We start from the raw sequence: 424,554 nt of genomic DNA, 5'->3' as shown, positions 1-424,554 counted from the left end.
TAAAAGCTGGACCTTTCTTTTTCCCCAACCAAATGCTCAGGGAGTCGACAATCGTGTAACTTAAAAGGGCTTTTATTCGTGTCATGTGATATCCAGGGAGGGTCCTACAGGTCAGTGACGTGACAGACGAGGCGCTCCAAAGGGCTCGTCACTAAGGTGTCCCCCACCATCCTCCCTGGGAAGCCCACACCAATCATTCTTTAAAAAGCCAACGTTTCCTGGGCTTCCCTGGTGGCGCAGTGGTTGAGAGTCTGCCTGCCGATGCAGGGGACACGGGTTCGTGCCCCGGTCCGGAGCCTGTGCTCCGCAACGGGAGAGGCCACAACAGTGAGAGGCCCGCGTACCGCAAAAAAAAAAAAAAAAAAAAGCCAACGTTTCCTGTTAACAGGGTGATAAATTGTACAGACAGTACGATGTCAACTATATTAGAAAGAAACCGAAAAAGTAAAGTCATAAAAGCAGTTCTCTCTCCGCATGTCATACCTGTCACTCTGTGAATTGCAGAACACCCATTCCACGGTTGGTTCTGGAATGCTCTCCGAGATGCAGACCAGGGCATCCTGATTTTCCATTTTTCTAAAGTAAGGTCTCCTTAACGTGTAAAGCAGTGTATCTAAAGCATCATAAATTATTAACGTTTTAATATTAAAAATGTTTCATATTATAAACATTAAAAAACAAAACTGTCTTAGCAACCTCCTCAAAAGAAGAATTCTGCACCATTAAGAAAAGTTAACCTTTTGTGCCGTAGCGGTGTCTTCTGCCCCACTCCAAATATATATAATAACATATCCCTCCTCACCAATATATTAAGTTCAACTCTGGCTGAAATGCTAACTTTAGCATTTATTCTCGTAGCTAATGTCTTTGGGTATTTCATGAATCCAAAGACAACTAATGTTTAGTGGAGTGAAGCCACGTAAAAACACAAATATCAATATGCATGGGAAAAAGAAAAGTAGAAATAACATAAAGTTTATAACACACACTTATATAGTTTAAGACCCAACTTTCTTCCCATAATTTTATCGAGAACTAGGCAGAAATATAGTAGGATGGAGATAGAATTGGAACAGAGTTGAGAGGCTTGGCTTAGCCTCCTGTTCACATTGGACTCTCACACCTCTCCCCTCGCCCCTTCTCCCCCTCCCCCTCCCTTCACATATAAACTCTCTGCTTCTGCTCGGACCCCTTAGGAACAGGAGTTCATGACCTCCCAGAGTCGATCCTCCCATTTTTCAACAAACCATTTTTTTTTTCCCAAAGAAAGTTTCCCATGCTAAATTTCAATCTTCCTCCTTATAATAAATTCTGTTTTAAAATAGTATCTAATACTTTATATACATGTATATACATAGCAAAGAATATATGACGAGTTAATTTTGAAACATAATAATAAAAGCGAATACCCGTGGACCCATGCTCTCAACTTAATAACCAGAATAGTAACAAATATCTTTGAATCTACTTTTGTCCTGCTTCTCCTTGTCTCTCAAGCCTAGGTTAACTTTATCCTGAATTTTCTGTTTATCATTCTCATACTTTTACACATATTTCACCACATAGATGTGTGGCCCTAAACAATATACTGGTTTGTTTTGTTTGTTTTTGAGCTTCAACATACGGCATCGCTCAGTATGCAGTCTTCCACAACTTCAGTTTATGTTTTTAAGATTCATCCATGGTTTTGCATGTAGCTATGCTTAATTCATTTTGCTACCACTACATTGTGTTCTATTGGTGGATATATCACAATCTATTAGTCCATTTTCTTGCAGTGGACATTTGGGTTGTTTCCTGTATTTTGTATCACCAACAATGGTGCTATGAACATTCTGTGCATTCCTAGTGAGGCAGGTGTGTAAGTTTCTTTACCATGTACCTAGGAGTGCAACTGCTGGTCCATATAGTGTGAGCACTTCTGCTTTACACATAATGACAATTTGTTTTCAACAATCTCCTGGGTATAAAATGGTATCTCACTGTGGCCCTAATTTGCATGTCTCAGTTATTAATTTAATATGTTTACTGACAATAGTGAAATGCCTACTCATGTCTTTTGTTAATTTTTCTACTGGTTTTTTTCTTATTGATTTATAGAAGTTCTTTACCTATTATGGCTATTCATCCTTTGTTGATTATGTGACTTCCAAACATCTTTTCCCATTTTCTGGTAGTTTTTACTTTCTCTCCCTGTAATTGCTGACCATTGGTCCAATTTTACCCTCTAGAGCAATTTTTTTTTTTTAAAGTGAAGTTTGTTGCCACATGAAAATCCTTCAAATATTTAAAATCAAATGCGGAGGTCAAGGGATATCATTATCATCGAAGGCATTTTAACTAGTTAGCCCAGGTTTCCTGACTCATGCCAGAAGGGTTTCCTCTACGTTACACTGCAATCAATCTTCTTCTCTCCTCAAACATATTTCCTTCTGTCTGCTAAACATTCTTAATTCCCTCAGCTGCTCCTAATTCAAGGAATTCTAAGATCTTCACTATTCTGGTTCCTCTGTTTTGTCAATATTCATCTGAAAAAACCGTAGAACCGAAAAGAGTAATTTTCCATTAATTTCCTTAACCCAGACATTACATTTTCGTGAGCGCTGCCAAGGTTCAGATTTCCTTTTTTAGCAACCATGCCATACTGTTGGTTAATAGTGAACTTGTGGTTCACTAAACCCTTTCCTCTTTTTCACGTTGACTGTTGCCAAGTCTACCCCACCTGATTTTTTTTTAATCCCACCACCCAGCAGCACGTTAAAAACAGTTACAACTTACTTGAATGATTGTTGTACTATTTTTACATTGTAAATCTTAAGTGAAAAGAAGTTACCCTAAATAAAGAGAGCAGATGCCCATTTATTTTATACAAATTCAAGTATAAACACTTGACAAAAAAAAAAGAGAGAGAGAGAGAGAGAGCAAGAAATCTCTTATTCTCTTCCAACCTGAGGATTTACTGTCCCACAGAGGGGGGTCGGGGACTGGGGAGGGGACAGGGAAAAAGACCAAAATCAAAGAGAAACAAGAGGTACCTCTTGACTTCTGACCTTCTAGGGCTCTGGTCCTATAGATATCAGAGTAACTGAAAGGCTTTTCAAAACAAATGTTGACTGATTTTGACTTTGCTGGGTTTTTGCCTGACAGGCTGACTTTGGAACCTAACACCCTGTCCCCAGCCCTGGTCAGACGACACCTGTGGGAATCGAAACGGCCACGAGTGCTCTTCTGTTCGCAGCTCTGAGTGCGAGACCCAGTGCAGTGTGGCCCAGAGTGTGGACCTGGCCACGCTCGGCCTCGGGCTGTCATGCCCGTTTCCATACCTCTCAGCAAGCCGTTCACCTGCAATGGTGGGTGCAGAACAGCCTCGGCCAAGGGGAGCCGTGGTTCCCCCTGAGCCCCGCACCTCTGTGACACGTGCACCACAGCCTCCGCCTGGCAAGACACACCAAGGCGTAGCCTGGGAGCTTGCTTTAAAATGGATAAACCCAGAGTTTCTGGAGCACTGCCCTGGCCCCTAAAGGCAGCGGGACCCATGTGAACGCCTCTACCACTAGTACCCATTTGTCATGTGGGGTAAAGCAGCCAGTGGGTACAGGGCTGAGTCCACACAACCGCAGGCCTGTGCGTAAGTGGGTGGAAAGAAGGAGAAGCCAGGAGACACGCAGATGGTGGTTCAGCCAACTGCACAGCTGCTTCCCTGGGTGAGAACTTCCACGTTGTTCCTGATGGTTTGCGTAGCGATCTGGTGTTTGTATGAACACAGGAGCCGCCAGGTCCATGTGGTTATTTAAATGGAATTTTTAATTGATTAAAATGAAAACTTTGGTCACACTGGCCACATTTCAAGTGTTCACCAGCCACATGCGGCCAGTGGCTACCTTACTGGACAGAGCAGGCAGACATTCTCATCACCTCAGACCGCTCTGTTGGATAGCTCTAAGCTCTTGAAATCCTGAGGTGTGTATGGGTATCCCCATTTTACAGATCAGAACACTGAGGCTCAGAGAGACTACGTGACCTGCCCAAGGTGGTCGTATCAGATCCAGAATAAGAACTCAGGTCTTCTGACTCCACGGTCAAAATGCTTTCCACTTCTTTCCTGTCATCCATCCGTGGCTGAAAAAAACGGGGAGCCGGAAAATAGAGGATGCCCTGGGTTCGGAAGAGCATTCACTCTCACCATCCGTGGGTCACATCAGGATCTCAACAGGTGATGGGGCGGTTGAAGTGAGTTCAATTAATTCAATTACGTATTGAGGGAAACCTGGCTCGTGTGTCTGGGGAAGCCGGTAAGAGCTCTTGGGTTCTAACTGCTCCTTTAGAATATTGAGGGTACCGAGTAGCAAACAGCACTTACTTCTTATACTCACTGTAAACAATACTGTATAATTGGTGGCTTCACTCTGAATAAAAAGTAGGTATTCTCCAGCCTGGGTTTCTGTCATTTTCAAAATGACCATGGAGACAACTCCTCTGAAACACAAGAAAGAGAACTGGTTAATCTGGAAAACGTGTGAAACAAAAACCCTCGAATTTCACACTGAGTCAGAAGGTGGCTGGGCGCCTCTGGTCCACCTCGGTGGAGAACGCAGCTCCTGTCCTGTGCCGGCGCTCAGCCTGGGCCTTGTTAGCTTCACCTTGACCTTTATCCAGTCCCTCCCTTGGGAGTGAGCACCTTCACCTCATGCTGCCCAAGACCCTCGGAGGGAAAACTCCTACCAAAAACGTATAGACTTGGTGGGACGCCCTCCTTGGCAGTAGTGGACCATTCCTGCCAATGACAAACCACCCTCCACAGGCGTATCTGCCGGCCACCCGGCCACCAGCCTCCGTGCCCCACGTGCAGAACCAGATGACGGTACAAGCAAGACTCACTGACATCAAGAACAGTCCGTTTTGTGCCCCCCTCCCACCCCCTCTAGAGGAAAGAATTCAAGCAAAATCAGACACAAAGCATTTTCCTATGAGGTAGTAATTACACTGATATATCACAAAGGAGAGATGTCTCAATGTGAGTATTTCTAACTTTTCAGATACTTGGTAAAGATAAATTTGGCTAGGGGCATTCTCTTCAAAGAAACAACTTTGATGTGTGTTTGGTGATATCTGTCCTCCTTAGAGCTTAGAACACGCTCTAGCAGTCGGTTGAGTAGTGTTGGATTTAAATGGGCACTTTCTGACCTTTAGACGTTACTGCTCAACACTTGGCATCAGCTGGGAGAGTCTGTGCAGAATCTCAGGCCCCGTCCACACCTACTGAATCGACATCTGCGTTTGAACAAGACCCCAGGCAAACCAAGAACAGGATATTGGAACAGCCCTGATTTAGAGCTCCAAGCAGCATGGTTCCAGACTACTTGTGCTTGCGTTCATATAGGCAGTAAATTAGTAAGGAATATATGTATTTTCTGGTTATGCAGGTACCCTGGGGATATGCTCTCTTTCTCTGAAGCTTCACTCTCCTGGTATCACGTGAGAACTCTTGGGCATATCATACAAAACTCTAAGATGGTTATCAAAGCTTAGGTGTGCAATCTGTCTGGCTATGAGTCTAAGCCCAGATTTAATTTCAGTAACTCTTTACTATGGAGAAGTTGCTAAAAATGTTTTGGTACTAAGTTAACTCATCCACATAAGACCTATGATTTGGGCTGCCTGTCCTAGAATAAAAAGGCAACCTCTTAGCAGAGTAAAAAGAACCCTACTTTTTTACTTTGCGTTTTTTTGGCCTCAATCTAACAAGAACTGTTGGGGCATCAGATTTTAATAAGATTACCAGAACATTTCTTTAAGCCAAAATTCTTAATAGAAGATTGCCTTTGGTTTAACCCCAAGAGAAAAGTAAGCAAAACAGAGAAGTGAGTAACATGGCCTCAAAAGAGGAAAGGAAAATGAATGTGCTCTAAGATTTAGAACCAAACTTCAGAATTATAGCTACTGTCCTGAAAATTACTTAAACATTGGTTTGACCTTAAAGACACAAATGTGAATACTTGGTACAAGTCAGTCACAGATGTTCTCCCGTGTCTCAGTCAGGTGGCATGGAACCCGCTTTGGGTCATTGAGGGGCCATTTCCTGCATTGCTCCTAGAAAGACAGTGGCTCTTCTACAGCTTCGGGGCACCTGAGCACCCCAAGAATTAGAGAATAAAGCACCTTAGAATTAGTAAGTGGGCATTTCAGTGGCCTGTGCCCCTTGCTTCCTGCCCCACCTGGGCTCGGACAGCAGGGGCAGCAGTCAGCGCAGGGTTAGATACAGGCTTGGTGGTCAATCTACAAACCTTGGCCATGATATCTTTCTGGATGGTGAGACCAACGTTCCCCGCATACAGATCAATTTCTTACTAAAATGCTTTGTGGATATCACATATCATTGCAATTCTGCTCATCATACTGTGAAACAAACTAGGTAAAGCCAAGGGTTCTTCCCCAAGGATTTCCCAGAAAGAAGCTTCTCACTGCTTTAACTAGAAAGCTCCTTGCTACTTTAACCAGAACGGAATGAAAACTCCCTAAGTTTTTACCTTTAAGACAAAATCCAGTTTAAAAAACAAGCCATCTTTAAAATCCCAAATACTCTTCACTATTTGTTTTACATTTTGCCAGTCATCACTGCTTTCTTAGGCCCTAAATATACCTATACATCTGTATATAAGTTTTTAAATGAATAGACTTTATTTTTTAGAGCAATTTTAGGTTTATGGAAAAATTAAGGAGAAAAAAAAATTAAGCAGAAAGTACAGAGAGATCCTGCATACACACTCGCCCCACTCCCACCCCTCACACACAGCTTTTCTATTAGTAACATCTTGCATAGGTGTGGTGTATTCGTTACAACTGATGAACCAATACTGATATTAACTAAAGTCCACAGTTTACACTGGGGTTCACGTTTTGTGTTGTTTGTCCTATGGGTGGGTTTTGACCGCTGTAAAAGGTCATGTATCCATGCCTTAGCTATTTTTTAGTTTATTTTCTTTCACTGGAAATAAGAGTTACAGTGAACATGTACAGAGATTGGAAAAGAAACTCTAAATGAAGCAAGAAAGTCTCTGTATGGCAAGAAACTATTCCTCCAAAAATCCTTACGGTTGCACATTGCCCCGCCCCTGCTTACCTGTTTTGTAAATCAAAGTGTGGCTGGCAATTCAGGGAGCTGTGTTTAAAGACCCAGAGACAGGAAATGTTCCCCGGGGTGGTGACCAGCACTTGCAGTGTGATGGATGCAGTCACGTCCACCTCCACGGTGGCCGCTTCGTAGACTGCCTCTGTGCTCTCGGGCCTCAAGGCACAGTCCAGGTCTTCGCGGGATTCTGATGCCTATGTCATAGACAAAAGGATGTGAATTTACTACAAGTGCATGTTCAATGCAGCTTCTTCTTAGCTGGAACCTTTATCAAATAAACACATGTTGACATATGGCACACAACAGCCAAGCACATCGTAACCCACTGAGGATCATACGTCTGACCAAAATGCCTATAAATTACAAGTCTCTAAAGAAAAGACAGATAATTTTAGGCTGCATTTCGAAAATGTTTTATAGACTGTTATGGGTTGAACTGTGTTCCCCCCAAATTCTTTTTTATTTTTTTGGCTGTGCCATGTGGCATGTGGGATCTTAGTTCCCTGACCAGGAATCGAACCCGTGCCCCCTGCAGTGGAAGCTCGGAGTCCTAACCATTGGACAACCAGGGAAGTCCCCCAAATTCATATGTTGAAGTCCTAACCCCCAGTACCCCAGAATGTGACCTTATTCAGAACTGGGCCTTTACAGAGGTGATCCTGTCAAAATGAGGCCATTAGGGTGGGTTCTAATCTTATGACTGATGTCCTTATAAGAAGAGGAAATTTGGAGAAGACAAGCACACGGGGAGAACACCCTGTGAACATAAAGATGGCCATACAAGCCAAGGAGAGAGGCCTGGGACAGATCCTTCCCTCACAGCCTCAGAAGGAACCAAGCCTGACGACATCTAGATTTTAGACTTCTAGCCTCCAGAACTATGAAACAATAAATTTCTGTGGTTTAACTCACCCAGTCTGAGACTTTGTTATGGCAGCCCTCACAATCACAAACTAATATACAGATAATAATCATAAAATTAAAGCACATAGGTATAGGGAACTCCGTGGTGTCCAGTGGTTAGGACTCCGTGTTTTCACTGCTGGGGGCCCAGGTTCGATATCTGGTCAGGGAACTAAGATTCCACAAGCCGCGTGGCTCGGCCAAAGAAAAATAAAAACAAAAAAAGAATACATAGGTATATGTTTTTGTGATTACTGGTATGCAGATAAGCATCTACATAGTAATAGTAAATTAGTATCTGTGTTAGAGGGAACTTAAAAACTAAAATATTGGGTTGGCCAAAAAGTTCGTTCAGGTTTTTCCGTAAGATGTTACAGACAAACCCAAACACACTTTGTGGCCAACCCAGTATGCTCTGGGCAGACATCCCCATAGGCTCATTGCCACCATCACACCCCTTGCCTGCTTTAAGTAACTGAGATATATTGACAGGATGGTGTGCTAGCAACTTCTGCTGTTGGACCCCTCACCTCCTACCCCCCGACACATAGTGTAGCCCTCACACGTGTGTATGCGCACACACACACACACACACACACACACACACACAAGCTTCTGCAGGTGAAGAGCAGGGTAGGGTAGCTCTTCTGCTACTGACCATAAGCCATATTTCTGATTTTATTTGTTCATTTCTTCAGTTAGTATCTGGTGAGTTATTTAGTCAATATCTGATAAGTGCTAGACCACCTGCTGGGCGCAGTGGGGCTAGGGGAAAAAAGACACTGACCTTGTCCTTGAGTTTTGACTCTAATAGGAAGAAATAACTAAAAGTGAAATATGATGTGCCCCATAAACAGATACTGACTACTCTGAAAGGTGCATTTAAGTGCTCTGAACCTTCTGAGGAGAGAGAGGTGACTTCCAGGCTGGGATAGTGGGGGTGGGAATGCTTCACTGGAGTACAGCAATTGAGCTGGATCTTAAAAGAGGGACATAAAGTAAAGTCAAACAGGGACTTCCCTGGTGGCGCAGTGGTTAAGAATCCGCCTGCCAATGCAGGGGACACGGGTTCGAGCCCTGGTCCGGGAAGATCCCACATGCCGCGGAGCAACTAAGCCCGTGCACCACAACTACTGAGCTTGCGCTCTAGAGCCCACGAGCCACAACTACTGAGCCCGCATGTTGCAAGTACTGAAGCCCATGCACTCTAGGGCCCATGCTCCACAACAAGAGAAGCCACCGCAATGAGAAGCCTGTACACCGTAATGAAGAGTAGCCCCTGCTCGCTGCAACTAGAGAAAGCCCGAGCACAGCAACGAAGACCTAATACAGCCACAATAAATAGTTTTTTAAAAATTGATTTATTAAAAAAAAAGTAAAAACAAACAAAAACCTGACATGCTAGGAGAAAATATTTGCAATGCATATTACAGATAAAGGAAATAAAGGACTAATATCCCTAATATGTAAATAATTTTTTTAGGGAATTCCCTGGCAGTCCAGTGCTAGGACTCCGCATTCTCACTGCCCAGGACCCAGGTTCAATCCCTATTCAGGGAACTAAGATCCTGCAATCCTCACAACGCGGGCCAAAAAAAGGAAAAAATAATTTTTTTTTAACATTGAGGGACACAGGAGCCAAAAGACAGTAGAAAAATGGGAAACAGAGGGACTTCCCTGATGGTCCAGTGGATAAGACTCCACGCTCCCAATGCAGGGGGCCGGGGTTTGATCCCTGGTCAGAAAACTAGACTCCACATGCCGCAACTAAGAAGCCCGCATGCCACAACTAAAGATCCTGCATGGTGCAATGAAGATCCCCCATGCTGCAACTAAGACCTGGTGCCGAAATAAATAAATAAACAATAAGGGGGAAAAGAAAAAAGAAAAAATGGGAAAAAGAAATGAATAGACAATTCACAAAAAAGCTATAAAGAATGGCCCTTCAACATATGAGAAAATGTTCAAGCTCACTCATAATCAGAAAACCTCAAAACAACACTGAGATATCCCTTATCTATCAGACCGGCACAAATTTTAAAGTATTGGCACAAATTTTAAAGTATGACAACACATTTTGTCAGGGAGGCCGTGAGGAAACAGCTACTCTCACACATTGCTGGGGGAATGCAAACAGGTGCAACCCTTTTGCAGGGGAACTGGAACTACTGTGCACTTCACCCTCTGAGCCAGCAATACTATTTTGAGGGCTATATCTCCAGCAATTAATTGCACCATCATTTACAGTTGTAAAATACTAGAAACCACCAAAATGCTCATACATAGGAGATTGACTGAATAAACTATGGTCCCTCCACACAATGGAGGACATAAAGAAGGATGAGGACAAACTCCATGAACTGATATGCAGTGATTTCCTGGATAGACTGTTAAGTGAAGAAAGCTAAGGGCAAAAAGTATCTACTTTCAAGTATGCTACCCCTCGTGTAAGAAGGAAGGAGATTAAGAAAATACACATGTATCTGCTCCTTTGTGCACAAGAAACACAGGAATAATACAAAAATTCTAAAGGAACTGGTGAAGTTCAGGAGGTAGGTGGAAAAAGGATGGAAACTTGGTAGTAGGCATGAAGAAGGCATGATACTTCTCTGAGTATATATATATATATTTTTTAAATTTATTTAATTATTTACTTTTGGCTGCGTGTGGGCTTTCTCTAGTTGTGGCGAGTGGGGGCTACTCTTTTTTGTGGTGCACGGGCTTCTCATTGCGGTGGCTTCTCTTGTTGGAGAGCACAGGCTCTCGGCGAGCGGGCTTCAGTAGTTGTGGCTCGCAGGCTCTAGAGCACAGGCTCAGCAGTGTGGCACACGGGCTTAGTTGCTTCCAGGCATGTGGGATCTTCCCGGACCAGGGCTCGAACCCGTGTCCCCTGCATTGGCAGGCGGATTCTTAACCACTGTGCCACCAGGGAAGCCCTGAGTATATCTTTTAGTACATAGCTTTAGCTTTCAGGACCATAGTCATGTTGCACATACTCAAAAAAGTAAATCATTAAAGCCAACCAGGATATAGGGGGAACTCAAAATGGAATACAAACCAAGTGAAGTTAATTGTATCACAAATAACTAACAGAGTGAAGGTGGTGGGAAAGAAAAGAACGAACATAAATAACTTCGGAAAATAATGCTTTGGACACTATAAGGTCAAAGACAAAAAGAACTGCACACAAATACTGTGTTCTGGTGTTGTATAACAAATCCTGTTGTCTGATGTTGTTTAAGAATTACTAGGTCTTAATACAACCCTGAATATTGCATAAGAATATAATTTATACGACATAAAACACAATGCAGCACTTAATACTAGGAACTGAGATCAATCATCATTAATTTTTTTTAAAAAAAGCTTGTGTTTTATAAGAAAACACTTAAATGTGTGCAGCTATTTTCTCACATTGAAAAGACACTTAAAGGGACTTCCCTGGTGGTCCAGTGGTTAAGAATCCGCCTTCCAATGCAGGGAACGCAGGTTCGATCCCTGGTTGGGGAACTAAGATCCCACATGCCACGGGGCAACTAAGCCTGTGCGCTCTGGGGCCCCCATGCCACAACTAGAGAGAAGCCCATGCATCACAACGAAGAGCCCGTGGGCCACACCGAAAGATACTGCGTGTCACAACTAAGACCCGATACAGCCAAATAAATAAATAAATACTAAATAAAAGACACTAAGACTTTAAATTGTCATAGCAAATAATATTAAATTTTTTCTTGTCTGCACAAAAATACTATGCATGCAAAATGCCTTAATTATTAATAAGTCAATGTGTTATGACACCAATATGTGTTAAAAAGTTAAACCAACCATGCTTCTGGCATAAAAAAGAATCATGTATTAAATCAGGAGTTTTAGGGTAATTCCCTGGCGGTCCAGGGAACTGAACTCTGCCCTTTCACTGCCAAGGGCATGGGTTTGATCCCTGGTCCAGGAACTAAGATCCCGCAAGCCAAGTGGCACGGCCAAAAAAAAAAAAAATCAGGAGTTTTACATGCATGTAGAAAGTTGTTATTGACGCCTATTTCACACTGCTTAAAATTTGAGAATATTTTTAATATCTCTGATTTTGGGAGGGAAGTGGGGGGGTCCAGGGCATCATGGCATGTGTCTATGTATTATACTTACGTTAAAGAAAACAGAGTGACTATATATCTGTATGAATCCTTAACTGGATAAAAGCCATAGAAGTGGCTAATTTATGTTCACTTTTTATTGTATATAGACTTTTAATATTTTCACTTCTCGGTTATTTAAGCTTCCTTCATTTGAGTAAATAGCTAGGCTGTGATAGATGAATAGCATGAAGAAGAGTAACGACAAACAAGGTTGGAACTTGGAGTCAGAGCCAGATTATGGAGCGACGTGCATGTCATTTGAAGCCGTGGGAAGACCAAGCCGGGCTGTAAAGGATGTAGCCCTGCTTCAGGAAGACCCATGTGGCAGCCCTACGTGAGCTGAACTGTAGAAGGAAGAAGCCACTTACGATATTATTGTGACTATGAGGGCTGGAATTAGGGAAGTGGCAGGGGGACTAGGGAATATGAGGTGGTTACAGGAGAACTAGGAAAGAAAGGAAATTGACAAGACTTGGTAACTGACTGAATGTGAGGGCAAGGGAGAGGAAGCAGTCCAAAATGAGGCTGAGCTTTCAAGCCTAGGAACTAGACAGGGCCGTAAACAGAAATCCATTAAAACAAGAAGATGCTTGGGGAAATAGAAATGAAATAAATTATACAGGTGTGTCTCAATGAGCAGATGGAAAAATCTACTTACCTAAATCCAGGAGACAGTTAGAAATTAGGGATTCAGGCTTGAGAGAGAAGCCTGGCTTCTTTTTAAGGAGAAAGGGAAATTCCTGTTTCTTACTCATTCTAGTATCACTGTCCTTCCTGAATCTAAACCCAAAGAGAACAAGGCTCTTGATGGAATGGAGTGCCAGGTAGCAATGAGTAGAGATGCTCATCTGTACCAGATATGAGTACATAGTATACTTAAATACACAAAAAAGAAAAGCCCATAAGCCATGGCAGGTGTCAATAGCTTACAAAGTATGGTCTCTAGAGAAAATTGCTAAAGTTGTCATTTTAATATTACTTTACCAAGGGATTCGATGATGATGTCCCCACTGATGAATCATTGTTTCTATGGTTGATTAAAACACACTTGATCACAGGCAGATCTTGATTTGTGATAGTCTCAAATATCATTGCGGAAAAAACAACTGTAAAACAAAATAAAGACAATGATGTTGATCCATGCACACCTTAAAAAGAAAATACGTGTTTGTCTTACAACAAAACAAAATGTAATCAAGGGAGGGACTTCCCTGGTGGCGCAGTTGTTAAGAATCCGCCTGCCAAGGCAGGGGACACGGGTTCGAGCCCTGGTCTGGGAAGATTCCACACGCTGCGGAGCAGCAGCTAAGCCCGTGCGCCACAACGACTGAGCCTGCTCTCTAGAGCCCGTGAGCCCCAACTATTGAGCCCACGTGCCACAACTACTGAAGCCCACGCACCTAGAGCCCGTGCTCCGCACCAAGAGAAGCCACCACAATGAGAAGCCCGCGCACCGCAACAAAGAGTAGCCCCCGCTCGCCGCAACTAGAGAAAGCCCGCGCGTAGCAGCAATGAAGACCCGACGCAGCCCAAAATAAAAATAAATAAATATTTTTAAAAAAATGTAATCAAGGGAAAGTGGCCAACAGGAAAGTGTGTAGGAAATATAATTTCATAAAAGGTAAGTCTTACTATCAATCAGGAGTGGAGGTCCTTAGAGCAGTGTCTTCCAAGGGAACTTTCTGCATGATGGAAATATTCCTTGGCGCTGTTCAGTAGGGTGGTCCTCAGCTGCATTTGAAGTGAGGCTAGTGCAGCTGAGGACCTGATTATTTGTATGCCAGCCATTTTTTTCTACTTTATGGTTTCCTGGTGCATATAAGCATTATGTTTACACTATATTGTAGTCTGGTAAGTGTGCAATAGCGTTATACCTAAGAAAACAATGTACGTACCTTAATCAAAAAATACACTCTTAAAAAAAAAATACACTCTTGCTAAAAAATGCTAACCATCATCTGAGCCTTCAGTGAATTGTAGTAATAACATCAAAGATCACTGATCACAGACCACCGTATCAAATATAATAATAATTTAAATAATTATTGAATAATCGAAATATTGTAAGAATTACCAATATGTGACACAGAGACACAAAGTAAGCAAATACTTTTGGAAAAATGGCGCCGACAGACTCCCTCGAGGCAGGGTTTTCAAAACACTTCAGTTTATAAAAAATGCAATATATGTGAAGCACAATATAGAGAAATGCAGTAAAAGAAGGTATGCCTATTATCAGCAGTTCATTCCCTTTAATTGCTGGGGAGTAGTCTATTATATAGATATAACACAACATTTCAATTCATCCACCTGTTGATAGAATTTGGATTGTTTCTACTTTGGGGATCTTACAAATAAAGTTGCTATGAACATTGGTATAAAAGTCGTGGTTTGGATGTATGAGTTCAGATTCCTTGAATAAATACCAAGGAGTAGCATACCTCACTCCTATGGGAGGTGTCTGTGTCACTTTTTAAGAAAGTGCCAACTGTTCTCCAAAGAGGGTGTATCACTTTATATTCCTATTGGCAGTGTATGAGAATTAGTTGTACCATGTCCTCACCAACGCTTGGTAGGATGAGAATTTTTAATTTTAGCCATTCCAAGAGGCATATTATATCTCATCATGGTTTTAATTTGCAATTGTATCCTTTCAGATGCTTGTATGACATCCTACATATTCTTTGGTAGTATGTCTGCTGCATCTTTTGCCTTTTAAAATTGGGTTGTTTATCTTCTTATTATTGAGTTTTGAGAGGCGCCCCCCCCCAGTTTTATTGAGATATTGTTGATATATAACACTGTATTAGTTTCAGGTGTACAACATCACAATTAGATATATGTATTTATTGTAATACGAGTACCACGATAAGTTCAGTTAACATCCATCAGCTCACACGGTTACTAAAGTTTTTTTCCTGTGATGAGAACTTTGAAGATCTACTCTCGAGATGTGGATGGACCTAGAGTCTGTCATACAGAGTGAAGTAAGCCAGAAAGAGAAAAACAAATATCATATATTAATGCATATATGTGGAATCTAGAAAAACGGTACAGATGAACCTATTTGTGGGGCAGGAATAGAGACGTAGATGTAGAGAACGGACATGTGGACACAGTGGGCAAGGGGAGGGTGGGATGAATTGGGAGATTAGGAGTGACATAAATACACTACCATTTGTAAAATAGATAGCTAGCAGGAACATGCTATAAAGCACAGGAAGATTAGGTCTGTGCTCAGTGACGACCTAGATGGGTGGGATGGGTGGGAGGGTGGGAGGGAGGTCCAAGAGGGAGGGGATATATGTATACATAGAGCTGATTCACTTCATTGTACAGCAGAAACTAACACAACATTGTAAAGCAATTATACTCCAACAAAAAAATAAATAATTAATTAAATAAAGATCTCTCTTAGCAACTTTCAAATATATAATAGAGTCCAGGTAGCCCCCACTTTTTGAAAGTTCACTTTATGCCACTTCACTCTTACCAAAGGCCTGCATTAGCACCTGTTTTCACTAACTGAAAGAAATCTGAAGAGGATTTTTGCTTTTATGAAAAAAGGTGAAAAGCAAAAATAGCATCAGAGTTTGTTTGGTAGCAAGCTCTTACAGGGGTGGCTTGAACCCCAAGCAAGCAGAGTGGAACTGCCAAGCTCTTTCCCCAGAAACTACGCTCAGCATCTCACCATCAAGCCATCATAGCTTTGAACTGTGTCTGTGAGCATCTGTGCTTTATCTCCATTTATTCTGTGCATCTGTTTGCAAGATGTGTCCCTAAGTTAATAGCTTCTTCACTTTACACAATCTGAGCTTGCAAAAGGTTTCACAGGAATGCTCTATTTTCAGATAGTGGGGAAACCTGTATTGGTAACTATAGTCACCATCTTGGACATTACATCCCCAGAACTTATTTATGTTATAACTGGAAGTCTGTACCTCCTGACCACCTTCACTCATTTCTCCCACTCCCTACCCCCGCCTCTGGCAAACACCAGTCTCTTCTCTGTTTCCGAGTTTGGTTGTTTTTTTTTTTCAGATTCCACGTATAAGTGAGATTATACAGAATTTGCCTGACTTATTTCACTCAACATAATGCCCTGAAAGGGCATTCATGTTGTCACAAATGGCAGGATTTATTTCTTTTTTATGGTTGAATAATATTGTATATATACAGTTGACCCTTGGACAACGTGGGTTTGAACTACACAGGTCCACTTACACATGGATTTTGTTCAATAAATATTTGGAAAAAATTTTGGAGATTTGTGACAATTTGAAAAACCTCGCAGACGAACTGCATAGCCTAAAAATACTGAAAAATAAGAAAAAGTTAGGTATGTCATGAATGCATAAAATATATGGGGCCTCATTGGGAATCGGGCACACCAACTTGGGTTCAGCAACAGATTTATGATCAGGACTGCCCGTACCTGTAAAGCTGCTAACTAGCCTTGAAGGGAAAAGATAAACACAAGCTGTCTTTTGGTTGTACAAGAAGGTCTGGACAATGAGTAACTTTTTCTGGATTGGTTTCATCGATGCTTTGTCCCTGAAGACAAAAAGTACCTTGCCCGTAAGGGACTGCCTTGGGTTCTTTTGATACTGGACAACGCCCCTAGCCACCCAGAGCCCCATGAGTTCAACACTGAAGGCGCTGAAGTAGTCTACTTGCCCCCAAACATCTAATTCAGCCTCTAGATTGCGGGGGTCATAAGGACCTTTAAGGGTCATTACACACAGTACCCTATGGAAAGGATTGTCAACGCTATGGAAGAGAACACCCACAGAGAGAACATCATGAAAGTCTGGAAGGATTGCACCACTGAAAATGCCATCATTGTTAGAGAAAAAGCCGTGAAAGCCATCAAGCCTGAAACAATAAATTCCTGCTAGAGAAAACTGTGTCTAGATGTTGTGTGTCTGACTTTACAACAGAGCCAACCGAGGAAATCATGAAAGAGATGTGGACATGGCAAAAGAGGTGGGAGGTGAAGGGTTTTAAGATATGGATCTTGGAGAAATTCAAGAGCTAATAGGCACCATGCCCGAGGAATTCCCAGAAGAGGATCTGATGTAGACGAGCACTTCCAACCAGAGCCACACGATGAGGAAGAAGACACAGAAGAAGCAGTGACAGAAACCAAATTGACATGGAACAATCTGGCAGGAGAGTTCCAATTATTCAACACTGCTTTTGACTTCTTTTATGACATGGATCCTTCTATGATACAAGCACTGAAACTAAAGCAAATGGCGGAAGAAGGGTTGGCACCATATAGAAACATTTTTAGAGACAAGACGCAAAAAAGTCAGAGATAAATTATGATGTATTTCTGTAAAATTACACCAAGGGTGCCTACCTCTCCTGCCTCTACCTCTCCCGGCTCTGCTACCTGAGAGAGCAAGACCAACCTCTCCTCCTCTCTCTCCTCCTCAGCCTCCTCAACCCGAAGACGACAAGGATGAAGACCTTTATGATGATCTACTTCTACTTAACAAATAGTAAACCATCATCATGTCCTACAGTTAATAAACTTATCTCCTGCGTATGTGTGTATCTTCGCGTGAAAATCTAACTGTATGAGATGTTTTTGTGTCACCGTCATCATCACCTACGTATTCATCATGTAGACCAGTGGTCCCCAACCTTTTTGGCACCAGGGACCAGTTTCGTGGAAGACAATTTTTCCATGGACCAGGGGCCGGGGGGAGGAGGGGAGGGATGGTTTAGGGATAATTTGAGCACATTACATTTATTGTGCATTACATTGCAATATATAATGAAATAATTATACAACTCACCATAATGCAGAATGAGTGGGAGCCCCGAGCTTGTTTTCACTTGCCGCTCACTGATAGGGTTTTGATATGAGCCTGCAAGCAATTGTTTATTATGGTCTCTGTGCAGTCAAACCTCTCTGCTAACGAGAATCTGTGTCTGCGGCAGCTCCCCAGCGCTAGCATCACCGCCTCAGCTCCACCTCATCATCAGGCATTAGATTCTCAGAAGGAGCAAGCAACCTAGATTCCTCGCAGGCACAGTTCACAGTAGGGTTTGGGTTGCCGCTCCTACGATAATCTAATGCTGCTGCCTATTTGACAGGAGGCGGAGCTCAGGCAGTAATGCGAGCTATGGGGAGCGGCTGTAAATACAGATGAAGTTTCGCTGGCTTGCCCGCCACTCACTTCCTCTGTGCAGCCCAGGGTTGAGAACCCCTGGTGTAGAGCATTGTGTGCAAGACTTGTATTGAAGTGGATAGTCTATCCTCATGTAGGCATAAGGTGAGTGACATTTAATATAAAATTAATAATGTTTAGTTTTCTTACTGTTTTATAATTTTGCTTTCAAAGAATTACATTACCATACTGTATGCCTCTCTACTGTAATTGGAGAAATTGCATATCAGTCTGTCACCACTTTTGTAAAAAAATAACAATTTTTCCGATATTGTATTACGAACATGACTGTAATGCTGTATGCCATAACATTTTTATACCGATTCATTCACTAATATATAGGCTAGGGACTTCCCCGGTGGAGCAGTAGTTAAGACGCCATGCTCCCAATGCATGGGGTCTGGGTTCGATACCTGGTCAGGGAACTAGATCCCACATGCATGCCACAACTAAGAGTTTGCATGCCACAACTAAGGAGCCGGCGAGCCGCAACTAAGGAGCCCGCCTGCCGCAACTAAGACCCAGTGCAGCCAAATAAATAAATATTTTTAAAAATTATAAAAGTATATATATAAATAGACTAGGCTAATATGAAGAGCAATCATATCACTTAACACTAAGCTATCATAAAGCAGTCATATTGTTGCTTCTTCATTATCAGTGCAGGAATCGTTATAAGTAAATATGAATTTCTTTTTCATTATTATTATTTTTATTATTTTGGCTCACCACACGGTTTGCAGGATCTTAGTTCCCTGACCAGGGATTGAACTCAGGCCCACGGCAGTGACAGCACCAAGTCCTAACCACTGGACTGCCAGGGACTTTCCCATCTTTTCATTTTTGATGTGTAGTGTTAGTAATACATATAACACCTACAGTGTTTCGTAACATGTAAGACAATATTGGTGTAGGTGCTGACAGATGATTCATCATGTAAACAGGCAATGGAAACTTACAGCACCGATAAATACAGTATAGTACCGTAAATGTATTTTATTTTACTTATAATTTTCTTAATAGCATTTTCTTTATGCTAAGTTTACTTTAAGAATACCATATGTAATACATATAACATACAAAATATGGTTAATGAACTGTTTATGTTATCAGTAAGGCTTCTGGTTAACAGTAGGCTATTAGCAGTTAAGTTTTGGGGGAGACAAAAGTTATACTCGGATTTTCAACTGCACAGGGAGTCGGTGCCCCTAACCTCCACATTGTTCAAAGGTCAACTGTATATGCCATATTTTCTTTATTCAGTCATCCATCAATGGACACTTAAGTTGTTTCCATGTCTTGGTTACTGTAAATAATGCTGCAATAAACATGGGGCTGAAGACATCTCTTTGAGATACTGATTTTGTTTCCTTCAGATATACACCCAGAAGTAGAATTCCTGGATTATATGGTAGTGCTATTTTTAATTTTTTGAGGAACCTCTATACTGATTTCCATAGTAGCCATACCGTTTTATATTCCCTTCAACAGTGCACAAGGATTCCCTTTTGTCCACATCCTCACCAACACTCATTATCTTTTGTCTTTTTAATGACAGTCATTCTAACAGGTGTGAGGTAATACCTCATTGTGGTTTTTTTTTTTTTTTTTTGGCCATGCGGCATGCAGGATCCTAGTTTCCCAACCAGGGATTGAACCTGTGCCCTTGGCAGTGAAAGTGTGGCGTCCTAACCACTGGATGGCCAGCAAATTCCCTCACTGTGGGTTTGATTTACATTTCACTAATGATTAGTGATGTTGAGCGTCTTTCATCTACCTGTTGGTCATTTGAGGGTCTTCTAACAAAAACGTCTGTCCACTTCCTCTGCCCATTTTTTAACCAGATTAGCTGGGTGTTTTTTTGCTATTGAGTTGTATGAGTTCTTTATATATGTTGGATACATGATTTGTGAATATTTCCTCCTATTCCATAGGTTACCTTTTCATTTTGTTGATAGCTTCCTTGGCTGTGCAAAAGCTTTCAGTGTGATGTGGTCCTATTTAGTGTCTTTTATGTGCCATACAAATTTTAGGGTTTTTTTTTTTTTCTATTTCTGTGAAAAGTGCCATTTGAATTTTGATAGAGATTGCCTTGAATCTATATATTGCTTTAAATGATATGGACATTTTAACAATATTAATTCTTCCAATCCATGAAGACATAAATTCTTTCCATTTATTTGTGTCTTAGTCATTTTCTTTCATCAATGTCTTATACTTTTCAGTGTAGAGATTTTTCTCCTCCTCGGTTATTTATTCTTAGGTATTTTATTCTTTATGATGCAATTGTAAATGGGATTGTTTTCTTTTTCTGACAGTTTGTTGTTAGAACCACATAGATTCTAACAACCACAGAATAGAACCACAACTGATTTTTTTATATAGATTTTGTATCCTACAACTTTACTGAATTTGTTGATTAGTTCTAACAGGTTTTTGGTGGAGTCTTTACAGTTTTCTATCTATAATATCATGTTATATGCAAATAGAGTCAGGTTTACTCCTTTCTTTCTGATTTGGATGTGTTTTATTTATTTTTCTTGCCTCATTGCTCTGGCTAGGACTTCCAGTACTATGTTGAATAAAGGTAGCAAAAGTGGGCATCCTTGTCTTGTTCCTGATCTTAGACGAGAAGCATTCAGCTTTCACCATTGAGTATGATGTTAGCTGTGAACTTTTTATATATGGCCTTATTATGTTGAGGTACATTCCCTCTATACCCACTTTGTTGAGAGTTTTTGTCATAAGTGGATATTGAATTTTATCAAATGCTTTTTCTGCATCTCTTGAGAGGATCATATAATTTTTATCCTTCATTTTGTTAATGTGGTGGATCATATTGACTGATTTGCAGATGGTGAACCATCCTTGCATTTGTGGAATAAAACCCACTTGATGATGGTATATGCTCCTTTTAATGTATTGTTGAATTTAGATTGCTAACATTTCCTTGAGGATTTTTGCATCTATGTTAAGGGATATTGGCCTGTAATTTTCTTTTCTTGTAGTGTTCTTTTCTGGTTTTGGTGTTAGGGTAATGCTGACCTCATAAGATGAGTTTGGAAGTGTTCCCAGCTCTTCTATTTTTTAGAAGAGTTTGAGAGGATTGAAACAATTCTCCTTAAAATGTTTGTTAGAATTCATCAGTGAAGTCATCTGGTCCTGGATTTTCTTTGGGAGCTTTATTGTTTTTTTACGGATTCAATCTCCTTACTAGTAATTCTGTTCAAATTTTCTGTTTCTTCATGATTTGGTCTTGGTAGGTTGTATGTTTTTAGAAGTTTATTCATTTATTCTAGGCTGTCCATTTTGTTGGTATATAATTGTTCATAGTAGAGACATACCTTGTTTTATTGCACTTTGCTTTATTGTGCTTCACAGATGTTGCGTTTTTTTTTTCTTTTTTTTTTTTTTTGCGGTACGCGGGCCTCTCACTGCTGCGGCCTCTCCCGCTGCGGAGCACAGGCCCTGGACGCGCAGGCCCAGCGGCCATGGCTCACGGGCCCAGCCACTCCACGGCATGTGGGATCCTCCCGGACCGGGGCACGAACCCACGTCCCCCGCATCGGCAGGCAGACTCTCAACCACTGCGCCACCAGGGAAGCCCGATGTTGCGTTTTTAATAAGGGTGTGGCAACCCTGCCTTGAGCAAGTCTATCAGAGCCATTTTTTCCAATGGCATCTGCTCACTTCATGTCTTTGTGTCACATTTTGGTAATTCTCACAATACTTCAAACTTTTTTGTTATTATTAATGTTATGATGATCTGTGATCAGTGATTTTTGATGTTACTACTACAACTGGCTGAAAGCTCAGAAGATGGTTAGCATTTTTAGCAAGAAAGTATTTTTTAATTAAGGTGTGTACACTTTTTTAGACATAATGCTATTGCACACTTAGACTACAGCATAGTGTAAACATAACTTTTATATGCAGTGGGACACCAAAAAATTTGTGTGACTCATCTTATTTCAATATTCGCTATATTGTGATGGTCTGGAACTGAACCTGCAATATCTCCAAAGTATGCCTGTAGTCTCTCATGATCCTTTGTATTTCTGTGGTATCAATTGTAATGTCTCCTCTTTCATTTCTAATTTTGAGTCCTCTCTTTTTTTTTTTTATTGGTAAGTCTAACTAAAGGTTAGTCTATTTTGTTTATCTTTTCAAAAAACCACGTCTTAGTTTCATTGATATTTTCTATTTTCTTTTTAGTCTCTATGTTATTTATGCTCTGATCTTTGTTATTTCTTTCCTTCTGCTAACCTGGGTTTCATTTGTTCTTTTTCTAGTTCCTTGAAACGTAAAGTTAGGTTGTGCATTTGCACTCTTTATTTTTGTTTAATGTAGATGTTTATTGCTATCAACTTCCCTCTTAGAACTGTTTTTGTTGCATCCTATAAATTTGTTTTTTTTTGCGGTACGCGGGCCTCTCACTGCTGTGGCCTCCCCTGTTGTGGAGCACAGGCTCCGGACACGCAGGCTCAGCAGCCATGGCTCACGGGCCCAGCCGCTCCGCGGCATCCGGGATCTTCCCGGACCGGGGCACGAACCCGTGTCCCCTGCATCGGCAGGCGGACTCTCAACCACTGCGCCACCAGGGAATCCCTGTTTAGTACTTTCTTAAACTCTCTCTCTCTCCATGCAAATTCTTACTTTATTCATGCATTGTTTTCCTGACCTCAGTGAGCATCTTTATGACCATTATTTTGAACTCTTTACAGGTAAATCACTTATCTCCATTTCACTGGGGTTTGTTTCTGGAGTTTTATCTTGTTCTTCTGTTTGGAACACACTCCTTTCTTTCTTCATTTCCCTTAATTCTCCATGTTGGTTTCTGTGAATTAGATAAAACAGCCATATCCTCCCAGTATTCACAGAGTGGTCTCTTGTAGAAGATAAATCTTATCTTTCAGCCCAGGCTTAGCTCTTGGTTGTCTCTCAAATTGCCTTCTTTGTGCTTATTGTCTCCCAGTAGTGAGGGGGTACCATGACTTGTCAGTGTACCAAAGGGGAGGGTCTCAGTCAGCACCTAGAGGCACAGTGATGGGAAGCTGGATGTTCAGGCAGTGGCAAGCAGACCTCTTTCAGGGAGAGAATGGGAGCTAGTGTTTCTGTCTGCTCTCTCTGCACTGAGCCATACAGGATAGCCAGTTAATAACTGTTTCTTTGTTTGCTACAGTCCAGTGGGGCCCACAAATGCAAGACCTGCTGGCCGCCAGATCAAGGGGGTGTATCCTCTGCATGGCAGTCACAAAGGCCAGGGTTCTAGATATGTGCAAAAGCTCCTTTCAGAGAGATATCAGAGGGGGGACGTGTAGATGGTGCTTCCAGCCTCCCCAGTCTCAGGCAGAATTGCAGTCAGTTCCTAGATGTATGTTAAATTAGGAGTCTGACCCTCAGGTTGAAAGTAGGCCTCTTTAAAAACAAACAACCCAATCAAAAAATGGGAGAAGACTTAAATAGACATTTCTCCAAAGAAGACATACAGATGGCCAACAGACACATGAAAATATGCTCAACATCGCTAATTATTAGAGAAATGCAAACCAAAACCACAATGAGGTATTACCTCACACTAGTCAGAATGGCCATCATCAAAGAGTCTACAAATAATAAATGCTGGAGAGGGTGAGGAGAAAAGGGAACCCTCTTGCACTGTTGGTGGGAATGTAAATTGATACAGCCACTATGGAGAACAGTATGGAGGCTCCTTAACAAACTAAAAACAGAGGGAATTCCCTGGTGGTCCAGTGGTTAGGACTCCATGTTTCCACTGCCGGCGGCCTGGGTTCTATCCCTGGTCAAGGAGCTAAGATCCCGCAAGCTGAGTGGAGCAGCTAAAAAAAAAAAACAACTTAAAAATACAGCTACCATACGATCCAGCTATCCCACTCCTGGGCACATATCTGGACAAAACTCTAATTCAAAAAGATACATGCACCCCAATGTTCATAGCAGCACTATTCACAACAGCCAAGACATGGAAGCAACCTAAGTGTCCACTGGCAGATAAGTGGATAAAGAAGATGTGGTACATATATACAATGGAATATTTCTCAGCCATAAAAAAGAATGAAATAATGCCATTTGCAACAACATGGATGGACCTAGAGATTATCATACTAAGTGAAGTCAGAGAAAAACAGAGAAAGACAAATATCATATGTATCACTTATATGTGGAATCTAAAAGTATGATACAAATGAACTTATTTACAAAACAGAAACAGACTCACAGACATAGAAAACAAACTCACGGTTACCAAAGGGGAAGGAGGGGCACGGATAAATTAGGAGCTTGGGATTAACAGATACATACTACTATATATAAAACAGATAAATGACAAGGTCCTACTGTATAGTAGAGGGAACTGCATTCATTACCTTGCAATAACCTATAATGGAAAAAAATTTGAAAAAGAATATGTATATACTTACAGGTATAACTGAATCACTTTGCTGTACACTAGAAACTAATACAACATTGTAAACCAACTATATACTTCAATAAAATTTTTTTTAAAAAAACAGGCCTCTTTAAAGGAGAAACTGGGAGAAGGACGTTTATGTCTGTTGCCTCGGCCCAGAGGCTCAGGTATAGTCATAATGAGTCCTTGCAAACCTTTACAAACTGTTTCTTTGTTTGCTAGATTCTGGTGGGTCTCATGGACATAAGCCCCACTGACTTTCAGAGCCAGGTGTTTTGGGGGCCTGTCCCTCAGATGGAAGTCCTAATAGTAGGAACACTAGATGCCGGGTCCAAACCCTTCGCTCCTCAGGGAGAAAATTAAAGTTGTGAGTTCCTTACCAATTGCATGTTGCTGTGCTGGGGGCCGGACTTATGGCAAGATTGTGTCTCAGTCTTTTCTATCCATTTAAATTTTTTTTTTTTTTTCTCATTTGCCTGATGTGTAAGAGTTGCTTAGCTGGTTTCCGGATTTCCTTCAGAAGGAACTGTTCCACGTGTAGCTGTAGATTTGGTGTGTCCATGGGAGGAGGTGAGTTCAGGAGCTTCCTTCACAGTCATCGTCGAGTTTTTAAAAAATGTATCTTCTGGATACAAGTCCTTCATCAGATATGTAATTGACAAATATTTGCTACGAACCTGTGACATGTCTTTTGAAGACCTGAAACTCGATCTTGAAGATGTCCAATTTATGAGTTTTTCTTTTATGGATTATGCTTTTGGTTTTGTAACTAAAAAAATCTTGGTCCAATATAAGGTTAGAAAGATTTTCCCCTAGGAGTTTTACAGTTTTAGGTTTTACATGTAGGTTTTTACATGTACATTTTAGTTTTAAATTTAGGTCTATGATCCATTTTGAGTAAACTTTTTATATGGTATGATACATGAATCACAGTTGTTCATATGACTGTATTTGCAAATGAGTATCTAATTGTTTCAGCACCATATATTGAAAGATTATGATTTCTCCATTGAATTGCCTCTAAACTTCCATCAAAAATAAATTGATTGCATATTTCTGATTTATTGCTGGAATGCCTATACTTTTCCACTGATCTATTTGTCTATCTTGGTGCCAATTCCGCATTGTCTTATTATTGCTTTATAATAAGCCCTGAAATCAAGTATTATTAATATTCAAACTTTGTTCTTTTTTTCAAAGTTGTTTTGGGTATTCTAGGTCTCTTTCATTTCCATATGAATTTTAGAATAAGCTTGTCAATTTCTGCAAAAAGTTCTGCAGGGATTTTGACAGGAATTGTATTGAATCATTAGATTGATTTGGGCAAAACTGACATTTTAGCAATATTGAGTCATACCGTACATAAACATTGTATATATCCTTTTATTTAGGGCTCCTTTAATTTCTCTTAGCAATGTTTTGGAGTTTTCAGTGTACAGATCTTGTCTATCTTTATCCCTATTTCATATTTTTGTGCTGTTTTATATTTTTCACTTCAATTTCTGATTGTTACAGAAGCACAATTTATTTTTCTACACTAAACCTGTAACACGCAAACTTACAGAATTTGCTTATTAGTTATCGTTACTTTTTTGTAGGTTCCATAGGATTTTATACGTATATGATTAATGTCATCTGCAAATAGACAGTTTTACTTCTACCTTTCCAATATGGATGCCTTTTCCTTGCCTTATTACACTGGCTAGAATCTCCAGTACAATGTTGAAAAGAGGTAGTAAGAATCGATATTCTTGCCTTATTTCTAATCTTAGGATAAAATACTTAGTCATTTGATGTTAAGTATGATGTTAGCTAAGTGTTTTTCACTCACTTTAGTTTGAGGAGAATCATTTCTATTCCTAGTTTGCTGGGAAATTTTATCAGGAATGGATGTTAAATTTTGTCAAAGGCTTCTTCTGTATCTATTGAGATAATCATACAGGTTTGTTTTTGTTTTTTAATGGCTTTTTTTTTTAATTCTGTGAATATGGTGAACTACATTGATTCATTTGCAAATATTAACCAACCTTGACTTCCTGGAATAAACACCGATTAGACATATATTATCTTTTGTATACACTGTTTTTTTGTTTTTGGGGTTTTTTTTGCGGTACGCGGGCCTCTCACCATCGTGGGCGAAGGCTCAGCGGCCATGGCTCACGGGCCCAGCCGCTCCGCGGCATGTGGGATCTTCCCGGACCGGGGCACGAACCCGAGTCCCCCGCATCGGCAGGCGGACTCTCAACCACTGCGCCACCAGGGACGCCCATGTATACACTGTTGAATTCGATTTGCTAAAGGGTTGCTAAGAATTTTTGCATTTATTTTCATGGCAATTATTGGTCTGCAGGTTTGTTTTTGTTTTTTGCTTGTAATGTCTTTTTCTGGTTTTGGTATCAAAGTAAAGCTGGCCTCATAGAATGTGTTGAGAAGTATTATCTTCTCTTAAATTTTCTGGAAGAATCTGTGCAGTATTGGTATTATTTCCTCTTTAAATACTTGGTAGATTCCCCAGTGAAGGCATGTGCTCCAGTAACTTTCATTGTGGGAATATTTTAACCACAAATTCAATTTATTAACAGACATAGCATTATTTAGGTTATCAATTTTTCCTGGATAGCTTTGGTAGTATGTGTCTTGCAAGGAATTTTTTCCATTAAATGTTAAGTTGTCGAAGTATAAAGTTGTTAATAATATTTCCATATTATCCTTTCAATATCTATAGATTCTGTAGTGGTGTTGCCTCTCTTACTCCTGATATTAGAAATTTGTGTCCTTTTTCCCCCTGATCGATTTGGCTATAGAGGTTTAGCAATTTTATTGATATTTTATTGCTCTTGGCTGCACTGATTTTCTCCCTTTTTCTCTATTTAATTGATTTTCACTCTGATCATGTGTGCTTCGTTTCTTACATGTTTTTTTTTTTTTTTGGCTGTACCACACGCTAAGAGGAATCTTAGTTCCCCAACCAAGGATCGAACCCATGCCCCCTGCAGTGGTAGCACAGATTCTTAACCACTGGACTGCCAGGGAAGTCCCTTACATGGGGTTTAACTTGTTATTTTTCCCCTCTTGCTTGTGCTTAGATTTGAGATCACTGATTTGAGATCTTTATTCTTTTCTAGTAATTTATAGCAATATAATTTAATGCTGCTAATCATTTAATAATTAATAACTTAATACATTTCCTCTTAAGTACTGCTTTAGAGACATCCCACAAATTCTGATAAATTGCATTTCATTTAGTTCAATATACATTTTCACTTATCTTTTGTTTTCTTCTTTGACCCATGTATTATTTAGAAATGTGTTATTTAGTTTCCAAATATTTAAGGATTTTCCATTTATCTTTCTGTTATTAATTTCTAATTTAATACCATTGTCGTCAAAGGATACACTTTGTATGTCTTGAATCTTTTAAAATTTATGGGGACTTCCCTGGTGGCACAGGAAATTAAGAATCTGCCTGCCAATGCAGGGGACACAGGTTCGAGCCCTGGTCCGGGAAGATCCCACATGCCACGGAGCAACTAAGCCCATGCACCACAACTACTGAGCCTGACCTCTAGAGCCTGTGAGCCACAACTACTGAGCCCGTGTGCCACAACTACTGAAGGCCGCGTGCCTAGAGCCCTTGCCCCACTGCAATGAGAAGCCCCGCACCGCAACAAAGAGTAGCCCCCGCTTGCCACAACTAGAGAAGAAGCTTGTGTGCAGCAACGAAGACTCAATACAGCCAAAAATAAAAATGAATAAATAAATTTATTTTTAAAAATAAAAGTAAATAAATAAAGGAATAAAATTTATGGAAGCTTGTTTTATGGTCCAGAATATGGTCTAAATTGATGTGTATTGCATGCAACTGAAAAGAACTTATATTCAGCTGTTAAGTATTCTTTAAAGGTAAATTAGGTCAAGTTGGTTGATACTATTGTTCAAGTCTTCTACATCTTAATGCTTTATTTCTCTTTCTTCTATCAATTACTGAAGGAGTGTTGAACTCTCTGAATTTAATTATGGATTTGTTCATTTCTCCTCACAATTCAATCACATTTTGATCCCTGTATTTTCAAGCTCTGTTATTAGATACGTAAATGTTTAGGAGTTTTATGTCCTCTTGATAAATCAAGCCTTATAGCATTATGAAATGACTTTCCGTCCCTAGTAATATTCTTTGCTCTGAAATATACTGTCTAGTATTTTAGCTTCTCCGGCTTTCTTCTGATTAGTGTTAGCATGCAATTTTTTTCCCTATCCTTCCACTTTTAACCTATTTGTGTCTTCCTATCCAAGTCTGGTTTCATTTAAGAACATTATAGTTGGGTCTTGCTTTTGTTTTTTTTTTTCTTTTTAATAAAATCTGACTACCTCTGCCTTTTAATTGTGATATGTAGATTATTTAATGACATTATTGATACGCTTAGGTTTAAATCTACCATATTATTCTTTGTTTTCTATTTGTCCATCTGTTCTTTTTTCCCCTTTTCCTGTTTTTCTGCCTCCTTTGGGAAGAATTGAGTATTTTTTATGGTTCCACATCATCTCCTTTCTGGGATCATTACCTATAATGCTTTGCTTTTTTATTTTAGTAGTTGCTTTGAGGTTTAGAGTATATGTCTTTATCTTAACGTAGTCTACTTCTACGTGCTCTTATACCACCTCATATATAATATCAGAATACAATAGTATCAGTATATACTTACAATAGTACATTTCCATTTCATCCCTCTTTAGGCTTTGTGCTATTGCTGTCATACAGCATACTTCCACATAAGTTTTAAACCCCCCCAAAATCACTGATATTATTTTTGCTGTAAGTAATCAATTATCTTAACAATTTAAACATTTTTTTTTTAAGTCTTCTATTTTACTCCCTTTGGGTGGTCAAATATACATGTAATTAGAGTTCTTGGAGAGAATGGGGGAAAGGAGGACAGAAGAAAATATTTGATGAAATAATGGAGAAAATTCTTTCTACATCTGATGCAAATGATAGAAGCCCAACAAAACCCAAGTGCATGAATCAGGAAGAAAACTGCAAAAGGTACATTATAATCAAGTTAGTTAAAGCCAATGATAAAGAGAAAATCTTTTTTTTTTAATCGTTGCTAGTAATGACACGTATTCTTAATCAGGTATATCCTGAATCACTTTTTCATCACAACACACATAAATGTCTCATTGTATACATGTAATGTTTTGTATTACACAAGGTATCAGGCTTGTTGAATATTTGCCAACAAAAGGATTTTTTGGCTGAGAAGGAATCCAGACAAGAATGAGAGGTCACTAGTACTTTAAAGACAAAATTGAATTTGCCAACCAACTTTAAAAAAATCAACCTCTTTTAGAGAACCTATAGTATTTTGTCATAGCAAGTAACCACTTGCAACAAAGTCCCTATTTGGGGCTCATTAAAGGAAGTCTTCATGCTCATTTTTGCCATTGTCTGGGAAAATCTTAAATGCATCCAGAGAAAACAGATACATTCATACAGCAGACTTACATGTATGTTCGACCAACTGAAGTCCTCATGTAGCTCGCTGATTCTCTGTTCATTTTACTTTGACTATTTTCTCTGTTCATTTTGGATAGTTTCTATTGCTGTGCCTTCAAGTTCACCAATCTTTTCTTCTGCAGTATCTAATCTATTAACCCCAACCAGTGTAATTTTAGTTTTTACCTCTGGAAGTTTAATTTGTGTGATTTTTTCATATTTGCTATTTCCCTACTTAACACGTACAAGCTTTCCTCTAGCTTCAGGAACAAAGGAATATAGTTATAACAACTATTTTAATGTTCTTGTCTAGTAATTCTATATTCTATGCCATTTACGGGTCTCCTTTGGACATTTGAGTTTTCTCCTTATTATGGGTTGAATTTTTATCTTTTGTTTGTCTGTTAATTTGTAACAAGATGCCAGACATTGTGAATTTTACCTGCTGTCAGATACTTCTGTGTTCTGTTAAATATTCTTGAACTTTTTTCTGAGATGTAGTTAAGTTCACTGTAAACACTTGATCCCTTCAAGTCTTGCTTTTAAGCTTGGTTAGGTGAGACCAGAGCAGTGTTTAGTACAGAGCTAATTTTTCTCCACTAGTGGACTTCATCAAAACTAATAACTTCTGTTCTTCAAAGGACACAGTTAAAAAAATGAAAAGACAAGCCACAGGATGGGAGAAAATATTTTCAAAACAAACAACCTGATAAGAAACAGGCAAAAGACTTTAGGAGACACTTCATCAAACAAAACATAGCATGACAATTAAGCACACAAAAAGGTGATCAACATCATTAGTCATTAGGGAAATGCAAATTTAAACCACAATGACATGTTGCTACACCTGTTAGAAATGTTCAAAAACAAAACCAAAAACACTGACCATACCAAGTTATGACAATGATTTTGAGCAACTGTACATGCACTTTGAAAAGCTGGCACCTTCTCATAAAGCTGAATATTCACTTAGCATACATTCCAGTGATACAACACCACTCCTAAGATATTTACCCAAGAGAAATGAAAACCTATGCTCACACCAAGACTTATGTTCAAATATTTATAGTGGCTTTATTCATAATTGCCAGAAACTAGAAGCAAACTCAGGAACTTCAGCTGGTTAGTGGATAAACAAACTTTGGCACATCCATACCACGGAATACTACACAGCAATAGAAAGGAAAAAAGATCTGATATACATAACAACATGGATTAATCTCAAATAATTACACTATGTGAAAGAAACAGACTCAAAAGTCTATATACTGTAAAATCCCACTTATATGACATTCTGGAAAATTTGGGGAAAATGATAGGGACAAAAAAAGAGATAACTAGTTGCCGGGGTTGGGGATGGGCATCAGGGTTGACTACAAAGGGGCATAAGGGCAGTTCTGGGGGAAATGGAAATGTTCTGTGTCTTGATAGTGGTGGTAGTTATGTGACTGTATGTGTTGGTTAAACTCATAGAGCCATACAGTAAAAAGGGTAAAGTTTGTTATATAAAAGGTATACCTCAATAAATCTGACTTTTTAAAAAGCCAAAGGAAGAATTTGCCCCCACTGATATTAAGGCTGTTTCTAAGAATCCGTTCCAAAACCCTGGTGGCACTTCCCAGAGTCTCGTTCCAAACATATCCTGAGCAATGAGGACAACTTCATTTGTTTGTTTGTTTTATTTTCTTGTCACACTGCGCGGCACGCGGAACTTCCCTGACCAGGGATCGAACCCATGCTCCCTGCAGTGGAAGCCTGGAGTCTTAACCACTGGCCCACCAGGGAAGTCCAAGGACAACTTTAGAATCGGAAGAGAGCTCCTGAGGGGTGGTGGGGGGATAAGTGGAGAAAGAAATTTGGCACTCATCTAAAATAAAATTTTAGGTAAAAGTAAAGTCTACTCCACTGAAAAAGTGATGGTTTTAGACATTATAAAACAAATCAGAGAATGTCAGGACACTTCACTGTCAAATCCTCCAAGTCAAGTCTGCTGTGAGGCAGAGAACCGGGTAAGACTTGAAGATCTGAGTTCCAAGTCCAGCTTTGAGTTACCTGCTGTGATAACCCTGGATTTCAGCAAGTCGTTTAACCTCTTTGGGCCCCACTTTCCTCACTTGGTAAAAGAGGGCAGCAGACCGGATGGTATAATGAATATATTTGGTCTTAGTCCTGATTCCACAAAGCTCCTAAAATCCTGGAATTCCCTGAGGGATAGGAGTGTCTGTTGTTATTCATCATGGACCCCTTCTGGGCACTCCAGAGTTTATGCTAACAAGGCAGCTTAGGGTGGGGCCCCTCTGTAGCCTCAGGATGGGGCTGGTCACAAGAAAGATCCAGAGATTGTGTGCTCTTCCTTAGACCTGGGGAGCTCTCATCCTTGCCAGTCAGTCTATGCTCTTTCTCTGTAAATTCCCATGATATTAACTACAGTCTATTTGCTCAGGAGTTCCAAATTCATACCTCCTGTGTATATGGCTGTATTTCTGGGTGGCCCCCAGGAACCTTACTCTCAGACTGAACTCCCTGTTTTCCTTCCTAAACCTACTCCCTCCCCACCCCCACCCCGACAGTGCCAGCACACCCACTGTCACCAAATCCAGAAACCCAGAAGTCATTTTCGACTCCTCCCTCTCCACTACTTCCCATCATCCAGGCAGCTGCCAAACCTTGACATTTTAACCTCCTGATAATCCCCAAATCTCTCCACAGCTCTGCATCTCTATTACCATTGCCCTAATTCCAGTCCTTGTTTGTCTCTGGCCTGGACTACTGCCAACAGCTTCCTAGCTGCCATGTTCCTTGCCATGTTCCTGTCTGCCTGACACGCATCCTTGACACAGACCCCAAAAATGTCGTTCTAAAATACACATCGAGCATCTCCCTCAAACCCCTCGACAACCTACAGCACTGGTCCTTACCACTTGAATCACGAATCTCACTGAAAAATCTGATGAAAGCAATTAACCTTCACACACACATACACACACACCCCGTGAAGGATGCAACGGACCCCCTGAATTCCATCCAGAGACTCTTGGACCACATGATAATATCCAAGTCCTTTATCACATCACTAAAACACTCCTTACACATCACACACGGAGCCTCTGGTAACCCTGAATTTTTTTTTTTAAGAAAGCTACCCATTGAACAGGCTTCAATTTTCTAAGTCACAACTTTTTTTTTTTTTTAAATATTTACTTATTTATTTATTTATCTTTGGCTGCATTGGGTCTTCGTTGCTGCGCACGGGCTTTCTCTAGTTGTGGCGAGCGGGGGCTACTCTTCGTTGCGGTGCGTGGGCTTCTCATTGCGGTGGCTTCCCTTGTTGCGGAGCACGGGCTGTAGGAGCGCGGGCTCAGTAGTTGTGGCTCACAGGCTTAGTTGCTCCGCAGCATGTGGGATCTTCCCAGACCAGGGATTGAACCTGTGTCCCGTGCATTGGCAGGCAGATTCTCAACCACTGCGCCACCAGGGAAGACCCTCACAACTTTTTAAATGAGGGCTCCCCTATCCTCAGACATTGTGCCTCAGTAACAAGGATGGAATTACAGTTTCTGTCTACCCTGTGTTTCTGACCTCTGTACCATTTTTCTCACTGTCCTATTTGCCTGGAATGTCCTGATCCTCCCCTTTCCCTATCAAGTCTTACCTTTCTAATCAAGGGTCTGGCATCATCTCCTGTTGGAGGTCTTGCCTTATTTTCTCAGTCTGCATTAGAGGCTCAGCCTCGGTGCTTATTTCTAAAATTACTCTGCAATTTTCCTTTTACATGCCTTTTCTTTTTACATGCCTACCCTTTCCCACCAATGCCCCTAACATTAGACAGAGCAGGAACCAGGACTGTCTGGCACCTACTGGACTACACTACTCCCAAGGGTCTAAGAAGGCAAGGAGGAAAATCCTGTGACTCTAAATCCTGATGCTTTCTTCTGCAAAGCACCTGCCTAGCCAGGGAAGCAGCTGCACTTTACAGGTATTAACTGATGAAGGAGTAAGACACTGCTTATCTCCTTTTCTCAGATGAGGAACTTAAGTGTAGAGGCATTCCCTGCCAGAATAAAGAACTCATGTTTCCTAACTGTGTGGCTAGTCCTGCCTGACTTATTCACCTGCATCACTTCCAAGAACTGAATCCCTAACATTGGGAACATCGTAACTCGAGTAGCAAAGCAGTTGAAGACTGAATTCCGTGGATATCTTAAAATCAAAACACAATGGTTTAAAGACATGATGACAATATCCTGTTTTAAAGTAGACTGTAAATAATTTTATGGAGGATTCTTGGCTACCAATTGACCTACAATGACAGCAGTGAAAAAATATTTTTACTGTTTAACCTAAAAAATAACAATAGTTCCTCTTTTAGGATCTTATGCAATTCCTCTAGCCACAAAAGAACACTGTGTGTGTACTTTATATTATTTTTAACTTTCCTCTACATGTGTCGGGACCCATCGAACAGAATTGCGTGATTCCAACTAACGACCATCGGAGTTCTACAAAGAGTTCCAGCCACAGGGGTAATTCAATCACTTACGTGTAAAGCTCACAGACCCCCAAAAGACAGAAAAACCTTTGGCCACACAAACATGGCTACCTAAGAAGTAGCTAAGGCTTTTTTAGAAATCTTGATGGAAAAATACTAAGATCACAAAGTCACCTGATGAAAACCAAAAGCTCTATTCAGGCAAACCATCTACTGCGAGATTCACAAGACTTTGCTATTTCAGAGTGAATAAAGGATGGAGCATAGTGGCGAGACCAAGCTAAGCAAATTACAAAGCAGGCCAAGCGAATTTTCAGCCCCTCAATTTCCCCTCTGCAAATTCTTATTCCTGTCCTCTCCAAGATCCCTTTCAAAATAAAGAAAAATGATAAAATACCACACTTTTGAGATTATTTGCTTTTTTGCCCAAATCAGAATCTCGACCCAAAGATTAAGGCTATATCTGGTGGCTACTTGGGGATCCAGCAAGATAGCAATCTTGAACACTGACTGGTAAGGGCTCTTGTCACATTGCTTTGTGAGTTTCCTTAGAGAATGACCAGATGGGGGGAATAAAAAGAACTGTGGAGAAACTCATGAAGCTGAGCTCTCCTGTGGGCTTCTCAGCTGGGCAGGGATACTCCCTGGGGAGTAAAATGCGGTCCACAAATTTGTTCCAAGAACCATTTGGAAAATTACTTCTTCCTAGGACCTAAAAAAAAAAAAAAGGGCCATGTTGCACCCTGGAACAGCTCATTTGTTTTATTTTAAATGGAAGAGCCGTTGCTTTCCCACAACCGTTGAACACAGTATATCCATGTTTAAGTAGTTTTAGGGGACGACAGCCCTGGGATTCCTATTGTGACCTGGTCAAAGCTTCCTTCGCTGAAGCATGCTGGTTTTCATCCACAGACATTTAGCGATCACGATAAATGTGTTGGAAGGTTTAACTCATTGAAAGCAAGCTCTGTGCTGAAATGTGTTCTTGGGGAAAGGCGATGAGCACGCATGTTTAAAATAGAACGGAATTAACTATTTATATGTAAGTTCTCCCCTCCCCATCTCTTTCATCTTGGTACTCCCATGCGCCTAGCACTGAAATAGGTATTCAATAAAAGTTTGTCAAATAAAAAAATTCTTCCTCATGCAGGCTTCCTCTTCTTCTTTCTTAAGTCTTTCCTGGAATATAAGTAAGTCTTCCTCCCCCACAATTAATGTCTCGTCATTACCTGACTTTTTTCAGTCAAACAACAGGAGACGTCAATAACACCACCAACAAAATCTTTACCGATAACTAAGAATTAATGAAAGTGTCTTTTTAGTTATAAAATGTAGAGCCAAGTAGTTCATAATTAAACCTAAGAGGATAATTTACTACAGATCCATGTGAAGTACCCAAGAAGAAATGAATAGCCAAATCTAAATTGGTATGATGGTAACAATTAGAACCAAGACTTTTAGGATCGAAGGGGACCTTAACACCAGGTCACCAAGTCTGGTGTCCCATCCAATTCAAACCAATCTTTGCATAGCATCCCTTCCCTCCTCCTCCTCCTGAATCGGTCCCCTGTAGGCTACCAGCTCACAAGAAGGCAAATAGTTAAGACAAGCAGCAAGGGCAAAGGATGCCAACTAAAATGTGTAGGTCAAAGCTCTGAATGGAATTTTCTGACACTAATGAGAGAAATAGTTGTCAGTTACTGAAATATTGAAATCCTCCTCCTAGCCACGATCAACACAGAATGCAGCTAAGGCCATGGAGAGTGTGTGTCCATTCTTTAAATACTACTTAGAAAACCTCATCATTATTTATGAAAGGTAGAGCTTACAATATAAGGGAAATGGGGATGGCATCCAAAAATTCAAGGAATGTAAAGCTTTTAAACATTTAAAGTCCTCATTTTTAAGCTTCTCACTTTGTGCTTCTTCATTCAAGAAAATCTGTAATAGCAAGTATTGGCAAAGATGTGAAGAACCGGAGCTCCCATACACTGCTAGTGGGAATGTAAATTGGTAAAACCACTTTGGAAAACTGTTTGACAGTACCTACCCAAACTGACATATGCCTTCCCTTATAATCTAGGAATTAGACCTGAGGGTATCAAAGAGAAATGGGTGTTCCTGTCCCCCCAAAACATGTAAAAGAATATTCACAGCTGTGTTACGTTTCATTACACAAAATTGGAGACAATCAAAATGTTCTTCAACAACAATGGATAATTAAATTGTATAATCTATTCATACTAAGGAATAGCACCTAGCAATGGGAAAAACAACAACACTGCTACTAAGAACAAGGTTGGATCTCATAATCACAACGTTGAGTGAAAAAAGCTGGACATTAAAAAAAAACATAATGATTTGGTTTACACGAAGTTCAAAAAACAGGCAAAACCATGGTAACAGAAGTCACAATAGTGGCTACCTTTGGGGGGTATAATCTGAGAGGGGGCGGAGTTAGAAGTGCTCTGTGTCTTGATCGGATAATGGTTACGCGGTTACACAAACACTAATGGGTTTGTACTATTAAGATGTGTGCATATTTGCTTTATGTGAATTATACCTAATTTAGAAAAATCTGGAGAGAGATGTAGGAATTTCTGAGATTGTCCCTAAATATAAAAGAATTCAATGCAGCTTAACTATAGTTTCATGTACTGATGTTTATACTTTCCGAAAGCCTTTGTATGCTGCTGAAAAATCCACTTACTACTAATGTTATACATAACAGAAAGCTAACTTTTTGTAACAGACTCTGAAAAACATATTGTACCATACATTTGAAATGTACATATTTCCCAATTAACGAAGATGTTCAGGAAATGCAAGATGTTTTTCCACTCTTTTCCCCCTTCTGTTACATTTTTTAAATCTATAATTCTGAATTATTTGAAACAAAATCTATTGGAAATAATTCCTGCACGTCCATACTGCAAGTATTTTATGTACCACAGAGGATTCAAGAAAGACTGCTAGAATTTTGGAGCTGGAGGAGTCACAGCCAGACTCCTTCACTGGACAGAGCACAATGCCGGGGCCGGGGACAGTGAGGGCTGGTCCCCCAAGGGTGCAGAACTAGGACCGGGACCTAGAGCCTCCCTGGCTCCCAAGACCCTGTCTCCTTCACCCTAAACGCAAATCAACCCTCTAGTTTTTTCCAGATAGATGAACTGGATCTAAAGGGTGGTTTTTTTTTTGTTTTTTGTTTTTCCAGTAACAACTGTGCTACCCAGAATATTTGGGAACAGTCAGCTGAGTCCTTGAAAAGCCCCTTGGGGTTTAATGCCGGGATAAAAATCGAGTACAGGAGGAGGGGGTAGCTAGTATTTTAAGATGTAAATCCCGTTTGCATAACATTTCCAAAGTAACTATTCATTGATCCAACTGACATTCGGCGGGTAGGGGGTCGTTACCCGAGATGACTCGCTTTGGGGGGGAAAGCGGGCGCATCTTCCCATCAGAGTTCACTCCCTAAATCAAAACCTCAAAAGAAGAGTTAAAGACGCCACCCAGGAGTCTACGGTAGCCCGGGTCGGTGCAGGCGAGGTCCCGGCCCCCCGGCGCCCAGCTCGGGGCCGCAGACTCGGGCTGCCGGCCCACTACCCGGGCGCGCGGGCCGAGCGGACAGCCAGAGAGGCTGGCGGGGCGGCCGCGGCCCCGGCCCCGGGCAGCGCTTCGGCGAGGCCGCCTGCGGGGTCGGGGTCGCCGGTGGGTACCGCGGCCCGAGTCGGAGCGGCGACGCGAGAGGAGGGGGAGGAGGACGCGGGGTGGGCCAGGCCGGGGCCGCGGGCGGGTTCTGGGCGAGCCTGGAGGGCGCGAAAGAGGGGAGGGGCGCGGGAGCGAGGGAAGGAGCGGGGCGGGGAGGCGCGCGGCGGCGGGGACGGAGGAGGCGCGCGCCCGGTCCCCGCGCGGGGTGGGGGCCGGGGGCCGCGGGGGCTCGAGCGGGCGAGCGGGGCCTTACCGAGCAGCGGCAGCCGGCCGCCGAGGCGCGCCAACGCCGGCATGGCCTCCCGAGCCCGGGGTCCCCAGGCCGCGCCGGCGCAGCCCTGCGATGCCGCCCTCAGCGGCGCGCCCCGCGCTGCAGGTGGCTCGCTTAAGGATGCGCGTCACCGACCGCAAATTCCCTCGGACTGGTGCAAAGTAGACGGGGGGGAGGATCCCTCTCCCCAGCGGCAGGGGCTGTGCCGGGGCGCCGGTGCCTGGCGCAGCGCTGCGGCCGAGCCCACGTGCCCACCGTGGTCCGCAGCCCGAGCTCCGCGGCGCCCGGGGCCCCCCGACTGTGGCGGGGGAGACTGGGCGCGGTTCCGCCAGGGAAGTCGCAGGGGCTCCGCGGCTCCGGCTGGGGAGGAGGCACGGCCAGACCTGTCTGGCCCCCGGGCGTCCCAGAACCCTCTGGTTCGGGTCCCGGAGCGTGGGGACTCTTCAGGGAGCCAGCCACTCGCGCGCGGGGGGCTTTGAGGCCGCAGGATGGGAGCTACATCCGCGCCACACGCGGACGCCTCTGGCTGGCGCGCAGGCGAGCAGAGGGTCGGGGCCCACGCCCGGTGGATCCTAACTACGGACCGATTTTCTTTGTCTCCCCCTCCATCTCCTAGGATGCCCAGGACGCTGTCCACAGCGGCAGCGAGAAAAACAGGCTCGGCTTCAATGTCAACCAAGGCAATCACGGAGGCTAAAAACCAGCCATAGAAACAAAAGCAGAACACACAGTGCATCCCAGGGGATGTTTTGAATTAACCATCCCGTAATTCTTGTTCTTCATCACATAATATTTCAAGTTGAAATTATTTTCATGGCAATAATTTGAAGATTGGAAAGCCATGGATGCCGGCTCTGATTCTTCCCTTAACCAGCCCTTGACCTTCCCAAGCACTTGTTCCCTCAGAGTCCCAGTTTACTCACCTGTAAGTGAGCACAGTAGATCACATGGTTTATAATGTGTCTCCAGGTTCTAGGAATTCCATGCTTTTAATTATTTTAATCATGTTCTAATCAAGCGTGATAATTGACTGCACGTTCTCGGCCGTACAATCCTTTTCCTCAGCTGTAGTCTAGAGTAGGATAATTTTCTCCCCTAGAGCATAACAGAAACTTTAAAAGTGGTGTAGCCACTATGGAAAACAATGTGACAATTTCTCCAAAAATTAAAAATAGAATTACCATATGATCCAGCAATTGCACTTCTGGGTATATACCCAAAAGAATTGAAAGCAGGTTAATGAAACGATATCTGTACACCCATATTCATACCAACAGTTTTCACAATACCCAAAGGGTGGAAGCAACCCAGATGTCCATCCACAGATGAATGGATAAACAAAATCAGCTGAATAGATAAACAAATATGGTATATACATACAATTGGACTGTTATTTAGCCTTAAAAAGGAAGGAAATTCTGCACATGCTACAACATGGATGAACCTTGAGGACATGTTAAGTGCAAAAAACCAGCCACAAAAACACAAACGCTGTGATTCTACCTATGTAAGTTGCCTAGAGTAGTCAACTTTGTAGAGACGGAAAGAGTGGTTGGGTTGGGACTGGGGTCTGGGGAGAGGGGGGATGGAGAGTTGTTGTTTGGTGGGGCCAGAGTTTCAGTTTTGCAAGATGAAGAGGGTTCTGGGGATCGGTTGCAATGTGCATGTATTTAACACAACTGTACACTTAAAAACGGTCAAGATGGTAAATTTTATGTTATGTGCATTTTTACCTCAGTGAAAAGTAAAAAAAAAAAATTTTTTTTTAAGCACCTACCTTAGGTTAGACAGAGCTAGAGAAAGAAATGTTGAGTTCAGTGAGACATGAACACATAAAAGCAGTGAGGCAGGCTGGTGATGGGAAGAAAAGTGGGCTAGCAAGCCTTCCAATTGCCAAGATCTAAGGCATTACCTTTCATTTACAGCTTGATTACTGCTTTCAAAGAAACTAATGATTACAAGTTTGAAACATATCAGCTTGGGTGGAGCACTGTTCAAGGACACAAAATCAATTCAAAATTTATTGCTGCGTTTCCAAAGAATCTTAGACATAAGGCAGAAAGCTGTGAGGAGAGGTAGTAAAAGGGGAGAAATAAGAATGGTTTCTATGTACTCTTGATTTTCCCTGGAAATTGGTGGAGAAAAATAATTCTAGAAAGAGCAAATTTTATGGACTGAAACATTTTGGAGTATGAGGTATAGGCTAACATTGTTTTAAATTTTATTTATTTTATTTTTTTAAAATTTATTTTATTGAAGTATAGTTGATTTGTAATGTTGTGTTAATTTCTACTTTACAGCAAAGTGACTCAGTTATACATATATATATATATATACATTCTTTTTTCATATTCTCTTCCATTATGGCTTATCACAAGATAGCGAATATAGTTCCCTGTGCTCTACAGTAGGACCTTGTTTTTCCATTCTATATGTAGTAGTTTGCATCTACTAATCCCAAACTCCCAACCCATCCCTCCCCCACCCCTCCTCCCCCTAGGCTAACATTTAGAAGGTGAGGTGATGCCCATCATTCCTGGAAGTGTGCCGAGAGCCATATCTAATATGATACCTAATTTATTTGTCACAGCAACACTCTAAGGAAGGTAGCCCTACATTATCTGGAGCCCTAGGTTGTTCGTCTAGTTATGCACACCCTCGTGTAAAATTTTGGTTCCAGAGCTCGTGGCAAGAAGCAACCAGGAGGAATGAGATGAAAGAAGAAACGGAAGAAAGAAGAGTAAGTTTGTTTCTGGGTTGAATGGAGGGTCTTGCATTGGCCCTACAAAGGATCTATTTTATCTATAGATTCTTACCACCATAATGCTTAGCTACTGCATAGCTATGAGTAAGTAGTCTTTCATCTCATGAATATCTCTCCAGCCCTTAAATTACACAAATCTCTCTCTCCCCCTTCAAAAATTGTTACATATTTCCAATGACAATCTATGGGTGAAATGCCTTAATGTCACTTTTAAAATACAAAGCGTTGTTTTCCTGAAAATAAGGGACAAGCAGAAGGAATATTTTAATAGGATTCCTGCGAATTCAGTTGAAATACCAAATATATAGTAGAATTTTACACATCTTTTATTAATAGAGAATTTGAACCCACCAATTGGCAAAATCTGACAATACCAAGCATTAGCAAGAATTCGAATCAATGGGTAACTCTCGTCCACTGCTAGTGGGAGTCTAAATTGGTATAAACACTTTGGATGATAATTTGCCATCACTTACTGGAGTTGAACATCTGCACACCTTACACCAGCAGTTTCAGCCCTGGACACACATACACTTTAGAGAAACTCTGCACACGAGCACCGGGAACCATGAGCAAGAATGTTCGTAGCATTATCGTCTGTAACATCAAAAGACTGGAGACCATCTGGGGACAATGTCCACTATCAAAAGGATAAACTAGAGTCTATTCATAGCAGTACTCTATTGCTATTTAACCTTTCTGATGGGTGCTTGTTCATTTTATTATTCTTCTCTAAAATATATAATTATTTTTATACACTGCTGTAAGTATGATGTATTTCACAGTAAAAGAATATTTAAAAGGCAGTTTGACAGCACAATTCCACCTATGAAGAAGTCTTATCCAAACATTTGAATCTGATTAAGACCCCATTAAAATTCAACTACCAATTTATAGGAAACACATGGGACCGTGGAACATGGTAAACAATGACACAAGGATACAGTCTGAAAATGCCAGGCCCTAGTAAAGTTTATAGAACAAATAACCTGGTTTCTTCACCAAAAATTTGTAAGAAGAAAGAGAAGGAGAGAGTTAGATGGTTGACCTTTAGGTTAAAAGAAAACTAACAGATACATCAAGCAATTGCAGTGTGCAATGTGAGGATTTTTTTGGCTTCTGACTTAAGCAAAGTGAAAAACGTGTATAGAATAATCAAGAAAATGTGACCACAGATTTTATCTTTGATGTTAAATAATTATTATTCAAAATTTTCTATGTTCACTAATGATATTGTTACGTATTTTTAAAATAGTTCCTATCTTTGTAGAAGTGCCTGTGAAATATTTACGGGTAAAATATAAAATGGGGAGGTTGAGGGAGGAATAGAAAATGACAGCTAATGAGTAGAGGGTTTCTTTTGGATTGATGAAAATGTTCTAAAATTAGATTACGGTGATGGTTGCACAATTCTGTAAATATACTAAAAACCATTGAATTGTACACCAAATAAGCGAACTATATGGCCTGGCAATTAGATCTCAAAAAAGCTGTTTAAAATGATAGAAAATTTGAGATTTTCTTCAAAATTATTTGATGTGGAGGATTTGAGTGGAGGAATCAAAATTGACCATGTGTGAGTAATATCAAACCTAAGTGACAGTGACATAAGCTCATTATACTTCTCTTAGAAATTTTCTATAATAAAAAGATTTGGGGGAAAAAAGATTCTGAAACGATGGATTAGTGAAGTCATCCTGAACGTGCAGAAGATAACTACCCTTCCTTAGATATCATCAGCTACTCTTTACTGTCATCTTACTAACCCACCTAAACGAGGTGAACTATAGCATAACCTTGGGAACTGTTTCCAAGATGCAAACTTGGTGGCACACAGGTGAACTGCAAACCTCTGATGGCAGAATTTTGTGATAACTGTTTATGTCTAAGATGATTTTAAAATAATCATCTCCTTTCAATTCTTGGCAACAGAAAATGTATTAGTTTGGTAAGGCTGCTGTAACAAAGTACCACAAACTGAATGGCTTAAACAATGGAAATGTATTGTCTCATGGTTCTGGAGGCTAGAGATTTGAGTAAGTTTCCTTCTGAGAGCCTTGTGGGAGAATCTGTCCCATGCCTCAGTGCTTCTAGCTTCTGGGGCCTTACTGAAAATCTTTGGCATTCTTTGGCTTCTCCTGTATCACCTTGATCTCTATCTTCATCGTCACATGATATTCTCCCTGTGTGCGTGTGTCTCTGTGTTCAAATTTCCTCTTTTTATGAGGACACCAGTCATACTGGATTAGAACCCACCCTAATGACTTCACTGTAACTTGATTGCCTCTGTAAAAACCCTATTTCCATATAAGGTCACATTCTGAGGTACAGGGGGTTAGGATTCCAAAATATTTGGGGGATAGGTGAGGGGGAATGCAATCTAACACACAATAGATAGGTTTCAAAATCAATGCCTAGAAAATAATTCATATGATTCTTCTACAGATTAGTTATTAGCTGCTATACTGAATAGATTTCAAGTGTATATTTTGTTTTACAAAGAAGTATAACATGGATGACTTAGAAGTTAACACAAAAAATGGGAACAATTAAAAATTATGCTTTCATAAACAACAAGGTCCTATAACAGAAAAGAATGTGTATATGTGTGTGTATATATATACATATATATATAACTGAATCACTTTGCTGTACAGAAGAAATTAACACAACGTTGTAAATCAACTATACTTCAATTTTTTAAAAATTATGCTTTCAAAGAGTTTGGGGTAAAAAGGATACAAAACTATATAGTATAACCTGTGTTAGGTTAAAGTATAAACAAATATATATATATATATATATATATATATACATATCCCTAAATGACTGGAAGGCAGTACACCAAAATGCAAACTGGTTATGTCTGGCTTGTCATTAGGAATGAGATGGAATGGTTTCTCCAGATAGAAATCTAAGGCTCAGTACCTGCTGTATAGCACAGGGAACTCTACTTCACTTTGCTACTCTACTTCACTTCACTTTACAACATTGTAAACCAACTATACCCCAATTAAAAAAAAAAAGAAAGAAAGAAATATAAGGCTCAGAGCTGTTGGGTGACACACCCAAGGTCTTTCAGCTAGTAAGAGGCTAATGGAATTCAGATTGGCTTGAATCCATTCTCCTTTAAACCATTATGCCTCAGTATAATAATTGCTACCATGTGAGTGCCTATAATGTGCCAAACATTGTACTAATCACTTTACAACTATTATCTCTCTTAATTCTCATTACAATCCCATAAATTAGGTACCATTATTCCCATTCCAAAGAAGTCTAATAAGAACATAAATCCTGAAGCAGGGAGAGATTGATGATTCAAGAGGTCAAAGGAAGGATTTCATGGAAAGAAGACAAGTTATGAAGATGGTGGCATCTGTTGTCATGATGACTTGGCCCAACTTAAATTGTCAAAAGTAACTAAGGGGACCTCCCTGGCGGTCCAGTGGTTAAGACTCTGAGCTTCCACTGCAGGGGATGCTGGTTCAATCCCTGATCGGGGAACTAAGATCCCCGCGTGCCATGCTGTGCAGCCAAAAAAAAAAAAAAAAAAAGTAACTAAGGATATAGAAGATTTGGACAACATAATTAACAAGGAAGAAGTTTACATACCTATTTGAATCGGTATCTTACAAGCAGAGAAAATATCTCCGTTTTGAACTTCCAAGTCACTTTAAAAATATTGATCGTATACTAGGTCACAGAAATTAATCTCAAAAGAATACATTATACTCTCTCATCACACTACAGTAAAGCCAAAAAGTTAATTATAAATCCGAATCCCAAATCTGGGAAGTTTGTGAACACTCTGCTAAGTGATATTAGGCTCAAGGAGGAAATCATGAATTCAGTAACCAACAATACATAAAATAATGAAAATAAAAACAAAATCGAAGGAAAGAGGTAGAGTTTTAGCAAATCAAGAAAGTCTTAACACCCAGCTAATTAACATACGTCAGACAAATGGAATAGAAAAGAGTGAGCCTGTGGGAGGGGGGTTATGAGAGAGCAAACTTAGGTCCATTTACATATCAAGGAAGACCGAAAGCGACTCTCCTAGCCCAGTATCCAGCAAAGAGGAAAGGACCTGGGGGAGCCACAACACTGAAGGGGCAAGGGGAAGAAGGGGACTAATTGGTGGGGGAGGGCAGGATAGCCTCCTAACACCCTGCCCCCTAAGGAACCAGGGAATGAGGACTTCAGGAAGGGCAAAGACAGGGAGGCCAGGTCAGTGCAGTTTGGCCCAAAGCCTAGCAGTGGAATTTTTAGAGCTAAAAAAAGGACTTGCTTTTCTTTCTTTCTTTCTTTCTACAATTAATTAATTAATTTAATTTTATGGTTTTTTGGCCACCCCGTGCAGCTTGTGGGGATCTTAGTTCCCTGGCTGGGGATTGAACCCTGGCCCCGGCAGTGAAAGCGCTGAGTCCTAACCACTGGACCACCAGGGAATTCCCAAAAAGGACTTGCTTTTCTTGTCCACAGGGCTCAGGAGTACCACAGGCTGCTAAAGCATAGAAGGGCAGTTTAGCTGGGGCCTGAATCCCATCCAGACAGAAGAGCAGAAAGTTCTGATCAGAAGAGACTGAGAATCAAAAAGACAGTTAACAAGTGTTGGTGAGGATGTAGGGAAATCAGAATCCTCATACCTTGCTGGTGGACACTGAAAATGTTGCAACTGCTTTGGGAAACAGTCTGGCAGTTTCTCACAAGATTAAACATAGGGTCACTGTATGACTTGGCAGTTCCACTGCTAGGTACATACCCAAGCGCGATGAAAACGTATGTCCGTACAAAAACTTGTACGTGAATGTTCTTGGCAATTTTATTCATCATAGCCAAAAAGTGGAAACAGCCCAAATGCCCATCAAATGATGAATGGGAAAACAAAATGTTGGTGTATCCATACAATGGAATATTATTGGACCAAAAAAAAGAAAGATAGATGCTGTAACATGGTGAACCTTAAAAATATTAAGCTAAGTGAACGAAACCAGTCACAAAAAACCACATATGATATGATTCCATTAATATGAAATGTCCACAATAGGCAAATCAATAGAGACCAAAAGCAGGGCTGGAGAGCGGCGGGGCGGGCGGTGTGTATTGTAGATGAGGATTGACTGCTAATGGGGTCTGAGGTTTCTTTCTGGGTGGTGATAAAATTTTCTTAACTTAGGTCATGGTGATGATTGCACAACTCTGGGAATATACTATAACCACTGAATTGTAAGTTTCAAGTGAGTGACTTTGGTGGTATGGGAATTTAATCTCAGTAAATACATTTTTTTTAACAAAAAAAAAAAGGAAGAAAGAAACTGAGAATTGTATGCATGCAAGAGTCAGCAGCAGAAGTAACCTTGGGTTTAAAAAAGGAATCATTTGATTCAGGACCCAACCCAACTAAGGAAACTACCCCAGGCACCTCATAGGTCCTCAGAGAAGACAGTAACTAAAAAACTGCTCTACTGCTAGTTTTGCAGTTTTCGCTTTGTTCTTATTTCTCTTGTAGTTTCTCGAAGTAAAATTTTTTTTTTTTTTTGGTGCAGTACGCGGGCCTCTCACTGTTGTGGCCTCTTCCGTTGCAGAGCACAGGCTCCGGACGCGCAGGATCAGCGGCCCATCCGCTCCGCGGCATGTGGGATCTTCCCGGACCGGGGCACAAACCCGTGTCCCCTGCATCGGCAGGCGGACTCTCAACCACTGCGCCACCAGGGAAGTCCTTGAAGTAAGATATTTAAAACTATAAACATAGTTTGTGTTTGGTAACAAGATAGTAGCAGTAAAGCTCGTGGCGTTTTCCTCTGTGGGTCTGGGTGGTGAGTGGGGAGAGCAGATGATGGAAGAAAGGAAACACTCTTTTGGGCTGTGGAGGAATAAAAGGAGTGGCCCCAGCTCAGCGCCAAGAAGTTGATGGAGGAAAAGGGAATGCTAATTAGTTGTGGGTTTCCCACTCTTCCTACACAAACATGTTCACTTGGGGTCTCTGTGCTGTCCCCTGCCTACCCAGGGCTCTTTGGTTTTTATCTTTCTCCACTCTCCTCCACGCCCATGCAAAACTTGTAGTCTTACTTTCTATTCCTTCAGACTTCTCTTAGGTGGTAGCCAGCTAGTCTGCTGTCTTATTTAACTACAGCCACTGTCTCAGTTGTCTTACCACTCAGATAATACCTCTTAACCCTCCTCACTGGCTCCACTTCCTCTTTCTCTCCTGCAGCACTGGTGTTCCACTGAGTTAAAATCTTTTCTCTCCTCTCTGCCCTCCTGGTGATCTCATCTACTTCCAGTACCATCTCGATGCCAAAGATTCCAGGTTCTCCACCTGCAGTTTATACCTGCCTCACCAACTACATACCCATTTTCGAAATAACCAAAATGTGCTCCTCCTGAGACACACTGCCCCGGTCTCACCAGTCACCCTCGTAGTAATGTCTCTTAAATCTTCACATTCAGTTCGTCACCAGATCTAGATCAGGAGCTGTGTCCTAAATATAAATATCTATGTTCCCTCCCTCCATTCTACCCTCAGTTGCCAATCATTTTCACAACTGTCTTGCCCAGATTATTACCATCACCCCACTACCACCATCACTGTCCCCTTCTCACTGGGATTACGATGGCCTCTCTAAAACTTTGCTTCAGTAAAGCCTATCATGATGCCACATTTCATGTTATGAAGTGTTAACATTTGCTAGCCTTCATAGAGCCGGTGGATTCAGACAGAAGTCATCAGTGGATGCTAAGGCAGGTGGTAGGAATAGAATAGTGGTACAATCTCAGAATACCTCCCTACAAAATATGAATCAATTACAAAGTGATGAAATTGATGACTCTATAGAGGAGAAACCTAGCAGACACCAACTTGACAAGGTGATCAAGGTTAACATCACCTATAGGACAGATCAACATGGCATGTCTCTTGATGGGATGTATTGAGAAGAACACAGTGTCATTTTTGTGGTGTTCTTTCCAAGAATGAATTACCAGAGTCTGGTCATGAGGAAACGTGAGCTAGCCTAAAGCTGAGGGTCCTTCCACATAATGTAAGACCTGTACCGTTAACTGTCCAGGATGCAAAAGACTGAGGCATTCAAACAACTAAAGAGACTGAAGAAATATAACAGTGGAATATAACACATATCCCTGAGTAGGATCCTGGACCAGAAAGGGAAAGAGACATTGTTGAAGGCAAAATCTGAACGATATCTGTGAAGGGTTCATATCCTAGTTATGTAAGAAGGTGTCTTTGCTTGGGGGAAATACAAACCAGAGGGTTTAGGGACTAGTCTCTCTCTATGTGTGTCTGTAAAGAGAGCATGAACACAACAGAATAAATGCAATAAAATGTTAACAGAAGAATCTAGGTGAAGGAGATATGGGATTTTTTTTTACTATTCAGAAAAATTTTCTGTAAATTTGGGATCATTTCAAAATAAATTTTTAAAAAAATTTTAAATTTATTTTTGGCTGCGTTGGGTCTTCATTGCTGCATGCGGGCTTTCTCTAGTTGCGGAGAGCGGGGGCTACTCTTCTTTGTGGTGCGTGGGCTTCTCATTGCAGTGGCTTCTCTTGTTGCAGAGCATGGGCTCCAGGTGTGCGGGCTTCAGTAGTTGTGGCTCGCGGGCTCTAGAGCGCAGGCTCAGTGGTTGTGGCGCACGGGCTTAGTTGCTCTGCGGCACGTGGGATCCTCCCGGACCAGGGCTCCAGCCTGCGTCCCCTGCACTGGCAGGTGGACTCTCAACCACTGTGCCACCAGGGAAGCCCAAAATAAATTATTTTTTAAAGGAAATTTCTTGCCTTCCATATGTGCTTTTTCTTTCCTCTGACCTGCAACATGGACATGACAGTAATCCCATTTTGATGATGCAGATAAAGGCAGCATCCTAGGGATGTGGAGCCACACATGGAAGGTATTTAGGATCCGAATGAGAACCCTGAAAGCCTGGGCTACCTACTACCTATGTACCTCTAGACTGCTGCAGGAGAGAAATAAACTTTGATCCTATTTAATCCACTGTATCTTGGAGTCTCTTGGTAACAACAGCCTTGTCTGTACCCTGTTTTTATTTCCACCACTCTTCCGTATAAACCCAAAGTTAGAGTCATAGTGAACTAGATAATTATGTTCTACCTTGTTTCCATGTCCTGATACTTGATGCTGTTTCTGTCCTCAATGAACCATTTCCCTTTCTCACCATTTCCCTTGCCACTTCCAGTCTGCTGAACTCTTATTCTCCTTCTAGATTTACCCTGGGTCACCCACTCTATCAGTCCCACCTCATCCCAGCTGTGAGTTACGGATAGCCTATAGCATTTGCATTGTATTTACAACTATTTACATACCATTTACAAGTATTAGGTATTATAAGTAATCTTGAGATGACTTAAAGCATACAGGAGGTTGCACATAGGTTATATGCAAATACCAGGCCCTTTTATATAAGGGACTTGAACATCCTTGGAATTTTATATGCATTGGGGTCCTGAAACCAATCCTCTGTGGATACGGAGGGATGACGGTATGGTGGAGCCTGGACTGTGGGCATTCTCCTAGTTCTTCGTTGCTACTTTCACACTATTACCTCCTTTTTTTCCTCTCTCTGTTAAAAAGAATATTCTTTTTCTAGCAGAAGTATATATGTTTAATACAAAACAAAATTAGGAAGTACACACCCATACCCAAATACCTATAAGTACCAACTAGTAACTACTAACAATTTGATGTTAGTCCATCCAAATTTTTCTCTATGCATGTATGTATACATAGACTTTTTAAAAAATTAATATTTTTAGAAAATAGGACCATCTTATAATACAATTTTATAGCTTGCTTTAAAAAAAAATCAAATGCTGTCCATGTTGATTTTTCTACAAAATTATTTTTAATAGTTAGAAATTCTATCATATGGATGAATCATAATTTATGTAACCAATCGATGTTCTGGGGCATTTTACAGCTATTTTTATTTTAATTACTATTCAGTTATGGTTGCAAATTTTAGGACTTAGCTTTTTGAGGCTTTTGAGCTCTACTTACAAATCTTATTTTATTTATAAATCTAATATAGTTTGTCTTGAACTTTAAAACACTCATTTTTACTTGTTCTTGGTTAATAATCATCTATAAATTTAAATTATTAATTATAATTTACTATTAAATCTCCCTAAATATTTGTTTTGTCAAATTCTCTTAGACATTTCAAATCGTAAGTCACACACTTAGTAAATTTATTCTTCTTTAGCACCTCAAATACCTAATCAATCAATCAGACTTCCTCAGCATTTAAGGAGTATTTACATGCATAATAAGGCAAAACTTGTAGATTTAATAATCAGATTCCCGGGAATCCCCTGGTGGTGCAGTGGTTAGGACTGTGCGCTTCCACTGCAGGGGCCCTGGGTTCGATCCCTGGTCGGGAAATTAAAATCCTGCAAGCCGTGCAGCACGGCCCCCCCAAAAAAAGAACAAAAACCCCCCAGATTCCCTTAAATGCTTAAACATTAATTATAAATTTAATTAGTTAAATATTTCTAAGTATTTCACTTAAAAACATAAGTCTGTCAGATTCTCTTAAACATATCAAATACCTCGAATCATGAACGAAACATAGAAACTAAAACAAACAATGATTACAAAGTTTATGACAACACCTATTAAAAAATATTAACATTATAATTTGGCTTTTTTTTTTTTTTTTTACCATCTAAAAGCTTATTTGTATACTTTCCCAGAGTTGCAAGTTTTCTTATCTGACTAAGAGAAGCTCAGGCTGGCTGCGACAGGTAAACTTAGGATCACAGGTTATTGATTTGGTGTCAGGTGATGAGAACCTGGGTGCACCTTCCAGAATAATTCACACTGGCCAGTCTTTATTTGGCTAATCACTTCTTCAAACCATGTTTTTGGTTTTGGGGTTTAAAAGAAAAATCCAGTACATTATGTATTCCTCTTGATCACTGCCACTCTTTTCTAACTATAACTTCTTACATAACCTTTCATTTCCTGAATCAAGTTGCACCCCAATCTAGTAACTCTCTTCATTTCTTTGCACCTCTCCATCCAACTGTGATTGTGATGATGTACACCTATCCAACCATCTATCCTCAAAGAACATTGACACCATTGCTGCCAACCACTGTGATTAAAATGTACCAGTCCATTTTCAAGGTTACACCTTGACAGTCCTCTACCTCTGAAATCTTAGATTTCAATACACCAATCTAATAGCAACTCCCAATCCTTCCCTGGTCTGCACCTTAATTCAAGTCTGATTAGATTTGTGTGATTAAAAATCTGCTGGGGAGATTAGGATTGACACATACACACTACTATATATAAAACAGATTAATAAGAACCTACTGTATAGCACAGGGACCTCTACTCAATACTCTGTAATGACCTATATGGGAAAAGAATCTAAAAAGGAGTGGATATATGTAAATGTATAACTGATTCACTTTGCTGCACAGCAGAAACTAACACAACATTGGAAAGCAACTATACTCCAATAAAAGTTAACTAACAAACAAACAAACAAACCAAAAAGCCCAAAGACAGAAAGCTGTACTTAAAAAAAAAAATTCTGCTGGGGTTAGTCTGGAAGGTGAGCTTCAGCAGCCTTTTAAAGGAAGGAGAGGGAAGAATATGGTTTGATAGAAAGCAGTATAAAGGATCTGTTATCAATCAGGACGATTGCTATGTGATGGCCCTGCAGGGAAAGATCACCGGATAAGTCAGGTCACAATGGAAAACTCCTGTCGGGGTGCAGTGAGAGATGAGTTAGTTAAATGAAAGGAGGGGGGGATCAATTTTATATGAGCCCTTTAATTTAAAATGGGAATTGGGTGTTATTCTCAGAGCAGCACAAGGTTTCACGCCATGGAAAAGCAGCAGAAATACTGAAACCTTGCCAGTAACATAGAAAGGTCTAAAGGGTGATTGAGGATTACTCCCCTATGGACAAAACCATTCCTGGGCACTTCTGTCTATGGGGTTTTAAAATAAAGTTTTGGCGAATTTTAATGATGCTATTAACATTTTAGGGGATGGATCATATTTCATATACTTCAGGTTTCTTTTTTCAATAATCATAAACATAATCCTAAAAAATCCCAGTGTTCCAGCAACAGTAACCAAATGTCTTCAGTTACGACTGCAATACTATACACACAGGTATCAAAAACATTTGATTACACCTCCAGATTTATGGTTAACAATGGAAAAAGAGTCACTTTGCTCCGAATCACTCTCAATTATTCAAGGGATCATTAACCAATTTTGGTTAAAGTTCAAATGGCTCACAACCAGCTTATTCCCCGTGGTAGGCAGCCTTTAAGACGGTCCCAAGGATCATCCCCAGCTCCTGGTGTAATAACCGCCCCCCTCCCCTGAGTGTAGGCTGGACCTAACGACTCACTTCTAGCACGTGGAAAATGGCAAGTGATAGGACGACGTTCGGGGATTAGGTTAGGAGATGATGGAGGCTTCCATCTTGCTTGCCCTCTCTTCGTCTCATTCAGGCTCTGAGGGAATCCACTCAGCTTCTCCACGCAGAGGTCCATCCACAAGGAACCAGTGTCTCTGGCCAAGAGCCAGTGAGGACTTAAGGGAGGCCTGACAGCAGCCTCACACATGTGTTCAGAGGGCCACTCCCCCTCCTCCTCCTCCCCCCCCCCACCCGCCCCCAGCTGGGTCTTGGGAGGACTGCGTCCGTGGGAGACTCTGAGCCCGACGGGGCGGAGCGCACCTAAGCCACGCCCAGATTCCTGACCCTGAGGTTGTGAGATAACAGTTGCTCCTTTTTTGAAGCTGCTAAATTTGGGGGGGGGGGTGTAATCTGTTAAGTAGCAATAGAGAACTAATACACTGCCGTTTCTTAGTCTATATTGAAACCTGAATAAGTGAATTGAGAAATGTAGGGGACTTTGGTCAAGCAGGAGATCATTAAATTCTCCTAAAGGAGAAAAAGTTGGAGTGTGTTGAAAGCAAAGAACAATGAGAATTTGTTAGTAATCGTATATCAAAATTATATTTTTATTCTAGCATCAATATACAATTTCCTCTGGGCTGACCTTTTTTAGTAGAATGAATGAATTCATGTTGATTCATCCATATTTCCATCTTTAGGCCCAGGAGCTTGTATTTGTGTACTGGTTGCGATGTGATGTAACTGATGGCTAAAGAAGATGGGAAGAACAAATGGCTCAGGCTAACTGAAATTGAAGCCGTAGGCGTTCTTGAGATCAAGGGATAGAGGCAATCATCTTTGACTCTACCTTAGAGGTCTCCAGCACAGAGCTGTCCAATAGAGATAGAATGCAGCCCACATATGTAATTTGAAATTTTCTAATAGCCACACTTAAAAAATATATATTTATTTATATTTCTATTATATTATTTATATTTATTTATCTCGCTGCGCTGGGTCTTAGTTGCAGCACAGGGGATCCTCAATGCCTCGTGAGGGATCTAGTTCCCTGACCAGGGATCGAACCCAGGCCCCCTGCACTGGGAGTGTGCAGTATTAACCACTGAACCACCGGGAAGTCCCTAGTAGCCACATTTTTAAATGAAGAAGAAACCGGTGAAATTAATTTCAATAATTTTTATTTAACCCCAAATATCAAAAATATTATCATTTCAGTATGTGATCAATATAAAAATAACTTGATAGTTTAGTGAGTTTTTTTTGTACTGAGTTTTCAAAATCCAGTGTGTATTTTACAGTTACAATGTATCTCAATTTGGATGCTAAATTTTTATTTATAAATACTCGAATTGTATTTGCATTTCATAAAATGTAGACTTGAAATAGTATATTTACACACCCAGATTGTTCCAAACATACTTCAAAGTTTTCTAATAACTGAATTGAGTATCATCAGTTCTTAAAAATAAGTTAATTAAATACAGACATTTAAAAGTTTAATTCCTCAATTGCGCTGGCCATCTTTCAAGGGCTCAGTAGGCACAAGTGGCTGGTGGTCACCGAACTACACAGCACAGCTCTGGTACAGGGTAGGCATTCAGTAAATTGTTGCAGGGGGATTTCCCTGGTGGTCCAGTGGTTAAGACTCCACGCTTCCAATGCAGGGGGTACGGGTTTGAACCCTGGTCGGGGAACTAAGATCCCACATGCTGCGCAGCCAAAAAAAAAGTTAGTCATGAGTTAAACAAAAACACTGCCTGAAATTTCTTCCAGAAAAAAAGAATTGTTAGCAATGGTTATCAGTTTGTTAACAACCAGAGTATTTTCAGTTTCATGTGGTTTTACTTATATTAATAACCTGAAGACTGACAGCATTCTCTGCACAGTGGAATTTGAACTCTGAGTCATCAGAGAGTCCCTCTGAAATGTTTAAATTCTTTGATGACACTCATTTATTTGTATTTTTGATTTGTGATAATTTGGGGATTTAAAATTCTCCACGGGGGATGAAAACCAAAGCGACTAATGAATTATGAAGTCATTTTAAGAGTTAAAATGGCAATAACTTTTAAAAACACTTTGATAGGAATATTACCTTCCTATCAAAAAATTACTACATTGATTTTGCATATTTCTAAACCACACAGATCTCACCCCCTGCGCCCTCCCCCATACATTCCATCTTCCGTGGTTCCAGTGACGTAAGTCAGAAGTTTACATTTTAGATTGGGGTGCAGTGTACACCTGATAGACTGCAAAAGACTTATAGTACACATATGCTATTTCTGGATATTTAACAGCAAGGAAGTACTGAATGGTCATCTTATCAGTTAAGTTACTTTCCTACAGATAAAGCTATTTCTTTCCTAAAGCTAAAGCTATTTCTGTCCTTCTGGTAAATAGGGAAAGGGTTCTGTACAAGTATTAATAGAACCTTAACAAGCTTAGGCTGAGTTTCCAAATAAAAGCAGAGGGTTAAGGCTTAGAAAATGTAGTGGGTCTTTGCTCTTTCCGCTCCCCCCTTTTTCCCCCTTCTTTCTTTCTTCTTTTCTCCACACCTCTTTCTTCTTCTTCTATTTTCCTTTCTTTCTTTTCTATTTTTTTTTCCTTTCTGAAATTAAAAACCAACCATCTAGAGCTGAGCTGGCCATGAAAGTTGAGGACATATATATATGTCATAGTATCATTACTAGCTCCAAACATTTTCCCCCTCAATGACAGAAAATCCCATCCACTCCGCTAGTTACTCACCTGATACTTGTGCATTTTTCATCTTTGACATTTTAATTATGTTTAGCCAGACAGATAAAATTTCTCAGCTTTCAGCAGGTAATTTATTTTCTGAGAAAAATGTTTGTTGATTTATGGGTTAGGGGTTCAAATTAAATAGGCAGACAGAATATTTTTCTTTTAAAAATCTAAATCTAAATTCCCAATGTTTTTTGGTTTTTTTGTCGTTTTTAAAGAAGTGGTATGTGGAAAAACCACAGCCATTGACGGTTCTGAGTCAGAAAGTGGTTCAGAAGAGCTGGGCTATAAAAGTGAAGAAATTTTAGGAAAAATTAGCCAAATAATTTTGCTTATATTTACCTTTTTATGTATGCCAAGAGTGCATATAATAAACCCCTAGGTCTAAATAAGTCTAAAAGAGCTCTTTCTATGAATATAAAATAAAAATTCTAATTGATAAGAAGACAGTTTTCATTAGTATTATGTCAAATAACAGTGTATCTTACCGTATATTTGATGGAATATAATAATCCAATCCACAAAATAATTTTTGAATATAGAATATTCTAAATATTGTTCTAAAATAATAATGTTCTAAATAATGTTCTAAATAATATTCTAAATAATGTTCTAAAATATATGAACGGGGCTTCCCCGGTGGCGCAGTGGTTGAGAGTCCACCTGCCGATGCAGGGGACATGGGTTCGTGCCCCGGTCTGGGAAGATCCCACATGCCGAGGAGCGGCTAGGCCCGTGAGCCATGGCTGCTGAGCCTGTGCGTCCGGAGCCTGTGCTCTGCAACGGGAGAGGCCACAACAGTGAGAGGCCCGCGTACTGCAAAATAAAATAAAATAAAATATATGAATGAAGTTGTTGTATATTTCTATAGGTAGTTTAAGGCACCCAACACAATGATTTGATACATGCATATATTGCAAAATGATCACCACAATAAGGTTAGTTAACACATCCATCACCTCACATATAATTACAACTTTTTTCTTTGTGTAGTGAGAAAATTTGAGATCTACTTTCTTAGCAATTTGCAAGTATGTAGTATTGTAAGCTATAGTTACCACATTGACTCTTGGATCCCAAAAACATACTAATCTTATAACTAGAAGTTTGTACCCTTTGACAGTTTATATCTTTTATTTATTTATTTTTAATTTTTTTGACAGTTTATATTTTTTAAACGTTGACTGGCTGCTCTTTGGAGAATGGATTGCACAAGATAAAGTAGGAGGCTAACACAATCTTCTAGGAGAGATGTGATGGTGATATGAACAAGTAGTGCGGCAGGGAAGGGGAAGAGGAAAGATGGGATGTATTTTGAAGGTAGGGTGAAGGGAGTTAGGGAAAAGGGTTCTCAGGATGACCCTCAGGTTTCTGCCTTAAGAAACTGGTGTTGGAGATGCCCTTTACTAAGATGAGAAAAGCTGGCAGAGGAAGAAGTTTGGGGAAATAGTGAGAGTGCAGTTTTAGACATCGTATGGTTGAAAGGTTAATGAAAATTCAAGTGATAATGTCAGGTAAGCATCTTGACATACAAGTCTGGAGGTCAGAAGAGAAGTCTGGATGGGAGAGAGAAATTTGGGAGTCACTAGTCTATGGATGGTATTTAAGCCATGAGACTGCTGGGTGAGATCACCTAGGAAGACAGTACAGAGTGGGGAGCAAAGACAGCCCAGAACATATGCTGTCCAAGTGTGTTCATGACTGCAAGAAACTGTACAGCAGTGAGAAGGTTTCCCTTTCCATTGGCTCATTATTTTATCCATTTGTTTTTTCTGGTATGTATATCAAGAACTTCCTAAGTGAATCCTAAACTAAAGGTCCTGGGGTATTTTTTTCCCTTGCCGTCAGAGCCAAAGGGAGGATCCAGGTTTGGGGGGGGGAATCTGTTCCCCATATATAATTTGGGGAACATTCTTTTAAAAAGTACAAGTTTATAAACATAGAATTAGGCACAAAAGTAAATATTTATTTAGAACTGGAAAAGATATCATAACAAATTGCAGATTTTAAAAAGTTGACAAATACCAGAGAGGTCACAAAATCAAGACAATCTTATTTCTACTTTAAAATTATTTTAATTAATTGATAATTAACTGCCTGACACATGCATATATTTCTTCTTCCTACCTTTTCTGGTTACATAATTTTTGACTACCTCTTTACTTTTAGAAAATCATATTCTATAGAGAGAAGAGAAAGATAATTGAGTCTTATAAAACATGGTCTATCAACTTTTTTTATTATTAATAGTTTAAAATTTCTGCATCACAACTCGTGATTGACTATGCCATATGAATTTTTAGAACCGTTGTCAAATTTGGGAAAATCTCAATGAAATTTCTTTCACATATGAGCAGTAAGATTTCAGCGCTATTTCACTGCTTTGGCGCCAGTGTTGCATGCCATCTTGTTTAGAGCCCTCAGACTTTGTCAGGAAAAGACGTGTTAGATATAGAAGCAGAAAGCGTGTAACTTCACACAAGACATGTTGCTGTTTGTAATACTGCTCTAGGCTTTGTCCTACAAACACAGGAATTCTGACAAATTCTATTTTGTGCCACTCCCACTTTTTAAAAAATGGTTTGCTTGTGCTTGTACCTGTTGCGTTACTGAACACATTCCTGACAGGAGAGGACTTCCATTTCGACTAGGTGTTGATGAGAAGCAAAGCCCCCAGCTTAAAATTTCCCATGTTTGATGGCTGGAAGAATTTTCTACAGACTAGGCTGTAGCTTTACACATTTTCAGTCTTGTTTCTCCTCCACTCCCCAGATACTGCATGCTTTGTACTGCAGTCCGACCTCTGGTCCTGCATCCTTGTGTCATGGTTCACGGTAAGTTGTCATGGGGAGGTAGGAGTCCTCTTAGAAGCCACTCCTATAACCTGGATGACTATGGACAACTTAACTGTACATGGAAGTGATTATGAATCCCATAAGTATATTCCACTAAACCCAAACCACATAAATATCTCCCCAAATCAACATCCCCAACAAGACCCAACACAAGGGGAAGCCTGAGTGGAAAGAGACAATAGTTCTAACCAGTTGTGATTAAACCATATAATTGTACACATACCTGTGACCATGAGAACACATGACTGGGTCCCTCCCAAGGCCTTAGCAGGGCCCTGTGCAAGCCCCCTTCATTAGTTTCATAGTAAAACTACCTCTGGTCAGAGCCTGAAATCTTCAACTACAGAGGTGTTAACTGCTCACAGGTAGGTACCTCTTTATCCTCTCCTTGCAGGTGGAACAGTTATGTCCCTCCTGTGAGTTAGTCTTCGGGAAATCTCAAGGTGATGGTTTGAGTTGCTGCTCTGAAGACATCGGTGTCCAGTTTTTTCTTTTCTTTTCTTTTCCCTTCTCTTCTCTTTCTAGCATATGCATACTGAGAAACATTTTTGTTCTTTTGTTTTTTTAATAAATTTATTTATTTATTTTTGGCTGCATTGGGTCTTCATTGCTGCCCGTGGGCTTTCTCTAGTTGCAGCGAATGGGGGCTACTCTTCGTTGCAGTGAGTGGTCTTCTCATTGCGGTGGCTTCTGTTGTTGCAGAGCATGGGCTCTAGGTGAGCAGGCTTCAGTAGTTGTGGCACATGGGCTCAGTAGTTGTGCCTCGTGGGCTCTAGAGCACAGGCTCAGTAGTTGTGGTGCACAGGTTTAGATGCTCCACGGCATGTGGGATCTTCCTAGACCAGGGGTCGAACCCATGTCCCCTGCATTGGCAGGTGGATCCTTAACCACTGCGCCACCAGGGAAGTCCCACCCTTTTCACTTTAAAGATTAAGTTGTTAATTTTTTTTTTTTTTTTTGCCACGCCACATGGCTTGCGGGAATCTTAGTTCCCCAACCAGGGATTGAACCTGGGCCCTCATCAGTGAAACCGCAGAGTCCTAACCACTGGATCGCCAGGGAATTCCCTAAGTCATTAATTTTAATGTATTTTTTGTGTGTGCTTTTTCCTTTTGTTAATGTCTTATGTCCTGTTCATGAAATCTTTGCTACCTCAGGGCAATGAAGATATTCTACCAAGTAATTTTTAAGAAGACTTATTGTTTTACTTTTAATTTTAAACCTATAATCTACCTTCAGTTGATTTTTGTAAATGGTGTGAGGTAGGTTCAAATTTCTTTTCCTTGTCTCCACCCATATGTATATTTAATTGAACAAACATCACTTTTTGAAAAGACAATACTTTCTTCACTGATCTGTAGTACATGCGTGTGCACACACACACAAACACACACACACACATCCTACTTGTGTTTGAGTAGGGTTGCACCAAATCTGTATATCAATTTGGGGAGAATTGATATCTTTATAATATTTCCAATCTGTGAAATTGCTATGTCTATTTATTTAGATATTCCTAATAATATTAGGAATATTTATTATTATTAGGAATAATAATTCCTAATTATTAGGAATATTTAGATATTCCTAATAATAATTTATATTTTTCTGAATGCTTTATGGCTCAGCATATGGTCAGTTTTATAAATGTTCTGTATGCACTTATATTCTGCAGTTGGAAGTACAGTCAGAAAAATGAAATGTGTAGAAGTCTTGCACACATTTCATTAGAGTTGTTTCTAGGTATGACTGCATAAATGATATTTTTAAAAATTTCAGTTTTCTAATTTTTGCTGGTATATAGAAATGCAATTGAATTGTGCATGTTGACCTTTTATCCAGCAAAAATACACCATCATAATTTCTGCAGATCTTCAGTTTTATTTCTTCCTTTCCAATCCTTAATTCTTTTTCTTTCTCCCTTTTTATACTGGTTAGAACCTCTGGTACAATGTTAGTGTAAATGGTGATAATGGGCATCCCATGTCCTCATTTCAGAGGGAAATTTTCCAATATTTCACCATTAACTATGCTGTTTGCTATAGGTTTTTTTTTTATTTTTATAGATACCATTTATTAGGTTAAATATGCCCCTTGCCATTCCTAGTTTGCTATGGATTTTTTTTTTTTAATATCATGGGCATTAGAAAACATTTTGTCAAATTTTTTTCTGCAATCAAGATGAATTTTCTCTTATTCTGTTAATGTGGTAGATCACATTGATTTTTCAACATTAAACCATCCTTTCATTCCTGAGTATGCCCATCTTTTATTATTCTTTTTCTATATTGTTAGATTCATTTGGGATTTTTGCATCTTATGTAAGTGAGTGAGATTGGTTTTTAATGTCTCTTCTTTGTAATGGCTTTGTTAGCATGGTATCAAAACTGCTGGCCTAAGAAGATTTAAGAATTCTTCAGTTCCTTGGAAAAATGTGTATGTTGGTGTTAATTCTTCTTTAAATATTTGATAGGATTCTCTGGTGAAGTTATCTGGGCCTGCAGTTTTCACTGGGGTAAAGTTTGGATTAAATTTCTTTAGAAGACAAAGGGTTATTCAGCTTTTCGTTTTCTCTTGCCAGTTTTGATAATTTTTAAAGGAATTTTCCCATTTGATCAAAAATTTCACATTTATGTCATCACGTTATGTCTCTATGTATTGTTGACCTGAAATAAATAGACTGCCAGATATTTCTCCAGCAAAGATGGGTTTATTCAGGATCAGAAGAGAATTGCAGTTCAGGGTCTGCAATCATGGCAAGTCATGTGCAAGTCCCCACACGGCAAGGGAAGAAGACGTTTACAGAGGGGAAAGGAAGCTGGGAGGGCTGACGTCAAACAGTCCATGGCTTTTCGTTGGCTGAGTCCTTGCCAGGAAAGCAGAGGAGTCTTTCTTCTTCCTGTTGGGTTCTGCTATTGTTGCAGGGTATGAAAGCTCCCACTTCTGGACTCCTGACTCTATTTAATCAAGGCTTCTGTTTATTAATTTTTTTATAATATGTTATCTGTTTATGTCTGTAATAAGATCCTCTCTTTCATACCCGATATTGGTTATTTGTGCCTTCATTTTTTCTTGATCAGTCTTTTCAAAGGGTTTATTAATTTTATTAGTCTTTTCAAAGGATCAATTCTTGACAATTGAGTCTATTATGTGTATGTTTCTATTTTTGTTTTCTACTTTCTTTGGGCTTAATTTGACAGAGTTTTTTCTAAATTTTGAAATGGTTGCTTAGATCATTGCTTTCAGCCTCTTTTCTAATATATGCATTTAAGGCTATATTTCCCCCTTTAATTATGTGTTTAACTGTATTTTGATGTTGTCATTAATTTCTAGTTTAATTCCACTGTGATTAGAGTCTATATATGATTTCAGTCCTTTGAAATTTAGTGAGACTTGCTTTATGGCTCAGTATATGGTCAGTTTTATAAATGTTCTGTATGCACTCATATTCTGCAGTTGGAAGTACAGTGCCTAACACGTCAAATTTGTTCGTAAAATTTGTATTTTTCTTACCGATTTTGTCTGCTTAGTTTATCAGTTATTGACATACATGTTTAAAGTTTCTCATTTTGATTGTGGATTTGTCTATTTTCTCCTTTTAGTTTTGACAATTTTCATTACACGTTTTGAGTATATGTTATATGCATACAAATTTGGAATTGTTAAATCTTATTTATTTTTTTTGGCCATGCCACATGGCTTACGGGATCTTCGTTCCCCAAGCAGGGATTGAACCCATACCTCGGCAGTGAAAACGCAGAGTCCTAACCACTGCACCAACCACCAGAGAATTCCCTGGAGTTGTTAAATCTTATTGGTGACTTTAACTTATCAATATGAAATGTCCTTCTTTATCTCTAGAAGTTTTTCTTGACTGTGTTTGTGTTATATACGTTTTACCATCCTTTTACTTTCAATTTTTTTGATTGAAAGTACATGAAAGAACACATACTTTGGTAATAGGGTACAAAGTTCTATATTTGGCTAAAAACCAAGCCAGTTGATTATATTATTAATATATTAATATCCTTGTTTTTTTGTCCACTTATCTGTTAGATTATTTTTTTAATTAATTTATTTTTATTTATTTTTTGGCTATGTTGGGTCTTTGTTGCTGCGCGTGGGCTTTCTCTAGTTGTGGCGAGTGGGGGCTACTCTTTGTTGTGGTGCACGGGCTTCTCACAACAGTGGCTTCTCTTGTTGCAGAGCACAGGCTCTAGGCACGCGGGCTTCAGTAGTTGTGGCATGCGGGCTCAGTACTTGTGGCATACAGGCTCAGTAGTTGTGGCTCATTAGCTCTAGAGCACAGGCTCAGCAGTTGTGGTGCACAGGCTTAGTTGCTCCGCAGCACATGGGATCTTCCAGGACCAGGGCTCAAACCCATGTCCTCTGCATTGGGAGGCGGATTCTTAACCACTGCACCACCAGGGAAACCCTATGTGTTAAATTCTGAAAGAGGTTTATTAAACTTTACTATTATAATTGTCTGTGTGCGTGTATGTGATTTTAACCAAGTTCTTGTATTGTTAGGTGCTTTTGGATTTTTGTATTCAATATTTACTTGGTGCCTAGAAGTTTAAGATTATTATTATTTTGTGGAGTTTACCTCCTCTTATCTTTACATAATATTCCTCTTTTTCACAATGCTTTGGCCTTAATTTTTCTATACTTGATATTAATAGTCTCATTCTTGTTTTCTTTTTGCTTGCATTTAGGCAAACATCAAAACTAAATAAACTGTTGTACCCAGATCCTTGCTATGTACTAGGTAATGTGAGGGGGTTAACAGTATGTGCCAAAGACAGTTTCTTGCTTCCAGGAGCTTCATTTTAATTTTACTAATGGCATATCTCATTAAGATTCTTGGTTTAATACATATATTTTTCAGCACATCTCCTAATTTAAAGCTTTTCATCGAAGAATATAAACTAAAAAGGTGCACTGAAACAGGTATCTAATCTTTGATATAGTAAAATCAATTATTAATATAGAACTATCAGCTTTAAAATTATAATAATGGACATATTATGCATCGTAGAAATATTAAAGTGGTTTTCCAGAGTAGGAGTGCTTGCTTAACCAACAGAAATGGTGGCAGTGGGCTTAGCTAAGTTGAAGGAACTTCTGTAAGGCTGGTGGTAGCTGTATGGGATGATAACAATGGTATACTTGATTATTGGGGTTATTTCCAAGGTACAATTAATATTAAAATTGTATTTGATTTTAATGTATTGCACAGGAATGCAATAAGAATGTGTCTTTAAGTCCCTTCAAAACTTGTGAAGAAAAGTAGCAAATTGCTTTTACTACCACAAAGACCCAAAAATCTATAAGATGCATACAAGTATATATGTATGATGACAGTGATGAAAGACTATCTCTTCTAGTAGAGTGTCACGGACACACTAAAAAATCTTGCAACGTACCAGTTATTTGTAGCTGCCACAAATGGGAAGGCTTTTTTTTTTTTAAAGCCTTTACTGAATTTGTTACAATATTGCTTCTGCTTTATGTTTTGTTCTTTTGGCCGCAAGGCGTGCGGGATCTTAGCTCCCCAACCAGGGATTGAATCCGCACCCCCCCGCATTGGAAGGCGAAGCCTTAACCACTGGACCACCAGGGATGTCCCCAAGGCTTTTGTTTTTAGTGCACCAAAAATCTGTCAGAACAAGATTAGCACTAGGCAGTTGCTAATAACGTTGTATAGAATTACAGAGCAGAACTTGGAGCATAAGATGACATACGACTTTACAGATATATATAAAGGCAGTAAATTTCATTTCTGGGATTCAGAAATAGTTCTAACTTATCCATGTGTAGTTCCCACTCTAGATTGTCTCGAGGGAGAATTTTTTAAACTCGGGCTGCTATCACTAATACAATCACTAACTACTCACAAAATACGACACCCCCCCCCATTATTGGTACTTAATACAAATTAAAATTAGCTTCTAGCAAATCTGCTGCTGGGGTAGTGTCGCTGGAGGCCACCCAGACAAAATATAATTCTCACAGTATATCCCAGAGCAAATATAATTGATGGATTATTTGTAGTGTTGAACGTAATCTTTACTGGCATGAAAATGACTTAGAATTGACTGAAGATTTACTATTAGTAAAGGGTGCTCAAGTATGAAGGGTTCTTTAGCCTTAATATGGGTAGGCAGTTGCCTACAAAATGTGTTTTTAGGGGACATGAAATATGTGAAAAATAAGACTCTTAGACAATTTTTAAAAAGCAAAGATGACCATATAATCAAATCAGTACTTTCCTTTTAGAACACTTATTATAGTTATGTGGGAAGATTACACATTTACATTGTAATGCTGCCATTTTTTTTTTTTTTTTTCTGGTACGCGGGCCTCTCACTGTTGCGGCCTCTCCCGTTGCGGAGCACAGGCTCCGGACGCGCAGGCTCAGCGGCCATGGCTCACGGGCCCAGCCGCCCCCGCGGCATGTGGGATCCTCCTAGACCGGGGCACGAACCCGCGTCCCCTGCATCGGCAGGCGGACTCTCAACCACTGCGCCACCAGGGAAGCCCTGCTGCCATTGTTTTTATGAAATTATTTTCAGCATCAGCTTTTGAACCACACAAGAACACTGGCTTTATTTATATAGACATCATTATCTTTAATCACAAATGACATGGCTTGGCTCAGTAATTTTTATTATTTCCCATTACTGGCTCTGATAACTTTGGGTCATTTCCAAAAATCAAATCTTCCCTTAAAAATGAAGAATTACTACGAGGATATTTTTAGAAATTCGATTAGAGTGCTTACATAAACCTCAAAAACACATTATAATGTAGAGTAAGCCTAGTTTTTGCCAAGATGACTACCTGGAAAGTAATACTCATTTAGATTATCAGGTGAAAGAGAAAAAAAAAAACTCATTGTTTCATCGTACTTCCCACTTCTTCCATCTAAAACCAGGAAAATTGCTGAATTTGTGAACATTAGTGCTAGAGCACACGGAATCTTGGAGGTTACTCTCCCTCCCTCCCTATTAGTATGCAATTATGGGTTTCAAAATCCTGGACTTGCTTGAGGGATACCTGAACAGAGAATCTAAGGAAATGAAACATGGATTTGATGCATTTCAATGAAGGATGAGGAGGAAATATATTTAATCCTGAGGTGGGATGAAGATAACAGTAAGAACATCCAGAATGAGAGGATACAAACTCGAATGAGATGGTAGCAGTTCAGGAGAAACATCATAGAACAGAGGAGCTCAAAGAGCCTAAGCTGACTTATTTTGGGGCAAGTCATAGAACTTTATCGATCTTTTCAAATTCTCAGAATCCCAGTGTTAACATAACATCCTCATTTTAACTGTTTCACAGGATTTTTGGGAGAAGTGAAAAACATGCCTGGTGGCTTTTGTAGGCTGTGAAACACTGTGGAATTTGAGGCATCATTATAGTACTTGCCAATATCATCATCATGTAAGTAAAGGGATGCACGAGAGAGTGCTGAAAGAAGGAATATTAAAGGTAATAAAAGTTGTCAGAAGTAGAATCCCTTCTATGCAGAAAGGTGGTTAAAATTACTTTGCAAATAAAAATTTTGTTTACTCAGTGGCAGAGAGATTATTTTCACCATGAGGTTCTCATTGTGTCATTCAATTCTCAGGACAGCCCCATAAAGCAGGGATTATTTCCATTTTAAAAATTAGGAAACTGAAGCTAAGCGAGGTTAAGAGATTTGCTAAAAGCCACATGGGTATCATGTAGTAAGAACCAGGTTGCAAACCTCATTTTAATTCCAAATCCAGTGTACCTTTTTGTCTCATTAACATTACATTTTGTGTTCACAACACAAGCTAAAAGCTCAGAGGATATTCCATGCATTGTCTTGAATTATAATAAATGAATTACTTGAAATGTATTCCACGAGTATTTCTGCAAGTCCTACCATGCAGGCGGCACTGAATGGCAGAGGCAGGAGAAAAAACAAGAGAAAAGGGTGACTGGAAGCCAAGAGAGAGAGGAGTGCTGCGAAAAGGGTGAATGCTGCTGAATATTCTAGAGGAAATATAAAAGAGCTGAAAAGTACGTAATAAATCTGCTAGCTAATACCAGCGATGGCTCTGGTAAAAAACAAAAATATTTTAACATAGCAAGGGCAAATGTCAGATTAATCTCGATTAAGAGACGAATGGATGATACAAGTATTAAACTGCCTGTGAAGAGAAGTTGGAGCAAAAGAGGGAGCCCAATGGGAATTTAAAAACTAAAATTTTAATTACATAAGCAGGCATACATTCTTCTTGTAAAATCTGGAACATTACAGATAAAGCTAAAATGCCCTTTGATCACTACTACCAGTCCCCATCCTGTTGGCAATTTAATGTTTATCTTTCCAGCTCTTTCTGTACACATTTGTACACATCCTTATAGGATATAATGATTTTTACATAAAAGGTGCTATATTCCACGTATTTACCTGCATCATGCCTTTTTCATTCAACAATAGGTCTTGGGGAATAATGGTGCATATAGGACCATTTATGAACATTTAGGTCATTTCCAATTTCACTGTTATCAACAGCGCCTCAAATGAGCATTGCACGTATGCCTCCTTGGGCACACCAGTGCTTCTTTAGGGGAGATACCAAGAGTGGCACTGTTGGGCCGGAGAGTATGGATATTCAAAAATTGTATAGATATTGCCAAATTGCCCTCCAATGTGGCTGTGTCAGTTAGCCCTCTTACCAGCAGTGTTTGTTTCTGAGACTTTTAAAAACAAGGACAAAAACATTACTGCTTCTGATTACAAGAGGTTCACAATATGAAAGAATAAATGCCTTAAAAAGTATTTCAATGTACATATTCATATCCTAAGAAGAGGGTCAAGAGAGAGAAGACACTGGATGGAGAACGACTAGATTCCTGAGGAAATGCTAGGGCAGGATCACAGCATGAGTGAAAGGATTAGTCCTGGATGGAAGAAGGGCCCCTCTTCTGATGAGGTTTGCCGGTGTCTCCTTTCTATGGCTGTACGGAACAGAAAGCAAGGTACAAGGGTTGCGATGGGGGACTGAAGGAGGTGGACGAATTTTAAAGTATAGGGAAAATGAGAAAGCAGATGACTAGGACAATGTTTCTCAAAGCAAAACGGTTCTGAAAAAAGTGGTAAAAATTTTTCGTAAATTCTGTGTAAATCCTGCTTTTCGTAAATCCTGCTTTTATATGGAACTTCTGAAAAGTTTTTTGAGGTGCAAGTTTCTTTGATTTATGGACACGATGCTGAGATTCAATCAATACATGAAACTCCCGGCTGTGAAAACAAAATAAAAAAACCCTAAGGGCTATTTTTTCAACCAGCCCTGGGGAAGCTACGTGATAGTCGGACGCCGGTTTCAGAAAGTTTCACCGTTCTTTCCACCCTCTGCTCCTCTTTCCTCCAGAAGGAAGTTGATCCTAGTGAGTTCAGCCCACGCATTAAACAGGAAACAATAAAAAATGTATAGAATTCATATTTTCCTAAAGGGAACTTAAAAACTTCTGCTACAGGGCTTCCCTGGTGGCGCAGTGGTTGGGCGTCTGCCTGCCGATGCAGGGGACGTGGGTTCGTGCCCCGGTCCGGGAGGATCCCACGTGCCGCAGAGGGGCTGGGCCCGTGAGCCATGGCTGCTGAGCCTGCGCGTCCGGAGCCTGTGCTCCGCAACGGGAGAGGCCACAACGGTGAGAGGCCCGCGTACAGCAAAAAAACAAAAAATACTGCTGCTACATGTTATGTCCAAAACTGGTTTATGCCACATTAACAGAGAATCACAAGTTCGGTTTTGTTCCTTTTTGTTCCTTTTTGTATTCAGTTGTATAGTAGTTCCAAATTCAAAACGAGAAAAGCTGTTCTGTATCAAACCTCTAAGCAATAAATGTTCTATTTTAAAAACGGCAGGTTGCCGGTCTAAAAAATTTAAAAATCCTGCTTTTCGATAATTACAACATATCAACATGTTAAAGACTCTGAAAAAGACTTCAAGTTGTTTGAGTTTCTCAAACTTTCTCAATAACAGAACTTTGTCCTTTGTGTAATATCAATTAACATGCTGTTAAACCAGTCTTCCATGAAATATATTTTGAGAAACACTGGACTAGTGAAAATTTAAAGAAACGGCCAACAACAAATGTCCAGCTTGTCTTCACAAAATTAATTTATTGAAAACAAAATGAAACCAAAAATACAGAGAACAATTTAACAAACAACCATGTACTCACTCCATAGAAGGAAAAAGTTACGATTAAATTACAATAAAGTTTATTTATTTATGGCTGTGTTGGGTCTTCGTTGCTGTGCGCGGCAAACAGGGGCTACTCTTCATTGTGGTTTGCGGGCTTCTCATTGCGGCGGCTTCTCTTGTTGCAGAGCACGGGCTCTCGGCGTGTGGGCTTCAGTAGTTGTGGCATGTGGGCTCAGTAGTTGTGGCATGCGGGCTCTAGAGCGCAGGCTCAGTAGTTGTGGCGCACGGGCTTAGCTGCTCCGCGGCATGTGGGATCTTTCCTGACCAGGGCTCGAACCCGTGTCCCCTGCCTTGGCAGGCGGATTCTTAACCACTGCGCCACCAGGAAAGCCCCTACAATAAAGTTTTAATGCTTATTTTCTATTATAGAAATAATATATGTTCATGATACAGATTTGGGAAGTAGAGGAAAGATAGGAAGAACCTACTCTGTCATCTTAGCAAAACCACTGTTCATGTTTGAGACAGTTACTTTAATCTTTATTTCTATTAGGCTTTTTATTGTTTACATCATCACAATAAAACAGCACATACAATTCTGTATCCTGTTAAGTACTTACACTGCATCACGAGCACTGTTGCACAGTTCACGGCTTTTTAATGGCTGCAAAATATTCTCTGTGAATAGCGCACTGTTTAACCTTTCCCTCTGGTTTTAGAATTTAGGTTGTTTGCAACTTTTCTTGTTTGGCTTTCATAAGTCATACTGTAACAAGTACATTGTAGCATAAAATCTGTTATTTATGGCTACCTTCTAGGATTTGTTTGCCAAGTAAAACAAGAATAGTTCAAAGGTGATGTACATTCTCAAGGCTCCTGAGGAAACACTGCTAACTTGCTTTGAGGGTGCAGGATGGGGGGCGGCTGAGGCGGTACCATCAGTGCTGTGCTAAAGAGCCTGTTGGCTCTGTTGCCCCGATTCATTTTAGGTTTCATTTTGTTAGCACTGCTCCATTTTTTCCACTGATGGAGATTTTAAATCCTAATCTGTCCCTTATCACACTGCCTGTCTCCACTGGTTTTGCAACAACACACTGCAGATCTGCTATTCTTCATCTAGGCGGTAGAAAACATTGTTTTCATTAAAAATAGGTTAAGGACAGAGTTCCAGGCAGGACAGTAAAGACCATGCTGACATGCGTCAATTTATTAATACTCTTTGGATATTGTTCAAGGAGCTCCAAGGCCAGCTTTATCAACATTTTGATTGACTAATCAAAGAGTACTAAAGTCACCTAACTATAGTAGGATCTTAGCCTATGTTTCTCCATCTTGTTCACAGGGATTTAATAGAAAACTTTGTCAAATGTGGTACTGAAGGATAATTTACTTTATCTTTGGCATTTCTCTCATGATTCTGGTAACTCTTGAGGACGAAGGCTGTATCTTACACATTTCTCATAGCAGAGCCTAGCACAGAACTTGCTTGGTACATAATACACAGTAGATTCTCAATAAAGGTTTGCTGGAATGATATGCTTAATTTGTCGTGAACTTAATGAATCTGTTGTCTCACCACAGACACCACTTTCCTTTCCAAGCCATCCAGAGACACATATGCTTATTTTAGAAATGGTAAAATGCGTGATGGAAAGAGCACATGTTTTGTGGTTAGTAGGCCTGAGTTCAGGTCCTGGCTTTGCAAGGATAAGCTGGTAACTCTGTGTAACTCTAGGCCTTAAGTCTGTTCATCTATAAAATGGTGATAACCCACCTTCTTTACTTTCCTCATAGGGTTCTTATGAGAATCAAAAGGGACATCTGATCATGTTATTAGTTGACTTTTTAAAACCTTGTGATAACTTTCTATTGCCCTCAAGAAAAAATTTAATCCTTTAACATGCTTTTCAAGGATTTCGTGATATGGTCCTCCACTGTCACCATTCTAACAATCTAAGCTCTTTTTCACCTCAAGGCCTTTTGCACAAGCTGTCTGCTTTGCCTGGAAGGCTCTTGTCTGCACTCTTACATGCTGACTACTAGTAGCAGCAATACTTCTAATAGTGATAGCTACAACCTACTGAATCCTTACTAAGCATGGGATACTTTATATGCATTATTAGTTTCTACTTTACCAAGTAGGTAGTATTCTTACCTGGCTTACAGATAAGGCACAGAGAAGTGAAGCAACTTACCTAGAGTAACACAGCTCTTAAGTGTCGCCACTGGGTTACAAACTCAGATCTGTCTGAATTCAAAGCAGATGTTCTCAAGTCCTGCTATTAAGCTATCAGCTTTCTCCAGGAAGCCAACATCTTTAATATCCTCTAATAGCTAGTGTGACAAGGTTAGCACCTAAGACACTCATTTGTGATGGCCTGTGTACCATGTGTCTCCCCAAGGAGAGAATAAACAAGCCATCTGAACTCAGACAAGACTGCATTTTGTTTTCTTTTGCTTCCCCAGCTCTGAGCTCAGTTCCTGGTACACGTGATGGGCATTAATAAACATATGTTGAGTAAATATACATGTGGAAATATTTTTAAACAGAAAGACACAATACAATGTTATTACTACTTCGAATTTAGCAAAGGAACGTCACCAGGCTTACCGGTTTGTGGTCTATGGAATCCACTTTCCCCCTTTCTGCAGTGTGGTACACTTGCTTCTATCCGTTCTTCTGTGACCTCTTCTGTTTGCCACAGTTCCTCAAATTCTGCCAACGAACACCCCCCCCTTCCAATTGCCTTTTGAGAAGACCTTTCGCAGAGGAGAAAAACTAAAACGTTAAAGTTATTTTCCCTTCATAGCAACTCCTTAAAATTCCTTAAAACTTTTTTTTTTTAAATAAGTACAGCGGAGCATAACATCAGCGATCGGTGAGGGAAAAAAACTCTTTTAAAAATGAATTTCGAGTCAAGACTAGGCCGATTGGAGAAAAGAAACCCAGCGCGATTTTAAGGGAAACCTTCTGGTGCTGCCTAGGCAGCGGTGTCCCCAGGTGGCATCTCATTGTTCATAATATTTTACTGAAGGCTTTCAGTAATATAAATAGAGAAAACAGGTGCTGCACTCAGCTGGGGGTTTGCCCAAATCAACCTTCTCAGATTCGATTTTTGGAATAAAAGGCCCAGGAGTTTTTAGGCAATCAGTCCCGTAGTTCTCATCACCCTCAGCGGGAAGGAAAAAGAGGAGGGAGGGGAAAAAGCGAGGGTGCGGAAGCGTGGCGAACAGACAGAGCTACTCTCCCAGCAGAGCAAGGGCTTGGGCTCCGGCCCCAGGTGTGGCCCCTCAAAATGACAATCACATTCTGTAAATTTCGTCGTTTCAATTAAAAAATGACGCCTGGCTTTATAAACAAGAGGAATACGAAAAAGGGAGGGCATTCGCCTCGTGAGAACTTCCCGAGCCGGCTCGGCGTCGGGGAGCGCCGCCGCGGTCCGCCCGTCCAACCGCCGCCGGCACTCGGATGCCCAGGGGGCCCGACGCCAGGCCAGGCTAGCCCTCGCGCTCCCGCTACCCACAAGCCCCTGCGCCTCGACGCGCAGGCGCACCGGCGACGGCCGTCTCAGGAAGAGGAAAATGGAATAAACAACTCGGAGGAACCAGAGCGCGAGAGAGCGAGTGGAGGCAGAATTTAAAAATAAACCGGCCCCTCCGCCCTCCCCGCCCGTTCGCCGCCGCCGCTCCCCCTCCCCGAGCCCGCGTCCTCGAAGTCCCCGTCCGGGCCCGCGCGCCCACCCCGTCGTCCCGCGCGGCCCCTTTAAGAAAAGAGAACGAGAGAGTGAGTGAGAGAGAATCCCAACTCTCCCCCTCCCCTCCCCTCCTTCCTACCCCCTCCTCCCTCCCCTCCCCCCCTCTCCCCGGGCGGCTCCGGCTCCCGCAGCGGGACAGACCCACCCGCCCAGGCTTTTCTCCGGCACCGGCAGCGTCTTCTTTCCCTCCCTGGTCTATGGTGGCGGCGGCGGCTCCTCGGGCGGCAGCGGAAGACGAGGCTGCAGCGTTGCCATGAACAGTGGCGGCGGCCTCCCGCCCCCCTCGGCCGCCGCCTCCTCTTCCTCCTCCTCGCTGGCGGCGGCAGTGGCGGTGGTGGCCCCGCCTGGGGTCGGGGGTGTCCCCGGCGGGGCGGCGGCGGGAGTGAAGCTGAAGTACTGCCGCTACTACGCCAAGGATAAGACTTGCTTCTACGGGGAGGAGTGTCAGTTCCTGCATGAGGACCCAGCCGCCGGAGCTGCCCCGGGCCTCGGCCTCCATAGCAACAGCGTCCCCCTGGCTCTGGCGGGCGCGCCCGTGGCCGGCTTTCCGCCCGGAGCGGTCCCGGGCGGGGGAGCCGGGCCGCCCCCGGGGCCCAAAAAGCCGGACCTTGGGGGCCCGGTGGCAGGAGCCGCGGCCGGTGGAGGAGGCGGCAGCGGGGTCCTCGACGGACCGCGGCTGGCAAGTGAGTGTGGTCCGGGCTAAGAGGGCGGCCTCGGCCTCGGCCTCGGGACGGCGGCGGAGGGAAGGCCCGGGGCCGGACGAGGCCCTGCGACCGAGCCCGGCCTGCGGATCTCCCCCTTCGCCTCCCTCGGCGCTCTGAGAGGCCTAGGCCAGGCCCGAGCCCTCCTTCCGTCTTCCTGCTTCCCCTCCCCACAGCCTTCGGCGAGCCCGGGAGCAAGGGGAGGCTGGCTTCCTGGGAACGTGGGTGGTGGACTGGGGTGGTGGAGTGGGGGCGGGGAGGAAGGGGGATGGGTTGTGGCGTGCGGTGTGCGGGAAAGGGGGTGTCGTTTCCGGGGGGTGTGGAAAGGGGCTGGGTTTGCGGGCACACGTGTTCTGCGTGCCCGTGTGGAGTGGAGTCGGCCGAGGGTTGAGGTCGCTGGGTGGGTGTGTGTGGGTCGGAGGCGGGATGGGAGGGCGGGCTCTGAGGCTTCGTGCAGTGGGTTGAATGAGCGGAAAAAGTTTGTGCAAGGCTTCTGGGAGAAAGGTTTTCCAGGCAGGAAATGCTTTCTAAGGATGAAGAGCGAACGGACAGCCGCGTTTATCGTGTGCTGAGGTTGAGTCAGGAGTTGCGAGTAGGGATTTCACAGGACTTGCATTTCAGCATGGTTTTCCTGAAAGCTGGCAGACGTTTGCAGGGTGTCACTAGGGATCTCGTCTTCTACTGCTTTGTACCAAGCGAACCCTTAGCGTGGAGCCTTGAAAGCGTGTCATGTGCAGCGCACCTTTGTGTGCGACTGAGCACTTGGATGCGGATGTCTTAGGACTGTTTGCATTGTTTTTACTTTCTGTCATTATCTGTTGCCTTGCAACTTTTGAGCCGTTAGTGAGCGGAGTTTGAAGTTCTAGTAAGTGTGAGTGTAATCTGTTTTACAGAATGTTGCCCTTAAGGAAAAAGTAGAGGTGCCAGATTTTCCTTTTTTGTTTTTGAGTTTGTTGAGCATTTCTAAACCAAATGGGAAAGTCCTACTTTCTTGGGAATTCTAAACTGATTTCAGATCTGAAAATCATTTGATAGGCTACTTAACTTGAATGTCAGAACATTGTTGTAGTATCTTTTTTTTTTATTAAACTGTAAACGGACTATGTACTTGTCTTGATGCTTTAGCAGTTACTTGCTCTATGAGGACTGTAAGTGTCTTCCCAGAGATACGTGTGTGTGTCAAAGATTGTTTCTTTTGCTGCGATAGGCTTTACTTTAGTGCAGATATATTTGGTGAGGGTGATATGCTAAGAAGATTAATTTGTAACTTAAAATGTTTTGTCAAAATGGTTACTTGATTGGTGGAATTTTATCACTTTGGAGCAGCAGCTTTGCATTTTCAAGGTAAACTTGCTGTATGTCTTGAGTTATGGCTCAAATTAATTCGAATTATGTTTGATTAGTAAGCAATGAAACTGAACAGTATTTGTTACTTACAGGAAGAGACACTTTCAAAAATGCAGGTATTTGATTTAATATGTGATATTTCTAGGATCTTCCGATACACAGAGGTAGTAGATTTGGGACATGAAAGATAGGACAGGCTGTAAACAGGTGGAAACAGGAAGGTGGAGGAGAAACACTAGCAGTGACTCAAAGTTGGGGATCATTTCATATCTCAGGAACAGAAAGGAATTGGGATATAGGGTCTTGAGAGGACACAGTTAGTGCTAAGAAGGCATTTTAAAATTAACGTTTAGTCATTTAACAGTTATTTGATTAAGTAGCTGCATTATGTAGTTGGATTCTGTATGGCTTGCTTTAACTTAACTGGGTGAAGCCTGAGGCTCTTCTTTTCTGCTGTAGGCTTCTTGGTAACTCTCAGTGGTACAGGTTGTGACTCCTTTTAGATGAGATAAAATTGCCTCTTATCAATGAGTGGCAAGTCAAGTTGTTCAGGAATCAGGGAAGAGGATTGTGTCGGTGATTTAATGGCTGCTTTGAATTTGTATGCTTTATTGTTTAATTTTTAGTCTACTGTCTACATTTTACTGTGTTCTTATACTGTATCTTTTGAGACACTTGTTAATTAAGTGTATGAGACAGTTAAACTGGACAACACACTCTAAGAGGTGTTGCTATAAGGAGAAATTTATATTTTGTTAGTTACTGACCTGATCATGTAGAGTCACTGACACAATTTTATTTTGCTTTTATTGTTTTCTTTGCTGTTTTTTAAATGTAAGAATGTAGAGTATTTCTTTAGCTGAGAGGTCAAACAGATCTGCTCTGATAAGCTGGGTCTGCCTGCAGAAATACTTTGGGCTCCTTGGGTATCTTCTCTGTGTGTGTGTGTGTGTGTGTGTGTGTGTGTTTTAAAAGTTTTTTTTAAATTGAGGTCTACATACCTAGGGAAGAGTATACAAATCATAAGTTTTGGAATTTTCACAAGATGAACACATAGCGTATAACAGTACTCAGATCAAGAAGTAGAACATAATCAGTACCTTCCAGAAGTTTTGCTCTTCTTGCCCTTTGCCACTCACTCCCCTTTCCCAGAGGTAACTACTGGTTTCAGGCACTACCTTATAACATTGTAGATTCATTTTTCATGCTTTTTTGAGCTTTATAGGAATGGCATCAGGTAGTATGTACTCTTTTTGTGGGCTTATTTCTTTCAGCATATTTATAAGATCCATTCATGTTATATAGGAACAGCCTCTTAGTCTCGTTCTTGTGTAGTGTTACATTGTATGAATATACCACATTTTATTTTCTCATTTTACTGTTAGTGGGCAATGGAATGTTGCCAATTTTTGTCTATTAAGAAGAGCACGGTTTTGAACACCCTTGAACATGTGTTTTGGTTCAAGTCTACGAATTTATGTTGAATTACGTGGGAGTGGAACTGCAGGCTTGTAATAGGGCATGCAGATGTTCAGCTTTAAGTAGATGACTTCAGTTTTCTTAAGGGATTGTACCACATTTACATTCCCTCTACAAGAGTAGGAGAGTTCCAGTTGCTTCACATTCTCCCCAACACTTGGTGTTACATCTTATACTTTTAGGCATTTTGGTGGCAAATCTTATGTTTTTAATTTGCATGTGTGTGGATTGTAATTGAATTAGTTGACAACATTTAAAAAATCAGAAGGTTTAACATTGAAATACTGATTTCTGGCTTCCTTTGAAGGGCGGCTCTTTTGTATATTGGAGTTAGGTCTTTGGTGGGGCAAGACTCTCCATTTTGCCTTATTACTGACTGGGTGACTTTTCTATGCCTGGCTCCTCTTGGCATTTGAGTTTTTGACCCTTGCTTTAGTACTTCACATTTGCAGAATTGTTTTGTTACTGTTTCACATTCTGTTAAAACTTTAGAGGTACATGCAAGAAGAAAATTTTATCCTTATTTTGCAAGCATTGGAAAACTGAAGCAGAAAGGCTTTTTCTTCTCTGTATGGTGTTTCAATCTTGTGGTGTTTCAATCTTGTAAAGGAACTATACTTTCTTTTGTTGCTTACTTTTTATCTGTACAGAGTAGTACATTTTCTCACTTCAAGCTCTTCTGTTGATGTGACAGTGTGGTAGTAAACATATTCTGGCATTCAGGATTGTTTGGGAAATAACAGTTTATTTTTTTAAAAAAGCATTTACTTTAAGTTTTTGACATTTCTTATTTCTTTTGGACCTGGGATCTTTGAAGGCTTAAATGTGGTTTGATTTGAGTTCAACTGAATTATTGATTCTTGATATTTTAAAGATGTAATTCTAAAATTTTCAACCAGCTAGACTTTTCATCTTCAAGGTGCTCAGTTTTTAGCAGCTAAACTGTTATACCAATATTTGTATTTCATGCACATTACTTATAATTTGAAACCCAATAGATTTGTTTATTTTACCACAGTAGACTTATTTTCAGTTCTACTAATTTAGTTAGTAATGAAGCCTTTGGCATAAGGCACATCTAAGATGGGCCTGGCTCTCTTATCTACTAGCATTGTGATCTTGGGCAAATTTTTAACCTTTAAGCCTCAGTTTTTCTCATTTAAAAAAATGGAGGTAGTAATAATACCTACTTAAGAGTTGTGATAGGGTCGCACGTGACACTGTCAGTGCATTGCTTGGCACATAGTGAGGTTTCAGGCTTAGTTGCTGCTGTTATTGAATATTACTAGTAGTAAGTCTACAATTAGCCTGTACATTTCCTTACCTCCCAGTTTTTGAGAGTATATTTTCAAGACCAGTAAAATAGCTACAGATTATTGAACTGCGGTTGTCTGTCCAAATGAAAGAAAGCAGGGGATAACTTGAAGTTCATATACAAACTTTGGAGTGTATGATAACGTGTATGGAGAAACTGTTTTTGTTTAAGCCAGGATTATACTTTTCATCCCACAAACCCGAATCAGCTAACAGAAAAGTGAGTACTGGGAATTTGCCAGTAGGATAGCTGGTATAGATTTAAACATTTTTATTTGACAATACACAAAGTAGACAACAAAGACTACCATTCAGCTCACTCCTTTAATATTGTGCTTGCAAAGTGGCAGGTTTTGGTCTGGGTGATAGGGATACAACATTGAATGAAACAAAAGTCTGCCCTAATGGAGGCTACATTCTAGTGGGGAGTACAGACATGTGTATAAGATAAAGTCAGATCTTGAGAAGTTTTATGAGGAGGGCTTAGAGCTTTATGAGGAGTACTCAACAAGGGTTGTCCTAAAGTTAAGTCTAGGTGAGAGTCAGTTAACAAGTAAAAGACCGCTTTGCATGGAAGTGCATTTGAAATGACTCTAAAGAAGATATGTGATTGCCAAAACAAAACATCTTCCTATTTTGCCCTTTTATAGGATTTTTCTGTTTTTAAATTAACTTTCTATTTTGAGATAATTGTAGAGTCACATGCAGTTGTAAGAAATAATACAGAAAGAGCTTTTTGTCCCATCACTGTTTCCCCCAGTGGTAATACCTTTCGTAGCTGTAGTACAGTGTCACAACCACATTGATTGATACAATCCACTTACCATATTCAGATTTTCTGAGTCTTATTTGTACTTGTGTGTGCACACGTGTGTATATTTAGTTCTGTGGAGTGTTATCGTGTGTATGTTTTGTGCCTGCCAGCACAGTCAAGACATAGAACAGCTCTGTCACCCTCAAGTGGCCCTTTTGTAACTCTCCCTACCAATCCCTGGCAACCACTAATTTGCTCTCCATTTCTGTAATTTTGTCATTTCAAGAATGTTCTATAGGGCGGGGTGGGGGTGGGATGAACTGGGAGATTGGGATTGACATGTATACACTGATTTGTATAAAATGGATGACTAATAAGGACCTGCTGTATAAAAAGTAAATAAAATTAAAAAAAAAAAAAAGACTCTATAGGGAATTCCCTGGTGGTCCGGTGGTTAGGACTCCGTGCTTCACTGCCGTGGCCTGAGTTCAGTCCCTGGTCCCGGAACTAAGATTCCCTCAAGCTGTGGCATGGCCAAAAAAAAAAAAAAAAAAAAGTTTTTTAAAAGGGAATTTATAGCATGTGATCTTTTGGGGTTTGGGTTTTTTTTTTTTTTTTTTTTTGACTCAGAATAATTCCCTCAAGATTCAGCCAAGTTGTGTATATTGAGAGTTTTTCTTGTTGAATTTTTCTCTTTTCTTTTTAACTTGGCAGATTTATATCTATCTTTATTTTGGAGTGGCTTTTTTTTGTCTGTTTGTTTGCTTTTCTATAGGCATATGTGCTTTTGTGTACAAAGGTATGAACATTTACAGCACCTAGAAATAGTTTTTAAATCTATTTTAAGGTTGAATTTAATTTATTTAATTTAGTTTTTAAGTTAATAAAAGCCATAAACTTTTCTGTAAAAATTTTCATTGGAACAGCAGTGTATAAAGTCAAAGTAAGCCAATCTCATCTTATTGCCCAGGGTTAATCATCATGAATAGTCTTGTGTATGTGACCTTGATTACTGCTAAGGGGCCTGTCTCCAAATACACTCACATTGGGGGTTAGGGCTTCAATATGTGAATTTTGGGGGCGAAACAGGTCAGGTCCGTAACATGGGCACGCATACACACACTCAAGTTTTAGAGCAGTATTTCTTACATTTGTTTTTCCGTATTAACTTTATATTCTGTTTATAAGGTAGTTTATGAGCTGAAACTATACAAAGGAATGTGATAAAATATTTGTTTCATGTACTGTTATCATATAATTGTTAACAAATCAATACATAAAATATTTGTGTCTCCTTTCAGTATATAGGAATTATTTCTGGACTGGGGGTCCTGAGATTTTGATTTTAATACTCTCTTACAAAGTAACTTTGATCTTAGTCTAGCAGCTTAGTCCATGTGGAAATATATTTCCTTATCTGTAAATAGGAGAAAGGGGTATGGAGTACATGATGTCTAAAATTTCTTCAGCTCTAAAATGTTTCTGTGTTTTTCTAAATGTTTATGTTCTAGAAAATGAATTATTTTATGTTCAATCTTTAGAATTCATCTTGTTCCCTTCCCAACAGCTTTTAAAATCACTGACCTCTCAGCAGCTTAACTTCAGTTTAGGGGAGGACATGCTCATTTATCTTGGCTGAGTTAATTGGCATGGGGGTAATAGTCCTCTTCTGATAAAAAAAACCTCTTCCTTTTTTGATGTCTTTATTGGTATCTTGCTTTTTCTTTAAAAAACTAAAGATATTGTACCTATTTTTCTAAAACTAGTTTTTAATTATATTTTTACTATTAAAAGTTCCAGCTTTAGAAAACTGGGAACAGTATCTTGCTTTTGGAATTAAAAACGTACTGCATGCACAGGTTAAAAACTTAAATAGCACAAAAGGGTACACAGTGAAAAATAGTCTCCCTTCTTCCTTAATTCCCTGATCCCTCTCCAAAAGACAGTCACTCTTTCCAAGTTATTATGTATCTATTCAGAAATATTCTTTGTACTATGACTCATGTTTATATTAACCTATCTGTAGCACATACCGACACACATATACACGTGTGCACACACGGAAGCCTAATGCACTTTGAATTTTTTCAGCAAACTGCATATCTTCTAGTTTCTTCCACATCCACACATAAAAATACACCTTACTCTTTTTAGTGGCTGTTTAGATTGTTTACAGTCTTTTACTATTACAAATGATGGCCCTAAGCTGTTATATCTTAATGTATTATGTATACTAATACATAAATTAACACAAAATATAATGTACACATGTTAAGGAGCGTACAGAATCTTCAGTAATCTGGTTTAAACTTGTTACATTAAAAAAAAAACTATGTAGAGGCAAGTACAGTATGATCTCACTTACATATGGAATCTTAAAAAAACCCCAAACTTGGGGCTTCCCTGGTGGCACAGTGGTTAAGAATCTGCCTGCCAATGCAGGGGGCACGGGTTAGAGCCCTGGTCCAGGAAGATCCCACATGCCATGGAGCAGCTAAGCCCGTGTGCCACAACTACTGAGCCTGCGAGCCACAACCACTGAGCCCATGTGCCACAACTACTGAAGCCCACGCGCCTAGAGCCTGTGCTCCGCAACAAGAGAAGCCACTGCAATGAGAAGCCCGCGCACCCCCGCTCACCGCAACTAGAGAAAGCCCATGTGCAGCAACAAAGACCCAACGCAGCCAAAAATAAAAAAATAAATAAAAACAAAAACCCCAGGCTCACAGATACAGTGGAGAACAGATTGGTGGTTGCCAGATGCAGGGGTCCAGGGGCGTAAGTGAAGATAGTCAAGAGGTACAAATTTCCAGGCCTTTTATTCTCATAAAACACTGGAAAGTAGGTGTTGTCGTTTCTATTTTACAGAGGAGGGAAAAAAAAGACTTAGGTTAAATATGCTGTCAAAGATCAGTAGTTGGCAACTGGCTGAAACAGACCTTATGGGCAGTTGTATTTGCTAAAAGTTTGTGCTCATTCCACAGTGCAGTACAGAAAAGGATGGTGTGAGTGTCTGCTGAGTGGTCGAGGAGCCCCTGTTTCTTGGGCCTGCATCCACTGTGTTGTCAATCTAGTGTCTTTGAGTCTCATTGCCTCATCAGAAAAACGGAGGCAATAATATCATTTACATGGGGTGTTTTATAGAAGTTGGTTGTGAAAATCTATTGTATCTTTTATCAACTTTTAAAAATACCTACTTTAAAAAAGGGCTTAACTGTAAATAAGTGTTTATGTAAATGTGCTAGTAGAATAGGGCATACCAGAAAAATATCAGGAGTAGTCCCAAATCTCAGTTTACAGATAATTTAGATGGGTAGATAGTTCAGAAACAGGTAAGAATTTAAATGTTTAAGTAGTTGAAGACAGCAATAAGAGATCAAAGGAAAAAAATTTTGTCGCATGAATGATATAAACAGTATCTTAAGAGATAGAGTTGTGTGTTAAACACAACTTGGAATAATTGGGGTATACGTTCTAGAGATAAGAGAAGAGGAAAATAACATTTATGATTACCTATGAGACAGGGTGCTAGGCATTCTGCATAGGTTACTTCACTTGAGTCCCTTTCACAACCCTCTGAGTGAGCTGGGATTGCCTTCTCTTGCAGATGAAGAAATGAAATTTAGAGGGTTTTGCTCAAGGTCATTCAGCTAGTGAATGGCAAGAGTTGGATTAGAACTGAATGACTAACTTCAAGTATTTTGGGTTTTTTCCATTATACCTGGGTCTTGAAGAACATAGAGTTGGTGTGTGTGTGTGTGTGTGTGTGTGTTAGAATTGATGAAGTGTGGACCTTCAAAATATAGTGAGTTTATCATTTTGACTGGAGGAGAGAATTCAATAATGTTAGGATTATTGTAAGACCTTTTTATAGTAGGTGTATACTTTGACATTATAATCTTTGATCTTTTGGAAATATCTGTGTAAGGTACTCAGTTTTCTCCCTGATGGATACACATTTGTCTTAAGTCCAATTATTGAGTAATCCCATTTTTCTCCACCAATTTTAAAAAGGAGCTTTGTCGAAATATAATTTACATGCTATAAAATTCACCCATTGTAAATGTACAATTCAATTACTTTTAGTAAATTTATAGAACTGTGCAACCATCAGGATTTTTACAAGAACTTTTAAGATACTGTTTCATTGTTTTTCATAACTTTTTGTGGAAGTTTGCAGGGTAGATGGTATGAGGCTCATTTTACAAGTCATGGTATCATCTCTACTTTATAACCATTTTGCCTAAGACATTGTGGCTAGTAAGTGGCAGAATTGAGTCTCAAACCCAGCACTTTCAGGAAATACTAGAATGATAGGTTGAGAACAGATTGTTGAGGGCTTTTTAATGTCAGACTAGGAAGTTTGGATTTCATCCCTTGGGATGAGCACTGCCAGCATCTTGTCTCTGATGTCCTAGTTGGCAGAGGAGAACCACTTAGTAGTTTCAGCTGGGCTTTTTTTTTTTTTTTTTAAAAAGCATGGTCTATGGAACTCCAGTCCCTCAGGCTGCTCCCAAACTTAACTACTAATAGCTGTTGTTGACTGGGAAGCCCTATCCAATAACATAAACAGTCGATTAACATATTTTCTATGTTATATGTATTATATACTGTAGTCTTACAATAAAGTAAGCTAGAGAAAAGAAAAGGCTATTAAGATCAAAAGGAAGAGAAAATACATTTTCAGTTCTGTACTGTATTGATCGATATAAGTTTACATTGTATGCTTACAAGGTGAACCACTTTCTGTCTGTACCTACATCACTGTTGCCTTATACGATACAAAGTGTCGTATGTTTTACTAACACTAGACATCAAAAATGAAAAGATAACGTGAAAAAGAAATTCATATTTATTTACAGGTATCCTGCACTGATAATGAAGAAGCAGCAGTATGATTGTTTTATGGTAGCTTAGTGTAAGTGACGTGGTTGCTTCACAATAGCCTGGCCTATACGCTAATAAATGAATCATTATAAAATTTTCATAGTCATATTCATTATACAGTATTGGAAGTGTTACACTTAAAGAAAAACACTTAACCTGTGATGATAGGTTATGTCATCTGTAATAGTTTCTCCAGTTCAGAGAGAGAGAGGCATACTGTACGGTAATGTAATTCTTTGAAAGCAAAGTTATAAAACAGTAAGAAAACTAACACATTAATTTTATATTAAATGTCACTCACCTTATGCCTATGTAAGGATAGAGTGGTATCCACATTTACATATATTTTATGCATTCATGACGTACGATTTCTTCATTTTTTTTGATATTTATAGGCTACAAGGTCCATCTTTGAGTTTTTCAAATTGTCGCAAATCTCCAAAAATTTTTCCAATATATTTATTGAGAAAAAGTCTGTGTATAATTGGACCCATGCAGTTCAAACCTGTGTTGTTCAAGGATGAACTGTACTTACCAGGAAATAGCATCTAAAACATTGTCCATCACTTTGTTGGTATATGATGGGTTGTGTTAGTAGTTACAATGATTCTGTATTATTCTACCATAAAATCGACAGAAAGCTTGTCTGTATCCCTCGGCTCTATCCCATTGCTCGCACGGTAGAATTGGCTTACTGAATTATGAGTTAATATGAGACTGCTGGTCTGTTTCTTAAGATGTGTTATGAGAAACAGTCCTGAGAAACTTGTCTCTGTTTAGCATATGAAGATTCACAGGAGAAATTGCAGTGGTTTATATTCTCCTGTCCTCTTGCAAAGTTAAAGAAAAAAACTTGATGAGAAAAGTAGAAGTGCAAGTGTGCTTTGTTTCTTCATGTTGTGCTTGGTGGCTCTCAGGTAACTAATATAAAATAAATAGCTATCTCTGTGGAAAAAAAAATTTCAACTTGAGCATTGTTTAACAAGTTTCTAGAGTTGAGACAGTTTTATTTGGTTCTGCCTTTTCTTATGAACAGGTAAATAAAAACAAGTGTGACAGAGATTTCAGACTTTAAAACTTATTTGGGAACAGAGAAACTACATCAGTGTTTTGTGCTTTTAAATAATTTAAATACTTGAATTTTCCTTCTCTTTCAGTTCCTGGAATAGATGGAGGTGCTTTAACTGATACCAGCCTCACAGATTCATATTTCAGCACCAGCTTTATTGGAGTTAATGGATTTGGAAGCCCTGTAGAAACAAAGTATCCCTTGATGCAGGTATTGTTGGTATGAATTTATATGGCACTAAACACTGAAGTTTATTCCAGGGATGGAGACATCTGGAGTTTTCACTTTTGTTGAGTGGGAGGTGGGATTTTAGGAGGTGATGATGTAGGTGGGATATAGGTGAGCTGTCTCTTGTAGGTTTGGAGTCAGGGTGAGCTTTCAAGGGTGGAGTTGGAGAATGTAGAGGATGGATAGAAAGAGACTGGTTTCACTCCTCTGTGTGTTTTGTTGAGTGTGGAATGAGGGCCTTTGAGGATCGTGAGACCATAGAGGCTGTGGAGTGTGTTAAGAAAGCGCGGGGACATATTTAGAGAACAGAGAAGAGCCTAATTTTATAGAATCTGTGAGGTGTATGAAGGATAATATGCATTGGGAGAGAATAGTAGAGAGTGTTTATTGACTTACAGTCATTCACATCCTCTTGGATGGATACTGGAGTTTATATTTTATGGATAAGGAAACTTAGTAGTTATGTGTCTTGCTCAGGCTAAAAAGTTATGGAAGTGCAATTCAAAATAGTGCTGCGACTTTGGTTTTAAATACCTGGTTATTGAGTAAACTTTTCATTTGATGTGTTATAAAGAGTATTTCGAAGTTTCTGCATAGATGATTGTAATCCAGGCAGCAGCATTTATAGGAGGATTAGAGTGTCACTGATGTGAACGATGGATTGGAGGGGAAGACACAAAGAGGGTCAGTCTTAACTTAATCGGTTGAATATTCTTAATTCTGTATTCCTCAAAGATATTATGTATATATATTTTATGTTTCAGAGAATGACTAATAGTAGCAGCTCCCCAAGCCTTCTAAATGACAGTGCCAAGCCATATGCAGGCCATGGTAAGACTTGGTCCCTTTTTCTCTTACAGATATATGTATTTCTGACTCTAAAAACAATATGTCCATTGTAGAAATTTTGAAAATTACAGATAGATGTAAGGAAGAATATGATCTGTTATCTTCACACTCAGAGATAACTAGTATTAAGGTTTGGATATATGTATATACATACATATACACATAATACATAACACTTTATATACATAATAATACCTGAGATTGCATTAAATATACTTTTAAATTATAACATGAGTGTTTCTAGGTCATTATAAATTGAATCCTGTTGTTTATTTTCATAATTTACTTACTTTTGTTTTTTTAAAGTCCAGTATTGGACTTATGTGTATGAATCTGTTCATATTTTGAGTTATTTCTTTTGGAAACATTCTTAGACATGGAATTACTGTTTCAAAGGTTATGGACATTTTTAAGCCTTTTGATACAGAATTTCCTTTTCATATCCTAATTTAAAAATAAATGTTTCTTTTGTATCTTTCTGCATCCTATTTTTAAAAATAAATGTTCAGGAATGGTTTTTTTAAAAATATGTAACAATATTAATATTCTATATCGGTAAAATGTAAACAGTTATTTATAACGATGAGAATAAGAATTTGCATGTTGATTATTTCTGAGATAGACATTTTATGTGTGTGTATCGAATCTCTCTCATTACTTAGAAATTTCTTCTTTTGCTGTAGGAAAAAATAGCAACATTTTAATATTGAATAAAATTATTAGAAACTAATGTGTAGCATTATAATATTTTTGGCATTCCCATAGAGTTTATATGCTGACTTTTAAATGCTATCAAAGGTAGCGTAAAGGATGAATAATACCTATTTTTAGTCTTGAATGTATAAATTACATAAAAATATTGTATCTTATTATTTTATTAACTTCTTTCTCTTTGCATTATTAGTTATATTAAATTAATGTTAATTCTAATGAAGGACTAGACTGTGAAAATCCATACAGAAGAAACCAGAGAAATTAAGCAGCAATTTATATGTACTGCATTATGAAGAGATTTAAGGTTCCTTTAAATGACAACATTTACTCTATTTTCTTTAGGATTTTACAGATAATTTAATGAGAAACATAGGACTAACTAAAGCTCAGAAATGAAGACAAAAATATTTCAATGTATACCATGCATTCCTTTTCAGAAACTCTTCTGATTTGTTAAGTGAGAAACAATTTAGAGATGTACTTTTGTTTGTAACTTCTGGCCGCAGAGTAATAGAGCTTTGAACCTATAAAATCTTTGGATTTCATGTTTGTGTTTTGAAACATTTAATATTTTCATCTTTAAAAACTTAATTTACCTTATCTTTTTAGTAAGAATATCAAGTATGTGGTGATAAACTTAAAAATATGGAATATTCTGTAGGGTAGATGGTTTTAAGGTCTTGCCTAAGTGTTAACATCCAAGTCCTATGGCTCAGAGTATGTTTGACTACTCTCCCTGCCACCCCTACTCCTTTTTTATTTTTCTTATGGTTTGGTCTCAAGAACACAAACTACAGGAAGACTTCCTTCATAAACACATTCCTAATAACATGGTTAAGATCACCTTTTTTTTCTATTTTATTTTTCTTTTGGTTCTCAGCAAATAGATGCATTCTAATTCGTATAGCTTCTGAATAGATGTGTACTGACTATTGGCTGAATGAAGTAGTCTCCAGTTTGTGTTTCATTCAATTACAAAATATTTGAACACCTACTGTGTGAGGCATTGAGTTTATTGTTGTGGTATATGATTTTTTTTTACTACTTCATAAGCATTCAAGTTAAACATTTATTAGATTTATAGGTTTCCTGAGTTGTCTGTGTGGAAACTTATATAACTTACCTTCCAGATCCTCTAACTTCACCTGCTTCATCCTTGTTTAATGACTTTGGTGCCCTCAACATCTCTCAGAGAAGAAAGGTAGGTGAGATGGAAACTTACGTGAAACTAAATGGAACATAGGGGTGATACTGGGATGTTACCTACATAATGGTCAGTGTTCTCTTAGGTGGGGGAGGACTGTAATGTTTTTCTTGCTTTTTGTTAACCATTTTCCTTGGTGTATATCTCTTATATGCAGAATTTTATTTGATCTCTGTGCATGAAATAGAGACATTTTATGTGAAGGGATGAAATCCTTCTTACTTTTGCTCATTTTCTTTATCTTAATGCATTCTTTTTAAGATAACAGCAACTACAACATTAAATTAGATGTTATGTGACCCATTGTAGGTATATTAATCATCTTTTAACTTTATTTTCTGACTGCTTTGTCTAAATACCAAAGATTTCTCCCCTAATTTAAACTCCTCATTACAAGACAAACTTAAAATCTTCAGCTTTTCATAATTGGCCCAACTGTTTAAAAACAGTTTAAAATCTCTTTATATTAGAAATTTAATTTAGTTTTATTTGGAATTGAGGTTGATAGACTGTGAACCGATTTTGAAGTACCTTGTAGTAGTTTATTATAGTTTGATGCCTTTGAGTCTTACTGAGAATCATTATGTTAATAGTAATAGTAATCTAGAGACGGTGCTAATTTTGGTTAGGATCAGTAGCAGCTAAAGATGTTTAGGAGGTTGTAAATCTTGGCGGAAATTACTATAAAGTTATAACTAATTCAGTTTCCTAAGTAATAGGAGAAAGATCAAAAAGAAAATATTAATTTTAGAAAACTGATGTAAGCTTAAGGTGCTTTAAGGAAGTCTCTGATCAGAAGGTAGTATAGAATGAATTTCAAGAATACTAGGTAGATGTTCTCTAGACAAGAAAATAAAACTGTGGGGTCAGGTATGAATTATATCAATATCTCGTGTACCTAGTATTATCTCCTTTTAGAAAATAGATGAGAACAAGGAGGTAATTAATTACAAAATGCTTTTAAGCAGCTAAGATCGGTAGACTAAAAGGTATGGGTTTGGTTTTATAGACTTCCTTACAGGCTCTCACCAAGAACACATTTACTTTTGCTTTACATACTAGTCTCAGAAATGGGAATATGTATTTTCTAAATCCCTATGGTAGAAGTGGAATAGAGTTGGACACAAGCAGTGAGAAGTGACAGTAGACAAAACCTTCAATATGGAAGGAAGGAGTGAAGTGCTGGAAAGCAGGTACAACCTAGAAGTCAGGTTATTTGGAGCTGTTTAGTGTAGGGGAAAACAAAAAGCCCTTAAGTAGTCTTAAGGGTCCCCCAGTAGCTTTTTCACATTTTTAAAAATAATAATCTGTTAACTGTGATAAGTAGCATTTCTGATGTATGAGTAGAAAGTAAGACTAGAATGGCAAATAAATACTTATGAGGGTTTGGTGGATTGCATCTTAAAGTTGAAATATGTGATTTAGAGCTGTTGACATTAATTTTGTTGTTGACATTAATTTTTGACAAAATAGTAAAGAGCCCTGGAGATTTGAAAAAGGAGATTATAATACCCATCCTTCTAAAATTTATTTTAGTAAAGGAAAATAATAGAAGGCAATTTACTATAAATGTGACATCTGTATTTGGAGAGAGATTAGAATGTATCCAAATGGAAGCAGATAAGTGAAGTGAGCACTGTGCTGCAGTTTTTGAGGTCCTGGATCTCTAGCTTTGTGACCTTGGGACAACCTTCTAGGCTGTAATCTTCACATCTGTGAAATGATGAGCATGGCCTGGATAATTGCTGTGGTGTCTTTCATCTCTAAAACTCAATGTTTGGCTAAACTGAAAGGACCTACGTGTCAGCCTCTACTTAGAAACTCAGTATTCATATAGTATATCTTTGAAGGACCATATTTTCTTGCCATTTATATTTAAAATAATATGTAGGGACACAGAGATTTTTTTCCAATAGTGGGCTACATGATTAGGAATCTTTGTGGGTACAGGTTGCATATATTTTTAAATTGTTAATGGTTGAGTTGAGAAGGTTTAAAATTCCTTTGTATTAGAAATACTCTTGGTAAAAAAAAAAAAAAACCTCTTGGTATGAGAGTATTGCATGCTGTGAATTGAAGGCATATGGAGACTTTGTCTATTCTTTTTTTTAAATTTAATTTAATTTTTTTATACAGCAGGTCCTTATTAGTCATCAATTTTATACACATCAGTGTATACATGTCAATCCCAATCTCCCAGTTCATCCCCCCCACCCTCCGTCTATTATTCTTTTGTTTTAGTAATTTATAACGTCTGTTTAATGATGTAATTTTAGTGGAAGTACCTCAAATTTATGTAAATATTCAGTCATAATTCCAGGTGATCTAAGCAGGCTATCATGATAACTCAGTGACATTTTATTTCAGAATGAGGTTGGAAAACAGGTAGTTAGGCCATACTTACTACTATTTCGTGGCTAGTTAGATAAATTATTTTCTGAAAATCTCAGTTGGGCCAACCCCTGAGCTGCAAATGCTGCTTTTTGCCTGTGGGGTATGTGAATTATTTGGGTCTGACGAGTCAGATATTTTAACTGTGGGCAGTCTTACTCTGGGCTGTGTGAAAAACTTAAAAAGAATGGGCTGATGTTTTTCTTGCTCTCCTCAAATCTAATTCAAGAGACAGTGCATGACTCTACTAGAGAACATTTACACAGCGGTGTTAATCAGCCTGGATTTAGATGTGGGATGATTGCCTAGTCGCAGAGAATGCTCTAGATCCAGAAGAGTTTATGGAGAAGTTTTGAGTTGTGGTTTTTGAAGGTGAGGACTATGGGGAAGCAAACATATTAAGCAGAAGGAATTGTTTGATTACAAGTAGAGAGTTAGGATCTTCAGTAAATTTAAAAATTCTCTTCTATCACAGATAAGCTAAGAAACTATGGCAGAGGGCCTTGTATCTATAAGGACTTGTTGAAGTAAAATGTGTGATGTGAAAAACAGTATAGAAAAAGGTTCCTAGCCATTTGTCTGGGTTGGTTTATTGTTGTCAAACATGTGGAAAATTTCCTGAAGAGCTGTATGCTGAGAATATATATGCCTTAGGGCACTGATGCTCATAGTGTGGCGAGTGACTGGAGCGAGACGGTGAGTTGTTTCCTGTCTGTAGGGAGATAAGTTAAAACGTTAAAAGTAAATGTTTAGAAACTTCTATAACAATCTGATAATACCACAACATCCAAATGTGTCATCATTTTTCTAGTAATTCATTTTTGTTTTATGAACATATAGGACTGTGATGCATAGGAAATTTTTAAAAATGTGATCTTTCACAGTTGATATTTGAGAAGCACTGATTTAAAAAATTTTCTACGTTAGAAATACATAAATATAGATAGGAAAAGTAACCTTTTATTTGTCACTTTTATTTATAAAAGTAACATTTATTTGAAGATGTGTACAATTATTGTTGGCCAAGGGTGGTGGTGGAAGGAATTGAATTATGGCTGTATACACAGTGGGAGAGGTAAGCCCCCCAAAACACTGGAGATGGAGTTCTGTTGAAAATGGGAGTGAATATATTAGACATTAATGCATAAGGAAACCTTAACAACAGGGTAGATAAAGCCGAGAACTGGTATGACAGAAAAAGACCTGAGAGTCACTGGGAATCACAAATGTGGTCTGGACAGCAGTAAAATTTTCGGTCAGAACTCCTCTGGGAACAAAGTACCTTTATAACAAAGTTAGATGTAGAGATACAGATATTCATAAATAACATGATGATATCTTGCTAACTGTTCTTGCTAAGCTGTGCAGCCACAGATGATTGAGACAAATGTTCCTTCAAAATTTGTGTCTGGCAATCTTGGCTTTTTCCCTTTTTATATATTTCTTGGTCATTCTTTGCCCTCTTTTTTAGTTGTCTAGTCATTTTCCTATTTAGCTTTCTCCCCTCCCCACATTAAGGCAAAAACACTCTGGTGCTCATCATTTACATTTCTTACTTTAATTGTACTTTAGTATGATGTTTCAGTCAATATGCAGCTTTACCTGGGCATTTGCATTTTATTTCTGATAATGGGATGACAGATTTTCACTTCTGTAAATCTTTTAGGTTTTAATAACAAGTTAAATTCTTTGGGTTTAGAGGACAAAAGACTTGTGAAGTATCATGTTTATTTCTTCTGTTCTTGATTTTAAAGCTCTTTGTCAGGATGAGGGAAGTGGGATCAAAAGAGGCTGGCTTATCTCCTGATGGCTTATTTGTGAGGAAGTGTAGCTGGTGGAGGCCTAGTTTGGGATGATTCTGCTTGATCTTAGTTTGGAACCTCCTCCCCACTGTTCTTAAATCTTAAGAGCATCCTTTCCTTTTTGTATCATCTGTGTTACAAAACTTACTGATCTATATATATAGTATGATTTCTGATTAATTTGACATGTAAGAATTTTTGTGTACATTTCTGTTCTAATGTCTTCAAAAGATGACTTTTACATTATTTACTTTTACATAGGGAACCAAATAGGAATAACAAACTGGTGAGTATTATGGTAGAGTTCTTTTATGGAGAAAGCTAAAGTAAATTTGGAGAAATTAATAGGATTATGGCATAGATAATCTGGGATGTAAATCTTTCCGCAATCCTTCTGATGGCTAGGCTCATTTTAAAACATGGAACCAAATATTGATTGAACGTGGAACCAAATATTGATCTCGGGGAAAAAATAAAAGGTGAGGAGAAAAGGGGGAAGATATTGAAAAATAAATCGTAATGGGAATCACAACCTAAAACTTCACCTATAAAACCATTTTTAAGCATTTTATATATGTTCTCAAATACTGTTTTACTTAGTATTTAGATTTCCAAGTCAGCCACATCCATATCTTTTCCCCATGAGTACTCTGCAGGAATGTTTTTATGGAAAATTGTATTTAGAATTCCAAATTAATACACTCAGAGCTATTCTTCTTTTACTGGAGTTGACTGAACCTCCATTCACCTCTGCTTGCCATGCTGTGGGAATGTGCACAGGCTTTGGATTTAGAGATATGTGTGGTAGAATTGTTGGGAGTCCAAGTTCCTGTAGGCAGGGGAGCATCATGGTTCCTGTTTATAGCTTGCTTAGAGCTCATGGTGAGTTTTTATCTCTCTCCAAGAGCAAAGAGTTGGGAATAGTAATAACCCAGTAGCACTGAATAATGGTCAAGGTTTTGGGGTTTGGAGTTGGATGCCAGGCAGTCTGAATTGAATCCCTGTTTCTTCACTGATTGTCTTTATGTCTTTAAGCTTAGTTAAACCTTTCTGTTTCTTCATTTGCAAAATGAGAATAATAATACCTTAGTACCTGGCATGTAGAGGTGTTATGAGGACTAAATGAGAAATGCCCAATAAACGGAAGCTATTATTGGTAATACATGGTGCTAGCCAAACCTTTCTAGTCTTGTTTGGGAACTGTTAACTATCATTAAATAAATAAATGTCTGTTGCTACTCACTCTGGATCAGGCTGTATTAGAGTTGTCCATTGAAAAAGCCGTTCTCCTGTAGTTGCTTTGAGAATGTCCATCTTTTCTTTGAGGTGTTCAGGCCCCTCCTCCCCACATAGCTGTTAGCTTCTCAAACATATCCTTCAAATTTGGTGAAAATACATCTGGGATTTTCTCACTATGCAGTGGCAGACTTGATTTTATTTATGTTGACAATGATCTTCTGTATCCATTTCAGGTAATATGGTAATACTTTTATAAAATTAAATGTTTTATAATTTCATTTTATCATTTAGTCACCCCAACAATTCTTTGAGAGATATTATTTTTTTCCATTATACAGATTGGGAAATGGAAGTTAGATCAAGTAATTTACTTGGAATAAGATAGATAATATTTAGTTATGTTTCAGAGAAAAAAATTTTTCTAGGGCAGTATAGAAGGGTAAGATCTTCTATAAGGTAAAAAATGAAGAGGTAGCGGAGAGAGAGACCACTGGTAACATGCAGAGGAGGAGATAAAACATTGACCTTATGCCTGCCTTTTTTCCCATTTATATGATTATCTCAGTGTAAGTTTTTGTAAACAGTATAAATTTCTAGGGCAAAAATATACAATTAAGCTTTTGATAATTGATAGCTAACTTTTCAGAAATGTTGCACAAATTTATATTTCTACTCATGGGTGCTGGTTTTTCTGCAGCCTTGAAAACACTGAGATGTAAAAATCTTTCATATCTTTGTCATTTTATAGTCAAAACCCCTCATTGTTAAAACTTGATTACTGCTGCTATTGAGCTTCTCTTATGTTTATTGACCTTTGGTGTTTCTTTGGTGTCCTATGCTTTTATTTTACTGTTGGGATATCCTTTTTAAATTTGTTGCAAACTCTTTCTTTATTAGACATTTAAGCTTCTTCTTTGTGTTTTGGTCTTGAATTTCACAAGTAATTTATGCTGTCAACTTTGAAATGTCATACTTATTACTCTGATTATCTTTTATTAAGTACATTAAAAAAGAATAGAATATTAAGCTCATTTTGTGAAAATAACATGGTAATTCCCTGTCTGATGAGTTGGTGATTTTATATTGAAAGGACTGTCATTATTTTTATGTAATTTGAATCCACTATCATTTTTATTGCTAATGATCTATAGTAATCACCTTCCCTTTAGCAAACAGTTACATTCTCTCTCTTCTCTGTTTTGTCAGACTTAAATGTGACGTTCTTCTTCCTGTTTAACCCGTCAGTCTATTCTTTTCTTAAAGTGATGGATTAGATTAGATTGAAACTTGTTTAACAATATGATACTTCCTATAGAAAAGGGCTCAACTTTGAAAAAGTTAATTTTATTTCCTCCTAAATGAAGAGTCCTCCAGGGTGAACTTCCAGAATTGTGTTGAGATAAAGGTGTGCTTTGGAAAGAACAGATTAAATTTTGTTGTAACAAATTAGGAGTTCAGCCACGTATTTTCTCTATTTTAATTCGTACTTTGTGTGCAGTGACAACTTGCTCTTGTTGAGGCAAGAGTCTTCAAAATTTATGATTACAAGGGAATTTTGTCCTGTTTATTGATTTAAAAAGATCTCACGAGAGTTTTTTGTTTTGGAGGCTTTTTTTTTTTTTTTTTTGCGGTACGCGGGCCTCTCACTGTTGTGGCCTCTCCCGTTGCGGAGCACAGGCTCCGGACGCGCAGGCTCAGCGGCCATGGCTCACGGGCCCAGCTGCTCCGCGGCATCCGGGATCTTCCCAGACCAGGGCACAAACCCGTGTCCCCTGCATTGGCAGGCGGACTCCCAACCACTGTGCCACCAGGGAAGCCCTGGAGGCTTTTTTTTAGTTGTGTATGGTTGTTTTGTGTTTGACACGCTACCGTATTTAAACACGTGAACTGAAACAGCATGGCTTTTGTATACAGTATGTAATACTGTTGACTATAGTCATTATTTAACTTTAGCTTTGGGGATTTTGAGTTGGTTCTTACCTAATAATGGTAGTTTAGTGAAAAAATGCTGCATCTGCCACTTGGACCTGGGAACTAGTAGATCATTCTGAGATATTCTGGTTGGCTTCTTTACACTCTACTCTGGGCACTGTATTTACAAAGCGTAGTAGCTGATAATTAAGAGTTTGGTATTACTGGTGGTTCATCTCTGTTTTCCTAGGAAGTAGGGGTCAGGAATAAATTAGTAAAGATCAATTTAGAATTCTCATCCACAAACATGGTAGCCTAAGTTTTAAGCTAAATTTAACCAAAACTATATAATTTTTCCTAACTCTGTTTAATTCCCAAGATTTGTTCTTGCATTTTGAAAGTGGGGAGGAGGGAGTGGCTTAATGAAGTCTCTGTAGCTACTGTTTCTCATTGATCCCATCCATGCCAATTAGAGTCAAAGAGAGATTGATTAATGTAGGAATTTGTATTTGGTCATTTTAGAATTAGCTAGAATAATGTTAAGATTGTAACATGTTAAGGAATACTATAGAATGTGGAATAAATTTATTTAGGAGTACAAGCTCTGGAGCCTGACCGTATGTTAGTTTTGAGATTATAGGCAAGTTATTTTAACCTCATCTAAGCCCACCCTTCTCAAATGTAAAGTTGGTTTATAATGGTGCCTATCTCACAGAATTTTGAGTATTAAATATATTAATGGCTATTAAGTACCTGGCATAGTGCACTGTGCTTGTCAAGTGGTAGTTGTTGTTGCAGTCTTCTGCTGCTTATAATCCTGCAATTTAAAAACATACGTTTATCTGTTCCTGAATGTGTGTAAGATTATTTATCTTTGATTAACCACTACCTACTTTAAGTTCAATCATAGTAAAGAGCATTGCTGAAGATATTCTGCTTCATTTCAAGATTCAGTTTAAGCAAGTGTACACATATAAATAAATCAAAAGGGAACCTTTTGCTCATAAGCAAATAGGCATTTTAGCATGATGGTTGCTTTTGATAAGGGACTAAAATTCATATAAAATTTTTTTATGGTCATTACAGGTGATAGTTTATTGTAGAAATAACTTTCATGACTTAAAACAACATTACTCACTTGCACGTAAAAGATTTTAATAACTTTGGCATGGTATTTTGTTTTTCTACATCTTGTATTCTGGTTCTATTCTAAAGCAAAAGACTAAAAGAAGTCGTAGTTTGGTGTTCCAAGTCTTTAGAAATTGAATGTGACCTTGCTTAACAGCTGTTCTCATTTTTGGTGGCATAAAACTCCATTGTAACATTGAGGTTTTGAGAACAGAAGTAATGACTACTTTGTAGGCTTTCTTAAATTTATGTAGATAATATAGTGGGCCTCTTCTCCCAGGATCAGACTCAGTAGAGCTTAAAAAACATTTCTGTGTGTGTAAATCCTGTTCTGCTCTATTTGACATAATTTAGATTACTTTTTACCGAGCAGCGTCCTCTGTTTTCATCCTCTCAACATATATGTGATTTCTGTATTGACTCCACAGATTAAAAGATCTTTTTCATTTATAGATGTTTACCTGCCCATGAGTCTTTAACAATGACAGTCTGTTTTTCTGTAGACCCACTTTCTGTAGACCTGCTCACCATCCCATCCTATAATTGGCTTTATTTAAACAGTGAAAACCTAAGGGACCTAATATATTTCCATGAAAACCTACAATTACTGATAATGAGTGGCAGGACAAAATACAACATAATCTTTGAGGCTGGCTTGTTTTTGTTTTTGATTTTTGAATCTTTTACTCGAGAAAATTAATTGGAGCCCAATATACAATCACTTATAGGTTTAGATTTACTATTCTAAATTGATTAGGTGTGAGAGCCTTTAAAATCCAGGTGTATTAACACACCTAATTAACTAATAAATTAAGTAGAGGTAGTTCCCTGTGTCTATATGGAAATTAGCTAATTTATTTGATTTAAAATATTCAAATGGTTTTAATCAGTTTGGAGTCTATTTTTTCCTAGTGAGTTTTACATTAACCACTGACGGTTAATGGAAATGTAATCTTGTATTTAGTTCTCATAATAACAAATACGCTAAACCGTTAGGGTGTTTAATTAATTGAGGGAAAACCAGTGTACGTCAGAAGAGGTCGTAAAAGAGAAATGAAAGTTGATTTTCAAATAAATATACAGTAAATTCTAGGCCAGAGGTTTCTGTTAGTGGACTTCAGACCCTTAGAAGTGGCAAGTGGTAGATAGGTTGCTGAGTTGTGATTGCAAAAGACAATGAGTTAATACATTTCATTAAACATTGTCTAAGGGGAGATAATATCAGTATTTCATATATGTGCACAACTATTTTCCAAGTATGCGAAGATGTTTGATTAATAAAATACAAATTGTTTAAAAAAGTGCCATTCATAGTAGCTTTAAATCATCATTCATTGTTTCAGAGTATAAATAGTGAAAACACAGTTATTCTGTTTTTGATGTTCAGAGGGCATTCTTAAAATTCAGGGCATTGGAAACTTTGTTGTGCTAGGATAACAATTGATTTCTCTAGTTTATAACTAATGATTAGGTTATGATATATAATAACAAGGCCTGTAATGTGAAGTATTGTAGAGATGGTGCTGTTTTGCAATTTTACCAAAAAAATTGTGCTCTGAACATTGGTCTATAACAACATTTTCTATGTGAGCAGTGGTATTTATATATTTTTCTTTTGCTAGACTGAACTTTTTAGGGGAAGAGAATAGATCTTACCACTGTATTTCTCTCTCTTTTAAAAAAATCTTTATTGGAGTGTAATTGCTTCACAACACTGTGTTAGTTTCTGTTGTACATCAAAGTGAATCAGCCACATGCGTACACATGTCCCCATATCCCCTCCCTCTTTTTTTTTTTTTTTTTGCGGTACGCGGGCCTCTCACTGCTGTGACCTCTCCCGCTGCGGCCGGACGCGCAGGCCCAGCGGCCACGGCCCACGGGCCCAGCCGCTCCGTGGCATGCGGAATCCCCCCGGACCGGGGCACAAACCCGTGTCCCCTGCATCGGCAGGTGGACTCCCAACCACTGCGCCACCAGGGAAGCCCTCCCTTCCCTCTTGAGCCTCCCTCCCGTCCTTCCTATCCCACCCCTCTAGGTCATCTGGGGAGGGCAAAAAGCCTTATGCTGAAATGTTAAGTGAATGAATGAATGAAAAAAAATGTGTTTGCATTTAAGGTTTTGAAATAAAACAGTCCTAAAAATTAGCTTTTATTGTTCTTTCTTTTGACACAGTCTGGAGACTTATCTTATTTGTTAGAAATGAGAGTGGATTTCCCTTAGTCCTAAACCATTGGATTCGTCTTCTGTGGACTAGGGCAAGGATTTTTGAAGAGCCAGGGCTTTGGGGGCTATGAGTAATGGTTCTGAAGGCTCTGAGTATTTAGGGCAAGCTAAAGGAGTGGGATGTTAACTATTTAAACCCTTATCCTTTTTTTATTTTGGGGGGTGGCCCCAATTTCTGTTTTGCTACTAGTTGTTTCTTATCCAGGCCTCTTCCCTGACATTCTCTAGAACTTTATTGCTGGAAGGATGATCACCAGACCAGCAGCACACTAGTAGTCTTGGGAGCTTTTTAGAAATGCTGAATATCATGCTTCACTCTAGGTCGCTGAATTAGCATCTTTATTTTAACAAGATCCCTAGAAGAGTATATATGTTCATTACAGTTGAGATGTGCTAGTCTAGAATACATTCTCCAACTTTTTCAAGCCCTAAGTTGTTATTTTTTAAATGCCCAATAAAAAGTGTAAAACTGTTTTCAACTACTGTCTTTTTGTGCTGTTTATTTAGAGTTTGTGAAGAATGATAAAAATCAGTTTTGTAGTGAATCTTGAGACTTAAAGTAAAAATGATATATATTAGAGAGAGAGAAAAAAATAGTTACATGGTATGCTGGACATTTTACCACAGGAACAAAAAGAGAATGGGAATTTTGATGTACGATGTTGACTTACTAGGAGGTGGAGCAGACAGACTGGTTACTTACCAACAGGACATGGCTTTGCAAAATGCTTCCGTTTCATAATAACCAGCAGGCTGGACTGGCAAGGAGGCTGTCAAGAGTGGAGGATCAACCAGGAAACATACCTTTTTTTTTGACCAACACATTCTCAAGATTGGTTTAGGAAGGGACTGCTGGAAGCTAAGGGGCAAGGAAGAGGGCTTGTGCTTTTGTTTGCTCTGGAGGAGGGGTTTGGATCTTGTAGGACTCAGAAGGCTTTGGGGAAAATAAACATTTCCCATAAAATTTTGTTTGCCCTTTGTTTCCTCACCTTCCATTTGACTTCTCTATTTCCCATAGACCCTACTGTCACTTAATCACCGATAGCTGTTTTAAGCCAGCAGCTCTTTCCCCAGCCACGCCTTCGCCTTCTGTTTGCATTGCAGCTTCCTGGAGTTCCCATCCTTCACCTACGCCTGTGATTCTCAGGTGGGGACAGTTTTGTCCCCCGACTCCTGCAGGACATCAGAGATAGTTTTGGTGTCACGACTGGGGCAGATGCTGCTACTCGTCCTGCAGTGGCCCACGACAGCCCTCCGCAGCAAAGAGTTATCCAAAGTCTGTAGTGCTGCGTTTGGGAAACCCCAACCTGGATTATCATCAGAGACCATTGGTTTATCTACCTATTTCCAGTTTAATTCTCATTCACAAGCTTTCAAGAGTTCCCCATTGCCCATGGAGTGAAGTCCAAACTCCTTGGCATAGGATACAAGACAATTCATGGTTTTTTATTGCTTTCAAGCCTCATCTTTCGCTCTCAAGGTTGGCCCTCTACTAATGATAGACTGAAAACTTGTAGTTTTCCCTTAATTGACAACAGAGTGCCTGTATGCCTCTACATGTGCATTTTTCCTAACCTACAAATACATCTTTCTCTCTCACTCACTCTGGTTTTGTTTTGTTTTGTTTCCTATCTAGACACTTCCTTTAACACTGCTCAGGCATTCATCCTCTCTGTGAAGCCTTCTTTGCCTCTGTTCAATTGGTACCTTGATTATATATGCGTTTTTCATATCACAATGAGTGTGTTCTGTTCGCATGACTTTGTTAACCACTAGGTTATGTCCTCTTTCGGAGGGAAAGGTGTGTGTTTTATTCATCATTGCATTCCAAGTACTTAGAACAGTTCTTGATACAAAGTAGGCTCTCATGTTTAGTTGAAAATACATTTTTCCTTCAAGGAATAAATAATAGTTCAAATAATTTGTAAATTAGCTTTGACATGAGATTTTACCATAATTTACATTCTGTGCAATGAGACTTCTGTCTGTAATCTTTTTGGCTCACCATCATGCTCTGTATTGCTGCCATCTCTTTTCAGATGTCATTTGTCTTCTCTTGCTTATAATGGTATTTAAATGGTATTGATACCTTAGGTCTTTTCATTCAGTATCACAAAGAAAGTTTTACTTTTGGATTGGACTTTACTCTCTATTTATTGAAGGAACTTAAATCTGTAGCTGCACAAGTTTGGGGATCTCTTCTGCCTGAGGAAAGGTCTTGGGCTAATTATAGGTTTTGGGGGTGATGGGGAGGAGGGAGAGGAATAGTGAATTCCTTTTTGGAAAAACAAACATATAATGAGAGCTGCTGGGGTGGGAGAATTATACACTGGATTTATTTAAAACCTTTTTTTCTATGTTGCTTAATGTACTACCATGAGAATAAATTTCACTAAGGTAATAATTGGCTCAAAAACAAGTCTGGATTTGTGAAGCCTCTAAATAACAGAAGAACATTTAAAGCAATAATTTTCTTGCTTTCAAATGTATGACTAGAATTTAGGTGTCCTTATATATATAGAACCTATTTGACATGGTGTGATTTTGTTTAAATATTCTTTGATGTGTTGAACTTTTTTGATAGGATCATGTTTAGCCCAGACGTTTTCTAAAATATAAGTTTTAAATTAGTGAAGGCTGAATTAAGGCTATATTATTTTTGCTATATGTCAGAGCCTTATAGTTGTGAGCTATGTTATTAAAAATAACTTGCTTTAAAATGTTTTCATCTATAATTTGGTTCTAAAGGGTATATTTCTATTCTCATTCACAAAAGTTGCTTGTGATGTAGACACAGAGAGTAATTGAATTGGTTCAAGATTGCATAGAGGTGGAAATATTTTAGCTTCATGAAACTTTACCCACTGCTATAATTATTGGATAGATGGGTAATCTAGTTTCCTTTCTTATGCAAGTTTAATTTTTGAAGAAGGTTAATTTCAACTATTTGCTTCAGCAGTCTTAAGACAGAACAATGAGTAAACATAGATTTTCTTATTTTAGGTCTTAAATTAGATACCTTCCCAAGAATGTATCAGTATTCCTTAAAGGGAAAAAATATATACAGATTCCCTTTAAGATGCAATTTAGTACAAATTTGCTATAATTAAGAGAAGTAAAATGGTGGAAACTGTTCATTAACCTTCATGTATGAAAAAATCCCTGCCAACCACTTTTAAGATTGTTTACTAACTTTATTATAATATTAGCCAATGAATCTGTGCTTTTATTAGGCTACTTAGTATCATTCTGTTCAAACTACTGAGATTTATAAGACCAATGAAATTTGTGTATTTTTTTGTCTGAGATTGTTGTTTTTCATTGAGTACAAGTTTCACTGAGTACAATGCCTGTTTGAGATAGATCAATTTGTACTCTGCCCTAATGGGCATAGAATTTTAAAAATTAAAAAAAAATCCATTCCTTGAAATTAGCTGCTTCTTCTAAGTGGAGTGGTTCTCAGTAGGAAATAAGGTAGTGAGATGGGGAGCAGAAAAAGATATATAGTGTGAAGAAATTTTTTTACCTGTATTTTGTGCCCTTGAAGCCATTTCTTCATATTGCAGTGAGAATAGGTAAGTGCCAGTGGAAAAAAATTTGCAAAGCATTTACTTTGCTGATAAGTTAATTTCTGTTCACTAAACTCAGATTATAATGTATTTCACTAAAACAGTTGTTGTTTTATGTAATACTGTTGTTAGGACTATGGGTTATTTTGGAGGTGTGTGCTTACTGGGGGTGGGGATGGGGAATGGGGGGTGGTGCTAAGGACATTAGAGGGAGTGTCTTAGAAATTTTACTTGTTTCCTATTCCACCATTCTTGATATCTTCTGTATGTTAGTTATGTTAGCTTAGATTAGTATGGGGGATGTTAGGAGTGGCCTGGTTTCTTTCCTTCTTTTTCCTAGCCAAGGAAGTATCGCCTGGGGATGCTGGAGGAGAGGCTAGTTCCGATGGGATCAAAGGCACGAAAAGCAAAGAACCCTATTGGCTGCCTTGCTGACAGGTGTAAATCAGGAGTACCCATCAATATGGTTTGGTGGAACAGAATCACAGAAAACAATTTACAGGTAAAAATAATTTTATTAGACATTTTTGAAAAGTGAATATTTTGGCTGCTTTCTGTGTCTGTGTGGGGTGGTGTGTATGCGATTGGATGACTTAGCTGATACACTTAGGTTTTTTGTTTTCTTGTTTTTTTTTTTCTAAATCAAAGTAAGATTAGTGGCCCATTCACTAACTAAATGATTTTGTTTTGTGGCTTTTTTTTTGAACTTTCTCTGCTTGTAGTATATTTTCCTATTCTTCCATTTAATTTAGTTTTTCCCTTTTGGATTTTGTTTATAGTTAAGTTTAATTATTTTTAATACACAAAGTTGTACTACATTAAAAAGTCATATAAAATTTATTACAGAAAATCTCATTTATTTGGAGTCTGAGCAATAGAAAGCTCCACATGTTGTCTTTTTGTACATTTTTACTAGGAGATAAAAATTGTATGTAAACTTGTCAAGTGTTGGCTGTAAAACCAACTTCAATAGTATGTTGTCTTAGAGTTATTATACATTTCAGTCTTTGCATTATCTGTGCTAATGAAAATGAATTTTTATAACTCAAAGGCTAGCTTTTGTATGACTCTGATTCTGAAGTACTTACAAAATAATTTGAATTATATTCCATTTTAATTTGGATTATAATTATTATAGTCTCATTTAAAGAAATTGGTAATTGTATAAAATAGCTCTGTTGACCAAAATTTCAGTTTAGCTGGAAGTAGAATATCTTTCATCCCAAACTTTCTCAGTACATTGGTATTTTTTTAATATATTGCTAGCCAAAAGCCTATAACCCCACATACACATATCACACACAGAAAAGATATAACAGAGTCAACAACTTGGTTTTATTTCTGTCAGCAACTTTGTGTTATGAAGGGGTTCCACAGTATTTTGGTCTGTTTACTGTCAATGCCATAGCAGTATCTGTGTTACCTTGGGCACAGAAATAAAAAAGTTATTCCCAAAATACTGCAAAACATGTTATTTGTCTCAACTGAAAATTTCATAGTATTTTTCTAAATATAAAGAAAAACAGGGAAATGGAGGGGGGTGGTCCACATAATCAAATACTTAAAATTTCCGTGGAAAGTTTGGGATATGTCCATTATGAATAAGAATTCATAATGGACATATCCTTTATGAAGAATGTGTACTGAATTCTTCTTTTTGAGATCAGGAGAGAGGTTTGATGTGGATTGTTAGAATTATTTTCCAGTTTTAAAAAGAAAGTCTGAAAATAAATTGGGCTCCAGTTACGTAAGGACAGTTACAGGTGGAAGTGAAAGTGCATGTAGGCTGCAGGGGAAACACGGATGATGCAGAGGTACGGCCACTTGACCGCCCCCCGTTGTCCCCCATATCTCAGGGGCAGTTCCAAGGTACTTCTCTTTAGCATAGCTTGAAAAATCATTAGGTTCGTTTAAAGAATATATGCTAGGATTATGCTTTATTTTTAATTAAAAAGCTAATAATAGATTTGCATTCAGTGTGCTAAAGATTGAATTGATGCTGTCTGAATCTAATATTTCAAATACTAATATTATTTTGTGTTTCAGATAATTCAAATAGGTCTTTTTTAAGGATGTAAGGAATGCCTTATTAGCTTGATGTGATGTTGGAGGGGCAAGAATGCCTTACACTATCAGTCATGTGTTGAAGCATTGAAAAATACCCACCCGGTGTCCATTACTGTCTTTGTGGATTCCTGAGTTGGGTACCTGGTATTGTTTATTTAGAGCAAAGAGTATGTCAGTGCAATTTTCTTTTCTATTGGGGTTTTTATCTTTTTGTTGTATGAGAAAAGTAACTTATATAAGTCAATTCTGTACCTATGCCTTTTAATTTTGTATTATGTTTACCTTCAAATATTTTAAAGATTTTTCACATATAAAAATTTTAAAGGATTGTGTAGCCAGATATATTAATCTTTCCTGTTTCATTTGTTTCCTTTCCTTTAAAGCTTAGGTCTTCTCAATCCTAAGGTTAGAAAAATATTTATCTATATTTTATTTTAGTGATTATAGCTGTGTTTCTTAAATGGTTACCTTGTGCCACGCACTGTGCTAAGCTCTTTACATGTATTGTCTCTTTTGGTCTCTTATGGGACAGTTGTTACTGTTAAATGAAGAAACATCTTCAGAGAAGCTAAGTAACCTTAAGGTTAAATGGTAGTCGGTGGAGGAACAGAACTCTGAACCCATGTTTGTCAGGCTTCAGAATCTCTTCACTTCTGTGTAACGTAGTTCTAGTTGTACTGGAGCTATGATTGATGTAATTGTCTAAATGGTTAACTGAACTTCTGTAGGACAACTTTTTTTGAGGATGAGAATGGGTATGTAGGTTTCCAGACATGGACTGTAGCTTATGCATAACTCCACAGTAGTTGTAAGGTCAGTCTTTTTTCCTCATGATTCATCTTTTTTTTTTTCTCAGTGACATTTAACTGCCTTTCTTTCTGGAACTTTAAATATTTGTTTACACTGATTTCTTAATCTTGACCTAACATCTTTTTGGAAAACAAATTTTGGAAAAACAAGTTTTTCCACTTCTGAAAACAAAACAAAAAAACCCAAGCAAACAACTAACTAACAAAAACCTTAAAACAACAACAGAAACTTTCTCTGAAAGTTTCTACCTGGATCATTCATAATTGCATTTATTCTCTTCAGTGCTGGATTTCTTTCAAGAGCCCTATGATTCCCAGCCTTTTAGTACTTAATAATCTTTTTATTTATTTTCTACCAAGAATCTTGTGATATGAAAGAGTCTGTCTACTGAACACAGGACATTTGTAAAATAGTGATTCATGCTTTCATTCTAAAATATATAATATGCTAATTAGAGAATCAAAGAAATTTAATATTTTTCTTATATTGTGGAGGTAGCTTGGTGGAGGTCAAATTTATTTTTCATATGGCTGTTTGAAATATTGATCATACCCATCTGGTCTCCATTACTACTTCTGTGGAGTTCCCACTTGGGGACCCTTGAAATAGATTCTAGTCTTTTCTCTGATTTCTTTACAACCCATTTATTCCTTCAGTGCTTGGAGTTTGGTGTTAGCAAAAATTTTGCTGGAAACAAATCCCAAAGCTTGTCAGAGGTCTCCTGAATCACCAAATCCAACAGTTTTATCCAGTACTTAATACTGCTGGCCACTTTTTTATTTGAAGCTCTTTCCTCATGCATTCTTGTTTCTTTGTTTGCTTGCCTATTTATTTATTTATTATTGGCTGTGTTGTGTCTTCATTGCTTTCTCTAGTTGCGGCGAGCGGGGGCTACTCTTTGTTGAGGTGCACGGGCTTCTCATTGCGGTGGCTTCTCTTGTTGCAGAGCACGGGCTCTAGGCACGTGGGCTTCAGTAGTTGTGGCACACGGGCTCAGTAGTTGTGGCTTGCGGGCTCTAGAGCACAGGCTCAGTAGTTGTGGCACATGGGCTTAGTTGCTCCGCGGCATGTGGGATCTTCCCGGACCAGGGCTCAAACCCGTGTCCCCTGCATTGGCAGGCGGATTCTTAACCACGGCGCCACCAGGGAAGTCCCCACCATGCATTCTTGACTCTGTTTCATCCCTGCTCTTTGTGAGCTCCTGTTCTTGGCTCACTTGTTCTTTGCTTTCCCGTGTATGCCTAAGACTCTTAAATTTTTATTTCTCTTAGAACTGTCTTCTCAGTTCAAGACCCAACTCTTTCATGCCTTCTGGTATCTTTGCATGTAGATGTATATCCCTCTATCACTACAAATTTGGCAAGTCTAGAACTCAGTGTATTTTTCTCTTCTCCAAATCTACTGCTTCTTTTTTTTTTTTTAACTGCTTCTTTTATATTCTCTTTATAGTCCTTCTTTAGTTAATGGCTTTATCATCTTCCCGGTCACTGAGACTACATAGCTTCATTTCTTCCCTGTCTTCTCCCACATTCTACCATTTATTATGAAAAGGAAACTACTGAGGTTTGACTGCCCATTAATTGAAAGATGATACATTGGACAATTTACATTTGCCATCATATTAAGGCTTTACCACAATAGTGACATATTATCCCCATTTGAAAAATATGGAAATTGCAATTTAGACAAGGCTTATTGTTCGTACATGGTAGAGCTGGGATTCCAGATCTATTAAATTTTATATCCTGAGATTTTCCTGCTATATTGTCTGCCTCTAATCCCCATTCTTTAAAATTCCACGGTATCTTTTTATCCTTTCCTTTCCTTTCCTTTTTCTTTCTTTTTGTTTTTAAACATAACTGACATATGTACCCTCAGTGTATCTTCTGAATAATTTTTGTCACATCCCTTCAGGATCTGTTCAGCCTTTCTAGGGCTATCTCTCTTTAACTGTCCACACGTACTAAATTCTAATCATATGGAATCTTTTATACCTCATATAATATGAAATACATTGTCAGTTCTCTGTACCTTTTTATCTCTGTACCATTGTTAATAGAGCCTAAAAAAACTTTCTTCCCTTTTCCTTTTTTTTTTTAAATTTATTTTTATTTAATTTATTTTTTTTGGCTGCGTTGGGTCTTTGTTACAGCATGTGGGTTTTCTCTAGTTGTGGCAAGCGGGGGCTGCGGTTCTCTGCGGTGCACGGGCTTCTCATTGCTGTGGCTTCTCTTGTTGTGGAGCACAGCCTCTAAGTGCACGGGCTTCAGTAGTTGTGGCTCGCAGGCTGTATAGCGCAAGCTCAGTAGTTGTGGTGCACGGGTTCAGTAGTTATGGCGCACGGGCTTAGTTGCTTCGCGGCATGTGGGATCTTCCTGGACCAGGGCTCGAACCCGTGTCTCCTGCATTGGCAGGTGGATTCTTAACCACTGTGCCACCGGGGAAGTCCCCCCTTTCCTTTGAGAGTAGCTCAAATGCTACCTTTTCTGTAAATACCTGCTCAAACACCTCAAAGAAAAAAAAAGTTTGTTTTTTTTTTTTACTCTTTTCACAATACTTAATGTTATTTCATTCTCTCTTATATTGGTTGTTTACCTGTCTTTTCCAACTGAATTGTAAATACGTGTGACTAGGCATGTGTTGTTTATTTTTGTACCCTTAAGGTATTCTGCTTGTCTCTAAATGTCATTGTATAATTTTATTTTCTTAGGCAATATGTGAAATTTGTGGTAGTTTATTTTAAGGTTATATATTTTGAAAAATTGATCATAGGTTGTCTGGGATTTATAGCCATCGTATATTACTATTGTTTAGTTTAATTATCACAATTGATTTAGAACATAGGGTGGTGATTTCTTCTGAAATGTTAGACGATCTTCTCTTTCTTTTTTAATTCAAAATTTAACATTGTAGAAATATTCTTGATATTTTTCAGTCTTCTGAGCCTGGTACTAGTCTTACTTCCTGACAGTGTTATTATGTGACAAAGCTCCTCTGTTTTGTATTTTTCTCATGGTCTCAGTCTAAACACAGAGCAGGTGGTAGATGGAAGGTCACCTAAAACTCTGCATCAGCAGTTCTTTATTTCACTGAAGTGCAGGTTCACTTTCATCTTTCCTTAGCCTCTGCCCAGATGATTGCCCATTCCTCTGCCTGACCAATCTGCATGTGAATTTGAGATTTTACATTTGTTCTATGATTATGGTTCAAATGCCGCTCAAGATTGAACTATTTCATCACCTACTTTATAGAATTATTGTGAGGATTCAGCTTTCTGTTTGAATCTATTATTTGTACAGTAGATATTAAATAAATGTCCATTCCTCCAATTTGACCTCATCCCTCCTAAACTTGGTTTTTGTTTCTGTTTATTTAGGGTGCTCTCAGTTATTTATATTCAGATGTGCGTGGCATTGTGGTATATATGGAAGGAGGCAGTGACATTAAGTGTCTCTTAGGGGCTCTCATTTTAATGCTGACTCACTTGAGTAGTTTAAAAAATTACTTTAAAAATGCTTTTTTTGAAGGGATAACAATGTGTTCCCATCCTTCATGTAACAATCAGATGTCAACTTGAATGAAAGGATGGGAAATGCATGGTTTTATAAACTTCTCAGAGTATTGCAGGTTAAGATGTACCTAAAAGTAATGACATGTTACATAAAGTCTGTCTTATATATAAATATATATATTTATATATATAAAAGACTTTATGTAACATGTAAGTCTCATTTTGTCTTAGACTTTTGGAAATAGTGGAGTTATGAATCATAAATTATTAGTATTACTGTTGTTTTAGTTTACCCCCAGAGTGATGTAAATGAATGAGAACTGTTGGACTATTGGGTGTATTAGGAGATTCATACTTGTTAACATCTCTTTTGATGGTGTTTTTCCCCTTGTGGTCTGATTAAATGGCATTTCTTATAAGTATTTAATTTGTAAGAATGCTCACATTAAAATCTCTTGGCCCACAAATTCAGCTGTGAATTCTAGTTGCTTGTTACTGTTGCTTTTAAGATCCCAGGGAGGTTTTGGAAACTCACTGCATGTGCTTCAGTCTTTAGTTACTTACTGAATTTTGGTGTTATTTCAGAAGATTTCTAGTCTCTATGCCCCAGGAAATGAGATCCTTTGGGCTTTAGATGGAGTGGATTGGATAAGAGTGATGCTTCAGTCCATCTACTCAGGGTTCCTCAGGACTTTGAAAAGTTATAGAACTGTGGGGCAGCTAAAATGATGTTACTATATAAGTTCTGATTTCTCACCCACAGCCCATCTCAGACCCTCTTCTTTTCTCCTCTTCTCTGCAGCTGCTATTCTAAACCTTTACCATTCACCTCAGACCTGTTCATCCCCTCTGTCACTTTTGAGTAAGAGACTTGTGTTCTTCAGAGGAGGGAAACAAGAGGTCGTTGAGAATGAATTGCTTCATATGTTGGCTTTCTAGCTATGTACAACATTTTCACTTACACCCTTTCTGACTGTTTTTCCTTTGGTTGCAAACAAACAGGTGTTCCTTTACTATATCCTTCAGAACCTGTCTTTAGTCCCTCTAGCAATTTATTTCATTATTTATCCCTTTTCAGTTTTAGACAGTCTCTCCCTTGACATTGATGTCTTCTTCCTAGCTTGGTCTTCCAGTACCAAGGAGTGCTACATGAGGAAATATTCTGTGGTCAGTACATTTGGGAAACTGTGTGATACAATTTGAGAACTGCTTCCTGCTTGTTGCTAGTTCTTCACCTTTCATTCATCCCTTAATTCCCAGCGTTTTACCTTTCACTTTCACCACTCTATTGAGACTCTTTTTGGTAACTTACCTAACTACCAAAAGTCACAATTCTTACTTGACCTCTACTGCATTTGACATTGTCGTCAGTTCCTCTTTCCTTGAAACTCTTGTTCTCCTAGCTCTGAGACTGTTCTTTCTTAGTCTCTTTCAGGGACCTCTTGTCCCTTGCTGTGCCCTCAGGAACTTTCCCAAGCTCTGTCCTTGACTCTCCTGTCTCTGCACACAGTGCCCTTAGGTGATCTCACTTATCTTCATTACTTCAGCTACTCCCTAGTCACATTTGACTCCTATATATATATATATATATATACACACACACACACACACACACACACACACATACACACTACCTGCTTCTGAACATCTTCATCTGTATGGCGTAAGACTTTAAAAACTCAGTGTGTCTGAAATGAATACTATATCTTTTCCTTCAAACCTGTTCTTTCACTCACACACATCTGTACACACTTATTCACAGCTATATGCCCACTCTCTGTCTTGGTTATTGATATCACCCAGTTGTGAGTTCTTCATTCTTCCATCTTCCATATCTGTCACATTCTTTGGCCACTAAGATCTGTTGATTGTGCTACCTTGAAATTCTCTTCACTTTTTTTTTTTTTTTTTTTTTTTTTTGCGGTACGTGGGCCTCTCACTGTTGTGGCCTCTCCCGATGCGGAGTAACAGGCTCCAGACGCGCAGGCTCAGCGGCCATGGCTCATGGGCCCAGCTGCTCCGCAGCATGTGGGATCTTCCCAGACCGGGGCACAAACCCGTGTCCCCTGCATCGGCAGGCGGACTCTTAACCACTGCGCCACCAGGGAAGCCCTCTCTTCACTTTTAATGTTACCAAAGTACAGTTTAGGCTCACCTCCTCTTCTTACCCGGACTATTACTATTGTAGTCTCTTACCTGGTTTCCTGCTTCTGGTCTTTTCATTCAGACCACTACTTGGTTGATTTCTCATCTTTGTCATCTGTTCTTTGTCATTAGAATACAATCCAAGTCTCTTAGAAAGGCATCAAGGTGCCTCTTGATCCCTCAGATTACTGCTGCAGACCTACTGAACAACCTGCAGCACGATGAAGAGCAGCATGCTCTTCCTGCCTCTGCCTTTGAACATTCTCTTTGCTTGCTGTGCCCTTCTCTCTGCCTTGACTCAGCAAACTTGTCTTTTAGGATTCGATTCAAGCATATGGTCTTACGACCTAATTAGACAGCTCTAAGCATTTGTTCACTTTTCCGTAGCACTTCACATTGCTGTAATTAATGTGTATATAACTTACAGGCTGGCAGTGAATGGCACACTATAGGTAGTTAATTTTTTTTTTTCTTTTTTGATACATGGATGTTCTGAGCTCTTGGGAGTGTGGAATTGGGTTCAGGGTACATTCTGTACCTGTGAAATGCCAGCCTGTGAACTTCTAGAACGTAGTGCCTATGTTTCAAATATTTTGTTCTCCACAGTGCCTAGCACAGTGCCCAGCACAGTGCCCAGCACATTATCTTTTATTATTAGCTATTCAACTAGTTGAATGAATTAACCTGGATTAACGATTATCTGGTGAGATGAGTATTTGGCCAAATTTAGTCCTGAATTTAAATTTTGTACATTTTCTTAAGTTTTCCTTTGGTATAGTTTCATGACATAAAATATCATTATGGAAAAATGTTTGAAAAATCTTAATATATGTTAAATTTTGTGATTAAATGTGGCAGGATTCTTGGTTAGAGAGAATGCCTCCAAGTAAGTCTCTATTACTATGCAATGTGACAAATAGATTTTACTGATATATAGTTATGGATAGAAGATGTACATAGGTATACAAGATACTTATAGCTGTGTAAAGTAATTATTTCCTCTCTGGAATGTGGTGATGGTCTTGCTGTCTCCTGGATTACTCGTTAACTGACCTAAATGGATATTTTTGCTTCTTTTAGGGAGAGTAATATTTCTTCCCAACTTTATTGAGATACTGGGTTGGCCAAAAAATTCATTTTGGGTTTTTCCTTAACATCTTACGGAAAAACCCGAACGAATTTTTTGGCCAACCCAATAATTGACACATAAATAGGGAGAGTAATATTAAGAATTAACTAGGTAGAATATTGAGAATACCTCTGTGATGGTTAATGATTACTGTTATTGGAGAACTTTGACATGTAAATAACTTTTAATGGAAGAGCAAGCATTTCATCTGTTGTTTTTTTTTTAATTTATTTATTTTATTTATTTTATTTTTGGCTGCGTTGGGTCTTCGTTGCTGCACGTGGGCTTTCTCTGGTTGCAGCGAGCGGGGGCTACTCTTCGTTGCTGTGCGTGGGCTTCTCATTGCGGTGGCTTCTCATTGTGGAGCACGGGCTCTAGGGCGCGCGGGCTTCAGTAGTTGTGGCCCACGGGCTCAGTAGTTGTGGCTCGCAGGCTCTAGAGTGCAGGCTTCAGTAGTTGTGGAGCACGGGCTCTAGAGCGCAGGCTTAGTAGTTGTGGCGCAGGGGCTTAGTTGCTCCGCAGCATGTGGATCTTCCCGGACCAGGGCTTGAACCCGTGTCCCCTGCATTGGCAGGTGGATTCTTAACCGCTGTGTCACCAGGGAAGCCCCTCTGTTTTTGTTTTTAAATGCCTTCTATCCCCAGATACAGATTTTGCTTTTTTTATATACATTGGTCCTACTTGTCTCAATTTGAATATTGCATATTCTCTGTGAATTCTTAATACCACTCCATTCAGTGACGATGATATGCAAAGAAAAGGGAGTAGTGTAAGTGGCTTCATAATTTACAAATCTTAACAAACTTTCTTAAAACTTTTTTGTAAAAGTTATATATGCTTATTGAAAAAAATTCACGTACTACAGAGAAGTACAAAGGAGGAAGCAAAAATGTCCCATTTCCTCACCACCTAGAGATAGAATCTTCTTTTAGCACTTCAGTGAGCATCTTTAGTTAGAATCCTTTTACACACCTGTGCACATGCACGTACACACATTCTCCCTCTCCCTCCCTCCCTGCCCAACCCGTTCTCTTAGGCATATGCACACCATTTTACAAAAAGCAGTTTAGTATAATTGCTGCATTGTAGCGTAATTTTACTTTATTTTTTCTCAGTAGTGGTATTGGCCTATTTTCATGGTAGATAAAAATATATCAATTCACATGATTTTTTAATAGCTACACACTATTGTATATACCATAATCCACATAACCAGATCCCTATTGATAGATATTTTAGTTATCCCTCCCCCCACCACTTTAAAAAATCATTTAAAAAAATGTGCTAAATGGAATCTTTTCTACTTGGGTGATTTTCTTCTTAGCCTAAATTCCTAGATGTAGGAATACTAGGTCAAAGGATATGCTTGTTTTTCATTTTGATACATAGTATCAAACTATTCTCAAGAATAGTGTTACCCATTTCTGACAAACTTTATGAAAGATGAACTAGTGAGCGTCTTTGGAAGTTAATGCGCCTATAGTTTCACACTCTTATATAGAGAGAGTGACTTTAAGCTGAGTTCCCAGAAATGTTTTTGTTTGACTCTACCATAACATAAAGCCTCTTACTAATTGACTTTCATCTGGCAGGTTCTGACATACACATGCCACTTTGCCCTTAAGACAGTCAGATTATTAGTAGGAGAACTTATATGTAAAAGAACAATGGTGTGAATCTCTTGTAAGCAGTAGTAGTCAACTTTCCTTCACTGTCCCCACCAATTTGAATCTGATTTATTTAGAGAGTCATATTTCCTCTATTGGGTTGTTTTATCAGAAGGCCCAGTTTACTTCAGAAAATTTGTAAATTGTGATATTAGACTAATTTCACAATAGTAGTGGTGTTTTTTGTTGTTGTTTTGGTTTTTTTTTTTTAGTAGTAGTGTTATATGTTAACTTTTATAAGATGAAACTTGACTGGTCTTAAAATATTAAGTTTCTGAATAGCCCAGAAGTTGAGTATATTGTGATAAATTTTAAATTGACCGTATTTGGACATGCTTGAAATCTGGAGAAATAACAACCCACTAAGGCAAAAAACAACAACAACAACAAAAAACCATGTAGAAATATGAACTTGGAGGTTCTGGTTAGCCATTTGACTTCTCCTTTCTGTCTCTCCCTGTTCCTCTTTATTCTGTGTTATTCATGAACACTGAAGACTAGTAAAAATCGCTCTGAATAGTGCTGTTCTTTATGTCTATAAGTCTCATCTTTTTATGCCTTTTTAGATAATTTTATCAAGGCAAAATTCTTGCCTATCCCTGCCTTTCTCCTTCATTATCAGTATCCTCTCTTCTGCCTTTCCAGATAATTCACTGCTCTCTGCCCTTGCCAAGACACAGACACACACAGACATACATACAGCCCTCTACCTTGAGCATGAATCTTTTGACTTAGTCCAAAACTAGGCCCCGAGAGAAGAATAGTAGTGAAGATGGGAGATTGGAGTCATACGTTCTGGAAAAAAGTAGATATGGCCAAGATTAGTATCAACGTTTTATCTCTCTCTCTTTTTTAATGATTTAATTCAGTCAAGGACAGTGGAGACTTGACCTGATCAGTCTTTGGATTTCAGCAATTAAGTCATTAAATAAAACTTTCCTTCTCTTTCTTTCTTCCCATTTTCCCCTCCTTTTTCTCCTCCTCCTTCTCTTTTTCTGCTTCTCTCTCTTTCTTTTATCCTGGCTGAAAGTAGAAGATGGATTTGAGTTGTGCAAGACTGGAGTCAAGTTGGTCCGTTGGGATGATGGTAACCTAGACTAGGGCACTGACAATGACATGAGTAGAAATAGTTGAATTTGAGAAATATTTAGGATGTAGAATAGACTGCATGACTTGATGCTGACTTGATGCTTCAAAGATAACTGCATTATCAGAAAGATGGTTGTGACATAATTTATCTGTTTAGGAAAGAGATTGTATAGGAAGCACAACAAAACTTGAAAAACCAGCTTTATAGGGAAGTAGTTGATTTGCTCATAAATAGTTTGAATTAATAGTTGCAAAACATCTCTTTACTGGTGGGTGTCTGATCTAGCCAAAACAAGGAGTTGGCTAAATTTTATATATTTATAACTTAAGCTAAAATTAGGAATACCTTATGTTTGGAAAACATCACCACAAAATTTGTCTCCTGACCAAGGTGGAAGAACAGGGATTAGACTTACCCTCCCTCCAGAAACAGCTAAAAAACTGACCAAAATATATGAAACAAGTTTTCAAGACATTAGATATCAGGCAGTGAAAGACAGTGATCCCTGATAGATGGGAAGCAAATGAGGTGAGCTCCCCGTGATTACCTTAGCTCACTGTTCGGTGGGCAGTTTCTGAGCCTGGTGCCTGGAGCGGGAACTCAGGTGGAGCCTAGTGATCTATCTAATTAGGGAGACCAAACTGGAAGTTTACAGAGGCCAAGCCGGATATAGTTCACAAAAAAAGTACTGGAGAGGAGAGAGCTCATACATAGAACTTCGGACACTTACAGAGATTCTCCTTGCACCTTCAGCTGAGTACTGATCAGAGGCTATGAGTGAGGAGGTTACTTGAACTGGAAAAAGAGATTCCTGAAAAGATTACAGGAAATAATTCTCAGAGCTCACACAAGGCCAAGAATAGTTCCTATTCCCACAAGCCAACATGGAAAGCATCATAATTCATGAAGCATTAAGTAGGGTAATGGGAAGTCTTTTGTCTCAGTAGTGGGACCAAATTAGCCTTAGAATAAATGCTGCCCTAGTCTTAACTAATAAAGCTTAAAAGCAAGACCTGAAAGAATCAGACTGATTTTTAATCAGTTTAATGACAATGGAGAACAAAGCTCAAGAATATTTATAGCAATAAAAATATATCTAGGACTTCCCTGGTGGCACAGTGGTTAACAATCCACCTACCAAGGCAGGGGATACGGGTTCAAGCCCTGGTCCAGGAAGATCCCACATGCTGCGGAGCAGTGAAGCCCGTGTACCACAACTACTGAGCCAGCGCTCTAGAGCCTGTGCGCCACAGCTACTGAAGCCTGCACACCTAGAGCCTGTGCTCCACAAGAGAAGCCACCGCAATGAGAAGCCTGAGCACTGCAACAAAGAATAGCCCCTGCTCGCTACAGCTAGAGAAAGCCTGTGTGCAGCAGCGAAGACCCAACGCAGCCAAAAATAAATAAAAAGTAAATAAATTTATTAAAAATAAAGAAAAAAAACAAGGCATCCTTATATATATATATATATATATATATATATATATGTATATCTCCAGCACCCAAAAAGATAAAAGTGACAATATTTGGCATTTGATCAAAAATTACCAGCAGTGCAAAGAAGTAGGAAAATATGACCCATAAAGAGAAGCAAATGTAATCAATTATAACACATAAATAGTATGTAAGAACATCAGAAGAGTTATTATAACAATACTCCATGTGTTCAGGAAACTGGGGAAAGATTAAACATGTCAGTGTAGACAAGGAAGACCTACTAAAAAATCCAAATCACACTTCTAAAATTTAAAACTACTTTGTCTGAAATGAAAAGTATTGGATGGGATTAATGACAGATTAGACATTGCATCAGAAAAGATTAGTGAACTTGATGACATAGTGATAGAAGCTATCCAAAAAATAGAGAAAAAGTGAGCCATGGGATAACTTGAAGCAGCCTAACACACTTGTATTTTTAGTCACTGAAGCAGGGTGGGGGAAGGGCAAACAAAAAATATTTTAAGAAACAGTGGGCAAATATTTTCCAAATTGGATGAAAACTGTAAGCCCACAGATCCAGGAGCTCAAATGAACACAAGCACGAAAGAAACATGGGGGAGTAAAAACTGCACCAAGGCACACCAGATAAACAGCCAGAGGGAAAAATATTCATTTTTGAGGAACGAAGATATAAGTGATAGCATATTTCTTGTTGGAAACAGTACAAGCCAGAAGACAGTGTAACAATAACTTGAAAATATAGGAAGAGAAAAAAAATGTCAACTTAGAATTCCGTTCTTGGGAAAAATGCAAGAATGTAATCCATTGAGTGCATTTAAAGACTTGTGAAATTTTGAATAAAATGTGCAGTTAAACTTATTGCACCAATGTTAATTTTATGGTTTTGAAAATATACTCTAGTTATGTAGGATATCTTTGGGGAAAGATGGTGAAGGATACTACTACTTGTGAATTTTAAATTACTTCAAAATTATATATTTTTTAAAAAGCAAAGTAAACACCTTTTTAAACATACAAGAGTTGAAAGGGTTCACGTGCAGTGTATGTGTACTTAATAGATATTAAAGAAAGTACTTCAGGCAGAAGGAAGAAAATACCTTATGGATCTATACAAAGAAATGAAGAACACTGGAAACAGTAACTACATGAGGAAATATAAGAAACTGTCCCCCTTATTCTGTAAGTCTCTTTGAAAGATATTGACTGTTGAAAGCAAAAACGGTAATAGTGTGTTGTTGGGTTTATAGCATATGTAGAAATAAAATATATGATGATAATAGCACAAAGTCTGGCAGGGGAGAAATGGAAGTATAATATTGTGAGCTTGTTACACTATATCTGAAGTAGTTTAAAATTCAGTGATAGTTGGTGTTACGGACTGAATTGTGTCTTCCCCAAATTCATTTAAAAAATATATATGACTGTATATAGAAGTGGGCTTTTAAAGATTTAATTAAGGCTAAATGTGGTTGTAAGGATGGACTGTAATCCAATATGATTGGTGTCCTTAGAAGAAGATGAAGAAATACCAGGGTTGCACACACACACAGAGAAAAGGCCTGTTGCTGTGAGGACACAGTGAGAGGATGGCTTTCTGCAAGCCAAGGAGAGAGGCCTCAGGAGAAACACCCTCTTGGCCCCTTGATCTTGGGTTCTCACCTTCTAGAACTGTGAGAAAATATGTTTCCATTGTTTAAGCCAGGGGTCCCCAACCCCTGGGCTGCGGAACGGTATTGGTCTGCGGCCTGTTAGGTACCGGGCCTCACAGCAGGAGGCGAGCAGCGGGCAAGCGAGCGAAGCTTCATCTGCCGGTGCCCATTGCTCACATTACCGCCTGAGTCATCCCCCTGCCTCCCCGTCTGTGGAAAAATTGTCTTCCACGTTACCGGTCCCTGGTGCCGAAAAGTTTGGGGACCGCGGGTTTAAGCTGCTCAGTGTGTGGTATTTTATTATGGCTCTAGCAGGCTAAGATAGTCAGTGATAAGTTAAATATACGTACTGTAAAACCTAAGATAATCACTACAGTAACAGAACAGAGAGAGTTATAGCTAACAAGCCAAGAGAGGAGGTAAAATGAAAATTTAAAAAATCATTTAATCCCAGAGAAGGCAGAAAACAGAAAAGGAGACCAAAGAACAGGTGGAAGAAATGGAAAACAAGTAACAACATGGTAGCTAGATTTAAACCTGAACTTATCAGTAATCACATTAAATATAAGTCTTCTAGACATCCTAATAAAAAGGCAGAGATTTTCAAATTGGATTAAAGAAAAAGAGCAAACTCTAACTATATGAAGCTGACAAGAAACCTGCTTTAAACATAAACACGGAAATAGATTAAAAGTTATACCATGCACTAGTCAAAAGAAAGCTGGCATAGCTATATTCATGTCAGAAAAAGTAGATTTCAGAGCAGAGAATATTACCAGGAATACAGAAGGTCATTTGATAAAGGTAAAGGGGACAGTTTATTAGGAGCATAGATACGCCATTTTTAAATGTTTATGCACCTAAAAACAGAGTTAAAATATATGGGACAAAAGCTAGTAGAATTGCAAGGAGAAATAGACGGTGATACGGATTTCAGTACTCCTCTCTCAATGAGAGGAAGAAAACCATTAAGGAGATGGGAGGCCTGAGCAGCTCTGGTAGTTTACTCGTAGAGCCCTGTGCCCCACAGCAACCACATGAATACTCTTTTCAAGTTCACACAGAAATTGGTCACGAAGACAGACCAATTCTGGGTCTTGAAAGAAGTCTCAATAAATTTAAAAGGGTACAAGTCATACAAATGTGTTCTCCGACCACAAGAGAATTAAATTAGAAACCAGTAACAGATCTTTGGAGAATCTCAAGTATTCAGAGACTGAATAACAAACACACTTCTGACTTACTCATGTGTCAAAGAGGGATTAGAAAGGGAGACTTAAAAGTATTTTGAACTGAATGAAAATGAAACATGCCAACAGTTGTGGGATGCCACTAAATCAGTAATCAGAGGGAAATTTGTAGCACTAAATGCCTGTATTAGAAAAGGAGAAAAGTTCCCAAATCAGTGATCTCAGCTTCTAGATTAAGAAACCAGAAAAAGAAGAACAAATTAAACCCAAAGTAAACATAAGAAGGATGAATCTTAATGATGCAAAGTGAAAGAAGCTAGTAAAAAACCCAGCACCTACATATGTATGTAAGATTCATTTATATTAAATTCTAGAAAATACAGACTAGTCTATAGTGACAAAAAGCTTATTGGTGGTTGCCTGGAGTCCAAAGCAGTGGAGCAGAGAGGAACAGGAGGGAGGGATTTCATTCAGGCTTGTGGAAACTTCTGGGCATGATGAATGTAGTCATTTTCTTGATTTGGGTAGTGGTTTCATGGTGGTCTACCTATGTCAAGAGTTATCAAAGCTTACATTTAAATATGTACAGTTTCTTACATGTCAATTATATCTAGATAAAGCTGTTCAGAAAAATTTACCAGGTCATTCACGTTCATTCAGAGAGTAGAAAGATTACTGATAGCAGCTTATGAAGCTATTAAGAGGTAAAGCAAGTTGAGCTCGTTACAAGGAGCTTTACTAAGGAGGGTATTTTATGGTTTTATGAGGTTACTGTGCGATTTTAAAAAGCCTGACCAATATTCAGGAATAGCAGTGATTCCTCAGTCATTCATCACATCACCTTAAGACAACTTTCTTTTTCTTACAGACCTTTTGGCATATTTGCAGTGAAATATTACATAATATTTTGTGTTGTGTTTTTATCCAGTATAAACCTCTTCCTGTCATTCTACCTAATTAAAAATAAATGGCTGAACTTTTTATTTTGTTTCACTGTTATTAAATTAGTCCCTTAATTTATGGGACTAATTTGTTGTGTTATTAATAGGTATTCTTGATTGTAGTGGAGTCCAGCAGAGTATTAAATTCTGAATTAGACTTTAAAAGTAACAGTTTCCAAGAAATAATATAATAGTAGCAAAGCATAAAGTTGTATTAATCTTGAGCTGGAAACCTCATCAGAAAATTACTTCATTTGTAAAAAAAAAACCTTTATCAGTCATTGGTAAAATAGGAAACACTCTATCATTTTGGTTGGTTGCGATGTCTGAATTGAAACATTATTATTTCATTTAAAATATAATGATAATAATTACAACAGTGCTTTTTAAGCTGAAGGCCAGGACTCTTGACTTAGTATATTTCTGTCTGGAGAGGACAGGTAGGAATCATATCCAAATGTTGGGGGATGATGTTGGTTTGAAGAACTCACTAAATAAAATGCACTTGGTTCTTTTGGTTGTGAAAGTTGCGGTGTAAATTTAAGTGTGTGAGAACCTAAAACTCTATTGATAACTTCTCACAGAGTGAATGTCTGCTGTTTGACATAAACATTGATTTTTTTCCCCAAATGTACATTTAGAGCTGTTTAAGATATGAATGAAAATTAGGACTTAAAGTATGAATAGAGGGCTTCCCTGGTGGCACAGTGGTTAAGAATCCCCCTGCCAATGCAGGGGACACAGGTTCGAGCCCTGGTTCGGGAAGATCCCACATGCCGCGGAGCAGCTAAGCCCGTGCGCCACAACTACTGAGCCTGCGCTCTAGAGCTTGCGAGCCACAACTACTGAAGCCTGCACGCCTAGAGCCCGTGCTTCGCAACAAGAGAAGCCACCACAGTGAGAAGCCCGCGCACCGCAACAAAGAGTAGCCCCCACTCGCCGCAACTAGAGGAAGCCTGCGCACAGCTTCAAAGACTCAATGCAGCCAAAAATAAACAAATAAGAATAAATAAGTATGAATAGAAATTAGAAATTATGAATAAAAATATAATTATATGTATGTTAGAAAACCCACAAATTTAATATTATAGGAACATATTTAGAGAGTTATGATGGGATTATCTAAGTCACAGGGTGGGAGTAATAAAACTTTGGTGTTCTTTTTCACTATTCCTTTTCTCATTTATTGCATTCTCTTTAGTGTTGTTGAAGTTAGACAAGTTTATATAACCCAAGTCCTTGACTCTTCTTTCTAGATATAACCTTTGCCTCCTAAAGCTAAAATAAGTTCTTTATTTTCTTTTTCTTTTTTAAAAAACTTAATTTATTTTTGGCTGTGTTGGGTCTCCTTGCTGCTCCTTTGCTTTCTCTAGTTGCGGCGAGCAGGGGCTACTCTTGCGGTGCGCGGGCTTCTCGTTGCGGTGGCTTCTCTTGTAGCGGAGCACGGGCTCTAGGCGTGCAGGCTTCAGTAGTTGTGGCTCGTGGGCTCTAGAGCGCAGGCTCAGTAGTTGTGACTCGCGGGCTCACTTCTTAACCACTGTGACAGCAGGGAAGTCCCAATCGTTTATTTTCTGATGAACACTGGTTTTAGTTACCAGTTTTGCCTTATCTATCTCTAAAAAAGTATTCTTTTTAACATGTTAAAGGTGTGTGCCTATGGTATTTTGTTGCTTTATAAAACCCTTATATATGTTACAAACCAGTTATATTAAAGTGGTTTATATATAACTTTTATTATATAGTTATTTTAACTAATTTTATCATGAGAAAGTATTCTCATTATTATAATTTCTCATTAAGTATTTTTAATAGTTCTCTAATCTGGTTAGAGGAATTTATATTAACTGTTAATAATAGTAGCGCTACTCACTTATTCCTAGATTTTGTTTTTTGTGTTATACCTACTATGTAATTCTTTTTTCTGCCATTTAAATTCTTTAACCTTTTCTCTCATCTCAGATAAACTCATCTGAAATAAAACAAACTGTCTAACCACCCAGACAAGGGAAATGCCTTGCCATCATAAATCGGGAAAAAAAATGGAGGGAGGGGTTTAGGCCCTTCTTTTCACTTCTTAATTAAAATTCATTGCTGGTAGGTTTTTTGGATCTGTGGTTGTTGAATCCCTAAAAGTTGCAGTTTAGTGTATACATTTTCATAGTTAATTTTAATAACTTCTATCATAATAAATTTGAAGAACCTTTATTATTTAATGGCATTTTATATATTATTTATTTGGGGGAGGTAGAATAGATTTTCCCCTCCTTTTTCTCCTTTATAGGATCCCTTAAAAATAGTCTTTCAGACTAATTTAAAATAGATTTGATTTAGAGAAACTCAGCTTTGAAATCAAAAGTCTCTTATTCAAGGTAAATGTAAGGTATAAATGAAATGGAAACTGGGTGATACTTTTTCTCGGGATTAGACTAGATTAATTTCTTTGTCTAAATTTGCTGTCTCTTAGTAATCTTGTAATCCTGAAGTATCCATCTCTCCTAGGCGTTCTGAACTCTTTTACCAAGTTTTCTGATTGCGTTTTGACCTCTTTTACCAAGTTATCTGATTGATTTTATCTTGACTTTCATCTTCTAAAACAGATTCAGCATTAACTAGTACACACTGATTTAGCTCTGAAGGGATCCTCTTGGTAACCATTTGTTCTTTTATAACTAGGGATTGCTACGTCAATAAAATGCGTTGGCTTATTTTCTACTCCAGAAATTAAGGAATTGGCCATACTTTTAAAGAAGATGCCAATGTTTTAAATTTGGAAGGTTTTAAAACAGACACATAAGTGACAGAAGAGGACTTTTTTTTTTCTCTTTGGAAAATATGTTTTGGTTCAGGCCTGATTCTTTTTTTTCTTCAGAATTTTATGTCTTAGATATGGCAGTAAAAGGTTCTCTGTACATCTAGTATATTGTAGTTAAGCACAGGTTAACATTTTTTCTGTATTTTATTACTTTGCATTTAATTTTAGCTGGAACGTAACTAGTAAAATATTTGTTTTAGAGTTTAAAATGAGGTTAGCCTCTTGACTTGCTATTTTCCAAATTTAATATTTTGAACTCTAACCTAGCAGTTTAAAATGTCATTCATATCGAGTAGGGAAGTTGTTCTTGGATTGTACAGTAATTAGTCCATCTTTTTATTTGATGCCTTCTATGGAAATATTTTTCCATTTTAATGATCAGTTCTAAAATACTTCAAGTGATTAAATTTTTTGCATCATCATTCAGTGTATTTTAAACTTAGCTTATATGTATACAGAAAATGTGGGCTGAAGTATGAACATACTAAATTATCTCTTTGGTCGACCCTTTTGGAAGTTGAATTCAAATATCAATGTGTTGAATCTTCACTGTACTTAAGCATGTAGGTCACAATTTCAGAAAAATATTTAGGATATTCATTTTTTCCACATGGACAAAATATAGACCATTTGTGAAATTGATTTGCAGTCTTATAACGTGCTAGTCATTCTTAAAGGCAAAGGTACCATGCCACTTGACTAGATAAGAGGTGGCATTGTACAACTGGGAGGAAATTTTTTTCATGTAATCTCATACTAAAATGTTTTTTAATATAACAAGTTACATGAATACTTAGCAGACATTGGAGCCTCTATTATGTTTTCCTTATATGTTGAGTCCTCTCGTGTGTTTGCCTTGTTTTTAAGTGCTTTTCTTGTCTTTACTGTTATTTAAATACATGGTACTATATTATTGGGGAAATGTCTTAAGTGCTTATAAAGAAGGAAGTGATTAATTTTGGAATAAAGGCAGTTTTGATCTTTATCCTGGTAGAAGTGGTTTAAAGACATTAAATTTGAAACTTGTTGGCTCAGTTTTGAGGCAGTTTCAACATCCCAGTTCTCTAAAATGTGTTAGGATAGTTTGGTAATGATGTATATTTGACAATAAAGGCAAATTTTCATGTTCTGAAGTTAAATTCTGCAAAAGAAATGATTAAAACCCTCAAATTTGATGAAAATTTTTCTTCAAGAAATTTAATTATCCCACCCCAAAATATGAAAACTAAAAAACACTGTAAATGCTTTCAGTAAAATATTTTACTCAGTAAATAGAGCACTGTGGAATAATGCCTAGTAGATTCATTGTCTTTTTGGGCTTAAAAATGTGTTAACTTACTATATTTGATTTTTAAATAGACACCAAATCCTACTGCAAGCGAGTTTATTCCCAAAGGAGGAGCAACCTCCAGGCTCAGTAACGCGTCCCAGGCACATGCGTCTGCCTTCTCTCAAGTGTTCTCTCACCCATCCATGGGGACTCCTGCTGCTGCTGCTGGATTAGCCCCAGGTAAGTTGAGTAACTGTTTCCAGTGAGTTCCAGATAGCAAGTCTCAGCACATTTGCTGGTAGTTTACCAGACCTGAAATTGTATTCTTCAGTGAGTCATATTTGAACACATTATGAGTTTTATGTTCTAGGTTTTGGTACCATAGTCCAAATGTGTAGTTGAAAATTTTAAAGCAAAATTTAAATATGAACAAAAATTGAGTATAAGGATGTTTAAAAGCACAAAAATAAATTTAAAGGAGAAAATGGTTATTGAGAAAAAAAGTCTGTCTGGGCCGTAGTATTTCCTTAAGTTCATGATAATGCTCTTTCACTCAAAAACTTCTGTAAGAGCGTCAAGGGCCTCCTTTTGAAATAAATTTCTAAAAAATAATTTATATCATTTAAAATAAAAGTTTAGATGTATTGCCTTTCAGGTGTTTGATTATAAATCTGTAGCAGTAATTCAAATTGGGTAAAGTATTATAAACAATGGTAGGAAAGAAATGTGAAATATTAGGGGTCGTTGAGGTAGGGAAGACAGTACATCTCAACACTTTCTTCCAAGTTTACCCAAAATGGCAGGAGAAGAATTTGAAGAAATGCACTTATACCTCAGGGATCCTGAGGCATAGTTCAGAGTAACCCTTTGAGAGCCCTATCTTCTTAGAAGTTCCCCTCTTTTATCTAAAAATTCATGCAGATTTTGTATTCTGCTTTCTAACATAAACACATATCAAAATATGAAAGTTTTCTAAGATAATTAACATCACCCATTCCTACTGCTGAGTAACTTAATTAGACAAGTAATGTATGCAGAATTATATTGAATTCATAGTAAGTGCTGAGCAGGTTGTCTTGTGTCTGTGAAATGGTTGAGCTACCCACCCAGATGATGTTTCTGGAACCTGTACTGGAAAATCATCACTTGGTCCTGAATGTTTAAAATAACAGAAACAAAAGGAAATTTATATACATTAAATGAAGCCAAAAGATCTATCTAGATCAGCCTGGAACTAGTACTGCCGGCAGGGCTTAATCTAATCAGTGATGGTGATAAATCATTGGTTTTGATATTGATATTGAAATCAAGGACCTTTTTGGGAAGAAGAATGAGAGAAGATAATGATAACTTTATGGAACAGAGCATCCGGCTTAGTGTATAAAGTATCAGGTGTACTCAGAGGCTTAATAACCTTGCGTTGCCAAGGATTTTATCAATGCCTACTTCCCCTCACCTCTCCCTCCTCCCCTTCTCTCCCTCCCTCTCTCCCTCTCTCCATCTCATTCTCCTTCCCACTCATCTCCCACTCATCCTCCCCCACCCCAGTGAGCAGTTGATCATTTTATTAACTAAACATAACCAAGAATTACATACCTTTCTGGTGAAACTTTTAAGATAATTTTGTGTGGAGGGCCTTGAGATATACCTTGCAACTCCTTCCCCCTTACTTGTCCCTTTACCTTTTTTTCTACTTTAGCTCTTTTCAGGTTCAGTTAAATTTGTAAACATTTTCCATTCTTCCCTAGAGAGCAGTGTCAGAATTGAATATCCCTGGTAGCCTTAAAGTTTTACTTGTAAGTAATATGCTACTATGATTTTCTCCCATTGAGGTGTGTTCACATTGTTTACATGAGCATAATCTACATGTCAGCTATACATCTGAACTTTCTTAGGGATTGTCCAGACTTCAGAGCAGTGTTCATAAAGCACCCACAGTAACAAAACCCTTACGCCAGTCAGAACCCTTTGGCTTTCATAATTAAGCACCAGTTGATTTTCGCCTAACAGCACATTTTCCCTTGTCTCATAAGTAAATATTTTGTACACATCTTTTATCAGACTAGTTCAGGCTAAAAGATGGGCTTTTTAAATACTGGAGGAGTTAAAAATGTCAAAGGGAATTTTAGATACTGAAAACATTTAATTACAAAATCCATTAATGCTGTGGTATTTGTTTAAGGTTTCCAGTTGTTATTAACTTGAGTGTAGGTAGGTGTTTCATTGGTCCCAATTGGATTTCACAACCTAAATTTAGGATGAAATGAATTAATTTAAAACTATTTACTCTTCTTCTACATAGCCCTAACATTAAAGTGGTCATTCTGCTTCTTATTAATGAAAGTAATTACTGTCTGGAACCATTGGAAATAGGTCAGTATATTATATTAAATGTATTCCTGAATTCTTTATACCGACTATTTAAAAATTGTTCTTTATTCAAATGGCAATCAACGAGGCTAAAATATTTTCCAAAAATACTGGAGTGATTAATGGTTTTGCATTTATTATTTCTCCATATTTTCTCCTTTTAGTTAATGGCTTAACACTCTCTGGAGATGAGCAAAGGAAAACAAAATTAAGTCTGTACTTTCAGAAAAACATTTTATCCCTTCAGTGTCTTCCATTACTTCTTACCTATAAATATTTTTTTCAAGGCCTAGGAGAGGTTCTTGGTATTTTCACTTTAAGACTGTAGAATAAGAAAGGTCATAGAAGTTTATTTACCTGCCTTAGTGGTGATTTAACTGATCTTTAATCCTCCTTGTCTACTGTAGGTGTAACCTAGTGATAATTTTCAGTTATAAAGTTTCATTTTCTCTTTTTTTCAACTTCTGTTCCAGAAATTAGTACCCTTGAAAATATGTCAAATTATTGTTTTCCTAAAAAATATGAAACCTTAAATATTTTGGCACTCAGATGTAAACTAGAGTAATGTCATTTTCATTATATGTGAAAAAATACATATTTAAATATATCCTTCGACCAAAAATGTAAAAATATTTGAGCAAAGTTGAGTAGATGTTAAGATTTTTATTTCCTCAGATCGTAAGGAAGAAGAATGTAATGTGTGGAACAAAGTGGATCCTGAGTGAATCAGGCTCCTCTAAAACTTGATCACTTTAAAAACATGATTTTTATTTAAAAAAGGTTGTAATGCAAGAAGTAAAACTTTATACAAAAATTATTTGAATTTAAATAGCTAATTGGGTCTAAAAGGTATTTGAAAGTGTTAAATATATGCAGCACACGTTAAGTTTCCATTGACTTGTATATACATTTCATTTTAATTTAAGAAATGAAGGAGCTATAGGTTTAGTTGTTTTCCGCACATTTAACTGGAGAATGATAGCTGTATTTCTAAGTGTCTTCTATGAAGGTAGTTATAAGAGCTAGTATTTGGGGTATGGCACTTAACTTGGGCTTAACTGTCTTTTAGAACCCCTACAATTATATACATATTTTTAATTTGTAAATACACATTTTTCTCTGGTCACAGCTTTTATTATCCTCTTGGAGGGCCACAGCCTTCCAAAAGTTAAGAATCACTGGTTTAACACACCCTTAGCAAAATTTTATTTCCTGAGTGTGATATAGTAACAATACCTTTAAAGTAATGTATAAAGATATATTTTTCTAATAGGTCTAGTTTTAGGCAAAACATTTTTGGAATAGCCTTTAGAAATGAAAATATGACTATGCTAAGTATGTGAAAAGACAGCTTATACTTTAATTTTTTGTGCCATGGAAAATAATTTTATCATGAGAACTAATTGCTGTGAATGGTTTTCTATCAGAATTTTTCCTGAGAGTATTTTGATGTGGTAGTAGACTTGGTAAGCTAAGTCTTGGTGTACTTTAAGTTTAATTACCTCAGTCTTGGCCGTAGTCTGTTTGAAGGTGATTCTAAGAGAGGTAGCAGCAGGAGCGTACATTTCTGGGTAGTGCTCTAATACGTCACCTGGTGGTTTAGTGCACAGCTGTGACTCAGGAATTGAGCATCTCTTGTTCTGCTTGATTGTGTGTGTACACTTGGGAGAGGTAGAGGGGAGTTCTTGAATTTGAAGATGCCATCGATTTATAAATGAGAAAGAGAGCCATAAGTGACTTTTTAGTACTTTCAAATATTCATTCCTTCAAGATGAGAATGGTGCAGATTTTTGGACCATGAGTATATTTTATTGTAAATTATTATGGTAATCTCAGATGATTGATTTGATGAGAAGCATCCAATAATTATACTAAACCTATCATTATTAAATAATTGTATTCCTTCATTAAAATTTAATCATAATATTTTAGAAAAATTTTAAAGTATACTTTTAGATTCAGTTTTGTTTTTGTTTTTGTTTTTGTTTGATTTTTGCACTATGCGGGCCTCTCACTGTTGTGGCCTCTCCTGTTGCGGAGCACAGGCTCCGGACGCGCAGGCTCAGCGGTCATGGTTCACGGGCCCAGCCGCTCCGCGGCATTTGGGATCTTCCCGGACCGGGGCACGAACCCGTGTCCCCTGCATCGGCAGGTGGACCCCCAACCACTGCGCCACCAGGGAAGCCCAGATCCAGTTTTTTGAAACACTTAATCGTTTCTTATATATTCCTGTGAGTGCCAAATTGATAGATAAAATTGGCTTACATTCTTTATTTTTTGGCTTGGGCAAGGTATGGGGAAAAAGAGGAAGGGAAAAGAAAAGGGAAAATTAATATTCATCCATCATTCTTGTTGAAAAATATTTAACTTTTAATATATATAATGTACTATTTAAAAATATTCTCGTACTTCTAATGTTGAAAGGTGATCTTTTTTTTAAAGTTCTGTGCTAAAGAATAAAGTTCTCTGATTCTATGATGTTTTATATCATAATGAAGAAATGGAGGCTTCATTCATTTCAGTTGCATACTAGTTGGACGATGCGGTAATCTGACACTGGTCACTGGTCTAAGTGGAACCTTTGGGGTTTCCATGGTTCAGCCTTGTGCCAGTTTAGAGGTGGCGTTCCTGAGAGATTATCATCTACCTTCTGCTTTTTCACTTACAGTAATAAAGAATTACATAGCCAACCAAGGCAGCCCAGTGTACATTTTAATAGTTTGAATAAAAAAGAAAATTAGATCTTTTGTTGAACTAAACTCTGTCATGTGTATCTTTTATCCATTAGTCCTAGGTCTTTTCCTTGAATAGAATAAATTAAAATCTTTCCTACATGATAGCCCTTTCAGTTGTTTTTTTAGACTAGTTGTATGTATGTGTGTGTCCATATAACTGATCTGTTTTTGACGCAAACAAGAGAGACGGCAAACTGGGAAAATACTGTTAAAATTAATAAATTGTATAAGTCAAAAATCAGGAACCTCTTGTAGGTCATAATGCTGTAACACTAGTGTGGGTAAAATTAAATCCTCAGATATGTCTACCTACCTGTATTACTACTCTGATATCCAGCTAAGGAGTGTATGTACCATTGGGAAAATAGGTTGCTAATGGATTGAAGCTATGGTTTTGCAGATGGTAAATATCTAAGTTCATATTTCAAATTTCTCTTTGTACTTTAGGCTCTACATTAAAATCACTCAAGGCATAAAAACTATAAGCTATCATTTTAGATTATTTTATGTTTTACTAAGTAGTATAATTATTGAAAATAAAAATTATACAAAATATTTAGGTAATTCTAAAACATCTCCCTGTTTCATATGATGTAACTCTAAAACAGATCTTCCTTGTAATTATTTTTCATTAAATGAATTTTGTGGGACCGTCAAGTAATCCTACCATGAGTTTATTTTGATATTTCCATCTGAACTGGTTTCTGTGAATTATTTTTACCCTTAATAGCAATAGAGGTAGTTTACCATTAAAGTATTCTTCTAACTGTTTTAAGTGTCAGTCTAGATTTCCTAAGCACATTACAAATTCCTTAAGAAGGGACGGAGTCACTTCTTATCTAGCACAAATTTAGGCATAAAGAGGGTGCCTAATAAATGCTCTCAGCTTCATTTTTATCTCAGAGAAAAAATTTTAATTGGTGGGTATCTCTTAATTACAGTGAATTTTAACGATCCCGTAAACATCTTTGAAGAACTCCTAAATACTGCAGGTGTTCAAGAGGGTGTAGGTGTATTGTCACATGAGGAACAGAAATATGCCTGTTGAAAGTTTAACTTTATCAGAACTAGAGTTGCTGTGTGTTTTGAGATGCTAAAACACTTTTAAAACCAGTCAAAATATTTGTATTATTTTTAAATTGCATGTTTCCGTTTTTTGTAACTACTTTGTTTTTCAGGTATATTCAGCAGAATCACTCAAACATGTCCAGGTTTTCTAATTGGGGCTTGCTTTCTACATTAAAAAATAAAAGAAAACTTTATAGTTAAGGCCAGGGGTCCCTGAGGTTTTTGTGAAGAAGGTCCTGTAATGTTGAGCTCATCCTAGGTGGGGGCTGCTCGGTGTATGCATGTTTATGGGTACAGATGGTGACGTCCCAGGGAAGGTTACTAACAGTAGAACTGTAGAGCCGTGACTGGGTTGGGAGTGCCTGCTGGCTATATTTCCTTCCTGGTTGGGAATTTCAGGACACTGAGGCGAGACGTTAATGGCGCGAGGGGGATGTGGCTGCCGCAGCTGGCTTGGAGACCTGCCAGGTAAGGCTTAAAGTAGCTGACAGTGGATATTGTTCTGCTGGTTGGGGAATCCCTGGTTAATGTGTCCTGTTAGGTTTGAGCGTTTCTATTGTGGACTTCCTGTTTCAATCTCATGTATTGGCCAACTTGTTCTTTAACTGAGAAGTAAGGGCTGAATGGGAGTGGGTAGGGGTTCCCTTCAACTATAGGTTCAGTGATCTACAACTGTAGCAGCATCTCCTGCTGTTTTGGGGCTCCTTTCATTGGATCGTGACTTGATTGCCTTTGGAACATGGTACCAGTTCTTCTACTAAAGCAGCTATGTAGCTTTCAGCATGCTGTTTGATCCCTGTGTTTTAGCATTTTCATTTCTATAAGAAGATAATATTAGATAATTTTAAAAGTCTTTCTAATCTAAAATTGTATTGTTTTGTGACATGTTGATCAATAGGAGATAGATAGGTACACTAAAAGGAGACAGAAATGAAAACAGTGATGTGAAGTAGCAAAAAGGAGAGAAGAGTTTGATTTGTGTGTTGCTACTAGACTTAAAAAGGACTTTAAAAGGTATATGGACTTCCTTGACATAGTATGTGTAAATAGAAAATCCTTTGTATCACAGGTACAGATGAGGGGGGTTTTGTTTCAGCAGTGTAAGGTTAGGGTCTGGGGTGAATCAGAGTGTTGTAGAGGTCCTGAATGAACTGAGAAGGCAGGGAGAGACAGCATGTATTTGTGAATGCCCAAGAACATTCCTGGTTCTCAGCTGGATGTGGAGAGTTAGAAGTCAGTCTTTTTATTTCCTTTGAGTCAAATAGGTTGAAACCTCCAGGGATCATTTTTTCTTTCACCTTTTGGCTCAGTGGTGCATTGTAGGTACTTAGTAGAGAGAGAGTGTTTGTGTGGACAAAATTACTATGCTGTGTGTAACATGTCTAGATAGGAATGGTCCTCTAATTCTGTAGGAATGAATTGAATGGTGGCAGCCTCTTTTATTGACTTTTCCCTGATTCTTCTCAGCCTGACTAGTCATATTCATATGTGAAAGTCATCTTTTTTTCTTACTCTTTTTGCCTTTTGGATGTGCATTTACCCTACAGTAGGGCATGGGGCAGAGTCTTAGTAAAAGTAGAGGAATCAGAGAGATGTATCCCTTTAAAACCCTCAGTGCACACAGGCATGTAAACTCCAACCATGTATACGAGCAGAAACTCAGATGTGGACTACATGTTGATGGTGATAATATTTAGTTTTTGATTTTTTAGTCATGAATCTCTTACACATTGATATTCTGAAATGAGATGTTTTCTTATGATTTCATGAACATCTTCCCATATTTGTGATGTGGTTATCCAAATTTTAGAATGGTATTCCTATAAATAATAACTAGTAAGTAATAGTCCCTTTTGGTGGGGGGTGTACCTTTTAGAAAACAGTACAGATCAATAGGATATTAATATAATTGTTGTCACCAAAATGCTCCCTAAGCCATAGTTACTATGGACCATAATCTTATTGCCCACTGTTGTGATGTGGTAGGCTAAACAGCTGAAACATGGAGATCCAAAATGTAGTGGCTTCACATGACAAGAATTTATTTCTTGCTTTTGTAACAGTCCAGGACAGATTTTTCAGGTTGTCTGGGATCCTGTTCTCCATGTACTTAAGGACCCAGGTCAAAGGGTTTCTAGGCATCTCTCCAGTCAGCTGGAAGGGGGAAAGCATGGAGGACCCTGAGTGGGAAGTTGTTATGGACAAACCTGGAAATTGTCTGCAAAATTTCTCCAACCATGACTGTCCACCAAAATCCAGACTTTCATCTTTTTAAGCAGCTGGCCTACATGCTCCAGTCTTCTTTGGATGCAGAATTTTAAGTTGACCCTGGTTATCTCATATAAAGACATTTTGGGGCATTATCTTATTTGCATCTTTTGTATCTACTTTAAAGAAATCACCAAAACAGCTACAGTAACTGATTTATCTAGCATCATGGAAAATGAAGCTCTCCATCACACTTGAATTTTTGGATATAAGAAGCTTTATGGCTTTCATTGTCAAAACTTCATATTCTCAGCAATTTTTCAAAGAAAGATTTCCAGACTTTGTAGTTTCTGTTGCTTCACGCAGAACTGACTTTGCTTTGATGACTCATGCTCAGTTTGACGTGCGCCAGGTGATTATAGTGAACCAGAGTGCAGTTGCTACCTTTTAGGTAACGGGAGTTTGAAGAGCAGCTTGCTTCAGTGTTATGTAATTACTTGGATTCTTCACCCTTTCCATTGTCCTCCTACCTCAATCAGATTATAACTCCTTGGAGGGAATTTCTCTTGCTGTCTGAGTCTATTAAAGTGCCTGAATGTAGTACCTTGAATGGACATACTCAGACAAGTTTATTTGAACCATGTTAGTGAGTTCTTACTGGCTTTTTATTGATGACTCTGTTGTGCTGTTAGTATTCCTAACTCTAGGACAGTGGTTCTTGAGTCTGTCAGAATCCCCTGGAGTACCTGTTAAAACCCAGCACTCCCTGGGTCCCATCCCCAGAGCTGCTGATTTTGTAGGTCTGTCTGGGTGAGCCAGGGAATTTCCTTTTCTAATGTGTTTCCAGGTGGTGCTGCTGACTTTTCTGGGGAGTCCATTTTGAGAGCTACTGCTCTACTTAATGCTCTGTGCTGCCTTCTCTCCTCTTTCTTCTTACAACCCTTTTCTTCTCCTAATCTGCTGCTTTCTTTAAATAAGAAAAAGACTTTGAGTCAAGGACTTGAATTGTTGCCTGTGAATAAGGTGCATGGGGCTTTAAATTATTCTTTGGCTGAGGCTGATTTCGCTTTTCTGGTTCGAGTCTGTGTACTGAGTAACTGAAGTTATCAGATAAGTAACCATTGAATTAATTGTTACAGGGGTTCCTGAAGCTCAGCCAAGATCACAAATACCGTTTAAGTGAAACCAGGCCACAGGGATTTCTTCTACCTTAGTAATGCTTATGGGACACACATAATATAAATCAATTATTGATACATCTCATAAATTTTTCAGAATGTCTGAAAAATGCATAGCATACGTACCGTGGCTGTTTAAAATTTTAAACCTCACGGATCTAGAACTAGTAATCAGATATCTTTTATTTGCATGTTACGTTTTAATATGTATGTTTTAAGATTTTTATGTAAAGGTCAACTAAATTGTTATTAATGTTAAAGAAGTAAGAAGTGTTTATTGATTCAATAACAACATTTTTTGAAGCCAGACTATTTTTTCTTCTTAATTTGCTACTAGCTTTTATTTGTTGGAAAGAAATTTAAAGTTAAAATTACATTGTTAACTAATAGTAATCTTATTTTTTATGACTATAACTTTTTATAATCAGACATGGTTGTCTTGGAGTATGTTTATTGTTCATAAACAATACAACATAATTTATCAGTGAATGAAGCATACCATTTAGTCATAAACATTCACTGTCACTTGAGAAGAAAAATGGTTCTTTTGATCCAGAAGAGTTTGTTTGGTGGCTAACACCTGTCCTCCTCCCATTTTGTTTTGACTCTGTTTAAATAATGTACGTGTTATGATTTAAGAGATTGACACCATTGCAGAGGCTAGAGAAGATCCTATTAATTCAGATAATTTTGTCAAGTTTGGGGGCAAGCAGGTCACTGTTCTGTTTCTTCAAATATTATAGTGATCCAAGTAAGTGACCTAACATGCAGGCCAGAGGGTATAGTTCTTAAAGTTGTAATTCAGTTGTTTTCAAGAGAGTTAAAAATCTGGACAAGTTATTCACATTTTGAGAGGTTTAGGTACTGTAGTTTACACATAGTATTCTAACATTTGTTGAATTAATTGATGAAAACTCATATGGAGATGAGGCTCTTGATAGAGGTAAGGCTGAAGTTAGGCCCAGTGGAGGATTACTGTGTGTACACATGGAAAGTGAAATAGTTGTGCAGGCTGTGGTCTCCATCAAATATTGTGTACGAGTATGTGGCTGATACAACTTGGGTTAAACTCATAGTATGAACTGACAGTCTTTACCTACATTTGGTCAATGAGATTAAATAAATTTTGTGAGGAAGCGTTAGGACACTTAATAGTTTTATTAGTGCTTACAGTGTTTTTAATATCCAGGTAGTCCAAATACCTTTTATCACAGGTAGATATTCAACTAAAATGAAGTATGCTTATAGAAGTCAGTTGCTGAAATTCTCTAGATATTGAGGGGGATATCACAGGTGGAATCTGAGTTGCATTTATATTGGTTTGGTCCACATGGCTTTTATTAGAGGTTATTTATATTTAAAAAATAAGTAAAGAAAGCATTTTGGAGTGTGTTTGAAACTTATTTTTATTGTGTAATGTAATGAAGAGAGAATCTTTGTACTTCTAATCGAATACAATTTTTAATAATTGAAATGTTACTGTAAATCAGTAAACATATTTTACTTTTTCTTTATATTTTCCTAAAAGTAAAAGTAAGCACATTATGGCTTTCTAGTTGTCATTAGAATAAACTCCAAGTCCCTTACTACGGTATATGATGTGTCTTACATACCTCTCGAATCTCACCTTTTCACCCTTTCCATTGTGTGTTCAGTTCCAACCATACTGGTCTTCCTCAAATATGTCAAGCTCCTTTCTGGCTCATGTTCTTTGCATGTGCTGTTTCACCTGTTCTTTCCATGGATGGTTGCTTGCGTTCTCTTAGGTGTCACTTACAAAGTGACTTAAAGTGTCACAGAGAAGGGCCTTTGACTAATGTAGAGGAAATTTCCCATCATTATTTTTCATGGTGTTCTCCTGTTTACTTCCTTTTTAGAACTTACTACAATTTGAACTTGCATTTTTCTTTGTATTAGAATGAGTGGTCCTCTTCATGCCTATTGGAATATAAGCTCCCTTGTGGAAGGAACTATGTCTACATGCTTATTAAATATTTTTAGAATTAAAATAATTGAAAATGCCTACCAGCTTTCTTTTCTTCATGGAGGACCTCCTCTGATATAAAATACGTCTCATATTTGAGGATATGCATTTGAAAATGGCAGCACTTTTGCCATCTCTGTGCCTGCCTCTACTTGGAAGGCTCTTCAGTTTCTTGAGATCTTGCCTGTTTTTCATTGATTAGGTCAAATGCCTCTCTTTTTTTTTTTTTTTCTTCTCCCCCTTTCAAAGCCATTTCTACTTCTGAAGTCATTATTACTGTCTTCCATCTCTATGCTTCTATAATGTTTTCAGTATCTCTTAATGTTTTTAAAGTTTGGTCTGTATGTTTTATTTATTTCCTTCACTTAAAGTTAAGTGCTTCTGGAAGCATTTTTATCATTTTATCCACTATTGTGATCACACGTGGAGACCTAGAGTAAACACTAAAATTGAAAAATTTTAAGCACTGTCGTGGGCTTTATGAGTAAAGTATGAACTTCATGAGATCAGAACTAGATCTCATTGCTTGAATTCCTGGAACCTTGCTCAGTGCCTGATCTCCTGCAGTGGTTCCGGTAAAGCTTTCATATGTAGTTGCAGATTAGCCCGTGGTGCTTTGCATATACAGCTTCCCCGTCCCCATGTAAGACTTATGAAGTCAGAAACCCCACATTTGGAGCACCGCCATTGTCTGTATGTTTAAAGATTTCACAGGAGATTCTGACATCTACCCTTTGAGAGAAAACAAAAAAGTTCAGAATTCCAGAAAATTTGTAGGAAGGTGAGATTTTATCTGATTCGAGTGAGGTTATCCAGGATGAAGTTTCATGGAAAACCCATAAGATGGGTTTTAAAGGATAGGTAGGATTTCTTTAAACATTTTTAACACAGACAGTTGAGAATCTGTGAAGTTTATTTTTTTTCTGTTTGTTTTAACCGGTTTATTACCATAATAGAGAATTGTTTTCGCTCAGTTAGTGAACTTTCATAAAGTAATTCAGTCTGAGTTAGGTAAAGACAGATGTGAAGAAAACGTCAGGCACAGTACCGAGCCATAGGCTTGGAGCAGGGTCCTGCTGGAACAGGCTTTACCCTTAAATGCTGATTGTAGGGGAGGCCACAGAGTTCGCCTGGAGGGAATAGGATAAGGCGAGGTTTTTTGCCAACTGGCACTTTTTTTAGACAAGCTATACGTTGGTACCAGTGTGCAGTGATTCCACATGACAGTTTAAACTACTGTCATTAATTAGCTCACATAGATGGTTCTGTTTACCTACCTTAGGCTCTTGGTCACTGCTTTTGTTAAGTGGAGTTTCTTATTCATTTATCTTTTCAAAGAAATATTTTTGAAGTTTGCCATTTGCGTGATGTGGAGAGCCACCATTCTGAAATATCAGAAGAGTGGAATTTTCTTTTCAAATTAAAATTGCTAGGCAAGTGAATAAGGTTAGATTGGGCAGGAACTTGGAAAAATGAATGAAAAATGGCACTGAGATAAAATGTCATGTATTTTGAAGTACCTGGTGTCTCTTTCTTAAAATGTTACCAATTTTCTTTGCCATTAGCACCCCTGAGTTTGGCACACTGTTTCTTTTTTTTTTATTTTAACGTCTTTATTGGAGTATAATTGCTCTACAATGGTGTGTTAGTTTCTGCTTTATAACAAAGTGAATCAGCTATACATATACATACATCCCCATATCTCCTCCCTCTTGCGTCTCCCTCCCACCCTCCCTATCCCACCCCTCTAGGTGGCCACAAAGCACGGAGCTGATCTCCCTGTGCTATGCGGCTGCTTCCCGCTAGCTAGCTATTTTACATTTAGTAGTGTATATAAGTCCATGGCACATTGTTTCTTGAGGGTTGTCAGGATGGGGGGAGAGAAGACAGGACTGGACAGCAGGCTGGGAGCATGTTGATATCAGGCACCTGCAGCTCAGCAAGCGTCAGAAACATAAGACTTAATTACCATTTCTGCCCCTAGAGGACCTGTGAGCCAGGAATACCAAAGCTTAATTAGAGTTTAGAGAATAGTGGTTTTCAAACATTTTTTTTAAAGCAGCAGAACTCTTGTGAAGTCTGTATGTAGTCCCCAAATCTAAAATTATATAAAGCGGATAAAACTGGCATTTACAGGGTCAGGTTTATTAAACTTACTCATGAAGTTTTTCAGTGAGAATAGCAAGTCTATGTGGTATTATGTCGAACCCAGTCATTTGAAATCGGTGGGTGAAGGACAGTAATTAGTCTTATATTCCTGTCTCCTTTTCTGTATTTTCTGTCATATAGTAACATAAAAATCATGATTCACATGAATAAGTTGTGCACCCATTTGTTCCATTTTCTCTGAGTGCATGTGCATTTAAATAAAGATTATTGCAGTCACTGCCTTCCTAATGAAAGATCCATGTATATAGAGGGGTGACAGTAGAGAGGCTTTATTCTGAGCCTCCATGAGAATACCCTAACCCAACACAAGCTAAGTATGTTGGTGATGATCTCTGTTAAAAAAAGAATGCATGCTAATTTGGACCTGCATTTGTGATTTTATTGTTGATTCACTAAAAGTGAAAAAAACAGATGAAATTCAAATCAAGAATTTACAGAACCCCGAAGCATTTCTGGAAGCTTAGGGTTCTGCTCAATGCAGATTGAAAACCACCGGCACAGAGCCCTGTTTCTTGATGGGAAGCGATCCACTGGTACTCAGGTTGAGGAAGCTGGGAGGGTTGCTGTTTTTCTCACCTGAACCACAGGCTACAGGGAATGATTTGAGTGGCCATTTGGTGAATTCTCCCCAGATAGTTTATGACAGGTACCATTCATTACATACAGCAGGATTTAACTCTCCTTTCTCTGAGAGAGGCTGGGAAAATGAGGAATGAGTAAGGCTTTAAAACCAAACCAAAAAACCCCATAACCTGTCAGATGCTTATATTCAAAAGAGTAGTTTTCAAGACAGTGTGTAGTCACTACTAGTTTTGTCCTCCATAAATCTGAGCTCTGAGGCACTGAGGTTCTTGGTGGAGAATCAAGAATTTTCCATATTAGAGCTTGGAAGTGACAAGGGAAATTTTTTGATTAGAATTTTCCCCACACGAATAAATGTTTTAGAAAGGAAAGTTGTGCTGGCCACCCTCACGCCTCCCTCTGGAGGTGGTCTTGAGGAGTGTGTGTTCTGTGAAAAGCTGTTAGCCTCATGCGCCGGAAAGGACAAAATAATGTTTCTGAAAGTAGCTTGAGTTCTTCAGTTGCCTTTCTTCTTATGGAGGTTTTTCCCTCTTTTTTTTTCATAACAACGTATTTTTGTAGACAGAACCCCTAACTCATGAAATGCAAAGGCCCCCCCCCGTTTTATTGTGGTATATTTTGAGGCTCTAAGGCTGTACATGTTGATTTTTTGGTTTTTAGAAATAATAGGGAAGGCAGTTCACTATTGCATATCTTGAAACAGAACATGTTACTCTTTTTATCTTTTAATTCAGAATATTCTCTCTGACTAGTGAATATGAGGACCTTGCGTTTAGGGAATTAAGTAACATTTCACTAGTTTTTTATGTATGGCCATAAGCAAAGCTAGTGCCCTAGACATGTAGACTGCTTCTGGGTGGAAATATTTAATTCCCCCCACTCCACACACACACACACACGCACGCACACACACGAAAGGCAGCTTTTCACAGATTAAACAAAACAAAATAACAGCTTTGGCCCTTGAAATACTTCCCATTTATAGTCCTTGCAAATTTCTTCTTGGGTGAGAAACCCTATGGTGTGTGTGATAGCTTCTCTTGTAAGCTTTTTAGTTTTAACATTTCTTACTGTAACTGAGTGAAAGCTTTAACCAGGAACTGCCTATGGCAGTTATATAGATGCTTTCAGTTTATTGGCTACTCCTGTAGCTGAAAGGAAGTTGAACTATTTTTTTGGACCCATTAAGTTGTCCTTTCCACTTGGGTGTTGAAAGAGCTTATGAGCAGTAGCTGTTCTGATTTTTGTTGGTTGTTTTCTCTAGGGAACAAGCTACCCTCTGAGTCAGCACTGGACTTGAAGATAAATCCTACAATTCATGAAACTGACTGATTCGACTAAAGGATGGATAGTTTGGGCAGCGTTGGACAGCTCTGAGGGGTCTGTTTGTTTAACTGAAGGGATTGTTGCGTTCAGCAACTTTTAATTCCCCTAATCATAAGGGGTTGCTGTTGTGAAAACAGGGTTTGTGAAGGAATCAGTTCTGGCAGTTGACATCAATCAATATTCTTACTGACTTTGTTTTCATTTTATCACCACACTTAATGAAACAATTCTTTAAAGTGTAGAAATTTTACTGTTTGTCGCCAGCAAGAATTAGTATGCTCCTGAGAGGTCAGCATAGGGCTTTAGCAGTCTACTTATGAATCCAAGCTATCCTTTTTCCACATGGGGTTATAAACATTTCTCTCCAGTAAACCTTTTGGCATTTGGGTTGTTTCATCTTTGCAAAGGTAGTTTGCATTTGTGGCTTGCAACTTTTAGGATTAAATTGAACTTAACTTGATTAGTGTATATTTTACTAGATTAGTGAATAATTTTTATCGTGGCTTATGGCTAATATTGTGATTTTGATAATTAACAATTTTTACCTTAAAAGGTTATTTTTTTAGTTTCAGTTTTCAAGGAAATGAGGATAATTTTAATGTTTAATTAAATGGATTTTTTTATATGAGACATGAGGGATTTAAGCTATAGAAAGGAAACTTTTCTTATCCTAATATTCTAGGCCACTATAAATTATGCAGGAATACTGTGGATTGTCTTTTTGGAGGCTTTTAAAAACAGGGTGTGGCATGATACCGGCAATACTTTGGCCAAAGGTATATACATCTGTGTGGTAACAAATAATTTTGTGGTTTAAGAGTTAAAGGGTTATAAATATATTAATTTATTTTAATCATTTGAAAGTTAGTATGATTTAAAATATATAGGAATAATGGGAATTTTACCTAGTCAATATTTGAGTTGATTATTGTTTAGGCTAGAAGTGGAAGTGATCATTCATCATGTCAGGATTTGGAAAATTGGGCTTTTAGACAAATGAGAGTTTATACATTTCAGCTTTAGGTTCATTAGTTGCATGATTATTATTACCTTAAGCCTGGTACTTTTGATTAATAACAGTTTTAGCCAGTTTTGATAATTATCTACAAAGCTGAATTTGATTGAATGATGGAATTATTACGGGGAAAGAAGTAAAGACTGTAAAGACTAATATTATTTTAGCTTTTACTTCCTAATCCTGTTGCTTTTTGGATAGTGGTTTGTTTTATTTTGTACAGTCTATTTGAGGATTAGATCCACATTTAAAATGTGAGCATGGCTATATGATGGTTGTCTCAGTTAAATCTTTATTTATGTCCACTTTTTAAAGTTTTCTTACCTGTGTTTGTGACTTAAAAGTGATGGTAAAATGTCCCCAAAATAAAATTTAGTAAAATATTTACATTTTTTTACTTAATGGCAACATCTTGACGGATTATTGCCATTTAGTCCCTGGATTCTTAGATGCCATCTATTATAAAATGAATCCCATTAGTGTAATAATAGCCTTTGCTGGGGTCGGGGGTGGGGGCGGTGGTGGAATTAATATCATTAGACATATAAACTTAAAAAAAAAGAAACTTTAATAAAGAAAATAACCCAGACTTTCATGTTGCTAGGAATCTTCAGAAACACTAATTCAAGTCTTTAAATTCTAATTGTCTTTAAATTCAAGGATTTTCTGGATCACCCTTGTCTGTAGCGGTCATACATCGCTTCCTATGACTAGTTTCTTTTCACAGTACCTAAACTTTTAGGATTGACAGTATAGTTTTGAGGCTTATTGTAGAAATCCAGAAGCTTGAACAGAGAAATGTTGTGCACTGGTTGTACCATCCTCCCCTCCTTTAATATTTTATATGTTCTGAAATTTGACAATTCTTATGCCTTTAATCACATTTTCTCCTTAAACTTTTTCTTCTAGGTGCATTAGTTTTATATGGCCTTCAGGGATTTAAATTTGGGTTAAATTCAACAGCATGGAGTGCTCCACTGGGTTGTAATAGCACTCAAGGGACTTAGAGTCTATCTTCATTTCTACCTTCACTGAGTTTATGTGCCTGAGCTGTGTCAGGCCCCATTGTCTAATTTGTAGAAAGGGGAGAAGCTTAGTCTACTTCTGGCTTAAAAATTGGAAATTGTAAAACATTCTCTTCAAACTGTTGGCAGTTTATGAAGTAGATTCTTATTTATCTTTAAATTTAAGTAGGTAATTATATGAATTTAAGTGTGACTCAATAGGGTGATTTTCATTAAGCAAAAATACTGACTAAGGATTTCTAAATTTAGGGTTTTTAACTTGGTGTATTTTATTACAAGGCAGTGAAGATGATATTTGTGCAAACAAACATATGCTCAAGGTTATTCAGAACGTAAACTTAAAAGAAAATTTTTAAAGGTAAAGTTATTAAGTATTCAAACAGCTTTTCTTTATTTCTTAACTGAATTAAATAATTGTGTCATGGGAAAAATTTAGTGTACATCACAGAACATCACTTATAATGAGCTATTTTCTCCTAAAACCATTCTTACCCCCTTAATAGACTTCAGATTGATAGTGTTTTCTCTATCCTTCGAATTGCATTCAGTTTTTAAAAACTTATTTTATCTATTAAAATGTTGAATTATAGTGTTACCATTTAAAAAGCAGCACATATGTATATGCTCTGTGTATATATACATTTATTTTATTTTATAAATTTATTTATTTATTTATTTTGGTTGCATTGGGTCTTCATTGCTGCACACGGGCTTTCTCTAGTTGCAATGAGCAGGGGCTCCTCTTCGTTGCAGTTCACGGGCTTCTCATTGTGATGGCTTATCTTGTTGCAGAACACAGGCTCTAGGCACGCGGGCTTCAGTAATTGTGGCACGTGGGCTCAGTAGTCGTGGCACACGGGCTTAGTTGCTCTGTGGCGTGTGGGATCCTCCTGGACCAGGGCTCGAATCGTGTCCCCTGCATTGGCAGGCAGATTCTTAAACACTGTGCCACCAGGGAAGTCCCTATATACATTTATTTTAACTATAAATGTCTTTCAGGATTTAGGATTATTTCTTTAGGGTACTTTCCAGAGCTAGAATTTCTGGGACAAAGGCTGTGCATAGTTTTTAAGCTATTGAGATTGAAAGCAGCTGTTTTTGTGATGTATACACCAAGCCATAGCCAGATGATCCTCTTTAGGATTACTCCAGAAGTCCAACAGTTATTTATGAAGAATAAATTTTGTTTCATATACTTCCAAATTTTATTTTTATTTTATTTATTTATTTAGTTAGTTAGTTAGTTGCACCAGGTCTTAGTTGTGGCTCCAGGGCTCCTTTAGTTGTGGCTTGCCAGCTCCTTAGTTGCAGCACACAGGCTCCTTAGCTGTGGCATGTGAACTCTTAGTTGTGGCATGCATGTGGGATCTGGTTCCCTGACCAGGGTTTGAACCTAGTTCCCCTGCATTGGGAGCGCAGAGTCTTATCCACTGAGCCACTAGGGAAGTCCCAACACATGTTTTTTGTTTTTTGTTTTTTTTTGGCCATGTTGTGGGATCTTAGTTCCCCAACCAGAGATCGAACCGGGGCCCTCGGTAGTGAAAGCGCAGAGTCCTAACCACTGGACAACCAGGGAATTCCCCTCTAATTTTTACGTAAGTAAACATTTTGAATGGCTTCTATAATATTAGTATACTAGAAATTAAAATATGCCAACTAATGATATTATAAAATCTTTTCTATTAACATTAGTTGTTGAAATCCTAGTTAAGCTATAACACATATATTTACTTTTATGGTGTGTGTTTAGATAGTTTAGATACTAACGAAAGGAGTTGATGGAACACATAGGTTCAGCTCCGTTTTACATGAGCTGTATTTCATTTTTCTTTGCTATATTTCCTAGCGACGGAGGGTACATATCTAATTATATAATTTTTCTCAATGTGTATGGACAAACTTAGTGGAATCAACGTAAATCCATTGCCCTAACTTAAAGCTTACTTTTCCCCCTCCTCCCTCTTCCCTGAGGTATGTTTAGATGTAAGAAACAAAACATTTGCCCTTATATTTGTCTGTAACAGTATTCACTACACTATAGAGCAGAATTATGAAAAAGTGGTGGCTGTACTGTAGTAGACAACTTAAGGTATGTGTGCGGAAGCGAGTTAACATAGTGTCCTTAACAGAGACTGCTTGCAAGGTTGGCCCTGGGCTGATGTCTGGGACCTCGGAGTTGGGGAGTGTTCCGGTTTTTCCCTAACTGATTAGGGTGGTTTACTATTCCTAGACTCTGTGCAAACAGTGTGGTTTGTGCTGCTCACATGCTTTCCGTCCGGGAGTGTGGGATTCTGGTGTGTGCTAGGCAGTGACCAGTCACCTATAAAAACCCTGGTGCTTCTCTGAGCAGATGTATTGCCTTTGTGCTCCTGGACGAAGAGTGGGCCGTGTGACCCCTCGTGAGGAAGGGGGCATAAGGAAGCCCACAGATGAATCCCTCTAGTCTCCACCTGCGTCTTCGCCCCTTGAGATCTGGATGTGTACGTTTACTACACTGCTGTGGTAGATCTTAGTCGCGAGTGCAGCCCTGTGCTGAGTTCCAGTGACTTTCTGAACATGGAAGTGGTCTTGGGGGAGCCACCCCCCCCAACCAGTCAAGGATCTTTGTTACTAAATTTACTGAGAAACTGTAGGGATTATATTTTAAAGCAGTTTTATTTATGCAGTAGTCATCAACATCATACGGAGAATTTAATGCATTTCTGATGTTGTTCTGTAATTTTTAACATTTTATTTCAGAAAGTTCTACGCAGTAGAAGTCTGTCCTGCGTATAGGATAGCTGTTTAGAGTATCCTGGGGATTTGTCTGACAGGTTGCATCAAATTGCAGAGAACTCCATGACATACAGACTTAACTGTCAATGATTACAATTAAACACTTTCTTTAAACTCACTTTCTCCTCCTGCTAAGAACAGCTAGTGGATAGAAATGGACTAAGAAATAAAGCTTGTCTCTGACTCACTGAAAGAGTGAGTGGCGGAGGGAGGGGGAGAAAAGCGCTCTGATCTCAATTTTGGAGTTGTCCTTTTATACCCACCCTTTAAGTTATCATAAGCAATATCAAGGAAAAAGATTTATTAATTCATTAGATGTTTAAGATCCTGTTAGAATTTAGGAGTATAAACTTAGTGTCTGTTTTTTGGGCTATAAACTGGGCATTGTTTTATTTGGGAGAGGGTGTGATTAGGGAATTTGGTTTTAAAAAAATCAATAAAGTAAGAAATATATCTTTAGTAGTAACTTCGTTTTTTGTATTCCTGGATATGATCATATAAATTCCTTACTATGATTTTCTCTTGGATGAGGTCCCAAATATTGGCCCTATTGTTAAGAAGATAAAACGCTTCCTCTGTTTGTCTTTAATTCATTCATCTGTTCAGTATGAGATATATTTTGGTGATTTCTAATCTAAACCATTCTCTTCAGTGTAGCCATACATGACAGTTTATTACTGAGGATTTAATGTGGTTATTGGAACTTTGTTAAAGTTAACAACTTTAGTTACAACAGCATTAACAATTTTAGTTAACATTAGTGTAATCTAGGTTTACCCAGACTACATAGATCTGGAAAGAGTAGTACTAGAATAATCAGACTGCTGTGTTACAAGAATGCCCTTCACCTCAAATTCTTCAGATTCTTCTCTTTCTCTCACATTTGCTTGTTTCACATTTGCTTTTAAATAGTGACAACTGGCATCTATGCCACCTGATAGCATGAACACTTGCTTTTCTCCTCCCAGCTTGTTATACTCAGTTAATTCTGGTGTTGGCACTCTTCATTTCCTGTTTGTAGCTATTGCTGTACCAAGAAGAGGAAACTTTCACCTCTTTCTTTTTCCTTTTTGATAAATGTATTGTGTGCTGACACCATGCCATTACGTGTGTAGTTGGGAATACAGAGAGGATTAAGGCGCAGTTCTCCCCTGCAAAGAGACAGTTTGCATTGTGTGCTACTTGCAGCAAAAGATAAAGTACAAAATGATGGGAATAATTTTTAAACGTGAGTATCAGGAGAATTTTTATAGAGTAAGAAGATTTTTCAGAAGTTGAATTGGAATTTACTGTGAGGGTGGGGTTTAGAGAGCTCGGTGTTGACAAGGAGGGTTGTTGATGAGTGTACCAGAGGAGGGGACAGCCTTCAAGCCTTGTGGATCCGTGAAGCAGCCTGGTGCCTTCAGGGAAGTTGTATCGAATCTTTAGATGAATCGAAGAGGATCGTCACGATTTCAGTATTGTCTTTCTGTCCGTGAACGTGGGCTCTCTGTCCAGTTCTTTTTTCCAGGTCTTCTTTAATGCCTTTCCACAAAGTTTTATAATTTTCTGTGTTCAAGTATTACATATATTTTGTAAGATATTCTGAGACACATTTGTGGTAATTGTTGGTATTATAATTTGGCGTCTCAAAAATAAAAATTTTCTTGTTCATTATTCTTAGTGTGAAAATATGTGATTGACATTTGTGTGTTGGTTACTTTGAGACATTCTATTTCTAATAATTTGTAGATTCTTTTATATGTATATATACATATGTATATGTGTGTGTGTGTGTGTGTATAAAATTTGAACACTTACCTGCAAATAATAATCTCTTCCTTTGTAATCTTTTTTCTGTTGTTTTCTTGCCTTGGGATTGTACAGAAGAAGTCATAGTTGACATTTTTGTCTTGTACCTGATTTTAAAAGGGATGCTTCTAATGTTTTCATATTTAGGAGGATCTTTGCTCTGGCATCTTAGATACATTTGTATCTGAGAGGACACGTTTTAAAAAATTCTTTGAGAGAAGAAAATATTACATTTGTTTTTCCTAGAAGGGATTTAAAAGCGACTTTAGCATTTGTTCATGAGGCATTTATTCAGTGACTTCTGAGGGCCTCAAAGATGAGCAAGACAAAAATATACACTTTAATGGAGTTAATAGCTTTTATTTTTCATTTTATGACATTTTTAGTTTGAATTGTTTATCATTATCATGCCAATTAAAAGGCTTTAGTTGATAGGTATTGCCAAATATTCTTCCAAAAGAGATTGTAACAGTCGACACGAAAAATGTATGACAGTATTTATATGCCATCCACCCTTTTAATAATTGTCTAAATAAACTTTTTAATCTACGCCAATCTGAGCCAATGATACGCTGGCTTTACTTTGCATCTCTTTTAATTATCAATGAATATTAGCATCTTTTTATATGTTTGAGGCATTTAATTTTCTGCAAACTGACTACTTGTATAATTTGTCCATTTTCTATTGGTTGCTTTCTATTTTCTTAATGATTTTAAGAGCTATATAATAAGATGATTAGCCTTTTACTAAGTGTTGCAAATATCTTTTTTTGCTGTGTAGAAATATTTATTTTTTGAAGAAGTTAAATTCTATTTTGACCTTTGTGTTTTGTATGTCTTCATAACATTTTAAAAAATGTTCTTTGAGATACTTTTCGTTTTAAACTCTTAAATATTAAATCTGAATATTTGTTTGTCTTTTTTATGGGCGTAATGAATGGAAGGGTGAGTCACTTTTATTTATTTTATCTAAATAACCATCTGTTTGCTTTTATCTTTACTCAATTCGTCATTTAGGGGTGGCTAGTAAGTTGGCATATCTGACTACTGTCCATCTCCTCCCCTGAAGTTTTATGCTTATTTTTTCATATATATTTGGGGTCAAGTTTCATGCTTATTCTGTTGTGTTGACCCACTGTTCATGGGAGCCTTTATTCAATATTTTTGTTACTATAGCTTTTATCACTTTTTTAGTATCCAGTGACCTTATACAGTACTTTTTTCTTCCTTTTACTTTTTCAGTCTTCTTTCTTCTTCTTTTTTTTTTTTTTGTTCTTCCTCTGTACTTGCTTTACTTTAGTAATTTTCCTGGCTATCTTACTGCTTATTTTTCCAATGAATATAATTAGTTTGGCTAAATAAAAAAAATTATGTTGGTTTTCTTATTGAGCTAGCATTATGCTTTTAGATTAGTTCGGGGTAGAATTGACATTTTTACAACAAATAGGTACAGGTATTTATTTTCTTTTGTTCAAGTTATCTTTTGTTTCTGACAGTAGAGTTTTACCTTTTTCTTCATGTAAGTCCTGCACATCCTAGGTAAGTTTGTGCCTAGATATTTTAGGTTTTTATTGCTAGTTAATGTAAGTGGAATTTTGTTTTTTGCAATCTGTTTGTCTCTCCCCCCTCTCCAACACACACACACACACACACACACACACACACACTCACTCACTCACTCACTCACTCACTCACTCACTCTCCCTCTCTCCCCCACCCCCATACGCCCATTGGATTAATGGAGTTTTCTTGATCCTTCTCCCCTCACCTGCAGCAATAATTTAGGTATTAACTATTTTTGTTGAGATGTAATTCACATATCATAAAATTCACTCTTCTAAAGTGTACAATTCAGTGGTGTTTAGTATACTCTCAAGGCTGTGCAACCATCATCATGGTCTAATTCCACAACATTTTCATAACCCTAAAAAGAAACTTCGTACCTACCTATTAGTAGTCACTCCCCATTTTCCCCTCTCCTCAGTCCTTGGAAACCACTAATTTACGTTATGTCTTTATGGATTTGCCTCTTCTGGCCGTTTTATGTAAATAGAATCATACAACGTGTGGCCTTCTTGTCTCTGGCTTCTTTCACTTAACAGTGTTTTCAAGCTTCATCCATGTTGTAGCATGAATCAGTATTTTTTTCCTTCATACAGGTGAATAGTATTCCATAGTACAGGCGAGATCACATTTTGTTCACCCGTTTATCAGTTGATAGACATTTGAGTTGTTTCCACTTTCTGACTATTTTATGCATAGTGCTGCTTTGAACATTCATGTACTGGTTTTTGTGTGAAGATAATGTTTTCAGTTATCTTGGGTAACATACTTAGGAGTAGAATTACTGGTGTTTAACAATTTGAGGAACTGCCAAACTGTTTCCAAAGTGACTGCATTATTTTACACTCCCGCCAGCAATGTGTTAAGGATTTCATTTTCTCCACTTCCTCGCTAACACTTGTTATTGTTCTTATTTTTGATTATAGCCGTCATAGTAGGTATAATGTGGTATCACTGTGGTTTTGATTTGCATGTTCCCAATGATGTTGAGCTTCTTTTTACATGCTTATTGGCCATTTGTTTATCTTCTTTGGAAAAATGTCTGCGCAAATCCTTTGCCAGTTTTAAAATTTGGTTATTTTTGTTGTTGAGTTATAAGAGTTCTTTATATATTCTATATATTGGACCTTTACTGAATATATGATTTGTAAATATTTTCTCCCATTCTGTGGGTTGGCTTTTCACTTTCTTGATGGTTTCCTCTGAAGTACAAAAAGTTTAAAATTTTAGTGAAGTCTAATTTCTTTTTCTTTTTCCCTTGGTTATGTGTGCTTTAGGTGTCAACTTAAGAAACACTTGTTTAACTGAAGATCATGAAGTATATGCTGGTTTTCTTAGAGTTTTATAGGTTAGTTCCTGCATTTAGATTTTTGAGGTAATTTTTGTGTACGGTGTAGGGTAGAGGTTGGATGTTACGTACTATGTTTTGGTTTTATGTGTGGTCACCCCTAGAATTTTACCATGCATGCTTTACTCAGTATGAACTTGTTGAAGTCCTTCCTGCCCTCTTTCAGTGTTACAGTAACCTAGAATTTTAATTACACTTTGACTTGAACCTATCTCAGCCTAATAGTTTCACTGTCAGTGCTTATTCAGATTTACCCATACCTTCTTTTATTCTGTGCTTTTTGGAGGAAGGAGTTTTCTTCTGTATTGAAGTTGATCATTTAATTGTTCTTTCACCAAGGAGATGTGAGTGACCTTAAAAATGTCTTTACTTTTCCCCTCACTTGCAAATTGTGCATAAGCTTTAAGATGACGTTTATTTCCCTTACTGTGAGCACATTTTTTCATTATCTAGTGTTGCTGATCAGTCTCCTGTGAATGTAATTGTCCTTTTTTTTTTAAGATAATTTGTCTTTTTTTGCTTTTGTAGCTTTTTAGGTTTTTCTCTTTATCTTTGGCATGCAACAGTTTCACCTGATTGATTGAAAGGGACTTGTTTTTACTTATTCTGTTCAGAACTCTTGTTTAGGATTTCTGGAATGAGGATTTCCTAGTTCTTGAATATCCCAAAGCTTTTCTTCGAATATTGCTTCTCCAGTATTTTCTTTATCCTGGAAATTTGCCTTCTCATTCTACCTTCTGTGTATCTTAACCAGTCTTTTATATTTTCCAAGCTTTGTTTCTAGATTCTTCTCTGGTTTACTTTTCTTGTCTTTGTGTCTACCTTGCTATTTGACTCACCTGTTAAGTTTTTTCTCCTTTAATTTTAATGGTTATAATTTTTACTCTTATAGAATATAGTTCTGTTTAAGAAGGACAAATGGGGCTTCCCTGGTGGCGCAGTGGTTGAGAGTCCGCCTGCCGATGCAGGGGACACGGGTTCGTGCCCCGGTCCGGGAAGATCCCACATGCTGCGGAGCGGCTGCGCCCGTGAGCCATGGCCGCTGAGCCTGTGCGTCCGGAGCCTGTGCTCCGCAACGGGAGAGGCCAAATGTTTGTCACTTCTTTCATGTCCTTAATCATTTTAGTTGTAGGGTTTTTTTAAATCTCCTTTATAGGGTTCTGTTATCTGGGATTCATTGTTTTCAGGTGCTAATTCTCAATGAATTGTGCATATTTGATTCTCATTTTGGGAGTTCTTTTCACATGAGATTATTTTCTGGGGAGAGATCATGTGTGCTATGGGTTGTAGGTCATGTTTGTTTGTCAAAATAGTTGGTGTTTGCTTTACCCAGGTGTCCATTGCCAGTGCAGTTTAAGTTTTATAATTACACACTGGGATCCCTATCACACAGAATCTCCCGGGGATTTTTCTCTCCTGCACCTGTGCATGGTGCAGGCATTAGGTTTCCATTTCTCCTGAACCGCGCACCCCCCCCCCCCCCCCCCCCCCCCCCCCCCGCGCACGCCAAGCCCTCTTCCTTTCCTCCATCTCTGTTCCACAAACAAGCCTACCTATTGCCTGTGGGCTGACAGGTAGAAGTTTTCTCCTCCACCATTGCCTGATGGTACAGCTTTTCCAGACTCCTGGCTTTACACTGGGATTTGAATTTCATTTTTCACATTTTATGTGCTGAAGGCCATGTTTCATATGCCTGTGTGAACATGGAAGCCTTAACTTGTAGACACTATATCTGGCCTGGGATGTGGTTTTCCAAAGTTCCCACAGTATAATCTCTAGTTCACAATTTTGCCTTAATTTCTTGCTCTCGGAGTTTTTGCTTTTGTTGCTATTCTTTTGATTTCAGCTATGTTTTAAAATGTGGGTATTGTATTTTATCGTGCAGTTCTATGTGTTCATAATTTTGGTTGGGGTTGAGGGAGGGTATTTGTTTTATTTAGCTCAGTCTCTGATTTCCCAGAAATACGATTGTCTTAAGTGGATGTTTGTATTTAGGAACGATGTTCATTTGGTATTTCGTAATACTGGAGCCATTTACTTTATGCATTCTGTCATTATTTACAAGAGTCTTTTTTGTTTGTTTCCTTGGGTTTTTCAGGTATAGAATTATGTCATCCAGAAACACTGATACTTTTACCTTCATAAGTTAACCTTAAATTTCTAAAATTTCATTTCTTTATTTTGTTCATTGCTCTGGTTAATTCGTCCAGTGGGCATTTCTGTATTGTTCCTCACTTTTCTTTGAATTGGGTACTTTTAAGAAGGATTTTTTCGAATGTTCTAAAGCGATTAACTTACACATGACTTAAATATCTCAGTTTGCATATTCACTTAATAAGAAATTATAGTGTAATTATTGTATATGATCTCACCAAAATGTCATTTTAAGAGTTAATTACAAAAGTAACGCAAAAAATAAATACACAAATGAAATATTTTTAATTCAGATTTTTTTTAAATACAGATTTTCATTCTTCTTGTTTGTCTCTCATGGTATCCTCAGTGTGTTGCTATGTTTGCTTAAGTGTTCCAGTGATTGAGTACTAATTAATAGCAAACTGTTGTAATAACCACAAGTAGCACCCCTGCCTCCACCCCCTCCCCATATAAGGGAAGATGGAACTTATAAAGGAATATTTACATGCAAGAGAGATGAAATGGAATCTGTTCATTCTACTTCACTTTTATTTTTAGTTACTGATTTCTGTAGTAAGGTTCTGCTCCTTTGTGCTGTCTGTAATTTAGTGTTACATGCAGGCAGTTAATATTAAGTGTGTTGTGCTTATCGTCTTCACAATACCAAGTACAGAATAACTCTCTCCAAGCAGATATGTGTGTATTTTACTCGATTCTTTAACATGTTTGCAAAATATTTTGGTGGCACAAAGCTATGCCTTTTGTGGCTGGATGTTTCAGTAATTTAGAGGTCAGTTTCCTTTCTAGCTTCCCATACAACTTAAATATTCTGTTACCCTTATGGGTGGTGATCCTTATTACTGTTTCACATGTTTTATTTTGTATGTGTTTAGATCATGCCAGCCAGCCTCAGCTCAGATATATTAACTCAGATGTCAGTGCTGAACCTTTGTACTAGAATAGCCACAAAATTTAAAATTCTGAAGAGAAAGCTTGTAACTTACAACCTGTAAATTCTACTAGATTGTTTTTGGTAGTTTTTCCTCGTATTTAGCCTTAAGGAGAGATTCTACCTTTTGTTTCACTTGTACGCCTGCTCTGGTGTCAGACTCTTCCCCTCCTCTCCTGCTGCACCCCACTTCCCCCACCCTGCTCCCACACGTCGTTTAAGTTGTCACACTAACGCTCCTAAGTGTAATGGACCCCCTTTCTGTTCTCTGGTGTATGGCTTAGGGGTTGGGCAGCTGTATTAGATATTGGCTAAGAGCACAGGCTTTGGAATCAAATAGACCTGAGTTTCAATCTTGATTCTTTTGTTCAGTAACCTGTATTTGCCCTTACAATAAATTTTTTAAAATTATTTTTAAGTTAGTTTCTTCCTCTGTGAGGTGACTGTTGATATACCTACCTCACAGGGTTGTTGTGAGGATTAAACAGTCGTGTATGTGAAGCACTTTTATTACTGCCTGACATATGGAAAGTGCTTAAGAATTGGTAGCTGTATTTGCTGCTGTTATTAATTTAAAGGTAGTAAACAAATTTACTCATTTTTGGTGACTTGGCCAGTTTTATATTGGAAGGGCTTAGAGACTAGCTTTAGGAAAACTGTAGATGCGTTTCATATTAGATGAGTGGGGAGTATGTATCTTTTGAAAATAGTTGAATAATCCTCCCAATTTTTGCAGTATGGATTGACCTACAATTAAATGTATAATATACAGAGTTAGAAAAAACACAGAACTCTGGAAAAGTTTTTTAAAAATTAGGCTCGTATGTAGGGCTTCCCTGGTGGCGCAGTGGTTGAGAGTCCGCCTGCCGATGCAAGGGACATGGGTTCGTGCCCCGGTCTGGGAAGATCCCCCATGCCGCGGAGCGGCTGGGCCCGTGAGCCATGGCCGCTGAGCCTGCGCGTCCAGAGCCTGTGCTCCGCAACGGGAGAGGCCACAACGGTGAGAGGCCCGCGTACCGCAAAAAAGAAAAAAAAAAAGAATCATGAGTTTTAAAAATTAGGCTCATATGTTAACATAATAGCTTGGCTTCCTTATAAGTATTTTTCTAAAGGGTTTTAGACTTCTAAAGTTTCTCTTAGATGTATTTACGACATACTTGCGAAATTCCTGTCCTATTTTAATGTCAGTGCAGTAGACATTGTGTTATAGCAGGAAGAGTATTAAACTGGAAGTTTGGAGACTTGGGTTTGAAGCCTGGCTTTGCTGTTGGCTGTGCACATATGTCCTTGGTCAGATAACAACCCCCCTGTGTGTAAATTTCTGATCTGTACTGCGGTGCTTGTTACCTGACCTACCTTCGTTGCTCAGAAAATCAGACAAAATAATTATGTCAGGGCTCTTTAGAAAATACAGAGGGCTATCCAGAGTAAAAATAAGTATTATCTCAGTTCTCAACCTTATTTTTATTCGCCTACATCTTTTTCAAAAAAGTGTGTGTGTTTTATGAATTCTTAGCAATTGAAATTCATATCCCTGTTAATCATATTTCTGTGACCAGAAGCATTTTGGTAACTTTTTTCTTGAATTGTGAGATGGCATATTACTTCAGGTGAAGTTTTTCAGTTGTTCCCCGAATAGCCAGAAAATGGCTCCTGGATAAGCTAATTCTTTCAGGAAGTGTAACTAACTGTGGCCGGAGAAACCATTTTCAGTCTCTGCTCAGAACTGATCGCCTCCATTAAGCCTTTGACTAACTGTGCCTGGTTTTACTTAATTTGCATTCCATCTGTATGGAGGCATGGAGTTGACAGTACATTCGTTTCTATTTGAGTGTTTCTGTAAGCCATTTTATGTCTTTTACATGTGACCTGGCCTTGTTTTCTCAGATAGCTTGGAATCTCCTGAGGGGTGAAGACAATTGTCCTTTCCCCTTTCTCCACCATAGATTCATGATAGAGGATGCTCTGCATACAATGGTTTCTTGCTAGTTGTGTTTAGGTAAAACTCGCACTAGAGCAGAGTATGCATCTGCAGGAATTTTCAGTTGTCTACTATATAGCGTATGCCTGTTTAAAGACAAAGGCATCAAAACAGTATACGTCTTGATTTAAAAAAAAATATGGTATTTAAGCGGCCGTGTATTTCAACTAAGACTAGACTTAGTTTTTTTTTTTGCTTTTTCAAACCATTCTGTTAGTAGTATTTGGCCAAAAGAAATCTAATAAATCTCATTAAATAATTTGATTTTTTGATACTAAAATATTTTAGGGATATGTGATATTTGTATTGTTAATAGCCATAGTTTTAAATGATTGATTACAAAAAAGGAATTATGCCTTTTATTAAAGAAAGGCTTTTATAAAAGGCATAATTTTATAGTCCCAGTTATTTCTCACTTTTTGATTAATTTATTAAATTATCAGTAATTCTTATTATTGAAGTTTCTCATGTAAACCTTGATGTGGAGGAGACGTATTCTTACAGTAAATATCCTAGTTTATTTGGGAATGACTATATTTGAAAAAAAGAAATTCTTTACATTTGCTTTTAATCAGAGCTTTCTCTAAAACGAGACAAAATTGTCTTTCATTTTTGAACTTAAAGAATTTTGCTAAAGATGTTTCTTCCAAATGAACGTTTGCATTTTATTTTCCAGATTTTTTTCTCTGAAACCAATTTTTGCTTTCTAAGAAACATTTTTACATCTTCTTCAGGAATGTCATTGTCTGCTGGATCTTCCCCTCTTCACTCCCCCAAGATCACTCCACATACTTCTCCTGCTCCCAGAAGAAGAAGTCACACTCCAAATCCAGCAAATTACTTGGTGCCTTCTAGTGCCTCTACACCTGTTAATAATCCTGTTTCTCAGACTCCATCTTCTGGTCAGGTGATCCAAAAGGAAACTGTCGGTGGGACGACTTACTTCTATACAGACACAACTCCAGCACCTTTGACTGGAATGGTACGTCTGCATTTAAAGGAGAAAAGAGAGGGCTCTTACAACAGCTTCTTCTTATTAATGAGATTAACGAGGAGGTTTACCCAGTCCTGTCTCTCTATACTGTGATGTGAAAAAGTAATTAATTTCTGACTTAGATGATAATTCTAATGTCTTCTTACCTGTTCAGAGTAATCTGTTTCTGCATTAATAATATCGCTAGTTTTGGACAAATCTGCTTGTAATCAGAAGTTATATTTAAGCTCTAGTTTATTACTTTATGGCATGTTTTGCTTATGGGGTTACCTAGTACTTGTGCTAGCTGGTGTTGGTGTTTGCTGACTGTTGTTTGTAGATATAGGTAGTTTCACCTCTGAAGTTAGAGAAGTAGATGGATTCTTATCAGTAGTTGCTGAAAGCAAACCGATGATAAATGCTTGCTCAGGCGAGGCAGTGATTTAATAGCTAGAACTCTGGATGGTGGAGGACACAGTGATAGGAGGCCTCCAGCATGGGTCACTGGTAAGGAGGGAGGAGGTTCAGGGAGCCCTGATTATGGGTAAGGAAAGAGCTACCAAAGGACTATGGGGGGGGGAGGGGCCGAGAGGGAAGCGTCATGTTCCATAAATTGTACACTTTTAGTTTCATAATTTTGTCCATGTTGAAAAATTATTTAGCTATAGAAAAATAAGTAGTAGATGAAGATCTCGTGAGTAAGAAAGCCAAATTCCATTAAAATATGAATGCTGGTCTAAACTGTAGATATTTGACAAAATCATAACTGACAGGCTTAGATGAAAAGTATGTTTGGATTTTGGTAAGCAGATTTTGACCCCGTAAGTTAAATTAATGATTTATTTTGATTACATTTAATATTTTACTAAAAGGCAGTTTGAGTGGAAAGACAACAGATTTTTATTTTTCCTTTTTAAGAGTCCCAGTTCTGCCATTGTTTTGTGACTCTTGAATCTTAGTACCTCTGAGACTGGTCCCCCGATCGTAAATGAGGTTAAGCACACGACCATCGTATGAGAAATAAATGTGAAAACATTTATAGAAGTACTTGTAAATCATGTAAAATGCTTTCTAAAAAAATAATAAAATAGCTAATAGTTTCTTGTTTTGTTTTGTTTTTGGTCAGAGATCTTTCAAAAGTTATCACAGAACAGCTTGCCGAACTGAAGGTCAAATAATTGAGGTAGAGTAGAGACTTTCCTTGGTTCTTTCAAGTAAGAATTCCATCAATGTTTTACTTTTGGGGGGAGGGGTTATTATATTTTATAATTATTTACGTTTTTTATTTTATGATATTTGTAGAAAAAAGTTAGTTTAATCTATGAAGAGGTTCTTTTGTCACAAAACTGTCTCAGCTGTTTTTGTGGAGATTATATGTGGCACATTTTTGTAATGTTTTTACCCTTCAAACCACTCTTAAAAATATGCTCATGGTAAACCTGAGGTAGTCATGCCCAACTATACTACCTGATATAAGGAAACCAAGGCAAGAAAAAGGAGGCACTCTTCTCCCTTCAGGTATAGGTTAAAGGAAACCTTACAGGTATTGCAAAATCACTTCCTGGTTGAGGTCCAGAGCAGAAGAGCCACATGAGGGCAACAGAAATCAACTGAATTCATTTTTAAAAGAGAAAAAAAAATGTTTGTTTTGGCTTTAAAAATGAAAGAATAAAACAAAAGATATTTTAAGATGTACTTGATTTTGTATCGTGGACCAGTTGAAGGGAAGGAGAGGCAGAGGAAAAAGGGAAAAAAGCGGGGTGGTGAGAAGATTCCAATTGGAAGAGGCAAAGCCAAGAAGCTGGAAGCAGAATTTAGTAACTTTGTTGTAGTTTGATTGGAAGGTATATTGTCATACCCTTCTGTTCACCTCCACTGCTGACCCAGAGTATGTTGGTCCTCTTTTCTGTTCTAGTTTGAAGTGTTAAGTATCTAGATAACATTTTGTTTAGTTTGGTCGCTAGAAACCCTTAAAGAGGACAGTTCTTTGGGCGTCCACGGCAGAGTTACTACATGAACTGACTGTGCCCAAGCACCTTTAATATCTACTTTCTTCCTCTCTTCCAGCTGCCTTAAAAAAATACTTACAAAGAGCTCCTTTTGCCTCTCATTGGAGCTAAAATTTTACTGTATCTGAAGAAATGTTTCCTTTCTCATTAGATTTTTAAAAACTTGTTATTCCAATAAAGATTATTTAAAAAATGAAATAATTCAGAAGGTATACTAATAATAGCTATTCTCAGGTGTTTAATTCACTATTATTTAAAGATTAAAAGTATCAATTTGTCACTGTCATTTAAAGATTAAAACTTTATCGAAATAATGATAGAGCTTATCAATTGATCATGATATTTTCCCCCTTCCTATCTTTCAGGTTTTTCCAAACTACCATATTTATCCTCCAACTGCACCTCATGTTGCTTATATGCAACCAAAAGCAAATGCACCTTCCTTCTTCATGGCTGATGAACTCCGACAGGTATGCTTTCAGAGTTCGGAGTGGAAATACTTAATGTCTGTCGTGCTTTAGCAAAGAACTGGAGAAAGAACAGAGCTCCTTTCAAATTGTATTACTTAATCAAATATGCTGTAATAAAGAAGACAGAATTTAGAGTTTATGAGACTAATTGATATTTATTTAAGGAAACCCATTTTTAAAGAAAATTGCAAGTAACTGTGTTCAGATGTAGAACACGGAGTAGCTATTTAAATGGGCCACCTTTTTGCACGGCACCTCCTGTGCACTGGAAGGTCTCTGAAGTATACAAATAAATAATTTAAATGGTTTCTAACCACTAGACAACTTTTTGCTAATATCTGTAGTAGTTGGCTAATAAGTAATTTGGCCTAGAAATGAACTTCATTTTTAAGGCAGCTCAATATTTTCTGTAAAGTAGGTTTTATAAAATTATTTAGTTTTTTTGTCAGTGTTAAACAGGTATTATTTGATACGTAGAATTTTACTTTACTCTTCGATTCTCGGAAACGTTTTTATTTCACAGAAGTAAGTTGCACCAGTATAATGTTTGTGGAGTGAATTATCGACGAGCTTGGCCACAGAGCTAGCCGTATGCTCTGGGTTATAGCACTGCTACTTGAAACCAACCTTAGCAATGGGCAGGTCTATCCAGGACTGGAATTTAGACATTTCACATTATTGGAAATGTTATGTCCTGATACCAACATTAAAAAGTACACATGCCAAAAATATTAGTACTCAGGCTCTTCAGTTGCAATAGAAAGTCCAGATTTCAGAAGTTGTGTTTAGATGTAAATATACATGTTTTCTTTTCTTAGGAGCTGATTAACAGACATTTAATAACAATGGCTCAGATTGATCAAGCAGATATGCCAGGTAAAATGCAAGTTGACTGATCCTTCCTTTTAAAGGAGAGTGTAATCCTTATGTAGTCCTACATGTTTTTATGCCTTAAGCTAGCTAATTACTATTTTATGACTACATTTATTTGAAACCTACTTAAGAAGAATTCCAAGATGCCATTGATCTAGAATTTTTTCAAGGAATTCTACATGTGACAAGATTCTAGTTCATCCAAAAAATAGGTAGTTTTAGAATTCATGGTGATTTACCTCGTCGTGCACTAGAATATTATTATCTTTTGAAACGATGAAGTATAGGTACTTAAGTAGGGGTGGGGAGGTGAGTGTTATTATCATTGAGGCTGCGGCATGCCAGACAGGGTACTAAGGCTTTCTGTGTGTAAGTTTTTTCCTCACAAAACTCCTGTGGTATAGATACTAATATTATCACCTTTGTTTTACGTGTGAGGAAACTGAAGTTAACAGGCAGGTTAAGTAACTTGCCTCTAAGAACAAGTGGCTAGTAATTATCTGACCGAGTCAGGATTTAAACCTCGGTTTTTCTGACTGTACCATGATGTTTGTCAGCATTAAAATCTCTTTGCCTAGCTTATTCGGTATAGGCACAGTGAAATGTGCTGTAATTTAGGAAAACTTTATAAATAACACAGTAGGAATACATTTGCTATAGCGACAATCTCAAAACACCTGGTTGTGATCACGAATTCAGCACAGTCCACTGTGTATCCTCTTGATCGCTAAAAAATTCAAAGGAATACGTCTGTCTGGCTGTTTTGTCTTAAGACTGGGCAGGAAACTTACCTGTCATAGCCTTTGAAATGTTCACGTTGGAATTTTCCTTATTATTAAGCATTGTCTTTGAGGCCCTAGCTAGGGTAAAAAAAAAAAAAAAAAAAAAAAAGTTAAAAGAGAAGATGCTATTTACAATGGCTTCAGAATATCAGTACCTAGGAATAAGCAGAACAAAAGATGTGTAAGATATCAGTGGCAGAGATTTACTAAGAGGTGTTAAATAAGATAAATATAGAGAGTGAAATACGATATTCATGAATAGGAGGACATAATGGTTGCCATTTTCGTAAACTAATCTATAGATTCGTATAATTTCAGTCAAAGCACATGAGCTATTCTTACTCTTATACTTCTGACACCTAATTCGTGTCCTAACAATTTAATTGTTAAGGGCTCAGTCCCATAAGACCACTCCTTCTTCAGATGCCAGCTGAAATGGGGTACCCAGGCTACTCAAACTTCTCTCCGGCCAACTACAAATTTGGGGGTTTCCACAACATGCCCTCAGGTTCGGCGATTAGCTGGAATGACTCACAGAACTCGGGAAAGCACTTTGTAAACTGTTACTGGCTTATTATAAAGAGTACAACTCAAGGAACAGCCAAATGGAAGAGATATATGGGGCAGAGTGTGGGGATAGGGTGGGGTGTGGGGAACTTGCATGCCCTCTCCAGGTATGCCACCCTCCCAGCACCTCATCATGCTCACCAACCTGTAAGCCCTCTGAATCCCTCTGTTTAGGAATTCTTATGAATGTTTCATTGTCTTGGCGTGGTTGATTAAATCTCTGGCTCTTCGTGATTGACTCAGTCTCCAACCTCTCTCTCCTCTGTGGAAGGTTGGGGGATTGGCTGAAATTTCCACACTTCTAATCAAGATTTTATTTTATTTTTTTATTATATTACAGCATAGCAGAGCTTTTCATAGTATATGATAAATATATCAAAGAGTAAAGGTCCAAGACTACCTGAAGCACTTTGAAGATTATGATGAGGGTTCTGGGTGTATTGGGGAGGGGAGGCTTGGTTTGAGTCTGTAGTAACTGAAACAGTGTCGTAATGGCACTGGGTTAGACAAATTGATTACTGGAACAGACTAGGGAGAACCTAGACACATTCTGTGATAGAGGTGGCTAATCAGTGGGGAAAGGAAGGCATTGGAAAAAATGGTTTTCTTTATGGTAAAAGATTGTATTGTTACAATTGTATCATGATCTCAAACCACATGCAAAAACCAGTTCCAAATAGATTAAGAATTTAAATGTCAAAAGCAAAACTTTAAAATTCGTACAATGAAATACAAATGAGTAAATTTAATCTTTCCGTAGAGAAAGATTTCCTATACTGGAGGCAAAAATTCTTGACTCTTAAAGAAAGTACTGATAAATTTTACTGAATTACAGTTAAAGGGACTTCCCTGGTGGTGCAGTGGTTAAGAATCTGCCTGCCAATGCAGGGGACATGGGTTCGAGCCCTGGTCCGGGAAGATCCCACATGCCGCGGAGTGGCTGGGCCTGTTCACCACAACTACTGTAGCCCGCACACCTAGAGCTGGTGCTCCACAACAAGAGAAGCCACCGCAACGAGAAGCCCACGCACCACACAAAGAGGAGCCCCTGCTCGCCGCAACTAGAGAAAGCCCGCACGCAGCAACGAAGACCCAAGGCAGCCAGAAATTTAATTAATTAATTAAAAAAAATTAAAAACACTCCAAAGATATCTATAGTAAAGAAAAAACTTGAAGAAGGTATTTACACAATTGACAAAGAAAATAAAAACCACAAGTTAGTAAGAGCCTGAAAAAAAAAAAAACCAACAAAACAGAAAAATGGCCAAAAGGTAGGAATAGGCATTTCAAGAAAGTGGAAATTCATACAACGAAAAATCTACGAAGAAATGTTGAACATCACTGATGATTAGGGAAAGACAGATAAGATATCATTGGGAAGTCTGACCATGTGCAGTCTTAGGATATGGATCCACAGGCTCTCCAGTACATTGCTGTTGGTTGTGTAAATTGGTGAATGTGTTATCACTTCGGAAAATTCCTGAAGTTGAATATCTGTGTACCCCGTGATCTAGCAGTTCTGCTCCTAGATATAGGTAAACTATATATTTTTAACTAGAAAATGTATAAAGTATCCATAATATCACTGCTTACTATAGCAGAAACTTTGATCAGTCCAAACGCTCACCTTGAAGGACAGTGGGTGAATTAACTGATACTGTCAGACAATGGAATATTACATAGCAGTTTAAATGAAGAAAGTACACTTCATAAAGAAAGCAGTAATATGGAAGAATCTCAGTAATGTAATATTAAGTTTAAAAGTGAGCTGCGAGAGACTACATAGAGCATGATACCTTTTTTTATAAAGTTGAAATTTATGTATGTATTTACATTATCAGTAAATGCATGTGTATATGCATATATACATATACGTAATAAACTTTTGAGGAATACATATAGGTATAATGAAACTATAGAAACGGAAGGAGGAGAGAGAAGGAAGACAGAGGTTGGTAGAGAACCATGTATTTAGATGACCGTTCAAGTCAAGGTCTGAGGCTTCGTTGTGTGTGTGCCGAGCTTGCGGATGCTTCCTGTGTTATTAAGAATAATCAACTGAATAAAAGCAGGCCATGCATGGACACGAGCTACTGATTTGAGTGTCACAAACTGAAGATTGTGGTTAATCCAATTCTGTGCGCCCGTGTTCAAGCAAGGTTTAATAAGTGGTTTTTTCTGTCGCTTGTCTCACTCTGATCTTTTTTATGTCTCATGTTTACTATTAACCTTTGACTCATTTTGACTCATTTATTAATGTTAGTCTTACTGACTTTTTCCTTTCCCTTTTCCTTTCCATTCTTCATACTTCCATCAGATTAGGACTTCTCAACTCAAATTATAATTTATTTCCTGTAGGTCAGTGGTTCTCAGCCAGGAATGATTTTTACCCCTCATGGGTCATTGGGTCATTTGGCAACATCTGGAACATTTTTGATTGTCACAGTTGGCAGCGGGGTGCTACTGGCCACTAGTGGGTTGAGGCCACGGATGCTGCTAAATACCCTGCAGTGCACAGGACAGTCCCCGACAACAAAGGATTGTCTGGTCCAATATGTCACTAGTGCTGAGCTTGAGAAACTCTGCCATAGGTTTACCATGGTGAGCCTCAGACATTCAGTATCTTAGATCCAGTCTGTCATTCTCTATGTTCTTTGAGGGGACGTTGGGTTGAATAGAGGAAAGAAACTAAAATTTTCTTTATCATTATTTTTAATGTTATTTGGTTGAACTGAGCCCCAGACTAAATATTGGGCTAAATTAAGGAGTGCATTTGTCTGGGATCTTCCAAGTTGGTTTTCTTTACTTTGATGCCAAACAGTGATTGAGACACCCCTGTTCCCTTTATTGGTACTTAATTTTGTGTATTTGTTAAACTGAACTAGAAACAAAACAGCAGAACAACAAATGAATATTCCTGTTTATTAAGGGAAACATTTGGTTTTCAAGGTTAATATTAGGCCACATATGATTATTTCAGAGTAGACTGGGAAATGTAGGGTTAAAAGATGATTTTCCGAAAAAAGGTTAAAATCAGGATGTACAGATATAAAAAGGAGAGAGTACTAAAGATTTTATTTAAGTTGTGAGGGAGCCAATCCTATATTACAAAACACATCATAAATGAGGAATATTGAAACAAATGTGTAAACTGTCTTTTCCACAGGGGAGGAGGGAAGTCCGTCGAGCCTTCACCAGACAGAATTGCCTATAGACGAGAATTATTTTGCAGTGCGGTATTTATCAGTTATTTACAGCTTAACAGAGGTGTAAAATATCTCCCACAGAATCAGACTCCAGAGGGTTATCCTTTAGACAGTGCACCGTTTTCCACTGAAGCACAATTGTTTTCCTTCAGTGTGTAGAATTCATGACTTGCTTAAAAGTAGACAGAGGGAGAAGGGAGTTCAGAGCATAAGGTTTTTAGCTTATTGTGGCCCTCACACAGTCTCTTTGTCACACTGATGCTCTGAGTACTGGTGTTTGGTGTAGTAAATTTCAAGTCCTTGTTGTTGGTCTGTTAGCTGTCTCACCACTCTTTCCATTTGTTTTAGCTCACTGGAAGCAGTCTCATCCATAATTTTGTAGTAAACATGCCACATCTTCTGTAAGATCTTTCCTAATATCCTTGGAACTGGCTTTCCTTTCCATGGCTTTGTATTTCCATGTGTAGTGGCTCTCACAGCACTTGACCCAACAGCAACTTTTCATTATCACCTGGGAACTTGTTAGAATTGCAAATCCTTGGGCCCTGGTTTAGACCTACTTACTGACTCAAAACTCTTTGCATGGGACCCAGCAAACTGTGTTTTAACAAGCCTCTAGGTAATTCTGAAGGGTGCTAGAGTTTAAGAACCAGTGCCATGGTGAATTGTACTTTTTTAAAAGCTATTTTGCTTGGTACTGTATTGTTTTATGTAAATCTCAATCCTTTTTCTCTAAGCCTCTTGATAAGAACCCGTATTTCATTAATATGTGTTCACTAATACATAGTGGATACTCAATATATTTTTACTAATTTGAAATTAATTCCCTTATTAAGTGCTCCTTATCAAAAAACTAGGAAACAACATTTATTCATCATTTGTTTCTTTGTGGAAATTGAACTGATTGTTCAAATAAAAAATAGTAAATGGGCAAAAGTTACAGCTATATTCACTTGTGTGTATATTTCCCTTATACCGCCTTTCTTCCATAGAACATGCCTTGACCTTGGTTTGAAAGTTAACAATGAATTGATGTTTGTTTTTCACTACGGCCAAAACTCGATCTAGGGGTTAAGAGCACAAGACTACAGAATCAGAATCCTGGGTTTGCATCTCAACTACCTCTCTAGATGTGTGATTTTCACTTTCCTTGTTTATGAAATAGGGAATCCTATCTCATAGAATTGTTTCAAGAACTAAGAGATAATGAGTGTAAATATTTGGTAAAGGCAGAGGGGTCATTTTGGACCTGTCTTCTGGAATTTCTTAATGACGTTTCACTTGTATTTCTTAATAGGAAATACAGGGGAACATGGCAGGCATAGTGGTAAAGCTGTTTTAGTTTTTTTCTTTTGTGTTTTGCTAGGTATTCAAACTGCTATTCCAATGAATGGTTTGAGAGTTTGATACAGATTGCTATATTTGTACATATAAATCGATACACAGACATATTACATATACACTGCAGTTTATTGTTATTTGTTTTCAGTTTCTTTAAAAAAGAATTTCATATACTTAACACCATTGTCTAAATATGTTTTTACAAAATAAGATGTTTAAAGACAAAAACTGTCTTGATTTTTATTTTACATCAGAATCAGAAATGGTTAATATCTCATAAGTGATAATGCAAATTGTTTCTAACAGCTGAGAAACAAGAGTGGTGTGCTATTATAAAAGACAAATATTTTTGAGTGCATGAAATCTAGTTGTTCTTTTGTTGTTTTATAATGCCTGTTTTTATTGATAGTGAGACGAGTGTGTCCTATAGAATTGTTATAAATGTTGACACTGTTCTAGAATACAGTGTGTTTGATATGTGGTTTATAGAGTTGGTTTCTTCTTCATTACTTTGAGATCTGAGAGATTTGTGAATGTCTGCAAGTTAAAGTCATCTTCTTACGAATTACTCTAGCAGTCCCGACAGAAGTTGACAGCTACCATAGCCTGTTCCCTCTAGAACCACTGCCACCACCCAACCGGATACAGAAATCAAGTAATTTTGGATACATTACGTCCTGCTACAAAGCTGTAAATAGCAAAGATGATCTGCCTTATTGCCTTCGGAGGATACATGGTAAGGAAGATAAATTATCCTCTTTTCGGAGCATATTAGTGAGGCTAAGATTATTCATAGATTCCTAAATGAGTTTATTTAACATGAATTTAAAGGATAATACATATATTATTTCATTTGGAAATTAGTATTTCATAAGTGATGTATAACATGGCTTTTTCTGCACATTTCCTTTTTTTTTTAATTAATTTATTTTTGGCTGCGTTGGGTCTTTGTTGCTGCGTGCAGGCTTTCTCTGGTTGTGGCGAGCAGGGGCTACTCTTTGTTGCGGCGTGTGGTCTTCTCATTGCGGTGGCTTCTCTTGTTGCGGAGCACGGGCTCTAGGCGCGGGCTTTAGTAGTTGTGGCTTGTGGGCTCTAGAGCTCAGGCTCAGTAGTTGTGGCGCACGGGCTTGGTTGCTCCGTGGCACGTGGGATCTTCCCGGACCAGGGCTCGAACCCATGTCCCCTGCACTGGCAGGTGGATTCTTAACCACTGTGCCACCAGGGAAGCCCTCTGCACATTTCTGATGAAATAAGGGGGAGATGTCATTTACAGGTTAGCAGAAAATTTTTTCTTTTTCAGGTTTTCGTCTTGTTAACACAAAGTGCATGGTATTGGTGGACATGTGGAAGAAAATCCAGCACTCAAATATCGTGACCTTGCGTGAAGTGTTTACCACTAAAGCTTTTGCAGAGCCTTGTGAGTGACTTGTAATGGTCTTTTTGCTAGTGGGCTTCATTATTTGAAGCCAGATTGCAGTAATGAGTGTTTGTGTTTTATTTTAAGCTCTTGTGTTTGCATATGATTTCCACGCTGGAGGAGAGACTATGATGAGCAGACACTTCAATGACCCTAATGCAGATGCCTATTTCACAAAGAGAAAGTGGGGTAAGAAAAAGATTCAAGCAAGCTGTGTTTGACAGATGCCTTTGCTCTGTGGAAGAGTAGTTTTGTATTTTAAAACACATGTAAATTTAGCCCTGTAATCATTCAGCGTAAAGACCCTATTGCATTTTAAAAAGAAATACCTTAAAGAAATGGAGTCAATATGTAACAAGTTAGGAAATAACATGTTATGTACATGTATAGACTGAGATGAAGGTGGGTTATGAAAGACTCATGTAAATACCTGAAATTTAAGTAGCTGAGAATACGATAAAAGGCTTTTTTTCCTCTTAAAATTTTTTTTCTTTAAAAAATATAATGCTTTCTGGGGCTTCCCTGGTGGCACAGTGGTTCAGAGTCCACCTGCCAATGCAGGGGACGCGGCTTCGTGCCCCGGTCCGGGAAGATCCCACATGCCATGGAGCGGCTGGGCCTGTGAGCCATGACCACTGAGCCTGCGCGTCCGGAGCCTGTGCTCCGCAACGGGAGAGGCCACAACAGTGAGAGGCCCGCGTACCACAAAAAAAAAAAAAAAAAATCATAATGCTTTCTGAATAAAGATGGTTTGGAAAATTCAGTAAATTGAAAAGTAATCCCTGTAACTTCACCACCCAAAGCACGTCTCTTGGTATATTTCTTTCTAGTCTTGGTTTTTTTGTTGTGTTTTGTTTTGTTTTGCATACTCCAGTGTGACGGTGTGTCATTTATCAATATGTAATTATTTCCCTAAACAAATGCTTTTGCTTGAAGGTGGGATTCTGTGTTCCTTAAGGAGCTAGTCTTCAAAATAAATTTTCAGGTAACTTTTACTTAAATGGGGAATATTTTTTTTTGCCCCTTTCTAATATTTACTTAAAGAATTGTTTTTTAGTTCAAATATTGCAAAGAACCAAAATATTTTAATTACATCCTAACAAATGATTATTAAAGGGTAAGTTGTTTCAGAGTAAAAATAAATCCATTTTGTTGTGTCTATTAATTAGTTTATGTTTTGGGGGAAGGAAGAATGTATGTATCATTTTCTTGTATGGGGGCAGGAAAGAAACATTACGTTCTTGGCAGTGGTTTTTAATTTGTTAAAGATTTTCCTGAATATATCCTGAGAGGAAGTAAGGAGGGAGAAGACTTGAGTCCACATTCCAGTATCTTTTGGATCATGACTCCTTTAAGAACTGGCATTATGGATAAAAAATGTATTCTGTTTACTTGTAACTGTGCTTTCTGACAGTTGAAAGAAGAAAGCTGTGGTTACATGGCTGTTTCACATTAAAAATCTGGTCACATAGTGTGGTCATTTGTTTCCTTTTGCCATGTCATCTGTAGCACATACATAATTTTGTTGAAGGGGATGTGGTATAACTTTTCCTACAGATGAATATAGCTGTAGTTGTTCAAGTTTATTTTAGTAATAACACCTGTGAAGTGACTGTTGGCTTTAATTTACAGCTGGGTTTCTCAGCCTCAGCACTGCTGACATTTGGGGCTGGATAATTATTTGTGCGGGGCCGTTCTGGGCATCGCTGGGTGTTCAGCTGCATCCCCGCCATCTACCCACTAGGTGCCAGGAGCAGCCCCTCCTCCAGTTGTGACACCAAAAATATCTCTAGGTACCTCCAAATGTCCCTGAGGGGGCAACACGGACCCCTGTTGAGAACCACTGATTTATAGCACTCCTTTCCAGTTTTTTTTTTTTTTTTAATCTTAATTCTGTTTTTTGGTGTTGTCTATTTGATATATTATGTTTACATTTTCCTAGGAATCAGTTCTTTTTCTAGTATTGTTTGAATGGTAGTAACTTCCCTAAATGTACCATATATACTTTAATTTACAACAATTTATATAATACAAGGCAATCCTCTGTTTTTCCAATATGAATATTAAAAAAAGAAGGAAAAAAGAGCCAGTGCTTGTATAAACTTATAGAGACATAAATGGAAGTATAATGCTTTCTTATACTATTTAATTTGTTAATTTAAAACAAACTAAAAAATCGCATATTGTAATAAATATTCTAATAAGAAAGTGGCAATAATAATAGCGTACCATATAGGGACTGTGATAAGAGGTTTAAAATGACATAATGTGGGTAAAGTAACTAGACAGAATCTGGCACACAGTGTGCACTAAATATTTGCTATGAATATGTAGCTATAAATATTTGCTATAAATATTTCTTTTCCTTATTACCACACTTATTAAATAGTTTTATTTAAACTCTTCGTGGTTGTCTTTGATGTTGTCTTGACATTTATCACTAGAGCTACTTTTTGAGTCATCTATCACTGTTTTCCAGATGGTATTATCTTTAGTTCTGTCTAAATTGAGGGATAGCAGTTTTTGAATTTTGTATTTGCTCTTCCTTATTTGCTATTTATTATCTCTACAATTAACCATTTAACTGTGTTGCTTTTATAACTGATTCAGAAAAGGTTTGTTTACAACCATATGAACACTTGGATTTATAAAGTCATATTCCCTGAAATAATTACAAAGTCTAGATGAAACTTATACGGCTTCTTTTCTGCTGACTAACAGTGACCCAGAAAGTAGTATCAAGAAGCACTTAACAAGAGTTGATAGAATCAAAAGGATTACTTTTCATGGTAGACCAGATTATTTTTGTGTTTCTTCATTACACATAAGTGACCTTCAGTGTTTTACATTTATGTTTTCTGTGAATTGGATGTCATTTCATCTAACTGACTTGGCTATAATAGGGGAGGCTGAGCAGTATGAGGAGAATAAGAAAACACTCAACATAAATGATGGTAGAGACTTTTGTTTCCCTCAAGCCACAGGTGTGTAGTTCCCACACACCTGAATGGTAGTATAGGCAAGGGTTAGCCACACTTTAAGAAAAATAATCTCTGCAGTTCCTGTTTTTAATCTGAGCTCATTTATTTGGCTCACAATTAAGTATAAATTCTTACTTTAAATAATTTTTGTGCAATAATTATAATGGTCACAGAAAAGAGAAGCTCAGTGAGAGCTCTGCTGCTGCTAACAATATAAAGGTATAATATAAATAAGAAAATTTGGGTTTGTTTCTTAAATTCTTCTTGGTTTGCATGTTTTAGTCTTTTAGTTAATTATTTAAATGGAGATGCCATTTTTTATTTGCTTTTATAGGTCAACACGATGGACCATTGCCCAGACAGCATGCTGGGTTATTGCCAGAATCTCTTATTTGGGCATATATTGTCCAACTGAGCTCTGCATTGCGTACCATTCATACAGCAGGTTTGGCATGTCGAGTTATGGACCCAACAAAGATTCTGATAACTGGCAAAACAAGGTACTAGCATTTTGAGTTTTGGCTTCTTTATTGAGCATCTAACCTATGACAGCTTAGTAAGCATAGCATGATGCTTTGTTTTAATTCTACCTTTTCATATATTCCATCCAGAAGAACTGCCGTGACTTTGAGTTCATTTGTAAGTTTTCTTAAAATGTTGAATTCTTAATAAGATGCCTGGTTATTAACCAAGATCCTGTGAGGGTTTGGGAGGTATGTATGGTTAAGGTTGGGGGGATAGCAAACAGTGTCAGTACAACTTTTCTGTGTACAACTGTGGTTCTCACATTTTGTCACGAGTCCCAGTATTCTGGAGGGCTTAGCATAGGCTGTTGGGCTCCACCCCCAGTGTTCTGATTCAGGAAGTCTGGGGCGGGGCCTTAGAATTTGCATTTCTAACAAGTGCCTGGGTGACTGATGCTGTTGCTGCTGATTGGGTTTCATGCTTTGAGAACCAGTGATAAAGGGTTAAGTAACACAGACCTTGACTTCACTAGAGTTTTATTTGAGTTGCTGAAATTTTGAGAGTTGTCTTGGGTAGCATAGCATAAAGAGCTTAAGGTCTAGTACCAGGTTACCTGGGTTCATATCCTGGCTCTGTTAGTTACTTAATTAACATCTATGTGTTCAGCAGTCTGTGAGACAGGTACTGTTATTATCTCCATTTTCCATATTTGTAAGGTACCTGCCTCATAAGATTATTGAGAGGATCAAATGAATTACTACATATAAAATGCTTTGAGTGTGCCTAGTACATGTTAAGAAGCTAACTAGTTCTCTTTTCATGAATAACTAATAAAGAAGCAGCTCGGTTTGGTGAAAAGACCACTGGCCTGGTAGTCAAAAGATGTGTTATAGTCCTGGCTTTATCCATTCCTGACTTTTATAACCATAGGCCCATCACTTGATGTCTGTGATGTCATCTCTAAAATGGTGATTGATAGAGGTTATGGGGGGTAGGACAGGAGGTAAGACTGGATAGGATTCTGAGATCCCTCCTAATATCATAAGAAATGTTCAATTTCCAGTAGTATATAATTTTTTTTAATCTCATTTTAATTATTTTCTTTAAATTTTCTGGTCTTTAAAGGTTGCGAGTAAATTGTGTTGGAGTTTTTGATGTTTTAACATTTGATAACAGTCAGAATAATAATCCATTGGCATTAATGGCTCAATACCAGGTGAGTAAGAATTAACATGGATACTTAATAACTTAAGGCTTGATTTTTTTTTTTTTAAGGTAAATTTTGTTTATTTTAAAGTTTTTCAGGGTTTTAAGTCTAGATTTCAGTTTATGCTGGGGGTGGTCTCTATGCAAACTTTGAACGTGTATTTTCTTAATCCCTGTGCTGTGTTTAGTGTAGAGCCCTTATACGTTGGCATATACAGAATTAATGACAGTGTCAGAGACTCCAGCTGTTTGAATGAAAATGCATTTATTTGACAAGGAAATTTGTCCTCAGCATAGATTAAAACAATTAGTCAGCTGAATGAAATATATTAAATGACATTTTACTTTATTTTCACTTTTTAGTGTGTTAAAATCACACCTGTTATTTTTACTTTTAGAATAGTTGTCCCACTATCCAAAATTTTTATTTTCAAAGGAAAATTTTTGTATTGCTGTTTTCTAAATGATTTTTTTTCTTTTGCTTAACCAAAGCCTATCACTCACTTCTTGTACATTATTAGAATTTGGTTATAGTCTGACTTCATCATAATATTGTGGACTTAGGTCCCATTTTGTTCTTAGCTATTTAGTTTTTATTTCTTGATTAACACAATGTGTAGCAGAGTAAGAACCTACCTCTGCAAGGAGCATTAAGTGTAGTTGCTTTTGCTTTGATTACCCTGTGCAAGTAATGTAGCTATTTAAAGTAAATACTTCGTATCATTCAGTTTCTATTCATATTTTTTGGAGGGTATGCAGTTGTCATTTTAAGACAATGTTAGTTTCTTTCATGTAAGAAATCTTTGTTGTTTCTGAACATTTATTAACTTACAGAGGTTTGATGTAAGGCAGAATCTCTTGTTTACATGGAGAAACAAGGAGGAGAATACCTTCCCTTCCCACTGTCCTTCTCATTTCATTCTCTTTTCTTGAAATCTTTGAAAGATTTTAGTTCACTTTATGAGACAGAATTTCAGAACAAAAGGAAAGGCCAGAAGGAGAAGTAGAGTCCAGGTAGTTTTTAGTATTACAGTTGATTCATGCATAAACCTCTTCCTTTGCTACTGGACCGTGGACAGTGCAGTCCCCAGACTCAGAGCCACTCATCACATTCAGTTGTATGCAGCCTTTACCCAGCTTCTTCCCCTCTGCTGGTGCCCACCTACCCCCAGCGGCAGCCAAGCTGTTCTGGTTGGTAGCGCCATCTAGTGGGATCTCCAATGGAAGAAACTGGCTACCCACCCTCCCAGCCCCCAGCCCCCAGCCCCCAGCCCCCAGCCCTAGCAGCTTTCTTCTGCAGAAGGGAATTTGCTCCCTCTTTCTTATCCAGGTTGGTTGTTTCTTAGCTGTTTTCCTGCTTATCTTCTGTCTTACACTTAGTGCCTAACTAATGGGCTCTGAAAATTTTTCTTCATAATCTTTGTGCTCCTGAAAGTGACTGGTTATTGACTGTTAAAATACTAGTGATCTTTATATATCCAGGAAAATAATATTAAACTTTTAAAGAGAAATCAGACATTATTTAGAACCAGGGCCATCAACCTCTATTGCAAGTATTTGGAAACCCCATGTTTCCAGTTTTGTTTTTTACGTGCAGTCTCACGGTATCTCTTCAGTCTTTTCTATTCTGAATAGTTCCTTTTTCTTTTTAATTACTCGTATAAGATAAGACTAGTTTGATTTTGTTTTTCTGTGAGTATCACATCAGTGTTGTTTTCCATTTTTTATTTGCAAATGTCTGTATTTGGAGTTATATTATGGGTTGTGTAGTTAGTTACCTTGAAAAAAAAACTCTTCATAAGAAAAAATAATCCCAGAGTTTCAAAACAAATAACTTTAAAGTAAGGATTTGGGGCAACTTGGTAAGTTAGGAACTGCCTTCATTCATAAACTTAGGCTACTTTCAACCAGTCGTCACCCTCCCTTTATTTTTCAGCGGTAAAAGTTGTATCAGGTTTTCTTTTCTTTCCTTTTTTTGGAGTGGGTATATACGTGTAGATTTTCCATATAGCTTATATAGTAAGGTAAAGGAGAGCATTAAAGGTAGTCCCAAACGGGGGATTGTGATTTTACAGAGAAGAGGGTACATGAGAAAGGAGTGCATTGTTTCTTGTAGTCTATTTTTCATAGTCTGTTTCAGACACGTGAATAGAGACTGACTTTCAGTAAAATGGACATAAATAGAGCCATAGATAGAATCAGAGAAAAATCAAGAAGTCAAGAATCAGGAAGAAACTGAAAATGAGTTGGGGGGAAAACCTCCAGAATTCAACAAATGGGGGGCAAAGCCAGATGGAGGTAAGAAGCAAAATAACAAATGGAAAATTATTTAGCTGGGAAATAAGGAAAGGAGAGTTACTGAGTTTTTACGATGTTAAACTCTCTTAATTAAGCAGGACTTCATTAACCTCTTTTATTTAAAAAGATCAGTTCTAATTTAGTCTGGATTATGAGACATGTATACTCTATTTCTAAAAGTGGGTATTCCCACCTTAAGTCAGCGTCAGAAAGGTGGCGTTTACACTCAGAATCAGATGGCCTTATTTTTTATACCCATAACAGTCCTTCAGCTCTCTTGCACTTTGGTTTTCCTATCTCATAACAGGGAATAACGGAATGTTCTAGGTGGGAGGTTTAGTTACAGCATCAATTCAGGGTGGAGCTAAACTGAAGATTTTACTGTTTGCGGGTTGGGAAGCTGTGTGTTGCTACATGCTGCTGAAATACTTAAACAATAACAAGCTTAACTTTGCTGATGACGTTGGACTGAAACACTTGTAGAAATTTACAGTTAGCTTTTACGTGTACTGATTTCCTCGATCAGCATTTTTAGGATTTCATTAATATAACTGTGAATGTTTTCCTTGATCTTGAGAATGACCGTGAGGAACCCTTCCTGAATTCAGTCACGGCAGAGCCATCCGGAGAACAGAAACGCCACAGTATTCGCGCCCCTCCCCTTGTCACCTTCTCCCCTGCCAGCCTGGGCCCCTAACTCTGCCACTAATGAAGTTTCAAAGTTTCTCTGGCATGAATCCTTGGCATCTCTTTTCCTGATAGATTCAAAGTTGTTTGTCTGATCAGTTGTTCTGCTGATTATAGGACCTTAGGCTCAGTGTCAGATTCATATGTGCTAGATTTGGATAAACTTTTAAATTTGAACTTTTTAATGTTATCTTAATAATGGAGTTTGTTTTCCTTTTATTCTTTACTATTTGGGTAGAATGTTGTTAAGGATAGCTGTACAGTCCTAAAGTTTCATTAGTGATTGCCTTGAAATACTCACCTGATTTTGCAAATTCATCATTTATAAACTTCCACGAAACCAGTGATTCTCAACCCTGGCTGCATATCTGAATCTCTTATGAAGGTTTGAAAAATACCAATACGTATATCTTGCCCCAGACTAATAACACCAGAAGAGGATGAAGGGATAGCCACTGGGTGATTTTTTGTTTGTTTTTTGAGCTTCTCAGGTGAATTTTAATGTAAAACTAGGTTTGAAAACTCCTATACTAAACCAATATTCCATAAATAAACATGTATCCAATAATTCAGATGAGATCTCAGATTGTGAAGATTTATGTAAGTTTTCTGTAGAAATGACTTCAGATGATTTCACTGAACTCTGAACTACTCCATTGTCTCCTAGACATGTGATCATTAATAGTTCACCTGCCAAGCAGGGCCACCTGGGGTGACCGTTCTGTTTCCTGGCGTTTTAATAGGCGGAAGAGAGCTTACCTCAATTCAGCCAGCTGTCTTAAAAAAATTCTTTTTGAAGGAAAGCCTCAGAGTGGGAAATCTTTAAAAAAAAAAAAAAAAAAAAGGTAGGAAATCAGGTGGTTACAGAGCTCAAAGATCTTTTATAGTATAAAACGGTCTGTTTGGAAACAACGGCAGATGGAATGTCATGGGGGTTTGCAACACTGTCAGTGTCTAGGGAACCTACTCTGAAATCAGGTAATGCTGCTGCTGTGTTTGGAATAAGGGAATTACTTTTCTTCAAATGAACTCTCACTATATTTTGTGCATCATGGAAAATGAGAAAAGTGCCTATCGTGAATGGTCACTGTAAAGCAACTAACTATATGGTAACCAACCTCAGATTTCTTGTAATAGTAAGGATATCAGCTCTATTTAAATATAAAAATTTAGAAAAAAAATTTAAAGCAGCAGTTCTGCAGTTGGCATGTGAATTGCTTCAGGTAATGTTTCTTAAAGTATCCCCCAGAACTACCTTCATTAGAATTACCTGGGTGCTTTAAAAATGTTGGGCCTGTTCCCATACCTCCTGAATGAGAATCTGGGGTGGAGCAGCTCAGAAATGGTCTTGTTAATAAGCTCCCAGGTGACTGATAAGCTCCAGTACCTGGGAACCTTGTGCCGAATTCTTCAGCTTCTTTGTAAAGATGCTTTTTCCATGCAGGCAGTAGTGTCAGTGTATTAAATTTGTACCTATAAAAGAAAAATTAAAAGTTATATTTATTCTTTCATGTCAGCAAGCAGATCTGATATCATTAGGAAAAGTTGTGTTGGCTTTGGCTTGCAACTCTTTGGCAGGAATTCAGCGAGAGAATTTACAGAAAGCCATGGAACTGGTGACAATCAACTACTCCTCTGATCTGAAGAATCTGATTTTGTAAGTTTTAATATAATAATCATATGAGATAAGACAGATTTTTCATGAGGGCCTTTTAACAGTGATTTTATTTTAGTTTCCACTATTTAAAATCAGGCAAAACATAATTAAACAACTTTTAATTTCTTTGTTTTTATTGCTAAGTATGTATTTCTTGGAGTAAATTCATAAACCATCACTTCTCGGCCTTTTGGCTAAGATCAAGTGTAAATTCATAAACCAGTGTGTTTAAATTAGTTATTGATGTTGTAAACATTTGGCGAAAGGCTAGACCCTCTAAAGCTGCATTGGTATCTGTGAGCTACATATGACCTTTTAAGTTTAAATGAATTAAAATTAAATAAAATTTAAAATTCAGTTCCTCAGTTGCACCGGCCACATTTCAAGAGCTCAGAAGCCGCATGTAGCTTCTGGCTAATATACTGGACAGCGTGGACGTAGAACATACGCATCATCTCAGAAAGTCCTGTTAGTGCTGCTCTCCAGAGAGATCAGTGTCTTTGTAAAAGCTGTCATAAATAACCTCACCTGCAGCCCGGTCATGTGCTGTGTGGCCCAGACACCTGTTCCAGAAGGCACGTGTGTGAGGGTCCCTATGCTTCTTTCTCCTCCTGTGTCTTCATACTCCAGGAAATCCTTGAGCATAGGTCTGAAATGATCTTGGCTTAAGAGAAGCCCACTGTGGACTGCAGTCACAACAGTCTAAGATGGGTCTAACATCGGGGATTCCAGGGGATGGACAACCATAACCCTTATTATAAGTTATTCAAGAGAACAGATGCTAGGAAGTCTCTTTTGAAATTTTTTTCTATGATGTTCTAGAAGCAATTAGAGCTTATTGATCCTTTTCAGTCTCTTTTAGCTTCCAGCTGTTCCTTCTGATCTTTCTGTGTAACCCTGGATGATCCAGTTTCTTTTTGGACTAGCCCTGTGGTATGGAATTGAGGGATGGAGGATGGGGCTGCCCACCTGTGCTTTGTTACACTGGCATAAGTGTCCTGCTGGTGACAGAGCACTGGAAGCCAGTGGTTACCTGGTTCCTTTTAATAATCAAATAAGTTGATTGCTCTTTTAAATAAAAATATTTGTTTCATATATTATCACAGCAGTGATTTCTAGCTGTAGCTTACAATACCTAGGATGTCTTAAATAATCTCAAGTTATAATTTTCCTTTTTTAAAAAAGTGAGAGTAAAGGATATAAATGTAATAAATTGGCCATAAGTTAATAATTATTGAAACTGGGTAATGGGTTCATGAGGATTCATCATATAATTCTCTTTCCTTCTACAAATGTCATGAAATGTTCCTTAATAAAAAATGAATAAACAAAAAGGTCATACTTCCATACTAACCAATAACTAAAATATACAGAGTAGTAAACTATGTATCATGCACTTTTGAACTGATTGATATGAATTAATTCACCTAATTCTCCCAATAACCCTATAAATTAGGTACCATTATTAGCTCCATTTTAGAGATGTCAAAACTGAGGCTTGAAGATGTAAAGTAGCGTGCCAAAAGTCACATAGCTTATACATAGTTAGCATACATATACTATACATAGTTAGATACAAATATGTCAGTGATTACAGATGAATAGCCAAGACATAGATTATCCACGTGAGTTTATAACTGTTCCTTTATTCAACAAAAGAATGCCTACTGTATGTCAGGTGCTGAAGACACTTCTGAATGAGATGAACAAAGTCCCCCGTCTTCTGGAGCTTCCACCCATTAGAATGGGGAAGAGACTTAATAAACATAAACACGTAAGACGCTGGCAGATAGTGGTAAGTCCTCTGGAGGAAGCAAGGTCGAATTGCAGGCAGAGAGTGAAAGACGAGGGGGCCGCTTTGATGAGAATGGTCAGGACGCGGCTTACCTATCAATCAGAATGAATAGCAATAGGTGAGTGATAATCATTGCATTCTGACAGGTGGCCTTTTGAAACACGTAATATTTTTCTGCCTTAGTTATAATGATAGAAGAAATTGATTCAGTCTTTTCTGATGTGTGTTAGCGCATGAAGATTTCTCAGAAATAAATATACCATGACAGGTGGTAAATGAGGTCACAGGGCAGGAGACAGCTTCCTAAAAAGCTGAGGCTTGTTTAACGTATCAAAATGGAAGACCTAGTTTTAGTTTCAAAAACTATTTTTGAAGAGCAATGGAAAAACTTCCCCACCTACAATCACCCCCATTTCACCCCTCCAAAAATATTTGTAACAATCTTTTCATCTCCCACTGTTGTAAAGAAGGGTTTGAGAATGGAAATATGGTAAGTCTAACTCTACCCGGCTTTCCTTTCTCATTTTCATAATAGTAAAACATTTAGAGAAAGAGACATTTTTACAGTTTTTTCCATTGGCTCTTAAAGTTTTCCAGAGAAAAGAAATATAACTACTAAGCTTTAAAAATGAACTCGACTTGCATGAAACGATTTTTTCCGAAGTTGCGCACACTAACATGCTGGCGGCAGCGGTGCCGTGTGCTTGGGGGTTGTGTTGCTTTGTGAATTGCGTGGTTGGCATTCAAGTGATCCTTCTCTATTTTGGTTAGATATTTGTTGACTGACCAAAACAGGATGCGAAGTGTAAATGACATCATGCCCATGATTGGTGCTCGATTTTATACTCAATTGGATGCTGCTCAAATGAGAAATGATGTCATAGAGGAAGACCTTGCAAAGGTAAAGTGTGTAGTTAAAGGAGTGTGTACACACCTGCATCTGTGTGTATCAACAGATATAAAACAGAGTCATTACTGTGCTGAATATAGTACACAGCTGGCTGAGATTGTTTGCAGATATTTTTGTCCAAACTTAGTGTTCCGTATTTTGATTTCTTAGGTCCTCTGGGCATTTGTTTTGTTCTTTTTTGTTTGCGGCTTTGCTACAGTCATGAGACACAATCTTGATGTTTTTTTTTTTTAATGCGAATTACTTTAATAATTCTTAAAAATGGACAGCTGTAGGGGGCAAGGAATAAATCACAAGCTTGTGATTACCATACACACACTACTCTATATATATATAAGATAGATAACCAACAGGGACCTACTGTATAGCACAGGGAACTCTGCTCCATATTCTGTGATAACCTATATGAGAAAAGAATCTGAAAAAGAGTGAATATATGTGTATGTATAACTGAATCACTTTGCTGTGCACCTGAAACTATCACAACATTGTAAATCAATTATAATCCAATAAAATTTTTAAAAAAGAAAGAAAAAAGTGGACAGCTGCGTAATCTTCTTGAGTATTACTATTGAATGAAATGGACATGTTGTATTCAAAAGTATAACCAGAAGGTGGGGATATTAAGATTTATTGTTTAAAGGTAATATTGGTACAGGATACCAGTTTTGTAAACTTTTGCTTTTATATTCAGTTAGCTGGAACATTAATATTCTCTCTCTTTTTAAAATGTTTTATAGGAGGTTCAAAATGGAAGACTGTTTAGGCTTCTAGCAAAATTGGGAACAATCAATGAGAGGCCGGAGTAAGGATTTACAGTATTTTACAATGTGTTTTCAATCAAGGGCACTATTTTGCGTAACAAGAATGAGTATACCTTATTCTTACTGGTTTTATTTGGAAAAAGAAAAATTCTCATGTAAAGTGACCTTAAGCCTATTGTTAGCCATTAGGGTGTGGTTTTTCAACCACAGCGTACGTTGTGGTTGTCCTTAGGGATTTCTCACACACACACACACACACACACACACACACACACACACACACACACACACACACACACACACGCGAACAGAAAATACACTGTGTTAGAAATCTCTGTTGTGGTTTGCATACGAGGGTGCATTTTCTGCCTGTCAGTACTGCCTCTTCCCTGTCTCCTTTCTGAAGCCTGTTCAGTTCAGGTTACCTTGGTCAGATTAGATACTTCAGATGTTTCTAGCCGTTCTTCTGCTAAAGTGCATTATTTATAGCTGTCGTATCAGTGACATTGGAATAGCATCACCATCTTACATTATTTGTTGTTTAGTTCTGCCTTGTTTGTAAGTTAACCATATGTTCAAGGAAGAAGCAAGTTTGGTGTTTGTGCGTTACACCTGTCCAAGACAGGTAGAGCAGTAGTGCAGCTGTTGTGACTGTAGTATAAGTTGCATTTCAGGATTGTTACCTCTGTTAATAGAGATAGGTGACAGGTAAATATCATTGCTTGGGGGAATGTTTTGACCACAAAATTTAAGTTCCCGTAGCTTTCTTCAAAGTTAAAAGATTCAATTAGCATTTTCCCTGATGATTTTTCTGAATGAAGAGAACATGACTATATGTTGAACCATTTAAAAAAGACTTTTAGCTGCTTCTTGCCGGCATTTATCTCTTTTATTTAAAAAAGTATAATGCTTAGAGTGCTGTTCCTTGATTTTTCCTTCAGTGTTTAAATTTTTCTTCAGTTTGTAACTCAGCTAATGACTTTGTCCTGTGGAAGATGAGGCTTTCTCTCTCACACCCCCTTCCCTTAACTAAGTACACACACATTGTACCGCTTAACCCATGAATTTTGAGATAAATCTTTATTCAGTGTTGGCATTGTTAGAACAAGGTAAATATTGTTCATAGCTGCCTTGCATAGTAAATCATGACTGTATTTCCTTTCTTTTGTATTTTGTTTTTAGATTTTTGTTTTCCTGATGTTAATTATTGTCTTATATAGAAAACTAAACAAGTGAAAAAATATTTACCACTAGTTCTTTCCAGACTCTCTGCCAGAGTTCTAAAATACCTTTCCATATGGTCAAAAATAGGTAACCTGTCAGTTCCCTTTTTTTCCTCCCCTTAGAGAAATTGCACCTGGAGCCTCTGCCCTTTACTCTCTGGGCTCCTTGGCTTCAGGCCTGCTCACACTCTCACTTTAGAACCTGAGCTTCCCTGTGCTGTTCTCGTTGTCTCTCCCTTTGCGTTGCTTGCCCTGTTTCTTGCTTTTTTCCTTGGTTTATTCTTTTGATTTAATGAAGCACAGCCTTCAGTAGCTTCCTGAGAAAGGTGAGTTTTTTGAGTCTTTGAAAGTCTGAAAATATCTTTATTCTACTTTCATACTTTATGGATAGTATGATTGGGCATATCATTCCAGATTGTCCTCAGAAAATTCTTCTTATTAATTAAATCTTTTGAATAGATTTTATATGAACCAATTTATTAAAAAGTAGAAAAGGGTTTGCAGTGAAAAATAAAAAATCTCTCTTTCATACCTGACACCCCCAGTCTCCCCAGTTCCTCCCACCAGTCTTTTATTAGTCTCTTGCACGTATTTCCCGAGTTACAACTGTATATTCTTATCACCCCTCTCCCCCCACTTCTGAATATCTACAAATTGTAAACCATGTTCAGTGTTCTGTTTGTTGCTCTTTTCTCATAACAATATATTTTGGAAGTCTTTCTCTTTAGATGTGTTTAGTGTATGCTCAACACTATTCTCAATAGTTAACAAATATGACCTAACTTAATCCTCCTAACAGCCCTGTGGTGCTGGGTACTGTTAGTATTCCCTTTTAACCCAGAAGTTGAGGCATAGAGAGGTTAAAAACCTTGTTCAAGGTCACATATGAGTCAGGATTCGAATCCAGACAGAATGGTGGTCCCAGAGTCCATGCTGTTAACCACTGGGCTGTGCTTCCTCATAATTTATGGCCATGTAATAGTCCGTCCTGTAGGTACACCGTGATTTATTCCTCCAGTTCCTTATTGATGGGCATTTGAGTTGTTTTCAGCCTTTTGCTAGTATAAGCAATTCTGCAGGGACTGACTTACACATACTTAATTTAGTGTGTGCACAAATACGAGTTCGACTGTGATCGTTCGGTCAGCACCCGTTGTAATTTGTGACTGTAATGATGGCCCTTAGACGGGTTTACCAGGCACAGTGCATGAGAGTCTTTCACCAACAACACTTCTTTCAAAATTTCGATTTTGGGGGCTTCCCTGGTGACGCAGTGGTTGAGAGTCCACCTGCCGATGCAGGGGACGCGGGTTCGTGCCCCGGTCCGGGAAGATCCCACATGCCGCGGAGCGGCTGGGCCCATGATCCATGGCCGCTGGGCCTGCGCGTCCAGAGCCTGTGCTCCGCAACGGGAGAGGCCACAACAGTGAGAGGCCCGCGTACCGCAAAAAAAAAAAAAGAAAAAAAGAAAAAAATTTCGATTTTTGACAACCTGATAGATGAGAAATTAAATCTCAGTGCAGGTGTTTTTGGTATTTACTCATAATGAGCATGTTGCCTATCTTTTTGATTCATTTATACTTCCTTTTCTGTCTCTCCAGATCCTTTGCGCATTTTTGTTTTCAGTTGGATTGTCTGTCATCTTGATGAACAGGAGCCAGAGAGATTTACCCTTTGTGATCATTTTCTTTGAAGTTTGTCATTTTTCTTTTGACTGCTTAATCTTTTCACACATAGGCATTTTTATGGTAGTCTAACTGATCAAACTTCTTTTGTACTTTTGGATTTTGAGTCATAGTAAGAAAGTTAGAAGGCATTTCTACTCTAAGATTGTGAAGGGATAATCTTGTAGTTCCTTCTAGAACACTTAAGGTTTCAATTTTTTCCTGTTAAAGTTTTTTATATATTCAGAATTTATATAGGATGTAAGGTACGAATCCAACTCCCCCCACCCCCAGACGACTACCCAGTGGTCCAGAAGCTGTTTATGGACTAGTCTCGCTTTTTCCACTGCTTTATTAAGGCAGCACCTCTTTCACACTATCGTGATTGACATTTTAAAATCTAGTAGCGTTGGCTCTTTCTTACCTCCATTTTATTGTTTTTTGTTGTTTTCCTAAAACTTAAATTATCTGTATAAATTCTAGAGTCAGCTTGTTTAGTTAAAAAAAAATTTTTTAAACCTGATGGTATATTTATTAAGTTTATTAGTAAACTTAAGGAGCATTTGTGTTTTTAGATGTGGAGTTATCTTAACCAAGATAATGACATGTCGTTGTATTGCTGGTGTCTGCTTTAGTGTGCTTCAGTGTTTACATTGTTCTTCATATAGTTATAGCACACTAAGTGTGTTCTTAGGTGTTTTTTCTTGTTGCTGTTATAAATGGGAATTTTCCCCCATTCTGTCTTCTTAGGCTCCTTGTTATCGTTGTATGTGAAAATGATTGATTTCTATAAATTTTGAACCTTGGTACATTAGCGTTTGGATAGTTTTTCAGTAAATTCTTTTGGGTTTCCCAGGCATATAATTGTGTCTTCACGTAATGACAGTATATTTCCTCCCTTCTAATTTCTCTACTTTTGACTTCTCTTGAGTGATTGTGTTAGCTAGTACCTCTAGTACATAGTTAAGTAATAGTAATGATAGTTTTCTTTCAGAATTTGAAGCGTCGCTCCATTGTCTTTTAACTTCCAGACTCAAAGCCATTTTCTTTCCAAATCCTTCTCCACTCCCCATGCTTTTAGGATTTTTTTTTTTTTAAATCACTGGTGTGCAGAAATTCACAACGATGTGCTGTGGTGTGTGTGGGTTTTTGATTCATTCTGGTGAATCAACAGGTGGGCATTTTAATCTTGGGAATTTATGTCTTTGAGTTCTCGGAAGTTGTCTTATTGTTTCTTTGAAAACTTTTCTTCTCTCTTTCTGGAACTCCCATTGCTTAGCTCTTAGGCCTTTGCAATTGATTTTCTAATATTCTCTTCTATTTTCTATGTTGTATCTTTTTGTTTTACTTTCTAGGCAATAATCTCAACTTAATTTTGTCTAAAATTAAAGGGTTTTTTCCTAATCCTTTGAATTTCTGCTATCATATTTTAAATTTTCAACAACTTTCTGCTTTCTAAATGTTTCTGTCTTATAGCATTTCATTCCTTTTCTCTGAGACTGTCAATTATAGATTTTTAGTGAGTGGGTTTTTTTTTTTTAATTTATTTAACTTTTATTCTGTTCCCTGCAATATCTCATAGAAAAAAGAACAGTTTGCTTTGTTTTGTTTTATTCTGCAAAGGATTTCTGATCCTTGGCTGTTCGTTCATATTAAAAATGACATCCTTAAAAGCTAGGGGGAAGTTCCTTGTGGAAGCAGGGATTATATAATAGACTGTGTGATAAAGCAGCGTGATGTTGTTACGTATGGTTTTTGTTTGTTGTTGGTAGACTTCCAAATGTCAGTATTTCCCTTGGGTAGGTCAGCTTCTGCGGAAAAGAATCGTCCACCTTCCGTTTGTTGTATGAACCCAGATACATGACTGTGGTGGGCTTACCCCTCCTTGTTCTCAGAATGCAGATCTAATTTTTAAATGTGATCTAAGGCTGCATGGTCTGACCTCTCCCTTTTTATCCTCGCTTCAGATGTGTTTCTTTCCTTTTACTGTCCTCCTCGCCTCTAGTGCTGTCTTTGCCTGGCTTTTCACCCCTCCTTGTCCTTACTCTGCACCCCTCCAGTTCTGCTCCCTCTCTTCTCTTCTCTTTTCTCCCCCAACCCCATCCAGCTACACTGACCTTTCCTAAGTTTCTTAAGCGCTCCTTGCTCTGTCCTTTGCAAATCCTGATACCTCTGACTAAGGGGCACTCTTCCTTTGGGAAGAGCATCCACTCCTTCCCTAGAAAGCCTTCCTTGCTTTCCCAGGTGAATTCATGTTTCTGTTCTATACCATATCCCTTCTTCTTAATAGCATTCTCTAAATAAGCAATTACTATTTGAATGTCTGTTTTCCCCACTAGCCTGTAAGTTCCATGGGTCACTGAAAACTTAGCAGTGATCATCTGGTCAGTTTTCCAGTTCTTAGCAGCTCACTTTCACATCATCACATGATGGTAGGAAACCAGAATCTACCCCCTTTTTGCTTCGTAAACATTTCCCTGTTTTATGCTCCCAGTAAAGCAGAACACCTATCTGACCATCTCTCTCTACCTTATGACCTAAGGGTGGAGGAGGAAAAGGATAATCTCTTTCAACCTATTTCTAAAGATACCTGAAGACATTTGCTTTCTTCCCCATTTTATCTAATGGTAGGGCCCTAAAGAAGGAAGTGATTATAAAATAGGAGTGTGTAAGGGGAGTGATTGCCTTGAGAAGTGGCAAGTGGTATTCATATGCTTTCGTGTTCAGTGAGATTAGTTTTTAAAAATCTATGGGCAATCTGGACATAAAATTTGATTAAAAAAAACTACACACAAACCCTACTTTCTGATTTATTGTAGAAAACAATAAAATTCAACTAGTTTTGAGTCTGAAGTATAAACATATAGCCCTGTGGTATACAGCATGAGTTACTGAGGTGAAATATTACCTTCCCCCAGGTTTCAGAAGGATCCTACCTGGTCGGAGACTGGAGACCGTTATCTGTTGAAACTCTTTAGGGATCATCTTTTTCATCAGGTGACAGAAGCGGGCGCTCCTTGGATTGACCTCAGTCATATCATTTCTTGTCTTAACAAGGTAATTTGTATCTGGACTTTTAAGATCACAGTGCTGTTATCTACAATTTATAGAGCTGCATCTCCTACAAATACTAAGAGACTTAAGAAATTAAGCTGTAGTCTGCTATAGTATACAAGACATTTTATTAATAATTATTAGGTGTACCTACTTAATAACAATTTGTAGAATGGGAGGTTTTTTTTTTTTTTAGATGTTGGGGGTAGGAGTTTATTAATCTATTTATTTCTGCTGTGTTGGGTCTTCGTTTCTGTGCGAGGGCTTTCTCCAGTTGCGGCAAGTGGGGGCCACTCTTCATCGCGGTGCGCGGGCCTCTCACTGTCGCGGCCTCTTGTTGCGGAGCACGGGCTCCAGACGCGCAGGCTCAGTAGTTGTGGCTCACGGGCCTAGTTGCTCCGCGGCATGTGGGATCCTCCCAGACCAGGGCTCGAACCCGTGTCCCCTGCATTAGCAGGCAGATTCTCAACCACTGCGCCACCAGGGAAGCCCCAGGGAGGATTTTTTTTAACGCCTACATGAATAATTTAAGAATTCTTCATTGTGGATCTTTCTGCTGTGATAAAATGTCACAAAAGGACTGCCTCCCACACCCCCGCCCCACTCTCTTTTATTTACCAAGTGTAGTTTGTTATAACAAACAAAGCAGTATTTTGTGTTTGAATATTTTTTAAAAGTTGAATTCCTTTCTTCTCAGTCATTGTGAGTCCTGCATGTCCTTAGTTCATGTGCTCTCAGCTGTGGGTGTTAATCAAGTGTTAATAATAGTGAAAACGCAGTACTGGGCATATCACTAGACCCAGCTGTGATAAATGGAGAATTAGAAGTGATTAGATGAAGTAAGCAGGTAGAGATGTATCATAATTTTGAGAGGTGAGCTTTGTGTTTTTGAAAGGGCCAGGAGAGGTGCGATTTATGGAGGGAGGGAGGAGTGCATTTTCCTTATGAATTACTTGGAATTACAGAGAGAATGGGTCTCCAGAAGTATATCCTAGCCTTTGTGTATAGGTTTATATCTAAATCCAGGGTTGGCAAACTGGCCTGTGAGCCAAATCCTTTTGCCTGTTTTTGTACAGCCTACAAGCTAAGAATAGTTTTTACATTTTTAAAGGATTGTAAAAACAAAACCAGCTAAGAAGAGTATGAGACAGAGGCTTGTGTTGATATATGGCCCTGAAATTTAGAACACTTACTATCTGGCCCTTTATAGAAAACATTTGCTGACCCCTGGTCTAAACTGTCCCTAAATTACAAGGACTAGAGGAGAAAATACCTACGGTGGCACATGATTTAGAGCTGTTGGCGTACAGTGTGCTAACCCTTCAGGTAAAACACGGTGGTGTTTTATTTTTAAGCACTACTTTGCCGTGTTTGAATCTCCTTAAAACTCTTTAGAGAGTATTGTCAATAAGACAGAACGAGACTGTATGTTATCATTGAGCTAACCTGGTACAATTTGTATATTCATTTGCCCTTTTCCCTTAAGGGGAAAACATTTTTCATAAGAGCAACGAGTGGAGAATAATTCTACCAGATTTTAGAAAACAGTATCCATAGTATCAAAGCACCAGTAATTAAAAATATGTAGAACTAGAATAAACACTGACAGGTGGATCCTGTGGAAATAAGCCATGGACAGACATCTTAAATGAAGATTATTTAATGAATATTAGGATAACTGAAAATTCTGTTTCATTTCATAACATAGGAGTAAATAAAATTTATCCCAAATCTGAATATGTGACAATTTTTTAAGTTTGGAAAGCGTATAATAAATTAAAAGAGATGGATGGCCATGTTGATGATATAAAAATTAAATTTTTGGGCTTCCCTGGTGGCGCAATGGTTTGGAGTCCGCCTGCCGATGCAGGGGACGCAGGTTCGTGCCCCGGTCCGGGAAGATCCCACGTGCCGCGGAGCGGCTGGGCCCGTCAGCCACGGCCGCTCAGCCTGCGCTCCGCAACGGGAGAGGCCGCAGCGGTGAGATGCCCGCGTACTGCAAAAAGAAAAAAAAAAAATTTTTTTTACGTAGATTACTTCGGTGGAAATGATGGCAGAAATTAGATGGTAAAATGATTTGAAAGGTTGTGCCTTCAGAATTAGTTTTAAACATATTTTAATGAATTATTGAAAAAAGACGGAAATATGTACATTGAAAACTAACAAAAGTAAAGTGAAAATCCTAACGAAAAGTTATTAGATGGACTCAGGATTCATACTTAATGTTTTATAAAGACCTCATTAAAATATTATTGCCAAATCCTGGTAGATAAGGATTTGATAAAGATTATATACCGGCATTCACACAGGTGGAAATAACAAAAGTAAATGTATGAAAACATTTGGTAACATTAATGAAAAATGTAAATTAAAATAGCAAGGCACTCACTTGATATGGAGTTACTGGTAAACTGGTACAACTCATAAATCCGTGGTGTTCTGTGTCCTTTGGGAAGCAGTTTGGCTGTATGTATTAAGCTATAAAATTACCCATACTTGTTGATTCAGTATTTATACTTTTAAGTGTTTCTCCTAGAGAAGTAGTTCTATAGAAGAAAAAAATTAGCCAAATATGTTCATTGCACTGTAGTTCACGATACCAAGGAATTGGGAGATACTGGGGGAATAATTGAATTATGGAGTATCAACTGGATGGAATATAATATACACAAATGTTAACCGTGACAGATAGATGAATTGGGAGATTAGGATTGACATATTCACACTACCATGCGTAAAACAGATAGCTAATGAGAGCCTGCTGTATAGCACAGGGAGCTCAGCTCGGCGCTCTGAGACGACCTAGAGGGGTGGGATTGGGGGTGGGAGGGTGGGAGGGAGGTCCAAGAGGGAGGGGATATGGGGATATATGTATACATAAAGCTGATTCACTTTGTTGTACAGCAGAAACTAACACAACATTGTAAAGCAACTATACTCCAATAAAAATAAAAATAATAAAGTTTTAAAATAAGATAGGCAGCAACATAGGGCAATGTTTCTTTAATTTTTTAAAAAATGACTTTTGCATGTGTTTTATTTATTTTTTGGCCACGCCACACTGCATGTGGGATCTTAATACCCCACCCAGGGGTCGAACCCACGCCCCCTGCAGTGGGAGTGCAGAGTCTTAACCACTGGACCACCAGGGAAGCCCCTAGGGCAATGTTCTGTCGAGCGGGGGCTTCTCATCGCGGTGGCTTCTCTTGTTGCGGAGCACGGGCTCCAGGCGCACGGGCTTCGGTAGTTGTGGCTCGCGGGCTCTAGGCGCGCAGGCTCAGTAGTTGTGGTGCACGGACTTAGTTGCTCCGCGGCACGTGGGATCTTCCCGGACCAGGGCTCGAACCCGTGTCCCCTGCACTGGCAGGCGGATTCTCATCCACTGTGCCACCAGGGAAGCCCCTAGGACAATGTTTTTTAAAAACGCATCTGAGTTGAAAAGTGTGTACATAGTGATTAGTGATGTAAAATATTTATGAATATCTAGAGGGGAATGTGACAACATTTTAAAAAATATTTCATATATCACTGTTGCAAATGTTGTCCTAAAATAGGCTTGAACTTCATATGTTGTGTTTCTGTCTGTTTCAGTTAGATGCTGGTGTGCCAGAAAAAATAAGCCTCATTTCCAGAGATGAGAAGAGTGTACTTGTGGTGACTTACAGTGACTTAAAGCGATGCTTTGAAAATACTTTTCAAGAACTGATTGCAGCTGCAAATGGTCAGTTGTAGTATTTGCTTAAAAAAAAAAAAAACAGGCGGGATATGGCCGAGGAGCTTATTAACCAATAGCAAATTGCACTACAGCTGAACTGTTCTCATCTCATTTCGCGTTTGGGAAACAAGCAGAAGATGAGCAGAGCTGCTTGCACTTGGGTCAGGTGCGCTGTTACTTGAAAGGAAGAATGTTTCACTTATCCTTGAGCTGTGGCTGCCGGTGGGCCACATCTGTGAAGAGTTTATTTTAGATTAAGGAGCACCGTTAGGGGAATGATGTTCCAGCTTTTGTTTTTTCCACTTGTATATGCACTAATTTTAATTTTTTAAAGACTTTTTTCTGATCTTTGAACTTTTGCCACATTGTATACTTATTAAGGGAAACGATTTGCAAGGAGGTTTTTGGGAAACAATGCTGGGCAGCATTTTTGTCACTGAGGGTTGCAGAATTTGCTCTTTTGGGGATGGGTTGCCCTGAATAACATAAGGGACCAGGTAAATGATTTCATGGAAGTACCGTACAGTGCATAATTCTTGTAAGAGTATTGTATGCAAGCTCTGTATGCCACCCACTGTTAGTTCAGCTTGAGATTTTTTTTGTGTGTTTTTTGTTTTGTTTTTAAGAACACACAAAAATTTCAGTGACTTGTTGGGTGTGAATTCCCCTATTAGTTGATTTAAATCCTTTCTGCATGAGGGTTAGACAAACAGGAACTGAAGGAGCACACAGAGCTCTTTGCTCCAAATTCAACCAGAGCCTTTTTTTAAAAAGGCGTTTCCCTGCTAATCAGATACATTTACATTTATGCCATTTTTTAACAGAAAAAAAATTAAGAAATTGTGTTAAAGGCCTGAAGTTCAGGAGTATGTTGCTTTAGGTTTTTTCCAGTTTGCTTTTTTGTATAAAGTTCTGTTCTTTGAACCACAGCTTTATTATGGTACTTTACACTGGATACAGATACAGAGACACTGTTCAGAAGACGATCTAAACACAGCGGTGGTCTGGCATCAGGAGCATTCTGAAGTTTTACAGCCTGAATCTGGAGGGAAAACAATCTGCTGTGCCTTTGCAGTCACTGCTTAGCCCAAAGTAATAGTGCTTTTGATAATAACTATGTGGGATATTCCTGAATAAGTCAGCCTCAAAAGTCTGGAATTTTCCTCCTCTTAACTTTCTTAACATTTGGACGTGCAGTTGTCGCCAAACTTGGGTATTCATGGAATTTCTAGTTAATGAAATACCTATACTTTGATACTGAAGACTGCCAAATACGTAGGAATTTTCTTTCATAAAAAACAGTAATGAAGACTCTATCTCCTTTCCCAGCACTGAATGTTTTGCTAGCACTGGGTGCTCATCATGCAACTATGAAGAAAATGTGGAAACTCAAAAGGTCAGGAAGGACCTCCAAGCACTTGCAACTGATGTTACAGTCTTCAATTTTAATAACTATACACATTTGTAGTTTTCAGAGAAGTTTTTAATATTTCTCTGTCCACTTTTTATAAGCTTTAAAATGATTTTCTCTGCCTTGAGATTTGCATCAAGAAAAAGCACCTCTTCACCCAAAATCTTTGAAGACTAGAGACCCACTTTACATGTTTTAACAAGTGTGTTTGAGTCCACGTTTGGTAGCATCAGTTGTTGAGTTAAAAAGAAAATCAGCTATTGCATTTGATCAGGATGGATTTTAAAAGAACATAATGCTCAGTATTCAGAGGATAACTAACATTTGCCACCATAATGTTCTTTTTTTATGTAAAAGGAACAGGAACTTGGAGACATTAACATGCAAAAGTCTTTTATCATTATTAGCTCATGTATTTGACAAAGAGCAGCTGTCTTTTTATATGTTTTTTGACAAATCATATTGTAATTCTTTTGTACAAAAAAGAACTACTTGTATTCTAGAAGAAATATGAAATGCTTAATTTATAAGCGGGCTGGAGATTTTTTCCAATATTGTTTTCTTTGAAAATGAAAGGGGATCATCTATTTTAGTTTCGGGGTCTGGGAACTTCTTGAAAATTTAATTTGTGGACCAATGTTTTGCAAAAGCTAAGGAAGGGCAGGGGTAAAATAGGGCTTGATTTTCTCATTCTGTGTAGACCAGCAAACTTCCCTCTGCGAGGCCGGTTCAAATCACAACCCCAAGAGCGTTTGCATCATAAATGCTAGCTTGCTTCAGCCCCTAGTAACCTCAGGACTCGGTTTGAATAAAAAGGCAGACAGCTGATATGTTTTCATGAGTAAATATTGTCAGCCAGAAAACAGTTGGTGTCAGGTAATACGTTGTTTCTTTTAAGCTTTGTTTTATATTTATTTTTCATTTAGTTTTTATTGGGAATGGTTTTCAATAGAACTCTTAGTTCTGCTTAGGTGTTTTTTGGGGGAGCCCTCTTTTCCATAGTGTAATTCCATTTAACAGGTTGTCTAAAAGTTAGTCTTTTTAATTCATAGGAAGATTTTAATATCGGAAAGTACTCAAATTAAGGATATAAACTTGCACACCTTCCTGTTACGACAGATACAAGCACAGAACGGACAACCCTTGAAATCATGTAACGTTGGTCATTTCCATTTTTTGTTACCTATTTTAAAATCTGTTAATGTATTTACTTCATTGTAAATATTTTTGAGGGTACCTTTGTATTTTGCTTTTGACCTTGGTTCTGTAATTTGGATGTCAACAACTTCCCTGAAAAGCACCAGTATGTTAAGTTCTAATGTCATGATCCCAATATGGGTTATTCATCTTTAATCCTGTTTTCAGTCTCTACGTGTACAGCAGTATTTTTAATAAAGAATTACAGAGAGAAGATGGTCCTTTTTTTTTTTTTTTTTTTTTTTTGGCTACCAGTTCATTTAACAAGATGATGTTTGTTTTATGATTGGGACTTAAAAGGCCAAACGTTTCATATGTGTTTTGGAGGAAGTTTTGGTCTTTGGATAAAATGGTGGCAGATTTATTTGTTAATTTACCAAATATCTGTTAAATGCCTAACCTGGATCTGTTCTAGGCACCAAAAATGCAGATAAGTATTTTAAGTACTTGTTCTTTACAGAATGTGTAGTCACACCCAAACGTTTCTAAATAGTACGTGGCATATACCGTGTAGTTTAGGAGAGAGGACCTACTTATATGAAAGGAATGACATCTGCTAGTCTTTGATTCAGACGCGGTTAATTTACTATATAGGTGAAGGTTCCTCTCCCCCCACCCCCCCAGAAACATCATTCCGAATAGAAGGGTAGAGAAGGAAAATACGACAAAATGGTAATATTTGTTGAAACTAGGTACTCACTCATTAAATATAGGCCTACCTCAGACATTGTGGGTTCGGTTCCAGACCACTGCAGTAAAGTGAATGTTGCAATAAAGTGAGTCACATGAAGTTTTTGGTTTCCCGGTGCATACAAAAGTTATGTTTACACTATACTGCAGTCTGTTAGGTGTGCAACAGCATTATGTCTAAAAAAAATGTATATACCTTAATTTTAAAATATTGCCATCATGTGAGCCTTCAGCAGGTTGTAATCTTGCAGTAGTAACATCAGAGGTTCCTGATCACTATAACAAATATAGTAATAATGAAAAAGTTTGAAATACTAAGAGAATTACCAAAACGTGACACAGAGCCCTGAAGTGGGTGAGCAGTTGCTGTTGGAAAAACGGTGCCTTTAGACCTTCCTCGATGCAGGGATGCCGCAGACCTTCAGTCTGTAGAAAAAGCAGCATCTGTGAGGTCTGCCTGTATTTATTGAATGCCTGTTATACGTCAGGCATTGTTCTAGGAACCAACAGCACTCTGACCACGACAGACAAATATTTCTGCTCTTAGAGAGCTTTCATCCTATCAGGGAAAAGGAGTATATAGTAGTTAAGAGGTAATAATGGTTATGGAAAGAAAATAAAGTAGGGTAAAGGGCGTGGATAGGGTTGCCAGATTTAGCAAATTAAAACAGACAACACAAAATTGAATTTCAGATAAACAGTGGATAGTTGTTTTTTTTAGCATGAGTGCGTCTCAAGTATTGCATGGGACACAGGATCATTTGTTTATCTGAAATTCAGATTTAATCAGCCATCCTGTGTTTCATCTTGCAACTCTAGGTGTGGGGAGTTTGGTGGTGATGGTAGAATTTCGGATGGGACGATCTGGGTAAGTAGGTCTCCCTGAGAAGGTTGTGTTTGAGCAAAGACTTGAAGAGAAGGAGCCAGGCATTGCAGATGTCTGAGGGAAAAGAATTCCAGGCCGGGGAACGTGCCGGGAGCGTCTGAGGCAGGGCAAGCAGGCTCCCGTGGCCAGAGCAGAATCGGCAGGAAACTTTGGCGTTTACTCCTGCAGGGGAAGCTTCGAGGAGGATTGTGAGCAGGAATAGCATGGCACAGCATTTGAAAGGATCACTCGGGCTGCTGGTTAGGGGGTTTGGGGTGGGGTGACGGGGAGATAGCTGTAGAGGCAGTGGGAAGCAACTGGATTCTGAATACATTTTAAAGGTAGAGCCAAGAGCACGTCCTGATTTATGATTTCTAGGACGTGGAGTAAGAAAGAAGAGAGGAGTCAAAACGACTATGAAGATTTTGGCCCACTACTGACAGGATGGAGGATTCTACTGAATTGAAAGAGATGGTTGTAGGAAGAAAGGGGTTTTTGGAGGGAGGGAGGGAGGGAGGAAGGGAGGGGGTTGGCACGGGGAAGACGGGGAAGTGAGGAAAGACAGTTGGGAATTTGGTTTGGGGCCTGTTAAGTTTAAGATGTTTAGTACACGTTTGTGCTGGTTTTTTATTGTTTAGTGACGACGGACCGTAAACTTCAGTGGCATAAAACAACCCCCATTTTACTCTCATGGATTCTGTGGGTCAGGAATTAGGACAGAGGGCACAGCAGGGATGGCTTAGCTCTACCCATTATGTTGGACCTCAGCAGGGAAAACTCCAGTGCCAGGAGGGTGGGGGCTGCAATCATCCGACCTGGCACCTGAACTGAAGGTCATGAACTGGACTCAGCTGGGGCCGGTCAACGGAGGCACCAACCCGCGGCTTCTCCGTGAGGCTTGGGCTTCTCCAGCTCTGGCGACTGCCTCTCTGGTGGGACCGGTTGGAGAATGAGTGACCTCGGGTGGAGGCTGCATGGTCTTTTCTGGCCTGGCCTCGGAATCATGCACGGTCACTTCTGGCACATTCTGTTGCTGACGAGTCACAAAGCCCGCTCTGATTCCACGGGAGAGGAATTGGATGGGGAAGTGACAAGGACACTGCCAAAGCTCATGTGGGATGGGAAGGTATTGGTGCAGCGATGTTTTGGAGAATACCATCTGCTCCAGCATCAGGAGATGCTGGTTTAGCACTCACGTGCGAGTTAGTATAGACTCTCACGTGCGAGTTTGGAGGTTGGGGGAGATCTGGCCTGTACATGTAATTTGCAAGTCATTATCATATAGATGTCATTTCAAGCTTTGAGGCTGATTGAGAGCATGAAGAGAGTTAGTATAGACTGAGAAGTGGAAAGGTCCAGGGGCAGAGCCCTGGGGTTCCTGGAACACTGTTGAAGGATCAGAGAAAAGAAAACCAGTATGAGGCAGAAATGACCAGTGAGGTGGGAAGAAAAATCTGTGATGTCCTAGAATCAAGGTGTTTCCAGGAATGAGGGTCAAGGTGTTAAGACTGAGACTGAAAATGGCCTCTGAGTTTAGCGACGTGGCGTCATGGATAAGCTCCCCATGGAGCAGCTCCTTTTCAGCGAGTGGGAGAGAAAGCTTGGCTTGAGTGGGAGGAGAGGAACCAGAAACAAAGCGTAGTATAACCAGCTCTTTCAAGGAATTTTGCTGTGAAGAGGAAAAGAGAAATGGGGTGGTAGCTGGAGGGGAAAGCAGGGATGGAGGGTTCTGGGTTTTGCCAGATGGGAGAGGTAATAGCATGTTCGTATGATCCAGTGGAAAAGGGAAGATGGGCAGGGGTGAGGGGTGGTGAGTTGCTGGAGCAATGGCCTTGAGTCGAGGAGAGGGAGGGGCTGCGTGTACCCCGGGTGTCCTGAGTCGGGAGGGCAGAGTGTCTGTGGTAGGTGGGCAGATGTGATGGTGGGATTTTGAAGTTCTCTTGACTCCTTCAGTTGTCCCATCGATGTGAAGGGTATACTGATAGTGCCTATCACATTGGGTTGCTTTGAAAATTAAATGAGTTTATTTCTCTAAACCACTTGGAATAAATAGTTCCTGGCACATAAAATTCAGTTGCTATGTTTGAGTCTAAGCCCTTACTCTTTTTAAGATGGGTTTTTCCTCTGTGAAGAGTTGTGGTGATCAATCAGGTTTTTTTCATTTTAATAATCCTTTATTGAAGAGCATACACACGTGCGTTTGCATGTAAGGGTACAGCTCAGTGAATGATCGTGACGTGAACGTACCTATTTCCCACACCCAGATCGAGAAATAGAACATTAGTGGCATCTAGTGGGTTTGGGGGGTTACTTTGTTTTGTTTTTTTTTTCTCTTAAATGTCTTTAGTTCAAAAAACAGAAGGCTAGTCATTCCTGGGTTGGGATCCAGGATATTTCTGAAATACTTCCTGGCCTGTGAAATCCGAAAGTCTGGTAATACGTTTAACACTGAGCAGTCCAGTACACCTTGCTGGGCTATCCTGCTGCTGGACGAAAGAAAAAAATTCATTCCCAAATGTACAATAAGTTTCTAGAGTCATGAGAAAACTTCTAAACGATGACGTGACACCAATTCCTTGAACATTCTTCAAATCCTTTGCCTAAATTAGTGACTTTTGTGTTAAGAAAACCAGTAACATTTTTAAAGGATTTCAGATTCTCGAAGATAAAATGCTTTTTGCCCTCTTCAGCTAATAACCACAAATTTATTGAGATGAGTTATTTATCCCTTGTTCTCGCCTTGTCCCAAAGAAAGTAGGCCTGTTTTCCCTGGAAGTGTTTCTCCAATCTGGTTTGCTTATGATGTTATTAGGAAGGTGATGGTATGACCGCTTTCTAAGACAATGTGTTGGTCACTTATTCTGTGTCTATTAGTGATTACCCGAATGGTTCCTCTTTCTAGGATGTGATCCACAAAACAAAATTGAAGAATACGTAGCTAGTGTCCTTTTCTTAGGGAAGCTCTTGTGTCATTGCCTAGTTATTTCGTATGGTTCCCAGCACACAACCTCTAATACACAAATATACACACACACACATTCTGTGGTCATGGTAATGTTAGTGTTTGGGAAAGCCTGCCTCTTTTTTAATTGAGGGGACTTTGGTCTGCAGCCAGCACTCGCACTCAGTCTGTCCATTTTACTTGTGATCGTATTCATTTTATATTTTGATGTTGATTTACTGTTCGCAGTGTCTCAGTTGTTTAGAGCAGCCACTCTGTGGACTGGTAGAAGCTCTGTGCCCCGTCTTTAGTGGCGCTTGGTTTCTGTTTCTTGTGCCGGATTAGTAATTGGTATTTCATGAGCTCTCCCAGAACACCTGTCCACTCCCCCGCCCAGGGAAACCAAGACCCCTTTTTTCATTTATACGCAAAATGGAAAATATGGATGTTTTTGTAAGTTAATTTTATTATATGAGGATAGCATACAAAGTACATTCATAGTGACTAGAGATGTAGGACGAGATTCTGTCTTACTTATATCTGCAGCATATATTCTTGGTTTGTATAAAAGTAACTTTAAAATTCCAGTTTCCTTAAATAGTTCTGCACAAAACACACACACACAAATATACATATAGTTACTACCACTGTCGGTCAAAGACGCGCTCCTTCTTTGATCAGTTAAAAGGGGCCGACACGTGGTTGTTTCCTGTGCGGCATTCTTAGGGGCTGGGAAGCGAGGCGCAGCCAGAAGGCCGAGGTCACCTTCTCGGGGTTTGGACCCACTTGCTCCACGGGCCTGAGCGTCATTCTTAGACCAGCTAGATACAGGCTCGCGCGTGGTTCCCGTCCCCTCCTACCCACGCTGCTCCGTGTCCTTGATCTCACAAGTCCTGAAAGGGAGTACTTGTCCTGTCGTTGTTCAGGCCAACCATTTCTGTCGGAGATGACAAATGGGTCTAATAATACCATCAGTCCACTAGTGATTGCATTTTCAGTGCTGTTTCAACGAACCCGTCTGGGACAAGCCCCTCGCCACTGGATACACTCATTCCTCCCAGCTTCCAGTTTTCATTCTATGTTAAGACTCCAGATAAAACCGGACTGATGGGACAGACCCGAGTCTCTGAGGAAGCCGGATTAACACAGTCTATCTAACGTGTTCTTTTGGAAAGATGGTATTACTAAGGCCTCTTAATGATTAAGAGTTAGATTATTGAAATCAAGACATTATATGCATAGCTAAGGTTTTGCTTTGTTTTCACTAACTGCTGGATCCTTAACTGATTTGAGAAGACAGGAGAATCGATTGTGGTCTTCTTGTAATTGCCCTGTTTGACCTCCTCCCGGTTACCCGATTTCTACTGTTGCCAGGGGTCACAGGTGCTTTCGGGCTTGTGAAGAACAGGAAGAAGGCCCCCCTCTCCAGGGCCCTGGCCCGATACTGTCTGCACTTGACTCTTGCTGGAGACTGGCTCCTCCAGTAGAGTCCCCGCCCCCGGAAGCAGCCGACGTCTTGCTGGGGACGTTCCAGCTCTCCCATCTCTTCATACGAAGAGCCTTGAAGCGAGACTGTGGCACACGGGGCAGGAAGCACAGGCCCGTCTATCACTTCCGTCTCAGGTTCTAGAGTTAAGAAGGGAAGCGTCCTCTTCTCTACCAGGAGCAGTGATTCCTTGTGGCCTGTCTGGCTCCAGCTGGCCCCAGAAGGTGTGCACAGCCTGAACACGCAGCGTCACGCAGCGCCAGTGAGGGGTCCAGGGCCTCTGGACCCTGAGAAGTAGGCACCCTTTTGTACCCTGTCTCCCCATTTCCATCATCCTCAGACCCAAGGCAAGGCCCAAAGTAGATGAAAAGAGGCTTTTCTCCTACTGTCGGCTCATTAACTAATACCCGGAGTCCCCATTCTAGAAGTATCTTGCATAAATTACATACCACCTTTTTCCTCAAGGAGCATAAAGTGCTTAGTAGACATTGGTCAATGCTCTTCTGTCTAAGAGGCGAGCGTGGGTAGGGTCTCCACCGAATAAGAAGGACACCTGGTTGACTTCTGTCCTCGGGTCGCCACGGTTTTCGGGAGTTGGTCTGGTTGGCGTGGAGATGGGGTTTTCACTCCGCCTTCTCTTTTTTTCCTCCATCTATCCTAGTTTGGGTCTAGAGTAAACCTACACAAGACTGTTTTCCTTCTCCTCAGCTTCCTTTTATAACTAACTGCACGAAACAGGTTAATACCAAAAACTGAGTTAAGTGTCTTGACTAGATGTTAATACTCCAGATGGAATCTGACGGTATCTTTGAAAACGTGGCTTTAAGCCGAACCGGTGATCTAGCAGACCAGACTCACTGGGCTGAGCTTCCTGGGAGCGGCGCGTGGGGAGAGGCGACCCCCGCCCCCGGCACCCCCCCCCGCCCCGCCCAGCTCAGGGGGTTGGGGTCAGCGTGTCCTGCTGGGGGGCCGGCGGGGGGACGGGCTTGGCTTCGAGCTCCACCCAGCGCTGGAGACGAAAGCCGTGCCCCGTCTGGGAAGAGGCACAGAACCCATCCCATAGCTGAGGTGGTGCAATGTGCTTGGTCGTTCCAAAAATTACGTTTGGCCTTTTTTGGCCTCTGCTCACCGCCCACCCCCTGTCCTGTCTGCTCCCTGGCTGGTTCTCGAACGTGGACCCAGTGGCACTGTCCCCATCCCACTCCGTCCCCGCGCCCTGTCCTGTTCTCTTCCTCTCTCCCCTCCTCCTCCCAGGCCGTGTCAGCTGCTGCAGGGCCCCAGAGCCACGCCTTTGCTGCACAGGCCTGTGACAGGTGACAGTGTGTGTCCTCAACCACCCGGAGCCCGGCGGCCCTGGGGCCCCGGGGAGGAGAAGCAAGTCCTGGGGCTGAGGAAGGATTTCTCCTACCCTCCGAGTCCCGCGAGGGTTGGCAGTGGTGCTCTTGGCTTTATCTATCTGGGGTTACATTCTTGTTAGTCAAAAGAGACAAAAAGCACTATTAACAGTCACACAAAAGCAGCTGGCTTCTGTGGAAAGGAAGAGGTGTCGATTTATATATGCATAATACTGGCAAAAGCTACTTTTCTGGGGGTATGAATACACACGTGGTTCTAGAAAGAAGGCTGTGCTGAGTCGGGCCCTAGACGGGTGCCGTGGAGTACGGGACCACGGAGTTGTAGTCGGGTGGGGGAGAGCAGCACGAAATCTTCCTCTCCAGCTCCGAGGGGTCATAGGTGAATCTGCGCCGGCCTCTGCTGAGGTGCCCACAGCTGGCATGGCAGAACGCGGGTCTGCTGAGGTCAGAAAGGCCCGACTCCTTACTTGTACTTGTTACTCTCAAGCTAAAGAAAGAAAACAAAGGAAAAGAATCAACCGTACAAAGTTGATTTCTTGAACACACTCAAGTCCACCCCTTAGTGGGTCGTTTGCTCATAGGCGTCCTGGGGTTCATGGCTGTGGAGTCCCACCTCGCCCTCTGCCCAGGTCTCTGGAGCTGCGCACGGCCTCTCTGCCACCAGCTGGGGGTCATTCCGTCGGCCGGCCAGGGCCGAGGGTGGAATTAGTTAAGGCAAACCCAGAACTGCTGGTGGAAAATAGCCCCCAGGCTTGGGTCCAGCCCTCCCCTACTCCTGTGATTGGCTCAGAGATGCTCCCCAGCCCCGCAAATATTCAAGTCGAATCCCTGGAACCTAGGAATAGCACTTTATAAGGCAAGAGCTGCGATTGAGCTAAAGGATCTCCGGAGGCGGCGCCTGGCCTGCGTCCCCCAGGTGGGCCTCAAGCACAATCACACGCGTCCTTATAAGAGAGGCGGAGGTGGCGTCACGGCGCACGCAGGAGGAGCGGGAAGGTGGGGCCGAGGAGACGCCGGGGGCGGCACCGCTGGAGGAGGAGAGGCACGGTCTTCCCCGGGGCCCCCCGAGGGAGCGCAGCCCTGTGACAGCTTCATCTGGGACGTCCGGCCTCCGGAACTCCTGTGTTGAGCCACCGAGTTTGTGGAAGTTTGTTACAGCCGCCTGGAAAAACTACTAGAACGTCCTACGGAAAGGTGAGCACAGCCGTCCGTCTCCCTCTCCTGTTTGTGCTCCAGAGGAGAGGCATGTCCAGTTAAGGCGGTGTATCGCGGCAAGGGTGAAGGGGCAGGGGACTGGCTGCTGGCTTCCGTGCGTCGCATGCAGCCCAGGACGCCGCGCCGGGCAGAGGAGCTTCTCTTGTCCTCCCGTGTTTGGTGGGCTTAACAGCTGGGATGAGAATGAGAACCCCGGGCGCCACGACGTTGTTTGATTGGCTCTGCATTAGCGCGCCCAGCCTTCGATCCATGTTCTGTATTTTAGTCTCCGAGTAGAGGATGCAATGGGTGGTTTTCCTTTTTTCCACACAGGAAAGTGTTTCTGGAAGTGTTTTAAAGCAGGAAACAAAAGCGCGTGGGTCCCGCTTCTCCCGTCACTCCCCGCGGTGTCCCCTGACCTGCCCGGCGCGCGGCTCTGGGCCCCCGGGCGGGGGAGGGGGGGCGCCGCAGAGGACACGCGTGCGCAGGTGTTCGGGCCCGAACGTTCCCGGCCCTCCAGCTCCCTGGGGTTGATGCGCTGTGGGCCCCATCGCTCAGAGGCGTCTGTGGCCACCCTTTGACTTGGACCAGGGCCAGCAAACTAGCCGTGCGCTGGCCACCTGTTTGGGTTTTTTTTTTTTGTTTTGTTAAGCAACAGATGTATTGACGTACAACTTACATACTATGCGATTCACCTATTTAAAGCGTACAGGCCAGTGGTGGTTAGTATATTTACAGATGGCTCTTCTGGGCATTTCATATACATGGACTCATACGATGCATAGTGTTTCATGAGCGGCTCTTTTCACTTAATTCAAGGTTCATCCATGTTGCAGCGTGTATCGGTACCTCATACTTTTTATTGACAAATCTCCTTCTATTGTACAGATATATGCATTTTAGTTATCCCTTCGCCAATTGATAGACATTCGAGTTGTTTCTTCCTTTGGTCATTATGAATAATGCTGCTGTGAACATTTGTGTGCAAGTTTCTGTGCGGACGTAAGTTTTCATTTCCGTGGGGTATATACCTACGGAGCTGAATTGCCGGTTCCTAGACTAACTATTTAGCCTTCTGAGGAACTGCTAGACTGTTTTCCAAAGTGGCTGCACTGTTTTATGTTCCTACCGGCGAGCATACAGGGTTCTAATTTCTCCATCTCCTCGCCAGCACTGACTCTGATTCCAGCCATGCGGGCAGGTGTGAAGAAGGGGTGTCTCATGTGCCTTGCATCTCCCTGATGACTAACGAGGTTAAGCCTATTTTCCTGTGCTCCCTGGCCGCGGTTGCCTGCTTCTGTAGGGAGAGGTGACCGCGCACAGCTGCAGCTCCTTGCTCGTGTACCGGGGACGGCTGCTTCTGTAAGTGGCAGAGGCGAGCCGTGGTTTGCCCTCTGGCTCTGTGAGTCAGCAGAGCCCTGATTTAGGTACAAGAGGAGCAGGACGGTTCTGCCTGTGGGTGAGTCAGGGGCAGGCGTTTGAACCGGGAAGGGACGAGCACCAAGAGGGTCGTCCTGGAGGGTCCAGCGACAGCCCACGTTTTCTGACGGCGTTGCCACCGGCCGCTGTGTGGAGGAAGGAAAGCCACGGTCCACAGGACGTGAGCACTCACTTGGAAGGGTTGGGGTGTCAGGAGGGCGAGTCTCAGGACTGGACGGCAGTAGTCAGGCCCTTCCTGTGCCGCTGCTGCCGGCCCGGGATGGTGAGGGGTGCGCGTCCCCTCCCTGCCCCTGTGAGCAGGTCTCTATCTGACTGTGCACTGTTGACAGCTGGAGACATGGGGCTCCTTTCCACCGAGGGGCTGTGCTTCATGGGCTCGGACTGCCTGTCCTTGCCCGTGAAGCAAGTTCTGTTTTCTCTTAAATCCCAGTCTTCCTTCCCAGAACATGGCGCTCAGATATCTGATTTTATGCCCTCTTTCCTGTCCTTCTGGGGAGAAAAAAGTGCTTTCTGCACGGCCTGGACACTATGGTCTAGGAGGGCAGGTAGCCCTCAAGTATCGCCATGAAACCCTCTCCCCCGGCATCTTCCTTCTCGCCCCTCCGGGAACTGGTCAAAGCCCCCCAGCGTCCTTACTCAATCTTCAGTGAGGCTTTGGGTTTACTCTCGGCCCAGGTGAAGCGCTTTAGCAAGGGAGAGGCCAGCAGGGTGCCACTGTCCAGCTGGTAGTCCTGAAGGGAAGAAGGAAAAGGTTACACCTCTTGCTTGACCTGGAGGGGCCCATGCCAATCGGGGTGTGATGTTGGGATGCGCATCTAAGGTCACTCCAGGCTCTGGCCTCATCTTCCACACTCCCTGCCTGTGAAGACACAGCATTGTCTCCATATCGGCAAGTCTAAACTTTGTCAGTCACAAGAAATCCCTGTGCCCAGTGACTGAGGCCCTTCCTCCTGACGGTGAAGAAAGCAAATGTAAACAAAAGGGAAAACTGCGGGTACCAGGTGAGCGTTTTTCCTCGTCAACTTTTATGCAAATTATTGCTTAAATATATTAAAGATAGTTGGACGGATGACTTGGCAATGATATGTAAAGACTCTGAGAAATGATAAAGACACGGTTTAATTTTTCTTGAAGATTCTACAGAATTTTTTAGGCCCTCCTGTGTGATGGTTTCCAGCCATTCTGTTTCCTTGTTGGTTCGTATTTAGCACTGAGTTTTATGCAGGGTCCTGACTCTGTTAACACGGCGTTTCCAGTGAGTGGACCCCACACGTGGTTCCTGCCACCTTCAGTCCCCCCGTGGCTCTGTCTGTGTCCTTAACTATCGTCAGTAAAGGAGCCTCAGGAAGGGGCCTACCCCAGTTCCCCAGGTACTCAGGTGGGCAGGGCTGAGGGTCAAAGAAGCCTTCCATGTTTTGTTTCTTATCGTCTCCTTGGACTTAAAACCAGTGTTTCTAAGCAGCAAACCAAAATTTCCAGCCACTTTGCCTTTGTATTCACCAGCTTATTTGTAATTTTTTTAGTGTTTAAATAATCTTTCCTTTTTATCTGGTGTGTTTGGAAGGTTTTGGTGTTTTTCAGTGATGACTGTGCTGTGTCTCAAGGCCACGCTCTTTGTGGTCATCACCTTCACACCACAGTAGGTTTTTTTTTTTTTTTTTGCGGTACGTGGGCCTCTCACTGCTGTGGCCTCTCCCGTTGCGGAGCACAGGCTCCGGACGCGCAGGCTCAGCGGCCATGGCTCACGGGTGCAGCCGCTCCGTGGCATGTGGGATCTTCCCGGACCGGGGCACGAACCCGTGTGCCCTGCATCGGCAGGCGGACTCTCAACCACTGCGCCACCAGGGAAGCCCCCACCGTAGGTTTTACAGGCCTTTTTTGGGTCACGACTCCGTGAGCGGCCCTGAGATGCAGCGGCCATGTCTCTTGTCCAGCCCTTCCTCTCCTCCCCTTATTCTCTCAGCCCCACATCCCAGATCTTTTAAAGGGACAAGCTGGTTGAGGCCTCTTGTTTGCTGGGCTGTATGGATCACTTTGCCCTGTGTGGTTGGGTGGGAACAGAGGCCTAGGAGATTCTTCCAGGATCTCAGAGCTGCTCGTGGGAGAGGGCTCTCTGTCGCACCACGAAGGTGCAACCACTCACACAGCTTTTAGTTCCTCTAATGCTCTGAAAGCAAGGTTCCATCACTGATGGCCAAGAAGCTTAGAAACACACAGTGAGGTTTCGTAGGGGACTGAGTTACGCCCAGGCAAGGACATGGGCCCTGGAGTGAATCCTGGGTCATCTTCAAACTACAGAATTACTTTCAAATTAGCTCTGTGTATTCTATGTCTTGTTGTCAGCCCCCCTGAAATGGTCATTTCAGCCACCACTGATTACTGGCCCCCGTTGACCTAGAGCCACCGGACGACTGGAGCTTGTGTTTGGATGGGGTGCACTGAGTAGGTTCCTTCCATTACTTACATCAAGCATGGACGTGGCATTTGGTGAAAGTTCTTCAAAGGTTTTGATTTTTTCCAGGCTGATGAAATTGAGAGCATTTACATATCTAAAGAAGAAGCAGAAAGAATAATCAAGACAGGAAAATGCATCCAGTTTTGATTAGTCAGGAGACCATGGGCACCACATCCCAGCTAAGGTGAACCCAAATACTAGGAGTCACCTCATCCCCCTTGAGGCTGCAATTCTCTGGCTGTGTCTCCCTGGGAATCCAGACAGTGGTGCTACTTCCTCCTGTGGTTGCTAATCCACGTTGCATAGTTTTGAGCAAAACCCCCCAGAGGGACCCTTGAGAGACGAGGTAGCGGTCAGGCCTCTGGTCCCCCGTGGAACCAGATGGTGTCGGGCTGAGAAGAGACCTGGGTCGTCATCTGGTCTAAACACCCATGTTACAAAGAAATGGGAAATGATGCCCAGAGAGGTGATGTGGCTTCATCATGTACAGCTGCTACTTCTGAAAGGACATGACCCGTCAGGGTCACACAGCTGATTCAATGGCATAATCGAGCACCAGGGCTAGTCTCGTGTATCCAGTTTTGCGATCACAGATCGGGAGAAAGGGGTAGTATTTGGATGAGCTCCCTGTGACTGCCTGCTGAGCTTTGGTTGATCTGTTGGGAGGGGCCGGCAGAGGGACCCTCTGTACGCCCCCTCACCTGAGGCCCTGTCACCACCGACAAGGCCCCATCTCTTAGGCGAGCTCCCTATTGGGCCCAAGGCTAAGCAACAGACCGGAAAGGCCCGTGTAACTTTGACACCTTCCTCCCCAGGTCTGACCCAATCCGCCCCTGCTAATTTATTTAATCCACGCTTACTTTTCTCATCTTTAAAACAATGGATGACTCATCTGGGCCGGTTGTGAAGTATGAATCGTGCCGCTGACCTGTGACCCAGCACCGCAAATCTGGGCCGGCCACTGGACTTCTTCCAGGCCTGTCCCAGACCATCAGTCTTTCCAGCTCTTCCCTAGTCACCTGCCAAGCTTGGCTGAACTGAGGTTGGAGCCCTAGGAGTGTACCGACTGCAGGCAAAAATGCTAGAAGGCCCCCAGGATAGTCTAAAAGTCCTGAAACGAGTCCTGACCACACGGGGACAGGGAGGGAGTGTCAGAACACCTGGGTTAGAAGTTCTATTCTGCGGCTTTCGAGCCGCACAGTTTTGGCATGCTGTCCTCTGTGGAGCTCTAATGTCCCCACTTGTATAACAGGAACACTTCATAGGGTTGGTTTGAGCATGGTGCCAGACCACACAGCACGTGTCTAACCATTAGCACTGAATGTGTGTGACACACGTGTCACTGCTAGGACTGAGGTGCCGACCCCGCCCAGCACGGCTACTCAGTACATCTTTCTTCCCTTACACCTTCTCCAATTTCCTCTAGGCTAACGAGAGGTACTTAGTTTGTCAGGTAAGAAAACAAATCCACTTTGTTGCATTTTATCGAAGGTATCATGAAAAAAGTCAAGGTCATTGGGGGGAACAAAAGAGGAGTTCTTCTAGAATAAGACAGACTAAAGAAATGAAAGAAAATGCAAAGTGTTCTTGATTGGATGACGCTTTTAAAAAAGGTACATAAGACATTTGGGGGAAATAATGGAGATTTGAAAATTTAATAGTATGAAGGGATTATCAATTTTCTTTGGTGTGATAATTTTTGGCATGGTGGCACAGAAGACTATCCCTTATGAGATGTATACCAAAGTATTTAGAGGGAAGGTGTTACAGTGCCTTATGCCCTTTTCCAAAAGGTTCGGCAAAAAGAAAAATACACACATACACACGTATCGAGTACGTAGACGAAATAAGGTAAAATGTATGTTTGGGTTTAGGAGGTGGGCTTTTATTTATGTTTGAAAATTTTATAAAATGAAGTTGGGGAAAGAGAGATCTTACCTGACATTATCAGAACTTCCTGAATTAAACTTTGGAGCAGAAATATCTTCCTTGAAGAAGTCCTCTGAGAAGGCAGGAGTTGAGTACGTAAACCCACTATTTCCTGTCAGTATGGCATTGAGTGGGATATAGTCCTTGCCATCCTAAAACACCAAAGACAGGTGTAGTCGCATGCATTTCTACTTCAGCCTGTTTCTGTGGGACACTGTTTCAGTTCAACTATGTCATTTCCACAATCTTGATTGTGTTTGGGGAAGATAAGTCTGCACACACCCGCACACGCCCACACCCCCCCCACACACGTGTTTTCTTTTACTCCTGAGCTCAGCTATTAATAGCCATTAAAATAACAGACAAAGAAGACACTCCCTTGACTTATATTGAAGGCATCTGGCCTTCTGATATTCTAGATAAATTTACCTGTTGTACATTGGCTTGAAGCAAGTCGCCTAGTTTTTCCACAAGTTCTGCGAATCTTGGCCTTTCTTTTGGGTCTTTGTGCCAGCAGTCCAACATGATCTGGTAGCTGTTGGGTGAGAGCACAGCAGAGATTGCTGGAGAGCGAGCAGTGGGGGGTACACAGACTGCCCTACACACTGGCCAAGGGATGGGTGTTGTCATGGGTATAAAGACGATGCTTCTCGTAGCATGCAGTGCTTGCTCCACTTTTAGATGTGGGTATGCAGCCACGACACATAAAAAGGGTGCTCGGGCCAGGTCCTGCTGGTAGTGGAAAACACGTCTACACAGGCAGACTCTCAAACCAACCCTCCAGAGCCCATGACGACCCAGGCTGTTGGCGGGAGGGGGGGCTGAGCTCTGAGTGAAGCCGAGCTGTCTGGGGGGAAACGCCAGTGGTCACTCGGCCATGAAGTGTCACGTCCTCCCCTCACTGTGCAAAGCAGGACAGTGTCCTTAAAGGTGGAAAGTGGATATAGACACAGATATCCACGGGTGAACAGTCTGCAGTCTTAGGACCTTCTCAGGCTGGAATGAAGGCTGCCCTGGGCTCCTGCATGAGCACATGGGATGTCTTACCCCTCACAGTTGCTTTGTCGAGCTCAGCGGTGGAGGTGGGCAGGGGGAGGCACTGTGTACACGACCCACATCGCATCCAAAAGGTGGACGTCCACACAGAGTGTGGGTAGCTCCTCGGGCCGTATGCTAGTTCCTTCCATGTGGCTGACTGCCCCACCCCCAGCATTTCAAAGCCACCATTACAAACTGGCCTCTCTCCGCACAAGGCAAAAGTACAGGCTGGCTTTTGGATATGAAACCGTTTGTCTTAGTGTCCCAGAAGCCGACTCTTGTCCCGGGATTTAAATGTCAACAGGGTTCCTCTGTGATGCTCCTGACACTTTAGGCCGAAGGGTATCGGGCTCCTCTCTCAGTCACGTCTGCAGGGAGTAGAGGTCTCTACCTGCCCCTTTTGGGCACACCACCTCCCAGGCATCTGTACACACACTGGCTTTAGGATCTATTCTCTTTGTTCTCCTCGGGATGTTGATTGTAAGTCATCTCTTCTCTCAGGAGATCCCCTAGAGAGGACTCTGACCAGGTCGGATCAAAATCTAAATGGGCCTGGACTCTGGATCTGGGTCAGAACCCGGCTGAGAGCCCTGCTCAGGCAGGGACCTCCTCTCCAGACCCCTCACCTAACCCAGGGCCTGCCTGTGCGCACTCAACAAATGTCTGCTGAAGGAAGTCAGACTGATCTCCTAGAAGAGAACGTGCTGCTCCTTCCATGAATCCCTAATTCCCAAGGCAGACTGCAGACACGGCTGGGACCTGGGCGCTGCCAGGATGCACCTGAGGTGACGCATCCCTGCTGCCACCTCTCAGATGTGAGCCTGCAGGCGGCACCCACAGCTCCAAGTGTCTCTTAAGGCTATCCCTATTTTGTGTCAAAGTCTATGAGGTGGCTGACGGACAGGGAGAATATAGGAAGGTTAAAAGAAAAAAAAAAGCAGAGTATGAGGAGGGATATAAAAATAACAGTGAGAAAAGGTTGAAACTACAGGCAGAGTTAAGATGCACAATTTATATCATGATTTTGAGTAGTTTGACAGAGGCAGTGCTCTAAGCTTCCAGGCAGCTGGTGAAAGGAAGGAATAACCAGTTCAATGATGCACATGAGCCGGAAGCTAAAAATAAACCAGCTACTTGGAAGAAGTATGGCTATTCCCAGAACTGAAATCTGAAAGGAGGTTCTTGTAGACACCTCTCAACTGCATCATTATCCGGGTAATAATGACTTCATGGGATGGCCTTGTGCATTGTCTTTCAATGCTGGCCAAAGTCTCAATGGCAAAAAATCCCGTTCAGTAAAAACAATGCTAAGAGGTAGAACAGTGTGGTCCAGGTGTGTGTCCAAAGGCTCTGATTTAACCCCGGGATAAAATTCTAGGTACCCAAGGGGTTGGGAGCACCATGTGGTCTTCAGAACGTTCCACGGGCACTGGTCTTCACAAGCAAACTCTCCTGATACTTGGCTGGTGGAGCTGAGGTCCTCCTTTCTGATAGGATATCTGCTTGCTGGGTACTTAAGTCTTTGTTTAGGGACGGACAGGAGTTCATAAAGATCACGTGTCTGAATTGCTAACTTTCCTCCATTTGTCCAAACTTCCGGGTCAAGACTCTTTTCAGAAGATGATTCTGGTTCCCTCCCACCTGTGTCTCACCTACTGGACCTGTTTGACCTAAATCCTAGGGGCGGGCTGTGGGTTGACTTGTTCTAAGAGTGGTGAGGGCCCTTGGGTGAGTGTGCTATGTGGTCCAGTGTCAGGTACCACTGCAGTGGGGCTCAGCTTATAGACACCAAGGAGGCTGGGACTCTGGGCTGTCGTCGCTGCTCTCTGGGGGACACGGGACAGGCCCCTTAACTCTCGCTGACGAGCAGTGCCTCAGAGTGAGGGCTCAAGGCACGTGCTCCATCCAGGCAACCCAGGCCAGCCTGCTAGCGACCACAGGGCTAGAGTAGCATAAGACAGTCCCATGTGGATCTCATATTAAGGTCCGTTTACACATCTTACTAATTTATTGAGATAGGTACAGAAATGCACGCTACAGAGGCAGGTGGTCACGAGACTCGAGTCTGGGATCCTCACCCCAGGGGCGTGGGCTGTGGCACAGGCTGGCCTGTGTCTGCCTTACCTTGTCTAAGGCTCCCTTTTCTTTAGCAAGAAACAGATTCTCAGAGACCACTGGAAGAACAGTAAATATATACACAGATATTCTATACAAGGCAGCCAAAGCAAGAAAGGCTTGAACCAGGCAAAAAGAAAAAAAAAATATGGGGGGGGGGTGCCCTGAGAGTAGGGAGCATTTGGTCAAGCAGAGGCCCCAGACTTATGCCGACCAGCATCACTTCGCTGCTGAGAGGCAGCTGGTGGGGGAAATGCAAGGCCTGTGAACAGGATTCTGCCAGGTTCCTCTCTGCTGAAACCACCCGAAGGGACCACCTGCGACTCTTGCTGTTTTTTATTTTGATTCTTGGTTTCTGACTTCTAGTTTCCACTCCTCTTGCCTAAGATTCAGTGCAAATCATCTCAAACACCAAAGGAAAAGAAAAAAAAAAATCAAAACATTCATTATTTCTTCCCTTATTGAAAGACATCTGATTAAACAGGCTCTGAGCGAGGAATGAGTGACTCACGTTAAAACCGTTTTACATCACTAAGTAAACAGGTTTAATAAAGAAAAGAGACACCAGTTGCACCCAACCCCATGGCCCTTCTAGAAAACAAGCCAGGGGTGACGGGACGGTGAGAAAAGCTTCCTTTCCAAGCTATCACCCAAGCTCCCAAGGGCATGCCAATTTAGACCAAGTTCAGGTCATAGAACCCTAGTTCTGAGAGCTGCCCTTCATCCTCACCAGGGCCTTCCCGCTGTTGGAACAAACAGGAGGGAAATGACTCCAACAGCTTTCAAACGCTGAAGGTTTGAATTCTGGACTTCTCAACAAACGATTCACAAAGCTGCTTCTTTCTTTTTATAGTTTCTAAAATAAAATCCCTAGAATTGAGGGACCATCCTTCTTTCTGTGGACTGGGGTACAAGTGCTACCTTATATAAAGACTTGAAGGTTTGATAAAGTCCAAGTGAGTTTTGGGCCCAAAGTTGATGTGAGTTGTTTTGGACCAGAACCTGGGTAAGAATTGGAAACACACCCTGCAGGTGTGTAGCGTGGTGCTGGGGGCTCGGTTTGCTTAACTAATTGGCAAAGTGGCAAATCGCCTAGGCGTCCTGTGCCTTGGTCGTCTCATCTGTAAGGTGGAGATAATGACAGCAGCCGCTTTATCGGGTTGTTATGAGAATGAGGTAAGTTAATATGTTAAAGTGCCTAAGACAGTGCCTGATGCTTAATAAGGACTAAGTAACGAATAAATGCTGTTGTTAATGACCGCAATCATTATTACTGTTAGTCACTGGGAACTTGCTTTTGTGATTTTCAGATTATATGAAAAGTCAAAGGAAATATTTAATTCAAAGCATGAGTGGACATATTAGACATTTCTTCTAAGGAACATGGGGTATATTCCTAATTTAACCGTCCTGTGATCTAGGGAGCTCAGTCCAGAGGACCGCCTTTAAATCTGTCTCCTCTCTACTTAGCCGGCAAATCACGAGACTTCTCAGAGGCTTAGTTTCGTCACTCATCCAATTCAGGTGAAAATTCCCGTCTGCCTGCCCCTCAAGCGGGCTGGGATCTTCGCTTAGAAAACTGTAAAGTGCAAAGTCATCTCATTTTAAACCAGACCTCCTGGTGTCTGCCCCTGTCCACCACGTAAAAGCAGTGAGCAATTGAGAACTCTCCTGCCTTTAAAATCTCTCTCCAGTCCAGCGCAGGCCTGGGGCTAATCTAGCCGCGTCCCCAGCTCTCAGAAGGGCCTTGTGCTTTGCTGGCAAGGACACCACGTACGACCGAGAAGGCCGGGTCCCTTCTCCCCTCTGCACTCAGGCCGCTCCCCAGCCCCGCCTCCGTGGCCCGAGTCCCCCGTCCTCATGGTCCCGGGTCTGACCTAGCTTGTCTCTGGGCCGTGGAGGAAAGAGAGGGCACTTTGGCCAAGCGCACACTTTCTTCGTTCCCTCCGACTCCTCCCAAAGGCCATCGAGGGGCTCCTCACAGCCCCAAGTTGTGTGGGTGGGAGGGGGAGGGCCCCCTGTCTGTTCGGGAAAGGTGGTACCGCCGCGAGCATGGGCGGGGGGCCGGGGGGGGCGGTGGCGAGTCCTTGTCTAGCAGCCTGAGAGAACTGCCGGGGTCATCACCTTCCTGCCCAGGCCTCAGGGCAAAACACCCGCAGAGCGTCAGGAAGACAGAGTCTGAGAGGGGCGAGCAAGCACTTGTCCAAGGTGGACAGCCCTCACCCTGGTCCTCCCGTCCTCCTAGAGCCACGGGGCCAAGCGGAGGGGCCACCGCCAGCAGCAGCCCCAGCCCCCCGCTCCGCACAGGCTGAAGGTGCCTCGTTGCCCACGCGGGCCTCCGGGGAGCAGGGTTCCTACCCAGTCCGGACCCCCGTTCCTCTCCTCCACATCTCCCCCTACACTCCAGCCAGCCCCCCATGGTCGCGGGTGTGGCTGGAGGGCCGGTCAGCTGCGGAGCCCGTGGGCCCACTTTGTGAGCGGGCACGGGGTCTGGTCTCCACTTCCCGGGCGGGCTGTTCAGTTGTGCCCGGGCTCCTAGCTAGAAGCTGTGTTCCTAACCTCGGCTCGCAGCTACGTTGGGGGTGGAGAGAAGCCCTAGGTAGGGACGGGTCCAGGACGTGACGCCTCGCTTCTGGAACGTGCTCCCGGCACGGCTGGGCCCCAGGGGGCTAGGCAGGGGCGACCCTGGAGTAAGGAGAGCCCCCTGCATCTCCCAGGACAGGGGCTCTGGACGTCAGCAGCACGTCCCCTTCCTGAGGCGGCCTGGCCGGCGGTGCGGGGATGGGGAGCCAAGGGCTGGAGGTGACGGGGGCTCACATTTCGGGCGTGGCGTACTCCGGGGCCCGCATCCTCATGCCGTCCTTCAGGCGGCTGCAGAAGTCCTCGTCCATCTGCACGCCCGGGTACGGGGACCCACCTGTACCGGAACACAGGGCACGTTATGGCCTCAGGGCACAAAACGCCCCGGGGGGCAATTCCGTGTCTCTTTCCTCCCTTCCAGGTGAGGGCTGGGTAGTGAACTCCTGGTGATGGGAACGGACCTCAGCGCACAGCGCAAGCCCCAGGGCAGCTCAGCGGATCCTTGCTGGCGACAGGCTTGGCTGCTTGGCGCCCTGGTGCTGGATGTCAGATGCCCGCAGGCCGTTCCCGTGGCTGCTCTGGTCTGTTGGGTCAGGAGGAAGGGTGGCACCTGAGGGGTCCCTCCCCTCTCCCTACAAGGAACCCTAGAGAAAGCCCAGCATTTAGAGACTCCTTCCTTGAGTTAATGAGCTGCTTTTTAAAAAGCCAGTAGACTCGGGAGGCGGTCACTGGTGGCTCACTCCCAGCTCACTGAGAACGACTTTAACTCACTACTCTCGTGTAAGGTTCGCACAGCACTGGGGGACCGGTTGCCGTGAGGGGCCCGAGGGAAGGGGGCCAGGAGCTGCAGGACTGGGCTGGCTGCTGTGGGGGCGGGGCTTGCAGGGGGCCCAGAGGAGCCTGGACTTTGCCTTTTGCCAGTTTTTCTGGGCAGGGTCGCAGGTAAAGGTCCCTCTTAGAGGGACTGGTGGCTGAGGTAGGGCTCGAGGGTAGCAGGCCCTCCCGATCTGCCCTGTTCCAGACCTCGAACCTAGTGTGTCTCAGCATTTGTTTGTCTGCACTTTCGAGTGACTGCCGTCAGGAGGAAGCAGCTGGGTGGCGTGCAGCACTGGCCCTGCGTCACCGCGGGGCCACTGTGGCCGCCAAGCTGCTTTCAAAGACTGGAAGCAGCAGGTGCCTGTCATCGAAAGCAGGGGAATGTTTTTCACACATTACAGGAAACCAGGGATGTTACTGGGTGACTTTTTATTTGCTCTGCAAGGCAAGTTTCTGGCAAAGTCCGAAAGACTCTTGGCTAGACCCAGCGTTTGGGAGGCCTCGGAGCATCGGTGCATGTCTGCGAGCAGATTGGGGCTCCGGGCGCATCTGTGTGCTTGGGCGCCCTGACGAGGCTTCCAGCCACCGCAGTGGGTGCTGGTGGAAGCAGGGTGAATACAACCAGCGTTCCTGCCGCTCACTCTGCATAAACCAGCGTCTGGGGCTGGCTGTGCCGACATCAGAGGCACGGGTTGAGCTGTGTTTGTTGGGTCTTTCCTGGGAAATTCTGCGGGGAGGGGGGGACGCGGGGAGGGAAGAGGAATGGGTGTTTGAGGAATTAGAAAAAGGGGGCCGAGGACAGGGAAGGAGTAGCCAGACTGGCTGAAGACAAGCCTGACTGCGGATCTTACTCTGGTCAGACCTCGTTCACGGCCCTACGAACATCTTTGCGGTGCAGGCGCACGTGCACACGCCACTCGCCTGAGCCTACGTGGGTGTTAGATGCTGATCTGCCCGCGGACACTCGGCAGAGGGGCGGGCGTTCGGTTCTGGCCTGTCTGCTCTCATCCTGCCCCCAGGTTTACCTAAGGAGAAGATTTCCCACAGCAGTACTCCGTAAGACCACACGTCGCTCTTGGTGCTGTAGCTTTTGTCAAAGATGGATTCGGGAGCCATCCACTTCAGAGGAAGTCGAGTCTAGAAAAGGGCAAGGGGGCCTTGAGCAGGAGAACGTGACAACAAAGCACATTCAACCCATGTGCCCACGGGGTCACCTCCCAGATAACATTTGGCCTATAAGTCATTTCCTAGAGCAGCAATGGTTTCCCAGCATGGAGGAAACTCATAACATGCAGTGTTACGCTGAAAGAGGGAGAGTTGTGTGCTACACCAATTCCTGTGATGGCAACAGTTGTTCAGTGAGCCCTTCCTACGAGCACAGCATGTCCTGACTCTGTAAGAAATCCTTCTCCCCACAAGAGCTCACACTCTACAGAGACCTGGGAAAGAGTGATCTGAAGTAGAAGGCATCCTGAAACTCGATAATTTCCTGGAATTTTTCTTAAGGATTTCGAAAGGCATTCCTATTAAAAAAAAAAAAAAAAAAAAAGGGATTTAAAAAGTCATTGAATGGGGGGAGTTGGCAAAGGCACCAGAAAGAAGCAAGTTGATAGTTGATGGACAGTATTCAGGACGCCATGTGGCTGGTTTTCAAGCAGGAACTCCAGTGAGTTAGGCCCGGCCACTTCAGAGGGATGGGGATTGACAGGGAGCCTGGGATAGTGGAGAGACAAAGAGAAAAAGAGGGGGGAGGACCAGGGGGAGGCTGAAAGAGACACGGATGGACACAAAAGAAGCACAGACTGACACATGGGTAGATGCCATCTTTGCAAATCGGGGCTCTCAAGGAAAGCTTGTTGTTTTCCTTTTATAAAAAGAAACAGTGGGGCTGGGCTTCCCTGGTGGCACAGTGGTTAAGAATCCGCCTGCCAATGCAGGGGACATGGGTTTGAGCCCTGGTCCGGGAAGATCCCACATGCCATGAAGCAGCTAAGCCCATGCGCCACAACTACTGAGCCTGCGCTCTAGAGCCCGCGAGCCACAACTACTGACCCCATGTGCGTGCCTAGAGCCAGTGCTCTGCAACAAGAGAAGCCACCGCAATGAGAAGCCCATGTACTGCAACGAAGAGCAGCCCCTGCTCGTCGCAGCTAGAGAAAGTCCGCGTGCAGCAATAAAGACCCAACGCAGCCAAAAAATAAATAAATAAATGAAAGAAACAGCGGGGGACTTCCATGGTGGTCCAGCAGTTAAGACACTGTGCTTCCAGTGCAGGGGGTGAAGGTTCGATCCCTGGCCAGGGAACTAAGATCCCACATGCCTCACAGTGCGGCCAGAAAAAAAAAAGAAAAAAGGAAAAAAAACTGTGGAGAAGTGGTTCTCAAAGTATAGTCCTGGGACCAGCTGAGGCACATTCTCAGGCTCCACCCAAGACTTTCAGTTGAACAGGCTCTCCAGGTGATGTGTGTGCTCGCTCAAGTTTGAGAACCGCGACTGTGGAGTAGTCATCAGAGCCCAGACACAGACTTAATTAAGGCTTCAGGGTAAAGGCCAGAGAAGAGGGGGCACAGGAGGTCACCCGCAAAAGCAAAAATAACACTATGTTCAGAAACAGGCGGGGAGGAGAGGCCCGTGTGAGCTGGCAGCGATGCTGGGTCTGAAGGCAAACCCGGGAGGGACGCGATTTCCTCCCCGGCAAGGTCATCCTGACGCCTGCCCCCGCCCTTCCTGAGATGTGTACACCTGCTGAATCCATCACCCGGGTTTATTTGAGGGGAAGAGTCCAGGCTGTTCTTTCCAGCGGCCCAGGGAACTCCCCCAGGGGGCAAAGGGGAGGGGACGCTGTGGTCCCCGCAGGGCCCACTGAACAGCGCTCCGGGGCCCAAAGGACAGGAGCCGAGCAGGGACAGGGGAAGGACAGGAGGAGGGGACCGTGGCCTCCCGGAGCCCCGTGCGAGGGCTCTCGGGTCCACGGTGCACGCGGACCGTTCGCCTCCACAGAAAGCGTGTGCTGGTTTTCAGCGACCTCTGCCGAGGGCTTTGGTCTGTGGTTTGGAAATGATAGGGCCTAAATGAGCCCAAGAACCGTCCAACTGACTTACATCTCCTTTTCTCACGTAATCGGGGTTCTTATAAATATCCCGGGCAAGGCCAAAATCACAAATCTTCACCACGTTGTTCTCAGACAGCAGTATATTTCGTGCTGCCAGGTCCCGATGAATGCACTAGAATAAAACAGTGGCATGATCAGTGCATGTCCTCGATCTCATTGGCTGATTTCCTGCGCCTTCTCAGTGTTTTCCTTCTGAACTCGGGGATCCATTTCGCACGCTTCCTTTACATGAAGGGAGCGGCTCCCGATGCATGTGGCGTCGCCCCAAACGTGAAGCACTTCTCTACCAATACAGACCCCCGGAGGCGCCCAGGTCAAGAAAGGCCCCGAATCCCCTTTGCTACTGTGTTGCAGGACAGCATCGGGGAAACAGAGCTGGCCGTCGGGTTCTCCCAGGGAGCACAACTTCCCCAAAACCTCTTATCCTGAGCTGCTGAGATCAGATCACGATCTAGCTGGAGTTTCCTGGGGGGACCCCACTGGGATGTGTTAATAGATGCCCTCCCATGGAGTCGTGTACTCTGAGAGTCTGGCCAGCTCTGAAAACACGCCAGAGGACGTTGTGGAGCACAGGTGCCAGGTTCATCTAGTCTGAAACCCAGCGAGCTTTTCCCCTGGAATTAAGTTCTACCTGCTGGTACCCAAGAGTCACCGTTCTCAGACTTCCTCACTCATATCAGGATGAATTAGGTCGCGTGTTGTGAAGTTCACTCTACATTTAAGGACACACGTACAAGCAAATACGAGGAAAAGTGGATTTATAGCACAGGTGTGTGTTTGCCCATGTGAACATCCACACGACGAGGCCTGGTGAAGAAGCAAAACAGTAAAGAGTGAGGCTGACCTTTCTGGAAGACAAAAACTCCATGCCTCTGGCCACTTGAAAACTGTAAGAAATCAGATCTTCCATAGTGATGGGCTGCTTGTAGAAATCGTCAGAATCTGGAAAGCATTAAAACCGTAACTGTTTGTAATGGCTCTTGTTATGCCACCAAATCCCAGTTTATTGGAACAATGTTAGCAAAACACGAAACAAACCAACAAGTAGATCAGAGTTCATTTTCGAGAGCATTTTTGAGTTTCAACATGAATATCCGAGATTTTTCCAGGCCTCTAGCCCATTTTGCCCAAGCATGGGGGGCAGGGGATGATCCATTAAGACAGAAAGGCCGGAGGGGAGACAATTGTACAGTTCCCTGTCAAAATTAGTAACTCTGTAAATAATCTAAATTCAAATCTTATCTCCCCAGGACATTACGCTTCGAGTCTCCCACGGGTGTTTATTAGGGTGATAAATAAGAAAAATATTTCAGAGATGCACGGTATGCTGTAAAAATATCCCAGACTGTAGGACAGGAAGGAATTAATACCTACCCTCCTCTTCCTCGGCATCACTCAGACTTTTATCCTCCTGAAACCCGGAGCTTGCGAAGCTCTCGCTGCTGGTAACACTATCTAGTCTTTGTTTCTCGCCCTGCTCCAGGTCTGGCTCCATTTTCTCTTTCTTAGGCTCCACGTGTAAGGCTGCATCCTTTAACAGACCAAGAAAGACACAGATGAAAGGGACAGAACAGTAACGGGGAGACCAGTCCCTCAAGCTGGCACTCGCCTGCACTAGGAGAATGTCGTCCGACAAAATGGATAGTAAATGAGTAGCCTGGCTTCGCAGCTGCTATTAACTGAGAGCTTACTCGGTGTGAGCCAGTACACTAAGAGTCTTTGGGACATTTTCTCTTTTAATCTTTCCAACAATTTTATGAAGTAGTTCTTGCTTGTAATACACGAGGGAATATGTTCAGAGAAGTCAGGTAATGAAAGTCACATGCAGCTAGTAAACGGCAAAGCTTGAACCCAGGTTCGGCCAACTCCAATCTATGCCCTTGAGCGCTTTTCCATGCCTTGCGCCATCTTGTGAAAGATGATACGGAATGACAGAAAAGGATCCCCAGTCAACTCGGGGCCTTTGTAATCCCTGGGAGGAGTAATAAGAGAAGGCTGCAGTTACCAATTTCTCTGGTTTCCTTGGAGAAGGAGGGAGCAGGAACGTTTCCTTGTCTCCCCTGCATTCAGAACAAAGATAGAGTTTGATGCTAACGAAGGTAGAAAAGGCCTTTCACCCTGGACTGGGCCTCTAAGCCCTGGTGTGTATCTGGTTCTTTCATTGACCATGTGATCTTGAACAAAGCACCTTGCTTTTCTGGGTTTCCTTTTTCTCATCGGAAGAGCTCTATCATCTTACTACGTTTTGACTCACGGGGAAGGAGTTGTTGATTCAGGGTGGAACCAGAAAAGATTTTTATCACCTTTTCGTAATTCACCTAATCACTGTGACACTAGAAACAGGACTCCCAGTGGCTTCATGACTCGACCGAGTACCTAGCTCAGTCCTGCTAGATGGCAATGCCAGACAGGGTCGGAGAGGGACTGGGGTTCAGTGGTGTCCCCCGATCCATCCGCCCTTTGGGGCAGGGCTGAGATTCACCAGGCTCCCCATCCTTCCTTGGCTTTTCCTGGAAGTGTCACAAAGTGGGAATGGTCCCTCCACTAGAGGGCGCCGTGGGAGCAAGGAGAGGACAGAGGAGGCTGCTTCAGCCTGACAAACCCTGGAAGCGTGGAGGGTCCCCGGCTCCTGCCCCCCGACAAGAGCCCCTCCTGTGCCGAAGGGGAGTCAGGCCTCAGAGGGAACCCCGACTGCCGTCCAGGTGACCTACCCGAGTGGAGATGGAGATCGTAACTCTTGGTTATTACGTGTCCCCGAGGCAGTTAGACTTGATTCTGCTCAGTTGGGGGACAGAAATTGTATTTTCCACAAGACCCTTCCCAGGACAGAAGGCAGCAGCGGAAGGGGGCTGGCAAAGATGCTGGGGTGAAAAGGGCTCGAGTCTTTGGCGTGACTCCAAGGACCGTAACTCAAGACTCCTTCACCCCTTCCTGACTCCCAATCAACGGTATATTTAGTTTTGCTTATTGGTAACCATTTCTGGTAAATGTTGATTTACTGAACTTTTGGGACTCTGACAGGATACAGTGAATTCATTACATATAATATGTAAAGATCCTAGTGAACTTACTTGGAAAATGAAATATCCCATTTCTGTTAAGCCATTTGGTTTTTCCTTTAGGTTCCAAATATGAAATACAGCCGTGTGTTTTCCACGAAAACACTAAGCTCCAACAAGAGGGAGGTGAATCATTAAATATAGCCAGAGAAGGAAGCAATCTCTTCAAACAAAGGACGCAGGAACCCAAACGCTCCATCCTGCCCGGGTCCCTGGGGTATTCTTGCTGGATTAGTTCTTCCTGAAGCCAGCCCAGGATTTCAGGACTGAGGAGTATTTGTACTGCTCTCAGCCCAGGGCACCAGGCTCCACTTTTTCTTATGTTTTTTTCCCCTCTTTGCCTAGTGCAGTGCATGGAAAGAGCATTGAAGGCGGGGGGAAGTCAGGAGAGCTGGGTTTTCTCCTCGACTTCACCTCTTGCCTTGTGTGTCCTTAAGGCCAGTCACTTGACTTTTCTGGGCACATCTGTAATGTGAGCGTGTAGGCTAGCTGGTCACAAAGTTCCCTTTCAGCTTCAAGGGTCTCATTATTAGAGGGCATGGTTTAAAATTGGGAAAGTATGTTCTTGCGTATATGTTGCCAGTCTGGTAGAAAACCTATGTCTCTGGTTGGATCAAAGGCTGAGAGAATGGGCCAGCTGTCCGGTGGGTCTTCTTTGTGTGCCCCATGAGAATCTCACTCGCATGACAGAGATGGGCATCATTCTTGGGTGTCGTGTACCTTATCCGTCATACAGATCCTATAGGTCAGTGGCATTAAGTTAGACTCACCCGGTCCTTCTATCTCGGTGGATCAATGATAATGATGATGGTAATTAACATTTATGGAGTGATGAACGGAATTTGATTCAACAATTCCGGCAGCTGGGTTCTATTATTATCTCCACGTAATAAATGAGGAAACTGAAACTTAGAGAGACTGAGTAACTTGCCCAAGGTCCCAGATTTCTTGAGTGGCAGAGATAGGATTTAAACCCAGGAAGTCTGATCCTGGAGTCTGAGCGCCTAAACCACCATGCCACGTGGATTCATCAACTACACTGCTAATTACAGGTGAATAATGTCAAGTCATCGTCTCGTGGGCTTCTCTAGTCCAGAGAAGGGCACACCATTGGTGAAATAGGTCACGTTGGCCAAGGCTTATTAAACTCTCCTTCACTCAGTAATCCCTTTTAAACTCTGTTTGCGTTCAGGACTTGGACCCTTGTGTTCCTTTTATTACATAGCTTTATTTTAGTGGGTAAGGCCGGTTCAGTATGTGTATGGGGTGACATGGGTGGTGAAGGTGTGGGGAAGTGGGAGAAAAGGCAGTAGGGAGGGAAGAAGATGATTTCTCTGGCCCCATCACTGTTGTTCTATTGTTGACTCTAAAGTCAGTTGACTGAGTCCTTAATTTCTCTAATCTAATCAGTGGAAACAATTATGCTTGCCATCATCTTTTAAGAAATGAGTGACTAAGTGATTTGTGCATGTCTGAGTATCTATGGAGAGAGAAAGAGACAGAGAGAGAGACACTTATCAAGATGCTTTGATATTTAGGTAGATGGCTAGTGAATTTTAATCTCTAATTATCACTGCATACAGTGGGCTCGAATATTCTCTGTGCTCACCCCAAAAAGAGTGTGATATATTAGCGTGGAAAGAAAAATAATTTTTTAAAGGAAAAAAGCAGAGATTGTGTTTTAAGCTCAGTCATTAATGGTGTAGACTGAAAAAAAATGCACAACGTAAAAGCTGTGAGTTGGGTTTATTCAGTGTCTTTCTGAGGACTGTAGCCCGGGAGCAGCCTCTCAGAGAGCTCTGAGAAACTGCTCTGAAGAGGTAGGGGGCGAGGTCAGCATATACGTGATGTTGGTGAAAAGGGGACGTGCAACCAAGCACACATCTTGGCAGAAGGCTGCCACTAGTTACGCAGAACAGACATCTTAGTTAATGGTTTCGGGGCTTTTCTAAGTATGAGAAGATGCAAGAATCCAGGTTCCACACACACACACACACACACACACACAAATTTTCTCCTGAAAATATGTAACGATCTGAAGGCCTGTTCTGCTAGTTTTCTCAGAGCACAGAGCGCCTCATTCCTGATCTCCGCCCCTGAACTCCTTTCAGGGTGTGTTAAAGGTCAGCGACTGCAGTGGCTCATGACTCAGTCCTTGCAGAGCTGGATGGATGGCTAGTGACATTCTTTAGTTGGCAATGGAAAAATAGTTTCTCTTGCTTTATGCTGCTACAGCCTAAACGGAAACTCACTGCTGTCTTGAAAAACCTCCAACCCCTAAGTTCCTTACCTTGTTGAGAAGGAATAAGGCCCGTTTGCTCTTGAGATAGTTGGAGAGATTTCCGTGTTTGCAGTATTCCACAATCACCATCAGAGGCCCTGCAGCCAAAACGACACATGCTCAGCCACACCAAGCCAGCCAGCCATCTGCCAGCCATCAGTGGGCCTGAGAAACCTCAAACCAACTTGTCTTTATATTAGTGGGGTCTGGGGGATGCAACTTGGGGGTGGGAGAGTTTTTTTGTTTTTGTTTTTCCAACTGGACCAGAGAAGGGGTTTAAAAAAAAATACAAAAGGAAAAGGAGACAATTGGTGGGGGGTCGGACTGGGGAAGAAGCAGAAAAAAAAAGAATAGGAGAGAAAGAACTGTGGGGAGGGGAGGGGAAGGGCCAAGGTCAGAGCTCTACCTGTAACTGCCAGTCACACACCAGCCCCTCCCTCCCAGGTCCTGTCTGGCCTGACCCCCACAGCTGCATGGCCACCTGGGGGTGTCTGCACGGAGGTTGCCCCAGGGCTTGTAAGGTCTAAAAGCAGGGATCGGCAAACTCATAAAGAAAGAGACAGAGACGGTAACTGTTTTAGGCTTGTAGGCCACACAACTACTCAGCTCTCTGCCTTTGTAACCGGAAAGCACCTGTAGACGACAGTACAACCAAATGAGTGACCGCGCTCCAATCCAACTTTAGGAACGCACAAATTTGAGTTGCATAGCGTTTTCCCATGTCACAAAATATTCCCCCCCCCCCCACAACTACTAAAAACGGTCAAAGTAAGCTCCCAGGCTGACCGGCCATCGTTTGGCGACCCCTAGTCAAAAGAGGAAAGAGGGTTGGACACTGCAGGTCCCCTGGGCTCCCCGAAGGCGCCATCCCCACCGCTCACCCGCTGGGCTCTAGGCCCACAGGGGAAGAACAACTTCCGGTTCTGGGTCAAAGCGGAAGTGGCCCCAGAGAGGCTTCTGCACGTGGGCCCTGTCCTGGGGCATGCTGGGAGTACTAAAGGCACCCTAGGGGAGGATGGAAAGGTGTGCGAGTCCTCAGTCATAATACACCCTGTCCCTGCACTTGGCCCTGTGGGTACGGCCTGTCCGAAGGCCGTGTCCCCACCCCACCTCTTCCTGGGATCCTGCCAGGAGTGATTCCTTCCTCTGGATGAAGCTTCAAGGGATGCTAACCTTCTGTGCATTTACCTTGGCTCCGGTCATACTCCTCCCAAGTCATCCTGGGAAAAACGCCCTGCACTTGACCTCGAGCCTGCGGAAGGAGGTCTCAAAGGGAGTCCTTCTGTTCAGAACCTTTAAGCTAAGTATCCAGGGAAGGCACTTCCAGGATGGGAGCACCTTCCATCAACGGACAGGCTGCTTCCTCTGGACTATTACCAGGCCATGTGCCAGGAGGTGGGGGTGAAGGGCTGCGGGACAGGGAGCTCGCCCAGGCCGTGTGAACTGGGACAGGGGCAGGCCCTCCCTTCCCCTTTACCTCCTTGCTTGGTGCAGGCTCCCAGCAGGTTGACGACATTCAGGTGGTGGCCGATGTGGGTCAAGATCTTGAGCTCGGTCATCAGAGCCTTGTACTCACTGGCCGTGGCCCCCTCTGTGTGAGGATCAAGGGGAGAATCAAGGCAACGGGACAATGGGGCTCTTTCCTCTGGCGTGGCCCTCCTGCCCTCTGTGTTTGGCAGTGCTCAGCCCTTACTGCACTGGCTTCCCCACAGTCTGCAGAAGGGCCAGCCTCCAGCCTGTATTCATTCCTCCCACCCTCTTGAGCCAGCAGGGTCTTGGTTACAGTGAGGCGCAGAGTGGTGGTGGGGTTAGTCACTGGACGTTTCCCTTGGCGGACCTCGTCCTGTTCCGTAACACGCTGACTCGGAGCTGGGCACCTGGGGAGAGCGCCTTCCAAAGGCTTCCTTGCGTCAGAACCAGGCCCAGCGAGAACTTTCCAGGCGGGGGATGATCCCACACCTCACCTCTTTTTCTCACTTCCCCTGCTTTGAGAAGTTACAAAGGGGCCTGCAAGGGCAGAATGGCCACTTCTGTAAACATCTTTGCCATGTGTTATTTTCTCTCTAAAACCTTTTCCTCTCCGGAGTCTGCAGGGTTATCTCAAGTCATGAGGATCCATAAGCATCTGAATTCAACTTCATTCTCAGAGATAAACAGTGTCAATCTAAGAATTAGCAGAGTCTAAAGCCAATTAAGTTTGTCTTGTCTGTTTGTTCTTATTGGTTAACTTCTAAGGCATTTAAAAATTTTTAATTATGTTTACAAGTAAAAAAAAAAAGTCATATAAGCTTGCTGTAAACATATTTCAACAATATGATGTTTATAGAGTGAAAAGTGAAAGCCACCCCAACTCACCTTTTTAGCAGTAACCACTGTTCATCATTTGGAGTTTCAGAGCTTTTTCTATGCATTTATAAATATATGTACCCAATCAAAGGTCTTTTTCGTTTACATAAATGGAATCATATATAAAAATATAAAAGCAAATTTGATATATATAATTTGCTTTTCCCCCCTTTTAAATGTCATAGACTTTCCCCATTCTTTTAAATTGATTAATGGCATTCCTGACATTTAGACTGTCTACAGTTGTGTTTTGTTTTTGTTTTTTGCCATTACAAATATGCTGGAATAAACAGCCTGTGATCTTTGTACCCATGTGCAAGTATTTCTGCAGGACAGTCCTGGAAATGGGTCGTGCATTTCACATTGCATCTGTGCATGTGAAGGATGTGCATTTCACATTGTGGTAGATACCAACGTGGTATTTCATAAGCACAAATCATTTTTTAATAATAACCAGATAAACTCTAGAAGCCTCCCAGTGGGATTGGGACTGGCTCACAGTAGATGCTCAACAAATATTTGTTAGACAAATAAACAGCATGATTACTCTTCTCATTTCAGACATGGGCTTAAGGCCCAAAAAGGTTAAAGGTTTTGCTCAAGGGCACTTTGAAAGAGCTTCTGACTCATGGCCTTTGTTTGACATTCTGCCTTTCCAGTTTCTCCTAGAAACAGATGGCCAACCAGTTTAAACAAGAAAGCTTGAATGAAAATAGTTTTTTAGGAATGTTACATAGTGGGTGACTTGGCAGTCTTTTTCAATCAAGGCTGATGGCTTAAAAAAAAAAAAAAGATAAGCATTTATACAGATACTACACACCCTATTTCTGTATTGCATAGAACACATTCTCTGGCCCGTTAAAAAAATAAAATTGCCAGTCAGAATGTCCCCCTCAAATTCATCCCTCCACGCGTTGATGCCCCTTTAGCCACAGTAGACAAGCACGGGCAGCCGACTTGCCTCTCCTAGAGATGGTGTGTCGTAGTAAGCAGGGAGACAAAACTAGCTGAGGAAAACAGATGCTTCCAGATTTAGTTTCAACTTATCTCAAGGCTGGATATACTAGCTTGCCTCCAGAACCCAGGCCAGGACCACTTTCAGGATTTTGGAGCAATGGATCATTTCTAGGAGGCTGTGCCTCTGCAGCCCTTCTGTAGCACTGAGGTGTGTGTGTGTGGGTGGGGAGAGCCTGGCACCCAAACCCTTAGTTTTGCACTGCTGAGCTGTGTGGCCTTGCAGAGGCTGTTTAACCTTTCTGGGCCATGTTTCTTCATCTGCAAGTTGGGATAATAATATCTACCTCACAAAGGCTGTAGAGAGAAAAATAAGAAAAGTGGCAACTTCATGTGGTTCAAGCTACTAAAGTAAAGTACCTAGTCTGGTGCTTTCTCACATGGAAGACACGTTGATGCCTCTTCTCTTTAGAATCTGGGTGGGAGTGGGGTATGGGGGGTGCTGGACTACAGGTATTCTCACAGAGATGTCCACCATCATCTGGGTAGTTCACCTTGAACAAGGCCTGCTTTGTGGATGCAAAGCTCTTTCCCTGGCTACTTTCAGGGTAGAACTGTCAGGTTCGTTGCAGAGTTTTATCAGAGCCTTCACTCAACAGCCTTTTGAAGTGGAAAAATATTATTACATGGGACTTTTTACAATCATGGTGTCACTGCTGGATGAAAACGAAGGCTTTGAAGTCTCCCTCAGCCCACGGGCCTTTCTGCTGGAACCTTTGCCAGCTACCTGCTTGGCTGGGCGCATAGCCTTCTATGCCTCAAAATCCCCTGGCAATATCTTAGAGACTTTGGAAAGCTGAAAATTGCCCTTTGGGTTTTCAGTCCTGTTTCTTTTTGGTTTGGGAAGCTTAAAACGCATTGAAGTAACATGACAATTTCATCACAGTGAAGTATTTTCTATGCTTTAAAGGACCTATGAGTCTTGGAGATGTTTGGTTGACGTGACTTTCAGTGACGTTTCATTTTCACTCTGTCTTAGGGGGCGGGTCATAAGTCACCGTGTGCTTCGTCTCTACCTCCCAGTGCCTCACGGGGTGATAGTATCTTCAACATAGGAAGATAGGTTGTTGTTTTCGGGTTTGTTTTGTTTTTATCTCTAAAGAGGAAATGTTTAATGGGTGGGACCTGATGCTATAAAATAGCTTGAAGTTCTGATCAATTCAACTGTTCTAGCTTTATATTCTTACTTTATAGTGAGGTTCAGCCCCAGCTAAGCCTTTGAGATTTATGACGTACAGCTAAGTTGCCATCATGATGCCATAAATGGATCATTCCCAAATTTTGTACCTGTGGTTCCTGTGGGCTTGAGTCCCTGGTACTCTAGAAAAATCTGAGATGTGGTAGGAGAAAGATCTCTGAGGAGACGGAAATCATTTTCCCCATGGATAACGCTGAACTGTTTCCTTTCCAAGGTTTATTCTGAGCTCCTGCTGGCCTCATCTAAAGCCCCGGAGGTCAAGGGGCTTCCAGCAGAAGCAAGTTTTGTGGCCAGAGCAGAAATGGCTTCTGTCTGTTCCTAGGCCACACCCAACTTGGGCCGGCATTTAGGGAACGCAGTGGGTGAGCTGAAAGCCAAACTTACACCATCCGTACCTTTCAGCATCTTGACGGCCACCGTCCGGCAGGCGGGTGATTTCTTAATGCCGAATGCAGACGCTTGGACCACTTTTCCAAAAGCCCCTCTTCCAAGTGATTTGCCTACAATGAAAAGAAGACGTCGGTTTGCTTGCCCAGCCAGCAGGGTGAGCTTAAGTCTTTTTTCAGGAAGAAAGGGCCTTTTCCCTGTGTGTGTATGTGTGGCATGTAGCTCTGAATGGAATCTCCAATGAACTGACCCCAAAAGGGTCAGGACACATTTCTGGGGTATCTTCCTTTCAACTCTTTATTGTGCTTCTGCGCTGCCCTCATCCTTCACAGCTAGGCTAGGCCCCTAGAAGGCATCTGGTGCAGGTGGATGGCCAGTTTCCTCTTTTACAGAGTCCTTCTTGTGGGGAGAGGCTACCACATCCTGAGTGGTCTTTTCCATTGTTTACTAACGTCACTACCACAAAAATTTCCCTATGTTTAACCTAAGCCCCTTTTCTTGCCACTTAAGCTTACTTCTTCTGATCTGTTTTCAGCAAAGGGAGGAAATTGAGAAGGGGGGGTTACTGCTGTTATAATGATGCTTCAGAGCTACCAAAAAATAATGAAGTCGTTTCTCAGACCTCCTCGCCAGGCAAGATATTCCCAGTATTTCTAACGTGTCTTTACATGATGATTATAAATCTTCATGGTTCCAAACATGGGCCTAGTAATTTGTTTCAGCCACAGAGAGGTGGTTGCCAGATGCAGTGACAAAGTGAGGTCTCATTCACGGTACCCGGTACGTTATGTCGTAATGACTGTTAAACACTTTTTTTTTTTTTTTTTCCTCACCCTTGAATGAGACAAACTTCACTCAAAGGGGCAATGACCATGTCTGAATCTTCCCAGAACTTGGCCTGGTGCCTGGTGCACCTGGGTCCCCGGTGTATTAGTGCAGAATGAAGAGTCGCATCTGGGAATTTGTGAGATGCTGACAGCAAGTCTCATGCAGTCCTGGGTAGCCAGAGGGGCCCCCGTGAGTTGCACACCTGAACGGTGCACAGAGATGAGGAGGGACCACCCCTGCCCCCAGAACACCTCTGCCACCTTTTCTATCAGGGCTTCCTTCTGCTCCACCAGGAAACAGGTTGCTGAGTACGACCTAGAGGAACTGTGCACTCAAGCATGATATGGCAGAAGAAAGGGTGAGCCTGAGAAGTCGCCTTTTTTTTTGGTTCTTCTGGCGGCAGGTGGGGGGGGGGGGTGTTGGAAAGCCAACAGAATGCCTCTGGTCAAAAGTAAGTCCTGGTAGGGGGAGTGTTACTTCCACACACAGCCTCCAGTTCCAACCAAGTCCTCGCGCTGAGACTGTTCTGATGATGTGCCTCCAGTGAGCTGACTTTCCTTCCCTCCTTCTTTCCTATCTTCTTCGTACGCCAGTCCCTTCCCCCAAAGGACACAATTTGTTGTTTGTGTTTTAAGATTCCTAGAAAATTGGTAATGAAGCTTTCCTGCTTCCTTATCCTATTAGAAGCTTTGTACTTCTATGTGCAACTCCCGCCCGCCACCCACCCGAGGTCACGTCCAGTGAGGAGGTGGAAAGAGCTCCGTCCCCAGTGACATCAGCGGTGTCTCACGGGGACACGCTCTGCGTTAGGAGGAGACACTGGTGAAACGACACGCTTCCCCTGGTCAAATGTGCACCTGTCGTGGCTGATCAGGTCATCCTCCCAGAGCATGCTCCATGGGCACGGATAGAGTCTCTGCTCCCTTCTTCAGATAAAAGCATCCAAGAAGTAGCAAAGTCGGGAGTTCTCGTTTAAATAAAAGAGCCTCCGGTGAACCCCGAAATCACGTATGGAAAGAAGACTGGCAGATACCTTCTCCAGATTGTAAACATAGGCGCACTTTGGTTAGAGGCTTATCCCTTGCTTTTGTAGGGTAAAAGAACACCTTTTCTTCTGCACTGCTTTCTACCATCTAATATGAAGTGTCCTGAGTCTGAGACAGATGAAGAGCATCTCTGTGTTGGGACAGCTCTCCACAGGGTCCACAGACCCCTGCTCACTTGGGGCAGGCAACATCCTTTTCCTTTCCACAGCTTCAGCCCCCATGCATTCCCTTCTTAGCCATCACACAAAACACTTTATTTTGACAAGTGTTTGGGGAGTTTGCTTTGACCAGTGAGAAGGCGCTCGTACTCACTAGACTTCCCTGTCTTTTCATTTATTCTCTTGGAAGCTGACTGCCGCCTCGAGCACGGCCTGAAGCTATCACGGGCTCTTTAATCATCTGGCACAGTTGCGATCCTTTGGCAGATCTGCAGTTCCAGGGTCAGGGGAGCCCCGTCACACCGGACTCCATCTTGCCTGATCCTTCTTTTCCCTTAAAATCCTCCTTGGTGTCACCTAAATGCCACTGACTTGGAAAAGTGCTAGGTCGCGGTCACACCACGAGAGGACATCGGAATCTCCTCCGAGAGTGACTGGCCAGGGTCCCTGGGACACGGTGGGGAGAGTGCAGGGCAGCCCGGGGCTGAGACCCTCTTGGGCATCCAGGGCTCATCTTACACTAGGCAGCACCATCCACTTGCCACACTCCGCACTCCACGTGTGCTTTCCCATGTTAGGTAATCCTGACTTTACTTTCCAATGGGAAGATGCACTGTCAGGCATTATCCCAACTTCTGTGATAAATGCACAGAAGTGGAATTCTCGCCCAGGTTGAGTGAGGCATCTCTAACAAAACAGGCTTTTTTTCCGTTCTGGGTTTCAGGAATTTCAATGGTAGCAACACCTTTGACCCAAACTCTCACTCTGTCTATCGGGTGCTATCAGTTCTGACTTCTGTCACCAGGGCTGCGAGTCGTAACCCAGAGTACACTCAGCTGAAATCAGAAGCCGTTTGGTCTGTGTATTTCTCTACATTTCTAACCCACTGTAACTGCCCATCAAGCCAGCTTTTCCTCTGCATCCATCCAGACATAATTTTGGTTACTTTCAGTTGCCAGACGTTACTTCAGATTATTTTCTGTCATGTTGTTTTTTTTTTTTTTGCGGTACGCGGGCCTCTCACTGTTGTGGCCTCTCCCGTTGCGGAGCACAGGCTCCGGACGCACAGGCTCAGCGGCCATGGCTCACGGGCCCAGCCGCTCCGCGGCACGTGGGATCTTCCCGGACCGGGGCACGAACCCGCGTCCCCTGCATCGGCAGGCGGCCTCTCAACCACTGCGCCACCAGGGAAGCCCATGTATTTGTTTTTTAAGCCAAATAAATCTCCTCTGGCCCTTGCAGCCACACTCTGCATTGAAAGGCAGAGTTAGCTGATTTGACCCACTTACCCTCATCCGTCAAAGACACTCACACGTACATTAGCCGAATCATAGCATCTGGCAGCTCCGGGAAGGAAAAGAACCAAAAGATCTTCAAGGAGACTCTTCTGAAATGGGATTCTCTAAACTCACAGAGCCCCAGGGGAATTCTGGTAGAAGGGTTAGCATTCTCCCTTGATGTGCCGTCAAGGATCACAATGGTACTAGGCCAAGGAATGAAGAAATGGGACAGAAAGCTTGTGTTTCCTATACAGAAAGACGCATGTCTGCTTGTGACTAATAACTCTGGAAAGCAGTGTGACCTGAGAATGGCTTACGGTTGTGGGAAAACTATCCCATGTTCCCTGCCAAGGTCACTGGCGGGGTGGGCTGGGCCAGCTGCCATGTAATTTAGACTTGCAGAAGGAACTCATCTAGGGTGGCACCTGCCCTGAACGACTCTAAATTTAGTTGATTTTTTTCCCGCCCCGTCAGCAGCCATTGCTGGCTTTCGCCTGTCCCTCCGGCCTTTTAGTGATTCCTAATTTCCTTCCCCAAGCCAAACAGCAGGCACTCTTGGGGCCAAGTCTTCTTTCTCATGGAGGGAGAAATGTAAGTGGAATCATTTCAAGGCCCAAGAGAACAACAAGAAAAGCCATTTCTCCCTCTCTGTCCCCTCACACCCCTACCCCAATATAGTCTGCATGTGGAGGAGGGGGGGGCCGTGCGAGTGAATTGGAACAACAGGCTCTTCGGGCAACAAGCTCCACTGGCTCCACGATCTCTTTTCTCAGTTCCGAATATTAATGATTCTGGCACACACAGGGGAGAGTGGAAAACTTTCAGAAGCCACCATCCAGATGTCTGGGCAAGAGTATCTGAGGCTCCTGTTGTTTTGTAGCACCGTGGGCTGGAGGTTAAGTTGCATTGTGCTGTCTGAGCTGGAGGAGATTGGGGGTAAGCTGGAGAGAAAGCACGTTGGCCTGGGGTTTAGAGCGTCCCTGTTACCTAGGAAGCAGCAATCCTCCCTCTTCATAAATGACACGTAAGTGACACCCAAGGGCTTTTTTCTCTGTGTGGACATTTCAAACACCCGGGGAAATTCAAAGCATGTAATTTATAGGTTCGTGCACAGGGGGTTTTGATCCTCAGCCTTGCAGAGCACCAACCCTTTCACCATGTATTTGGCTTTACTGCATCTCCTCATCCTGAATTGTGTTCTACGTCACCAATTTCTCATCCACAAAAATTTCATGAGTTAAGAGTGTCTGTACTTGTAAGACTCTGCTGGAACTAAGCTCTCCCCTTCTCCTCCACTTATCGGCTTTTACAGCTGTGTCCTTGTCCCTTCGAGGGGACAGACTCAAACGCCTTTGCATCCCCAGCACCTAGACGAGCAACTGCTGCTCGGCGAAGGTGCTTAATAATTGTTGAAAGAATTAACAGGTGCTGCCTTGTCCCCTTGACCTTCTGTCTTAGGATCCTAGAGACTTCTTTATCTCTGTGTCCATCTCCCTTGCTGGTTTGTGAGCAGCTGGAGGGTAGAATCCCGAGTCTAGTCGACTTCTGCGTCGCTCAAAGCGCAGTGCTTTGCAAGTAGTAGGTGCTCGGTTATGGGTTTAGGAATCTGTGGAACAAATACTTTACCCAGTTTAAGTCTCTCCCGGGCAAACTCCCACTTGCTGGCATCGTAAGGGAGCCGTTCGCACTGCTCATCCAGGGGAACTTCATCTGGGTCCACGATAATCGATAGGTAGTCAGTTTTCATCTCGGAAGAAGACTGAGAAATAGATCTCAAAGTCACCAAGAAGGAAACAACTTTAAAAACCCAGATATTCAAGAGACCACACTTGGCAACATCGCCTGCTATTTTGGTTCGGAGGGTTGAAACCACGTGGGGGGGAACAGGAAGGACCCTCCGCATACACACAGACACGTCACACGTGAGCGTGCAATTTTCATCAAGCAACCCCTTACTATTCCCGCAATGCATTTCTGTGGCACCCGCTCCACCGTCCTGTCTCAGACCAAATGCGCTCAGATCCTGCTGTGATCCCATTGCTTGTTCTTAAACAAGCAATAGTCCTCTGAAAACAATGCAAGGCATTTTAATAAAATCATTCCAAACTGTGACTAAAAATAACTTTCCATGACCATTCTCCACATGCAGGAGTACACACGACAGATGAGTCAACAGCGGGCTCCATGACTGTGGCTTTTCTACATTTGCAAGAGAGGCCAGAGGTGGCAAAGTAAACCCAGGATCCCTGGGATGGTTGAGAGGCACATTTCACGTGAAGTGTTTAAATATAGTCAGAAGGCCTGGCCCCTTAGTTGCTGCAGCAACCTGAGAAGACTATAGTGAGATTAGTACAAGATTTTCCTGGAGGAGTTTAAGAAAAAGGGTTCTGAGCTCAGCACTTAATGAACACTGAAAAGTCAGCACTTCTGAAATAAAGGAATCCACCAACAAGTAGGCTACACAAGTTTCCTGGTGACCAAAATTTTGTGAGTCCCCGTTCAGATGTACTGGATTCATCCAAACTGTTCCGTTTGAATTTGAGTTATTTATATTAAAATTCGTGTAAAATGCAAGCTTATTCAATATGTTGCAAGTTCATATTTACCATACATTACTGTGACTCAGACGCAGGGAAAAGATAAAAATTAAAAAAAGGAAAAATGTACAAAAAGATTTATCCTCAATAAGAAATAGTAGTTGATTATTTCAAAGGCCAAGGGGTGAGACTTACACACGGTCACATTCCAAGTTCTTTTGGCCACTGGTCAAATAAATAAGGTGGCCTCTACCTTCTAGTGCTTGTTTTATCTTGGTAATGCAAATTAAGCCCAGAAAACACCCTTTATTTCAGATCATACGTAACTGGTTTTACATTTAGTGTCTTAGGTTCACATTAATGGGTGATGCCCCGTTAATGTTAATTCATTGTAGAATTGACGGCATTTCTGTGGGCAGGACAGACGGGAGGTATGTTTGCCTATATATGCCAGGTTTTGATAACTCTTGCCTAGAAGTTATGTACACTTCATTTAAATGAGTTTCAGGCCCTTCCTTTCAGTGCACTTCCCTAAACAGGATCAGAGTTCAGTAGAGAAGATGAACCTCTCCATCCACCCGATTTCACACCGGCCCGCATTCTTCGGCCGTGACTCACCCCGTTCTGGGCTGTCACAGCTCACCTCATCCATCACTTGCAATCTGTCTCTTTCTCACAAAAATTATCACTAAAATGTGTGACAGATAGCCCAAGGCAGGAAGATTTGCCTGCCACGAAGAGTGGAAAATGGAGAAAGATAGGGGGCACGTTTGTCACGAATTGCGATTGCCAGTGGTGTTAGACGGGAGGGCCCCAGCCTGTCAGACGCTCGCTCGTGCGAGGCTGTGCGGCTAGAGAGGAATGTAAGTTCCTACGCTAGGGCGCTGGGTGTTCATTAGTGCTCACTGCTGGAAGAGGTTTCATGACTCAAGCTTTCAGTGTCTGCTGTAGCCACGGCCATGAGAAACGGTCTCCAGTCTTCCAAGAGCACAGGAAGAGCTGGGGCCCAGCCAGGGACAGCCTGGGTCCTGCAGGAAGTGAGGGAAGGTGGGCAGGGGTGATGGAGGCAAGGCAGCAGGCCATGAAGGCGGTCTTCCCACATGGCACCTGTGGAATCTGCGCTTCATCTCAATAAGGCGGATGAGAGGAAACGCCCAACGAGCCTTCGGGAAGGGCTTTGAGACGAGTATGAAAGTAGAATCTTGGTTGACAAATATTTATTCCTTCAATTGACATTAACACCGAGCAGCCACTCAGGTGCTTGGCATGGAAATTGCACCGCCAGGCGCTTCAGAGTCCAGGCTCTGAATTTGACAGCCTGGATTGGAATCGGACCAGCATATAACCTTGGGGAAGGTGCTTAACCTTTTTAAGGCTAGTTTTCTTGTCTGTAAAGTAGTGATGATAATGGTACTTATCTCATAGGGTTGCTGTGAATATCAGATGAAATAGTCCACGTAAAGCAAGTACGGCCTGGAGTATAGGAAGTATGAATAAATGTTAGCTTTAGTTGTAACACTGGCCTATGCAGGGTGAGGATAAAAAGAGAAAATACAGGGCTTCCCTGGTGGCGCAGTGGTTAAGAATCCGCCTGCCAAGGCAGGGGACACGGGCTCGAGCCCTGGTCCGGGAAGATCCCACGTGCCGCGGAGCAACTAAGCCCGTGCGTCACAACGACTGAGCCCGTGTGCCACAACTACTGAAGCCCGTGCACCTGGAGCCTGTGCTCTGCAACAAGAGAAGCCACCGCAATGAGAAGCACGCACATCGCAACGAAGACCCAACGCAGCCAAAAATAAATTTATAAAAATAAAACGAGAGAAAATCCAGCCCTTATCAGCGAGGATTTACTCTGAGGTTGGAGGAATCGTCTGGAAATAATTCCTGACACCTTGCTCCCCCTCACCTCCTACAACCAATTACTTCTCGAATTCTATAGGCATCCGGTTACTGATAAGATACTTTCTTGCTCTCATCCTTTTTTTGTTTTGCGGTACGTGGGTCTCTCACTGTTGTGGCCTCTCCCGCTGCGGAGCACAGGCTCCAGACGCGCAGGCTCAGTGGCCATGGCTCACGGGCCCAGCCGCTCCGCGGCATGTGGGATCTTCCCGGACCCGGGCACGAACCCGTGTCCCCTGCATCGGCAGGCGGACTCCCAACCACTGCGCCACCAGGGAAGCCCTCTCATCCTTTTATTGACATTAAAATTTCCTAAATTTTTAGAAATACAAAGGACCTCTTCAATTTAGTCCCAGTTTGCCTTTCCAGTTTTATTTCCACTAGGTTCCTCTATGCAAGGTAACCAGACTCCTTCCCTAACCTGGGGAGTGGGCAGGAGTTCAGGTGGGATGTGTCTTTCTGCTGCTTTTCTTCCAGCCACAGCCTTCAAAGTCTGTCTCTAAGCTGGGCTTTCTCTGAAGTTTTTCTCCCCCTCTCGTCCTTTGAACTCTGTAGTCTTTGTACCTCCCTTACAGATTTGGCAAGTTTTGCTTTTGTTAGCTCTGTTTCCCTATATGATGTACCTCCCCTTTCAAAACCCCATTGTTTAACTTTCCTTTCCTTCGAAAGCAGTGGCCTTCATTGTCACGTCTCAAAGCCAATCACTCCATACAACAAAAGCCTGATGTTACTTACTCACCGTGGAGGAGGGCTGCCATCCCACATACCAACACTGTAAAGTACACCTTCCTGGTTCTGAATAGCAAGTCTAAGGTCAAACAACCTGGGTCAAAACTCAGCTCTGATTCTAACTAGCTTAGTGACTTTGGGCAAGTTACTTTACCTTTCCAAGCCTCAGTTTCCCTCTCGATAAAATGGGAATAATAATATATTTACATCTTTGTGTTTTTTAAAGGATTAACTGAGATACAACATAACGAACGTCCCACAAGGTGCCACAAAGACCTGGCACATTAATAAGGGCTAATAGGGACTTCCCTGGTGGTCCGGTGGTTGGGACTCCACACTTCCACTGAGGGGGGCACGGGTTCAATCCCTGGTCGGGGAACTAGGATCCCACATGACCTGTGGTGCAGCCAAAAAAAAAAAAAAAAAGCTTTCTAATAAGGGCTAAGACATCTCTAGAAATTGAGGAAGCCTCCTTGATACCTTCCAGGTCCTGTTGATTTTATCTCCCAAATATCTCTTGACTCTAATCATTTAGACTAAGTGACCATCATTTCTTTTTTTTTTTTAGTTAAATTATTTATTTCTTTTTGGCTGCGTTGGGTCTTTTTTCCTGCGGGTGGGCTTTCTCTAGTTGCGGCGAGCTGCGGCTACTCTTCATTGAGGCGTGCGTGCTTCTCATCGTGGTGGCTTCTCGTTGCGGAGCACGGGCTCTAGGCACGCGGGCTTCCATAGTTGTGGCACGTGGGCTCAGCAGTTGTGGCATGTGGGCTTCAGTAGTTGTGGCTCACGGGCTTAGTTGCTCCGTGGCACGTGGGATCTTCCCGGACCAGGGCTAGAACCCATGTCCCCTGCCTTGGCAGGTGGATTCTTAACCACTGCGCCACCAGGGAAGTCCCTCTCTCTCTCTCTCTCTCTCTTTTTTTTTTTTTAATATTTGTTTGGTTGCACTGGGTCCTTAGTTGCAGCTCATGGGCTCCTTAGTTGCAGCACGTGGGATCTAATTCCCTGACCAGGTTTCGAACCTGGACCCCCTGCATCGGGAGTGTGGAAGTCTTAACCACTGTGCCACCAGGGAAGTCCCATGACCATCATTTCCGACTTGGACTACCAAGGTCTTCTGCTAGGTTCTTCTCTATTCACTCTTGCCCACTCTGGTCCTTTCTCCTCATACACCTGAAATCATCTTTCCAGACACAGATCTCTCACCCTTACAATCACCCACCTTTGCTTAACCTCACCCCTTCAAGGCTTCCTCTCACTTCTAAAACACAGAGGGAGTTTCTTCCCGCAGCTTACAGGGCCCTGCCTGGGCAGCCACTGCAGCCTCTCCTCTCCTTTCCTGCGCCCCCTTGGTCTCTCATCCCCACCTCTTCCCCGGGTCAGTCTCTCCTCTTCACTGGGTCCCCTCTGCTTGCTCCAGCCCCAGACGTGTGCTGTCTCTCTGACTGCAGACTCCCCCTCCCTTATGTGTTGTTTAGTCGGCTTTGTAGCATTTGCTCAGCACTGTTGTCAGAGGTCCCTACACAGGGTCTGGCACTCTGCCCCGAGCAGGCACACGGGAAATATTTGGGCCATGAATGAATGAGTAAGGGTTGGCTCTTTCCCCCACTAAACTTCAGAGTAGCAAACTGTGCTACAGGCCTAATGATAGGAATCTGATGTCCTGAATTCCAACCTGAGCCTCACACTCTAAAGAGCTTAATTTTATCATGGGGCTCAAAGAGTATGGAAGAGCAGAGCTGAGACAGAGGTGGGCCTTTATTTTGCTTTTTCCCTTTTGGTTCTTGGCAGAGAGTGAGGTTAAGAACATGAACGCTTCCCAGGTCTCATGTTGAATTTAATTGAAAGACTATATATCAAAAATGTCCCTTCTGTGTCTGGGAAACAGTCATCTGTTCATTGTTCTAGCTTTTGTTCTGAACACCCCACGTTAGGGTTGAGATACTTTTTTTTTTTTGGCCATGCGGCACGCAGGATCTTAGTTCCCCGACCAGGGATCGAACCCGCGCCCCCTACATTGAAAGTGCGGAGTCTTAACCGCTGGACCACCGGGAAATCCCAAGAGACGTTTTAACGATGCATTTGCCGTGTTCACCAGGTCAGAGGGAGGAAGAGGGTCTGCCATCTGTCCAGGGCCTGCTCTGGACATCAGGCAGGTATTCTGGGGCGGGGGGGAACCGTGCATGATGTCACTACACCGATGGCGCTGCTAGGCATTTGGGCAGATTATGCAAAAAGAAGCATAGCATTTCATCTGAAATGGTCTTACCCTTTTCAGTTTTCGGATAAAGAGAGTTAACAGGAGCCAGAAGAGGGTTGCAGCCACACAGGTACACGTCAGAGTGATCAGCTCCAGATTAGACTTGTCTGAGGTTCCTGGAGAGATAAAAAACACCAAGAGGGCGTTAAAGAGCGACTCGCAAACTCCGGGTCTGTGATTTGACAGAAGAAGGTCGGTGACCTGGAATGCTTCAGAGTGCACATCAGAGTGCAGTCGGCTGACTGGAGCAGGAATCCGCTTCCAGGACAGAGCCTCTTACCTTCTCGGTCCGGCAGGGTCCGTGCTATTATCATCATAAACTTACGTGGAAACGAAAAGACTTTCCAGAAATTTTGCTGTTGGGTTTGCAAACAGTCTCAGAAATGGAGGAGAAATTAACAATGGGAAAAAACATTAAGGCAGGAACAAAACCTCATTACAGCGCTAAATCTGGACTACATGAGATCTCCCTAATGGGTTTTAGAGGAAATTCTAAAGAAAAAGAAAGAAAAAAAAAAAGACATAAGAAGTCTCCCTGGGGACTCACAAAATTCTTCAAAGTGGGTTTTCAAAATAAAAATACAACCCCAGGACTGTCACAATTGCCTGCTCACTCCTTTTGGAGCGGCCAGGCCAGCGCTTCGCAGTCCCGCTGTTCACATCTAGGGCTTCTCAACAGGCGGCCTGCAGGGCCGAGCTCAGCAGAGGTGCCGGCTAGCGCCAGTTCTTCCCAATCACCTTATTTCCCAGAATGACACAGATCCAAAGCCGAGCACTGTTTCTCCATGACCAAAAAGAAAAGACCCAACGTAACCAAGAGAAGCTTCCAGAGAGGACGGTCTCTGGGATTTGTAAAGGAATGCTCCAGTGGGCCAGAACTGTGGTTCCCTGCTTCCTGATTCCAGTGGACACTTTCCCAGGAACTCTAAAGTGATGTTCCTTTCTTTGAACTTCATTAAAAGGAGATAAGAGTCTTAGTATTAAGTTAGGCCAAGATCAAGTGAAACGTATTCCTTTCAGAAATGGTGAGGGACTTCCCTGGCAGTCCAGTGGTTAGGACTCCATGCTTCCACTGCACGGGGCGGGGCTTCGATCCCTGGTCGGGGAACTAAGATCCTGCGTGCCGCGCCGCCCGGCCGAAAGAAGAGAAAAGAAAACGAACTGGTCATGTGTATGATGATACTTTTCATTGAGCGCTTCTTATGTGCGAAGTCCTCACATGTGCCTGGTGAATAGGGGCAAGGATATCTCCATTTCATGGATGACAGTTCTATCTGGTGGGCTCTTTGTTTTAACTCAACGAAGACGTGTTGAGTCCTGCCCCAGGCAAGGAGATGGGAAGGTGAATAAGGGAAAGCTGCTGTCACTCCCCAGGAGCTCACTCACAACCTAACCAGGAGGCTTAAGGCAAATACAAAGAAACTAGGTACAAAGAGTTTGGAGATGAGGGACACTAACGCCTTTTGGGAGAGGTGACATGTGAAATGGATTTTGACCTACAGGGATGAAGGCAGGGGAGGGCATTACAGGCAGAGGGAAGGGGGTATGTGTGAAGGCCCAGAATTGGGAAACAATAGGGCACTGATGGAGTATATAATGCAGGATGCGGGACGGGACCAGACCACAGGGAACTGTGAGCATCCCTGTGGTTTCAGCTCAGTGCTGTGGGCAGCTGCAGCCCGTGAAGGTTCTCTGCCCTCAACAGTAGCAAATACACAAGCTAAAACCGAGGCCGCTTCCCTCTTCTCCGTTCAGCCACCACATACCTACACTTCCTGTGGCCATTATCCTCACCACGGCTAGAGGGGAATCTGGCTTTTTCTCTCTTTTCAGCCCATCCCCAAGTCCTGCTTCTTCTGCTTCCATGGCTCATGAAATTGTCACGCCCTGTCCTACCGCGTGATCACCACCTAAGTCCCCCTGAATGACCGCATCTCCTAACCAGCCTTGCGTCCCCAGTCTCTCCTCCGCTCCAGCCCGTGTCATCTTGCCAAATCACGGATTCCATCCTGGGACTCCTTAAATTCCACCATTGCTGCCCACCCTCAGCCCCGTCAGGATAGAAAGCCCAAGCCCTTAGGTCCTTTCTGCCCAACCTTGCCTGTTTCTTCAGCCTCATCTCCTGCTGCCCTCCCACGTGCTCTACATCAAAATACTTGTAGTTTCGTAAATAGACCAGCCCTTCTGCACCTCTGTGCTTTGGCCTTCGCCCTTTCTCTACCGGGATGTAGGCTTCCCAGGGCTGAGGTCACACCTTACTCATCTTTCTATCCCCACTCACCGAACTGGGTGAATAAGCGGATAAATCATACTTTGCTTTGTCTCCAGAGAGTTTCACGAAGCTTTCAATGGGTTCCGGGCCAAATTCCCTTTCACGTATATTCATCGGATAAACACACGGAACATCACCCGTGTCCCAGGCTCTGCTCTGAGTGCTGGTGTACGGTGGTAAGTGAAAGGGCACGGAATGGAGCTCACAGTCTGGTGTTCAGGTATGAACTGACGGGTGTGTTCAAAGCGCTGCGTGAAGCAGTGGAACGGAGGTCCTCTCGTTCACTGCTGCATCTCTGGTGTGGAGACGAGTGCCTAGCACGTAGCAGGTAGGCATCCTGAAAGTGCTGGGTGAGTGAGTGAGTGAATGAATTTGGATTCATTCGCTGCTGTGGCATCTTGCCGTCACTTTTCCCCTGAATCTCCTGAGACTGAGAAGTTTCAATGACCACCTTTTCTCTCAGTACGTCCTCTTGATGGGAAAACCGTAAGCGCAAGTTTGTGAGTTTGGATTTCCTCCCCCGCAGTAAGAGGTTTAACGTTGCCTTGCTCTATTCACACATGCACGCACGCGCGCACTTCTTTGCTTATGCGACAAATGCGTTTTGTGGAACCGAAAAACTGATTGGGACCTACTCCAGGGCACAGTGGCCTGGGGCTCCTGGAGATGCTGAGAGCATCTTAAGACACGGCTCTGTCTGCATAAAGCCTCCGCAGAGGCCTCCTGCACGGAATGCCCTGGGAGAGACCCCCTCTCGTGGGAACTTTCCCACTGCATTCCCCGGGGCAGGAAGTTGACCCCCCGAAGTAATTCCACGGTCCTTACTCTGGCAGAATTCCCTGCAGTGGGAGCAAATGTGTTTGTGTGCACTTAGGCATTTAAGGAATCATCTCATTAAAGACATCTTCAAGATGAACGTTAATTAGAAGGGAAAGGTCTATTTCATGTTCTATTACGGTTGACTGAGAACTAAACTCATTCTGTAAGATGTAGTATCTAGGCTCTACCTCTATCTTGTCTGATAACTTGATCTCCATCTTTATTTGGAAAGTAACTATTAGGATAGTCTGCTATAGATTAATTTAAATCAGCAGCGTCTCTTCCCATCCAGCTCTTGGATGTGTTTTCAGAGGTCAGACATCTACACGCTGGCCAGACTACGGATTTGACAATACTACGAGTTAGCACTGGATCTCAGGGACGTCCCTCCCGTCTGATGTGTGTGAGAGACCAGCACCAGGACATGGTACAAGGGTATCTTTATACGCGATAATGACAAGAAGGTGGCTGTTTCGAAAAGGTCAGGTATTTGTACCTCTTATTTCAGGTTGCTGACCTGGCTGCCCAGAGCATTGCATGTCAGTTACCCTCCCAGGCTTCGTCCCATCCCTGCTGGGATAGGAAGGGCAGGTGCCAGACAGAGGAAGGGCTGATTTCTGAAGATGGTAATCCTCGTCTACAGTCTGTACAGCTGGGCGGTGTCTTGCCGTCCTGCCCTGGGCCTTTCTGCTAGTGATGGCAGCCCTGTCTGCATGGGGCCCAGGCTGTGTGATGTGGCAGCATCACACCAGCCCTGACATGTGGCTCTGAGTGGTACCAGACTACTTGAGTCAACAGGCAACAGAATCAGGCAGCTCAGCTCGTGCGGTATAACTGGGTGGTGCCTCCCAAGAAGTTGGGGAAACTCCCCAAGCAAAAGACCAGGGTCCCTGGCCCCAGGGCCTTCCTTAACTGCAGAAAAGGAAGTCTTTATGTGACCCTACAAGCAGCTATGTCTGAGGCCAAGGACTCTGTGCCCCAGCTTCCTCATCCCTAAGGTGTGTGACAAGAGCACCCCACCTTACGGGGAGATGGTTAAAGCCAGTGTGAGCTGTTACTTTGAAGGCCTCCCCCCAACGCCCGCCTTTTCCTTTTTTTCCCTTCTTATTACTTTCTGGACTTCAAGTGCAAGATCGTTTTCTTCATCCAAACACATCTCATATAACACAATTTGTCTTTTCTTTCTAAAACGAACCAGACTTTGACACAAGTACTGATCATTTTCTAGGAACAACTGCGTTACTTTCCCTGAGAAATTGGCCTGACGCTGCAGCCTGGCTTAGGAGTTATTCTCTGGTTCTGGCATTGTTTTAATTTCAGGTAACTGTTTATGTGGGTTTACTGCCCACGAAGCTATTAGGACACAGAGAGGAGGGTGTGTTTCTTGTTCATTTTGCGTCTTGAGCACTGGCCTAGTGAAAGTCTCAATAAATATATATGGATGAAAAGAAAATCAGTACACCTAGACCTGGCCTCCCATGTGAGCAAGTCAAGCAGTGCTACCTCCTTTGATTTAAAATCCAGTAACCAGTAATCCAGTTAACCTTATTATGTAAGTCTCTGAGGTTTATTGGACATTAAAATTGGCCTTCATACTATTTATGAAGCTTTATAGGAATCTACATAGATTCGTGTACAGCCATCAACTTGGAATTCTTCTTAAGGACAGTGATTGTAGGCATACTCTATTCGGATTAAATCTGAAGTACATTTCAAGAGTAATTTTAAGTAAAGATACTTAAAATTGCTATCCTATCAGTTCTGTAATACATTTTTATCACAGGAAGTTAAATCCTTAGGTCAAAGAGGAATTTTGTGGTCCAGAACACCATTTGTGTGACTTACTGGCTAAGTCTAGAAAAACTATAATACAGAAAGTTTTGTTGAAATGGAATTTGGTTTATCATATTAACAAATGATAGTGTTAGCTAATATTGAAGAAGTTTTTATCATATGCCAGATATGGTGTTAAATGTGTTAATCCTTGCAACAACCCTATAAGGTTGGTATGCCATTATTCGCACCCATTTTGCAGATGAGCAAACTGAGGCTCCAGGAGGGAAGTCATTTGTCCAAGGTTGCACGGCTCACGAGCAGGGACGCACCTGGCTTCAGAGTGGGGCCTCTTCCCCACCGGGCTGAGAGGCAGGAGAGCAGAGTGGTTAAACAGGGATCCAGTTCTCTCAGCACTGCCTCTTCCGAGCTTTGTAACCCTGGACAGGGTCCTAACCCTCTCGGGGCCTCGGATTCTCACTTGTAAGTAGGAAAAAAAACCCCTCATTGGATTGAAGGAGGCTAATGCATGTTATGTGCTTAAAACAGTGGACCACACAGTCCACAAGCATTAAGATGTTGTAATCGAATTCCATCACCATTTTTTGCATTCTTGATCAAGGCCAACTTTATGTCATTGCTTGGGTTTAATTACAAAGGCATGCACATCCCGCCCCCAGCCCTCCCATGTGAAATTAATTAGTGAGCTGCCTGCTCAGCGGTCGGTCTCTCTCTGTTCTCTCCTGGGGAAACCCTTCTGAACTGCCAACACCCATGACAGGAGTGACATCAGTCACCAACAGCTTCGTGTCAATTAGTTTATCACATCCTCCCTAGTGCCAGGAGAGCCAGGGGGAGAGAAGTGGGGGCACGCAGGCTTTAGGAAGAGAGGAGCTAAGGTAGGGGCAGTCAGAGATCAGAGGAGGCTCAGAAAGGAGAGATGCAAACTCAACGCTGGCCAAGCGTGATGAAAAAAGGCTGGATACCCAAGACAAGTCCCTTTTGAGCTCGTCTTACCCTTTACTCTTGGGACTTTGTTAAAGATGTTAAAGAACATAGTGTATCCTTCCTGCCATGTGAGTCCTTTCCTGAAACGTGTTAATGTGCGATTATTGTGGCACAAAATTTACAAATCACACCTGTGGTGCCACCTGAAGCATTCAGAGTGCCCTGAGGCAGTCTTGTGCTTTCCGTGATTTTTGCATCCATCAGCCTTCCTCAAAAAAATGTTAAAAATGGTAACTATTCTTCAAGTTGTTTTCTCCTGTGTGATTATAAATGATATTATAATGCTTTGCTATTATTTCAGTAGCAAAGCCTAAATCTGTTAGAGGAATATATATATACACACACACACACACACACATATAGTGGTTATTACTAATAATGATAAAGTATAGTTTATTTTAAATCCTTGGATGAAAATGTGCCCCCATTGCACTGTAACGGTCCCGTTGAGTTCCACGGGCTATGGCGTGCTATGTTAATTTCAGAAATTATTTTGGTTAGTTACAGTTTTGTTGCTGTTGTTTTTAATATTAGAACTTCCCCTCTGAGCACTCCACGTATGCTCCTGAGCAGTCCAAACCAAACAAGACCTGTGATTATTTAAAGAAGCCACTTTGATTCCCCAGTCCGCTCATCCTTTTCAGATACAAAAATAACACATTGTTTTATCTATGAGTATAAGAATCCTTTTTCAAAGGAAATAAAAAGAGCAGACAGTTTCCTTCCTGGCTAATTTGTGAACCTCTTTAAATATGTTAAACATAGCCACAGACACAACTTATTTCCCTGGTTTCACTTCCTAAACTCAACCTGACAAGATAGGTCAGTGTGGAGGGTCTATACTGCATATATTAGGAAATCAAGTCTAAAGCTTTTTTACTTTTTTCTTTAAATTTATTTATTTATTTTTGTCTGTGAAGGGCCTTTGTTGCTGCGCACTGGCTCTCTCTAGTTGTGGTGCGCGGGCGCTACTCTTCGTTGTGGTGCGCGGGCTTCTCATTGCCGTGCTTGTGGAGCACGGGCTCTAGGCGCGCAGGCTTCAGTAGTTGTGGAGCACGGGCTCTAGAGCGCAGGCTCAGTAGTTGTGGCGCACGGGCTTAGCTGCTCCGCGGCATGTGGGATCTTCCCAGACCAGGGCTTGAACCCGTGTCGCCGGCATTGGCAGGTGGATCCTTAACCACTGCGCCACCAGGGAAGCCCAAGTCTAAAGCTTGAGTCACCTAATTCACAGCCACCAGAGTGAGAAGAATAAATGATTTAGACTCCAGAAGCAAGAGTCTCATCTCAGTGATGAGATCACTAGGCAGGTACTGCCTTTAACCGTTCTGAACAGCGTCCAAGGATGAAATCTTTATTCAATGAGCCCAGAGTACTTCTGTTCAAGATACTGCGTCTCATTCACAAGATGCACATACTGTCAACTTTCAGAAATTCCTCCTATTCAAAATTATACCTCTGTGTGGAGCTGAAACCTGCCTCTTTGAAATTTTACCACCATCTCCCTTCCTTGGTTCTGGTTATCTTTTCTGGTGAGTCAAAGAATGAGGCCAACCTCTCCTCTGTCTGAAAGCCCTTTAAATATTTGAAGAAAACAATCCTGTCCTCCCCACGTGGACTCATTTTTGGACTAAGCGTCCTCATTTCCTCGCGCTGTTTTATCGTTACCGTATTAGGATATGCCTTCGTTTGTTTATGCTTCCCTTAGAAATAGGTACAGATATTTCATGCGTGGCTTGATGATGGCTGATCAGGTAATTTCTCAGCTAACCACAGTTTTTCAGCAGAGAGGCTGGATACAGCCATCACTCTGAGAGCAGAGAAAGAGTTACAAAAGAGAGCAAAGGAGGAGACGGCAGAAAAACTATAAAAAGCAGACACAAGAACTCAAAACAGGGCTGTTGGGGGCAATAATGGGTGAAAAGAAGGAGTCATATGTATATAGTGTCTGCACCTACCTTGCAGATTAGACCGTTTCTCTAAGTGATACTGAGGATTAATGCCCCGTGAGGAAAAAGAGATCATGAATCAAAAGTACCAGTTCCTCGGGGTCGGGGAGGGATGGATTGGGCGTTTGGGATTAGCAGATGCAAACTATTATATAGAGAATGGATAATCAACAAGGTCCTACTGCAGAGCACAGGGAACTATATTTAATATCCTGTGAGAAAGCAAAATGGACAAGAATATGAAAAAGAACGTATATGTATAACTGAATCACTTTGCTGTACGGTAGGATTAACACAATGTCGTAAATCAACTATACTTCAGTAAGATAAATTTAAAAACAAAAGTACCAATTCCTCAGAAAAGTCAATGGACCAGCCAATAGGAAATGGTTAGAATTGTTTAGATTCTGCCATTGCCAAGGGAGATATCAGCGTGGGAGGTCCAGAGCTGCCACATAACTCACTGTCTTCTTTCCTGCCCCATCCACTTGGCCAATCCAACATCCTGCAAGGCCTCCTTCAGAGGTCAAGTCACTCGCCATATCATTTTTGGCCTCTAGGAAGTCCTTTAGCCTTTATCAGCGGCACTGTGTAGTCTGTTTTATACAAACTAGGGTTTCTGTGTTACCCACAGGAGGAGCTCAAAATGTTCATTGATCTGGTTCTAACGGTTTCATGTTCCCCTTAATCGCCTTCCAACTAGGTTTTCAAAGCACAGAGAGGTTAGGGATCGTGACTTGCACGTCCATATCCTGCAGCGTCCTGGGCAAATATATAAGTGGTTGACTTAATTTAATTTGGCTTCTCTCTAATGCTCTCAACAATATAGTGATGTGTTTCTTTCTTCAGACATTCACTGGTGGTTTTCTAAAGAGATTAATCCAACGAACATTTCTCGAGTGCCCTGGACCAGGAGAGTGAATAATGCGCAATGATGAGCATTGTATTCAAGGTCCATGCCAAGTGCTGTGGGAGCACGGGGTTCAGGGGACACGGTGGTGAGACACGAGAGATGGGGTGTAGAGAAAGTGACCCAAGAGCGAAAGTGAATTTGAAAAGATGAGCAGGATTACTATATATAAAACAGGTAAACAACAAGGACCCGCTGCAGAGCACAGGGAACTCTACTCAGTATCTTGTAATAACCTATAATGGAAAAGAATCTGAAAAAGAATATGTATAATGTATAACTGAATCACTTTGCTGTTCACTTAAAACTACCACAATGTAAATTAACTGTACTTCAGTAAAAGAGATAAAAAAAAAAAAAAAAAAAGGTGGGAGTAGGATTGTCTGGGGGAGAACAAGTTGGGAAGGAAGGCTGTTCAGACAAAGGGAAAACGACGTGTAAAGGGCAGAGGACCTGGGGGAGAACAAGTTGGGAAGGAAGGCTGTTCAGACAAAGGGAAAACGACGTGTAAAGGGCAGAGGACCAGGGGGAGTGCGGTGTGTTCCGGTTTAGTCCAGGTGGGGGGCCTGGGGCGTGTGAGGGGATGAGAGCTGAGGCTGGAGGAGGAGCGTGTGCGGGACCGAGTGTGCTGGGGTGAGGACGATGGTAACCACGAACCGCTGCAAGACTTCCTGCAGAAATTCTTACATATTCTGAAGTCTACTGGGGAGCATTTGCAAACAGGCTACTGAAGAAATTCCATCTCTTCACGTAAAACCTCAGCGAGCCATAGATGTGTATACATCTAAGAGGTGCCAATTCGAAGACTTTACGGTGCTATAAATGTTATGTTTTCTGGGATGATTTTTGGCTTTGGAGAATTGAAATTGAGGTCTAATCTCTGTTCTAAATGGAAGCCACATGGCCAGATTCCACGGTCGGATTAGGTCCCTTTAGGTTTTGCTGCTCAACAAAACTGTCTGAGGAAGCCCTTGGAATATTTTTCTTCCACGTGGTCTGTTTATCATGTGTTGCTTCTCTCTGAGAGTATTTTGCAGCCTACTTCGTGTTAAAAAACCAGTTTACGGAAACGGCGGGAAGAGCCGGCATATGTGTAACTGGTGGGAACTGGAAAAAGAATGGATAATTTCCAGTGTGTGGGTTTTTTTTCTCTCTACACCCATCTTCTGCTTTCTTGGATTTCTTTCTCACAGGTGTGGCCACTCTGGTCATTCTCTGTGGGTCAGTGTCATGGCTCTGGCAGCAGCTGGCTCTCCTGTCTTCCGGGAACTACTGTCCCCCCACGGAGACTGTGTTCCGACGGTGGCCTGTGTCCTCACCGTCAGCCTCGCCAGGAGGGGGACCAGCCAGGCCTTCCCAGCGGGACGGGGAGGGGAAAAGGAGGTCAGGGAAAGGAATAGACTGGAGGGGCAGCGGGCCACTGGGAGGTGGAAAGTTCAACAAACAGGGAAATAAGTGTCTGAGCAGCTTCTCGCGCTTTCTGAGCAGTTGTTTACCTTGCACGGTGAGGTATGCCGAACTCTCCACGGACCCCTTCTGGTTGGTGGCTTTGCAGTGATAGACACCTTCATCCTCTTCCGTGACTCTTTCAATAAACAGCGTTCTGCTTCCTGGTCCTAAAATAATTCCTGGGGAGCGAGAGATGTTTAGATGAGTAAGCCTGGATGACAAACCAAAGCGGCCACTTCTGTACCACAGCCCTCTTCCTATCATTATGCCTCCAGACGAGGAAATCCAGGCTCTGGTTCACCTGGGCCAGGGCTGCGCATTTGTTTTCTCTCCTCCAGGCTTTTTCGTAGTACCTTCTATAGCTCTGCGCCCCTACTTGGGAGATGCAGATCTGACCCAGGCCAGAAAGAAATGAGATGGGGCTACCGCCCCCAACTTGAAAGAGCACATATCAAGGAGGTAGCATATCTAATAATAATAATAATAATAATAAACTACCATTTCCTCAATGCCCGCCGTGTGTCACGCAGGACCGACACCCCATTCCTATCTCGACAACCACCCTGTAAGGGGTTATCGTCTCCATCTTTCAAACGTGGACACTGAAGTTTGGGGAGGTTAAGGGACTCGACCGAGAGCGTGCAGTTTGATGGAAAGCACATTCGTGGCTCATGGGTCAAAGCCAATCCCATTTCGTTGGTCACAGTGGTAAAGAGCTTGGGCTGGGCTTTAATCGAGGCCTCACCAGCACAGCTCTGTCACTTTAGGCCAGTTACTTCACCTTTCTGTTTCAGTTTCCTCAGTCTTACGATGACAGTGAAAGCAGTTCCTACTCAATCAACGGGAAAATGAATAGCAAGTGCCCAGCACATAGTAGGTGCTCAGTAAATGCAGGTTTAAGTATTACTGTGGAGCCGGTGTGAGGGAAGGAGCTTCCGGACCCAGTCGCTTCAGTAGCAAGTACTGTCCCCGTGTATTTGAGTACTGACTGGGCTTTAGTCTGTGGCAGAGACTTGGAGGGGTAGGGAGGGGCAGGCTAAGACACCGTGTCTGTCGAGGAGGGTAGATCAACTCATACCAAATACAACATACATACATACATATTCTTTCTCTCTCTCTCTCTCTCTCTCTCTCTCTCTCTCTCTCTCTCTATCTTCCTCCCTCCCTCCCTCCCTCCCCACCCCTCGACACACACACACACACACACACACACACACACACACACCAGCAAACAGAAAATGTTTGATGCGTGAGAATAAATACATGTAGCACAGCGGACCCAATCAAATGTAAAGTGTGGCTGGGGAGGAGCTCAGTAAGAATAGGCCACTCAGGGAAGGCGTCATGGAGTATATGGGCCTTGAGCTGAGGTCAGGTTATCACAGGTGATGGGAGAAGGGGGGCCACTGAGAAAAGGCAAGACCCTGAAATGAGCACACACCAAGTGCTTGTTCCGGAATAAATTGAACCCGACCAGACCAGAGGCTGTATTTTGTTAGTTGAAATAGTTTGTATTCTCCTGATTATAAAAACTATATCTGATATAGAAAACTTGAGAAATACTGGAAAGCATAAAGAAAATGTGAAAAGACAGACAAACCTACAATCTCACCCCCAGTCAGTTCTCCTTTAGTTTTTTTAAAGTGGCCTTTTTTACACAGCTTGTTCATTGACATAATGACTATTTTTGAGGTCCACTGTGTACTGGACACTAGTCTAGATGCTGGTGATATGGTAATAAGCAAGGCAAATGAGTCCTTGCCTGCAAAGGGCTTAGATTATAGTTTGGGAGAAGTACCAGTAAAGAATGTCATTTCAAGTAGCCATAACGTTTGTGAGGGAAATAGACCCGGTTAAGGAGGTCACAAGTTAAGGAGGGTGAAGAAGCTGCCTTAGATGGGGTGTTCTGAGGAGACTCTGAGCACGTGACGTTTTGAGCAGAGACCCGGGAGGTGCGCAGGGGTGAGCAGGTGAGGACCTGGAAAAGGGCTTTCTAGGCACAGGGAGTAACAAATACAAAGCCCGTGGGGCAGGAAGGAGCTTGTTTAGGGAAAGATACAGTGGCTTTGACCAGGGGTGACTGTGTTTGTTGGAAGTGGTAGGGATTGGTGGCGCTGGGGATCTTTTGAAGGCTTGCTTATGGGTTAGCATGTGGTACATGAAAAAGAGTAATAAAAGTCTGGCTTCAGGGTTGATGGTTTGAACAGCTGGGAGGGTGGTGGTACCCTTCCTGGGGGGGAGCAGGTTTGAGGGAGAAAAATCAAGAGTTCTGTTCTGTTTCGTGAGGTTTCATTGGGGGCCCAGGGAGGAGGTCGGGGTTAGAGCTGGCTGCAGGGACTCAACATTCGGGAGTCATGGAAAGCCAGGGGAATGGAAACAAAGCTCATGGGAAGTGAGTCCGGAGAGAGACGACAGCTGGCCTGAAGGCTGAGCCCCGGGAAATTAGAGAAAGAGGAAGCAGCAGGGATTGAGAAGGAGTAGCCCAGGAGGTTGCAAGAAAACCGGGAGAGCGTGATTCCTAGAACCAAGGAGAGAGCTCATGATAGAGAAGGGCGACGAGCTACGTTCGGTGCAGCTGAGAGACTACGAAGAAGGGAGATCACAGACCACTGGGTTTGGCAATGAGCCGTTTCAGTGACATCTGGGAACAGAAGCATGATGACTGTCACTTAGAGACAGGAGGTGATGGAGGAGAGACGGCTAGGGGGTTACTGTCAGGAGGGTAGCTGGAGACCAGCACGAGGTCAAGGAATGAATTCGTTTTTGAAATGTGAAACTTTACAGCATGTTTACGTGCTGATAGGAATAATCTGAGATGGGGGGGAGAGAGAGAGAGAGAGAGAGAGAGAGAACGAGAGAGAGAGAGAACGAGAGAGAGCGAGAGAGAGAGAGAACGAGAGAGAGAACAAGAACAGAAGGAACAGTACCAGGAGTGGATTCTTAAAGAAGTGAGAGGGGATGGAACTCAGTGGCTGAACTGGCCTTGGATAGGAATCGGGACAGTTCATTCAACTTAACAGGAAGAATGGCAGAGCGTAAAGGGACATAGACTGGACAATTTGGTGATACATTTTCTCAATAAACAAGAGGTACTCATCTGTTGAAACTGAGGAGGAGGTAAATTTGGAGGTTTGAAGCGAGAGAAGAACGTGTGAAATAGTGTGCTGGGAGAGAGGAAACAAGTCCAGTAGTGAAATGTTGGTAAGATTTCTCCTAATGCTTATACAAATTTAAATACTGACCCCACCCCCCCAATATCATAGCATAAGTTATTCCCCATGTTCTTACATGCTTTGAATATAGTCATTCATCATATGCATGTACCCTAATGATTGGTGTTAGGTTATATCTAATTGCTCATAACTATAAATAATAGTGCAATGACATCTTTAAGCATAAAGATTTTTCTGAATTTCAGATTACTTCCTTAGGAGAGATTTCCAGAAACAGATCTATTAGGTCAAAAGCTCTTGATTCATATAATCAAACTGCCCTCCAAAAAGATAACACCAGTCAAAGCTTCTACCAGCAGAGGATAAGAGACTGTTTCATCACTTTCCTACCAGTAGCATCTAAAAAATAGAAAACACAAAACTTTGTTGATTTGATAGAGTAAAATGATGGTTGTCTTAATTTGTATCTTTTCGGAACATTCTTTCATGTGTTTCTTAGCCATTTTTATTTTCAAAGCACCTGTTTTGAGTAGTTGACTGGAAAAGGTGAGTTCAGATTAAGGAGAGCTTTGAAATCCTGGCTGAGGAGTTTCCATTCAATGGAGAAGGAAAGAGAGGGTCACAAAGATTTTTGAGGGAAATGACCTAATGAGAGCAATGTTTAAGGAAGTTTAGTCTAGAAGGAGAATGCAGGATGGACTGGAATGAGGAAAAAGTGGTATCTGGAAGTCCAGCTCAGCAGTGGTAATTCAGGCAAGGAGTGATGAGGCTCCAAGTGTGGATGGTGGGAAAGGAAGTGGAGGGGGGAGAGATGGAAACAGACACTTTGTAGAAACAAGCCACAGAAATTGGTGCTTTATTGGATCCAGGAATAGACAGAGATGAGTCCAGGATGGTTCTGGAAAAAACATGAGAGCTCTGCCCTGTAACCTTGGCTAGATCTTTTAATCCCTGTGGGGCGGTTTTCTCATCTGTAAAACACACAAAAAACCCCTGCTTTATCTATTTCATGGTATTGCTATGAGGATCAACAGAAATAATTTCAGTGAAAGCTTTGAAGCTTTGAAAAGTGCAAGATATGGTATAAGTGGCGCTCCCAGAAAGTGAAAGTGTGGCTGGAGAGTGGGTGATCGGGGCAATGAACGTTTGGAAGAGCAGCGATCTGGCTGCCCACCGTGGTCTCCACTGCAGCTGACCTGAGCCTCAACCAAGTTTCTATCACTCAGATCCCAAACTAAGGCTAACGGCATGATCAAGTAAAGTCAAAGGACTTGGATTTCACCCAAGGAGACAGATGTGTAATTGTAGAGGTGAGAGGATGGTGCCAGGGATGCTGAGGGGCTGACATCATCTGGCCCAGTTCCCTCTTCCCATCACGTGGAGGAGAGATGGGGTGAGAGTGTCCAAAATCAACAAGCACAGCTCTTCTTTCTGACTTGGCCTCACTCTGCACAGCAACAAAGGCACAGACCTGGATACGGCGTCATCAGACCCCTGAGAAACCTCGTCACGCTTCTCTCATTCTCCACTCTCGCTACTTATTTCCCTTCTCACATAAATAGGCCAGTTAATCCCCTTATTATTTTTCCCCATTCATCAAATCTTCTGCCCATACTTAAGCTAGGGGAGACAACTATAGTTCTTTTTTTTTTTTTTAAGTCTTTATTGAATTTGTTACAATATTGCTTCTGTTTTATGTTTGGGCCGGGGGGCACGTGGGATCTTAACTCCCCGACCGGAGATCGAACCCACATCCCCTGCATTGCAAGGTGAAGTCTTAACTACTGGACCATCAGGGAAGTCCGTCCCCTAGTTTCTTTAATGCCTTAACCTGTTGCTACCTTGATGCAACCTGTTCACTATGATACAGGCTCTGGTCTACCAGTGGAGCTCACCTTTTAAGGAGGGCTCTCTTTTTAGTTTTGAATTTTTTCATTGTAATTTCAAAGATTTTAAGAGTGCAGAAAAAATATAACCCATGTGGCTCACCATTAAGAGAGCCAGATGTCAGCGTTTTGCCATATTTGCTTTAGACCCCTCTCTCTTTTTTTTGACGTGTTAATTTAATTTTAAAATTTTTATTGGAGTATAGTTGATTTACAGTGTTGTGTTAGTTTCTGCTGTACGGCAAAATGATTCAGTTATACATATATCCACTCTTTTGAAGATTCTTTTCCCATATAGGTCATTACAGAGTATTGCGTAGAGTTCCCTGTGCTACACAGTAGGTTCTTATTAGTTATCTATTTTATACATACTAGTGTGTATATGTCAATCCCAGTCTCCCAATTTATCCCTCCCCCCTTTCCCCGTTGCTAACCATAAGTTTGTTTTCTACATCTGTGACTCTATTACTGTTTTGTAAATAAGTTCATTTGTACCATTTTTTTTAGATTCCTCATAAGCGATATCATATGATGTCTGTCTGTCTGACTGACTTCACTCACTATGACAATCTCTAGGTCCATCCACGTTGCTGCAAAAATTTATAGATACTTTCCCCCTTCTCCTCCCTCTCTCCAAAGCTACCACTATCCTAAAGTTGGTGCACCTCATTCTCATGTTTTTGTACTTTGTCTACATATTGATGGATGTGTATCTCTACAGAATATATAATATTGTTTTGTGGGTTTTAAAATTCCAAATAAATTGTGTCATATGGTACACATCCTTTTTTAACTTGGATTTCCTTTCTATTCAACAGTGTTTTAATATTTATCCTTGTTGATACATGTAGATGGAGTTCACTTCACTGACATGTAATATTCCATTGTATTAAAAAGCCACAGATTTTTGTTTTTTTATCCACTTCTCTCCTATACGGTAGTTAGGTAGTTTCCACTTTTTTTTGATGTTACAAAGAAGGCCACAATGCACATCTGATACAGCTATGTGTACCTTGTTATGCAGTATCTCCTGGTACTGGGTTATAGGATATACCCATTTTCAACTCTACCAAGTATTACAAAATTGTCTTCCAAAATATACCAATTTACACTTTAACCAGCAATGAGTAAGTGCTCCCCTTTCCCATTACTCACCAGTATTTGGCGTTATCAGGTGTTTTAACTGATGGCAAAATTTTGGGTGTGAAGTGACGTCCCTGATTACTAGTTAGGTGGGACATCTTTTTCCATCTTGGTTGGCCATTCAGGCTTCTTTTCCTGTGAATTGCCTGTTCGTGTCCTTTGCACATTTTCCTATTAGCCTATTTGTTTTGTTCTCAATGATTTTAGGGTTCTTTATATGTTTTGGATCCTGAGCCCTTGTTAAATATGTTACAAGTCTTCCCCATTCTATGAACCGTCTTTGAAACTTTGTTTATGGTGAATTTTTTTTTTTTTTTTTTCTTCTGTACGCGGGCCTCTCACTGTTGTGGCCTCTCCCGTTGCGGAGCACAGGCTCCGGACGCGCAGGCCCAGTGGCCATGGCTCACGGGCCCAGCCGCTCCGCGGCATGTGGGATCTTCCCGGACCGGGGCACAAACCCGCGTCCCCTGCATCGGCAGGTGGATTCTCAACCACTGTGCCACCAGGGAAGCCCCTATGGTGAATTTTTAATTCAAAAGCTTTTAGAATCTTAATGCAGTCAAATTTATCAATCTATTATCCTTTGTGCTTTTTGTTACTTGTTAAAGAAATATTTCCTATTCTGATATCATAAACTATTCATTCCCCTTATATACTTTCTTCCCCAAAAAATCTGATTAAAGAATTTTGCCTTTTCTCACTTAGGTGTTTAATACATCTAGATTTTCTTTTGGAGAAGGGTATGTTTATTGCGTGAGGTGAGAATCTAACTTTTAGGGCTTCCCTGGTGGCGCAGTGGTTGGGAGTCCGCCTGCCGATGCAGGGGACACGGGTTCGTGCCCCGGTCCGCGAGGATCCCACATGCCGCAGAGCGGCTGGGCCCGTGAGCCATGGCCGCTGAGCCTGCGCGTCCGGAGCCTGTGCTCCGCAACGGGAGAGGCCACAGGAGTGAGAGGCCCGCGTACTGCAAAGGAAAAAAAAAAAAAAAAAAAGGAATCTAACTTTTACTGTATAAATAGCCAATTATGCCAGCTTCACTTAAGGAATAATCTGTTCTTCTCCCACTGAGTTGTGGTGCCAGCTCTGTCAGATACTCAGTGTCCATATATTTGTGGTTCTGTTTTTAGGCTCTCTATTTGTTCACAATGACCTATTTATCTGTCCCACATGAGTTAAACCATGATTAACTTATGATTGCTTGATAACACAACTTGATATTTGGTATGAGATGATCCCTTTTTCAAAATTGTCTTGGACCTTTACACTTCAATATGGATTTCAGGTTTAGCTTGTCAAGTTCTGTAAAAAGCACTGTTGGAATGTTGATGGGAATTCCACTGAATTTATGTAGTAATTTGGGGGAAATTGTCATATTTATTTTTAGGTCAAAACATGAAATTGTCAATATTTTGACCTATAAAATGGCTCAAAAATGGTTCAACTTGATAATAAACATTCCCATCTAAGAATACCAAATATCTTTGCGTTACTTAGGTCATCTTTTATGTCATTTGACAGCTTTAGGATTTTCTCTTTAAATATATTGTTCTTCAATTATATTTATTCCTTGATAACATAATTTTTGTTATTATGCAAAATGGCATTGGGTTCTTTTTTTTTTAAACATCTTTATTGGAGTGTAATTGCTTTACAATGGTGTGTTAGTTTCTGCTTTATAACAAAGTGAATCAGCTATACATATACATATATCCCCATATCGTATTGGGTTCTTTGAAGAGTCACTTTATCTGAATTTCGTCTTTCCCCTTTGGGTGTTAGTTATTAGAACAAGTAGAACTCATAAACGTGATGCTCTGCTTTGTGTTGCTGAGGTAATTTAATTGTAGGCCTGCTTCCTTCCAGATGGATCACCTAAATAATTTCCAACCACAAAAATCATGACAATTCCCACGGAAACTTACAATTTATCATGATCAAAACTCTTCTTCACCCATCAAAGTCCAATTCAAATGACATTTCCTCCCTGAAGCCTCCCTTGATTACCTCAGTCAGAGGTGCTAATTTGTATCTGATGGAATTTTATGCCATTCACGTTGCATATTTTTGAGTTGACTTTGTACCTGTTATGTGTAAGTTTTTCAAAGGTAAGGACTAAGTTTTACTCACTTCCCTTTTCTTTAGAATATAACAAAATGTCTGGCTCATGGTAGGGAATGAGTGTTACGTTTAGGAAAAAAAAGTAATTTTTGTTATGATAGTCTTGGCTCACCAGCTAAATGATAAATGCTTTGAAGTTGGCATGTGATAAGTTTTCAATAAACGGTAGCTATGAGGATGATGTATACAGCTCTAGGTGCACAGTAAATAATCATACCTTTAGATTGGCAGTTCTTAAAGGAATTCAGTAGCTGAGAGCTGTATCTGAATTAAGGATCAGAAGAGCGAAAATATAGATTCAGGATGGTTAAAGGTGACCCAAGAAAACTAGCGATAGGATGTCTGACTGATTTCCCGCAAACAACACAAAGGAGACAGTACATATCCAGTCAAACTTTGGAGGCTGGAAAACTATGTCTGGGGAAGAGAAATCCAAGCTTAGTAAATTTTAAAGGCTGACAAAAGTCGGGAATGAAGAATGATGGGCTCATCAAATAGCACTAAAAAGATGAAGGAGTCCTATGTTTTCAAATGGTCACCATACAGCTTCTTCCTTCTTTATTGAGAATTTCACTCTAAGATCAAGCCTTGTGGCAAAGCCTTTACAGATGTAAGAAAAAAAAAAGTTGGTAAAGTATGGAATAATCTGAGACATGGTGAAAAGCAGCCTTATAATAATGTGCTAAGTTGTAAGAGAGTTGTGAGATGTTTAAAACATATGGTCTAAAGGGGATCTGATGGGCGATGTGATCTGTGGTGAGACTGTTTGCTCTATAGCCTTGAAAAAGATAGAGAAAGAAGAGAAGCTCTTAGAAAAGAATGAGATTAAGGACAGTGATGAACAAGCTGTATAATATTCCTCTCCATGCAACCACTGAATAAGGGAAAAGCCATAAACAAAGGTTCTTTCATTTGAGATAAGGTCTATTGCTTCACTAGTTTAACTTCCAAAAGTGGGTTACGATAACAGAATAGTTTCTAAACGCTCTTAAGAAATTGTAAACCAGTTGAATTGAAGGGGTTGTGGTTGAAGTGAGCACCCTGAAACTATGCCAAAAACACATGTATTTCTAAACACTTAAAAGTGAAAAGCATTTTTTTGCCCTTTCACTGTGAACTTTACTATTGTTCCAATGAAGTAGTTCAAGATGATTTGGGCACTTAAAAAACATGTCAAGTGGTGCTAACTCTACAGTTATTAGCTATAAAACCTTGACTATTCACTATTTATGTCTATAAATTATACACACATGCACTCATCCCCGCCCCAATAAATTCTTGTGGTATGTTCAGATTGGCCATAGCCCCTTCCATGAGGTTGGATGAATTTGTACTGCAGGATACAGCCATTCACCTAAAGTGGCCTTTCTGTGGATAGTAAAGTAGCGTTTCTATGACCATTTTAAGGCAGGAAATAATACGGCACTGCACAAGAGGTTAAAGTCAAGAAGGTATTTTTCCATCGTTAGGAGAATAGCTTAATAAATTATGGGAACACATACTACGTTACAGTGTATGCCTGCTTAAAAAAATGAGGCAGACAATAGGTACAGACATAGAAAGATCTCCAGGGTATATTGTGATAAAAGCAAGTCATAAAACAAAACACGGAGTATGAGCTCAACTCAAACTTATCTTAGAGATGCTGGCTTTCCCATATAGCCCTACTGTAACCCATTATCTTATTTTGTTTGTCACAGTAGTTAGTACTATCTGATTGTATGTTGTAGGCTTATAGTTTTGTTTGTTAAATTTATTACCTGTACTTTCCCATTAGAATGGAAATTCAAGGTCCCTGTTTTGTTTCCAGCACCTGGTATACTCCTGGCACAGAGCTGGCTCTCAGTGAACAGCTGTTGAATGAATGAATGAACCCCATCTATCATTTGCCTCACATATATCTGTGTCCCACATTTGCATATATACACATATGTAGGTAAAAAATGGAAAAATCTTTGATGAAATACACATGAAACAGTTATGTGTCCATTCCCCATAAGGGAAATTTTTACAGCTTATTCTATTTTGGTACTATGTGAGCTTTTAAAATGAAAACGTACTCATGTATTACTTATTAAAATAAATAACAGTAGTTTTAATAATGAAATTGTAGGCCTCTTTACCATCAACAAAGAGCCACTGAATGAACGTTGAAAAGCTCTGTGGATCCAAAGACTTACATATTTGCAAAACTTTATAATATTGACTATGTATAGAATGATAAAATATTTTTGAAGAAAAGCAGATCTATGCTTCACAACAATTTACAGTTGTGGGTTAAAGCAATAAAAGGACAAACCAAAACCTATTCCTTCAGGAGACCGGCGAGAGGGAGCAAGGGAGAGAGGGAGAGGGATCTTAGAAGCAGATTATGCAAAAATCAAGCTTTGACTGAATGTGGGTGGAGGAGGAATGAATTTACTTGATTTAACTTTTTCAGCAGCAATTTAGTGATGGGCTGAGTTCACAGATGAGCTGATCTGAGAATGTATTTGTTGGCATATTTTCCTTAATTGAACTGGGCAGAGTGGTGACCCCAGCTGCATTGCTATGTGTCACTTTAGATCCTGGTTAAGCTGTTTCAAGTTTGTCCTTGGGGGGGAGGAGGGGTTTCCATGCAAATGCTGAACTTGTGAGATAGAAAAACCTCATCTCATTATTTTGCCAAGAGATGGAGGAGAAAACTTATCCAGGTAGTGTCTGAGTTTTCTTTCTTTAGTCACCCAGGCTTCAATGTAAGCAGGAAATTGTGGATTGGGGATGGAGACCCGCTTCCACTCCAAGAGCCCAGACCATGGCTCTTAGTTTTGGAGTTAGTGACTTTGGACAGGGCACAGCCCCTGCTGGTCTCTGGGAACACTCCTGGGAGAGTCTGCCCTTGCCCTCCCCCTCCCCCATCCCCATCCATCTTTATTTCTCTCTTGTTTTTCTTGCTCTCCCTTCCTTTTTCTCTGCTACTGGTCTCTCAAACATCGACTGCTCTTCAGACAAAACAAGCTGCTGATCGTGGCCATGCTCAAAGTACAGTTCCATGTGTCACAAGAGGTCATAGAAAAGGTCAAAAGAGGAGGTGAATTCACAGTCAGAAGGGAAGAGCCTTTAAGGGGTATGAGGTTTCCGTTTGAGGTGACGCGAAAGTTCTGAAACTAGACACTGGTGATGGGTGCAGGGCATTGTTAAAATACTTACTGCCACTGAATTGTGCACTTTTAATGGGTAAAATGGTAAAATTTATGTGTATTTTGCCACAATTTGTTTTAAAAAGGGAGAGGATCTTTCTAAAGCGATGCCCACATTTACAAGTTCTCTCCCATTTCTTATGTTCTAAATTTTTCATTTGAACATTCAAGAGGGCTTCTAAAAAAGGCAACCAACCAAACGTAAACAACTTGCAGGGGACCTTGTCGTTTATATGAACGAGTCTGTGCCGGCTTATGTGTGACCCCTCAGCTGGGTCTTGCTGTGGCTGACAGCTTTTGGGAGGCTTTTCTGGGCTGAATGGGGATGAGGATAATAGGCTGGAAAAGGCATCCAAGTAGTTTTCTTTGGGCAAAGCATTAGGATGTGATACGATGCTATGTATGTACATGTAAGACCTAAATACGGTGGAACTTGACGATAAAGAGAGAGATTTGGGGGTGTCAGGATTGAGTCTCCATAAATAACTTCTACTGATTTCCAGTACAAAACGGGCCTCTACTCACGGGTTACTTTTCTGGATGTAAACCGTACGGCTCCACTGCCCTACATGCGTCAGTCCCACCAAACCAGCCAAGCATTAGCAAGTAATCGCAGGAAGTAATTCTCCAGTCTTTCAGCAGGTTAGAGCTGTGGTTAGGGTCAGGGGTCCTCTTGTCTGGGTTGGGCTAGTAGCTCTGAACTCTGGCAGTGCCAACCAACGAACTGTCTTCCCTGCTATTACCCCAACTCCAATCCCCCCTTAATTCCACTCCTTTTCCCCTCACCTTCTAAATGGAAGTTTATCCTTAGAAAAGAGCTGAGCCTCGGTTCTTTGCTATGTTCAGGGTGTCCTTCACGCTTACGTTGCTCTCACAGATACAACAAAACCTTGAGATATTCTGGCAGAAGAGTTTTGGATGAAGAGCTATCGGGGTATCTACTAGTGAAGCTTGGCCCTTCTTGGTCTGGGTACCTAGAACCCCTTACCTTAAAGACACAGATGGAAGAGGAAGGGATGACGTGATTGGCTGATGAGCCGATCACGTGAGCACATTGCCTCAGTGCATCATGGGAATGATAAAACAGAGCAGCCCACTCAGCTCCCCCTGTGCTGCCCTGTGTGTACCTGGGATGTGTATACTCATTTCTTTCCTGCGATGTCTCTTAATCTATTTTGCACCATAAGGGTACATTTCATGAGAAAGAAAAGGCAATTACTATTCAAGTTTTGCAAAAGGTTAATTGACATTTCTGAATTTTATTATTCTAGGAAATCATGCAAAAATAGCCTGAGAGTGACGGTCAGTTTGTCATCCCGGGGCATCAACATCCTCATTGATCTTTCTCCTCTGCTCTTCCTCAGGATCTTTCTCAGATCTATGAAAACCACTTGACACTTCAGGTGTAATTCTGTCCCCCAGGTACTAGGACAGTAGGTCACCTTGATCTGAATATGCGCTTACAGGTACAGATATTTGGTGTCAGTGACACAGTGACGACAGGAAAGATGCCCCTTTCAGATCCTTAGATAAATAGTCCTAGTGACCAAGACCTCACTTAGGAAGGAACATTGAGAGTGAGACGGAATTAATTCTTTCGAGATGGAATTAATTCTTCCTAAATTCTTTGTGGTTCCAACCCTACTGCTTTAATCTTAAAATATTCTGAAAATGTCTTGCTGTTTTAGAAATTTCGATGACGGTTTCTTGGGCTTTACTAAAAACATCTCAGGTCAGTATTGCCTTCTGTTCTCTGAAATATTTTCAGAGAGGAAGGGTTTACTTTTTTCAGCAGTTGAATGGCTTTTGTCAGGAACCCCGTTTTCTCTGTACCCCCATCTCGGAGATGGTTTGTGCATGCATCAGTGTAGACCTAAGCTGGACCCACCTCCTGCCACCTCTGCTTTGCAAACTGATCTTGATTCCTTACAGTGTCACTACGAACTCAGTGGCCAACAGCCCCACTTGCTGTGCTTACTCAGCTCTGTCACAGCTTTAAACATTTTAGGACCTCACTGGAGAATCTGGGAAGAGTGTGAGCTAGAAAGGTGACGTTTTTGATCATTTTGGGGGAACTGCCAGTCCCTTGGGCAGGTGGCTGGAGGAGTTACGAAGACACTCCGGGGAGTCAGAGGTTCTCCAGGGTGACTTTATTCCATTGTTCCAAATCCTTAAAATGGTTAGCCTGACAGAAAGAATGTTTCTTAAAGAAGCTTTCCTGTCTGTCTACCCCTAAGAATCAAACCATACTCAAAGCAGCCACTGTCATGGAATCTGTCTCCAACTTAGAGCTCTCATGGTGCTTTTCTGGTACTGGTCATTTCACATTTTCCTTTCATGTCTGGTCCTTTATATTATACTCACTTTAGTGGCTCCGTTCTCTTTTAACCTGTCTCTTCAAAGTAAATATGTCTCAAATCACCTCCCTCTTTCAACACTTTGCACCCTATCAGTCCCTCCTAATCGTTCCCAGTTCTTTACTTGGGTCTAATCTGGAGGTTCTCCTACCTTTTATCACTCTTTGCGTATTTTCTCTTATTTCCTCCTTATCTCTCTTCCATTCGATGTATTCCACTAAGAATGAATGATTGAGAACCTACTGTACACTCAGTGTTGAAGCAGGAAAATTAAAGTACAAAGGATGTATTTTTTCAATTATCTAATGTATTAAAGATCTTTTAGTCCTGTGATGGAGCCACATTTTCTACCTGTCCCATTTATTAATTCACCTTATTCAATTTTTAGGCTCATTAACTCTGCTGCCCATTGTCCTGATGATAGTAAGTTAGGACACACATGGCTGGTGCCTGAAGAAGCTGTGTTCACTTAAAGACGTACACTAACTGATTACCTTAGATATTTGCTTATTCAGATTTTCATTTTCTTGTTCACTGCTGTATTTGCAGAGCCTTGCACAGCACCGGACACAAAATAGTGCCTTAATGATGTCTCCTGAATGAATAAAAGACTGTGGGGCTGATATGGAATGAATTCTGGACCTTTTAAAACTAACTGGATTTTGGTTCAAAATAATTTTTAATTTTATATATGGCATGTCCACTTCTTTAAAATGCTTTGAATATTTTAATATGCTTTACTTTTTTTCTTTTTTTGCTGTACGCGGGCCTCTCACTGTTGTGGCCTCTCCCATTGCGGAGCACAGGCTCTGGACGCGCAGGCCAAGCGGCCGTGGCTCACGGGCCCAGCCGCTCCGCGGCATGTGGGATCTTCCCGGACCAGGGCACGAACCCGCGTCCCCTGCATCGGCAGGCGGACTCTCAACCACTGCGCCACCAGGGAAGCCCTATGCTTTACATTTTTAAAAATAAAATTTTAAAAATAAACTACAGTTTTTATAGCTTAATCTTTAAGGGTTGGAAATGAGAAAATATTCATTGCTTTAAATGCTTGTTAATGCCCACGAGGTCATTTAAAACTAGTGTCTGTTCTCTCCTGAGTGATGGGAACTAGCGTTTAGCTCCACGTGCTCTGCGTTCAGAGTTGCTCTTCTGGTTTAAACCTTGGTCTGCTACCCACTAACCCTATGACCTGGAGCCACTTATTTCCCTTATGTTTCTGCCTCCTCATCCCATAGCCTGTCAAACAGGCACAATAATTTAGCAAACCTCATAGAACTGTTCGGAGGAGTAAACAAACTAACATTAGTAAGGAGCTTAGAATAGTACGGCCACCTAACGAGAGTGTGCAGAGTCAGAACAGACCTGGAAATGCAGCCGATAACAGCACCTACCTCAGATGACAGTCGTGGAAAGTATCAATAAACGAGACATTTGTAAAACTCCTAACAGTTTCTGGGTACCTGGTGAGTGCTCAGTACATTTTTATTATTATTTTCGAAAAAGAAAACCTATGAAGATAGTATATCTATCTTCAAAGGTTTCAACGGGCACACATCAAACCAGAGAACAGCTAAGTGATGTGCTCTACGACGTGACACAGATGGTAAAAAAAAAAAAAAGCGAACGTCGAAAGGAGGCTCCTCTGGCCAGAGGCTGGGGGAGAAAACGAGCCAGTGCAGGCTGTGGCGGAAGTCACGGGGGTAGATGGGAGTTAGCAGGGTTGGGCCATGCAGTCGAGGCCCTGGGAAGCCTGCAGGTGTGCTGGGTTGTGCGGCTGGCAGTAGGGAGTCTGCCCGTGGGTGCCCTGGGGAGGGGACTTCCTGCCCCCCCTAAGCACATGCTTCCCTGGGCTGCGTGCTTAGGACCTCTTCTGTCCCTGCTTGATGTCCCTTGTCCCAAGAACTTACTACTTGGCTTTCATAGAACTTTCTAGAAATTGCATTTCTTCTCTAGAATGGCTCTGCCCCCACGGAAAGGTCTTCCTGAAAGGAAATGAGAAGGGAGAAAAGAAGTTCCCCTCCCCTAAATTCTCTCGGCAGGTGTTTGATCGCCACTTGTCCAGAGCATTAACTCTCTTCTCTGTTTTCTTTGGAATCGAGTAAGTTGTCATTTACCAAAGACAATGATAATGGGCCAGATCGTATCAATGATCCAAGGTCACCAAAATACTCTCAGTATATAGGTTCTTTTTGAGTTGCCAGGCTTCATATAAAAAGATGCATCTCGGGCTTCCCTCGTGGCGCAGTGGTTGAGAGTCCGCCTGCTGATGCAGGGGACGCGGGTTCGTGCCCTGGCCCGGGAAGATCCCACATGCCGCGGAGCGGCTGGGCCCGTGAGCCACGGCCGCTGAGCCTGCACGTCCAGAGCCTGTGCTCCGCAACGGGAGAAGCCACAACAGTGAGACGCCAGCGTACCGCAAAAAAAAAAAAAAAAAAAAGATGCATCTCAAGTCTCCAAAGGATGCACAGTTTATTCTCAGGTTTTAAAAACCCAGTTGAGCTTTCCAAAGGCTTAGGATATAATGAGCTAGTTTTCAGTCTTTTTCAGCCTGTGATCTTGATGTTTTTCTATATCAGCTTTGGAACAACCAGTGAGTTAATTAAGGATGATCACTTTGGTTATCTGTAATCTTCACTTATAGATTTGTAAAAAGAAGCAACCATAAAAGAAGTGGTATTTTTGAAGATATCTACACACACGGACAAAAGGGTCACAGTCATACAGGGTGTTGCATTGGCTGCCGATCTGCCGCCTCAAATGGGAGTCTTACATATGAAACTTTACAAATACCATATAAATGCACGTAAGAAAGAGATTATCTCCAGAAAATTAAGAAAGTCCTTTCCGAAAAAACTATAGTAGTTTTAAAGAGTGAATAAAGGGAACAGAGAGAGAGAGAGAGAGAGAGAGAAAATTGACAATTTAGTATAGCGGAACTCAATAAATGCTAATAATAGCATATTAGAATGATATTTAGGGAAGGTTTTATATAAGAATTTATATAAAACTCTTTTTAGATGTTCTTCTTTTGGCCCTCAGAAGATCAAAGAAAGCTGTGAGGAGGACATCTTTGTTAGATTTAGAGTCGTTTGACATTTGAGCTGACTTATTAATTAACCCTCTGATACCTTCCAACAGATTCTGACAATTCGTGGGCCAATTTCTATACAGATGAGGGAGGTGGGTGGGAAGATAGTATTTACTAAACCATGTCTATGGGTCAGCTCAGTTATATTAACTCATTGCAACCATACCACATTCCTCTGTGGTCAGTATTATCTCAGTTTTATAAATAAGGAAATACAGGCTCAGAGGGTAAGGATAAGTGAGTCGCCCAAGTTCTCTGACCCATGAGGACAATGCTAGGATGCAAACCCGCCCAACACCTCATCATATTTTTCCATTTATAGTAACTCCCTGGTCTCTCCCTCTAATCCCAGAACAGTCATGAGCGTTCAAATTGGTTCAACTCTAATTCTTGAATCCATATCCAAAGCACAAAAACTGAATTTAAGTCAAATTTACTACTTTCAAAGAACCATCCAACATTTTACGACATTTCACAAAATATATTTTGTGATCAAGTCAGTTTGGGGAATACAGACCTTAAAAGCACAGTTCACCTGATTTTTTCAGTACAGGACTTCTTTGGGTCTTTAATATACTAATGTGAACTCTGAATCTCTAAGGGGAGCATATTACAGACATTGTTTCCCAAGCTATTATTTATTCACATATTCATTCATCCTTTTATTTTGCTAGAATACTTCAAGGGTTGAATTTTCTATGAAACTACCTTTCTTTTCCTTTTTTATTTATTTATTTATGTTTGCGGTACGCGGGCCTCTCACTGCTGTGGCCTCTCCCGCTGCGGAGCACAGGCTCCGGACGCGCAGGCTCAGCGGCCATGGCTCACGGGCCCAGCCGCTCCGCGACACGTGGGATCTTCCCAGACCGGGGCACAAACCCGCGTCCCCTGCAACGGCAGGCGGACTCTCAACCACTGCGCCACCAGGGAAGCCCGAAACTACCTTTCTTAATAGTGTGTCATCTTGGGCAAATCACTTTACCTCTTTGCACCTCCATTTTCTACTCTTCAAATGGAACTAAAGATATTCCAAAGGTCCCTTTAGCTTTAAAAATTCTATGGTGCAGCCTCTCTCCTCCGCCAAAGTCTAGGCATTTGTGCTACCAAGTGAACTTGCTAAGGATAAGATTTTCTGAAAACCATTCATTCATTCATTCATTCACGAAACACTGATTCATTGCCAAGCACTATGACAGGTTTTGAGGACAAAAGGACAAGATACAAATAACATGAAGATACACTGTACCCAGGATGAGGCCATGATATGATGATGAACACAGAGGAAGAGAGCACGCACATGAACTCATGATACAATACAGGAAGAGGGCAGTAGCAACATGCATAGATAATACAGACTCGCACGAACCGGTGACTATAAAACAACCAGGAAGAGAGAATAGAAATACGCCTAGATAATAAAGACTCACGGAGAACCTGCCTCCTCTTTGCAGGGGTTGAGTTAAGGCTTTCAGGAGGGAAAACACCCAGTGTCTTAAGGGATGGGTCGGCATTCCATGAAGGGAAGGTACTCCAGGCAGAGGGGACACAGGAACAAAAAAAGCATAGGGGCTGAAGCAGCATGACATGTGCCGCGATCTACAAGAGTTTGGCAATTGTTAGAATGTAAATAAAGTTCAAGGCGGGGGAGCATTCGCTGTAAGAAGTAGGCAGGGCCCGTTGTTGAAGGCCTTCTTTGTCAGATGCTTGAACTGGGTCCTGTGATGGAGAGCCAGTGGAAGACTTGGAACAGGGATGCGCCATTTTACTTGTGTGGAAGACAGATGCAAAGAGAGAAAAGAGAGGTAGGGAGACCAGTGAGGAGACTCCTGCAGATGTCCAGGACATAGACAGTGAGCACCTGAACCAGGAGACTGACGAGAAGAAAGCAGAGGAAAGGATGGATTTGAGACAGAGTTCACATTTCGTAGGTACAACCTGCTCAGCCTGATGGATTAGAGGAAGAGGGGGAAGGAGAGAGACCACCTCTAATGTGGATGATGGATACACGATGTCTGTACAAGAGGAGGAAAATCATGTGATGTGATCAGTTTTGGACCTGCTTAGTGTAAGGCCTTTCTAAGATATTTGTAGATATGTTAAAATTGGAGATGCTCTACCACAACCTTTTTCTGTGCATCAAACTCAAATGGAGATTTCATTTTGAGGATTTGCATTGAAGGATGACTCCATATTGCTGGTTATTTGATTTAGGTTGTCAGGATGTTGCAAATAAACGGCAAGTTTATCTTTAATAGAAATGTAATTACTAATCAAAATTATAACTAAGTTCATTTTACTCTTATTTAACCATGGAGTCATGAGGCACACAATAGTGTTTATACTTGCGGATTTAAGTGTAGTTGGTATTAAATATATATTTTTGTTGAAAGACAATCAACATGACCATTAATTTAGATTTTTTTACCAGTATTATAAAATGTAATTTAAAATATTCTTCTTTTTACCAAATCATTGAAATTGTTATAAGGTGAACTAAGGAGGCTATAAATCTACTCTGAACTTCATCTATGCCAGGCGTTCAAAACTCTGCTATACCTCAAATCAAGGAACTAACGCCTCACTCTTCACTGCTGTCAAGATGAACTGAAACATTTTCTGAGGGGCTCTTACCATTTCTCTCTGAATGCACGATTTTTTTTTTTTTGCCGCATGACTTGCAGGATCTTAGCTCCCCAATGAGGGATCGAACCCAGGCCCTGGCAGTCCTAACCACTGGACCGCCAGGGAATTCCCTGAATGCACGATTTAAAGCAGATTCTGGAAGGATCTTTCTGTAGGGGTAGGAATATGGTCTGTAGTAAGAACTGACTCCAGTATCCCTCGCTGGAAGTGATATAAGCATGAACCAGAACCCAATTCATTTTTGCAGGTCTATCAGCAAGTAGTTCTAGACATCCTGAAAGGAGGTGATAGGAATTTTAAGGGAAGAAGAGGGTAAGAAGAAAGAGTAAACACAAGGAAAAAAAAAATCTCTTACCAGGTTCTTGTTGTATTTTGTGGTTGTTTTTAAACCAGGTTATCTGAGGCTCTGGGACACCGTTAGCGTGACAATCTAAAGTCGTAGAACTGCTGATAGCCACTGTGTGATCACTGAGGTTTCGTAGGAGGTAGGGTGCTTCCTGATCTAGTGAATAAAGAAAGGGAATTGTTATTACTCGTCAATTTTATTCTTTTATTATATATGCATATCAACATTTTAAAAGTAGAGAGGAAAACAGCAAAACTCAACTATAAGTTTTCATTCATATTTTATTCCCTCAATTTCTCCTCTATGGTTAGCCTACTGCTTCCTCTTTATTAAGTTACTACAATAAATTGAAATCTGTTAGAACACAGGAAAATCAAGAACTCAACTCTGTATTTTTAGATTTCAATATCAAGGTTTTTGCCTGGCCAACTAGTTTCCTTCCTTTCTTTGAGAGAAGCTTTTTCTAAAACCTAAGGATTTTGCATGATATTTTAGGAACTAAAAAGGAAACAGACATGATTTTGGATATAGGCTTGTAGTGAGTTTTTACATAAATACAGAGAGTTATAGTAACGAGCTAATCGAATTTTGTATTTTTGTGTTTCATTAACATGTGAGGGCATGTTTGTGTCACTCAGCTGTCAGTAACCTAAACTGTAAGGCAGCAGACCAAGTGGGAGAATTTCTTGCACTCTGAAAGCTTTATTGATTCTCTCTTTCCTCCAGTCCCTTCCCAAATGCAAACGAACAAAAGGATTAATTCAAGAGGCAGAGGCACAGACTTGTAGTTTTTGCACTATATAATAGTACAAATATTGTATTTTATATTACTTTCTCTTAAAACATACAAATATGATACAATTTATTTTAATAAAATGCCAACCGATATAGTACAACAAAATGGATTTAATACATTAGGATGCAATACATTACAACATTAAAATCTCACAGAGGGACAGCAGTACCCAAGGCCCCCGTGAGTACGTGTCTCTATTTTTATGGAATCAGTCCTGCTGATGTGTATACATTCTAGTTGGGCAGGTGCTGGATTGGTAACTCAAGCTTCCACGGTCAAAGAGCAAAGACAACTCCTGAACTCTTCCCCCCCCCCCCCCCAACCCACCCTCCCCCCCCGCCCCACTCGTTGCAAATCCTGGAAGACAAATCAAATCAAAATAGTTTGGGCATCACTTACACATTCTGCGTCACTGGTTTCAATTACACAGTCTGAGCTTTCTCTGACCATTCCTCATCTTATTGTACTAACACTGTGAAAGCAGCTTAGGAGTGATTACAACGCTCTAAGAGATGACACCTTGCAATGGCTCTGATTCCATGTCCCTGCAGGATTCTGCCGAGTCCCCAAACCTTTCTGTTTTTATTCCTGCAGGGAAACTCTCAGGATTAGCATTCATTAAAGCAATTGAGAAATCTCAGGTTAAGAAGTATATTACCATATGACTTTGAGAACATGTTGACATAGCATGACATGGCAGGGTGGCTATCTGTTAGGAGAAACAGATTTCTCATTCCATTTTGATTTCCATAGCTTATCATTAGTCTTTTCACATTTTATACAAAATGCAATCTGAAGGCAAAACAGACTTGAAGGAGTGCTAATTTATAAACTCGTCAACTATAGTGTGAAATGCGTGATAGCAACAATCCTTTGGCCTGTTTCAGTGTAGCTTTCCTAGTCTCATCTTGCGCCCCCCCGGCAGACCCATTTTCATAGTTCTGGGTTTACATTCTGTCCAGTCTGTCAAATAGTTTTTCCTAATTGAAAACGCAGCCATGTATCAAAATCTTCCATTTTGATAATTCTTACATGCTTGATCATTACAATTTTGACATTTTTACACAGTCAAGACCCCAGACATATCAGTGAACATGACAAGAGAATAAAGAACAGTATATTACTATTTAGCATCTTTTACAGCCAACTTTGACGCACCTCATTTAAAACTCAGAACAGACCCAGTTCACTGAGTTATACTTGTAATAGCTTCCTCTGGCACATTTACTGTTTCCCAGGCATTAAATATGATAAAATAATCTATCATTGTCCACAGGTCTTATTAGAAGAAGGAAGTCTGAATACATGGCCTACCACACCCGAATTATTTTCATAGCTACAAACTGTAACATCATCAACACAGACAGGATTTGGCTTCCCTGACAGGTGTGTCTGAAAACAATGCTTACATAAAAGAGAGCATCTTCTTTTAACATAAACGTCACGCAGAACTCCCAAAGGCCCTATCTGTACTACACAAACTTCAGACGAGGGAAGCAGCCGGAAGGCTGCAGAATGAACAGAGGATTCTCAATGAAATACAAAGTTCATATAAACATGTCTGAAACATACAGTATGATGATTTTTTTCTTTGTACCCATTTCTGGAAAAAAAAAATAAGTTCTCATTTTTGGCAAGTTTCAAAATGACCAATCAACCAAGGAATTGTTTTTTAATCAATTCCCACTTTATAGTAATCTACTTTGGCATTTTAAATAGGAATGGTACGTTGAACCCATATTTTTAAACCTAAGTTATTTGGTGGAAATAGCGGCTTTCCAAAGTTTAACAAAGGGGAGCTTTCAAACTGAGAAAATCAGAATGAACGGACTATTTCTGCTGGTTATCAACAGCCAAAGATTGCTCCCCACCAGGTCCTTTTACTTCTCGGCATTCGAGCCCAAGAGATCTGCCAGGTCCCACAGATACGTACTTCCGATTCTCCATTTGGAAAGGGGACCGAGGAACCAGCCTCACACCCTCTACCCCATCTCAGTCATTCTCCATAGCAGGCTCTTGGTTCTTTCTCTGTTTCCCCGTTATCCTCCCCTTACACCACACCTCGAAGACTAACTAAAAAAAAATCAAAACCCACCCAGTCCTTTCTTTTCCTTTTTGAAACTCTCTGGAAGGATTCGTGACTCTATGGAATTCTTCAAATTATCTCTCGGAAGTACTTCAAATCATCTTCTGTAACTACTAAACCCTTCCCCTCCCTAGGAAAGGATAGGTTTTGCATGTCCATTTCACCATGTTTTTCAAAAGTACTCCCTAAACCATCTCATTTGCTCTTTCAGCTTTAGTAAAAATTGAGCCTCCCCCCCCCCCCCCCCCAGGTCCTCTGGTACTAAGGCAGTTTCCTGAAGGAACACACTGACTTATAATGAACAAAGACTCCAGGCAAAAGAGCCATAGGTAAAGTTTCCAGATACAATCGATTATTCTTTCCTTTGGGCTGACAACTTCCAGGTTACTAATTGTTTTCAGAGCATTTGGGGCTCCATAAAAGTGCTATTGTTTACTCCTTCACATTTGACAAAAGCAATTCCCACGTGAAAGACAAGTTGAGCCGTGGGACAGAGTCTGTTACCTAAAGGAGGAAACAGTCTGGTGAGTTCCCAAGCCTGAAAAGCTGTCATATTGTCACCTCCTACTGAACAACCCAGCCACTGTGTTCTCAGCCATGGCTATTTTGGTCATTATAGTTTGTTTTCCAGTAGTTCAGGCAAGTCACATGTAATGATCAATCATAAATGAAAACAACAGAACAACGCATATGAAATTGGTGAAAAAGTCACTTTCCCCGGGGAAAAAAATCCTATTCAATTTGCATATGGGGAAAGTGGACTTTGTTTTTTTTAATGGACAAATTTGAGATTGACATTTAGAAGAATGCATTAAGCCTCTGGTCACAAGAGCCTTTATTTCCTTGATAAATTGATCATGGTACACAGTTGAATGCCATCCGTTGGACAGGATAAAGTTCTTTAACCAGGGACAAAAATATTAGAAACAAAGGCATGAGCCACTTTTGTTCAGGTGCTATCAGTGGCTATGTAGCCCACTCAGAGGCAGTGAGGAGAAAACCCACTGGACTTGTTGACTAGCTACTGGCATTGCAGGAGAGAAGTGGGCTTGATCTGGGTGGACTTTTGTAATTCATACTGTGATAAAGCTTTAATACCTCTGAATGACACCAACACCTTGCACCTCTGGGGCCCACCTTAGACGCTCCAGTTTAAAATTAATGTGCTTAATATAAAAAAAAAGCATCTTCAAATAAATAAGCATTATAACTTGCTATCATCCAGGTGCTATTTACAAATCAAAAGCAGATGTAACAGTACGAAATAAAACCCGGCAGAGGTCCGTCAGAGTCTCCAATTCAACTGTCCTCATTCCGAGCTGGCCAATGAACTGATTCATGTCCATCTTTGGCAGACACCAGCATCTGTTTAAATTATTCGGGTTTGGCAGCTTGGAAACATAAACATAAAAAGAGGTGGGCATTAAAGTGGAAGGAAAGGATCAGTCCCGAGTTGTTGTCTGTCAGGCAGGAGAAAACAGCAAAGAGCAAAACACACAGAGAATGCACTGCAGGGATCCTCCAAATCCAAACGTGCACCAGGTCGGCCCCAGAGAGCGGACCCCTCAGCCTGAACGGGGCGCCCAGAGCTGGGGGTCCCGGGGGGCTCAACGTTACTCCTATCATGGCCAAACTCATTTTGGGAGGAGCTTCTCCTCTGAGCCGGAAAATGAGCAACAGTGACAATAAATCAAGATGATATGACACAACTGTTACTTTGTAATGAGTCCTTTAATGTTTTACATTACTTTGTGAGGTACAATCATTCCTTGTGCTTTTAAATTTGGAGATCCGAGAGAAAACAGCCTTTCTGTTGCAGTGCTCACCTCTAATGGTCACTTCTTTCTTCTGGAGGATTTCTTCCCCTGTGTACATGTTCCTGGCTCGGCAGGCATAGGTGCCCGAGTCTTCCAGGGAAACGTTCTTGATGACGAGGTGGAGTGTCACGGAGTGCTCTTTCGTGACGGCCGTTTTCTGCTTGCGGATGCTGTGCTGCATGGTTCGGTTATTTACTGTCCGCAGCAAGATCCAGGTAATGTCTCTGTATAAGAACTTGTTAACTGTGCAAGACAGTTTCAGGTCCTCTCCTTCCGTAGGCATTTTTTCCAAGTTAACGTGAAATCCATTGGGCACATCTGGAAAAAAAAGAACAAAGGACTTGAGTGCATAGGAAAATCAATGTCTCATCCTGAGGACGTATCTCATTCTAAGACAGTCAAGGATCTTAAGGATTGTTCCTACACAAATTCAGCATCAACATTAAAAGGATGGTATTTATCTTTTTTTTTTTAAAGGGGAACGGATCAGACATGGCAGGTAGGAACCAACTCAGTTCGTTCCGTCAGAAGCGAGACAGGAAATGCAAGATAGGACGTAATTAGGAGGGTACGCTCATTTGCTCAAAATTGCTCTTCAAAGTGGAATGCTTTTTTTTTTTTTTTTTTTTTTTTACAACTTGGGATGATAACCCATTGCTTTATCATGTGCAGAAGTCCTCCTGGTAAGTGGGCAAAATAGTGAAGGACTCTAAGAGGAGTTTGTACTAGAGACTACAGGTGCTTTGATAGCCAAACTTATTTAACTAAGTTGTGAACAAGTGAGAACAGGAAGTCCCAGGTCTGCGCTAGGAGACTCCAGTTAACACTTTAATCCTAAACTTTGGACTGATGGCATCCTCCTCCTGCTGCTGGCCCATCACTCCCCCTGCTCTTTGCTGGCACCAAGGGGTCCTTGCTCAGGTCCCCTTTTATGGTGATTGCTCTACTCAGACATAAAAAAGCAAGATTTCTTTTTTTTTTTTTTGCGGTACGCGGGCCTCTCACTGTTGTGGCCTCTCCCGTTGCGGAGCACAGGCTCCGGACGCGCAGGCTCAGCGGCCATGGCTCACGGGCCCAGCCGCTCCGCGGCACGTGGGATCCTCCCGGACCGGGGCACGAACCCGCGTCCCCTGCATCGGCAGGCGGACTCTCAACCACTGCGCCACCAGGGAAGCCCAAAGAGCAAGATTTCTTCTGAAAATGCGGACAACTAATCTCGAAGAGCTGCTAGATTGCAAAGCGGGGGCAGAAGGTTTCTAAATCAAATCTGCTCTTAAAAAACATATTAAACATTTTCCTAAAAGGACTGCATCATTGGAAGTCATTTTCTCCAGTGTCATTCCCAGGTAACCTTCTTCTCCATCTTCTTGGCGCCTCTAGCCACAGCTCACGAGCTCCCCTCCTCAGCTTTCTTAACCTGGACCATCATTTAGCTTCTGCACTGAGAGTTCCTTAGTCTCCTTTTGGACCATCTCACCAGACGATTTTAGAATACCATTGGTTGTTACTAGCCCTGAACTGGCCTGCTCTCAAAACCCTCCCATCGCTTGTTACTAGCGGCATATCTGTACTTGAGCAAAGAACTGGGGCCAACATTTCACAAAGAACTTTGAAGATGAAAAGCGCTATGTTATGCTATTATTATTATTATCCTTTGCACACAAAGCTATAAAGAAACCTTTAAACCTTAAGGGGACAATAGTCCAAAATTAGATATCATATCAACTCTTTCCTAAATCTCACTTTGCTTGTTTTTCTGATTTTTCTGGGCTCTGGCTTTATTATAAATTGTCACGTCTGAAGAAATGCCAAAGTATTCATCTGGAACCTGGGAGCCGGGGGGTAGCAGTGGCTTACGAAGCTGTCAATGACTGGAGAGAGAGGAGGCCAGTGGAAGTTTTCCTGCTTTTAAAATGAAAACCTAAGAATGTGCCAGAAGAGGCAGAAGCAGCTGACCATAGTTTTTTAACATAACAATAAGGTGTCAGAAATAGCCCCTCTAATTCAGCATCTTTTTATACTTGGGACACTTTCCAAGCATGAGGAGTTAAACATTAGCCATCAACTTTTACCCAGATACTAGGGCAGAAGTCTTGTGCACTGGTTGCAATCAAATTATTTCTGAAAAGACGGTAGGCTTCCATTTACGAAGTCCCATCCTGGTAGTCAGAACCCAAGTGGGTCCCAAGTAACACCACTGAGATCATGTAGAGAGTTTCTATTTACTTTAGTGATTTGAAACTTCCTGTGGAAATAGCTCACAGGTTTCCTGGTGGAAGATTTTGTTTATCTTTGCCAAGCACCACCAGGAATCTCAAAATAAAATGCATTTAGTGACATTGGGAAACCAGGGAGATAAGGCAGCGCTGTTCCTGTTTCACCCTCAGTAATTGCTAACACACCCAGAGTCATGCTGAGTGCCAACAGAACAGCAAAAACACACACAGAGGAAAAGAAAAGAATCGAATCCGTTTTCAGGTCCGTTTCTCATATGGGGACACTGTTAGGAGGCTAATTTGGTTTATGTTGTCAGATGGCACTTAGAAATGATCTGTTCCTCAGTATAGCCCCTCCACTATTCTTTTCTGATCCATGGAAGGTGATAAATAAGATGTCATAAACTAGGTAATGAATCCAGAGGGATTTTTCCCTTAATTCATGTCGATTTTTTTTTTTTTTTTTTAGCCTGAGTACAAAAACAGACCAAAGAAAGCATTGCCTTCTAACTCTCAAAATGAAAACAAGAAATCTTCCCACACTTAAGGATCTGTTGCAGATTCAGCCCAGGCTTCAGTAGCACCAACTAACACTCATCCATCCAACACATAATCACATCCACGGCGTCTTAGGAGATGTGGTGGAGAAGACGCCACCCTTGCTCAGGAGACATCCCACCCAGGGTTAGGTGAAAGGGTAATGTATTTACAGAGGTGCACACCTGGGGGTGGACATCTTGACTTGATTGGATCAAACGTGTGAATTAAGTTCATGAAAGAGACAAGCATAGACATTAAAAGGATGAAAGGTATCTCCTTTGTCAGGTGGAAATAAAGGCTTTACCTCAACTAGGGAACAGAAACAGCATTCTCTAAAAAGAAAGTGAGTGGTGACTAGAAAGTTTTGCTCCTTTCAAATAGATACTATGGACAAGTGAATGGCAGAGTTGGAGTAGAAGCTGTGGAGGATGCTAATGGCCATAGCAAACTGGTTCACATCAGTTCAGAAGGCAGCTCTGTTGTATTTTAGGGAAGGGGCAGCATGACTGAAATGAGGATCAGTACAGACCCAATTCTAGATCTTTTGATTTTGAGCAGTTCAATTTTAGACAGCTCTTTTAAAGCATGACCTGCACTAGGTCGGGTATAAGCATGGAACAAATATACATTCATTTTTCAGAAAATCGTCATGGAAGGTGCAACATTCCTAAAGAATATTTAGTCTCATCTCTAGTGAGGCTAAATCTCATGACAGAGATTTGAGTAAGAAAAAGAGAAGAGTTTTAGAAATAATGAATGTAAGTAATCTATGATTACCCATCAAGACTGGAAGTTTTCAAAACAGGGAGCAAAGCATTTAGGAGAATTATATTCCGGGCAATGGGGACTTGATTGGATGAGTTTGTGCTCAGTTTTGAGATTAAATTTCTGGAGGAAAAATGTCGTGAGCTTCGAGTTAGGTATGTTGGAAATAGAATTCCCATCGCTCCTTTCAATGGATGAGGAAAGGTTTCAAGCACCCCGTGGTTATAAACTGGACGATATGGTGGGAGGCGAAGGGGGATTGCTGCCTGAGTTCCGCAGGTGGTCAGCCGTATCAGCTGGGGCCCTTGCAGCAGCCATGCTGTGCACAGATACAGGCCGGAGCCATGAAGCACTCGGGGGAGGGGTGGGCTGGATGTTGGTGCTGCAGTGAATAATGGGCATCGATGAACCTTCCTGGGACTCGTATCATGAGGGAAACGAGCAGGGCGTGCCCTCAGTCAGGGCATCCTCTCCCAGTACTCCCTTCAGACCCAGGCAAGGGGGCTCTCTGTTCAGGCTCTACCCCTCCCCACAATGGAGAGAGTCTAGCGGAGGTGGGGGGCTGCCCACACAGAGCCTATGCTATCCCCACTCTTTATCTTTCGTGGGGCCCCTGGGGCCCCAGAATTCCCTGTAAAGATGATCCCAAGTCTGCTTCCAGACTGTCTCAGACCTCTTCCCCCTTCGCTCTGTCTGTCCTCCTGAGGTCAGACTGCTGGGCAGTCTGCACACTTATAGGGCCCAGGGAGACTGTTTGGGGGAGGGGTGGACAGAGTTTGGAGGTGTGGCCTGGGGAGATCATCCCCAGGAGGACAGGGCCCCTTACCATGAGGGCCGAGCCCGGAGTGGAAGGAGAAGCAGGGTGAGCCGGGGGTGGGCTTCTCCTGCACCGTCAGGCACCGTCACACTCTGTGCAGTCCCGGAACTCTAGACCTGTGCCTGACTTTCCAGGTCATCATGAAAGTATCTTTGTCCACCAGAGGCTACAACATATTTCACAGCTTGTTCATGTGATTCAGAACTTGTAAGTGGTTAGATGTATAGTCTGTGGGCCTCTGTCGGTCTTCTCGCCTTGATTCTGAAAATGCCAGGGCCAGCCTGTCCTCTTCTTTCTACCGATTCTTTGTACCCACAGGACTACCTCAAGTCCTGCTTCCTTCTCAGAGGCTTAGAGCAACACTCTACAATACACGGCTACCTGTGGCTACTGAGCTCTGAAAGTATGCTCAGTGTGACTGAACTGAATTTCATTCAGTTAGTTTTATCTTATTTCAATCCTGATTTTAAAGAAGCGATGTAATATTTTAAAAAATACTGATGACATGTTAAAATGATAACATGGGATCTGTTAGGTGAAATAAAATGAATTTCACTTTTTTTTACTTTACAAAAAATGGTCACTAGAAAATGTTAAATTATGTATGTGGCTGACATATTTTTATTGGTGGAATTGGCTTAGCATTGGTAAATTCATCTGTCACGTTACTTCTGCTCATTCCTTTTGATGCTAGGATACAGGTAACATGTCTTCTTTGTGTCCACGGTGTTCAAACCGTCTTCCTAGAGAGACAGGGCCTCCTTGCTATCTCTTTGAACGCTCAACACAGAGTTGAACTGTCCTGTTTAATAGTTGGTGCTCATTAAACTTGTACAAACGTATTGAATGTTAAGAATAGAACAGGAATGGCTCAGTCTTTTGTACTCTAAATCACAGAGACAGTGGCCGTGGACTTGGATGGTTAGGGTTAGCTTGTTGCACCCCAAATATAGATGACAACACAAACCTTTGGACTTAATTAGTCTAAATCATCTGAGGTTGATTAAAGAATTAGTATGTGTGAAACTGCTCTCTGAATCCTTCTCTAAATAAAGGGCTTTTCCTACTTGGAATGAACGCAAAGATGATTTTATCTCCGCTTCTCGAGTATTGACGGTATAGGGACTGACTTGGTTTTCAGAGGCTCTCCCGTGTGCCCCTCCACCTCTCTAAACCGCATTTCCTCATCTGGAAAATGCAGGGCTATAATGTCGAATTATAGCCCCTAAAAGTCCCTTCTGGCTCTGACATTCTGTGAGCACCTACCCAAGGATCTCTCCCCTGGCACAGCTTCTCTGAGGGTCAGCTAACGTGCCAGAAGGCTCCCTGTGATCTGGCAACCCATACTTCTCATGCAATTGGACATAACCTATTTCTTTCTGGTGAACTCAAGGCAACTGCTACAGCCTGCCCCAGGCAGTGCGAAGTTTCCAGAGAGTTGGCCAACTGCCCAGGTTTTTTCAGAAAATTGGGGGAGTGTGGAGCCAGGCAATTGTTTTTATACTTTGAGCTACTTACTTCCTTCCTGTACCCATGGAGGGACATAGGGAGTGCCATTTGTGTACCTTGGAAGTTATAAGATTTGCAGACACCATCATATTTAAGGTTAAAAATTCTGAAATGCTACCAAAAAATAACACACTAAGAATGATCAACCAAGCTCAGCTTCAGATTTCTTTAGGAGAGCCTCATGTGCCAAAAAGCTGAAATTCAGTTGTGAAACATTTGCTGTACAGCAGAAATTAACACAACACTGTAAATCAACGATAACACCAATTAAAAAAAAAAAGTTGTGAAGCAGTTCGCCTCTTGGGTTACAAAGATGTCATCCCATGTGTTAGAATTGGTTTCCTTGACTGTTACTGAACAACCACTGTGTACCAGGCCCTGGGCTGGGGACTGTAGGGTGTTCAAAAATGAACACGACAAGATCCCAGATTGACAATCAAGCCTAGGAAAGAGACGTAGACAAATAGCTCTAAAAGGGAATTCAGGGAAATAACCCTTCAGGAGACCCAATGACCCAATGATGCTGTAGAAAACTATTCCCGAGAGCAAGGATGAAGGTACTCAAAGCTGGACAAGTCTATGGAATGTTTTTTTTTTTTAAATAAAAGTCACTCGAGTGCACTCAAAGCACAGAAGACTGCAAGAGAGACTTGAGGTCCCTGGGCTGTCTTCGTGAATACAGGACACGTGGCTTACCTGTGATGTAAAAGTTTATGTTTCTTTCCACAGTCCCTACTTTATTGGCAGCCATGCAACTGTAGATTCCAGAAATTCTAGAGTCGGCCACAGCCAAGGTGCTAGCCGTCTGCAAAAGAAAAGGCAACTTCAGTGACAGGACGAAGAACCACTGGACACCCCCTGAGATATTTCTGAGCGGGACATGATCCGGCTATTCCATTGCCTCAACAGAGGTAGAACTGCACACGTGGTGGTTACCAGAAACTCTCCCCTCGCCGAGCCTCAGCAAGAATGGAAAAACAACAGGAAAGCAGGTCCTCAGGAGACCGGGGGCTATGACATCCGACTCATATGAGGGCTTCAGGCTTATTTATCTCGTGCTGCTGGCGTAACAATTACAGACCTGAAGCCCAGATGCGGGACAGCACGTCCTACCCTATGAGGTGGTCAGGGCCACGCCAACGAGAGGGGGAGGTCCAGGCCTTCCCTTTTGTTTGGATGACCTGTGATCACGAACGCCACTTGGTAACAGGAGCCTTCTTTGCCGTCTGGTTCTGTAAGCGGTGTGTTAAGGGAGCACAGACACAGGAGAGAGGCTGGCTGAACCATTTCTTTTCTGGGACGTGGCACTGCAGCCCTAATAACGCAGAGGGAGGGGCGGAAACTCCCTGAGGCTCTTGCGGGTGTTTGTAAATTACTTAATTTCTCAGGCTGTCAATCCCTACTCTAGAAAATGAAGATATAAATCATGGATTCACACGGCAACGTGGCTTCTCTAGGGTTTAGTGCTGCTCTTGGGCAGATGAGCCCCTAACGAGGCAGAAGGAGTCAAAGCTATGTGAACTTGAAAGCACTTTCCAAACTATGATGTTGCAAAAAGTAATGTCTCAAAAAAAAAAAAAAAAAAAAAAAAAAAGAACCACAAATTTATACAGCTTAAAGGTTTGCATGGCTGTCTCCTTTTAAAGATAAAAATTAGCAGTATGAAATGAATTGTTGAGAATTCTAAAATTTAACCCAACCTTTCAAAAAAGTAATGCATGCTATACATGAAAAAAAAATGAAACAGCTAGTAAGTTTTTCATATTTAAAATTACAAAAACGGTTGATCCAGTTACTTATAAATCGTTGCAGCCTATCTCCTAGGACACAAAGAACTGGTCATAAGCCCTGAAATTGTAGAGGCTGTGCTGATGCTTCCAGACTAATGGGGTGTCCCGGCTGGAGGAGAACGATCCGGTCACTTACAGGTTAACGTGATACATACAGAGAGGCTGAACTGTGACAGTGGGCTTTCTAAGATAGTAACACAAATTCTACAAAGGGTCCTAACATTTTTCTAAGTTGCTGAGTTATGCGGTAGGCACTTTACTCGTATTCTCATATCCCTTATGAGAAATTAAAGTATGTCTGTCTTTACAGATCAGGAAGACTAAAAAATATATTCGTAGTTTTTTTAGCCAGCAACTTCACTGCTCCAAATTCTCTGTAATTTCCACTAGGGTACAGTTGATATTTCATGATACCTTTTCTGTTTGTTAGATCTGTTTAATTACCTCTACCCACACATCCTCTGTGTATTACTGAAATTCTGGGAAATGAGTGTCTGCGATTCGTGACATTTTCATCCAATGTGGAAGATACTGATTATTTGTTAAGGCATCACCCAGACGTCGTAAAGGGGACGGAGGGGAGTATGACACAACCCTTATTCTTAACGTGAAGGACTACTTCTAGGTCACAGGGAAGAATTTCCCTACTTGAAGCCCAAGTATATCTTATTCTCTCTTTTACAGAGGAAGACTCCCACAAAAGCAAATAACCAGTGGAGAGAGCTCAGGTGTCTCTTTCTCTATTTTGATTACTAATCATTATAAGAGGCGGGGAATACAAAAATTCTGGATGGCTGTTTAATTATTGCACCCACCACTTCAGAGTTGTGGAGGAAAAAGTAGCTAGAAGAGAAGCTTGTAGGTGACAGGTGGAAGGACAAGAGAGATCACCAAGTGAGACTCTGACTCCTGGAATTTTCTCAGGAGACGAGCTTAGGTGCCTGAAAGCAGCATGAACAGGGTCAGAAGAGGAACAGTCGTGGAGACCTCACAGCCCCTCTGCTGTTTGCCTCTCAGCTCAAGCACAGCTTTCCTTACGAAGTTAGCGCTCAATGTTTATCCTAAAGGGCCTCAGCAGAGCCTTATTTAGAGTCTCAGACGTATTGCTGCTCAATAAATAAGTGAACAACTCATTTCTGTTTGGCTTGAACATCTGAAATGATGAACAACGATTACCTGAAAGTTGCATTTGGATTTCTTTTAAAATTATTTTGATTTCACTGAGAGCGGGGCAGCTGAGAACCAGAACTGGGTTTCGTGCCAAGGGCAATCAATTTAGATGTGCACATTTGCCATATTTAAGGCCTGTGCAGGCAACCGGGGGAGGGCTGTAGCCATTTTACAACACTGCGAAAACAGATAGCTCAGGATTTCTGTATAATCAGAGAATAAAACTGAGGTCCACAGAAGTGAAGTGAATCCAGGCCACACGATAAACCATGGAGATAACAGACGCATCTGAATCTCTTATTTTGCCTGAATGGCCTCTTCCAAGACTGACACCTTACCCCAAGTAGAGCCTACCCCAGAACTCACCTCTCCAAAGTTTCTATTAAAATTGAACTAGAAAATGACATTGATGGGAGCTTACATTATTTCTTTGTTTCTGGGTACCTCTATGTTACCCTTGCTGTGCGCCAGTGTGTGAGGCATTACCTCATTTAATTAATCCTCCCCGGAGCCCAGTGATGTGGGTGTATTACTTGTTCTACACAAGAGGCAACTGAGGTTATAAACTGATTCACTCAAAGATCCATGGTACCACAGACAGCCCCGAGCAACAATTATGCCCAGGTTTGTCTGACACCAGTGCCTGTGCTCTTAATCTACACGAAATTGCTGCTTGCCGCCTTCAAACCCTTTAAATCTAACAGTACAGATCTATTGGTAGAGTTCTGTCTATGCTTTGAGTCGGATTTTCTCTCGAGAATACCTCCTTTAATAAGCAGACATGGTCACTACAAGCTCAATGCTACTGTGTACAGAAATACTGTTTTTTTTAGTATTTTATACAAGTTGCAAGCTGATACAGTGTTATATGGTTTGAAAATATGATTGATAATGGACAAATTATAATTAGAGAAGAACATTTTAAAATAAGATGGAACTTACATCCTGTGAGCAACATTATTCAAAATGATCTGATTTCTAGAGGACTTTTATTTTTCTAGAGTATATTTTTAAGCTATAAATTAAAATACTTTCATGAAAAAACTATGACACTTGAAGTATAAACTATAGAGTCAGAAAAGGGAGGTCAAGTGTGAGTTGAAGGTGGGTGTAGTTTGGACACAAGAGAGCTTCTCACAGGACAGGAGTCTCTTGGGTTAAGGGGACAAATGTGATCCCCGGCAGTCATGACCAAATACTACTGTTTCAAGAAGGAAAAAATGGAAATAACAGTTGGAACAGCAAATATCAACTTAATACTTGAAAAGAGAAAGTATTTCAAACTCAAGAAGTTGAGTTGTAGCATATGTTTGAAATTATCATCATATATTTTATAAGGTACACCAAAAGAAATTCCCAAGGCTGTCTGCTTGTATCCATTCTAGAATTAGTTTCCATTTGCCGCAGTTTTTTTTAGTTCTGAACCCACACTTTGGGTGCCTCTGTTTTCCCTGCGAGGACCTCAAGGATTAAGATATTAGAAACAGACCCTTCAAATCCATTCTCTGGGTTCTTCTGTATGACCCAGGAACGCTGGTGAACACTGTCGTCAGGTACTGTAAATCTGGAAGTTATTCATTCTCCTTCCTTCCTTCCCTTTCGCTAAGCGTTAGTGATTCACTACTGGAATGTGGTTTGAACCTCATGGAACAGAATGGATGGGATGATGTGTAATTCAGCCTAATTTCCAGCACCCGCCTTTAAAAAAAACCTATATATGGATTTTATTCTCGGATGTTTCTATTACAGTTTCCTTTGAAGTGTTTCAGGGAGAAATAAAAGCAGATATGTAAAGGTCAGGGAAGAATCTAAAATGATCCTGGGGTGGTGCATTTGAGCCAACTGATGGGAAATAGAACGTGAGAAGGTAGACAAGGTCGGGGAGTGTGTGGGAGAGCGGAACCCAGGCTGTACTCCCGGGATGAGGCATTCATGCTTCGGTCATGGACGTGTCTTTTACGGTACACACATTTCTCAATGAAACCTCAAAACGATTTCAATGGAGATGTTGCTAAGATGTTAAATTGTCATGATCCTCCAGCCTCACAGAATTAATGCTGTGAAACGCATTTCCTGTGTATTTTTTCCTAACACAGGGCTCCTTCTACTTCCTGCCCCAAGTCTACAAAGTCTGGCAAACCCACTGAAACCATACCAAAGCTCCATGTTTGCCGTTAGCAACTCCAATTGATGACTTCACTTCTCACAGATCTGGGCCAAAACCTGGCCATAAGGAGACTGAATTATTGTCTCGTGCACCCTTCCTTGGGTTAAACAAAACAAAACACAACAGGGGGGTGGGGCGCGGGGGGAAGCAAGTCCCTGAAAGGCAGCAGGTGCTCGAGCAGGACCTCGCTCCACTGATGGCTGGAGCAGGGTCCTGGGCATGCCGACTATATGACTGGGGAAAAGCATCTGTGTGCTCTAAGCTGGGACTTAACTTGAACAGAAAAGAAAAGCAGTTTTAATTGTAAAGGAAATAACAATGCAAAGAATTCTGAGATAGCAAAACTTCCGTCTGTCATCTGAAAGACGTTTTTCACACACAAAGATATATTAATAGATGCTAAAAGCAAAATTAGTAAAGTCTTCTAAATTTAGGACATGAAATTAATAACTCAAAGTCTAATTTGTTACAGTTACTACTAGGATATGTATGTGTGTGTGTGTGTGTGTGTGTGTGTGTATACACACACTTCGTTTAGAAGGAGTATTAAAGGTTTTTCAACACAATTGTTTAATAAGTAGTCTTTACTGCGTAAATTCACAATCAATTTGCGGGATTGCATTAGGGAATATAAGACAGTCATCTTGATAACAGGCAAACGAGACAGGTCATGTGTTAGGAGCTCCATTTTTTGGAGGAGAGAACTCAGGTTCAGAGAGGTGAACTGATTTGCACGTGGTTACACACAATAGAAAGGGCAGACCTTAACCCATGCTCTGCAGGTTGGATGGCCCAAGGGCCAACTGTGTCTGGAGGTCTCTGTTTAAAAACCTGGTGTAACTACAGAATTACAAGACAATAAATTTGTTTCAAGCACACATGGAAAAAATCAGGAAAGATTCTTTATCTCACCCAGGTTTTGTCATGGAGGCAGGTGGCTACTTCATGGTTCAGGCTAATCAGAAACATAACCTAGCTTTTTCACTTTCTATTTTCTGTCGTATTTTTTTTTGCGGCTAGAATACCACAAACCGGACTAGAAGTTCTTTGGAATTAAGCTCATAAATGCGTGTTTTAATATCCAGCAGTTAACAGTACCAGCACCTGATAGGGTCAGGGAAAGGCAAAATGAATCGGCACAGTCAAGGGCATCCTGAAATTTTCTAGTACTTTGTGACAACTAACTTGCTTTCTACTCTGAGGCAATTTCCTTTTTTTTTCAAAAATGTAGTGTCACTCAAACTTTCGAGTTTACAGAGTTTCCTCTTTTCTAAGTATTTCATTAAACTGCTGTCGCATCAATAGCTACACATCTTGGAATGTTTTAAACTACAGTTTGTTTGCGTTTGAGAAAAAGAATTGTAAGCCACCTACAGCTTGCTGCAGTGGTTAGAAAAGCTTTTCCTGAATCCTTGACGAGTGATCGCTGATATTATCGTGCAAGCCATCACCATCTTAACTAATTTCTGTATTGGCTTAGTTGGCAGAGCCCTGGGTTTTGGCAATGAAGACTTGGGTTTGAGCTTCTCACGTGCCACTTCTAAGCTGCGTGACTTGGAGTCAGTCATCTTATCACCTCAGTTTTTCTCATCTTTAAAATGGAGATAGCCACTCTGGCCCACCAAAGAATGATGTTGACATAAGCGTACGTCCAAAAGTTTTCCATCAGGAAGAATTCAGATGTTATTTGTTATTATGAAGTCCTACTCGGAGAATGATGCCATCTATTTTGTTGCTTTCAAATGCAAATATAGCTGAACAGATAAATAAGCATGACCACACTTAAGGAGGTAACACCCATATTAACAGACTACTCCAAATCAAGATATGCATGTAGAAGGAGATATTCTAGCAAGGGGTGATTTGATATGGTTTTTTTTTTTTCCCCTTCTTAAAGCATCACTACCCCTGTGCCTGATAATAGCAGATTTTGGAGTTGCATTTTTCACTAATTTGACAGAGAAGAAAACCACCAGGTCTGAGATCTGCTGCGATTTCCCTGGTTCACAAGGTATCAGCTAGTGTTGAGGTTAAGGGAGTGGAGAAAATATGTCCAAGAGCAGAAAAGATGCTCCTAGTCCCTGACTAGGTCAGGGAAACTTTTTTTTTAAACTGAGGCATAATTGACAAATAACATTATATTAGCTTCAACATTTGTATGTATTGCAAAATGATCACTACAATATGTCTAGTTAACACCCATCACCACACGTAGTACAAGGGTTTTTCTTGTGATGGGAATTTTTAAGATCTAATCTCTTAGCAACTTTTAAGTGTGCAATTCAGCAGTATTAACTATCGTTGCAGTGCTGTATATGGCGTCCCAATGGCTTATTTATATATTATAGGAATTGGAAGTTTGTACCTCTTAACCCCCTTCATCCATCTTGCCTACCTCCTGCCTCTGGCAACCACCAATCTATGAGCTTGTTTTCCTGTTTGTTTTCGTCCACATATAAGTGAGATCATACAGTATCTGTCTTTCTCTGTCGGACTTATTTCATTTAGCATAATGCCCTTAAGGTCTGTCCGTGTTGTCACAAATGGCAAGCTTTCATTCTTTTTCATGGCTGAATAATATTCCACTGCGTACACAGACCACATTTTCTGCATCCATTCATCTGTCGATGGACACTTAGGTTGTTTCCGTATGTTGGCTGTTGTGAATAATGCTGCAGTGAATACGTGGGTACCTATATCTTTTGAGCGAGTGTTTTTGTCTTCTTCAGACAAATACCCAGAAGTGGAATTGCTGAATCATGGTAGTTATATTTTTAATTTTTAAAGGAACCCCCATACTGCTTTCCATAGTGGCTGCACCAATTATATTCCCGCCAATAGTGCACAAGGGGGTCTGCACACCCTCACCAACATTTGTTATTTCTTGTCTTTCTCACAGTAGCCATTCTGACAGGTGGGAGGTGATATCTCATGGCGGTTCTGATTGGCCTTTCTTCAGTCAGGAAATCTGATACACTGTGTGTGTTTGTACGCCGCAACTTAGGCTTCGCCCGTGCGAAAACAGAGGGGAAAACAAGATAGTTTGTGGAATGGAAACATTCCATTTTAGCCTAAAGTTTTGTGCTAGCTTTTGCTTACTGACCTCTCACTTTATTTATGTCAGAGGTTCTCAGTTCTGGTTATGCTAGAATCTCCCAGGGAGCTTCTGTGAACCCTGGGCTCCACGCTAAAGATTCACATGTAATATTAATCGGTAAAGTAGATTACTGTGCAGCCAGAGTGAGAACCACTGATGTGGACCAGTTTGATGCTCAAGAGGCATTTCTCCCTCTTCCGTTAGGACCAAGGACTCACTCCTTCGGGACTGGTGCTCGGTTGGGTATATACAGCAGTTTGAATAGCCTCCGTGCATCGCTCCGTAAAGACATACTACTGATTTTCTTCTCTCTGAATTTTTGCTTGAGCACTTGAATTCCTTCTGGCTCTAATAAACCCAGAACTGGGAGCTGAGTGTGTACTTTTAGAATAAATATCCCCATGCTTATTTTGACGAACAGTACCTTATTCTTTCCTTCTAAGACTGCCGTGCGCTGAGTGATGCTCTCAATTCTGTTTCCTACGGTGCTGTCAGGATCCAGGATAAAGGACTCTTCATTATTGGAGCAAAAGTCATACCTATTTTTAAAAAAAGTAAGCCATCACTGTGTTGCTTTGCAGCATGGTCTAGCCCATGGTGACCCGTGAAATGAAAACCATTAAGTCCTCAGATAACAAAGTCACAATTTTCTTCTTTTCCTTAGACGCTTCCCCCCCAATATCCATCCTCAAAACTTAAAAACAGCAGATAGATTTTGCCTGATCTGCAAAACAAAACCAAACCAAAAAACCCACACCAGTGTATCTCCATATATCCTTCCTGTTCTTTATGTTAAATATTAAATAAAAATGCATAAATTAAAAAATCTAGTATCTAGATTTTAATTAGTTCCTAGTGGAAGAAACATGCAAACACGGAAAAAACGGAAGTTATGTTAATGAATGTAAACCTCAAGGATAACAGCATTTCACAGCTATAAAAGGCTGGCATTTAATATGAGAATATTCCATCATACAGCTAATTTTTTCCAGGGCTGATTAAGTGTATATGGAAACACACATCATGGAGCAGCTATTAAATTCAGTCTATTTCTTTTCAAGCTTTGGAGTATCACAGCAAGCTCTTTAACATCTCAGGCCTCAAGTGTTTAATTATAGAATATGTGTGTTGAAGTTGTTTAAGATCTTTTTTGCTTCTAAAAGTCCATGAAATCTCCCTCTCTTACTGTTTAAACTAGCTGGAGCAGTACCATTTTAAAGAGCGATTCCAACCTATATCCGAAAGTGTGTTCTTTCAAACACCTGATTGTCAGTAGGGGCCTGTCAGTTTACTACCTAAATCACTGGTGTAAATATCTATTGATCATTTATTATGTTTCTTCATCTCTGTTTCATTTACTTCTGCTGTGATCTCTATGATTTCTTTCCTTCTACTAACTTTGGGTTTTGTTTATTCCTCTTTCTCTAGTTGCTTTAGGTGTCAGGTTAGGTTGTTTGAGATTTTTCTTGTTTCCTGAGGTAAGACTGTAATTGCAATAAACTTCCCTCTTAGGACTGCTTTTGCCGCATCCCATAGGTTTTGGACCGTCATGTTTTTGTTGTCATTTGGATCATTTATTATGTTTCGTGTATCCTGGGTTCTACACGAATAAAAAATCCAAACAACAGAAAGGACACTTACATCCACTCTGACCCGGGCAGTGCAGTAGTGCTTCAACATGCCTTTTCCCAAGCCAACACCCACAAAGCAGACCGACCCCGAGCATTCGGGATTCTAGTGGAATCCTCTTTGCTCCGAAAGCTTCAACAACTGTACTGAAGAAAGCCCAGGCTTCCGTGACTGAGTCAAGGCCATCCAAAGTCCATTCCCTACCTGCCTTTTCAACCTTACCGCTACAGACACGTTTCCTCACGGGCAAACCACAGTTTGGTTCAGCTACTTCAAAGAAGACTTGAGTCCTAGAGCTGCCCTGACTTCTAGCTGTATGACAGTTTTCTCCTCTGAAACACACAAATAAAATTATACCTGCCCTGTTAATCTCATGGGATTATACATGTGTTAAATTTAATTACAGAGGTTTTGTAAATTAAAGACACCCTAGAAAAGCAAGGAACTGTTCTTCCTGTGGCTCGGGGTGTACACACACCTGATTCCTTCACCTTCACTCACCAGTTACCGCTGCCTCGATGCCCCTCACCACCGGCCCGATCTCCTCCAAGCAGCTTATCCTGATCACTGTGAACCCTTACAGTGCACAGGATCAGAACCACTTGATGAGCCTGTAGCTAGACCACCTTAACTTGTGCTGTGATTTCTATTTGCGTGAACTGCCCAGAGCCTAGCTCTGTACCACCACGTATGGCAAATGCAGGTGCTCAGTAAGTGGACACTGCAGGTGCTTTGCTTTCTACCACTCATGACAAAATGAACACTGATTTCTTTTTTTAAATTATTTATTTGGCTGTGCCAGGTCTTAGTTGTGGCAGGTGGGATCTTTAGTTGTGGCAGGCGGGATCTTTAGTTGTGGCATGTGGGATCTAGTTCCCTGACCAGGGATGGAACCCAGGCGCCCTGCATTGGGAGTGCAGAGTCTTAACTGCTGGACCTCCAGGGAAGTCCCCAACGCTGATTCTTTTAAAGCAGCCTTTTGAGATTTAAATATGGATTTTTGGGGGGGACACGATGCAAATATACAAAGAGCTATTTTATGTGCCTCAAAAAAAAAATCTGTGGGTTCCCAAGGTGTTCCCCTGCCAGACTGGGTAGCTTAAGAGACAAGTGCGCGTAGGAACTGGGCTGAGTGCCTGCAGGCAGCTCACGGCCTTTGCTGCTTTCCGACCGCCTTATGGATTGATGCTGTTCATTTCTGTATCTCTCCTGGATGCAGTCTTTCCTCCTACCTCCCAGCCTAAAGAGTGAGGACCCTGTAAGGCAGGGAAGTGGTCATTTGTATGATTACTTGCACTGTGAACTTTTCATGGTGTCACTTCATATTCCTTCCTTCTGGCTTAGAATTTGTGGTGAGCAGACAGCTGGCTGGGCTCTAATCTGTACATGTCTTGGGCAGATTCTGGAGATTTTCAAGCCAGAAAGAATGCATGGTTGCTCTTAAGTCATTGTTGCCCTTGGCTACTTATGTGAGAAGAAAGTGAGAGGATGAAATAAGTGAGAGAAAAGGTAAGAGAGAAGGGATTGTGATGATCAGAAAAAAAAAAAAAGTTCTGTAATTATCCCTGTCTGGTCCTCAAGCTGAGAAAGGACTCCACCATGTGAAACTAGGGAGTCTTCTGGGGTGGTCTCCCGTCCTGGGGGGGCACACTGCCATATAATGTCCTCTCCCCCAGAGCATTCACCAGTTTCTAAGTTTGCATTCAGTGCTTCTGAGGTCCCACTGGGCCAGCAGCTACAAGGACCATTGGCCACCTCTATGGGATCACTCTGTCTTCATAGTTATGCCAGGGCCAAGCATGTAACCGGCACCCCACAAACATTTGTAAACATACAGGCGTGAGGTACTGATGTGTGGTTTCTAGTAAGAGTTTTCATTGGTTTTAACTGTTTATTATTTTCAAACATATTGAAGAGTAGAGTCATAGTATAGTAAACCCCCATATACCCATCACCCAGACTTACTAATTACCAAGAGTTTGCCACATTTGTTTCATCTATCCCTTATTTCTTTTTACTTTTTCTTTTGAGAAATATTGTAAAGCAAATCACAGACAGCATGTCATTTTAGCCTCACATATTTAGTGCATGTCTAAAAATTATGCACGTTTTCTAATAACAACAACGCCATGATCACACCTAATAGAATTAGCAATAATTCCACGGTGTTGTTTGTATCTGGCCCATATATCAGATTTCTCCAAATGTTTTTAAGATGTCTGTTTTTACAGTGAGATTATAAGATTTAAAATAAAAAAGAGGGCTTCCCTGGTGGCGCAGTGGTTGAGAGTCCGCCTGCCGATGTGGGGGACGCAGGTTCGTGCCCCGGTCCGGGAAGATCCCACATGCCGCAGAGCGGCTGGGCCCGTGAGCCATGGCCGCTGAGCCTGTGCGTCCAGAGCCTGTGCTCCGCAACGGGAGAGGCCACAACAGTGAGAGGCCCGCGTACCGCAAAAAATAAATAAATAAAATAAAGTAAAAAAGAATTCATAAGGACAAACCATTCCTTAAGGAATTTCTGAGATTTTTTGACTAGCTATTCCTATAATCATCAGGTAAATAAAGTGAACATTTTAACTTATTGATTAGTAGAAGGAACGGAACCAAAGAGAAATTATACACTTTCTCCTTGACTTGAAATACATCATGGCCTTAAAACTTTATCATTAAAATAAGTTATTTTGTCCTACTTTTCATAACATCTATACCTTGAACTACTGTCTAATCTCAGATCTTTCACACACATGGGGTACATATATAGGTTTATATAACGTGTGTGTCTGTGGAGATATATATAACATGTATATGGGGGGTTGTTACATATGTGTACACCTGTGACATGTACACACGTTACACACGTACTTGGTATTGTGACATCCAAGAGCTGAAGTTCTCTTGTATCTGAAAGAGAAGCCTGTAATTTCATTCCTTTTTCCCCAAAGAAGTGAAAAAGATAAGGGAGGCCTTAGACAAAGGTCTTAATTTCAAACTCTTGGTTGTCAGGAAATGCAAAGAAATATGTTAGAGTGAAGCAAGTCGAGGCATTTCCCGAGGGAAACGCAGTCGGCTGCCTGAGTTCACTCGGGCTGCCAACATACACCCCCGACCCCCCGCCCGTCCCTCTAAGGGCAGCTACTGTCGGCACAAGCCCTGGCCTGGAAACTAGAGTTGCTGCAAGGTCCTCCAAATGGAAAAGGACAGGTTCTGTGGCTATTTTCCATATTGGGGACTGTGATTTTTCCCTCTTTGTCACTGGAACCTTAAAAATAGAATGTCATTCAGGGGGCTGACTCTATAACAGCACTTGAAACGAGAGGTAGGGGGAGGGGAATTTGCCTGAGCCCTTAAGAATACATCAAGCTCTTCAGGAAGTAGATTGTGCCATGTTTGAAGATGCAAAGATAATCGCTGTGCTGGGAACCGTCTTGAGGGGGGAGGAAGCCGAACAACAAGAGGAAAGCAGCGTTCGCTCCTGATTTCGCACAGGAAGTCCTCAGCACCTCCTGCCAAAGGGAGATAAGAAAGCTCCCAGGCACTGTTCTGGACAAGGCCGCTGTTATCAGCTTCAGCTCCACGCTGTCCTCTCCGTGCTCCAAGCCCCCCATCCCTTTCCTAATGAGCTTTAGGACTCTGACCTCTATTTGCATACAGCATGCCAAGTACAATAGCGTGGAGGTATTTATAACCATCGAGAGGAAAAAAAAAATTTCCGGGGTAAGAGTGTACTCCATTGTCGATTGCCCTGGAGCTGAAACAAATTAGTTTTGGACTAGAGATTGATATAAATAAGTTAAAAGAAAGCAGGCAATTATGGATCCAACACACGGAGCCGGGACCCTCCATGTGACATGTCTGTCTGTCTGACTCCCAAGTAGGAGACATCTATCTGTGGGGCTCTCCCATCTGGTCCAAGTTACCAGGCTGCTTTGCTCGACACAGTGCTCGACACACACCCTCCATAGATGCAGATGAGTTACTGACCTACATGCTCTGGGTTTTTCCCTGTAGTGCTGATGGGTTTGCCCTGTTCCCTGCACGCTCGTAAGTATTTGGCTCCTTTGTGACCAAACACAGTTTGGAGCCACAGAGAAAGGCAAAGCCAACGCTGGGATCCAACCTACAGTCTTGGCAATTCTGACTGTCGGTCCCAACAGGCAAGCCATAGGCTGTAATAATTACGGTAGACACTATGCGATATTACATTCTACTATGATAAGGGTTATACTTTCTATGCGCTAGGTACTGCGTTAGGTGATTCATGTACACTATCACACTGATCTCTACAACATCCTAAAAAGTAGGTGCTATCATCCCCCATCTAATGGACAAGGAAATTGAGGGTTAAGGGAGGTTAAGTCAATTACCCAAGGCTAAAGGGCTAGTAGGTGGCAGAGGCGGAATTTGTAGTCAGCTCTGGCTCATTCCAGAGTCTGTGCACTTAACCTGTATGCTGTATGTAACATAATATCCATGTTCTATCAGCATCATATAAAAAGAAATTGTCATACTTCAGTGCTTCTTTGTATATAGGGAGAAAAGGCTTCTCAAATATTCACTACACAGATACCATTACTGCAAGGGGGATCGAATGTCTTTTTCTAGCCCTTTTTGCATAACCTGGTTAACTTCCTCCCAAGATTTGGCAAACAGCTCTCATGATACCTAGCCCAAGTGTACTGAGTGCCCACTGTGTGCATGGTCTGCAACGACCATTTACGTTACATTTGTCATCCCATGATTTCTGACCTCAGGTCCCATTCACCTTTACAAACCCATCACAGGGAAAACAGCGCAGAGCGTGTACCCTTAGGTACCCTCTTGTGTCCACCTGTGCTTTTCCTTAGGTGCTGGATTTGAACAGTTCCGATCTGCACACTTTCTGCAGTCCTCCTGCCTTTCTTTCCCCTGCCCCAACCCAAAAAGCAGAGTTGGCACTTTCTTTAAAGGATGCATTGTTGCATCTGGTGGAATCAGAGGGGAGAGGTGACCTTTAGCCACGGATGGCTAGTGTCTGTGTTTTCTCCGGAGTGGCCCCCGTGGGAGAAAAACAACAGACTCTCTGAAGTACCAGGCTGAGAGGGTTCAACCCTTCACTCGGCCTTTCTAGAAATTGCCCATTTAGTGCTATGATGTACCTGTGTTATGGTACCTAAGACTCCTGTAGTTATCCAGTGTAAGATTCTCATTTCATAAATGACTTCTAGCAAGCTTAATAGCCACCCCAATCCCAGAAGGTCTACTCCACCACCTGAATCTTAAGAGGTGAAGGATCCCCTTTCACCCTATGATAAATGACGTTAGGCTGACCTTTCTTTCAAAATCTCTGTTCTGCTAAATTGGGCTCTTGGTTGGCTGAAGGGAAACCAGTTGTTACTGGGCTGCTTTTAATGTACCAGACTTAGGGTAGCAGCTACACACATGTAAGCTCAACTAATTCTCACGGTCACCCAGTGAAGCAGGTATTATGATCCCCATTTCACAAATCCTTTACCAAGAAGGAAACTGAGACTCATGAAAATCAAATGTCTTACTCATATTCATAGAGAAAGTAGCAGACAGATCTGCGATTAGAACCCAGATATTCCTAACTCTTCCTGCCACACCAGAACTCGTCCATCACACGGCATGAATTCTGCTCCCAAAGACCACCACCCCGCCCAAACCTTGACCACCATGCTTCAGAGTCACGTGTTAGGAAACTCTGGGGTTCCTCTGAAGCCAACCGGTACAGACACCCAGAGAAGCAAAATATTGGCTTTCAGGAAGTAGAAGTAGCCCCTGGTCCTTTGGGGGAGGGGGGAGGGGGCACAGCAATATTTTATAATTACGTTTTTTACATAAATTCTGGTTAGTTCTCATCATTACAGAGTTTTAATGCTAAAATTATATGAAACCTTGGCCTTCTGTGGGCTGATGAATTTCAGCATTAGACAACATCTCGCAAGAAAATAAAAAGATCCAGCTTTTATTACAATCCTTTTTCCCCCCTGGTAACTTAAAACTGCTGTCTGCATGATTCCTAAACACGTTCTGGGATGAACGAGGCCTGCTTTGTTAGGAACTCCGACACATTTAGAGCAGCAGCTGGTTTTGAGGGGCCTCTGCGGGGGGCGCACAGTAGTGAGCCGGGCCCTACACCCAACGGTTGCCTACCTGAGCCCGCGCCATCGCCTGGGAAGGAAGGCGTACGTACGTTAAAGTATAGTTAAAGCACATTTAGTTTGGAGGAGAAAAGGAGGCTCCAGAAAGTTCTACAAAGTCCCAACACACACAGAATCATCTCCCTCTCTCTCTCTCCTTTCTTGGATGATGCAAGCTGAGGACTCGAGCGGACTCTGCTTCTCCACGTGATGGGATTTGTTTGCACGCGCTTACTGTGATCAGAACCTCTTTGTAAAGAATACTGCATCATTTCAAGGGAGGAAACAAAGGGGGAGAGCAGTAATAGAGAGCAAATCGAGGCTGTAAAACGTCTTTTAAAAAAAGTGGAGAGGAGAAAAAGAAAAAAAAAAAGACCACCTGGAACCGTGCCCGAGGGCACGACCGGGCGGCTCCCCAACCGCGCACCATCCTGCAGAAGGGCCTCGTGTAAACTTTCCTGCGCTCCTGCGTGTGTCGTGTCAAAACATTAGCGATCGTGTGTCTGAGCCATCAGATGAATAGAATCCGCAACACTATCTTTTCCCCTTCTCTCACATTCTCTTAAAACAAACAGAACAATATAGAGGAGAGGATGCTGGCAGAAAAAGGCGTGTTTAGACAGAATGGTTCCTGCCCCTTTTGCTCCAGGAAAAGGGCCTGGGCCTCCAGGCTGGTCACAGGGTCAGGCTGGGGGGATTTTGTTGGTAGGGGCGGCGACTTCTTGCCCAGGGAGAGACCTCGTGACGCCTTGGAGCCCATGCTGAAAACTACTTCTTGTCTGAATGGCGGCGGGGGAGTGGAGAAGGCTTTTCGGGGACTGAAGGCTGGGGTCAGCTCCCGGGACAATGGTGGAGGTGATCCAGCGTCCTGGCCACCTCTGTTTAGATAAGAGCTTTTCCGTGAGCGTCTTGGCCTGCGCCGCTTCCTGCTCTCGAGGGCCCCGCGGTCCATTCACACTCAGAACAAGGCCTGTCTTCCCAGCCTCTGCTTTCCTTCCTCCTCTCTCTCCCGCTCGCCTCCCCCAAGAGCCCCAGAGACTCCCCCGCCCCTGACTCGCTCTCTTTTAGGGAATCTGGGCCAAGGCATCCCGACAGTCCCACACCGGGTGACTAGGAGGCCAAAGGGTGGGTACCTACTCGGTTACACCCAGATAGGAGCCTCGGAGAGGCCATCCATTTTCTTCATTCATTTTTCTGCCCTAGTGAAAGGCTGGTCAGCAGAGGAAGGGTGATTCGATAAATAAAAAAACCTTCAGGGAAATGTTAGGAGTGGCTACAAATAACATCCTTTAACACACGCAAGGAGCCTTAAGGTATTAACTCCAGTCACTCAGTGAAGCATATTTCAAGCTATGGTTACGTGTTGTTCGCCTATCACTTATTACACGGTGGTCAGTACGGAAACGTCCAGAAGGCCTTCGGGGTGCGGGTAGGGAATCACATTTAGCAGAAATTCTAGGGCTAGTCAGACCTGAGCTCAGATCATGGTTTTGCAACCGTCTGGTTATGGAACGCTGGATGGCAAGGCTGGGAGAATCATCGTCACAGGGAATTGATCAGAGGACTTACAGTCTTTTTAGCCCCTTGAATAGTTCTGAAATCACTGGGTCATGTCAGCCCACAGAACCACTTTTAATAAATTCTACATTGGTGTCATGCCACCGGTCACCAGGGAGGGAGGTGGTGATTACCAGTCCTGTGACACTCTCTGTACTAGAAATGTGGTTGAAGGGTTCGTCTGCTAAGACTACAGCACACAGAGGGTGAGGGGAGAAATCATTCTTCTTGGATTTTAGTTCCCTGAAAAGTTGTACTTCTGCTACGCTTTTATCTTATGGGCCCCTTCTTCTCGCAAATATCTATCACACGTCTCTTTCTCTCTCTTGACAACTAACATGTAAAGCATGCAGGCCATATCTCTGTCTTACCCCATTTTCATCCAGATTTGTTAAATTATTAATTGTACTTTTCTATGAACCACCTCGAATTCTTTGGGCACGGATGTGTTTTTAACATTGCCAACTCAAAGGAAGCAAAGCCACGTTACCACGTCTTACCGGTTTTCTTATAGGGATTAAAAAAATAGAAGGGAAACACTTCAGAGAAGATCCTTTTGCATCATCAAACATGCGGGTGGATGCTAAGTGAGTTAATTGGTGTAACATGCTCGGCACAGTGCCTGGTCCACGGCAGACAGGTCACTCATGTTAGCCGTGATTATCGGACCAGATTGAGAGCTACTTAAGAGTGGGGACTAGGTCTTATTCGTCATCCTAACCCCAGGGCTTAGTCTAACTACCCGGGGAAGCAGAAGAGCACACGTGTCCTCGCTCAGCTATGGCCTGACGAGAAGAGCGAATCCCGATAACGCATTAGATGTGGACTCAACCTCACGTGGGTGTCAACCCTGCCATCCATCACTCACCTCAAACGTGCTGAAAAAGGGACACTGCTGACCCTCCAGTGACCTCACACATCCCGCCTCAACCAAGCGCTGTGTCACCGTCATCAGGGCTGTCCGTTCCCAAGGAGGAGTATTAATGACCTGGGATGAACCCATCACAGCGTCTGACGAGTTGATAGTGGTGGACAGTTTCAACTCAAGCAATGATGCTGACATGTGCAGAAGCACCTTCTGGGCTAACAGAAAATAACTAACCAGCAGTGGTCTTCTCCTGTCTTCAATCACTAGCACCATTTGCTAGGCAATTACTAGCACTGATTCAAATAAAAATTAATCTGTTCACACACATTCCATTTAAGAAGTAGAATCATGTCCTCTGAAAGAAGTACAAGATTTATTTCCTTCCATTATTAAGGATATGGTTATTGAAGAGATAAGTCAAGTGCATGGGAAAATATCCATAGACAATTGAGCACAAGCAAGTAGAATGTCCAGAGCCCATGCGCTACTGTAGGCTGGACAGTACGTGGGTCAATGAGGGTCTGAATAGCTGAGGCAGAATTCAGAAACGCAAGTAGGTCCAGGATATTACAGCTCCTCTAACTTGCTGCAGAATCTGAAGATTCTCTCATTTCTGGTCCCATCTTAATTTCTTTGCAGTAAATCACCATAGTCAGAAGACCTGTCCAAAGACGCAAGCATGCTTCCTGGGAGAACGTGAACCCGACAGCATGGATCGTTTTGTCAGATTGTCAGTGTTCACAGGATACTTGTGTGTATCTGATGCTACTTCAGAGGGAAGGAGCTTTGCAGTGGGCGGCCCCAGAGCAACCAAAAATACTGGAAAACTTTAAGCAAAACAGACGTGGGCTAAGTACCACTGGGCTAAGTACTTCATATAAATCATCTCACTTAATTCCCCTAAACAACCTTAGGATGTCAGCGCTGTTACCTCGATTGTACCGATCAGGAAGCTCGGACCCAGAGAGGTGGTTTACTTTGCCCAGAATCACCCAGCTGGTAGGTGGTAGTAGGTGGCAGAGCCGGGATTCAGGCTCCAGAGCCCATGTCCTTAAACTCTAGACCATACGGCCTTTCTGCACCCTCATGCCTTTTAAAAGTAGCTCTTGATGTCATCACACAGGCTTCTCAAAGCATATTTGCCTTCTGGATCATGAGCTTTTGACCAAAAATTATTCAACTTAATGTCTACAGAGTTGTAACAACACCAAGCCTCGTGGTGACATGCTTGGAGAGTCACTGGCTGGCTCACTGGGATGGGGGAGAATCAAAACCAAATCAGGAAAGGGCGGTTCGGACCTGACGTGGAATTTCTTGAACGGGGGCTAAATAATTTGCCAGCCAGTCCTTCTGCTTGAGCTCGCCTTCCCTGGCCAGTGCCCCAGTACCCTGCTCTCTGGTTACCAGGGTCCCATCCCCCGCCACCCACTGCGCTGACAGCGTGACGGACTTGTTCCTAACAAGGTCTTTAGAACTCTCTGTGCCTCATCTAGGAAATGGTAGTACCACAGTCCCCTGCGTCGTAGAAGTTCTGTTAGAATTAAATGAGGTGATACGTCTAAAGCACAGATTAAGCACTAATCCTATAGACAGGTGCTTAATAAGTTTCAGCTCTAAGGAAAATAAAAATAGAAACCCTAGGCCCTGCAGTCTTCTAAACTGGCCATAACCTTCTGTTTGGTGCCAAGTAGCTTCTAAACACCCATTTTCGTTTTCCTCACCTTACTTATCCAAAGACTTTTTCACACTCACAAAAGAGGATTTCTCAATAAGGTAGCAATCTGTGATCATCTCACGTGGTTTTCAGTGTTGAGGACAAGGGGTATGGAACATGAAAGGCCTAAGAAAAATGGGATAATAAGCAGCTGTACAACTTATTAAAAGGCCTGAGTGAAAACCTGAGCCTTTGACCTTCCGACCTGGAAGGCGAGTTTCAGAGCTGCAGGGCACATAACACGGGCCGAGGGCAGGAGAAAGAGCCCCACCCCCGAGTCTGTACAAGTCCGTCACGTCACGCTGTAAGCGCAATGGGGTGGGCGGCGGGGGGAACCCTGGTAACCAGAGAGCAGGGTACCGGGGCACCGGCCAGGGAAGGCGAGCTCAAGCAGGACTGGCTGGCAAATTATTTAGCCCCCATTCAAGAAAGTCCACATCAGGTCTGAAGCGCCCTTTCCAGATTTGGTTTTGATTCTCCCTCATCCCAGTGAGCCAGCCGGTGGCTCTCCAAGCAACTCCTCAACCATCCTATCCCCGTGCCCCTCTATCACATCTGTCCCTCCCCCTTTCCATCTGACCTCCCAGTACCTTCCCATCACCTTTAGGACCCAGATCTTCCCTCTCCACAATGCTCCCCCTTAACTGCAGTGCTCACCATCTGCCATCCACTGAAACCATGTTGGGTCGCTTATTCAACCAGATTATAAGCACTTCCCATGGGGACTCTATACAATGTCGTGGTGGAAATAAGAATAAACAGGAATAATAAACAGAACTCCAAGACTTGGGTCCAGTCCTGGGCTTGCCATTATCTAGCTGTGAGGTGAGGGATAATTATCTTTGAGTCTCAGTTTCTCATCTCTAAAATAAGCTTTTTTTTTTAATTTCTAAAATGTCTTAAACTCTTTTTTCTTAATTTTTAAAAATTTTTATTGGAGTAGAGTTGATTTACAGTGTTGTGTTCGTTTCTGCTGTACAGCAAAGTGAATCAGTTACACGTATACATACATTCACTCTTTTATAGATTCTTTTCCCATACAGGTCATTACAGAGTATTGAGTAGAGTTCCCTGCGCTATACAGTAGGTCCTTATTAGTTATCTGTTTTATATATAATAGTGTGCATACGTCAATCCTAATCTCCCAATTTATCCTTCCTCCCCCTTTCCCCCCTGGTAACCATAAGATTGTATTCTACATCTGTGACTCTATTTCTGTTTTGTAAACAAGTTCATTTGTATGATTTTTTCAGATTCCGCGGTATCATACGATATTTAAAATGTCTTAAATTCTAAGCGAACGAATCGTTCACAGTGACTAGATCCAGCCACGCTGAGGCTGAGCTTTGCGGCCTCCGTGTGCCCGTTTCACACACTCACCGGCTGTAAGCTCTCCCTCTTTCTCCTTCATCTCCTTTCATCAGTCTTCCGTGAGCTCTGTGAGGCCCCCGGAGGGCTGAGCGCTTGCTGAATCCTGACCTAGAAAACTAATCCTGAACAGTGAGCGGGAGGGAATGGGACTTCCCTGCAAGAGATCAAAAACGCCTGCGTGGTGGGCAAGTCACGGAGAGGAAAGTGGCCACAGGAAAAGCGCCAAATTAACTGTTTGACTTGCTGTCCTCCTGAGGTTGGTCCTATTCAGGCTCGCTCATCCCCTTGGGCTTTCTAGCCCCTCAGAGGGTCTCCTCCCACCTGCAGGTTTGGGGCCTGAACCAGCATCTCATCATCCCTGGTTCCCGAAGAGACGGTACTATGGGAGTCAAATTCCCCCAACTGCCGCTAACCTCCTTCTCCAGCCCCCGTTCAACTCTAACTCAACCGGTGGACTCTGTGATCAGTGGGGACAAGAGTAAACCCAAGAAGTGAGGTCAGTGCTCTCCTACCCCTGTCACCTCGGGGATTTCGGTTCCTTTCTCTGGGAGCCGACGGCGATCCACCTGAGGAGTCCCATGGGTCACCAATGAATAGTAACCTTCTGAAATGCCAACCTACTTAGCCTCTTTTACTCCACGATCTGAAAACACCTGAGAAATAACTTTCTGAGCTTCAGTTTCCTTATGGGGAAATTATGGCCATGATGTAGAATTGCTGCCCAGATTACGCATAATGTGGAAAGGGATGGGCGCAACTTTGGCACTAGAAAGGGCTGGTTGATGGAGTCTCTTACAGCTATTATCATGAAGTAGTCAGCTGCACTCAAGGGGACCAAACATCCCATGAGGCTTCTAGAGAAGGTATGAAGAAGCAAGTATTGGAGCTCATTATGAAGCACTACCTGGGCCAGAGTCTAAATCCATCACACCCTTCCTTCTACTCCAATCCACCAGGTTCTGCTTTTTCACCTACAAGGGCAGTGAAGTTACATGATAAACCACAGACTAAGGTCCATATTTCAAGAAACAGTCTCCCAAGCCAACAGAGATATAACTAAAATGCCGCGTTCCAAGGATAGGTGCATGTTTTACAAGTGATTTCTCCTATTTATGTATGACTAAGGATCTTGTGTCAGGACAGGAGTTTCTAGATTCAGTCATGAAAATGCCCCCTTCAATTTTTAAAATCTGTGAATATGGGCCAAAGACAGTAGGAGAGGTTCTGCCAGTCTTCCCAAATCGTGTGTCACTAGCTTCTGGTCCTCCTAATCCTGGGAAGCTACACTGAACTCTGCTCAAAAGATCCCTCTAAAAACCATCCAGCATGGACTTCCTATGATTCAGCCTTTTGGCTTAATTTAAGCACATAATGAAACGTTTGATAGGAATTACAGGAGACAGTTAATTAGGAACAATTATTCATCGGACTCCCTGAATTCCTACAAAGAGTGGGAAAAGAGGAAAAAATCTCGCAAAGTGTAGAAAAGTGGCAAAGAGGCATCTGGCAAACGAGCTCGCTCTCAGGTCTTTGCATGAACTCTTAATAAGGGCTGTTGTCAGAGCACTCACATGGGGTGGCAAGCACTTCCTCATCTCGTAATTATATAACATAACGCAAGACGTTGCCCATTAGCAAGTGAGCAGTCACTTGGCTTGTGATGAAAGCGTCCCGGAGATGGCCAGATTTACTCCGTTGTTTGTTTAAGCTCAAAGTCCTGCTCAAGTGGGCTTGGGGGGAAGTGGTCGCCTTCAAAGTCCCCGTTTTGATTCAGGGTTTTGCGTGTGGCAAGTTAAAATTCTCTGGAGCCTGCCTGGTTTGAGTCTGCATACCCATACACACACGAGACGTGGATACAAATTGTATGTATACTTAAAAGAAGCGTGCTAAATATTAAAACGTGTAGACTGTGGTCACATTTCCAAAAGAAGAGGTCTGCTTAAACTATAGCTTCCCTCAGACATTGACCTACATCTAGCCCCCAGATGTTGACTTTTTCAATGCTTAAATTGGTAAAACTTTCATTTTGTAGACAGAAAATCCAATACAAAACTGTTTCAGCCTAGAAAGAATAGACATTCACGCTGGTAGTCAATTAAATTTGGGTCCTTGAATACATTTCTCATTAACTACCATTAGCAACCGTTTTGTCTTTGCCCTGTTAATTTTACATACCCCCCTGATGCACAGAACTGTGTTTCCCCCAAATGATCTAGACCTAACACATCCCTAATGATTCAGGCCTTCCTTTCTTTGCCAATTTGGTGACGTAAACAATAGAGAAATGCAATTAGGCAACTTCTGAGAGTTCCTAGATGCCTCTGTCCTCCCTTATTTTGTAGGCCACCCCCTGCCACCCCTCCCCCACTAAAACCCCTAGCACACTTAGTCCTGGAGTGGCCTCCTCATGGAACACTCATGCTGAGCAAACGAAGAGTGTTCCAGAAATGGGGAATCAAATTGTGAGGCAGGGGCTGTTATTTTCTCTCTCTTTCCTTTCTTTTTCTTTTTTGATTGAAGCATAGTTGATTTACAGTGCTGTTACAGGGAATATTATTTTCTATCAAACGTCTAAACACATAGAGTTTTGGAAGCAGGTCCTTGAGATTCCATGGATGTCTATTAGGCTTTTCTTAGCAAACCCACAATTTTAGCTAAGAAAGTAATAAAGAATACCCTAGCCCCTCCACCTTCCATGAGTTGAGAATCCAACTACAGTTTTTTGCATTCTGAAGGGGTTCATTGGCAAAACACCAAGTGAATCAAGCAAAGTTTTAGGGCTAACTGGGCAAAGAATGATAATGCCTTGGTCTGTATGGGCTGGACCAAAACTGACAGAGGTCGTCCAGGTTGACACTGAGGAAAATAGGGCTTGACACCGGTGGTGGAGGAGCTGCTGCATTTTTTTTCTTAATGGGTGATTACCGACATTACTGAGTCAGTTCTGTACCACGGAATACATAATCACAAGTAAGACTTTTCTTATGACCATTCTATTTTTCATAAGTTGTTTTTTTTCCTGATAATTTGGCCGTGATCTTCAGAGTTAATCCTCAGGTCCAGTGGCTTTATAATTTGTAAGAAGCAGAAGGAAAATGTGTGCAACAACTAGGAAATCATTTCAAGCTTTTTTGAAGAAGACGTCATTTCAAGTGAATTTCTCACTTCACTCGTTACTCAGTGGGTATTATAGGAAAGGGGAAGCACGGCAGTTACCATTCACAGAAGGGGAAATTGAAGCCCAGATTAAATAACTGGCCAAGGTCACACAGAAGTCAGGGACTGGGCCAAGAATAGAACCCATTTCCTTGATTCCCAGGTCTCTATCCCCAAGACTGTGGAGGAGAGATCCTGCAGGTCCGTATATAGAGAGGACAAGTAATCACCAAATAGATCTGACTTTACATAATTAAACAAATTCTAAACACAAATGCTATGTATCTTTGTTTTGCACATGGTTGGTGCCCAATCAACATCTGTGTGATAACAGACGGTTGACAGTATATTTAGACTGAATACTGACCCTGTGCAAAACGCATTGTAAGATGTGGGCAATGTCAACACGGTAGAAGTAGCAGAGATTTCTCTCTACCTATTTTTATTGGTCATCACAGATAGTGGATGAAGGAAATGAGACTTTCACAAAGAATCTACTATACCTAACACTTTTTCCATTAAAGAACGATGATATAGGGACTTCCCTGGTGGCACAGTGATTAAGAATCCGCCTGCCAATGCAGGGGACACAGGTTCAAGCCCTGGTCCGGGAAGATCCCACATGCTGCGGAGCAACTAAGCCCGTGCGCCACAACTACTGAGCCTGCGCTCTAGAGCCCGCGAGCCACAACTACTGAAGCCCACACGCCTAGAGCCCGTGCTCCACAACAAGAGAAGCCACCGCAATGAGAAACCCGCACGCCGCAACGAAGAGTAGCCCTCGCTCGCCACAACTAGAGAAAAGCCCGCACGCAGCAGCACAGCCAAAAATAAATAAATACATTTATATATAAAAGAATGATATATGCAACTCTATCAGTGTAATTTATTTATGACCTGGAAATGATGATTTGTGATGGTTAGATGGGGAGAGGGAATTAAAATAGCCTGTGATCTAAAGAACGTCTGTTCTAAAACCCAAGCTGCCATCATTAAAGGCTGCCGGCCTTAAACCTCCTTATAGAAAAGAAGCAGACAGCTCTTTCCTCATTCCTCCTGCGTTCCTCAAATCCATCCCCCTTCCATTCCCTAAAGAGGGGCCCCTTCCAAAGAGTCTAATATTGTTCCTTTACAGACCATCCTCCGCTGAGTGGGCAACCTTATCCACATAATAGTTCCTGTGAGACTGGACCAGCACCGTGGCGAAGCTTATCAAGGACCATGAGATCGAGACCAGCTCACTGCGTGGGCGGTGAGTAGCCCTACTTAGTTCTTCAAAATGCAGGGGGGGAGGTGAATTTCTAGAAGTCTAACGTGGGCTCTCCGAGCAGGGGTCAGCTCTTTCACGTCCCGCTCTGCCCCATCCCAGCCTCGGCCAACCCACAGGCCAGAACCACTTCCTCCTATGGCAGGAAACAAACGAATGGGGCTGGCCACCCAACTGGGGAGTCACTTTATTCCCCCTGTATACCCTTGAGCTTATTCTCACTTTTGCCTAGCTCACCTACATGGCCGTTTTCTTTTTTCTTCTTCTGAAAAATCATAAATTCTATTTTCCTCAATTCTATAACCCAGACCTACTAGAGATTTCTATTTCTAAGGCACGGCAAAATTACATTTTACTTTCCACAGTTTGTGTTCACTTCTCAGAAATATTAGGTAAACATTCTCACTGTTGTGAAACTAGGTCTACAGTAGGCAGAAAACTCTTTTCAAGTTCCTTAAAAGTTTCAGAGCCTTATTGAGAGACATTTACCCTAATGCTAGCAGTAATTACAACCTTGCATTATGTCCATGGCACTCTGTACCCTTCCCAAATACACTGCCTCATTGGATGCTCATATTATCTATGAAGTATATGGAATTACCTCTATTTCATATGAACAGAAGCTGTAAACTACACACACGTGAAAGGTACTATAAGTTCACCAACCTTCTGTGTGCTCCCTGGGTTTATGTTCAGGCTGACATGGGGCGAGTTTAGGACAATCTATTTAAGGAGTCCCTGCCAGCTTCTAAGCATGAGAAAAATCCCTCATTCGGTGTCAATAACTTATTTTTTCAAAATTCAAAAGAAATAGTCTACTACTTTACCACCCATATCTGTAGAAAAGTAAAAGGGGGGAAAGATTGTGCTGTATTTCCCCTCAGCTCATTACGTACATGAGTTTAAAAGTAACCACCCCTGCCCCACCCTTACTCTTAATGTTTTATGAGAACAAATTCTAGGTGAATCAGAAACCACAGTGTTTAAAAATGTGCTAAGCTGCTGAGTTACGTTCTTTCTCAAAAAGGAGGAAGTTTCTGTTCAATTTATTTATGGCTCTTAATACCCACAAAGATGACCTAGTTGAGCAGTTGTTCTGATCGTTTTAAAAATACATATTTATTGGATTCCAGAAAACTATACAATTTGAGTCTGAACTTCTTTACTTTAGACCCATTAACCTGTGGGCCATATTAAACCAATTAATAATTTTGAGCTACTGAAAACATATACCTTCTAACCTCAAAACTAATGCTTTGGTTGTGGTCCTTATATAGATCTATCCCTTAACTAGAGCCTCAAATTTAAATACCAAGAACTATTCTACATATTCAAGAGTAATGTGTATATATTAATCACCTAATCTCTTTTGACAATGGTGCGCAGATACCACTCTGCAACTATGTACCATGTAACCCAGAATAAGTAAGATTTTAAAAATTCATGGAATGGAACATCCCTTATTCAAATGTCACTAAAATTCCTGTCTGCAACTGAAATTAAGTATGTAAAATAGATTTATATAAAGACATATTTGAAAAATTTTAGTAGTAAAAGAGGGCTTCGTTTACCTGTCAGTTTGAGCTTTTATCTCTCTGCAGGGTAAAATCGAATTCTCCTATTTGCTTTCTAGTGCACAAAGGTCCCATATATCTTTCTGAAAATTATTTCTACGTTAAATATGCTGATTTAACCACCAAGCATCAAATCTGGACCTGACACAGGTAAGCTACTCAGTCTACTGACTTTAAAAATGAGAGCTTCTTAGGGATATGCACATCTCCTGCAGATAATTTCAAGCAACAATTTGAATCATCACTGAAAGAGTTAAAGCTTTCAATTCTGATCTGTCTTGTGATTGGTTAAAAAAGAAAGAATGCCTTTAACATTAAGAGAAGAAGTCAAATGGCCAACAAACATTTACTGAAGATGTAAGGTACTGCTCTGAATTTTGAGAGAATTCCAAGAGGAATACGATATCCTTCCATGCCTCGGCAAGCTTACTCTATAACATGGGAGACGGATCCCATACACCACAAAGATGCCAGAAGAAGAGAGGTAACGTTTACAAAGTTTCGCTCCAGCTGACCTCATTCCCCAAACCATATTTTATTAGCATTATTCAAATCTAACTTTATAATGTTATGTTCTATCACTCATAATTGTTATTTTCTCATAGTTACTAGCTCTAATCCTAAACAGAGCTGAAATTTTAGATTTGCTCCCGTCAAAACAAAAATTAAGAATATCTTAAAAAGGCTGTTATTCCATAAAAATTCAACTCTATACCTTTATCCAAACCTAACAGCTTAAGTTAGTTATTTTACATTTATTTGCAAGTTAGGTTAGCACAAATACTTAAAGGGACAAGTCCATAAATATGGATGTCCATCTCCAAATCAGCAAAATAAATAAAATCTCAGTAGATCTCCCTTTCTTTGGGGTTGAATGATCACAGTGGTAAAGAAGGTATTCAAGATATGCTTTTTCTTAGCAAATTCAAGATATTTCTGTTCTTAGCAAATGATTCACTCAGATGAGAAATCAGATGTGTGGAAACAGCTACTACTCAGGAATTCCGTAACTTACCAGTAACTTTCACGATCAGAATGATATGCCTTAAAATACTAAAACACAAGATGAAGACAAGTTGAAATTGCAGGAAGAATCTAGAAAACCAAATAGCCTCTTCCGTTTGTGCCAGAATTACGTCATATTTTTTATCAAGCTAATTTTAAAAAAAAAAACTGCAATTCTCCCAACCACTCTGCTATAGTGGAATTAAAAGCAATAAAGAAAATATTTGGCCTAACGATAATTCTTGAGCAGTCTCCATGCTATCTTACCTGATAGTAAGATTGTAAGATAGTCGCACCTATCAACAATTCTATTCCTGTCCTTCAAATTTGCTCCCGTGAACTATCATTAGTATCAATCCTCTAGACTAAACAGTAATGGAAAACAACAAACAGGGCTTGGTCGTCAACAGGAAGCAAGGAAACACTGCACAGTTAACCAAGGGCAGGGCTGAATTCATTCAGCAGATACACCCTGAGCATCTGTGTGTGCCAGACACGGTGCCGGCCCCTAAAGACAGAGAGGTGCTGAATCAGCTCACAGCTTAGAGAAAAGGCAAGTGTACGCACCCCCTGTGATGTGACAGTGGTGTCAGCAAAGTGCTGTTCACGCTGAGGAGGGAGAAGGGGGTCTGAATGAGAAAGTCTGGAGGGTGGGGAAGGCGACAGCCTTGTTGAGCCTGGAAAGATATAGGAGGACCTCCTAGGAAGCAGGAAATGCATGGAAGCTCATTTCCGACAGATGAAGGAGCATGCTCAGAGCCTAGGAAAGGTAATGATCTTCAGCGGTGGGAAGATCTGATGCCGTACTCGGTGCTTACAGAGTGGGGAATGGGGAGACCAGTGTAACTGATGCAGTGGTGGAACCAAAGTCTGGGTGTTCTCGGTTGGAAAGCAAGAGATGCGAGTTCCAACCTGAGTTCCAAAGAATGGCTCACAGGGCGACCTTCATTCTGTCCCTGTGCTCCTGGCCTTAAACTGTAAGCTAGAGAGAAAAATTATGAAACGGTTAGGCATGGGTAAGGAAGAAGAGTAGATATATTGCCTACCTTTTCCCAAGGCAGGGAGAGCCTTTGCCCCCAGTGGACCGCACGTGCCACCTACCAGCTCCCATAAGACCCTTGAGTCCAGGGGTCAAAAAGTATTGGAAAGTTACTCAAGAAACGAACTGTCCCTACCTTGCTTTGGAATGATTATGGTTACAGGGATGCCAGAACCACGTGATGGTAGGTTGAGGGATACCGTAAATGGTGCAAGTCAGGATTTGTCTGCTGCCCAGTGGGTAGAGAGTCGGGTATGGAAACGATGATACAGCCTTTTCATAAATCTGGGGTTTCACTGAAAGGAGAAAATAGGACAGAGGTCAAGAGCTGTTCTCATGACTCCCTCCCGGACCACAGCGAAGGACCACATTCTCGCTGGTGTTGCTGTCAGGGAAACACACATGGACAGAGCCCTCGGATTTGTCATTATAACGCCAACTGAAAAGCGTATGTACATTCCGACCACAATGATAAAAAAGAAAAAAATCATATTGCTTATGGAAGAGAGCAAGCAACCATGAAATAGTTGGGATGGGGAATCAGTGGTTTTTAAAACAATTTTTTTTAAAATTTTGCTTTCTTTGTTATACTGACTTTTGACACACATTTTCACGAATTTCACCCCCACCAGAACCAAAAGAAAGTCTGAACAGTGAACTTACCATTGACAATTAGAGTGGCAGTGAGGTTTTTTAACACATTTGACTGCTTTAGGCCCAGCAAGATCGTGTAATCCCCTGCATCTTCGGCAGTCACATCTTTGATGATTAACGAATAGCCACGAACCAAGTAGCGGGCAGATTTCTCAGTGGCTGGTAACCCATCTTTTAACCTGTGGTTAAGGGCACGATCAGTAAGTCATGTCACATTGCCTCTCCAACATCACCTTAACGTTGCCATTTAAGGATGTGAGATCCAGTTTAGACATCTGGAGCCTTGGATCCTCAATATTCATTTAAAACATTTAGACACTGACTTTTTAGTAAAGCCCAGTGGGATTTTTAGACTGGGAAACACTTCATGTTGATTGGCAAAGAGGAAAGAAGTAAGCCGAAAGAAAGGCAAGTGACGGTTTGATGCACCCACACGGACGCTGGTCACCACTGTGACTTAAGTATAACCTCGAAGCACAGGCTGACTCCATCTGACATGTTTTTCAGAGTTCTCCACGAGGCTCCATCAGCAATACCAGGGTCATTGTGAGTCAGATCAACTAGATCACTTCTCCAGATAGAAATAAAAATAGATTTTCCTATTGTGGCCTCACGTGGAGTTCTTATTAGTTATATAAATGGTCACACCAGTTGCCCTTTCATGAGCTAGAGTGAAACCAAGATTATCAAGGTTCTTTCCCATGGGGAAGAAAAGTGAAGGCAAAGAACTCAAACAAAAGGTATAAACTTAAAAAGAATTTTTTTAAACTGCAGAGACAGACTTAATGCCTGGATACCATGCAGTTGCATACAGAACTGAGAGTCAGGCTTGAAGGCTTGTCCTGGCTCTGCCACTGTGTGCCCTGAACTTATCCATTTGAGCCTCAGGTTCTCCGAGTTTCTCAAAGATCTCTTTTACTGTAAAATTCTAGGATTTCATTAAATGACAGTTCTTTCAATGGGCATTTTTCATCTGTTAGTAGGAGTTTACTGTGTCCTGCATAAAGCTGTAATATTAGGAAGGGCACTGGTTCATAGTCATGCATGTATTACATAGTCATGCAAATTCCCATTACTAGTGGGTCTCAGTTCCAAAGCAGCTAAAACGCCTATGCTCTACTTTGTGACTACAAATCCCATTTTACTATCCTTGAAATTATTTCCTCGAAACAAGTCAGTATTTTCAAAAATGGGTTGATATTTTTGGTTTGTTTTAGGTCCTTGCTACTTAGCTACTGAAGAAGTCAGCAGTGTTGAACAGTTGGGGATACTCTCAGATACTGAAAGAGGGAATGTACTTCCCAGAGCGATTCAGTTCCTATTCAGGAATAATGTACATTCATAATATCTAAACAGTTTCATAGTAAATTTCCTATGAAACAAACAAAAAATCTCCTTTCTACTGCGAGGGCATGAAGGGGCATAGCACAAAGTCTCATTTTCTCTTTAATTCCCTATTAACGATTTGAGGAAACTGAAAACAAATGCTACAGCCATATGATACTGAAAGCAAAACAAGCTACGGTTGAGATTCTATATCGTATGGGTTGTTTTCCTAGTCAGTTTTGTACTCTTTGTTTAGAATGTGTTGGCTTGAGCCAAAGATCCTGGCGTTTCAAAATGATTTAACAAAATGATTGCAGATGATCAACAGATTACATTGTTTTACAGCAGGTATTGGGCTCGCATTTAAAAAGACCGCTTAAAGAGTTTCTGAATTCGCAAACTTCGAGCCAAAAAACCCTTAATTAGTTCAAGTAGGGCCATGAGTGCATCCCTGCCACTGAATAAGTCTTGTCTCTATTAACGTTTGTTTAATTTTAAAACAAGACTGGAACTTGCAGCCCAGCAGTATCTCAAAGAATTAATTTTCGATAAGAAGAGAATTATTATCCTCATCACAAGGGCCCACTTCTTCAGGGTTAATAGAGCATGTTACACACTAGAGATGCTTCCTAATCGTTGCTCGTTGACATCATAGGAAGGTTTAGAGAGGCACAAATTTAGTCGCACGGAGTGAATGACTAAACTGAAATGAGCACTCAGAAGACGAATCCCTTGCTCCATCCTGTTATTTACATTATTTTCCTTCCCCTCCTGCCCTTCCCACCCACTCCCCTCCCAGAAATCAGCCCAAGTTCTTAGTTCTTCACTGCTGTCTGGGAAGCTTATCTTGATTTTTTTTTTTTTTTTTTTCTTTTCAGGAATTCAAGTCACTGGGCTCCTGCATCTTCCTACTGACAAAGCATATCTTAAGCCGGTAGGAACATAACTGTGAGCCTACCATACAACTTCTGGCGAGGGAAACGCCTTCACTTTCACAGAGAGCCGATAAGACCGCGTGCCAGCTACAGTCTCAAACACCTGCTGCTGTCGAGGTTTCACTGTGATGAACGCTTTATCTTCGAAAAGAGAAGTGATAAATCCATTAGAAAAGACTACATTTATGTAAACAAAAGAAAACCAAAAAAACGCCAACTCGCTGCCTCATTCAAGGAGGGTGCAACCAATGACTAAGTAGAGCTGAATTATGATCAAGGCCATCGGTGAGCCCAAATACTGATCAGTGAATAAAATCACTTCAAAGTACTCTAACTGGTTTAACACTTGCAAAATCAAATGGTCCCAGGGATATAAAAACCCAGTGGCAGGGCAACAGAAATAAAACACCTTAAACACCTATATTGAAACAACAGAAGTATAAAGATACTTCTAAAAATCTACCCGGCCAATGTGAATACCACGGGAGAAGGTTGTTCCACGCCCTTCTAAAATAACTAATTTGATATAAGACATCAACTGGAGAAAGTCAAAAGAATATCAAAGGCCGTTGATAGAACGGTCCCCTAGTTTCTGCTCCTTACAAGTTTTTCTTTTCAGTGGTAGAAACAAATAAGGTTTATTAAAGATTCTAAAGAGGGTGAAGTATTTTCTTTACAGAATTTGCCTACTGGCACTGAGCAAAACTAGTAGGATTTCAGGAGCGTAAAACCAGAGATAGAAGAGCATCAATTCTAAATAATTTATCACAGCATCTTTTTCTCTAAATCAGTAGCAGTGCCTGAGAAATTTCTCCCAGAAAATGAAGGTGAAACGGACTGTGTTTTCCTGTTTTGTTTATACGCAACACTAAATAAAGAATTTCACATAGATTCTAATACCTGACTTATTAGCCACAATAAATTTGTAAGGAAAAGATTCTGTAGCCAGTGCAAAAGTATTACATTTAAAGAACACTTAATGTGATTTGCTCTTTGGCAGGGGGGCGGAGGGGGACAAAGTTGTATTTGTTCATGACAGTGTACCTCTTGGCCAAAAGAAAATTTACGTTTTGTTTTGTTTTCTTATAGAACCCTCCAATTCTGCAGTGATTAGAAAGCAGAGCATGGGTTGCTTACCATATATATGCACTGAGGTGTTAACGGATTTCAGTGACGGGCCGCTTTTCACATGACAAATGTAAAGTCCTTTGTCTTTGTTCTGCACTTTGTCAATGAGAAGAATGCTGTAGAATACATTGTTACGGGAATTGCGTCGGTCAATTCGTTGCCTTATAGAGGCTCTCTTATTTATCTAGAAAGAAAACGGGTAACAAACGTAGAAGGAGTCACTGTTTGCGCTCAGAGTTACAGCATTTCTCAGATGATTCCTCAGACTGATATTTTACGCTAAGAGGCAAACCCACCCAGAGCGAGATGCACAGAACTGACATCTCTGTCTCGATGTGTTTCCAACACGCGCCGTGGAGGCACTGACTTAGCACTTTATTTTCCTCAAATGGACTTTCACACACGATATCTCAACAGTTTCTCACAAGCCAGGGAGATTGGCAGGGTTATTGCCCTTATTGTAGATGAAGAAATTGGAGCATCAGAAACACTGGCCAGTGTAGCCTGGGAACTTGGGTCTTCTGAGTACAAATCTAACTCTTCCCTCCAGCACCTACCTCTCTAACCAGTAACCTGTTCTCTAGGCAGCGGTATCACACACAGACTCGGGCCATGATTAGTATCTGGATTAATCACAGGGTTTCTCTTAATAAATCACCACGTGAGTTTTCTTTTGTTTCCTTTCAGAAACGAAGGGAAAGATTATGAATCCTGGCTACACCTATTCAGGCGTAATGATCCTAGTTTCATTATTTCCCGATTTGCGCAAGGCTTGCCAATACCTGCTAAATACCGCTAAATGGGTCTGGGGGCCTGCAAAGCCGTCAACAAGTTTAGCCAGCGATCTGGGGGGTGGGGTGGGGTGCCGTCCTATGTTTGCAGGCCTCAGGCTCAGCGGTATAAACTGGCCACAATGACCCACTCCTGGCTTTGCGAAGATGAGGTCACTGTGCCTTTTCCTTTCATTGTTCCTTCCTTTCTTTTCTTTCTTTTTTTTTTTTTTAAGCATTGCATTTTATAACACATAATACGTTATTTCCTCCTCTCAGTTCGTCCCCGTGACGAGGCACGGAAAAAGACTTTGGAAGCCGGTCAAACTAATCTCTGGGTCTTGAACTTAGCTCTGCTGTGTGCCACGCTGGATAAATCCTACCCACCTGTCCTTCTACTGCCCTGTCGGAACAGACACATGTTACGCCATTTTCTCCATTCTCAGCAGCGACCACAGAGAAGACATCGATCATAGCAATCAAAAATCAGAGACTCTGGGCTTCCCTGGTGGCGCAGTGGTTCGGAGTCCGCCTGCCGATGCAGGGGACGCGGGTTCGTGCCCCGGTCCGGGAAGATCCCACATGCCGCGGAGCGGCTGGGCCCGTGAGCCATGGCCGCTGAGCCTGCGCGTCCGGAGCCTGTGCTCCGCAACGGGAGAGGCCACGGCAGTGAGAGGCCCGCGTACCGCAAAAACAAACAAAAAAACAAAAAACAGAGACTCTGTGCCCTACATGAAAGGCTGAGGGACCATCGGCAACTCTGTTCACGTCGGTATTACTTCTCCCTTCTCCCTTTGAAAGAAGGCTTTCTTTCCTTTCTCGAGTTCGAGTAACATTGGTATTGTTTCTGCCCTGGTACCCTAAAACTGCCCCTGGGTTTAAGAACAGGGTCATCAGCACCGTCCAGCGGCCACGTGCGGTTATTTAAATTAAAATGAAACAAAATGTAAAATTCGGCTCCTTAGTCCCGCAAGCCACATTCCACGTGCTATTAGGCATAGGTGGCTAGTGGTTAGCGTTTTGGACCACTTCCATCACAGCAAGTTCCACTGGACGGCACCATTTTCGAAGGTTATGGGCATTCAGCAGATGTACTACCATACTCTCACAGCAGCAACACTGACAGGGTACACGTTTCTTCCCTCGTTCCATGTACTGAGTATATGATTTCCATCAAAACCCAGAATATATTACTACAAGTCGTAGCATTTTTATTTCAATGAAACAATACCATTTTCTAGAAAATACCTTATGACTGTTGAGTCAATGTGTCCCTACAGGGCACCTGTGGTACCATTTTGTTGCTAAGTTATTCTGTTTTCATAGCAAGCAATGTATATATTATACAGCACAGGGAATATAGCCCAATATTTTCTAATACCTGTAAATAGAGTATAATCTATAAAAATTTTGCATCACTATGCTGTACACCTGAAACGAGGATAACATTGTAAGTCAACTATACCTCAATTAAAAAAAAACAAACTCGGGACTGATGCATTAATCTTAATTATACATGCATAATTTAATCATAAGCTAACTCCGTGATTGGGCCACATCTGAATGACGTAACAAGTGATTACCTGGGATATGCCACATGAATCACATAGACATACAAGAAATGGGGCTGGAACCACTTTCAGATGTTTCTTAACAGTTTACCAGAGATTCCCCGCCTAGACGTTTTTAAAACAATGATTGTTTGCAAGGATGTTTAATTTGAATGGGAACACAACTCAGCCTTCATTCTTCTCATTTTTCTGAAGGGCAGAATTGCTCCTTTGTCACTTAACAAGTGGAATATTGGATGGCTGGGTTGTATTATCTTTTCCAAACATGCTCCAATCAGGTGCATGCCTGCGTGTCTGCCAGTCTCCTAAATTAATGCGCCGAGACCACAACTTTTTGTTGTTGTTTTTACAAAAGATAGTCCCTGCCTGGCATGTACTGATAAATTTCTCTCTCATCTCTAAATCCTAGAGAATCATTTCCAAGGATGAAACAATCCCCTTTTCCACCCAGAATCATGCAATAGAAATACCAGCCTACACACTTCAAAACAAAACCTCCAGACATCAAAGGACCGTATCTCTGCCTATCACACTCATGAAATGTCAGGCAAGGGAAGCACCCAAACCAAACCCAAAGCTTCTTTATTGACTTGAACTGCCAGAGGAGTCAGAATATTCTGCTTTTTCCCACTTCAAAATCTCAGTTTAGCATTTCACTTGCTAAAACTAAATACTGTCCTATAGAAGAAACAGAAAAGTAGGTCACTCACTTCCCCAGGGTAACTCCAGGTCATCTGAACTCTTGTGTTCAAGGGAGTGGTGGCCGTGCAGTTGAGGGTGAGAGCATGACCTCTAAGTAATCTGACTGGGCTTGGCGTGCTTATTTGGACGTCTGTGATTGTGTTGGCTGTAAGCATAAGAAGTCACATTTTTTTTAAAAAAAATCAACGTTTCATTAAGCAGATAAACCCTTGAGTATTCTGGCTTATGCTCATGCTTTCGGAACATCACTTACTTTGTCGAAGTGTGAGATAGTTTGTCTTGTACTCATGTCCGTTGACTGTTGTTTCACAGGTCAGAAGCCCTATTTCTTTGTATGTTGCATTTGATATTATAAAGCCCTTCCTACTGTCCCACGTTATTCTTTTTCCATCAGGGATCAGAGTATCAAATGGAAACTGGAAAAAGAAGAAACATGCTTTCACAAAATCGTATTAGCGCTGTGGTAAGAGATTCCCTCATAGTTTGTGAAAATGTAATTTTTACCGCTAATGAGAATAGCGCAGGCAAAAACTCCAGGTTGTCATAATTGGTTCTTTAGTTTTCTTTGCATGTAGGAAACGATACATTAACTATGACAAATTATAGTAAGCAGGATAGTTTGTTATTAGTCTTAGCAACAAGCTGCACCCACCTAGGGTAGACCTAGTGGTCATGTCAGAATTCTAGCGGGAGTGCCTGTATCTTTGGCCTCTGGGAATCTCTGTAATAAACTGGCCTGATACTCAATAGAAAAATTAATTAGGATTTTTTCCATTAGGGCTGCCAGGTTATCCTCTTGGTCTCATCATCGGGAGCTTTTAACAAGCCATACCTTGTCCTCTCATTTTGCATGATTTGTTAGAGGTGGCTGTCTTAAAAGGACTGTACATAATTCCTGGTCCCCCAAGATTCATAGCGTTAACTTGGCACTCACTGGGGTTATCCCTCTGGGGAAGACTGAGGGTACTGACTCTGCACCTGGAAGGGAAGCGCCCAGAAGCAGAGGCTCCTGTCGGTGAAGAGAGCCGAAAACGGATGTGAGGCCAGAGACAGTTATGAATGAAGTGCTCGCAAATTCCTAGAAGTATTCCCAAACACAGTGAGGCCGAACAGAAGTAAAGAGCCCACGATTTGATTCTCTGCTTATGCCTTCTCCTACGTATCAAGGACTTAATTTACACCTTCTACCTTGGGATTAGACTTTGTAAAGGGCCACTGTCTCATAGAGCAGCCCAGCCAAATTCCCCTGATGCCAGATTGGCAGCCAACTCCAGAGGCAGTGGTCTGACAACTGCTTTTATCCCCAGCTGGACAAGGGGGAAAAAAAATCAGATCACCTTCTCACAACAGATTATAAAGATTCATAGAATTAACTGCCATAAGGAAGTTTCAAATCTTTTCTATCTTCTTTAAAAAAGCACACACCTTACATCACTCTATCCACAATATCCTTTATATATATTGCTTGCGGAAGGAGCGAATCTGACTGGGATTTGTGATCTGATGGCAGAGATTTCTACTCCAAAAGCACTGGTTGCCTCTCCCAGTGAATATGTCTGCATTGGTGTATGTTACCAGAGCGTTACGTGGGTTTGACATGAATTGCATCCTGCTTATGAAGAACTGAAAGCAATTAAAGGATGCACTTCATGTTTTAGTAAATTAGCATGCTACCTGTAAACTTAGGAATGCCCTGCATTCCGTGGGGGGGGAGAAAGGAACCTTCTAACTTGGTGCAAACTATTAAAGGAAAAACTCAGAAAAATATAACTCAGGGATTGAAATCTGGGATGCTTTAAAAACATGTGAAAACAAGCACGTGCTGAACCTACAAGAAAGGTCGGCTGATGGACTTGGTCTGCACAACTTAAAAATACATCAAATTTTCCTCTGAAGTGTTTCTCTTACTCTATCCGTTACTGCCACTCGTTGTAGTTCCTTGACAAAGTCACTTTATTTCTAGCTGACAAGAGCTAAAATTGCAAAAGACTACAAAGCCCATCAGCTGTGGCAGTGTGTGTGTCATAAAGGGGCAGACAGATGGGCAGTCTGGAGACACTGCTGAACAGGGAGGCTTGTCTCCAGCTGACCGGGGCCCTGCTGAAGCGGGCATGGGAAAAGGCGGGAGCAGCAAGTTAGAAGAGAAAGGACAGTAAGAGAAAAGGAAGGGAACGATCTTCTGTTAATTTCATGTCAGCATATATGTGTAATAGGTTAGAGTATTTTCAAAATATATGTGATAAACCAAAATCCTGGTTAGAATGTTATGCTTCTCTCCCTCTCTTTTCTTTTTTTCTTTCTTTTTTTTTTTTTATGTATTATAGATCTGGGTGGGAAAACACAGAAAATAAGCTTTCCCTCCCAAAATGTCTGCAGGTGGGAATTCGGGAAAGTTCCTCAAACAGACAAGCGATCTGCATTAGGGCAAAAAGGCAAGGGGTGTGCATGAAAAGAGAAGTTTCATATCCTCATGGTTTGTTCCATATCAGTCACAGACCAATTAACATCTCGGACTCAGAGGGGTAATGGCAGGCTATGGAAAACATCACGATAATAAATCGATTATTGGGCATTAAACTCTTGGATACGTAACGTGAACAGCTAGTCCTTGAACAGGCCTTGCCTGTGCCAGGCATGATCCTAAGGGCCTCCGAGCACCTCATGTAGGCTTCCTAACAGTCAGGTGAGGTGGGTGCCCCTGTAACCTCTCCCATCTCTCCAGTGAGGGCACTGATGTGGAGGGAGGTCTGATAACTTGCCCATTTTCCAGCGGGTTAAGTGGTAGTGGCGGGGGTGGGGGTGGGGGATTGCAGAAAGAATCCAGGTGGTGTGGCCCCAGCCTCTGCTCTGAACCACTCTGCCCCTCCTCCTATGCAGACTAAACCATGAGCAAAGGATGGCAGGAACACGGAGGAAGAAGACAGGACACGGGCTCCAATGCCCAGTGTGGCCTGTGGCCTGGACGTCCCTAACTCCCTGGGAACCTTAGTTTTTTCTTCCACCAAGTGAGTGTGACCCCGCTGGCATTTCCAGCTCCAACATACTACAATTTTATATTTCCTGGCGATGATACCCAGTTGTCATGGGAGCCGAGACCTGTCACTGATGGACTATATTGAAGATTTAAGTCAACAACTTGGGGGAGTGAATGCAAGGGGAGAGGACAGGGAGACACGCTACCTCTACGTGATGGGCAGCGCTCGGTGCTGCCTTGGGACAGCCTGCACTTTTCCTCTGAAAGCTCTAAGCTCTCAGGAGCCACTAGAGTCTTCCACGTGGGAAGTTTTTATCCAACTCTCAGACCCAGCACACGCCTAAAGTCACTGCAGCTGGCATGTCACATCTTAGGGGTTTTGTCTTTATTAGATTTTACTCCGAATCTTTTTCCTTCTCTACATGCACAATTTACAACATAATATGAAGAGAAATCTCATTTATAGCTTTTTTTTTTTTCCCGTAAGAGGTTAAATTTGGATGCCCATCGGAAGATAAGCCTTTTGTTACAAGGAACAGCCCAACTCAAACCAAAGCAAGAGTTCTTAAATGCCTGGCGAGTCTGGTACCCTGCCTGACAGTTCTTCCTTCAGCAAAAATCTGCATTAGTAATTTGTATACACAATAGAATTGGTTTTCCTGACATTTACGGACATTCAAATTTGTGGCAATACATAAAAATGTTCACGATTGTAGTTCTTTCATTATTCATGTAGATTTACGCTCAAGACATTATCCTTTTAGTCCATGTAAGTACACGCAGGGGGATAACGCCTAACACTCACATAGTAAAGAGCTGTTACAGAAAAGTCCGCCGAGAAAGCCCAAATGTCTCTAAGATAACTATTCCAGAGAGAGAAAACGACTCAAAATTCAGTATGCTCACTTCCAGTAAAAAGCTTGTGAGAGTAGCACTGCTCAGTTTTACCTTTTTTAAAGTAACAGTGATGTTGGGTGATGTAACCCGGCAGGGGATGACGACCTCCTTTCCTTCGGTCATATTTACAATTTCCGGGATTTCACTGTGCATCTCTAAGAAAGGTCTACCTGTATCTGAACAAGAAAATGAAAATACATAAACGATTGTATTATGAACACGCAGCTGGCGAGGCAGCACGGGCACCACCAGTTACATCATTCTCCTTTCGTGTAACCCATAAATCCACATTCTTCTCTCGGAATCTGGTGCTCTGTGTTTCTTTTTCTCTAAGAAAACCGAATTCCTTATTCAGGTCTTAGCCTTCCGTCAGGGAGCCCCGATGCCCTACTTTGCAATTGTGACCTGGGGGGTGGGGGGAACAGTAAAGGTGAATATTCTGCATAAACTTCTTTCCACAGCTATGCTAAGTGCCTCAGGAAGCGCCCTCCAGAGCCTTTGTAAGAAGTCAGAGGGGGCGGGTACAAGGGTCCTCTGTCTTTGGAGCACAGATGAGGGCGGATAGCGGCAAGCTGAGGTGTCAAGTTGGAGAGAGGATTAGCATTTGAATGACAGAAGCACATGCCTTCACCGTTTTCTAGAGCTTAATGGCAGCCTAATAAGATGAGAAGGTCCGAGCTACTTCGGGGGAGGGGGCGGGCTAAAGGCAGGAGACGCAGTGGGAATACCGCATTTATTTCACGTGTATGTGACATCCGTTTGTTTAGCCTGCACTGCACATCTACTAACAGCAAAGCATGCGGAAGTGACACAAAGAGGTCTGGAAAGGGCTCTACCTCATCACCGAGAGACCACCCTTCAAAGTATGGCATTGCCAACTACAAATAATTGGCACTTGCCGTCTACCTTCACAAGGATTGAATCATGAGCCACTGCAGGTGCTGGACCTCAACACCCCCTGAAAGGAGCTCAGGGTGGAGATCAGGAATGAGGCGCTCCGTGCGCCGGGAAAAACTGGCAGAACGGGTCTTCAGATAGTTAGATATTTTATGAGCCCAATTTTTTGCATCTCCTTGTATCTAGAAAAGCACTAAAATCCTTCAAGGTGACGCCTGCTCCTCGTGACTAGCAGAAACCTTCTGCCAAAAATATGTGCTTGATCGCGTGTACTCCCTCTTCACACCGAAATCACATATACACCGACCTTCTCCTCTATCTCTCTGGAGCTGTTTCTCAGAGCTACCTGAAATGCTGACCCCGGGCTAGAGTCTTCATTTTTGCCCCAGATGAAACTTAATTCACAGGTCTCACGTTGTGCGTTTGTTTTCAGTCGACAGAATTTTGCCAGTCTCAGGACCACCCGAGCGGCTTCCCTGCGATACCTCTAGAGACCGGAATGAGCATCCTTTCAGAAACATTCTCACAGTGCACTGTGCCCTTGCCCTTGGGACTCCACTGACAACGATCTCTTCAGGAGATACTGTGCTGTCAGCTTCTCCCCTGGCTCCAGCCTTCTATGCCCAGATGGAAAGAAGTCCTGTGAGGACTCTCTGTCTGGACCCTCACCTGCTTGCTATGGTTTAGGAAGCTCATCCCGGATGCTGAATGGAGGACAAAGTGGAGAAAAACAAGAGTATGAAGGAGGCCATGGCTGCCTGGACTAAATGGGGGCTGCAGACATTGTTATGGATTGAACTTTGTCCCCATCCCCAAAATGATATGTTCTACCCCCCCAGTACTTCAGAATGTGACCTCATTTGGGTCAAATAGGGTCACTGCCAATAGAATTACTTCAGTTAAGTAGGGTGGGCCCCTAATCCAACATGCCTGGTGTCCATATAAGAAGATGGCTATGTGAGGACAGACATACGGGGAGAACGCCACGTGGGGACAAAGCAGAAGTGGAGCGATGCAGCTGCAGGTCAAGGATCGCCGGCTGCCAAGGATCGCCACCCCCAGGAGGTAAGGAGGGTCAAAGAAGGATCCCCTACAGGCTTCAGAGGGAGCATAGCCCTGCTGCCATCTTGAGTTTCTAGAATGTGAGACAATAAAGATCTGTAGTTTTAAACCCCCCCCCCCAAAAAAAGTGACAATGCTGTAGCCTGCTGAAGGTGAGAGAGCGTGACATACACTAGAGGGGGCCCTAGAGAGACCAATCGCCACAGCCTATCTTGGATGCCCTGAGACACAGATCCTTACTGGTCCTCTGGGAAGCCTCGCTGGGCCAGCCCTTCCTGCTTCTACCCTCTCTGCCCCAGCCCATCTCAGCGGCTTTGTCAACATCCCCAGGACTCTCCTCTTTTAGCACTTATAACACTTCTTCTCTGGCTACACATGGGATGATGAGTTCCCAGGAGAGGAAACAGACCGTATTCATCTCTGCCTTGTGTGTATTAAGTGAATGAATGAACACATGAATGAATTGCTCTCCAACCCTGTCACTTTACAGATGAGAAAACAGAGGCGTAAACAGGTATAGTGCCTTGTCTCGCTGTGAACAGAGCCAGGCCCAGAGGCCAGTTTCTCCTGAGCTCCAGCCCAGGGCTCCTTCCCTGCCCCCATCCCCTCATCACTGGGCCCGCCTCCCCCCATCATAGGAAGGGCCTTCGTGGCAATTGTTTTTCAGAGATAGGATGATTGTCTCAGTTCCCATGTGCTATGTCACACTACCCAGTGTTGGAGGAATTCTGAGAGGTCGCTCACCGAGGGACAGGGCTGGGGGCGGGCAGGCTTTGGGACGGGCCCAGCATGAAGCTCAGAGTCGGGATGGATGGGTGGCGGGGAGGCAACAGGTCTTGGTTAAGAGCACACATTTTGGAGAATTCCCTGGCGGTCCAGTGGTTAGGACTCTGCGCTTTCACTGCCACTGAGGGCGCAGGTTCAATCCCTGGTCCGGGAAAGCCGCAAGGTGTGGCCAAAAAAAAAAAAAAAAAAAAAAAAAAAGCACACACTTTATAGCCAGGGTTCAAATCCTGGCTCTGTCCCTTCCTAGCTGTGAGACTGTGGGAAAACTGTTTTACCCTCTGTGCCCCATTTGTAACATCTGCCTCAAAGGGTTACTATGAGGGTGACATGAATTCATACATGTAAAGTGCTTAGAATGGTACCTGGCAGAGAGTACAATACTATGTATGTGTTAGCCGTTAATTTTCTTCTTCTTATGAGAGATTTGAACTTAAGGAGAGAGGGCAGTTAGGATATATGGAAATCCTAAATCATACTTATGATCTAAACTATAAAAAGTACAAATCTATATTCATATAATGGCATAGAAAAAAGGCAAAATGAATACACTAAAATGTTAGCAATGATTATCTTTGAGTGTTATGGGTCGTTATTATTTTCTTATTTACCTTCTGTATTTGTCAGGTTTTCTAGAATGCTCATGTATTATTTTATAATAAGATTTTAAATTATTGCATTTAAGTCTCAAATTCTAAAGCACCATCCAGTTTTACTTGAGGAAAACTATACATTTTGTATCTGATTTAATTCGGTTTTGCCCAGTATACTAGGAGGCATTAACTACCACATTTGTAGTTACATGTCTATTAGGAAGGCACAGTGGGTGTAGCATCTGGAGAGAGGAAAAGTTAATTATACAGAGACAGAGACAAAGATTCACTTATCAGCACGAAATTCCTCCCCTGAATAAAATTGCTGAGCTAGACATCCAGGCAGGGACTATTGGGATTTGATCATTCCTTTCCTTCCTCCTGTGAGTCTATATTTTTGTCTCCTTTGTGAGCCCCAAGGTAAACACAAACACCAGGAAATGGTTTAATTCACGTAACCAAACGGTAAATCCTTCACATTTAATTTACTGTCTCCTTAAGCAACCATTTTCAACAAAGGACACTGGCATAAAAAGTTCCTGCAGGAAACAGGAGACCTCAGTGCAGTCATTTTGAGGGCCTATGAATGCCAACCCCAAATGAAAATAGAAGCGGCTAATGCAACGTGCCTTTGAATTTCGTCTTTCCCTTGCTCACTCTGGATCCCTCAAACACTTGAATTTTATGATAGCTACTGGCCTTTGAAAGCCAATTGCAATTTGAGCACTGGGCCCACTGTTCAGAAATATCAGAACTTCAATGATTTGTGTCCATCCCGGCACAACTCAAAACACATGATCTGTAGCACAGTTAATCGCGGCATTTTAAATCCGCTGTGTTTGCAAATGAGCTTATGCCTGTAGATCCACACCCACACACGGAATATTCTCCAGGCTCATTAATAGTATATTTCCTCTGCAATTTGTTTCAAGGAAGGGCTAAGAATGAACTTGCCTGACATATTATAATACAAACATTTTTTGTTTTGCAGGACCACAGTGACAGAAGAGGTCAAGGTTCCATTAATATCACCAGTAAAACCACTTACTACTCCCAAAGGATGCATTTGTCTTTGTCACAAAATTAAAAATGACTTCCAAACCCAGCCAGCGCTGCAGAGTGGTTTCCTGAGACCAAATTGGCTGGCTGTCGAAAGAGTGAGGAAGAGCTGCTCCAGAGATTGCCGGTGTACCCGCGGTGCAGACACACTGTCACCAGGGACTCATGCCAACACCAGCGACGGGGAGGTCATGCCACCCACCCCTCTCTGAACTCTTAGAACTCAAAGCAGTGACAGGAAACTGGCACAGAATATGAGGTTTTCTCATCCAGTGGGAGTAGCTGGGCTGTCATCCTTCAGGACAACAAGCAGGCTAGGACACAGGGAAAGATCAAACAGGGATCCTTGTTCAGGATGGTATGACGTGTTTTTTCCTTTTAAAATCTGTAATCACTCTGGCACATCAGGGCACGCAGACACAGAGGCCCCAGCATGGCAATCCTCATGCCACTCCATTTCCCAGTGGCATCGCCTGGGAGTTCTTCTACTGGGTTTGGAGCAAGTGAATGACCCAAGGATTTTAGGGAGCTTTTCAGACTTGAAGAGGAGTTCAAGAGTAAACATCTTGTTTCCTAGCACTTGTTCATTCCCATGATTTTCATAAACTTTTTCTTGATCTCCTTTCCCTTTAATTTCATTTTTTTCCTTACCTATAAGTCCTGGTCAGAAGGACTCCTAGTTATTTTCAAGGAGGATGTGATTTTAATTTATTGAGGACGAAGCGAAGAAGATAAGAAACTAGTTAACCAATCCCATGAAAAGGATTCTACCTAGACATGAGAGTTTTCACATCGCGCAAGTCTTTGTGCTGTGGACCATTCCTAGTGCTCAAGGAGAGTTTGTTGACTGGTGAAATAGTTCATTTGCAATAAGAGAAAAAAAAAAAAAAGAAAGAGGCAATTTCTTCTTGACTTTCATTGCCCATCAAAGCTTTTGAGAATTCAAAAAAGAGCTTTGGAGCAACCACAAGAAAGCTGAAATAGCTATACTAATATTAGATAAAATAAACTTTAAAACAAAATATGTTACTAGAGATAAAGAGGGCATTTTGTAATAATGATAGGGTCAATCCAGCAGGAAGATGTAATAATTATAAATATATATGCAACTAACAGAGCGCCAAAATACATGAAGGAAAAACTGACAAAATTGAAGAAAAATAGAAAATTCAACAATAAAAGATGAAGATTTCAATATTTTACTTTCAATAATGGACAGAACTAGACAGATGATTGAAAAGGAAATAGAGGACTTGAACAACACATAACCAACTAGACTTAACAGATATAAACAGAACACTCCACCCATCACAGCAGGATATACATTCTTCTCAAGTGCACATGGAACATTCCCCAGGATAAACTACATACTAGGTCATAAAACAAACTTCAATACATTTAAAAGGATATAAATAACACAAAGTATGTTCTCTAACTACAGTGGAATGAAATTAGAAACGAATAAGTGAAAGAAACTTGAGAAACTCACAAATATTTGCAAATTAAATAACACACTCCTAAGTATCTAATGAATCAAAAAATAAATCAAAAGGAAAATTAGAAAATACTTTGAGAATGAAAATAAAGACACAACATACCAAAACTTATGGGATGGAGATAAAACAATCTTTACAGGGAGATTTACAGTGGTATATGCCTATGTTGAAAAAGGAGAGAGATTTCAAGTCAATGACTATCTTCTACCTTAGAACTCTAGGTAAGGAACAGCAACTTAAACCTAAAGAAAAGAGAAGGGAGGAAATAATAATAAAGATTAGAGTGGAAATTAGCAAATCAGAGAACAGAAAAACAATAGAAAAAATCCCATGAAACCAAAAGCTAGTTTTTTGAAAAGATGAACACAATTGACAAACCTTTTGCCAGACAAGCCAAGAGAAAAGACAAACTAATAAAATCAGAAAAGAAACTGTAGCTATTACTATGAACATTACTAAAATAAAAAAGCATTATAAAGGAATAGTATAATTGCATGCCAATAAATTAGATACCAGATGAAGTGGACAAGTTCCTAGAAAGACAAAAACTACTGAAACTAGCTCAGCAAGAAACAACCTGAATATACCTATAAGTAAAGAGATTAAATTAGTAATCAAAACACTGTCTACAAAGAAAAACCCAGGCCCAGATGGCAAGTGAATTCTATCAGACATTTAAAGAACTAATACCAATTCTTCACAAATTTTCTTAAAAAACAGAACAGAAGGGAAAACTTCCCAATTCATTTTATAAGGCCAGTATTACCCTGACACCAAAACCAAAGTCATCACAAGGAAACTACAGGTCAATATCTTTTATGAATGTGGATGCAAAAAACTCAACAAATTCCTAACAAACTCATTATATATAAAAGAATTATGTACCATAACCAAGTGGGATTTGTTCCAGGAATGCAAGGTTGGTTTAACCTCCAAAAATCAGTGTCATTAATATACCATATCAATACAATAAAAAACAAAACTTACATGATCATTTCACAAGGTGCAGAAAAAGCATTTGACAAAATCCAAACCCCTTTCATGATAAACACAGTCAACAAACTAGGAATAGAAGGGAACTTCCTCAATCTGATAAAGGGCATACACCAAAAAAACCTAACAGCTAACATCACACTTAATGGTTAAATACTGGATGCTTTCCCCCTAGGATTAGGTACAAGACAAGGTTGTCCACTCTCACCACTTCTATTCAACACTGTACTAGGGCTTCAATGGCTATAATGGCTATTATGAAAAATGCTGCAATAAACATTCCAGTCAGTGCAATTAGGCAAGAAAAAGAAATAAAGGGCACCCAGATTTGAAAGGAATAAATTTTCTCTATTTTCAAATGACATGATTTGTATATAGAAAATCCTAAGGAATCTACTAAAAAACTGTCAATTGGAACTAGTAAATGAGTTCAACAAGATTTCAGGATTCAAGATCAATAAACAAAAAAGAATTATGTACCTCTATGTACTTGCAATGAACAATCTGAAAATAAAAATTTAAAAATTCGTTTAAAATAGCGTCAAAAAGAATGAAACACTTAGGAATATACTTAACAAAAGAAGTGTGAAACTTATACTTTGTTATGGAAAGAAATTAAGGATCTAAAGAATTGGAAAAATCTCCAATGTTCGTGAATTGGAAGACTTAATATTGTTAAGACGGCAGTGCTCCTCAAATTTATCTGTAGCTTCCACACAATCCCTATCAGAACGCCAGCTGACTTCTTTGTAGAAATTGACAAGCTGATTCTAAAATTCAGAATTGAAAGGGATCCAGAAGTGCCAAAACAATCTTGAAAAAGAACAAAGTCGGAGGACTTGCTCTTCTCAATTTCAAGAGTTACTACTAAAACTATAAACAACAATGATTAAGACAGGATGGTACTGGCATAAGGACAGACATATAGATCAGTGGGGTAGACTAAGAGTCCAGAAATAAGCCCACGAGTCCATGGTCAGTTGGTTTTCGACAAGGCTGCCAAGACCATTCAATGGGGAAAGATCTGTCTTTTCAACAAATGGTGCTGGGGCAACTCCACGTGCAAGAAAACAGAATTGGACTTTTACGTCACACCATATATAAGTATGAACTCAAAATGTATCAAAGGATTAAGTTTAAGAGGTAAAACTGTAAAACTCTTAAAAGAAAGCACAGAGGTAAATCTTCATGATCTCAGATTTGGCACTGGATTCTTATATATGACACAAGCAACAAACGAAAGAAACAGATCAACTGGACTTCATCAAAATTTAAAACTTTTGTGCTTCAAAGAATACTATCAAGAAAGTGAAAGCCCAGAATGCGAGAAAATATTTGAAAAGTATATATCTGGTAAGAGATTTGTATCTAGAATATATAGTTATATATCTAGAATACATTAAAATCTAGACATAGATATATGTATCTTAATACATATCTCTAAATTATATGTCTAGAGTATAAAATATATATTTATAATATATAACTATATAAAATATATTTATATTAACAACAAAAAGTTGAAGAACTCTTACAACTCAGTAACAAAGACAACCCAATTAAAAAAATGGAAAAGGGATCTGAATAGACATTTCTTCAGAGAAGATGTACAAATAATCAATGAGCACATGAAAAGATGCTCAGCATCGCAAGCCATCAGGGAAATGCACATCGAATCCACAATGAGATACTGCCTCATATGCACTAGGATGGCTACAACAGAAAGAAATGATAACAATTACTGGTGAGAATTTAGAGAAACTGGGACCCTCCTAAGCCGCTGGTGGGAACGTAAAATGGTGCAGCCACTTTGGAAAACAGTCTGGCAGTTCTTCAAATCTTTAAGCATACAGTTACCATATGACCCGGCATTTCCTCCCGTAGGTATCTACCCTACAGAATAAAAACTTATATACACACAAAAACTTGTATAACGAATGTTTATTGCAACATTATTCATAACAGCCAAAAGATGGAAACAATTCAAGTGTCCATCTACTGATAAATGGATAGCTAAAACGTGGGAGACCCATACAATACAGTGGGATATTATTTGGCAATTTAAAACAATGAAGTGCTGATGAGAACCTGCTGTATAGCACAGGGAACTCCACTCCACTTCGCTGTACAGTAGAAACTAACAACATTGTAAAACAATTATACCCCAATTAAAAAAATAAATGAAGTGCTGATACATGGTACAGCACAAATGAACCTCAAAACATTATGCTGAGTGAAAGAAGCCAGCACATATATGTGAACATTGGTGATGTGGTAATGGCTACGTATGTCTGTCCGTGTGTTAAAGAAAATTAAACTGTACAATTTAAAAAGCTGAATTGTATGGTATGTGAATGATATCTCAAAAAGCATATTTTGAAAGAAAACAGAACTTTGGGCTCTTTCTCAGAAATGGTGACCCACTGTTTCCTGAGCTGGAACGGTTCCTGAAGATTATCCAGTGCAAACTCCTTACCTTATGGGTCTTTTCAACCTTTCTCTCCCATTCCCGTTTACATTCGAGGAGGCCACTCACCAAAAAAATGGAATTTTCTCCTGTGACAAAGTCTTTTTTTTTTTTTTTTTTTTTGCCGTACGCGAGCCTCTCACCGCTGTGGCCTCTCCCGTTGCGGAGCACAGGCTCCGGACGCGCAGGCTCAGCGGCCATGGCTCACGGGCCCAGCCGCTCCGTGGCATGTGGGATCTTCCCGGACCGGGGCACGAACACGTGTCCCCTGCATCGGCAGGCGGACTCTCAACCACTGCGCCACCAGGGAAGCCCGACAAAGTCATTTTGATTGTAAACATGTAGTTTAGTTCCCCTTGGCAGCCCCAGGTCAGTGGGGAGCACAGTGAAACATCTCTGCCTTCATTCAGCTGGGAGGTTACTACTTGACTGGTATATCTGAGTACTACAGTCCACACAGTATTTCCTAGTGAGTTATCCCCATTATCAGTCAGATCTTCATCTCGATCAATTAAAGCACCTCAAAAGAAAAGAAAGAAGAAGAGAAAGCTAGGAAGGAAGGGAAGAAGGAAGACAGGGAAGGAGGAAGGATGGTCGGACGGACGGATGGATGGACGAAGGAAGGAAATGAAACAGAAATAAAGGAGAAAGGAAAGGAGAAAGCAAGCAGCTGACGGACAACCACAACTCCTTCTCCTACTGCCAAGATTTTGGGTCATGTCCCAAGTTCTATTATTCCCAGCTCTGCCGCTGAATCATAAAACTGTAAAACTGTTAAGGGACTTGTATGATACCCTAACACTGACTCTCATGTTATACAAGAGGAAACTGAGCCCCAGAGAGAAGGAGAGACCTTCCCACAAGCATAGGAATACTACAAACGGCTGAGCCAAACCCGCATTCAGGTGTCCTGGTCCTAGACCATCCTCTCTCCACCACACCAAAATCCAGCCCTGACCCTCCTGAATGACTTGGGAGTGACAACTACGCCTTCAAATACCCGACCAACGGGATGGAAGGAAGGAAGCGTGGAGGGAAGGAAAGATGGCACTGAGACAGGGATAACATGGGATCTTCTGGCAGGAGATCAGAAATATGAAATGACAGACTGATAAGAAATTCTCACTGTTAACATCAAGCTTGAGTCACTGGACCCTCTGCGTAGCTCTCTCTGCTGTAAGGTGCTGGGGGTTCTTTGGGGGGGGTCTCTGTGACCACCTCAGGACCAAGAGCAGACAAACCAGACAAAGTCCTGTCTTATGGAGCCTAGAGATGGAAGTCCTTCCAAGGGGACAGTCATCCTCCAGTGCAGGGGGGTGCCTGCTCGCTGGGACACAGGTTCTCCTAGAGGGCAGCTGCCCATCAGGAGAACATTCCCTCCGGGGTCATGCACTGTAGGAGTCGGGAACCAGGGTTCTGTTGAGGTCAGGCACTGCCACCCTGCGACTCTCAGGGGCTCAATTTCCTCTAGAAAATGGGACAGGCACTTTCCTGCCCCCAAACCTGTGATTTGTTATGCATGCACATGAAATGTCCACACTGGGAGAAGCACACTGACATCCCGCGGGGGGGGGGGGGGGCAGGGGGGAGAGGCAGGGAAGGCAAAGGGGGCAGGGTAGCCGTATGCAAGGCAGTAGGGCTGGTGGCCGCTGAGAATGTGAGGCCATGTCTGGAAGGGGCAGTCCCTGCTTGCTGCAGACAGCTGTTGCCAAGTGGGAATACAGGCCAGCGTGGCTAGAGTTTCCAGTTTTTAAAGATAAGTAGGAAATCAGATTTTTATGTGAACTCCTCCAATTATTAAATACTGGCAGCGAAAAGCACTACGCCTGCCAATCAAAACGTTTGTCAGCTGCATCTGGCCCGAACACTTCCAGTCTGCAGCCCGGCACTGCCCCCCATGGCCCCCCACACAAAGTTCCAAGGGAGTCGTGGGTGGGGAAGCTCAGCAAGGCCGTGTTGCCAAGAGCAGGCACCTCAGAGTCAACCAAAGCTTGACTTGGGAACTTACACAAAGTACCCAAACTTGAATGTGGTATTAAATTTCTTCAACTTTCCTGTAAAAGGAGACTGATAATAGAATTTTTCCCATTGGGTTTCAAGGATGAAATGAGATGATATATGGTAATGAACCTCAGCCAGGGATCAATAAATGATAGCGATGCATACTAGGCCCTACCCAAATCTCAACAGTGGAAAGGCCCTGGGGCATCAGCTTATCCAACCCCACCAAGTGAGCACCTGTGCTGTGCTTGGAAACCTAGACACACGGGGAACTCACCACCTCCCAAGACAGGTCGTTCCACTGTTGGATAGCTTTAGATGTTAGACAGTGTTTTCTTACATCGAGCTGAAATCTGCCTGTCTTGACTTCTTTCATTCTTAAATAGTAGCTCTGCCATCTAGGATTATAAAGATGAAGCTTAATCTCTTTCCCACATAGGAAAACTTTGAAGGAGACGATCACACACTCATGTCTCCTATTTTCCCACCTAACTCTTTACTTTTTTAAACATTTCTGTTCCTTTAGTTGTTCCTTGCCAGTGAAAATAAGGAAACCATCAAATTACTTAACACTCACAACCCGGTGGGGCACGTACCCATTTTACAGATGAGGAAAATGAAGTTTGGGGGACAGGTTAAGGAATTTGCTCAGAATTCCTGTCTTCATTGTCCCTCTTGAAATGTAAACTAAACAGTATGACTAGCACCACCTTTATTCTGAACCCCATCTATTTGTTAATGCAGTTCAAGGCTGGGTTCCTTTTCTTGGTGAATGTGGAGTCAACTAGAAGCCTGAAGTCTTTCTCGCATGTGTTGTCTCAGCCGCCACCTCCCACAGCCCGTAGTCCTAGAGTGGTTAGCGGGCTTTGCAAGCCAAATACAGTCCTTTACACTTATTCCTGTCAAATCTCATTTGGTTAATCCCAGGTCACAGTTCTAGTCAGTTGGACATTTTTTGGATGGTGATTCTGTCACGTGACATGTGCATCTTTGCCCCTGATTTGGGCCCTTTGCTCCGTGTGCCCTTCGTTTCCTCATTAACACCCAGGAGGTCAGGTGAGACTAATATAAATTTTAAAACCTCATGTTTGGGCTTCCCTGGTGGCGCAGTGGTTGAGAGTCCGCCTGCCGATGCAGGGGACACGGGTTCGTGCCCCGGTCTGAGAAGATCCCACATGCCGCGGAGCGGCTGGGCCCGTGAGCCATGGCCGCTGAGCCAGCGCGTCCAGAGCCTGTGCTCCACAACGGGAGAGGCCACAACAGTGAGAGGCCCGCGTACCGCAAAAACAAAACAAAACAAAACTCATGTTTGTTTCACTTAGCAAACACCTCTGAACACCTCCTACTTGGCTGGAGCCATCAGGGTGAGCAAGACAGTCGGTGCTGTTCCTCACAGAACGGGTGAGGTGAGTCCTACGTGGGGGGGGGGGGGTCAAACCTAGATTGGGGGGCCTGAGGAGCTTCCCAGGATGGGTGATGTTTAACTCAAGACCTGAAAAATAAGTGCGAGAACGCTGGTGCAGAAGAGTGAGGGAGGGGTGGGGAGGGGTGGGGTGTCCCCGGCAGAGCATCCCTGGTCTAGGCCCCTCTTACTGCTCTCTTCCCATAGTGCTTTACAATATGACTAGTTGTAAACTATTTTATTTGTATCACTAATTGCAGACCCTTGACAGTTAAGGGGATCATCTTTGTACTTCCTCCCCTGCCCAGTGCACTGCCTGTCACCATGGTAACTACTATTGACTGGTCCCCCTATAAGTGTAGGCACAGTGCTATGGATATTACCTCACTGAATCTCCTGACAAATGCACAACGTACCACTCTTCTGGTTTTACAAATGAGGAAACCGAGGCTCACAAGATGGTAACAGTAGCAACAGTAGCAGCAGTAACAGGTAAGCAGTGCACACGACGCGCCAGACACTAAAACTAAGCACTTTATATGTATAAACTCCTGATGGGAAAGGGGGCTGCTGCCTTCTCCACTGCGTACTAGTTATATGACTAGTTAGATGGGCAGTTACTCAACCTCTCTGTGAAAAGGAGATGAAAACGATAGCGCTGCTTCCTAGGGTTGTCATCAGAATGAAATCATTAACCAGTACAGGTGCCTAGGACAGCACCTAGCACACAGTGAGACCTAAGAGTGAACTGTTATTAAGGAATCTGTACAAAGACAAAGCCTTCTCATGTACCAGAACAGGGACTGAATCTAATTTGAACCCTGGATCATGTTTTCTCAAATATAGCTTATTTACATACACACTACTATATATAAAATAGATAATCAACAAGGACTTACTGTAGAGCACAGGGAACTCTACTCAATATTCTGTAATCTAAATGGGAAAAGAATTTGAAAAAGAACAGATATAGGTATAAATGAATCACTTTGCCGTACACCTGAAACTAACATTGTACATCAACTATACTCCAATATAAGATAAAAAACATAATATATTGATATTTGATGAAGGATGGAAGAGAGGGGCATTGATTGCACTAGTAAGTCACCAATCGTGAATAGCACAGTCAGTTAGCCAAGATGACTGCCAACACAACCCAGCAAAAAGGCACTGGATGCCAAGACAACAAATATTTTAAATAGTAAAGGAAAACTGCAAGGATCACAGAGATCAAAACTAGGGCACCTCCTTGTCTCTAGGCGGGGTTGGCATTTCATTACCGTTGTTAGAGAAAGTTATGAAATGTCAGAAACTTAAAGCCTTTTCAGCTTGAGGGGATTTCTCCTGAAAAAGTCCCTTGCTCATTTTTCTTAAAAAAATTACACGAAGGAGATTTTTTAAAAATCCTTAAAAACCATAAAGTTTTGATGGACAATCTTTCACACTTTCTGTTTGTGGGGTGAAAAATGAGAGGATATGGTCGATTTTATTGGATTTTTATTTGGACTTCACTGCCATCTTGAGATTTCATAATTCTACCTCAGTCACTAATTTTTCCTGGTCTTGGGTTGTGTCCAAGTGGCTCAGTCAAGAGTATGTTCATTCTGATTATTTTTGAGGATTTATGTAGTTGTACTCAATGCCTGGTGACACAGAATAGTGTTACTGCGAGCAAAGCTTAGCTGTGTGGCTCTCGAGAGCTGGCACGCCACATTTTTTTGGTATGGAGCCTAGAGAGTGTCGGGAAACGCTCTCTCTGAAGGAATGACCTGGACATTTAATTGGCAGGTACCACCAAGGGCTAAGGGTGGAATTCCTAGGAACACGCTAGGTGAACACAGGGCTTGAGGCAAGGGCTAAAGAAAGAAGATGTGACACTCCCGACTTCCAACAAATCCACCACCACAGGTGGCTTCTGTCCCAACCACATGTAAATGTTTCCTATAATCAAGGTCCCTTGGTGTCTAATGACAAAAATGTCTCTAGAAGGGAAATGTGAAATGCCAGGGCTTGAAGATATCAAGAGTGTCTTCCATCAAATTTTCACGTAGCTGGAAGGAGAATGGATAAGAGTTAAGTCACTCTTCTCTAAACTTTTGCCCTGTAGTCCTAAATCAGCTGTTCTCCATCCCCACCCCCGCCCCATGATGGAGAGAATGGATAGTCTCCTTCATGCCTCAGCCTTAGAAGCACAGCACCAGCCTGTAGGGGGGTCTGCTTCCCAAGGAAAACTCCAACCAACCATGTCGTCAGTGTCTATCTTATAATCCTAGCAATATGTGTTTCCTCTTTTTCACAACTTCATCAAAATGCAAAAAAAAAAAAAAAAAAATCCAGCAAAACCTGACCTTGTATTAGATGTTTGATGAAGCTGTATGCAGAGAGGCCAGAGAATTCCTAGGAATTCTTTACAGAGGATCGTTTGAAGTAGAATTCTGCATATACAGGTCAGCCTCAAACTGCCGCCACTTTAGGAAACCCACCTGGGCTTCCAGACGCGTAATCCAAAGGCTGAGAGTCCAAGCTCTGTTCACCCCAACGTGTTCATCTGTCTCCTGGGCAGATACATCAGGCAATGATGTGAGAAGGATGGCAAACAAGATCTACCACCCAACCTGTCTGCACTGGCTGCTTCCTGGGGGTACAAGGTGTCTAGTACACTTTCTTCTCCACAACTCTGGGCTTCAAGCAGCATCAGGCTTAGTCCCTGAGACCAAAACTCTGGGAAGCAATTCTTACGGGAGTATTCGTGCTAGAATAAGCAGAGGTTTCAGAAAGTAAGTGAAAGAAGCCATGCATTGAGGATAGAGATGAAGTGAGTACGGGAGGTGAGGGGAGCAGCTTTTCCAATGGGCGGCGGGAGGGGTGATGAGTACCTGTTGAAACTGACTTTTAAAACCAGAGAAGACCCTGGACAGTAACCAAGCAATAACAGATAATATCATAAATTTGCTAAGAAATCCAGACCTAAAGAACTTGGCCAACCTATGGCTAAGTGGTCTATTTTTAAAGACGGTTTCTTTGTTGTTTGCTTTTTTTCTTCCTACAAAATGTCAACTGTCTTAGCCTGCTTTTCCTCAGAGGAGAATTCTGATGAATGGAAAAAAATAGTTTCTCTTGAAAGTTTCTCCCACAAAAATACAACAATGATGCCACTGAAAATGTTTCAGAGGCTTTGAAAATCCGTTCAGCCTCTCTCTCTCTCCCCATCATGGTTCTGACCTGCATGGAAGGCGGCGTGTTGACAAGGCAGCCAGTGATGCAACTGAAAGCACAGAGACCTCCTCTCACTTTGGGCTGGGGGTCTGACACCCTTCGTGCATCCCTACCTTAGAGCTGTTATCACCACCCAGGAAAAAGTGCAGATGGGGAAACTCTTGAGTACATCTGCAGATCACTACTCTTTTCCTCAACGTCCCTGCTTGTTTCACGGCCGTGCTGATTGGACTTGCCACACACTGTGGCAAACTGGGCAACAGGCAACCACTGCTCAGCCACTACCCAGTGAAGCAGTGCTGCCCCAGCATCCTTTGCACGCCCCGTGGTGCACTGGACCTGGCTAGGAGTCCAAGGTAGGTGGTGTTGGAGCAGAACGATCCATACAACCTCAGTAAGTTCTATTGCGGGGCTCAGTAAGGACCATTAGAGGCATTCTCTTCAGTCCCTGGAAAGACGCGCTTCTGGGCAATAGCTATTATTTTAAGAAGTTCAACCCGTACCTTTTAAAATTCTCATAGATCTATTGTAAGTCATGCTCCTAGAAAGGAACCAGGGGCCTCCAAAACCCTAAGATGCCGCAACTCTGCTCTTTGTACCTTCCACAGAACGGGAGGGCCCTGCGGGCGGCAGGTGTGTGACCCATGTCTACAGACGGACGCCATCTGCTGACTGCAGCTCCTGGGTCACACCTATTTGTGGGAAACCCCATGTCAGGAATGTGAGGAGTGTGTACTGCATAAACCCACACATTTTATGACGGGTTGTAGCCACATCAACTCGAGGAGAGGGGTTATTTCCACCACCACGTTCTCGCCAGGCCTCTGTTTCAGGAGTGGTGTGCAAAAAAACACCATGGTGCTTACGATTGGTGCTGTTTTCTTAAACACAAAGTACAGAAATGACCTGTCTCAACCTGTTACAATTTTAATAAGTTCACCCGTTTACACTTTAATAAGATTGAAACTTTTAAACTTAGTGTACTGAGTTCCACAATAAGAAATACATTTCACTTCAGACCCATTAAACACCTACACACACTCATATGTATTTTACACATATGTGAGTATAATGTATATATGTTGCGTATTTTATAAAATGGAAACGAAAGATGTAAAAGTTCCACTAAATGTTTACCCTTACTTTTTGCAATATACTTGGATATTTTCCATTTTATTGTTATTTTGGGGGGGGGCGGGGGCCCCGCAGCTTGCGGGATCCTAGTTCCCCAAACACGAATCCAAACCAGGCCCCCCAGCAGTGAAAGCGCGGAGTCCCAACCACTAGACCACCAGGGAATTCCCCTGCTTAATTTTTTTAAATGCTGATGACAGACCACTAATTTAATTACACAGCCCATTGATGGTTGGGATTTTTAAGAGGCCTGCTCATCCTGGTAAACAGAATGATGTCTCTTTCCCTCGCCACGTGAGCTGGAACGCAGCGGTGAAAGAGCGTGTGCCCGAACAAGTTCTGACCCCATCAGGCAGCAACACAAAGCTGTCTGGGATCGGGATTTGTTTCCGTAAGGCCTATCACTCAGAAAAACACCCCGAAACCCATGTAACCTACCATTCCTCAAAAGAAAGAAGACAACGTTGAATTTGAAATTTAAAAGAATGTAATAACCGTAGAATGTATACTGTCAAAGATGAACAGTTGGTTCATAGTTTGAAATCAATAGCTAAAACGGTAGCATCGCGGAAACAGTCTTAACCTTGGGATCTGACCTGGATTCTCATCCTGGCTTGTCATTTTATTCGCTCTGTCTTGAGCAGGTCACAGCGGCTGTTTTCTCATACATAAAATGGAAGAAATAATTCCAAAGTGGTTTATCTCAGAGAGTTATGTAAAAGCCCTTCAGGAAAACCTGATGTGTTGAACAAGCGAGTATGTTGAATCCTTTTCAGAATATCTGCACCTTTAGTATTTTTACTTGTTGGAGATCCCCGAGCCACACAGAGCTTTTTCCCACTAAATACGTTTATGTGAAGGCACAATGATCATTCTCTCCCAGGATATCTGGGTTGTTAGAATTTCTACTACTTTTCAATTACATACGCAGTGTGTCTGATCATTTTTCTACCTGAAAGTAAGCTGCTATGCAAATCTCATTCATTTTATACATAAAGGAGAACCAAAGGAAGGGAAAGCTGTTGTGAAAATGCTCCAACCCATTTGCTTTAATAGGCGTAGAGAGTAAAACAACCAAGTAAAGAGAAGCAGAAGAGATGAGTTTCTTTTACAGGGAAGAACTAGAAGATATCCACTCAACCACAGCGCAGACTCCCATTTTCCTTTCCCTTTTCAATTATAATGCTTCAAGAGAAGACATTATACTTAAAGAGCCCCAAAAGTCTTGGACCTGGAGAGGGGAAGGGTATATATAGGCTGACTTCAAAGCGTGGGGAACTCAACAGACTAAGTTCAAGGTCTTCTTAACTAAATTAGAGATACTGACAAAGTACTAATTACTTTGGAGATGCCATTAAAATCTCTTCTGGTTAGTTTCCTTACTTTACAGGCAAAACTCATACATGAAAATACTAATTGCAATGAAATCCTCTAACTTAGAAAAGGCTGATCTGGAGCCAATTTCTTGTCTATACCAAAAGGTCAGAAAAGAAATGCAAATGTGTTCCTTTTTCTCTGCAAGGCAGATGAACACTACCTAAGCAGCCCTGGCATTACCGTTCAACTAACATCTTTTTGTTTTGTAATTAGTAAAGCATCGAGGGGCACTTTTTGTTTTTCCTTATGACCCAGAATTTTGTAGCTATAATCGCTGGGGTAATCCACTCGTTTTCCCAAAAGCAATTTTTAAAAAATGTATGTAGCATTTTTCAGTTACTCTCATTCAACAGCCACTTGTCAAGATCAAGCCAAGGGTGGGAATTTCCTGGCGGTCCAGTGGTTAAGACTTCGCCTTCCAGTGCAGGGGGTGTGGGTTCGATCCCCGGTCGGGGAACTAAGATCCCACATGCCTTGCGGCCAAAAAACCGAAACAAAGAAACAGAAGCAGTATTGTAACAAGTTCAATAAAACTTTAAAAATGGTCCACATCAAAAAAAGTTCTTTAAAAAACAAAAAAGATCAAGCCAAGGGTATATCAGGAGAGGAAGATGATTGTCTTAGAATCAGTGTAATTTACTGAGACAAGGCTCTACTTGGCTATGGGACCTGGGACCAGTTGCCCAGGTACCCCTACAGAACTCAAGTGTCACTTTCCCTCCTCCCTTCCACCACGACCCTCCAGCTCACCAAGGTGGATTGAGTCCCTCCAGTCCATCACCTTCTGTCCTTTCCCACAGCTATGACAACGGTGACCTTGGCAGCAGCCCTACCTGGTGTTCCTGCCTCAGTCTTGACCCCTCTGGTCTCCTCCCGCCACTGAGAATCTGAAGGGAAAAATCTGACCACCTTACTCTGTTGCTAACCCTTTTCCGTCGCTCCCCACGTAGCCTCAAGCGAAGTGGATTTTAGGCCCTTTGCTTGTAAAATGGAGAGAAGAAAGCTTCACGGGATTGCTGTGAGAATCTAACAGCATAATGTAAATAAAACCATTTGTTTAAATGAAAAGAAACCACGAATGTAAGAAGTTATTATATTAAGGGAAATTTAAACTTACCAGTTATTTAAATCCCAGGTCCCATAGCCAAGTAGAGCCTTGTCTCAGTAAATTACACTGATTCTAAGACAATCATCTTCCTCTCCTGATATACCCTTGGCTTGATCTTTCTTTTTAAGAATTTTTTTTGACGTGGACCATTTTTAAAGTCTTTATTGAATTTGTCACAATATTGCTTCTGTTTCATGTTTTGTTTTTTTTTTTAAAGTAAAGTAGTTAAATGTAGTCACTTGAGTAATTAAATTGATAATTTATCTACTTGAGTAAATACATTGAAATTAATGCATTATGTCAGAGGTTTGGTAGATTTCTACAAGCTGTAATGATAAAGTGGTGATACTCCTGAGTCACAAGAGACCAGACCAGTTTTTGTGCCCCTGAATAAAATTAAACCTGGAATGTTGTAAATATTCAATAATAATGGAAGCCTGAGACCAAATCTTCTCAGACACAAAATTAATAAAAGAATGAAAATAGGAAATGCATAAGATGTTAGGATACTTGGAAAAGTTACAGCTGCTGAATGAATTATATCACGGCTAACTTGGATTTCAGTAAAGTGTGATTATGAGACCAACATCACTCTACCGGGAAACAGACAACAAAATCCGTGTTACTATCCAGAGCAGTACAGTTACAGGCACCTAGCCAAGTGTTCCCTAAATATTTGCTAACCAAATTAACTGAGAAACAAGGAACATTCAGGTGCTCTCTTATGGTCACCATTATTGATTCACGTATCTTTTGTTATTAGTGCTATTTAAAAGGCACGTCTCATAAAGATTTTCCCAATGAACGCATATAATATTCACGGTATTCCAATGATAATGCCCTATGAAACACAATCAACGCATTTTGATATCCTTCCCTCTCCAAGAACACAGTCTTTGAAATAGAGAATTTCCTTCTACCCAACCAAGTTGTGCAGGAGTTTTGAGATACTAGGACTTGTACCTTTATGCTAATGTTTGTGGGCTACTACCAGACAGCAGACATGATACATACATGACACCACGGCCAGTACTCACCCCCCCCCCCCAGCCTCATACCAGACAGCGAGAATTAGTGATGCCTCTCTTTCCTACTTGGCCTGAAATTCATCCTCACTGTCAATTTCAACAGAGTATTCCACACAGCCCTGTTAATCGCTTCATGTATTCATGTGACAAATATTACCGAATTCTTGCTATGAGCCAGGCGCTGTACCCGGGAGGCACTTTGCAGATAAAAGTAATTAAGGCAGACATGGACCTTGCCCTCACAGGGCTTAGAATGACTATTGATTTGACACCCAGAGTGATCCTTACTTGCCAGATCTGCTCTATTGTATAGTGGAAGTGGAGATAATTCTAAATAGCTAAGTTTCTCTTCTGTTTTCAAAGGGGCTTGAAGCTGACAGGTTCTGCACACCTACCTACTGGCTGCATAACCCATGAGGCCTACTGAGTAATGTAGGAGTGAAAGATGAAAATAACCGAATGTTATTTCTTAGGGAAAAAAAGAGAAATGGTCTTCTTTTACTCATTTAAGTGTTTGATTCGGAAGGTCAGACCAATAAACCCACAGGAGAAAGTTTTATAAGAATTTTAGTGTAAATGAATTTTCCCCCCATTTCCCCTAGAGAGACAGGAATAAAAGCATTTTCTTTCCTCCACAAGCACCAGAACATAACCTACTATGTGGAGCTAGAAAAAGAGAACAGATGTTTGAGCACATGCCTTTTTCCATCGCCACTGGCACACGTCGTGTCTGTCTCTCCCTTTAATCCTGCTCCCCCCCCCCGACCCCGCCCTCTCTTCCCTCTTGGAGAAGGCACCTCTGCCTTCTCCAAGCCAAGATCCCTGGCCTCCTTCCTCCTCTTATTTTTAAGTGGGCTGGTTGCGTTCCTATGATGGCGATCAGCTAGCAAGTTGTCGCCTCCTCCAGTTCTCTGCCCACCCCACCCCCTCCCCCCGGAAAAGTGCAAGATGTACAAACAGGGGTTTGGCGGAGCAGGACAGAAAAGTGACTCGGTCAAAGCAGGCTGATGCGAGCTAATACGTTACTGCCGATATCACACCTACTGTTCTACTGTCTCTAAGACTAACCCTGAATCTGGAAAATTACGTATTAGGCTCGGGTAAAACACTCCAAAAAAGATTCCCACCAAAATGTAAGTCTGTGGTGCTGCCTTCAGTGCAAAGACCCAGTTCTCTAACTCGCCGGGAGGAAGACCCAGGATGTGTGTTTAGGCTATTGACGCTGAGGGTTGGTTGTTTTGTTTTTTTAACTTGAGTTTGTGCCTGAGGTGCCTACTAATTTTGCTCTATGTGTTAGAGCTCTAGCTCTAAGGCTAGAGTCTTGTGCAAGTTTCGGAAACTGGCTGGAACAAAACAAGGAAGAACAAAGTGACAAGTCATCTTCCTTATTATTCTTTCCAGGGATCCATTGCTACTGCCACTTTATGTTTCTTTAAGGATTTTCTATTTCTTCCCTCTGAATATTATTTCATTGCTTCATTCTCTAAGGAAGGAAAAAACTAAAAAATTATACTATAAAAATTATAACCAGAACATGATTCCTTTTTTGTCTTTCGCCCTTTTCACTATGCAGTGGCATGTGCCTGCTCTCATATCTTTTTAATACTCACTTTGTGAACATGAAATAATACAGTATCATTAACTGGAATTAATTTTGTAACCTTCAAGTGACATTGCCAACATTACACTTATGAATTTAGTATAGAACCGTATTTTACAATTCCAACCTATCAGAGAATGCGGTTGTGTTAAAGGACAAAAATCTGTATTGTATTTTGGGCTTCTCAATAATTAAGAAATAGAACTAAAAGCTTGCCATTCATTTATTCATCCCACGATGTGCCAGACAGTATTCCAGGTGCCATGGATACAGTGGGGAACAAAATAGACAAGAGTCTCTCCCTTAAGGGAGCATGCAATTGACTGACTGGTCCTTGAAAATTCTGGTTGAAACTGTCACTCAGGAAATACATTAAAACGCACTCCACAAGTTTCAACAGCTAGGGTAGGCTCTCTTTCCTGGCCCACTTCTTTCACAGTCACTAGGAAAGCTCCCTTTCCAATGGATCAGGTGGATTTATGACCCACTGCAAAGTTATAGCAAAGAGAATGTAGAAAATGGAAGTCTTACCATTAATAAATATGTAGATTGTAGATTCTGCTTTCTTTTTCTTGGAAGCAGGTGTAGAGAGATACTTGCAGCTGTAGAAGCCAGTGTGGTTTGCCTGAGCCGCGTTCAGAGTCAAAGTACTGCAGAACTGCTTGCCACTCCTTCCACAGGCAGATTTAGTTATGCTCAGCCTCCGGCTTTGGCTTTCCTTATTCACTGTTGCAGGCAAAGACCAGGAATGGGCCCCTTCCCCTCTGCAGTCACAGATAAGAAAACAAAACACAGTCAGTCACGGCTGGGGCCAGTTCTGAAGCTGTCATTTCTATCCTGATGTCTTTTCTTAAGTACAGTCACTTTCTTTACAGAAAAGTAACACATTTAGAAAAGCTTTTAAACAACTCAAAATGTTCGGGGCATCCCTTCCCCTGATTCCCTGTGAGTAATTCCCTCCCATCCCATGGATGAAGGAATCACCCTCCAGGGGAAGCTGGATGCATGAGGTTTGCACTTGGCAGATGACAAAAGACCACTGACATCTACCTGTCTACTCTGGGGGGGGGCCACCTTTCTACTCTCCTAAGGAGTGGTTCTGCCTAAGGAAGAGCAATCAGATTGTCCCCAAACCAACACGGTCACCCACCTGCATTTGAGATACAGCGTCTGGCCTGCTTGCATCACGTGCTGGGTGCCTTTTAAACTCAGCTCAGGACCTTTTAATTTTGAACCTGAACTACATCCTGTAAAAAAAGTTTTTGAAATGTGTTATTTGCAAATTGCCCTCTCGTCTTTTTTAAAAGGTGTATCTTTCCATAAAAGGTAACTTTTCATCTTTAACTTACTTGCATAGGCAAAACGGTATATCTGATACAAATTTATTTTAATTCACAAATTTTTTTCTATTCCAAGACTTCCTGCCCATGAATATTGTATATCTTACTATGCTAGATGATCTAAATAATATTCAAAAGCCCATTAATTTAGAACATTAATAAATTCAATCATGATTCAAAGTGCAACCATATTAAAATATATAGCGACTTCTTAAAAACTCTCAGGATTAAATGTCAGTGTCATCCAAAATATATTTCTAATACTGAACTACCAACATGGGTCATCTGGTTACAGAGGCCCGTCCGATCTTTTTCCTGAATACAAGGCATGGAACTTTTCCTGGACTCTAGACATAGTTGAGTCATTAGTTGAGCCATGATATTCTAGGCGAGTCATTTCTCTTTCTGAACTGGTTTCCTCATTTGGAAAACTAATTATAGAATCAAAATCAGTTTTAGAAGCCACTTGGTTTGTCTTACATAATCAACTTCCTTCTATAATGGAAGAGAAAAGAGGGAACTGTCTGCTCCTACGTGACATCTGAAAAGTATATTTCACGGGGATCGTTGTGAGACAATGAGATGAGCTATGCAAAAGTGTGCTAAAATCAACACATCTCCCTATGCCACAATATCTCCTCATGACACAGTATCTCCTCACGACACAATATCTCCATACAACACAGTATCCATCCCGGGGACCAGCTATGAGACCCTGGCCAGGTCACCTTCTCCAGATCACAGTTCTCTTATCTGTAAGACGGCAGACTGGACTGCGTGACTTTGGTTCTCTGTCCATTTCTGACATCCCCAGACCCACGATTCTTTGAGCCATTGGTGCCATAGAGGTTGAGACTCTACTGAAGCTCTCGACTTGGCAGAAGAGGTCACTGATCAGGAGCTCTCCCCTCATCCCCTGCTCTCCCCCTCCTCCTGGTAAAAGCAGGAGATGGGGCTCGGGATTAGCAGGGGTAAGGGTCAGCAGGAGGGAGAAAAGATATTCTTGGAAGGAGGGAAGTTATGTTTGCAGAGCCGATCCTAGGGAATATCTTCTACATAAAAAATACGTTTCCAGGGCTTCCCTGGTGGCGCAGTGGTTGAGAGTCCGCCTGCCGATGCAGGGGACACGGGTTCGTGCCCCGGTCCGGGAAGATCCCACATGCCGCGGAGCGGCTGGGCCCGTGAGCCATGGCCGCTGAGCCTGCGCGTCCGGAGCCTGTGCTCCGCAACGGGAGAGGCCACAGCGGTGAGAGGCCCGCGTACCGCAAAAACAAAAAAAAAAAGTTTCCGAAGTGGAATCCAAAGCAGAAGACTGGGATCTTAGACCACAGACCTGCATGTGTCAGACTCCACGGGGTAGTCTAGCAATGCTCCCTAGTGTTTCTCTCAGGTCCTAATATCGCAAAGAAAACTAGAGTCGGTGAAAGATCTGCCCTGGAAGCTTAATCTCTCCACTTCTTGCCTCGGCATTACTGGATGTGCTGCTCCTTGGCAACCTCACGTGTGAGCCAGAAAGTCCACAGGCACAGCATGGGGACTTGGTGCTCTGTTGTCTGGGTGGCAGACAGATGCCCCTGTCACCGACACCTAGCAGAATCACTCCCCTCCCCCACCCGCATCAAAGAACGTTTTGCCGGGTTTGTAACTGCAAAGATGTTAGACGGACATTAGCTGCTCTGCTGATGACGTTAATGTTTTGAAAGTCACTTTTATATACAACAGGCCCTGGTATCAAATTCTGATCGGAGCAAATGGCTCGATATTAACTAAATTTAAATTCGAAGGACCGTTTCATCGAGCTCCCCTTGTTCTATCGAATAACCTCACAGAACAAGTCGACCCATTCAGGTACCTAAAGAAGAATTTTGTACTTTCCTCATGTTTATGAGTTTTCTGAAGTAACAGGGTAGCTCAGAATCAGTGATCCAGGAGGACACTACGTCCTTCAAAAGCCACAGCCAGCAGTAAATAACGCCTGCCCTAAAAAATGTCCAGGCCAGAACAGTTTCTGCCCTTCTTTGTGGCATGGAACTCCAGGGATTTAACTGAGCAATTGTTCGTGGGTTGGAAAAGGTCCACCCCAAGCTTCCTGTGGAAAATTCTGGCAATACTTGCAGGTATCTCTGTGGTTTGTGTGCACATAATGAGTTTTCCCATCCAGGAGAGGCCAAGGGGAAGATGCCTTCCTTCCCTAGTATGAGGCGATTCCTACTTTTTTCCCCCTTTTTTGTTGCTATTTTGGTTTCCAAATTGTGTGAATCTTTCTCTATCAGTGCCCTAGAACACCAGTACTCCTGACCCTTGTCAGAGAGGATCTTAAACCTTGAAGGAACCACCCAGATCCCAGCAGAAGGAGATGTGTCATGTAGAGAATATCCCTCAAAAAATATGCCGACTGCACATCCCTCTCTGCGGTCCCCACTCCAGCTTCCAACCAAAAGAAAACCACCTAACTGAGTGGTTAAATAAGACACTGAGAGAAAAATAGGATTATTGGAAAGCTAAGGGGGATAAATATTGAGAAAAATATTTTGCTATAGAATTTGTCTCCACTGACATCATGAATTTTGCCCTTGGAACAAGGAAGCTAGATAAAAGTAGTTGATTGAAAGAAAGGAAAGGAGAGGTATCAGGAAACAGCATTTCGAAGTAACTGGACACTTTGGGACATCACATCCTTCAGTTAATAGGAAACTAGAATCTCATAAAGATGAACGGAAGTACCAAGACTACAGTTTAACAGGAAAACTCATAAAGAAAAAGGAAAGTGAGATATTTATTCCTCAACTGCTCTGAAATGTCCTTAGGCCTTGAAATACTTCTTTGAAACAGTTTAATGCCCATACACCCACTTGTGTCATGAATATTTAACACTTTTTGAGTGTCTCCTGCGTGTCAGACACTTTCTCCGTCTTGGTGGTGATGTGTATAAGGATGTGAATATGCATACATCCAAGATCTGATATCTTCTTCCCACCATGAGCAACTCTGTTTGCTCGACTCATGAGTAGCTCAGAGTCACATTGTCCACTTAGAAATAAATCCACAGGATACTTCATTTCGAAGGGTGGAGTGCTACCACTTAACAATGATCCCCCATTGTGAAGCTCGGATGCGGATCAGAACTTTCCACTGTTTGCCATGGTAGAGCCTAGAAGTCTCGTTTAAAAGAATCATTGTCACCTCAGGAAACTAGGTGGTCCATGAACTATTGTTTTCATCAAAGTCAACTACGACAGAACAACGAGGGTCAAAGAGATCTTATACGAGGAAAATTACTATTTAAATAAAACCAAACAAAAAACTCAATGCAATCAACATGAAAAGGCAGTCTACTGAACGGGAGAAAATATTTGCAAATCATATGTCTGATAAGGGCTTGATGTTCAAAATATATATTTAAAAAACCCACATACAACTCAATAGGACAAAACCAAACCATCCAATTTTAAAAATGGGCAGAGGATCTGAAAGACATTTTCCCCAAAGACAGACTGTCAACAGGTACATGTAAAGATACTCAACATCATTAATCATCAGGGAAATGCAAATCAAAACCACAATGAGAGATCGCCTCACACACAGAATGACTATTATCAAAAAGACAAGAAATTAACAAGAACTGGGGAGGGTGTGGGGAAAAAAGGAACCCCTGTGTACTGTTGGTGGGAATGTAAACTGGTGCAGCCACTACAGAAAACAGAATGGATATTTCTCAAAAAGTTACAAATAGAACTATCACATGATCCAGCAATTCCACTTCTAGGTATTTATCTGAAGGAAACGAAAACACTTACTCGAAAAGATATGCATTCACATGTTCACTGCAGCATTATTTACAGTAGTCAAGACTAAGTGTCCATCGATGGATGAATAAAGATGTGGTATATATACACAATGGGATACTATTCAGCCATAAAAAAGAATGAAATCTTGCCATTTGCGTCAACATGGATGGACCTTGACGACATTTTGCTAAGTGAAATAAGTCAGAGAAAGACAAATACGGTATCATCTCACTTACATGTAGAATCAAAAACAAATACAAAAACTAAGTGTAAACTATGAAAACGGGCTTTATCACATGCTTCTTTATTAGGAAAAACTTAAGGTCAAGCACAGTGGGCTAATAGCATTAAAAAGCCAATATGTGTACGTGAACTTACTGACTGAACACTGACACTTCGTACTGTGCTTGTCTGAATATGTTCCCTCGTTGTTTGTCTGTTCTGTATTATTGGGTAGGTAGAAAGCGAACAGAGCTTTATGGCTCTTAAACAAACACCCCTTCTTTCCCCACATGATGAACCTCTGGGAGGGCTTTAAGATGCTGCTCTACATTTCCCACCCGTACTTCACTGGGCGAAACGGAATGCTTTCTGGGACCTCAATGGGAAGCGTGAGCAAAATTCCAAGTAAATAAAAAAGGCTTTATTTTGCAACCAAATCAAAGCCCAAATGATTAAGGTTCTTTCTTCAAACCTCTTCAAAGCTACCATGATGGACACTGAGAGAACACCCACCACAGGTCATTATGAACCAGACAGCCTGGCCCATCACTTTTAAGACTGAGAGCAGGCTCTTATATAAAGTTTGACTAAAAGTTATCTTTAGAAAACTGCCTTTTTTATTGATCTGAGTAATAATAGCGTTCTGACCTGTTAAATGTAACTTCAAGACAAGGTCATTAGCCCCTCTTCCTTCCAGACGACACCCCCTCACCCCTACTATATTGAAATCAAAGGGCTGTTCTCTGTAAGAAAGGGGCCTTATTCAAACAGGAATCATGAAACAGCTATGTTATTCCATTTTTGATGGGGAATCATGAATCTCCCCAGCTCTGCTACTAACCAGCTCTGCTGTGGCCACTGGCAAGTCACCTTAAGCCTCAGATTCTTCATCCGCCAACAGAGGAGGCTGGACTTAGATTTTTACAATTCCTTCTGGCCTAAAAAGTCAGTGATTCTGAAATCCGCAGTGATTCACAACAATGTACAAGTTAGAAATCACATTTTAAAATACAACTACTGGAAGAACAAATGACCCATGTAAAAAACTGACAAAGTATCTGAATAGACATTTTCCCAAAGAAGAAATATAAATGGCCAGGAAGCACATGGCCATCAGGAAAATGCAAATCAAAACCACAGTGAGATACCAACTTCACACCCGCTAGGATAGCTTCAATGAAAAAGACAAGAACAAGTGCTGATGGGGACCTGAAGAAACAGGAGCCCTCACGTATTGCTGGTAGTACTGTAAAATGGTCCAACTGCTTTGGAAAACAGATTGCAGCTCTTCAGATGGTTAAACATAGAGTTAAACAGAGGGCTCAGCAATTCCACTCCTAGGTATCTACCCAAGAGAACCGAAAACGTATGTCCAAATAAAAACTTGTATACAAATGTCTGTAGCGGCATTATCCGTGATAGCCAAAAAGTAGAAACCACCCAAATGATGGGTGGACAAACAAATGTAGTCGATCCATACAATGGAATATTATTTGGCAATAAAAAGAAATGAAGTACGGATATATGCTACAACACAGATGACCCTGGAAAACACTGTGCTACGGCACACAGAGGTAAGGCCACGTAGGAACACAGAGAGAAGACAGCTGTCTACAAACCATGGAAAGAGGCCTCAGGAGAAACCCAAACTGATGACACCTTGAGCTTAGACTTCCAGCTTCCAGAACCGTGAGAAAATAATATTGTCTTGTTTAAAAACCAAAAAGAGGCCAGTCACAAAAGGCCACATGTTGTATGATTCCATTTATATGACACGTCCAGGATAGGCAAATCCATACGAGAGAAAATAAGAGTAGTGGTTGGCAGGGGCTTGGGGGAGAAAGGAACAGAAGTGAGTAACAACAGGAGTTTCTTTTGGGGGTGAGAATGTTCTAATATTAGTGACGATGGTTGCACAACTCTTGTGCATATACTAAAAATCACTGACTTATACAATTTAAAATGGTGAGTTTCGTGGTATGTGAATTTTATCTCAATAAAGCTGTTTTAAAAACAAAACTTATGACTAAAATAATCAGAGTTAAGTTGCATATTGAGCTATTTTGAACTTTGTCGCTACATACAACCTCATCAGTGTTAGATTTTTATACTTATAGTTGTTTCTCCAGCTTAAAGCTTTAGAAGGCTGATGTTAGAGAATTTTTACTTCGTGTTCAATAACATCATTATTTATGTATTAGAAGATTTACAAACATATTGCAAAAAATTCACTGTTCCCCCAAATTGCAATCTTTTAAATTTAATGTTAATTTAAAACCACTTCCAAGTGCATCTTTTGAATTTTACCTATTTAAATTGGAATTTTAACAAATTGAGTCACGTCAAAAATTATGTTGCTAGAGCTCTTGGAAGAAATCTACGGTATTTCCTTTAATATTAAAATTATTGATTTCTAATGGATTTGGTTTTAATGCAAAGCTTTGTATATTGGGTCTCTTTCAAATGAGAGGCATCTGTCTTTGATTTTACATACCACGTTTTCAATAGTACATAATCCTACATGATAAATGACCTCTTTATCTAAATATAAATCCCCAAGTATCATGTTTCTAAAATTTGATGTTAAGACCCCGAGTCTTTACCAAGGTTGTGTGAGGTTAATTAAACGTAATTCATAATAAAAGAAGACTTTTCTTTCCTCAAGATGTAGCTTATTAAAAGCTTAAGTCTCATAGACTAAACCTCATGGAATCTTTTTGGTTGGTGGCAAGGGTGGGAAAAAGGTTAAGAATGCAAATGAAACAAATTTCCAGAAACTTCCAAAACTTTTGTTTGAGATGCTAATGCCTACGGGGCTCTAATACTTAATAAGAAGTTAACTCTTGGTCTTAACTTCTGTGTCGTGCCTCTATTAAAGTATTTGTCAGATAATATGAAGGGTCCCTCATAACTGAACACAGTTCAGTTGTATGTTCAGTGATAACACTGAACACACAACTGAAGACATTATACTACTTGAAGTATTATAACGTACTACTTGAAGACATTATAACGTACATTTTTCTCTCACTTCTAGCATGATGGGGAAAGACTAGAGCGCCTCTGTTTCGTCTAGCAGCAGACTAAATCAAAGGTGGGAAAGCCATGGGAGTCTGTATGACAGCAGCGTAACTCAAGCAAGTCCCACAATGAGAGGCGACATTAGTTTTTTAAATGTTATTTTCCTCCCAGAACAACTGGCCTTAAATCAAGGAAGGATCTAGAGAAATGAAAGGATGTTTACGTAAAGACATGCACACATACATTGCTGCCTACAGGGAACATGCTTTCCTCCCCGGGAAGTTTGTTTTAGGAGTGGTGGAAGGTGGGTTTAGAAACGAGAGGGGGCATGTACATTCTCTCAGGCACAGGGAAACCTCTTTCCACGCTTGGACTCAGAAACTGACATGCACTCGGCAACAGCAAGAAGCTCTGACTCACTGCTGACTAATCCCTTGTGGAGATAAGATTGTGACTTTTAGATGGACAGATGTAGGATATTTTAGGTTATGATAACTGTGCTCTTGGTCCCAGGTCCACAAAGGACGGAATGGTTAGGTAGCTGCTTCCAGCAGGAATACACCTAATTTGTAGCAAGTTGCTAATCCCAGAGACTTGCTATTTTCTTTCTCATCTTTTTATTATCAAAGGGACCCACAAAAGAAGAATTCAATGGTTTCTTGCTTCAGAGTTTCTGCTATCCCAAGTAATCCCCAAATCATCAGATCCAAACTAGGAAGCACCTGATCTCCATGCCTTAAGAGAAAATTTAAGTCATTTATATAGCATTTATGTCTTGAATTCAGGTGTAAAAAAACAAGTGAAAAAATTGCTTAATTTCAGCAGTGACAGTTGGCACAGCCCTAAACCTACGTTTACTTGAATAATTTGCTTGTTTTAAAGCTTACAGTTCACACTTTGTCAGTCAATAAACTTTCCAGTGCAGCACACAGAGGACACCATGGTGTTAGCCCCTGAAGTGACCATGGTCTTGGTTCCATCCATACATGGGTGATGGACTTCACTCATTTTTCCTTAAACTCTATAAAGGTTATTGAAAAGAAAAACAGTCTGTGTGGTTTAAGATGTTTACCAAGAGAAAAGTCCTCTACTGACATCGGCATTCCTACTGTCAACGTTTACGAGGGGCACGTCTTCAGGGTACCTCTCTGAGCTTTTTCCTTGACACTGGCTTCTCGGAGGGTCATGGTTTAACAGGGCACGTTCATTTATCATCGGGCCTGTCACCGGCTACCATCAGGAGCCTACCCTCCGAGTGACCTGTACCCAGGAACAGCTCCTTTTCATGTGACATCAGAGTTAATTAAGGTTGGTCAGTGAGAAATCTCCTGCCGACCGAGGAGTTACCTTTTTACCCCCGCCAAACGCTCGACTCCCACACCGATGTCCTTTTATTGAATGAGTTCACAAGCCACCTCCATAGAACTGTCTAACAAGATGTCATTTCAATTTACCATACGATGTCAAGGGAGTTATCTGAGCGGCTTGGAGCAAGGGTCAGGATCTGGTTGACAGGGCACGAGACATAGCTCACAAAGCATTCAGTAGAGAAGACGGTAGGCTTTCCTCTGCTTACACAAAAGGAGATGAACAGAACCAGTGCACTTTATACCCTAAAAACGCAAAGAGGAAGGTTTGGGGTATTAGGGAGGGCTCGGCACGGCTGTTTCTCTACCAGTAGCAGGAAACACACTACATGTGAAGCAGACACACCCTACCATCCTCCGTTCTTATCCAATGTTACTGTTCAGAGGACTGTGGGGAAACTGGACCTGATGACCCCTCACACAGAAGGGCTTATCATCACCGGCAGCGTTATGCTATCATTCATGTCGATTTGCAAGTTATTTCAGGCCAGACTATATTAACTTTCAGGTTATAAACACCTGAAAAGAAAGAGCACTCCGCAGAGATTCAATAAACACACATGCAACATACAAACACTTGGTTTACTGGAAGCATCCAGGGTTTCTCTGCTGTTCTTCATCTTTCATCAATCGGTGCATCCTAGCATTTGGAGCAAGTTGCATCATTAAGCATAGTAGTCGTATTAATAAAACGTGTGAACTGCCCTAATATTAACCTTCTATCCTCTGAATTGTTTAGGATTACAAGTTTCAGTTCAGCCAAAGGTATCCTCTGTATTCTTTTTAAACAAACAATCCCTAGTCTGGAAGCACCGGACAGTATGTAGGCAACCCACAATTTAAAATCTCAAGTCTTCCCTATTCTACATGGCATTAGGATTATGCTTTGTTCTACCACAAAACATTTTACCACATACTCTGTGTATTACTGGTCAATGCCAAAGTTCCGGGCATCTATGGAGACAATGACAGCAGGGCCCCGGAATACATGTTATTTACGTGGATCCCTCTGGGTTCCTTTAAGAAGGAAAGCATCACAGAGGAGACCTGGGAAATATTTCATCGATTCAATAAAGGAGCTTGCCATAGAATGGTTAAAGTATAAGAACGGGAATTAGAACTCTAAATTTTAGTTGAGACATTGTGTATAACCTGTCATGTAACACTGATAATCCTCAGGTTCACACACAATTCTTTCTGGAAAAAACTGAATATATCGTGGAGCTGTATGTTGCAATGCTATTAAGTAACCATAAAAAATATTTATCATGCCAGGGCTTCCCTGGTGGCGCAGTGGTTGAGAGGCCGCCTGCCGATGCAGGGGACACGGGTTCGTGCCCTGGCCCAGGAAGATCCCACATGCCGTGGAGCGGCTGGGCCCGTGAGCCATGGCCGCTGAGCCTGCGTGTCCGGAGCCTGTGCTCCGCAACGGGAGAGGCCACAACAGTGAGCGGCCCACGTACCGCAAAAAAAAAAAAAAAAATTTATCATGCCAAAGTTTTAATTTCAAATCCAACATTATGCCTTAAAAATTTTGTCCCATAAAATGAAGAAAGGCTAGCGAGTAGGCAGGCAGGAAAGCGTGTACCTTAAACTCTAGCTATCCATGCAAGAAAAGGACGAAAACGTTATTATCCTTAACTCAAATTTTGGTCTATCCTTTTTATATTGTATATTCTTCAACTTTCTAACCTATTACAAATAATGACACAACCCCACTTGCTGAGCATATAAAAATACAGGAGAAATAAAATGAGATTGGAAGGCTGAGTGTGATAAAGTCCTGATGTTAATTTCAAGCTTATTCCGGTAGAGATTCTGGAGTCCCAACTACATAGAACACATCTTCCGCAGTACTTTAGACTGTATATAAAGGAGGTGCCTTATAAATTCACTCACTGAAAGTCGAGCGATCTCCAGTCTTTGTTACCAATAACATATACAAACCCTCTGACCCTTGAGATTTAAATAGCCAAGAGTGTGCAATAAAGTTATCCATCATAGGGGAATTGAGGTTTTGAAAGCTGCGTTAGCATACTTTCTAAGGCTCATTAAACACTGTCCTTGACCATTGTGTTTCTATTGTCAAAATCAGTTTCCTTCTAAATTAAACAATTTGGAATACAATTGCTTTTCATTACACATATTTTGGAGATTAATCCTGCACAGACAATGGGGTGGGTGTGTTGACTGAAAAGTTCTTTTAAATTCTGCTTTGCTTTAATTTTCATGTTTTCTTTAGACTCAATTTACATAGTAAATATGGGTAATAGCGGGCCTTCCTAAGATTTTTTTTTTTTTTAAGTTTGTAAATTCTTAGATGGAATTAATGTTATACAAGTTTTGCTGACAGCCAAGCTTCTGGAAGGAAAAGGAACCAATTAAAAGCAGTATGCTGCCACCAGAAGTATCTCAATTTTTAAAGAAATAATTGACTGAAGGTTTTTCAGTCACCTCAGTATGTGATATTCAGGTCTTCCTTACAAATATCCATGACAGGCTTTAAAGTAATTTGCACCCAAAACCTGGAGAATATTGGTTTTAATTCTCGGGTCACTTTTACTCATACAGTTTCATTAACCTATTATAGAATTCGCATTTTTAATATCCTCCAAGATATCATATATCGGATGGAAGAAAAAATAAAACCAAACACCAATTTCTGTTATCAGTTGGCCATCGACCTCACAAGCTTTAAAATAACTTATGGATCAGCTCATTCTGGAGGACAAGACCAAACACAACCAAGAAGTAGAAGTTACGTAATAGCAGAAGGAAGCACTGTGAAGAGAGGTAGTGAGGTCCCCAATACTGGAGCTGTCCCCACAAAGTGAAACCACCAACCCCGAGATGAGGCTGATGAAGTGAGTGGGTTAAGGGTTGGCCTCCCGTCCATGATTCCAGGAGGCTGGGAATGCATCGCCCTCATTTATCTATCCTTCTTATCTCTTTTACTACCAGCCAATCCTGGTTTTTTCCCTACTCCCTTCCTGATACTACCCCTTCCTCTCACCCCCTCACCTTGGTGCTCTCTCTGCTCTGTAACCTCAGCATTTACTCTTCCATTTAATATTTCAAACATATTCTAACAGAAGGATACAATAATAAACAAGACAAACAAGATCGCTTCTTTGAAGGGTTTATAACTTAGGCTGGACAACAGATAAGTGTATACAGACAGATGTAATTTTATACTTATAAATTAGTTTTTATACAAGTGTAAAATTACATTATGTTAGTGGCTGATCAGAGGGAAGTGTACCAGATGTGGGAGGGAGGGGAGGAACCCAGCCCAGGGAGTGAAGGACGTGCTCTCAGAAGAATGATGTTGAAGGTAAGACCTGAAGAATGAGCGTGTGTTTGCTGAAGGGTCTCTTTCTCTCTCCTTCAAATCTGCAGACCCTCTAAAACGCAACTTTACTTTGCAAACAACTGTTTTCTTTTATCAGCTACTCTTAATTCTCTTGCTTCTACAGCTCTGCTTTCCTTGATCTCTTTGCTCAGAAGAGAGACCTCTATTGTTTCTTTCCAATGCCTTGGTGTGCATAGATAGACAGATAAATTTTTTTTTTTTTTTTTTTTTAAGTCTGGGGTCTACCTGACTTCAGTTGCTATTAGGGAAAAAAAGCCACAAGTGAACATTCACTAGAAGATATGCCTAGGTCACACTGTGCCTTTTTTTGTTTTAATATAAAATTTATTTTTTTTGCAGTACGCGGGCCTCTCACTGCTGTGGCCTCTCCCGTTGCGGCGCACAGGCTCCGGACGCGCAGGCTCAGCGGCCATGGCTCACGGGCCCAGCCGCTCCGCGCCATGTGGGATCTTCCCGGACTGGGGGAAGAACCCGTGTCCCCTGCATCGGCAGGCGGACTCTCAACCACTGCGCCACCAGGGCTGCGTTGGGTTTTCGTTGCTTTGCGCAGGCTTTCTCTAGTTGCGGCAAGCAGGGGTTACTCTTTGTTGCGGTGCCCGGGCTTCTCATTGCGGTGGCTTCTCTTGTTGCGGAGCACAGGCTCTAGGCACGCGGGCTTCAGTAGTTGTGGCTCGCGGGCTCTAGAGTGCAGGCTCAGTAGTTGTGGCGCACGGCCTTAGTTGCTCCGCGGCATGTGGGATCTTCCTGGACCAGGGCTCAAACCTGTGTCCCCTGCATTGGCAGGTGGATTCTTAACCACTATGCCACCAGGGAAGTCCCACACTGTGGTTTTTGAAATCATGGAAGAGGGACAGATACAGAATGAGGGGAATAAAAGAAAATGATCAGATGTGATCAGTCCTAGCCAGGACTTAACTTGTGCCTCCTCTTCTCTCCTCTTCCTAGCCTACACCATGGATGGTCCAGAGCTAAGGGGAAATGGTTTTCAAAGCAAATGTTCTTATCCAAGAGGGCGAACACAATAGCAGCAATAATAACATCACCTGATATGTTTAGGCTGCGTTGCTGTACCTGCAAATTAAGGTTCCCAAATCAACTGTCTTTCTTCTGTGCTGTTTGGGAACCTTGACCAGCTAAGTGTATACCAGGAGGAGGGTCCATCTAAAGGAAATATCTCTTGGGAGCCATTTCTGTGGTGGCCAGGCAGCTTACATCGGAATTCTGAATTCTGAGTCTAGATTCGAATCAGGAGAACACAGCAGCTCAGTCAAGGATAAGAAAGGGGTCATTGGAGCCAGAGGATGTCCCAGAAGGGAGGAACAGAACATTTCAGATGTGTGGGGAGAATTCCTGCCAGCTCTTGGACATATTTCTGCCAATCTCCTCCACTATACCCGCACAATATCGAACCAATGTGGAACCCTGATTCCTAAAAGGCCTCTGAGACCCAGAGGGACGTCTAGGATACAGCTCTAGTCAGTTCAACCAGCATTTATTGAGTGACTACTATATGCCAGGCACTGTCCTAGATTCACAGCTGTGAAGACAGGGCAGAAACCAGCCCTTCCTCTTGAAGGGCTTTCAGTCCTGAGAGGCTCCTTAGGACATGAGTCACCAAGAAGCAGATTAGGTGAATACCACCACGTGTTCAAGATTATCTAAGTCAACAAACAGAGATCACCTCAAAGCTCGGTACACTTTGTTTTTAAAGGACACGTTTCTGAGTACAGGGAGTCACAAATTCTTCACTAACATAGATGAGTCATTTCAGTAAAATTCACAGTTAACATCACAAAATAAGACACTCAATGGTCAATACAGAGCACGATAGATACAACCATGTTTCCATCTTGAAATAAAATATAATAGGTTAATTGATGATTGCTCGAGCACTTTTTAAGGGAATATGTTAAAAGTGCTCTCAAATAAAAGGGTCTTCCAAGCATGCCTGAACTCATGCTAGAGGTTGAACATGAACCTGGAATGATGACTGGTTATGAAACTGACATCACGAGAATTAAATTCAATACAGCCCATGCTTTCCCTCATGAAATCACAGCAGAAAATACAGCATTCCAAAACACTGTCAGAAAACGTATTTCTCAAAAGACATTCCCCCTCCCAAGTTTCTACTTAACACTCTTCCAAAATGGTGAGTGAATTATTCCAGCAAAGCAATCCTATGCCCATCTGCTTGCACCATGAACCACACTGAAAATCAACGACAACTCTATTTCTACACTTTAGAATTTTACTACTCCTAAAAAGACATCTACCCAGATTATAGAATCACTAAGTTTAATGACCAGTCCAAAAGGGCTAAAGCAAACTAGAAATTCTTGAAAGTTAGCATGCATGAGAGTTTCCTGCATTTTTAAGTGACTTTGTGTGGCAAATACTGAACTTAAGGTATTTTTCATTTACCAGCTTTGAGGACAGGGAATGGGGTAGGGGAGTGAGTGGTAGAACACTTCTAATCTGTACACCAATGATGTGTGTCAAATATTCCCTAACCCCCAAGAAGTTGTAGGTACACAAAGTCCATTCTAGGGCAATACAATGACTCAATTCCCATGCATTTTTTTTTTTTTTCCTTCTTCTCTAGTTCTAGCAGAATTCCCTATGGAGAAGATTTTAAAGCTATAAAAATTTCCAGAGAACAAAAATCTGATCCAGCAGGAGACAGTAAGTAGAAAAGAGTTAAACAGAGTTTTCCAAAAAGAAAACAATACCATTCATCATAGACAAAATGCTATATAACACAAGTTTACATTGCCTTTTAAAATTGTTTGTTTGCAATCCCCTCTAATATATCCCTGCCTTTCCATCTGTTTACATATATGTTTGGTTTCTCTAATGCCAACTTAGAAAAAGAAAATCATAAAAATCAAACTGTATATATATAACCACTCCTTATAACTTTCATCCAAGCCATGTATCCCTTTGACCACACTTTCTACTGTTTCCTTGGAACAAAAGATAAAACTCCTCTATAGGTGGCAAAACAACATTTTTCTCAGATTCAGATAAACATGGCCATGTTCTGGTATCAAAAAATATCCTTCTCAATGTGGAGAAAAGGGAACCCTCCTACACTGTTGGTGGGAATGTAAGTTGGTACAGCCACTACGGAAAGCAGTATGGAGGTTCCTCAAAAAAGTAAAAATAGAGCTACCATATGATCCAGCAATCCCACTCCTGGGCATATATCCAGACAAAACTATAATTCAAAAAGATACACCTACCCCTATGTTCATAGCAGCACTATTCACAATAACCAAGACATGGAAGCAACCTAAATGCCCATAAGCAGATGAATGGAGAAAGAAGATGTGGTACATACGTGCAATGGAATACTACTCAGCCATAAAAAAGAATGAAATAATGCCATTTGTAGCAACATGGATGGACTTAGAGATTATCATACTAAGTGAAGTAAGTCAGAAAGAGAAAGACAAGTATCATATGGTATCACTTATATGTGGAATCTAAAATATGACACAAATGAACTTATCTACGAAACAGAAACAGACTCACAGACAGAGAGAACAGACTTGTGGTTGCCAAGGGGGATGGGGGGTTGGGGGAAGGAGGGATTGGGAATTTGAGATTAGCAGATGCAAACTAGTATATATAGAATGGATAAACAACAAGGTCCTACTGTATAGCACGGAAAGTAATATTCAATATCCTGTGATAAACCATAATGGAAAAGAATATAAAAAAGAACGTATACATATGTATAACTGAGTCACTTTGCTGTACAGCAGAAATTAACACAACATTGTAAATCAACTATACTTCAATTTAAAAAAAACTATCCCTCTCCAGGTAAGGATCAAGGAAGAAATCAAATACTTTTTTCTCTTTCTTGACTTCTTGTACGTTTGAATGCCTGAAGGGAATGATCTAGGGAAGAGAAAGAGACCCAAAGGGCAATAGACCTTAAAGAAATGCTTCCATTTTTGTTAACTGTACGAGGACTACCAGTCAAACAGGGAAAGCAGAGACTGTGTTCGTGACCGTCCCAGACCAATGGGCGCTCCCTCTAGGACAATGCCCTTGGACAGCTGTCTTTTTCTCACGGGCATACTAACTTTCTATTCTAAACCCTGAAAACCAAACTCCTTGGTTTTCCTGAATTCCTAGATTTGATCATTCAAGATCTTTTGGATAAATGTTGGCGGAAAGACTACTGATTTCAAAATCACAAAGACCTAGGTTTCCACCCTGGCCTGGTCACTTGGTAAGAATGTGACCCTCAGGGTTTCCATTCATAAAAGAAAGTTAAAAGCGTGCAGGCTGGATGGTTCGGAAGAGGTTCACAGCGCCCGGGTATGCACATTCCTCCTCCTTCCCCTGGGGACAGAGTCCTCCCCCACCCCAGTTCAGGAAGCATCAGGGTCCACCCCTTTACTCCAGCTTCATTAAGAAAAAGCTCCAGGCCATTGCGGTTTCTGGGATCTAAAAGGCACACAGAGAAGTAGACATTTGATTCCCAGAAACAACCTGGCAGAGGGCAGCCCGGCCGGTTGGGGGACCTACCTGATGAGACCTCTTCCAGAATCAAAGTGCCCTTCTGCCCTCATCCGCCCTCCCGCGCAAGCTCAATTCATCCAAAGCCCCGTGTGGGAGAGCAGTCTGGAAGCCTATATAAAGTCATGTTCTTAATGGTTTTGGAGCTCCTCCTCTGACTTGAATTTTTTGGAAGGGCCTTGAATACCCATGATAAGAAAATCCACATGATGAAAATTCTGTCTTAATGGAGCCTTTAATGGTGTCTGCCACACACAGCAGTGGAATCTCCCAAGGCCATTTGAGGCCGGAGTTGCAGTGGAGTCTCACATTCTTTGGAAGTGGCAAAGCTCCAAGGATAGAACGGTTTGGAAAGAAGGGAAGACTAGCACACTCTCACCCATGCTCTTTCCCTTCTCTCCTTTCCTTTAGGTTCTAAGGCGTGGTAAGAGGAGGGAGGTTTGGAGTCTGACGGAACCAGATGGAAAGAATTCCAGTTTAGGGAAAGTATTTAATTTATCTAAATACTTAGGTACTCTGTGATCTTAGGAAAAGTATTTAATTTACCCAAGCCTCAGTTTCCTCATATATAAGAGTACTGTACCTACCTCTTGGGACTAAGCAACATAATATGTATAAATCTAAGTCCTGACCATCCATAAGTGTTAGCTGCCTCCTTTCTCTCCACCCCGCTCCCCCCAAACACAGCCTCACCACATCCCCCCAGAAGATGCTCAGAGATCCTCTGATCTAAGCCCCGAGAAGCTGCCCACTGCCTACACTCGCAATCTGAGGGTCAGCTGTCCCCCACTTCATGCTGGTGCCATGGTGGTCTTGAGAGCCTGGCAGCTACCTTAACTGTGGCCTCTGTCCCCTAATCAACAGAGTTACGAATAGGAAGCTCTTCCACTGGACCAGCTGTCTTTAGCTCACAGGTTAAGAAGGGCCAAGGCATTATTCACTATTATTTTCTTGGCCAAACTCCAGAATCTTTTCAAAATCTAGATTGAAAAGAAAGGTTAGGGACTTCCCTGGAGGTCCAGTGGTTAAGACCCCGCGCTTCCAATGCAAGGGACACAGGTTCGATCCCTGGTCAGGAGACTAAGATCCCACATGCTGTGTGGCACAGCCAGAAAGAAAGAAAAGAAAAGAAAGGTTTAGTACTAAACAGCAGTGTGTACCTCAAGAAACGAGCCCACAAGACTACGCAGCTCCTCCCGCCTGGAGAGAATCTCTTTCCCCACGCCCCACCCTGAGTTAGGACTGCTCTGACCGTCCCAATGTGGCATAGGTGGTGCTGTAAGAGTTCCAAAGGCCTTGAGACATCCGCTGTTGTCCTCTCAGACGGCCCCTGCCCCCAGTAAGGAGGGGGGGCTAGACGGCTGGGGGGCAAAAGGCCGCCTGCGGAGGGTGCCCCCCCCCCGACAGCCAGCGCCGCGGTCCCAGGGGCAAAGCCAGGGGACTACAGCTGCATGCGCGACCCAGGTGAGGCCCAAAGCAAACCACCCAGCTGAGCCGCGCCCAGATTTCTAACCCACAGACTCATGAGACATAATGAACTCCCCTCGTAGGCCACTGGGTTTTGAGGCAGCCTATTATGTGGCAGGAGATGACAGACACAAACGCTATCATGACTCAGGTTTGAGAAGCACTGATTCAGCCGTGGGTGAAGGATATGCTCCTTCTGTATCTGAAAATGAGAGCGTCCGAATAGAGCTCACACAATATTAGGCCTTAAACGCCCTATAGGTACCCCGAGATGCTCTCAGGGAAGGAGCAGCGGCTTATACTCTTGGCGTTTCACGAGAAGGGTCCCAGCACCACGATTCTGCCCAGTGAGAGGCCAGCTCTGTCTCCGATGTGGCAGCGACTCTGCTCACCAAGGGCGACAGACCCCTGGCATATCCCCGGAAGTCAGCAGAGCCATACTGCTCCGACAGGTAGAGGTCAGCCATCCAAGTGGGGACGCTGATCCCAGCAGAGGAATTCAGCTACAGAGGTTTGGTCAGGGAGGGAAAGATAACAAGGCTTCCGACAGCTTCGTGGAGGGCTTACTGAAGGCTAGCAGGGCTGGACCAGAGGCGCGAGGGTGCCCAGGACAGGTCAGTAGCATGGCACCTTCCCAAAGGACTCTGTAGCCATGTGCCCACATTTCTACAGAGGAAAGGCTGAGGACTCCACAGCGTGAGGCAGGGAAGGAGAACCACTACGAGCTTTCCTGTCTAGACCAGCAATCCAGGTCTGGTTCCTAACTCACATATACCCTGCTCTGCAAAACAGGCCCGCCCGTACCAAGCACTTTATCCCAGAATCCCCCTCGTTCTAAGAGAGGAAGAGTTCCTTTCTTCCTCACAGATATAGTTTCCTCCACCTTGTTAGATGTCTAGCAATGATTTAATTTCGTGCCTTTTCCAGACTGGCCCCAGGACGGATGCCTCCCGGGTAGCCAAGCCTCTCAGTGGAGCCCGAGGTCAGGGACTCTCAAAGCAGTGATCACTGCATCCGTGCCTCGGCATCACCTGGGATCCTGTTAGAAATGCAAATTCCGGGCCCTATCCCAGGCCTACTGAATCAGAAACTCTGGGGCCGGCCCAGTACTGCAGCGCAAGCTCTCAGGTGATTTGGATATATGATAAACTAGAAGGTTCCGTAACCTCGCCACCCATTGGAATCACCTGGCAGCTTTCAATGAACGATGCCTCGGTCCCACTCAAAAACTCACGATCAGAAGTGCTGCCAGGGCAAGAGGATTCTAGAAATAAAGCCCCCCAGATGGTTCTAATGTAGAGCCAAAGCCGGGGACCCTGGAGAGAAGCAAAGGGCTTCACAGCACTCAGCTGGCAGACTAGTTACTGATCAAGGCCGCCAAAGGGGGCCTTGAGCGCGAGTGGTTTCATATTTGCATATAACAGAAGACAAGGCTTTTCATTTATACAAGGTTCACTTCAGGCCTTGTTTCACAAAAGAACCTGATCGTTGTTATAGCTTTGCTTGTGTTGACCAGGCGGGAGGGTCTGTGGTTTGAAAGGAAATGCAGTCACACTCCACCTGTTCGATAGAAGGATAGAAGACCAGGCTGAGAAAAACTACCCATAAGCACTGTGGTAACCTGGGAAAAGACAAAAGCATCTGCCAAGATTTGCGATAATAAGACGAGGAAGAAGGCAAGTGCATTGAATTTCAAGCCAGCAAGAAGCACAGACAATGTGTCACCAGCGGCAGGATATGACAGCATGATGAGACAGTGGTGCCTCCTTGACAACAGATTACAGAGAAGGATGCTCACCTCCCTGGTTTTTACACCAGGTGACTTTGTTTTGGAAGCAAATGCTTTGTAAAACTTTTATTTATGGTTAAAACCCATCTGTTTAATGCCATTTTTATTGTACTATTTTTCACCAGGTCCCTATTTTCTAAGACCCATGGTTTGGTGAACCGTGGTATTCTTCAAGACCACAACCTCTGTATGCTTTGACTACAGGTCCAAGCTAAGCCTAAGATTTTGTTAAAAAAAAAAAAAGTCTTGAAGCAGGTCACAGGTGTCCCGGCAGAAGACAGGGCACAAGAACAGTGTGGGAGCCGGAAAGAAGCTCCTGGCTGGCCAGGGTCTAGTCCCTTGGTCATACAGGTCAAGGTCATCACTAGGATGCTGGTGAAGACGATTTAGACCCTGACACCAGAGCTAAGAATCCTTTACTACAATCAGCGCTTCTCAATTTTCTAACGTGCAAAAACACATCTGGGGACCTTATTAACATACAGGTTCTGATTGGTTAAGTTGCCAGAGGCTGCTGGGCCATGGACCACACTTTGAGAAGCATGCTGTGGGCATGTGCAAAGTTTGGGGCTGGGGATGGGAGTGGGGGAAGGGAGGCACCAGCTCGAGGCTGGATCGGGGGTTCCGATTTTTCAGAACATGTTTCACACCTAGTAGGCTGGTCCTGCCAGAAGAATCTATTTGCATGAATAGTTAAGGAGAACCTACTCTAAGGAAGGAGGAAATCAAGCAACTAGCGTGGTCCTGTAACAAGGCTCCTATTAAAGCAGTCTTGACTCTGAGTATCTCCCCATGCCACACAGCCCAGCACCCAATGACTCAGGTTTGAGTCTATGAGAGGATAAGTCAAAGTATAAAATCTAAGAGCACTAAAAATGGTATAAAACACTGAGGAGTAAAGGTGAAGGCCCCATACTGATAGAGGGTTAGGACAGAACTGCTGCACGGACCCAAGCCCAGCTTTGCTGGCCCAGAAGCCCCAGGGAATCATCATGACCAAACAGGAGGGATCACAAGACATGGGTATCTCAGAGTTGAAAATCATAGCTGATTTCCTAGATCTTAGCCACTCGTTGCAGAGGACAAATATTCTCTATTGAGAAACAGCCTCTTTAAGGAATCCACTGTAACTGAGGCCCAATGGACAGGCAAGAGTAACTAATAACCTGGAATAAAGTCATATCTGGCCCGGAAAGATTTCTTCTTTGAAATGACAGTGTGGCTACATCATTCATTCATTCCAACATTTACTGAGAGCTTCCATGCCAGCCATGAGAGTAGGTGCCAGGGATGTAAGAGCAGTTAAGACACGGGCTCTCCTCCCCAAAGAGTGAGGGCAGCCTCATAAACAGAATACTAAGCAAGGTGAGAAGAACGGGAGGACCCATATAGGGGCTATAAGAGGAGGCTACATATAGGAGCGGAAGAAACCAGTCATCCTGTCTGGGGCTCTAAGGAGGAGCTCGTGGAGCTGGTGATTTCTACGCTGAATTTTGAAGGCACGGGAAGAAAAGATGCAGAGGGAGAAAAAAGGTCTTGCAGGCAGACAAACAGCATGAAAAGCGCAGGGCCCATCTAAAGAAAGGTGAGCTACTTCTTTGACGGCGGTAGAGTCTGTGTGGCTGGGACACGGGGTACGCGGAGGGAAGTGGTAATAGATGAAGCTACTACCGTAAGCCACAACTATTTAAGCTGCACCCATCCAAAAGGCGGATTCCAACTGTGCACAAGAAAAATTAGTTTTTTTCCCAAATCTCTCAGTATTTTACTGAGCAGCCATCATTTTGATATCCCTAATTAAACCCCTTACGGGCTTTAAAGGTTTCTCATATTAAAAAAAACATGCCAGTTGGGTTTAATAAGTTATGGCATAGCCATACCATGAAATGCTATGCAGTTATTGGAAATACTGTTGTAAAAACTTAATGATGGTGCATTAAAATATGAACGATGTATTATGTTTAAAAAGGCAGTTTAAATAGATTTTTTCGCAGAAGAGCAAATAAACACATATCTACCGCTACAATATGTTCATATGGTCCTAGTTTTATGTGTGTAAGAAAAATTTATTCGTGTGCTGATGGTGGGAAAGAAGACTCTTAAATATATTCAATAAAATGAGAAATAAGATTAAATGCCAGCATTTAAAACGAAATTTTAGCCCTGCAATAATGTTATTCAACAAATATTTTAACATCTCTACTCTGTTTGGGGTAGAGGAAATACAAAAATGAAGAAGAAATGTTATCTGTAGGATGAACATCAGGTTCTGTTCCTGGGTCTGCCGCCAGCCAGCTGTTGAGCTTGAAAAAAAAAAAATCACTAAACTGCTTGTCTCTGAAAGGAGTAGATTAGATCCCTGAGGTTCCATCTAGCCCTCACAGTGTATGTGTCTGTGCAATGAGATCAATTCTCTCAAGGAGCACAAAATCAAGGAAAGGAGCAATAATCAGACATGGCTCTTAGGCATCCAGCTTTACCAAGACTGATGGGAAATCCCCAGGAATTCTTGACAACCCCCGACATCCGCCCCAGCAGCAATGCAGGAAATCTAGTCCACTATCTCCAGCAGACTCAATGGAACCATTTCCTTAATGAAACCCCCCTGCAGTCCCAGATACTAAACCAGAGGCTCTCCTTTCAAGCCCTCCCTCCATCAGCCCCCATTCCTCCAGTTTCCTTCCCCTTCCTCAATCTGGAATAAAATCCAGTACCGTCATCAGCCACATGCAATTTCCAAGGCACCCAAGTGTGTGAGGAATCAGCAATGCTCCTGGAAAGCATCTGGCAGGAGCTCTTGTCATTCCTTTACAAGCCTCCCCAGTGTCCTGAGCCCAATGGAACAGAATGGACTGTTCTCGTAGATCGTTTTCAACCAAATGCAACCAATGCTTCTAATGCTTTTAACCGTTCCTAATGACGTATTTTTACTTAAAAATTAAGCCTGGTGTTCTTTCAAATGTCCTTCCTCCTCTAGCTACAATGACAAATGCTCTGAAAAACTATGATATTCACTTGCTATCCAACAAACTCCTGACCGTGCAATTGAACCAAGACCCTAACACGAGACAGCTCTGCGTTTAACACCCGGGTGCCAAGAGAACTTCCCTCACTCTCCACTCTCACACTCACTCCCATGCACGTCTCAATTTAAAGCACTGCAGAAGCTATCTACTCTGTTATTTATTTGTTCTTGCTTTGCAGAATTCTCAAGCCGGAGTAAACATTAATCATAACTTGGTGATCTACTGGGTAACCTTCCTCAAGGATACTACCTTTTTTTTTTTGATGGATATAAAACCATTTTGGGAGGCGATATATCATTTTCAACTTCTATATTATACACATTCAAAGGAGATTTAAAATATCTAAATAGTTTTGGTAAAAACAAAGTGATTATTTGGTCTGTTCTAAAAAGTCATATAAAATAAGTTCCAGTTTAAATAAGAGGTTTAGTATTCTTGTTGAAATCGGAAACTCTTTTAGACTTAAGTTACTTGGGGAGCAAATAAGTATTATTTGCAACTAGTAAGCATTAATTGGAAAAACCAAGAAATACAGACGGGTTTTAAATGACCAGTCTCCTTAGAAGACATCATGGAACTAGAGTTATGAAATAGAGTCTATTTCATAGAGTTACACATTCTGTTTAAAAAAAAAAAATCCCAAGATCATGATTCGTCCTGGCTTGGGCATCCTGTAACAGCTTAGTTCTTGCAACCTGATAAACAGCAAGCGAATCGGTTGGAGTCAGGTGTGTTGCACTAGTGAAAAAGAAAATCCACCGTGGTTACTGACAGCAGGGGAAAGCCAGCTCAGCCTTTCAGCCCCGGCTCCGGCATCGCAGGGGTGGTCACCCATTCTATAGGCAAATGCAGTTAAGGGAGGGAGAAAAACAGACACCGTGTTCAGTCTGTTTCTTGGAATCATTCATTGAATTTTAGAGTTGGGAAAGGCCCCTAGAAATAACCATCTATTCTAACGTCTGAATTTTACATGTGAAAACACAAAACCCACTTAGTGCTCCCTAGAAAAGAAACTGGATAGCCTATTATAGAATTTTCAACAGGGAGAGAAAAAACTTAATAAATAAATAAATACGGTCAAAATATTGAGGAACTAGAGTAGGTGACCACCTACAATTTATCTGCAATGTGATCCATCATTTGGAAAACTACGTGGACCACCAAACGTGCACGGAATTAACATTTCAAACGTACAATTCCGGAAAAACACAACCCGAAGTGTGGCTTTATAAACCTTGGAGAAAAGACACACTGTTATGCGAAATTAGCTTGATTTTGAGAGATTTAGTACATTCATTTTGGAAATGGGGATCATTGTCATGTACACTTTTGATTTAACTTTCTATCGTTAATTAACACCACTCACAAAATTGGCAAGTGAAGCATTTCCGATTAGCTATAGCAAATTGTACATGTCAGCTGCTCAGAAACTCTAGAAAAGGGGGGGCAGACAAAAAGGGTCTGCGGCTTTCCTCAAGGGTGTGCTGCCTTAAAATAAGAAAATGAGACTTTGAGCTGGAGAAAGGAAGCCTAGTATCCTTTTTAGAGGAAGAGATTGCAATATAGAGGACTTGGAAGCACATGAATATTGCAGTGTTTTTATTTCCCAGGATATTTAGAAGAAGGTAAATACACTCTTTGCGGGGAAAGGCATTATCTTTTTGTATTACTGAACCTCTGATTATTTTATACCTCAGTGAACGCACACGTAATATTAATAACTCATAAAATTATATAGCACCCAACAGTGAGCAGAGCTGGCCCGTGATGGGTGCAAGCTGAACTCCTCATAAATCCACAGGGCAGAAACCTGGCTCCTATCTAGACACCACTCCCCAGACATGCAGCCCCTCGTTCAGTCTGAAAGCGCTGACGCAGCTTAGAAAGCGGTACCTGATTGTTTTACTGTGACGCAGCTGTTAACCCGCGGCAGAAGCCTGTAGTTTAGATTGGCGATTACAGACCCCAACAGCTGATATAACATTCCCTAAACCGGCAGGTGAAGAGGTTCTCACCTTGCCAATGTTTGTCTTGCTTTCTCCCTATAACACATATGTAAAACATTTTTTTAAAAATCACAAAAGAGTTCCAAGATTTCTGCCTCATTTAAGTAAAATCTAAGAGGAATCGTAAGAAGATCTCACTCGCGTTTCTGAAACGCTTCCACGGATCTAAGTTGCTCTGAACCACGAACAGAACTATTCTTTGCTAGTTTTTGAAACAAAATAAAGATGTCTATGTGTGAAGCAGAAAATCCAATAAAGCATATACTTTCCCCTCCATGTTCTGGATTCACAGTAATTTACCTAGATTTACTTTTACATAATAGACGATGGACTTCAGCAAGTTACTTAAATGCTCCAAGCAATTGTATTTCAAAACACATGACTTTTCAAACCCCCAAATGTAGTTTTGAAACAGAAAAGCAGTACTTCACTTCGTATAGTTATTTTAGCAACATTTCCAACTTAGAGCGAGTTCTCTCCAATTTAGTACGAATTCGCCTTGCCTCTCGGTTTAACAGCTTCATCCAGGTGGAACTATTACTTGTTATTAAGAAACAAGTGGTTTAATTAGTCTTCCCGCTGAGAAGGAATATTTGTTACTGCCTTTTGAGTTTAACAAGCACTTAAAAAAATATATGCTCAACCCTACGGACTTTCCTACCCAGGGATCTTTGCAATAACCTATGTTACTGTATTTTATTTCATATTTTACCTTTCCTCCACGACGCTTAAGAGACAGGCGCTCCAAAACCTGGCTCTCTGCGCCCAGGGGGACTAAACCAGGGGGCTTGGCCACTGAGCCCCGCTGAGCAGAAAAGGCAAGTCCGAGTCCCTAAATTCCCTCGGGTTTTGGCGCCTCGGTGGAGGCCACCGCCACACTAACCAGGTACTACCTACTGGTCCCTGAAGGTTCTGCCGCCAGTGTCCCTAACGCCCAGCAAAGGCGCGGACCTCACCGATTCCTCAAACCGCACCTTTTGGTCCAAATCATTTGCCCTTTCTTCTCTCAGAACTTAAAGGCTAGGCTTGCAATTCTGAAACTTAACGGGACTTGGGTCCTCGACTGCCCTCGTCGGTCAAGGTCACTCAGGTCGGCGACCTGGGCTGGACCTGTGGCAGAGGCTCCACTCGGATGGATGCGCGCCCAGCGCTCAGGCCCAGCGGCCGGCGAGCGGGGGGGCGGGGGGGGGCGGGGGAGAGGAAGGAGAGGACGCTGGGGGAACGTTCCCTGGACACGCGAGCTCGGGGGCCCAGAGTGGGTCGAAGGATACCAGCTCTTGCCATCTTCAGGTATCTGTGTGCTCCCGCCAGGCACGCGATCCCCTCCAAAGGGGCTCACCTCCTTCCCTCGGGAGGCGCGACGTCGCGGCCCGTGCCAGACATCGCCAAGGCCGGGCCTCAGCCCAGCCCCCGGGCAGCCACGCGGGCGTCCTAGGAGCCGCTGATCCGGGGGCCTCGCGGACCCGGCCAGGCCACCTGAGAGCAGGCTATGGGGTGCCAGGCAGGTCCGGGTGCGCGGCACTTTCCGAGCCCAGAACCTGGGAGGGGGGCCCCGGCTTGGGGGAGGTGGCCAGGCAGCGAGGATCAGCGACTCCAGCCGCAAGGGGCAGCCCCAGCGCGGACCCGAGCGCGGCGATGCTAGCGGACCCCAGCCAGCTGCTCTCCGAGGCGCCCAGCCCGACCGCCCGGCGGAGGAGAAAGGGCGTCACGGCCCCAGGCGTGTCCGCTGCAACTAGTGTCCCCGGTTCCCTCCGAGCTCGCTCCCCGCGCGCACCCGGCCCCCCGGGCTGCGCCCCTGCCCCCGCCAGCCCCGCGCCGGCCTCCGGCCCCGGCCGCGCCTCACCTGTGAGAAGCAGACCGCCGAGCAGCGCGCAGAGCAGGGCCCCGGTGTCCCAGCAGCTGACCATGGTGAGCGCGACGCGGCCTGCTCGTCCGGTGCCCGCGCTCCTCGCGGGCGCCCGCCGCAGCCGCCCGAGCCTGTGTCCTCTCGCTCCGGCCCTCCGCCCCGAGCGCCCCTCTCCGCGGCTCCAGCCGAGAGACAACCACTTCCCCCGGTAATCCTCGCAGCCCGGCGTCCTCCGGCCGTTGCGTTCCAGCCCCGGAGCCCGCTCCGAGCCGCAGCCGCAGCCGCCGCCGCCGCCGGGGAGGAGCCGCGAGGAGTGCTGATCCCGCGCGCTCCGAGCCTCCAGCGGACCTCGATTAAGAGGAGACGAGGGCGGGGGCCATTTATAACCTTTCCCCAGCCCACTTCCTACCCCGGCACCTCCTTCCAGTGACGTCAAGGGGTCCCCCACCCCTCATCCGCCTCCCCACCTACCCTCTTCCTCCGGGACCTGATTCCCTACGGCTCGGGAGGGGGCGGGGGCTGCCGGGCGCGGGGGCGGGGAGGGAGCGCGCGTGGGGAGGCGCGGGCGGCGCGGCCCCGGAGCGCCGCCGGGCAGGTTCACGGTCCTTGCTCCCGGCTCCTGTCCCGGTCCCCTCCTCCTCCTTTAGCTCTCAGGAAATCCCTGCAGTCTCCCTCCGCCCGGCTTACTCAGCCCTGGGGGCCGCCCGAAGCTGGGAAGGGGACGGGGCTGGACCTCCACCGCCCGGCCCCCGGGGCGGAAAGTCCGACCCTGGGAAGCTGGCCGCGCCTCCGCGACGGTGTCCTTGGCACGGAGGGGCGAGGCGCAGGCCGGCTCCCTCCCCCTTCCTTGCTCTTCCCGCGCTGTCCCGCCGCCCCGCGACTCTCCCAACTGTCCCCCAGACGTCTAGGAAGGCGCCGGACACCCTCGGCACAGGGGACTGCGCCAGGAGCGCCCGCGGGGACCGGACGCTTGGCTGGCACCTTCGGGAAGACAGCGAAGCCGCTCGGGTCCCTGGGGAGCGCGTCTGTGTCTTTTTCGACCTCACAGATGCACCCGCCCAAGTCATTTCCTAAACCCTCGGCTTCCTAGAAGCAAAACAAGCAATAACATCATGATACCTTGTAAAAAGCTGGGACATGAAGCTGCTCCTGCAACTTTTAAAGGCCGAGCACTTGAACTTTATTTCCCAAATGCTCGAAAAGAGTCTTTCTGATGGCTGCTTGCTACGCAAGATGAGTGACTCCACTGCCCTCCGAACAAAACCCCGGGGAATTAACATGAGGCACCAAATCATTTGCGATGACACTAATTCCACCTCGTTCCCCAATTATGTTTCCATTACCTCAAAGGCTGATATCGTCCTAGGCTCCACGGAGCAGCCCAGTCTTGTCCCTGTAAATACCGCTGGTTTGAAAAATACTTCTACTGCAAAATGCCAGATGGCCACGATAAAAAGGAACGTGATGGCTCCTAAACACTGGGCCAGCGACTCTTCCTGAAGGACTGGACTGCCTCCCGCCGGGGAAGGTTAGGCAACCTGGAGTTGCCACACCTCTGAGCGGTAGGGCCAGGACAGGTCCCCGCCGCTGGGAGCCCCACGCAGGAACAGCGCGTCCGCCCGCCTGGCGCTGGGGCTCGGGAGTGGCAGCCCCACGCGGCTCCGAGGAGAGTGAGACCACGCGGAGCCTTTGCGCACCTGCTGGCTTCTCCACTTTTTCTAGGGCTCCTACTCCCAAGCTTGATTCCTTCAAAACCGAAGCATCATTCCGTGAACAGTTAATTACGTATCTCAGGGTTAGAGCCTGACAGCGGATCTTAACTCACAACTGGTCCCCCAGCCTCGGTCACAGTCTGGGACACACCCGCAGAAACGAGGTGTCCCCCTGCCTGACTTCAGAGCTGCTTGTCCCTCCCATGCTCTCTCCCAAGAAGCGGGCTTAGAATCTGGAGAGGAGGTTGACGCGTAAAGAGGCCACGACATTACAGTGTGAGGATCCCAGTGCTGGAGGGAGCCTGCGTTCACGATGGGCACAGAGAAGAGGTGGTCCGTCCGAGAACTCAGGAGCGCTTCTTAGGAGAGACACTTAGCTGACCCTGGGGGAAACGGTCCATAGTACAGTCTACAAAAGTTTACCACAACCCTTCAAATGCTATCTGAGAGACAACACTTCACATACCGGCTGTCAGACATGACTCTGCATCGAGTTTACTTGTGAAGCCACAACGGGTATCTGATGGATGGCTGAAACAATCTTCATGACCTCAGACGTCCATCAACAATACTAGCATAGGGACTTCCGTGCTGGCGCAGTGGCTAAGAATCCGCCTGCCCATGCAGGGGACACGTGTTCGAGCCCTGGTCCAGGAAGATCCCACATGCAGCAGAGCAAGCAAGCCCGAGCGCCACAACTACTGAGCCTGCGCTCTAGAACTGGTGAGCCACAACTACTGAGCCCGTGTGCCACAACTACTGAAGCCCATGCACCTAGAGCCAGTGCTCTGCAGCAAGAGAAGCCACCGCAGTGAGAAGCCCGTGCACCGCAACGAAGAGTAGCCCCTGCTCGCTGCAACCCGCGCACAGCAAGGAAGACCCAACGCAGCCAAAGATAAATAAATAAATTTTAAAAATAAATGAAGAAAATTAAAGAAAAAAAAATACTGGCATATTGCTCAACTATTTAAGGTTAAAAGAGTCCTGGTCGAATCTAACTTAATTTACACCAAAATCATTCTGCATTAAGAGTGGTCTTCCACAAATTCCCAACTATTCTTTCGAAAAGTTGCAGGTTTTAATTATAGTCAGCAATTTCTTCACTTCTTACTTTGTTCGTTGCATTAGCCTCCTAACAAAGAACCCAAGATGCTACAAGTTCTCACAAGGTTTTGTTCTTAATTTCATTTTAGCTCAGATAGATATTAGCATTTAGGTAAATGAATATCTAAGCTAAACTCATGAGGTATGGTTCTCAACCCCCCACTCCCAAAAAAAGAGATAAGACCTTTGAACAAGAATGGGCTACAGCACCCTTCCAACTAAATCACTAACGAAAGGGGTTTTATAGATAACAGTGATGGAAAAGATCAATTTCAACATGCCTGGTGGGTATAAAAAGCTATTGAAATAGGCTATCTGCTTGCTTCCTGCTCACATACAAAAGAACGTTTCATCTCCTGCAAAACCAGACGTTCTCTCTTGTTATCAGCTACAAACGTTCTCTTGAGGATTCTTTCCAGCCCCTATTCAGAGGCACACTGTTGGTAAAACCAACAGCTTTAATATTCAAGACTGAACAATAGTGCGGGAGCATCCCTGTGAGAGACAGGAGGGAACCCAGGGCCTCATCTTCCTAGAGTGGACCAAGGGTAGAGCCGATCAGCTTGCAGTCACCAGGTCTCAATCAGGACTTTGTCCCCACGTGGGTTAGGTGGCTTCAGAGCAAAGGAAAACTATACTCCACGGCTACACACTGCGTAGCATAAATATGTATGGTTGGTTACAAGAACCAAATGACTTTATAAAACCCTTCTGTGTTATATGGCAAAAAAAGCTCCCAGCACATCTCTGCTTGACAGTTCAGGCTCATTTTGATTGATTTGGGCTTTCAGCTTCTTTCTGAGGCAGAGTCTCCTAGCTCTGGTCTCCTGGTTAGCCCTGCACCTCCTCCGTAGGAACTGTGACATGGACACTATACTTCTGTTACTGCAGCCTAAGATCAAAGGAGCCCTTTCTGTGGGCCACTTTGTACCCTGGATGCTTGTGGAACTCACTGTTGGTTAAAAGCCCTGAGGCTTTTTCACAGGAGCTGTGGTCTGGCTGTACTGGACAACCACAGCTTTTGATGACCCAAATTGCAGACCCTTATACCCACTCTTATTAAATTCCTTGTTTGATTTAGTCCATCTTTCTGGCCTGTTGAAATCTTTCTGGCATATAGAAAATTCAGTGCATTTTCTATATGTCCTGCTTCAGATTATCCAAAAATACGATACATATGCCTTCTGTATCGTCATCAAAATCACTGAACAGGGCAGCGCTGAATAAATGAATAAAGGAAGGACGGAAGGAAAGAAAGAAGGGAGGGAGGGAGGGAGGGAGGGAAGGAGGAAGGGAGAGAGGAATCAGCAGACATTAAGTAAACCAGAGCGTTCTTTGTGTCATTATCTCTGATGCATGATGTGTCATGCATCATCACCAAGGGAGGCTGCATATTAGTTTGTCACCGTTTACCATGTCATTATTCAGGAATAATTGATGGTCCTAGCAAGAGGTAATAAGACAGGTGAGTTTTATTCAAGGTATTTTAGGAAAGTTTTTTTTAAAAGCCCAGATGGGGATAATTAGAGAAGATTGGGGCAGGAGACAGCAAAACAGAGAAGGGACTAATACCTAAAGGAAAAGTAGCTGGCTAAGGAAGTCTGTACAGTGGTCATCTAATCGATAGAATTAACAACTTTTGCCAAAGGTTAATTTTATCTCAGCCTATAACTGTCAGCTATTGACTTTTCCTCTTTTTAAAAAATATGACATTACTTTTAATATACTCTTTGAGTTATAAAACATTTTAGACAGATGCAAAGATGGGGAGAGGGCTGGGACGAATCATAACCCCATCATCTCTATAAACCCACCGAGATCTCTTTGGTATATTTCATGTTCGTCATTTTCTTAGAGAGTGCTTTTAATTTTCTGTGTTTCTATATAGCCTTCATAATTATTATATTTAATAGCTGTAAAATGTTATCCTACTGCCGGACATTTCAATTTCACCATTATATATAATCCCCAAATGCATTTAATTTGACATTGGAATGTTAGTCAGTTAGGCACATCCAGACACTCGGTAGCCATTCAGAAAATGTATTCTCTCATTCAGTAAACATTTTTTTTTTTTGTACCCATACGCAATCCTGGGCCAGTCTTGTTGAAGACGGTAGAATAGAAGATATAATTATTGCCCTAGAAAGCCTTCCATTTATTTGAGAAGGCCAGACTTCATGAAACATTAGGAAACAATTCTACTGCAATTAAAACAGTTCTAAGGCAAGAACAAGATACAGTTGTGAGTACTAAAAGGAACTGTTCCTCACTGAATTGGGAAACGGTTTTGAAGATAGTAACAGATTTGTGTGGGCAGAGAGGGGAAGGCATTCTGACAAGGAGCGAAGGGAACAAAACCAGCCCGCTATGGGGGTGGGGGGACGTGTGAGGGGCAGGGGCGGCCAGTGGAGGAGGGAGGGTGTCAGGGAACAGCGAGGCAAGTTTCAGCAGGTAAGGCTGAGGGACCTTGACTACTTGGTAGGTAAATTTTTAAATGTGTTTCATTCTGCCAGTCCTAGGAAAGGATAGTTTAGGATGGTTAGACTAGCATATAGGGGATTAAAGGGAAGACAAATGAAAGGAATAAACTATTAAATAAATCTAGGAAGAAACAAACTGTTAAGCGGCAATAGGATAGAACTGGAACAATGATGGGAAGGAGAAAGCAAGAGGGTAGGTGGCTCTGGTTAGTAGTTCGGAGAAGGGATGGAGAGAGAAATTAACACTGGGGTCGAGGTGAGGGAGACAGAGGAGTCCAGGAGAGCCCCAAGGTTCCAGGGAGGACTCTAAGATCGCTGAGCATTGCCAGGATGGGGACGCTGGTGGGAGAGGAGGGGAAGGACTTGTTGGTTTCAGCCAGGTTCGGGTGAGCGGGCAACTGGAAGCAGCCTACTTTATTTTCCTCCTTGAGCCAAGACAGGGTTTAAAGTGATCGTCTGGCTCAGGTCCAGACATTTTAAGTAAGTAGAAAGTCATCATCGGATTGCTGTACCCTAAGACTGGACCCAAATTTATATACTCATAACGTCTGAGTTTTATGTAACGGCTGGGCTGTGACTAGGAAGTTTATTAAATGCCATGCGCTGGATTCCCACGTCTGAGCAACAGAGCTCTCCACCTTCAGCCCTTCCTTCTTCCAAAGTTCCGCCATACCCAGACACAGCCTCTGGGCAGGTCTGCTGGCCGCTTCCGTGGAAGACCATCCCTTTCCTTCCTGATCTCTTCCAGACTCCTCCCAGATGTACTTTTCATGCGTATCAGCAGCAGCAGAAGTCAGGGAGGAGCCCAGCCACTCTGCCCTGGACCACAGGCCCACGTGAACCAGCCGTCAGCCAGGATGCAGGAACGGGGCCCTGTAACGTTCAAAGATGCAAACTGGCAAATCTGACATCAGACGCCCAATCTAGCAAATACGTCATTTCGTAAGAAAGTTAGACCCCCAAGCTCACCTAATCCAACTGTGGAGGGAAGCCTTGAGTTCAATAAGTGCCTTTAGGTTGTTTTTCTGTTGAAAAAATAATATTCCATAAAATCAAGTTCTGGCTAAACTGAGAACATGGCTTCTGTGAAAGACATGACATTATAAGCTGCTTTCCACTAACGTTAAACTGCTAAATAACTTTGTTTCTATAATTTTATACTAAAAATTTCTTCGGAACACCTATAAAAAATTATCAGAATCATTGTCTCCGTATTTTGGTGTATACCCCCTGTTTGTCTCCGTAAGAGAAAAAACGTTGACGCCAAGATATGATAAACAAATCTTGGTTTTGGACATAAAACAGATCAATGTCCAAAGCAACAAGTCAAATACTAGGGTGGTTTTTCTTGATGAAATTTAAAACCCAGCCAAATAATAATAATAATTTAATAATAATAGTTTAATAGGTATTTAATAAAAAACATAGTTTATTATTTAAATAGACTTCCCTTTCTTCACATCCTGAAGTAATCACAGATAAAGTGATAAAATGTCTGAGATGTGCTTCAAAATTATCCAGAAGGAGTAAAGATGAAACGAGATAGGCCCTATGTTGATAATGTTGAAGCTGAACCATGGGTATGTAATTTATATATGTTTCTTTCTTCTTAGGTATATGTTTAAAATGTTTTCTTCATAAAATACATTTTTCTTTCCTAGTCTAAAACTGAAAAATGCAAACTATCGACCCAAAGTAAATTTTAGTCTCTGAGTCTAGAAAAAAGTGAAGCTAGAGAGAAAAGGAGGACAGTGAATGTTACCTGGTGACCAGAGCTTTGGTTTCACTGACAGTCAAGAAGAAAGTTTCCAGCAAATCCAGTGTTCGTTGATAAGAGGTATGAATAGGTGCAAAGCAGTCACAAGGGAAACTGATGGTTTAAAAACTACACTTGGGGGGCTTCCCTGGTGGCGCAGTGGTTGAGAATCTGCCTGCCAATGCAGGGGACCCGGGTTCGAGCCCTGGTCTGGGAAGATCCCACATGCCGCGGAGCAGCTGGGCCCGTGAGCCACAATTGCTGAGCCTGCGTGTCTGGAGCCTGTGCTCCGCAACAAGAGAGGCCGCGATAGTGAGAGGCCCGCGCACCGCGATGAAGAGTGGCCTCCGCTTGCCGCAACTAGAGAAAGCCCTCGCACGGAAACGAAGACCCAACACAGCCATAAGTAAATAAATAAAGCAAACTGTCAACAAGTAAAAATAAATAAACACTATTATAAAAAAAAAAAAACTACACTTGGTTTGAAAAGTACTGCTGTATTCAGAAGGAACACAGATAAGCAGAAACAAGATCAAGAAGGAAAAATACAGAAAATAGGAATATTTTTTAAAAGGAGAATCGAGGAAAATATTCTGTATGTGATGGAGAGGAGAGAAATGCGCAAGCTTTGAAAATCGCTTTTCTCCTCCATCGTATTTATTTAGAAATTGTCGTGGGTGACCATTAACTAAAGAAAATGAAGCTGAGGGAGGAAGTATAGAAACCCATGCTTAATCATCTCATGATATAAAGACCTTAAAAACTATGTGTTTTTTAAAAAACAAAATGAAACAGGATTTGTTGGCAAACATCCTAGGCAATTTAGGAACAGAAAGGCAATATTGCAAGACATTTTTTCTAGAACATATGACGAAGTGTCTAAGGTTGGACAAAGAAAGATTCCAGAAGACTGACTGGGGAAGATAACACATAGAATCATAAAATATTAATGTACAAATGAACCTCAGAGACGATCACGTCCAACCGCTTGATCTTACTTTAAGGAAACAGGCAGAGAGGTGATGTGCTTTGCCCACAATGAACCTGACTCTGCAGGACCTCCTTGGGCTTATGGTTTAGACTCCACTCCCACCCCCAGAATCCCCTCAGCTCTTCTGGTCTGTTAATGCCAAGCTCATCATAGGGGAGGAGAGAGCTGGTTCCTAAAGACCCATTGCTTCATCCCCTGGATCATCGTGAAATGATCTGATAACTCGGGGGAAGAAGGATCTGTCTGCAGGTCAGCTCAGATCTCAGTTAGGTCAAGATCACCACCTTTGAGCAGAAGGTCACCTGCGCTCAGAAAGCAACGGAAAGCAGAGAGCAAAGCACTTCTGCTAGTCTGGGGGGATGTGTGCAGCTTCTAGGGTCAGCCGGCCAGGGGCTCTCTGTCTCCTGCTGGATATATGACCTTGAGCAAACCCACCTAACCTCCTTGGGCCCCAGTCCCTTATCCTGGGATGTCAGCAGGACTGATGGGTTGTTGTGAGGATTAAAAGAGAAATCCAGAAAAGCGTTTATAATAGTGTATTTATAACACTGAGTAAGTGTTAGCTCTTGTGACGTTAGTAATGTTTCTTTGGCATGCCCCCTGCACTCTCCCTAACTGGTCCTCCCCTACCTACCCCCAGGGGGTGGACCACACTTCTGCCTTCAACTTCCAGGTCTCCCACGGGACTGGGCCTCGAACGGCCCACCACACTGTCTACACCTACGAGCCTTGTCCCTAGAGGACAGAGCCACTTCCCCTTACCCTAGGGCATCGTTTGAGACCCTGCCTCTTGTCTGATTTCAAGGGTCTTCTAATGCTGACAGCCTCCAGTTGCTGGCCCCATCCTCAGATGCCCGTCTGCTGAGTAACTGTTGCATCTCATAGCCATCCCTGCAGGGACCAGCTTATATGTCAGGTTCCACTGCTCCCTTTCCTCTCCACCCTGCCCTGGTCCAGCTGCCCATCCCCTCTCTCCATGGGCCTCTGCTACTGAAGTTCCCAAGCTTTATATAGGAAAACCTGCTCCTTTAACAGGCAAAAACCTTGATCCACAAAGGCTGGCAGTGATGGGAGATGCATCTTGGAGAAGGCCTCCCCAACCTCCTCTTGTCCCAAGATCTCCTTTCCTGAGTTTCCCACTAATCACTGCTACCACCACGGAGCTGGTCTTTGGGGGCCCAGTGTCGCCCTGCAGCATTCCACACGTGTGGATAAAAGCTTCCTTTACCTGCCATCAGCAGAGCTGAAATTGGCTATAACCGCTATCAGGATCACACGAGAGGCTCAGCTAGGGTAACAGCAGATGTGGTCCCCTCCCGAGCCCACCGATGTTCCCCAACCCCTCCCCGTTCCGTCGTTCCACAAGATCTGGCAGAACTCAAGGACCAGGGAGAATCCATAGGTAAAGGACTTAACAATAAGGCTGACTGGCCTGCCTGGCCCTCCTGTGACCATCATTCCTCCTGCTTGGCAGGCAAGCTACAGCTTGCTTTTGCCATTGCTTATTTGTTCTCTGGACTTAAAAATCCCCCACTGTAAAAATAGTGGTGGAGAATGAAGAAGGAATCCTGTGATTTCAGTATCTAGAAAGAACAGCAGCTGTAATTAACAACTCTTATATGAATTCAGTTTAGAAAAGCCCCAGTGATTCACTCCTTATAAATGAAGAAAATGAAACCTCAAAGTACTAAGTGATGCATCCAGCTAAGGCCACGGGACTCAGTTAGTGACACATGCATACAAGAGACCGGGTTTCCCTCTACAGCCATGGTGTCATGCCTCACAGATGAAGAATCACTTGAAAAAAAAACATGGTTTTGTTATTTGTCATCATTGATAGTGTTAGGTGACTTGAGGAGCCTGACCACACCTAGCAATTGGGAAGTTTGCAACAGGACACCAGGAGCGCCATTAGCTTAAGAGAACCCTCTAGGGCAGTGAAGTAAATTTCCTGACCGTTGGCCTGGTCCCCTGATACTAAAATTAAGAATGACCAGGGGGGCTTCCCTGGTGGCGCAGCGGTTGAGAGTCCGCCTGCCGATGCAGGGGACACGGGTTTGTGCCCCGGTCCGGGAAGATCCCACATGCCGCGGAGCGGCTGGGCCCGTGAGCCATGGCCGCTGAGCCTGCGCGTCCGGAGCCTGTGCTCCGCAACGGGAGAGGCCACAGCAGTGAGGGGCCCGCGTACCGCAAAAAAAAAAAAGAATGACCAGGGAATTCCCTGGCAGTCCAGTGGTTAGAACTCAGCGCTTCCACTGCAGGGGGCACGGGTTTGATCCCTGGTCGGGAACTAAGATTCCTCATGCCCTCGGTGCATGGCCAAAAGTAAGTAAATTTTAAAAAATAAATATATAAACAAAATTAAGAATGACCACAAAAGGAGATAAAGATCTCAGTCTCAGGAGGAAGGTATAGGAGGAAGACACGGACCCCACGCAGTGAAGAGCACAGCCTAGATTTGGGATGAAAGAAGACTATACAGGTGCTTCTCCACTGCAGAGCTTCCCACCTCCTCACGTGCCCGGCTCCATTAACCACCATCCACAGGGTTTTCTGGAAGACTGAGAGCACAGCTTTCCATGGGATCTGGGAGGCTGGTAACACTCCGGCAGGCATTTAAATGCAGACTGCAATCCTGTCCCCTGAGGCATGTGAAAGACTTGTCATCCTCCGCTCGTGCTGGGACCTGCTACCTCTCCTTGAGGCACCTGACACCCTCTCCTGCCTGTTCAGCTCTCACCTGCTGTGCATGTCCCGGTCTAAGTGCCACATGTACCATGAAGTCTCCCCTCAGCATGACAGTCAACCAGGACCCTCTCCCCTGCACACCTCTAGAACGCACAGTTCTGCATTTTATCCTGTGCTTTCTTGTTGAGAAACTATTGGGAACTGCAAGGATGTTTTTAGGCATTTAAGTGCTTGTTTAAAAAGCAAATATAATGAATATACTAGTTAGGCATGCTTTTGGTTGCAAGTAACAGCATACTTGACTACAAGTGACTTAAGCAATAAAGACTAAAGTTAATTAAAGTAACAATTACTCCTTAGCCTGGAGAAGGCAGTTCCAGTTCAGCTGTGGCAATTCCACAATGTTGCAAAGTACCCAGGCAGGCGGTCTCAGTCTGTCTGCCCTGCTATCTCTGATGTTGCTTTATGGTTACAAGGTGACTTATGCAACTACATTCAAGGCAGTGAGTGGGGCAAAGAGGTCTTCTCCTTGCTGGGTTCTATCTATGAGGTGAGAAAAACTCTTCCAGGAGCTCTACCCAGCAAAATCTCCTTTATGTCTCATTGGCCAGACTGGGTCACCTGTCAACTGTTAGACCAGTCATTGGCAAAGGGGAGTGAAGTTAACATGATTGGTTTAGGACCATCATGATTAATTCCCTGCCACCCTATCCCCATCCCCACCACACACACAGGGCAGGGCACTGTCTCCTAGAGCAAAGAATCTCTTTCCCTCCCACCAACCGGAACAAGATCAGGGATCTGTTAGCAACCAAGAGGACAGAAATTATCCTTTGTGTGAGCAAAATCAACGTCAACCACAGTGAGTATATGGATAGACGTTGATGAACGACACATTAAGAGCCATAAAAATTGGCCTTCCTAAAGCACAGCATACATCATGTCCTTCCCATGTAAAAGAGAGTACAGAGTATCCATATCCCTCCTATTAACAGAGTACAGAGTATCCATATGCCTCCTATTAACCTTAACTTGGAATCAGAAGAATTGAATTAGAATCCTGGACAGCATGACTTAGCCATGTGGGTAAATGAATTCACTTTCTTGAGCCTCAGTTTCCTCATTTGTATAAAATGAGTGCGTTGAATTTGCTTCATCCCTTTTAATTCCAATACCCTGTGAGTTCCCTTTGGATTTTTTTTTTTAACATCTTTATTGGAGTATCATTTGGCTTTCAAGGCCTCCTCAGATCTGGTCAGAAATATATATTTAATCATGTTTTCTGCTTATTTATTTCTATCAAGATTCTTACTTCCTTTAAGCTAGTCCTTTCCTTGCCCCAGAACACACCATGTCATTCATTCATTCCTTCTTTCATTCCAGAAGTGCTCATTGAATGCCGACCAAGTTCTAGACATGAGATGAGACCAGTTCTCTAGAAGAGGATGGGGCAGTAGCCAGGAGGGACTTGGGTCTCTGGATGACAATGAAGAAGCCCTGTACCACCTGATTCTTCTAGATTGTTTCAGGAGAAAAAATAACATTTTTTTTGCCAATATATTTTTGAATCTCTTAGCCTATATCCTAACTACTACAAAAGTCTCTCCTGATTTATTTGTTATGGGCTTAATTGTGTCCCTCCAAAATTCATATGTTGAAGTCCTAACTTCCAGTGTGTCAGCATGGAACTGTAGCTGGAGATAGGGTTATTTAATTAAAGTTCAATGAGGTCATTAGAGGGGGCCCTAATCCACTATAAGTGGTGTCCTTATAAGAAGAGAAAACTTGAACACAGACAGGTACAGAGAAGAAGACTGTGTAAAGGCACAGGGAGAGAAGATAGCCATCTACAAGCCAAGGAGAGAGGAAGAAACCTTGGTCTTGGACTTCCAGCCTCCAGAACTGAGAGAAAAGAAATTTATGTTGTTTAAGCCACCCAGTCTGTGGTGCTTTGTTAGGGCAGCCCGCCCAAGCAGGTTAATAAGCTACTCCTACCTGATTGCTTTCTTAGTTTTTTTTTTCTTTTTTTTTTTTTGGCTGCACCGCACAGCTTGCGGGATCTCACTTCCCCAACCAGGGATTGAACCTGGGCCACGGCAGTGAAAGAACCAAATGCTAACCTCTAGACCACCAGGGAACTCCCCACCTTTCTTAATTCTTAAAACTACAATTTTACCTTCTAGTCAATAATAGTAAATTTAAATCTTAATTTCCTAATGTTCATACCTTTGTTAAAAGTTCACTAAGAATAGAGAACATGTCTTAAACGTTTGTAGAATTTCTATTGTTATTATTATTTTGAAGTCAAAAGCTAGATAACTCTTTAGCAGGAGTGATAAGGAAAAAAGGAGAGAGAGAAGAAACAAAAATAAACAATATTAGTAGTGACAAAGGGGCCACACAGCAGAGCTAACTCGACAGATACAGTCCAGAACTTTAAAAAAATCATAACAAAACTCTGAACTAAAGTATGCACATCACTTTGAAAACTTAGATGAGTTTGACAGTTACCTATAGAAAAAAATCACAAAATTGGACTAAAGGTTCAAAATGACAGATGAGATTCGTATCTAAGAATTTCCCTTGCTTAATATCTAAAGAAAAGAAATCATGAAAACCATCCCCCAGATCTGCATTAATGGCAAAGAGGCAAGGATGGAACCACAGCTTAATGAAATACGCTTCAAATATTAGTAGCCAAGGAGACAGGAAGCTCTGGAGCAGGGCTGAGCAGCACAGCAAGGCTAGACTTCTCATCCCACCCTCTACCCAAACCCTGTCGGTGAGCGGAGAGACCCTAGGAATGCTTACTCTACCCCCCACGAATACCCACTCTGAGAGGACCAAGCTACGTGGGTGTCTTCATCTTTCAGCTCTTCTGTCTGACAAAGAGCTGCAATAGACAAACAAATGAGCACATCACTAGGAGTCCCAGACCTGAGAACATCCTCCTGGGGTCTTTGGAATCCTGCATGAGCATTTTAACAAAATCTCACAAGACAGCAAAGGACCACATGGCCCAGCAAATCCTACTTAGCACCACAGATAAACTTTTCCCTTCCCACCATCCCCTCATTCCTATTTTAAAAATATAACATGAGATGCTCAACCACAAACTATTATTTGGAGAAGAAACACTGTTTTTAGACACAGTGTTAAAGAAGTAAAAAAAAAAAAAAGTCCCCCATATTGTATCAGAGAAAATAGAAGGTCTGGACAGAATTGCTTAAGATGAAAAAAAAAAACAAAAAACCCCAGCAAGACAACTATGCAAATATACAAAAAGGGAGGGAATAAAAGAAGTAAAGAAAGAGGAAGAGAGGGAAGAAGGAAGGAAACAGACAGACCAGCACGAGACTGGTGAAGAACTTAAGTTTGGAGACAACTTAACTCAAATGAATGAAGAAAACTCATCCTGATCTCTTTAAACTAGAGAATGATTTTTAAAAAACCCATGGATTCAGTAAAGCAAGAGCTCAAGGATGTTATGGTAAATGGGGCAGAGATAATGCCACGTGTTTACCAAATCTTGTGTCGGTTTCTTCTTCCTGCACATATAGCCATTTTGCATTTCTTTGCCTTCTTTGTGCTAAATACTAACCATCTGACTAGTTCTGTGCAAAAAGTGTAGATTCTAGAAATAAATGTAAGTGGGGTGTGACAATTTCAGGCCAATTCCAGAAAATTCCAGGTCAGCAGGTGTGAGTTTTTTTATGCTGTCATTTCTCCTGCCACGGCAACTTAGAAGCCGGTGGTATAGCTTCAAGATGCAAGTATATTGGAGAATAAATCCTAAGAGTTCTCAACACAAGGAAAAAAATATATTTTTTTCTATTTCTTTAATGTTGTATCAATATGAGATGATGGATGTTCAATCACTAAACTTAACTGTGGTCATCACTTCATGATGTATGTAAGTCAAATCACTGTGCTGCACACCTTAAACTTATACAATGCTGTATGTCAATGACATCTCAATAAAACTGGAAGGAAAAAGAAGATGAAAATATCTTGGGCTCTGAGTTATCTCTTAGAAAGGAGCTACTCAAAAAACTGGAAAACTGTGAGCCCTCAGCTGACTTTGCATGAAAAAAAAAAAATAAACCTATATGTGATAAGCCACTGGGAATTTTTAGTTAACTAATTACTGTAGCAGAACCTAGCCCATCCTAATGTATTGAAACAACAAAATGAAATTTAAAAAGTTTGCAGACATAAGGAAACCAATGGAACTCCCAAACAACATCATTACATAATAAACATATAAATTAGGAACAGAAAGAACAGATAGATACCACTGAGAATCTAATTACTGACATAAAGGAAAGTCATGAGTTATTTGAACTAATATATATGAAAAAGACAAAGAAATGAAAGCAACTAATGAGACACTAATAGAAACGGAAAAAAGATTAAGTTACACTAACTTAAGATAATTGATGTCCCTGAAGTAAAGAATCTAAAAATTTAAGAGAATATTTATTAAAATATGGAACAAAAATTCTGTGAAAGGGCTTCCCTGGTGGCGCAGTGGTTGAGAGTCCGCCTGCCTGTGCAGGGGACACGGGTTCATGCCCCGGTCCGGGAGGATCCCACATGCCGCGGAGTGGCTGGGCCCGTGAGCCACAGCCGCTGAGCCTGCGTGTCCGGAGCCTGTGCTCCGCAACGGGAGAGGCCACAGCAGTGAGAGGCCCGCGTACCGCAAAAAAAAAAAAAAAAAATTCTGTGAAAGAACTGACTCTGCAGATCAAAAGAACAAATCGTGTTCCAGGAAAACATAATACAGTAAAATACCAAGGAGACAACTTCTAATTAAACTATTGAACTTTAAGGATAAGGGAAGAATTTATCAGGTATTCAGGCCAAAAAGCAAATTACTTATAAGGGAGAGAAATTAGACTGGCCACACACTTCTCCCTCATTGAGAGAAGACAACAGGGTGAGTTCTATGGGAAAGGATACTAGACCAGGCCAGGATGTTTTTGAAGTAGAAAGGCAGAGGCAGACATTTCTCAAACATGGAAGAATTGGGGGAACACAATGCCAGGACTCTTCATGGAAAAGCCATATGACTTGACAATAAATCCAGCCAATTAAAAAAAGTAATCAAATATAAAAACTCGGGAATGAGGAAACCACAGTAAAAAGATTTAAGATAAACACTAAATCCACTTAAGACATATATATATGTGTGTATATATATACACACACATATATACATACATACATACTAAACAACTCTGAGAATTATGCTACTTAGTAGAATGTAAATGTTGTGAATTGGGGCAAAAATCAGGAGGGGAAGAGAAGTGGCAGGAAGTAAGATACTATTGTCATCTGCTCTCATGGCAGCGGGTCCATTGACGCTACCTAAAAAATTTTTAATGTAATTTTAAAAACACAATGGATTGAATACCTTAATTAAAAAAAAATTCTGTTCTTAACTTTTGAGAAAACTTAAAGAAATTAATCTCTCTCATTTGCAATCCAGTTTTACTTTTCTTTTTTCTTTCAATAAATTCAAGTAAAACTAACAGTATTTATAAATATTCCTATCTATCTATCTAAAAATAGCATTTATAAATATCCATTCATCCACTCATCATCCATCCAGCCTCTGTCTGTAATGCATTGAAAATTGTGTGGGGACTTCCCTGGTGGTCCAGTGGTTAAGACTCCACACTCCCAATGCAGGGGGCCTGGGTTCTGATCCCTGGTCAGGGAACTAGATCCCACGTACATGCTGCAACTAAGAGTTCGCCTGCCACAACTAAGACTCAGCACAAAAAAAAAAATAAAAAAAAAAAAAAAAAAAGGAAAATTGTCTGGAAAAAAGATTGACTTATTAATGATGGTTATTTCTTAATGGTGAGGTTTGGAGTGACTTTAAAAATAATTTTCATCTTTATACTTTCTGCATGGATTATCTTGACAAATTATCATGGTGACTTTTTTCTCAAAAAAGGTTGAGCATATGTATCAAAATATTAAAAATGGTGATAGAATTTTGGATTATTGTTTTTCTTTATTTTTAATTAAAAAATTTAAACAACTAAAACTTCTTAAGAAGAAAAATTAGGAAACTCAAATAGATCAATAACCATTAAAGAGCCTGAATTAATGCCCCCCCATCCATCTCCTTCCCACCTACTCCCATCCCCAAAATATGTATAATCACATTCGTTCCAGGTACATTTTAATAAATCTTCAAGAACCAGATCATCTCTATCTCATAAAACTGATCAAGAGAAGAGGTATGAAATCTATCAAATTTGTTTTATAAGGTTACCATAACCTTGACTCCAAAAACAAATAAGGAACGTGTCAGAATTAAAGCTATAACTGGTTTCACTTATGAACAGTAGATCCAGAAATTCTAAATAGAATATCAGCAAATTGAAAAAAGAAAAATCAGACATTTTGATGTTGCAATCATATTGATTGATCAATTCCACTGTCTTGAACCCCTGTCAGCCTTCATAGCATAACTGAATATTGTGTCTAATTTTGGTATCTTTTTTTTTTTTTTTTTTTTTTTGCGGTACGCGGGCCTCTCACTGCTGTGGCCTCTCCCTTTGCGGAGCACAGGCTCCGGACGCGCAGGCTCAGCGGCCATGGCTCAAGGGCCCAGCCGCTCCGCGGCATGTGGCATCTTCCCGGACCATGGCACGAACCCGTGTCCCCTGCATCGGCAGGCGGCCCCTCAACCACTGTGCCACCAGGGAAGCCCGGTATCCATAATTTTAAAGGCTATGGATTCTTAGAGATAATTTAGAGAACATTCCACTGTAAAATGATTAAGAGGATAGAAAAATATGTACTCAGATTTTTTGTAATTGCCATTGATTGGCTCAGAAAGACAAAAATACCAGAAAACATATTTGAATTAATAAAACAACAACAACACAGAAAGTATGGATTTATCACTGCTGAAAAGCATGATTTTTCACTTGAACTACCATCATCAATAACTCTGTTAATGAGCCCCCCAAAAGGTATAAGCATCAGAGGAAAGTCCATAGGAGCAGGGCCACTTCAGAGGGCAAAATCATGCAGCTGTACACGGCCCCATGTTTGGAAAGGTCCATACTTGGTTTAATGCTCTGCTGTAGCCATCCTTAAATTCTTAATACTTTTTGGAAAGGGGTTCTACATTTTCATTTTACACTGGGCCCTGCAAATTATGTAGCCAGCCCTGCACAGAAGGGTAACTAAACTAGTCAACCAGCTAGCTGTGTTGGCCCTGAGGACGGGCTGAGACACTAGAGATGCCTCCAGCTGGAAAGAAGGTGATGGGGACATGATTCAAACCCATAAAGCTGCGAATAGGTGGGATGGACTTTTCCCATCATGTCTTCACCGTGAAACTTGAAGGTTGAAACGTTATGACCAAGGCCAGTTCGGCAGCATAGAGCCTGGAGGGCTATTTCTCTTAGACTATACACCACTGAGCAACTCAAAGTAATCCCACTCTCAACATTTTAATCCCAAATCAAACTACAAAAACTATGAAGTGTTATCTTGAAGGGGAACGTAAGATATCAAAAAGGACCACGTGATGGGAGGCGAGGGCACACGGCTTTCGGGAACCAGCAGTGTATATCTGCACATCACCAACTCTCCCAGCACAAACTTTTCAGGGCCTGGTTCTTAATGAGAAAAGCAGCAGAGGGAGCCCAGCTCAATCCAGCCCATCCCACAGATAGGTCTGCCCGTCCCATAGAACATCAATACTCTGCATTGGTAGTAAACATATGGGATGCCTTGCTCTGAACGGTTGTATAGGCATATTTTCAAATACGTGAAGGCATATTTTCAAATATGATAGCGAAGGATGTTAGGGATAACAATGAAAACAACCATTTACGTGCTTGACACCAAACCAAGAACTCTACAGGCATAATTTACAGGGAAAGAAAACTGAGTCTACTTTTTTCTTTTTTTTAGGTCTTTTGTCTTTTCAACCAGATGAATACTTTTATTAACATGGTAATTTTTTTAACACATGGTAGGATTTTGACCTCAAATACACGTCAGGTCTGCTACCCAAATGAACTTACAGCTGACAACTCATGAACCCTGAAGATACCTGGTCCCTGTCCACTTTCAGGTCCAATGCAGACAGTCCTCACTTTCCTTCCCCAGCCCCTTAAGGGCCTTTGCGAATACCTCTTTCATTTTTTGCCCAGGATACCCTGAAGTACATTAGGGTATTACATCAACTTGTACAGAATACCAAGATCTCATCTATCCTAGGAGTCAAATAAAGTCATGTCAAATAAAGCTGAGTTTGTCCAAACAAACTGACCAGATAAGTTACATCAGATAATATGTCATGAAAATTTAAATTTTGAACAAAATACATCTCTCCTGCTTTGGTCTCGCATAGGAATTCAAGTGCCCAAATGCAGACAATACCATCCTCAAAAAATTAAAAATAGAACTACCGTATGATCCAGCAATTCCCACTTCTGGGTATTTATTCAAAGAGAGCAAAAATGCTAATTTGAAAAGATATCTGCACACCCCATGTGCATTGCAGCATGATTTGTAATAGCCAAGATATGGGAACAACGTAAGTGTCCATTGATACATGAATGGATAAATATGGTATATATACTACGTGGAATATTACTCAACCATAAAAAATGAAAACTTGCCATTTGTGACAACATGGATGGACCCTGAGGGCATTATGTTAAGTGAAATTAGTCGGAGAAAGACAAATACTGTAGGACCTCACTTATATGTAGAATCTAAAACACAAAAACCAAGCTCGTTAGATACAGAGAACAGATTGGTGGTTGCCAGAAATGGGTAAAGGGGATCAAAGGGTACAAACTTCCAGTTATATGATAAATAAGTCATGGGGATGTAGTGTACAGCATGGTGACTATAGCTAATAATACTATACTGCCTACTTGAAAGTTGTTAACAGAATAGATCCTAAAATGTCTCATCACAAGAAAAAAAATTTTTGTAACTATGTGTGGTGATGGATGCTAACTAGACTTAGGGTGGAGATCATTTCACAGTATATACAAACATCGAATCACTATGTTGTACAACTGAAACTAATACAATGTTATACATCAATTACATCTCAATTTTTAAAAAAGGGTAAAAAGAATAATACAGTGAACATCTATATACATACTATTCACTTTAAAAATCTTCCCAATTCCATTTCCCTCTCCCTTCTTTTTATTACCCCCATAACACTCTTTATTGAACTTGGTGTTCAATTTAAATTGGCATTCAATTTAAATAATATTTTAGATGTCCAAATTACTATATATTTTAGGATTACACACTACATAGAAAATGATAACATTTGGGGAATTTAAAAATATTTTTCAATGTACGAGTATAATCCTAAAAACTTGGATTATATAGAAATTTGGACATTAAAAAAGACACAGGATGTGTTTTCTCTTGAATCATTTAGGTCAAGATTTATAAACTATGTTTTTGTGAAACTCTGGCGCTCAGGAATTGGATGAGATTTTGAGCAGAAATTTGCAGAAATACCAAGTTAACAGAAACTTTCTCTCTACTTAAAAATTTTATATCAACTCTTTCTCATAACTTTGACTCATAACTTTGACACCTCTTTCCACCTAGCTACATAATAAGCTACTCTGAGATGGCATGAAACTTTAGCCTAACATTACGTGTTCATAGAGGTAAAGTCCTGATCTTTGGTGCCAGGCTGCCTAGACTCCCCTCTGGTTCCCTCCCTTCCTAGTTGGTAGTCTTGGGCCAGAGGCCAATCGTATGGGAAGCTTAAGCTTCTGGACCGCTCACCCAAGGGCCTATCCCAATTTATTTTCATGTGTTTGTATTCCTTTTCTTAAAGGGGGCCTCTAAAACTGCATATACATCCGGCCCACAAAACCACATCTGCCTCCGCCTGATGCAAATTCCTTAACCTCTCTGAGCCTCAGTTTCCTCCTCTGTAAATGGGGATAATCATAGTAGAGCAGTATTACCTCACTGGGGGAATTATATGGGATAAACTTCAAAACAAGTAGAACCATGAGTGACATATAGTAAGCCCTCAATAAATGTTAACTATGACTACCATCACCATCATCATTATTGAACTTATTGTTTAATTTAGCATGTTTTTCACGGTGTTCCCTAAGAACTACATGACAGTCAGGAGCTCCACCATCTGTGTGTCTGGGAACCCCTGTTTGAAGGGTCCAGCTCCTTGGACAAAGAGGCCCTGGACCCCTTGGCAGCTTTGCAATCCTACTAAATCATGAAGTCCTAAGGTAACCTGGGGTTTTAGCCACTAGTTGTCGTGGTGGAGAATTGCTTTCAAACCTTTGAGGCCAAGATCTCAGACAATAAAAATGTAGTAGTTTTCTGCGGGGTGTAACAGGTAAATGAAATACTTTCTAACTAAATGAACCTAGAGAGCATAGGCAGCATTTTTCAACACAGGTTCTATCTGCATGTCAGGTAGAACTAACTATTTTTACAAATTACTCATCATTCTTGAACGGCAGTAGTAAGTCTGCTGTACCCTGGCCCACAGACATACCTCCCAAACGCCCCCTTAGTGGGTCCATGTCATCCTTTTTTGGTGTGTAGGCAAGCGTGTGTTTTAATTATGAATGTCCCATCAAACTTTATGTAATTAAAGATAGAAAGCTGTGCCATTTCAACGCTCTTGAGGTAACGTCCCAGGGACACTAAGAGTGAGGTAGGTATATGCGTCCAGCCATCAGAGGGCAGAAGAAAGCAATCAGAACAAGCTTTGGAAGCAAAATACATAGACAGGAGCTTGATAGGAAGAGATTCTTTCACCGGTTTAAAAAAACGAACATTTACTAAGTGAAAGAAGCCAATGTGAAAAGGCTACGTACTGTATGGCTCCAACTATATGACATTCGGGAAAAGGCAAAACTATGGAGACAGTAAAGAGATCAGTGGTTGCCAGGTCTTATGGGGAGGGAGCAATGAAGAGTGGAGAACAGAGAATTCTAGGGGCAGTGAAACTACTGTGTGTGATACTACAATGGTGGCTACATGTCCTTATCCATTTGTCTAAACCCATAGAATGCACAACATCAAGAATGAACCCTAATGTAAACTATGGACTTGGGCGATGATGACGTGTCAGTGTAGGTTCATCAGTTGTAACAAATGTACCACCTGGCGGGGGATGCTCATAGTGTGGGGGCAGGGCAGGGTAGTGGGAACTCTATAATTTCCACTCAATTTTGCCACGACCCTAAAACTGCTCTAAGAAAATAAAGCGTATTTAAAAAATTTTAAACCTATAAAAATTTTTTAACCTATTAAAATTTTTAAACTTATTTTTTAAAAGTGAACTTTCGTCTTCTTGATTCACTAATTTTTAAGTATTGCAAACTTGCCTCTTCACTATTTTTAGCATCCACAGAACTCTGAGGCCTAATTTTGTTCAATGTTTCCCAGTGTCTGCCAAAGAAGTACAACTAGATATTACTACCGTACAATTAAAAGTCACGAAATGCCATTATGTGTTTAAAAAAACAATTAGAGGGCATACGTGGGAAGTCTCACAACTGAAAAGAGGAAAAACATTAACCTAAAAGTGATGATTAATTTAGCAACTTAAGGAAAACAATCCCACCACAGACAGAGCTGCACTGTGTGTAGAGCACATGTACTGTGACACACAAGTAATCCCGATTCATGGTCTTATTCATACCACTTCCATTGTGTTCGCAACAGTTACCTTCGCGTTTATCTCAGGAATTTTCTTTTCTGAACCTCCTTCCTTTCATAAGGTCCTTTCCTAAATTCACTTAACGTTTTCACTATAAAATTAGGAGAATGTAAAGGAATACTTAGTTCCTGAGATGCAAAGCAGGATTCAGACGCTCTTGAGACCAAAATGACCTGATCGTGTTAAAAAAAGGGGGACAAAGGAAGTGAGGGTGGTAGGAGTTGAGATCTCGTGGGGCCCAAGAAAAGCTGGCTTCAGCAAGGGGAGCCTGGATCTTCCTCTCTTGCCCACCAGGGAGTGAGGAAGCTGGCTACCTCTGAACGGAAGACATGTGTGATCCTGGCAAGGGACAAAACTGTGCTGAGCCTCAGTTTCCTCATTTGTAAAACAGGGATGAAACTGCTTACCTTTTGGGGCAATAGTACGGGAGAGGCATTGAGGTGCTTTGCACCAGACTCAGCCCGCTGGATGTACTCAGCCCTCTAGACATGCTCAGCCCGCTGGACACGCTCAGCGGGGCTTCCCCACTGACATGACTCATTTGTCAATCTTCTCTGCCTGTAACTCTTCATGATTTAAACTGTCAAGAGACTGTGTCTTGTTGGCTCAGTCGAGCCTGTGGATTGGTTTGCCCTAGGCTGGGTGACAGGTATGCATGCATGTGTATGTGTGTATGTGTGTATGTGTGTGAGCATGCATGCATGCATGGGAGCAGAGGGGTGCATCGGCATATCGGATGCCTGAACGTGAACTTTGGCTTCAAAGTTCTTAACTTGGCAAAGAGCCTGGTTAAGAAAGGTGGCCAAAATGTAAATTCTTCTTCTTTTTAAAAAAATTTTATTGAAGTATAGTTGATTTACAATGCTGTGTTAATTTCTGCTGTAAAACAAAGTGACTCAGTAATACATATATATATTCTTTTTCATGTTCTTTTCCATTATGGTTTATCACAGGATATTGAATATAGTTCCCTGTGTAAATTCTTCTTTTTTTTAAATTAATTAATTTATTTAGTTATTTTTGGCTGCGTTGGGTTTTTGTTGCTGCACGCAGGCTTTCTTTTTTCTAGTTGCAGCGAGCGGGGGCTACTCTTCCTTGCAGTGCGCAGGCCTCTCATTGCTGTGGCTTCTCTTGTTGCGGAGCACGGGCTCTAGGCACACGGGCTTCAGTAGTTGTGGCACACAGGCTCAGTAGTTGTGGCTCACGGGCTCTAGAGCGCAGGCTCAGTAGTTGTGGTGCACGGGCTTAGTTGCTCTGCGGCATGTGGGATCTTTCCGGACCAGGGCTCGAACCTGTGTCCCCTACATTGGCAGGCAGATTCTTTTTTTTTCTTTTTTTTAAATGCTGAGCCTTCTTTTAATTTATTTATTTTTATTTTTTGGCTGTGTTGGGTCTTCGTTTCTGTGCGAGGGCTTTCTCTAGTTGTGGCAAGCGGGGGCCACTCTTCATCGCGGTGTGCAGGCCTCTCACTGTCGTGGCCTCTCTTGTTGCGGAGCACAGGCTCCAGACGCACAGGCTCAGTAGTTGTGGCTCACGGGCCTAGTTGCTCCGCGGCATGTGGGATCTTCCCAGACCAGGGCTCGAACCCGTGTCCCCTGCATTAGCAGGCAGATTCTCAACCACTGCGCCACCAGGGAAGCCCTAAATTCTTCTTTTGATTAGAAAGAAGACAACCGTGGTGGCCATACTGCACGTGCCATTTCATCCTTTCTCTTTCTTCATTCAGAGCTTTTGGGAGGAAGACAAAGGGGGCAAGAGGGAGAAGCAGAGGAGGCATTTTTATAGAAAAGGTTCCGTCTATCCTAGGGGAGAACAGCCTTGCTGTTATTATAACTGGGAGTTAACACAAGGGCAGAGGCTGGTAGGAGGTGGGCAGCGCTGAAAGGTTACAGGTGCGTTAAAAGGTGTTTTCAACTCAAGTATACACATAAGACCAGGGTCTGAACGCAGCTGAAGATTGGTGACTCACTGAATTTCATTTATTACCATGTTTTATCCAGAAGTTTTATTTAGTTAAATCATGCTATAAGGAATACAATAAGTTTAAATTAACTTCTAGATCCCAAACTACTTAGGACAGGGTGGAGCCATTTAGAAACGAAAGCTTATTGCCAACAGGAGGTCATCATATGACCTTAAAGATCATGAATCTTTAAGATTCATGTTGAAGATTTTAAAAGAATGCTTACTACACCAACAGTTTCTATATTAAAGGCATCTTCTTTTACATGCGTAATTCATTCAAGCCATGCTATGCCCTTGGATTCACTGACTCTTATGGTGGACGAATCCAACCATTTGAAAATCTAAGTCACCACTGCTCGCCAGGTGGCAGCTTGCTGAAGGTGTGAGCAGAATATCCAGGAGAAAATAAAAAGACCTGGAATCTAGCCTTGCAGACCGAAACCTGCAAGGTGATTGCAAACATCACTGGGTATTTCAAATCTTGCTGGGATTCACGTTTCTGTTTTTTTCAGATGTCATAACGATGACTCTCTATTAAGCTTTTAAAAGTTTACACCTGCCTCCTTTCAGAAAGGTTTTCAGCTGTCACTGGGTGCAGTCAGATACTTGCAATAAACTGAAGCAAGTGAAGAGGAGGAAAGCCCTACTCCAAGGAGGGGTGCAGAGGCCGGGAGAGTCGACCCTGCCACGGATGCTCATGTGAGAGGGGCGTCCACGGGTTATAGTAATCTTTAGTCCAAGTCTAGGAAATTAATCAGCAATAAAGGAAGGAGCCCAGGATGAAGGAAAAGGATGCCTGGATATGTGGGCAGAGCACCACAGGGGGAAATCGGGGTGGACACATTTCATAGGAAGGAGTAGGCAAGGGGCTCTCGACTAGGTCCCAGCCTCGGGACCCGAGTTGGGGAAAAGGGACCTGGCAACCGTCCTAGACACAGGCAGGAAACCAGGTTAGGAAGGACCAGAGCCAAAGCCCAGGAATAGAGTGGGATGTGGAAGGCCGAGGCAGGATGCTTCACAAAGCAAGAGAGGGCTTGTGTTAACTCCCTGAATGAATTTCTTTCACATAGACTCAGTTTAGAGGAACCAAGGAACAGCTCGACTGATATGTTTCAGTAATCCATGAAGAAAAGAAAAGATTCATCTATAGTTACCTACACAAGTTCAGCCAACATGAACAGCCCATTGGAAGACAAGAGACGCAGCCATTCTGCATCGGCCAGCTCAAGGAGCCCTGAAATCCTCCCAGCTGGAGGTTATCAAAGACGATCCGCCCGACTTGTTTAGCTTAAATTCGGGCTAATTCTGAGAAGACTTGGGGGGGTGGGGGGTGGGGGGAGGGGGGAGGGAGCCACCTGCTTTCTGCCGACAGCAAAAAAGTAAGGTGGAAACGCCCACAGCCCAACAGCGTGTGGACCAGTCAGTGGAACCTGAGAAATCAGAGCTGCTGGGCCCAGGGAACTATTTCTATCGAAGAGAATAGAGGACTAAAACCTTCCTCATTCTCTCCAAGTTCTGAGCATTTCTTTTCTGAAAAATGTTCTTTCTGGTTCGTAGAATATAGAGCATATTCCGAAAGGTTTTTTCAGGGTTGGTGATGGGGAAAGTTCAACCTTAAATGTTTCCTCCATGAATAGGTCTGGGATGGCAATCTGCCTTTGTCTGCTGCTGTCATTCTTCTAAGGGGGATGTTTGCAAAATTGTCCTGAGCAGTAGGACCTCAGATATAAAAGCACTCTAGGAGAAGTGTCCCTAGAAACTTCCCTTCCCCACTGGTCCCTTGAAGCACATCCACGGAATGCCATTGGACAACTGCCACTGGAGGGCATTAGACATCATTTAATTTGCTACACGATGACTTTTGACCTCTGCATTCGTTTTACACGGGTCACTGTCTTATTCTCGTTGTCATGGTCAGACATTTATTGACGTGTTTCCAGGTGCAGGAAACAGTGATAGATCTGCTGAATCAGGATGATCCTTTAAGGGGCTCACAGTCTAATGGGATCACATGAATAAAAAGAAGAAGAACCACGATAGGGTCGACTCAGAGCGGCACACACTCTGTCAAAAAGCCACAGCAATGAGGCTCTCGGGGGCAGTAAGCATTCTGCAAAAGCCGCGAGGACCCTCCTGAGAAGTGAACTCACAGCACCACAGGGCTTTTTGCACACCGTCTCCCCCGCTCTTGGCTAACCACAGGAGCAAGCCAACTTCATTATTAAAGAGTGTTGAGCATTTAGGATGCACGCATTTTAGGGATCACCCCATCTGTTTCTCCCCAAATTGATTCCTGTAGACCGCAAGCTATAATCGCTTTTCTAAACTTATAAATAAAAGAACATGTAAATGAAAAATAGAATGTACCGTCGAGCATTCACTCATTCAAGAAGCATTAAGCAGCCTTGGCTTTCAGCCCTGGCTCACCTCAGAGGACAGTAAGAGCTGAAGTGACTAGGAGCAAAGCAATTAGACGATGATTTTCACATTACAAAGAGTCCCAAGGGTTCCTTTTAGTGCTTCCCTAGAAGATTTAAATATTTAAGTATTGTTTTACAGACCATTAACTCTTGCAGTTGGACGAGGAGGGAGGGATGGACATGGGCGATCAGGAAAAGGGCAGATTGAAACCTGGAGGGTTAGAAGGCAGGGCCACCATTAGATCAATAATTCCAATAACTCTTATTCATATCCTTCTCCCATAGGCTAGAAGGTCCTCAAAGCGCTTTCTCCACATTCTCTATTTTGATCTTAACATCAATTAGGCATGATGATAAACTCAAAAAGTGAGGGGTTCGAGGGGTGAATAGATGGACCACAGAGGATTTTTAGGGTGGTAAAACCACTCTGTATGATACTATCATGGTAGATACATGTGGTTATACATTGATCCAGACCCATTGACTGTACAACACCATGAGTGAACCATAATGTAAGCCGTGGACTTTGGGTGATTATAATGTGTCAATCTAAGTTCATCGACTGTAACAAAGGTACCACTCTGGTCAGCCGGGGGGAGTCTGTACCGCATGGGGGGAGGGGGTGTATGGGAAACCCTGTACTTTCTGCTCAATTTTGCTGTGAAGCTAAACCTGATTTAAAAAATAAAGTCTATTTTTAAAAATTGAGAGTTTAAAGTTCGATGAGAAATACCATGTTCAAAAATTAAATTCACATCAAATGTTAGAAGAGTTTGCTACAAAAGAAGATTAACGAGAGGCAGAGGTATACCCGTCACAGATTTGAGATGGAGTTTCCATCTTCTTCTCTACAGAGGATCACCAAGAGCAGGGTAGAGGAGAGCCAGATGGTAGTGGTATTGCAGTTACTAAAATGCACATTGTAGTACGTGTTCTACGCGTGTGCATACACAAGCATGCCGTGTAGAAAATAGCATGTGAATTACGTACACATATAGATCCTATGGGTACGTCCGGTAGCCAGCTGTTAGTATCCCCAGTCTACAAATATGAACAGTGGGAGGCGGTGGCAGCAGGGGTAGCAAAGAGAGTCACAAATGTCTGCATGGTTAGTGACGTTTATAGTGATAAATGCAGGCAAAGGAGACCCCCCACACACACCTCACCGCACACCGCCTCCTTGGTTTTGCAATCGAGTGCTACTCCAAGGAACAATACAGGATGCAGGGCAAAGTGAGATGAAATACTAAGTGGACTACGATAATGTTTACGAGACTTTTGTGGGCCGAACAGTTGTTCCGTTTTGTGCATTTGGGGACCACCTAGGCAACTCGTCCCATTGCCCAAGCTTGCACAGCTTGGAGCAGACTGCCGGTACCTCCAGAGCCGGGGTCCCCTTCTGCCAATTTCCCCTTCCAAACAGAAGGGGCGCAGGAGGGCAGCGAGCCTTGGCACGGCGGGTCCCCGAAAGCCCCAGCGGGAGGGTCACTGTTGAGACATCCAGCCCCATCTCATTGTTCAGCGCCGGGAGTTTCCTCCTTTGGCGGTGACCCGGAGCCGGAGCGGGAAGGGGACGGACCCGGGCGGGGCTGTGGGATGTCTACTGCTGCCGCTCCTTCCCCTCTCCGGGAGCTCGGGTTTCCCGGGGTGTGTGCGGATTCTCCATAAAAAGGGAAAAGCACGATCCAAGTTAATTTTCCAGCGCCGAGAGGAAATGCTGTTTCCTGCATCGTACAAAACTGGTGCCAACAAGACTGACACAGGAGCCCATTGTCCCGCTAACAATGTGGTGATGGGGGAAGGACGCCTGAGAAAACAGACTTCGGGCTGCCGTGCGCGTTTGATCTTTCCCCGTAAGTGTGAGGGTGCATGTGTGTGTGTGTGTGTGTGCGTGTGTGCGGTATAAGGATGGTCAGGCTGCTAGAGACGGGCGCTGCCCCTTTCTGTCCTGCCTTCGCGTCCGCGGCGCGCTCCCAAAGATGGCAAGAGAGACCTAGCCCTCCAAGGCGCCCAGGGGACAAGAAAGAAAAAGAAAACGGAAGAGAAAAGGATGGAAATGGAAAGGAGAAAGGAAAAGGCAAGACTCCGCCCAAAGCCACCCAACGGGCGCATTTCAAACCTTCCACCGGCCTGGGTCACAGGCAGAACCGAAAGTTCCCAATCCTCGGCTCCACCCGGTGCCAACCTCGTTCCTCCCGTGACCTGAGCCGAGGGTGATTCTACACGGAGCAAACCCAGCGGCGAAGGGGGCCGGCGAGGCTGAGGGGCAGCCTCTCACGTACGACAATGTCCCTCGAGAGCTGAGCCCCTGCGCAGGGCTGACCCACTGGCGACTCGGGTCAGCGAGCTCCCCGTGCGCGCGCGCCTGGCCCGGCTCCGGGGCGCTGCGCCTCTGGGTGGCCCCCGCCCGGCCCCCGGCTGGAGGGCGCGGCGGTGACTTGCAGACACGTGGCTGTCTGGTTAATTTCACCTGGGCGCCCCGGGGTCAGCCTCTGCCTGAGGACACGTTGCTCCGGGCTCCAGAGGACGCGGGTTCATCCCAGCGCCCAAACGTAACCTCCCCTCCCTTCGCCCGCTCACGTAGCCCCAGGTTTGGGGACGTGAAGTGCTGGCGAGAAGGCAGCTCCGGCCACCGCATGGGCTGGGCGATAAACAATCTCACAGGATACACAACACCCTGGACTGTCACAAGTCCCTCGCAGGAAAAGATAAATAACATCTGAGGAGCCGCAGCGCAGCTTCCCCCGGGGCTGAACAAAAACCGCTGGGAGAAGTAAGTAAACAACAACGAAAAGAGTTCCCCCAGCCTTGGCCGAAGAGAAATCAGATCAGCGCCCTTCCCCCTGCCCTCCCCGGTAGGGGTTTCTTCCAGTGGAAACGAAGAAAAAAAACCCAAAATAAACCATACACGGTGCAAACGTTGTTCTTTAAACCGACTGGCAATTGTCACTTTCTGGGTAAGGAGCGTGTTTCCTGGGCACCCTAGGAAACCTTTCTAGAGTAGGGGTTGAGATGCCACGGGTTTTCTGGGGGAGGAGGCCAAAGAAGAATTTCCTGAGGAAACGACTCTTTTCCAAAGGTTTGCTCCTCGGGATCAGAGCTGTCAGCTACAGAAACCACCCTCACATCTGTGGTTCCATCTTGATTTCTTGTAAACAGATCAGAGGTGAGGGCATGGGGGCCAGGGAATTGAAATGGGAACAAAACCCAGACCAGAGAACTACAAATGCTGCATGGGTACAATTAAATGGCTGTTAAAAATGCACACCTACAGCAATCCCATCCTGGGCATATATCCAGAGAAAACCATACTTTGAAAAGATATAGGCACCCCAATGTTCATCACAGCACTACTTACAACAGCTAGGACGTGGAAGAAACCTAAATGTCCATCGACAGAGGAATGGATAAAGAAGATGTGGTGCACATATACAATGGAATATTACTCAGCCATAAAAAAGAATGAAATAATGCCATTTGCAGCAACAGGGATGCAACTAGAGATTATCATGCTAAGTGAAATAAATCATAAAGAGCAAGATAAATATATGATATCACTTATATGTGGAATCTGATTTTTAAAATGATACAGATGAACTTATTTAACAGACTCACAGACTTCAAAAACAAACTTAACGGTTACCAAAGGGGGACACGTTGGGGGGAGGGGTAAATTAGGAGCTTGGGATTAGCATACACACACTAGTGTATGTAAAATAGATAACCAACAAGGACCTACTGTAGAGCGCAGGGAACTCTACTCAATATTCTGTAATAACCTATATGGGTAAAGAATCTGAAAAACAATGAATATATGTATATGTATAACTGAATCACTGCTGTACACCTAAAACTAACACAACATTGTAAATCAACTATACTCCAATAAAATAAAATAAATAAAATAAAATAATTCAATAAGCTAAAAAAAAAAAAAAAAAAAGCACACCTGAAGGGTTCACCTTTCTCCCACTTGGAATGTGAGTGCCCAAGGCAGTCTTTGGCCTTCTGTGAGGGAGCCAGGTCCAGGCCTCTGAAAGTCAGTGCTAAGGCACTGGGCCTCTTCTCTCCTCCCCTCTTCCTGCAAAAAGTCAGGTAGCACCTAGACCGCCAGTCTCCACGGCCCAAGCAGAACCTCTCAAAAAGTCCAGCTCCAGGCCCAAATTTCCATCAGTCTCTTAGACACTGCCCAAATTGCATTATGAGATTTATTACTTTGGAATAAGGGTTAGACCCAAAATACAATTTCATTCATTACTCACACACCTATTATTTACCTGTTGATGTAAGCTGGACCACTCCAGGAGCTTATTGCCCACTGCATACTCTTTTGTCTTTTCAGTAATCTTTACAACCATGTGAAAAAGTTTATGTAATGTTTTGAGATTAGGGAAAATGGGATGAGAACAGAGGGGTATGGTGAGAGTGTGGGCTGGCCACTTACTAAATACCATTCATAGCAGACTGATGTCCTGGTCCCTCTGAATGCTCTGACCCCTAACTCAGCAATGATGTACAGACATAGTGTATCCAGATTTCTAGATGTTCTCCAAGCTTTCTCATGCCAGCCACTTGGGGAAATGGAGCCATCTGGGTTGGGTGCTGGTACAAGCAGATGTATCAGTGGCTGGTTGAAGACAGGAGGCCTGGTGTTCCAATGACTATGCTGATGGGGTCCTACGGGAAACTTTCACTGTATTATACAACGTGGTCATCTACTGGACCGTAAGCACCTCTAGAGAGTGGCCCCGTTCAATTCATCTTTGTATTTCCAGTGCCTGACTGGGTGCACAGAATATAGTAGCTGCTCAACAAATATTCATTGCTAAACAAAGGTGTTGTAGACCTGCTTATCCAATGTGGAGGTGACACAAAGTTGAGATAGTAAACATAATTGATTTTAACATCAGCGTCACCCAAAGCCCTAGGAAATGGGGCAATGAGTAAATCTATAATGAGAACATGTATGGTCCCTCTCTTGAGTCCCCCAGAGTTTGATTCTGCAGATACAGATTGGGGAAGATATGAGTAATTAGCCAGCCACACAGACTGTAGCTGCTGGTAAATTCAGTGGGAAGCACCAGAGACCTCTTAAAAAACTGAATGTGACCTTCAACTGAATTAAAAGTAAAGGCTCTGGATCAGAATCTCCTCCATGTTCGCTGGACCCATTGAGCTCTGGGCTCAGTGCTGAGCTCCCTGGTCTGGGAAGATATCAGACCCGGCCAGATCCACTGACTGACAGGAGAGGGAGGGATGGGACACTCAAAATCCCAGTGTGTGAGGATGGTCGAGAGAACTGGTGATGTTTAGTCAGGATGAGAGGCGAGTCCTTTAGGAGCCGTGAGAGCTGCTTTCAAATATTTGGAGAGACATCAGATAAAAATAGGGATTGGATTGGGGCGTTGGGACAAACAAGAGGTAGAACATCAAGGATGCCAAAGGCTCTGCCCCCCTAAACCAGGCCCCCTTCATGGGGCTTCATTCTCACCAGTAGATTGGAAGAGGGATCCTGAAGGTGAAAAAAAAAAAAAAAGGTATTGGAATCATGTCGGCACCCGTTCCCCAAACGAGACCAATGAGCTGAAGAACCGTGAAGCAAGGGTGACTGTCCACAGGGGACACAATTTCTGCTGACCGTGTCTTTTGGTGGCAGTCAGACTCCTGATTGCTATGGGGGTGGGGAGGGGAGTGGAGAGGGAGATAACCTGAGAGAGAATTGATTACAGCGGAACCTGGATGGCCCCTTGCCAGGAACACGGTAAGATGGATTCAAGCGTCCCATGGGGGTGGGGACAGGGGTGGGGCTGGAGAGAAGGCTTTTAAGATCCCTTCTAACACTGAGCATGCACTATTCTATTCTTTGTCTATTTCTATTTTGTTAAAGGGCTAACTCTGCCTTGCTGTAATTTCTTAAACCAAATGAGATCATTAAGGCACTTTTATATTACTATTTTATAAAGACATATATGCACCGTGGAAACAACCAAGCAGTGCATATTTCTGAGCCCCCGCTTAGAGCATGAGAAGTTTAAAGATACAGCCACATATTGCCGATGACGTAATGAACGTGATTACTGCAGGTTTGAGGTAATTAAGGTGCTGATACTTGCGAAAAGCTTTGTCTGGTCGGCAGGGATGCAGAACGACTTGAACTTGTATATATTGCTGGGAGGAATGCAAACATGTTTTAGAGTTTAGTGTTTAGTTTAGTGTTTCTAAAAGCTGTTTTAGAAAACATCTGGGCAGTTTCTTATTCATTTAAACATACACTCTCCAAATGACCCAGCAATCCCACTCTCAGGTATTAATCTAAGAGAGATGAAAACTTATGTCCACACAAAGACCCATATGCAAGTGTTTGTGCACCCAGCCTTATTCATAACGCTGAAAACTGGAAACAACCCAAAGGTCCATCAGCTAGTGAACGGATAAATAAGCTGTGGTACATCCAGACATGGAATACTACCCAGTAATAAAAAGGAATGAATGACTGATCAGGAAACAATATGGATGAATTTCAAAAGCGTTACACTAAGTGAAAGAAACCTGACACGAAAGCTACATACTGTGTGATTTCACTTACTGGACATTGGAAAAGGCAGAACTATACGGACAAAATTCAGATTAGTGGTTGCCAGGTCCGGGAGGGGAGGGGAGGGGAGGGCTTGTTTACAAAGGGGCACAAGAGAACTCTTCGGGATGATAGAAATATCCTATATCTTGATTGTGGCGGTGGCTATGCGATATACATTTGTCAACTCACAGAACTGTATACCTGGAAGGGTGAATTGTACTGTATGTAAGTTATACCTCAATAAAATGGACTCAGGAAAAGCTCTGTCCTTATTTTTAATAGTTATTTTCAAGTGGCTTGCAGGGAGATGGCATTCAATAAATGTTGAATGGATAAATGAGTCTCTATGGAAGTTGTGGTTTACAATGAAGTCAGATTGTACAGAAGTGAAATTGGAAAAGAGTAAGTGCTCTGGTTCTCTCCAAGTTACCCTGCTCTCTGTCCGAGGAACCCGCCTGCTCCATGTGACACCTCAGGAGGAACCCCTCAGGATGAAGCCAGCTTTCTGAGGAAGTCTTTTTCATCTGGAATTGGGACATTCATTCAGGAAACACCCAGTAGCCAAGCCAATATTGAAACATGCAAATGTTGTTTGGAGGGTCTGCATGGGCAAGGCTGGGCTGGATGCACTGCACCCAGGAGAGATTCCCATTGGAGGGCAGTTGAGGATTCTAAAAATGCAAATGCCACCCCGAAGGATCGAAATCTCCTTCTATGTTTCTAATCTAGCGATTGTCTTTTAAAATTTATTACAGAATAGATAATAAAACACCCCCCAATTTAAACAATATACTACTAGTAGTTACTATAAGAGTACAGCTGGCTTTAAGAAAATATGCCAATTTGTACTTATAGACCTGTTACTTTGCAACTTTTTTTTTCTCTACCAATATCACAGGATTCCTTTTTAAAATCATGGAAACCGGGCTTCCCTGGTGGCGCAGTGGTTGAGAATCTGCCTGCTAATGCAGGGGACACAGGTTCGAGCCCTGGTCTGGGGGAATCCCACATGCCGCGGAGCAACTAAGCCCATAAGCCACAACCACTGAGCCTGCACGTCTGGAGCCTGTGCTCCGCAACAAGAGAGGCCGCGATAGGGAGAGGCCCGCGCACCGCGATGAAGAGTGGCCCCCGCTTGCCACAACTAGAGAAAGCCCTCGCACAGAAACGAAGACCCAACACAGCAAAAATAATTAATTAATTAATTCCTACCCCCCAACGTCTTCTTAAAAAAAAAAAATCATGTAAACCATTTTAAGCATATGGTTCAGTAATGTCAGGTGCATTCACTTTGATAGGCAACTAGTCTCCAGAACTCTACCCATCTTGCAAAATTGAAACTCTGTCCCCATGAAATAGCAACTCCCCACTCCCTGCTCTTGCCCCAGCGCCTGGTAACCACCACTCTACTTTCTGTCTCTGTGAACTTGACAACTCTAGGTACTTCATGTAAGTGGGATCATATGGTATTTATCCTTTTGTGAATGGCTTATTTCACTGAACACAATGTACTCAAGGTTCATCCATGTCATGGCGTGTGTCAGGATTTCCTTCCCTTAAGGCTCCATAATATTCAACTGCATGTATAGACCACGTTTTCTTTATCCATCGATAGACACTTGGGTTGCTTCCACCTTTTGGCTCTTGTGAATAATGCTGCTGTGAACATGGGTGTACAAACATCCCTTCAAGACCCTGCTTCCAATTCTGTTGAATATCTATACACCTATATGCCTCCTATATCCAGAAATGGAGCTGCTGGATCACACGGTAATACTACTTCTAATTACTCGAGGAACTGCTGAATAATGTTTTCTACAGTGGCTGCACCATTTCACATTCCTAGCAGCGGTGCACAAGGGTTCCGATTTTTCCAAGTTCTTGCCGATACTTGTTATTTTCTGTTTTTGGTTTTGTTTTGTTGAAGTGTTTTATAGCAGCCATCCTAATGGGTGTGAGGTGGCCTCTTTCTATGGTTTGATTGGCATTTCCCTCGTGATCAGTGATGCTGAGCATCTTTTCATGGGCTTATTGGCCATTTGTGTATCTTCTTTGGAGAAATGTCTGTTCAGTCCTTTGCTCACTTTTAAATCGGGTTGTTTTTGTTGTTGAGTTGTAGAAGTTTTTTTAATATATTCTGGATATTAACCCCTTATTAGATATACGATTTTCAATATTTCCTCCCATTCTGTGTTTTATTCGTCTTGCTTCAAAAGGAGACTGGAACCCCTGCTTCAAGGAGGACAACTCGTTGCTGCTATTCATGTTCCAGAGCGTCTGTGGTGTGAAGCTGAGGTGAGACTTCAGCTGAAACCACATCTCTTCTTAGCTGCCCCCCTTCCCTCTCCTATTTCACTCACCTGCCTACAAATCCCTCCTAACAGCACTCTCCCAGGCTACCACTTGTACGAGAATTCCATCTGCTTGCAGGGAACCTGACCCAAGAGAGGGGGCTTGACTGACACATGTCAAGGGGAGAAAGCAGAGCTTGGAAAGTCCAACCACACACTAGCAAGGCCCTGGCAGCTGAAAGAATGTGAGCTGATCCCACAGAGCTTCTCTGACAATGACCACTGTCCCCAGGGTGCTCAGCCAAAGCCACCCCTCAAGGAATTGATGAAGAGACAAGACAGGAAGTGTTACTTTACCAACCAGACAGGAAATTTAAGATATTGATTTACTTTTTTTTTTTTTCTTGCTGCGTCGCACGGCTTGTGGGATCCTAGCTCCCCGACCAGGAATCCAACCCAGGACCCCTGCAGTGGAATCGCGGACTCCTAACCACTGGACCGCCAGGGAAATCCCTGATTTACTTTTAAAGAGAGATGATTTGCTGACTATTTGCCTGTGTGCCCATGCTGCTCTACAGGACCCTCTTCCTGCCAGGCTTTTCCGGGAAGGTGGTGTGTATTTGGGATAAACCCTGAAAGATGAGATGCAGTCGGCAGGTGGACGGGAATGTGTCCCTGGACAGAGGAAAGAGCTTGTGCAAAGGTCCTGAGGCAAAACCAAAACTCCCCACCACATCCACCACCACCACTAACGGGAAAAGTAGAGAGTGTCTCCGGGACCCAGAGGAAGCCAGTGTGCCTGGTGCTGGTGGAGTTCCAGAAGAAGGAGGATGGGATAAAGTTGAGAGAAAGGGAAAGGCCAGACCACGCAGGGCCTCGTAGGAAAGCCATGTGGATCTTATCTGAGATGTAATGAGAAGGTTTTAGGCATTGTGATAAAGCAATCTGTTTTCCATTTTTAAAAGATTATTTGGTTCTGGAGTCTCTCGTGTTAATAGGGAAACTTCTGCAAGGTCAAAAGAAAAATTAGTGACAATCGCAAGGGTAAGAGAATCACTTTTCCATGTATCCTTGAAACTGTTAAAAGCCATTTAAGTTTCCAGGCTAGTACAGGAAAGGCTAAGGAGGGTAGCTGGTTTGTTTTTAAAAGTAAATTGACCAAAGTCCATAGGTATATGAAACCATTCTGAGATTTTAATTTTCTTTTTATATCCTAGCAAAGGATGAACATTAGTTGAACAATTTTTACTTGATTAGATCATTTCAGGCAGTTCTTTTATTCAGGAGCCTTATTTTGATAGCTTATATGCAAAAGGCTTTGGTGACCTTTGGCAAAAATCCTGTTAAGCTTTGAATCTGGAAATTCTGCTTGCATGTACTGCTGTTTTTAAAATGGCAGCTACAATTTCAAAGCCTAAATTATTGTAACAGAAATTATTTCTTTAAATGAAAGGAGATAAAACGGTGCCTATGCAAATTCTATAAATTTAAAAGATGAATAATTTCCATCAAATGAATTTCCGTCCAAGTTTTCTGTTATATGTTCTCTCTTGAAATGGATTTTTTTTTAATTGGAGTATAATCGCTTTACAATGTTGTGTTCGTTTCTGCTGTACAGCAGAGTGAATATAGCTAGGGATATATGTATACATATATCCCCTCCCTCTTGAGCCTCCCTCCCACACCCCTCCCTTGAAATCTTGTATAAACTTGTTCATTTCTACACAGCTGAAAATATTGGGACTTCCCTGGTGGCACAATGGTTAAGAGTCTGCCTGCCAATGCAGGGGAAACGGGTTCAAGCCCTGGTCCGGGAAGATCCCACATGCCGCGGAGCAACTAAGCCCGTGCACCACCGCTTCGAGCTTGCGCTCTAGAGCCCGCGAGCCACAATCACTGAGCCTGCGCTCCAGAGCCCGTGAGACACAACCACTGAGCCCGCGTGCCTAGAGCCCGTGCTCCGCAACAAGCCACCGCAATGAGAAGCCAGCGCATCACAACAAAGGGTAGACCCCGCTCGCCACAACTAGAGAAAGCCCGCGTGCAGCAATGAAGACCCAACGCAGCCAAAAATAAAGAAATAAAATAAATTTATTTTTAAAAAAATGTTGTATTTGTAGTTAATTTTGTACACTTTTGCAACTGACAATTTCCATAGTGAAATAATTATTTTTCCGTGTATCCCTGAAGTTGTTAAAATCCATTTTATTACTTTAAGCATTTGGAATATGCTTATTTATTTCCTTTCAACTTTTTTGAAATGTATTTTTATTGGAGTAGAGCTGCCTTACAACGTTGTGTTAGTTCCTGCTATACAGCACGGTGAATCAGCCGTATGTATACATATATCCCCTCGTTTTTGGATTTCCTTCCCATTTAGGTCAAAAAGCCGTTTTAATTTCCAGGATTTTCTTTCTTAAAAGTTTACTCCGGCAGTTTTGCGGAGACGATGTTAAGACGATGTTAAGCACGGGCAGCAGTGGAAATGAAGCCAGTAAGGACGTCACTGGGCACAGAGAGGCGAGGCGTGCGGGTGACTCAGAGCATTGTGTGGAGAGAGGCTGGGGCTGAGACGTACAACGTCGAAACAACAGGCCCTGCCTCGGGCGTGGGCGGTGAGCACAAGGGAGGGATCCTGGCTGGTGGCCACGTTTCCAGTTTGAGCAGATGGCTGAACCGTGCCACAAGTTACTGAGATGCTGAGACTGGGAGAGGCACTGGTTTACCAGGGCTGAAGGAATCCAGAGTTGCCCTTAGGACACATCACCTTTACAGCAAAACATGCCTCCTGGCGGGGTCGTCAATGGGCAGTTAGACGGAGGGGTCGGGAGGCTGGAGCGGTCTGAGGAATCCTTTTGGGAACGCTTAGCATGTAAGTCATGAGACAGGAGGGGGTCACGCGGGGAGAGAGGGCAGAGGAGAGGAGAGAGCCTAGAGCCACGCTGGAAGCCAGCATTTAGGAGGCATGCATGTGTCTAAGGGAAACAGGGAGAAGCCTGCAATCGATTCTGCAGATCAGCAAGAGAAGCTGGAGCAAAACTCAGCAAAGTGCAGCATCAGAGGAGCCGGGAGAAGCACGTGTTTGAAGATGAGGACTTGGGCGGGGAAGATGGATGCGAAGGTCAAGCAAGACAAAAACAGAGAAAGTATCCCCTGGATTGGTAACCTGGAGGAGCTCGGCAGCTCTGACAAGGACAGAAGCAAGGCTGGAGTGGGCTTGAGGAGTGAATGGCTGAGAGGAAGAGTCACACCGTGGGCAGCTCTCAAGAAGTTTTGCTCAAACGAGGGCAAAAGTGTCGGGGGGAGAGGCGGGTAGCAGAGAAACGTGTCATCGGTAGCGGCAAGAGGATGCAAGATAAACCAGTGATGAGCTTGATAGATGTTTAACAAAACCCCCTTTGGAAACCGAAACCTTCATTTGTATTGGTGTAAATACTGTCCGCACAGCCAATTCCAAGTCACCGACACAATGTCAAAGAGTTTGCAGAATCCCTGAAAATATAACAACGGGCTCTGAGGAATGAGGGTGACCCATCTCCAGCATAAACCGTACTGGGAGTGGTCCTGAGGAGGAGAAAGAGAGCATTGTTTCAAGACAAAAGGGAGGTGAGAGGGCGGGGGAGGGGGGGTGAGTTGGGGGAAGGATGACAAGGTTCCGATTAGGAGGGAAGCCCCTTCCAAGTGCACGCCCAGGGGATGCTAGTGCTGGTGGAGTTAAAGGATCCTGTGGTGGCTTCTGAACAGGAGCAGAGGGCCAGGGAGGGGTGATGGGTGAGAGGGATGTAGGGTTAGAGCCCAGAGGAAATATGCTGACCTAATCCGGGGGGGGTGGCTGCTCCCCAGACGCTTGGTCTGTTGAGGAATCAGGGTCTGAGAGGCCAGCGTCGTAGATGTGTCATCTCCACAAACCTTGAAAGAGGCCAAAAATGCTGAACGAGTTGAGTGGCCAGGCAGAGAGGCAGCCGGGAGGTAAAGCCTTCTGGATGTGAGGGGCGTGTGTGCGTGTGCGTGTGTGTGTGTGTGTGTGTGTGTGTGGAGTGGGGTGCTTTTCTGGAAGTCCATGCATGACGGACATCAGAAGGAGGTGGCATGGAAGAGATGCAGGGACTTACTCAGCAGAGAGGGAGAGACATGGTCTGCACGTAGCACTGGTGACCCGGGAAAACACAACTTTTGTTTGTGGTCCTGAGGTCCGAGAGGTGAGAGAGACCAACAGCCCCAGTTGCTAGGGCTGTACTGGAACATTCTCAGGGCGAGCCAGGTGCTTGTGAAGGAGCGGGGCGGGGCTGAGGGGTCTGCTGATGGCAAAGTGAGGCGGCGGTAGAAGCCTGGAGAGGAGGCCTGGCTGGGGACTGGGTCTGATGGGGGCTGCACAGAGCAGTCTGTGGGTGTGATTCTGGGTGAGCAGAGGCTTGGGTTTCTGGCAGCGGCTGTGGTTAAGAGTGGCTTTGAGTCACGCGCCCTTGTTTGGGTACCACAAATTCCACACCAGTATACCTCCAACATTATCAACAAGACGCCAGACTTGAGATCCTGTGAGGTATTACCTGAGTTAACCTCTAAGCAGACTGAAATTCTCTCAAGTATCATTCAGCAGCCCCCAGTCACTGAGCCCTTAATTCCTTCACTTCGGACCTCCTGGGTTCTTGTCCAGATTCCTGGCACCCAGTTTAGATTTCTGGGCCGAAGACATTCCTGCCTTAGAGAGTTTTTCTCTCTGAAATTTCATTTCAAATACCTTTTGTATGTCCTCTTTAGCTTCTCCTAAAGCTGTCCATTTGTGATCCGTAAGACTGTTTCTTTTATAGCATTTGTTTTCCCTTAGTTGTCAGATTAACTCAAAACATACTACTTCCAAGGGGGTTTTCTTTGATTCCTCCAACTTTTCTCCTAAACAAAAGGGAGGTTTAAAAACATTAGCCGGCTCCCTCTGCGCCCACCGCTGGCTCCCGGGGCGCGGAGTGGGGCCAGAGTCGCAGCCGCTGCGTCGCGCTCTCCAGCTGTTACCCTCCATGTGCCCGGGCTCCCTCGCTCCCCTTCCTCAGGCCGCCGCTTACCCCGGGGTCTCTGGAAATAATGGAAGGACCCCTCAACCTGGCTCATCAGAGCAGACGAGCAGATCGTTTAGTAGCTGCAGGGAAATACGAAGAGGCTATTTCTTGTCACAAAAAGGCTGCAGCGTATCTTTCTGAAGCTATGAAGCTGACACAGTCTGAGCAGGCTCATTTATCACTGGAACTGCAAAGGGATAGTCACATGAAACAGCTTCTCCTCATCCAGGAGAGGTGGAAGAGGGCAAGGCGGGAGGAAAGATTGAAAGCCCAGCAGAGCACAGACAAGGATGCCGCTGCCCAGCTTCAGGCATCTCACAGACCCTCTGCTGAGGACGCAGACAGCCAGAGCGCCCTGCTCTCTCAGAATTACAGCCCTTCCACAGAGAAACACTTGCCTGAAATTCAGGGGGTCTTTGACAGGGATCCAGACACACTACTATTTTTACCTCAGCAGAAGAGCGAGCCAACAGAGCTGTGCATTGGAAGCAAAGCCCCAAGAGATGATAAAACAATTATAGAGGAGCAGGCAACCCAAATTGCAGATTCGAAGAGGCATGTGGAATTCTTCGTGGCTGAGAATGAAAGATTAAGGAGAGAAAATAAACAGCTAAAGGCTGAAAAGGCCAGACTTCTAAAAGGCGAAAGCCAAGGATATTCCAATATCCAGTCTTCCTCCCTTGGATTTTCCATCTCCAGAACGTCCCCTCATGGAACTCTCTGAAGATATTCTGAAAGGACTTATGAATGATTAAAATGGAAGGTCAGGGCTTCCCGGTGGTGCAGTGGTTGAGAGTCCGCCTGCCGATGCAGGGGACACGAGTTCGCACCCCGGTCCGGGAAGATCCCACATGCCGCGGAGCGGCTGGGCCCGTGAGCCATGGCCGCTGAGCCTGCGCGTCCGGAGCCTGTGCTCCACAACGGGAGAGGCCACAACAGTGAGAGGCCCGCGTACCGCCAAAAAAAAATAAAATAAAATAAAATAAAATGGAAGGCCATAGAAGAGGTGAAAAAGAGGAAATAATACGGTAATACAGTTAATCCAGCAAAAAAAAAAGAAGAAAGGAAAACCACATGCAAGGGTGTCCCGGAGATGCTGCACCCAGCATCCTGCGGAGGAGAGGCATTGACAAGACTCGGAAACAGTCACTGTGAAGTATGTCGTGCATCGGATTTACTGACTCGAGCTAATGATTCCAGACTTGGCAGATACTAAACTCTTGGAGGTTCACTTTCTCCTGATACAAACCAAATGGCTACCTGGAATAATTTTTTTTCAAGCAACAATTATTTTTCTTCAGGGTTAAAATGTATAAAAGTATGTTATGTGTCATTAATCTATAATGCCATAAATGATAATGCAAAACCCAAATAGCAATGGTCACCTGAGGGGCTACCTTGTATTTGAAACATGCTTTCTATTCACGCATTGACTATATGCATCTTGTTATGCACATTTCCTTTGTTTAACAAGGTGTGTAAGACACACCTGTCTAGAAGAAACTGTGTGCCACACTTTGCACTACTCGTAACATAATGAGAACCTCAAGACTATCGGGAGAAATATTTAAATTTCCATTTTATGAAGAAAGGAACCAAATTATTAGTTATGCTTTTTTTTAAAATTACCAGTTTACATAATTAATCAGGGTGCATTTTAAGTTCTAACTTTTTTTGTTTAATGTATAATGCATCATTTGAAAATACCAAGGAAATATCCTTTTTGTTTTTAATGATGCATGAGTGGAAGTAATGCTGGTTGGCAGTACTGGTTGTAAGCAATCAATAAACTAATTGTATTTAAAAAAAATTAGCCAATCGAAACCCTCCTACACTGTTGGTGGGAATGTAAATTGGTACAACTGCTATGGAGAACAGTATGGAGGTTCCTTCAAGAACTAAAAATAGAACTACCATACGATCCAGCAAAACCACTCCTAAGCATATATCTGGAGAAAACCATAATTTGAAAAGATACATGCACCCCTATGTTCACTGCAGCACTATTTACAGTAGCCAGGACATGGAAGCAACCTAAATGCCCGTCGACAGAGGAATGGATAAAGATGTGGTACATATATACAGTGGAATGTTACTCAGCCATAGAAAGGAATGAAATAATGCCATTGACAGCAACATGGATGGACCTAGAGATTATCATACTAAGTGAAGTAAGTCAGACAGGGAAAGACAAATATCATATGGTATCACTTATATGTGGAATCTAAAAGTATGATACAAATGAACTTATTTACAAAACAGAAATAGACTCACAGACATAGAAATCAAACTTATGGTTGCCAAAGGGGAAAGGGGGGGAGGGGAGTTTGGGATTGACATATACACACTACTATATATAAAATAGACAATCAACAAGGACCTGCTGTAGAGCACAGGGAACTCTGCTCAGTATTCTGTAATAACCTATATGGGAAAAGAACCTGAAAAAGAATGGATATATGTATATGTATAACTGAATCACTTTGCTGTACACCTGAAACTAATACATTGTAAATCAACTATACTCCAATATAGAATAAAAATTAAATTAAAAAAAACCAAAAAACCAAAAACGAAACATTAACCAATCAAATCTTCTTGATTCATGTACTGGTATTAGTCGGAATACATCTAGCAGTAGTCCTACTCTTTCTATAAGTCTTTTGAAAGAGTACCAGAGGGAATACATCCACCACAAGTATTTTTCTGACTTAGAAGATTCTTTTTTTGGGGGGGGGGGCAGTGCCGTGCAGCTTGTGGGATTTTAGTTCCCCGACCAGGGATTGAACCTGGGCCCTTGCCTGTGAGAGCGCTGAGTCCTAACCACTGGACCGCCAGGGAATTCCGGGACTTAGAAGACTCTTAGTAGTCAACCAAATACGATAATGCAATCTGTTTGTTGCACTAATATAATTGGTAACACAGCTGCCAACTCCTGTTTCAGAGGAAAAAATATGTTGAAGACAGGATTTTAAATGCCCAATTTTATAACCTGGAATTTTCCATCTTTAGAACCTAGCCTCTAGAAACAAGAGAAACGCTATCTTGGGTTCCTGTTTTCCAAGGTGGTGGCATTTAGTGGAGTAATAATACAAATGAGAAATTCAAAAGGTTACAGGAACAGCTGATAGAAAAGAAGCGTCAATTTGGTGTGGGTGTCACTAGCAGTAACGTTTAGTTTTATTTTCCTTCAACACAGAGAGTCCTCTGACGAAATTCTCCGCATGCTTTAGAATTTTTTTTAAAAAAAGCACACCAGGTCCCCAACCATTCTGTAAAAGGTGTCCAACAATTAGAGAATAATCATTTTAAATAACATGACCATGGGCATGGCTACTTCCTGACCCCACTTAACCATATTCAGAAATCTCTAAGAGCCTGAAAGATAAGGTATTTCTGGCTGTGGTGGACAGATTCCCTTGTTTTGATAATGTTTGAGGTCCACAATCTAAGCCTGTTTTGACGATCCATTTTTCTATTTACATTTATTGAGTGTCTGCACCATCAATGTTTTGGGGGAAGCGTTAATCCATGTAAATAAGTTAAAAGTAGTTGTAACGCAAAGCACATGTGATGAGATATAAGGAAGACCCCAAAACACCCTGGGGGTTTAGAGAAAGGGGCGTTATTGCTTGCCAGGGAACAACAGAAGAAATCTTAGAGGCAGTGGAATTTGAATGATGTGTCACAGGAATAGTGAGTTTGTTTGTTTAATTTTTGTTTTATACTGGAGTGTAGTTGATTAACAATGCTGCATTTAGTGTCAGGTGTACAGCAAGTGTTTCAGTTATACCTATACATATATCTGTTCTTTTTCAAATTCTTCTCCCATGTAGGGAGAAGTACTGAGTACTTACAGAGTACTGAGCAGAGTTCCCTGTGCTATACAGTAGGTCCTTGTTGGCTGTCTATTTTACATATAGCGGTGTGCACACGTCAATTCCAAAAGAGATGATGGGAAGAGCAGCCAGGGCAGAGGAATTAGGAGAGCAAAGATGCATGGCATGTTTGGGAAATGCCAAGTAGACTGGTTTGGGGAGCACACAGGACACAAAAAGAATAAAAATTAGTTTATGGCCAGACTCATACAGATAGCAGGCTAAGAAGTATGGCCTCCACGGGAAAGGCAATGGGGAGCTATTTTAAGCTGAGAGCACGTGGTGCTCCCGGAAGTTAAATCTCCCAGCACGTGTCAGATGATTTGGAAAAGCAGAGACTGGTGCAGAGCTGACAGCTAAGACACTGCATGCATCCCATGTTTAAGATATTTTCTATTATTATTTCACTGTTATTATCATTATTACCTTTCACAGTCATTTATTCGACGCCTACCATTGTACCAGGCACACTTGTCAAGGCTTGAAGATACACAAGTGATCAAGACAGAATGTAAGGGAGGATAATCTTGTTGGAGTCCTCAGATAATAAGCAAGAGTAAGGAGGAAAACTTCAGATGAATCAATTGTACTGTGAAAATCAAACAAGGTATCCTTCCTTTCCGGGAACAGGGTGGGATAGGTTACTTGAAAGAGCCCTCCCACGGAAAACAACTAAAACTGCTGGGTAAAGTACATTTTTAAAAAAACCTTCTTAAGAGCTCAGATACAATAGTAAGGAATTTACTAGGTTGAAATCTGTAGGAAAGAGGGGCCTGGAGAATTCAGTGAATCTTGCAGCTGCTTTTGCCCCGAGGACAAATGCAATCCGTGAGAACTTGAATTTGGGGTTTGGTGGCCTAGAGGGGTAGAAGGGAAAATCCTAGCTCCTCAAACTGGGGGACTGGTAATGTGGCATCCTCGTCGCACCAAGCTCAATTAAGATATGAGTCAGTGTAAGGCTCAACCAGGAGTAAGGCTTCCCACCCCCATGATCTGACCTCATCTCTGCCAAAACCCTGCAGGATTTAGTCCCTTCTCAAATATGCGATTAACTTTTTCTAGAAAGTTCTTCTGAACCATGAAGATCACGGAGACTATCTGAAGTGCACTACCAAGTTTCAGTTATTCAAATTCTCGTGTCTATTCAGAGCGCTTTGTAGACAGTGAAACAGAGCAGAACTGTGTGGGGCTCCTGGGCACAAAAGTCTGTTTGTGTCCCCATTTTCTTGTTTGCAGGAAATAGGCTTCATTCAGCCTCCCGGAGGGTAGGTTCAAACAGTTGCTAATCAGAGAAGGGAGGGGATTCGAGGCGCAGTCAAGAGACAATAGTGCAGCCTTGGGGCAGGGTCCCTCTTCCCCCTCAAGTGATACACAGAACAGTATCTTTGAGTTATTTTGCAGTTACTGAAACCCCACCAGGTGAAAGAAGTTAACTGTCTACTGCCCACAAGCGCGTGACCCCAGACGGGTCGGAACCTGAAGGTTGACGATGCAGACTCCCACTAAGGTCACCACCAACCACTCAGAATGTCCACGAACTGATCACACCCTCTTTGAACCATTACTATAAAACTCCTCACTAATCCCTCCCAGTTGGGACACACAGTTTTGAAGGCATTAGCCCACTGTGGCACCCTTTGCCTGGCAAAGCAATAAAGCTGTTCTTTTCTACTTCACCCAAAACTCTGTCTCAGAGTCAATTCGGTACCAGGGTACAGAGGCCGGATTTCAGCTGCAATAGGCAGGAAAAAAATCCACTGGAGACATTTGGTTTCCCGACCAGCATGTAAGGCTCAGAAGACCCTACTCCATCCTAACAAGTAAAACACCGAACACACCGAAAAATCAACTGCTCTGCTTAAATCTGAAAGAGAAGTGAGAATGCAGGGAAACTGCTACACTCCCCAAATTGGAAAGACACCGAGGCAGACACAGAGAATCACAACTTACCCGAGCAGAAATCCCCCAGCAACACACTTCCTCAGGAACCCGCGCTGGTGTGGAAAACGTGAGCTGTAATGTACGAGCTGCTGGCGCCTCGGTGAAGACGAGTCTGAGGGATGAAAACTCCTGGGACACCCAGTCATCCGGGGGCCTCCACGCATTGGGGAGTTTTAGTCCCCAGAGCTCTACCCGGTTCTCCTAGTGAATTATCAGAGAAAAGTCTCCCGCGCTGCTTCTGGCGGGAGGAGGCGTAAAGGAATCAGGTTGGAATACACCTGGAGCCCTCTGTTCTTTTTAACAAGGCCTGCCCTCAGGGGAAACTAGGTAACCAGAGCCTGACCTAGTGGGTTGTGATCGCAGCCTAACCAACCTGGGGAAGGGAAACACCCACCTCCAGCCCTCTTGAGCGATAAAACTGAGAAGCACCTGTGAAGTTCACAGGCTAGAGGCACAGCCTCAGAAAAGTCAATTGGAAAATGCATCTTCCTGGTCATGAAGAGAGAACCAAGTGCCCCCATTAGACTCTGCGGCGATCACGGAATTGGGTTGGGTTGGGAGTGGGGTGGGAATGAACAGTCGATATTTACATGATATGAAAGCCAAAGCCTGGAAGGGAAACCAGCAACCCCAGTGCGCTGTCCCGAAGGACATGTGGTGTTAAATCATAGGAGCATCTTAACACCGCGGACCTAACATCGCGGCACCGTCTAGACCTGGGGGCAGCACCTTCCTTCTGGGCGTGACCACGCAGCACCGCATCACGAGAGGCGGCCAGATTGGAGGGGTGGCCTTCGTTGTGGTCACGGAGGACGATTCCCACCCACCCAACCCCCCGCCACATTTATTCGTGCTGGAACATCACCACACCTTCAGCACAGGCAGAGAGAATCGAGGGTCCTGTCAGATACTTTTCCACCTGCTGGTTGTTAGCTACTTAATAAAGTGGAGGAGAAAAGCAGTTATTGGGCCTATTTTCTGATGAGCTGTTCAGTGCATTAACTTACTGGCAGGCAGCACAACTACACATCACAAATGTTGACACTGTTTACTCAATTTAGCCTTTCTAATTTGCGAATAGATAAAAGGATTTTAAAAACTGGCTCTTACATAATAGTAAAATTGATTGGCACTTGTTAGGTATTTTACACTTAGTAAGCATTACAAAAAACAAAACAAAACAAAAAACCTACATACTCTGCAAAGGGCGTATCATTTTGCCCACGGTATAAAAGAAACTCAGTGGGGGAAAGGGGGCTTCATGTGATCCTTGTAGAACACCCCGTCTTCCTAACAGCACCCTCCTCGTTCTCTAGTGTAATTGTTGTAATTAAGGTCCATCTCCCCTGCACACCATAAGCTCCATGAGTTCAGGAACTGTGTGAGACTTGTTTGCACCTGCGCATGCAGGGTTAAGTGAGGTATATACGTATAGGGTGTTCGGTAAACACTGGTTGAATGGAAGAACAAATGAAGAAAAGGAAACTGAGTCCAAGGAAACAATTTGTGGGGGTAGAGATAGTTTGGTAAAGTTCTTTTTTGGGGGGAAACATACTGGCACAAACCCTTAGCATCTTCCGGAGGTTGTAAACTGCTGATAATGGAAGCAGATCTGAAGAGCACCAAGTGCCCTCAGTTATACTAACTCACAAGTTCATGGAACAAAGTTTGCTTTAGGGTTGAGGACCTCCTGGTGGCCTCCCTCTTTCTCTCTGGTCCCAGGCACTTTGGACATCAGTGCAGACACGGCCAAGTCCAAGAAACACAGCACGCACAGCCCATCCTGGAAATGGCCCAGAAGCAGCATCAAGAAACCCCAACCATGAAGATGTGAAACTCTTAAGGGGCTGGGCCCTGAGTCCTGGGAGCACGCGCTTTGCCGAGAAGCACAACAACACGGGCCTGAGGAAGATGCAGGCCAACAAGGCCAAGGCCATGAGGGCAGGCGCTGAGGCTGTCAGGCGCTTGTAAAGCCCAAGGAGGCCAAGCTCAAGACCCCAAAAGGCATCAACCACAAGCTCAATCAACTTCCCTACCTTTCCCACCCCAAGCTCAAGAAGCATGCTTGTGCCTGCATCGGGGCTCAGGCTCTGCTGGCAAAGGGCAAGACCAAGGCTCAAACCAAGACTGGACTGCAGCTCCACTTCCAGCTCCTGCTCCTGCTCCAGCTCCAGCTCCTGCTCCAGCTCCAGCTCCAGCTTCTGCTCCAGCTCCTGTTCCAGCTCCAGCTCCTGCTCCAGCTCCAGCTCCAGCTTCTGCTCCAGCTCCAGCTCCTGCTCCAGCTCCTGCTCTTGCTCCAGCTCCAGCTCCAGCTCCTGCTCCAGCTCCTGTTCCAGCTCCAGCTCCTGCTCCTGCTCCGGCTCCAGCTCCAGCTCCTGCTCCAGCTCCAGCTCCTGTTCCAGCTCCAGCTCCTGCTCCTGTTCCAGCTCCTGCTCCTGCTCCAGCTCCAGCTCCTGCTCCTGTTCCAGCTCCAGCTCCAGCTCCTGCTCCAGCTCCAACTCCTGTTCCAGCTCCAACTCCTGTTCCAGCTCCAGCTCCAGCTCCTGCTTCAGGTCCAGCTCCAGCTCCTGTTCCTGCTCCAGCTCCAGCTCCTGCTCCTGTTCCAGCTCCTGCTTCTGCTCCAGCTCCTGCTCCTGCTCGTGCTCCAGCTCCCAAAGATGTCCAGAGCCCTACCAAGGCTCAGAGCAGAGGTGTTTTCTGCCACTGTGAGCATGTAAGGACTGGTTTGATCCCTGGGCTGCTGAGGGGGCTGGTCTTCTCCTGTGCTATTAGTATAAATAAACATGAGGCAGGATCGGTTTAAAAATAAAAAAGAGGATGGCAGGCCCCTGCTGCTGGGAGGTATATAGCAAGGATGTGTTTTGTTTTCATCTGCCTCCCACCCTGACACATCTGGTAAAGTACCATCCTGTGCAGGGTTGTATGTCTTAAATAAACAATTTCCCTGTATTTAGAGTATCGTTATTGTTACTTCTGTTGTTTTCTCCTAGAGAAAGAAGGCAGTAAGGTTTTCTGGTCTGTCTCCCACTCCTGCCTTCCCAGTTCATCAAATCTAAAAAACAAAAGAGGCTTTCATTCAATCACTATTTATAGTGGGATTGGGTTCCCAAATGAACATGTCAGGCCAAAGTCATAAATAGTCAGAACTACACTAGAAAATCTTTTAAGTTGCCCGTAAATTAGTGTTCTCTCCTCTCTTAGCCTAACAGCCAGTCCTGCCTTTGGCATTGGAAGGGATCACTGTGTCTTCTGTTGACACCAGAAGAAGTAGTTGCCTTGTGTTTGGGGTCCATGACATAGACACTCAGGAAAAACGCTCGCACCTTTAAAGGGTCCAGCAGATGCGAATGGGCAGTAACGTGCTTCTCATCTCCCACCACGCAGGCTGCTCGGTGAGGGGCAGACTCACCAGGACTCCATGTGTCCTCCCTCCCCACCCCTCCCTCCCGGAGAAAATACGTTACCTCTTCCAGGAGCTGGTCCCCGTGCTAGGCCAGGGAACACAAAGAAAATGTACTGTCCTCACCCTTGAGGAGTCCACAACCTAGTGAGGTCACAGCCATGAACCAAAATTGCATTACAACGGATGAGGTGCAAAGAGAGACGTGCGTAAATGGTGCAGAGTAACCAGCTGAGTGGGGCTGGGGAGCTGCCCTAAAGAGCTGGCATTTGACCTGGGTCTCAAGGGTTGACTTTGGCTTCTCTAGAAGGGGAGGAAAGCCTAGAAGGCACAGCACATCCCAGTCACGGCAAGACGTGGGGGAAGAGGGATTCAGGCAGAAGATGTAGATGGAAAATACCCTGGGGGTCATACTGCACTTGGTACCAGCACATCCCCTGAGAGAAACACCGCCAGAATTGACCCGCTCCCCCGCTCTGTACACCAGCCAGGGGAGCAGAGAATACTGAGCCTCCGGAACGCTTCCTCTGCAGGTAGCTACTGTGAGTAAAGGAAAAGACCACAGTAAACGTCTTCTCCAGACCCACCTCCGGGACAACCGCCTCTGGACGGAGTAACTGACAAGCATGGCCAGGGCCACGGGGTTCCCATCCCTTTGCCTGATCTTGTCTTCCTTTCAGCGACCTTGCTCTGGGGTGAGAAGCACAGCAGGGGGCTTGACCTTTGAAAACGCCGGAAGCCTCTATATCTATTCTTCTCTCCTTAGCTGGACACCCTTCGTGCTCAGACCCCAGCCATGGCCGCTCAATATAGTTCATGGTGTGGGAACTTGATCTAGACCAACATGTGATCTCCAGCCAGTAGGGGTTTGGCAAGATCCCAGGAGAGAAAGAAATTTGTATTCTAAGCTGAAGCTAATCGCTCCGTATTATGTTGCACTTCCCTGTGACAGGCGCCGTGTTCATGCTTGAGGCAAGATACAGCCTGAGTTAGAGCCAGTGTTAAAAGGAAGCAGGCCTGTGACATATACAAGAAAGGTGAAAACCAAGGTTCCACAAAGAGGGGGGTGGGATCAGACACAAAGCTATTTTCTGACTCAGAATGTTACGGGGAATCCTCGTGATGCCACGCCCTGCGAAATTAACGCTTCCTTTTCTTCATCCTCACAGTTGAGCCTTGTGAAAGGTCAATTGATGTCAACACTTCTCTGTTACAGGCAAATGTACAAATTCCCAGGAAAAATATTTGAGTATGTTAAAATCTTTGGGAAACATACAGAAAGAGTAAGGGAGGGGTGAGGCAAAATACCACCCCCTCCTCAGAGCTGTTAAACAAGATTCAGGAAGAGATTTCAAAGAAAAATGTTCAAAACATCTGGTTCTTATCTGAAATATAATTAGAAATGTATCTTAATATACAAGGCATTTTTAAAAGCCGAGAGGAAGGACATTTCTGGGTGACCAAATGTCTTGGATGATGTCATAATCGTGGCATGAAGAGGAATACCAAAGACTCTTTGGCAATATTTTGAGAGATGTGCTTTTTGTATTGTTTTATTGTTTTTATGAAAAGTTGTTTACCAATGAAATAAGAAGGCAAAGAATGAGACTTTATCAAACGTTATTTGGAATCAAGGGATCCCTAAACCTAGGTGGTATAAAGAGAGAAGGTGGTAGATGAGATATGGTTTCAAAATGCTAATCACTTATAAAGTAGATGTTCTGAGACGTTTTCTTTGCGTTCTCTGCCACTTCCCACTCCTGTTTGTTTTTATTTGGTCCATTTTCCACTCTGAGAATAATAAAGAAAAAGGAACATGTATTTGGTTAGAGAACAGCAGAAGGATATAAATGGCTGTTGTATGGCTGGTGGTCCCAGCTCACTCACCTGGCTCTCCTTGGCCAACTTTTGAAGTCCTGGCATCCAGACCTATTGCATTAGAACCCCTGGGGGCCAGACCCAGGGAACAGTATGTGCTTTTTTAAAAAAACAAAAACAAAACACTCCCCAGATGATGCCAACTGTGCAGCTAGGTTGGGAACCACTGTCATCAACTCTGCAACATCATGAGTGAGAGATGCCCTCCCCGCTCCTGCCAGCAACTAAGTATTCCCCAGGCTTTTGTACTCACAGACCGGGAACATTTCAAAACGCACTTGGGGGAGCCATATAGATTTTCGTTTGTCAAGACTGTAAAAACAACAGTTACCATTGACTATCATGATCATTTCATGAAATACAGGACATTTTAATATCAAAATAGCAGAAATGACACAGTCTCAGTATTAAAAATCTGATTACATATGTATTTATACACATACCTAGATACCTGCACACTTGTATATGTTTACATGTATATTTCATCATATTTCTTTCTCTCTTTTACTAAGAAGAGTTCTTCTTGGACTGCCTGGCTTTGGGACCAACTTGCATCCTATCTGCAACACCCCTTCCAAGAAACTGACACCAAAATGAGCATTTACTATATGCCAAGCCCTTGTCTTATTGGTTTACATACATGAAATTGTTTAGTCCTGACAACCCTAAAAAATAGGTACTGTTATTATATTCATTTTTCAGATGAAGATATAATCACAGCAGGTGAAGCAGTTTGCTCTGGGTCACACAGTCAGTGACAGAGCCTGATTCTGAACCCAGGCAATCAGATTTCAGAGCCCCACATTCTCAACCTCTTTTCCGCACAAGTAGCTATCTGTTCATGTGTTATATTATTCAGCAAACACTTATTAAGCAACTACTATGTGCTAGGCAGCATGATGAACCCCAGGGATACAGAGAGTAAGGAGGGTAAAATCTAGGCCCTTGGAACCTCGGTGTGTTGGGGACACATTTATTCCTACTCCTCGTGTTTCCCCAGAAGAGTGGGCCTTCCCACTCGACTTTCCAGGAAGGAAATGAAGGAGGAACCCATCTGACTTCTCTCTGTCCCCCAACTCACTCCTGGGAAGGAGTGGCTTGTGATGGTTTACCAGATGAACCAGGAAGAAGAAACCTGGTTGGCCAAGCAGTGAGTTTCCCAGGCCAGGCTCTCCTCCGGGGGACAGATGATTTGCACTGTTCTGAGGCTGCTGATGACCTGACTAAAGGGAAGTCTGACTAATTCACTGCCATCCTGGAAGCCCTGCTGGCCGCTCGGCTACAGAGGAGCCTGGCCCAAAGCCCAGTTCCTGCCGCAGCTGGACCTGTGGGCACTGGAACAGCACCTGGGAGTGACTAAGGGTTTGTCACCCAGTGAAAAATGGTCATCAAGTAGAACTTAGTTTGTACTGGAGGGATCTGCGCTGAAAACACATGACTGGGCATCTGTACCAACATCCTCACATCCACAAGGGCTGCCAAAGGCCAAGAGTCTTGTGTATAATGCACAAGTGCCTGCAAAGGTAAACCAGGAGGCTGGGGAGCCCGGAGGAGGGGTTTCCAAGCCAGACTGCGGGATGGGGCACATGAACAGAGTCCTGAAGGACCACAGGCATTTTAGACTTTGAGCAGTGGGGTGGGGGATGGAAAGACACCAGGCAGGGGTGAGAGCAAATGCAGAGGCAGGAGAGGACATGGCATACCATTCAGAGTGACCAGAGCATCCGGGGCAGAGAGGTAAGAAGTGAGCGTGGAGGGATAGGCAGGGATGGAATTGTGAAAAGCCTTGACCCATGCCAAGGCCTTGTGTATTTCACCCTGAAGGCAACGAGGAGCTTGCAAAGGGTTTTAAGCCGCAGGGACATGATGATCACTTTCGGTAAGATTTCTCCAACAAGAGTGAGGTGAACTGGGGACCAGAGGACCTCCTGGGAAGCTGGGACAGTGGCCGCGCAAAAAATAATGAGGTCTGGAAAGAAGGGAGATGGCTGTGAGGCTGTAGAGGAGATTAAAGAGATGTCGTGGATCATAGTGACTGATCAGCTACGGCAATCAGGGGAAAAGGAGACCTCTGATTTCTGGCTTAGGGACTGAGGGTGCGTGCGTAGGTGCAATTCCCAAGATAAGGAACCTGAGATCAGGAAGAGGATGACAGTTCCACCGCGGCCAGGTGCATTCTGAGGTGCCCATGATGGGAGCTCTTGTCATGCTCTGTGGTCGGCCCCTCCCGTGGGTCACTGAACTGAAGCGGTTCTGCCAGCATGCCCACAAGACTCTCCCACAATCGCCAGTGGCACCCATGAGGCTGTGCTGCTGTCCTGTCTTATGGCCTGGAATCCCTTCCGCTTGCTCTGGGCACTGACAGAACATCCCCACTGGCTCCCAGGCGTGGTTTTGGCTTCCGCCTGCCTGGGAGTCACCAGAGGCCCCTCCTGAGCTCATTCTTCCTCTGACTTAAGGAGGGAGAATACTTCCTCCTTCATCTCCACAGCAACTGGTTCCACCAGTTTTCCGGAGCATTTCTTCCTCTTCCGCTCCAGCTGAAAGCTTTCTTGATCATATCACTTAGCCTCCTGGCAAACTCGCCCTTCCCTTCCTCGTGCAAGACACCCCAACCTAGCCAAGAAGCCACAGTCCTGCTCTCTTAAATCATGCTCCTTGCTGATCGATCTGTCTCATGTGGATGCATTTGGAGTCAGCCCTGCCTGGGGCTGGCAGATTTCCATCAAACATCTCAGTGGATCTACTCTATTCTTAGGTCTGCCCTGACAGAAGGCACACAGTTTAACAGGAAGTTCAGGTGAGTAGGGCTAACCTGGGCTCAACAGAAGTGCTTGGGGCCACACCAGTGTGGCGTTAGAGCAACTCCAAGAATCTCCCCAGTGCCCTGGCTCAGACCCAGCTTTGACCAAGAAAGAGTCTTCAGGATCGTCCAGCTCCCCCCTCTACCCTCCAGGACTGGGCCGAGTTTGCGAGAAGATGGCTGGATTCTGGGTCAATCTGAAGGTCACAGAAGAAGCTTATTTTAGTACACGATAGAGAAGTTAAGTTCAGGACTGAATTTGATCTCAAATTTCCTCCTGGACCAAGCAGCTCGAGGAACTTGCCGACGTGGTTGATTGGTGTTGGTGAGGCCAGCATGGAGGAGGCCTCCGGACTGTCTCCTGGGCACCTGGCTGCCCAGCTCCGTCTTCTATAACTTCATACTTTCCCATCCAGAAGGCTTCATTTTGGTGTGACTTGGAGTTCAAACATGGCTTGATCATAGATGGAGCCCTGGGAATGAAATGGAGTTGCTATAGGAGAGCTGGCACACAGAACCCAGACAAAGACAAGTGGCCCTACTGCCAAAATACAAAACTATCACTCTGTCACACTGCTGCTCTGGTGAGGCCGGCAGCCCAGCCAAGGGAATTACCCCAGCGTAATAACTTTCAACTCCAATCCAACTTTTCTTCCACCCCCCCTCTGGGTGTGTGATGTCATGGGAGGGGTTCTGGATTGGGAAATTTCCTGGGTGCCTGTTCTCTCTCTCTCTTTTTTTAAAATGATTTTCAGTACTCACAATTTAGTAGATATGTTTGAGCTATCTTCTCATTTCCAGATTTTGCTTTTTTTTGTTTTTTTTCCTGAACCAAACGAATCTAGTGAAAAAAGTCCTTTTGGGTTGAATTAAATCCTTTAGAGAGAAAGTTGAAGTAAAACTAAACATTCCTGACTAGACAAAATTTATTAGATTTCTCAAAATGCTTTCGATAACATGCATACAAATGATGTGTATGAAGATATGAAATAATATACAACTCTTGGACAGAAGAGTAGAGGAAAACAATGCAAAGATTTGAGACAGATAAGTTCTTCTGGCTTTGAGAGAGCCTTTTAACCTACATGCTTATCTCATACGGTTTCTCTGATCTACTGCTTTGTGCTAAACCACACCTGGTCCCTGTTGTTACTCTGCCCCACACCATAGGGTCCTTCGGGCAGGTTGTTTAACTTCTTTGGGCCTCAGTTTTCCCATCTAAAAATATTAGATTAAAAAAGAGATCTAAGGGGCTTCCCTGGTGGCGCAGTGGTTGAGGGTCCGCCTGCCGATGCAGGGGACTCGGGTTCGTGCCCCGGTCTGGGAGGATCCCACATGCCGCGGAGCGGCTGGGCCCGTGAGCCATGGCCGCTGAGCCTGTGCGTCCCGGAGCCTGTGCTCCGCAACGGGAGAGGCCACAACAGTGAGAGGCCCACGTACCGAAAAAAAAAAAAAAAAGAGATCTAAGGAGATTAAATGAGCAAACACAGGTGGAAACTCTTGCATTTAGTACAAAGCAGTCAAATTAGAATTTTTGGTAGAGGTTGCTTCAAAGCACTGTTGACCTTTCATATATTAATTTAAGTGTTTCCTTTTGATTAGCATTCACTGTGCGTTCATCCAGCAAGCAGTTCTCAGCATCACTATGGTGTGAAGGCGTCATCTTGTTCAGTGGCTTTGTCTGTGTTTTTATCTCTCTGGTATTTTCTGTGACCCGCCCCCCGCCCCCGCAATCCCATCAGACAATAGTAAGAGGCTCTGTTTTCACCATCCTCAGTGTTGAGAGGGTAGAGCAGAAATGTAGAGAGAACAAATAAAGCCACACTCAGCTTTTGTATTTCAAAATAGATCTTGGGTCTCATAGCAGAGACGAGATAAAAGAAAAAGGTTTTGAGTCTCAAAAAAAACAAGATCTTGAAGGACTGAGGGCATATAGCATTTGTACCATAAATGACGTAGTTGGGAGAATGAATAATCGGATGCGAATGGGTTTTTACACTCCAAAGGAATCATCCAGGCCAAATATGGGGGGGCAGGGGGAAGACATCAGAGGGAGGGGAGAGGCAGGGGATGAAAGAGTCCCTAGGTATGTCAGGGCACTGTAGATACAGACGTCCTTCCATATCAAGGATACTGGGTTTGGTGGTGAGGCTCTCTCATGCTGGTAGGGTAGGGCAGCAGTAAGGTGAAAACAGCACCCTGGCCAGTCTGCATGGATAAGATTTAAGACAGCCCCACCAAGTGTCCTCTAGCCCTAGTGTGTCGCATCCAAATATTTCCCATCTCTCCTTCCTGGAGAGAGGCAAAGAGATAACTGAGAGAATCAGTAAACCTGCATATGAGGGCGAAGCATGACCCACATGGACCCACTAACAGAAACCAGAAGAAACATGATTATCGCGGCCAATGCCAACGTTGGGAGATGACAACAACCGGGGACCTCGTGGAAGAGGGAGCATCTTGGCAGATGCCAGCATGAGGAGATGAGGATAACCAGGGGTCTGATTCCTTGAAGGCGTGGCGTGTTAGCACCCTTGAACTCAGACCTATCCCCAGGTACATGGGGAGGGAGGGAACACTGAATCAATCAAGAAAATCCTGGGGCTTCCCTGGTGGCGCAGTGGTTAAGAGTCCGCCTGCCGATGCAGGGGACATGGGTTCAAGCCCTGGTCCGGGAAGATCCCACATGCCACGGAGCAACTAAGCCCGTGCGCCACAACTACTGAGCCTGTGCTCTAGAGCCCGTGCTCCGCAACAGGAGAAGCCACCACAATGAGAAGCCCACGCATCGCAACGAAGAATAGCCCCCGCTCGCTGCAACTAGAGAAAGCCCGCGCGCAGCAACGAAGAGCCAACGCAGCCAGAAAGAAAGGAAGGAAGGGAGGGAGGAAAGAAGAAAGAAAGAAAGGAAATCCCAACTCAGTTTACTCTGAAGTGATTACATTTTTACCACCAACAGAATAGGGGTGCAAGAAACAAAAGTAAATTTAGTCTAGAATATTAAGTTATACAGACAGCTTTGCGTCTCTGAGTTTTTGAACTGAAACTCCCATTCAATGGTCAGGTGATGGCCCTGGGACTACTGATGACCTTAAGAAAACTGAAGGTCAAATGAGCTTCAATGTACCCTAAGGCTAATGTTGGAGCAGTCACTGGGTTCCCCCCCCCCCCCCCCCCGCCAGGTCCCAAGGCCAGAGTCAGGATTCAGCTTTCCAAAGCTTCCTTTCCCTCCAGATCCCCTCCCACCCCACCCTCCATGAACATATTCTCAGCCTCCTGTTCTCATCCCTGATAAAAGATATAAACAGAAACAAAAAAAAAAGAGAACCATATGAGATGGGGAAAAAAGTACAGTACCTGAGAAGAGGGAGGGTAGAGGGACAGAAATGGAAATACAAAGAGGGAGAAAATAGAGGGATAGCATTTAAACTCTGCATGGACGCTGCTGCCATGACTGCAAGAAGGTAGCTATTACCTTCTCCTAAGGGGAGTCGCTCCCCTCTTGGTGAAAGGATGAAAATCTAAAATAATAATAATGATAGCTACCTTGATTAATAACTGCTCTGCACTGTGCATATACATACATATATGTATAGAGAAATGTAGATAAATGTATGGAGTATAAAGTTCAATAATTACAAAGTAAAGATTCTTAATGTCTTAAGAGACAATGTCAGCCGAAAAAAAATACTCTTGTTGGGGGTAAAGAGGTATTTCCTCATGGGTGCACACACACACACGCACACGTACGAAATATGCATGTATGTTACATTGTAGATTAAAGTGAT

The 424,554-nt window shown here is 42.0% G+C and overlaps 4 protein-coding genes and 1 non-coding gene across 17 annotated transcripts in view; 3 read left to right on the top strand and 2 right to left on the bottom strand.

The window, feature by feature from the left end:
* Positions 1 to 38,816, bottom strand: part of FLT3 (fms related tyrosine kinase 3) — an 80,687-nt gene extending 41,871 nt beyond the window's left edge. For 2 of the 4 annotated variants that reach the window (XM_029210275.1, XM_029210274.1), the window contains exons 1-5: positions 38,725 to 38,811; positions 13,150 to 13,271; positions 7,121 to 7,323; positions 4,361 to 4,476; positions 484 to 613 (exon numbers count right to left, since the gene is read on the bottom strand). In XM_029210275.1, coding sequence (XP_029066108.1) covers positions 484 to 613; positions 4,361 to 4,476; positions 7,121 to 7,323; positions 13,150 to 13,271; positions 38,725 to 38,767 — 614 coding nt within the window. In that variant the 5' untranslated portion in view covers positions 38,768 to 38,811. Of the gene's footprint in view, positions 1 to 483; positions 614 to 4,360; positions 4,477 to 7,120; positions 7,324 to 13,149; positions 13,272 to 38,724 lie in introns of those variants that run through there. The other 2 variants (XM_029210273.1, XM_029210276.1) reach the window with 2 other exon arrangements.
* A 33,052-nt stretch (positions 38,817 to 71,868) lies between these two features.
* On the top strand, positions 71,869 to 190,119 carry PAN3 (poly(A) specific ribonuclease subunit PAN3). 9 transcript variants are annotated; one of them, XM_029210143.1, is made up of 21 exons: positions 71,869 to 72,515; positions 84,126 to 84,247; positions 85,030 to 85,096; positions 86,959 to 87,029; positions 101,636 to 101,797; positions 123,127 to 123,277; positions 153,975 to 154,222; positions 155,340 to 155,396; positions 156,588 to 156,692; positions 157,511 to 157,568; positions 164,036 to 164,197; positions 164,762 to 164,878; positions 164,966 to 165,067; positions 168,194 to 168,359; positions 169,450 to 169,540; positions 174,033 to 174,172; positions 176,739 to 176,868; positions 177,618 to 177,682; positions 183,447 to 183,585; positions 187,174 to 187,303; positions 188,228 to 190,119. In XM_029210143.1, the coding sequence occupies exons 2-21, from the start codon at positions 84,242 to 84,244 to the stop codon at positions 188,320 to 188,322; spliced, it is 2,262 nt and encodes a 753-aa protein (XP_029065976.1). In that variant the 5' UTR covers positions 71,869 to 72,515; positions 84,126 to 84,241; the 3' UTR covers positions 188,323 to 190,119. The 9 variants fall into 9 exon arrangements, 7 of the variants coding, with proteins under 7 accessions (XP_029065976.1, XP_029065973.1, XP_029065971.1 ...); XM_029210137.1 differs by lacking the exon at positions 71,869 to 72,515 and adding an exon at positions 72,740 to 73,169 and having other exon boundaries at positions 188,258 to 190,119; XM_029210136.1 differs by lacking the exon at positions 71,869 to 72,515 and adding an exon at positions 72,740 to 73,169.
* On the top strand, positions 174,347 to 174,536 carry LOC114888438. Its single transcript, XR_003791778.1, has one exon. It is a non-coding gene; the product is annotated as a U2 spliceosomal RNA (small nuclear RNA).
* A 6,715-nt stretch (positions 190,120 to 196,834) lies between the features above and the next one.
* Positions 196,835 to 366,440, bottom strand: FLT1 (fms related tyrosine kinase 1). 2 transcript variants are annotated; one of them, XM_029210240.1, is made up of 30 exons: positions 366,101 to 366,440; positions 339,473 to 339,569; positions 338,854 to 339,086; positions 316,155 to 316,279; positions 312,486 to 312,648; positions 312,241 to 312,377; positions 309,199 to 309,373; positions 308,085 to 308,202; positions 305,810 to 305,979; positions 305,283 to 305,442; positions 284,251 to 284,365; positions 276,299 to 276,407; positions 269,765 to 270,073; positions 265,066 to 265,212; positions 245,168 to 245,299; positions 234,953 to 235,059; positions 229,145 to 229,277; positions 224,215 to 224,319; positions 220,739 to 220,852; positions 219,271 to 219,359; positions 215,296 to 215,452; positions 214,766 to 214,863; positions 213,911 to 214,033; positions 211,835 to 211,946; positions 210,231 to 210,330; positions 204,690 to 204,795; positions 204,270 to 204,412; positions 202,341 to 202,425; positions 200,513 to 200,607; positions 196,835 to 197,729 (listed from the first exon to the last, which is right to left on the bottom strand). In XM_029210240.1, exons 1-30 carry the CDS (start codon positions 366,162 to 366,164, stop codon positions 197,528 to 197,530), a joined length of 4,023 nt encoding a protein of 1,340 aa, XP_029066073.1. In that variant the 5' UTR covers positions 366,165 to 366,440; the 3' UTR covers positions 196,835 to 197,527. The 2 variants fall into 2 exon arrangements, with proteins under 2 accessions (XP_029066073.1, XP_029066074.1); XM_029210241.1 differs by lacking the exons at positions 196,835 to 197,729; positions 200,513 to 200,607; positions 202,341 to 202,425; ... (11 more) ...; positions 234,953 to 235,059; positions 245,168 to 245,299 and having other exon boundaries at positions 265,071 to 265,207.
* Positions 366,441 to 406,827: 40,387 nt separating this feature from the next.
* On the top strand, positions 406,828 to 407,590 carry LOC114887961 (nuclear receptor-binding factor 2-like). The gene is made up of 2 exons (XM_029209776.1): positions 406,828 to 406,912; positions 406,995 to 407,590. The coding sequence occupies exons 1-2, from the start codon at positions 406,828 to 406,830 to the stop codon at positions 407,588 to 407,590; spliced, it is 681 nt and encodes a 226-aa protein (XP_029065609.1).
* The last annotated feature ends 16,964 nt before the right edge of the window (positions 407,591 to 424,554 follow it).

This window comes from Monodon monoceros, unplaced genomic scaffold (assembly GCF_005190385.1).
Source record: "Monodon monoceros isolate NGI ecotype Baffin Bay Population unplaced genomic scaffold, NGI_Narwhal_1 Super_Scaffold_8, whole genome shotgun sequence".
In the NCBI taxonomy this organism is placed as follows: Eukaryota; Metazoa; Chordata; class Mammalia; order Artiodactyla; family Monodontidae; genus Monodon; species Monodon monoceros.
The sequence above is the reverse complement of the archived record's forward strand: the minus strand, read 5'-3'. Positions and strand labels throughout refer to the sequence as shown.

Coding starts and splice junctions, on each gene's coding strand:
- PAN3 (XM_029210136.1), top strand. CDS start 72,740: ATGAACAGTGGCGGCGGCCTCCCGCCCCCCTCGGCCGCCGCCTCCTCT. Junction 85,097..86,958: donor CAAGCCATATGCAGGCCATG/GTAAGACTTGGT, acceptor CTTACCTTCCAG/ATCCTCTAACTTCACCTGCT. Junction 169,541..174,032: donor CATTAATGGCTCAATACCAG/GTGAGTAAGAAT, acceptor CTTTCATGTCAG/CAAGCAGATCTGATATCATT.
- FLT1 (XM_029210240.1), bottom strand. CDS start 366,164: ATGGTCAGCTGCTGGGACACCGGGGCCCTGCTCTGCGCGCTGCTCGGC. Junction 339,087..339,472: donor ACGCTGTATCTCAAATGCAG/GTGGGTGACCGT, acceptor CTGTGACTGCAG/AGGGGAAGGGGCCCATTCCT. Junction 284,366..305,282: donor CATAATCATTCCAAAGCAAG/GTAGGGACAGTT, acceptor TTTTAAAAATAG/GTATGACTTTTGCTCCAATA.
- LOC114887961 (XM_029209776.1), top strand. CDS start 406,828: ATGTGCCCGGGCTCCCTCGCTCCCCTTCCTCAGGCCGCCGCTTACCCC. Junction 406,913..406,994: donor TGGAAGGACCCCTCAACCTG/GCTCATCAGAGC, acceptor AAAAGGCTGCAG/CGTATCTTTCTGAAGCTATG.